A 454,747-nucleotide genomic window follows, 5' to 3' on the forward strand; every position below is an offset into this window, starting at 1 on the left:
AAAGTGGATGAATCAAATCTCTCTGGTGTCCAGGGTGGCTCTATTCCACTTCCAAAAGAAGAAGGCAAAAAACAAAACAAAACCCCCCAAAATCCCAACGCAGACTTGTATTTTAACTGTCACCGCTGAGAGGGAGACGCTACTGGCATCTAGTAGGTGGAGACCAGTAATGCTGCTAAACATCGTACGATGCACAGCACGATCCCCACAACAAAAAATTACGCAGCCCCCAAATGTCCAGAGTGCCAAGCTTGAATAGAGTATTATTGGACCATATGACTGTGAAGTCCAGGGGTGCAGAAATTCACCTCGTTATCATAGTTCCAGCTCCATTTCTTGGTCCACAGGCTGCCTCCTCTTCCTCCCCTTTCTATCCCCAGATGAAAGGTGGCTGCTGTAGCCACATACCTCACCTTGACCACACCATACCATCCAAAGAGAGAAAACATCTCTGTTCCAGAATTTCCACCTGAGTCCTACATTCTCTCACTGGATCAAATTCACATCCTTCCTTGAACAAATCTCTGCAGCTCAGGGCATGGAACACATAGATTGACTTAGCCTTGGTCACGTGTTCCCACAAGAGCCAGGGATGGAATCCACTTACCTGTAACCACTTGGAATAGAAATTGAGGGTTCTGGGGAGGGCCGTGGAGGGGTGAGTAATAGATATTGGGATGATAATCAAATGTCCACTGCTCTTCTCTTCCCAATTACTCTCTGCTTTCTGGCCATTTAACATGTGTTCCACCATTTTCTCTAGTAACAGATTGGAGCTGTTCAGTTATGATCCATATTTTATTAATGCAAATTAGCTCATTAGCTCATGATTGGTAAATTAGGAGAATTTTGTCAGTATTAAGTGCCAGTTGGCCAGATTCAGTTTTCTTCAGCACTTTAATGCTTAGAAGTGATCTAGAGAAAAATTTCTTACGATTGAAGAGAGAGCCTTAACAATGCATGGGGATCTTAAGAAAAAGTTGAAAATCCTATGTCTTCTTTTAGTACAAGTAGTGGTGGGTTTGGTGACTTTTATGTTAAGCTCAAAGTGCAAGTGATGAATCTGCTTAGATTGGAGCAGGGTGTTCTGTTTCCTTCTGTCACTTGCACCTATACTCTCACTGACTTATCTCCTGCTACTCTCCCATTCACCCATGATGCCCCTGGTACCTTACAGGCACCTTTGGATCTCAGGGCCTTTGCAACTGCTGTTCTCTTTACTGGGAACATTTCTTCTGGATATCTACATGGCTTGCTTCCTCGTCACCTCCAGGTTGTTGCTTAAACGTCACTCTCTCTGTGAGAAATTTCTCTCATCATCCTATTTAAAATTGTAACCCCACCATGGACGTTCCCTGTCTCTCTTTTCTGTATAATTCTGCTCTTAACACTGTATTAAAAATCATACATTTCTACTTATTTTTTCGGTCTGTTTTCTGGTCCCCCTCCCCCGGCAGCTGTAACATGTGTGAATTCAGGTATTTTTGTCTGTTTTGTTTACTACTGTATTCCCAGGCCCTAGAACAGGGCCTAACACAGAGTTAAGCTACATACATATTCAGGAAATGACCCAAATAAAAGTAGTGGAATTATCCATGAGCTTCTCTCAGAGATGGGGTTCAGTCTAGTAAATAGCTTTCCCCGTGAGATTCTGGGCTAACCCATTGCTTTTCCATGCAATGGTGGACATTTTTTCCTTCTGGTTGTAGTGTATCACCTCAAGTAGTCCTTTTTGGTAGAGATCTTGCTTTTTATTTCCTTTTCTTTTTTTTAAATTAAAGTTTATTGGAGTGACAATTGTTAGTAAAGTTACATAGATTTCAGGTGTACAATTCTATATTACATCATCTATAAATCCTGTTGTGTGTTCACACCCAGAGTCAGTTCTCCTTCCCTCACCATATGTTTGATCCCCTTTACCCTCATCTGCCACCTCCCTCCTCCCTTACCCTCTGGTAACCACTAAACTATTGTCTGTGTCTATGAGGTTTTGTTTCTCATTTGTTTGTCTTGTTCTTTTGTTGTTTTTGGTTTACATACCACCTATCAGTGAAATTGTATGGTTCTCTGCTTTTTCTGTCTGACTTATTTCACTTAGCATTATAATCTCAAGATCCATGTTGTCACAATTGGTCCTATTTCATCTTTTCTTACTGCCGAATGGTATTCCATTGTACATATATACCACAACTTTATCCATTCATCTATCGAAGGACATTTTGGTTGTTTCCATGTCTTGGCCACCGTAAATAAAGCTGCAATGAATAAATGTTTTCAGATTTTTTGGGTAGACACCCAGGCGAGGGATTGCTGTGTCATACGGTAATTCTATTTGTAATTTTTTGAGGAACAACCACACTGTCTTCCATAATGGCTGCACCAGTCTGCATTCCCACCAACAGTGTATGAGGGTTCCTTTTTCTCCACAGCCTCTCCAACACTTGTTACTATTTGTCTTGTTGATGATAGCCATTCTAACTGGTGTGAGGTGATATCTCATTGTGGTTTTTATTTGCATTTCTCTGATGATTAGTGATGTTGAGCATTTTTTCATATGTCTATTTGCCATTTGTATGTCCTCTTTGGAGAAATGTCTCTTCAGGTCCTCTGCCCATTTTTCAATTTGGTTGTTGTTTTTTTGTTGTTGAGTTGCATGAGTTCCTTGTATATTTTGGATATTAGCCTCTTATCGGAGGCACTGTTTGCAAAAATCTTCTCCCATTCAGTTGATTGCCTCTTTATTTTGTCAATGGTTTCTTTTGCTGTGCAGAAGCTTTTAAGTTTGATATAGTCCCGTTTATTTATTTTAGCTTTTACTTCCCTTGCCTTTGGAGTCAAATTCATAAAACACTCTTTGAACCCAGGTCCATAAGTTAAGTACCTATGCTTTCTTCTATGCAGTTTATTGTTTCAGGTCTTATACTTAAGTCTTTGATCCATTTGGAATTAATTTTGGTACATGGTGACAGATAGCAGTCCAATTTCATTCTTTTGCATGTGGCTTTCCAATTCTCCCAATACCATTTATTGAAGAGGCTATCTTTCTCCATTGTATGGTTTTTGCTTCTTTGTCAAAAATTATCTGTCCATATTTATATGGTTTTGTTTCTGAGTTCTCAATTCTATTCTATTGGTCTATGTGTCTGTTTTTCTGCCAATACCATGCTGTTTTGATTATTGTTGCCCTGTAGTACAAGCTAAAGTCAGGGAGTGTGATACCTTCAGCATTGTTTCTTTTTTCTTAAGATTGCTTGTTTTTTTCGGAGTCTTTTGTGGTTCCAAACAATCTGATGATTTTTTGTTCTATTTCTTTAAAACATGCCATTGGGATTTGATGGGGATTGCATTAAATCTGTATATTGCTTTGGGTAACTGCTTTGCTTTTGGGTATATTGCTATGTTGATTCTTCCAATCCATGAGCACAGAATGTCTTTCCATTTCTTTGTGTCTTCTTCAATTTCTTTTAAAAATGTCTTATAGTTTTCAGCATATAGGTCTTTCACCTCCTTGGTTAAGTTTATTCCTAGGCGTTTTATTCTTTTTGCTGCAATTGCAAAAGGAATTGTATTTTTATTTCTTTTTCTGAGATTTCATTGTTAGTATATAAGAACACAATGGATTTTTGTATGTTGGTTTTGTAGCCAGCAACTTGACTGTATTCGTTGATTGTTTCTAACAGCTTTTTGGTAGAGTCTTTAGGGTTTTCTATATGTAGTATCATGCCATCTGCAAAGAGTGACAATTTAATTTCTTCATTCCCAATTTGGATGCCTTTTATTTCTTTCTCTTGCCTGATTGCTTTGGCAAGGACTTCCAACACTGTGTTGAAAAGCAGAGGTGATAGGGGACAGCCCTGTCGTGTTCCTGAACGTAGGGCAAAGGGCTTCAGTTTTTCACCATTAATTATGAGATTAGCAGAGGGTTTGTCATATATGGCCTTTATTATGTTAAGGTATTTTCCTTCTATGCCTATTTTATTAAGTGTTTTAATCATAAATGGATGTTGTATCTTGTCAAATGCTTTTTCTGCATCAATTGATATAATCATATGATTTTGTTTTTTATTTTGTTTATGTGAGGTATCACATTGATGGATTGCAGATGTTGAACCATCCTTGTGCCACTGGGATGAACCCACTTGGTCATGATGAATAATCTTTTTAATGCATTGTTGCATTCGATTTGCTAGAATTTTGTTTAGGATTTTTGCATCTGTATCATCAGAGATATTGGTCTGTAATTCTCTTTTTTTGTGTTGTCCTTACCAGGTTTTGGTATCAGGTAATGGCCTCATAAAATGAGTTAGGGAGTACTGTCTCTTTTTCAATTTTTGGAAGAGTTTGAGCAGGACAGGTATTAGATCCTCTTTGAAGGTTTGGTAGAATTCATTAGTGAAGCCATCTGGTCCGGACTTTTGTTTTTGGGAAGGTTTTGGATGACTGATTCAATTTGTTACTGGTGATCGGTCTGTTTAGATTTTCCAGTTCTTCATGATTCAGCCTAGGAAGGCTATATGTTTCTAAGAACTTGTCCATTTCTTCTAGGTTATTGAATTTAGTGGCATATAGTCCTTCAGAGTATTCTTGGATGATGCTTTGTGTTTCTGTGGCATCCGTGATAACTTCCCCTCTTTCATTTCTGATTTTGTTTATTAGTGTCTTCTCTCTTTTTATCTTAGTGAGTCTAGCCAAGGGTTTGTTAATTTTGTTAATCTTTTCAAAGAACCAGCTCTTTGTCACATTATTTTTTCTATTGTCTTTTTGTTCTCCATTTCATTTAGTTCTGCTCTGATTTTTATTATTTTCTTTCTTCTGCTGACCTTGGGTTTCATTTGTTCTTCTTTTTCTAGTTCTTTAAGGTGTAACGTGAGGTTATTTATTTGGGATTTTTCTTGTTTCTTGAGATAGGCCTGTAATGATATAAATTTCCCTCTTAAAACTGCTTTTGCTGCATCCCAAAAATTTTGGTAGGATGTATTTTCATTGTCATTTGTTTCTATGTGTCTTTTGATCTCTCCTCTAATTTCTTCTTTGACCCAGTCGTTCTTTAAAAGTATGTTGTTTAATCTCCATGTATTTGTGTTTTTTCCTGCTTTCTTTGTGCAGTTGATATCCAATTTCAAAGCCTTGTGATCAGAGAATACGCTTGGTAGGATTTCAATCTTCTTAAATTTGCTGAGGTTAGTTTTATGTCCCAATATATGGTCTATCCTTGAGAATGTTCCATGTACACTAGAAAAAACTGTATAGTCTGATGTTTTAGGATGAAGTGCTCTATAAATGTCAATTATGTCCATTTCAACTAATGTGTCATATAGGGCTGCTATTTCGTTATTTATTTTCTGTTTGGATGATATATCCATAGCTGTCAATGATGTATTTAGGTCCCCTAGTATAATTGTGTTTTGGTCAATTTCTCCCTTTAGTTCTGTTAGTAGTTGCTTGGTATATTTCGGTGCTCCCTGATTGGGGGCATAAATATTGATGACTGTTATGTCTTCTTGTTGTATAGTCCCCTTACCGTTATGAAATGTCCATCTTTGTCTCTTGTTATCTTTTTCACCCTGAAGTCTGTTTCATCTGATATCAGTATAGGTACACCTGATTTTCTCTGGATACCATTAGCTTGGAGTGTCAATTTCCACCTTTCACTTTGAGTCTATGCTTGTCCTTGTAGCTGAGATGCGTCTCTTGGAGACAGCATATGGTTGGGTTTAGTTTTGGATCCAATCTGCTACTCTGTGCCTTTTATTGGTGAGTTCAGTCTATTTACATTTAGGGTAATTATTGATATGTGAGGATCTCCTATCATTCTATCTTTAGTTTTCTGGTAAGACTGTGTCTCCATTGTTTTCTTTGCTTTTTTGTATTTGGTCTATTATTTCTGTGTGGTGGTATTCTATGATGTTTCCCTGTGTTCCTTCTTTTATTACAGTATATATTTCAGTTCTGGATTTTTTTTTGAGTGGTTACCCTTAAGTTGATGTAAAAGAAAGTTTTATATTCAGAGTATTCCATTTTCTTCAGCATCCCTACTTTCTCCATTCTCATGTTCTGGTCCAGGCCTTTACTCTCCCCCTTTTTATGTTTTGGTTGCCACAAATTGATCCCTGTTGATGGGTGGTTGAATAGCCTCCTTTAGTATTTCTTGTAGTGCAGGTCGTACATTAGAAAATTCCCTCAGCTTCTGTATGTCTGGAAAGGTCTTTATATTCCTCCTTTATATCTAAAGGATATCTTTGCTGGTTATATTATTCTTGGCTCATAATTTTTCTCTTTCAATAGTTTGAATATTTGGTTCCACTCCCTCCTGGCTTGTAGAGTTTCTGCTGAGAAATCTGATGATAATCTAATGGGCTTTCCTTTGTAGGTTACCATCTTCTTTTCCCTGGCTGCCTTGAGGATTCTTTCTTTGTCCTTGATTTTTGACAGCTTCAATACAATGTGCCTTGGAGAAGGCTTATTGGGGTTGAGGTAATTTGGTGTTCTCTTTGCTCCTTGGATTCGAGGATCCAGTTCTGTCCACAAGTTTGGGAAATTCTCATCAACTATTTGTTTGAATGAGATCTTGCTTTCTCCAGAACAATTTGACTTACACATAATTTCCTAGCTCTCCCTTTCCCAATTACATAGAGAATAATACATTATGATAGAGGTTGACATCAGATAAACAGAAAGAATCTACAGAGAAATATAAATCCATTTAGACAGGTAAATATTGAATAGAGGAAGTAGATTATCCTTATGTCTATAGCAAGGATGAAAATTTCCTCATCCTACTGCCAGATGTACAGACAACCTGTAGCTACTTTATTTTGTCTGTTAACTATCCTATTTTCCTCATGTGTTCCTACCTCCTGGGTAGTGCTGGAGAAAGTCAAGTTAGCTTAATCTCCTACCTTTAGTACAGTGCAAAAATGAAAATATTCTCTGTAGGTGAAGTGGGTAGTCTCTCAGACTTTGCCTTTCCTTCCCTCTGTTTCTGCCAAAGTTGCATCTGGGTATCTATACCCAGGGAGAGGGCTTAATACAGGGGTGATATTCAAAGTACTTAAAAATTGATTTGGCACAGGCACAGACCATTCAGAATGGATGCTGACCGCCAATAATCATTCCAGCCCTTGTGATGCAGACTCTGTCTGTCAGTTCTGGCACGGTGACCTTCAGGTAGGGACATGAGTGGGAGGGCTGTTGGGATTGGAGCAGTGTCCCTGGCACCTCTGGTCTCAAGAATATTTCTTATCAGCCTGGCATTTACAGACCATGCTGGAGGCTGTGTGGCTGGTCTCTCCTGACTTGGTCAAGGCACAGAAGCCCTTCCTGGTTGCTGTGACCTCACCCCAGCTCTTGTTGGCACTAACGGTCCCTGTTAGGCTCTGCAATGGCTTCCATTTGCCTCTCAGCCTTGCCTATGGGTGTAGTAGAGGCTACAGGTCACCTTGCCCCTGGAATGGTGGGCTCCATGACAGTGCTCTGGCTCTCGAGTCAGCCGCTTGCTGAGTCTCAGCTGGATCACATTTGGAACTTCTGGGTCTTGTCCATACTGCATGGGGACTAAGAATAGGCCAGTTCTTCACAAGAATAGCTCAAGAAAGTTAAAACTCTGCAGCTGCACATTCCCACCCTCCCCCATCACCACCCTGCTTATCGTGCACTGCTGTGGTTTATCTTACCACGGCTGCTTTGCAGACTTGGGCAATGACTTTTGTGAGGTAACTTCCTCCGGGAGTCTGAAATATGAATCACATCAAAAGCCCACTCTTGCCCTCAGCAATACCTCCATCTAGCTCTCCTGTCTCAGTGATACCTTCACTTACCACTACTCTCCCTCTTCTCTCAAACAGCTGGACCAAAAGATATTGGCTTTTTACTTCCTCTTCCTGGGAGGTTCTCATGCATTAGGAATGATCTGAGAGCTTTTCAAAAATACTGTTGCCCAGGTCCCACTTTTTCACTCCTCTTTCCATTCTGACTTACTGATCTGAAGGGGACCCCGGCATTGGTGTTTTAAAACAAAGCACCCCAAGTGATTCTCACCAGAGTTGAGAGCCACTGTTCTAGGCCAGTGGTTCTCAAACTTCATTGCTTATTAAAATCATCTGGAGAGCTTTCAAAATCATGATGCCCAGATAGCACCCTAGACCAATTATATTAGAATCTCTAGGGCAATATTTTTAAAAGCTGTTCAGGTTATTCAATGGCAGCTAAATGTGAGAACCAGTGTTTCTTCTAGGCCAGTTCTTCACAAACTTTAAGTACATACAGTTGCCTAGGGACTTTGTTGGAGTACAGTTTTTGATTCAGTAGGTTCAAGGTGGGACCTCAGATTCTGCATGTCTAACAAGTTCCCAGCTGATGTCAAAAGTGCAGGTCCTTGGACCATATCTTTCTTCTCAGAGGACTTTGCAATTCCCCGTTGGCCCCACCCCCACCACTGCAGGCTAACAGCATTCAGAGACAAGGAAATTGACAAGGAAAGTGAAGGTATTTCAAAGATGTTATACCCATTACATGTGGCAACAGACAGCTTCCTAGTAGGTGCTGTGGGTTCATCTTTCAAAAGTCAGCTACAACACTCTATTCTTTCTGTTATGACAGGTTAAATACTCCATTTTCTAACCTCTTGCAGCAAGCATACCCACATGAGTAAGTTCCACATAATGAAATGCAGCCATAAGCACCTGAGGAGAGCTTCCCTTCCAAATAAAAAGCCAAGACTCTCCAGAAGGAAAACATGATTGACTCTTCCTGCTTAGAACATGGCTTTGAGACCTGAAGGCAGAATGCCCATCTGTGACGCTGAGGAAACAGACATGAAGATGAGGCCCGTAGATAGGATGGCCAGATAAAAGACAGGATGCCCAGTTGAATTTAAATTTCAGATAAACCATAAATAATGTTTTAGTGTAAGTGTTGTTGTCACTCCCAGAAATAGATGGAACCTCTATCCCAGATTTGGTTCAGATGTTGAGACTGTTGACATCATACATGTACCAAGAGGGTAGTAGAGGTTTATGATTCACATCATGGGGGTTTTCTGGGACATCAGGCAAGGCTCCCAGCAGATCCACAAATAGCTTGAGAGAGCAGGGTGGGGTGACTTCCCTGGGGTTTTGTGGTAATGAGGGATGGGGCTGAAATGAAGGGTCTGAGCTTGTATGGTTGGATCTTTCAGCTGCTACCAAGGAGAGGAGCACCCAGCCTTTCTCATCAGCTTGCTCAGGTGTGGGGGCAGCAGGGAAAGGGGAAGTGATGGAGTTTGAAAGCTGTCAGCAAACGTGCAGAATGGAGTCAGATTCTTTATTACAGTATGTTCCAAGTATTGCGTGGGACACGTTTATGCTAAATTTGTCTGAAATTCAAATTTAACTGGGTGTCTTGTTCTTTTGTTGCTTGTTAAATCTGGCAATCTTATCTGTGGGAACAGAGTCCCAGAGAGTAGTTTCCAGGCTCTTGGCCTCACATGGAAAGGTGCTGACTTGGGTAGTAGATGGCCATCAGCTGTGACTAGTTGGCCATCAGCCGTAACCAGTTAGCCATTGGCCACTGATACAACTACCGTGGCTGAGCTAGCAAATGTAGATTGCGGTTAGCACGGGGTTGGTTTGTTGGCAGAGAAGCAGACAGCGAGCGGATTGCCACTAGCAAGTGCGATTAGCAAGCGGATTGTGGATTGTGTTGATCCTATTTCCTGTGTCTTGCCCAGCTGCCAGCGAGACGGGTGCAAGAAGACCCCTCGTTGGGTACTGGCAGATGTTTGCTTTTGTGTCTCGACCAGCCACCATCGAGAATATAGTGGTATGAACACCCATCCATGGCTCTGTTGGTGTTCCTTTTTGGCCTCACCAGATCCTGCGTTCTGGTGCAGGGAGCAGGACCAGAGTTCCTGCATGACACATAGCGCAGCAAGCAGGGTTTTTTGCCGGCCAGGAATTTTCAAAGGGGTAATGGAGCAGTTTGTGCGTATGAAAACTCAGTCTCGGGAAGCCTGTGAGGAGCAGCATTGGGAGCAGGAAACACAATCTGCCTGGGAGAAATGTGACCTCTCAGTCAATTGGTGGGCCCCTCGAGCCTCCGGATGGCATGCCACCCTATTGGCCATGACAGGAGTCACCTTCCTTTTGGTAGTCTGCTGCGGCCATAGGTTCTGAGGGTTGTGGACATCTGACACCGAGGCCTCCACCCAATCCTGGCGAGCCGGATTCCAGCCAGGTAGGAATGGTGTCTAACTCTGGGTGGGGAGGGGTGGAGTGTGTAGCCTCCGTGTGGTGTGTGGTGCCCAGTGGCCGCTATTCTCGGTGATTGGGCCCCTGGGGCGGGGTGAGGAGACGTGGACAGTTCTCCAACCTAAGCCAGAGAAAGCGAAGGTCATTGTAGCCGTGTGGGCTGGGAAATGCTTGCTGAGGCCCTCACCCCCAGGTGGGGGAGGACTTGGATCTTCACCCTGTGGAGAGGGCACACATTGTGAGGCCAACGCACAGCCCTGGCAAATGACTGTGGACTATGGGGAATTGCCTTCCATCCCTGATTTGATGGACCACTTGCCTGTTTGCTTGGGAACATACCACCATGTAGTGGAACAGGCAGATGTTCTCGCCTGGCCGCCAGTGAGACTGTGGTGCAGGAAGAGCCCTTGTTGGGGTACAGGCAGATGTTTGCTTCCTGTGTCTCCACCGGTCGCCATTGAGAATATGTAAGCACCTTGGTTGTGAGCCACGATTGTTTTAGCATGGTACTCTGAGAACCCTGGCTGTACCCAGAGAGTGGGTGGACATCGAGGGACACCTCCTGGGACATTACTTGAACTGCACTGAAACTTTTTCTTGTGAGCTGGGATCCTGACACAGGACCCCTCATGGAAGATGCTTGTCATGTAGATTGTGAGGCGAGACTCTGTGGAGTGTGGGGACAGAGTCTCAGAGAGCAGTTTCCAGGCTCTCAGCCTCCCGTGCTGGTTCAGGTAGTAGATGGCCATCAGCTGTAATCCGTTAGCCATTGGCCACTGATATAACTGCCATGGCTGAGCTAGCAAGCGCGGATTGCAGTTAGCAAGGGGTTTGTTGTTTGGCAGAGAAACGGATGGCGGATTGCGGCTAGCAAGTGCGGTTAGCAAGAGCATGTGGATTGCAGATTATGTTGATCCTATTTCCTGTGTCTCGTCCCGCTGCCAGTGAGACAGGGGTGCAGGAAGACCCATCGTTTGGGTACTGGCAGATGTTTGCTTTTGTGTCTCGACCAGCCGCCATTGAGAATATAGTGGTATAACCCCCCTATCCATGGCTCTGTTGGTGTTCCTTTTTGGCCACACCATATCCTGAGTTCTGGTGTAGGGAGTGGGACCAGAGTCCCTGCATGACACAATCTGTAGAGCAGAAAGAAGAAAACCTAGGTCCCTCCTAGGGTTCTTGAACCACTGCACCAACTCTGAATTACCCCCTTCCCTACTTCTTGTTATATGAGACAAATGAAACCCTGTTTCTTTAAGCCCCTATTAGTCAGATGTTCAATTACCTGAGGCCAGGTCCATTCCTAAGTGATACATCTCTACTGACTCTTCAGTTGACAGCTGTTGTGTTACGCACTTCTACTTAGGTACAAATTATATACCTTATTTCAAAGATTGTTGAGATCTCTCTAAGAAATTGAAAACAACCACAACCACAGAATGTATGTATATTATATTTCAGCACATTATTTTTTAAAACAACTTTGAAATTGAAATGTGACTAATAATATAGGTGGGGTCATAGATTAGATCTGTGGTTCTCAACCCTGGCTGCATATTGCACTCACCTAGGAAGTTTCAACAACTATCATTGCCTGTATCTAAACCTCAGATGTTGTATTTAATTGGTCAGGGGTGGGGCCCAATCATGGTAATTTGAATAAAGGCTCCTCAGATAAAAGTAATGTGCAGCCAGAACCAAAAATCATTGCACTGGATGAAATACTTTATGTGTGTGTATAGACATGTTTACTCTTGGTCAAGGTGTCTTGTGAAGTTTATTAAAAAGTGGAACAAAGGGAGAACGATAGATGTCCCATCAATGCCTGATGACTAACAGCTGCCCCTTGCTAACTCACCATATGCTTTATGAGTTGCCTGACATTTCGCTATTTCAGTCACCAGAATCAAAACTAAGAAGAGCAGAGGAATACAATGCCATCCTAGAAAGTGCCAGAAACCCAGAGGCAGGGAGCTCGTAGCTTCTCCTCACTTGATTTCAGTACTAGCAGGTCTCTGCAGAAGATATTAAAGGCGCCGAGAAACTGGTAGGATTACTCTGTGTATCTCGCTGGGCAGCCACACTATATGCAGAATTCTGTGGAACCTCAGGGAAGAGCCAGAGGTTCAAATATTTTAAAAGGGGGTTTGTTGTTCTGTGGTGTCGGCTGGTTGACTGTGGGAAATGAAAGTCAGTAAGTATACTTCTGACTTTAAAGTAAGCCTCATTTTCTTGTCTGCTTGGTAACAACATTGAACATGTTTCTGCTTGGCTACATAGTTTAGATCTCACCCTTTTGGTCTCATTCACAATTCTGAAAGTCATGGTGTTTGGACTGAGTGTGAGTTTTTCCAAGATTTGCACCTGAGAAGCCGCAAGCCCAAAGAACACAGCAGGTGGCTGTGAGTGAGACAGGTTTATTGAGACTTACAAACCCAGGAGACTCCCCGGGCGGGCGCAGCCGGCCAGAGTTGTAGCACTCTGCCCTCAGGCGGAGAAGAAACAAGGTTATATAGGTACGCAAAACAAAGAGCTTTCCGTGGGAGAAATCACCTGGCAGGCCCTGCAGACCTGCTCTCATGGACGCAGCGTTCCAAGAAGCTGGGAGACCTTCACTGCTGGCCTAGGTACAGAACTAGGTATCTGTTAAGCAGCATTCCGTGGAGCCGGGGGAGACCTTGACGGCTGCCCACTCATCTTCCTGTGGGCCAGGGCATTTCAGCGACACTGTATACACAGCTGTGTTTGGTGGCAGTGGCTAATCTTCACTCTGTTGGACTGACTGTACGTTATGCTGACATTGTGGAAGTGGATCACATGCTCTTATCGTGAGTACCTGCTTCTTCCAGTCCCAGTTACTCCACACTAGGCAGCAAACAAATAATACAGCCTTGATCTTGTTTGACCAGTTCCTCCACACTTTTTATTTTTCCTTTTGCTGTGGGCTAATCTTCAAGCAGCAGTCACCTCCCCATAAGAAGGGAAATTGCTGCGTGTAACCTGAATTGCACTGAATTCCTTAAGTCCATCTGCTTCTAAACCAGTTTGGGTTCTCACAGTACGACAGCATCATAGCGCCGCTGATGTCGGTCCTTCTTTTTGCCCACTAATCTAATGCAGCAGCTTCCATTTGCTGAGTGTCTGTCTCAGTACTTGCTGAAAAGCCTGAATCATTGCATTACTTAAATTACACCTTGCAAACCAGATTCTCAAACTGGTTTGAAAACTTTGCTCTTTTTCTGTGCATGCAAGATTATTCAGAAGGAGTTAAGTTCAACTAAGGTAACAAGGGTAAATAAACCCAAGTCTATCCATAGGAATTTGTTTTCTGTCTGTTTCCTCCAAGTCTTGACCATTCTAACTCAGCCTTACAGTTCCGTAAGTTAAGGAGAAGAAAGATGTCTTATATTCAAATAGATTTTATTTAAAACTATGTTAGTAATATATTGAAATGTTAATAGTGAAAACAAAGGCAAAAGCTGAGAGAAAAGGAGACCTTCTGAGCCAGAGGGCTATTTACCCATCTTGGTCTATGAAACAATTTGTTTTATTGGCTTAGGCTATAGAATACCCTTGAGTTTACTTCCTGGATGCTTGTTAGGAAAATTACTCAAGGAGGAGCCACATATCATTACCTAGGATCCATTCTAGCGGAGACCTAGAGGCTTTTCTGTCTAGACTAAACAATCAGGGCCCTGTATTTGGTTTCTATGGTCAGTAAGTCCCTATAGAAGGCATTCCCAAAGCAGTCCACAAGCATTTGGGCTAGTTTGAGTTGCATGCTGTTTTACTGGTGGTCAGGAGTTAATGCTGCATCAGAAGGCAGAAAATGGGAGGGGATTGTGGGAATATGGTACTCAGAGCATGTTTCCTTTATCTCCACTACCAACCCTGTCCATGTGCTTTCTCCTCCCCCCAGTCATGTAGTTGCTGGGGCTACACATGACTGGGTGAGAGGGAGGACATGAGGGTCTTATGAATGTCCCAGTGCAGAAAACTGGTGTGAGGCCTTGTATCCTGAGGGCTGGACAAGCTCCTCAGGCGGTAGAGCTTGGCCTAAAGAGATTGGCCCTAGCCACAGGGGAAGTTCTACATATAAAAACTAACATATCTTCTACCTCAAAGTTGTTCTCCATAGTAATGGAGTCTACAGAGATTCACTTTTCCCTCATGAGAAAATGTTTTTCATGATTTGCAACTGAAATGGAAAAAGGGTGGCTCACATGTTGAGACTGGTAGGAGGGTCAGAGAGGCAGAATGGGCTGCTCCCATACTCACATGTGGTGGTTAAAAATTGGAAAGGATATTTAAGCTGCGGAGGTCCCCCCTGAAAGCCAAGGAGTCCCAGCCCACACCAGGCTCCCCAGCCCTAATGTTCCAGTGCTGGGAAGAGAAGTCCCTGTAACTAGTTTGTAAATACCAGTGGAGATAATGGCTGAGTGAGATGGAGGGCTGCTGGAGTCCCAGGAGCTCCTCTGAAAGGGCCTGTGCACTGACTTACTCACTGATGGACTCACTCGCTCTGGGCTTCAGTGCTGGGGCAGCAGCTCGAAAGGCAACAAGCACATATGGGCAGGAACTGAATTGTCTGGCTTAGGGTGAGGCCTGGAGAGGCAGCTTTCTCCCAGCCAGAGGTGCTGGCAGAAGCCATTGTTCCTTTGTTGAGCTCTCCCCATACTCAGCCTGCACTTGCAGACAGATACCATATCTGAGCTTCCATCAACCTGGCTAACACTGTTTGCCCTGCCCTGGTGATTACCTGAGACCCATTCCCACCCAACTTGCAGGCCCATCCAAGCTGCTTCTAGTGGCTTTTCCATACAAATGGCCTCTCATGACTCATGCTGTAGACTTTTAAGAAAACTAAAATTTCTCAAAGGTTCTAAAACCTCAAACAAGCAGTATCTGACCTCGGCATACCCCATACCTTTTGCTAAGCAGCCCCAAGCCCAGCAGTAGTGGTAGCCAGCCTGTTTGAAGCTTAGCCTCTCCTCTTCCAGGCACGTCCAAGCCCAGCACAAGTGGCAACCATTGGCAGATCACTTTGTAGCTCATACCACCTGGCCCTGGGCAGGGCACAGGCAATGGCTAATCTTGGCCTGCATTAGAGCCCCATCCCAAGAGGCCCCAGAACCAAAACACCCAGTGACCAGCTTCAGACTACATCAGAGCACCACCCAACCACCTCCACAAATGACACACCCAAAGGGCACACTGGGCAGGTACCAGAGCTCTGCTAAAGTAAATCCTGCTCTGTAGAGTCAGCCCTGCACAACAGCTCTTCCACTGTAGTCATGGCCAGTCCTCACAACCAATCAGCCTGAAGGTCAACCCCTCCCATTGATGTGCCAACAGCAATCAAGTTTCAACTGCAACACGAAGGCACACACAAGCCACACAAGGGACACACCTGGAGAACCTAGCTCAGGTGACTAGGGAGACTGTGCCACTGGGCCCCACAGGACACCTACTACATAAGGCCACTCTACTAAGACCAGGAGACATAGCAGCTCTACCTGGTACATAGAAACAAATACAGGAAGGTAGCTAAAATGAGGCGACAACAAAACATGTCCCAAATGAAAGAACAAACAAAGCTGCATAAAAAGAACTAAACAAAATGGAGACAAGCAATCTACTAGATACAGAGTTCAAAAAATTGGTTACAAGGATGCTCACTGATCTCAGTGAGAACTTCAACAAAAAGATAGAAAACATAAAAAAAATCAGAGATGAAGGATACAGTAACTGAAATGAAAAATACATTAGAGGGAATCAACAATAGATTAGATGAAGCAGAGGACTGAATCAGCGATTGTAAGATAAAGTAGCAGAAAATACAGCTTTGAGCTCCTATCTTGTTCAATAAAATTATTGAAAAATAAGACAGTTTCTTTTGTTCGGGTGCCAAGTCAGTTATACAGAGACAGTTTTGTGGAGAGCCTTCTTCTAAAAAACAGATTTTAATTTCAGGGAAAATGACAAAGCAAAGTTAACCTACATACAGATTTTTTTTAAACTTGGAAAATTTATTTTTAATCTCAAAACTGAGTGGAGATATTTTTGCCATTATATAAATTTAACTTCAGTAAATTAAAAATCGAACTCCAACAAGCATAATTAAACCATGTTATTTTATTGGAAATGAAAAATTAATTTAAAATTTGTAAACTTTTAAAAATGAACAGTATAAGCATTTGAAAAATGAAACTTTCATGACCTGTGTTTATTCAAAATATTTGAGAACATCCCACATATGTTCAGAGATTTTCCCAAAGTTTTGTTGGATTGTGAAGATTGCAGTTAGTTCAGTTTTATTAAGAAAAAAATATTTGTTGGAATCATTTTGTACTGATTTGTGTTGAGATAATGTAATGATGGAACTTTCACTTGGGTTATTTTAAATGAGCTAATGTGATACAAATTGAGAAAAGTGGAAGAATGTATGAAAACTGGCAACTAATGGTCCTTACTTATCTAGTAATAGGACTATAAGAATTAAAATGTTGATTCAAAAACTAAATTTTATTAAATGCCTCATATATCAGGCATGATGTAGAGTGCTTTCCATGTGTTTGATTTTAGTACTCTTAAAACAAGGGAGTTAATTTCATGCTGTTAAATCTAAAAGATTTTATGAACATTCTGCAAGCTGAATTACCATTGACCTAAAAATAAAATTATAAGTCAAAAAATAAAATGAAACTATTATGTTTACAGAATTAGGAAAATCTTTCAACTTGGCTGTGTGAGGACAACTTTGTAATCCTTAATGACACATGTGCAGAGATTAGCATAATAAATCTTAAAATATCATGTATGTGAGATAAAGAAAATATATATTAAAATACATACATATGTGAAACTACAGTTAACACTAACATTAATCTGAATATAAGGATCCAGCATTTTATTCCTCCTCAGACAATATCTTCCTATGTGGGAAAAATTATTCTGAGTTTGAGATTTGCAATAACATTTTGATTTTTCAATGCATATGCCCACCCTGGGATTTTTAGAGTTTTTCAAATATTTCATTGTTTCTCAACATATTTCAGCTCATTAAATTTTTCTCAGTCTTTCTCGTGGGCATATGTGTCAACACCAGTTCATTTTCCAATCCAGGGTACACATGGTTTCTAGTGTTCCAAGAACCTTCAACCCAGGCACAATGCACCAAGGACATAGGTTTGTTAACGGGTGACACTTAAGAAATATCTGACACTAAAATTCACAGCCTCAGGTTGGACACCATTAATTTCCTCACCAGGAAGGTATTGGAGAAACCGATACAGTTTTCAACAGAAAAGAAAACCCTTAAAAGAATTTTTTTCAAACACTACCTTTCCCTACAGATTTTTCTTCATAGCTTATATACCTGATACACAATTAAAATGAAACATCAATCCACACAGTAAACACATATTTGACCTGATGTATCAACCCATGTATCTTCCATGGATTATCAATTTTTAAATATTTAGAATGCACTGAATTGCACTCAACATTAAACTACCCTGAAGAGTCTACAACAGCACTTTAGGACTTGGCCGTCATCTCAGGTCATCGCTGTGAACCTCAGTCACAGTTCAACAGAACCTGGGAAATGCTAAAGTCAGTTTAACAGAATTCTGAATAACAGAAAGTATTGTTATTACCCAGGATAGACTTGAGCTCGATTATAAACAACTAAGCAGACAAAACTAATAACATTTGATGTTAGAACAGAAAAATCCAATCAACCAGAAAAATTTTTCTTTTTGAATGTCACAATTTTTTGGTTAGGATTTTTGTTTTGTTTTGAGAGAAATAAGTTTAGTCTAGAAATAAGATAGCTCTTTTCTTCTTTTCCGTTAAATCAATTAGTGATGAGAAATCCGTCCATAAACATTATAGGCCACCAAGAATGTTATTCCTGCCATACACTTGGAGTGACACAGGAAAACTTTATGTATATTTTTATAGGTAAAAGTTGATTTTCCTGTAGTAGTCCCTGAGGTTTTAATATTTTGTTTTCTAGGAAGTTAACTCCCCTTCCTATTCTCCCAAAGTACTTTTCAATAAAATGTATGGAAAACATAGTCAGGATGAAATTCAACAGAAAAAGACAATCTACCACTTATTGTTGTAGAATATGTATAGTTTAAAAAAGGTTCGTAACTAATTATAATTTCCTTAATAAGCATGAACGTGCCAAATTTCAAGAGAACAATTATAACTCACTCAGGTTTTTCACAAAGATTTTTCTAGTTGCTTCCAAACAGTTTGTGGAAAACCACCCTTTGGGGATTAAACATTTGAGAAAAATTGAAGCGTACACTACAATCCTAAAATAACATAGCAATTACTTTATAAAAATCTGTACACCAACAAGAGAAATGATCTTTGGGATGATAGTAAAAGAAAGGAACAAAATGACTATGAGGAATTCAAAACTGAATTACTAGGACTCCTCCAGCAATTCAATTTTGTCTTATGTTGTTCAGGTCTGCGTTAAAAGAATTTGTGAACACAATCATTTGTTTTAGTGAAAACAAACGAACGAAAATTCTGTGTCATTTACCTAAGGTATAAAATATTTCCCTCCTCCATTCTCCCTCTTTAAAATGGTGATGAACTTCAACGATATGTCAAGAAATTACAATCCATAAGCCCTTCATGGGCACATATGTCTTTGCATTCTAATCCACCAAGGAGATTTCCAAAGCAGGCCTATTTTTTTATTTAACACTCTACCCTTTATCTATTTAGTTTAGATAGAGGAAGCTGTGGAAGAGGAGGAAAAGCATCAGTAATCTCACTTCTCAGTTTTAATAATTTGAAACTATGACTCATCTGAAAATGACTGGTACTCTGCTTATCAGTACACAGTTGAGTTTGTCTATGAATTATTGTGAGACTAAGAATAGCAGCCAAGGTCATGAAGAGCCACCTGGCAGAGCCAAATATATTGTGACCAGAAGAAAGAGATTATTCGGAGACTATCTAACTCTGACTTCTTTTATGCTCAGGGAATATTTCAAGTTTGTAGAAATGAGAAACAGCAGAAGTCTTCTGGAGAGAGATCAACACTTTGATTTTCAAATTTGATGGTCAAAAATGAAGGCATTTTTATTTGACCTCACATCTACATTATTAGTGAGAACTTTAAAAAGGTTAACTTTCCTAATAGTTCTTCTAAGAATCAGGTATTCCTTCTTCTGTCCAAGTGTCTCTTATTGGGTAAAGTTCAGGGTCTGTAGAGACTTTGACTATCAGTCCTGCTAAACAAGGTAATATCATCCTCATATCCTGGGGTTGAACATTCTATGTTCTCTAGTAAGACATATTTGTCTTCATTGCCATTCAGAGAGAGGACTTCTTTCTGAGTAGTGGATGTCAGGTCACTCCAGGTAATGTCAGTGTTTTTAAAAGCATGTAGAAGGAAGATGCCATTGATAATGGTGAAGAACCCACTCAGGGTTCCGATGATATCTCCAGCTTTCATGCCATACCATTCTTGGAATAAGATGGCGGAGCAAGTCACTACCATGGATGTGAAGAACACGTAATAAATGGGAGTCACAAGAGATGTATTAAAGGTGTCCAGTGCCTTGTTGAGATAGTTAATCTGTGTTGTCACGGAAAGCGCAAGTATAGCCAGCAAAACAAAGACCAGGGGATGCTTGTAAACTGGCTTCCATTCCAACAGTTCCTTAATGGCAATTCCCAGGCCCTTGACAGAAGACACTGAAAATGCTCCAATCAATGAACAGATTGAAATGTAGACCAATATGTTGGTCTGTCCTTTTTTGGGAGCCACGATCAAAATCAGCACCAAGGCGATCACAGTTACGATCACAGCAAAGGAAATGAATCCTGGGAGGAAGAGAAAAGAATTAGATTTCAGAAAATGCTCATATGATCATGCCTTTGTGAAATCTTGTTAGTCATGAATTTCAGTGCTTAAGTGTTTTAGAAAGAAAAGTGAGATTAAATTTAAAAACCGCAACAACATTTTACTGCATGGCTCTCAATATTTTACAATGGAGTTTCACAAAACATATCTTTTGAATCTTGCAGATAACACTATGAGGTATGGCAGATATTGTCTGATTGATTTTTTATTTTCAGAGGGAGCGAGTGGCCTTCTCCCATCCCCGTCTCTCCTTTTCATTGTGTAGAGGGGAAGCATGGATGGAAAAATAAGTTGTGTTGCCTTTTCAGAAGACTTGTAACCTTAGTACATCTCATAACCCACAACTCAGCTTGTAGGAAGCCTATTACGATATTACTAAAAATTCATTTGATGAGGAGAGAAAGTGGAGCAGAATTTGAGTAAGTGTGTCTTTCAGTTGAATCACAGACCTGGGTCTCTCAATTTCATTTCCATTTCGTGCAAAGAAGTGACTTCCTCTTCTTGTGGGGCGTGGATAACCATCACAGTTGACCCCAATATACTTAAGATACAGCCTATTTTCCCATGAATGTTCAAGTGCTCATTTAAAAAATAGGAAGACAATATTGCACTGTTGGGAGAAGAAAAAAAAAATCACTCTTGTTCAATTACCTTTTGATTCCATAGCAGCTCAAAAGTCATACTGTGGTACATGCTTCTCTGTATCCCAATCAGCTTATCTGAATATGCTATGTGACACTGAATAAACTGATTAATTTTAAAATTCAGGAAAGATGGTCAGTCAACTCTGCTTCATTGCTTTTATATCTAAAGAGTTATAATAGACATTTGATATCCCTGTAATCGTCCCGTGACCTTCTAAGAGGTCCCACTCAATTCATTTTCAATTTCCCCATCTTTTACATCTTACTGGCAAGATATATTTAGAATATGTGTGCTCATGAAAACTTCAAAGAAAGATACATGCCTAGAGAAGAATTACTCTGCTCAGGGCTGATGTTTGACTAGTACATGCAAGTACACTCACATGAGCTGTCAAAATACTGAAATGTTTTCTTACCAGATACTACTGCCCTGATATGTTCACCTATTAATGCTCCCACTACTTTGGTTGCCATGGCCCCAGGAAATAACAAATTGGCACCACCGTGGACACCAGACTATGCCGTCCTGCTGCTCTACCAGTACGTCTGCTATGGCTCCTGCACACCAGACTCCTTCTTCTGATGCCCTGGCATTACCAGTGCCCATTTGCGCCCAAGACTGTTGTCAATTACCAGGTGCTTTCCAAGAGTCGCCCTCACGTGGCCACTCACGAGGACTGCAACCTCAGTGAAAACTCATTCATTGCGTAGTGTTGTAGAGCTTTATGTGTATTGACTCATTGAATTCTCACAACAATCCTACAAAGAAGGTGAACAGAGGTGGGTAGGCCTCGTCATCAGCTTTCTATTAGAGGGTGATAATGAACTGAGATAAAAGGAAAAGAAAAAGGCAACAAACAAAACAGTTGCTCAGCTACAAAATAAGCGAGTTCGTGGATACATTGAACACATTCATTTGGGAACATAAAGAGACTCCAACTCGGGAAATTTATATCCACATTCTGTGAATGGGAAAATTATTCCAGTACTAAAAGAAAATATTTCCAGTACTAAAAGAAATGAAGAAATCTCCAAACAGAAGTATCTAGCAGACAGTGCAAGACTTTGAGTGAGAGTTGGAATGTAACCCAAACACTATGCTTTTTAAAGTCCTCTGATAGCAACGGTCATTAAACCATGATGATAACAGAAAGGATTAAAAGGTCTCTGGCAATTTGCTCTGGTAAGAGAGAAAAAATATCTGCTAGACTTCGTTGCATCATCACAAATATGACATAACGATTACTTCACGTTAGCAGGCATCCAGGCGTATGCTCTTCGAGTTTTCTCAATAAGACAATCTATTGATTTCCTATTTCTACTATGATTTATTATGCAGTCTTCTCAAATTATTTTTGTGATTTTTAAAATTTTGTCTTGAGTATCAAATATGCTTAGTAACATACTTCTTGTGGGTTAAGTTTATCATGTTTTAAAATCCCTACAAAAGCCACACTCCTTATTGCTCACATACCTTATGAGAACACTCAGAGCGCCCAGCGGGGTGACCAAGGTGGCAGGTGCAAAAGCATAAGCTGCAAAATTCGCAGCCTCTCCTGCTCCCACTGGAAAGCAAGCAGCAGCATTAATATTAGTCAGAAGAGAAAAACAAATGACACATGCCAAGCAGTAGACTTTTAACCCAAAGACACTGACAGATCTAGAGGGAAAAGAATAATTTAACTTTTTTTATGGAGGGTGGGGGAGTGTTGATATTAAGGAATGCAGACAAACTGTAATTACATGGATACAAACTCAACTAATGCAAAAAGTGGTGACAGATGAATACACATTTTAAAGGACTTTCAATAAAGATTTTAGTCACTTGAGTACCAGAAACATATTTGGTCACTCAGATGAAATCTAGTAGAGGTAGCTTTGGAGTAAGTAGAGAATTATTGTGTTTGCTCAAGAATACCTACTGTTATGCAAATTAACAATATAACAACTTGTAAATTGAGAATGTTCTGTAGAGAGATCTGCCTAGGCAGGAGACAGCCAGAAATGCCTACCAGAGGCCCAAGTCGTCAGGCATCTCTGAATTGCAGATGATCTCCAAGCATGTAACACTATCTTCATAGCTCAAGGAGATCCAAGCAGCTGTTTTAAAGTCCTAACAATGTGCTCCAGTAATGTCTTTCTTACCTGAGGAACTCTCAACTTCCATGAGATACTGTGATGCAAATAACTTTTAGAGTGGGGGAGATCTCCTCTAAGAGCTGGGCTCTTGTGTGGGAGCCAAGTTATTCTCAGAGGTCACCACTGAACACTTACCCACAGAACGTAGTATTTCACACTGGGAAACTGTGCTAAGCAAACTTATTGTAGAGAAATCTTCTAGAATGGGCAAAAGACACCAGCACAATTTTTCTTTTTCCCTCTGACTGCTATGACCCCACCTCACGCCCCAAGCCAAATCTGCAGGGGCACTCACTCAGCTTCAGGAAAACATCACACAACAAATAGAAACTTACAGAACAGAACAGTTAGGAGACTGTTCTCTTAAGAAAAGCAATGGCAGTTTTCTTAGAATAGTAAGCTTTCTTAAATACTTTATATTTTTATCTTTACAGACAGCTTTCCAGGAAAATATTGATTTCATCATTAAAGTACTGAATGTTTGTCACTGGATAAAATCTCTAATGTTGAAGACTTATATTTGCCTTCAATACTGGTATAAACTTTGTACATGATGAGAATACCATTCTAAGTGTAGCCATATGATATTCTCCTTATATTTTCATTCTGTTGTGTGGGTAAAGAGTGAGGAGATGAGAGAGAGAGAGAGAGAGAGAGAGAGAATCTTGTAAATATCTATTAGAATCTTTCCAGTATAGCCCTTGTCAGCTGTTACTCAAATGAAGAAAACAGATGTGAAAACATCTTAAAAACTAAGTATACAAATTTAGATTATTTTTATTCATTATTTTAAAACTCGCCATTTATTAAAGAAAAGTATTCCAATTCTTTCTTATAATAGGATCTCACAAATATTAAAATGTGTCACTTTGTATGGAAAAAATTAATGGAAGTTTTAAGGCTTCTGGCTGCAGAGGGAGATGACTAGCAAGTGGTGTGAAACTATAATTTATGAGGTCCTTTCTTTGGAAGTTTTAGGTTTGGGGTTTAAGAAAGTTCAGAGGTGTCAGGAGGGAGATAGAAATCTGCAAAAATGCCTGAGGGAGATCACACTGTCTTTTATTTGGATACCACCTTCGCAGTTAGAAAGTGCATTCACATTCTAGAATCTCACTTAATCCTCTGGGCAAGTCTAGGAGGAAGGAGAGCACAGAGAACCTTCATCTCCTATCTGTTCAGTGCTGAGCAGCCAGAGGGGCATTACTTGATCCACGTTTTGGTCCTGGCCAGGAAAAGGTACCCATTCCTTAGAACCTAGGCAGCTAGCATAGCCACAGGTTTGAATAAGGGGCTGGGAAAATTTTGGAAGAAAGCATTTCCTTCCATTGTCATGGGGAATAGAATATAAGAGAAATAGAAGTTTGTGATAAAATATAATATTTTAAACGTTAACTTTTCCCCTTGCGTTCCAAGGCAGTATTGAGAACAAGAGGATGGGGGTGGGAGAGTTAAGATTAATTTTAATACACATGACTTATTTTATATGTAAGACAAAATATTACAGCCACACAAAAGTTTCCAAACAGAAATGCCATCCTTACCAAGAAGATAAATTAATGAATTTTGAACAATTCCATGCAATTTATCATTTTAGAAGCACACACTGTTCTCAACATTAAGGACTTACTTGAGAGTAATCCTGCCCACCAAAGCCATTCCTTGAGGTAAGAATGTCCACCTTGTCCTAGGAAAATAATAAACATGAAAATTAAGTTCTTAAGTGGAGGAAGAAGGTTTGGAGAACTGACTTCCAGAAAAGGTACTAAAATATGGTTGGAAAAGGCCAGACTTAAGGCCCAGTCAGTATATGTAGTCTTTTAGCTTATTTATTTGATCATTTCAAAGATCTTCTAAGCTTTCTATTACACAAACTTTGCTTTCTATAGAAAGTAAGTTTTTTAATCATCAGGTTTACTATGTTTATGCTATTTTGAGGTGTGGACATAGAGTGGAAGTTCTAAATACTCTGTTTCAGCAACAGTTAAAATTAAAGACACAAAACCATAAATCATGAATTACATCAGTACCTAATGAGGACCTTAAAGAAAGAAGATGGTCAACATGAGAGCTCTAAAGATTTTGGACAGCCAATCAGAGAATACTGAGCATTAGCCAGCTGGACTCTATTACCTACCCTGGCATCACAAAATCAAATTTGTGTCAAGTCTCCTGAAAAGGACAAAAAGCTTTCCTAAGGTATCCAAAGAGTTATCTTCCCACTCCTGTAGTCTGTGACCTTAACGCATTGTTATGTTTGCTGTAGAAAATGGAATTTTCTCACCAGTTTTAATACACTTATCCCTGTGAGTTTGACCTATCTGATTTTGTTATAGTGAAACTAGGCAGGATATATTAGCTATGAAGATCATCTTGTAAGGTAGTTAACGATATTTACTTAGGATTTTCTCCTTACAAAATTTGTAAATGACTAAATTGGAATCATATTACAAAATGATTTCATAATCTGTCTTTAAAATACTTAATATCACAAATACTTTCTCATTTCCTTAATAGGTGAATATTCCAAAATCTGGCATATCATTATTTATGTAGCCTGTAAGAGACCATATGTATATATAATGTTTCTAGTATTGTTCTCATTATATAAAACCCTTAAATAAGTATCCTGGCATGTAAATCTAGGTGGTATCCTTGTGTACTTCTTAAGATAAATTCCCCAAAGTGGAATTACTAAGTTTTAAGACATTAAGATTTTTAAGCTTTCCAAATTGCTCTCAGGAAAGTTTGTACAATTTAAACTGCCCCTAGCAGTGTTTGGGAGGGACGCTTATTTCCCAAAGTCCCTTTCTAACACAGAGCATTATCTTTTAAAGAAAAACAAATACTTTGTTAAAATGGTAGGCAACAACCTAGGAGCTCATTGTTATATAGTTGGTATCTCTTTGGGTGAATACATTTACTTATGTATGCTTATTGGCCACTTGCATTTCTTACTTTGTGAGTTTCTTGTTTTTATGTGCTTGGCTTATTTTCTGTTAGGATACTAATCTTTTTCTTATTGACTGCAGTCACTCTTTATATATTGTGGATCTTTACTACCCTTTGTCATATATTTTGAAAAATTTCCCCCATATGTCATTTCCTTTTTAGTTTTAGTTAAAGGTGTTTTCATATAGGATGTTATTGTGTGTCAATCCGGATAATCTTTTCCTTTATATAGAACAGATTCTTCCTTTATCTTTAGGCTTAGAAAGACTTTCTTTTGGTTTTTAAAAAAATTATTTCAAGTTTAAGGCTAAACTATGTAAAATTTATTTTGATGAATGGTATAAAGTAGAACTTTTATATTTTTCTCTTCTAATATTTGCCAAGTGTCTTAATACTTTTGATCGAATAATTCATCCTCTCTCCAGTAGACTGAAATGCCACTTTAAAAAATCATACATTAAATTGCTGTAGGTACTTGGGTCCCCTTATAAGTTTTTAATTATCTTATTATTTTGTGTTATCTTTTTAAATGCCAGTACCAAACTATTTTAATTAAGATAGCATTATAGCATGTTTTAGTTTCTAATAGTGTAAACATCCCCTCAATGAACTCTTTAATAAATTTGTTTGCACAATTTATAGTCATTTATTTTTCCATCTGAACCTTAGGAAAACATTGATCTCTTTTCTGATATTATTCTTGATAAGAATGAATAGGAAATTCATGGTTAATGAAGGATAGTCCAGCAGAGCTACTCAACTGTGAAATGTCACTATTAATAGCAACCTAATTCTATTGTTATCCATTTATTGATTTAACAGCTATTTACTAGGTGCCAAGTACTATGCTAGGGAAAGTCCCCATTCTTGTGAATCTACTATCGATAAACAAGTAAACCTATTGATAAGAAGTACATAAGCAGTAAATGTACAATGACAAATTATCCTAGGTATAATGAAGGAAACCATTAGTGCAAAGACAGAGAGGAACAGCGTGGTGGTGAGGGAAACCTGCCCGGAGAGGATGGCCAAGGAAGGCCTTTCTGGGGTGATGATATTTAAGCTGAGAGCTCAAGGATGAGTCAGCCAAGTGAAGGGCAGGGAGAAGAGAGTTCCAGCCCAAGTGAAAAGACCTTGAGGTCAGAAAGAACTTGGTACATTCCAGGAACCAGAGAAAAAGTAGGTGACTGGGAACATAGAAGATGAAGCTGAGAGGTAGCAGGAGCCATTTCATGCAGGAGTTCGGAGTCTGTGGAATGATGTCTAGATTGTATTCTGAGTGCAAAGAAAAGCCACTGATGTGGTCTGACTTGGACTCCCAAAATTGCAGACAAAGCTATGAGAGAATCCATATACCACACTCTAAACCTCATGAAGCAAGAATTTTAGTCTCGCCTTAAAGGAGACATGGCTGGCTCCGTCCTGAGAACTGCTGAGAAGAGAATTGCTAAGAATGGAGATAGAGGCAAGATAGAGACTGTAAAATGTTATTACTGTAGCATTATGATTTGACAGTAGGGTTATTTCTGCAGTTAGAAACTTGAATTTGTTAGTTGCATCCATTTCTTACCAGCTCTAGTAGCGCCCTTGTTGGCCAGTTGCAAGAGGCCCTTCTTTTTCAGGATGAAACTGGAGCCAATAAAAATACTGGAACTTACTGCCAGTACCAGGCCCACATAAAGACTGTATTTGTTTTCTACATTTGCAGAAAGGCTCAGGTTGGTTAGGCTGGAATTCGGGTCCCTGTGGAGGACAGAAGCCAGCACCTGTGACACATTTGTGATCTCACACCAAGCCTGGGAAGAGTTCGGACAGACCAGAGACAGCATGTAGCCTGGAAAAAAGGAAAGAAGGAAACGTCAACAAATGAAAGGGAGATGCATTCATGTTTACTCCCTTTCTGCAAGTAAAAGTACTTGAGTGAGTGGATGGTACTGAAACACTGGTTTTCACTGCATGAAGAGAAGTCCCCAGCAGATGGTCCTGTGAACATGTTGAGTTTGGCTCACACATTCTTAAAATTTTTTTTTTAATTTGCTTAGTTGTCATCATTTAAATATGAGAGATTTTTGCATGAAAGTCTGGATTCCTCATAAATTGCAAAATCTTGGCAATACTTGGTTCTTTGTTCCAGAAAAATAATAACCTGCTGGAGCAGCGAGTAGCTGTTTAGACCTGGCTTGTGTTCAGCAATTCATCACAAGCCCCCCACATCCACTTCACTCCTTCTTACCAGCCTGTCTCCTGGAGAACAGTGTCTGTGACACCTGAATGTAGGAAAAGAGCACAGCAACCCCACTGGTCTCGAAATCACCATGTTATAGGAAATTTAACCCATTTGGTGGGGTAGGAATTGTATACTTCAGAAAATGTGTTTAAAAGTGGGTTCAGTTTTCTATACCACTTTCCTCAAAGAGAATGATTTTTCAGGTCTATAATCTACCTTCTCCTAAATAAAACCGAATCTAATAATCTAATAGAAAAATGAATTAACCATCAATAAACTGTTTTTTTGTGTTTTGTTTTCTTCTTTTAGAATGAATAGGATACAAATAAGCATGTAATTCACTTAACCAGGCCCATTATAAGTACCTTGGAATTCTGAGGCCAAACACTACAACACAAAATGAAAACATTTTACCCTACATAAGAAACTTTTTGTTAATCTGTTCTCCATTTGAAAAGCTGTCAACAGGTGACATTGTGACTAGGTTTTCTGACTGTCTTCTCAACGTTTTTTTTCATTTTAAAAGGCATATTTTCCCATTATGAATTACCCTAAACAAAAAAGGGCAAAGAAAAATCAATCAGGTATAATGTTAGAATTCAATGAAAACAATCAGTTTTATGTCTCAAAAATCTTAAGAAGGCATAACAAAACTAAAACAAAACAAAACAACAAAAGACGGTTTGACCAAAAGATGTCTTAGCAATAAAACTTTACTAATTGGACCTATGCTTCCCTGGCAAAACATTATGAAGTCATTTGAATTTTATCACATATAAAGTTTAGAAACAACCATAAAGTTCAGGTCCAGAAAAAGGTAAAATAATTGACTTTAAGTTTTTCATGATTATTATTTCATTTGTCTCTATTACTTGAAAATGAACCAATTTTGATTCAGAGATACAGGATAAATTCTGAGAGAACTTCTAATATTCCAAGGAGAATTATATGATTTCAGGGATAGTCTATAACATTGAGGAATTTTCAGTCAGGTTGTTTTAGTAAGAATTGCAGTATATTTTCAAATAAGCTAGCCTTTAACAATCTTGTTCTGGGTACTATTCATCTCATCTAAACCCTAAGAATGGACCGTAATTTTTATAGTAAGCATTTTGATTACGTTGATTCCTGAAGAAACATCTGACTAGGCTTTCCAGTGAATTCCATGGCTGTATGAGTGTCGCTTACTATGTAGTTAACATAACCATTCCAAAACTTCATCTTTGAAAACAGTGTGGGTGGATCTCATTCCAGTGAAACAATATTCTTTGTAAGCTGTTGACATAGCAGAAGGTTTCCGACATTTTAGGGGGTGTGGGGGCAGAGGATCAGGGAGAGCAAATAATCTTTGTTGCATTTTGTAAGTTCTCATTGTGAGCGGCGGACATTAATGCCCCAAGTTTTATGGCAGGAAAAATAATAAAAACCTTGTTTAGTTACTGACCTTAGAACTTAAATTGTTTCATGTTTTGGGTGCATGCTAAGGAGAGAGCCTACAGCAGATACAATTGAAGGAGGGAGTGAGGGAGTGAATGGTGAGTTAGTGGGTGTGGAGTGAAAGACAGAAGGGGAGAGATGGGTGACGTAGGATGTGTGGGCAGGGACTTCGTGGAGTGTTTCAGAGGAATCAGATCTCAAAATCAGTTGACTTTCTAAAATTGGAGTGAGCAATGTAATTATACCAGGAACTTAACCCAGATGTCATTCAATGCAGAAAATCTATTACATTCGTTATTTTTCATTATACCAATTTATACTTCTGCCAGCAGGCAGCTACATTACTTCTTCAATGTTATTATTTATTTTTCTAAATATTGAATAATTAATATTTAGGAAATATGTGTCAGTTATAAAAACAAACAATTCAATACATCAATGAATCAACCACCCAATTTAGAAAATAAAACATTACCCCTTAGAGGTAACGACTATCCTGATCTTCTGCTTACCATTCCTTTAAAAAAAAAATTTCCCCTATATGATTATATCTTCATGTAATAAATTATTTAGTTTTGTCTCGTGTTGCACATATGAAAATGTAATTATACAGTGTGTATTCTTTGGGACTTGCTTGTTTTTGAGATTTATCAATGTAGATGCATGTGGCTACAGGGTTTGTTTTTTTTCCCCCACTGTTCTATATATTAATTTTCTATTTTATAGTTGTAGACATTTGGGTACTTTACAGTGTTTTTGCTTTTACAAACAGTACTGCTAATGTTCTCAACTATGTTGAACCATAGGTAATATATATTTGACAATTTTTGACCCTACAAAAATAGCAGTTTCATATGGTTCACCTTAATACATATTTTCTATGTATAGGTGTCAATGTTTAATTGAATACATACAACTTAAAAATTTAAAAACAATGTTATATTTCCTATAGGACTACATGCTTTTTCCCTTAAGCTCTATTACTAACTATCCATTATCATGGGCAAAGTCGAGTAATCACTCTTGGCTTCAGTTTTTTCATCTCAAAAATGAGGAAGTTTGACTTGATGGCTGTGAGATTCCTTCTATAATTTGGTGCTTTGATTATAAGCTATCTTTGTTCCCAGAGTAATTTACTGACAATCTTGGTTGGCTCATAAAAGTTGCTGGTGGACCAGCTCTAAACTCATAGGCACTTGTAGTTGGAAGATATTTTAAAGAAACTGATGCCAACATATTAAGTGACTTGCCAAAGCCATGTAACTGCCAAAATCAATGCCAAAAAAACCAATTCTCAGGCTACTGTTCCTTCTATTTCAGAAAAGTAAAAACATAAAGTACAAACAAAGCCAGCCAGAAAATTGTTATTAATGTTTATACAAAGATGAAATGCTTTGAATAGTTTTTTTCAAGTACAATTTAATTATAGAGAATAATAATTCAAATTGTTCAGTTTATTCCATGCAGTAGGATATCTGGTTTCTAAGAAGTCAGTGATTGTATGAAATTCCATTTTTAATCACTGCAAGATATTATTAGTTTGAAAAAAATCACTGTCTCGCTGTCTAGTCTGTGTGTTAGTTTGGTTTATTATTAAGCAATTATTCACTCCCTTACCCTTACAATGTGGGCAGAGTATTCTTCCCCGGATGTTGGGATGGAAGTGAGTTGTAGCCAACGGGACATTGGCCAAAGTGGTATGATGGAGGGTCCAAATGCACTCATGTGTTAGGTTTACTCTCTTGCACCTCCGTGCTTGTCAGGAATAGTGCTTCCCTGAAGAGCTGCTGCCCATCAGCCTGGGCCCCAGAATAGAAAACATGGAGCAGATCTGGCCTCATCCTACAAAAAGGAGCCAAACTGAGGTGGACATGTAGCCTGACACAGACACCAGGTGAATCTAGTCTAGATCAGTCAACCATCAGCTGAAGTAGGGACACATGAGCAAGAAGATACAACTGTTGTTTGTAGCCACTGAGTGCCATGTAGCAATAGCTGACTGATACACCTGCTTATTCATATTAGCAAATGAAAGAATTTCTGTCCCTTATGATATCAACCAGGGTGAATCATGTCACTCCCCTGCTTAATCCCTCCCTCCCATGAATTTTCATTGCAATTATAACAAAATCTAAATTCCTAATCCTGGAGTTTTTTTTTTAAAGCTTTACATGCTTTGAAGCTTGTAAACTTCTGACATTATATTACATCTCTCTCTTTCTCATTCTCTGAAACAACACTAGTCTTTTCCTCATTGATTCAACAAATATTTATTGAGTATCTATTATATGTTAGGTATTTTCTAAAAGCTGGGGATACAACAGTGAACAAAAGAAAATTCCTGCTTTCTCACATTCATTCTAATGAAGAGAAGTAAGATAAACAAGTGAACTAGTAACTACATAATATGCTGAGTGCCATGGACAGCAGTGAAAGCAGCATAAAGTAATGCTTTTTAAAAAACAACATAAAATGGAAAAAACTCTCAGCTACTTGTAAATGCAAAAATTCTGAGGCAGGAATTTGCTTAAGGGATAGAAGCAATCAGCCAAGCTGGCTGGGGTGAGACAAGAAAGCACAAGACCAGATAAAATGAGCAGTTAGATAAGTAAGTCTAATCTTGTCATTTCTCCTTCCAAAATTCTACAATGACTTCCGTTCTTATTCAGAAAACATCTAAAATTCCCACCAAAGTTTAAAAGGGCCTACAGAATCCTGCTTCCAGCTATCTCTGTAACTTCATTTCCTACTACCGTTTTTTCTCTTTCGTAGACTAAGTTCTTGCCCTTACTTAGCCTGAGTAGTAGAGTGAATAGTGGCTGGCATAGCTAGTTCCTTCTCATCACTGACCTCTCATTTAAAGCATCACCTCCTTAGAAAAGCCTTCTTTGCCTTTCCAATCTAAAGGAAGTCTCAGTCATGTTCCATCATAGTGCCCTATTTAAAACTGCCAATCAAACAAACTTCCTGTTACAGTTTAATTATGGTTTTATGACAGCATTGTATATCCATATAGCTATTTCATTAATTCATTCAACAAAATAGTTGTTGCTCACCTACCATGCAAGGTACTATGTTAGGAATTCATTTATTCAACACGCAGCAAATTCTTACTGAGTACTTCCTAGGTGCCAGACCTGTTCTCGGAGCTGGCCAGATAGTGATCAACAAGGCAGCTGAGCAGGTCTCTGTTCTCACAAAGCTGATGATTTTAGTGAGAGAAGGGACAAATAAAGAGGAATAAGGGGAGCAGAGTAGGAATGCAAAATACCTTAGAGCAAATTTGGAGCAGAATAAGAACGAGAAATAATTTTGAGCAAATTTGAAAATCAAATCGTAGTATATTTACGTATCAACACTGATAGGGCTGGGGAAGAAGCCCATTATTTCAATTAACCAAAATAAAATGGAAAAGATACTTTTATTTTTAAAGTTAAAAATCTGTATCTCTAAACGAGATCTTCCTCCTATCAGTGTGTTTAGAAACCAAGAACTTTAAAACTGTTAGCCATCAGATTTCCTACATAAACTGCTGTTTGCACACTTTACTATCCGTGTATTACTCAAGTTACTAAATTGTTAAGATAAAAATCCCCTTGAAATTTAAAAAATATTTAAAGAATGAAGATGTAGGAAAGAAACCTAAAGAATATCTCAATAAGCATGCATTTATATCAAGGTTTTTAAAAACAATCGTGTACAGTTCATATGAAATATTAAACTAAACGTTTAATAGCATATTGTTTTCTGAACAGCCTTTAGTGGAGATTTTTCACTACCTTTAAACACTTCTGAATTTCAGCACTTAGGAAATCTGTGGAAGGCTGGACAAAACAACTTGTGCTTTTAAACTTCTAGTAAAAATCTGGAGGAAATCTTTTTTAGTACAGCAGCTATATTTTACACAGAAAATGCAGCTTGTCCTGATAATAAAAATTGTGTTTATTTTGTGGAATTTTGAGAAATGTTTACGATATGGATGTTTCTTAAGAGTAAAATCTCAGAATCACTAAAATGTATACATTGTATCCAAGAAGCCAGAGATTGGGGATGGACAGCTACAGAAAAAACAAGGGCCCAAATAATTTTGTGCCTGATTGGATCACATGAAACTATTCAATTCTCTGTGTCTTGGATTCTCTATCTGTAAAAAGGAAATAATGGCTAGCTACCTAATAAAACTCACAGAATTTAGTATGTGTGAGAGTAAACTGATACATTTTTATGTGAACCTGTTTTGAAAATTTAAGAATATTATATACATGAATATGGGACGTGTCTTAATCAGTACAAGAGAGGTACAGCCAGTTCTCTAAATTAAGTTCGTTTTCTTCTTTCAAAACCATGAAGACAGGCTGAATCAGGTCTAAATACCACCTATGTCATTTTTCACTCTGCTAGCTGGCTGCACCCTGGGAAAGTGGCTCACTCAAAGAAAACTTTGAAAACCATCCTTTTCTACCTCCAAACTTAACTCTCCCTCCTGCAAACCAGGTTAGAATTCTCCAGAAGATGTACTGGAATATACATGTTTGTCCTCCTAATAGCCTAGTCTTTCTGTCCTTTGTGTCCCCTGGCACATAATCTTCATGCAGTTGGTGCTTCACAGGTGATGGGTATATTTCTTACACTGTATTTTCATGGAGTTATATTTTCATGTTAATAAAGTTATTGGCTGTTGAACTCAAATTAAGATCTGTAGAACAGGTGACATAATATTAAAAAAAACTAAATTAAAAAAAACACTTTTCATATATGTTTAAAGTTATTTTTTGAGATAATTTTGGATGAGAAGGCCTTTTGAAGCATCTATGGTTTTAAAAATAAAAACCACAGTATGGGGTTAACTTTTTCTTCATGGAAGTCCAAGTGCAATGCTCTATGCTAAGATCTCATGATGGACTCCTTGTCCGTTGGGTCTCAGCTTACATGTTACATTCTCTAAGGGGCCTTCCTGAGTGTGGAGTCTGAACATCACACCTCTCAATACATGACACATGGCACTTAACCACTCTTTTCCTTTTCTATTCATTTGTTTCTTTCATATTATCTGTCATCTAGATAGTAAGCTGCATGGGAGCAGGAACGTGGTCCTAGAGTTTAGGACCAGACTATCCTTGCAAATTCCTCCATGCTAGTCCCTCGGCCAATGCCTGGCACATGGATATCTTGCTATTCGAATGAATGGAAAATGAAAAATTGAGACTTTACTCCATGTCAGGCTCTGAACCGTGTGCTTCATATATAATCCCACCTGCATCTTTTCCTCACAACTGTAAACTATAGAAATTATTCTCAATTTATGGACAAAGAAAAACTCAAGGAGGCTAAATCACAGCTGAGAAGACTGTCTAATGCCAAAGCCTACTCTCTTCCCACCACTACTGATAATGTGGATTATGAGTTCTCTCAAGTCTTTCCCATCAGTCTCCCACACAATTACCACAATCAATCACAGTTATTAAGTGTTGAGCTTGAATATTTCTTCTTGGGACTAAATGTATTACCAAAGCAGGAAAAACATTGGGAAGTTCAAACAAGTTGGTGTAACTCACACACCCTCCTTACAGTTGGGTAAACAAGGGTTGATGGGTTAGTAACAGTCTGACTTACTGGTTTAGGAATTATTTAGACAAAGGTCACACAACCTCACTATCTAGGAAATCTAGATCCAGTTGCCTTAGCAACCACTTCCAAAATCTCAGCTTTTGAAGAGTTTGTGAGTTGTTCAGGCATTTTCTCTTTCTTTGTGTCTCTTTTCTCTTCTCTCACCATAGTTTTGATTCGCCATAGTTTTGACTTTTGACTAGTTCACTGCTGTTCTTTTTTGTTTTGGTTCTTTTTTTTTCCTTTTTAACTTGCCGCATCAAGGAATAAACCGGAGGGGCCAAGACAGAAAACTGGGGAAGTTGCCAGCAACTTTGTAAAGGTATAGTTTTTGTCACGCCACTCACTGTCCTCTCCATCTTTACGTCATCAGGTAAATTAAAAATCAACTTTCCCTTTGGCATTGTAAAAACCGTCATTTCGGTTGATACACACCCTTCTGTCGCATCCTTCTCCCCTATTTCGGTCCCCTGGTCTCTACTTTTATCCGGTCTCACGGGCGCCTACTGACTAGAAAGCCTTCCAGTGTTGTAGTAAATACCTGGACTAGGGTGGGAGCTGAAACCCCAGCCCAGCAAGCAGTGAGAAATCCACAAATGACTGCGCCCTGTTCGCGTTTCCTCTTCGGTCGGGCTCTTGCTTTAAGCAGCCAAGAAGTGACTGCACAACGAGTCAGACCGAGCCTAGTGGGCAGGGGACGTTTTCATCTCGAGGAGGAAAGATGTGGGCAGCCCAGACAAGTCCAATGCGCTCCCCCGCGGTCCAGGGCGCCTGACCTTCCACAGTGCCTGACCCTCACGGAGCCAGCGCAGGGCGCAACACCGCACTCTGGCCGGGTCCCCGGGCACGCCCTCTGCCCACTGGGTGACGTCGACCGCAGACTCTGGAAGCAAGTCTGAGTCAGTGGGAGCGTCTATCCCAGACGCGACTTGGGAGTCTTCCCACAGCATCCCGAATATCCCGATCACCAGACTCAGCACGCTGTAATTTACATGGATATGCCTTCCGGACCAGAATGAGAGCCACTTATGTCTTGTTCGACTGACTCACGCTTTCCCAGAGTCTGGCATATTGTAGGCACCAATAATAAATAGTTGTTGCCTGGCTGGCTGACTGCTTGAATGAATGAATAAATGCTTGAATGAATGTGTTAAGAGTCGGTGTATCCCTTTCTCATCTCCACAAGTACCCGGGATCCACCGGGTCTCTTCGCCACCCAGACGCCAGGTCCCCCGGCTCGGGGCAGAACTCACCTTCTCGGCAGGGCTCTCCGGGCGGCAGCCTCACCTCTCCTCCCATGGTCCCCAGACAGGGCTTTCGGAGCACAAGCGCTCGCTCCTCACCCACCTGGGCTTCTCCTCCACTCCATGGATCGGAGTTCCGGCTGGGATACGCGGTCACCGATCCGGGGGCGCTGACCCCACCCCCTGGAGCGCTTACCCCGCCCCTGGCAGCCTCAGCCAATGGGGATGGCTGGGTGGGGCCTCCACGCGAGCCACGCCCACGAGCTCCAGGTTGAAAGCTAAATTCTTTGTGCCAACGCGGCTGGCGGCGGCAGCTAGTGGTCTGTTGTGTGACAGGCGGGATCTCTAACTGCCCCTCCAGACGGCTGCTGCAGCCGCTCAGTGAAGCACAGACACCCCGTCCCCTGCCCCCCAAGGGTAAAGGCGTCTCTCCGACTGTGGAGACCGCCGAGCCAACTCTCGGGGCATTTAGTGGAGTAAAGCTGTGCTGAGTCTCCCTTCTGGCTCGCCCGGGTCGAAATGACTCCTGCCGCTGGATTCTGAGCTTCGGATGTTTAGCGGCTTTGTATGGAAGTTGGTGGCCACTGGTATTCTGCTCTGATTACCAGGCTAAAGTTTATTCTGGTGGCTTTAGAATAGACTTTGCCCTTTTGCACTATTATCAGCTCCTCCCACGGTCGCTCTGCTTCAAACTCACGCCCCCACCCCGATTTTCTTAGTCATGTAGTTATTTGCAATAAACCCTAGAGGAAAAGCTGTGCTCAAACTGAAACGACTTATTCTTACAAAATACTAATAGCTCACATGTATGATATTCTTGCTTTAGCATGCATATGTAGGCACTTTATATGTATTAATTCATTATATCTCTCAACATAGTCTATTAACCGCTAGTTTACAGATGAGGGATCATTTGTAAACCAGGCAAGAAGTGAGGTTAAGTACCTTAACCAACTAGTTAATAGAAGGCTTGGTAGCAGTTCATTATGCAACACGAAATGGGTACAATTTCTGCTAAAACCCTTACCATTGGAATGAAGTGCCGACTTCACCGAATGACACACGGTCTTCTCACCTTGCCTTTGCTCTAGGTAGTCATGAACAGTGCTGTTAACTTTATTACCTAAGAGTTTCATAGCAGAGGCCTCAATCTTGCTCTTCTTGTTCTTCTGCCGATGAGAAAAGAGTTAAGAACAATCAGTCAACACAGTACAAGACACACACGTTCCCATGTAGATGGCTTGGTGAAGGAACAGCATGGGGAGGGAAATCGGTGAAGATTGGAAGGGAGGGCGATTTATGCCAAATTTGGATAACAAGCCTTAAAACTTAGATTTCTATTTCAGCATTTCGTTTGGACATGAGATTTGAAAATTTTCCCTTTATCAAAGATTGGTGATACTAGTAAACGTGATCTAAAGTATTATTTATTACTTATTTATTTAACTGATACTTAAATAGTATTTATGTGGGCAAGCACTATTCAAAGCACTTTATAAATACTTGCTTTTTAAATCATCATAATAGGTGCTATTATTAATCCCTGCTTTACAGATGAAGAAAGGGAGGCAGGCACATAGAGGTTAAGCAGCTTGCCTATGGACACACAGCTAGTAAGTGGTGGAGCGGGGATGCTAACTAAGGAACCCTGGCTTCAGAATCTGTGCCCTTAACCCATTTGCTAATCGGATATTTTAAAAAACTTAATTGAATTAAAAAAAAACACCAAAAACTAAAAATATACCTTTGAGAGAATTTTTTAACAAAAATCAAATTCCAGTTTCTTATTCAATTCTATTTTAGGTAGGAGGCACTTTGTTGTAATTCTTGTTTTGAGTTCTGGAAATAAAAACACAAAAATATTTAAACTTATTTAAGAACATTGTTTTCCCAGTTTAAATGTTGCTTAGTGAACTTTATAATGTGTTTTCCTTCACTGCCTGTTTCTAGATGACTTTGGATAGTGTACCATTATAGCACCATAGGCTGTCGTGAGTGACGTTAATTTTGGAGATTTTTATTCCCAATAAAAAGCATAGTGTTTATTTAGCCAAAGAAGAGATTCAAAATCTTCCAACTAACCCACTGCACGACTCTGGGAAAATTACTTTTCTGACTCAAAACTTAAGATGTGATAATAAATGACATCCTCTAAAAATGTCAGCTTCTGTTTTATTGGTCTTTATGCCTGGTCACCTAGACCCAGTAGTAATGGTCAAAATAATAAACAATCAATAGAGCCTCAAAGCCTCAAGGGACAAGGCCATAGGTTCTTTGAGCAGGGTAGGGGTCCCTATTGTGTGAGGCTTTAACCCTTCAGTTGCTAGATTGTAGAGAGGTCTGAGGCAGGGGATGAAGTGACTAGGCACAAGCGGTGGTTCTTGGTGGGGGGCTCGAGACTATTTGCAGAAGTTACAGTCCTGCCTAGCATTGTGCCAAGTCTACTGTGGGAAATTTGTGATTCCTTATTTTTTTTCTCAATCAGTCTAGTTATGAGGTTATAAGTTTTATTCATCTTTCTAAGAACCAACTCTTACCTTTATTGATTTTCTTTACTGATTTTAAAAATTTCATTGACTTCTGCTATTTGTATTATTTCCTTCCTTCTATAAGGTGTGGTGAATGTTTAAATAAGAAAAAATTATTACAGTAAAAGACACATTGCCATTAATCCCCATCACTATATTCCCCCTTGTTTTGAACACAATTATCCCATCGTTCTTGCCACTTTCTGAAGCAGTTCTGGAAATCCTCTTTTGTGAGTGTCTTTAGTTGCACTGTCGTGGCTGCCTCGATGTCCTGAACCGATTCAAAATGTTTTCCTTTCATGATAGTTTTGACTTTGGGGAAGAACCAGAGGTCACATGGTGCTAGATCCTGTGAATAAGATGGATGAGGACACACTGTAATGTTTTTATTTGACAGAAATTGCCATGTCAGAAGTGATGTGTGACATGGAGTGTTGTCATGATGGAGGATGAAGTAAAGACACGAAAGAAAACTTCCAGAACTGCTTCAGAAAGTGGCAAAGAATGATGGGATAAGTGTGTTCAAAGAGAGGGGGAGTATTTTGAAGGGTATTAATGGCAATGTGTCTTTTACTGTAGTAAATTTTTGTTATTTAAACATTCACCATAATTTTTGAACACACCTCAACATTGAGTTTAATTTGCTTTTCTTCTCCTAGTTTCTAAGGTAGAAACATAGATAATTGATTTTAAACCTTTATTCCTTCTAATAAAAGGATTTAAAGCTAACATTTGCCTTCAAATACTGCTCTAGAAGTATCCCACAAATTTTGATGTTTTGTTTTTATTATTTAGTTCAAAATATTTTAAAATTTTCTTTGTGATTTTTTTTTGTCTCATGGATTATTTAGGAATGTGTTACTTGATTTCCAAATATTTGGGGATTTTCCAGATATCCTTCTGTTACTGATTTCTAATTTAATTCTCCATTTGCATTGAAAGTAATTGTTGATAGGTATATAATTTTTGCCATTTTATTATTCATATTTTTTATTTTTTATTTTTTTTCCATCTTAAAGAAGTCTTTCAAAGATTTCTTGTAATACTGGTTTGGTGGTGATGAACTCTTTTAGCTTTTTCTTGTCTGGGAAGCTCTGTATATACCCTTCGATTCTAAATAATACAATAGCTTTGCTGGGTAGAGTAATCTTGGTTGTACATTCTTGCTTTTCATCACTTTGAATATTTCTTGCCAATCCCTTCTGGCCTGTAAAGTTTCTGTTTGGAAATCAGCTGATAGTTTTATGGGAGCTCCCTTGTAGGTAACTAACTGCTTTTCTCTTGCTGCTTTTAAGATTCTCTCTTTGTCTTTAACCTTTGGCATTTTAATTGTGATGTGTCTTGGTGTAGGCCTTTAATTATAATGTGTCTTGGTGTGGGTTCATCTTCTTTGGGACTCTCTGCACTTTCTGGGCTTGCTTTTCTATTTCCTTCACCAGGTAAAGGAAGTTTCTCATCATTATTTCTTCAAATAGGTTTTCAATTTCTTTCTCTCTCTCTTCTCCTTCTGGTACCCCTATAATGCAAATGTTGGTACACTTGTTGTCCCAGAGGCCCCTTACACTCTCCTCATTTTTTTTGGATTCTTTTTTCTTTTTGCTGTTCTGATTGGGTGTTTTCTGCTACCTTATCTTCTAAATCGCTGATTGGATACTCTGCTTCATCTAATCTACTGTTGATTTCCTCTAACATATTCTTCATTTCCATTATATTATTCTTTATTTCTGACTGTTTTTTTTTTTTTAAGTTTTCTATCTCCATTTTTATGTTTCCCTACCTCTTTGTTAAAGTTCTCCCTGAGATCATGGAGCATCCTTATAATCAGTGTTTGGAACTCTGCATCTGATAGGTTGCTTATCTCCATTTCGCTTAGTTCTTTCCCTGGAGCTTTGTTCTGTTCTTTTATTTGGGACATGTTTCTTTGTCTCCCCATTTTGGCTGCCTCCCTGTGTTTGTTTCTATGTATTAGGTACATAGAATAATATAGTAGTGGCCTTATGTAGTAGGTGTGCTGTTGGTCTTAGTGCTGCCGTCTCCCTGGTCACCAGAGCCGTGCACTATAGGTGTATCTCTTGTGTGGCTTGTGTGTGCCCTTCTCTTATGGTTGAGCCTTGGTTGCCATTTCCACATCAGTGGGAGGGATTGATCCTGGGGCTCATTGGTTGTAAGTGCTGGCCATGACTACAGTGGAGACGTTGTGGTACAGGGACTGGCCCTACAGGAGCCAGAAAGCAATCTGCAGACAGCTGCTGCCGATGTGGTGTTTAGAAGTGCCTCCAGAGGCCAAGCCATGAACCAAGGCTGACTGCCGCTAGTGCCAGGCTTAGTGCTGCTCAGCCAGTGGTATGGGACACACTCAAGCCAGATGCTGCTTGTCTGGGTTCTGCAAACATTTGAGAGACCCTAGGAAAGTCTGCAGCATGAGCCAAAGCCAGTGGTTTGTAGGAAAAAGACACTGGAAGTAGCTTGGGTGTGCCTGAAAGTTGGGTGGGGCATGGCCTCAGAATCATCTAGGTGTGGCAAATGCTCAGCGTTAGCCAGCTTGGTGGAGACTCAGATATGGTGGCTACCTGTGTCTGCACACCAGGAAGAGGGCGGGCTCAACAAAGAAACAATGGTCTCCACCAGCTCTGCCATCTAGGAGAAAGCTTCCTCTCCAGTCCTCATCCTGAAGACAGAGATCTCAGTCCCCTCCCACCCCTTGTCTGTCCCTGCCGCCTTTCCACCTGCTGCCCCAGCCCTGGAGCTCCGAGCCAGTGATCCCATAAATGAGTAAGTCCATGCATGGTCCCTTGAAGAGGAGCACCTGGGACTCCAGCCCTCTGTCTCACTCAGCCACAATCTTCATTGGTTTTCACAACCAGAAATCATGGGGACTTCTCTCCTCAGCACCAGAACTCTGAGCTAGGGAAGGGCTGGGACTCCTGGCTCTTGTTGTGGGTAGAAACCTCTGCAGCTGAGATATCCCTCTCAATTTTTAATGGTCACACGTGGGCATGGGACCAACCCATTCTTTGTCTCTGCCTCTTACCAGTCTTGAGGTGGCTTCCTTTGTATGTCCTTGGTTTTAGGGCTTCAGTTCAGCAAGATTTCAGGTGATTCTCAATGATGGTTGTTTTGTAGTTTAGTTGTAATTTTGATGTGGTGAGAGGAGGTAAGCACAGCATTTACCTGCTCTGCCATTTTGACCGGATCCCTCTCACATTTTACTTTTTTAACTAAGGGGTCAATCTCTGCTATTAGTTAGCTCATTTAGTGTGATATTTGCTTTGTAATTATTGATGTGGTTAAATTAAATATTGAAGAAGTTTCTTTAACATTTCTTATAGTGTGGATTTGCTGGCAATAGGTCCCCTCCATTTTGTTTGTCTGAAAAAAAAGTCTTTATTTTTGACAGCAATTTTTCCTTGGTATACAAGTATAAATTGACAGTATTTCTTTTCTTTTAGCACTTTAAGGATATTGTTCCATTGCCTTTTAGTTTACATTGTTTCTGTTAGAAGGCTGTGACTATACATTTAGTTTTTCCCCATGATATGTAATGTTTCTATTTTCCCCCTCTGGTTATTTAATTTTTTTTTTTTTACCAGTTATTTTCAATAATTGGGCTTTTATTTGCCTTGGTGTGATTTTCTTTATGTTTATTCTGTGTGGGTTCATTTGAGATTCTTGAGTATGTGGGTTAGTACTTTTCATTAATTAAGAACATTGTTGGCCATGATTTCTTCAAATATTTGTTTGTACCTCCTCCCTTCTAGGACACTGATTACATATGTGAGCTGTTTAATATAGTCTCATGAGTTACCGAGGCTCTGATGTTTTAACTCTTGCTTCAGTTTAGACAGCTTTGATTGCTCTGTCTTCAAGTTTACTGATGTTATCTTCTGTATTATCCATTCCTCTGAATAGGTATGTGTTAAATTTGTCATTTCAGTTTCCTTTTAATTTCTAGAAGTTCCATTTGTTACTTTTTCATGTCTTTCATATTTGTTTATTCATTATGTATTTTTTGAATTCTTGAGTATATTTATAATAGGGATTTTATTTACTGATTTTTATCCTGATTATAGATCACATTTTCCTGCTTCTTTGTGTGTCTAGTAATTTCCGACTGAGTGCCAGACATTATGTGGTTAACTTGTGAAGATTTTGGATTTTGTTGCCTCCCTAAAAGAGAGAAAGTGAGGTAAGGTACTTGACAACGTTGTTTTAAGATTTATATGGTATATTGAGAATATTCTTTACCCTAGATCTAGTTTAGCTATACTCCTAAAAATGTGGCTTTTCTGTGTACTCTGCTAGTGCCTGTGTCTTCAATGAGATCACTCTACTCTGACAGTTTGGAACTTGACTCTCCAAGCTCTGTGTGAACTCTAGTAATTACTTAACATTTAGTTCCCTGGCAGTGATACGCTATATGACTTAAAATTATCAGATACAACCGTATACTGCTTCATGTTAGATTCCTTCCCTCCTCTGAATCCTTCTGAGCCTTTCTGTATTTAATTATGTTGTTTAACTAGAAATTTGATAATCTAACAATGAATTATTAAATAGTTAATAGTAAGCTCCAGGAACTGTCTCTCAGTAAAATAACAATCTTAATAGTTACCATAAATGAGGACCTGATTTGTTCCAGACACTGTGGGAAGAGTTTTATGTAGATTACTTCTCATTACCATAACCTGATAAAAAGAACCCCCCATAACACTGATGAGAAAAACAGAGGCTTAGGAAAGTTAAATAATTTGTCCAAGACCACAATGCTGTTGGTAATTGGCAAAGCTAGGATGCAAGTCTACCTTAGTGTAACTCCAAAGTCTATTAAATTTCCAGTATTCCAAGCAGCTATTAACATTAAGTGGTAATACTATTACTCAGCTTCTTCTAGATTTGTAAAAGGATTGATCAAAATTCTATCCGTTTTCAAGGTCAGTTAAATTAAGACATAATAATAAATATTTTATTTATTTTAAATTGCATAATAATTTCAGTTATCATAGAATGATGGTAACTTGGCATGTACACAACTCCTAGTGGTAGGATTGTTACTGTATAGGCTCTAAAATTCTATTTCATTTATTCATTCAGTGGGTCTGGTTTCATAGATTGGATGCTTTATGTTCCGTAATTAGTGAGTTTCCTCTCTGTGAACAAATTTACCTGAGAAGCTAAATTATAGTCAAAGGTGGTTTGCTTGTTAGCAGAAATCTATCCATATGTTGATCATCTCATTTGTGGAAGACAGTTTACCACATTAAATATATCATTTGCTGAAAAATAGAGAACTTACATAACCTGCCCTAGGTAACACAGCTAGCAAGTGGAAGAACTGGGATTTGAACCAAAGTGTAGATAATGTCCAAAGCTGAGATTCCTGACTATTGAGGTAAACTGCCTCTTTTAATGGGTAATCTTATATATGCTCCCTAGCCCATTGACTAGCATGTAACAATATCCATGTTTTTTAACTGAATAAGAACAATAGCATTTTATCAATCTTGCACATCTTATGTATTTTGGACTCTAATTGAATTCACAAAACAACAAAGAGTTAACAAGTACTTAATAAATGTATATTAAATGAATATATTGACACATACTAGCTATTTGGGGGAGGCAAATTGATGGAAATCATGGGTTATCTCAGAAAACACATTTTCATGTAGGTACCAAATTATGCTATAATATCATGGGATCATGGATACCCAAACTCTGCCAGTGGAATTTATATGAGAACCTTTGCCCTCAAATGGCGGTGGAAGGCAGTTCTACTGTTTATCTCTTTATGAATATTGCTACTCTCTGAACTATACAGCCTTCATTTCCTCTGGTTGAATCCTGATTAATAAAGTACAAGAAAATATGTGAATTTTTCATCTATTTATTTCCATGAATATGACTGAGGCACTGACATGCAAATCCGTATTTTCCAAATAGAACTCCTAAGGTCCCTCTACTCCCAGCCTGTTCTTCTTATCTCAGGAAGGCGCAACTGCTTCTTTAATTGCTTAGGTCAAAAAATCTAAAGTCATCTTTGACCCCACTCTTTCACTTGCATCCCACATCTGATCAATTGGCAAATCTTACTGCCTCTATCTTAAAAATATATTCTCTTCTCACCAGCTCCACTTCTGTCTTCCTGGTCTGAACCAGTGTCATCTCCCACTGAATTATTATAATAGCCTCCTAACTGTTCTCTACATGACCTTTACTCCTACTCCGCCTCCCCTAACTCACCCTCTTGGCCTCCTTGCTGTCCTTTAACCACTCCAAGCACAGTCCTACCTTAGGCTTTGCACATGCTTTTTTGCCAGACAGGATCTTCCTCCAAAGTGGGCATGGCTAGCTTTGTCTCTGCTAGAAAAGGCCTTCCCTAAATACCTCACCTAACACAGTCCTGCCCCAACTGCACTCCATTTTCTATTCCTTTGCTTGCTTTCTTTATCATGTTACTAATCACCACCTGACCTCTTCTGTTTACTGAGTTGTTTGTCTTTCCTACCCCATTAGAATGTATAGTTTAGGGCAGGATCTTAGTTTTGTTTACTATTGATTTCCCAGTGCTTAGAAGAGAGCCTAGCACTTAATATATATTTGTTGAATAAATGATTATGCATGGCATTGAACTATACATTAGAGATACAGTAATGAACAACACACAGTCTCTGCCCTGATGGAGTTTACAGTTCTTACATGGGGAGACATTAAACAACTAAATAATTAATTATGTGGCATTTAATTATTATGGTTATAAATCCTATGGAGACATCATCATGCTGGCTGAAGGTGTTGGTGTGTTGGAAGACAGATGATCAAATATTTAATAATTTAGGGCCAAGAGCCAAAATATCTCAAATCACATAATTTTTGAAATGAAAATACGAAAGAGTCAATGTCATGCAAATGAGCATCTTTAGTTAGAGGCAGTTTAAACAGGATTATAAAGATTTAGAGGGAGCTGACAAAGCAAGACTGGGAGCCAGACTAAAAGTAGCCTACTAAATAGATAATCCAGTGTGGCTATGTTCTTTCCATTAGTCAAGGTTACTGCAGGTCCCCGGAAAAGAAATCCATTCAGATAGACAGGATTAAGCTCTTCACTGTTGGGAGGGGAGAACAAACCAAACCAAAACAAAACACACTTTTACTCTTTTAAACTTGGATAAATCATAAAATACCCTAGTATGTATGTTTTATATATGAAAACAACATTCCTACTTACCTTTAATTTTAGCAAAGAGCTAATTTTCCCCCAGGAGTCTCCTAGTTGTTTCTTTCCTCCCCAAATCGTAGAGCTCCTGTATGTGCTTCCTCAGCTCTTGAGTACACTGTATTGAAAGCATCTCTTCTCTAACCTGTTTCCTCCTCTGTACAGTCTCTAGGGAAAGAGCTAAACCTGTGATCCCAACCTGAGAACAGTGCGCAGCATAGTGTGGTGCTCAGAAGTTATATGTTGAATGGACGAACAAACACTTGAACAAATTCCATGTCCTTGCGATGAAGGATTATTACTTCACAGTATTACGCATGCCGCACACATAAAACACAGATTTTCATTTAAAAAATGGAAATGACTTACCAATTATGTCATTTGGTCATACTTTACTAGAATTATATAATAAATTATTTAGAAACAGGTTTGTGTAAATATGGTTCTGTAACTTTACATAAGCTGGTTATTTAATAGCCACCTGTACCTGGTTAGCGAAAAGTCTCATTGCAACATACTGAGTACAGGGGAGCCTAAGCAATATTCTGCAAAGCTCTGAATTAGGTACTGTCCAGAGCTTAGACAAAAGGAAAAGGAAAAGAGAGTACATTTATTAAGTGTCCTCTCATATACCAACAGTGTGTGATATGCTATAATCTTGCTCCATTTATCCTCAAAAAAATAACGAGGTAGGTATTCTATTTCCATTTTACTGGTAAGGAAATTGAAGCTCAGAAAGGTTAAGTCCTTTTCTCAAGACTACACGACTAATAAGTATCATCTCAAGAATCCAGAATACTTAGTTCACCCTTAATTATAATTTTGGCATGGGAAAGGTGCATGGAGAAATTGTGAGAGCTGGTAAAGGAAAGTGCATTTGAAACAAAACAAATGAGTCATTCCAAAGAGGTAAAGAATTGTGTGTGTGTGTATGAGAGAGAGAAAGACAGAGAGAGAGAGAGAGAGCTATTCACAGAGGAAGAGCTGTTTCATAATGACAAATTCTAAGTTTCATGATGTCAACCAGGAGTTAAATTGACAAGCGGAAGAAAGGTTTATTAGAATCATTGCTCTGATGATTTTATTTCATTCATTAGATCATATAAGAAAGTTTCAGATAACAAGTAAACTATGAGAAAATGTACATTTCATTTCATTAAGAGTGAGAACATTCATTTTGAAATATTATAGGCCAGAGGAAAAATGTTCAATGATAGGGAAAGCAATAAATAACTTATGGAATAATGGAATATGATAGAGTGTTATTCATTCTTAAAAAGGATGCTTCAAATAGATATTCAGTAATATAAAAATGCTAATAACATAATATTAAATAAAATAAAAATAGTTTTATTAAAATACCTATATGAGTGTAAACCAAAATGTCAATATCAACTATCCCAGAATTTTAAGAATGTTTGTGGTATTTTCTTCCTTTCCGTATTATCCAAATTTTATGAAGCATATTTTATATTAGAAATATATTATTATTTTTAAAATTCTATAACTCAAAAGTCAATTTCCCCAAAGTACTCAGTACTCTGCTAATTCTCTTTGCTAGGCTTCCTGGGGTAGATCCTCTTCTAATCACCTTTTAGCCCCACTGGGAGCTAAAGCCATTTAACAGGCAATAAATGTTACTGGGTTGTTCAATGGCTAATTATTCAGCAGGACAAATACTGCAAGTACTGGAGAAAGAATGGTATATTTTTGGAGCTGATAGATTGAAATGAAGGCAGTTTTGCTAAATGGAAATAGTATTATTTCATGACATCTGATTTTCAGTCATGAGCAAAGTTTTGTGGTTATGTAAACTGTCAAATGTTGCATTAAAAATTCTTGGGAAATTTACTTTTAGGTCATTAGAATAACATTTAGAAACTAACTGGCCCATCAGTGTTTTTTGCACATCAATAGTCTGAATTATTCTTTTAGGTAAGCTCAGACTCATCGTTTGTATTTCTTGACCAGATGTGTTTCCAAAATGCAATTCTTCCACAAAGTACACAATAATCAGATCAATGAATACAAAAGTGCACCCTACTTATATTTTAATAGTTTTTAGTGTGGTGACACTGTATTTAAAAATGTAATTACACTTTGTAAAAACCTAGAAAATTCTTTCAAGATTGTAACCATGGGTGAATTGATAGTATAACTTTAATAAAACTCATCAGGCAATATTACCTTTGGTTAATTTTACTTTCAAATTTGTTAAGAGGTGTTGTTCTGTGCAACCACCTATTATCTCTAACTCCCATACATATTAATAAGCTTGGGGTCTAACAAAGGATAATGGTGATTTGGTTGCTGTTATTTTCATCCATACATAAATCCGCAAATCTAATACTGACTCGTGAAAATCCTCCCTTGTCAATACCACAGAACTGTGTTTTTCCCTGGGAATAATTAAGAAAACCAACCATTTGCGCATATTTAAAGAAAGGAAAAAATCAATATATTTATGATTTTTAAAAATTAGGACCTGGATTTTGACAATGTCAAGAATTACACTATATCCCTGTTTGTTTTGGATACACCACTGACTTCCATTTCCAGAAGACACAGACATATTGCTTAAGCAACCGAAGGTAAGAACCCTGTGGTAATTACAGTTGTATTTTTACATATGCTTACACCTCTGTTTTGATTTATTAAAGCATAAACCTTTGTTTTGTTTTCCATTTTACATGCTTTCTAGTTACAGCTGATGTTTGTTTGTATTTTTATGAACTTCTTTGTATTTTGACAGATAAGTGAATATTCTGCTAAAATACAATTTTAGTTAAAAATCACAATAAATAATGGCCTGGCAATATCATTCTGCTAATCTGAATGTAGCAACATAGTAAATACTACCTGCTTTTTGCAAATTTCAAATGAATTTTTATAAGTCAAAAACAATAACTTTGGCAGATGTATCTTTCCCTAAAGGAAGTATCAGATACTAGGTTTTCTTCCTCTTTAAAATATTTGAAGATAGAAGACCATCTAAGCCATATAAATCTTAATAAAAAATTAACTCCTAAAAATATAAGCTCTAACTCATTGAGAACTTCTTAATAATGCTTTATAAGCATTATTATAACCTGACACCCCCTTTTAGAAATGAATTAAGTGGTCCAAGGAGGTTAAGTAGTTCCCTCATGGCAACATATAACCATTATGTGACAGAGTCAGAATTTAAATCACCTTTCCTTCTTTTAATTCTCCATGATAGACATGTATGTATTTTAATTAGATTTTGAAAAACTGTTATAATTACTGACATGTTTTGTTTTTATAAATTTAAAAACTACTCTGTCATTTTTGTTGTGTCAAGATTAAAGGATTTTCAGTATCTGTGATTTCATTCTACATTAGAAAGTTAGACATCATTAAACCAAGGTTTTAAAATGTTCCTCTTAAATTGACTTTTTACATTTTGACCTTTTTTGTTTACATACCCCTTAATCAATTTGTTCTACTGCATTTATTCTTTCCCCTAGCATTCTTTCCATAAGTATCACTCAATCATGTCATTGTTAGATCAGGCAGGCAGACAAAAGATGATGCGGGTGGTGAAGCATCAGGGTGTAAATAAAAATCCTAACAGTTATTGATTGTACTTTATATCCCATACAGAATACACCAGCTTTCCTCTACTCTTGGAATATTTATAATGTTTATTACAAAAGTAATCTCAATAAGGCAAAAAAGTATACAGGCTGCATTCTCTGGCCACAATCAAATAAAGTTAGAAATTAATAAGTAAAGTTTAAATTAAAGAATTTACCCCTTAGAAATATATATATATATATATATATATATATATATATATATATATATATATACACACACACGTATATATGTACATATATACACACACACACGAAGGGAGAGAAAAACGTCAAATAACTCTTTAATTGACGATAACAGCAAAACAGCTGTTGCGGATCTTTCTGTTTTTCATGGAGGTAAATTTTTAAGCTGTGAAGTTAACATGTAGTAAAACCCAAAAAGTCTGGATAAAATAGATAATTTTCTACAGATAAAATGTCTAAATTTAAATTAAGAAATAAAAATTAAATTGATTAAAAAAGAATGAAATCACAGATATTGAAAATGGTCCAAGAACTACATCCAGAAAAAGCCATGTACCTTAAATATTTCCTTATTAATTTATTCAACACATATATATTTAGTATCTACTAGAGGCATTGTCTTAGGCAAAACTTTGCTTTGTTCCTACTCTGTCTCATGAATAGATCAAAGGAAGAAATCCACATAAAGCCAGAGCCTTTCACCTCTGATAAGAGTATGTGAAAATTGGCCTGCTATAGTGTAAGTTTTGGCTATGGCACTAACCAAAGTTTCCACAGCTGGTACTTTCTTACATCTCCTCAAAGCAGAAATATATTGTAGCTTCCCATCAGCTGATAACCATTGTACCAATATTTTTCTAACATAGGTGCTCTCTAGTGTGGGAAAAGTGTTTATAATTACACTTAATGGTTCTCAAATGTACAAATCTTCCTAAGTATAAATCAACTTAGCTTTAACGATTCATATAGTTTTAATTGATAAAAAAGTAACGGATAAAATTCAACATATATTTTTGATGAAGTAAGAAGTTAGTAATAAAACTTCCTTAATACAATAAAGAAAATTTATCTGAAATCAATGGACAAAAATAGGAGAAATTCTAGCAACTGAAACATGACAAGGAGTGCTGATAGAATATCTATTAAACATTGTTCTATAACAACTATCAATACAATAAGACAAAAAAAAGAAATAAGATATATGTTTTGAAGAAATAAAATTATTATTACCTATGGATAATACAATTGTCTACCCAGAAAACCCAAATAGATTGATTTAAAACTATTAAAACTAGTAAGTTCAATAAGATGATAGGCTACAAAATAAATACATAAATTAATAGCTCTCCTATAAACCAGTAAATAACTAGTTAAGCAATATAATAAAACAGATCTTATTTATAAATAAAAAAACTTAAATACGTAGAATACATTTAATAAGAAATATGCATAGCTTATTTAACGAAAATTATTAAGACTTACAAAGTAGATTTTTAAAAGCCATCAATAAATGAGGATACATTCCTTGTCATGTGATTAAAATTTTTTTAATATTTTAAGCATATGTGATAAACTTAGTAAAAATCTCTTTCAAAACACATTGTTTTGGGGGCGACCGGTTAGCTCAGTTGGTTAGTGCGCGATGCTCTTAACAACAGGTTGTCGACTTGATCCCCACATGGGCCACTGTGAGCTGCGCCCTCCACAACTAGATTGAAACAACTACCGTATGTGACTTGAAGCTGATGGGTCCTGGAAAAACACACTTAAATAAATAGTAGTTTAAAAAAACAAAAACAAAACACATTGTTTTCTTGGGAACTTGATAAATTGCTCTAACAGCAACTGGGAATAATAAATGTCCACATTTTACTGTGATAGGAATAGTTATTTAAATGCAGTCATTAAAATGATGGCATGTTGGACATTTATTTTTTGACAGTAGTGTTTGTGGAATAAAATAAATAACAAAAGTAAAACAAAAAAATTTTTTTGGTTGTTTATTATGAGCTAGAGACTGCGTAAGTTGCCAGAGACATAAAAATCAGAGCCTATTGGTACCTGCTGTCAAATCTGGTGGGAAAGACACTGATATAAATGGATCGTAATATGATTAGATTATTTACTAATATAATAAATAAAATTATGGGTCATTGTGTTGATGATAAGTGCTTCATACTGTGTGACTGCTGAGGGGGAACTACAAATACCCAGGCATCCCAATTTTAGCCATCAGAAATATTTACTCTTTTCTTCATTCTTTACCTTTTTCACATGCTGGTTCCTCTGCTGAAAATACTTATTTCCTCTATTGCCTGGAAAACTCCTACTCATCCTTCAAAATCCAGTTACATATTCCCTGCTTTGGAAAGCTTTATGTGAGTCTCCCACCTCTACCCAGTGGAAAAAAATTGTCACACAAAGTTGTCATGTTGGATTTTTATTACCTACAGGGTCCTCTTATTAACTTCTCTAGGCCTCAAAGCCTGTCTTAATCAACATTTCTTCTTTCTCTCCTTCATGAGCAAGCAAATGGTGCTGTTATTTACATAGCACTTGCTCAACAAATGTTGAGAAGAAAAACATTAATTAAAACAGATTAGATTATGTTATCTGCACATTGTTTGCAAGTAAAAATATCATCCCTTTAATGTGTTCCTTTTGGAATAAGGTATAGATTTGTAAGAAAAGCAGGAAAAAAATTATCCTAAATCACAAATGCTCATTGTGACTGAAAATCTGTGTAATTAGAATCTAAGGCACCTCAAGTGCCGGGTTCTAAATATTTATTTGCCTCTTTATGTATTTACTCACCTTTATTATTCCCATCAAAAGTTTGTATTTGCTTTGTCCCAGGGGATATATAGAGAAAAAGAAAGTTATCTGTCTTTTCGAAGGTTAGAGAACACTTGGAAAGTGGTACATTCTCATGCAAACATAGATGTATGTGCAAGGAAGTAAATGCTTATGGCCAAAGGAATGATTTAAAAATACAGTCTATACGTATAATGGATGGTAAAATCACAATAGATTTATGGAAGATGGACTCCTAAGTTAGACTTTCTAGAAACACCTCTCTTCAATAGATATTTCCTGAGAAATTCCATTGTGAAACAGACAGGATGAGGTTCTCTAACATAAAAGACAAGGAAACTTTTACTTAATTAGAATTTAATAAATTTTATGGTCAATTATTAGAATTCTGAATACTTTCTGAATCAATGGAGAAAGTGGGAAGGATAACAACATAATAAGGCCTCCAGCCATCATGGAAAGTCTGTTCTTACCCTTGATTAGTATAACATCTTGATTTTAAACAAAACTTTCTTTCATGATGTAGGGTCTTGCAAGGCTCCAGGGTAATAATATATATGACTTTATAGCTATAATTAATTCTTGACATTTTGTTTGAAAAATATTCCTAGTTCTGGTCACTGGAAATGTAGTAGTGAATAAAAGAAGTATTTTGTTCTCATGACGCTTAAATTTTCTGGCATTTAAACCACTCTGTTATTTCACCATGTTTTCTTGTAAAACATTTTGGGTTAAAAAAAAAAAAAGAGTATTGGATTTTGTTAATTGGCTATTGATTAATCGAGATTTTATTTTATGATGGCTGCTTTGTAAATTTTCCTTGGATTGTGAAGGTAACGATAACGATTATGATAATGACCTCCTTGGTGAAATTGGTTCTGCCTGAGAAAGTATTGTGTTTTCTTCATAAGTTGATAATAATTGACTTAACCAGCCAGACAGGTCCTTGTGTTTGCTGCAGGCATACATAGCCACAGTGTTGTGTCAGCTCTGTTTTCGTTTTCACGGCAATTACAGCTTGCTTACGATTCTATAAAGATAGTTATTAAATAGTTGCCTTGACAAATTTGACTCCTCAAAGTTATACTTCAAGGGGGGTAGGATTAAAGAAAGATTATTTTCATCATTTTAGCCCTCTTTGTCTCCATAAGAAAGTTGATGGTTCTCTCTCTCTCTCTCTCTCTCTCTCTCTCTCTCTCTCTCTCTCTCTGTGCTTGGGGATTATATAATAATATCAACATCTTGCATTTGTATAACTCTTCCCAGCCTTTAGTAGTTCTTTATATTTTTCATTCGGTTCCCATAGAGAGTCATTAAAATAGGCAGGGCAGGTATTATCCTCTCTGCTTTACAAAGAGGAAATTGAAGCTCAGAAAGATCTCTACCAAGGTCTCACTGGCAATTTGTGAAGAGCTGGGATGGAACCCAAGTTGTTGCCAAGTCGAAAATGGCTGTTGTCAGGCACTGGCTGCCTCTGTGTTGCAGAGCTGGCAAAGCCTGTTCTAGGTGGTTACAAACTCTGGGAGCATTGTTAAAATTCAGAAACAATCTAAGCTCTGCAATTGATTACTGAGATTGGGCAAGGATTGGAAACATTATTTTAAAGCAAAAGTTCTGACACAAATTATTTTTGCTACTCAACAAAATCCCTTGTTTTCTCATTAAAAAATAAATCAGGAGAAAATACGGAATACAAAGAAGAAAGCAAAAATACTTACGCCACCATTGAAAACTTAGCATATTAACATTAAAATGCTTATCTTTTTTATGCACATATATATACTTTTACAGAAAATGAGATAATGTATAAATATTGCTTAACAATCTGCTTTTCCTGCTTAATACCATATTGTGAACATTTCTATAAGTTGTTATTAATGTTCTTTTAAGAAAAATATCAAAATCTATTCTTTTATTATAAACTTAATATGTGCTCATTGTATAAGATCCAAAAAAATAAAAATAAAAAAGTACAGGAATCTACTCTCCAGAGGTAACTATTGATTATAGTTTAGTGTATATTGTCTGTACTTTTTAATGAGGTGATTGCATCAGCAGATTAGAATACCTTCTTTATCAAAGCTTTGTACTAGAGCATCACATATTTTAAAAAGGTACACATTTTGCTTATTAGTGTCAAGATAACAAATAATGTACAAATAACAAATACATCATTTATAACAATCTTTTGGGACATTCACACAGAATTCCCCTCCAGAAAATACCAACATATAGAAATGCTTATGCATGTTGAATCACTTTTGACCATTTCAAATAATTAAATAGTATGGGTAGTCTAAGCTGCATAATATGTATTATCCTTGTTTAAAGATGATGCTTTAAAGTCTGAGTACTCTGCCAGCCTTACAAACTGAATCCCTCCATCCAGTCTTCAGTTTTATCCAGAAGTTCACTGGGGATGAATAAACCAGCTGAAAGAATTAGTCAAAGACAAGAGGTAAAAGGCATCTGACAAATCCTAGTGACAATTAGAATGAAAATGAGGGAATACAAGCAAGACCAATTGCAAAGTAGAATATGTAAGACTTTACAGAATGACTGGGTGGGAAGGAAAGAGTCAAAGATAACTAACTCCATGTTCTAAGCGAATTTAAGTAAATGAAAGTACAGTGATTCTGCAAACAGATTGTTAAATGAGGAAGAAGAGTTGGTTTGATAGGGAAGGAAGCGCAAGTCCATTTCCAGACACACTGGACACAGGGCTCTGACGTAGATACTAGGGAAATTAAATGAAAGGAGCTTGGTCAATAGGAGGTATGCAAAATGTTTGGAATGAATTAATGGATGAAATGTAGTCTAGGAGTCAAGGATGATGGCCACGGCTGGATACGTGGAATTGGGAGATATCTGCATAGAAGTGAAGATTGAATTTCATGGAAGAAAATAGGTGAAAGTGGGAGCCCCACTGTTCCTCAGCAGTGCAGGATGCTGAATGTGAGACTGTACATATTACTAATTTCTGTATCATAGGTGGTACTACTACTACTACAGATGGATGGACACAGCGGAAGGACAATTGCTGGAGCTGACAGAGCTCTGGTTCTCAGGTTCAGAATGTAGTATTATTGATGAAAAAGTGAAATTCTCATCCATACCACCTTTCTAGAGGCCACAGGATCTTCAGATTCGAGTGTCCTTACAATGCTGACTCACTGCACCAGGATCTATCTTATGGGTTGGGAGAATGTGATAAACAGAAGAGATGGGGAAGGAGACTTTAATAGAGAGTTTGGAGTATTAGCAAAGCAAAGATGAGTGGGTTTCCTTCCTCATCATTTTTACTCCTGCTCCCTCTGGCCTTCATTTATTCATTTACTCATTCATGCTTTCCACAAGCGTCACTGGGTATTTGCTAGGTTCTCAGCACAGTTCTAAATACTAAGGATATATGTATGAAACACAAAACTGTTCCTTCCTTAAAGGAGCACAGTCTAGTGAAATTATAGAAAAATCGTTTCTGCTATTTTTCCTAAGGACAGTAGTGGATTTAGAATTTCTACAGAGTAGGGGCTTAGGAGCAGCCAACTGGTGAGAAGTGGGGGCTAGGAATTTATTTTAAAGCTACATTTATTTACCAAATCTACTGTTTTCTAAAAAGTGTATTATTTGGGGGTGGCTTAGGAGCCTAAATGATATTAGAAGTTAGAACTCCCAAGGCCTGCCCTTTGCTTAATCAATGTTTTAAGACTTGCTTTCTGAATTTCTGTTACTGCCTTGAAATAAGTAAATGGCTGAATCCAAAAGACACACTTTCACGGAAAAGCCCACACTGATAGGAATGAAGCAGGGCCAAACAAGTATCACCTGGGGCAGTTGGTGACTGAGTTCCTATATTATGTCTTTTCTGAGCTGCACAGAAAGCCTTGGGCTTTGCCCCCTGTTTTTGCATACCAGCTCTACAGTAAAAGTCATAAGACCTTGAGCAAACATTTGACCTCGCTGACCTTCATATCCTCCCATGTAAGATGGAGACCATAAAGCCATGCCTCAGATTCTTAGGTAGGTGAAATGGGCTAACCTAATGTAATGCCTGAGCTGTAGCAGGCATTCCATAAACATTTCTTTCCTTTCTCTCTTGGTTCCTACTATGATCTGAAAGCACAGAGACTGCAGGAAGCTGACTGATGCACAGCATGGCTCACCCATATCCGTTCTTTCTCAATTGCCCAGGTGTGTGAAGGAGTCATTAAAACTTCCCAGAGGCATTCGCACCAAAACAAGCAGAAATGTTTCACTTAAAGTCTGAAGAACTGTTTAGAAGTTGGACAGATTCAGATGATGCACAGACTAGAAGCACCCGATCCACTTAGAAAGAGGCTGACATTTTCCTACCTCCCAGCTGCCACTTCTAAATCCTTTACTATACACTTGACTTTTTCCACTGAAGCTCGTCTCTTTCATCTCTGTCTTGGGCATCTACTGACCTCCCTGTTGTTACTCCACATTCATCAAATAATTTGGCACCTACTGTACTGATGTCACTTTCCTACTGTGTCCCATTGTCATTCTGGGCAACCTCCACAGCTATGAAATATGATACTGCCATGCAGGGTGGCCTGTGGGGTCTCTGGTCCCACTCCCCGCATAAGAACACAGGACATGGTGAGGCCAAAAAGGAACACCCAAGGAGCCATAGGTAGGGGAGTCATACCGCTATAGTCTCGCTGGCGGCTGGGTTGGAGAAACAGGAAACAGAGCCACACGATCCGCAACCCTCACTCCGCTGCTTGCTGGCTCAGCCACCATCTTCTTGCCTCCATTTTTCTGCTAACATAGCCACAGCTGACGGCCATCTACTACCTGAGCCAGCACCTTCCCATGTGAGGCCGAGAGCCTGGAAACTGCTCTCTGGGACTCTGTCCCCACAGGTACCTTTGAGAATCTGTGTCTCTAGCTTCACAGGTCCTTGTCTTCCTCAACTCTGGTGACTTTTCTTCCTCGTACCACTGTGGTACCCTGAATCCTTGACTTAGAACTGCTTCCCTTCCACCATGGTAGCCGTCAGTACGGCATCTCTTTTTCTGACAGCAGCCTTCTCTGCTTCCAGCTCTTACTCTCTTTCCCACTGGTGTTCTTCAACCTTATTGACATATTTGTCCCCTTGACCTTCAATTACCTAATATATCCTCTCTTCCCAGCATCCTCTTCTCCCTTCAGCCTAAGACATATGATTGTCTTTGATAGTCTTTCACAACCTTCTTACCTCTTCTGCTCCTTTGTCTCTCTACCCCAGCTAATGGCCCTATGTGGGGACAGAGCCAGGAGAGCAGTTTCCAGGCTCTCGGCCTCATGTGGAAAGGTGCTGGCTTGGTAATTAGATGGCCATCAGCTGTAATAAAATGGCTATCCGCTGTGGCTGGGTGGCCATCAGCTGTAACCAGTGAGCCATTAGCCACTAATATAACTGCCGTGTCTAGCCCGGTGGTTGGTTGGTTGGCTGAGAAGCAGACAGCAGATTGTGGATCATGTGGCTCCTGCTTCCTGTATCTCCAACCCAGTCGCCAGAGAGACTATATAGTGGTATGAACCCGCTATTCATGGCTCCGTGGGTGTTCCTTTTTGGCTTCACCATATCCCGCGTTCTTGTGTGGGAAGTAGGAGCTGAGACCCTGCATGACACCCTAATATTGGATTATTTCAAGTATCTGCTCATTTTGGCTCTTTCCTTCATGAATTACTGCACATGGTGAGAGAAAATCACAGCACTCTTGCATCAGTTGGGGCCCCAGTGATCCCTTGTAATCCTTCCAGCTTCTTCCAGTTGCCTGCATACCTCTTTCACAATCCCTAGATTCTCACCCAGTTGGAAAATTGGGAGTGTCCCCACTTAGAATTCTCCAATGACTCCTCATCCTGTTAGGACAACGGAGCATTCAATACACCCATGAATTAACCCCTGCCTTCCTCTCCATCTCTTTTCTTGTCATTTACTCACCTATTCTCCACGAGTTGATCTGCTGTGGTTACCTGGAGGCACGATGCTCTCTCATATGTTCTGTTGCTTTTATGTTTTGTTTTGTTTTTGTACTTGTTACTGCTTCCACCTGGAATCCTGTTTCACATTGTAATATGCTTGGCAGGTGTCTGCTCTTTGTCCAAGATCGCTCTAGCCCTGCCTTTTCAGGAAGCTTTGTCTCAAGTCCCCTGCAGAGAATTAGGTGCATCTCCTCTTGGCTCCCACAGCAACCCCTGGCCCTGACCTACTTCTACATACTTGATATCAGCTGTTTGACCCCCTGGATACCTTTCCACCCTGTATTAATTTCTTAGGACTGCTGTAACAAACTAATCCAAACTTCGTGGCTTATAACAACAGACATTTATTGTCTCAGTTATAGAAGCCAGAGTGCCAAATTAAGGTTTGGTAGGGCCATACTCCCTCTGAAGGCGTGAGGGCAGAATCTGTCCCATGCTGTTTCCTAGCTTCTGGTAGCGCCAAGCATTCCTTGGCTTGTAGACGCATCACTCCAATCTTTCATCTCCATAGTGTTCTCTCTGCGTATCTCTACATAGTCTCTCTTCTCTGTGTATGTCTCTCTGTGTCCAAATTTCCACCTTTTATAGGGATATCAATCATACTGGATTAGGGTGCACCCTAAAGACCTCACTGGAACTCAATTACATCTAGAAAGACTCAATTTCCAAATTAGGTCATATTCTAAGGTACTGGGGGGTAGGACTTCAAGATATCATTTTTGGGGGACACAATTCAATCCATAACACACCCCTTTTCTATTCTGTATTCTGGAGGAGAGAACTGCCCTTTATGGAAGCATCCACACGCTCTCTGAGGTCATTCAGTGCAGAACCTCAGAAGGAGATTGGGGGACATTAGGGAGCCATGAGGTCAAGATATTGAGTGCCCTGGTGGTGTTCTTCCTGTGAGCTTGCCTTGTGCTGGCTGTGTCTGTCGGTGATAAGTCACTGCCTCATGGGCAGTTTCTCTGCATAACTCCCTGTCCTGCAAGGGAGTGACCCACCATTCTCTCTTCTTGTGTTTGGAGCCTAGGGGTGGTAACTGATTGGCCGCTTCTAGTCTCAGGTTACTACACTATCCTTTCCACTAGCGCCTTTGTAAATAGTCCATTTGGAAATACATCTCTTATGGAATTACTCCATTTTGAGTGTGCCTTTGCTTTCTATGGGAACATCTAAGATAACCTTCAAAATTGTTACTTATCTATTAAATATCTTATCTGTTTTATTAACTATAATATGCATTTCTTGAAGACATGTAATAAATAAATATATATATGTATAATTTTTAAAAAAAAAATTTTTATTGGGGAACAGTGTGTTTTTCCAGGACCCATCCACTCCAAGTCAAGTCATTGTTTTCAGTCTAGTTGTGGAGGGCGCAACTCACTGGCCCATGTGGGACTCAAACCTGCGACCTTGGTGTTATGGGCTCTGCGCTCTAACCAACTGAGCCAACCGGCTGCCCACATATTATATATTTTGTTAATCTCTGTATTCATAGTACTTAGCACATTTCCTGCTGCTATTAGGTATTGAATACATATTTTTGGTGGGAGGTAAGGGAGACTGGAAGGAAGGATGAAAAGATCAAAAGACTATAATCACCAAGCAGTTTTTTTGGTCTTAATTTAGTTTTCTGACAGCCTCAGACTCTTCTCCCAGATTCTAAGTCAGCTCAGTAGCCAATGTCTATATACCTGCACACCTCTTCACTATATGCTGAGGGTGCTGACTGGTAACTAAGACTTGACTCACTCCTCCAACAATTCTTTTTATCAGTGAATGGACCAGTAAAGCAGGGGATATCTCTTGAGGGTAGGGTTGGAAGTAGGGTTTTAGACTAATGGAGAGGCGCTAGGAACAGCTTCTGTGGATGTAGGAAAAGGATTGATGAGCAACGTTAAAGGACGATCTGAGATTCGATAACAAGAATTTATAATGCAACTAACTCAATATATCCTGCACTCTGATACCACATTAATTTTCGCAAAGTACATTGGGATAATGTCATTCTCATATCTTAAAATCTTCAGTGACTATTTCCTGCAGAATGAAGAATGAGTACCTATTTTGACAAAATCCTCTTACTTTTCCATGCCTATTTCTCACTACTTTTCTGTGTTCTCCAGTTAAACCAGATGAATCTCTATTCTCCTGATAGGCTTCCTCTTTCACCTCCGTGACTGTTATCATGAATTCCCTTTTACCCAGGAAGAAACGTCTTTTCTCTAGCCCATTCCCACTTGTAAAATCCTACTCACACATGTCTCTCATTTTCCGCTTACTCTTAGATCTTTGCCCACTCTTTCCTGCAACCTATTTTCCCCAGGCTCCACGGCCTCCTGGTTTTGTTTTAGGGTCAGCCACTGAGAGTTACCAGTGGAAGATGGAGTATGGGAGAAGGGGACGAAAGGTGAATTCAGGGCATTTCTCTCACTCATGCTTTGCTTCTGGCATCATCTCCCATAGTGTTTCCATCTTCCATGGACAGTCTCTCCCTCTCTGATCCCGTTCCTGCTGGGCAGCCCTGGATTGAGGTTCCAATAAGCTTTCTCTTCCCTCTCTATCTCCTGCTCTAGGGGTGGTAGCTGTGCCCTGTTCTTGCTCATCTCTAAGTTTTCTCACTTTCTCTGTTTAGGTTTTCCAACACCTTTGTTATTAATTCTCTGTATTAAATTCTCACTATTGAGCCATCTGATTTGGCCATTTTTCTGATAGGACCCTGATTATAAGCCATGATTCTGTACAGTGCCATCTTTCTCATGAACCTCTTTCTTTATTTAGCTGAAAAGGATTCTTTTCTTTTTTGAAACTCCCCTTGAATTGAAAAAATATCTGTTATTCCTGCTATCATATTTTTTTCATAATACCATATAACACCATTAAAATATCCACTGATTTTGAAACCAAAAAAAGATAATCTCAGAAATTGGAGAAGAGGTGACTGACAATTACAAATACTTATTTTAGTCCCTTCGATGGGTCCCAAATCATTCATTCCGTATGGTGTTCTTGTCTTATTCCCTGCTACGAGATATAAGCTCTATATGGCTGTAATCCTCTTTGGGCTTCTTCCTAACATTTGGCAGAGAACTTTGTAAATGGTACATGCTCTTTATCTATTGAATTGGATTAATCGTTTGGTATGTATATTTTGCATTTCCATTTTATTTTCTAATTATGCACTGCTAGCATACGGAAATAATATTAATTTTTTACATTGATTCTTTTTATCTTGTGACCTTACTAAGTTCACTTAACATTTGTTCATTTTTTATATATATATATATATATATATATATATATATATATATAAATATATATACATATATTTATATATATATATATAAAATCTTTGTTTGCAAATGACAACCCTATGTAAACACCCCTGAAATATACTTCAGGGGTGTTTACATAGGGTTGTCATTTGCAAATATACTTCAGGGGTGTTTACATAGGGTTGTCATTTGCAAATAGTTTTGTTGCTTCTTTTCAATATGGATGACTTTTATTTCTTTTTCTTGGCTTACAGCGCAATGTTGAACACCTCTAGAATATTCTTGCCTTATTCTTGACTTTAGGGAGAGCATGTTTAGCCTTTCATCATTAACTATGATGTTAGCTGTAGGTTCTTTTGTACATGCTCTTTATCAGGTTGAGAGATTTCTTTCCTACTCCTAGTTTGCAAGAGTTTTTACTATGAATACATGTTGAATTATGTCAAATGCTTTTTCTGCATCTATTGAAATGATCATATAATTTATCTCATTTTTTTATTAATATAGTGAATTTCATTGATTATGTTACAAATTTAAACCTATATTTCTCATCTTAAGTTATGAAATTGACTTTTTGTTATAATAATCATTCGGGAGTTTTGTCTTCAAGAGTTTTTCCTAAAGGTTTCCGATTTGTGGATCTGAAAAGTCAGAGAGGTAACAGCAGCCTTGAAACTTTTCCTGATCATTCATTTATCTCTCCCACTACTGTATTCAAAACTACAGTTGTGATTGGGACAGGGCAACAATGGCCAATGGCGTAATGTTTTTAAAAATGTGATTCAGAAACTGCTTAAAACAGAATTACTTATGGTGCTTCATAAAATTGTAGATTCAAGTGTCCCAAATCATACTTCATTCAGACTCTGAGAGCAAGGCCCTGGAATCTGCATTTTAAACAAATTTCACGGCTATCATTCACACTAAATTTAGAGAACCACTGCTCTATAGTTAATTATGTTGGTTTATGTGTTGGTGTGTGTGTGGAGGGGGGTATACAACATAACATTTTTGCTACTTAATATAAAAGATATTCTGATTTTACAGATGTGAAAACTGAGGTTCAGCAAGCTTAAAAAACTACTAGAATTGTTTTTTCAGTTAGTAAGTGATAGAGCCGTGTTTTGAACCCAAGTCAGAGCCTGATGTCATTCAATAGAATAGACTGCTTCCTGGACATTCATAGTTCATGTTCCATACTAATTTTGCCTGCATTATCCATAAGATTCTCTCAACAATTTGCTTTGCAGTGTTTTACATTCTCACTTAATTGAGGAATTTTTGTGATTCATGAAAAACTGAAAACTGAAATATGCTTTCCAAAGCAGTTGTGTCCCTTTGATTCATTAATTTTGATTCAAAGATAAGTGTTTGGGAAAACCAGTAAAGCAATGAATTTTCTAAAAGAAGAATCTTTTGGTTCTTTTCAGATGTTTTATTAACAATCCTATGATACCAAAAAGGTTGAAAAGTATGTGGAAAAATCAACAATTACTGACAATCCTTTCCCAGACTATAGGCTAATTTCACCTTTTAATACAAAGGCAAAAATTCAAAATAAAATATTAACAGCTAGGATCCAATAGCATGTGAACAAGAAGAATCTACTATGATCAAGAAGGGTTTATTCCAACATTTGTCAGAAAAGAAAATGGGGAGAACGGAGGAAAAATTATTTAGTGTTCTAAGTTCAAATGACACAACATAATTACTAGAGGTCATGGGAAGAAACTAACTGGCAGCAAAATAACGGAGAAAAAGAAGATCTTTTTACAGAGCATATGGAAGCCAAATATCTGGAAATGTGTGATATCCAAATATCTGGATTTATGTGGCATAAAGAATTACATGAATCGTATTATTAGAAAAATGTAAATATACTTTCTATTGGAATTATTATAGCTGCTTAACTAGTCACTTTTCTCAGACATTAACCCTTCAAAAAGAATGTGGGTGTTTGACTCTCCTTAAGCTTGAGCCCATCTATGTACAGTATAATCCCTGAAAAACAAAACGCGGTTGAGACTTTTCTGAGGAACTCAGATTTTGACATCATGTGGATGGCTCCTATTTTTTTGTAGGTCATAGAAAACTAAGGGCAAAATCGCCAAAGTAATTTGGTTTAACTTGTCAGCACAAGCTGCTTCCTTGAAATGTATCCTTTGTTCTTATTTATATTAAATATATTTTAAACAGGTTTCATTTATTTCCCTGGGAAGCATAGGTTACGGTTTTCAGAGCTCACAGTTATTACACTACTGTTAGTATTTGGTATAATTAGTATTTTCCTATGTTTTAACCTATATTGTAAAATTCAACCTCTTCTAGTTGAGCAACCTCACCCAAATATGGCCATCTTAATGCTTCATGAGTCAGTCTAAATCCTTACTAATTTAAAACAGATTGATGGTTGCCAATAATTCTTCTGTGTATTTCCTAATCTTGATTGACACAGAGATCACTAGATCAGTCCTGCTAAGGCAGTTTTACATCTCTCAAAAAGAAAACAAGATATTTTGCCCAAGTCAAGAAGTCTGCCTTTGGGGTTGGCTATTGAAATAAATCTGAGTCAAAGTTGTAGAAATATGAAAATCCAGGAAAATAGTCAAGAGTTCATCAAGGCACAAAACAACAATAAAATGCCATTTATACTTTGGCAAAAACTAAAAGTTATTTTAACCAATGTATTAGGAAACCCGTTTTAAAAAATGGAAAATAAATGAAATGTTCCCTACCTCATTCCATTAGCCGAGTTAATTTGAGATGGATCATTAACTGTATTGGAAAAATTAAAACCATAAAGTTCCTAAAAGAAAAAAAGGGTTTATTCCATAATTATTAAAATATTTTATTAATATGGCTCATCATATTAATAGTCAAAGGACAAATAAGATAATTTCTATAAAACCAAGAGCCTTTAATAAAAAAAAAAATCACCACTCATTCCAATATCTAATTTTTAAAAAGCTTGGTGATAAAGGAATAAAAAGAGAGTTCCCAAACATAAATAAAACATCTATCTGAAAACAACAGTTGGCACCATGCTCAAGAGTGGACCTCTAGAAACATTCTCATAAGGCCAAGAACCATACTCGGTATCAGTTAAGATAGTTTTGGTAAAAAGTTATAACTCAAAAATATATGCTACTATGAGGAATATACTCTTTAAACCAGTAATAGAAGTGGCTGTTTACTGGGTTCTGACTACATGCCAGCCAGAATGCTAAGTTCTTTATTCACTTAATCCTCATGACAGACTGAGGAGCAAATGTTATTCAGGAAAGTAAAGGAGGATTTCCTAAAGAACAAAGCTGCCCAACAATGGAATGGGCTACTCATAAGGCCCATTCCAGAATAAGAACCAGAAATGTTCAAAAAGAGACCAGGTGACTATTTATCAGGAACAATCTGGAGGCATTCCTGTCTCAGGTGGAAGATTGGTTTAACTGACATTTGGAGTTATAACTGCTTCTGGGTTTTTATGATTCTACCCTGCAGAGGCCATAGTACCTTGTAATACGAACCAAATGACACCAAAAAAGTAGCTCAATTTAAAATCCAAATATTATGTTTAAACGTGTCAATTCTTTCTTTCAGTCAAAACATTTAGTGTTATTTGCTTAGGCAGATAATACACGTAGCTTTTAGATGAATTTTTCCCCTTGAGATTCCATCGTCCTCAAATTTAAAAGTGGGTTACTGAAAGAAAAAATTAACGTTGTTAAAATGTCCATACTACCCAAAGCAATCTATGGATTCAATACAATCCCTATTAAAACATCAATGGCATTTTTCACGGAACTAGAATAATGGTAAAATTTATATGGAACCAAAAAGACCCCGAATAGCCACAGCTACAAGTCTTAAATCTTGAGAAAGAACAAAGTTAATATCTAAAATTTATAAAGAATTCATACAACTTAACATCAAAAAAACAAACAATCCAATTAAAAAGTGGGCAGAGGACCTGAATAGACATTTCTCGAAAGAGGACATACAAATGGCCAATAGACATATGAAAAGATGTTCAACATCACTAATCATCAAGACAGCACAAATTAAAAGCACAGTGAGATACCACCTCACTCCTGTCAGAATAGTTATCATCAATAAATCAACAAACAACAAGTGTAGGTGAGGATGTGGAGTAAAGAGAACCCTCATGCACAGTTGGTAGGATCGCAAATTGGTGCAGCCACTATGGGAAACTATATGGAGGTTCCTCAAAAAATTTAAAATAGAACTACCTGATGACCCAGCAATTCCACTTCTGGGTATTTATCCAAAGAAATCCAAAACAATAATTTGAGAGGACATGCACCCCTATGTTAGTTGTAGCGTAATTTACAATAGACAAGATATGGAAACAACACAAGTGCCTATCAATAGACTATTGGATAAAGAAGTGGTACATATATACAATAGCACATTACTCTGCCATAAAAAAGAATGAAATCTTACTATTTGCAACAACATGAATGAACCTGGAGGGTATTATGCTAAGTGAAATTAGACAAAGAAAGACAAATAACATACGATTTCACTTATGTGTGAAATCTAAAGAACAAAATAAATGAACAAATAAAACAAAAATAGACTCATAGATACAAAGAACAAAGTGATGGTTGCCAGATGGGATGAGGGTAGGGGAACTGAGTGAAAAAGGTGAAGGGCTTAAGAAGTACGAATTGGTACTTACAAAATAGTCATGGGATGTAAAATACAGTAAAAAAATACGAGTGGATTACTGAAATTGTACACTAAAATTATGAGGAATTTAAGATTAAAATTCAAATATGTTTTTGATTTCTCAGTTCTAGTACCAAAGATTTTGGGCAAACTCAGAATCAGTGAAATAAAGAAGTAAAAGCCACAGATTTCGGCATTGTGCGTACTTTGGTTCGTATATCTGCTGTTTGTATACATTCTGGCTATTTGATCTTGGCAAATTTAGTATGTTTTCAGAATGCCAGAATCCCTTTTCCTTCGTAGGAACATGATGATAATGCTTACTTCACAATTTTGTAGTGAGAATTACATGCTTTATGTCTGGTATGGAGTAAGAGTCCAGGAAATGGTTGCTTTTATTATTACATTAAAGAATATTATCATCACATTACATATACTTAATTTTTAAGTTAAAAATTTTTTCATTCCTATTTGATTATGATATCTTTTCTTGTATTTTAAAAAATAGAGGTAAAATTTGCATATAGCAAAATGCATATATATTAAGGGCACAATTTGAGACTTTTGATCAGTGTATACATTCCACTTGCATTCTAGAAAGTTCCCTCATACCCCCTTCTAGTAAATTCTCACAGAACTCACCCCGCTCCAGACAATTTCTGTTCTGATTTCTATCACCATTGAATAGTTTGGGTTGTTCTTGAATTTTATATAAATGGAATTGTACAGCATATACTCTTGAATCAGGCTTCTTTCACTCCAAATAAGGTTTTGAGGTTTATCCATGTTGTTGTAAGTATCAATAGTTCATTCCTTTTTATTGCATTGTATAAACCAGTTTGTTTATCCATTCTCCTACTGTTGAAAGTGTGGGGTACTTCCTGTTTGGTCATTCTGTAAGTACAGCTGTTATAAAATTTCTTATACAAATGTTTTTGTGTACATATGATTTCATTTCTGTTGAGTAAATACCTGCAATGGAATTACCGAGTAACAGAGTAGGTGTATGTTTGTCTTTGTAAGAAACTGCCAAACAGTTTGCCAAAGAGGTTGTACCATCTTCCCTTCCACCAGAGAGAGATATGAATGACATTTGGTTTTGTCAGTCTTAAATTTTAGCCATTGTATTGGGTGTGAAATGATATCTCATTGTGGTTTTAATTTTTAGTTATCTGATGACTTATGATGTTAAGCACATTTTTATATGCTTATTGGTTGTTTTCATATTTTATATTTTATGTGCTTGTTGGCTATTTTTATATCTCCTTTAAGGAAGTTTTTGTTCAAGTTTTTTGTCCATATTTTTATTGGTAGTTTTTCTTTTTATTGTTGATTTATACAAATTTTTAATATGTTATGGATATTTTTTTTGGATAAATATGCTGTGAATATGCTTCTGAATGGCTTCCCTTTACATTTTCTTACCTGTCTTTTGATGAGCAAAAGTTAAAATTTTATTATTATTATTATTAGTTTCAGGTGTACAAAGCAATGTAATAGTTAGACACTTCACCCCTCACAAAGTGGACCCCCCAATCTATTGCCCTTCTGACATCGTATATATCTATTACAATTCCATCGACTCTATTCCCTACGCTGTACTCCATATCCTGTGACTATATATATATTAAATTATAGTTGATATATAATATTATTTAGCTTCAGCTTCAGGTGTTCACTGCAGTGATCAAGCATCTACATCATCCCTGAAGTGGTCTCCCTAATAAGACGTGCCTATCTGACACCCTACAAAATCTTTACAACATTATTTATTATATCACCCAAACTGTCTTTCATATCCCCATAGCAATATTGTAGTTACCAATTTATGTTCTCTAATCCCTTCTCCTTCTCCGTCATCCCCACCCCCGTCCCATCTAGCAACCATCAGTTTTTCTTCTATATCTCTGGGACTATTTCTGTTTACTTTGCTCATGTATTCAGTTCTTTAGATTCCACATATAAGTGAGATCATATGATATTTGTCTTTCTCTGACTTACTTATTTCATTTAGCATAATATTCTCTAGGTCCATCCATTCTTCTTTATGGCCAAGTAATACTCTTGTATAAATGTGCCACAGTTTCTTAGTCCAGTCGTCTACCGATGGGCATTTCAGTTACTTCCAAGCCTTGGCTATTGTAAAGGGCACTGCAATAAACATAGGGGTGCACAAAAGTTTAAAATTTTGATGACATCCAATTCATTGAAATTTCTTATTAGGTTTAGTGCCTTTTTTGTGTCCTCTCTGAGAAATAATGGCTACCCTAAGATCATGAAGATATTCTCCTATAATTTCTTCTAGAAACTTTATAACCTTAACTTGTATGTTTAAGTCTATGACCCTGACAACCCTCTTCCTTAGACCAAACTTGAGTAAGGATCATTTGAATCCTCTTTTTGACTAGGCTCTGACTTTGAACTCTGTTTTTGACCCACTTATTTTGGGCTTAGCAGGATATCCTGCTAAGTCAGTTTAGTGAAAATCCTCCAGACTTGATCTGATCAACCTTGATATCTGATCAAATTCCTCATTCCTCACTCTTATCGCTCTTATCACCGTGGCCCTGCCTTCGTAAGAATCCTTCCCTTTGAGTCAGCTTACCAAAAATACCCCTAGCCTTCACATTTCCTCTTAGTAACTATTTTGCATCCACTGACACTCCCTGCCCTGCTCTTGGCTATAAAGCTCCACTGGTCCTTGTATTCAGAGTTGAACTCAGTCTCTCTCCCCTACTAGAAAACCCCATTGTAGCAGTCTTCCCTGAATAAAGTCTATCTTACCATCTTTAACAAGGGTCCTGAATACTTTTTTCTCTAACAGTCCAATTTGAATTAATTTTTGTGGTGGTGTTATGTGGGTGTTAAAATTCTTTTCTTTTCCTTTTAAAACTAAAATTTACTTTGTTTGCACACTAAGGCCACAATATTTTCAAGTTCCCAAAGTGAAATATGGCAGCAAATGAATCTGACAATTTCTTGGGGAGACAAAGACTCCTATTAATTAATTACCAATAACTGTTGTCATTGTTGTTATTGATTTCCAGTTTCCTTAGATTTTTATGCTATTTCCTAGGCCTCTGATTAAGCACAACAGTTTTTGTGAGGAGGCAGCCCAGGCTGTCAGGCGTCAGCACTCATAATTGTCCCCAACTCTCTTCTTAGTGACTCGTACCTCTTTTTCTCTCTGTCTAGTTCCCCAACTCCTCCCTCCCTAATTTCCATGCTTCATTTGTCAATTGATCACATAACATTTTCTTCATAAGCATTTTCTTCCTTATGTTCCTAAATTCTTACAAGCAATCAAGATAGTCTGTCATAGCAAGTAATTTTATTTTTGTAATAAAAAATTATTTTGTAGCTCCTACTTCATTGAAAAATTAAACTCATTATAATAATGAATTATGTTTAAGGTACACAGGAGTTGATGCTGGATTTATACCAATTTAACATTACAAAGCTTCATGTCAAGTTTGTGTTCATCCTGCTTTTGGATTAACTTTCCCAGAGCCTACAGTCTGTAGGGGAGACAGACATGTCAGTATCTATGTATTAGCCTGTGTGTGTAAAGAGATAGAGAACTATGGTTACACAAAAGGACAGTGTGTTGAATTCTTGTGTCTAAGTAGTCATCAAAGTCTTCACAGAGGTGACCTGTGAACTGATTTTTGAAGGGCAAACGAAATTTTTCCTGGAAGAACAAAAAAAGTAAAGAATTCCATGTCAAGGTTACAGCAGGAGCAAAGGAATTATTAAACAAAGATATATATTTGTATATATGTATATACCGGGGGTGCCAAAAAAAAGTATACAAATGACTTGTGTTCATTTTTTGTTAATGTTACATATTGAGTATTACAATTTTAATACAGTTTTTTCCTTTCTGAAAATGTGTATACATTTTTTGGCATCCTCTGTGTGTGCGTGTATATATATCACAAACACACCTGCCTGATACACGATCAAATGTTTACAAAATAGGGGAATAGCAACAGCTAATCAAGTTTCCTGGATTTTTAGAAATCTCAGTACTCCTTACATTGGTCAGTTTTATATCTGGTGGGAGATCCTAAAAAAGCAAAAAGTGTCATTGCTAAGCTCACTTTTCTTCAAAGTTCCTTTAGTGCTTGTAAACTTGGGGTGCACATAACAGTGATATTTGCTGAGTTCAATAAAAGACTTATGAATACATTTAAGGAGACAATACTCTCACTGTCTTGAAAGGTTAAGCTAATGTAAACTTTCAATCAATTCCGGAATTTACTATAATGTGGACCCTCAAATGCCAGCAAAAATCAAGAATGGTCCATTATGTAAGAAAAAAATAGTCCTGTGTAAGAGAACTACGGGTGACAAGTCAAAAAAGGTGATTTGGCCATTACCATCCCACCTGTAATTTCTCCAGACAACAGCAGTCTGGGTAATGTTCTCTGCTTTTTGCTTTCCATAACCCCTCTCTCTCCCTCCCTCTTTCCGTTCTTCTTTTTCTCCTTTTACATTTCCCTCTCTGTCCTTTTCCTCCACTTCCTTCCTCTCTTTTTGACAACCACTTCTATGTTCCACAGCACCCCATGTATTGAGAATCAGGAAAAGAATCTGTTATTTTGCAGAAACCAAACTGCACACTGGCCCTTTTAAATAGAAAGCGCTTTAATTCTGCAAACTAGGTCCTTATACAGTCATTGGAAGGGCTGGAACAATAGGCCCTAGGCAGAAACTCTGGGCGTGACCCCAGAACAGCATCCCAGAAATGATCCACAGGGCAGTTTCTTTCTCTCTCACAATCTGGAAGGTGGGCAGTGAGAATTCCCCACTGGACTGTTTATTCAACAATGTGCCATGTAAAGTGTGAGGCAGGGATTAGGAAGCCACTTCCACTGCAATTATTAGTTCAAGAGCCACTTTGCTTCTGCTAGTGCCACACCAGCGTAAACTGGATACCTTGCTTGCCTTTGGCACTCAGAAAGCTGGTGACTGCACAGGAATTTGATAGCTCCGGAAACTCGATGTCTCTCTGGCTGTTCTTGCTGGCAGCCAGGGCAGAGATGGAAGAACTATTGTCTTCACGTCACTTCCACTTTACAAAGTTTCATTGATGATATATAAATTTATTTAGATCCAAATTCATTTCCAAGTGAACTTGATTGACCTAACCCAGGGCCTGAAATGCAAAGGAGTTTGGGAAATGTAGATTTTCTGCTCTTCCAGTCTTTGCCAATCATGAAAGCACACTAGAAGAAGAGAAGAATGGATACTGCTTGCCCACCCACCATGTCTACCATGCTAAGAACCTTTTCAAAATCATTGTAAATTCAGTGAGTTTTCATAACTTCTGACAAAAAGTCACATGAGTATAGTTTTTTTTTAAAAAACGATTGTTTTATTTTTCGATTAGAGTTGACATACAATATTATGTTAGTTTCAGGTGTCGTGTGAATATAGTTTTAAATGAATAAAAATGAGAGTTGTTCACTTACTAAGCTTTTATCGGGTACCTATTATGTGTACTGCTATGGTTACAAAGGCCTTCACCTTAGAAGGTCACGGCCTCACTGTAAAGACATGTGCACAACTAGTTACCACAGAGCAAAATAACTGAACTATGTACAAAATGCAGTGACAGAGAAGAGAAGGATGTGGTTAGCTCAGTCAAGAGTAGGGAGTCGATGAGGAGCAGACCTTGGCTTGGCTTTTTGCAACAGCTAGCACCTTTCTGGGACACAAGGGAGGTGGACTGCCTAGATGGAGGGAGTGCACGTACAAAGGCACATTTGTGTGAAACAGCCTGGCTCTGTCTGGGAACTGCAACCAGAATGCCATTTTGTACCTTAGGAATAATCTGTTTTCATAGCATAAAATTATTATATGAATTATCCATATTCTGTTTAATTAGAAAACACCATTCCCATTTTAAAAGTATGTAATAAATGGAAAACCTTCTAAAATAACATACCATTAATGAACTGGTTTAGTAACTAAGTAAACAAGCACATGCTAGTTATATAGCATCATAATAGATATTAAGAGGGATTAAAAAAATCTTTTAAGAAATTGTCCTGATTTCTAAGAACTCATAAATTAATTGAGGCACTAAGGCATATACAGAAAACTGTTAGAAAATAAGGAGGAAGGGTGATAGTAAAAATACTAACAACTGTTACAGTTGTTGGACACTTATTATCAGAAGTGGATGCTGGCCATAAACAGCTGATCCAACTATATCGCTGGGTACCTGCAATAGCAGCCGTGCTTGAATGCGTATGATTCTGTAACCTAACGGTCACTGGGCCCACTGTAGTCTTTGGATCCAAATAAATTTGCAGGTCATTAATGGCATGTAATTCCTGTTCCTGCCCACGTGCACACAGAACCTCCAATTTACCACCTTAAAACGTCTTCCCAGTGTTTTCTAGGGAATCCTTCAAGGGGTGCCTCACATGTGCTGGTTTTTGTGGAGATAGGTATGTTCTTTGAAGCAGTGACTCATGGAAGCTGAAGGCCCATCCAGGCCCACGTCATCAAAGCCCCGGTGGGGGTGGGGGTGGAGGTGGGAGTGGGGGATGGGGGTGGGGGGTGGGAGTGGAGGTGGGGGGTGGGGGTGGGGGTGGGGGGTCTGGAGGAGGAACATTCTCCACTTTGCAGGCAGGACCACTGGGAGGCAGGCAGAGGAGCAGCAGGGAGTAGCATCTTTGTCATGGGTACGGGCATTGTCAAGGTGCGGATCTTCAGAGTTGGGGATGAGGGTCCTTCTGCGGACTGTGGCCAGAAACCATCCTCTGAGGGCAGTTGAAGTAGGGGAAGAAGGCAGTGCAGTAAACAGCAGTAATGGGAGCATGGTACGCACTGGAAGCAACTGGAAAGTGAATCGATGTTTGGATGTTTGGCCGACCCTGTCCCACCAGGTCTTAGGAAATAATATACCCTGACTAGAGGTTAGGGAGTGTTTCTCAAAGTATGTATCAATGATTTAGGGGATTTGCTAAAAATGTGGATCAGTTGCATCCTTGTTCACTCCACAGCGAATACCACTTAATGCCCCCCACCCTTTTCTTTTGGATTCCTTTAGAAATTCACAGATGATTACAGCCATTTTGGTATTTTATTTTAATGCTTTTTATCGTTGCTTAATTGTTTGATGTGTATGCGACATCCCTGTAGTTTTGTCCTACACCTACATTGCCTGAAAATTTCAAAACTGGATAAGTCCAAAATTAAAAAAAAAAAGTTCAATACCTTTGTTATATTCTTGAATTTTTAAAACAGACACAAAACACTGGGTAGTGGTAATTAGGGATTAGGTCATGTTTACATTCTATTAAAGAATAATTACCACATATAACAGCAAATAATACTGTTATTACAGCTTTAGAAGAATGGTAGAGTGAAACTTTTGATTATATATGTAAGCACATTAAAAAAAAAACCCTTCCTACTAAAAAGCCTTCTTTCTCCCCAGATCTTAAACTCACCATGAAGAAAAACATTATCAATACACAGCACTCTTTTGTAAACATTCCCAATGTGATTGTACCAGACACGGAAAAGGAAATAAGAAGGATGGAAAATGGAGCATGCAGGTAAATCCATACATTTTCCCATGCATTTTTAAATACCAGCCACAGTTCTTAAATTTAACTACGTTTAATTTCAATTTAACTTTTAATTTGTAACCTTGCACTTTATAATTTATTTAATTTAGTGATTTTATTTAACCTTTGGAACAGCATAACTTGTATAACAAGTAATCACAGATATTATTGTGGCCATTATTTAGAAGTCCCTATTCCAAATATTTCCTTAGTCACCTGCAAGATCTTTCCTCATGGGACATTTCAGTTCTAAAGGGATAACATTGCCATAAATAAATGTGAAAAAAAATACTGTATAAAATGCCTACATGTTTTAAAAGTGTAATTTAAAATGGTTGCACTATAAATGAATAGACCGTATATACGTGTGGCTGATTTATTTTTAGTGGAAGGAATTTTATTATAAGTTAGGTCATACAACTATATAATATGATCCAAAACACAGATATCGCATTTTCTATTTGTGAAATCTTAATGTTAAATCTTAACATTAACTAAAGCATCAAACAATAGAAATGTGGAAGACCTCAAAAAAGTTGTTTCTTAGTTACATGCATCTTACTAAATTGTGCCTATCATTCTATGCATCCCATACAATTCTCAGTTCCCTCTAATTAAAAATTGTTATATGTGTGTTAGTTTGAGAGGGAAGAGGAAGAGATGAGGCAGTGTTTCCCCTAATGGGAACTGTTGTTCCTCCATTACCGTTGAGGACATTGATCTAATTCATCTCTGCCTCCCATTGGACCGTAGCTCCTTTTCTGATGATGATGGCAGTGCCTCTGTGTTTGAAGACTCCGAAAGTGAAAGCCCCCTCGCAAGGGATTCCTTTAGAAACAAGTCACGCAGAAGGGGAGGACTGTCACAGAGGTGAGCAGTGTGATCTCTCTCATATCTGTTTTAAAACCACTATTTATATGAAAGAAAGGTCTTCTACTCCTTCCACTTAGTGGTCTTGGCAAATGCTCTTGCTCCGCAGCCACTATGCAGGATCTCGGGAGAAACTTGGTACTTCTGTTCCTTACCCTTTTTTTCTCTCTGGGAAACTGCCACTGCCTGAGGATTATTCATGTCCATGGGGCTCCAAGTCATAAATACTCATGCTAATCATGTTCCTTGAGACATGCATCTGTCTCTTCAGAAGCCTTATGCCCCAGTCCTCTCTGATTTTCTCCTTCTCTCTGATCCTTTTTCCAGGGTCCTGAAGCAATTGTATGTGAGAGGGGTTGGCTGTCATTCTTTAATATGCTGTGTTCCATTTGACCCTGTTTTCAGGGAAGTAGAGCACTGGAGTGAGTTGCTAGAAGAGAAAAGCTAAAAATCCTTAGTAGGAATTGAAGCAGTCATGGAAACATCACACACGACTCCGAGGGTGTGGAGAGCAGTGTGTTGTTGGTACGGATCAGAGGTGCCCGTCCTATCAAACATATTTCTGTTTTCTTTGCTTTTTCTCCCTCCTTTCTTTCCTCTCTACTCTCTTTCCACTGACCACCTCAAGCTTTCCCACTGTTTTTATTTGCCTTCTCTTCTCTTCCTATCTTCCCTGACAATCTAAGTCTCAAGTCTCTTGCTGGGAGGTAGTGGCATTCAAATTCGCTCAGTAGAGGCCAAGAAGGATTCTGATTCTCTGTGTGAGCATTGATTAATAGGTATTTATTAATCACTTTGGTTCATGGCACTGATATTTGGCAATTGGTCCTTCATGGAGGCTCTGTATTTCCAAAAATTGTCTAGACAATCATTAGTAATGAGTAGAAACTGAAAAGAATTTGTTCTTTAAAGCTGTTTGCTTACCATGAACTTGATACGGATGGTGCCTACTATGATTTCACGGTATTTTTTCATTTCCCAGGGAGCAGTACCTGCCTGGCGTCATTGCACTTTTCAATGTTAACAACAGCAGCAATAAGGAGCAGTAAGTACATTTACAATAGAAAACCATTGTATTGGTCTTGTTTTTAAAGAAACCCATTAAAAAGGTAGGAATATATCTGAACCTGTTATTCAGCTGATATGTATTAGGCAAACTGTCAAATACAATGGCAATGATATTCTGTTATTTTGTTGTTTGGTTATGTAGTTCTGGAAAATGTAGCTACTCATATTAAAAGTAGTATGTATGTATGTACGTATGTATGCATGCATGTATGTATATGTGTGTATATATTTGAATCCTGCATACAATTATGGAACCCATCTCTTTTTGATGAGTAAGTACTGCCACTGGTCTCTGTTATTTCTAAATCCTGTCATCCCTGTCATGCTCAGGGAACCCAGTTTTGTACCAGTCTCCCCTACTATTAGCTCTGGCCCATAGAAGACAGCACCACTGCGCTTCTCACCAGCATATTCCTTGTCACTTTTGCATCCTCTGAGCCCTCTTAGGGAACATAATCACTGGTGGGCTAATCTTCCTTATGTAGTATATCCAGGTTGGCATACCTCCTCTGTGAGTCTTTTTGATACCTTCTTCTGTCATCTGCTGTGAAATTTATAATTTCCATTTCACTTAGTGGGGCCCTCATCTTTTCTGAACTTTAAGGAGCCATCCGAGCAGTGCATCCGCCCCGTCTCCTATATTGATGCTAGGATGTTAAATCCTGTATCGCAGGAGTGTTCTCCCATAGTTATAAATTCTCCCTTTTCCAACTTCATGTTCTGTTCCCATTTGTACATGACGACCTTAGATGCCAAGCCCCACTTCAGTTGTCCATTTTATCTCCTATTTCTCTGCAATAGCAGCTTTCTACATCTGTGTCATTTGTAACCAGATGAAATTTATTTGTACATTTGCACCTAAAAACTTCCTTCCCTTTAACATCCTCTCTCTTCCCAACGTTTCCAACTCTTGCCCATACTTTGAGGCTTAGGTTTAAACCTACCTCCCTTTAACAACCTTCTCTGACAATCCTAGTGATAGTGATATGCCTGTTTTTTCATGTCTGAACAATAAATATTCCCAAGATATCCCAACCAACAATGGCGGTCTGCTGTAATCTTAGGTCTATTTCTCTGACTCCAGAATCCATTCTTCTGCTGATCGAGAAAACCAGTCATAGAAAGAGGCCTCTAATCACTTAATCTCTATTCAAGAAGAAATTGTATATAGAAAAAAAATGTTCTCAAATCACGTAAAATATTCTAAGAATTAGGATTCCACTGTGTTACCACAGAACTTTTCGACTACCCATAAAAATTGCTTCAGTCAGCATCATCCCTCTAAAAAGAATGGAAGGCATTTTCTTGAACTTTTCAAATCTCTTATTCAAGGATAAATATAAGTGATCTCAAGTAGATTAAATTTGACATTTTATATATACATATATACATTGAGCATCATCCCTCTAAAAAGAATGGAAGGCATTTTCTTGAACTTTTCAAATCTCTTATTCAAGGATAAATATAAGTGATCTCAAGTAGATTAAATTTAAAATTTTATATATACATACATACATTGAGACTTTGAAAGCACTCTCTTTCAGGGGCTGTTGTTTCTTAAATTTCTCTCCTTGGGTTTATGCCTTTACCCACCTCCATTTTCTTCAGTTTTCCACATTCACCTATCCAGGAATTTTTGGATGCATGTACAGTTTTTGCAGAACTCTCTATTAGGCAACCAGATTTCTGGCTTCTGAGCACAGGGGCAGGTCTTTGAATGCAAGGCTGAACTGAAGAATGGAAGTCAGAATGTAATTTGATTATGTGACAGAGATATTGTTTCTTCTTTAGACAACCAAAAGAAAAAAAGAAAAAGAAAAAAGAAAAGAAGAGGTAAGTTAGACTTCCACATTTTTCTGCCCATAGAATTTTTGTATTTTAATTCCAATTACATATCTCATTTTTTCAGCAAGTTAGGTGATAAAAATGAAAATAAAAAGGACCCAGAGAAGAAAAAGAAGAAAGAAAAGGACAAAGAGAAGAAAAAAAAAGAGGAGAAAAACAAAGATAAGAAAGAAGAGTAAGTATTTATACTGGCATTGAAATTAGGAATTAATTTGTGATGGGTTTTAAATCCGGGGATAATTTCCCTACACTTTATAGTAAAGAGGCCCTATGTAAAGACTAAAGAAGTTGTTATTAAATGTGAATTTAAATTCGTTTCTTATTTTCTTAAAATTAACAATGGAAGCCTTATTCTTAGTTTTCTCATAAAGAATTTCATTCTTGTCATTGATTACCTTCCCCAAGCACTGATGAAGATAAACTTACCACTGGGGTATATTTAGGTTCCAAAGAGAATTGAGTTCCTAGGGATCTTACCATCAATTTTTAAAATTGAAATAGGAATTTAATAATTTCATTAACATTTTTGAGTAATAAATACCATATGGCAAATACTCCAAAATAAAGAAGTGTCATTGAAAAGCCATGTCTAATTTTGAGAGCAGTGCAAATGCTATCAAAACACCAGCCATTTGAAAGATTCTTTTTAAAACAAACATTTGTGAGTAGAATTTCACAAGGGTAAGGCTGAGTGATATTTGCAAAGCTATATTTTTTACATTTTATTAAAGGGAAAATTGTTTTCTAAACTTACATAGAAAAAACTCTTTACCAGACAATAGTTTACTTATTTGTACCTGTTAGAAAGTTGTTGAAGTTTGTATAAAGAGAAAATTACTTAAAAATGTAAGCTTGATACCAGAAATTTTGTTTTTCAATTTCCATTTGACCATATATTTTCTTCCTCCCTTTCTCTTGCCCTCTATTGCCTCTCTTAATCCTTCATACATGCTATGAACAAGCACTTTTTATTAGATTGTGTTATATGAGGTCTGACAATTACGTTCGTAAACTCATCCTAGAAAAAGTGCTACATACCTCATTGCTGAATATCACTATGATCACCTTTGAAGTACTCCCCTTGGGAAGCTATGCACCGATGCAAGTGCCTAGTCCACCCTTCATAGCAATTTTGGAATTCTTTTTCTGGAATGGCCATCAGAGCTGTCATCATATTACACTTGATGTTCTGAATGTCGTCAAAATGTCTTCCTTTCAACATTTTCTTCATCTTCGGGTAAAGAAAGAAGTCATTGGGGGCCAGATCAGTTGAGTAGGGAGGGTATTCCAATAGTTATTTGTTTACTGGCTAAAAACTCCCTGACAGACAGTGCCACGTGAGCTGGTGCATTATCAAACAGTTCAGTCATTTGCGTCTTTTTCATGCAGCCTTTTCAGCACTTCCAAATAGTAAACTTGGTTAACTGTCCAGTTGGTACAAATTCATAATGAATAATCCCTCTGATATCAAAAAATGTTAGCAACAGTGTTGCAATAAATTCACGAACTTTATTGTCCGACCTTGTGTTCTTTTTTCCATACAGATGAGAAAGAAGCTATGAGCTTCCCCCTTACAGTGTCGTTCCTGGTTGTTTTGTTACCTGGTAGGGGGAGTGGCAAAGCCGCTATTCTCCCACCAGCGTTTGGCATGATTGATGCCATGATTCCTTCTTTGTGGCTGGAATGATAGAAGTGTCTGCAGCATCATAATGAAACAAGGGCTTTAATAAAAGTCTAATGTGTGGTTTAATGTAAGACTAGTAATTTATCTATCCACCACTCACTACACAGTTTCTTATGACTAGTGCACTTATGCCAAGTTCATCTTCCCACTGCGGAGTAAGCTTCCTATTTCATTAATTGTGAGTGATGGGCATAATTATATTTGATAGGTGAAATAAAAAAGTTCTTGTTTCTTGATAACTTTCCCCTTTGTTTTTAATTTCTGCTAGGGAGAAGAAAGAAGTCATGGTTATCGATCCCTCAGGAAACACATATTATAACTGGCTGTTTTGCATCACCTTACCTGTTATGTACAATTGGACTATGGTTATTGCAAGGTGTCTATATACTTTTGTGGATCTCAGCCCACTTCTAGTTTCCAAGTTAATTGACTTAACAGTTTGGCCTAGAGTTCTTCAGGATATACCGTGTTTCTCCGAAAATAAGATATAGCTGGACCATCAGCTGTAATGCATTTTTAGAGCAAAAATTAATATAAGACCCGGTCTTATTTTACTATAAGACTGGGTATAAAATAATATAATATAAAATAAAATAATATGATATCAAGTCTTATATTAATTTTTGCTCCAAAAGACGCATTAGAGCTGATTGTCTGGCTAGGTCTTATTTTCAGGGAAACATGGTACCTCTTTTTTCCACCACAGATTGTAAAGAGATGCTACATTATTCTCAAGTTGTTTTCATAAGATCAGGAGTAGGTGCTTTGGTTCCCAATATACTTCGAAATCCAGTACCGAGATTGCGGGGAGAGGGGAGTACTTTTAAACTTCTGATTGCTCAGTCATTGAATTAGAACTTTGGGAGGAACTTTATGTTTTCCTTGGCCTATAAGAAAAAAATGTTGCCAAGATCAAGCATAGGTGGTTATAGAGCAAGATGTGTTTCCCAAATCATTTCTATGGTGGGCCGTCTTTTAGGCCGTAGACACCTCAGCTCTCCAGTGTCATTTTCTGAAGCATTCTGGGTACAGATGTGCAATATGAACCTGGTTATTAATGTTTATCACCCCACATAGTTGACTTTAGCTTGAGGCCATTTATCCTTATTTGATGTTTTCATAAAGCTGACTAGTATAATGGAAAAAATATTGGAATTCAGAAGTGTGAGAAAACTGACTTCAACCACTCATTTGGGAAAAGATTTGGGAAAGCCACGGTTGATTCAATGGTCTCTCAGGACCCCTTTTAGTCTTATACTTCTCATCGTGATAAAAATTATAAAGAGGACTTTTACTTAAATTGGCCCCCATTTCATTTTATTTATAAAAGTTTTTCTTTTACAGAGCATGTTTTGATGAACTTCAGGCTGATTACCTAGAATATTGGCTCTTTTTGGATTACTTGTCAGATGTAGTCTATCTTCTCGATATGTTTATACGAACAAGGACAGGTAAATATGTTCAGCTTTGGATATTTTGCTATTTTATTCTTTCATCTGTAATACAATTTGAAATTTCCTATTCAAGCATTCTTCAAAATAAACTCACAAAAATCTGTTTTAGAGGAAAAGGCACAATTGAAAACAAGAGTACTACATACCCACTCAGAGTCTTAGGTCACTCCAACTGATTCAGAAGGACGTTACTAAGCAACCATTTGAATGTGATAGGTAACTTTTCTCTGTTATCTTGTTCATTAGGTTTATGCCAGGTGAAAGATATAGAAAGAGCAGAAATGGTCTGTCAGCTTTGTGGGGAAAGTGTAATTGCTACCTAACAGCAAGATACCTTGAAGGAGCATGGGGAAAAATGTTATTGTACCCAGCAGAGCTGTACTAGAAATTTTGTAAGAAACAGTATGCACATCCTTAACTCTACTTTGTGGTCCATGGTAAGACATTATTACCAGGGGGCAGGATCCTGATAGCTTTCCTCTTGAGGTATTCTTGTTAAGCAAGTATAAGCTCATTGTTTCTCTACTGCTCTCCACATACTAATGTAACCAGTGTACACAGGGTATAGCTTTTAAGTATTGTTATGTCAAGTACGGACATTCTCTAAATATCAGTGTGCTGGAGCAATGTTTCAGTTGTTGTATACTGTTTGCAGCTCTCGTAGTCAGTCTAGGAGGAGGAACAAATTCTTTTCCTAGTGGTATGTGTCAGAGTATTGAAATTCTGGGTTTAATACACAAGGCCTATGGTAGCAGCATAGAAGGGAAGATACCAGATATCTAAGGAAGGGAGGATGGCAAAAAGGAGGTATGAAAACGTAACCTAGATGGACACTTGTGCTTTACATTGAATGAGCAAGGCAAAAATATGTATAATCAGACAGTAGGGCAGATACCCAAACTTCAAGAGTGGGGCTGGGATTCTGTCAAGAGAGTCATGTGAGGTGTAATCACAGTGCTTGAGTGTTCAGGAAACTTTCCAAGAACACTTCATAAAAGGAATGGCTTTGCCTGGATAGAGATACTGGATTTAGAGAGATTTGTATATATACATTGCATATAGTTTCTCACTTTTGCACTTAGAAAGTTTTACTTCTTATTTCTGCAAAAGAATATTTTCTATAGCTTTACGGTGATTGGTACTCATATTTTATTATATTGCTAAAAGCATATTTATTAAAAGTGAGTTCTTGCTTTGAACTCAACGAAGTTCATTGAGAGTTATTTTAGGAAAATTCACAATGGCATAAAAGAAAAAACACATTTTTTTTTTTAAATTTTAGGTTACCTAGAACAAGGACTGCTGGTGAAGGAAGAGCTTAAACTCATAGAGAAATATAAATCAGACTTACAATTTAAACTTGATGTTCTATCAGTGGTACCAACAGATCTGCTGTATTTTAAGCTGGGGTGGAACTATCCAGAAATTAGGTTAAACAGACTATTAAGGATCTCTCGAATGTTTGAGTTCTTCCAGAGAACAGAAACAAGGACAAACTACCCAAACATCTTCAGGATTTCTAACCTTGTTATGTACATCGTCATCATTATCCACTGGAATGCGTGTGTGTACTACTCGATTTCCAAAGCTATTGGATTTGGAAATGATACATGGGTCTACCCTGATGTTAATGATCCTGAATTTGGCCGTTTGGCTAGAAAATATGTATACAGCCTTTACTGGTCTACACTGACTTTGACCACCATTGGTGAAACACCACCTCCCGTGAGGGATTCTGAGTATGTCTTCGTAGTGGTTGATTTCTTAATTGGGGTATTGATTTTTGCTACCATCGTTGGTAACATAGGGTCTATGATTTCCAACATGAATGCAGCCAGAGCAGAATTTCAAGCAAGAATTGATGCCATCAAGCAATATATGCATTTTCGAAATGTAAGCAAAGATATGGAAAAGAGAGTAATTAAATGGTTCGACTATCTGTGGACCAACAAAAAAACAGTTGATGAGAGAGAAGTCTTGAAGTATCTACCCGATAAACTCAGAGCAGAGATTGCCATCAGTGTTCACTTAGACACATTGAAAAAGGTACGCATTTTTGCTGACTGTGAGGCTGGTCTGTTGGTGGAGTTGGTCTTGAAATTACAACCCCAAGTCTACAGTCCTGGGGATTACATTTGCAAGAAAGGGGATATTGGACGAGAGATGTACATCATCAAGGAAGGCAAACTTGCCGTGGTAGCAGATGATGGAATCACTCAGTTTGTGGTTTTGAGTGACGGCAGCTACTTTGGTGAGATCAGCATCCTTAACATTAAAGGGAGCAAAGCTGGCAATCGAAGAACGGCCAATATTAAAAGCATTGGCTACTCAGATCTGTTCTGTCTCTCAAAAGATGACCTCATGGAAGCTCTAACTGAGTACCCAGATGCCAAAGGTATACTAGAAGAGAAAGGGAAGCAAATCCTGATGAAAGATGGTCTGCTGGATATAAATATTGCAAAGGCTGCAAGTGATCCTAAAGATCTCGAGGAGAAGGTCACTCGAATGGAAGGGTCAGTAGACCTCCTGCAAACAAGGTTTGCTCGGATCCTGGCTGAGTATGAATCAATGCAGCAGAAACTGAAGCAAAGATTAACCAAAGTCGAGAAATTTCTGAAACCACTTGAAACAGAGTTTTCAGCCATTGAAGGATCTGGAGATGAAAGAGGGCCCGCAGACTCTACACAGGACTGAAAAGCTGGTTATTAACAGGGATATGCCTCATGATCCTTTTGGTGATGTGATTGAGTTGGAAGAAGAGGAAGATTCAGCTGGGGCATTTTTCCCTAAGGAAAACATGTTTTGGTCCAGGGCACACGGCCCATGCACTCACCTGTGAGGTACCATGATTAAAGAATCATCACATCTTAGGATTTTCCACAATGGATAATGTGCAAAGATATAAACTTGTCACGTGTCAGCATCTATATCTTCTGATTTTTCCCCCCACATATCCTCCCTTCGTGTAATAGTGTTTATAAAAGTGAATAAGTGTCCCTCATGTGCAGGCAATTTACATTGTTGAGGAATAACTGGAAAGTACCATGTACATCACATTCAGGATACTATTTTAAAAGAATTAGAATGCAATAAAGTAAAATCCAAAACTATAGTGAATATTACTTATTTCATAATTTAGTAGGGAGCTTAGGATCCCATAGAGCTTCAGGGTCACTTTAAAGATATTAATTGTGTACCTTAGGACTTAGAAAGGGTGGTTGAGAGAAACCTCTTATTGATAAAAGTATTACAAATCAGACTTCACTATATAAATATATGTATATATTTGTATATTACTAGATTTTGTAGGAATTTTTTATAATAAAACAATTTTCTGATAATTGAGACCTGATGGCAGTGGCTCCTATCTTCCTTCTCTGACCGACCTGCAATAAGAAAAAGAGATGAAGGTAATAATATTCCTGGGTGATTAACAAAGGAAATTGTTGTAACATTAGAAAAGGAAGCCTAAACGTTGAATGGACCTTCATGGGCATCACCTGGGAGCTTCTTAGAAATTCAGAATCTCAGGCATAACTACTGTTGAATCTGCATTTTAGCAAGACCATTAGCTGATTCATACCCACATTAAAGTTTGAGAAACACCAATCTAGAGAACCAGGAAGGAGTTAATGGAGACGGTTCTAGAAAAGAAAAGGGACAGATAACGTAGCTGTGGAAGGCATTGCTAATCAATCTTATAGCTCTCTACTGCTGAACCCAGATGCGGTTAAAAAAAGTTCTTCTTAACCCAGATCACTGGAATTGTTCAGAGCTTTCTACCCCTGTCTATAATAAGATGACTTAACATAGCTTTTTGTTAATTTGACATTTCAGATATTCACGTAGAACTCAGTCGGTGTACGTTAATGGTAGAATTTATTCTACTCTATCAATAGCATATCCATTGAACTGTTCCCATTATGTATTTACAGTCTTCAGTTTCCCTTCTACATGTTGCCTGTCTCTTCAATCAATATCAGCTGGCAAGTATTTCTTCACTTTCCAACTTGAAATATGACGTGACTAAGCGTTCGTACCATTAGGTGGCAATGTTGGTCTACAATTATAACCTCCAAAGCCTGAAGTGTATTTTTCTCCATAGAAATTGTAGGTAGTAAAATCAGAGTTCTTTGGCAATAAGGGGTAATTTTTTTTAACATGGGTATTTCCAGAAGATTTTAGTATAGCAAAGTATATACCAGTCTAAAATGAAAACATGATCAAATAAAATTTTAAATGCTCACTTAATGGATAAAGTAACAAGATAAATGGAAGCATTTCAATTTCTTACTTTTAGGAAGCTCACCAAGGCAATAATGGTAATTACATTACAAGAAGCTTTTAAGACTATGTAAGATATGTACTGGAGATAAACAAAGGGGGGAAAAGGAGCAAGTAGCATTTATATTGAAATTCAGTTCATATTTTTATTATTTTAAAAAGTCTATTGCTTTAAAAAGTTTGAAAACTAGTGATGTGTTTTAACAGTGTTGGAAGTATGCCTGGCTAGGACATTGTCAGTTTAGGTAATATTCTTCCTCATGACTACTGAAATTGTGTTATTGGATGTCCTTGTTTATAGACTTTAGAATATAAAATACCCAACAACAGTCTCTAGACTCAAATGGAATAGTTTTCTATTCACTGGGCTAGTTTATGTCTAGGTGAAGGGAGAAAGTGGGAAAAATCAAGGAAAGGGAATCAGAGAATAGAGAAAATGCAGAAAGACCCTAGAGATCATCTTGTTCACCCCTCTTCATTTTATAAATACAAAAATGATGATCAGGCAACACTAAAATTGGTGAGGATATAGCGTATTAGGAATTTGGAGTGAGAGCGGGAATTTTAACCATACATTGGAGAGCAATATGCTAATATCTGCTAGAGCCTCAAGTTTGGCTGACCTAAAACCCAGCAATTCCATCATTAGGCATAGTCACTAGAGTAAATTGGCCACATAGGCATAAGGAGACATGCTAAATAATGCTTATAATATTATAGTAAAAAATGGAAACAATCTCCTTCATCAAATGGAGGTTAGATATAAAAATTGGAATATATTCATATAATAGAATGCTATCAAATGTTTGAATAATAACAGATTAACACTTATATAGTGCTTAGCTTGTACCAGGTACTGTCCCAAGTACTTCTCAGTGTCAGTGCATTTCATCTTCATGACAACTTACAAGGCAGATTCCATTGTGTTCCCTGTTTAACAAATGAGGAAATGGAGGCACAGAGAGGTTAAGTAATTTACCCAAGGCCCACAGGAAGGAAGTGGGATAACCACTATTGGAACCCAGACAGTGAGGCTTCAGGGTGCCTGCTCTTAACCCTTTCATTTGTGCGGACTCTTGTGTGTATACATAATATCATCTACTCAAAATGAACAAATACACAACTGAACACTAAATAGTGTTTATGGATCTGTACCTGTGATGTAACAATCTAGTAACAGGCATGGGAACGCTAGACAGCAGAAATCAGAATAGTGGTTACTTCTGTGGGGGATGGAGAGAATGGGAGGCGAGGGAGGCTGAGAAACTCATAGTATTTCAACTGTCTGTGCTGTTTGATATCTTTTAAAACAATCTGAAGCAAATGAATCCAAATGTTAAGATTTGACAAACCTAGTTAAAATATGTACATATATATTCTTTCTATAATTTTTGATATATTCGAACTATTTCAAAAGACGAAAATAAAGAGAAGTAGAGGAGTTAAGTCTAAATTCACACAGCTTAGAGGTAAAACCTGGACTTTTGACCCTCGGTTCAATGTTTACTTCACCATGAGGTTGTATTTGATTGCTTTCTATACAGACCAAGTTGTGTGTTTTATAGGGTTCTACTTGGTGATAACATGCCTGTTATCTGTATGTTTCCACTTAAAGCTAGTCAGAGTGCATATTGAGTAAATTCAAGACAATACTTTCTAGAATTACATTTCACGTCTGGCTCTTGGTTTCCTGACGAGTTAGAGGTGAAAGAATGCATTTTTCACCAATGCATTCCTCTGGGATTCTGAAAATAGAGATTTACCACAAAATTACTCACCAGCCTGACAATGTGAGCCCTTAAAAAGAGTTGATATTGGATTTCTTGTCAGATTGCCAGTTTCTCTTCTTTTCAGTTAGGTTCATTTTTGTTTTATCTGGGCTGGACTTCAGCCAGCTGGACTTGGTCCAAGAAGCTACTTGAGTTAGTTCTCCAGAGAGCATGGAGTCTGTTTCCTGGGTTTGTCACAAAGATTCATGATGCTGAGAAGCCTGGGTAACCTGGTGGCACTGAAGTCCCTGGTGTTCCTGGATATCCCCCAGTGGTCTCATTTCTTCACTTGGCAGAAAGAGTGACAGATGAGCCACCCAGAGCACTCAAGGTATGGACATTTGCCTACCCTTAGGGGGCTCTAGGGTAGGAATGTAATTTTTTTCCTGCTAATTTTTTGTAATAAGTCACTCTCCTTAGTTTGCAAAAAATACTGATACTTAGTGGATCTACATTTGCAGGTATTTCCATTGTTCCATTCAGTTATAATTTCAAAATGCCCAAAGAGCACAAAATATATAAAATTATCAAAGAAGTATACAACAATAAATTAATGTAAAATTTGCTTTGATTATATTCCTTTTATTTTTATGTCTAAAATAATTGGGCATTTGAAATTCATTGATTGGAGATAAGACTCGATGGTGACAGAAAAAAGAGAATTGTTTTTTTACTGAACTGAAATAATGGATTGTTTTTTCTTTTTAGAAATTTTTTTATTTAGAGTTTGGTACTAAATCCTAGAATACAGACTTCTCCATTTAACACCACTGACCTAGTCTGTCTTTTACCTTGAGAAGGGGCCTACTCCCCCGCTCCCTCACCAAAGCAGAAAGCATTGCTTCTTTGCAGCTCAGAGTGTGTGCAAAATGAATCACAAAAAACACAAAAACACATAATCTATGTTAACCATATTTCAAGCACTTCTTTGCAATCAAATATAGTATGCCATCGATATTGGCAATGTGGATTGAGTTAAGTTTGCTCTCCTCAAACTATACGATCCTCTTAAACAGGAAGCCATATCTAAGTCACCTATTTGAGCTGTAAATAGACTTGTAGACAAAAGGAAATCAGGACCTATCATTTAGTTAAATTTTCAAAAAGTTATAATAATGATGATAATGATTATTTTTCCAATTGTATATGAGATTTGGAACAGATATCATTCAATAAATGGCAAGGATAAACAGATTCTTTAGGTGTTGACCCTGATGGAACTGGACACGCTTCACATGTCTAAACATGATCTTAAGACCTGTGGACGAGCTTCAATATGTATCAGTTCCACGGGAGTACACTCGGGGTAAAATACTTCAAATTATAATTTTATTTATTTAATTTATTATTTTTGGCATAGCATTATATTTGTTTCAGTTCCACAATGTAATGATTTGATGGTTGTATATATTGCAAAATGATTGCCACAATAAATACACTTAATGTCCATTACCACATAGTTACAAGTTTTTTTTCTTGTGATAAGAACTTTCAAGATCCACTCTCCTAGCTACTGTGAAATATGCAATACAATGTTTTTAACTATAGTCACCATGCTGTACGTTACATCCCTATGATTTACTCATTTTATAACTGGAAATTTGTACCTTTTGACCCCCTTCATTCATTTCACTCATGCCCCCATCATCCATCTCAGACAACTACCAATCTGTTCTTTATATCCATGAGCTCAAGTTTTTTTTTTTTTTTTTTTTTTTGGTTTATTTTAAATTCCACATATAAGTGAGATTATACAGTATTTATCTTTTTCAGTCTGACTTATTTAACTTAGCATATGCCTTCAATGTCTATCAATGTTGTTGCAAATGGCACAATTTTCTTCATTTTTGTGGCTGAATAATATTCTGTTGTACATATGTACCACATTTTCTTTATCCATTCAACCATTGATGGGCATTTAGGTTGTTTCCATATCTTGGCTATTGCAAATAATACTGCAATGAACATGGGGGTGCACATATCTTTTCAAATTAGTGTTTTCATTTCATTTTCTATGTTGCCTCCAATCTTGGCTATTACTAGTAAAGCTACAATGGACATAGGGGTCTTTTCAAATTTGTGTTTTTGTTTTCTTTGGATAAATACCCAGAAGTGAAATTGCTGGGTCATACAGTAGTTCTACTTTTAAGTTTTTTTGAGGAACCTCCACAGTGTTTTTCCATAGTGGCTGCACCAATTTACAATCCCACCAACAGTGCAGAACGTTCCCTTTTCTCCATCCTCGCTAACATTTGTTATTTCCTGTCTTTGTGATAATAGCCATTCTAGTATCACAGAATAGAACGTGAGGTGATATCTCATTGTGGTTTTGTTTTGCATTTCCCTGATGATTAGCGATGTTGAACATCTTTTCATATGCCTGTTGGCAATCTGTATGTCTTTTTTGTAAAAATGTCTATTCAGATCATGTGCCCATTTTTTAACTGGATTGTTTGTATTCAAATTATAATTTCAAAATGGTTGGCTCTAAGCAATCAAATGCAGTAAACACCTAGATACATTTTGTAGCTTGTACTGTTCCCGGTAAAGAATTACAAAAAGATAGCAAAAAGGCTGGGTTTCATTAGAAGAAACACTTTTTCCCCTTTGTAGAAAGTCATGAGCATCTGAACTTAGAAAGCTATACGCACTTCTGTTTAGTGATGCCTGAATATATTTTATTAGAGGTGGATGGAGTGTAGAGAATGACTAAAAGAGTGACATGTGAATAAGTGGTGGTAGAGGAGGGAGCCTGGGACTTCAGTCCAGAAAGGTAAAGGGTGAGAGAAATAATGCTTAAAAGCAAACAACAACAGCAACAACACAGAAACCTAGATCCTTACTAGGGGAATGAAATGATTTACCGTTCACCACATTGTCTGATACTCCATCTATAAAGTTGCCTGGGAGGGTGAAAGCTCCCAGACCTATCTTTGATGACTTAAAGAAAAGGAACACCTAATCTCATGGTAGAAAGAGACCTTAAAACGCATGTAGTTCTAAAGCCAAAGATGAGCTAAACAGAGTGATCCAGTAGCCCCTGAATTAGCTTTACTGATTGGACTTTCCTGAGTGTTTGCTGCAGTTTATAAAACAGATACCACGGTACAAAAACTCCAGGAAGGCTGTTCTCGCTGGTGGTAAATGATTCTTAGAAGTGAATATTCAGCAGGGTTTTGAAGGAAAGGAAAAAAATATTTCTGAGAGAAGACAGGTACAATAATGAGGGTAAAATATTTCTAGGGCAGTCTGTTCAAACTTCCTTGATTATGACCCATGATAAATGACCCATATAAAATGCATTGTGTATTGTGACCCAGAAAACACACCGCTGTAACAAACCTTTCAGAAAAGAACGCTCACCCTTATAACATGCAATGCACTTGGGAACTTTCGCTTTTATCTGTTCTATTTCAGTTCTTTCGAAAAAATGCTGGTTGCAAATCACTAAATTGATTTCATGATTAATTAATGGGTCACTACAGGCAATTTGAAAATAAATAAATAAACTCTTCCAGAGACTGGTAGTACAATTGCCTAGAAAAGGAAAGAATTCATTTTAGCCTAGGCAGAGATGAGGAAAATCATGTAACGGGAGGAGGAAAATACACAATAGCAGAGGTTCTGGAAGTCTCTTTATACAAAACTTCAAGACAATAACACCTCACAGTGCTGTCACTAGGAATGAAACATAGCTTAGTTAGAGTGGTTGACTTATTTCTTGAGATCACAACATATTAATGAATTATCCTGCCTCCAGCTGGTTCTCTCTCTCTCTCTCTCTCTCTCTCTCTCTGTCTCTCTCTCTCTCTCTCTCACTGTCAACCCCAGGTGCAGGGGCTTCTCTTCTAGTTTCAACACATTCAGAGAAACAGTGAGTCTGTTACTAGATCACAGGCGAATGGCAAGTGTCTTGCAAGGTGCACTGAGTTTACTCAGAACTAGGATTTCTGTTAGACTTTAACTCTGGGCTGGGAGGAGGAAAACAAATCTGTTGGTTCCTTGAGTGCTCTAAGGTAGCATCCTATCATTTGGAATGCGTCATTCCATCCTATTCAAATCTTTCTCACTTCTCAGCATCTTCATGAGCCTCTCCATCCCTATCGTGGCACTTTACTTACAGCAAACCTTTCCCATCCCTGAGTATGTATGCTCAATGCCTGACAGTATTGGGTATCTGCTAGATTCAATTACTGCCTGATTATTTAGCTGAATATTTTTAAAAAATTTACATTAAATATGAATAGATGTTTGGCTGATTTTTCCTGTTATGAAAGTTTTTCTAGAAAAGTAAAATCGTAATCATAGCCCAGTTTAAAGAAAACTGTTTTATTTTTATTTTTATTTTCATGAAAGTCACATTATACAATACTACTTATATCATTCAATTGTTAGTATTACAGAGAGAGAGAGAGAGAGAGAGAGAGAGAGAGAGAGAGAGAGAGAGAGAGAGAGAGAGAGAGATCCATCCCTTAAAGTTATATTCATTTTTAACCTGGCTAGGAAAATTAACCTATTTATTTTTTTAAAAATTTCAATCTCTTTGGTAAAATGTTCATTTTGTTCTTTTTGTTTCTAAGTTCATTAAACTGCCTGTCTGTCATTTCTTGCTTCTCACTGAGTTTTTTCAGAACTGCAATCTTGAAATCACTGTCATTTAAGTGACTTTTTTCCATGTCTTTAAGTTCACTTTCTGGAGACTTTTCATTATTATTTCTCTTCCTAGGCATCTACAGGAGTGGTTTCTGCAACAGGTTGATAGGAAGAGATCTTTCTTTTGCTTTCCAGTAGGTGTTGGTGGAATGTTTTATTTTCTCTCCCACTGCAGTCTTTTATTCTCTCTCACACTGTAGCAATATATTTTTCTTTTGCATTGTTCTGGCTTCTCAAGCGATGGTGGTTTCCCTGGAAGGTTGGCTTCTCCTCTGTGAGCAGATCACCTGGGTCTCAGGGCACTGCCTCCGTGGGGTGATATGGAGAGCTTCTGAAGTCGCAATGCTCTTCCTTTTGATGACTTGATTTGTGGGTCTCTCAGGTGTGCCTGTGTGCCGTGCAGGGAGTCGTTTGTTGAATTATAGCTGTTCAATTTATTGAAATTCCAGGGGAGATTTCAAGAAACACTCCTCATGCCACCATTTCTGTGATGTAATCACTTAATTTTTAAAATTCTCTGCCCCATATATGACAGAATATCTTTCTTACCTTTTTGGCTTATATATATATATTGCATTTTATGTTGTATACTTTATTTCCTTAACACTTTTCCCCTTTTTTGTGTTTTTTTTTGTTTGTTTGTTTGGTTATATTAATAGTTAATTTGGTTGGGTCATATCTAGTATTTCAAGTAAAACTGATATAAAACATATACCATGTCTGTAATAGTCTGAGTTGAATCAGGAATAGAAACCACACAGTTTAGTATAAAGTTTAGTATAAAGGTTTAGTATAAAGAATTATTAAGTCCTGATAAAGAGTGACTATAAGGAAATCATATATGGTATTCTAAAGCTGATGGAGAATACCCAAGGAAGGACAGACTTGTAAGGGTCCTCCTCTCCAAGGCTGGGGTTCAGCTACTATTGGGGGTGTAATTTCTGACCACTGGATATCAGACAAGTTTGCTGGTTTGTTCTGGCCACAGCTGATCTGCAGTCCATTTGGAGTGCAGGTGATCAGGAACTCATAGGGTGGGCATGCAGAGAAAATGGGAGCCCAGACATAGGTGCATTGTGCCCTGGTCTGGAGTGGGAGTGGTGGCAGGTGCAGAGTATGGGGTGTGGGTGGGCTGTCAGCTGTAAAGTGAGTGATGACTCAGGGCACTGGTGTTTGCAGGAAGCCTTGGGGCCAGTTTCCAAGTTGAGAGGGCTGCTCGAAGGTATCACAGGCCAGGCAAAGGCGGCAAGGCTGCTGCTTTCCTGTGTGCGGTAGCAGCAGGAAATACCAGAGAGCACCATCCTCTTGCAGTGTCTCTCCAGTGCCCTCTGCTGAGAAAACTTAATATGGTGCTTTCTGTGTAGATGCTTAAAGTTCTGTCTATTATCACAGAGCATATACTACTGAAGGGTGAATTGGAGCTGAGGGACAATAAATTGATAACTGGCACAGTGTTTACCTAAGTATTGATGTAGTTGTCAAGGATAAATGTATTTGGGAAGTTGTGTATGGATACACCGGCAAAAAGAATCCATGTCAGGATGATATGTCAGTAATGGACAACTAAATACAATTAAACCACATTTTTCAAATGGTTGGACAATAAAAGTATTAAGATGTATTATTTTTTCTATATTTTATTTTAAAGTTGTTTTAAAAACTTGAGGTGTATCATACATATAGTTAATGGCACAAATCATAAATGTATTATTTTTTGAGTTTTTACATATGTACCTACAATTGAAACTACTACTCAGATCAAGATAGAATTTCTCCACCACTCAGGATGGATATATCATTCCTTTCCCAGGTAAAATCCTCTCACTTTCACCATAGGTAAGCACTAATCTGGCTTCTATTGTTTAGGAAAATCATGAAACTGGAACCCCAAGTAAGTTCTCTGTTGTGTCTGGCCTCTTTTGTTTAACATGATATTTTTGACATTCACCAACCTTGCTATATGTATCAGTTTTTTGTTTGTTTGTTTTTTGTTTTTTTTGGCATAACATTCCATTATATGCATATGTCACAATTTAATTTTCTATTGTAGTTTTTAGCTATTATATATAAAGCTGTTCTAAACATGAGTTTTTGTGGAACTATGCACTCATTTCTTTTAGGTACATATCCATATATGGAATTGCTTGGTTATAGTGCTTTAGAAATAGGTCATGTTTAGCTTTAATAGATACTGTCAAACATTTTTTTAAAGTATCTGAGCAAATTTCTATTCCTACCAGTATGTATGAGAGTTCCAGTTGTTCCACATTGCTGTCAACACTTTATATTGTCGTCTTTTGTTTTTAGCTATTCTTGTGAGTAGTATTTTTAAGAATTAAAATTAATTAGAACTGTACAATTATATTTTTCAGTCTTTATAATCTTTAATTATATATTTATCTTCTTCATATATTTCTCATGTTCTGATTTGATTAACACAAATAACTCTTGTTCACCCCAAATGTTATTTGAAATTTCAAAGTAAAAATATCAGCAAATGTAGCCTTTGAAAATGTGTTCTAAATTTACATATGTTTCCACATTGTATTATAAATATATACTATTTATTATAGTGTTCTGTTTTTTAAATACTATAATAAATGTTTATTCATTCAGAAAGCATACAAGATTCTTTATGATTCCAAAGTAATTATTATGATGATCAATTATCATTGTATAACATTTCAGGGGAAAAATTCTGCTTATGTGAGTCTTTTGCCTTATTAGGTCCTCTAAAAGTAAATGGAATTTCTAGGTAAACATTAAATACATTTACCTAGTAATCATATAGCATGGTGTTTTTAAGAGTATAGGCCAAGAGTCACACTACTTGGTTACAATCCTGGCTCTGCTAGAATGTTGAATAAGAAATTTTCTGTCTTTGTTTCCTAATTTAAAAAAATGGGATCAATGATACCAATACGTAGCCATATGACTCAGGGCAAGTTACTTAACCTCTCCATGCCTTGCTGTTCTCAGCCGTAAAACAGGGATAATAATAGAGTTATTGTGAGTATTACAGTTAATATATACATGTAAAACACTTTGAGTAGTGCCTGGCACTTAAATAAATGCTATGTCAATATTAGATATTTATTATTAATGTAGAGGAATTAGTTAAGCTGAAGAGTTGCATGAGGATTATGTAGTCCCAAACAGCAGTCAATATATTTTTCAATCCCAGAAAGACCCCCAAAATTTTAAGATCCATCTATCTATCTATCTATCTATCTATCTATCTATCTATCTATCTATCTATCTATCTACCTACCTATCATTTATCTTTTTTGGAAAACTCAGCAAAATCAGAAGACTTAGGTTCTGGCTCTCAACTACTTTACTTACTAACATCTACTTTAGAGAGCTGTCATGAAGGTAAAATCGGCCTGCTCAGGAAAAGCATATTGTAAATTACTTAAAGGACTATTATAATAATAGGCATTAGATTTCCTCTACATCACTGTGGCAATTCAGAAAGGTGCAAACTCCCTCAGCTCTCCCTTCTTCTTCCCTGACGCTGAATGTTTTCATTGTAAGTACTTTTTTTCTATCAGTGAGAAAAGTTTTGTCAGTTGAAAGCCAAAGGCAAGGCTAAAGATGGAGGGCAGTCAATTAATTATAGGCACTTCTGAATCCTGATACCTAGCTGGGTTTAGGCAGCTGCGGGGAATCAGCAGCGCCCTCTGGGGTACATAACATCTCAGGGTCCACCCACCTTCTCACCTTGAGCCCTCTGGTTGTCGACCCCACCCGAGACCCAGAGCACGCCGGGAATTGTAGTTTCTGAAGGCCCAGCTCAGTCAGCGCACGCGCTCGGAGCTCCCTCCTTAACCCACCTCTCCACCCCACCCCCGACACTCCCGGATAAGGAAGCGGCTAGTGATGCCACGCGTTCTGAGGGCGGTGGACGCGGGCTTCTGGGAGTTGTAGTCGCTGGGGACAGGCGCCGTCGGTTAGGAGACGTAGCTTTCCATGGGGTCCGCTAGTGCAGTCGGTTCCCCGCGGGAGCCGCGGGCTCACTCGGCAGCTTTCCCCAGACTGCGCTTCCTCTGAAGCTGAGGAGGCGCTTTCGTTTTCCCCGGCTCCCCTTCTCCGGTGCTGGATGCTCCTTGCCCTGCAGTCCACTTCTCTGCCTAGTCCCCTCTCCGGTCCATCTCCGAAGCTCTAGTTTAGCGGGACTCGCCCTCCGGGAGACACAGGGCCGCGACCTTTTTAAACCTGGTCTCCGCCCTCTGAGACCGTCCTCATTCGGCCCCTCACACCGGCTTCCACCACTGTCCCCTTTTTCTCTGTCTCGGCACCGCTGCACTCACGCTCCTTCCACTACTTTTTTTTTTTCCTCTCTGCAGGGATGGAAGCTTCCTGGCGCCAGGTGGCCGGTGGCCGAGGCCGAGCCCGTGGACGGGCCACTGCGGTCCCCTCCTCGGGAAATGGAGTCCATCTCCGCGGCGCCGGAAGAGGGCGAGAAAAGGGGTCGGTGGGCGCTGCGGGTCCCGGCCCCAGCCCGGGAGGAGCCGCGACCGCCGCGGCTGCAGGTAGCTCAGCCGGGCGCAGCCCCACGGGATCTGAAGCTCTGCAGACTTCCGTAGCCGGTGGTGAGAATGGCTCCCGTCCTCGGTCTCACCTGGATGTCTGCTAAGGCACTTAAAAGTCAGAACTGCTTCTGCCCTTGCTTTCATTCACTTGTCCTTCGGGAGTTGATTATTGGCCTCACCTCTCAAAACCTTTCAGGCAGCTACTCTCTTCGGCATTCTAGGCAGATTTCCATCTTAATTTTATCTTAATTTTAATTGATGTTAATCAGTGACTTCTCTGTCCAGTATTGTTCCCGTCACTCTTTGCCTACTAAATCCCTAGACCGAAAGTTGCAAATTTTGGCCTGGAGGTCTAACTTAGCGTATACTATTGTTTAGTTAATACATACTTTTAAAATCTAAATTGGTTCTTATCTCTCTCTCTCTCTCTTTTTTTTGTGTGTTTGTTTTTCTGTTCTTTTTCAAATTCTCATAAAAATCTGGGTAATAACTTTTCTTATGAAATAATATTTTGTGACTTTATTGCCTTTGTGCATGGCAACAGTTAGCTGTACTGAGTCATAAAAATCCCATTTAAATTGGGTTTAGTACTCCATTTCTCATTGTCTCCTATTTCTGGGGCCAGTTGTCATTTTCCATCTCTACCTGATTGTTTTAGTTTAGTAACTTTAATTGTCTACGTCTGTAAGTACTTTTGCTTCTGGTACTTTTTTCCGTTCTTATTCACAAATTTCATGTCCTTTTCTGGATGTATCTGGTGTGGCCTCCTGGCGCATGTCAATAGCCTTCATTCAAGGCTGTGTTGTAGTGGAGCCTGAGAGTATACATACAACTCTAAATCGTCCTTACTAATGGAGGAGTGTTTGGGGCCGTGGGAATAATCCCTGAATTCATTTTATTTTTGTGTTTGTAATGTATTTTTCAAAGTACATGTTTTGGGGGGAGGAGCAAATTGAGCTTCTGAGTGCTTTTTCTCCTAAGCTAATTTTCCAGTAGGTAGTATTCTCTTAGCTTTCAGTTACAGAGTTTATGGTGGTGGTGGTGGTGGTGGTGGTGAGGTTTACAAGTTGGAGACCTATGAACAGTTTTTGTAAACTTTCTTGGATTTTATGGATAGTAGAAAAGCAGGCATTCTTAGCCTGGATAATTGAGATTTGACTGTAAGATATAACGAGTGAGAAGGCTGCTTTGTCAGCTTTCCTTGAGATGAACGTATGTGGATACATAGATCAGGTTATGAATGTTTTTATTATATTTGGTAATTCAGTCTTTTAAAAAAAATGTATCCTTAAGCACTGATTTCCCATAATTACGTACATTTCTCATCTCTTATCGTATATCAAGATTTGAGTCATATCTTATAGCCATTACTTTTCTCCTAATGCTCAAAGATTCCTACGTCACACTGTACGATTTTCCTCCAGTTTTACTTGAAATACTGCCTAGTCCCTGACCACACTGGCTGCCACAAGAAAAGGAAAACATTTCATGAGGAAATAAAACGTAAAGTTTCATTAAGTACCAATACACCACCTAAAAATAACAAAGCTTATTTTGCTAGTGGCTCATCAACTTCAAGCATAAAGTGAATTTTAAATTAATTATTAAAAATTTTAAATTAGTAAACTTAAAATCCTCTCAATATGGGCACTAATGAATTCAGAGCAATGCAGTATGTTTGTGGCTCGTTTCTTAAACTCCAGTTGCTGTTCATAAGAGTATTAGCACTTACTTAGCGCTTGAAGAAAATTCCCATGGTCATTGGTCGTGAGTTTGAGTCTCACTGGGAATGAGCTATGAAGTAATCTAATTATTACTACTTTTTTGTATTATTGTTTAACCAGGTAACAAAATGAGAAGTACAGACAGTGCTAAAGAGAATAGTGGAAGAACTAATCCAAAACTTATTTAACGTTTCTTTTTGGAAGGAAGTTGTATGAAGCATATTTTCTGTGTTTGCAACATTCTGCGTGAATTAATGTTAAATATAGTACATGTTTTGTGACCACATTTTAATTAAGGCAAAAAGTCCTTGAGCTTTCTAAGAAGCAGATTATATAAATGTAGTGGGAATACAGGGAATATTGTTTCTTCAGTCTTTGGTGGGCCAGGCCAGGATGGTCTGTAGTGTGGAAAGGGGTAGTTTAAAAAAGCACCTGCCTCCCACTGATTTGGATGTGCTCCGAGTGGGCATGTTTCCCACCTCTTAAAAATCACTGTGTAAGACTTATTTTTTAAACATACAATTTTATTTTTTGTTAAAATGTCCTTATCTTGAGATTGCTCACCAGTATTTTGATACTTTTATCATACCTTTATTTTTTTTTTTTTATTGCTTTGTTAGTCATTCCTTTTCTAGAATAACTTGTTGCATTTAACAGGATATTTAACAAAAGTGAAAATTTTCATTGTGGTATTCCCTTTGGTTGTGTGACAAGAAATTTGAAAATACTTTTTTTCATGGATGATAGAAAAGTAAAATGCTCTAAAGATGATTTTTAAATCTGTATTAAAATGACATATTAGTACAGCATGCCCTGCATTTTGAGAGATTGTTTTACAGAAATGAATCTCATTTGTTTTCTTTTAAGCAGAATTACTGTCTCAAAGGAAATTTGAGGAAATCAAGAAGGCTAATCAAGCTGCGGCCAAAAAACTTGTTGAAGAACACTTTAGCTCTTCCTCTGAAGAAGAAGGAGATGAAGATTTTGAAGGAAAACGGGGAAAAATAGTTGCTAATACATTTATAACTTACACTACTCAGACAGGTACTGTATGATCTTTTAAATTTTGACTTTATATTAATGAAAATATATTCCTGACTTTTTAAAAACACTTTTACTCTATGTGGTATAGTTTTTGCATCTTAGGAGTGAGCATTTTTGTGTTGTAGAATTGAATTTTTGTGTTTTACTATATGTACATTTTATTATTAGTGTATAACACTAATCTTTCTGTAAAGCACGTAGAATGGCAATGTCCTTTATAGCCTTAGTGGTTCCTTGCTGCCTTTAAGTGGTATTTCATTAGAATGCTGGGAGGGGGATGCCAAAGCTCCTCATGAGATGAGTGGTCCAAGTTGTTTCTGGTTATGATTTGATTGGACTTCACTTTGATTACCCCTTTAAATCTAGTCTTCATTTTTTCCCCTCTTTTTCATCATGTTCAATGTGTCTTGAAGTCTATTTTATTTCTTGACTTTATTTTATATATTACAACTTTATTTTATATATTACAACTTTCAACTTTTATACTTAAAAAAACAAAACCTTAAGTCTTCTTGGGTTTGATGTGTACAATTACATTATATGTTGTTTATATCTGGGTTACTCTTAAAAGCCATATTTGTTTATGAGAAAGAGGGCCAAAGTGATGCTGCTATGAAGGGTTTGCTACTAAATGTAAAAATAGATTATTTTAAAGGTAAGTGCTATACACTTTCAACATTTTATACTTAAAGTCGTTATTAGAACATTCTTGTTGTATTATCAACATTACTGTAGTTGGCTGGGAATACTGATGGCATCATGAGGATAGATACACATCGTCAAGTAGGTTTCCAAGGAATTTATCATATGTGCCGAAGAATTAAGGTTAGGAAGCTTGACTAAGTCTGGCTTAGCCAGGTAAAAGTTGATAAAGGTTTGGAGGACTTCTAGAGGACTTCATCGTAGAAAGTAACCTTAAGAAGCTTCCTGCTTCAAGAGGACCTCACTTAAACGATTCTAGGTAGAGGCAGATCTTATTTTTAAATAGGAAATTCAGTGATGTAACTCAGTATTTCTTCCTAGTGTTTAGGAACCATCATTTGTAAGTTTTAATTAACTTTTAATTTGGCGTTCATCTTAAAAGTGTTAAGGCAGTTTTTCTTATGCTGTTTTGCGTCAAATCCATAAATACTGATTCTCGTCCCTTTGTGTAAGGAAGGAAATTTGATCAATAAATACCAGAGTAATAAGATGGTTTCCATCTCACGTTAGTGAATTGGACACCAGAACTTTACCAAAGAATTTCATTCTTTTTACTTGGGCACAGCCTTTGTACTTTTGTGATTCTTCTCTTAAATTTCAGACTTGCATGGTCAACTTCCTGATGAGTATGTCTATCTTGCTGGCCTGAGCTATGGACACGTCAAACCATATGTTGAACGATAACTCATTTCTTCTCCTGTTTTCTTTATCTCAATTAGTAGCACCACAGTTTTCCTGTTTACCCACGGAAGCCAGAAATCGGGGAGCAGGGATGGTACATATGTGGGTTTCATTTACCACCACTTCTCCTCTCTTCCCGTGTCAGACATCTCATCAAGCACAGCATTCTCTCCTTCCTAATCTTGACATCAACATCAACTTTTAAAAGCAACACAATCTAAATGTGACCAAGTCCTGCTTGAGTTTTACTTCCTACATTTCTTAAGTCTACCCCTCTTCTCCCTACATACTAACATTGCCTTAATTCTGGCCCCTACAGCTGTTTAATATGTGAATTAAATCCACATAACTATGAGGTAAAACTTACTATTTTAAAGATGAGAAAACTGAGATGAATAGATACTTAGGTCATTTTTGGTTTATCTGCTGTAACTGCCTCTTAACTGGTACTTCATGCTTCTAGTCTTGGCCTCCTCATACTCATTTTTCTTCAGTTGCTAGGGTAATCTGTTTAAAATGCATGACTTCAAATGCCATGCAATCTACCGTGACATCCTGGGCAGTGTACTTTATTGTTGCAGCCAAACTTTAATACAATTTTCAAAGAAATCTTACATAAATCTTATAAATAAAAGATTAGACTTTATTTTGTTAAAGCCGATTTCATCTTGTTCTCATATTCTATTTTACGTGTTAGCTGTTAAATTAGATGAAATTTAAAATGTTACGCATTTGCTAAAGCCAGCTATACTGAAAAGCAAAATAAGCACACAGAATATGATTATCAAGTCTGCTTTTAAGGATACTCTTTAAACTTCAATGTTTATTGAAAATAAAGCAGTTATCTTTAATTTTATAATTTTTTCTTTGTTTTGGGAGTAATTTTATGTATATTTTGTTTAATATCCTAAATTAAATTTTATGTTTACATTAAAGTAGAGCAAGTTTTTGTAAGTGCTGTGTTTACTTACATCATTTTAGAAAGTAAAGAATTATCCAAGTGTCTTACTTATTTAATTTTTCTTTTTGGTAATTTAAATTTTGCTTTGAACCATTTTATTGGCATAAGTTCTGTACTTACGATAGTTTAATAAGCTATTACTCAGTCAACCTCTGTTGAACCATCTTTATTGGACTAAAGGTATGTAGGTTTATTTCTCATACACTAAAGTGACTCATAGTGCTGCCCTTTTGGTGTTGTGTGCTTTTGGGTAGTTTCTCTGCCTTTGATTTTACTGTTACTGTTATTTCTTGGACCTTCCTGTAGTAACCCCTTGCAGCAGCATAGTGTAGGTTAAGAGGGCTCACTTTGGAGTCTTACTGAAGTTGTTTAATTGCTCTGTGCTTCAGTTTTCTGATCTGTAGAATGAAGATAAATATAGCTCATTTAATTCCACTGAAATACTAATAGAACAGTGCAAGCAAATAAATGCTGAGGAATTACTTAAAGTAAATGTAGGCTAATAAATGTAGGCTAATATTTTTTTTCTAAGCAGTTCATGCTTCCTTTTTAAGCAGAAATAATGAACATAATTTAATGAAGCAAGGTTATTATACAGTAAAGACCCGAGGATCTTTTCATTCAACAAGTTTTTATTAAGAATAAGCTATATGTCAAACACACACACACGCACTTATATTTAGGCTAAATGGTTCTGCTGAACTTTGACTTTCAGTTCGTTTCGTTTTGCTTTTTGCTATGCTTTTCCTTGTGACTTGACAGCGTGCTGCTCTTACCTATGGCTCTGCCCCCACTAAATTTGTTAAAGACTCTTAACAGCAATAAGAGCAAGTGTACTCTGAGGGAGGGATGAAGTACTGCTTTTGAATCAAGTACATAAGATTTAATGCATGGGCTCTATGACCTCTTGGCAGCTCACTGGTTGCTTTTTTTAAACTTCTCATTTTCAGCTATATTTTGAGCTGTTGATATTGCTAGACAGTTCGTGCATAATGTGGTGCTGTTAGTGAGTGTGTATTATTTTCAGATGTTGCTTAACATGAAGTTTTCAATTTTTTAAATTTCAAGATGGAGATACATGTGAATTAGAGCGAACAAAACAGTATGTAAATGAAGCTTTTCAAGCAGGGGCTATGACATGCTTAATTTGTATTGCTTCAGTGAAGAGAAACCAGGCAGTAAGTTTTTCTCCTTATCTATACTAAATGTATCTCCCTAAATGACTTATATTGTATTTGCAGTACTGAACCCTTTATTATGTTTTTGCTTATTTTTGTTTAAAAATGCTTCATTTGAGAAATGTATTGATCTTTGTTTTGTAAATCTGGAATTTAAAAAATTACCTCTAAATGAGCATCAATATTTTTAGCACTATTAATATAACTGAAGCAAGTATCTTCATTTTTAATGCACATGTCAATTTGATAAAGCATTTTTAGTATCTTTGTACTTTAGAGATTCCCACAAATACTGCAATTGTTAAAATGGACTTTATTTCACTACATTCCGTAGGTTTAGAAAAAGATAGATAAGGTCCTTGCTTTCAAGGAAGGACCTAGCAATGACACGATTTATCAGTGAGCTTTTCTTGTGTTGAAGACACCGTGGAAAGTGGCCTAAGGTCATTGGGGAGAGATGGAGTCAGACATAACTCGTATACTTAGAGGCCTAATGGCAAAGTTATCTATATGTAAATTTTAAATGTCATTAATGAAGCAATTAAAGGGAAGTGATGACTGAATATGATAGACTCAACATTTAGACCTCAGATGAATCCACTGCTTTTCTAGCAGCATGGCCCAGAGAAAGGAAAATCAGGAAATGGTTGGTCATGTCGAGTGAATCAGAAATTTAACATGTGTTGGGTAGGGTAGCTTAGCAGATGCAGAGGCCGTCAGTGCCTGGAGTCATATGTGGTTGGTTTATTCTGATTTCATCTTCAGTGGATGAATAGTCTCTGCATGTGGCTACAGTCGCACCTTAAACACTTGCTGTGTGTGGATTTTTTTTTTTTTCAACCTCAATGCTTTCTCCTTGGGGACTCAGCCAGTACATGGGTGTAGTGCAGAAGCGCAGGGGAGTTACATTCCACCACAGGGAACTGGTGAATGTGCCCCAGCCTCTTCTCTATTAGGGGTTGGAGCTGGGGTGGTCCTCGGCCTGCTTTTCATGGTTCTTTAGAGGGTCCTAGCAGGACTGCCTTTAGCGGGAAACAGTTCAGCATTGTACCACTTACTGGCGGTTCCTCTTCCCATCTTGTGCCCTCACTCCTGTATCCCAGTTCTTTTCTCAGGCACTGATTTGGGAGGAATACAAACTAAGAAGTCAGCTTTTTTTAATGCTATTGCCAGCTATATGTAATATATAATACACTACATGTCTGGTTTTATTAAATAATTGCAAAATGTTATAATGAAAGGAGAATTGATTTTTATATCAAAGTGTTGGTAGGTTTTAAAAATTACTATTCCTTAAACTTTTATATATATATATATTATATATTTTCAAGTTTTTTGTTCACCTAATTTTTGGAATTTAGCATTAAGTGGTAGACTAATAGGTTTTATACAACAAAAGGGCAATATAAAGATTATATGTACATATTTGTGTTTAAGGATTCCTTTGTAGTACTATTTCAAATTGGAATAACCTAAATGTTCAACAACCAAAAATCGGTTAAACAAATTATGGTATATAAATCTACAGGATATATTGTGCAGCTGTAAATACCAGGTTGTATGAATATATTTGGTAAGGGCAAATCCTTATACTATGTAAAAAAAGGCTATAAAGTTTTATATCAGTCTGTACAGTATGGTCTCATTTTTTAAAAAGTATGAAATATATTTTTAAAAAATAACTGGAGGCTGTCCAGAATGTTAGCAGTAGTTATTTCCAGCTGACTGTATCTGGACGATTAATAATATTTTTCTTTAAAGTGTTCTACATTTAAATAAATTTTTATAAAGAACATTTCTTCTATGATTCTGGAAGGAGATTTTTTTTCTTTAATCCCTTAGTTTGCTCTTGACAATAATTTAGTGTGGTGCTCATTTTAAAATATTGTGTAATTATGAAAGAAAAATCATTGCATATGTGTTAATTTCTGATACTTTTGTCTTAGGTTTGGAGTTGTTCAGGATGTTTCTGTATCTTTCACATGCCCTGTATCCAGAAGTGGGCTAAAGACAGCCAGTTTCTAGTATCTTCTTTAACGGATGATGATTTTGGCAAGAAGGATTATCCCTGGCCTTGGTAATTTTTCTAATTTAGTTGGAATATCAAGTTGTAAAATAAATGAAAATTGTAGCTCATAAGTTGCTTTATTGGCATTTTCAGTATCCATGTTTGTCCTTCAGTTTCATTTAGTTTGTGAAGATACGGGACATGGAAATGGCTTTTTCCCTCCAATTTGTATAACTGCTAGTTCCTTTCAATAACTAATTAGTCATTCAGACTATTTTTCCCCCCTACAAAACAGTTCCTTTGTTATCCTTTTTAGAGACCTTTCATTTCTTTTCCATAGGATTAGAATCCTTCATAATTTCAATACGTTGGGAGTTCGTATCATACATTAGTATCACATTGTGCAAGACTGTCATGTAACATATTTTGATCATAGGCTTCCCAATTTTATCTTCAAAATCTCTCAAAACTGCAGGTGTATATTATTCACTAGTAATTTTTATACATTTATTAGTTTGGCTTATTATTCATGGTTATTTGACCTTGAACTTCTGTTATATTTTCTGAAAGAGGTGGGGAGAGGAAATTTTATCTCTGCTAAATAACGACAGTAACAAATTTATCCATACTGGCAACCTAGAGGGTAGATTTACTGTTAAGATAATGAGGCATAAACTTTTGCTCTGTGTTCGCAAAAATATTCACTTTTGTAACTAATTTTATATTTGTAATTTTGAGTTCTTTTTAACAGAGGACCTCAAATTGTAAAAGACTCAGGCTTCAGGAAACGTGGATCCATATCAGATGTGGATCCTGTTATTACCATAAGTACTAATACACAGAGGTTGCCAAAAAAATGTATACACATTAAGAAAGGAAAAAACTATTAAAATTGTAATACTCTACAGTTTTAATAGTTTTTTCCTTTCTTAAAATGTGTATACATTTTTTTGGCACCTTCTGTATGTGTAAGCAGTAAAGGCCTTCATTGGATAAATTTATAAAGCTTGTGAAAGTGTGAGATGTTTAAAATATGGTTATGTTTTATATTATTCATTGAAGGTACTTTGTAGAAAATAGTTGTATCTATCTAGTGTTTACTGAATGAGTAGTGTCAAAGGTAAACTATTCATTCTTGTGGACTTAACCACTGTTAATACACAAATTTTTGTCAAATAAAGCTGAATAGCCTGATTAAAAAAAAAATTGTAACACTCAATATATACCGATAACAAAAGGTGAATACAAGTCGTGTGTACATTTTTTGGCACCCTGGTATTTGTAAAATTGTGGTAGTGTAGTTTTTAAAAACATTTTAGATATAGTAGGTACTTTGTAAAAATAATCCTCAGTCATCCGTGAGAGATTTTATTCCCATGTTACCAATGGGGCTATTGAAGTTAATTTAAGTGAAATGATGTCTTTAGATTTCTCTTAATCTTAAGTGGTGAAGCCAGGATATAGGTGTATTCTAGATATGTACTGTTTAATGCAGTAGCAACTAGCCACATCTGATTATTTAAATTTTTAAAAATTATGAAAGTTCTGTTCCTTTCTCAGTTGTATGCATCAGTTATATTTCAGGTGTTCACAAGCCGTATGTGGCTATTGACTACCATATTGGACTTGGCAGCTGTAGAACAGTTTCGTCTTCTCAGGAAATTATATTGGACAGAGCTGTTCTGGATGGTTGAAATTGATGTTAGTAAAATCTTGTTTTTTACTGATATAAAAATGGAGCAAAGAGTGTCTTACATAAAACTAATTGAATGTACTATATTATTAAGTGTAGTTATATTCCTGTCTCTCATGTCACTTTTAAAAATGAAATTAACATTAGTAATTCTTCTTTGTAGTCCAAAATGTAGGTTTGAATACAAACGATCTGACACACCTAGTAGGTACTATTGCTATTGTGGAAAAGTAGAAGATCCTCCTTTGGATCCGTGGCTTGTGCCTCATTCATGCGGCCAAGTATGTGAGAGAGAATTTAAACCTCCTTGTGGCCATAAATGTTTACTCCTCTGTCACCCAGGTGAGTTACGTATTACGTTTGTAATTGTGGTGGTTATTTCTGCTTACGTTGAGGCAAAAAAATTGTGAAAGTTGAATTCAGAACTTAACTTTACATAAGAAAATACTGAAAGGGAATGCCTTTTAAAGTATTAGTAAAGAAAACTGTAGAAATCACTAATAGATGTAAGAATGAAAGTTTTAACTTTTGATTTCTGATTTCTTTTTTCTTTTCATCGGATTCTAGGGCCCTGCCCTCCTTGTCCAAAGATGGTCACAACTACTTGTTACTGTAAGAAAGCAAAACCCATCCCTCGTAGGTGCAGTGCCAAGGAATGGTCCTGTCAGCTGCCATGTGGGCGGAAGTTGCTTTGTGGACAACATAAATGTGAAAATCCTTGTCACGCAGGTGAAAGGTCATACCTGTTAGCCAAAGTCAAAGCAGTCTCTGTTGCTTTTATAATGTTTCTGTGCTAATTTATCATTGTGATTTTAGGAAGTTGTCCTCCCTGTCCAAGAGTTAGTAGACAGAAGTGTGTTTGTGGCAAACAAATAGCTGAAAGAAGCTGTGCAAGTCCACTATGGCACTGTGATCGAGTAAGTATATATGTGTCTTGAAGGGTGGGTATTAAAGAATATGGAAAGCATGATTAGAAATACTAATTAGGTTTAGTTGGATAAAAGGAGAGGAAGAATAGTAACTGAGATGAATTCTATTCATGGTTTAGGAAACTTTTCCTATTTAATATTTTAATTACTGGAGGGTAACTTTTTTTCAAAGTGACAGCTATTTGTTGAATTTTGTATTCAGTACCTATGTACTCTCTTTCTTGCTAGCTCTCTCTCCCTCTCTTTCTCCTCTCTTCAGCCAACACTCCTCCTTCCTTTATGAGTTAATCCACTTGAGGAAGTAGGATTGATTTTGTAGATTGCTCGTCCTAGAATTCACATGGTTTTAGTACCATTTGCAAATTTTTGGTGGGTGACCATATGAAGCTCTTTTTGCTTTTTTATATTTTAAAAATATGCTCTTTGGTGCATAGGAAACGTTTGTGTGTGTGTGTGTGTGTGTGTGGAGTGTGTGTGTGTGTGTAAACATGTATATATTTATGTACATGTTTTATATATGTATATATGATACCTGTGTAAGATGTAAAACATGAGGAACATAAAGAAGTTGCATATTTGTTGTTGAAAAATGGATTATGTCATGTACAAAGTTTTTTTTAACTTTTAAGTCCTTCACTAGTGCTTATTGCATTTCATTTTAGGTATGTGGAAAAACACTGCCATGTGGTAATCATACATGTGAGCAAGTTTGTCATGTTGGTGCTTGTGGAGAATGTCCTCGATCTGGGAAAAGATTCTGTCCATGTCAGAAGTCAAGTAAGACTTTTTTTAAAACTTTAATGGGGTATGATTATTTTTCATGCTAACTGGAGTACTTTCCTAATTAGAGAACTCCTAATTCTCCGGGAGTTCATAATGTAGTTTCAATAATAATACAAATTTGATGTTAGATTTCTGTACATTTAGTTGAGAAGACAATATAGCACGTGGACTAGGAACTCAGACTTTGGAGTCAAGTATATTTGAGCTCAAATTACACTTTCGTGAACTATGTTTTTCTCAAGTTAAATAGGGACAATAATATTACCTTCTTCATAAGATAATTGTGAGAATTAAATGATAAAATGCACATAAACTATTTAATGTAGTGCGTAATGTGCACATAAAGGAAACCTCATACTCAAGCTGTTGTCATTGTGTATTGAGTTATAAGTAGATTTAGTTTTGGCTGCTTTGAGATAAAGGCATACCGTATATTATATTATATAAGATCCAGTCTTATATTACAGTAAAATAAGACTGGGCGTGATACTAATTTTTGCTCCAAAAGACGCATTAGAGCTGGTTGTGTGGCGAGGTCTTATTTTTGGGGAAACGCGGTAGAAGGGTTGCAGTTTGAGTCTACTTCCTTGACTGCACCAATACCAGCAAACATATGTATAAGATTATTGTCAACATCTGTCATAATATGTTTAAGGTGAGTTTCACGATGTTTTTAAAACTACATCTTTTTTTGTTAAATCTTATAAGGTTGTTAGAAAATTTTTTTTATAATTCCATATTGTGGAATTCTTCATAGAGGTTTATGTGATGTTATTCATTTCTTTCAGATAAATATTTCTGAAGTAGCGCCTAAAAATGTACTTCCTGAGGATGGTAACTTGTCATGTGTCAAATTGTTTTTTAAAGCATTAACTTGACAAATATTAGGGATCATTCTCATTAATTTTTTCCAATAGTTATGTAGATGCAAAAATTCAGTCTGAAAAAGCTATCATTCTTTAGGGAACCAAAGGAACATGGCACGTTTTTAGTGCTTTCTAATATTGTATCTTACTATTAACTTTTTGTCTGCTTTCAGAATTTTCTTTGCCTTGTACAGAAGATGTACCAACTTGTGGAGATAGTTGTGACAAAGTACTTGAATGTGGAATCCATAGATGTTCACAGCGTTGTCACCGAGGTCCTTGTGAAACATGCAGACAAGTTAGTCATCTCCTGCAATAACTACTGTTCAGAGCTATCTATTATAATATGTCAAATGGGATTGTTCTCGTTCTGTAATTGTTTTCCATTACTTAGTTTCATAAACATCTATGTTATGATCTGGATGAGTTTAGTAACCTAATATTTATGGTAAAGCAGTAGGCGAGTATACCAGCAATCAAATCCAAAAATTACCTTTTGTTTGTTTTTGTTTGGTAAAGTTTGAACAGTCTCACTATTATAGTCTAGAATGGGGTTATTGGTTCCCAGAAGACATTCCGAGCAATAATGAATTAGGCTTAGTGATGACGGAAAGAAACAAATGCCTGGACTTGCCTGAGACTTTAAAGTTATATGTGTCACTTTGGTTATAACTATACTACCAAGTCAAAAAGTTAGCTTACTAGATAATACAATTTTCTTGCTTTATTGAGACAAGATGTGCAGATGTCATGGTATGACTAGATGTAAGTGATTTTGATATGTGGTATTTTGCTATTTAATGTCAAATTCCTACTAAATTTAATAATGGAAATTCATATGAAATCTTTTGGAACAAAGTAGATACAAACAAGTATTTTAGGAAATTCAGCTTTAGTTTTGGTAAAGTCTCTCATACAAATTTGCTCTTAAAAGTTTTCTCCTTCATTTTTTAGTAATTAGAGAGATTGCAATGTGAAAAAAAATCATGTTAACAAAAGTTAGTTTCCATAGCATTTATTTGTTTCTTACAGGAAGTAGAAAAGCATTGTCGCTGTGGAAAGCATACAAAACGAATGCCATGTCATAAACCTTATCTCTGTGAAACTAAGTGTGTTAAGATGCGTGATTGTCAGAAACATCAGTGTAGGAGAAAGGTATGTGTAATAAACTTGGGACACTGATTTAAAATTTCTCTTGAATTTTTCTTTTGTGGGCCTGTGATAAGCACCATCTTGACACGTTCTTCAGATATCCAGGCATATTTTATGTTTCCCATATGAAATATTAATAAATATTCTAGTTTGATCTTAGTTGTTTGTATTAGTGGGAAATCTCACCAAGATTTTTAGACAATGGGCTCTTTTTGTCCTGCACAGAATTTTCTCAGCTTGGTTCTGGAGCTATTTCTGTTCCCCGATTTTAAAAGATCATAGCAGTGTTAAGAGTGATAATTCATTTGGTGGAAGAGGCTTAACTTCTATTGTGCAAACCTTATTTATAGACACTTGGTTCAATATATGGTCGACTGGAGTATTTTATTGAGTTTGTAGATTTACGGTCTTTTTTGGGTCCCTTGTATCATTATGAATTATCCCTCTATGTCTGGTAAGATTCCTTGTTCTTAAATCTATTGAAGTATAATGATTTCAACTTTCTTTTGCTTAGTGTTAACAAGGTATATATTTTTCCTTCTTTTACTTTTAACTTATTCATATCTTTATATTTAAAGTAGTTTTCTTATAGAGAGCGTTTAGGTATTGTTTTATTTTATCCAAGCTGAACAGTCTTTGTCATTTAATTCGGATGTAGATCATTTACATTTAATGTATATGTTAATATGGTTGGATTTAATTCTTATCATTTTACTATTTATTTTTTATTTGCCCATCTGTTCTTTGTTCCTTTCCCCTCTTTTTCTGATTTCCATTTTATTGATTGTTGTTTTTCATGAATTCCCTTTCAACTCCTTTATTTGACTCTCATACATTTTATACCCATGTATTTTATAAACCCCAAATGCCATGTTTTTTTTTTTGCTTTAAATAGTCAGGTATCTTTTAAAGAGTTTGCAAAAATAAGAAAAAGTCTTCTTTTATATTTATCATCAAACTCATTATTTTTGGTGCTTTTCATTTTTTTACATTAACTTAGTTTTCTGTCCATCTGGTTTCATTTTCTTTCTATCTGAAGAACTTCATTTAACAATTCTTGTAGTGCTGGTCGTTATTTCTTTCAACTTTTGTAAAATATCTTCAACCATTTTTTGTGAAAATTATTTTTACTATGGGATTCTAGTTTGACATTTTTTTCACTTTCTTTAAAGATGTTGCTCCACTATTTTTTATTATAGCTTGCATTTTTTCCAAGAAAGAGTGTGCTGCGATTATCTTTGTTCCTTTGTAATGTATCTTTTTTTTTGGCTATTTTTCAAAGATTTTTCTTTTATTACCAGTTTTCATCACTTTGTGGTGTTCAATGTTATAGCTGTCTTCATGTTTCTTTAGTTTGATTTTTATTGAGCTTCTTAGAGCTGTGGGTTTATTGTTTTCATCAGATTTGTGACGTTGTCAGTCTTTATTTCTTAAAATGTTTTTCCCCTATCCATTGCCTTCTGAGAGTGTAATGATGTGTATGTTATGCTACTTGAGGCTCACAGCTTACTGATGCTCTCTTTATTATTTAGTGTTTTTTAAAATTTCTGTGTTTTAGTTTATATAGTTTTGTCTTCAAGTTCATTAATTTTCTTTTTCCTTGTCTAATCTGTTTTTTTTTTTTAATCACATCTTATGTTTATCTCAGACATTATACTTTTTCCTTTTTGAGAGCAGGGTTTTGTTGTGTTTTTTTTTTTTTTATATCTTCCATGTCTGTCCTTAGCATGCTAATACTCTCTATCTTCTAATACTCTCTATCTTCTTGATATGGATGGACTATACTTATAGTGTCTATTTTAATGTCCTTGTCTACTAATTCTATCATCTGTCATTTCTGGGTCTATTTCTGTTGATTGATTTTTCTTCTCCTTTTGGGTTTTTATCTTCCTGCTTCTTTGCCTGCTGGGTAATTTTTAATTGGTTTCCAGACATTGTGAACTTTACATTTTTGGACGCTGGGTTTTTTGGTATTCCTTTAAATATTTTTAAGCGTTGTTCTGCGTCAAAGTTAAGTTTCTTAGAAATCATTTGGTCCTTTTTATTATTGGGGAATATTGGGGAGCAGTGTGTTTCTGCAGGGCCCATTAGCTCCAAGTCCAGTCGCCGTTTTCAATCTTAGTTGCAGGGGGCACAGCCCACCATCCTGTGCAGGAATTGAACCGGCAACCTTGTTGTTAAGAGCTCGCACTCTAACCAACTGAGCCATCCGGCTGCCCGTCCAGCAGGTCAGCGGCAGTTCATTGTCTTCAATCTAGTCGTGGAGTGCACAGATCACTGGCCCATGTGGGAATTGAACCAGCAACACTGTTCTTTAGAGCTCGCGCTCTAATCAACTGAGCCATCCGGCCGCCCCCCATTTGGTCCTTTTAAGGCTTGTGTTTTGTTAGGTGTGACCAGACTACCCTTTTTATCTAGGGCTAAGTTGGCCCCACTACTGAGGCAATGACTCTTCTAAGTACTCTCCTTGATTCCTGTGTATTAAGAGGTTCTTCCACTCTGGCCATAGTAAACACAAACTGGTCCCAGCATTGAATAATCTCTGGAAATCGTTATTTTCTTCTAGTGGTTCTTTCTTAGGTTTGGGGTAGTTTCCTCTTACACATGTACAGACCAGTACTTGGCCAAATACTTAAGGGGTCTCTCCTGGAATTCTCCAGAGCTTACTAGAAGTGGTATTGCTACCACTTCTTCACAAATTCTAGCCACACACTGGCCTCTCTGAGCTATGAATTTTGTCTACTCAACTTGGTAAGACCATCGGACTTTGCTTATGATCTTTCTCTCTGTGGTGCAACCTGGAACCTCCTGGCCTAACAGGACTTACTTTGTTTCTCTTCTCTTATGGATTGCTGTTCTGTGCTGCCTAATTGTCTAATGTCCAAAAACTGTACTTTATATATTTTGTCTGATTTTCTAGTTTAAGGCAGGAGAATAAATTTGGTTGTTGTTTCCTCCATCATGGTCGGAATCAGAAATGTCTAAGGGCTTATTCAGGCCATGGACCACGAAACCTTTTTTCCCCACACTGCCACTGGCAAAGTGAGAGTCACATAGTTTTAGTAAATATTTGTCTAATTGAGTGAACTATTTTGACTTTTAGTTGCTTTTCAGTAATGTGTATTTTATTTTGAGCTATTTTTATATACTGATACTTGTTCTTAAAGTAGGTTACAACCCTGAGTTTAAGACAATAGTAGTCTGTATTTTCTTTCCAAATTTGAATATATGAGAAGTCAAGGAAAGAGTTAGAATGGCAAGACGGACTTTAAGTAGTAGCCTTTTGTTCATGAATGAAAATTGGACAGGTCATAGACAGCTGTATTTCTCACAGACAGATATTGGAAATCAGGGAAGTGACAAAATAAAACTGAAAGCAAATAACCTATCTCTGCTTTTCTCCTTTAGTTAGTCTCGGATTCCATGGTGCCAAACTAATTTATACATTTAACTGGTTTTATTTCAATTAAAATTTTAAAATAATCAGGCTAATTGTTTGCCTGAATTGACTATAGGGTTTGACCAGAACTATTCCTTTGGTTATCAGTCTCTGCATAGCAGATAAGTAGAAATGAAACTATCGTACGGGAGTGTTTTAAATCATAGAATAATTAACTAAAACACAAGAAAATTTAGCTTGATTTCATTAAATTGGGATATTATCTATTTAAATTTGCAAGTTCTTAATATAGTGTATCAGAATAATGCTAATAATCTTGAATATTTTTATTCTTATATTGTAAAAAAGTAATTTTGTTTTCCATAAGTTTTGTGAAGAACTAGTAATGACATTCACATTGTGCATGGTTTTCAAATTACCTGTTCTTTTTATATTGCTTTCTCTTCAGTGTTGTCCTGGGAACTGTCCGCCTTGTGATCAGAACTGTGGACGCACTTTAGGATGTAGAAACCATAAGTGTGCATCTGTCTGCCACAGAGGTAAAATCTCACAATAGCTGTAATCTTATGTTTGTATGTACATAATGTTATAGTTTGTAGAAGGCTTTCACATTCATTATCTTACTTCATCCTCTTAACAACCCCGAGAAGGTAAGGGCAGTTGCCAAGATCATGATTTTATGGACAAGGAGATTGAAGTTAAAGAGGTTCAGTGACATTCTCAGGTAAATATCTAGGAAAGCAGTACAGTCAAGATTTGAACCCAGGTTTTTTGAATATAAGAGTTTCGTTCTTTCTGTAACACCATGTTTTTTCTTTACTTCCTCCCCACCTTCTCCACACAATTTTAAAATTAATATGTTCTTAGTTTTCTCAGTTTTATTTTGAGTTTTAAATGTTCATATGGAATTAAATCTAGTAAGGGATTGGATATATCCTAAGTCAGTAGTTCTCAAACTTTTTGGTCTCAAAACCCTTTTATATTATTTTGGGACCCAAAGAGCTTTTGTTAATGTGGGTTTTATCTTGATATTTGTTGTATTTGAAACTGAAGTAAAATGTAATATTATTTATTATTTTGTTTAAAAACAACATTAATAAACCCATTATATCTTAACACAGTAACATTTTTTTGTGAAAAATAACTTTTCTGAAAATAATTTTAGTGAGAATGATATTGTTTTACATTTTTGCAAATGTCTTTAATGTCTAGCTTGATAGGAGATAGCTGGATTTACATATCTATTTCTGCATTCAATCTGTTTTGGTTTCACTCGTCATATAGCTTCTGGAAAACTCTATTCTATGCATGTGAGATCTTGCAGACACCCTCTGAAAGGGTCTCATCAGTGCCTAAGTTATTAGACATTGAAAACTGAGTTAATGACCAATTTGGAGTATGTAGATATGAAATGGAATCTAGTAAAAGATGGTATAAAGTAACGGGAGAGCATGGTCTCAGAGTAAGAGGTCCTGGTTCAAGTCTGGACTCCGCGTCTTAGTGGCCTTATGACCTGGGACAAACTACTGTACTGTTTTGATTGTCTTCCTTTGGGATTACATGCATGCTAGGTACCGTAGTTAATGTCTTAATCCTGTCGGAAATTTTGCAAGGTTTGTGGCACTACTGTTGTTTACCATAATAAGGAAACAGCCAAAGAGACTTCTTGGCCCACGGTCACAGAACAAGTTGCAGGGTCAGGATGTGAACCCAACTTGAATGGTATTTCCATTATACCACATTGCCTCCCTGTTAGGAAAAGTGACAGATTCCATTAAACCCATAGACATTTTCCCGAGGATGTTCTCTGATTAGTCAGTGTCTTTAAATTGTGAAGTTTAGAACTAGTTTTTCAGTTCTCACCATTTTATTTCCTTTCATAGTCAATTACATCATTGACCATTAAATTTAAATTGAATTAACATTCTAAAGTTAATCATTAATTTATTTAATGCGTATTTTTGTGTGTCTGCTAAGTACCAGGCACTGGGATTACATGAGTGAACAATATTGACAAAGTGCCTACTCTTATGGAACTTACTTTTTTTTTACTCTCCCTCAGTTAGAATACAAAAATAATTAAATTAATATAGAATATCAGGTGGTATCACATATAGAAAGAAAATCAGAGTGAAATTAAAATGGTGATAGTGGGGATGGTATGTGCTATTTCGTGTCGTATGATCAGAGGAGGGCTCTGAAAAGACGTTTGTGAGGAGACTTGATCAAGCCATGTGGCAGGGAGTGGACTGGCATTCCAGGCGAGAAAGCAGTGGCTGCCAAGGCCCTGAGACAGGAGCTTGTGAAGTAACTGCAAGGAAGACTGAAGTAGGTTCTCAAGGGGACAAATGGCAGGAGATGAGGTCAGAGAGATGCTAGTATAAAGATGGCTGGGGAAAGGAGAATGTGTATAATGCTTTCCAGACCATTGGTAAAACACTGGCCTTTAAGTAGAAATCCTGACTAGTTGTATGACCATTAAAGAAATTGGATCAGTCGTTGAGAATTTTCTCACCAGGAAAACACCAAGCCTACTTGATTTTTACACATGCTTTTTAACAAATAAACATTTAAGGTACATATAAGTTCAGTCTCCTCAAGCAATTTGAGAGTCCATGTTAAAAAGGAATGTGCTCCAACTCATATCGTCTGAAAAGTAAAGTAAGAGAAAATTACAGGCCCATCTAACTCATGAACATGTTTGTAAAATACTAAGGTTTTCGCTACTCAAATCCAGCTATCCAGTACTATTAGGTATCTAAAACCTTTATCATAACCAACTTGGATTTATTCCAATAATGTGTGGTTGGTTTAACATTAGTAAACCTAATGATGTGATTCATCACATTAACAGATTAAAGGACAAATGAGGTTGTCTTAGTAAATGTCTAAAAAACAGCTGATAGAATTTAACATCCATATACGATGGAAACTTAACTAGAAGGGAGCATCATTAACCTGATATAAAATATCTAAAAAAAAGTTAGGGCAAGTATCATACTTAGTGGAGAAGTATTAAAAGCATATTCCCATCTGATGCTTGTTATCCTGTATTTATCATATATTTATAGGATTTGAAGCAAATCCTATAAATACTTCAGTATTCATCTCTAAAAGATGGAATCTTAATCTAAAAAAGTTAATATATTTCTTAATAAATCAGCAAATATCTGGTGTTCAAATTTCTTGTTGTTTCATAAATACCTTCATTTTATACTTCAGTTTGTATGACTCAAAAACCTAATAAGATTGACATGCTGTAATTGGTTGATGTCTCTAAAGTCTATTAATCTAGAATTTCTCTCCATCTTTTTTTTGTTTTTTCTTATTTGTTTAAGAAACTAGGTTGCTTTATTTAGGTCACAGAATCTGGATTTTGCAGATGCATCTCTGTGGCATTATCTGACATTTTCCTCTTTATTTCTTACAATTTGTTAGTGGGATCTGGAGGTTTGATAAGACCCAGGTTCAACTTATTTTTTTTTTTTTGGCAGTGTTGTTTTTTTTTTTTTGAAAAGAAAGAAGCTTAGCTCCTAACAAAATTTACCTTAATGGAAACTATGTGGAAGACTCTGTTGTACAACTGTCACCATTTTTTAAGTCTACATTATATAAGATACATAAAATCATTATTTCATACCATTTTCCATCATTCTAGACATCTTCATAATTAAAGTTATACTTTAACTCATAAGAGAGAAGATGCTAACTACATGTTTGCCCTGTGAATATATGAACGTTTGATGTATAGTTCTTTTAAGTTCAAGGTCATCTGTTTTTATGGTTCTGCAATTACTGGCCTAGTACCCATGTTGGTTATTGACTCACTGGCGACTATAGTTACATTCTGTGTGCTGCTTTTTCATTTAAAAGGTGTTATCACTGAAGCTATTTTAATTTATTTGTCATGTTATACAAGTATCTGTAACAAATTCTCTTGATCAGTAGGAAGACTGTTCAGAGAAATTACCCCTTATTCTGAAGATTTAATTTTAAGAAGAAAAGTGACACAGCAATTTAGAGTGGGAAAAAGGTTATGTTTGATAAATCCCTCTTTGAATTGCTGAAGATGAATGGAATTTATCATTGTTAAGTGTGGAAATTGATATAATATGCAGAATGAGAACGGACTTAAATGTCACCATTAACTTAATAAAATGTGACATCTAGTCATTCTTTTGGAAAGCTCAAAATAAAATTTGATCATGTGGGTCAGGATAACTTGGCTTGCATTGCCATTGAGATAATAATTCACTGGATTATTCTTTGCTTATCGAGACACTAAAGTATAAATTTGGTTATTTGTACAATACATGTATTTTCTCCCTATGGTACTTTTTACTTTCATTTCCTTTTTCTCTGTTTATTATTTGAATCAAAATTCTGTTGTTTGTTTTAAGGAACTATTTTGAAATTTTAGAGGCTTTAACCAGCCTATTTTTTTCATCGTTAATCTGTTTCTTATCAGGTTAATTGCTATTCAATATTTTGTTTGGTCCTGACACCTAGGGAGCAATCTCTTAAGATACTCACTGCTTAGCTGTGAGTATCTAATTCCCTTGTTATTTCATTTCTAATTGGGTACTTTACTGGGAAAAGTAGAGTGGGAAGAAAGCCCTTAAGCTGATATGTGTACCTTGGGGAGAACTTTATGGCCTGTTTAAAAAGGTTTCTTTCATTTTATTTTTGTGTTTTTCTACCAGCCCATAACGAAAGAGGGCAAAAAGCTGAAACCCAAATAACTTCTCCTTTTGAAATGTTCAGAAGATAAATATTTGGAATTATAGCCTAAAATGAGGGTTTAGAATTTTGCTTTTCACAAAGCATGAGTAATGGAAAATTGACTGTACTTGTTAATAACCTGATGAGAGAAGTTACTCTTATTGAGGAATTTATCTAAAAATAATGTACTTGAATATGTTATGTGTGAAGATAAGCCAAAGAGATTATTTTTAACATTAGATTTTCCAAAGACTTAAATACATTTTTCTTGTGTAGTTTTGAACGAGTAATATGTTAAATTTGTTATTTAGAACTTTTAGCAAATTTTAAATAAACTTTAAGTACAAGCGTAGATACAGAAAAGTATACACAAAAGTGTACAGCTTGAACAAGTTTTACAAACTGAACATAACCTTTTAACTAGAACTCAGAGCATTACAAAGAACATTACCAGCATTTCCAAAACCCTCCTTGTATCCTTTGTAACCATCATCCTAGTTTGAACATTATAGATTAGGTTTTTCTGTTTACTTTATGTAAATGGAATCAAATCCACATATTCTTTGTATCTGGCTTCTTTTGCTCAATGTTATGTATGTGAAATTAATTCCAATATTGTAGTTTCTTCATTCTCATTGTTGTGTCACATTGAACAAATATACTAAATTTATTGATTTTATTGTTGATGGGTGTTTGGGTAGTTAAGTAAATTTCTTGTTAAGTTTCCCACTTTTGTTTTCAGGTAGTTGCTATCCCTGCCCAGAAACCGTAGATGTGAAGTGCAATTGCGGTAATACAAAGGTGACAGTCCCCTGTGGCCGAGAACGCACCACAAGACCACCCAAGTGCAAAGAGCAATGCAGGTTAGTATGAAGCTTTGCACAAACTTACACCTGTGTCTTACAAATTTAAATTTAAATAGATTTTTAATATTGTTAGTATTTTTAGTTTTGCTTTAATGTTTTAAAATACTAATATTCACAGTATGCTCGTTCTATATGGAATCAGAAGATACATAAATAGATAATTGCATTTTAGATATATTTATATAATTAGTTCTTCAGTGATCAAAAGTAATTTAAAAAAATTGTACTTTATGATTTAGTCGACCACCAACTTGCCATCATACAAGCCAAGAAAAACATCGCTGTCACTTTGGCTCCTGTCCTCCATGTCACCAACCTTGCCAAAAAGTTTTGGAGAAATGTGGTCACTTGTGTCCTGCTCCATGTCATGATCAAGCATTAATAAAGCAAACTGGCAGGGTAAGGGAACAATATTATTAAGAGATAGTGCATTGCTGTGGGTCATATTTTCTTAACTTTACTTAGTCATTCAACAAGCAATACGTACTTACTGGGTATTAAGCACCGTAGTAGTAGCTGGGGTAGAAGGTAAATAAGACTTGGTCTTTTGTCATAAGAAGTTCATAATATAGAAACAAATGTTTGAAAATACAGTGTGATAGTCATGTTATAATCCAGATATAGATAAATTTGGCAGTCTTCCTTCACATATGTGATTTAGGATTATAGAGATCTCCTGGTTTCCTCAAAGATTCATTCACATTTTCAGCAAATATTGATTGAGCCCTTACTATGTATTAAGCATTCTTCTAGGTGCTGAAGAGACAACAGTGAACCAAATGGAGATTACTTTCTACTGGTGGAAATTGGAGTTTATAATTCTGTTCTTACTCTCCCTTTGGCTCATGAGACGTGAAGGAGGCTATGTTGCCTTTGTTCTGCCATTTAAAAACTGGAGTTAGCCTCAATTTTTAATATCAAATGTGTGTGGAGGGGAGCAATCAGATAGAATGCAGATGGAATAGAATATTTCAGTAAGCATAATTTGTTGATTACTTAAAAAAAAATTCAACCTACTTGAGTGGAGGATACATGAAACTATTTTCTTAGAGTCTTATAATGGCCATGTGATTTTATCCCTGTGACTTAACATTGGTATGTCGTTTACTTGTAGCACCAGCCTACAGGCCCTTGGGAACAGCCTTCGGAGCCAGCATTTATTCAGACCGCATTACCTTGTCCTCCTTGCCAAGTTCCTATTCCTATGTAAGTATTAGAATTTTAACATTTAAAAAATCTTTTGACATAGTTTAAAGTATATGTTAAGTTATCTTTTTCTATTTTCTTTGTTCCATTCATCATTTTAGGCCTAGGCTGTAAACTAGTTCCCTGTCTTCAGCTTCATTCTTTTCCAAATATATTTTCCATACTGCTTCAAAACTTCCTCTAGAATTTTTTTTTGAGTCTTTAGTTTGATACCGTTCTTAGCTTCCATAGCAACTTGTGCTTACAATTACAATAATACATCTAAGAGATCATCATCTGTTAGTGTTCCTGATTCCTGTGCTAGTCTGTAAGCGACTTGAGGACAACGGAAAGCCATGATTTAGATAAGGCAAACTTGAAGGAGAGTATTTAAGGGAAACACTGAAAATGAAAGGAAGTAGTTTCCTGGATCGGCCCGGAAATGACCTGGACTGAGTTCTAAGGAGTCAAATCTAGGGTAATAGGGAATCTTGGAAAGGTTCGTACTTCAGCAGAGGTTATAGAATACAGAGAGAAGGGAACCGTAGAACTAAGAAGCAACTAAAATTAGAAAAGGGACTGTTGTCAACAACTAAAGTTACAATTGGTATGAATATTGGTATGTCGTATGTATTAGTCTTTTAAAGAGAGGGTTCTTGGGTTTTTTTACATTTAAAGCTCTCCTGTTTTGTCCTTCTACAACTTTCCTTTCAGTTTAAATAGCATGTATATTTTTATACATTGATGGTGCAGTCAAGTTGGGAGGCAAAGTGTTAGTGGGAGCTATATCCATGAATAGGGTAATTTTAGTGTGTAGATTTAGTGGAGGGGGAGGTATAGTTAACACAGAGGTTCTTTCTGTACATATTCAATTAGTAATCATTAGAGGCGGTTCTTTTACTAAGGACTTGTAGATCATGAAGGACCAAGTTGTCTGAAGTAATTCTAACTAGGTTTAGTTATTAATGATTATCATTGGCCTAAATTTTTCCTTTAGGGGAAACAGAGGAAAAGACATTGATATTTGATTCATAGGCACAAAAATTGACATATTGCAGTCAATTACCTTTGAATTCCTTAATGTGTTTTATAGGAAGATTACTTAACATACATGTCATACAGAAGAGTTTCAGTGCCCTAACAGTGTGCTATCTATTCCTGTTCATTCCTTGCTTCCCTCCCCCTCAATCCTTTGTGCAACCACTGATCTTTTTACTGTCTTTATAGTTTTGCCTTTTCCAGAATGTCATATAGGTAGAATCATACAGTACATAGCCTTCGGAGACTGGCCTCTTTCACTTAGAAATATACATTTAAGTTTCCTTCAGGTCTTTTCATGCTTGAGAGCTCATCTTTTTATCATTGATTAATATTCCATTAATATTCCATCTATTCCATAGATGTACCACAGTTTGTTTATCCATTCACCTATTGAAGGACATTATGGTTGCTTCCAAGTTTTGGGAATTATGAATAAAGCTGCTATAGACATTCATGTGCAGGTTTTTGAATGGTCATGTTTTCAATTCATTGGGTAAATACAGAGGGTGCCAAAAAATGTATGCACATTTAGAAAGGAAAAAACTGTATTAAAATTATATAATACTCAATGTATACGACTAGCAAAAGACAAATACAAGTCATGTGTATACATTTTTTTGGCATCCCCGGTATTTAGGAGTGCAGTTGCTGGATCATGTGGTAAGCCTTGGTTTAGCTTTGTAAGAAACTGCCGAATTGTCTAACAAAGTGGCTGTACCATTTTGCATTCTCACCAGCAGTGAATGAGAGTTCCTGTTTCTCTACATCCTTGCCTGCACCTGCTATTGTCAGTATTTTGGATTTTAGCCATTCTAATAGGTGTGTAGTGGTGTCTCCTTGTTTTAATTGGCAGCTCTAATGACACACGATGTTGAGCATCCTTTCATAAGCTTATTTGGTGAAGTGTCTGTTCTCTGGGTTCAGATCTTGCTCATTTTTTAATTGGTTGTTTTGATTTATTGTTGAGTTTTACGAATTCTTTTTATATTGTGTATGCAAGTTACCTATGCAAGTTACCAGATGTGTGCTTTCCAAATATTTTCTCCCATTCTGTGGCTTCTCTTTTCATTTTAGTGTTTTCATTTAATACTATTTGAGTGCTCTTCACTGAGAAGATGTTTTTGGTTTAATGAAGTCAAACTTAACCATTTTTCTTTGGATCGTGCTTTTGGTATTGTATTTAAAAAGTTGTCACCAAACCTAAGGTCATCTAGATTTTCCCCTGTTTAAAGTTTTGCATTTTACATTTAGGTCTGTGATACATTTTGAGTTAGTTATTATCAAAGGTATGACGTCCCTCTGGATTTTTTTCTGTGCAAATGTCCCTCTGTTCCAACACCAACCATTTGTTGAAGACTCTCCTTTCTCCTTTGTCAAAGACCAATCAACTGATTGGCATGGGTGTATTTCTGGGCTTTCAGTTCTGTTCCATTGATCTATTTGTCTGTTCTTTCACCAAATACCATTGTAGCTTTCTAGGAAGGCTTGAAGTTGGGTGATGTCAGTCCTCTGACTTTGTACTTCTGTAGTATTGGGTGGCTATTCTGGGTTTTTTATCTTTCCGTATAAAGCTTAGAATCAGTTTGTTGATATTCACAAAATAACTTGCTGGGATTTTGATTGGAATGATGTTGAATATCGATCAAGTTGGGAAGAAGTGACATCTTAACAATATTGTACTTTTCTGTCAGAAAACATGAACCCTCTCCATTTATTTAGGGCTTTGATTTTTTTTTCATGAGTGTTGTATAATTTTCCTCATGTGGATGTTTTATATATTTTGTTAGATTTATACCTAAGTGTTTCTTTTTTTGTGTGCTACTATAAATGGTATGTTTCCAATTGTTCATTGCTGATATATGGGAGAGCAGTTGGCTTTTGTGCATTAACTTTGTATCCTGCAGCCTTTCTATAATCACTTATTATTTCCATATGTGCTTTTTTTATTCTTAATAAAACAAATTAGTAGAGTTAGCATTTTTTCTTAGGTATTCTTTTTGAAGAATTTATATTTTTTTCATTTCATTTTATGTTTTTCTTGCAGGCAATGTCTTGGGAAGCATGAGGTGAGTTAGAGGTACAAGTTTTAAATAAAGCTTGTAATCTATACCTCTTCTATACTGGGATTGTTAGAAATAACAAAGTATTGTTATGTTAGTGTTGTAAAGCCAAGAGTTTGTCTACTAATTTTAAAAGTATGTAGTGCTTTTATTTGAGAATTAGTCTATAAATACGCATTTACTACAGAATCATTGAATTTCCTTTTTAGGAATAGAATGTTTTTCTTCTTGACATTGACTTTTTTGGATTCTTTTGATAGGTTACTGGTTTTAATAAGAACTATTATTAGTGCAAGTGTGTTAGACCTTTGTGAAACTTGTCCTCAAATGATAATAGAGTCGTTTGGAAACATGGGTGCTGAAGGGGGTGGGGGAGGCTGGGGGAGGGGAGAGAGAGAGAGAGAGAGAGAGTCTGATTTTCTTTTCTTCTTTTTTTAAAGGTGAGTCCACTACCATGCCATGCTGTAGGACCCTACTCTTGTAAGAGAGTTTGTGGACGAACCTTAGATTGTCAGAATCATACATGTATGAAAGAATGCCACAAAGTAACTGAAATTGGTGCCTGCACTGGCAAAAACAAGGTAATGTTCTTAGGTTGGATGCATATATGTTTGTATAGTTCTGAATTTAGTCTAGAGCATTTGCTCCCAGATATTTTTTAAACCTGACATATATGATAGATGATATCCACAATTTTAATAAATTCCCAATCTTTTGTTGGAAGTAAATAGCCTCACTGATATGGGGTATATGATTTGTGGGTAACATTCAGAAAAGCATTTTTTTACAAGCATATGGGAAATCAACTATTCAAAGATTTCTAAAAATTGCCATTTTATGAGGAAAAACAAATGGGGTTAATCAACTTTTAAATAATATTAAATTTTATTTTAAAAGTAATTCATGTTTTTCTCAGATTTCCACTTTATAGGGAATCATAACAATAGCAAGTGTGTTTAATAAGGAATAAGACAAAAATTTTAAACTTCATATTTATTATTACGTAACATTAAATTTACATGTTTAAATTATTAATATGAATTGAGTTATTGAGAATTTAACTTGCTTTGTTAGTTTTAATTATAATGATTCAAAACCACATTGACTACTGTAGTTAAGGGATAGCTGCTTATATGGCTTTCCTCCTCTAGATTTTCACAGCATCAAATGAGTCAGGAAAAACTTATTTTAAGAGCAGATGTTACAGTGATTGGGGAATTCTCTTTGATTATCCCACCATACTTCCTGAGCAGTGGATGTGGCAAAATATGGGTTTTAGGTTATGTTCAATTTTTCTGAATTTAGCTATATGTCCATCCCTATGTCTCACTCACGGAAGGCTACTACAATGCAAGTGAGTGAACATTATATTACTCTATTTATATGTTAAAAATGAAATAATTCAGAAACTTAAAAACAAATAATTCCTTACCATAACACCTCAATTGAAACCCATTGGAGAAAGGCTTCTAGATGATATCTCTTGACCCAAATGCCTCTGGAATTTTTAATGCAGTTTCTGCTTTAAGTTATAGCACAAGCCTATGACACAGCAGGTGTTTAATAAGTGTTTATTGAATTGACTGGAATCAAAGCTCTTTTGCCTGTTAGGAGTGCTCTGGGTTTCTTCCTTGACCTTACCCACAGATCTCAGTCTCATCAAGGCTATTCTTTTGTGCAATGGCTCTGATTGCTGCCATTAGCAATCAATATTCCTATTGGCTACAGTGAGTGGAACTGTGGTTGATGGGAAAGGTGTGAGGCTGATGGCAACTGAAATGTGTGTATTTCCCAGGCAAACATGGGATCAGATATGTTTTGAGTGATGAAAAGAAGAACTAGAGTAATGAGGATAGTCTTTTCTCTTTGGAGAAAACTCTGTCACCAAAACTAAATAAAAAAGAAAAATACATGTATATTCATACGGGACCACTCACACACATTTCTCTATAATTATGTGTGTCGTAGCCCCCTGCCACTCGAGTGTTGTCTGCAGACACGCAGCACTGGCAACAGCCAGAGTCTTGTTAGATGTGCAAAATCCTAGGCTCCACCTCAGCATTTTAACAAGATTCCCAAGTGAGTGGTGATGCACAAAATGTTTTCGAATGCTGCTAAAAGGCAGTGTGATGTGTCAAGTTTCACTGACTTTTTAAAAAAAGAATTTCATTGTAATCATTGAACTTGCTAAGAGACTAGAACTTAATTATTCCAACCACAAAAAGAAAGGATAATTCTGTAATGTAATAGAGGTTCTAATTATTGATATAATGGCAATCATATTATAATATATAAATAAAATATATGAAATTAACATGTTGAACACCTTGAATTTAGGCAGTGTCAAATATATTTCAATAAAATGAGAAAAAATGTTTCACTTACCAAGATTAGCTTTCCAATTTGTGATGAGAACCCAAATGTTTATTCCGTTTTCCTGCTCATCATCCCATCACTTACAATTAGGATTGCTCACCTCCCTGGATTTCCAGAAAGTCGGATGAATCAGAAAAAGCTCATTTTAAAAGCTGATATGACTGATTGGGGAATTATTGTGCATTATCCCAGTATCGCTTCCTGGGTTAAAACTTCTGTTTTCTCTTTCTTTCTTTTTTAAAAACGAGAACTGCATAAGCGAGATATTTGACAGCAAGACTTGCTGTGTTTCCTAATTAGGGTATTGGAAGTGATCCAAGAAGATAGTTTAGCAAGTACAGATTCAGTGATTTTTTTTTTTTTTTTTTTTTTTTTAAATAGCTGGAAGGAGCCTCATCTGATCAGTGTAATTCTTGTGTTGCTGATAGGGAAACTGAAGCTGGCCAAGTAGGCTTGTCCATGATGCTCTCAGAGAGTAGCAATTCAGAAAGTAGTATCCCCAATGTCCTAGCTCCCAGCCCAGCACTCGCAGTATTTAAATGGACGTTATTGCAGATGTACCACGTAGCCATAAAGAAACAAGTGAAATAAACTGTGTGTTATCTTTGGTTATGTTTGGAAATTTTGTGATGCATTGCCCGTCCTCCCAGTCTTTCCCATTTCAGAAAGTTACATTTCTGTTCACCCTGTTGTGCAGATCAGAGACAGAGGACCATTGCTTGATTTCTTTCTTAACTTCATTGTCCTTGTCTCACAGCAAATCTCGTTAGGTTTATCTTTAAAACAGATCCTGAATCTGACCATTTCTCATAACCTTTACCACTAACCTCCTCATCCAAGCCACTACCACCTCCTACCTAGATTTCTGCAATATTTTCCAATCCAACCTTTCTACCCTCACTTTTGTCATATTACATCAGCCAGATTCATCTTTTAAAAATGTAAGTCATGTGTCATCTCCCTGCTCAAAACCCGTTAGTAGTTGTTAGTCATTCTAAGAATAAAATCCTAAGGCCTTATGATGGCCTATGTGGCTTTATGGTGATCTAACTCCTGAGTACCTTTCCCACCTCTTCACTCATCATTCTTGCTGGCTCACTTCCGCTTCTTGCTATTTCTTCAGCATTCCAATTTTGTTCTTACCTCAGAGCCTTGCACTTATTATGCCTTTTCTCTGTAACTCTACGTTCTTATGGCTCTTATTTAACTGAGTTTCTGTTCAAATCTGAACATTTTCAGGAGGCTTCCTTGTTGCTGTATCGTTCTCTCTTATCCTGCTTTATCTTTTATCAGAATGTTTATGAAGACATTGTGTTATGTTCTTTGTCTCCCCCACTTAAATGGCAGTTCCTTAGGCCAGGGATCTCTTCCATCTTGCATATTCCCAGTGTATGGAACAACACCTGGCACATAAATACTGAATAACTATTTATGGAATAAATGAATATACTTTTTAAAATAAAAAAATAGAAATTTTTTTATGGAAGAATTTTCATAATTTGAAACTTTTTAATCGTACATTTAGAATTTTATTGATACAACTCTTATAATCATGTCTGTACTTAGGTATGGTAATAAAAAATGTTTAACCTTTAAAACTTAGTAGCCATATCTGTAGCTTTCATTTTATCTCATGTATGACGTGAAAATAAACAGTACCCTGTAATAAAAATCTTTAACCTTCTTTAGTAGATAGATACTATTGAAATTATTAAATTACTAGAGCAGAGAGGTGACTTGTTAAGTTACAACTGAGATACATTATTTGTACTAAATGTAATTTAGTTTTGGCTTATTGAAGTTCATTAAAAATAAATTAATCTGCTGGTCATTCTTCTGTTTTTCCTCTACACGTGTTTCTTTTTGGCAAGATAAGATGAATATCTCCAGAACATTGAATGCTTTGGGAATTTTTATTTATGTCTTAAGAGTGTATTGATTTCTTTAGTTTGATGATGATGGTGCTTGTTAGGTGAAAATGAATTGATAGTATTCTGTTTTTCCTGCCACTGACTATGCTTTAGGAAGTAATTTACATTTTTAGTAGAGATATTTCGTGTAATAAGTCCATTTTAAAGCTTAGGCAGTTTGATTTAATGAGGTTTGTAGGCATAAAAATCTTTGTGAATAATGGTCATATTGATAATCTTGCTGTTCTTCATTTTGAATATTTTTAAAATGAATGAAAGCATGCATCATTTTAGTAGATCTTTCTAAGAACTGCAGAAGTACTTTCTTTTAATGCGATATATACATTTTGTAACTTTTACATATGGAATGTTAGGTATCTGTACTTAGGTGGTTTATTTACTTGCTGTTTCTCAGGCTGGCCCCGAATGCCTTCAGTGTGAAGAAGGGTGCTCTAAGTCACGGCCTGTGGGTTGTCCTCATCCGTGTGTTTTGCCCTGTCATCCTGGAGCATGTCCTCCTTGTGTTCAGATGCTTAGAATAAAATGTCACTGCAAGATCACAAGTCTATATGTGGAATGTAGGTAAGTGGACTGAAGAAATATTCTTGTTTTATGAAAATTATTTTGATGTCTTTTTATAATTCAGAACGCTTTGTATGTAGTATACTTTAAGGAATATTTTTCAGTGGTGGTCCTTAGACTCTAGAGGCCTATGTTTTCCAGAGAGACGGGGACGGAAGAAATGTAGAATATTTCACTTTCTCGATACTTCATCCCGATTTTAACATGGGCGATTCTGGTTTTCTCCATTTGGATATTCTGTATAAGATTTTGTTAGGAAAAAACTTGTATCACTGGTTTTAAAAAATATAGGAGAAGCATTCCTATAACTGATTGGTCAAGTAACTGTCAAACTAGAGTTTTGTTGGATCAAAAATTGCCTTGCACATAGTTACTTAGGTATAATTTTTAAATTACAGATTTAAAAGGTAGAGTTTATTACATATGTTGCTGTCATGATATTTATCATACTAGGATATGACCTTTGTTTTCCTTACTTAAAAAAGGGCAAATTTTCACTTGTGGATTATAACGAGGAAAAAAATTCCCCTTTTTTCCTATTTAATCATGATCTAACTTAATTTACCTAACTCGTTCAGCTCCATTTCACCCAAGTCTGTAAAGTAGGTTTTTTATAAGTGTATTTTATTTTACTCAAGTCAAATTTGGGAATATATCTTTATTTCCAGTTTTTTGAAATACTTTTTTGAAAAATGCTTGTTAATATTATCTTAAATTTTTTTTGTCACACTCAAAGATTCATGCTTTGTTAAACTGTAAAAGTTAAAATTAACTTTTTTGAAATTTTAAAAATAAAATATAATTTTTAGCTTTAGAAATTTTATGAGGAGAGTTAAGAGGGCAATTTTGCCTTACTTATGTGTGATACTAACAAAAAGAGGTTGTTTTCTTTGGTCTTGCAGGGTTATAAATTTCCCCCTCTTCCTTCTTTTTCTCTTTATCATGTCATCTTCAAAGGATTCCTTTCCTTTTTTACCTGCTTTTTCCCAGAGTATTGCCTCTCTAAGATTGGCTCCTTGATAGTTGTGCACTTTTTAAAGTGTCTTCCCTTTAGTTAGTGCTCTGATCTACCAAGACATTTTTAGTATATTTGTACTTAGGGTGGACTTTCTTTTTCTGGTGTGATGTTAGCTCCCCCTCTTGGAATTCTGCTGTTTTTCCAGAACTTCATTGACTCTCTGAAAAAACTTCCTTTGCGAGCTTCAGAAATAGCTCTGCTAGGAATTGATATTTACTTTTCTACTTACAGGTAATTTGAAGTTTATAGAAACTTCTGTCTTCTAATTATGCCAACGTCATGGGATTTGAGTGCTTTTATTTGTCATTAATGAGCTGAGTGTTTTTTTTTTTTTTGAGGGATGTGTGGGTATATTTGGAATGAGGTGCCTTCCATTACCTCAGCAATCCAGAGTTCCTTTTTTCTTTTCTTGAATACATATATTTAAAGTGTATGTTTTTATACTGTAATTCTTCAGTCTCAGTTGTTCTGATAATTTCATTTGCTTTAATTTAGCAAGTTATTTCATGAGTCATCTTTTCTTTTTAGCCCTTTTCTGCTTCATGTATATTTATCTATAGAAATTAGATATAAAAGATACAGACCTTGAAAAGTAGGTAATTTTTCCTAGTTATAGAGGAGCAGGAACAAAATGATTTTAACTCTTAAGTTCAGAGGTGAGCACTGTACTTGTAAGAATGAAAATATACATTTAGTAGAGTCAGGATAAAAACTTTGTGATATCACTAAGTGAAATTTTGCCAAGAAAATTGCATATGTTATCTTAGAGTACCTTCATAGCTAATTTGATACAGATAATAAGGTTATAGTTTTGACATTAGTGAGGCTAACCTTATGGCGTATTTTGGCAATTATGTCTAGTAAAGGGAAATAGAAAAAGCAGGAAAGGAGTAAAGGAAAGAAGATAGTAATGGGAAAGAGAAAAATGAGATAGGTAAGATAGGGATTTTTATTATAGATTGTCACTGACTCATGCAGTATCTACTGTGGTTCTATTCAACTATCTATTAGAAAGTTTTATTCCTTGGTGTTTCTGACTATTTCTGAATTACCTACTGAGTCAGATATAAAAGCACAGACTTGATAAAATGATCTAATCTAAAATGAATCAATTTCTAACATTAATTGACAGCTTATCCAAAAACAACTGAAAAGGCTTTTCTAATAAGCTTATTGCGTTTTCCACTGAATAGCCTAAATTTTTAAATTTGTATTAACAGATTAAACTACTAATTTTTAATCTTTTATGTAAAGGCTTTAAGGAGGGTTATAATTATGAATAGTGATTGACCTATAGGGAAAGTTAGTACAGGAACTATTAAAGAGAGTCAAGGCACAGATGATATTTATGTGTTTTGTACCTCCTTCTTGCAGTGATTGCCCTTTTGGCATTTGATTTGTTGGTAGTTGATAAAGGGCTGGAAGATTTGATTCATCAGAACCATTAAGAAATTTGAAGATAATTGTTACAGATAGACATAAAATTAAAATATTTCTCAAGAAAAAAAATAAGACAATTTTATAGATACGTTTGAAATTGTTATTTTTGGAAAGTATGCTATAAAAATGGACTTTGAATATCATCAAAACATCCTTTCCTATTTTTAGAAAAATAACCACAGCTGATGTAAGTGAGAAGAACCTCCTCAGTTGTTGCAAAAATCAGTGTCCTAAAGAGGTAAGCTTTCATAGAACCTTTTAAATTGCGTCTCTTGGGCATAGTCTCTCTTGGATTTTCTCTGTTCTTGTTTGGTCTTCTATTTCAGGTCTTTTCTGGACCTACTAAAAATGTGGGTCCAGAAAGAAAATTGTGATTGATGTCTATAAAAATATAATACATATTATTAGAGTAGATGCATATCTCTATGAAATTTGGGGATATTAGGACTAGAAATGACCCTTTGAACATATTTTTAAAGCTGTTTTAAAGATAGCTTATACACTTTATGCAATAAAGTATTCACCTAATGTTCACCCCCATAATGTGATTCAAATTTAAAATATAAATAGGTCAAGAACTGTGTGGGTCATAAGCAGTTAGTAAATTCATAGTAGGTTATTAAAAAAAAAACAGATATGTCTGGGTGTGTGTGAACTTTAAAGTTCATTATTATTTTGAATTAATTAGTATAAAGCATTCATATATTAAGCTTTTAAAGATTCGTTGTTTGTAGATGCATTTTATTCAAACTAAAAGTATCAAAAATGGTTCCAAAAAATTGTTCAGAGTAAAATTCGCTATTGAATTATCCTGGCAATATTTTGAGAAACCAAAGTTGTCCATCTGTATTTGACCAATCTTAAATTGAGGGTGTTCTTTTTGTTGTTGGAGGTAGGGAGGTGACAATTTGGGTCGACATTTATAAAGGAATCTTTCTGACTTACAGGTGTACTAGTAGTATCTCTTTTATTTTAATTCTTGGTCTGTACACTTACCTAAGTGTTTCTCATCCTATTTAGAGTCAGGAAGAGATGACAGTAAAGTCTTAAATATAGTAATCTCTTTAACTAAATAAAACAAATTGGTGTATAATAAGCATTTTTGTTAACAGTATTTCCTTTTAACTAAAACTTTGGACAATTTTTAATGGATTTCTGTTTAATAACTTAGAACTAAAACCTGAGAATTTCAAAATTTATGTAGGATTTTTTTTACAAGAGACCATTTCAAGCAGTAAATGATTATTATAATAATCATCTCTTTGTTAATATAAGTAAAACTAGAGGCATGAGGTATTTCAAATTTAATTTTCTGAATTCTTCAAATCTTGAGTTTTTCTTGTTAAAATAAATTTTCTTCTGTCCAAATTCAGACTCCCAGTAATAAGTAGGTGAGAATGTTTTATTTTCAACCTGACACAATAAATTGGTATGATATTGTAGTTAGAAATAAGATAATTTAATTCAGGGATTGCTAATTTGCAATCCTGCCATTTGGCTGTGATTCATTTGTGATGCTGTAATGACATTTGGTGGGACTAGATGAGAGGGCGCTGTATATTAGAAAATTTGTTATCCATACTCCTGATTTTGGATTCTAGGCCATTCTGAAGCCTCTGGTATTACTAGAGTCTCCTTGGGCTTTCTTGAAAAATATATCCTTAGGCTGGGAACAATCCAAATGGCTATTATAGTTTGGAACACCTAGGAGTGGACAAGTGAATTTCATTGTGTCTAATAGGACTCATTCGAGTTCGTGTCCTCTTGACATTGGTAAGGAAGGCTACAGCAGTGATTCTCAAATTCTAGTGTGCATCAGAATCATTTCATTTATTCTATTCTTTAGATTCCACATATAAGTAAGATCATATGGTATTTGTCTTTCTCCGTCTGACTTATTTCACTTAGCAAACTAATCAGAAACAGTCTCAGAGATATAGAGAAAAACCTGAGTGTTGCTAGATGGGAGAGGGGTGGGGATGAGGGAGAAGGCGTGGGGATTAGAAAGCACAAATTGGTAACCACAAAATTGCCACAGGGATATGAAAGACAGTTTGGGGAATCAATAATGTAAAGATTTTGCAGGGTATCCGATGGACACTTGTCTTATTAGGGAGACCACTTCATGGACGGAGTAGATGCTTGACCACTGCAGTATACTCCTGAAGCTGAAGCTGAATAATAATGAATGTCAACAATAAATTAATGTATATATAATCACAGGATGTGGAGTACAACATAGGGAATAGAGTCAGTGGAACTGTAATAGCTATATATGATGTCAGAGGGGTAGTAGATTGGGGGCGGGGGGTTACCACTTTGTGAGGGGTGTAAATGTCTAACTATTACATGGTTTTGTACACCTGAAAGTAATAAAAAAAAAAGAAATGAACTACAAAAAAAAAAAAATTACAGACACAGAAGAAAAAATTAAAAAAAGAATCACTTCAAGGGCTTGTTAAAACAGTTTGATGGGCCCAACCCCAGAGTTTCTTATTTTGTGGGCCTGGAGTGGGGCCCAAGAATTTGCATTTCTAATAAATTCTTACATAATGGTGATACTGTTGGTCTGGACCACACTTTGGGGATCACTAGGCTACAGAATCAAGTCACATTTAGGATTAGCCAAGAACTGTGTCACTAATCTGCAGTCCCCTCCCCTGTGCTGTAGATTTCTTGTGGGCAAGGACTATGTCACAATCATCTTTGCATCTAGTCCCTGGTTCCCTGGTTGTACATATTAGGCGGTTGGTAAATGTTTATTGGATGTGAGTGAAAGAGTGAACTGTGGAAATAGCATAAGCATATCCTTTCAGCTCTACTGCTTCTCTGAGAGGCACTCTGTGGGCTGTTACATTAGGTTTGAATTTAAAAGGGAATTTAAAGATACCACTAAGAACTCCAACTTTAAACTGTGCCCCTACACATACACATTTCCACTTTAATTTTTTCTTTCTGGATTTGGTTTTATTATTGCCACACAAGCTTTGTGCTTTTTACTTGGGCAAATTATTTAACCTCTCTGTAACTCAAATTGTTCTTATATAAAATGGAAGCAATAATAATACCTACTGGGGAGTGTTATCTGAGTATTAAATGAGTGGTCAACGTGTAAAGGTTTTAGTATATGTAAGTGCTAGCTATGGTGATAATGGTAAGGGTATTTATCCACCAACAATATTGTTTTGCAAGCTTTCCATAGTTATTTGTAAAGAGAGCTTTTTAAATTATTGGGATTAAAATGGAACATTTTGAACTAGACAGTGTTGGCTGTTGGTAAGCCATTTGATAGGACTTATGAAGGTGCTAGCAGAATGACGGTAAGGGCTGAGCAGGGTGGAAGAAAACCGTCTCACTTTGAGTGGAAAGGGTAGGGCATCTCATCTTTAAAGGAATATCAGGTTTGGATGTTTCAGAAAAACCTTTTGCTGTGAAATCTGTAATGAAGATACAGTTACTATAGTATGCATTCTAATAGTTTGTGACTGCTTTTCAGCTCTTGCAGACTATAACTTGGCTTTTGAGATAACACATACTTGCACATCTAACAGAAAATGGTCATGTGATTTGATTATAATTAAGGTTAATTAAAGAAAAAAGTTGAAAAATTAACCGATTATCTAAGATTGATTGACCCCATTGTGATGGACTGTTTCTTAAAATAGTTGTTGTGGGGGAGGGGAAGCAGGGTATGACTAAAATGCAAATATGTAATTGCTCTATTTTGGTTTTATTTTAGCTTCCTTGTGGTCATAGATGCAAAGAGATGTGCCATCCTGGTGAATGTCCTTTTAACTGTAACCAGAAGGTAAAACTTAGATGTCCTTGTAAAAGAATAAAAAAGGTAAATATTTTAAGTTCTTGAGAATGCTTTTCTATGTAAATTATTTTTGTATTTTGGTAGTTCTTTGGCTTTATTTTTTGGCTTTTAATTTTAAGGTCTTATTTCTTAGAATCTTTTTATTATTAGCCTATCTCTGTAAATGCTTATTTTAAAAATGAGCTTTGTATGTCCATTTAGTTTTGTGCACTTTAATAGTAAAAGATTATTTGATGTTGAAACCAAGTTCGGTGCCCTTGTGTGGATAGAACCAGTGCGCAGTATATTTGAGGTCTTTGTACAAGGAACACATGTGAGCAATAAAGTGAGTTTCATGATTTAAGAAATGGTCTGGAATTAACCTGTGTTACTCTTATGAAAACTTTTTTTGCCATCAATATTACGTTTTGGAAATGTTGCCTTAAGACCTTAGATGCACAGCCTTATAAAATTATAAAGTAACATTCAAACTTGGAGAGAACTCAATTTAAGATGAAATAGTGGTAACAGACAAGTAAAAGGGTGAAAACTAACGTTTGGAATGCTCAGTGGCAACAGATTAGATATCTTTCAGAAAACTTAGGAAGGAAGGGTGAATTCTCAGCTGTCATTGGCTGAATGGTCTTTTTCCAGGTGGCCTGTCCTTTGACTTCCCTGTTGATACAGGTGGCTCCTTTGAAGTTTTCTTCTTTCTTGACCTCTGATTTTTCCCTACCTCAGTTATAGTGTAACTCCTTTTTTCTTAATATTCTTATGGTCATTTCCTAAAGCTAGTCTCCTTTTTCTTCACTTTAAATTCACTCTTTATTCTTTCAACAAATGTTTATTGAGAATCTTTGCTTTTATTGAAGATCTTTTCATTTATTTTGACAGCTCCTACTATCATTATCTGGCGTAGATAATTTCTGAATTTAAATTCGTAGGCTTGACTTCTTCTGCAGTTGAATTCCTAAGTTTTAGATGTTTAAATTGGGCCACCTTTATGTGAAAATTCATCCTTAGTCAAGCCACTTTTAATCTGGGATGTCTCTCAAGTTTTGTCTCAAATCTCATGTTATTGCCCAAGTGCAGTCTGCCTGCCACCCATTGGAACTCTGGCAACAGTGTCATAACGGATTTCTTTGCCTCCAATTGTAATACTTCCCTGATCTAAGTTCTTCAGTGGTTCTTCCTCGATTGTGGGGAAAATACGCATTTTATAAGAAATGTTTACGCACATACAGACTTGGCATACAAGAGAATTTATGCTGATACCTTTGCCTGCTTGTCCAGTCTCAAACTCTAGCAGTCTTCTCTGTGAATCTGTTACTTGTGTTTATGCTGTGTTCCCCTTTAGTCTGTGACAAATCCATATTCCTTCCTCTGTGTAAAATACAATGTACGTTTTCTTTGCTGCTCTGTGTACTAGAATCCTGCTAATACTCAGTGTAAGCATTTCCTTGTTGGGGAAGATCTTCCTTCTCTGACTCCCTTGGGAAGTCTTAAGCGCTTCTTCCTCTTGGCTTTCTTTGTAGTAGGTTCTAGAGAGGGTCCTAGAGAATTTTCTAGAGAGCTTTGTGATTCTAGGGACATCAGTAACCTTGTTTCCTTATCTGTGAAATACAGTTTATATATAGATTTATTGAAAGGAATAAAAGAGGTAATGCTTATATAGCATTTAGCACAGTGACTGCTATGTTTAATAACATAGCAGTAACTGCTAATAGTAGCTGTTTTTAGTCATTCTCATTATACTCTGCCCCTTATTGAGTCCCCGTCCCTAACACAGTGCTTGGCATGTACTAGGCACTCTGTAAGTACCTTTTGAATGAGAAAAGATATGATTCCTCTTTTAGGCTGATAGACTTAACGTCCACAAGCACACAATATTTATTTTTGTCTCTAATGTTTATGTGTAATATTTTTCCGTTTTCTGGACTATCCTTGGAGAACAAGACTGTGTTTATCACCAACCTCAGCCAAAAATGAAGAACGAAAGGGTGGGGGGGAACTCTAATAAAATTCTGTTCTATAAAGTACTTTTACTAAAGAATATGTATATTGTTCATAGGAACTGATGATCTTATTTTTTTAAGATTTTTATTAAAATATAGCTAACATACAATATTATATTAGTTTTAGGTGTATGCCATAGTTACTCAACATTTATATACCTAAAGAAGTGATCACAATAACTCCAGTAACCATCTCACACTGTACCACTCTATCCACAATATTACTGACTATATTCCCATAATACATTACAACCCCAAGACTTACTTGTTTTATACCTGGAAATTTGAACCTCTTATTCCCCTTCTTCTTCCCCCCTTTTTTAATTTTTCAATTTAATATTTAATCAAAATTAATATTAAATTAATGTTTAATATTAAACTTCAATTTAATTTAATATTATTTTATATGAATTTCAGGTATACAGCACAGTGGTTAGACATTTATATAATTTAAGTGATCCCTCTAGTCAGTCTACTACCAACCTGGCATTATACATAGTTATTACAATATTATTGACTATGTCGCTTATGCTATACCCTACATCCCCACGACTACTTTGTAACAACCAATTTGTACTTCTTAATCACCTCCCATTTTTCACCCATCCCCCATAGCCCCTCCCATCTGGTAACCTTCAAAATGTTCTCTGTATTTATGAGTTTGTATCTGTTTTGTTTATTTTGTTCTTTAGATTTCACATATAAGCGAAATCGCATTGCATCTGTCCTTCTCTATCTGACATACTCCACTCAGCACAATACTCTCCAGCTCTATCCATGCCACCACAAATGGCAAGAACCCATTCCCTTTTCTGGCCAAGCAATATTCCATTGTGTATGTGTATCTCCTATCCTTTCTTCCATTGATAGAACCCAGGCTGCCCCCACCTTGGCCATTGTGAACAATGCTGCAATGAACATAGGGATACTCACGTCCCCTTGAAGTAGCATTTTGGGTTTTTTCAGATAAATACCCTGAAGTGGGAATACTGGGTCCTTCTTTGTCTCTTGTAAAGCCTTTGTTTTAAAGTCTGTTTTGTCGGGTATAAGTATTGCTACTGCAGATTTTTTATTTGTTTGGTTCCATTTTCATGAAATACCTTTTTCCCCATCCCTTTACTTTCAGTCTGTGTGTGTCTTTCGACCTGAAGTGTGTCTCTTATAGGCAGCATATGTAAGGGTCTTGTTTTCTTATGCATTCAGCAACTCTACCTTCTGATTGGAGCATTTAATCCATCTCCACTGAAAGTAATTGTTAGATATGTACTTATTGCCATTTTATTGCCATTCATATTTTTTATTTATTTTTTTCCATCTTAAAGAAGTCCCTCTAACATTCCTTGTAATTCTAGTTTGGTATTGGTGAACTCTTTTAGCTTTTTCTTGTCTGGGAGGCTCTACCTGTCCTTCAGTTGTAAATGATAGCTTTTCTGGGTAAAGTAATCTTGGTTTTCATCACTTTGAATATTTCATGCCAATATATTCTGGCCTGCAAAGTTTCTGTTGAGAAATCAACTGACAGTCTTTTGGGAGCCACCTTGTAGGTAACTAACTGCTTTTCTATTGATGCTTTTAAGATTCTCTCTTTGTCTTTAACTTTTGGCATTTTAATTATAATGTGTCTTGGTGTAGGCCTCTTTGGATTTATCTCGTTTGGGACGTTTTGTGCTTCCTGGGCTTGTATGTCTATTTTTTTTCCACCAGGTTAGGAAAGTTTTCTGTCATTATTTCTTCAAATAGGTTTTCAATTCCTTGCTCTCTTCTCCTTCTGGTATCCCTATGAATATTGCTATACTAGATGTTGTCCCAGAGGCCCCTTTAACTATCCTCATTTTTTCGGATTCTTTTTTTGCTATTCTGTTTGGGTGTTTTCTGCTGCCTTATCTTCTAAATCACTGATTCCATCCTGTGCTTCATCTAATCTACTGTTGATTCCCTCTAATGTATTCTTCATTTCAGTTATTGTGTTACTTATTTCTGAATGGTTCTTTTTTTATGTTTTCTAGCTCCGTTTTTATGTTTTTTTATCTCTTTGTTGAAGTTTTCCCTGAGTTCACTGAGCATCCTTATAACCAGTATTTTGAACTCTGCATCTGGTAGATTGCTTGCCTTCATTTTGTTCAGTTCCTTTTCAGGAGCTTTGTTCTGTTCTTTTATTTAGGACATGTTTTTTGTCTCCCCATTTTGGCTGCCTCCCTGTGTTTGTTTCTGTGTATTAGATAGGACTGATATGTCTCCCGGTCTTAGTAAAGTGGCCTTATGCAATAGGTGTTTTGTGGGGCCAGTGGTGCAGTCTCCCTGGTCACCAGACCTGGGTTCTCCTGGTGTGTTCCTTGTATGGGTGGTGTGTGCCCTCCTGATATAGTTGAGCCTTAGTTGCTATTTTTACATCAGTTGGAGGGATTGACCCTCAGGCTGGTTAGTTGTGAGGACTGGCTGTGACTACAGTGAAGGAGCTGTTGTGCAGGGGCTGACCCTACAGAGCAGGGTTCACTTTAGCAGGGCTCTGCTGCCTACCCAGTGTGCCCTTTGGGTGTGTCGCTCTTGGAGGCAGCCCGGTGATGATCTGGCTGGGTTTGAAGCTGACCACTGAGCATACCAGCTCGTGGCCTCCTGGCAGGGCCTCCCCTGCAGGCCAAGTTCATTTGTAGTCTGTGCCCTGCTTGGGGTCACCTGGCTTAGCCACAAAGCAATCTGCAGATGACTTCTTCGCACACTGGGGTTGGAGGTGCCTCAAGAGGCCAAGCCGCAAATCCAGACTGCTATAAATAGTGGCAGGCTTATGGTTGCTCAGCCAGATGTACAGGACAAGCTAAAGCCAGATATTGCTTTTTTGGGTTTTTGTGAACCTTTGAAAGACTTTAGTAAAGTCCATAGCATGAGCCAAGATAGGCCATTCATATGGCAGAGCCCCTGGAAGTGGCTTGGGTGGTCCCAAAAGTTGGGTGGGAAAGGGGTCTTAGGGAATCAAGGTGAAGGGATGGCATTAGCTAGGTTGATGGAGACTCAGATATGGTAGCTGCCTGCATCTGCTCAGCAGGAGAGGGGAGGGCTCAACAAAGAAACAATGGTTTCCACCAGCTCCTCTTTTGGGGAGAAAGCTGCCCCTGCAGCCCTCTCTTTGAAGCCAGACAACTCAGTTCCTCCACATATGTCCCTGGTGCCTTTCCAACTGCTGCCCCAGCACTGGAGCTCAGAGCAAATGAGTCCATCAGCGAGTAAATGTGCACGGGCTGTTTAAGAGGAATGCCTGGAACTGCAGCCGCCCTAGTCTCACTCAGCCATAATCTCCGCTGGTTTTCACAACCAGAAGTTATGGGGACTTTTCTCCCTGACACTGAAACCCTGGGCTGGGGAGCCTGGTGTGGGACTTGGACCCCTTGCTCTTCAGGGGTGATCTCTGCAGCTGAGATATCCCTCCCGATATTTAATGGTCACACACAGGTGTGGGACCACACCATTCTGTGTCTTCGCCCCACCTACCATTCTGAAGGTGGCGTCTTCTCTATGTCCTTAGTTGTAGTGCTTTGGTTCAGCTAGACTTCAGGAGATTCTCTGGTGATCTTATTTCTTAACTCTGGTAGATTAGAACTAAAAACCTAGAGTCTGAGGGTGTGGTGAGAGAGGAGAAATTGATACAAATAGGCACCTTTAGAGCAAAAGTGACATGTGTCAGCAAGAAATAGGCCATGAATAAAAGAGAGACAAAAGATCTACAAAATCAAAGACTATTTAACATAAGGACTACTTATTTTATTGTAGTACACAAATCGATCATAGTATTGATTTAAAGTCATCTGAAAAAGAGTAGATTTTTTTAAAAAAATAAAAAATGAGTAGATTTTTAAAATTTCATTAAGGAGGCAGGCAGTGAAGTGCACATACAAAGTGTAGAATGACTTATCTAAACTCTTTTAAAAAGGCTTACTAGTTGAGAGAAAAATCTGTAGCTGTCTAGAAAACTCTAGAACTGCACTTTTCTGAACCTGAGTTGGTTGCCACTAGCCACATATGGCTATTTGTTTGAATTTTAATGAATTAACATTAAATAATACTAAACATTCATTTCCTCGATTTCTTCAGCCACATTTTGAGTGCTCAGTAGCCATGTGTGTTTAGTACTACTCTGTTGGGTTGTGCAGATTTAGAACATTTCCAGTATCCCAGGAAGCTGTGTTGGCTGGCACTGCTCTGGAGCATTATATTTCCTGGAAGCTTTAGAAGACTAAAAAGAAACAATAAAGAAAAACTGAAGCTAAGTTGATAGTGGCATTTAGTAAATATTAAATGGATAATTTTAATTTTTTGGTATTTGCTTTTTTTGTAATTAAAAGAAAATAAAGTAATAATCACTCCCTGAACCAAGACATTTAACACTTGCAACCATATCATCATTAAATATTAATGAACATGACTTAAGTAATTTACACAACCTTAAACTGTTAGGGGAATTTTGCTTTTTTATGGCATACAGTTAAGCCTCCGAGGGGAAAGTCTTAAAATCTGAAATTTTTAAAAATTTCATTTGTAGGAATTGCAGTGCAACAAAGTACGTGAACATCAGATTTCAATAGAATGTGACACAACATGCAAGGAAATGAAGCGAAAAGCATCTGAGGTAATGTCATGTTGAATGTCATTTTTAATGTACTAATAGCCTTTCCCCCTGTTTATTTTATGCATTTCTTTATGTGCTTATTACGAATTACTCGAAATCTCATCGTTTTTTGCTTTTATAATTAAAGCCTAGTTTTATGTGCCTATTTTGAATCCCCAGGTGTGTTTTTATTGTCTAGAGTATATTAGATTTTCCATCCTCTGTACCAATTAGTGTATGTGCTCTGGGACATATTTGTTCATCTTAATGTTAGTATAAACCTCCAGAAAATTAGGCTAAAATAATACAAAAATACAGTTTTAGGAATCTTTGCTGTTTGGATTACCTCTTCTGTCACTATTTCCCTCAATCAACCCAATCAATGAATAAACTTGATTTTTTTTTTTTTAAACTAAGGTATCCCTTCCAGACATTTGAAGTAAAAGGTCGATTTTAACTCTAGACAAAGAGTGTTATTTAATAATTATAGATTCTTAATATGGTAACTCAAGAGAAAAATCCAGTTTTAAAAGCAGTTCAGTTTATGCTATTGTAACGCTTTGAGTTGTGATCTAAAATCTATTACAGTTGTTAAATTGAAATGTTTATATAGGTATAACATTCTACTTCTCCTCACCTGCCATCTGTTAGTACCTTGGTAACACTTTTCATTATGATATTTATGTTTCTTTAAATAATTTCCAATATAAAGCTCCCAAAAGTTGTTGTGTGTTATTAGAACCTCAGTGGGAAAATGTTAAAATTCTATATAAAATTTGACAATTACAATGTCAATTTACTTTTAAATGTCTCTAAACAGATAAAAGAAGCAGAAACTAAAGCTGCTCTTGAAGAGGAAAAACGAAGACAACAGGTAACTAAACAAAATGCCCAGATTTATGTTTCTTTGCTAGTTTCTTCATTAGTTTTTATTCAAACAAAAAGTATATTCCAAGTACAAGCCAGGGGCTAATCAACTCTATTCCGGACTGGAAATAATATAGTTCCTACAAAACAAAAGTTACCCATTCACTTACTTTAATCCAGGTATAGTGAACCTCTAAAAAAAGCACAAGATCTCGTTTACTCCCAGATATTTTGTATACGCCCAATTTACTTCCTTGCCAGTTTTATCCATTCTCCAGCCATAAGAGTTTTAACTCCTCTTTTGGTTGGGGTTGTCAGAGTTGGGGGTGCAATGATGTCCGTTTTAAGGCATCTCCTGAAACCCATGTCTTCACTCAACCTAACATTATTTGAGTTCTGTTTTACTGAGCTGTAGATAATCTGTAACAAATATGAGTTGTTTACTAACCAATGCACTTGTTTTAATAATATGTTCACCTATTTCCTCATTAAGATTCTTAAATGCAGGATTATTATCTGTTCTTTGTCATTACCTAGGTAACAGATACATTCCTGATACCACCTCGAATACTATATTGATCATATATTCCAAAGAGTGGCTTAACTTTCTAATAGTAACATGCAATTATTTGTCAGTTTGCATTTTGAGATGCTTTATACTTATCAAGCAGGCTATGTTACATGTTAAAATGCTGCTTTTATGAGTGACGAAATTAAAACTTTCATGACTTGAGAGAGGGCATTCACGTAGCAAATAAAAATGGGCCAAAATGACCCTCTGATATTTTATGGTTCTATAAAGTTGATTTGCCTAATATCCCAAAATAAGTTGTCAGAGCTAATATAATAAAACATGGGTTGGCTGAACTCCTGGGAGATTAAATTATTAAGAATAGTTTAGGGTATCCCTCACCTTTTTATAAGCCATTATGGTCGGTAATCTTAAATATATTCTTTATTTACTGACCTTTTAAACAAAATATATAGAACATAAGTTAAACTATGTGTGATGACTATATGTTATCATTAAAGCATCAGTTATTTTACTGTGTCAGTGAGTCTCACATGTGCCTATTTTAATATATTTTGACCTTTTTCTGTATATCAACAACCACTTGACAATGTTCTGATGTTTTGGTTCATCGAAAAGTGACACTTTTTATTAAATTAATTATATGATTAGGTCTTCTTCAAATGAGGTTTATAGGCAAAGTAATGGATATATTAACTGACTTTTATATTTCCTTCTGTTAAATAAACATTTACAGAATCTTATATGGGTATTACATACATATATTAGTTCACTATCGTGTTTTAGGTACTAACATGCACTATATTATAACATGTTACATTACCATGTACGTATTAAAGTCTAATAAGTTCTTAACAGTAGAATAAAAATTCACATTTTATAATGAGTGTTGTCTAGTTATCCATTTTTTTAGAACAGTTTTTATGTAATTCTACTTTCTAAAATGATTTAAACCATGAAGCATTTTTACTCTGTTTTTAAATGTATTTGATAAAAAGAAGAATCAGTTACTGGCAGCTTTTTTCTCTTTACTCACGTGAATTTTTTCCACACAAGTCATTTATGTTTATTACCAGCATTTCAAGAAACTAGAGTTATAGGTTCCTTTATTCTCACTGAGAATCTCCTAGCACTTGGTAGAAGTTGTATGTTGTGGAGTCTCAGTAGGTTAATGGTGTTGAAGTATAAAACTAATGTTTGTATTATAGAGCATCCTGATTTAATCAGATATTTCTATATTTAGTATCAAAGTTAGGCCTATGGTCTGAAATACTCTTCTTTTACTCCTCACTTCCCTTTCTGCTTTCCTAAACTCTGAATTTGTTGAGTACAATTAGTATTGGAGAGAGGGATTTAAAAAAAAAAATCAAATCAATGTATTTATTTATTATATTCCACTACTATTATAACATTTCCCAAATTGATTTATTTTCATCTAAGTGGAAAATTTCAAATCAATGTATGTATTGAATTTAATAAAAATGATGCTATTTTGATTTAGGCTGAACTGGAGGCTTTTGAAAACAGACTGAAGGGTCGTCGGAAGAAGAACAGGAAAAGAGATGAAGTGGCAGTTGAGCTATCGCTATGGCAAAAATACAAATATTATCTCCTTCCAGTGTGTGCTGTTCCAGTTCTAGTGTTTGCATGGTATATAGCCCATGATGTCCATTAAAAATTTTTGATCTGTTAACCTACCTCAGATTGGATTTAGATAAGTTGTTAAATTTGCAGCATATATTGTAGAACATGATACATATTCACATTCATCGCTCTATTCTCTTCCAGCTATTGTTAGGACAGAATATTAAGCTTTATCTTAATTAACATATGAAAAGTGGTAATATAACATTGTTTGATATTAAAAGCATGACTGAACTTATAAAATACTTCAGAAGGCATAGTTAGTGGCAGGGTAGCGTGTTAGTTGTTCATTGTGCTTCCTTGTATTAGCATAGTTGTCTCATTTACTATTTCAAACCAACATTTTTTTTTCAAAATTAAGATGAAACTGAGCCATATGTGCAGTAAGAGGAATATTTCACAATGTTTTGGTTACTTATTGAAAGGTACTTTTCTTGATCATGTAACTTTGTACTTTTTTAAAAAAATGATTCTCTAAAAGACCTTTTAAATTGTAACATGAAGTTATGTAATTCAATTCCAGAAATTGGTTTATTAGTGAGGAAATTTTATCAGTTATTGAAATAAATTTTTATGTAGTTTATTCCTCAGAGGAAAATACAATTGTTTTCAAAATATGCCAGGTTAGATACATCACATGTGGCTATTTCTTGTGTAAGCTTTCAACTGAAGTTGGCATGTTTAGTAAAACTTGTTTGTGTCTTTTCAAAGTAATAATAAAAGAAAAAACTAATATTTATGAGCACTATGTGCTGAACACAGGGCTTATGAGCCTTATGTATTTTATTCTCATTTTTTCTTACCTTGATCCTATAAGTAGATTTTATCTGGAAATAATCAGTTGTTATGAAAACTACCTGATAAAAGAAATATCAGTAAGCTAAATCTGTTTGAATTATTAGTCATTTTAAATGGTTTGCTATTTGATTTTTGTATGATTAATGTTTTCATTAAAATTTTTCATACCAAATTTATAATCTTCAATATTTACTATTATCTAAATAATCAGGAGCCTATCATTTTAGATTAGGTATTAGTATCAATGTATAAAACTCCAGAATTTGATGTACAACATAGTAATTGATAGATAGTAAAAAGTGGTAGAAGTATGTTTTAAACAGAAGCACAAAGAAGGAATTTTAAATTTTGCTAAATTTAACTCAGATTTTAAAAAACGTATTGTTGATTAATCGAGTAGTAGCTCGTATCTAAAATTAAAGGGCACTCATTCCTTTCTTTATGGGCCTTGTGTTTTGATTTTAGATTTTCTGTTCTTTTTGTTACTGTTCCCAATGATAGTTACTGGGTTAGTGTTTCAGAAGCTCTAAATTAGAGCTGCTACTCTCAAGTCATTACCTTACTCTGCTCTAAAATGAATATTAAAGAATATGAACGAGTAGGTGTCTACTTGGGAAACTATTTTCATGTATGTCAGACTCTTGTTCTGTTAAATAAGCCTGAAGCCTAATTCATGTCTGTTTTATGGGCTGTGTTCTTGTTAGGTTTTCTTTCTAATTTGTGAGAAAGAATTTAGTGAGGAGATTGAATGAATGACAAATTAAACTGTTTGCTGTTTTTTATTTGTTTGGCTAGTATCTCAGAGCTTAATTAATTTACCCGAAGTCACAAAACTATTCATTTATTCACTCAATAGATGTGTTTCCTCTGTGACAGATAATTTCTAGGTACTGGAGATAATTGTGATATTTCTCTTGGGGAGCTGCTAAAGGAGTGGAAGAGATTTTAAAAATGAACATGCTTTCATGTGTAATAAATTAAAAATTAAGAAATTAAATAAGAGAACTAGTACAGAAAGTGGGGGCAAAAGGTCACTAGGTACTGTAGATTTGGAAAGTCCCTCTGAAATGGAGTCATTTGAACTGTGACCTGAATGACCTTCATTTGAAAATCTGAGGAGAAAGTCTATGAGGGAGAGAATGCAGCAAGTGCAGAGTCTGTAAGTTGGAGAGATGCTTGGCATGGCTGAGGAACAGAAAGAAGGGCTGGCGTTGCTGGAGCTTAATGAGTGAAAGGGAGAGACAGTCTAGGGTCCGCTGATACAATGCTTGATAGACCATGTTGAGGGAACTGGGGTTGTATTCTAGTCGCAGTGGGCAGCACTGGAAAGTTTTAAATGGGAAGTAGTTTTTTTAAAGATTGCTGGCTGCGTGTGGAGAAGAGACTAAGGGAGCAGGGGTAAAAGCAGGGAGGGAGATAAGCTGGGAGGCAGCCAGGCTGGAGGTACTGATGGTGCAGATTGAAAGCGGGGTGCATGCCTCCAGTTCCCACGGTTCCCTACTGTCCAGAATGAGTGGTACGAGGATGCTGCAGAAGCCGCTGCACGATGAGCAGCATGGGAATGAATGGAACAGGACAAAAGAAATAAGCTCTTTACGATCAAAATGAAGTTAAATTTGGTCAAATACTCACAGTAGCTTGTTCTGTGGGAATAAAGCAGTATGTGACCTTTTTGCTTTAATCTGAGCCAGTTAGAGAAGGTTTGGAAAAAGTTATCAAATAGCCACTAAGAATGGCGTAGATAAAATTGTGACTGTGATGGCCTTATTTTCCTATTTACTTTTTGTTATTATAAACGTTTATTAGCCTACTGTTTGAAATTTGTGGAATATTTGTATTGAAACCTCTAAAGTTTTCCAGTTTAAACCCTTTCAGGGATTGGCCAACACCTAGTGTTTGTGTTTCAATTACTTTTGCTATTCAAGTCTAAAGTAGATTCAAATAACCTCAAATGAATTGGTATAATCTTTGTTGAAGTTGCCAAAGGAACGTTATTGAAGCAAAAACATTGAAAACGTTTGCTCTTTGCAAACAAGTCTGATGCTTGAACTTCATGGCTATCTTTGAGTGTTAAAAATTTTAAACACAGATAAGTATATATGGTAGTGTTTAAAGATGACCAGTAAGAATTTTTTGGTCTCTTCGTGTTATTTCAAATGACCCAGGTGACCCCCTCCCGTTGCTATGTTTGCCCATCCTTGGGAAATGAGACAGATGTCTAAGCTCTGGGCTACAGTTGAAGGACGGTAGCTGTCTCGTCTGTGGTCTGTGCAAGTTGCCCTCTTTATTGAGTGTCGGTGATCAGACCACCCTAAGCCTTGTGCTATGAGGTTGATGAGCTTCATAGAAGGAGGAAGAAGCAGATTTCTGGTTACGACCTCCTAGAAGTGACATGAATTTGGGAGTGGTGGGAGGAGCTGGAAGCCCCTCTGCTCTCCAGAAAGTTAAGGGACAATAGAGAACAGGTGTCCATCTGGGAAACCATTTTCATGTATTTCAGAATCTTAGTCTACCGAGCAAGTTCAGGTGTGATATTTGCTGAGTAGTGTGGGCACATGTATTTAAATGATACTGTGAAGAATTACCCATGTACAACCTGAAATCCCTCATGGCACTAAACAGTTCCTGCCCTGCATTGTTTATTTGTTTCTTGTCTGCCTCCTTCACTAGAATGTAAGCTCCATGAGGGCAAGGGTGCCGTTTTGTTTACTGCTGTAACTCCGCAGCGGGGAACTGTGCCTAGCCACATAGTAGATGCTGGCTTTAGTTTCCTAAGGCTGCCACAACAAATTCCCAGAATGGCTTGAAATAACAGAAATTTATTCTCTCACAGTCCAAAATCAAGTGTCAGCAGGATTGGCTCTTTCTGGAGACTCTGAGGGAGAAACTGTCCCATGCCTCTGTTCTAGCTTCTGGCTGTGAGCGTCAGTCCTTGGGGTTTCCTGGCTTAGGCACGTCACTCCAGTCTCGCCTCCATTTTCACATGTCTCTGCGTGTCCTTTTCTGTCTCTTATAAAGACACTCTGTACTCTGGGCTCATCCTATTCCAGTATGATCTCATTTTTAACTAATTACAGCCACAAAGACCCTCTTTCCAAATAAGGAAGGTTACATTCTTAGGTTCGGGGTGGACTTTAAATTTGGGGAGGGAAACTATTCAACCCCCTACAGTGCTCAGTAAATATATGATGGATGACGGAATTAATAGTGTAATGTGTGCTGTAAAATCCTTGGGCACTTTTTTATTACTGTCTTAATAATTGTGCTGCAGAAGGCGGGGATTCAGAGCTCAGTCTAGTGACAGATTACTTGCGTTCCAATTCTGGTTCTGCCACTTCCTAGTTGTGATATATTGGGCAATTATTTAACTTCTGTAAGCCTCAGTTTATTCCTTTTCTGTAAAGTAGTAACAAAGAGAGATAACAATGCCCAGTAAGTGTGAGCTATTATTAGTCTGCAACTATTTTAAAGCACTTTACATTTTTCATTAATCCCCTTAACAGCCTATGAGGTGGGTTTATTATTACCATTTTACAACCAGGGAAACTAGGTTTGTTTCAAGAATGAAAAACTGAGAAAATACGCATGTCACTTTGTGAAGTACCTGACACATAGTGCTTAGAAATTCTTAGCTATAAAAATATAAATATGACAATCTCATAACTTCAAGACTTCTCTTACAAATTGATTCTCAAATCAGAAAAAATGTGAACTGAGGTAACTCACTTTTTGCTCATGTGGTCATTGTCATTGGGGGTGAGGGGTACTACTATTTCTGGAAGATTAGCACCCTCACACACCTAGTGCAGGATGCTGGCTAAAGGTAGGGCATTTGGGCAGATTGCAGTATGGGGCTTTGGTGGTGGGAAGACTAGCACTAGGTGTGTGAGGGTGCTAAAAATACAATTCCTTGGAAACGTTTTATGGACCAGTTCTAATTACCTTCTTCCCAATGACTACTCTGGTGTATTGGAGTAGGGCTTTGATGGCCCAGAAATATTACTTAACAGCCAACAGAATGTCTACATGGGCTACTTTTATCATCTACAGAATGTTTCAGTGTGCTAGAATATATTACTTCAGGTTTTATTTTCTGTTTCCCCCTTTTGATTAAACTCCCCTCCCTGCAACAGGTAAATGTCCAGTTTGCTGGTTTCTTGCTCTATTCTTTAATTTTTTTATTGTTTATTTTGCAGGGCTTTCTATTTTTAGATCTCAGCTAAAATGTCACATTTTCACTTTCTAAAGCCAGTCCCACATTACTTGCAAGTATTTTTCCATAGTTTATGTATTTGTGGGTTTGTTTATGTATTCCACTAGACTGAAAGTTCTGTGAGGGCAGAAACTGTCTATTTTGTTCATCTGGCAGCTAGCAAATGCTAAGTAAGTATTATTTGAATGAATATTTAAATAGATAAGCCATGGGGTAGCATGTCTGTGTTAGCCACTGCTTGCCTGGGATGCTGGCTGCTGATCTAAACTAATCTCTTTCTTGTTTTCACATTGCCTTTATTTGGAGTGCTAAGCACTGAATTATTCTGTAATATGATATGCAACCAAAATTTGGTATAAAATCACTCTTGCCAGAGGTATATTCACTACCTGTAAGTGAATTTTTCCAGAAATTTCTTTAATGTTTGTGTTTTTTATATCATCTAACTAGTTGGATTTATGCTTGAAATGCTAGACAATAAAATTTTCAAAAGGCTAGACATGTTTCTTTCTGTAAAATTAAAGTATTTTACTAGATGATGGTTGTCACTTTAAAATAAGTTGAAAAGCTAATGTGGCAAAAAAATTTTTTTGAGGAATAATTCAGATAGGTTACTGTGAGCCCTCTGCATATTCAAATTATGAGACTTCTAATATTTTTATGATTTCTTACATTATAAAGGTATTACAAAGAAGATAAAAATAGCTGTTTACCCTCAGGCAAAGAATACCTCAAGTATTCACTCTGGTGCCATTGGTAACTAGAACTGGTTGGATTTTCTTGCTAAAAGGAAAGTTTAAGAAATGCTTGTTTTGCGCCATCAATGCAGTCAATTTTAGTTCTAAGAAGAACACGGTATAGCAGTGGAAAAGAAAGGGAGACTTATCTCCTCTGGCTGTCTCCAATTCCCTGATTTAGCTGCTTTAATCTCAGAGTTCCTGTGGCACCTCCACTAGAGGGCAGAATGTGAAAGAGAAAGGAGGTGGAATACAAATTTATGCTTGGCTTCAGAATGCCTGTAGAAACCTTGAGGATTGAATCCAAACCTCATTTTATGAACTGAGTTAACTGTGGCCCAGAAAGACTTGTGATTGGCTCAAGGTAGAGTTGATGGATAAATCACTTAGGCTCTTGATATTTTCAGGCTGGTGTGTTCCTGTAGTGATGACATGCGATAAGGCTGTATCGTGGTAAGAAGAACACAGTCTTGAAATGACACTGCCTCCAGAGAATCCCAGCTCAGCACATGCTAGCATATAAACTTAAGCTGGTTGCTTCGACTCTAAATCTTTCTCATCTCTAAAATAATAATAGTACCTACCTCATGGAGTGGTTGCTAGAACTAAGAGAATGCATGTAAAATGTTTAGTACAAAGCCTGCCATATACTAAGTTAATTTTTGTGAATTATGAAAAACTTGTCAGATATTGGATTCCAAATCTGACGTTTGGAATCAGTTTCACCTGGAATCAGTTTCAACTATTGCACTATACAAATACATGCAATATTTTCTATTTATCTCATTTTAGAAGCAAAATTTTACAAATTGCATCCTCCTCCCAGCTATAATATTCAAGGAACAGGTGCGTGATACCTATTTGTTGACTATGCATGGCCTCATCCAGAATAATGGAGATGGAGGGATAATAACCTGGAGGGATTTTTGAAATTTCCACTAGATCTTTACTGAGGTTGGATGAAAAAACGTTTCTAAGAAAAATGCAATGTAGTCTTTTTTTTTTCTTTCTTTTTCTGCCAAACATTTGACAACTGTCTGGGGCTTCAAATGAAAAAGTAGTCTTTACCGTTGTAAGTACGGGCAGTCGGGCAGTGCCCTTGACGGCCTGAGGAAGAGCGGGCTGCTAGTGAATATGGAGAGGCAGAACTGTTTGTCCCGAAGGTGCAGCTGTCGTGATGCCCCCTCTGCAGGAAATCCAGGTTTATGGAAGCAGGCTGGGGTTGTCTCGTGTCCCTGCAGTCTCAGCAAAATCTCAGGCAGTCTTGCAAAAGCAGTTTCTTCATTAAACATAATAGAAGGCAAGTTTCCATATGCTTACTGCAAATGGTGTTTGCCCTAGAAACGTTAAACCTTTTTTGAGACAAACTTAGCCTCTAATTTCCAGTGCGTGCGGTTATTTTGATTTTTATTTGACTAGCTAGCTCTGGCTGAAAGAAAGGTCTAGGATGTGATAAGGAGGTTTTGGAGAGCCCAGAAGTAACTCTTTTTGTCTCCTACAGCCAAACTTGGAGTTCTCGTCCTTTTCGTGTTGCCATCACGGATGTAAGCTGGGTGGGGGGAAGGGGACCAGCGTTTCAGTCAGCTTCGTGTCTGCCCCTGAAGAGTAACTTTTAAATGCAAAGAGGTGGGGTTGCGAAGGATCTGTCATTAAGGGTTCTTATGGGAGGGACCCAGAGACCGGAGTAAAGGGAGGGAGTGGTCCGCGCGCGGGTGGGAACTGTGGAGCAGACAAAATGTGGGACCCCTGTCCCTTGAAGTTCAACTTGTCTCATCCTAAATAAAGAGCAAGGCATCCGTAGTTCCTCTCCCAGGGACACGTAGAGGAGAGCGGCCAAGATAAGAGTGGACAGAGGAAAAAGCGAGACATGTTCTCCACGAAACAGTCCCCTGCCCTCCCTCCGGACAAGCGCTACAGCCGAGCCGGGGCCCCGGAGCCGGTAAGATCCACCAACCGCGCTCTGCTGACAAACAGGTCGGATAACCTCACAGTCGGGATGAATTCAGGGTCAACCCCTCCCGCCACTGTCTCCTCCTCCCTTTGGGTGCCACCTTCTTTCTCTGCTGTCGATGAGCTTCGGCTTTCCCGGCCCCTCACTCAGCGCCCTGCAACCAGTCCCCAGCACACTGTCCTCCAACGCGGTTGCCCAGCGTCCGGGACCCTCCCACGGTCATGGGCAGGGTTTCCTTCAGTGGTCCAGTCCGGTCAGTCCGGAGACCCAACTCTCCTTGGCAGGGGCGATGCTACGTCTCCTGCAGAGTGCCCCCTCCACCCGGCACTCTCCACGCCTCAGGTGGACGGGGCTGCACGCGGGCTCCTGGGGAGGCTGCAGAAGGAGCCGTCGGAAGCAGCCCCTTGGGGATCCATGACCTACTCTCCGCGCCAGCGTCGCGGACGCCCGGCATCTGGAAGGACCGCGCAGCGGCCTCGTCTGCCCCAGATGTAAGCCTCCTTTCCCTACTGCGCTCGCCTCTGTCTCATCCCTCTTAGAGCCAGGACTGGCTCTCGGTTCCCCCGCAACCAGCTGGTGCCCGGAGATCACCGGACCGTTCTGAGCGTTGGCATCCCAGAACCAGTCCCACTTGCAGGGTGCTGGGAACTCCTGAGTCCCCCGAGCGCAAACTTTGTCGCCGGCCGCCGGGGGGCGCAGGTTCTGAGCCGCTCCGGGTTTGGCGGGCTCCGAACCACTCCTGGAAAGGGACAGCGTTGCTCCTGGTTCGGGAGAGGAAAGGGAGGGAGGAGTACCAAGGATGGCCCTCACGGGTTGAGCCCCCCACGAACCAGTTCTAATCTGCGGCTGCCCTTCTCCTTTGGAGTCGGGGTGTTCCGGCTCGGCGGAGTAGGGGACTGGAGACCACTTGGTGAGGCAGGGACTGGAGGCTGCGCGGGCGGGAGGAAGGTGGTGTCGTGCGGGATCCTGCTGGGACTCTTCCCCAGCGCCAGTGGCAGGCGCCTTACTCCTGGTGCACCAACTCGGGCCGTTGGATGGCGGTGTAGGCGCTGTTTGCACTGCTTGTCATTCAGGGGACCGAGCCCAGGACGCTCAGAGCGGCGAGCTCCTCAGGGAAGCGGCGGAGCTGGGCATTCCCAGAGAAGCTGTCCAGGCAATTCATTAAGTAGAGTTTTCCTTCCTCGGGAAACTTCTGAGAACAATGCACCACAAAAACGCAACTCTGGTTTAAGACCATGACGACTTCTATATGTGTACATTTGTAGTTTGTACTCTTTTTTATTTTTTGTAATTTAGTGATGGAAGCAAAACTCTGTAAAGGAATGGCAACTGCTACCAGAAAGGGATTGAAGTCAGGACTTAGTGATCATTATCCAATTATACACATTTTAGCTGAAGGTGTTGAAATTAAAGATGCTGCAAAACATTAATTTTTGGCATAACCCAGAGAGAATGAGAAGAAACAATGCATTTTTTAAAGTTATAAATTTTTTTTTTGGTTACAGTCACAACATTCACCAGCTTGTTTGTATTATTTGGTGCCAATAGTTGTGTTATGTGAAAGAGCACTAAAAATCAGTCCCCAAAACCAGGTTCCTGCGGGTTGAGAGGTTAGACTAGACGTCTGCATAGACATGTGTGAGTGCTCGGCTGTGCAGTCAGCTTTTCCATAAAATCCTGTCCAGCACACCAATTGTTGCACTAGGATGAACTATTTTTAGAGTTATTTGGGTGTGGAATCACATAAACCTCCAAACCTCAAGATGCTGGAAAGCTTTATTTAGGGGAAGGGGGCTCTTCCCAGAAGGTTCCTTGCAGGATAGGATTACTGTACAATGATGAAAGACTCAGTTAGCCTTCAAGGAGGTAAAAGAGCCAAGGATTGCTTTATTAATCTCACCAAGTATATTTCCAGGCACAGTGAAACTTTTTTAGAAGGTGCAAAATTAATCCCATCAGAGACCTTCCTCTTAATGCTGCAGAAATCTTAATAGCAATAGCCCAGAAGGCGTCAGTGCAAACCAGCTGTGCCTTTGTTCGGGAAGGGCCACATTTCCCATCGTGGCTTCATCTGAATTTCAGCCTTGCAGACTCCATGGCCCTGCAAGCCCCTCAGTTGCCCTTCTCCGTTGTTGGGTGCAAACAAGAGGGTACAGGAGAAGCTAAGCATTCTAGCATCTCCCGTTAGCCTCGCCGCTCTCTGCCATCTGTATTTTCAGATCTCCGTACTGTTAGTGAGGTACATGTTGATCCTTTATAATTTTCCCTAACCCCCAGCCTCCCTCCACAAGAGGACCTGTGGCTTTAGTGTTTCTGAGTTTCTCTACTGCTGGAGAAATGGGAGCTCCCACAGGACCAGGAAAGCTGTGATATAGAATTTTTGCTGAAGGTGTCCAAGGGAGAAAGGTTTCTTTAATGTGCCATTTTTAGTCAGCAAGTAGTATGCCATTCATGCATTCTGTTTGCTGCATCACTATTCTTGGCATTTCACTTTGACCAAATGGAAAATTGGGCTGGTTGGCTAAAGGATACTTACCTGCATAGAATACGAGATCCACACTCAGCACTCAAGGAATACCCCCGACTTACCTGTTCCTCAAAATCTGTTAACACACACACACACACACACACACACACACACACACACACACACATTTTTGTGGTTTAGACTGTTCAGAGGGGAGTGAAAGGTACTATAGATGACATGCTATGATGGGTAGAATATGGAGTTTCGTATCAAAGCTAAATTCAAATTTCTTAAAAGCTGCAAGACCCTGGGCAAGTCAAATAATCACATTGAACCTTGATTTCCTCATCCAGCAAATGGGGACGATGCTAGTGACCATCTATAAAGACACTGTGAACATGAAGAAAATAATTATGTCCCAGAAATATTATATGTAATAGTTGTACATTCTATAAAGACTGCCTAACCTGTTTGTAATTATGGAGCTGGTCCCATCTCGGACTCAATGAGTCTCCCAGGCTGTTTTCCACAGCCAGCTTTCTGTGATTCTAGAGCTCTGCTGTCCCATACAGTAGCTGCTAGTCACATGTGATTATTTAAATTAATCAAAATTAAATTAAAATTTCCATTCTTCAGTCTCACTAGCGAAGGTGGTCAATAATCCCATGTGACCAGGGTTACCATATTAGTGTAGATAGAACGTCTCCTTCATTGCTGATTGTTCTCTTAGTTCTAGAGCTTCCTTTCACTTGAGTGATAATTTAAGGAGACTCCTGGATGATAAAAGGGTTCCTGTCCAGCATCCTCTTTGCTTCTTTTACACTGCCAGGGCATTTGCTGAATGGCAAATGGCTAGATTCATTTATAAATCAGCCAACAAGTGTGTATTAGTTACAAAATCCTTGGGGATTTTCCCTCAGCCTTGATGATTTTTGGTAATCTATTGTTTTTTTCCCTTCACAGTGAGCTTCATGGCTACTATTAGAGCAGAAACTCTAATGTAATAAAGGGAGGTTCTTCTCTCCCCCATATGCCCTTACATGTTGTACCATTTTTCACAAGAATGACAACACTAGATATACTAGGTTCCATGTTTGGATCAAAATCCACTGAGAGTGTTCAGTTTATTCAGATTCAAAACTAATATTCCACCTCACTCTGTAGGACACCTTTCTGAACTTACCACCATTTGACAAACTATGCATTTTATTTTTTTTATTTTGATTATTTTCTGTCGCTTCCTATTCTAAGATACAAACTCCATGGAGCAGAGATTTTTCTGTTTTTGTTCATTGCTAGAAGACTGCCTGGTACATAGAGATATATTTGGACTAGCTAAGATAGATAGATGCTGTATTAGTTTCCTAGGGCTGCTGTAATGAATTACCATAAACTGAGTGGCTTAAAACAAGAGAGATTTATTCGCTTACAGTTCTGGAGGCTCTAAGTCCAGCATCAAAATGTCAGAGGGGCCATGTCTCTTTAAGGCTCTAGGGAAGAATCCTAAGAATCCTTTCTCTGCTCGACCTAGCTTCCGGTGGTTGCTGGCTGTTCTTGGCATTCCTTGGCCCATAACTGCATCATTCCAATCTCTGCTTCCATAGTCCTTCTTCCCTGTGTCTCTGTTCTTTCCCCTTGTTATAAGGACACCAGTCCTGTTGGATTTAGGGCTCCCATGAATCCAGTATGACCTCACTGGAACTAATTACAAAGGCAAAGACTGTATTTCGAAGGAAGACCACATCCTGAGGTTCCGGGAGACATGTATTTTGGGGGACACTGTTCAAGCCAGTACAGATGCATAGATAGGTAACCCGTTCCCTGCCTGGATTCCTTATCCCGTAGGGGTTTATTCTGTGTCTGGGATTTTGCTAAGTCTGCTTTAGAGCAAGTACAGTCCATAATGTTTATTATTCCTAGACAGATAATCACCGTGCAGGTTGGGAAGCCATGTGTGCTTTGCACGTGGGTGTGGAGTACGTGGGATGATCACCTTCAGATTGCGGGATCAGCTGCCCTGTCCCAAGCCTGTCACGGTCCCCAGCCCTTTTACCAGGCTCTCTTTCTTTCTCTTTGCTCAAAAAAAGCCACTGTTGACCTGGAGCGCTGGCTTGTCTGCCTGCCTCATGCCTGAGCATTCAGCAGCACTGTTTCTCGCACTGAGCTCTGTTGACGGGTGCCCATGAGTTCTGTTCTCCTTTCAGCCTCCTGGCAGTTGCTTTCATCAGCTCACCTTACAGCAACTGCGGTCCATTTTTACGTGCCCAAGCCATCAGAGTCGCTGGTGACAAGCCCAGTGTCAGTCCTTGACAGGACTGGGGACCTGGGGTTGTCCTGTAGGCGATCCATCTTGCCAGTCCGTCCCTATCAGTTCTGAAACTGTCAGCAGCTCAGGAGGACATGGGTGGAGAAGGGCTAGTCAGCCAACAGGCTGGCGTAGGAGTAGGGAATATAGAGTGAATATAATGTGAAGATTATTTTGGTGCGACTAGTTTGTGCTTAGCCCAGGGCACCTTTGAGCTTTTAGACTGACAGCATTTGAAGAGACCTTTGTGTCCAGAACTTGGGAGAATTTAACAAAAAGTCCTCATGCAGCTATGAAAGTAAATGATGTCACGCTCTCCAAAGCCAGGGAAGTCATTCTGCTAAGGTGTCACAGCAGCACAGTAAAGGTTGATAGCACCAGGAAGTCGTAATCTGGGCCACCAAGAACCCCGTGAGTAGTGAAAAATCTCTATGAACAGTTCAATATGAATTTTTCTGGCTAAGGCACCATAGCACCCGGAGAGGTTAAAAGCCATGTGCAAGACCTAGATAGTTTCAACTAATGAGAATTCAACAATACAGCCTGGACAAAAAGAGGAATAGATTCATCCATGTATTCGACACACATTTAGGTGCCAGGCACAGTTATAGGCACTTGAAATACACCAGTGAACGAAACAGATAAATATTCACGTGTGTAAAGCTTAGTTTCCAACTAAACATTAAATTAGGAGTTCAGGGAAGAGGTAACTGTTGGAGTGCTATGAGTCACTTGGCTTCTCATTCTGTTCAGTGCCCTGGAGTGAGAGCACAAAAGAGAACAGAACCCGCTGTTAGTTTCAGAAGCTGCGTGCCTTCTATACATATCTATCTTACAGTCTTGCGTGTTATCCTATATCCACCAAAAAGATCGGTGCCTTTTTGTCCTCTGACGTCAAGCCAATTAATTAATCCGGTATTCAACTGATGAACCTGTCCCATCTCTGGAAAAACTGACTGTGTGGGATTTATTGGCAGAAGCTATATTGGTCTCCAGTGTGGCACTTGCCTAGGGATTTTCAAGGATTATTTTGACTGTATGTGATTTTCACCTTTGTGGGTCTATTTCAGAGCCTCATCCTACAAGTGAGATGCCACTCCACTGTGGTGTGGTTTGGAAATCAAAGCTGTATGATTTTACTTATTATTTCTCTGTGCTCTTTTAAAACAATTTTGTCCAAGTCAAACAACATCAGACATGGGAGTTCTAATCTTTATCTGATGCTAAGTTGCTATGAGACTTTAAAGATGTCAGTTGACCTTTTTGATCCTGGTTTCCTCGTGTGTAAAATGAAGTAGTTGCACTAGTCCCTTTGCAATGTCCTCTCCAGATCTAAAAGCTGAAATCTGAATGGGGCGGAGAAAATGAGCAAAATATTTCACCCTTTTACTTCTTTTTTCCCCTCTTCCCTTTCTGACAGTTGAGAAGCCCTGCCTGGGTAAGGGGCAACCTAGCTGACTTTAGTTTGCTTCCCTCTTTGCGGGTCTTTTTAAATTGTCTTTACAGTGACTTTTTGCCCAAGTGCAAAATTGCTGTTCAATCCCAAGGAAGGCTGGTCAGAGGAAATCTGATCGTCAGAGCCCACGTATGTCTGGGGATATCTTCTCTGGCTGTAGGTCAGAATGAAGCCTTTTCCAATGCATGCAGCTTGGGGGTGGTGGAAGAATGGGGAGAGGCGATCCCTGGTGTTGGGGCTCTTTCAACCTGTGGCCCAGGTTCAAGTGTGGAGCCAGGTATGCTTCTGGGTGCAGCTGAGGCGTTTGACACAGGAGAAAATTGTCCTTAAATAGCTAGGTAGGTTATAACCCCTCTGTCTTCAACGTTATAAAATAAAACATAAAAATCTATGTAGAGTTGCAAAAGAACAGAATTTTGAGGTAAAGAGAGATAATTCTGTTATATCTGAAATTTAGGAAGATTGGATGTATTAAGAAAATAACTCAGGAAATAGTGTGAGCCTGATTAAATCATTAAACCCAAGGCAGGAAACAACCTCAAGGCAGCCCTGGCCCTGAGGCATACAGACCTGGGCTCAGGTTCTTCTTGTTCATCACTTATTAGCTGGCTGCCCCTCCAGCAAGTTAATTTTCCTTAGGCTCAGTTTCCTTCTCTGAAAAATGGGAGACAGGGATGTGATCAAGGATTCCATGAAATAATGCTTTATGGAGACACTTTGTAAGAACATGAGTTGTTACATAAATGTGTGAGTTTTATTTTTTTCTTTTGGTTACTGTTATTTAGTTGAGAATTTAGTTGTGCACATTCACCCTATAAAAATAGGCCTATTGATTTAAAATCTTTTTTTTTCCTTTTTATCATTCTTTAAAAAAATTTTTTTCAACTACAGTTGGCATACAATATTATATTAGTTTCAGGTGTACAACATAGTGATTAAACATTTATATAACTTATGAAATGATCTCCCCGATAAATCTAGTACCTATCTGACACCATGCATAGTTATTACAATATTATTGGCTATATTCCTTATGCTGTACCCTACATCCCCATGACTATTTTATAACTACCAATTTGTACTTCCTTCCTTCCCCTTTTTCACCTATCTCTCCAACCCTGCTCCCATCCGGCAACCATCAAAATGTTCTCTGTATCTATGAATCTGTTTCTGTTTTATTTGTTCGTTTATTTTGTCCTTTAGATTCCACATATAAGTGAAATCATATGGCATTTGTGTTTCTCTATCTGACTTACTCCACTCAGCACAATACCCTCTAGGTCTATCCATGTTGTTGCAGATGGTAGGATTTCATTCTTTTTTCTGGCTGAATAATATTCCATTGTATATATGTACCACCTCTTCTTCATTCATCCATTCATGGACACCCAGGTTGCCTCCACATCTTGGCTATTGTAAATAATGGTGCAGTGAACATATGTTTATAGATGCACATGTCCCTTCAAATTAGTGTTTTGGCTTTCTTCAGATAAATACCCAGAAGTGGGATTACTGGGTCCTTCTTTGTCTCTTATTATAACCTTTGTTTTAAAGTCTATTTAGTGTGGTGTAAGTATTGCTACCCCAAGGTTTTGGTAGTGTTTTTTTTTAAATTTCCATTTTCATGAAATATCTTTTTCCATCCCTTTGATTTCAGTATGTGTGTGTCTTTCGATCTGAAGTGAGTCTCATTTAGGCAGCATATGTAAAGGTTTTGTTTTCTTTTCCATTCAGCTACCCTATGTCTATTGATTGGAGCATTTAATCCATTTACATTTAAAGTCATTTTTTAGAGATGTGTAGTTATTGCCATTTTATTATTCAAATATATGTATATTGCCATTTTATTATTCAAATATATATATATATATATATATTTTATCTTAAAGAAGTCCCTCTAACAGTGCTTGTAATACTGGTTTGGTGTTGGTGAACTCCTTTAGCTTTTTCTTCTCTCGGAAGATCTTTATCTGTCCTTCAATTCTAAATGACAGCTTTTCTAGGTAGAGTAATCTTGATTGTAGGTCCTTGCTTTTCATCACTTTGAATATTTTATTTCAATCCTTTCTGGCCTGGAAGGTTTCTGTTGAGAAATCAGCTGACAGTCTGATTGGAGCTTCCTTGTAGGTAACTAACTGATTTTCTCTTGCTGCTTTTAAGATTTTCTCTTTGTCTTTAAGCTTTGGTATTTTAATTATGATGTGTCTTGTTGTGGGCCTCTTTAGGTTCATCTTGTTTGGGACTCTCTGTGCTTCCTTGGCTCGTATATCTAGTTCCTTTGCAGGTTAGGGAAGTTTTTGGTCATTAATTCTTTAAATAGGATTTTTTTTTAAAAAAATGAATTTTTTAAAACTTTTATTTATTTAAGTGTGTTTTTCCAGGATCTATTACCTCCAAGTCAAGTAGTTGTTTCAATCTAGTTGTGGAGGGTGCAGCTCATAGTGGCCCACATGGGGATCGAACCGGCAATCTTGCTATTAAGAGCACCGCACTCTAACCAACTGAGCTATCCAACCGCCCCTTCGAATAAGTTTCCTTTCCTTTTCTTTTCTTTTTTAAAGATTTTATTGGGGAAGGGGAACAGGACTTTATTGGGGAATAGTGTGTACTTCTGGGACTTTTTCCAAGTCAAGATGCTGTCCTTTCAATCTTAGTTGTGGAGGGTGCAGCTCAGCTCCAGGTCCAGTTGCCGTTGTTAGTTGCAGGTGACCCAGCCCACCATCCCTTGCAGGAGTGGAACCAGCAACCTTGTGGTTGAGAGCCCGCGCTCCAACCAACTGAGCCATCTGGCCACCCGGGAGCTGAGCGGCAGCTCATTGACTTCATTCTAGTTGCGGAGGGCGCAGCTCCCTGGCCCTTGTGGGAACCGAACCTGCAGCCCTGTTGCCCAGAGCTCACACTCTAACCAACGGAGCCACCTATCCACCCCTCAAATAGTTTTTTAATTCCTTGCTCTGTCTTTTCTCTTTCTGGTACCCCTATGATTCGCATGTTGGTACACTAGATGTTTTCCCAGAGGCCCCTTAAACTATACTCATTTTTAAAATTTTCTTCTTGCTGTTATTATTGGGTGTTTTTTGCTAACTTATCTTCTAAATTGTTGATTTGATCCTCTGCTTCATCTAATCTACAGTTGATTCCCTCTAAAGTATTCTTTATTTCAGTTATTGTATTCTTCATTTCTGACTGGTTCTTTTTTATGTTTCTTATCTTCATTTTTATATTTCTTATCACATTGTTGAAGTTCTTACTGAGGTCATTGAGAATCCTTATAACCGATGTTTTGAACTCTGTGTCTGGTAGATTGCTTGTCTCCATTTTGTTTAGTTCTTTTTCTGGAGCTTTGTTCTGTTCTTTTATTTGGGACATGTTTTTTGTCTCCCCGTTTTGGCTGCCTCCCTGTGTTTGTTTCTATGTATTAGGTAGGGCTGCTATGTCTCCCGGTCTTAGTAGAGTGGTCTTATCTAGTAGGTATCCTATGGGGCTCAATAGTGCATTCTCCCTGGTCATCTGAGCCAGGTGCTCCAGGTGTGCCCTTTGTGTAGTTGAGCCTCTATTGCTGTTTGCACATCAATAGGAGGGATTGACCTTTGGGCTGATTGTCTGTGAGGACTGGCCATGACTACAGTGGAGGAGCTGCTGTGCAGGAGCTGATTTTACAGAGCAGCATTTGCTTTAGCAGGGCTCTGGTGCCTGCCCAGTCTTCTGTTTGGGTGTGTCATCTGTGGAGGTGGCCTGGTGGTGCTCAGGCATGGTTCAAAGCTGGCCACTGGCTGTGCTGGCACCCAAGCCTCCTGGGAGGGGCTCCACCACAGGCCAAGTTCACCCACAGCCTATGCCCTGCACAGGGCCACCTGGCATGAACCACAAAGTGACTGCAGATGGCAGCCACCCACGCTGGGCTTTGAGTTGCCTGGGAGAGGTTAAGCTGTGAACCGTTGTCAGCTGCCACTGTGCATGGCTTGGGGCTGCTTAAGAGGTACAGGTAAGCTGAGGCCAGATGCTGCTTGTTTGGGGTTTGTGAACCTTTTTTAGGAAAATCTTCATCATGAGCTAAACCAGGCTGTTTTTATGTAAAAACCATTGGAAGTGCCTTGGATGAACCTGTAAGTTGGGTGGGGCATAAACTCAGGGAATCATCCGGGTGGGACCAATGTTGTTAGCCAGGTTGATGGAGACTCAGATATGGTGGTGACTGTCTGCACCCGCACACAGGGAGGGGGGAGGGCTCAACAAAGAAACAATGGATTCTGCCAGCACTTTTGTCTGGGAGATAACTGCCCTCCAAGCCCTTGCCCTGAAACCAGACAATTCAGTTCCTCCCTGTATGTCCCTGGCACCTTTTAAGCTGCTGCCCCAGTACTAGAGCTTAGAGTGTGTGATTCTGTCAGCAAGTAAGTTCATGTGTGAGCCCTTTAAGGGGAGCGCCTGGGACTCAGCTGCTCTCAGTCTCACTCAGTCACAATCTCTGCTGCATTCACAGCCAGAAGTTGTGAGGACTTCTCTCCCTGGGACTAGAACCCTGGACTGGGGAACTTGATGTGGGGCTGGGACCCCTTCTCCTCAAGGGCGACCTCTGCAGCTGAGCTATCCCTCCCAATTTTTAATTGCCATACATGGATATGGGGACCAGCCCATTCCATATCTCCATCCTTCCTACCATTCTCAAGGTGGCTTCCGTGTATCCTTAGTTATAGGACTTCTGTTCAGCTAGATTTCAGGTGATCCTCAATGATAGCTTAGTTGTAATTTTGATGTGGTTGTGAGAGGAGGTGAGTACAATGTTTACCTACTCTGCCATCTTGACCAGAAAATCTATTTAAAAATCTTAATTCTGTGTAGTCAGTTGCTCTCCACAGAGAAGGTCAAAGAAGGAATTATTGCTTTCAAATTCTAGGTTCCCTTACAAGTAAGAGCAAGACAAAAATAAAACAATAGAAATTTAACATCACCCTCCTTCCTTTATGACTCCTAGGAGCACTATCCAATAGAAATATGTCAGCCACATGTGTAATTTAAAATTTTCTGGTAGTTACATTAGAAAAGAAAAAAGAAACAGATGAATTTAATTTCAATGATATATTTTATTTAATTTAATATATTTAATATTTTATACTTTTAACATGGAATCAATATAAAAATTGTTAGTAAAATATTTTACCTTTTTTATACTAAGTCTTCTGAATTCAATACTCTTGCAGCACACCTCAAATCAGATAAGCCTGATTTTAAGTGCTCAGTAACCATCTGTGGCTCATGTTTACCATATTGGATAGTACAGGGTTACATGGCATATGGAAGGTTGTTTCTAACTAAGCACCCCCTTACATATCCAGCTCCTAATTCCCAGGACCCATAAATGCCACCTTATATGACAAAAGGAACTTTACAGATGTGATTAAGGATTTTGAGATAGAGAGATTATCCTGGATTATTTGGGAGGGCCTGATGTAATCACAGTGTCCTCATAAGAGGGAGACAAGAGGGTCAGAGTCAGAGAAGGCAATGAAATGATGGATGTAGAGACTGGAGAGATGTGCTTTGAAGATGCAAGACAGGCCACCAGCCAAGGAATACAGGAACAGGCTGCCACTAAGCTGGAAATGCAAGGAAACAAATTCGCCCCTCAGAGTATTCAGAAGGAAGCAGCCCTTGATTTTAGCCCAGTGAAACAGATTTCAGAATGCTCACTCTCAGAATTGTAAGAGAATAAATTTGTGTTGTTGTAAGCTACTATGGCAATATGTTATAGCAACCATGGGAAATTAATACATTACCAATACTCTAATATTAACATCATTTTCAAGACCCTCTTGAGAAGGCTTTCCCCTGGTTACATCAGCATAGACAGTTATAGTTGGCTTCATGGCAGTTTGGCCTAAGATACTGATGTACAGTTCTCAGGGACGGTGTGCATTACTGCCATCCTATTGCACACTAGGGTCTGTTTCTTGCTCTGACTCAGTTGCAGCCTTCATTAACAAAAATAATATCTTGTCACTACCCTTGAGGATGAACACGGGAGAAACTTTTTTTGTATTAAGGTACAGTACATAGGAGGAAAAAAATGGCTTAGAAAGTTACTGGCTCTGTTTACTATCTGTTCAATATTTTTATAAATCTAAAAATGTGCTAAAATAATGTCAATCAATTAAAAAAATGTACTGCATATGGGTTTGGTACAGATAAAGTTTTACTCTTATATGTACCTTTATCTATGAATGTTAGTGAATGTGTGATTAGGCCAGTAATTCTCAAAGTTTAGTGTGTATGAGAATTACCTGGAGGGCCTGATCTGCCACAGATCACTGTGTCTTATGTCTCACTGCCAGAGTTTCTAATTTAGTAGATCTGGGGTGAGGCCGAAGTTTGGCATTTCTAACTAGTCCCAGGGATGCTGATGCAGCAGAAAGGCAGGTAGGTAGGTAGGTGTGGGAGAGCCCCTCAGAATACCTGGCCTGTAGAGGAGGGACTCCCACGCCTGACCTCCACTAGTGCAGAGAAAGATCCCGGGGCTGGCCTTCCCTGCCCCTAGTACATAATACCAGGGTGCACACAGAATCTTCTTTGAACAATAAGCTCAGCAGTCGTTGCTAAGAAACTTCAGAGTCAGCGCCACTGCTCTTGCTTGGCTTTGTTTTGTGTCTCCCACCCTGAGGTCTAAAGTAGATGACAATCCTGAGATCCCCAAGTCTCAGCTAAAAATACCTCATTTGCCACAGGCCAGCTGACTTCTCAGATTTCCCAGCTGGAGTGAATCCCCCAGACCTGGGGCTGCCCCAGTGGAAAGTCAATCAGCAGAAAATACCAGGATAAAAATAACTCTGTGGAGGCCCCTCAAAGCTCTCACACCCAGCTGCCCACTTGGGGTGACCAATTCTGGGTGTGGGGGTGAAGGTGTGAGAATCAAGCCAGGAATGGCTGAAGGACTGGCTGGCTGTGTCCTGTTTCATTCTGTAGAAGAGTTAGAGCAAACTTTAGTGACTAGCTCCCTCTCTCTCCCTGGTCTTTGTGTTTATTCAATGTAAATTCTAGTTGGGACTACTATAATCCTAAACCTGGTCTATGGTGAGTTTTAGTCGGCCTTCTTTTGCATAATACTAAATCTGAGTTTCCCAACCTTTCTGAAATTAAAATAGAGATGAGCCTTTCTGAAGGTGTCCTTGGTGAGAAAGTAGAGTGGGGCCTTTGGAAAGACCTGCAGAGCTGACTTGTATGTGCCTGGGTCAGAGGTCTGGGTCATCTTGTGACAAACTCAGCTTGCCTGCTTGACTCCCTCCTGATAGGACCAACAGTTTTGTTTGTATTGTTTTAACTTTACCTCTCTCAGCTGAATGTCAATAAGAGGAACAAAAATGTTTTCTATATTCCGAAGTAACAGTATTCTCCAATCATTTTATGTCAGAAACTCCTAAAAGAAGACAACTCGCTCCCCTCCTTCTTTGAAGAGAGCTTTGGTGAGAAATATCTTCTTCTTTCCAGAAAAACTAATCATTCTCCTTAATGGAAGTAAACAAAACCCATGGGATAAATACTTAATTTTAAAAATTTTAATTTTTAAATTATAAAAATTTTAAATTTATTCTTTAAAATTTTAAATGTGGACTTTTCTTTGAAAAAGTTTGTTGTTCTTCCACTCACATTTTTCAAAGACAAATGAAAATATAACAACTTATCCAACTTGGCTTTTTACCCCTTAATAGAGTGCTGAATACTCTGCAGAGAGGTCCAGAAATAGGTCAACTTTGATAGTAAGTAATGAATGCAGAACTTCTGTGATGGTCTGGTTGCTGGAAAATAAAACATTCAACAAACACACTCACAACGTACTGACTTAAAAGTAGCTGAGCAGGCTGAATGATCCATATCTTGTCATTTACAGACTCAATGCAACCCCTATCAAAATACAAATTCATTCTTCTCACAACAAGAACAAATAATCCTAATATTTGTATGGAACCACAAAAGACCCGGAATATCCAAAGCAATCTTGAGAAAAAAGAACAAAGTTGGAGGTGTCATGCAACCTGATCTCAAACAATAGTACAAGGCTAGAATAAAATAGTATGGTACTGGCACAAAAACAGACACATAGATCAATAGGACAGAATATAGAGGCCAGAAATAAACCCTCCCTTATATGGTCAACCAGTCTATGACAAAGGAGATAAAAATATACACTGGAGTAATGACAGTCTCTTCAATAAGTGATGTTCAAAAAACTGGACAAATACATGCAAAAAACTGAAACTGGACCACTCTCTTATACCATATACAAAAATAAACTCAAAATGGGTTAAAGACTTAAATATAAGACCTGAAACCATAAAACTCCTGGAAGAAAACATAAAAGCAAACTATCTGATATCAGTCTAAGTAATATCTTTTTGGATATGACCCCTCAAGCAAGGGAAACAAAAGCAAAAATAAACATATGCGACTATATCAGACTAAAAACCTGCACAGCAAAGGAGACCTTCAACAAAACAAAGGCAAGGCACTAAATGGAGAGAATACATTTGCAAATGAAATATCTGATAGGGGCTTGATATACAAAATATGTACGAAACTCATAAAACACAGTAACAAAAAAATAAACAATGTGATCGAAAAATGGGCTGGGAACATGAGAAGATATTTTTCCAAAAAACGACATAGAGATTGCTAGCAGACATGAAAAGATGCTCAACATCACTGATCATCAGGGAAATGCAATTCAAAACCACAGTGAGATACCAACTCACACCAATCAGAATAGCTATAATCAAAAAGTCAACAAAGAAGCCTGTGTTGGGGAGGATGTGGAGAAAAGGGAACCCTTGTGCACTGCTGGTGGGACTGCAAACTAGTACAACCACTATGGAAAACAGAATGGAGTTTCCTCAAAAAACAAAAATGGATATACCATATGACCCAGCAATTCCACTTCTGGGTATTTATCCAAAGAGAATGAAAACATTAATTTGAAAAGATATACGAACTCCTATGTTCATTGCAGCATTATTTACAACAGTTCAAGATATGGAAGCAACCTAGGTATCTGTTGATAGATGAATGGGTAACGAAGATGTGGTACATATATACAATGGAATATTATGCAGCAATAAAAAAGAATAAAATCTTGCCATTTGTGACAACATGAACTGACCTAGAGGGTATTATGGTGAGTAAAATAAGTCAGGCAGAGAAAGACAGGCACCACATGGTTTCACTTACAGGTGGAATCTACAAGCAAAATAAAACAAACAAAACAAAACAAAAACAGACTCAAAGAAACATACCAAAGGGATGGTTACCCAGAAGGGAGGATGTGGGAGATGGGTGAAAAGGGAAAGGGGAATATAGTCAATAATATTGTGATAAGTTTGCATGGTGACATGTGACTACTAAAATTAGTGAGGTGATCACATTGTAAGATATAAAAATGTCAAATCACTATCTTGTACATCTGAAATGAATATAACCAATATAAGATTGTATACCACCTATACTTACATACTTAAAAAAAAAGGAAAAAGAAGAATAAGACAGGTTTCTTGCTTTTGGAAAAATAAAGATGAAGAAAAGCAGAAAAATACAGCTAGAACCCTGTGATATGGGATTGAAATTAGAGATATGGGTGTAAATATCTATGTTTCAGTACATAAAGATAGATATAGAACTGATGGTTGCCAGATGGTGGCTGAGTAGGGGGATAGGTGAAAGGGGTGAACGGGTATAAAAGGTATAAGCCTGCAGTTATAAAAAAATAAATCATGGAATGTACAGTATAGGAAATTAGTCTATATATATATATTTAAATTATTTATTTTTTTCAGTCACAGTTAACATTGAATATTATTTTGTATTAGTTTTAGGTGTACAGTTAGACATTTATATAACTTATGCAGTGATCCCCCAATTAGTCTAGTACCCACCTGGCATTATATATAGTTGCTGCAACATTATTGACTGTAGTCTCTGTGCTGTGCTTTGCATCCCCGAGACTATTTTGTTATTGCCAATTTGTATTTTCTTAATCCCTTCCCCTTTGTCATCCAGCTCCCCAACGCCCCTCTTATCTGGCAACCATCAAAATGTTCTCTGTATCTGAGTCGGTTTCTATTTTGTTCGTTCATTTATTTTGTTCTTTAGTTTCTACATATAAGTGAGATCATATGATATTTGTCTTTCTCAGTCTGACTTATTTTACTTAGCATAATACCCTCTACATCCATCCATGCTGTTGGAAATGGTAAAATTTCATTCTTTTTTATGGCCAAGTAATATTTCATCGTATATATGTACCACATCTTCTTTATGCTTCTGTATCTTGGCTATTTTAAAAAGTACTGCAATGATTATAGGGGTGCATGTATGTTATTGAATTAGTATTTTGGATTTTTTTCAGATAAGTACCCAGAAGTGGAATTTCTTGGTCATAAGGTATTTCTAGTTTTAATTTTTTAAGAAATTTCTAAACCATTTTCCATAGTGGCTGTAACAATTTGTAATCCCACCAACAGTGCACAAGGGTTACCTCTTCTCTACATCCTTGCCAACACTTGTTATTTGTTGATTTATTGATGACAGCCATTCTGACTGGTTGTGGTTTTAATTCATATTTTTCTGATGATTAGTAACGGTGAGTATCTTTTCATATGTCTATTGGCTATGTGTATGTCCTCTTTGGAGAAATGTCTATTCAGGTCCTCTGCCCATTTTTCAATTGGATTGTTTGTTTTTTTCGTGTTGAGCTGTATGAGTTCTTTATAAATTTTGGATATTAATCCCTTATCAGATGTATCATTGGCAAATATCTTCTTCCATTCAATAAGCTGTCTTTTTGTTTCGTTGGTAGTTTCCTTTGCTGTGCAAAACCTTTTTAGTTCGATGTAGTCCCATTTGTTTATTTTCCCTTTTGTTTTTCTTGCCTGAGGAAATAGATCAGAAAAAATATTACTAAGAGCAATGTCAGAGAATTTACTGCCTATGCATTCTTCTAGGAGTTTTATGGTTTTTGTCTTACATTTAACTCTTTAATCCATTTTGAGTTTATTCTTGTATATTGTGTAAAAAGGCGATTGAGTTTCATGTTTGTTTGTTTTTTGCATGTATCTGTCCAGTTTTCTCAACACTATTTATTAAATAGATTGTCTTTATCCTACTGTATATTTTTTGCCTTCTTTCTCACAGATTAAATGAATATAAAGGTGTGGGTTTATTTCTGGGTTTTTATTCTGTTCCATTACTGTATGTGTCTGTTTTATGCCAGTACTGTGCTGCTTTGATTACTATAGCCTTGTAGTATAGTTTTCTATCAGGTAGCATGATAACTCCAATATTGCTCTTTGTTCTCAAGATTGCTGTGGCTATTTGGGGGTCTATCGTGGTTCCATATAACTTTTAAGATTATTTGTTCTAGTTTTGTGAAAAATGCCATTAGTATTTTGATAGGGATTGTATTGAATGTATTGGTAGCTTTGGGTACTATGGACATTTTAACAATGTTAATTTTTCCTATTCATGAACACAATATATGCTTCCATTTATTTGTGTCTTCTTCAACTTTTTTCTTCGGTGTCTTATAGTTTTCTGAGTTACAGGTCTTTTACCACCTTGTTTAAGTTTATTCTTAGGTATTTTATTTTTTTATGCAATTGTAGATGGGATTGTTTTCTTAACTTCTCATTTTGATAGTTCATTATTGGTGTATAAAAATGCAACCAATTTCTTAATATTAATTAGTAATCTACTGCTTTACTGAATTCATGTATCAGTTCTAATAGTTTTTTTGTGGGGAATCTTTAGAGTTCTTTCTATATATATATAAGATCGTGTAATCTGCAAATAATGACAGTTTTACCTTTCCTTTCCCATTTGGATGCCTTTTATTTCTTTTTCTTGTCTGAGTGCTGTGGCTAGAACTTCCAGTACTATGTTGAATAAAAGTGGTGAAAGTGGGCATCCTTGTCTTATTCCTGATCTTAAGGAAAACGCTTTTATCTTTTCCCCATTGAGTACCATGTTAGCTGTGAGTTTGTCATATATGGTCTTTATTATGTTGTGGTATAATCCCTCTATTCCCAGTTTGCTGAGAGTTTTTATCATAAATGGATGTTTGATTTTGTCAAACACTTTTTCTGCATCTATTGATATGATCATATAATTTATCTTTCATTTTTTCAATGTGGTATATCCCATTAATTGATTTGTGGATATGGAACCAAACTTGCATCCCAGAAATAAATCCCACTTGATCATGGTGTATGTTCTTTTTATTGTATTACTGAATTAGTTTTGCTAATATTCTGTTGACAATTTTTGCATCTATGTTCATCAGGGATATGGGCCTATAGTTTTCTATTTTTATAATGTTTTTGTCTGATTTTGGAATCAGGCTAATGCTGGTTCATAACATGAGCTTGGGAGCTTTCTCTTCTCTTGAATTTTTTGGAATAGTTTGAGAAGGATCAGTCAGTGTTAATTCTCCTTTGAATGTTCAGTAAAATTCACCTATGAAGCCATCTGGTCCAGGACTTTTGTTTGTGGGGAGTGTTTTGATTATTGGTTCAATTTCATTAGTAGTAAGAAGTCAGTTTTCTGTTTCTTCTTGATTCAGTCTTGGAAGATTGTACGTTTCTAAGAATTTATCCATCTCCTCCAGATTGTTCAATTTGTTGGCATATAATTGTTTGTAATATTTTCTCGTAATTCATTGTATTTGTGTGGTATCAGTTGTCACTTTCTTTCATTTGGATTTTATTTTTTGGGTCTTCTCTCTCTTTTTCTTGATGAGTCTGGTGAAAAGTTTATCAATTTGGTTTATCTTTTCAAAGTACTAGCTCTTGGTTTTATCAATGTTTTGTATTTTGTTAGACCTATTTCATTTATTTCTGCTCTAATCTTTATTTCATTCCTACCATTCACTTGTTTGCTGTTCTTTTTCTAGTTCTTTTAAGTGTAAGGTTAGATTGTTTATTTGGGATTTTTTGTTTGTTTCTTTGATTCTTGAGGTAGGCCTGTATTGCTATGAATTTCCCTCTTAGACCTGCTTTCGGTGTGTCCCATAGATTTTTGGATCATTGTGTTTTCATTTTCCTTTTCTCAAGGTATCTTTTGCTTTCTTCCTTGATCTTGTTTTTGAACCTTTCATTGTTTAGTAGCATGTTATTTAGCCTACCTATGTTAGTGTTTTTTTTAATTTTTTAATTTTTTTTCTTGTAATTGATTTCTGGTTTTATACCATTGTGGTCAGAGAAGGTGCTTGATATGATTTCAGTCTTCTTAAACTTATTGAGACTTGTTTTATGACCTAACATTGTGGTCTATCTTGGAATATGTTCCTTGTGCGCTTGAAAAGAATACATATTTTGCTGCTTTGGGGTGAAAGGCTCTAAAAATATCAATTAAATACATTCAGTCTAGTGTATTATTTAAGGCTGCTGTTTCCATGTTGATTTTATGTCTGGAAGTTACGTCCATTGGTGTCAGTGGGGTGTAATGCCCCTACTATGATTATGTTACTGTTGATCTCTGCCTTTATATCAGTCAACATTTGTTTTATATATTTAGGTACTCCAATTTTGGGTTTACAAGGGTTTGGTTTACATGTTTACAAGGGTTATATCCTCTTGTTTTATTGATTTCTTTATCATTATGTAATGTCCCTCTTTGTTTGAAAGTCTATTTTGTCTGGTATAAGTATTGCTATCCAGCTGTTTTGTTTGTTTCCATTCACATGAAATATCTTTTTTCATCTTTTTACTTTCAGTGTGTATGTGTGTCTTTCAATCTGAAGTTGGTCTCTTACAGACAGTATATGTATGGGTCTTGTTTTATTATCCATTCAGCTAGCTATGTCTTTTGATTGGAGCATTTAATACTATTACAATTAAAGTGATTATTGATAAATACATAGTTATTGCCATTTTATTATTCATATCCCCCTAGCCCCCCTTCTTACTCTTACAGAAGTTCCTTTAACATTTCTTGTAATACTGATTTAGTGGTGATGAGCTCCTTCAGCTTTTTCTTGTCTGGGATGCTCTTTATCTCTCCTTCAATTTTAAATAATAGACTTGCTGGATAGAATAACCTTGATTGTAGGTCCTGGCTTTTCATCACTTTGAATATTTCATGCCCATCCCTTCTTGCCTGCAAAGTTTCTGTTGAAAAAATCAGCTAATAATCTTATGGGAGCTCCCTTGTATGTAGCTAGTTGCCTTTCTCTTACTGCTTTTAAGAATTTCTCTTTGTCTTTACGATTTGGAATTTTAATTATGATGTGTCTTGGTGTTGGTCTCTTTGGGTTCATCTTATTTGGGACTCTCTGCACTTCCTGGGCTTGTATGTCCATTTCCTTCAGCAGGTTAGGAAACTTTTCAGTCATTATTTCTTCAAATAGATTCTCAATTCCTTGTTCTCTCTCCTTCTGGTACCCTTATGATGCAAATGTTGTCATGCTTAATGTTGTTCTAGAGGTCTCTTAAACAATCCTCATTTTTTTTTTTTTGATTCTTTTTTCCTTTTGGTATTCTGATGGTTTTTTTGTGCTACCTTGTCTTCCAAACCGCTGATTTAATCTCCTAGCAATTCCTTCCAGTGCATTCTTCATTTCAGTTATTGTATTCTTCATTTCTGATTGGTTATTTTTTTATGATTTCTATATCCTTTTTTATATCTACTTAATTTTGTTGAAGTTCTCACTGAGTTCATCTATTCTTCCCCTAATTTCAGTGAGCATTCTTAGAATCATTGTTTTGGGCTGTATCTGGTAGGTTCCTTCCCTCCATTTTGTTTAGTTGTTTTACTGGAATTTTCTCCTGTTTTTTTTTTTTTTTTTAATTTCAGGTACATTTCTTTGCTTCCTCATGTTGGCTGCCTCTCTGTGTTTGTTTCTATGTATTAGGTAGATCTACTACATCTCCCAGTTTTGGCCTGGTGGCCTTATGTAGTAGGGGTCCTGTGGGGCTCAGTGTTACAGTCTCTCTGGTTACCTGCACTGGGTGTTCCTGAGTGTCCCTTGTGTTTGTTGTGTGTGCCCTCCTGTTACAGTTGAAGCTTGATTGCTACTGGCATGTTGGTGGGTGGTATTGGCCCTTATGCTGAGTGGCAGTGATTTGGCCAGGTCCACAGCTTATGGGCTGGTGTGTGGGGAGGGGGCAGTTTATCCCATTAAGAGGGATTTACCCCAGGGGGCTCTGGTGTCTGCTGAGACCGCCTTTTGTGTGTGCCGCTTGTGGGGCTAATTGGGTGGTTCTCTGCTGTGGATTGAAGCCAACCTTCAGGTATGTTGGTTTGGGGGCCTCTTGGGAGGGGCTCAGATGTAGCCCCAGCTCAGTCACTGCTTGTGAAGAGCCAGGGACTACCTGGTAGGAGCTGTAGCTATCTACAGTTAGTTGCTCCCTTTGCTGGACATGGTAGCTTGTGGGAGAGACCATGCTGTGAACCGAGGACAGCTGCCTCCAGTACTGGTCTTGGGTTAGCTCTGCAGAAAGCCTAGGGCACCTTGAGACCTGCTGCTACATTCAAGTTCCTGTAAGGCTCAGCTATTGATATAGCCTAGTGTGGTATGCAAGTTGGGTGAGGCGGGGAATCACTCAGGGAATCACTAGGTTTGGATGAGTGGTATTCACTAGGGTAATGTAGATTCTGGTTTGATGCCAGTGCTGGGCCTGTAGATACTTATCAAAAGTCTCAGAGGACACTGAGGCCAGCTGCCACCCACCTGGAAGTGTGTGGCAAGAACCCCTGAAAGTTTTCTAAGAAAAAGTGCAATGCAGTTGGGGTGGGTGCTGGCCAAGAATCTGCCTCCAGCATTGCACGAGTTGGATGGGGCAGGGTCTCAGGGAGTCACAAAGGTTGAGCAAGTAGAGCACACCAGGCCAGTGCAGATTCAGATTTGGCTGTGTGGGGAAGGGCTCTACACAGGAAAGATAGCACTTGCCCTCCAGCTGCACAGGAAGAGGATTCTAGACAGGGAAATTGGTGATTGTCCCTCCAGTCCTTGCCCTGAAACCACACAACTTAACCTCTCCCTGTATGTCTCTGACTCCCTGAGTCACTATACCTCTGCTGGAGCCCAAGGTGAGTGCCTGTGAGGTTGGGAGTTTGTGTGCAGGCTCCTTAAGAGGACATCTGGGTTTCCTGCAGCCTTTCTTCTCATCTGGATGGTTGGAATCTCCACTGTTTTTCACAGCCAGATGTTATAGGGACTCTTTTTTCCAATACCAGTATTCCAGGCTGGGGAGTCTGGTGTGGGACTGGGGTTTCTTGCTTCTGTGAGAGGGACCTCTGTGGCCGAGATATCCCTCTTGATTCTCAACCACCACCTACAGGTGTGGGGTCAGCCCATTTTGTATCTGCACCCCTCCTACCAATCTCGATGTGGCTTCTTTATATCCTACTTATGGGTCTTTTGTTTAGCTATACTTTAGATGGTTCTCCAAGTTGATTGTTCTATAATTTAGTTGTAATTTTGTTGTGATCATAGGGCAAGGCAAGCACAGCATTTATTTACTTCACCAACTTGGATTCCCCTCTGAAAATAGTCAATATTATTGTAATAAGTTTGTGTGGTGAGAGATGATTACTAGACTTACTGTGGTGATAACATTGTGAGGAATATAAATATTGAATCACTATGTTTTACACCTGAAACAAATATAATATTGCATGTCAACTATAATTTAAAAAGGATAGATATAGAAATAAATATAGATGTAAATATGTGCATATATATGAGGTCTGACAATTAAGTTCACAAACTTGTTGCAGTGATGTTGCTAATCTTTTTTGATATCAGAGGGATTATTCATTATGAATTTGTACCAACTGGACAAACAGTTAACCAAGTTTATGATTTGGAAGTGCTGAAAAGGCTGTGTGAAAAAGTCAGACGACCTGAATTTTCACAAACAATTCATGGCTCCTGCATCATGACAATGCATCAGCTCACACGGCACTGTCTATGAGGAAGTTTTTAGCCAGTAAACAAATAACTGTATTGGAACACCCTCCCTACTCACCTGATCTGGTCCCCAATAACTTCTTTCTTTACCTGAAGATAAAGGAAATATTCAGGACATCAAGGGTAATATGATGACAGCTCTGATGGCCATTCCAGAAAAAGAGTTCCAAAATTGCTTTGAAGGGTGGACTAGGCATTGGCGTCAATGCATAGCTCCCCAAGGGGAGTATTTCGAAGGTGACCATAGTGATATTAAGCAATGAGGCATGTAGCACTTTTTCTAAGATGAGTTCACGAACTTAATTGTCAGTACTTGTATGTGTACACATATAGGTGCACATACTATCTATATACATTTCCCTCTCTAGCTCTATCTGCTGAGAGACTTGGGACAGCAACAACCTAAGAGCAATAGCTTTCCCTATGAGTAAAAAGAACACCAAGATCTTGATTTTAAATACCCTTTTCTACAAAAAGATACCAGGCTCCTTGGAGAAATGGCTGATTCCAAAGATGAGGCAAGGAAAGTACAAGATGAGTCCAAAATATCTTGTTCTAGAAAGTAAGGAAGGGCTCAGGAATGATGATTGCATGTTAAAAGGACACAGAAACCAGCTTAAATGGGCTCCCACTGGCCAAATGGAAGACAATTTCTGCATTAAGATAAATAACAAAGGTAACAGATTATAAACCATTGAACAAAATACGAAATCAGGAGTCCATGCATATATCAATAAATAACAGAATAAATTGAAAGTTTGAAGGCATGGTACATTTACATAATCTCAATATCTCACCACAAAATATTTATTACTTGAGTAGGGGACAAGAGGAGAGTAATATTACAATAAGGAGCCTTGGCAGACACCATCTTTAATATGTGATTGTTGTGATTATTATCAGTACAGGGAGAAATTAATAGGATGCAGTGAGAAGAATGTAGTATCACATTTGTAATAGTTCTGCTAAAATTGTCTGAATTTAATTCTAAACCACAACTAAGGAACATTCTACAAAATAACTGGGCTATAATTTGCAAAAGTTTCAAAATCATGGAAGTCAAAGGAAGACTGTAGGAGACCAAGGAGACATGAAACTTAAGTGTAATATGTGATTCTAAGATACACCTTTTGGGTACAAAGGGTTTTATCGAGACTATTGGCAAAACTTGAATGGGTTCTGAGAATTAGGTGACAGCAATGTATCAATGTAATTTCCTATGGTTATGTAGGAGAATGTCCTTGTGTGTAGGAAATATCCACTAATATATTCCAGAATGATAGGGCTCCCGCTTAACGACTCAGTATCACATGGTTCAGAAAAAATGTTTTCTTGTACTGTACTCTAACTTTTGTGTAAGTGTGTGGTTGTTTCAAATTTTTAAAAAAGGGAAAAAAAGTAAATAAATTTTATTTGATAACTTCTGGAGATTTAAAAACTTTTTATATTTGTATCAACACTAAGACAAATTTTATTTGTAATCATCACAACCTGCTTATAGATTAAATTTATTGAGGTAACGTTGGTTAATAACATTATATAAATTCCAGCTGTACAACTTTATAATACGATATCTGTATACCCTATTCTGTGCTCACCACCCAAAGCCCTGTCACCATATATTTGATCTCCTTTACCCTCTTCATCCTCTCCTCTGGTAACCACCATTCTGTTTTCTCTATCTATGGTTTTACTTATTTGTTTTGTTTGGCAACCTTTCTTTTGAAATTAATAAACAATTTAGTGTATTGTTAATATATAATTTAATCTTACATTTTCAAAGGGAGAATTTTTTCTAATTTTTTCAGTTGAAAACAGGATTATTTGTAGTCACTTAATTCACAATCATAATTTTTAATGGCACTTTCTTTGGAAAGAATAAAAGTCAATACATCAATGATAGTCAATTATTAAACATTTAAAGATATCTTTTTCATTAGTTTAGTCTGTCTTAATTTGGATCCAGAGGTTTGCCTTTTCATAAACAAATTAGATACATCCATAATATTACACATATTTTAAAACATTTATCATTTATATGTTTGGTTTTGTCTCAAAGTGCAGACAACTGTAGCACTGGAAAGAAACTCAAGAGAATTGACAGATATTATTCTTTGCAGAATACAGTATTAAGATTTTTTTAAATGTTTTATTACTTGGGAATACTAACTGTGGAAAGATGTCAAAACAAAATTTAAAAATATGATGGATGGGACAATGAGGTTTATTCTCTCAAAAGCAGTCTTTTCATCAGCCACTTTTTATAATTTTAGGAAATGTTATGCAATTCTTAATACTTTGGCCTCCTGTATCATAAATATTAAACATTCAGCACAGTTTATATTGTAAATATGTGTTAACATTAAAAACATTTGAAACCATCAGTGGAAAGAAGCTGGGAAGGTAAATTATTTAGTTATGGCTGAAGTGATTCTAGTAATTCAATTTTGAGTGCTTGTAAGTAAATATTCATTAATATTTCTTGTCACTGAAGTATTTTCAGTATCGGCTGCTCCCTGTTGTAGTTAAATTGAACATGTTAAGTTTTAATAAAAAAGTGGAAGTCAGTTTTCTATGTTCATTTCACATTAACACAAATTATTTACCTTGGACTTACTCTTTAGATCACCTGTCGCAATTATAATTAAATGAATATTTGTATAACTATTTATTCTCTTTGTCCTTTGATAGATTGTGTGTTCAGTGAATATTATTTTAATATCTGCTTGACATTGCTGTCCAATCCTGAAGGCGTGTTTCCTAATTGTTCTTGTAATCAACTGTCTCTGTGCAGCTTTTAGTAATTTCTCCCATCTTTGCTTCCTTGGGGGCAATCAATTCACATATTCATATGCCCTTCCTCCTCTATTTGATTTCTTTGTGTTCCAGCCATACATTTATATAGTAACCACCAAAAACAGCTCCCTCTTTCTCCTAGCCTCTTGAAGAGTATTAGACCTGAGTGCAACTCTTTGCCATTCTAAACCTAGACCTTCAGAGTTGTGTTTTCTCCTTCCTATCTGCTGAGCCCATCAGCTCAAAGCTCACCCTTTCTCTTGAGGATATCTATCTCTTCCCCCAGCTTTGTTAATTTGCTGTTTGGAAAATAAAACTGAAGGATGTTTTTCAAACCATACCATGTTTCCTTAGATTTCCTAAGTTAAACTGATTCTGCCAAGACAGAATGTTCAATGAATAGGCCTTTCGAACTGCCTTTTAGCCTTACGTTTGCAAAAATTTTATTGACTTATGTTCCTCCTTCACTTCAAGAAGAGGGAACACACTATGATAAAGCTGTCCATTCTTTTTTTTGTTTGTTTTGAAACAAAATTTGCCACCTTTCTCTGAATCCATGAATTAAGTCTCTAAAATCTAAAGCCAGCATGAGAGGTTATTTAATTAACAAATCTAGAGTGAATTATACTGTGTGATGGAGGATGGCTGAAACTAGTGAACAAGCCCCATGCACCTGAGGTTTTGGCACCTCCACTTGTTGGTTTCTTTCCATGACCCTGAATGTAGTTAAAAATGACATAATAAGGAATGGATTTGGGGGCAGCCCTTCTTCAGTATCTAAGTAGGACTGGAACAAATAATCAAAACTAGAAGTTCACCTCTACTCCTGGTGAGTCAAAGCGTCTCAGCTGTTTTGTAGTTTTCAGGCAGTGCATTTTGTTCTGCTCACCGCCAAGACCTACAGAGGTTTGATCCTGCCTTAGTCTCACCTCATACATCTAGCCCTGTACCAAGCCTCACATGTGCAGCTTGGGGGCAGAGGCTGCAAAGGTTATCCAAAGTCTAAAATCCTGCATGGACCAGACTTCATACAGGTCAACCAAAGCTTAAAACTTCATGCTCTTACTGCCCAAGAAGTAATCACTCCTTGTACATTTTTCTCCCCAAATGCCACTCCTTACTCTTCCTCCAGATTCCTGGTTCATTGTGGTAGGTGTTAGGTTTTGAAGGACCTAATCAGTTAGGCCTCTCCTCTTTGATTAATGTTGACATTAAAATTCTGTGTTCTTTTATGTGCCAGGTTCGGTGATGATCACAAACAGAAGACATAATGCTTGATCTAAAATAATGTACCATCTTTCTGTGAAGAAAAGGCATACACTCTCAGTCTTTACGACCTAATGTTAGTTAATGCCCATAGAACGTGGGAGAAGTTCGCTAACGTAGGACTGCGCCTTGCATCCAGAATGTAGAGCTGGTTGTGCGGTATGTGTTCAACAGATGCTTCCTGAACAACCCAAGCGCTTGTCTACCAGGAAAGGTAGTACCCTGGGGCACATTTGGAAATAATGGAGGACCTGTTGTTGGTCACAATGCCTAGGGGTGGGAGTGTTACTGCTGGCATTTATTAGATGGTGGGCAGGAATGCAAATGTCCTGAAATAATGTCAGAGTCCCCTCAGTGAAAAATTTTCCTGCTCAAAATGTCAATCCTGTTTCTTCCTCTTGGCCTCCCCCCACCTCAGTGAACACACACAGGCTTTGAAATCCATGGGAATGAATGCTCAAGAAGTTCTGTTGTTTTATCTTGGTGCAAAAGTAAACATTTATATCGATTTTAAAACATAGCAGTGTTGACTGATCATAGCGTCGTTCACTCTGCCCCTATCGTTGACTTGGTGTAACCCTTTCCACATGTCTGCGTTATTGTCCTGTCACAGGACAGTTAAATCACCCGTGAAGTTGCATATCTCCATAGAGGTAAGGGCTCAACCCTCAGAGGACAGGGGATTATGTCTTTCTCATCCTTGTATCCCTATAGGGCAGCTGTACACAGAATAGGTGCTAAATAAACATGAGTGGAATAAACCAAATTAGTGAGACTTTAACATGTCACATAGACATGTTTTGTAATGGAAACCTCAACATTAAACTTCTCTGTATTTTCAAGCTATAATATTGATGAAATACAGCAAATCACATCATGAATGTTGAGTTCGGAATTCATCCTTTCGCTCCAGGTATTCACAAAGAAATTGCAGCTACATCTAACACATAAAATCCTTACTTGTACTTTTTTTTTTACTGCAGGATTCCTTTCAGCAGGTAGGTTCAGTAGGTTAACTGTTTTCAACATCTGTTTATGTTTTACTCTGCATTGAAATGCCTGAAATGGATTGTTGTAAAGCATAAAATGCATTTTGTCTTGTATGCATTCCCTGATTATTTTCAGCTGCAGGAAAGTCAATATTTTAGTTTTCTACTCACTTTGCCAATCTGTTTCAATTTTTAAAAGTCACAACATTTCCACTTATTGGATCAGTGAGTCAATTAGGTCTCTAAGATCTTCACAAATTCAACAACTTCCTATGTGCTACATGAAAAATAAGTTTAGTTTCATTTGCCAATATGTTAGGCTCTGGATTTTGCCATAGCTTCCTTAGAAATATAGTAACTTAGGACGTAAAATTTAAAACACTTTTATGAATAAATGTCAAATATTTAATTTCCTGAGGATTGAATAACCCAACCCTCCTTTTTTATTCCCCTGTGGCCTTCATTGTTTCCAAAAAAAATATATTGAAAATATAACCTTTAAAGCTCTTTAAAATATGCAGAAAGAGTTCTGATATTGGATCTGTGTTGAAAGGAATCTTTTATTACTTTAAAACTTGTGTCTGCCATAAAATGATAAGATTGACATGTTTGAGATTGGGGGCAAACTCATCTCAAAGCAGGACACCAGGTCCTATTTTTCTGCCTGTTCAAGGTAGGGACTTGCCTGCTGTTTCTTCCTCATCTTCTGTAACTATCACAGAAATATGACCTTCCTACTTTGCTCTGAAGAAAGTGGAGTTTACCTCAAAAGGTTCTCCTACTGCCTCTGAAGACATCTCACTTGAATAAAGATTGTAACTTTCCTCCGGAGAGACTGAATTGAGAAAACTCCATGTTATGCATCCGGGAGAAATCAGGACTCTCAGTGCTTTCTGAACTTGAAAGAAACTTTGTTATTATTTTTCACTTTGATTTTGGTTTACCCATTTCATTTTATTTTTGGAATATTTGTGGTTGAACCAAGACATTTATTTTCTATCCCTTATTTGCAGATATGAAATATGGTTAGGACAGAGTAATGACTTTATAAGGTCACCTAGATTTTCCGTGGTGGAGACAATATTGTGCAAGTTGCCTCTGAAACATTCCAACGTTTTCGGTCATATTTTAGACTAAGCAATGCTACCCTTAATACAGAAACACTAATCCTGCTTGGGTAGTGGATTATTATTATCTAGTCTTCTCAACAGGAAAAATGTTTTGGTGATATTAATCTCCATATTGAGCATCCATCCTGGGATGTGTGAATATAAAATGGGGGAGGACTATCTGGTGTGGTTGTTATTATGTTAATTTTCAAAGGAGAAAATGTGGGCAGAGTTGGCTTACAGAACCATGGGTTCTGGTGTGAATTGAGTAATTTCATTTTGAGAGAGAGCATGAGTTATTTGAACTTTGTATGCTTCAATTAAATGCCAGAAAATGGGATGAAAATACTTACTGAAAACCAGATGCTTGTTCTTCCTGCCTCATGGGATAGTAAAAACAAGCATCACAACAAAAGACATTTGGGTTTGGCATAATTCACTGGTGAATGATTTTGGAGGCATTTTGCTTATTGGTAGAGTAGGAGCTAATATTGTGGAGAGTTGACAGATGCCTGATTTGAGAATTATCTAAATCACTGATCTCTTATTCAATAAGTCTACTTTTAATTTATGTAAGGAACTCTTTCACGGTTTATTGAGAACAGAGGGGAAAACATCTAGCACTGAAAGATTTTCTTCTTAGATAAGGGGCTAACAATTGGCTTGTTTTTGATCAGTGGATAGAGTGGAGATGAGTTGGAGAAGTTCCATCTCTAATACTGGAGAAACAATTCAGATCACATTTTGGAGTGATGGTTGTGCTAGATAATTTTCCAAGCAAGTGGAGTCTTAATGTCTGCATTTTTCTCAGGACTGTGACTATATTAATATGTGTTAGTGTAATATCCCCACAGATTCAAAGGGAACTTTTCTGTGTCCTGTTCAGGACACACCAATCGGAGTGACCTTGTCGTCTTTGTAGGCTGTTCTCTGCACCGTTGAAACAGCACAATGTGAATGCATTTGCTGTTCATCACCTTCCTACCTAGAGAACTAAGGTGCAAAATTACTCTCGACTCATAAATAGTGTGGATTTTGGATGAATTTTCATGGTTTTTAAAATTGTAAACAAATCTTTTGTTGTAGGACAGATGGTCATTGAATTCTGTCACAATTTTGCATGCAATTCCATCCATTAAAATGTACACTCTCATTTTGATTTAAGAATATTTTGCTATTTTGACTTGGTCATATCATAAACTTGAAAACAACAAATAGAATCTTACTAAACCCACCAGATTGACATATGAATTAGGACAACCTGTGAGTAGTAGTGTTTCGTGCACCTAAAATTCACAGACTGTTGATTAACCATCTGTATTTTGAAGTCTATGTAATTTCATAATTCTATTTAAGAATATAATAATTTTGGTATTTTAGAAAATCCATAGTACAGTATTATATTATGAAGGTAGAGTTAACCTTCACATTTCAAAATACTCTGTTAATCAGTAGCAGTTTATATACTCGTTCAAGTTTGCCTATCTTTGGTTGTAGTTTAAACCAATCGTATTTGGAATAAGAACATCAGCATATCTCTATGTCAGATGCTATACCTTAAAAGTAGCAAGCTGATGTTGATCTCTTTGTAGACTAGATCCTGAAGTGAATACTATCACTTCCAGAGCTATTATAGGTCAAGGGTGGCATACGTTTATCAAAACTTTGAATGGTCAGTGAATAGGGTTTTTTTGTTGCTGTTGTTGTTAAGTTTTGATGTACTAAATATGAACTTAAACCTTCTTTGTGTTTCAATCTTTACTATTAAAAAGAACATTTTTTTATACTATGTACAGTGTACTAAGCAGAGTGAGAGCTATATCTTTGGCAACTGATGATCAGGGCCAATATTTGCATGTTCTTCTCAGGGCAAAATATTCTAAACTATAGAAATTGTGAAAGATCCCACATTTTCCAGAATTCTGTGTCATTCTCTGGCAATATTTTATAAATTTAATTCTTGATAATTTGCTTATTTTCTTAAGATTTTCCATTTCTCCAAAAGACAAAAAATAGAAAACTTCTGTAATTAAATTTTCCAGGTAATTAAGGTTGTATTAGATAATTAGATTAAGGTTCTTAAGATAATTTTGAAGTATGAGCTTTAGCAATAAATTGAAAATACCACCACAGACGGGCCATTTCTAAAACATATTTTTTTACCACCAACTGTGGTGAGGTGGTAATCTTCCATTATGCCATGTTGAAGGAGTTGCAGACACAGGAAGACTCAGAAAAAGTCTATTTCTTACCTCCCAAAGGGCAGCTATACTGAGAAATGGATGGCTTTGAAACTCTTATGTTGAAGGTTATGAGATTTGGTTCTTCACAGGGTTTGGGGCATCTGGGGTCAGCTCTGCATGACTCAATGGGTGTAAGCTTAGTTTGTCTGTGTAGAGACAGATTAAGAGAGTGGACAGTGTGTTCCAGGAATCTCTGAAAGCTATGTTCTAGAATTAAGGCCAAATTAAAGCCATGGAGTTTCTAGTCACCTACTGGGTTTCAGAAAAGGGAACTGAGTGGTGAACATCACTTTAGATTCTGCCTTTTTCGTTGATCATCTTGAATTATTTTATTAAACTACTCATAAAGAGCCTTAAGTTCATCACCTCTAAATGGGTATTTTAATAGCAGCCTGTACTAGAGCTGTTTGGAGGATTAAGAGCATTTCTATATGGAACACACGGAGAGGAATGCCTGGCCCACCGCAGATGCTCAGGGTTTCTTGCTGTGTTGTTATTATTACTGTTATTATTAGGATCGTAGTAATTATTTAAACATGGATCCCAGCATTGGATTCTTTGTACTTCTAAGACTCTGCTGATCGCTGGAGGGCATACTGAGAAGAATTTAATGATTCATTATTTTAAGGTTTTTATAGAATGACCTTTTTAAGTATTGGGGCTACACTGGCAAGCAAAACCCAACGTGGTCCCTGATCACATGGAGCCTACAGTGTAGCAGAAATAACCAACGCAATCTAATAATCACCCAAATACATATAAACTTTAACTGAGATAAAGGGCAGAAAGACTAGAAAGACTAGTAGTCATAGGTCATGAGTTGATATATAAAGGGTGAGTCCTGAGTGATGGCAGCAGGTGGGGAGTTGGAGGGAGGTCCTTCCAGGCAGAGAGTGTTATAAGGGGCTGGGAAGAGCCAGGTGGCAGAGAAGTGGAGACATGAGTGGTGTGCGGTGAGCCAGGTATAGGCAGGGCAGATTTAGAAGTGTCTCCAGATCCTGCAATTTGTAGTGCGCTCCTCAGCCTGCCAGGATCAGCATCCCCTGGTAGCTGGGAAGGAATGCAGAATCTCAAGCCCCACCCCGGACCTACAGGGTCAGACTCTTCTCACATGATTCACATGCATGTTGAAGTTTGAGAAGCATTGTCTTCTATATCATGTTAAGGAAGTTGGTCTTTGTCTTTCACATCTCTGGAGGGTTTTAAGCAGAAAGGTGACACATCCAAATGAGCATTTTGGAAAGATCACTTGGGGTACAGTGTAGAGATTGGAAGGGGACACCAGATAGAAGATTGCTGAAATAGGTAGAGAATGTGGGGACTGCAAGATGACATAATCCAGTGATTGCCTGCATTTTGACCAAACTTACTTTTCATTGCTTGCTCCCTATTCATCCCAGTTTGCAAACATTTTGGCCTCTCACACTATATTTAGTAACTTATAATTGAAAACTGCTAAGTTGTTATTTACTAAGTAGTAAATTTTTTCTTCTGAATTTACCTGATTGAAGACATAAAAGACAGCAAACTTCTGATTAGCAGGAGACAGGCTACTGTGGCCACTCTGAGTTGCTTTAATTCTGGTCAAAAGTAAACAAACTTGACAGTTATATTACTTAGTATGAAAAGCCTAGATGTATGGTGTTTAAAGAGAACTTTTAATGCTTTTTTTATCTCTTCCATCAAAAGTAAGTATATCAAAAGTTCAAAACTTTTCTTGGGAAATTTTGCAGGCCTTTAATTTTGAGACAATTATTTACTTGAGATGATGTATATTTATTCTGATCTTATATAAGAGGCACAGGTTAGTTGCCTAAAGGATAAAAATAATGTTCTGGGCACATGGTATAACTATTCATTGAATGAATTAAAAACTGATATTTACATCCTGAGATTAAAGTTTAGTAATTTTAATATGTACATAAATGACATAGATCAAAAGTAGGAAATGATAGATGCCATAGTTCAGTTAAAATTATTGCAGCTGCAAATGATAGAATATTCAGGTTTACAGTGATTTCACAAGAAATAATTCATTCGATTCTCTTGTAAATGTAGTCTGAAAATAAGCAGTTCAGGACTGATCGGGCAGCGTCACAATCCATCAGAGACCCAGGTTCCCTTTTTCTTGCTACTCAGCCATCTTCTGCATGTGGCTTTCATTTCTGGGTCTAAGACGGTCGCTTGAGTTCCAACTATTACGTCCATATTCAGCCAGCAGGAAAGAGGAAGGACAATACCTCTCTCTTGGAGAAAACTTCCTGGAAGTCACATTTACCACTTCCAATTTTATCCCATGGTCAAGAACTCAGGACATGGTCTCATACAGCTGTAAGAGAGACAGGGAAATGCTATCTTTATTCTAAGTGGTTGTTAAATTTTGTCCCAGCCAAAATTTAGGGTTCTGTTTCTAAGATCAAAGGAAAGAATACTTGGTGGGAGTCAATTCGTCTCTACCACATACCAAAAATTTAGGTGAGGCAGAGAGAGATTACTTCTGTGGTAATCGAGGAAGTCTTTCTGAATGAGGAGTTACTTCTTTAAGGGTTTGGACTTATGCAGATGGATATGGGAGAAACAAATCATCTAGAACCATGATTCCCTAACTATGTGCTGAAATACCCCTAGACGCTGCAGTGACTCAAAAAAGTTTTGTTGATTATTTTCAATCTTTGAGAGAAATCCAACAATACTCAACATTTCTTGGTTACTAAATGAAATTCTAGCTTGAGGTAGTTCACAGTTTCAACATTAGATTGTGCTATACTCCTTTTGATATCATCATATCTTCATGAAGCTGGCTTCTTGGTGCTTGCTGTGTAAAAACTTGTACCTTGCAAAAATTCATATGGAACAGGAAATGAATGGTGGCAATTTCCAATCTGATTCCACAGTTTGAGGTGATGTGCAGTGCCTAACATACCATTAGTAAGTAATTGTGGTTAAGAATAACATGAACATTTATTTATTTATTTATTTATTTATTTATTTATTTCAGGTGTACAAGACAACATAATGATTAGATATTTACACACCTCAGAAAGTGATAACCCCAACTAGTCTACTACCCATCTGCCACCATGCATAGCTATTACAATACCATTGACTATACTATAACCATATATATATATATATATACTATATATACTAATATATACTATACTATACTAATATATACTAATATATACTAATATTTACTAATATATACTTAGTATACTCCTGCTAATATTTACTAATATTTACTAATATATACTAATATATACTAATATATACTAATACTAATATATACTAATATATACTAATATATACTAATATAATATATATATACTAATATATACTAATATACTATACTAATACTATAACCATATATATATATGGTTACATTCAATATTATTTTATATTAGTTTCAGGTATACAGCGCAGTGGTTAGGCATTTATATTTCATGAAGTGAATGAAGTGATCCCTCGATAAGTCTAGTACCCATCTGATGCCATACATGGTTTTTACAAAATTATTGGCTATATTCCCCATACCTTATTTCACATCCCTGTGACTATTTTGTGACTACCAATCTGTACTTCCTAATCCCTTCACCTTTCTCACCCATTCCTCCAACCGCCCTCCTGTCTATCAACCATCAGTTTGTTCTCTGTATCTATGAGTCTATTTCTGTTTTGTTTGTTCATTTATTCTGTTCTTTAGATTCCACATATAAGTGAGATCATATGGTATTTGTCTTTCTCTGTTGACTTATTTCACTTAGTATAATATCCTCTAAGTCCATCCATGTTGTTCCAGATGGTAAGATTTCATTCTTTTTACGGCAGAGTAATACTCCATTGCATAAATGTACCACAATTTCTTTATCCAATATTCTATTGATGGGCATTTCAGTTGTTTCCATATCTTGGCTATTGTGAATAGTGCTGCAATGAACATAGGGGTGCATATGTTTATTCGAATTGGTGTTTTGGGTTTCTTCAGGTAAATACTTAGGAGTGGAATTGCTGGGTCATAAAGTAGTTCTATTTTAAAATTTTTGAGGAACCTCCATACTGTTTTCCATAGGGGCTGCATCAATTTGCAATCCCACCAACACTGCATGAGGGTCCCCTTTACTCCACATCCTCACATCCACACTTGTTATTTGTTGATTTATTGATGATGGCCATTCTGACAGGAATGAGATGGTATCTCATTGTGGTTTTTATTTGCATTTCTCTGATAATTAGAATGTGCATCTTTTCATAAGTCTATTGACCATCTGTATGTCCTCTTTGGAGAAATGTCTCTTCAGGTCCTCTGCCCATTTTTCATCAGATTGTTTGTTTTTTTGGTGTTAAGTTGTATGAGTTCTTTATAAATTTATAAATTTTGGATATCTATCCTTTATCAGATGTATCATTGGCACATATGTTCTTGTATTCAGTAGGCTGTCTTTTCGTTTTGGTTGATGGTTTCTTTGCTGTGCAAAAACGTATTAGTTTCATGTAGTCTCATTTGTTTATTTTCTTTTGTTTCCCTTGCACGAGTCAATAATATGGTAATAATTATGTATAGTGCAAGGTGGGTACTAGGCTAGTCTGGGGGTGGTCACTTCTAAAATTATAATCAATATCTAACCACTATGCTGTACACCTGAAATTAATATAAAATAATTAACAGTTTTTCAACTGTTACTGAAAAATTTAAAAAGTGGGGGAAAAGGTGAAGGGGAATATGAGGTTAAAATTTCCAGGTATAAAACAAATAAGTCACGGGGAAGTAAACTACAGCATAGGGAATATAGTCAACAATATTGTAATAATTATGTATAGTGCCAGGTAGGTACTAGATTTATTGGGATGATCATTTTGTAAATTATATAAAAGTCTAATCACTATGTTGTATACCTGAGAATAATATAATATTACATGAGAAGTGAATTTGAAAAATTTTAAAAATTATTTAAAAAATTTTGTCGGTAATAAAATCGACCACAATTTACTTTTTGAAACATAAAATTTTCTGACTTCAAAGCTTGTAATAGGAAATGTGAGTATGGAATTGTACTAATAGTCTTAGTAAAAATACATTTTATTAATTTTAGTATATTTTCCCTAAAAGGGAAATATTTTTACTTTTTTACCAAATACGTTTTCTCTTCCAAATATTTTTGGATGATGCAGTCAACGACTTTGGGAAGCATACATCATTTAAGAAAGAAGCAGTTATTTGCATTAATTATGTACAGAGAAAATGTTGTTTAGGTGATTTCATTCATTCATTTATTCAACAAGTATTAATCTATTCCTGACTATGTTCACGCTGTTCTAGATGCGGGGCATTCACTGATGAGAAAAGGGTGAGAGTTACATGCATATAGAGAGATTACAGCTGAGTTAGTATACATTTGTACTTTCTCGCTGTGTAATCTTATGAGTCTTTGTTGGTTCCTCTAATTTATAATGCATGATGCAGAACGGTCTCAGTTTGAATATCCCTGAAACTTGTGCTTTCCTTTATTCTTCTAATGTCGCACATACAGTCTTGATGTTTTTTTCCTACTTTGAAGATTATTTTTATTTTTGCACCTTTGTGGAGTAACCATGTATTACAGCAACAATTAGACAGTTGTAACTGCCTGGTTAGACAGTTAGACAGTTGCCACCACCTATGAAGTTATATCAGGTTTCACTAAGAAGAGATAAAAATCTGATTTTCTTCAAAGAATTTATACTTTAATTTGGTTATCATATTACATTCCTAGATTACAAGATACCCATATATGTGGGTATACATTGATACTGTACATCTGGGATTGTCAAACTTCTTCTATAAAGGGCCAAATAATAAATATTTTAGTCCGTGTGGGCCATATGGCTGTGTTGCAGCCACTCAGTGCTGTTGTTGTAGCAGAAAAGCAGCGATAGCAGTATATAAATGAATCAACGTGGATCTCTGCCAATAAAACCTTATGTATTACAACAGGGGTGGGCTGGCTTTGGCCCATGGACTGTAGTTTGCGGACTCCTGCTCTCTATTTCTCAAATGTAAAATTTATTATGTGGGAGGATCCAACTAATTATTTAAAAAAAGTTCTTACATAACCCAACAATAAGTGTGAAGAGCAAGTGTGTACAGTTCCCAGCCACTTATCCCCACTCTGAATGAGGGGAGATGTCAGAGGGGTAAAGCTGTTGTCCCTAAGAAGGCACTGGGTTCCATTCGCGCTGAACTTCTGCTTTGTTGTAGCCTGGTTGTTAGCAACTATTTTTATCTCTTAGAATTCTCTGGGTTAACCTGCCGAGAGATGCACCCAATATGCCCAGTCAGAAATTTCTGGTTCTTTGGCTCTTGGATAAGTCCTGGCCCTGACCTCAGGAGTGACACTTCCATCTGAAGGATCCCTGCGCAGGGATCCCCTTGTTCTCAAGCAGCTTCTGCCATTGCAGCTGTGGAAGTTTCCCTAAGAATGTACTATGTGTTGATAAAGTCAAATGCTCCAGGAAGGTAGAACAAAGTAAAGACTAATGTTCCTGAAATACCCACTATAGTCTCCTTGACCCTTGAAATCTTCATAAAAGGGACGCAAAACCCGGTACATCCCTGTGGAAGTCCAGAGTCCTCTCCAAATCTCTGCTAACCCACTGGACACATGGTTCTCATGATGAGCTTTTGTTTCAGGCTCTGAATCCCCTGAATAAGTTCAATTTGAGGATCATTTTTCATGTTGCCTTTTCTCATCATCCAGTGATACACAGCCTCTTTCTCACTCTGGCTATAGTGTGGAGAACAATTTAGGGAGTGCGAGAATGATTCTAGGTAAACCATACAGGAAGAGGCATTTGCAGTATTCCAGTAAGACATGATGGTAGTTTCTACTAGCATATAGAAACTAAGAGGCTGGAGATTTTTCCTTTGCACAGTGATATTTCCCAAGTGCCCAAACAGTGCCTGACACATAAGTGCTCAGTTAACTTTTCCTGAGATCGGGAACCCTGGAAGAATACCAGATATTGGGGTGAAGATGATTTATTTGGTTTCAGACCTGTTGGGTGTGAAGTATCTTTTGCAATGTCTACTGAGGAGATGTCAAATGGCCAGTTGGATACAAAGGTGTGGAGCTTGGAGGAAAGGTCTATGCTTGCTATTTAAAGATATGTCACATGTGTAGAGCTGTCAATTGATGCCATTTGTGTGGGTGACATTGCCTGGAGAGAGTGAATGTGAAACAAGAGTTTACAGAAAAAGAAGGAATGACCAGAGAAGTAGGAGAATGAGAAGTCAGAGGAAGAAAGTGCTTGAAGAAGATAGGAATGGCTAAGAATTCAATCTCTCAGATGATACTGAGATGTCATTACAAGGGTGATTGAAAAATGTCATTTTTATATGGAGGTCGTTGGTAACCCTAGCAAGAGCTGTTTTGGTACAGTGATAGAAGTGGGTGCCAAGTTGTAGTGGCCACAAGAGTATAAACAGTAAGTGAGGAAATCTGGACAATAAATATTAACTCTTAGGGCATTTTGGATGAGAAAGGAGAGAGGGGACGGTGGCTGAAAAGGGATATAGGCTTGAGAATGGAAAAAATTGAACACACTAAAAGCTGATGGCAGTGATACAGGAGAAAGGGAGATGCTGTCAAGCACTAGGCATTTAAAATATATGTGATATAACTTGAAAGGAGGTTTGGGATTCAAGAGAGATTCAGGAGATAGTTAACACAGAGGTTATCGTTCAAGCTCTGAAACTGTCAGAGGAGAAAACGCAAGGAGAGTCAGAAGTCCAAGACAGAACCTTGAGAATTAGCTTCATTAAGGGAATCAGAGTTGCTCTTAGTGAGTTACTCAGATCACTTTTAATTCCAGCTTAAACTTCTGTTGAAAAAGTCACTGCCCAAAGATAGCCATTTGCAGTAAATGAATTTCCAGACATCATTTCTGGCAAGATACTGAACTAAGCAAAATTTAAAGTATTTGAAGACAAGAACTTTATCTGAATCGTCACTATTGCACCTCATCATCCTTTTACAAATGGATGGGCTGCAGGGACGGTGTGGACAGCGGAGAATGTCCGGAGAGAGTGTCAGTGTTTTAACTGGCTAACCGGACAGGCTCTCTTTCATTGTTCAACTTGTCACTACATACCTGGTCAGTAATATTCAACCTTGCTGAATTATTCATGGCTGAAAACTTATTTTATCCAGATTCATGCAGATTTGGGTTAGGACTAACGAGACAAACAACAATGAAGCCTGGAGAATGTCTTGTCGACACCTACTCACCGATATCTTATCACTGTACTAGGTAGTCTTTGCTTATAGCTCTGGGCCAAGCTGAGTTTTCGCCATGGTAATTTATAGCCCTTGGAAATAATACCAAATTGGCAAATATATTTTAAAAAGTCAAGATGGACTATCATTAAAAGTTTACGTACTCCTGAAAAGCATTTCATGAATAGATGATTTGCTCTGCCTTGAATGGTTGTGCCGTTATTTGTTCCTCTATTTGCGCGATTTGGTGACTGCCCTCCTTTCATGCTCTGAAGTACACACAGTAAAAGCTCATAGGAATTGCTGCTGCTCTGAAGGGGTAGCTATACTGTACCATTTCCTATCATGTATTGAGTTGCTTTGTAATAGTCACACCGTGTGTCGTCTGTCTCTTTTGCTTTAGGTCTTGGTAGCTGATGAAGATGACATGGGTGATGGCTGCTCTCAGAAGCTGACGACTGCTAACGTTCTCCGTTTCCTGTTGCTGGTTCTGATTCCATGTATCTGTGCTCTCATTGTCCTGCTAGTGATCCTGCTCTCCTTTGTTGGTGAGTGTTGCCATCACAAAACAAAAATGAAATCAATATTAAATCAGCATGATTTATAAGAGTGATTTCTACTTCGTACTCATTCAACCTAAAATATCGACTCAGTAAAGGTTATCTGTTGACTATCTTATTCAGTCGGCAGTTCAGCCCCTATAATCACTCTCCTAGTTACTATTATTATAATATCAATTATTAATTATTATTATTAATTAATATTAATTATTAATATTATTATTAATATTAATTAATTCAAAACATGTAAGGAGTGATTATTAGATAGCAGAAACGTTGAAAGTCCCTGAGAACTCAAGGATGGTTAAATGAGTCCTTCTTTCTCAGGAACTCACAGTTGAGAGGAAGAAATGATTATCAGACAAGGCAACACCTGATGACAGAGGTATATACAAAGTGCATTGGGGCGGTCACAGAAGCTTCATGGAGCATTAACGTTTTAACCTTTGGAACAAAGTTAGTAGAAATTCAGGTTAGAAGGCAGTAGTACACAGGTCACATTTGGCTGAGAAAATAGCAAGTGCAAAAGTATGATCCCATGAAAGATGGAGGTGGACTGGGAAACGCAGTGAAATTTTGGCCCTGGTAAGAAATGCAGCTAGATTGATAGATTAAGTGCAAATGACAGAATCTTGCATATTATCTTAAGGAATTTGGGCTTTATCACCTAGGTCATTGATTTTCAAACTCTATTCCATAGAACCAAGGTTCTGAGGAGGAGTCTAAAGGATTACATAATTGTTTGCTTTGACTTTCTATTTAAAAAAAAATAGATTTTAAATGCACACTCAAACCAAATATTACATGCAAATTTTTAACCAAGCAGAGATCAGCAACCAAATAATTTTGCTGATTCATTCATATTTATTTGCATCATGCGATATCTCTTTAAATGAACAATATCCTATGTTTAAAAAGTGATTGTGGGGGAAAACCCCAAAATATTGCATTTTTGTAGCTACCCATTGCTATGAGTCAGAATGTTTTTTGAATGTGTGCAAATAAAATAGAGAAATAAATAGCAAGATGATGCAGATCTAATTACATTAACAATGGTTTTGAATTTTTTTAAATTTAAGTTTATTGGGGTGACAATGGTTTAGTAAAGTTACATAGGTTTCAGGTGTACAATTCTGTATTACATCATGTATACATCACATTGTGTGTTCACCACCCAGAGTCAGTTCTCCTCCATTACCATATATTTGATCCCCTTTACCCTCATCTACCACCCCACTCCCCCCTTACCCTCTGGTAACCACTAACTATTGTGTGGGGATTTTGGATTTTTTATGTCACCAGAACTACTTATTACTTTCTTACTGATTGGTCATAATAAGTTATACATTTAGAATTTATAAAATAAATTAATCTCAATAAACTACTGCTCATGTCTATTTTGTAGCTATAGGATCTTCTATTTATTTGAAAATAATATTTATCTGCTACAAAAATACTTGAAAACCATTATGAAGGTTGATGGTTTACTATTGACTGATGTTTTTAAGTGGGGAGAAATCTGATCATGTTTGCATTTGCAAAGAACAACAGACGTGATTACACTGCAGAGGACTGGAGGCAGAAAGAAGTGAAGATAGGGAGACCAATTTGGAGCTCTGGTGATGGTCTAAGTAAGAGATGATAAAGGCTGAAATTAAGGCAGTTGGTGCATTAAAATCAACAGAAATCCAGACTGACTAGATTTTGATATAAAGGAGAAGTAGGAGTCAAGGTTGACTCCTGGGTTTCCGGCTTGGGCAACCAGTTTGATTTTTGTTAATGTAGGAAGTACAGGTGGAAGAATAGGCTGCAGGTAGTGGAGGGAAGGCTGGAAGTTTAGTTTGGACATGTTAAGTTGGAGATTCTTGTGGGACAACCAGAAAGCTTTCTCCCAATGGTTTCCTCTATCCCCGTTGCTTTTGCCTTGGCTCAGGCCTTGCTGTTCTCTCCCTTGGACTATTGCAGTGGCCTCTAACTATCCTCTAGATTTGACCTCTTTCAAGCATCACCCTGCTGCCAGAGTGATCATTCTAATGTTCCACCCTATTTAAGATCCTTCGAAAGTTCTCCATCACAATTAGATCAATTCCAAACCTTCACAGGAACTACCCTTCACAGACTGGCCTGGACTCCGTCTCCTTCTTCTCTGGCCAGTCCCCTGTGTGCTAGCCATGCTTGATTATTTGCTGCTAGGCTTTTGCATATCTTTCCCACTCTACTCTATCTAGAAAGCTCTTCATTCCCTCTTACCACACCTCCCTGATCCCCACAAATGCTTTGCTCAAAACCAGAAAATCCCTAATAATCTTTTAAGATTCATACCGAGGATCATTCTCCCCTAAGAAATCTTTCCTGACTTTCTCAAACGGAATGACAGTCAATTCTCAAAACACTTGTAGCATGGTTTATATTTTTTAGACTACATGGCTTTCTCCCTCAATTAATCTATAAATCTATTATCTTGATGATAAGAATCTCTTACTAGATTTTGTGTTCTCAGCGGAGAGTAAATACAAAGTTCCTAGCACGTAAAAATGCAAAGTAAATGTGTTACCACATGGCTAGAGACATAAAGATAGGAATTAACTTCAAACTCACATCATAGGAAGGTAATATTTTTTTTACATGCATATGATAGATGATTTTTTTAAACCTGTGTACCTTGTCCAAAGTGAGAAGTGTATGTGGGTGTCTGTGCATGCATATCTGTCAGGTCCCAACTCAATTCTTGGGTAAGTTCAATAACTCTTATAAACTTCAGTTTCCCTCTCTGAAACTCCACGAAGAAGGGTTAATTTAGATAGCATCCGTTTCCTAGGATTGTCAGAAGGCTAACTTAGTAGTTTCTTAGAGTGAGGATATTTAGTAAGGTGCCTATATTATTAGTTTCCTATTGCTGCTGTAATAATTATCACAAACTTGGTAGCTTAAAACAACACAAATTTATTACCTTAGAATTATGGAGGTCAGAATTCCAAAATAGTTCTCACTGGGCTAAAATTAAAGTTTTGATAGACCTGTATTCCTTCTGGGGACTCTAGGAGACATTCTGTTTATCTTTTCCAGTTTCTAGAGGCCTCTTGCCTTCTTGGCTTGTGGCTCCTTTCCATTTTCAACTGAGCAATGGCCAATTGAGTTTTTCTCACACTGCATGTCTGGCACATAGTTTCTCACCTCCCTCTTCTGCTTGTAAGGATCCTGTGGCTACCTCGGGCTCACTTGATAATCCAGGATAAATTTCCCATCTCAAATTCCTTAACTTGTATGTGCAACATCCCTTTTGCTGTGTAAGGTAACATAATCACAGGTTCTGGGACTTAGGATGTCGACATCTCTGGGGTAGCATTATTTAGCCAACCATAGCGCTCTATCCATTCATTATAGGTGATGGGTAAAGCTGTGCTATTATTATTGGAATTATAGATTATTTCTTAAACATTGTTAGACCTGTGTTATAGAGCTGAAACACTTTTGAGCCATACAATCTGGATACAGTGCGGTCTTCTATTAATAATTTAGCATGAAAGCACCAAAGTTATTTCACTCCAAACATGGGTTGTGATTCACTTTTGAAAATTTCCTTAGCCATTTTGTTATGTTGGGATACACTTATAATAAAAGGAAATTGGTATTTATTTAAAAGTATCTTAGTAGCCCAAAGGAAGACAGTTTTACTTTCATTACTATCATTGTTTAGTCATGACTAATAGTTACTTAGAACTTACTGTGTGACAGAACCGTTCCAAGTGTTTATATGCGTATTGACCAATGTGACTCGACCAGCCCGATGAGAGAGGTACTTTTATTTTCCTTATTTTATGGCAGTTGAGAGTTTGCCCAAAGTTTCAGGATAGTAAGTGCTAGAGATGGGATTTAAACCCAGGTGGTCAGGCTTAGAACCTGTACTTTTAACCGCACTATAAAAATAGGAATGTGGAAAAGGATGGGGCAGCCCTGGAAGAATGAACACTCTACTTTAGGCTAATAACTCAGTATTTTTATAGCTCATCATGGTTTGAGAGTATTTAGTCTTATTGAGTTCTTATTTTTGTGCTTTCTTTTAAAAAAAATGCATCCTAGGTGACCAACTGTGAGTTAAGAGTTGGTCAGTTTCCAGAGATGCTTGAAAACAAATTGTCTAATGAATTCAGGCTTTTAAAGACACGTCCTTTAGGCTTATTCTCTTTCTCTCTCTCTCTGTTGGCCTGTCTGTCTGCCTCAAAAATATACTTTTAGGAACATTAGTTACTGCAACTATCATATATCATATGTTCTTTCTCTCTAGTCTGCCAACCTGCTTCATATGTAGAGCTTAAGAGCAAGAAAGCTGCTTTTTTTAAAGTTGTTGTCTCAGTGTTTTTAAGAAAGTATTTCAAAGGACTTCTTAGAGTAAAGAGATGTTATTAACGCTTTCACCACTGTGGTTAAGTGGAAAAGATAAAAGAAAGATTATTAATGAGGTTAATCATTACAAAATACATTAATACATCACTGTTGGATATTTTACATGATAAGGATCTCCTTTTAAGTGAACTGCTCGGGATGTCGCTATGAGCGATTGCTACTGCTACAAGTCTCTTGACAGAGCTGCTTACTGATTCACAGGGTGTGCATGATAAGTTAAATCAACTTTATGGGCCTTATATATTCATGAAAGCCATTGGTGGAAACAACACGTTATGTGCAATATCTCTTTATGCCAAAACAAGTGCAGAAGAGACCAATTAACAAGTGGATAAAAGCAAAATTATATCTAATCGATTCGTAAAATTTTCTGTATGAGTGAAAAGCATATTCCACAGTAATCAAGTCTATCACATATTTATTTTGATCCAGTATAAATCCTAAATCATTTTGAAAGTGAAAAACAATCAAATTAAGTCTTTCATTCCACCTACTGCACTTGGTATTTACTCATAAACTGTCTGTCAACACAGACAGTTTGCAGAATGTGTTACCTGCACCACATGGTCACGATTTCGCTTTTATGCTCCAACGTTTTATTTAGAATCCTTTGGCAGATGAAACTGTTGACCTTAGTTAGCTAGAAAACAGCTGCTTTTCTATTTTGATTTGTAGTTAATGTTTTCCAAGTGTCAAACACGTGTAGAGAAATTTTTCCATGACTGATATTAAACATTTTATTTATATTTCTTTTATTTTTAATGGTGCATGGACTGCTTGGAAAAGTGAGAACCAATTAGAGCATTCACTGTAAAATTAAAAAAGAAAAATCTCCCTTGGGTATTTCTATAATAGATCAATATCACATTCATTTATTTTTGTAGCGTACTCAACTATAGTGCTATATTCTGGAAACAGTCTGTCGTCTATTTTGACTGAGTTAAAAATACATTATCGCTTTCAAAGTTTTCAAAAGTTTCTGCCTAAAGTCAAAGCTAGGTGATTCCCAATAGTCAGATTTGATATTTATTTTGTCAATGAATGAATACCTTGAGAAAGGGACCCATTGAGAACCTTAGTTTAATGACTATTTCTTATTTCTTGTAATTGTATTTTATACCTTCTAGGTAAAGATGAGGATAATTTAGTTTCTTCTTTCAGTTTTGCTGGAATTAGAGTTTCATTTTATTTTTTATTTTTTGGTTTCTATGATACAAGTATTGGTAAGTATACGAGCCCTATTGTTTTTATTTTTCTGTTATGCATATTTCACTGATATATAGGGCAAAATGTGAAGAAAGCTGAGGCTAGTGAGGCACTATTGTGCACTTTAGAGGCAGAGATAGAGGTATGAGAGCACGTATTATCGGGACTGAAATGGCATAAATGATGGGTGAAACTGAGAAACAGAAAGCAACACTGTAAGAGTCGCCATGTTTTATTTATCTGTGGTGAGTCTCAGGTGAGGTAGAATTGCCCTAAATTCTTTGAGCACCAAGACCCTAGCTAGGAGACTCAGTTTTTAAACATTAAGCATTTGAGAAAGACATAGTTTCTTCACAGGGTTATGTGATTTGCTGTAGAAGAGAAACTGATTTGTCCCAAAGAAGTTAGCTAGCCATCATCTTTCTCTTTGTGTTTGCCTGGATAGAATGAAACATGGGAAAATAGCTCTAGAGTTTTTCTTAATATGTTTTTAAAAATAAATTCTTCTAGTAATGTTTTAAAATATTTACTTATTTTTTTGGTCTTTCAGGAACATTAAAAGAAGCCTATTTTAAATCAAATGGGAGCGAACCCGTGGCCACTGATGGTGAAGTTCAAGTGCCTGATGTTATTCTTATCAATACAATTTATAACGAGAGCACCGTGACATCTACTATACAACCCAAACACACATTCCAACTTGGACCACAAATGCTTCTTTCCTGGGGGACCAAAATCACAGGAACACAAGTAAGTCTGAAGGTGCTGAATGCATGTGCCTTTAATGTCTTTGGAACCCACAGGTAGATTTTTAAGTATGGCAACAGATTATCTCACTTCACAGTCAGTTACTGGACACACAGGCAAAGAAGCTCCACTCTCTTATCCTGTAGCCTGGCAGAGTGTCCTATTCTTAAACATGAAATGCCATCAGCTCAGCCATCCAGATAGGGACATAAGTAATGAAAATGTATCAATGTCATTCAATATTTCTGAGGCATAAAATGTATGCTGTTTGCCCCAATATAATGGTATTCATTTGGTGGTTCACCTCTGAAAATCTGTGCTTCTGTTTTGAAGTTTTATGTTCCTTATTTTGCAATGGTTAAATTAATAAGTGAAGTTACTTACTTATCCATGCCTTGTGGGAGGGATCCCACTCTATAGTTGAATGCCGAGTGATTTAATAGGAGCTATTCCCCCATTTTGCTTTTGATGTGTCCGTGTGTTCTTTTTTCCTTCCTCTTTTATTGGCTGTGCAATTTATTTTAGTGGGTGGTGACTGACAAATAATCACAGCTTGAGGAAAACAGCATGTGCAAACTTCTGTCTGAGCACACATGGAGGGATCTGTCAGTTATTCCAGTAAAAGAGCCTGCGAGAAAGAGGAGACGAAAGTGTGGAGATGGGGTCAGTTAGATGGTGGCAGACCATATGCTCTTCAATGTGACTATTCTTTCATACCTCAGAGTTTTTATAAAGTTACTAACTTCCAGAGTGTTGATGGGAGTGGATTTGTGGAAAGTGCCAAAGAACTTCAGCTTGATCCGGTCAAACTGATAAAACATATCAAGCACTGTACACTTAAAAACTTTCTCTACAGTTGTCTTGCTTCTTTTCTACTCCCTAAACAAAGGATGTCATTTGAAAATTATACAAAGCCCAGCCATCCATGATCATTTTCTTGTTTGTTCTTCCCTCTTTCGTGAAATCCTACACAGGGAAGGAAATCACATCTGAGGTCTAGGACAGAGTATTTGTTTTCATTCTGAGCCAGGAAGGGAAGGATTAAGCTGACTCTTAGCTATCACAGTATATGTTTGCCATTGGCTGAAGAAAAGCAGGATTATTCTATTTCTCTAGCCCCAAAGAGACAGACTATTTGGATTCCATCGTTTCATTGTGCACCTACAGATTTTAACTGTTTCTTATGCTTGGTGTTCACCAGTGATTCATACGGATTTGTGTTCTTTACCTGACAGTGATACTGCAAACCTGACTTATGCCAAGTAAAATTTATTTTCCTCATGAGTTTAATTTTGAGGTTTTTAATATGTTGGTCATGTCTTAAGCACTTCATTATTCTTAAGGACAGTATTTTTCCATCAGAAGTGCTAAAGTAGTTTAAGTAAAAACTCAGTCCAGTTAATGTGGTTGCAATTACAGCCATTGTTTTCTTTTACTAAGTGGATTTGTCTCTATTTTGAAAGTTCCATTATTTGTTGAGATTTGAGTAGAGGTGACAAACACATACCCTGAAGAGTAAAGAAACATATGGTACTTGTTGCTCAGTTTGGAAATTTGATGGAAGTCTGTTTGACTCATTTTCTCTTCCTATGGCTGGAACATTGCTTGAGAATATGAATGTAATTTGACATGTAAAGGAAATCCAGGTGAAATTAGAATGATTAAATGGAGAAAGGCTGAAAGCTTCGACTGTGTGTCATTTTATGTTGGTAATGTACCCGACAGCATTAAGCTTTACTGTTTGACCACGTAGCTCCTCAACAGACTGTCTATATTACCTGAAATTGTTTATTGCAAGGGATTGATCATTTTTGTACATTTCAGTAATATTGCTAGCCTGTGATTACGGAGCTTTTGGTAGTTTTCAGGGCATGTTTGAATATTTTCTGCGTGGTTCTTACAATTAACTGATGAGCTACACAGGAAAGGTAATATAGACCATTTTTCAAGGTATGAAATTGAGGCCTAGGGAAATGAAGTTGGCATTATTCAATATCACTTGTCTAGTATTTGGTAGACATGAAATTGGGATTTTGATCTTGGCACTGCTAGACCCGTGCTCTTTCAAGTATTTCATGCTTCCTCATTTAATTTATTGCTTGTCTGCAGAAGTAAAGCATTACTTCTGGAGCAAATTTAAGCTCCGGACACTAGAAGAGGAGGCTGGCGTGGTTTGTTTTTTGTGTGTTTGCTGCTGCGTATTCGTGATCAAGGAATAATTGTGAGATGAAGAAACAAATGAACGACGGTCGTTTCAAATGACTCGGGACGGAGATTATTATTTATTTATTTTATTTAATGGACTTGTATGTGTACTAATACCCAGCAGAGAATTGACTATTTCTTTTTTTCAATTGTTCTCTAAACAAATGTCATTTAAATTCCAGGCATATGTAAAGCTATTAAAATCCACTTCAATCCAAAAATACAGTAGCCAGACATTTCGTCCTACCCAAATATCCGGGTAGGAAACCAAGGGGAGAACTCCTGGCAAAAGGTACCAGGAAATAGCCTTTCCTTAAGACGTTTTCCTGGGGGTTCTTAATATCATGCCAAAGCATAGACTGCAGTTTGTCAAGTTTTAACACGAACCGTCCCCTCAACCCACCCCCTCCCCCGTCATTACGCTGCACAGCAGAGCTGGGCTTTGTAAATGTACAATAGGCTTTACGGACATCTGTTTGCTTCTGGAGTTCATTAGTTGCTTTGAAAAACCAGTTGTAACATGGAAAGGGAAAAAGTCCATAGTTAGCTTTTATGCTATTTCAACAAGGGGCTTTTCTAGGTGGCATGCTGTATTTGGATTTTGTTTTCACTTTTCTCCTGATATTTTGTAAACATTTAAACAGAAATATTTTGATGTTTGTTTAAGGATAGAGAAAAAACTTTGACCAGCCAACAGCGCTTGGGTTAAAATAATGTGGCACACCAATAGAATAACCTAGAAAGTCTGATCAGGAATTAAAGTGACAAGAGAGGTGGGTTAACGTGCTGAAAGCTTAAAATGTTCTGTTCTCTCAGTAGGCTCTTTGGTAACCAGCTCCTAAAATCTCTACATCCGATGAGAAACACATCGTATCTCTCATTCGCCTTTTAAAAAAGAACTGCTTTTTGAGATAAAGTCAACATACCATGAAATTTACCCTTTTGGTATGGACAGTTCAGTATTTTAAAAAACTTATTCACAGAGTTGTACAACCATCACCACTATCTAATTTTTAGAACATTTTTCATCACTGCAGGAAGAAATGCCATATCCATTTATTCCTCATTTTCCCATTCTCCCGCCTGTGTCCAAAACTAATCTACTTTGTCTCTATATTTCGCTTATTCTGAACATTTCATATTAAGAGCATCATACAATAAGCATGTGGCTTGTGACTGATCTCTCTCTCGTCTTTCTTGGATATGGCACAGCCCCGAACATGAACCTGGCCTTCTAAGATCCCAAGACATGTCAGGACTTGTCCAAGGCCCCTTTGGACACCTCATTCCCTAGTTTTTCCTTTTAAAGTTTTTGTTGGCCTCTTATTTCCAACAGGTATTCTTGCCTCTGGTAACGTGATGATGTCGCCATAGATTGTGCTCCAAAAAGGGCCCTGGAATAGAGCTGTTTGCATAGAGAGAGCTCTGAATCATATAAAATAAAGACAAGCCCTGAGAATGGATCCTTTCCGGGGAGCTTGCAGACAGACTGAATGGTGACAATTTCCTGGGGATGGCTTTTTGGGGAGGTCAAACCCATTCTTCCCTCTCCATTGCCTCCTAGGTTGCCAGTTTTCATAGTTACCATGGTTGCAAGGCCATTAGTTTTTAAGGTTACCGCAAAACTGGGGAGAAGGTGAAGGGACTAGGGCAAGTTAAAATGCTACAGAACTCATAGTTCTTACTGTAATTCAGATATTTTCTTGAATAAGTGTTCACCTAGTTGATCCAGCCTTTGGTTAAATCCCTAATTCTGAAAATTTTGATCTTGATAATTTTTTGCAGTGTTTTCACTGCTTTCATGGAGGAGCAGATCTTCGGGGGATCTTAGGCATACTACCATTCTGAAAATGCTTCTCACCCCTCAATCACTTCTACTTTTCCATTTCGTCCAACATTGGGAGTTGATTTTTCTTTTATAATGCATAAATATGACTAATATGCACATTAATTTTACATGGAGGTTTTTTTTCCTGTTTGTATGTAAATCACTTTATTCCTTTCCCTTCCTTTTACATCATATTATCCTTTCCTTACCCACAGTTAACCCATGTTAACAACCTAGTGTGTATGTTTTTATAGTTTTCTCCATACTTATACAATGATATATGAACAAATATGCACATATATGCATGCAGAATAACAAACAGGTAGAGGTGATTTTGTCATTGTTTGTTTTTCAAAAAATGGGATCACATTTATTACATATATTTTTCTATGAATGTTTTTCTCATTCATGAATATGTCATGTAAATATCACTAAGTCATTATTACAATGACTGAATAGTATTCCATGTGTCATTATGCCATCATTTATTTTAGCTATTTCCCAATAATCTGCATTCACCTTATATTTAGCTTTTGGTGTTTTTTTTTCTTCTCAGGAAACTATTCAGAGTCTCTGTTTAGAAGATAAAATAACTTGGATCATGGTGATGAAGCTGTCTAAATAACTGATTTATTAGCACTGATAATTTCTGTATCAAAATGCTCTACACACATACCTCAATTTTCTAAGTGTCGAAAACTTATGCATCAATCCAAAACCCTAAGCTTATCTTTCTTCCTAGTGTTAACGTGGTATCTAGTTTGTAAGTGAGCGCTGCAAGACTATGAAGCTAAGAGGATCAGAGCAAGTGTTGATACTATTAGTCAGGCAACTATCCAAGGGGGGAGGAAGGAGGAGAGGGTAATTAGACATCGGAAATCAGGAAAAGTCTCCTCTCCTTTTTTCCTAACATTTTCTACACCTATCAGAAATGGATCCCTAAATGTTTTCATTATATTCTTCAAAAGTCTTTTCTACTACCTTCAGAGTCATGAACCCATGACTCTGTAGATTACTATAGATTACTGACTATATATTATTATGCGGTTTGGAGTGGGAGTCAGTGCTTATATGTGTAAATGTGGATGGGTGAATGGCTTAGATGTACCTAAGAATTGTTTCCTTATCATTCCTCTGTTAATATATTGTTGGATGGTATTTCTCCGTCTGGGGTCGGAGGGACCATAGATTTATTCTGGGGATCCAAGAATTCTCTATAAGAATTTCTTAAATTCTTTCATTTAAATGATAATAAAAATAATTAATGTAAGCCTCCTCTCAATAACCTGGATAACCATCTTATAGCAAGTACTGATTTGGATTTTTGGTGTTTGTATTTGAATTTACATTTATGATTATGTTGCCGCTAAACTGTACTGCTTAGACTGTTAAAAAATGATTCAAGAAGACAATTTAGGTGATACAAGCTTTATTTAATACTTCATTGATTGGACAGTCTCCTTTAGGAGAACTACAAAATGGGGCAGAAGGCAAGAAGCTTTTGTAGGTTGAAGAATAAAGAATACAGGGAAGAGAGAAACAGAAAGTATCTGATTGGCTGGGTCCAAACCTTGTTTGCGGTAAAAAAGGAGTAAAAAAAACTAAGTATAGAGCCCAGAGTATAGAGCCCAGAGTTGGTATGAAATATGGGGAGTCGCTGACTGGGTGTACTGTGTTTCTGGTCAAGCAGAGCATTTACCGGGACATAAAAGTATTGAAGTTTCAGTTTGCTGACCTGGCATCCTAGACAGGAGCGCTCCATCTTGGGTCTTTTTTAGTAGATATTTGCCAGCCATCAAAAAAGGAAAATATATATTCTTCTCAATTGCAGAACAAAGTATGTACTTGCCTGTTGTACAAAGGATTTCTTCGTGGCAGTTCAAATAGGGAAAAATGGTGACTGACTCACTCAATTGGACAATGTGCTAGTATAAGTTCCCCAAATACGGAAGAACTTGTGCCTCAGGAGTTAGTATCACATTCATGGTGTTTTAACAGAACAATGTTATACTAATATATTAATACAATTCATTTAAATTGTATTGGTTTTGTAATTTTATTTCTATTTAATTTATAGATATTAATTTTATAGTTGTGTTATGCCTATAGGCATAAAGGGGGGTTTATATCTAATTTTGCATAGCTTTCTTCCTGTGAAAAAGCGTTCAGCTTGTGAAATACTGCTTTAGAGTACCTGAGTTCTAGCTGTTTGTATCACATTCCTTGAAAAAGCAGCAATGCTCCATAGCAGAATTTTTAAAATTTTTTGTGTGCAAGGACTCCTTTGGCAATCTGGTGAAGCCTATAGGTGCCTTCTCAGAATAATGCTTCAGTGCTTAAAATAAATAACACAGAATCACAAAGGAAAACAATTCTATTAAAATTTAGTTATCAAAATATTAGAAATATAAATTCATGACATAGTAATACATGATATAGAAATAATGTTATCTAGCAGTTGGTCAATAAGTAATTATATAACATGGATGAGCATAAACAATATTTTGAAATGTTTCCAATAGCTCCATGTTAATATGAAAATAGCTATGATTTCTAATTTCTTTTTCTACTTTGTTGCCTATTATAATTTAAGTATGCTAAATTTCAGTTGGAGGTTAATGAAAGTAGAGATGCTATTTTTCTCCCATCCAGGTTTTTCACAGACAACAAAAATTCTATATCTGAGCCCATTGGGTTCTTTGTATTATGATTAGGACTCATACCCTAGAGGAAAAGATTATTTTTTTGGTAACTGGGAGAGTCTGAGTTCTGCCTAAGATGCTTCGTTAGGAATTTACTACTCCAAAATGTACTGTAGTCATGACCCTGGATGCCATCCCTTGTGTGCTCTGCCGGACACCAGCGTTACCCCAATGTTCAAGGCCAGTTGGTTGCCCTCTCCTATATATTAAATCATATTTGTCAGGCTTAAAGAACAGTTCTGAGGTTCAGACATGGGCTCCTGGCTAACATCAACATCTAAGCAAGAACAAGTGAAGCACTTAAATAGTTATTGCATGCTTGTGTAGTTAGTATGGTAGCATTCTAGTAAGGAGACCTGCACAGTTCTTGAGAGGGAGAAAGGAAATTCGAAAGTAGGAATGGACTCTCTCTTTTCTTTTTCTCCCTGCTCTCTTTCCTTCCTCCTCATTCCATCTTTAGGTGACTTTTTGTCCCTAGGATGTATTGGGTTCCTCCCAGAGAGAGCAAACACAATCATTTGCAGAGCTAGGCTTTTGAAAGGTGTAATGGAACAGTGTCTCGTTCACTCTCCTTTGGCTACAATCCCATTCCTCCCTCTCAGAGATTTTTGGGCAAGACTTCCTAACCCTCTCTCCAAAATGAATCCTGCAATATCCCACAGGTGACATGCGTCCCCAGAAGTAATGTGCCTATAACACATTAATATAGCAAATAAGAGTCAGAGTTAAATAGTCATGTCAAAAAAGGCTTATGGCTCAAACTTTTTCTCTCCAGATTCATTAATATCCTCTTCAGGAAGAACAACAACCCATTACCCTTGATCTATATAGAGGGAAAAAAAAAAAGAAAAAAAAAACACATACAGAAACCAGTGGCATGCTGATTACAGCATTGCAAAAATAATCCTGATCAAATTCAAGGACAAAAGTTATCTTTTAAGAGCCAAATTCTCAGATAAAAGTTAACAAAACAAAAAACAGAAAAAACAACACCCTGTAATCTACGTCACTCTCTGGTTCTGAACGAAAATTGACACTGTATTCTTTTGCCTGAATCATTCAATTTGCTGACTGTCTCAGGGTTTTGGTCTTTGTACAATTTTGTGTTGATTCCCATCAGTGGAAATCTGTTTGCTGTTACTTGTGCCTTTGGAGAATATGCCTTTTCACTTACTTGTAGTTGAAATAAGTATGGTAAGTTTTCAAGCCAAAAGCTTTACATCAGTTCACATTGATGCAAAGCATTCCTTGTCTTTTAGTGTTAACATAATTCATTCTCCTATTTTACTGCTCTGCATCATTAACCTAGTATTTGTGGTGTGAATTGATGACTTACAGTACTTGTTTATAATTATATTAATTGACGTAAACTCAATATGATGCCGCTGTACCCTTCTAAGCTTTATGAGACATTTCAATTTCTTAGAACCTAGATTAATATTCTGGGAAGAACCTTTTGTTCATAAGCAGCTATTTACTGGGTTCCAAGCCCTGAAATTTGGCTATCTAGTCTGTAAAGATGGATCAAAGAGAAATCCTGTCCCCAAGTAGCCAAGTAATTGCTTGGAGACGTGAACATATTATTTATAGCTTGAGAAATTCTACAAGAGAGGTTCATAAATGAAAGAAAACATGATCCATTTCAATTCTTATTTTTTTAAAAGACAAGATTGCTATTTCCTACCATTTTTATGCTGTAAGAAATACATGTTTTGTAAATATCATAATATTTTATTTACAATTATAAAAGTAAATTTTAGTTTAAAGGAGGTCCTGGAGTTTCCATTTTTAATCCATTTATACTGTTTCATTCTGAAATTTAAAAACTTATTCATAACTGTTTTAGATAAGACAGTTATAACTGATTATAGATAAGTTAGATAAATTGAACAGTCTTTAGTTTTCAATTTTCTGGGAAGGCCAATCTTACTTTTATATGTATTAATGAGAGTTTTTATCACCTCAGGAAGTAGGAGGTTTAGAATTCTACAATTCCCTCTTTGGAATGACTTCCAATTCTTCCATCGTTTATTAAGTAATCAAGCTCAGAGAGTTTGTTTCTGTTTGGGTTATATGTTGATAAATGTGCGCTGGACAAAGGCCTTAGGCTGTGCATTTCAGGAGACTGATTTATGATGACCCAATGGCTGTTGAGCCACAGTGACAATGTTACCATATTAATGTGTCCTCTAAAGTCAAAAAACATTTAAAAATAAATAATATGGGAGGGTTGCCCATGGGGAAGAAATGAAGTTCTTAAATCAAAACTCATGCTTGCTCTAGAGTTTTGGGGATTAGCCACGTGGCCATGTTACAGCCAATCATAGGAGGCAGTGAAGCAGGTTAGGTGTGGGGACACATCCAGTACCATCAATGTTCAAGTAGAGACCCACTAACCCTTCCTTCTTTCCCCATTTCTCCCGTTTGGAACCTAAACGGCTATCCTATTCCCATTTCACCATTGTATTTTGGAATTACATAACTTGTCCTAGTTTCACACGTTCACAGCTGGAGAGGAATTTTGCTTCTGGATGAATCGTAAGTGAGTCTCACCATATCTGATTTAGATAAATAAATGAGACTTTGGACTTTAGAGTTGATACTGGAACACCATAAGTCTTTTGGGCTGTTGGGATAGAATAAATGTATTTTGCATGAATAAGGACATACTTTTGGGGGGTGGCAGGAGTGGAATGTTATGGGCTGAAGGTTCTCAGTTCACTGCCTACATTCCTGGAATCTTGAGATTTCCTTTTCTTTATGGAGAGTTCAGCTGTTTATGTAAAAAAAAAAGTTTGTTTTATTTTACAAAATATTTCTGGATGTTTATATTTAGTGGGCTTTCAGATTTCTTGGTCAACGATATTTCAGAATCCTTTTTAAAAAATTGTTTCACATAGAAATTTTTAATCACACACACAAAAGTAGAGAGAATAGTACAATGAATGCCCATGTGCATTCAACATTTTGTCAATTTCCCTCAGGTTCTTTTTTAAAGCATTTTTTTCTAGTGCTTCTTGTAGTAGAGTTTAAACTTGCTCTCATAATTGAATTGAGAGAGGGTTTGCTCTCTGCATTGTTTGCCCAGAGACAGCTAGTTTTTACTTAAAATATCCTGCTTCACTAGTTTTAAGAAATCACCTGGAGAAAGCAAAGGCTTTATAGAGCAATATGTTACATCTTATTTTAAATATTTAATTCATTATCATTAAAATACATATTTTTTCCAATTATAGGAAATTTCCAATTATAGGAAAATTACCATGCCCCCTGAAACAAATTGATTCAGCATTCCCCTCTTGTACTTTTTGGGTTGAGTATTCTATGCCTTCCACTTTATCCTTCAGGTCTCCACCTCTCTAGGTTATCGTTATATCCGCTCCATTCAAACCTGGGCATTCTCATTAATTTTGACTCTGATCTTTGCTATTCCAACTCTATACATTCATTTCCATGTTTAAGCTTCCTATGTTTCTCCTTTTTAGCTTTATTAATTATTGCAGAGCCCTCTATTCCAGTTACTTCCATCTCCTCCTAACATGAAAATGGCAGGGAATGGAGAAGTTTCAGAATTTACATTTTCAAGGCCAGCGTTTCACACAGAGTCCTATTATTTTTGGGCATCTGACAAGTGAATTGACATAATTGGTAACAAGTAGGAGAAAAATATTATAAAATTTCCTGTTAATATCTTCTTGATAAAGAAGACACACTTTTCTTATTGCACAACAAATGTCTTCAGTTACAATTGGCTACATCCTCCAATCTATCCACAGTAGAGATATAGTATAGCCATTAATATCTTCTTGAGAAACTCCCTACATATCAAGGAATCAAATGACTGACCCATAAGGGATTGGCCTGACTATGTGCGCTATAATTTAGAAGCCGGCATAAGGCAGCAAACATTTGAGCACAATAGTTGGAACACTGGCATTAGAACATGTTTTCTCTCTTGGCTAAACTTGGGAGAGAAGGTCAGGGCATGGGCTCCTCACCAGTCCGAGTGTGGGCAGTTTCCCTGGAGAAATGTGAGTCTCCAAGCTGGAGTTGAAACGCAGTTGGACAGACACATCTGGTTTCCCAGGAAGAGGCACTTCTTTCATGCAATGTTTGAGAGGGTGGACAAAACCAGGAATGCTTGTGTGTTTGGTTTATCCCTGCTCTGGCACCTTAAAGTCATATAAAAAGGCAGAAGTCCTCTGACTGAATTGGAGTCCCCCCACAGCTTTTAAAACGATCACCTTATTTCTTACCCTAACGTTATGGAGAAATCCTGGGACTGCTACTCCAATATTCCTGTGTGGAGAGTTACAGAGGTTCCTGGAGGGAGGATTCCTCTAACCATTGGCCGGCCTTCATAAGCTGCTGCCCTTGTAGTTGCAAGGGGCCCTGAGCATGGAGGGACACCACACTTTGTTCAATGCTTTGCTGTTGAAGTTATTAACAGTAATATAAATAAATGTAAATATGATGAATCATATAATATATATAAATAATTTTGAACAAGCAGCCCCACATTTTATTTTACCCTGAGTGCCCCAAATATGTACCCATTCTGCTGTTGGGTTTTTACTGTGATTGGACCAACTTCAGTATCGTATCTGCCCTTGAACTAAAGGCAGAGCCAGGCCATGTCATGAGCTGACTGTCATTGGCCAGTCAGGTACCACACATGGAGTTGAGGGTAGGAAAGGCCTCCCAAATTTCATGGCTGCTATTCAGTTAGGGACTTGGGGGAGTTTATGCTTAGGGTATAACCAACCAGAATTCTTCCACTCCTCCCTTCCTTTATTTTGTTGAGTAGTTGCTCAGGTTTTACTTTTACTTTCTCACCTTACATTGCCTTGAAATAAGATAGAAAGGATAGTTATTTCAAAGAAGAAGCAGTGTGTCATATGTATTCCAAAAAACAATACCAGAAATTTATCTTACTATTTCCTTTTGAGTATGGAGCACATACGTTCCTTTACAATGTTATTCTCTGTAAAATCTTCCTTTGCAGAAACAGAGAGTAAAAAGGTAAACATCGGCTCATTTTGAGCCTGACTTGTTACAGATTTTAACTTTAGAGAATTCTGAGTTAGAGAGGGTTATCTGAATGAGCATTTTGCAAATATATTCAGAAGCACAGTATCTAGCTGGTATAGTCCAGACCTTAATATGCTGCTCTGTCCTGTCATTCATTCCTCCAGCACTTAACCCATAAGTATTACTTACTAAACCTAAAATGGGATTCCCAATAAAACTACACAGGGCTGGAAAGTCCACTGAAATCTCATTGCCTTTGTGAGCAGTGAAGTTTAAAACTAACGGTGAGGTAGTGATTTTACAATAAAGCCTGCCCTTAATGAACATAATGTGCCACTAGGTCATTTCTTATATTCTAATCCTTGTAGAATTTATTTTTACCATCGCTGGCATAAAAAACAAATAATTTTTATATGTATGAATGTATATTTCAACTAAATAATAAAATGTGTTCTAATTTCAAATTCTTATTTTTAAATTCCACAGCACTAAGCCCAATGACTTTATTAAATAGACACTTAGTAAATATTTTCTCAGTGAGTAACTAATGGTTTTAATGGTTTTAAATACTTAATGAGTGTTTTTTGAAAATATAATACTCAGAAATGTTTTAGCAAGTAAACAAAACTAACTAATGACACTTTGAATTTTGATCCTATATACTGGGGGTGCCAAAAAATGTGTACACATTTTAAGATATGTTATCTATGCTCAAACAGTAGTTTGCCATAATCAGAAGTGTCTGGACGCTGATGGTAACCACTTTCAGCACCTCTTGTAATTGCAGAAGTCAAACGTGGCTTGTATTCATCTTTTGTTACCGGTGTATATTGAATATTACAATTTTAATAGTTTTTTCCTTTCTTAAAAAGTGTATACATTTTTTTTTGCACGCTCTGTATATTCGTGAGTAATTATTCCCTCTATAGATGGACACATCTTGGGATACAGAGCAAAGAGGCAGAATGAAAGCTTAAAGTCTCGCCTAAATTTTCTTACCTATATAACATGGATACAGCTATCTCTCTTATCAAGTTCATAGAGTTTTTGTGAGTCACAAATGAGATATTAGTAATAATAGCAAAAACTTTTATAGCGTATTGTATGTGTTAATGATAGGTACTTTGTAAACATCATTTAATTTTCACAATAACCCTATAACACAGATTTATTATCCCCATTTTGCAGGTAAGAATCTGATAAACAGAGAAGTTTAGTAACTGATTAACAACAAAGGCTACATACATATAGAACAAAAAAGACAGGATTTGAATTAGACTGTGGAACCACCATACTATGTATGGGAAAGATGTTTTACAAACTAGAAAGTGCAATACAAATTTAAGTTATTGTTATTATTCAATCATTCATAATTCTAGGATAGATAATTATATGGGGACAAGATGTGTAGTTCTTTTGCAATTAATGAAAAATGATAGATAAGGGTGTGACAGCTGAAATATTACATCTTATTTAGTTCTATGGAATATGAATAATTAATTTACAATAAAATATTGACCTCTCACTGTGTTAGAATGCTTCCATGGTAGATATTTGTTGAATGAATGAATTACACCAGGTTATGAGACTTTAGCTACCATTAAACATCTTAGAATCAAGTAGTATGGCTGTGTGTATATGATGATAGGAGAGAATTATAGATATATATATATATACATGTGTGTGTGTGTGTGTGTATATATATATATATATATGGTATGTATGTATATATGTAGGATGTGAAATCTTGAAGCTTGGCAAAAGAGTTTACCAAAAGACTTGAGGTTGCATTAAAAATGTTAATATATGTGATTATATAGAAAATATTATATAGATTATATAGAATATATAGAATATATGTGAAAATATTACATAGTTTATATAGAATATATGTGATTATATAGAAAATATTAAACCTCAAACCTCATGCTTCTTCTGGAAAAAGTAGCTAGCTCTTAACTCTGGTAATTTAACGTAGCAATGAACTAGGTTGTCTACTTTCTTTTTTTGCATAAATTAGCAAGACACCAACTTACCTATTCTTTGATTACATGTGTAAAGACTTTGTACAAATGTAACAATTGACTCATTAAGAAAATGGGTCTTACTTTTCTTTTTTATTTCTTTTATGAGAAATAAAATACTTACCATGTTTGGATACAAAGATGTTTATAGAGTTAGTTAGGAAGCCAGGTTCTTCACAGAGAGGCCATGTCTTCCGCTGTCCCTTATCTCTTTGTAACCCTCTTTCCGGTCTCCTAAGAACATGCTATCTTTTCAGATTGGTTTTTCCCAGAAATCGTGCTGGCTAAATGTTACTTTTCATGGGAGTTATCTAGAACAGAGAATGACCTTCATTATTCCACTCTGCTGATGTAGTCCTGGCCTGGGCTGACTTGGTGGTGCAGCCAGAAATAGCATTTCCAATCGAATTGGTCCCTCAGTGAGGATGGGGAACTTATTTTGAATAGCAGAGTCATTGTTTTCTTTGAGAAGGTTTAGTTTCTACCAATCTTGGAGAAGCAGCTCTAATGCTGGAATCCAAAAAGATTCATCAAAATATTTTATAATGAATGAAGTAAATTTACAATTTTTAAAATGGAGTAGTATCTTTGACAGAACAATGCAGTGGGAGAAAAATAGGCTATGGGATCAGAAAGACTTGGCTTCAATTTCAACTCTGCATCTTAAAATGTGTGTAACCTTGCATACTTTGTCACCCTCATTGAGTCTGTCTCGTCATCTGTAAAATGGGAATAAAAACAGTTTTTTCATAGGATTGTGGGAAGGTTAAATAAAGTTCTACATATAGGCTAGCAAACAACCAGCCTAGAAGGTTCTCAAGGATATTTTATCTATTTCCTTATCTTTAAATTGTTTGATCTGACTATAAAACAATAAGCGGAAATAAAATTTTAAATATATTTTATATTTAAACAAAACTTAAATAGATATTAATGGATTACTTAGGCTTTTACTGCAAAGTAAATTTATCTCATTCTAGTCTCTCTCTGAATTGTATATTTTTCTTGCTGAAGGTGCTAGTGCTGTTGAAACATCAGTTGAACATCAGCCTTATGAAGGCATTGTCTTAAATTCTTTATCTCCATTGACAAATTTGATCCTACAAACCTGTGATTAACATTATTATTATTTAGATCTCACAGATTAGGAGGTTTTAAAGGTTAAGTAATTTCCCCAAGATCACACAGCCTTGTGGGTGCTGGAGTTTGGACCCAGGTTCAATGTAGTCTCCTGGCTTCTCTTTCTCTCTCTCAGAGTAAGCTAGCTTTTACCTTGATAGTTTACGGTGTTTGCTCCTACTCTTATCAGGCACAAGGATTATTTTTACCCCCATTCTCCTCAGAGCTCTGCAGCACTCTATCATACAGGTGCTCATGTATTCATCCTTCTGCAGCCTTTGTAACTTGTAAGCACATCCTCCTTTTTTCTCTGCTTATGGTGAGGTCACATGTTAAAAGCGATTGAGCACGCGTAAGGGTAACAGACCATACCTTGTGGAGGATAGGGAGAGCAACTCTCCTCTTTTACTTTGAACTGCTGCACTATAGTCCAGAGGGGCCCAAGATTGGAATCAATCTGGAGGAGGAAAAATGATGGGATGACTCCCTATGCTACGGGAAGTTCTAGGGAACAGATTATTAAGAATAGTAGCAATATTAGCCATTTACATTAGTGCCCTCAGGTCTCAGATACACTGGCTTTTTTATATGTACTTCCATCTTGTTTGATAAGAAACCTTTTAGTGTAAAGCCTTTGTTCCACTTAATCTCCTCATTCATTCAGTGATTAACTCTTGGGTACCTATTATTTGGTATCCCCGTGGTTTCTAGTGACAAGACAAAGTCTCTACTGTGATGTGGGAGAATACTGAGAATAAACAAATAAATAAACAAGATCCTATCAAGTAGTCCTAATGCAATAATGAAAATAAAACAGGATAATGTGACAAAGAGGTGAGGAGCACTTGGGATGGGATGCTTATGGCAACTTTTGCTGTCTCCTACGAAGGCTGGTTCTCTGAAGCAGCCTCTGCTGTGGCTCCCTACTCCTGCAGGGTGATAGACCTGCCATGATTGATCAGTGAGAAAGGAGTTTCTTCTCTTTGATGTTCTTATTTAACGGCCATGAATCCTCAGTAAATAGGAAATGATAACAACTTAAATATTATAATAGGAACAGTGAAGACAGAAAGCAACAAGCAAAATGCTTGAGCACGAATATGAATGATTGAAAAATCAAAAGACTGTGTGAAATTGCTTCTGGGCACCTGAATTTTATATTTATACCACTTAAATATTTAGTTCTAGTCTATTACTTAGAGGAAGAATTCACCTTATAAATGAATAGTCCTTAATTCGTTCTAATAAGAATAGATTTATTTTGATGTCAGTCTTTCCTTACGGAGGCATGTCTGCTACTTCGGTTTTTGTTGAGCATTAGGTTATGACTTCGTGTGTCAATGCCAGACACCATTTGCTTGTTTTCTGTCTCCCCCGACTAGACTATAAACTTCCTAAGGGCTTGTTCTACATGGTATATTTTGCTCTGCCCCATGAGCAGTACTTGAAATATTCAATAAATATTTGTTGAATGAGCAGTGATGAAGACTCCACCTGCCTCTGTAGAACTCATGGGGCCAAACCACAGTGATATAAACCCAGGTGAGAAGATGCCTTTAACTATAATATAATGTTTCGATTATGGGGGCAGTTGTTGGAGGAAAGATCCTTGGATTTGGGATGGGATGACTTGAATTGAATTCCAGCTTTACTGTTTATTAGCTGCATAAATCTTGCAGGAAATTACTTATCCTTGTTTCCTCAGCTGTGAAACAGTAACTTGCAGGGAAGACAAATGTGCTGATGTATGAGAAAGGGCCGAGGACAATGCTGAAGTGTTATAGTTGTTCCGTAAATAATGAGGATAAAAATATGCCGATACAAGTGGTGAATGTGAGAAGGCTCCAAACAGTCGAACCATAAAAAAACTAGAATTTAATGTAAGGAGGAGGGAATAAAAGGTATCATCTGAGAAGCAGCAACAAAATTACAGATAGACTGGATGAAAGGAATGAAAAATAAAAATTTTTGAAAAAGGCCAGCTCTGTCATGAACTTTCTTCCCAAACCACTGGAAAGGGCTATATACGGAGAACTTTCCTTTCCAATCTCATCAAATTAAGATCTGGAAGACAAGCAAATGTCACCCACAAGGGAGTCCTGTGAAGGAAATTCATGAGTTAAAATGGGTCAAATTTAGGTAAATTAGGACAAACCAACTGTGCTTTGATAAAATATTGCCCGCTGATGCAATGGAATTCTTATTAGTAGCCCTTCAATTAAAGGTGCAATCATACGTACGAAGTCAACAAGGTTACCAAAGTTTCTCGGTAGGTTATTAGACAAAAAATAGCAAAATACTTTAGAAAGTTAATACTTCATTATTTTTAATTTGAGAAGTTCTTTCCTGTCAAATTACAGTGTTATGTCATATAATCATGATTTAGGTACTATTTGCTTCTATTTAAAAACAATTTTTTAATTTGATTTTAAGGGATTTTTATGCACTGTTGAAATAAATTCTGTGTAGATCAAAATCAAATACAAATATTTAGTAGATTGCCCTGATTAAAAACGAGATCATTTGTAATTAAGGCATGGCAGAGAATGTGAGTGTTGTAAAAATCATTAATGTAAAAACTCAGTGCAGAAATGTCTAGTAAGTGAATCAGCATTTTTTTTCTTAACCACTACCAAACTGATTTGCTAAATAAGATTGGCTATCAGTATCATTTTTTTGAACTTTAATAATTTTTTTACTTTTCAATTACAGTTGACATACAATATTATATTAGTTTCAGGTGTACAACATAGTAATTAGACATTTATATAACTTATGAAATGATCACCTTCATAAATCTGGTACACATTTGACACCATACATGGTTATTACAATATTACTGACTATATTCCTTATGATATACTTTACATCCTCATGACTATTTTGTAACTTCCAATTTGTACTTCCCCTTCACCTTTTTCACCCACTCCTCAACCCCCCTCCCATTCAGCAACCATTAAAATGTTCTCTGTATCTATGAATCTGTTTCTGTTTTATTTGTTCATTTATTTTGTCCTTTAGATTCCACATATAAGTGAAATCATATGGCATTTGTGTTTCTCTGTCTGACTTATTCCACTCAGCACAATACCTTCTAGGTCCATCCATGTTGTTGCAGATGGCAAGATTTCATTCTTTTTATGGTTGGGTTATATTCTATTGCAAGTATATATCACCTCTTCTTTATCCATTCATCCATTGATGGACACCCAGGTTGCCTCCATATCTGGGCTATTGTAAATAATGCTGCAATGAACATAGGGATGCACATATACCTTTGAAGTAGTGTTTTAGGTTTCTTAGGATAAATACCCAGAAGTGGGATTATTGGGTGCTTCTTTGTCTCTTGTTATAGCCTTTGTTTTAAAGTTTATTTTCTTTGGTATAAGTATTGCTACCACAGCTTTTTGCTTTATTTTGTCTCCAGTTTCATGAAATAGCTTTCCCATTCCTTTACTTTCAGTCTGTGTGTGTCTTTCCAACTGAAGTGAGTCCCTTGTAGGCAGCATATGTAAAAGTCCTTTTGTCTTATCCATTCACTCACCCTGTCTTTTGATTGGAACATTTAATCCATTTACATTTAAAGTAATTGTTAATAGATATGTAGTTATTGCCATTTTATTATTCATTATTTTTATCTTTTTTCCCCCCTTATTTTTCTTAAAGAAGTCCCTATAACATTTCTTGTAATACTGGTTTGATGATGATGAACTCCTTCAGCACTTTCTTGTCTGGGAAACTCTATCTGTCCTTCAAATCTAAATGATAGCTTTTCTGGTTAGAGTAATCTTGCTTTTCATCACTTTGAATATTTCATGCCAATCCCTTCTGGGCTGTAAAGTTTCTGTTTAGAAATCAGCTGACAATCTTATTGGAGCTTTCTTGTAGGCAATTAACTGCTTTTCTCTTGCTGCTTTTAAAATTCTATCTTTGTCTTTAAGCTTTGGCATTTTAATTATGATGTGTCTTGGTATGGGCCTCTTTGGGTTTATCTTCTTTGGGACTCTCTGTGCTTTCTGGGCTTGTATGTCTATTTCCTTCTCCGGGTAAGGGAAGTTTTCTGTCATTATTTCTTCAAATAGGTTTTCAGTTTCTTGTTCTCTCTCTCTTCTCTTCGGTGCCCCTATGATGTGAATGTTGGTCCACTTGCTGTTGTACCAGAAGCCCCTTAAACTATCCTCATTTTTTTGGAATCTTTTTCTTTTTGCTATTCTAAGTGGGTGTTTTCTGCTACTTCATCTTCTAAATTGCTGATTTGATCTTCTACTTCATCAAGTCTACTTTTGATTTCCTCTGCTATGTTCTTTATTTCAGTTATTGTATTCTTCATTTCTGACTGGTTCTTTTTTATGTTTTCTATCTCCATTTTTATGTTTCCTTTGTTGAAGTTCTCACTGATACCACTGAGCATCCTTATAACCCGTGTTTGGACCTCTGCATCTGGTAGATTGCTTGTCTCCATTTCTTTTAGTTCTTTTTCTGGAGCTTTGGTCTGTTCTTTCATTTGGGACATGTTTCTTTGCCTCTCCATGTTGGCTGCTTCCCTGTGTTTGCTTCTATGTATTAGGTAGAGCTGCAAAGTCTCCTGGTCTTAGTAAAGTGGCCTTATGTAGTAGATGTCCTGTGGGGCCCAGTGTCTCAGTGTCCCTGGTCACCTGAGCCATGTGCTCCAGGTGTGTCCCTTGTGTGGGTTATGTGTGCCCTTCTCTTGTACTTGAGCTTTAGTTGCTATTTGCATCTCAGTGGAGAGATTGAACCTTGGGCTAATTTTCTATGAGGACAGGCTGTTAGTACAGTGAAGGAGTTGTTGTGCAGGGGCTGACCCTACAGAGCAGGATGCACTTTAGCAGGGCTTTGATGCCTGCCCAGTCTGCCCTTCGGGTGTATTATCCTTAGAGGCAACCAGGTGGTGCTCCAGCTTGGTCTGGCCACTAGTCTTGCTGGCCCACTAGCGTGCTGGGGATGGGCCTTGCCACAGGCCAAGTTTGACAGCAGACTGTGCACTCCCTGGGGCAACCTGGAATGAGCCACAAAGCAATCTGCAGATGGGCACCACGTGCGTTGGGTTTGGAGGTGACTTGAGAAGCCAAGTCATGAACTGAGGCCGGCTGTCACTAGTGCTGGGCTTAGGGCTGCTCAGCAAGAGGTACGGGGCATGCCAAGGCCAGATGCAGCTTGTTTGTTTTTTTGAACCTTTGAGAGATTTTAGGAAAGTCTGCAGCATGAGCCAAGAGAGGCTGTATGTAAAAGGCACTGGAAGTGGCTTGGGTATGCCTGCAAGTTGGATGGGGCAGAGTCTCAGGAAATCACCAGGGGACAGTGAACTTTGTTAGCCAGGTCAGTGGAGACTCAGATATGGTGGCTGTCTATGTCTGCACACCGGAGTGGGAGAGGACTCAACAAAAACAATGGATTCTGCCAGCACTTCTGTCTGGAAGGTGGCTGCCCCTCCAGCCTGCCCTGAAGCCAGACAGTTCATTTTCTCCATGTATGTTGCTGGCATCTTTTAAACTGATGCCCCAGCACTGGAGGTCAGTGCTAGCAATTTCGTTAGTAAATCCATGTGTGGGCCCTTTAAGACGAATGCCTGGAGCTGCAGCTGTCCTCCATCTTACTCAGCCACAATACTCTCTGGTTTTCACAGCCAGAAATTATGAGAACGTCTCTTTCCAACATTGGAACCCTGGGCTATGGAGCCTTGTGTGGGGCTGTGATCCCTCACTTCTCCAGGGGGATCTCTGCCGCTGAGATATCCCTTCCAATTTTTAACCACCACATGGATGTGGAACCGGCCCTGTCCGTGTCTCCACCCCTCCTAACAGGCTCAAGGTCACTTCTTCTGTATATCTGTAGTTGTAGGATCTGTTCAGCTAGACTTCAGATGATTCTCAATGATGGTTGTTCTGTGGTTTGATTGTAATTTTGATGTGGTCGTGAGAGGAGGCAAGCACAGCATTTATCTACTCTGCCATCTTGACTGGAAATCCGGGTATCATCATTTTAAAATTAGCTACTCATGACATTTGATAGAGTGCACATTAATTTAGAAAAGTAAACCATTTATTCTTAAGTTAATTTTTGCATTATAAAAAGCATATGAATAAGAATTTCTAACTACACATTACCTAATTTTAGAAGTAGGAAAAAAAAACACAGAGTTTATCATAATTTCCAAATGAACATACAGAAAACCTTACACCAGACTATTTTTCCTTCCTAATTCTACTGTCTAGAAATATTAGGAGTGTGATATGTGTAGAAAAACCCCCAATTAGATCTAGAAATAATTGAGTCAGATTAAGAAAACAAAATAAAATTGATAACTTATCTGAACTCCAAGCAGCACTTTATTTTCATATTTTAATTTTTTCCTCAAATTGGGACCTATGTTACAATCAATGCCTACTCTGAAAATTTGTTGTTTGTTATTTGTTATTAAATCATGTCTTATTAGCAATGGTGTTTTAGAATTAAAGAGTTAATAAGAATAAAGATTTCTGTTTTCCTAGTTATACATTATATCAAGAAGCAATTTTTTTCTTCAGATCTATTTCTAACTTTTCCTCTCTATTCTCCCCACTTGAAGTAACTCTTATTTAAAAGAAGATACACAATTTGAGTATGATATCTATATGAACACTATCATTAATTACATCCATTGTATCTTTTACACATTCTTGCATCGCACCTCTAACTTCTACTTTCTATTAGACTGAGTAGGAAGTTCTCAGGAAAGAAAAAACAAACTTCCTCTCTTTTTTCTATCCTATGAAAACGAAGTTAGATGGAGTAGCAACGATAAATGAGTCCATTTCCAAAAATACCCTTCCCTTTCCCCACAGAAAAATGGCTCTGCATGGTTCACAGCATGTAGCTGGCTTATGAAAATTGATTGCCCCTGATAAGAATGTGCAAAATACAACACTAGATTTATGTTTCAAAGACAATTCTTTTTTTTTTTTAATTTATTTTTAATTTATTGGGGTGACAATTGTTAGTAAAATTACATAGATTTCAGGTGTGCAATTCTGTATCACATCATCCATAAATCACACTGTGTGTTCAAAGACAATTCTAAGAAAAGGTAATATTTGACATGCGTGCTGAGGCAGAAGGGATGATAGGAAATTTGCACAATTACTTGAATATGAAAAATTTGAGGTCACGAGTCTTAAAGAGTAATTTCCTTTTATATTTGTTGTCTATGAGCAAATTCTCAGTGAAGTTTGAAGTCTTCTTTCTGCCCAGAATCAAGTTTTTTGAACTTTTTTGGTCACATGTCATTATGATTCTTAGTGTTTTCAGTTATTTTTCTCCAGTAGTACATATGCTTCCTGCCAATCCAGACCTTATGTTTTCATTGTAAATTCCCTAATCATTCACCCTACATTAAATTCTTGCTGTTTTGAATTTCTTTGGTATTTGCTGTGTTATTAACAGCTGTGGTGTAATGGGAAGAGTGTTGTCCTAAGAAAGGGACTGTGTATCAGTCTCACTTCTGTTAATGACTGTGTATCCTCTGAAAATCACTTTTTGTCTATTTGCCTACCTATCTCTTTGTCCATCCATCCTCCCATCCATTCATCATCTTTCTACTTACCTACCTACCTACCTACTTACCTATGAGAGCCTTAGTTTCTTCATTTACAACAAGAGGATATGCATTACATTTTAAGATTGTATTTTACAATATGACAGTGCTTTGGAAAACTTTAGAAAACCATTATACAAATATAAGATATTATTATTTATGTCTATACCAATTATTTTGCGACTTAGCTTTAAGGTTTCTTACCATTATTTTAATCATTTTCTGAGTATAGGTTCTTTTTTTTCCCCAAGGAAAGTTGTTTTTATAGGGGGAAATATCTTTTTTGTTTTTCTTCTGTGCAACTCACACTGTCAACTAAAATGCACTTCTCCTCACTGTATTGTCTTTTTCAAATGATCTCTCAAAATTCACTGTTTTCCATGTGGGATTATATCAAACTAAAAAGTTTTTTCACAGCAAAGGAAACCATCAATAAAACAAAAAGGGATCCTACTGAATGGGAAAAGATATTTGCCAATGATATATCTGATAAGGGATTAATATCACAAATCTATAAAAAACTCACTCAACTCAACTCCAAAAAAACAAACGACCCAATTAAAAAATGGGCAGAGGACTTGAAGAGACATTTTTCTAAAAAGGACATACAGATGGCAAACAGACATATGAAGAAATGCTCAACCTCACTAACCAGCAGAGAAATGCAAATAAAAACCGCAATGAGATACCACCTCACCCCAGTCAAAATGGCTATCATCAATAAATCTACAAACAACAAGTGCTGGCGCGGATGTGGAGAAAAGGGAACGCTTGTGCACTGTTGGTGGGATTGCAGATTGGTGCAGTCACTATGGAAAACAGTATGGAGGTATTTCAAAAATCTGAAAATGGAACTACCTTATGATCCAGTAATTCCACTCCTAGGTATCTATCTGGAGAAATCCAAAACTCCAATTCAAAAATCTTTATGCACTCCTATGTTTATTGCAGCCCTATACACAATAGCCAAGACATGGAAACAACCGAAATGCCCATCAGTAGATAACTGGATTAAGAAACTGTGGTACATTTATACAATGGAGTATTACGCAGCCATAAAGAAGAAAGAAATCTTACCATTTGCAACAACATGGATGGACTAGAGAACATTATGTTAAGTGAAATAAGTCAGACAGAGAAAGATAAGTACTATATGATCTCACTTATATGTGGAATCTAAAGAAAAGAAAAAGTGAATGAACTAATCAGAAACAGTTTTGGAGACAAAGAGGAAAAACTGAGGGTTGCTAGATGGGCGGGCGGGGGTGGGGGTAAGGAGGAAGGTGAGGGGATTAGAAAACAATCAGTAACCACAAGATGGCCACGGGGTTTTGAAAATTAATCTGGGGAACGTAATTTAGTGGTTACCAGAGGGTAAGGGGATTGGGGGGTGGGAGATGAGGGTAAGGGGGATCAAATATATGGTGATGGAAGGAGAACTGACTCTGGGTGGTGAACACACAATGTAATTTATAGATGATGTGATACAGAATTGTACACCTGAAATCTATGTAATTTTACTAACAATTGTCACCCCAATAAATTAAAAAAAAAATGAACATGCACCTTACCCTCAGGTTTTGGTAATTTCCACTTCTGTATAATTATGTTTGCACATCCAGTTGCTGAATGCATCAGAAATGAGCAAATCAGTAATTCCAAAAGAAGCGTTGCCTTTGAAACAATATTGTTATAAAATTGAAACAGCTGAATTTTTTTCTGATTATATGAATGATACAAGTTAATAATCGTAAAAGTTCAAGGCAACTCAGACAAATAAAAAAGAAACTAAAAAAAAAATTTCTCGTGATAAAACTTTGTGTTGAGAATATAGAGGTATTTCAATAATGTATTGCCAATGTAGTAAATAATCACATAATGTCTAAGATTTACAAATTCACACATAATATTAATAATTGTTTCTTATATATAGTCATGTAATAAATACTATTACCTTGAATTCAAAAAAAAATTCACTATTTTCTGTTTTCTTTGGCTAGGTGGGATGAATGAGCCTTTTGGTCATCTCATTGTTTCAAATGTGGTTTATCATAAAATATAGAAACCCCAAAGCTGATGATCCATAAAGAAAATAATGTAACTTAAAATGAATTGCAACATGTAGTCAGTATACATGGGTGTATTATCTGTGAATAAAAATACAGATCCTGTGATACATCATTATGTGCTTTTTAGCCTGTTCTTCTCAAGGAGCATTAGGAATTATCTTTTTTGATAACTGTTTTTAACATAATAACTCCCTTTGCATTAGCCTAACGTGACTCCAAACAGAAATTACTCAGAAGACATAGGTTTGAAAATCTGGAATTTCCACATAATAGGTGTATACTTCTGGGCAGATGTCTTGGCCTTTCTGAAATTGAGTTTCCTCGTGTATGATATAGATATGATATCACTTTACTGGGTTGTGAAAATGAGATAATTGTGAATGAGGGAATCTGAATACCTGTTTTAGTGCCTGTCACAAAGTTGGTTGTCAGTAAATATTTTCTTAAGATTGAAATTTCCACAAATGAGTTTGTATTTTTGATGGAGAAAAATTTACCCTCAGCTCTTAAAAGCAAAAATCTCTTCTTGTAGCATCATACTTATAATTGTGTCATTTTGAAATGTACATTCTCCCTGTCTATAATGTTCTACCACACTGAAATGTGTTTTAACTTCCCTCACTAAATAACTAGAGTATCATATTCATAAAACTTGCCCAGAACTCCCTACCTGAGCACTCATGCAAAATTGAATTCATGTATATTTGCGTTCTTTCTGCATATTTTAACTTGGGTTTTTGTTGTTGTTGTTGTTGTTGTTGTTTTTTTTGTCTCTAATGCCTTTTTCCCCATTTTGTATTTTGAGTTTGATGAGGTCAAAAAAAACTGTTGTGCCCTTAAATTTTTTTGTCATGTCTATTCTAGGGTCTAGCATCCAGAGAAATTCTGCATGCCATTGCTTGCCTTTCAAAGTGGAAACATTGTTTTGATCATGGCCTACTAAGCTCCGCATGTTTTGGATGATCAATAAATATTACTTACCATGTTTTCCTGAAAATAAGACCTCGCTGGACAATCAGCTGTAATGCATCTGTTGGAGCACAAATTAATATAAGACCCGGTCTTATTTTATTATAATATGAGATCAGGTCTTTAACATAATATTATAATATAACATAATATAATATAATATAATATAATATAATATAATATAATATAATATAATGTAACACAGGGTCTTACATTAATTTTTGCTCCAAAAGATGCATTAGAGCTGATTGTCCAGCTAGGTCTTATTTTTGGGGAAACATGGTAACAATGGAGATTTGTGTCTTTTCATGAAGTGTAAGACTCTTTGAGGTAATGGTTATAATCTGGTCATTTGGGGGAAAGACTTCCTAAAGGGCTCGGTGGTTTTCAAAGAGGTTTGAAAGAAATGTGAGATGAAGAAGTGTACTTAGAAGTAGCCTGCAGAAGACTATGACCGGATATTTGAAGTGATCTATCTGAAAGAATGAATCAGAAAAGGGGGTTGGGAATTCATCTGTGATAGGGTATGTTTATTCTGTATTACAGTCCAAAGGGTTAGTTTGGCCATTTGATCAGAAAAGCAGCCTCATTTTTCAACATTATCATTATTAAAATGGACTTAGTCTTTGGTTTGGAGAAGTTTTTCTCTTCACTTCTTTGGTTGGGAATTATATCGTGATCTGAAGAGATGGTGCCTTTCTTGTTGAACTTCTTTCCCTTCTTGCTCTTCCTCTCCAACTTAATTAAAACGAATATTTCTGCCACATTTCTAGAGCCTGAAGATTCTGCTTTTAAATAGTAGTTTGCTTAAACAATAGCCAAAATTTCAATTCTTGTTAATAAAAGTAATAATCTTTATATGAATCAATAAGAGAACACAAAATTTTAAAAAGAAAAATGTGTCTCCTAAAATCCCATCATCTGGAGTCATATTAATATTTTGATTTACATCAGACCCACCACGCACATTTATGTAATGAAGAAGGAGAGGCTGTGGAGGTGGTAGCGCCCAGGAGAAGAGCCAGCTAAGCTATGGAAGCAAATGAAATCAAGAGGCTCTGAACTGACCCTAAACTATTGACGTAGTCAGGATTGAAGATCCACGTAGTTAAATCCATGTTCACAATCTCTGTTATTTCTTTAGAATAACTTTTTTAGAAATGATATTACAGTTTCAAAGGATGTGCGTTTTTAAAAGATGTTTTTGGGTACATACTGTGATCCAGCTGTGATCCAAAACCATGATTGCCAGTTTATATGCCCACCAGCTAGGTATGAATGTGTTTTTCCACATATTTGCCCAGGACACAAATGCCCTCTGTGAATGTCAATAGCTTGATTTCATTATCACACACATTCACATGTGTGCAGGCACAAAGACTTATATGTATGTATATATGTGTCAGTATATCGTTCTTATTTAAAGAGTATATTTTATGAACACATTAACCTATCATATCAAATGAGTTTGTGAACATATAATTCTGGTTTTTCTGCTTCTAAATGTAATTATCTTGACTTCCCAGGTGCCTGCATGAACATCACCCACAGCCAATGTCAGATGCTGCCCTACCACACCACGCTAATTCCTCTCTCCTCGATTGTCAAAAACACGGAAATGGAGAAGTTCCTCAAATTCTTCACGTATCTCCATCGCCTCAGTTGCTATCAACATATCATGCTTTTTGGCTGTAGCCTTGTCTTCCCCGAGTGCATCAATGATGGTGATGACAGGTATTTTGGAATCAAAATCATTCAGTGATAAAAGTAGATTGTAGCAGAAGTGTCTGAGAAGAGCAAACTTATCCTAAGCTACCCCATTTGGTTTTTGTTGTTGTTAAAGGAGAAAAAAAACAAAAAACCCACACCAGTCATAGCCAGTTGTAATCCTTTTAAACTGGAAACTTTTTGAAAACCTGGAGTAATTTTATTTATGGGAATAAATTATTCAGTATGTTAGACTGATGCTATCAGCTGGGACACTCAGTAGCTATTTCAGTGAGGGTCTGGCAGAAGACAGACAGCGTATTCAAAGGGGTGATTGAAAAAGGTTTATTGGAAGAACTATTTATGGAAGTGTGGTTAGGATGAAGAGAACAAATAAGTGATGGGAGGCCCCAGGGTCTTGCCATAGGGGGATGCAGTTCCGCCACCCATGCCTTGCACTTGGGCAGCACTTGGAGGGAGCTGTAGATGTGGGAGAGAGGTCTCCTGACAGGCTACGTGCTGCGGTCCTAGGAGGAGCACAGCTACTGCCAGCCCTTTAGTCCTGCAGGGAGAGAGAAGAATTGAATACCCTGGCCTCACTCTCCTCCGGCCCCCCCATCTGCCAGGGCCTCCTGCCAACTGAACTCACCGACAACCCTTGGGCAAGGGCACACAATTAATATGAGCTCGAAAGATAAGGTCCAACCTCTCATCTGAATATCCTCAGCTCACAAGTCCCGTAGCTCATCATCTAAATCAGCTCTGGGTGAGATGCTGGGTGATTTTCATGGTCGACCCTGGAACTCAGTCAGGCAAGGAGTGTGAAGGATAGAGGCAGAGGGACAAAGAGAGACGGTGCAGCACACTATCGAACAGGATTAGAGATAATTTTCAATAAGAGTAAATCAGTGAAAAGTATGTCATGAAATATTTGAAATACTAAATATACATTTTTAAAAGCGTGTGCTAAAGCACGTTATCACATATAACATCAATTATTCTCTGAATTAAAACGTTAGAAAGTTTTCAGAACAGAAATGTTAGAATGAATTGCATTTGCAAGTGCAAATAGATGGTTTGCTATTTGTATTAATTTGAGTAGTGTGTAAAATATGTTTTTAATAGGCAAAGCCATTTATTATTTTAATTGGAAAAAGCCTGCATTGCCATAGAATAAAAACTAGGTACAATAGAAACACTAGATTCTGAATTGTAGAAGTAAGTAAAGAATTATTAGCAGACACAACATTCAGGAAAATGTTTTGTTGGAAAGAACCATTTGCAGAAGGTGTTTTTATGGTAGAAAGAGAGAGAAGCTCTGTTAGGTGTTTCCCAGGGGTTAAACTAGGGAGGGTAGTACAGAGGCCCCCTGTGTTCCTAGAAGGATGGCAGTGTGACAGGGTGATTGTATTAGTTTCCTAAGGCTGCTGTAACAAATTACTATAAGCTGGGTGGCTTAAACAACAGAAATTTATTATCTCACAGCTCTGGAAGCTAGAAGCCCCAAATCTGGCAGGACCATGTTCCTTCTGGAACTTGCCAAGGGAGACCTCATTTCCCTCCTTTGCCAGCTTCTGGTGATTTCAGGCATTCCTTGACTTATGGCCGTGTCACTCCTGCCTCTGCCTCCATCTTCACATGGCTTCTCTTCCGTGTGTTTGTGTGGTTTCTTCTGTCTCTTATGAGGTCACATGTCATTGGATTTAGGGCCCATCCTGACACCTAAGGTAATCTTATCATCGCAAGGTCCTTAACTTAATTACATCTGCACAGACCTTTTTTTCCAAATAAGGTCACATTCAAGGTCCCAAGTTTATTAGGACATGGACATATCTTTGGGAGGGGGGCACCATTGAACACACTGCAGTGGCTGAGAAAGCAGCAGGCTATGCAGCCACATGTCTCAGGCCTTTCATCTGTAAAATGGAGATAATAGCTGTATTTGCTTTATAAAGTTCACGTGAGGATTAAATGCTAGAGACAGCTTGGGACGGTGCCTCGCTTTTAAAAATAGCTCAGTAGACGTCAACAATAGTTATCAAGTAGTGGATTGAAAAGAAGAAGAAGTAGTAATAAAACTGAGAGCACAAGAAGTATTTATAACGTATGCTAAGTATTGAAGGATTGGAGAAAAATGTAGAATACTATATGGATTAAAAGAAAATTAGGTAGAGTATTCAATTTTCTGGACCTGGATTCTAGTTCCGTTTCTTCTTAATTTCAAACAATTTCACTTATATCTCTTTGCTTTAATTTCTCTATGGGCTCATGTGTATGCATAAATAAGATAATGAAAGAGGGTGCATTTGGCTTTCAGGGGACTCTTGTTTTATTTTGATCATCCTTCTTATAATAACTCAGTCTCTGCTCTCAGTTAAATTAGTCGCAAAATTCTAGTTAAGATCCTCATAGTCTTCAGGGTACTTTTAGGTAAAATTTGTTTTCCTCCTGACCTGGTTCATCCTGAGAAATGCTCTCATGTGAGAGCTTTCCATTTTCTGTTATAATGAATAATGATTTATAGTCAGTTTTCAGGTGTCTTTTGGGGATTTATCCCATTTTTTGTTATTACATTTATTATCATATTTAATTTTATAATTACACTTTCAGACCCGTGCTTCCTACTGTCACTTATGATGTGCATGGGACTTGCAAGCTAAATTTAATATGCAAAATAAGTTGAGAAAAGGACAAAGTATTATGGGAAATGATTTAAAGTTGAACATATTTTTCTTATATCGCACTATTGTGTATACTTTTATACTAATTTTCTTTACTATTTAAATTATGGAGAATGGCTTATATTCCATCTTAGAGGACATAGGTGCTTAAAACATAAACACTTAAAATGTAACACTTAAAATTTAACTTAAAAAGATATAGTGGAATGTATAAACAGTAGTTTTTAACTTGACTCCTTTGAGACCTCAGATACTCACTAAAACTGTATTATATAACAATGAACTTTAACAGTGTCTGCTTTAGACGAGGTTGCATTTAATAAATGTGTATATTATGCAGAATACAGGATAATTGAAGTGGAATATAATTTATGTGGATTCAGTGAAATGTACCTCAAAATATTGAGATTTAGCTGAAAACCACTTGGGTGATCCTAAAAATTTGTGCGTTGGAGGAATAGCTTAGAAATATCAGCAAGTAGCTAGAGATGAATTCACAATGCCTGGGCAAGTAGAATAACAAAAGTTTCTGGATGGCTTTTGATACACAGGCACGCTGAGGTCTCAGTGTTTGAAAGAGGAACCAGATATTTCAGCCCCGTGCTTTTGACGTATAACTATCCCCCTTTCCCACCTTGTTGAATAATAGGCCTATAACTTTGTCAAAGCTGGAGGGGTTTAATTTAGCCTGGAAAATCCAGCCTTGGCTTTACTTCTACAAGACACCCAGGAGGGCCTGCTGATTGTCATCTCCCTCCTCACATCTTCTAATACTGTGCAGAGAAACTCTGCTTATGGAATAAGGCCTTGACATTAAACACTTGACATGTTTTGCTATTGATCTTACCCTCTGGAGTGTTGATTTGCCACTGGGTCCTTAGCAAAAATTCTTAATGTCTGTGGAAATAAATAAAAATTCCTTATCTAGTTGGATGACTAGAGATTAAAGATTATACCTGAAACCTGGGAACTACAGGACAGTTCTCTGTAGTGTACTGAATCCCTATAGGATTGTAGTGAGGATCAACTGAGTTTCCTCAAACGAGCTTCTTCAAAAGCATTATACTTTTTCCCAAATAAGTATGATCACTGGAGATTAGCGAATTTAATCTGGCAACTGCTGAGAAAGGGCTTGAGTGTTTGAGGGCAGAGAAAACCTGAATCAAACCATAGCTCTCTGCCTGTTGTCATTTATAAGACCTTGGACATTTTAGTTAACCTTGCTGACCCTGTTTCTTCATCTCTGTAATGATACTGATAATACCCATTTCATAAGGTTTGTTTGCATGTATTAAACAACATTTTACTTAAAGTCCTCATATGAGTACATGGTCTACACTATCTGGCACACAGTGACTTCTCTATAAATAGTAACTACTATTATTGATATAGTAGTCAAACATAATATTTGAATTTCTGGGAGGGTCGACACTTCATCATCCTCTTTCAGAAATGGAAGATTTGCGTATTTTTCTCATTCTTCCCTCCTTCTAATCTATTTTCTGCTTAGCTACCAAAGTGATAATTTCAAAAGACAAATTAGATGATGTCATTCCCCTGCCTCTACTCTTTCTCGGGCTTTCCATTAGACTCAGATTACAAGCTAAACTCTTTGCTGCGCTTTTGAAGCCTTCCTTGCTCAAGTGTCATCGACCCTGCTCCAGCTGCACTGACCTTTCTTTCTATTTCTCAAAAATGCCAACATCTGTCCCACTTCATTTGCACATGCGTTCCCTTTGCCTTTAAGGATCTATCGCCTCACACTGAGCCCTTTGCTTAGAAGACATCTCCGCAAAGAAACCTCTCTGACCACCCTCAGTAGTTTTGTTATCTTTCACTGCAACATGGCTATATCCCTTTTTGCTTGTCGGTACGTTATCTGTCTTACTTTATAAACTCCCATTGGCAGAGAACCTGTTGACTTTGTATACCCAGTGTTCACAATAGTGCCCAACACATAGTAGGTGCTCAGTAAATATTTGTAGGGATGAATGAATAAATAAATAAATTCTTCATTTAGCGAGCCCTCCTAAATGTCTAGGTGCAAAATATGTTGACTAGAGTTGTGCATTGCTTGGTATAATTGGTATGTTCTTGAAAATTCATGCATAAATCAAATTCTATGTATATATTAAATGAATTACAATTTTGAAGTTATTTGGGTGATATTCTCAGACATGATTTAGCTTCCTTCTGAGTGAGCTTCAGTTGGCAGAAAAACCAGCTAAAATACATTAACTTGCTCTTCTCCAGCTGTCAAAATCCTGGACCTGATAGATCAGGAAGCACTAGATTGTTCCTGACTCAGTTCTTTCTTTTTAATATTGACTACTATGCACTCGATTAAAAAGACTAGGTCAACTCTAGTTGAAAATCTTATACTTAAGGTTTAGCTAAAAAGCCGAAACAAAACAATAATAAAATGTCAGAGAATAATGACCAGGATAATGGTTCAGAATGTATTCATGTGAAGAATAATTGAGGGACCTGGAGGTGTGAAGCCCCAGTGGTTCACCCTGGCCATCCTCTAACATGTCTGGACCATGGCCTGGAAGAGGGAGCACACTTTTTCTGTGCTCCCTGCTTCCACAGGGAAAAGATAGAACCAATCATCGAAAGTCACAGAGAAGTACATTCTAACTTAACTAAAGTAAGACCTTCATGGATAATAAAGTTGCATATGCATGGAATTGTTGTCTCAGGAAATGATGAGTTTTTATCACTGAAAATATTTAAACCAATTGATGAGAACTTATTGGAGACCTTGTAGCAAAGAGCCCAGCATTTTTGGTAAATTAGTTTCCCACCAGATTAAGAGGAAGGTCTATTCATTAGTAGTGTATAAATAGACTAATTAAAGGAGCTCTACAAACTTAGGAAAGAAGATAAAAAAAATTAACTTTACCATAACTTTTCTCAGGGATACTTTTATATTTGCTTTGGGAATAATAATGACAGAATCCATTGGGGGCTTTTGGGGGGGTTGTGTTGACACCTCATGGAGCGTATCCAGTAACAACAGGTGGTGACCTATTTTCAGAAAGAATGGGTTGAATTAACTGTAGTACTTCCGCTTTGCCAAGTGGGGTTTGCAGATTGGGACCCTGCCACCCAAAGCCCTCTTTCTCTTCATTTCGACTCTCAAGTTCTCACCTAAATGAATGTTAAACAGATATTTAAAGTATATCACCTTGTGGAGGGGCTATATTATCTGCTTGGGACACCTGTGTGTCCTGGATGGCTTGGTGCATGCTCAGAGTTAGGACTTAGTAGAAAACAGAAATTCTAACTCCAAATGTTAAGATCTATCCCCCTGTGTACTTCTCATGCTTGATTCTGCGAGTTTTGCTTCTAAAATCTTGATAATAAATCAAGATAAGGAACTCTGCTATGTTGCTATCTTCTATTCACCTTATATTCATTTCTTTGTCTTTCTCTTTTTTTATTTTGTATTTTTTATTACAAATTACAAATTTTGTATTTTTATTACAAAATTAACACACACTTCTTGCAAAACTGTCAAAGAACATACAATTAAAAACATACTTCCCAATAAATGGTGATACGGGAAAGTAAATAAAAGTCTCTCAAGTTTAAAAAACAACATACTCCCACCCTCCATTAACCCACACTTCCCAGTCCAATTCTTCAGTTCAATTATTGTTAACAAATTACATTTGACTCTATCCTGACAATTTTTTATGCATTTCAAATATTCTTTGAAAAAAATAAAACCTACATATATGTATACAAAATTCCCTTTCCCCATTCTCAATTTTCATTCCCTTCGGGTAGCAACTGGGACAATTTTACACTGTTCTGCAATAATTTTTACTTTTACTTTATATATGATGGACACTTTCCAGATCAACATACATAGTTCTAACCTGAAACTAATAAAATAAAAGAAAAGAAAGATTTAGTAACTTGCCCTAAGTCACACAACTAGTAAGTTGTGTGGCTGGAATTTGAAGCCAGACAGTCTGATTTCAGAGCCTGTGCTTTTAGCTATATAGTATACATAATGAATAACTTAGAGCATAGATATACTGCAATGCTCGTTCAGAATACACAAATATATTATTGAATATATTTCTGAATCCAGAAATCAAATAAAGATAGATTTAGGAAATATGATAAAGGTGGCATTTCAAAATAAGAAAAAAAAAAAAAGAATGAACTGCTATTCAGTAGTGTGTGTTGGAATAATTGGTGACCAATTTATGAAATTAAAATTCAGTTCCTACTTCACACCATATAAAATAAAAATAAACTAAAAAATACATTGGAGAAAAATCAGTTATTAATTGGGGTAGATTTTTCTAATGATGAAATGAAACCAAGAAGACCTGTAGGTCAGAACAACTGACAAATTTGACTACATAAAATTGGGGGGAAATTTTACATTTATTTTTTAAGCTTTTATTTTTGCTAAAATCCTGGTAGGTAAATAAAAAAGTTCCAGGCATGTTTTTGTTTCAGCATCTAGGGAGGAAGAAGAAAAATGTTATTAAAAGAAGCAAGATATGTTTAAATTTTTCTTTTTGGAAGGCACAATTTATTCATTTCTTATAAATGCCCTAGACTTCTTTTAGAAGCGGTAGCATTCCTCAGAAAAATGAGCCCATACTACAGTTCTCATTACTTAAAGTTAGAATAAAAGTTTCCTGTCATTCAAATGAACGGATGATATGGTTTTCCTGTTCTGACTCCATCATATTAGTAAAAGTGGCAACAACATTGAGATGACCTGTTGCTGAGTAACCAAGATGGCACCAAAATTGATATTGGAATGATTCTTTTTTAAAGTAGTTGCTGTACCAAAATTATAAAGTTTCTCCTCCATCATCCAACTTACACTCACAATTTCTACTACTGTACAGCATTATATTGCCACATTATTTTTGAGTTGAAATTTACTGATAATGTTTTAGTAAAAAAGTGACAAATTTGCCTGCCTGTAATGTAATTTTAGAAAGCTTACTGTGTTCTTAAATATGTTATTTTATAAGATAGCATGTGTCAATCTCCTATGTAAATGCAATCCTGATATTGTCTTTAAAGCCAATTGGAAAATATAACTTGACTTAAAACAATTTTTTGAAAAATTCAGAAATTATATAAAGTTAACATAAGCTTATTTTATTATTTTTTTCTAAGTGGAGAGTGATTACATACTGCTAATCTATTTTACTAAAGATTTTATTTATGTCCTAAGAATTCTATTGTGCCATATTTGGGAATTAATGGAAACATTACAGGATTACAATTGTTTCATAATTATAATTTCAAAAAATTTGTATAGGTCAGTAGGCAAAGAAAAAAAGATGCGCTTTGTTCCTATTACCAAGTAAATATTCTGGAAGTCATTTGCCACTTCCTTCCCTGATTTTACGTGCTAACCTGGGAATAGCAGTCTTTTTTAGCCACATCAGGGCCAGCTACCGGTTATTTAGGTGGTCAAGTGTATCACATTCCCTTTCCAACCTCAGGCAACATAGTAATCTAGTCTGCTTTTTGGCATTATACATAAAACATCAGTGATAAGTAAGGTTTCATTGTATGAGCCAAAATGGCTCCAAGTGTGGGTAATATACAGTCAGGTTACTCATATTTCTTTTACTTTACAAAGATGTAAAGCTGGAGAATCTGGCTACGACAGTTTAAATCTTTCTGAAAATGACTTGTCCTACCACTGACAGTCTCAAGCACACATATTTCAAGCTCAGTGGAATAGTTTGTTTACCTTTCTCCTCAATAATTCACTGGTATTATGTGGATGTGCCTAGAACTTAGATTTAATACTTGTGATTCAATTTATTCAAAGATCTATACTTAAGGCACAATTTCATGATGTGCGAAAATCAAAACAGCTGCGAAAATCATTTAACAATTGCCACTTTCTTTTGTGATTTGTTAATCCACCATCCCATGTGCCCTGGTAAGTATGCCAAGTATTAATGTGAGTCAGGTTTGCATTGGTTAAAAGGGTATAGAATTTTATATTTTCTTTCAGGGATGGTTGTGTGGTTTTCTAGTATTCACACCCATCTTAATTTAGCTGTGTTTTTCTATTGGTATTTCCTCAAGTCTCTCTATTTTAAGGGTGACACCCTGCTCTTGGCGTATGAGACAATTAATCTGTGGGTTTTTATCCATAGCAATCTTACTGACATTTTCCTCCTACATGGGAATTATTTTAAGATTGAACAGCACGTACAGAATTTGCTGACCTGAAGGGGAAGGGATCAGGGGAGCAGGGATGATGTCTCCTCTTGTACAACCCATTAAGTTGGGAGTTACGTGGTGATGGCTCTATTCCCAACTTTGCTACCGACAGCTTTATTTTCCAAGCAGGCCACCGAATCATCCTCTGCATGCGATTCACTCATTTCTCCAACAAATACTCATGCTGTGTTGATTGTACACACTGGGAATACATCAGCAAACAAATAGACAAGAATCCTTGACCTCATAGAGCTTACATTGGAAGGAGATAGGCCATAAGCAAATAAATAGATAATACATACATACATACATACATACACGTATATCAGATAGTGATAAGTGCCATGGACAATATCCAGCAAGGAAGCTTTGGGAGAATGGGGTTTGGTGGCAAGAGATGCAATTTTAAGTAGACTGTTGTTCAGGAAAACCACACTGAGAAGATTACATTTGACTCATGAGGATATAGGAGTCCAGAAGGTGAGGGAGCCCCAGACGTTCTGGACGTCCTGTGGTAACTGATATAAGTGGGAAGAGGGCTTGATGGAATCAGTCTGCGAGCAGATGCTGTTGGCAAGGATGTGAGTGTTTATGGGGTAGACATAAGGGAGGGGTAGAGGGTCTTGCCAGGCACATGTAGAGCTTGGGAGTGAGATCCCTCTCAGCTTCTGACGTCAGCTCATTCAACAAGAATATTAGGAAAGTTATCAATTTATTTATTCCGTTAGCAAGCACTTATTGCAAAAGTGCTTGGAACATATTGCCAGGCACATAGTATGATGCTGGGGATGCAAAGATGAATAAAACACAGTTCTGCCTTCATGAGACTCAGCATAATAGGGAACAGACATAAAAACAATTAAATTGCTATACAATGTGATCAATTTACAAGGTGCGGAGGTAACACAGAAAAGGAGGAAGAACTCTGCGTCTGGCATTATTAGAAAGGGTACTGCCAGGGAGGAGGTAACAGCTAAACTGGGTTTTGGAGGCTGAATAGAAGTTTGTCATGTGGACAAGGTGGAGAAAGAAGGCATTTCAGGTAGAGTAACAGCCTAGATCTATAATATATTAGGGAAACTACAACTGGTTTAATTTTACTAGAACATAAAATGTGGGGAGAATAAATGGATTTGAGGCAGTTTTAAGAAGTAAAACTAACAGTACTTAGTGATTAATTGCATATGGATGGTGAGATTGAGTGTGAGGCAAAGATTTTGGGACTTGCAGATTTGGGTAGATGGTATCACCACCAAGAAAATCATGTACACCAAAGGAGGAGTGGTGGGTGTGGTGGAGGGAGGTAATGACTTATTATTGACATAATGTCTTGATCTGGTTCAAGTGCATGACAGTAATTTTTCTTTCAGGGGACCTTATTTTTTTACAGAAGGAAATAAAAACAGCTTTCCTTCTGTAGTAGATGACATGATTTATACTTTTATCCAATGGTGTGCTGATAAACTGGCTCCCTGAAAAACAAAACTATCATTTGTAGCATTTGCTGATTTCTGTGGTCTAACACTCCTAGTAGATTTCAAGCGAATAATAGTTTCACAATCTACTTGCATACCACTGCATTTTACCCCTTGACAAGTATTTGTTGAGCTCCCACTAGGTGCGAGGCATGCAACAGTCTGCTGGCTGTTTCTCATTTACTTCTCTATATCCACTTCCCACCTTCCTTCATCCCACTCTTCCCCAATGATTGGTTCCAACAATGGCTACTTTCGAGCTCCCTGTGGGGCTCAGCCCATGGGAGCCACCAACAGGATATCAGCGTGTAGGAAGAAAATCAGGATGAGTAGTGATCTCCTAGTTTCTTCTTGGCCAGATTACCTGGGTTGCCTGCATCCCACTAGAAGAGGCTATGGCTTCTATCAGACAGCCCTCCCCAGGTGGCTCTCTGTCAGTACCAATAACTGCCTCCTCCCTTTGACCCTTAAGTCTGGGATGCTAACAGCATCCTCTCCCAGCATACTGCACTTACCCTGGAAACACATCTGTAAGTGCCCCTTTCATTAAATGCCCTGTAGTGATCCTACTTCAGTGGGTCATTTCTTTCCTGCTGGAACCATGGCTATTACAAATGAAAAATAAGACAGGCACAGTCCTGGTTTTTAAGAGTTTCAGACCAATGTGACCCCCAAAATACCCTGACTTCTCCCATTATTTCTCTTCTTATGTAAGATAATGACATGTACAAACATTCACCTGCACAGTGTTCCATCTGCATGTCTAGTGAAGTTAGGAACCAAGGAAACCTTTTTCTTATCTCTCTTATACCTCATCTTATGAGGTCTCTTAAGGCCACCAGAATACGCTGCAAGAGAAAGATGTTGTTGGTCCATGAAAGAGAGAACAGGCCATCTGTTGTTTGTTTCCACCAGTGGTGATGAATTCATGCTCCTGTGTCATTTGTGGATTTATGTTCCTGTGTTATCTGTGACTCGTGTTGATGAGAAGAGGCCAGCTAGGTGAGACATTTTGGAGCACTGGGATGGAGTCACAGTATCTGGCTATGAGATCGCTTTCTCAGGTTTCAGATACCTCACAATGTAAAAGGAGGATATAGGAGTAAATTATTCTGTGAGACCCTTCCAGCATTAACATTTTCTTAAAAGACTCTGAAGCTCTGTGAACGCCCTGTGACTACGACTTTGTAAGCATTATTCATTGAAAAGCTCAGCCTAACAAAGACAAATTTAGGAATATGGAAAAAAAATGATTGGGTGCATCTCATCAATGAATAGTACATCATTAACTCAATACCATTCCCCTAACCAAGTGAGATATGAAAGAAAAGTGTATTAGTTACCTACTGCTACATAACACATTACCACATACTTAACAGCTTAAAACAAGTCACATCTATTACCTCACAGTTTCTGTGCATCTGGAATGTGGGAGTCACCTGGGTCCTGTGCCTCAGAGTCTGTCATATGGGTACAATCAAGGCATTAGACAGGGCTGGGTTCTCATCTGAAGGTTTGACTGGGGAAGGATTCGCTTTCAAGCTCATGTGATTATTGGAAGAATGTCAGTTTCTCAAGGGCTATTGGACTCAGGACCTCAGTTTCTAGCTGGCTGTTGGCCAGAGGCTACCCTCCGGTCCTTATTATGTGGCCTTCCCTAATGTAGCAACTTGCTTTATCAAAAGTGCTAAGGGAGACAGTCTGCTAGCAGTAGAGGAGTCATAATCTTATGTACCCTAATGATGGAAAGGACATCCCATTACCTTCTATTGGTTGGAAGCAAGTCACTAGGCTAGCCCACACTCAGAGGGAGGACTTACACAGGGCATGAGTACCAGGAGGCAGGGATCATTGGGGACCGTGTTAGAGTCTACCTTTCACAAAGACTCTTTATTTGCTTTTTTATGGAAAAAAGAGTTTTAAATCCTGAGCTCTCCTAATATATTTAAAGGTTAGTTTATTTACCAAAAATAAAAAGTGACAACTAAATGCAACGTGGGAACCTGAATGGAGATCTTGGGTCCTTACTTTAGTTAAAGTTTAGTTTAGTTTAGTTAGTTAAAGATACTGTATCAAACTGAATTTCCTGGTTCTGATAATTATACTATAATTATGTAAAGTGTTAGCCTTAGGGAAGTCTGGGTGAAGGATATATGGAAACTTTCTGTATGGAAACTTTCAGTACTATTTTTATAACTTTTCTGTAAGTCAAAAAGTAGTTCCAAGTAAAAAGTTAGAAAAAATGATTTCTAAAACATAAAAATCCATACCTCTATGTAAGGCCATTTTGTAGCTGTATCTCATTCAATAATTTTAACATTATGTCTATATCAGAACTTTTTCTTTGCAAATAAAATCTATACAGTGTTTTGGGGGATGAGGACATGTTTCAAAGGGCACAATAAAGAAATAATCTGTAATTTTTTGAGTAAATAAATTCAAAGAATTTTGGTAGATAAATTTGCTAAAAAATGTATAGGTAAAAATCTACATTTTTTGTAGGTAAATAATTTTATAACATCCTTCTTAGTGGAAATACCAAACAAACAAACAAACAAAAAACAACCACACACACACACACACACACACACACACACACACACACATACACAACCCCCCCCAAAAAAAACAAACAAAAAAACCCACCTTACTATTACTACATAGTAGAAATATTTATATATTTGTTTATGTACTTGTTTTCTGCTTAAACTTTAGTTGAAATGTGTTATGGACATTTGCACAATACCAAGTGCACTTCACACATTAATTTAAAATAATCACCATTTCTAAAATAGTATTCTGATTGTCAGATCTGACTCCGCCCCTGTGCTGAGCACTCTTTTCAGATGTCAGTCTGCTTGTTGCTTGGATATAGACACTTATATTCCAAAATAGTGTGGTCTATCTCAGCACACTGTTCTGTGTGATGAAAAGCAAAATACTTCAGTCCCTCGTAGGCAGTGGAATTTCATGCAAAGCAAGAACAAATGCTTCCTCATTTTGCTCACTATTTGAAAGGGCTGCTAGTTATTAATACACTATCACTATTTCAATGTCCTGGTTCAGCAATTTAAAGCTTATGACTCTCAGTTGGTTACACCTCTTACAAGAGCTATTTGGAAACACTCTAGACATTTTTCTTAGGTCCTATTTTTAGAATGGAAGGCCTAATGGTATTTTAATGTCTCTATATATTCCCTGAACAAACCTTGAGAAAAAAATATCTATTACCTTTTGAAATTTGGCAAAGCTGGTGGGATTATCACTACGCCTCTGAGACACATTGTGTTAAAGGATTCATTTTGATTTACAGAATGCTAGTGGTAAAGGGACCATGAAAAATCAGTTCTTCCAAATCCCTTATTTTTTAAATGAGGAAACTGAGTTTTAGTGTGTCAGTGAACTGTTGCCCCAAGATCAGACAGTGAGGAGTGGACATGTAAAAGTTTTAGGGCGGTGGGCTTACCCGTGACTGCAGAAAATGACGGTGGTAAGTTAATGAGAATGAGTCAGCTTCTGAGTTAAAGACTCAGCTTTAGAACATGAAAACAGTCTTCTAGGCCCCTGCATGAACCTTCATTGCTCTTACTATAGAAGATTCTGAGAAAACGTGGAGTGATCCAAAAATATGTGGGTTCAAAACTGAGGAAAGGCTCAGAACAACTGAGAGAGTTGGGCCTCGAGTATTAGCTTGGCCGTGATCCACCCCACCTCACAGTGTTGGATGAATTTTCCCCCTGTAAATGGCACCTGAAATTCTATCAAATAAAGATTCCTTTGCTCCAGCAAATCTTCTAATGATGCAAAGACCTTTGGGAGGGTTAAGTATCCGTCTATTGTTATGAATTACTCTGCGTTATTTTCATTTCTTTTCTTCTTTGAAAGCCTAATTGCAGTCTGCTCACTTGGGGAAAATAGTTTTGATTGCAGGCAAGGAAGAAAATGTTTAGGAGCAAGTTATGCTCTGGTTGAGGCGGCTGTCTAGGTGGGGTGCTGGAGTGTGCATGGTCAAGATGATTTCAGAAACTGGGACCCAGGTTGGGGACTAGAAGACAAAGGAAGAATGCCAAAGTCAAGCCTAGTTTGTCGTACAGCGTTACTGTGGGCTGTCTCACATCTGGAAAAGGAGAAATGACTTTACCCTTCCTTATGTTCTTTTGACACATATCTATTCATGGCAGGCTAACTAGGAGTTTGTAGAATGAAGGGAGAACCTAACCACTGAGTACTTGATTGGTCCACTCAGAAAGTGCAGATCAAAGTTTGCACTAACCTTTAGTTGTGCTTTTGGAACACACATCCCATAAGTAAGGACTCACATGTAATAGCATAGTTTATAGAGTGGGTCTTTTTGGGTTTGAATTATGATTCTGACACCCACTACCTCGGTGAACATGGACAAGTCTCTTATTTTTCGTGTATTTCAGTTGACTTTTTGGGTGTTAGGGATGACAGTAATAAAACCTATCACTTAGGGCTGCAGTGAAAACAAATGAGTTAATGCACGAGAAGCACTCAGAACAGAGGCTAGAAAAGTGTCAGTGATTACGTAGGAATTCTAAGTTCTCCACCGTCCGCAACCATGTACCCAAGTTTCATGTGAAAAAATACAGTCTCTAACTTCTCTGAAATAAGATAAAAATGTTATTAAGTGATACTTTCTTCATACTTTCTTCGTCCTGTAAGTATTTAATATATTTCCCGAATGGCAGGTAGGTGTCTTCTATATGTCGAGATCCTTGCCTTGACCAGTTCATATTTTATGTCCTAAATCTAATCTTTCAAATGCAAAACCTCTCCTTCCACATCTTCACTAACAAATTGAATTGCATATTAATGTAGGTAGATAATTATGTGACTATCAGGGCTCTTAAAAGATATTCCGTTTTAGGGCAAATTTCTGAATTGAGAGCAAGGACAAAAGCATTTTATCTGAATGTAATTGTTGAGTGTCCCTTTTCCACATTTTTATATATAATGAGATCTCTCTCCCAAGATTCTTTCCTAGGACTCTATCAGGTCTATTTTAACTCAGTGACTGGCACATCCCATTATGTTTCTGTAATCTGTAGAAGTATGAATGGGGGACTATAAATGTGCCGATGGATAAAGGAATTTTTAAAGCCCAATTATGAGGCTCTTATATGAGAACAGACAATATAGGAGAGTAGACAAAGCATGGACTGAAAGTTGAAACATTTGGATTCTCTTCCTGCTTCTGCCATTAGGAAGCTGTGTGACCTCCAGCCCATCCCAGAATCCGGGCTGGTCTCAAATGGAAGATTTGAATGAGGTGTTGTGTAAGATTTCTTACAGATCTAATATTGTATGATTCTGCATTATCTTAGTAAGCCTACATTTGTGAAGTATGTGCTTTGCTTTTACTGATATGTATATTTTCTTTCCAAGTTTCCTTAATACCACATGACAGGCCTTTGCAGATCACCAGCCAGGGTCAGAGATGCAGTCTATAGCTACAAAGTAGAAAAAGCCACCTGGGTCTGTAAGAGAACAAGGCCATGGTCTTGGCATTTTGGTGGCCTAGTCCCCAGACACAGAGCTGTGGAACCAGGAGTGTTTGATTGCATGTCAGATGAATAATGACAAGCTCTGGGGGCATCATTACTCTTGACCATCAACGGACAGTTATCTACATTTTTCTATTTTGCAGAAAATAGAATAGAAATCTGAGAAGATAAATAACTATAAATGAATACACTGTTTATAACTGTAGATAAATAACTGTAAAACTATAAATGAATACACTGTTTATAACTGTAGATAAATAACTGAGTTGTCACTTGTCTGTATGTTTCTTTGCCAGGGAGGCAGTGGGAATTAAGGAAAAGCTTTCTCTCTGGGTCTCAGAGATACTTTGAATTTCTCAAAGGGAAGATAAAGAAATGAGATTAACCTATTTTGTGACCTACTTCTGCCTTTCCAATTTGGGGGCCTTCATTTCCATGTTAATTTACTATTTTTGATTTTAAATAGAGCTCTTGTTTTTGGTTGACAGAGTTATGTTAGCACAGGAAAACTTAAAAAAAAAATCATTGGGGATCAATGCTTCAACGGGAGATGATTAGATGATATGTTATATGATAGCTTATTCCCTCTAGAACCATGACAATAAGGTGACTGAAATTCTTGTTATAGGATTGAATGTAGAAATTTAAGTTGTTGACTATAATAAATATAAATTAAGATAATATTACAGCCCTGGTGGCCAACTTTAATTTCGTTATTATTTTGAGAAGTAGTCTATAAAAACATTAATTTTCACCTTTTTCTTTTCTTCTAGCTATGGACTCCTGCCCTGTAGGTCATTCTGTGAGGCTGCAAAAGAGGGCTGTGAATCAGTCTTGGGGATGGTGAATGCCTCCTGGCCTAATTTCCTCAAATGTTCCCAGTTTAGAAACCAAACTGAAAGCACCAACGTCAGCAGGATTTGTTTCTCACCAGAGAAGAAAAAAGGAAAGCAATGTAAGTGTCTGTATTTCTTTGCATTTTAAAATGTTTTAACGGAAGTATACCATTCATACAAAGGTGTATACAAATAATGTCCACAGTGCAATAAGTTTTAACAAGGTGACCAGACCCATGCAATGAGCATCCAGATCAAGAAACAGAATATTAACAGCATCCCAGAAACACTGTGAAGCACCCCCAGTCATCTCACGCTCCCCAAAGCGCCTTTCTCCTGACTTCTAGCAACTTAGGTGCTAGAAAAGGGGCACTCAACAATTACATTCAGATATAAATGCTTTTGTCCTTGGTCTCAGAAATTTGCCCTGAAACGGGATACCTTTTAAGAGCCCTGATAGTCACATAATTATCTACCTACATTAATATGCAATTCAATTTGTTAGTGAAGATGTGGAAGGAGAGGTTTTGCATTTGAAAGATTAGATTTAGGACATAAAATATGAACTGGTCAAGGCAAGGATCTCAATATATAGAAGATACCTGCCTGCCATTCAGGAAATATATTAGATACTTATAGGACGAAGAAAGTATGAAGAAAGTATCACTTAATAACATTTTTAACGTAGGTAGTTTTGCCTACTTTTGAACTTGGTATCAATGGAATTTGTACAGTATGCACTCCTGTTTTATCTAGCTCCTTTTGCTCAGCATTATGTTTGAGAGGTTCGTTATGTTTTCATCTTCCTGTGGTTCATTCATTCTCATTTTCGTACAGTATTATACTACCATGTATTTTTCTATTCTCTTGTTGATGGACATTTGAGTTGTTTCCAGCTATTATGAATAGTGATGCTATGACTGTTCTTGCATTGAACATGGTTATATATTTGATTGAACACGATTATATATTTGTTCAGCAAAATAATTTTTTAAAGTGGTTGTACCAATTTATACTCTTAGCAGCTATGTGTGAAAGTGGCAGTTACTCCAAAGTTTCCCCACTACTTGGTATTGTCTGTCTTTTTCATTTTGGCAATTCTGATGATAGTATTGGGTATCTCTTTGTGGTGTTAAGTTACTTTTTTTTTTTTTTTTTGGATGAATTTGATTGGATTTTTAAATGTTTTTTATTGAATACCTCTTTTTGTGAAATGTTTGTCCAAATGTTTTGCCCATTTTTTTCACTGGGTAGTCTGTCTTTTTTTTCAATTTATAGTTTTTTATGCATTTTGAATATAAGCCATCTGTTGGATATATGTATTGTGAAGACCTCCCACTCTGTGACTTGTCTTTCTTCCCCCTTATTAATGTCTATTACAGAATAGAAGGTCTTAATTTTAATGGGTCTACATTATGAATCTTTTCTAGTCCTCAGATTTCTAGTCTCTCACGCTACAGCATATAAGAGCCTCTTTCTAAGGTACTAGGGAGTCCCTTTGGCTTTCACACATGAGTTGCAATTGTCTGTAGCTTTGAGCCATCTTTCTCTAGGACACTGATGCTTAGCAGTAAGCCGTCCAATCCATTGTCCTTATAGTTAGTTTTCCTCTGTACTTCCCCAGCACTTGGTAAGCTACCCCATTCAGGGTACTTCTTTCCCTCGGCATCCTATACCAATTCACCTCTGATGAGGGTTTCAACGATTGGACCACCCCTTGTGCTAGGGAATATCGATCTCTACCTTCCATCAGTGGTGGCATCTTCACTGCTACCACAGCAGCGAGTGATCCAGATCCATAAGCCATCGCATCACCCACTTTTTTGGACCATTCCTGTGATTGTCACAAGTTGGGTTTTCCAGAGGCAGTCGTGAAATGGAGTTTGTTGTCAGGGGTTTTTATTAGGCGACAGCACTTATATAAAAGAGCAGAGAGAAAGCAGGATTGGGCAGAGGGAGAGGTTGAAATGAGATCCAGGCCCATTAAAGCCTTGGCTAATTCCATGGGGAGCTCTGGAGCATATATGGCCTGAGAGAGTTGTTCCATGTGGGGAAAAGAAAGCCCAGTCTTACAGTGTCGTGCCGCATAATGTTTCAGTCAACGACAGACTTCCTAACCAATGGTGGCCCCATAAGATTATAATGGAGCTGGAAAATTCCTATCATGTAGTGAAGCGGTAGCTGTCATAACATCCTAATGCAACGCATTAGTCACGTGTTAGTGGCGATGCAGGTGTAAACACACTACTGCGTTGCCAGTAATATAAAAGTATAGCACATACAATTATGTGTTATACAATTATGTGCTATACTTTTACTTGATAATGATAATAAACAACATAATACTTAATAATGATAATAAACAACAATGTTACTGGTTTATGTTTGCTATACTATACTTTTAATGATTATTGTAGAGTGTACTCTTTCTACTTATATAAAAAAAAGTTTACTGTAAAACAGCATGTCGTGTTATGCCAGCAGCAGCCTCCTACATCGGGTGTTTACCTCGTCTCTTGATTGCATTCTTTTTTCTTGCTCTTGGTTTAATCTTGTGTTGTTTTGTACAGTAACATGCTTTACAGGCTTGTAGCCTGGGAGCAATAGAGCTGCACCATACCTAGGGGTGCAGGGGGCGGTACCATCTAGATGTGTGTAAGCACACTCTGATGTTTGCACAAGGAGGAGATTGCCTAAGGATGCATTTCTTGGAAGGAATCCCTTTGTTAAGCTGGGCATGATTGTATATCCCCGCCCTCAATCAGTCACTGGATGTGGTCCTTTTTGTACAGTGTTATACTAAAGGGTATGCCTGGGGTGATGCAGCTCTCTGCCGCGTGGCAAAACCTGAAGGAGCTAAAGGCTGTTGGCTGATAGTGGGGGCAACAGAGTGCTAACAGATCACCTTGATCCAATCCGATATTGAGCGGATTTTGCTGTGTGTATAGGGCAGTGTTAGTAAGGCTCCATCTGGTTTCTTTCCATTTGGACGGTGCACTTCTCCAGTGAGCCCAACTGAGAAACTGAGGGGTTTATTGCATTCCGCTCCTCCATGGGCAGTCCCAAATTCTAATATTTGTCTTCTCTGAACAAGAAGATTCTTGGAATTTCCACTTTACTTTGCAGAGGTTTCCTTTTTTTTTTTTATAAGATTTTTATTAAAATACAGCTAACATACACTATTATATTAGTTTCAGGGGTGCATCATAGTTGTTCAATATTTATATACCTAAAGAAGTGACCACTATATGTCCAGCAACCATGTGACACCGTACCACGCTATCATAATATTATTGACAGTTTTCCCTATGCCGTACATTACATCCCCATGACTTATTTGTTTTATACCTGGAGATTTGAACCTCTTATTCCCCTGCCCTTTTTCCCCCCTTTTAAAATTTTTCAATTACAGTTGAGATTCAATTATTTTATATTAATTTTAGGTATAGAGCATAGTGGTTGGACATTTGTATAATTTAAAAAATGATCCCCCTGAATAGTCTAGTACTCACCTGGCGCCATACAGAGGTTTTCTGCTTAGCTCTCTGGGTTCTTGCTCTTCGTGGCAAATGCCTTGAAGGGATATTGTTCCAAATGAAAGGTTGGCTTATCTGTGTCTCCTTTTTCACTGCTTACATGACCCCTTATTAGCTGGCTCCTTTGGCAGCACCAAAATGCTAATTTCTGTCTCTCCACACCTGTGGGGTTGCCAAAAGCTCTACTGGCTCCTCTGCCTCTTTGCAGTGGCCCCATGTCCAGATTCTAAGTTTCTAGCGCCATTCCGATGATAATTGGCAAGTTCCACAAGAGGAAAAGCATCCACAGAATGTAGACTGCTTGTCCTGCAGTTATCTTCTCTCTGGGATCTTAGCCACTCACCTCCTGATAGTCTCGTCAGCTATCAGATGCCTTTAAACAGATGTTCCTTGTGTTTTATTTGGCTTTTGTAGTTTTACATGATGATGGCATTGACCTGCCACAAATTACTACATCGTAGCCAAAGGTAGGAGCTTGTTTTATTTCTTTTTAACACAGTGTTTAGTAGAGGTCTGCCGCTATATTAGGATTCCCTCCAAAAGATTGTATATAGCAATAAGGTATCAAAAGGATGAGTGAGTGCATGTGATAGAGAAGTCCCTCAAGGCTTTTCTCTTTCAGCTGTATTTGCCCCTCTTTTTTTTTTAAGATTTTTTATTGGGGAGGGGGAACAGGACTTTATTGGGGAACAGTGTGTACTTCCAAGACTTTTTTCCAAGTCAAGTTGTTGTCCTTTCAATCTTAGTTGTGGAGGGTGCCGTTCAGCTTCAAGTTGTTGTCCTTTCAGTCTTAGTTGTGTCGCGCGCAGCTCAGCTCCAGGTCCAGTTGCTGTTGCTAGTTGCAGGGGGTGCAGCCCACCATCCCTTGCGGGAGTTGAACCGGCAACCTTGTGGTTGAGAGCCCATGCTCCAACCAACTGAGCCATCCGGGAGGCAGCTCAGCTCAAGGTGCCGTGTTCAATCTTAGTTGCAGGGGGCGGAGCCCACCATCCCTTGTGGGACTTGAGGAATTGAACTGGCAACCTTGTGGTTGAGAGCCCACTGGCCCATGTGGGAATCAAACCGGCAGCCTTTGGAGTTAGGAGCATGGAGCTCTAACAGCCTGAGCCACCGGGCCGGCCCGTTGCTCCCTCTTTTGATAAGCATGCTTTATTAGTGATCATTTGGAAAATGTAGCCTATTGATACAGGATTTAAGAATCCACAGAGAAAATTTGAAAATCAGAACGTCATCAGTATTCTTTAACACTGATTGTCAAAAAGTGTTAGTTCTTGGAAATCTAAATAACACCAGTAGTCTTCAAAAGCTCAAGCTGAAATGCCACTTAATATAGGTTCTCCAAATATCAGAAGATATTACAGATTTTCTGATCTTGGAAAAGATTGATGATCCATTTATGTTTAGAAACTTAATGTTTAAAGAGAATAGAAATTTCCCAAGGACACTCATCTGAGATCCTCTACTTGTCACAGTCTTTTTAGAATTCTTGGTTGTAATATTTTTTCCCTGTAGAATTCTGAAAATGGGTCTGATAATGATTCTCAGAAAATGTTTGATGCAATATTTTCCTAGAACTTAATTTTTCTGTCTCATGCTTGATATATAAACAGGATGCTAGCCATTATGTAATAGATACATTCATAATTTGTGTTCTAGGGAGAAAGCTACTGCTGGTTGTGATCTCTGCGTATGTATAAGAATTAATTTCTAGCATACACACACATAGATGCTAAAAATGTGTCCGTGTACTAAAAATATACTGTCTGCCATAGAAAAGTATTTATTACATAATATAGTCTTAATTATATAAGGATTCACACTATAGGGCCACTTATAAATATAACTAATGAATTTCTTTGCTCCTTTTTTCATTTATTCAGTAAATACTAGTTGACTGTATACTTTGTTCAGAGCATCACTCCAGGTAATCTGACAAAATAAAAGTAATTACAGTGTTCATAATATTAGTTTATACCTGTTTAGTGTGGTGGTTCTCAACTAGGGATGATTTTGTAGACCCCAGCTGGGAACATTTGACAATCTCTGTAGACAATTTGGTTGTCACAACTCTGGGGACAGAAGGAGTTTCAATGAGCATCTAGTGAGTAGAGACCCACTATGCTGCTACACAACCTACCATGCACAGGACAGCCCCCACAGCAAAAAAAACTGTGTGGCCCAGAATGTCAGTTGTGCTGTTTTTGGGAAAACCTGGTCTATCACTTTATGGTTTGCAAAGTACTCTACAATAATAATAATAAGAATTATAATTATAATTATAATAACCGTGTTCCCTACCTTTAAGGAGTGTTAAACCTAATGTGGCATGCCTATTTACAAGAAACAATGTAAAAAGAACATTAGTAACTACATCTAAACATACTGTCACAGAAACTATCATGGGATACGGGTTAAATGTTAATGGAGTGGAGTGGAGTCAATTGTATAAAGGAATTCTGGATATTTGAAAAGGGGAAGGGTCGCACTTGGCAAAGAGGGAGAGAAAAAGTGGTCCAGTATAGATGTTTAGCATTGGGAACTTGTGTGAGGCTTCAGGTTCCCACTTAGTCCATGAAAGGAATTATGATGAAAAGTTGACTTCCATTTTAGTCTTCTTCTTCCCACTTGTGTAATCATTTGACCCAACAAAATAGTAATCTCCTCTTTACATTATGGACCCCATTCTCTTTCCAAAGTGCTTTCACAGCTGTTAGCTCACTTTGCTTCCAGAATCAATCTTTGAGGTATTATTTTCATTTTATAAATTAGGAAACAGGTTTAGAGAGGTCATTACAAGGTTATTTTAAATCCAGCCCCCATCCCTAGGCTCTATCATCTACCCAATAGTCCACCTTCCGGGGACCGTCCTGATGCTATTATTAATCCTTGAACGTTACCCTGGATTACTGCCCCCTCCTCACAAGAGCTTTCAAAATATCTTTCAGACTGAATTGAGCCAAAGCCACAACTCGTAACATCTGCTTTTTCCAATGTATAGCTCTGTAAATTCATCTTCTCTGAGCATCCTTTAAATCAGTCATAACTCTGAAGGTATTTTGTTCTCCTATGGAATGGTACATAATTGTCTATCCTTTCCGTCTTATGTTGATGCTGGGTCCTGTAAAGCAAATAAAGTGCTAAAGTGATAATGCTGTGGGAACTGTCCTTCAGTGGTTTTAAAATAAACATTTGTGTGTGTTTCCATAGTTGAGTTGTGAGAACTCAGGGAGCTAAAGGTCAAGGTCCATCAATCATTCTGAGCTTTCTGACTAATCCTTTACTGTACCTTGTCTGTAATTGTATATGGAAAGTAATTTTTAAATGGCACTTCTGTAGCTCTAAAGAGGTCTCCCCTGTCATGAAAGAACTTCGGCTATTTATCCTTTCATTTTCTTCTTCCTTTTCCTAGTATCTTACTTGCTTTTCTAGTTCAGGTTGCTGATAGCAACCACTTCAGTGCATTAGCAGCAAAATTGTAGTTTCAGGATCTTGGTAAAGCACATACTCTGAATTTCTCCTATTGAACTGTGGGTTCGTTTGGGAGAAATTATGCAATACTATTTCTTTGAGGTCAGTGTTTTGCCGGAGATAGATGATTATAGACAGCATCATGAAGTTACTAAAAACTTAGCCATGCACTTTTTCATTACAATAAACAGTTGACTAAAATGAGCTTTTCCTAGAACTTCAAATTTTCCTACATTTATCATTTTAAATTATTTTAAAAATTAAATTATAAAAACATTTTCTTTCTTCCATATATAGATGCTTCTTTTAGGGCACCAAATTTAGATCTGAAAACTTGTATTCAAGCCCTGACTGTTTTATTTAATAACTGTGTGGTCTTGAGCAAATTTCTTAAACCATTTTAACCTCTCTTTCCTCAACTTTATAATAGGAATAATAACTTGATGGTAGAACTGTTTTATGGGCTCAATGAGATAATATGTTTGAAAGAATTGTGTAAGCCATAATGCACTATACAAATATAAATGCTTCAATTCAACAGACATTTAGAAGCATATTTTATTCACCAGGCAGTTTATCAGGATGTGGAAAAGGAAAGATGACATGCATACTTTTAAAGAGCTCAGAGGCCAGTGTAGAGATAGACATATAAACTCAGAAGCAGAGCCAGAGACAAAGATTTGAGCACAAGTGGTCACTTTAGGAGAGCCAGGGGGCCATGGGGGAGTGGAGATGTGATTCAGGAAGGGAGGATGGCCAACAAGGGTAAATTATAAACTAGCTACCATAGTGGGCAACTGGAATTCATCTTACGCGAAAATCTGGGAAATTGTGTACAATGCGTGGCTCAGAATTACCCTGCTACTGGGGTGAGGTAGCTGGGTGTGCACTTACTTCCTTTAGTCTTTGAAACTAACAGTGTCTACTACAACCTGTAACTACTATATTCTGTAAGACCGGAGACCTGGGACTGTGTAGGAGGGATTGCAAAACTTGGCTGTGCTCTTCAGTGGAAGGCTTTGGTCCTGACTTCAGCTTCATCTTTGGCACACTTTTTGCCTTTGGTTTCTAGAACTCTGCTCTGTTTTGGGCTGTTTCCCACTGCTCGGGCCATACTGCAGTCTCTCTCTTTTTTTTTTTTTTTTTTCCCTCTACCGACCCCTTCAATGGTACTATTCCACAGGATTCTAATCTCAACCCTCTTTCCTCAACATTCTATGCATTTTCTCTGGGAAATCTCATACTTGCTTGTGGCCGTGCGGACTGATGACTCTCAAATCTATATTTCACTCCAAATTTTATTCCACTTCTCTAAGCTTTGACCCACATTCCAATGTTCTTGCTTCTACCTCTCAAGCAAAGATACTTTTTTCCATCCATATTGCTAAATCCCATGGGAAGTTCTCAGCTCTCCTCTGACTTTACCTCCTGCAGCACATTTAATCATTCCCTCCTTCCCGATAAACTTTTTCCCTTCTCTTCCAGATAGGTTCCCCCCCTTCTTTGGCCATTTATTTTCAGTATCCTTTGATGTTTGTACCTCATTTCTCTCTCCTGTAAATATTGGGATGCCTCAGGGTTTAGTCCTTGGATCTGTCCTCTTTCATAGGCTCATGGCTTCAAATACCACCATGCACTGACAACTACCAAGGTGGTTCTCAAGCCTGTATCTCCTCTGAACTCTGGACCTGCATGCATATTGATGCTTCACACACACACATACACACACACACACATACACAGCCTACCTTCTATATATTTCCTCTTGAGTGTCTAAAAGGCATGTCAAACATAATATATACTAAACTGATCTAATATTGTCCCCATACCTGCTGCTCTCCCAGCTTTCCCCATCTTAGTAAGTAATAACTTCATTCTTCCAGCCAAAAACCTTGGGTCACCCTTGACTCTTCTTTGACATTGTATCTGGTCTGTCAGCAATTCTGTCAACTCTATTGTCAAATATACACTTAATCCAACCATGCTCACCACCTCTACAACCACTACCTGGACCAGTCACCTCACCTCGTGCCCGGATTACCCTTCCAGCTCCGCATTAGCTTTCTTGTGGCCTCCCTAGGTCCCCCCCCCCCCCCGTCCTCCCCCCTCCCCCCCGCAGGCTATCCTCCACACAGCAGCAGGATGTTCTTTTCTGCTATTCAAATTTTATTGATCTTTTAAACATGCGCATCTCTCCTCCTCAAGTTTTCTAAAGACTTCCCATCTCGTTCTATATGCAAGCCCTCATCCTTACAACCTTCAGTGCCCTCCATCAATATTGTTTCATTGCACAAGTGCAGGAGAGCACCAGTCGCACAGAAGTCAATGCAAATAGTGTCTCAGGAGTTGTACAACACAGATTTCCTGTCTTACATTATCTGCCCCCATTATCTCTCTGACTTCTCTCTTAATACTCTTTGTTTTGCTCTCTAGGCTGCAGCTACTCTGTTCCATCTGCCTGCAATGCTCTTCCCCCAGATAGTCCTCTCAGTTCTTTGAAGTACCTGTGTGTAGGGCTGTAACATAGGCATGCTAGGGAGAGCGGCCCAAGATAAGGTAGGAAGAGAAGCTATACCAGGAGCAGCAATCATTGTTACTCTTGTTGTTTGGGGAGTGTTAGAGCTAAGGACATGGGGGGATTCTCAATAAAATTCATGATCAACTTGTCTTGTACTTGAATTTCATTTTGTTGTGAATTGAAGTTTTTACAGAATTATTTAAAGTCCCTAACAACTTCTTTTGATCTGTGAACCATGAGAAATGTTCATCTTGTGGATTTCCACTGTTTTTCTGTGACAACCACAGTCTTGTGTTGACTTCGCTATGCCACATACCCAGCAAAAAGAAGCGATGCCAAACAAAACAGATCTCTTGGTGAGCCTAAATACTACCTGTTCTCTTTGGACTCGTAATTCTTACTGATAGATTATTTGAGATTAGGTTTCTAGTCTCTGCCAAATATTACTTTGCTTGAGGTGGCACAGTAGTTCCTAAAGGAGAAATAAGGAGGTTTTCTATCTGCGTCTGCATTCAGTCTTCTCACTTTTTACAAGTTAGTTGAACGGCTTAGAGTCTGATAACTCAGCAGCCCGTGATCACAGGTTTATCTGTGTTGCTTACAGAGTATTATTTTTGTTCAGTGGCTGGAGATCAACGGCATCTACATTTTGTTCAGTATTGTTCCTCGTAATCAGAAATCCACATTTGTGGTCTTACAGATTATGATTAAATACAGGAAGTTTTAGCTACGAAGGAAAAGTCTGATTGTTTTCAATATGTGTCATCATAAGTACATCGCTCAAAGCGTATTATGGCCAATAATCAGTGTGATCACACCAACAAGAGGGCTGAGCATTCACACTCTGGACAATTCCAAACATCATCTGTTTAAATTTTAAATCCAGCTTTATATCCCCTATGATGGTCAGTTTAATCATAGCAGATACATCTTTACAGAACCAGGTATTTGAAAAAAAAAATTGCCTTTGTTTTTCACATGATGTAAATATTAGCTTAGTTCTAAGTTTCAAATCTGTGTCCAAAAAGTCCTAAGATAGGATACTACTTATGTCTTTTCAGTGGACCAGTTCCTTAAGCTCAGTCAGTTCTCCTTGAAATTAAGCTACAATGGTATGGCAATTGCCTAGAAATTCAGGCATCCTAGAGTTTGAACTCTAAACTCTGGGCTGCCCACTGAAACTAATGTGTGATTCAGAGTCATCACATCAAAATCTGTGAATCTCTTTTGTAATTGCAACTTCATTATGCCAAATAGCACTGCGATCTTCATAACTTCAATTCCATTGAGCTCAGCAATCGGGAAGCAATTGCAGTCTTCATTTTCATCTGCTCAATCCGTATGTTTATTTCGTGTCTGAACCCCTGCACATATTTAAACAAAATGAGCTGAATTCTTATTGAGGAGATAATATAACACAGAGTTTTAGAGCTGTGTTCTTCTAAATATTTTTGCTTGCTTGTGTAACTCTAAAAGGATTTTGAAAAATTATACACCCCTTGCCCAATTTTAAGTTACTATCTAAATATTTTAATGATAAATATAAATAGTGACAAAGAATACCATTTAAAGGATATTATAATAATTGACATTTTAAAACTAAACTATATTAGTCTTTTAAATCTGTCCGATGGCATTTAAATATCATAGTGACTTGGCACTTACCAACCATTTAAAAATGGCAAGCTCTCCTTTTAATATTCAGCAAACTTTACATAGTTCCCTTTTCTCCCTGAACTCTTGTTTCTATTCCCCTTGTCCCACAGAATATCATTTTGGTGTAACCTTGTTTTAATGCTTCTAATTATTTTTATCACCCTATCATATATCTCTAGAACAAAACCATGTATAAAAATAGAAATAATTCCTTAAACATTTTTTCCTCACTCATGAGACTGTCAACAATTTTTTGAATAATTTCATAACAATTGTGATTGAAATCTGTTATAAGTGTTTATAAATAATTACTAAACTTAATGTGACATTTGTTGGAAATTCATCTTTTGGTGTGTTAAGATGGGATGGTTTGTTTCTCTTTTAAAACTGGTTGTGGAGAATGTAACAGGGTTTGACATCAATTCTATTTCTATTTTTTTGTCTTTTAGTTTGTAGTGCTTTGGAAACTTGGAATAGAAGGACTTTCATTATAATAATGGCATTCTATTATTTGAACAACTTTCCAGTTTAATATCAAAAGTCACATACTAATAATCAATTATCAAAAATTATTTGTAATGATCAGATAGCAACTAGATTAGATTCTCTTGCCATTTTTGAAAGTACATAGTTGGAAAGTAACTTACTGGCACATGAGTTTGTTGTTGAGTCATTAGAGACCATATGCACGTCATGGTCTCAATTTCTGAGTCCTGTATCAGGATTTGTCAAATATCTCTGTATTATTCTTTCCCTGAGAAGCACTTTGATTAATCCTATTTACTAAGAAAGAATTGGGAAAACTGAAATATTATTATTTTAAATTAATCTTTTCTAATACAATATTTTTGATAAGAAGCTTGTTATATTATCATATGCTTTAAATATATACGCCAAAATATTGGAGATATTAATTTGATTTAGTCAATTTCTATAAAATTTACCTATGAAAACTGGTAGAGCCAGTTTTCATTGTCAAAAAAATTGGCCAAATTGAAGTTACTTTTTGCTAGATATTGGTTGACTTTACTTTTCAGATTATATTCGTGTGTTAGCATGTGTTCCCATTATAAGAATCTTAATTTTATTTATTTACTTTTTACTTAAGTTATACAATAAAATTCACTTTTTTCTTGTGTGCAGTACTATAAGTTTTAACACACACAAAGATTTGTTTAAACACCAGCATAATCAGGATACAGAACAATTCTAACACTTCAGATATGTCCTTATGTTGTCCTTTATAGTCAAACTCACATTCCTACCCCAAGCCCCTGGAAACCACTGACCTGCTCTCCAAACCTACAGTCAGCTTTTTACACAGTGTCATATAAATAGAATTGTATGCTATGTTATCTTTTGAGACTGTCTTCTTTCACTTAGCATAATACTTTTAAGATTCATCCATGTTGTTACATGTACCAATTTTTTTCTATTTACTATTTATTAATAGTCCATTGTATGGATGTAGCCCAATTTGTTTATTCATTCACTCATTGAAGGACAGTTTTTGTTTAAAATTTTGGGTAGTTATGAAAAATTATTGCTAAACATTCACTTACAGTTTTGTAAGCAAATTTCTCTAGGATAAATACCTAGATTGGTAAATGTATGTTTTATTTTATAAGAAACTGCCAAACTGTTTTTCAGAATGGCTGAATTATTTTGCTTTTCCATCAACAATGTATGAGTTCCACTTGCTCCACAATCTCATGTGCGATTGGTTTTGTCAGATTGATTTTTGTTGTTGTTTTTGTGTTAGTCATTCTAATAGGTGTATAGAAGTATCTCATTGTAATTTTCATTTGCATTTCTCTAGTAACTAATAATCAGCTTCTTTTAATACGCTTATTTGCTATCAGTGTGTCTTCTTTACTGAATTGTCTGTTCATATCTTTTGCTCATTTTTTTCTTGGGTTGCTTGTCGATTTCTTATTGTTAAGTGTTGAAAATTCTTTACACATTCTGTGTGTAAGTCCTATGTTTAAATATGTAATTTGGAAATATTTCCCCCCGGTCTGTACCTTGTCTTTTCATTCTCTTCACATTATCTTTCACAGAGCAAATGTTTTTAGTTTTAATGAAATCCAAATTATCAGTTTTGTCTTATATGGAACATACTTTTGTGTCATAAAAACTCTGCCTTATTCATATGTACAAAGATGTTCTCCTATAATTTCTCCAAGACTTTTATAGTTTTCATTTTCTTATGCTCTATGATGAGTTAATTTTCGCATGAGGTTTGACATATAGGTCAAATGGTATTTTTTTCTTTATGAACATGGATGTCCAATTTTTCTAGGGCCACTTGTTCAAAAGACTATTCTTTGCCCATTAAATTGCTTTTGTATCCTTGTCAAAAATTAATTGACCAATTCATGTGGGTCTATTTATGGACTCCTTCTTCTGTTCCATTCATTTTTGCGTCTATTCCTCAGCCAAAACCACTGCATCTTAATTATTATAGCTTTATATTAAGTCATAACATCTGGTAGAGTGAGTTTTTTCAATTGTGTTCTTGCTCAACATTTATTTTTCAGTTTTAATACTTTGCCTTCCTATACAAATTCTAGAATCAGCTTACCAAAAAATCCTACAGAGATTTTGACTGGAATTGTGTTAAAGCTATTGATCAACTTAGGGAGATGTCAATTTGATATCTTAAACATACTGAATCTTTTAAACCATAAACTCAGTTTATCTCTCCATTTACTAGGTCTATCTTGGTTCTCTTATCAGCATTTTATAATTTTCATTGTATAGATCTCCCACATATTTTGGTAGATACTTTTAGAGCTATTGTAAAGGTTACCGTTTTCAGAATATTGGTTTCCTATTGTTTATTGCTTGTTACAGAAAACAGAATTCTAAAATGGTCCCCAAGATTCCAGTCCCCTGGTATACTTGCCCTTTATAATCTCCCCACCTTTGAATGTGGGTACGAACTGTGAATATGATGGATTGTCACTCCTGTGATTAGGTAATATTATGTATGCCACAGTTGACTTTAAGGAAGGTAGTGTCCTAGGTAGGGCTGACCTACTTCGGTGAGCCTTTAAACTATATCTTTCTTCCTGTTTCTGGAGAGTTTTTATCATGAAAGATGTTGAATTTTATCAAATGCTCTTTCTGCATCTATTGTCTTGATCATGTGGTTTTTCTTTAGTTTTTTAACATGGAGATTACACTTATTACGTTTTGAATCTCGAACTAGCCTTGCATCCCCATGATAAACCCTACTAGGTTGATTATTTTGTGTCTAGGTATGATTTTCTTCGAGATTATCCGATTTGGGTTTTGCTGAAGGGGGTTCAATTAATTTTAAGTTAAACTTCTCTCTGGTGAATATGGTTAAAGCAGTTAGAGAATTAAAAAAAGAAAAGAAATAGTATTTTAATAATAGTGTTTAGTGATAATAATTGTTATAATAATTATTATATACAACACTTGCTGGGCATTTATTATGTATTAATACTAATGCTAGGAGTTTTAGACACATAATCATATATACTCCTCACAACAGCACGGTGAGGATTATGGTTATTCTACCTTTCATGGACTACATGTTTGTATCGCCCCAAAATTCAAATGTTGAAACCCTAACTCTCAGTGGGATGGTATTAGGAGGTGGAGACTTTGGAAGGCAATTAGGTTTAGATGAGGTCATTAGGGTGGCTCCCCGTTATGGAACTAGTGTTCTTACAAGAAAAGAGACTAGAGTTTGCTCTCTGTCTGTGGCATGCACCAAGAAAGGCCATGTGAAGACGTAACCAGGAAGACAGCCCTCACTAAGAACCTGACCGTGCTGGCACCCTGATCTCAGACTTCAGCCTCCAGAACTGGGAGAAATAAATACTTGTTTAAGCCATCCAGTCTGTGACATTGTTTCACTAACCCAAACTGACTGATGCACGTCCCATTTTGTAAATGAGAGAACCGATACTTGGAGAAGTTAAGTAACTTGCTCAAGATTGTAGAGGTGGAGGACTGGGCACAGCTGTGATTTGAATCCATTTGTATCTGGGCCTGTTAGAGTTCACAAACCTAGGGCGTCACTGTTATAAAACAGCACACACATTTTAAAAGGAGGAAAGAGGACTTTTGTGTACATTTAACTTAATAGCATTTAAAATTAGCACAGAATGGTGGTTCTGGGTATAAAGACTACTTACTTAAAAATTATTCTTTGCAAGCACTTAATTAGAATAAATTAAAGATTAGACCTACAGTATTAGGCCCACAAAAGATGGGAAGGGTTTATTTATACAAAAAGTACATGTACAGGAACATTTCTATATATATGTAAATAAGACATGCTCATATATGTGTATAAAGCAAATACCAGTCATTTACCATATAATTTGTGGTTAGAAAAGCAATGGTTACCTGCACATGCCCCAGTTGGCTTGTCTCTCTTTTATTCTTCCTGGGAACGTTCCTGTTTTTCTTTTCATGGTTGGCAGTTTGAATAAATCTCAACACAGGGCAAAAATTTGGCTATCTGGTTTAGAACTGCCGATACTAATCTTGTAAGAAGAAATTAGGAGTTTTGCTCTCTGTCTCCTCCGACAAGATGTCAGAAATGTATGGCTTAATTTAGGCTAAGACTTTGCACTGAAAATACGCCTGCCTACTGGCAGTCTTCTTGTTATATCAACATTCATGTAATGTTCAGATCTGCCCAGTATAGAATTGTAGTGATAAAAATAAAAGAGCTTGAAATATTTTCATTTTATGAAGTCTCTTATTCTGCAAGTCAAATACAGATGCAGACATGAACATACTGACCTTTTATTTATTTCTGTTATTTGTAACACATTTTTGCTATTTTTATGAAGCACAGCAATGAGAATTGATTTGACTGGAGACTTGACACAAAGTAAAATGCAAGGTCACATACTTCTAAAGCAACATCTATGCTTTGGAACCCTATGCTTTAGTAAAACTATGCTTTAGTTTTACTAAAATCAGTTCAAATGGAAATGACAGAACATTTTAGATGAAATGAGTTGATCGCTCAAATATCTTGGGGAACATTTGACAAGTTACTTCTGCCCACTTAATAGCAGATGAAACAGTTAATGTTTTCTGAAAGAGTTAATGTTTTCTGAAATTGCTTAATACACCCAGCCAGTGGCCCTACAGGATCTGGCTTTTCACTCCATAGGATTTTATGAAATATTATTCTTTTGGGTTGTTAAGCTGTTTCCAATTTTCTCAGTTTGGATTTCAGAAGACTCCCTGCTAAGTATAACTTTTGAATAGAGGATTTTTACAGATTTTTTTGTAGGATAAAACCTGAAGACTGGAACACTTCTTGCTTCACTGTGAAACTCAACAACCAGAGGATTAACATTTGCACATTATAACAGAACAAATAATATCTTGTTGTTCTGAGAGAAAACAAAATTGTTTCATAGGATTTAATAGCTTTGTTTAGAAGAACAAATTAGAAAGATCTAAGTAAAAGAAAAAATTTTTTAATGTTCTTTTTGTTTTCTGAGAACTCAGCCTGAAGAAATGCATTCAGCCTTCATTTAGCAGTTATAAAGCAGCAACTATGTGCCATTCATGCATGTAGTGTGTATAGAGTGCCTACTATGTGCTGGAATTTTTTTCAGACTGAGGATCCAGGCACAAACAAGACAGTCTCTGTTCCCAAGGACTCACACATTGGAGCATTTGGTGATCCACTGGGGAGAGGAAAAGGTAGAAGGAATGATGGTAACCAGGTGTTTGGTTGAAAAGAGGTAAAAGGTGGTAGTGGAACCAACTTACCAAGGTAGAGACCACAGGGAAAAGAATAGTTTGGAAGAAAGAACCATTTGGACACATGAATTTCCAGTTGTATCAGTTGTATATAAGGACTTAAAACTCAGGAGAGAAGTTTGAGCTGAGGGGACAAAAGCTTGGAAGTCATTACTGTATATACTGGGCTGAAAAAAAAAAGTGGATGAACTTACAGAGGGGCAATGTGATGTGCAAAGGAAAGAGACAGGAAGATGACAAAACTTCAGGACATTGAAAGGGCAAGTTGCAAAAGCAGTTTTGATGACATCTGTCCTCCTCTGAGACCCAAAGGAGTTGTGGGAATTGGCTCAGCTGACTCACTTTTTAATAATACAGACTAAGGAATACTCGGTCGTTTGCTTTAGTACTCCTCCTTTATCTTTCATGTTTTTTTTCCACTTGATTGTGAAACAGGCCAGTACGCCTACTAGACTCAGGAGAATTGAAAGGGAGTCACAAAGGACTCAGGGAAAATGTTTGAAAAAAATGTGATTCATTGTGTTACATAGGAAGATAGATAACGCATATAAATAAACATTGGTTTAAAGATTAGATTTTACTGGTTTATAGCTCAATTTAGGTTACAATGACAATTGTCATCTGGTTCTTATAGTAACAGTAATATCAATAACAGAAATAATAGCTAACTTTTATTGCATGTATGCTGGGTGCCAATTATTCTGTTAAGTGTTTTATAGCTCTGTCTCATTTCATTTTCAACACAGCCTAATGGAGATATACTATTATTATTTTACAGATAAGGAAACTGAAGTTCATCATTTCAGGATATTTCCTGACAAAACAACCTTGATACTCCGTATGTTTTTGAATGAGAGCAACATAGAAAATACCTTAGGGGACATTAAGTTAATCCAACTTTTTTGCACTGCAACTGGGAGTCTCATTAGGATTAGTTATAATGGCAACAAAACAAGCAAGCTAATAGTAATGTTTATTGCAGAAAAAGAAATTGTCTTTCAGAAACTAAATCTAATGAGAGTAATTCATGTTACGAATGTTATGTGTCCATTTTGGCATTTGACCTCCAGTCTGATGCCCCAAGGCAGTTCTGCCGGTAGGCTGACCTCTGGTCTATTTTTATTCCTATTTGGGATACTGAGCTCATTTGCTGCCCATTTCCCGCCCCCAGTATCCTGCCTGTCTGTCTCTGTTCCTTCTTCTCATATCGTTGCCAGTTTACCACTTTCATTGTGCTATACAGGGCTGTATGTGACTTTGTCATCTCACATTTAGTGCCTAACCTTCTCAATTTCTTCTGGTCCTGGCATCGTCCCTGAAGTTATTATCAACTGAAATTCCTATAATCAGCAATCATAACATGTAATAGAGTGTCTCTTTATTCCCTACATTTAAATGTGTTGCACATGCTTTCTTTTTAATTCTGTATCATGCCTCATCTAGGTCTAATAGATAGAACATGAACTGCTAAAATACTCTAGAAATGTGTTACTGGGATCCTGGTCTCATTTTATAATTTCATTTGTATAGGGCACATGTCATTACATTTAAAAATAAAATAAAAAATCCAACAAAAGAAATTGGTCATTTAACCTAACAAATTTAGGTTAGTCACATTTTAGGAGAGAAGTAGGTTGTTGAAAGTGGTTCTGAGCCAGTATTGTACATGTGAGAGATAGTATTGAATGAAAGGACTGAAAGAAGGATTTCTTGGCTAGAAGAATACAGACTGGTTAGAGAGGAAATGAAAGCTGGGAAAACTGGAGGGGGCCTTTGAAGCTAAAAAGAGGAGCCTGCTTTCGATAAGGAGCACAATCGTGAGGCCACAGGTGGGAAGGGTGACCTGGTCAAAGCCGTGGGTGAGAAAAAACATTTTTTACCAACTGGTAAAATTGAATATATACTAGTTTTGCATGCCTGAGTTGTCTCTTAGAGCCATTGTTGTTTCTGTGAAAAACCTTGAAGGACATTACAATGGAAAATAAATGAGAAAAATCCATGGTTCTGAGATCTGAGTTTCTACACAAAACGTTACTTTTCCTTTAGGCAAATTAAACACAACATCTCTTCTTAAGGAGCAGGCATCTTTTTGGTCTTGCCAATTTACTTTTCAAAATATGCTTTAGTCCCGATTTTCATAGTATTATTCCTATAGGAATGTTGTTTGCAACATCAATTACGCCTACTAGTATTTGTCTACTTTCCATTATAACGAATATATTCTCTCTATATATTTTCAAACACATTATTCTTTCAGTTAAGATTTATTTTTAACAAGTGTGAAAGTGGCTTCCTTTTCATGTACTTTTTAGTAATATTTGTAACACATCAACATTTTTTGTGTATAATTGAAGACTGCTTTTTTCTTTAAGTTGATGCACAGAAATAAAATGCCTAGTATCTATATTGAAAAGCTGAAGCTTTTCTAATGGCTGTATTTAGCTATAAATTGTAACTGCATTGCAAGTGAGCACATGTGAATAGAAAAAGTGCTTTACATATTTTATATAATATATATAATATTTATAAAATATATACAATTTATATATTTATAAATATATATGAAGAAAAAAGTATAGGAAATGACAATGGACTATAGTACTCAGGCAGCAGCTTTAATTGTATTTCTGACAGATAGAAAAAGTGTTTCGATGCTTTTTGGCTAATACCATCAGGTTGATTCAGAGCCCTTTGAATTGTAGTAGTACATATAAAACTTTCATAGTTATAACTCAATCTGTTGTACATCACTATACCATCATTTTATCCCTTTCTTCTTCCAAAATCATGCAGTAATACCAAAGGTTAGGTGTGTAAAAGCACTAGGATAAGTCAAATACTGGAAAATCATAGTTGTTTGCACTAAGCACTGAATTCTATGAGTGAGTCATTGTACAAACTGAACAAATGTTGGGAGCAAGTTGGCACAATGTAGTGAACCTCGTTCTCATCGTATATCCTTGGGTTCCTCTTTAGTGCCTCCAAGAGTAGACGTGCTTTTTAAATAACCAATTTACTACTAGGGAGCAACATAAACATTAGGGAAAATAGAGTACTACATTTAGTTCAATTGAGTATGTCAAATGACAATTTGAATAGCTCCTTTAAAATTCAGATGTTGAAAAAGTCTTCTACTTCTTCCCTTTCTTTTCAGGAAGGATACCTAATGCCAAACAGTTGCAAAACTTAGTCTTCTCGCAAAGGCTCCCTAGAGGAAGCTTGAACAACATCCCTTAGCAAACCCATCCCAAACTATCATACTTCTTAGGAACAAGAAATTTGTCTGTGCTTCATGTTGCAGCATAGGTATTTCTTTGCATTAGCCCTTAGTGGAGACGAAAAGGCATTTGGGCACCTTCCTCCATGAGATTCCCCCTTTATGTGTCTGAAGAATATTATGAAAATTGTGGGCCTGGAACTAGTTTCATCGAGAGGTCGTGACACAAAGCCCGATGCAGTTTTGGTGTGTTCTTACCTCTGGTAGTTTAGTATTCCAGGTTCCATGAGCATACTCTTTGCTTCTGATATTGAGGACGTTTCCCTTGGTTGAGATGGTAATGTGCTTTCAGTTTGTGGTAATCAGTAGATTTTGATGGCAATTTTTACTTACTTCTTTAGGATAGAGTACTGTGCTTTTTTCCTTAGTGTTTTGTGTTTTAGTTATTCTAACGGAAATAAATTGTATAATTTACCGCTTATTACTATTTTAGTTCTCTTCACTGTTCTTATTTAGCCAAAATAATTTCGAATTCCAATTCTTTGAATAATCCTCCTTTGCTTTCTTAGAGCTTCTTTCTTGCATTATCCCAATTACCACTGAGGAATATAATGATCTTGGGGCCAGGATTGATCCTTATTAAACATTTAAAAATATTAGTCACAATAGCAATATTTTAAAAATACATACAATCACTCTTTTGAGTTCCCTTATTGCCATCCAGTTTTTACTGTATTGACAACCGATTTGTTGATTTGAAATTATACCCATAATTTTCTTTTAGCTAATGAGTTTGTCAACTTGTTCTAGATCAGAGATGTATACATAAACTGCAGTCCATGAGACAAATATGGCCTGCAGCCTGTTTTTATAAATAAAGTTTTATTGAAAAACAGCTATGCGTATTTATTTATGTACTATTTGTGGCTACTTTTGCTCTACAGTGGTGTAGTTAAAGTGTTGCAACAGAGGTTGTACATATTGCAAAGCCTAAAAAATGTACTGTCTGTCCCTTTATAGAAAAAGTTTGCCAATCTCTTCTACATTAATTCATATTTGCTTAAGAGCACTGGATTGGACATTAAAAAGCTTGGGTTCCAGTCCTGCCTCTACATTCTAATTAGTCTGGTAACTTTGGCCAAGTCATGTTGACTGTCTGGACTTTGTTTCCTCATCTGTAGGATGAGGCAGCAGGACTGTATGAATACCAGTCTCTTCCAGCTTTAAAATTCAGGAAATCAAATTAACCTTGTTTTACCTAAAATAATGTAATGTTAATTTTTTTCTCACAGTTTAAATTTTGGGTTTGTAATCATCCCTTTTATATATATTAGATATACATTCAAATGTTTCCTAAATCATCAATGACATAAAAATAATAATTTAGCTTGCCTATGTGAGCTCAATATGTGCCAAGTATGGAGGCAGGTACTTTGACTTATCTTTTTTTTTTTTTAACTTTTATTTATTTTAAGTGTGTTTTTCCAGGACCTATCAGCTCCAAGTCAAGTTGTTTCAATCTAGTTGTGGCCCATGTGGGGATCGAACCGGCAACCTTGTTGTTAAGAGCGCCATCCTCTAACCAACTGATATAACTGGCCGCCCTGACCGTGTCTTTTTCATCTTCAAAATATCTCTGCATAATTGGTGTGTGTCTGTTCACACAGCAGATAAGAGGCAGAACTGAGACTTGAATCTGGTTCAAGTGGTAAAGTTCCATGCTCTTCCCGCTGTAGCAACACTGTCTCTTTTCAGGTGCCATCTCTATTTTAATTCAGTCATTTGAATGTATGGTAGCATCTCCCTTATGCCATCTAAATAATTCAGAATACAACCAATGATTAAAAAAAAACAAAAAAAATTAACAACCAAATAAATGTCCACTCTGCCATTAAAAATATTTTCCAGCGTCCTCTTTCATAGCCTGTTCACATTTACTTTTGAAACAAATCTAAAAACTTGCTTTGTTTTTGGTTTGCCCGATCTCTGTAACTAATGGCAAACAAATTGGAAACGGAGATGGGTAGAATACTGGTGCAGGTATCTCTACACCAGTAGAGGTGGTGACTGCTGAGAATGCATATAATGAGGAACAGTAGTACATTCCAAATGACAAGAGCCTAAAGCAGGCAGCAGTCTTATGTAGCTCAGCATAGGGCCAGTTCACCCCAGAAACCTCCCAGTAGTGCTAGGAAATTTTTGCTGCTCGTCATAAAGACCTTGGAGCAGCAAGGAAATGTTAAACATTAGCACATTCAGTTTAAGAAGGTGGAGTGCAAGTGTTCTATTTCACAAACCTCTGATAAAATTATGCAAGATATTAAAAACGTTAAACAGATATACTTGAATTTTTCGCTAGGTGTGATATTTCCTTTCTTAAAAGTGCCGAGCAAATGAAACACTGCCAAGTCCAGATTATTTAAGTAATCTTTCTCCAGACTTTCACCGAGTTCATCTCACTTTTCTTTGTTATTTTCTTATTCATTGTTTACTTGCTGAAAACAGTGCTCTAGAGATAAGTAGGTAATTGAAAGTCTGAGTTTTTGGTTTCATGTATTACCAGATTCTCTCCACACCTAATTAAGCTTTAAGATTTTCCATTACCTCTTTTTATTCCCAGTAGCTTTTAAAAAAAAAAAATTGTTTTCCTTTTTCTTCTTCTTCTTCTTCTTCTTTCTTTTCCTTTCTTTTTTCTTCTTCTTCTTCTTCTTCTTCTTCTTCTTCTTCTCCTTCTCCTCTCCTCCTCCTCCTCCTCCTCCTCCTCCTCCTCCTCCTCCTCCTCCTCCTCCTCCTCCTCCTCCTCCTCCTCCTCCTCCTCCTCCTCCTCCTTCTCCTTCTCCTTCTTCTTCTTTCAAAGTAGAAACCCATTTTCTTTCTCAGTTTTTGAAAACCATCTTGCCCGATCCGTTGTGTATTGTTGATTATAGTTAATCTTGCAGAAGGGAAATTTAGTTCTTCTATTGCCAGGCTCTTACGGAGGTGGGGGAGTGGATATAGTGGTTCTTCTTTTACGTTTCTCTCTTGTACTAAATTCTTGGTTTCTTCTTTCTGATGCACAGGCATTTCCTTCCATGCTGATTCTCTAACTTAGCATCTCTAATTGTATACTATGGGGAATATTTTTAATACCTCACACATTTTTTGAGGTAATATTTTATATAATTTATTTTCAGAAAAATGTGCTAGACATACTTGTGGAAGCTGAGAGATTCAGGAACATTTAGCTAATTTATTTCTCATACATATTGGGGGGGAGCGGGTCAGGGTACAGAGGGTTGTGGCCCACTGATACCACAAGCCTTCCTTAAAACAAATTTCTTCTTTGTTTTGCTGCCTATATTATAATGTCAATTTAATAATGTCCATAATAATAAAGAAGTTAAATTTATCAGAAACTCATTTGATGTCAGATACGGTGCCTAATGGTTTGCATGTATGGTCAATCTTCACAATTCTATGAGGTAGGTACAGAAGTACAGGCAGCCGTCAGCCAATAAATGGGCTATATTTCAAAGATATATTTGCAAATGAGTTATTTCAAACATGAAAGATGTTTTCTCACAGAAGCAATGCTGTGGGTACATCTCTAGGCTGGGGTGGACTGCCACAGCCTGTTAGACTCATAGCCAACACCTATAAATGAGTGTCTCTGTGGGAAGTACATCCAGAGTCCTCTTTGGGATGTGATGAACTACCGTCTTCCTCGGTCCTAACTTTCATATCAGGGACTTGACTTTATTCTCAGATCTTCCTTATGGATAGATGGACAATGGGAATGAAACCTCCCCAGTTCAAATCATTTGGATTAGCTGTAGAAAAACTAACCTGCCGTGACAAAAGAAATCCTGAAATACAGTGGCTTAAAGAAAACAACATTTTACTTCTCTGTTAAGCAATAGATCCAAGATGAATTTTCCAGTTTGCCAGGTCAGGCTTGTCCTAGGATGTCATGCAGCGACTTGCGTTCCATACATTTTTTGCTTCACCATGCCCTAGACCATAGTCCTTATCTGAGTGATTAAAGCTGGCTGGGTCCTCTCTCGGTGCTCCAGCTTGTGGGAGGGCAAAGAGAGGAAGTATACAGCAGCAAGTCCCTTTGAAGCAGGCAAAGTAGAAAAAGAAACTGCTTATATTATATTGTGGAGAATTTAGTAATATGGCCACACCTAGCCACAAAGGGGCTGGGAAATGTGTCCTTTAGCTGGGTAACAATGGGAGCACCTTAAACTCCATTACTATGAAAGAGGGGGAGAATGCTTTGGGACGAACAGCAGTCCCTGCCCTATAACTGTGGTGGTTCTCATGTCTAGACAGTGACTCCAATAGGATGGAATGTGCTGGGTATGGCAGAAGAGATGTGGGTGGAGGATGGATACAGTGGTCCAGAGGTTAGGTTTTGAGGAACGGTAGGATGCTGGGACTCATGCCATTGTCACTTCTTAGAAGGACTTGTCTAGGTTTTGATACTCATCACACCCTCTCTGCCTTTCTTTTTCCTTTTTTGGAAGGATGAGGGCAGGGCTGGCTTCATGGGCTAGTGATCTCTGCAGTGGCACAGAGGCCTGTGCTCAGAGGGATTCCAGGCTTAGTTTACTGCTCGGCTGTCACTGTCTTGACATTCTTGATAACTTTATCTTTATTCTTGTGTCTTGTAAGTGAGGTCTGATGGGACAATGGAATGTGTGTGAGCAGCAAGGATATGCTAGGTGGTAGCATGTACACATGTGGGCATGTGCCATCTGGCACAGTGGATGCTGAACCTGGTGGCTCAAAGCTCACGCACATGCCTGGGGACCGTCTAGAAACCCATAGGGTCTCAAGGTGGCTGGGCCAGGATCTGGGCCCAAATTGGTGGCCATAATGGTGCTGCAACCACAGAAGCAACAATGGAAAGAGGTTTTGAGGGTGGTCGTGGTAGCCTGGGCCCTGGGGTTGAGGAGGGCTCCACATGGGGACTTGTGGGAGGCCAGCTTGGTCAATTATCTCTGGAGCCTGTCCCTGTGGCATCTGTGCAAATATCAACTCTCCAGCCTGAACCTGGAGCCAGGAGCTGCTGGTGCTTGGACAGCAGACTTTGTTAGTAAATATCATACAATAAAAGCATGTACATGAACATTGCAATAAAACATTTATCAGGGCCTTAATATTATTCAAAATTTTTTAAATCCTTGGTTTTGAATGCTGAGACATTGCACAGCAAATATCCACAGGCTTAGAAATAGAAATTATATTTTACCATTGTCAGTGGAAAATAACACTATTTTCATGTTAACAAAGAGGATAATATAAAACGGAACTTTTCCTTAAAATTGACAATACAGTTATATAATGTATAAACAAGTATTTTGAGTTATATACAAATTTTGAAGCCACTTTCAATTTTTTGTATGATCTAGCTCCACAATTTACAGGACATATCAGAAGAAATGTTGAAATGCCATTGAATAAATTTACATATAAAATTAAATTCAGACTTACACAAAACTGATCCATAGGATGAGTTAAATCTTTTTATTAAAATTGCTCCATGAGAATCTTCAGCTCTATATATACTAAAATTTGTATTTCAAAATAATTTATCAGAAATCCAACCCAATGTTGTCACAGCCTACAAAATATTCTTAACAGCAACAGTAAAAGTTACATCCAAAAAGAGATCCTTGTCAAAACTAAAAATGAATAAAAATTGTGTGCAATCTTGCATTTTTGTCCAGCAATAATGCCATTTTCAATTATATGGATTGAAAATAATGTTGCTAAAAATGTACATTTTGATGAGTTAATAAATGAATTTGCAGAAAAGTGAGCCAAAAAAAATCACCTTAGTAATGTATTGTTATTTATCGTGTCATATTAAATTATGACACAAAAAATTACTTTGGTGTAATTTGTTAAGTTTATGTTGTTCCTCATATGATGTCTGACAATTAAGTTTGTGAACCTGTTGCAATGATGTTGCTAACCTCTTTTGATATCAAAGGAATTATTGATTATGAATTTGTACCAACTGGACAAACAGTTAACCAAGTTTACTATTTGAAAGTGCTGAAAAGGCTACATGAAAAAATTAGACGACTTGAACTTTTCGCCAACAATTCATGGCTCTTGCATCACAACAATGCACCAGCTCACACGGCACTGTCTGTGAGGGAGTTTTTAGCCAGTAAACAAATAACTGTGTTGGAATATCCTCCCTACTCACCTGATCTGGCCCCCAGTGACTTCTTTCTTTACCCGAAGATAAAGGAAATATTGAAAGGAAGACATTTAGATGACATTCAGGACATCTGATGGCCATTCCAGAAAAAGAGTTCCAAAATTGCTTTGAAGGGTGGACTAGGTGCTGGTGTTGGTACATAGCTTCCCAAGGGGAGTACTTCGAAGGTGATCATAGTGACATTCAGCAATGAGTCACTATGTAGCACTGAGGTATGTGTGAGGTATGTAGCACAGCAATGAGGTATGTAGCACTTTTTCTAGGATGAGTTCTCAAACTTAATTGTCAGAGCTCGCATATCACTATTACTGCTATTCTGCTTTAAATAATAAAATATTTTTAAAGGAAAAAATTTATATTTTTGCCCTCCTTTGGTCCCTGCTGCTCCCATGTTGACCGTTGGTCCTCAAGGGCCTTTGCCCTGTTATGTCCTTCCTGAGGGTCCCATTCTTTAGATTCCAAGCTTTCCCATTTTTTATATTAATTTCCCAATATCTTTTTAAGATAAAGATAAATATATAAAGTGCTTTCTCCAAAAGTATTATTGTACTTGCTGATAATCATTTTGCCTCTTGTGTGTGTGTGTGTGTGTGCGCGCGCGTGCATATATGTTTTTATAAAGGTGTGCACACTGTTGATTACATCAGGGAGGGAAAGTTTTGCCTTTAATACATCTTTGCATTGTATTGTTTCATTTGCTAGAACAAGTGTCTATTATTTTTATAATCAAAAAATAATTTAAAAAATTATACAAAACACCAACAAACTAATTCTGTTTATGTTACCTATTTACAGTGGTATTTCTCCCCTCATCTATCCCTCCATATCCCTCCTAATTTGCTGCTGCAATCACCATATCCCTTTGGCTATCCACTGGCATCTGACATACCAAGTGCAACAAGGACTAAACATTCCAATTCATACATTTCTATGATACCAAAAGCTTTTACTACTGGCACTTAAGAGTTTTTCCTCTTGGTTTTTCTCTCACTTCCCACCCTCCTTTTGTTTGCTGCATCTTTTAGACTATAAGTACATATACCTTGGGATTCCTTCTGCTGAGTCTTGGGCAATCCTAGGTTCAAGTTTGTGCTCTTGTGTTGTCCTTCTCCCAGTTTCCATTCAAGCAACTTTTTTTTCTAGTTCCTGCAGTCTGGGACCATTATGATTTTAGAAGCAATGCTTTATAGGCTGTTTCCAAAACTCAATTTCATCTTCAATAGCTAGATTCCCCATACAGAGGGGATTCGAGCAATGGAAGAATGCAGCAGTAGTTGGTAGTGTTGAATCTTGACCGCCACGTACTACCTTTCCCTTCCAGACTCCCTGGCCAGCTTTCTGGTCAAGGCTGAGGGGCAAGGTAACTGAGGGAAACCTGAGGAGAGACTTCCAAGGCCAGGTCATGGAGACAACTTTTCTGACAAGGTGTGAAGGTGGCCCACTGTAAGCAGGAGGGATGGACTCCTTGACTGTCGGGCTACTTGGGTACCCTCCCTGAGGTGATGCCACATACTGGCCTTAGGCAGGTCTAAGGGCACACATCCAGCCCTCCAGCCTGCGTCTGTGGTCTGACTTTGTCTCTTAATGTCTCTGTAAAGCCTTATGATTTCTGCCATATCCAGCCCTCTGCCTTCTGCAGACAGGCTCTGGAATTCTTCATTGAATAAATAAGGAGTCCCCAGGAACTACCTTTTAATTGAGGACTTTTGGCTTAAGTTAAACAAGGAAAACCAAACTGAGGAATTTCAACTGGGAAACATTTTAGGCAGGGAGACCTCCCAGGAGCCCTTCGAATCAAGCCAAATTTTATAAAGTATTTGGCCTCCTTTTCTGTCTATATTTGTAAACGGCCCTGGAATGGCGGTCACAGAATTTTCTTATGAGGATAGTTGCTGAGAAAAATTGGCAGTTTTCTTTAGAGTTCTGAGAACAGAGAGGTTTGGAGCTTATGATACTAACACTCAGGAGAACTTTTCTACAGTCATGAAGAGTTTCATCTCAATCTGGGTGTTGCGGTGAGACATTCTCACAGGCATTTGTAATGAGTTTATATTGTAAGGAGATCACCTGCTGTAAAATACATTTCGATTTTACAAAAATCACATTATGTGTAATGTGATTCTAAAAATTCTAAAAATGTATAAAAATGTATAAAAAGCCACTTGAAATAAAACTGGCTGAGTAAAAATTGAATTTCTGAAATTAATGGTTGTTATGAGAATGGAAGTATCAATTCTGAAATAAATACACAAAGTACATATTAGCATTCCCTAATGCATTGCTGTATGAAGATTCATATTTTTAAGTCTGTATTTAAAATGAAAAATTATTTTTAAAAGAAATGTGATTTTATTTTAACATAAATACTGAGCACACTTAAAATACAGTTGTTTTCATATTCTGTCACACACCTGGATACTTCCCACAAGTATATTATGGGTTCTTTGGTTTGGTTTATGATGATGTGGCCTCCCTCTGGTGTTAAGAATTGTACTGGCCTGAAAGTAGTCACCAAATTTCTTCCCTCTGGCATTTCACTGAAACTTAAATCTGGAAACATCTTGAGAGATCTTTTCCTCTATTCCATCAAATACAGATCAGGGTATGTATTTTATATTTTGACCATTTCAGCAATGAGGGAAGCTTCCTTATTTTAACAAAAATGAATCAACCTGTCTTTCCTATGGTCGTATCAAAATCAGTTTTGACTGTTAGGAAACCTGATCTGATTTCCATATCTCTGTGGCCTGTTTTTAGTGTATTTTGGCCAGAATGTGTCTCTTAATTTTGGCTATGGTATTTTCCATCTGCTCTAGAAATGCTCTGGGTTGAATGCAAAATTTATTTAGCCCATGTCGTGTACATACATGTCACTCTTCTATGTTCTATGGCTACAGCAGGAAATAGAACAGACAAAAATCACTGCCCTCATTGAATTTCTGTTCTATGGCACATATAGATATGGTTTATAAAGACACAAACCGTAAAGCCTTACATGTATGTAAAAACTTTTGTATAGCCAAAGAGATTACAAATTAAAAGACAAATAAATGATGGCCTGGGAGAAAATAATTGCAACAAAAGGAGCTCCAATTAACTTCCTGATTTGGAAGACAACCAATAGAAAAATGTGCCAAAGATATGAGTAGGTTTCAATTGTGAAAGGCTTTTCAGTTCTCTGTAGTAACAATTGGCAGAAGTGGAATTTCAAATTTACTCAGTTACAGAAACAAGTGAAAGATGCCCTTTAGAAAACAAGATAAGTCACTCAGCTAGAATTCCCTATGAATCTCCAGGTCTCACAAGGTGAGGGTGTCAGGCTGAGTTCTTCCCTCACAGGGTCTATGCGCTGAGTATGGCTGCCATCTTGTGATCCTGTTTGGAATTGCATGTTCCCTACCTTTTCAGCAAGTGGGAGAACAGGAACCTCTTTCCCAGTAGTACCCTGAGCTCAGTCTCCCAACCCATCCAGCACTACCGACCCTCACATCATAAAGTTTCCCAGGATTAATTTAAGCACATTAGGTTGATCAGCAGAGTATTTTAGACAAGACTACATCACTGTCCAAACTACAGTTGTAAGAGTTTACAGTGATAAGTACATTGTTTTTGACTTTCTATTGTCTGCAGCAATGCCTTTTCTCCCTCGGGGATAAAGTAAACCATTTCCTACTTGACCCAGGTCTGATTTTAATACCAGATTATTTGCTATACATTTGCTAGTTCCTGTATGTCTCTCTTGAAACTTCACCTCTTCCTGCCTTAGTTTCTTCTGTCCCCGAGTGGATCCCTATATCTTGTTCTCCAGGGACATTATTTCTGTTTACTGGTACAAAGGAGCATATGAATCCTGTGAAGATTCTGGAAAAATTTTTAGCGGTTATAGCCCCACACTCCCCCCACTCTTCCCCACTCCGTGCCCCCCTCCCTCACTCCACCCTGGGCTCTGAGCCCTTGGGTGCTGTGTACTCAATCTTCTAGTCTCAGCAATTGGCAGCTGTGACTCTGGAATGCAAGTTAATTAAATTGTGCTTACATTTAGTTTTAGGCAAGATTGCTTTTTTTTCCATGTTAGGTTTTGTCTGTGGGCTTTGTTATATACAATCCTGGTAACTAGGGATCCTAGGAGAGATTTTATGTAGCTGCACTGTGAAAGGCATGCAGTGGTAGAAAATGGAGGAAGCGTGGCAGACAGAATTCAGAGGACACTTCTGTGTTCCACCAGTAGGTAAATCATGTAACAGAACACAAATGCCTTAACAGTAAAAATCAGCTTTCCTGGAGCAATTTTCCTGACTTTCTTTTCTGTCTATGAGTCAAAGAAAAGTTGGGAGTTCTATCTTTGGGTGTTGTAATATCAGTTCCTGTGTGCGTTGATCTCTTCAGAACCATGTTGTTTTCCACTTATCTTTGTTGTCACAAATAATCCAGTTGCCTCCACCTTCTAGGTCTGCTGTATCCACAAGTAGGACCCTCTCTTTATTTGCAGGTTAACCCTTTAAGCACAAGGCATTTTTTTTTAACAATCTGTGACGGGCATCTTCAGAAATGAATGGCCCAGCTCCCGGCCTTAGTAAACAGAACATACTGGGTTTTACCAGATTCGGTGCCAAGAGCTTGATATCCATTACTGATTAATATGCTCAAAGACGATCCCAAAGCAGGGGGAATTTGGATAACAAAACTGAAGCTTCAAAAGGTTAAATAACTTCCCAAAGCAGAGCAAAAAAGTAATGTATTTATTATCTATTATATTTATTTATTTAATAGTATATATTAGAAATATATTATATAATGTATTTATTATGTATTATATATTTATTATAATACTATGTATAATATAATTACTTCTCTTGTCTGTAGATTCAGTCAATATCAGTATGGACATTAGGGTGAATGTTTATGAACTAGTTTCCTCACCATTAACATTTTTTAATCATAACAACATTTAGAATTCAAGTCACCGACTATTTGGGGTTGCTTTAAGCTTAAAGGGTCAGGTAGCCAGCAGTAGCTAGGTTTTCCCAACCTTGCCTTGACCCAACCAATGGAATTTGTGCTATCACCATGGGCTACAGCATGGGCGCAAGTGAGTGGGGTTTGTTGTGACCAGTTAACAGGATGGAGAGTAGAGAGCATCTCGGGCAGAGCTCTCACCTAGGGCTTCAGAATCTTGAAATCTGGCTCCTGGCCTTCTGACCTGCAAGACAGGTGAGATCCTACAGTATCCTAAAGATCAGTGAATTTTTCACAATGATAATGCTTTGGAATATTCTGTTAAAGTAATTAACAACAGAGAGTAGGTGCGAAAGTGATATAGTACGATCTTTGTGAGATTGGAAGTGAATTTCTAGAGACTGGGGTAGAATTGTAATCTGTTCTTGAAAGATATTTTTTCAAAGTTATTTTCTCAGTATATTCTCAATATACGTGTTTATTCTATTTCTGAATCTCAGGCCATATAATATTGCAAAGTCATAGACAATTTATTCCAGCTTTTAGATTGTCAATACATAAAATGGACTATAATAAAAGAAACTGAGGACGAAAATAAATTTGGTTCGAGTTGCAAATGAAATCCATAAGCAGTTAACTTGTAAAATGCAATCAATCCAATTTGTGTAGCTTAATAAATAAGGAAGATAACATGAAAGAACTCTTCATACTGATTATTTTTCTTCATTCATCTTTCTCCTAACGCTTTCCATACATGTTGTGACTGACTTACACATTTAATAAAGGTCTGGGAAAATGTTAATATGTATAACTTTTCAGATACTACCATCTGCATGTAAGAGATTATTTTCTTTCCAAATTATATATATCTCCTTTATTTCTGTTAGATTTATATACACAGATCTAACCCTTTTATAAGAAACATCTTACCTTTGTTTGAAATTGGTCAAAAGTAATGTACATATTGTTCTATTATTATCATTTTATGATTCAAAGTGAATAATTATAAAATGTCATTTGAGATAGGCTTATGTTTAGAGAAAAATCTCAAAATATTTAAAGTATAATTAAATGATCATTATTTGTTTAGAAAATAACATGTTTATTTCCTAAAGCAAATTCAGAAAGTAGTACCCCTCCAATACTAAATGTTTGAGTAATTATCTCTGAATTTAGAAATCTCTACCTGCCTTGTCTAGAGGGTATAAGCATGCAGTTTCTAAATTATCTATGTTCTTTAGAAAGTTGAAGTTCTGTTATTGCACTTATTTGAAGGAAATAATAAATAACAGAGTACTGGTGTACTTCTTATTTTCCAATGATTTTTGACAAAATTGCTTCAAAGTCCTTTGTGGGACTTTTAGACACTAAACCTTAAGATAGTAAATTATTATATCTTTTTATTTACTTTTTTTCTATTATATCTTTTTAATTAGACAATCCCTGTTTGGAAGTTTCTTTCCTTCTTTCCTTCCTTCTTTTTTTCCTTCTTTCCTTCTTTCTTTCCTTCCTTCCTTCCTTCCTTCCTTCCTTCCTTCCTTCCTTCCTTCCTTCCTTCCTTCCTTCCTTTCTTCCTTCCTTCCTTTCTTCCTTTCTTCCTTCCTTTCTCTTTCCTTGATCCATCCATCCATCCATCCAAACATACATACGTACATACATACACCCCTCTCTCTCTCTCAAATGTTGAATGAATAAAGGTTCTTTTTTAAAAAGTTTCTTTAGACTTGTGCTTGGCAGTCTATTTCTGGCAGTCTCTGATCATAAAGCTTGACTTCCTGCTTTTTGCTCTGCTTTTTATTTTGTACTATGTCCACTTAGATTTAAAATCTACTGAGCAGGATTTTGTCTAACTCCATTTTATACTCTGACTTTACTTGACATGTTGAATGATGACATGAAGTTGCTCTCTACACTCTGTTTACATACTGTTTCCTATCAGAGTGCTACCAGTTATAGATCAATTTTTGTTTCCTGCTAATGATTTTTAGAAATTTCACAGTAACTGATTTTTCTATGGAATGATAGATCTTCCATCATGCTGTCTGATAGGCAATATGTATATTTAGCTCTTATTTGGGAAAATTTAAGCTGAAGGCCAGGTAGCAAAGTTTCAAAGCATAGCTTTATTTCAGAGAGAAAAAAAAATTATTCAAGGAATAACTTATTCTTGGGAACATTTAATGGGGGGAATTGGGATTTTCTTTGAAATTTGTTTCACGGAAATAGTTTCTCAGTAAATGTTATAGAATGGTGTTGAGGGAGTTTGAACTAAAGACTTGGATTGTAGTTAAGTGACTCGTTTTACCTTGTCTTTGCAGCAAGGTGATCACCACTGATCATAAAAGAGAAAGTCACTGTGGCACTTCTATTTTTAGAATATCTAAGTTAAGAGCTCTGTAAATGTGTTCATTCAACAGGAATTTACTGTCTACCATATACTACCTTGGAACAAAGACGTGTAAGTTAAATGTTATCCCTACTGTTTTCCTTGCCCTCTGGAGTATTTTCAAAATAACAGGCAGAGATCCTTGAAAATGTAACTCAGATCATACCACTCTTTACTCAAACTTTGTAGTGACTTTTCTCTCTAACTTACAAAGCCCTGTGTAGTCCGGCCCTCCCTTCCGCTCCTCTCTTCATTCTCTCTCTCTCTCTCTCTCTCTCTCTCTCTCTCTCTCTCTCTAATTCTACTCTAGACACACAGGCCTCCTTGCTCTTCCTGACACCTGCCAAGCATGCTCCTGCCTGATGATCTTTGCATTGGCACATCCTACGCTGAAATCTTCCCCTGTGATTTGGTTAATTCCCTCCTGGCTTTCAAATTGTTGCTCAGATGTCAACTTCCCATGAGCCCTGCCCCAGCATTCTAATGAATTTGGGGACCTGTCTTACCCCACCCCTACATCTCCTATCTCTCCTAATCTGTTGTATTCTTTATTTTTTCCTACATAGCACTTATTACCTTATGACCTAACATACAATAATTTTCTTATTTATTACCTTCATTGATATTGTCTGTCTCCCTAGAATATAACCTTCACAAAACAAGGGCTCTATTCTGTTTTCAGTGATGTGCCCTCAAGCTCCTAGAAGAGTGCAAAATTGGCTACGTAAATGAGTGAAAAAATGAGAGAGCAGCATAACCTTTGCTGATTCCATGTGGTAGATGGAGGAAGTGATTCTATTTCCCATTCCTCAGATACATCTGTTTTCCAAAGGGTTTTCTCTGTACTGTGTGCCTCTGGGAAGCTCAACCAACTTTTTAAATCTATCTCTCCCTCATGACACTGCCCAGCGCCCTCGTTCCCCTCTTCCCCCCATGGGAATCCTCACTCTTGACTTACACAGAGCTTTCTGATATAACCCATACCTACCTCCCCCAACCATATGAATGTTCAACAAAATGAGGGGCTTTGCAGTGAATATAACTTAGAAGGCAGGGTGAAGACCAAGTTTGCTTACTTGAGGATAACTTTGCATTTTTTTCTCTGCTCTGTCGCCTCTTATCTTTCACCCCAATCATTGTATCAACCTATTATGCCCAAGGATATAGTGCTGTCCTCAGGAGGAATTTTTGTGTTCGCTGCTAGGAGATTACACTCATTCTTTTTCTTCTAGTCAAATAACTTTGTAAAAGGTAAGCGCAAAATGGTTGGCAGTAACTTAACTTCGAGCAGAATGTACAATACAGGACTGAGAAGCTCTTTGTACAGGCAGGCGCAGGAGATGCTGCTCTAGTCCAGGTTGGCGTTTGCTTCAGAAGCAGAGTTGAATTTGAGCTTCAGACTTTAAACGAGGGCTCAAAGACAGGGCGAATGAGGACACTCTACTGCCAGAGATTAATTTCTGAAATAAGTAATTTCTGAAATAGACTCTAAAAGTGAACAACCAGAGTAATGAGAACATTTGCCAATATCACTGCTGCCCATAATGCATAGGCAGAGAGAACTGAGAGGGCTGAAAGCAGTGGCAGAAAACCTAAAGGTCATTTCAGGCAATGGAGGCTGTTTCAGCAGTCTGTTATCAGAGACAAGAGTACCAGAAAGAGCTGATCATGGTCACGGGTACGTACTCTTTAGAATCCATGGAATTCTGCAGTCCGGGGGATTCATAATTGACTCCATCATCTGGACATGTAAAGTAGTCTCTTAGGCAATCCACCTTTGTATATTGCTATGGTTGCATTAATAGTAATTAATGGTCGCATGTGTGACTGTAAACTTTGGTGATGAAGCATCTTTACTTGGTAAAAATATATCAGCTGATGATCAGTAGACTCTATGCTACATGAAGGTGGGAAATTAATTATTGTTTTCTTCACTGATATATTTCCAGGTGCTAGAATAATGCCTAGCACAGAGTACATGCTCAGTAAATAATTGTTCGATTAACGAATGACTCTCCCATAGGTCAATCTGCCATTGATTTAAAGCGCAGTATATAGCTCTTAGAATTATAGTGATATTAGTGTAAATGGTGTCAAGAATGTATGGCATGGCCTTGTCTCAGGGACTCTCCCTTTGTCATCTTAAGGGCTAAATCTAAAGGCTGTTAGAAGACGATCATTATAAAACAGTGAAATTGATGGTTGCAAATCTCTACAGAAACTTTTTAATAGCTCTCTCAATGTGTTGTCCAAAAAACCCAGAGCTGATGGAATGTCGTCTCATCCCGTCCAATATGCCTGAAGGACAGACATGTATCTTCCATTTAGAGAGAAAAATAAAGACAAGTTTGAACTTTTACTAGAACCTGGTGCCCTTGACCTGATCCCATATCAGGTGACTTCACACCTGCCCCTGTGTTAGGAACAAGGATTGGGTGTGGTGTGGAGGATTGGGCCTGCACCCCGGACCTCGCTACCCTGAGGTGGTTTGGACCTTTTCCTGGCAACATGGCTTTAGGTAAGTGCTGTCTAGTTCCTCTATTTGTAAACTACCACTTCCCCCCAAGGAAGATAAGATAGAATGCCTACCTGTCTTCTTCGTGGGGCTGTTTGGAAATTCCAAATAAGATGTGTGTGAAGGACCTTGCTAGCTGAACCGTTTTACACAAATAGAAGTGGAAATTCTGAATACAGGGTAAGGAAGAATCCAACAGAGAATATGCAAAATTTATTCTAATTTTACAAAAATAACATTGATTAATGTAGTTATGAACTTCTAAAGAAAGAATAAAGAAACAATTGACAATGTCCTAAAACCAAGGGCAGCTACACCTCCCATTGAGGAACCACAAAAAAGACTTCAGTTGCTGCTGAATCAGCCAAGACGTGGCTAGCTAGTGATAATCAAAAGAGTGCAAGCAATACCGTGTTTTTAATTTGATATAACCATATGCAAGAAATGGCCTTATTGGAGTAAAATATATAGGGTCTTAAAGATGAATTCTAGATGTTAGGAGATATTCAATGTTGAGCTTTCAACTACATTTCCAAAGAATCGTCAGACCCATAAGGTAAGGAATGCAATAATTCTTCTGAGGCATTGCAGCTGCTGAAATGCAGACAGTTGGAATTTATGCACTCTCTTGTATAATACAGAAACAATCTCACAGTAGGATAAACACTTATTCCTTGAAAATTTGTCTCTTAACCTTAGAGAGGATATTGTATAGACTGACTGGTAAAATCTTAGTGTTTTTCATTTTATATCTGGTTTCCTGCGTACGCTGTAGGAGTCTGTATATGTAGATATAGGAGGGAAGTTCTGTGCTAAATCCTCTAAGACTACACAAAATATAAACATGTTTCATATTTTGGCAGTTGAGGTCCATAGATGTAATTGGTATTGATATGGAAATCATGGGATATAATAGAAAAGCAGACTTTCGTTGTTGATATTTTAAAAATTACACATGAAGTAGCCTCATAAGAAATTTACCAAATCAACCGGTACTTAATGTTGAGCAAACCGAAACTGATTTCCTTGATAGCACTGGAAAATAATAATCCATTCATTGAGTTTTTTTCCTCTTTGCTTTGTGGCACTATAGTGTGCTCCACTGAGACTGAGGTGACTTGTTCCCAAGAAATTTTAATTTAGAGCATTCTGGGTACCAGCCTCTGTGCTGGGGCCCAGGAACCTGGGAGGTAGGACAGACTTGGGACTTACAGCCTAGAGCATTCAGTCTGCACTTTTCTGTATTTCAATTCCTGAGTGAAAATATTGCATGTTACCTGGCTCCCTTTAGTTTGTCAACAGGAATACATAGTTCAGGGAACGGTGACAGTGAGCAAGCAACCGACCACACTAGCTTTTGTGGAGGGAGTTAGACAGAGACAGAAGTTTTTAAGGGTTGTATTTATCTACTGTTACTCTGAATCGAGAACTCATGAACAAAGTTAGTATTTTTTTTTTCTGATTCATAAAGTAAGACACGGTCATTATAAGAACATTTATAAAATACAGAGTAAAAATATAATGAAGAAGATAAAGTTTACTTTTAATCCTAATACCAGAGATAACCACAGAGATAACCTTTGATGTACTTCTTTCTAGGCTAAATTGTATTATGCTTTTTTAGAACCACATGGTGGTTTTCCACTTAAATTATCTAGAACTTTGTCCCAGGACATTAAGTATTTTCTACAATATACTTTTTAATGGCTACAATAGTATTTCTTCTTAAAATTTACCAAAACTTATTTAACCAGTTTCCTACTATTGCAAAATTGTTATTTTGTATTTTCCTCATCATAAATCATATCCTTTAAAATAAAAATTTACATTTATTCATAATAATTTCCTTTGTTTGAAGTCCAAGAAATAAGATTGCTGGGTCAAAGTTTATGCACATTTAAAAGGCATTTGATACACATTCCAGATATTTATGTTTTAACACCCATTTTGCTGATTTATCCTTTTATTTAAATGGTTTCCCTTAAAAAAAACTTTTTAGCTTTTCATCTTATATCTATTGTCTACTGTAATTTTGAAACAATTGATTATTTGTTGAAGATTGAGAAGATTATGAGCACCATAATACTGAAAACAACAAATACTAAAATACAACCATTTTAAGGAAAAGAAAAGAATTAAATGTTATTAGCTAATACTATTTTACATTCTTTATGCAAAAATAAACTTGAATATTTTTAGTTGGTAATTTTATTAAGGCAAGTAAATATATTTCAAATACAGGGGCCTGGAGTCTCTATGCCTGTGTCGAGCACAATTCAATTGACTGTTTTTACTGTAACTTTGTGCAACATTGAGTAGTGTTTTAAAAGGAAAGTTTTTTTTTTTATGCTTGTTCAATAAATAGCAATTTACTCTGAAATAATTGTCAGTTATTAAGAAAAACACTCCTATTTGGTATTTTCCACACAGACGTTGTACAGTTGATGAGGCCACTCTCTTGTGCTCTGAACATGGATGGCTGTCCCTCTGCAAGCCCACGGGCGAATTTGCTTTTGCTTTCCTCAGGCAAACAGTCTTTGTGTTATTCCCAAGTATTTTCACAATTAAGGTAGTAGAGGGCCAAAGAAAAATTGGTGGCGATGAAACTGAGGGAATTTGGGAACAAATCTGTTAAATAACAAGGGAAGGTTTTCTTTCTTTCTTTCTCCTAATTTAAAAAAGGGGGGGAAAAACCCTTCTTCTGACATTATTTTTCTGTCTTTTTTTTCCCCCCAGTGTTCTGTGGAGGAGGCGAGAGCTTTCTGTGTGGCAGTGGAATCTGCATCCCCAGGAAACTGCAGTGTAATGGCTACAACGACTGTGACGATTGGAGTGATGAGGCTCATTGCAGTATGTGACAGACGGTTTGGGGGTCGTCTGGGTGCACAGGGATTCTATTCAGGGGCCTAGAAACCAAAGCCATTCCATTGTCAAGTCCTGACAACCATTAGCATTTGCGTGGACTACTTTCAGTTTGCCTTTCTAGGGTGGGCAGATGTGTTTATCTTCCCCCTGTGTGACAGCGGTGTGTTTGCGCACCTTTCAAAGGCATAGTTTCATTAGGAGCTCAACAGCTAGATGCCACATTGGAGCAGATCAGGGACTGAAGTGTTTTTGCATAAAAGGTCTTAAAATCAGGGGAAGTCTTTTCGTTTATTTTGTTTGGGTAAGGATTTTTGTTTTTGTTTTTAAAGCTTTATGAGTGTAAAGGTCAAGTTTTCGAAAAAGGACATTTTTAATAGGAAAATTTTTCACCCTCATGATTCTGAACATTCATGACACAGCAGCTGCAAAGCTTCTTGTTTGTTTTTGCTTCCTCTAAACCTGAAGATAGTCAATGGCATTAACTGTTTTAAATCCATGGATCAGTGGATTCAACCTTAAACACCCTCAATTTATTTACCATTGATTTGATGGGTTGTTTTGACTGAATTGGTCAGTAGTTTGTCCGATATCGTGTTAGTCTGCTTGGGCTGCCACACAAAATACCTTAGACTTCATGACTTAAACAGCAGGAATTTATTTCGCACAGTTCTAGAGGCCGGAAAGTCCAAGATCAACGTCCAACAGGGTTCAGTTTTGGGTGAGAGTTCTCTTCCTGGAGTGTAGGCAGCTGTGGTCACAGGACCTCTTTAGAGGGAGAGAGGGAGAGTGGGCAAGAGAAAGGGGAAAGGGGAAAAGGAGCGAGTGAAAGAGGGAGAGGGAGAGGGAAAGAGAGAGAGATACGGAGATAGAGACAGACGTTAAGAGAGGTTGGGGAGATGCTCTGGTGTCTCATGCTCTTCTTAGAAGGGAACTAGCCCTGTTGGAGTAGGGCCCCACCCTTATGACTTCATTCGACCCACATCACCTCCTCACAGGCCCCTTCTCCAAATATAGTCATGTTGGGGGGTGAAGGCTTTAGCATACACACGATAACGTTGGGACAACACAAACATTTAGTTCATAACAAATATATATTCAGATTTCAAGTCATTTTGCATTTATGTAACAGAAACAAAGGAAAAATTAGCCTGAAGAATACATCATAGGTTCTGCATCCAAAACAGAACCATATGCAATTGTGTTGTAATTGCTTTTTAATGTTTAGATGATCAACAATAGTTACTAGGGGGAAAAGCTGTGTTGTACTCCCTGTAGGAGTTGCCAAGGCTTTATAAGTGCTCACAACTGGGGCCCACATTTTAGATTCCTCTGGTCTGTTTGCCAAGTGGACCAACTTTTCTTCCATCGGAAGGGTTAGGATGCTTATTTGTCATAACTTTCAAAAGGCAGTATATCATGGTAACATTTCAGGTCAGTGTTTTCCAAAATGGTGTTCCATAGTACTCAAGTCATGAAAAATGCTTGAGAAAAAAAAAGTTTGAGCAATGCTGTCTTTCAGAGCTACTTCTTAGATAGTTACAATACATATTTGTACCTTAAATGTTTTAAGAAATGCTGCAGTTAAAGAAAAAACAACGATTTTGCTTAACTTGGTAGTTTCTCAAAATTATTTGTTCATTATACCCTCACCTTTATTTATATATTTATTTATTCATTCATGGATTTATCTATTTTGCATTTAAGATAGAACATCTAAGCATCCTGTAGAGCTTCAATTATGTCACCTATATTTTCGGAAACATTTTCACGAAGACATTTGTTTTTATGATTTAGAATTCTCTCTTTAGGAAAACCTATGGCAGATGATTTTACATGAAAAACTTTTTGATAGGATGTATATTTACACTGGGGGTATTGCTGTGGACTTAGGAGAAAATATTATGCAAAGAACACACACTAGGTATGTGAAAACTAGTTCAATAGAATTATATCCAATTTGTGGGAATTGTGGTGGAAGCTCTTGTTTGTCTCCCAGTTCTGGCCTATATCATGGCATTATTCAAGTTCTACATGTGCCTCTGCCCCCAGGGGTGGGCCAACACTGGCTCCCTCATTACGTTCCCCTGTTGCACTGAGCATTGCGCTTTAAACAAGTTAAGAGCTTTCTGCTGCATTTGTTGAAATTGAATTTGAAGTGTTAAATTTGAACACTGTCTTGAATGGGTTAAAATCTAATGCTGTTTTCTCTAAACTGTGCTGCCTTTGACTTGCTCTTGTCCATAAAAATCCAGATTTGGTGAATGATTATATTCTGATCATTCATGTGACAGGAAAACGTTTATTTTGGAGGCTCTATTATGCTTGGGAGATCATTGTCTATAACGGCAGCACTCCAGGTATCTGAGACTGTTTCCTGACTTTCTCCCCCAACTAATTTTGTTGAGTTTATCAGTCTCTTCCGAAGTATTTGTAGAAGGAACAGATTTCCAATCACCTGGACCACTTTTAGTGATGCAGTGAAAAGATTTTCGAAAATGAAGGAAAGTCTCTTTTAAAAATTCCTAGCTCTGGGACTAAGCAGGCTACTTCTCCACCGCTGGCTTTTCTTGCCGTCAAGGCTGGTTAAACGGTAGCATTTCCAGGAAGACTCACATGCAGGGATTCTCGTTCAGGTGGTTTCCCAAATTATGTTTCCAGGGATGCAAGTCAATACTAGAAATAATTCCATCAAAATAATAAAAAAGAAAAATAGTTTCTTCTACACTGAAGGAAGAAGCTTCAGATGTCTGGAAAATTCACTTCTGTTTAGCGGTACTCTGATCATGCTGAATCAATGAAACTATTGAATACTCTTGAATTTCTGCTATGTATTAAGCATGTTCTAGATACCTAGTAAATATAAAGACTGTTAAGATATGATTTCTTTTTTTATGAAGCTTTTAGTCTAATTAGGGAAATAACATACATAGAGATTATTGAATGTGGTGTTTTAGAAAAAATATAGTAGAAGAGCTGTCTCAAAGCAAACGAAGAGTGGTGTAAACAAAAAAGTTCAGGGGGTAGGTCCTGTGAGTTAGGAAGAGAGCAGGGTCACAGAGAGTTGGGTTGGTGTGGAGAGAGCTAATAGAAAAAAATGGGATTAAAGCTAGGCCTTGGACTGAGGTGATGTCTGATACCCTGGAACAGTGGTTCTCAATCGGGGGCATTTTGCCTCCTAAGGGACATTTTGCAATGTATGGAGACAGCTTTGATTGTCATGTCTGTGGGGATTGGGGGCACTGCCACTGGCATTTAGTGGACTGAGGCCAGGGAAGCTGCTAAACATCCTACAATACACAGGGTAGCCCCTCCCACAACAAAGAATTACACAGTCCAAAATGTCAACAGTACTGCAGTTGAGAGAGAAATCCTCCTCTAGAGCTAGAAGTCTTTCAACTATTGAGTTGAAAGGACCCAGGTAGGCAAGAAGCCTGGCTTCATCTCATAGCTCTGCTATTAATGAGCTAGGCAAACGTGGGCAAACAATTTAACCTCTCCGGTCGTCTCAAAATGAGGGGATTTATGGGTAGCAATTGAGCATCGCTGTCTGAATCTTGAATTGAGGCAACACGTTTGTGTTACAGACTCATAGAGACTAAACAAATTCAGCGAAACCCTTGATGAAAGAGTTTCTGTTCTTTAGTTTTCTCCCTTAATGTAATGATAATTTTAAGAGACAGAAGTTAATAGGGTGAGATGCCAAACTGAAATACATATTAACATGCATGAACTTCAGAAGTAACGTTTTGTATCAGGGTCTCATTAAGAAAAAAAGATCTGTATCTAGAAAAACATCTACCTTGGGTCATACAAAATTATGCTTGTATTGAGCAAGAAAGTCACAGCAAGTAGCTTTTGAAAATTTTGATTTGTTGGCCCCAATTGTGCTGACAACATTTCTTTTCAGTCCAAATAAACATTTATCCCAATAAAAGAAGGCACTGTGATCTTTGCTATTTGCTATGTATTTCTGGCTGTGCAAGTGCCTCTGGTTAAGGTTTTGTGTGTTTACTACTCACACAGACCTTAGGGAGGTAACAAGTTGTTTTCCAAGCAGCTAATTTTATATCTAACCTCTGAGAATGGCTTCTAACCAAGTAAGCCACAACAGTGGAAAGTTGAATCTGTACCTGTGTGAATAATGAGGATTTTTTTTAATACTTGAGTCATCGTCATTTATGAACTTATTTAATGATTGACAGCATTAGTCTAAAAATATCTCCAATGTGGTGTCTTAGTATGAATTCTTGGGGATCCTAGAATGGGCCTCACAGAGGACACGTTAATATTTGGAAATTTTTGGTGTGTTCTCAGGTTAATCAGATTCTGAAAGGAGTATTTGATTCCTCAGTCCTACAATAAAAAAATAAAAAAGAAAGTGAAGTGTACAGCTTAAAAAAAATTAACTCATATGGCTTAAAATCTGCCACCCCTCCACCCCGCCCCCACTTTCAGGGAAATGCAAATACTTTTGCACGAATGATCAAGTTGAGAACCCTGGTTTTTGTTGATTCTAGGATACTGCTTCAAAACTTCCCATACGAGTAATTTAGACAAACAACATAAAACAAAAATCAAAAAAGATGTTTTACAACTTCCCAAGGAAACGTATATATCTTGATGCACAAACTCCCAACTCCGCTGGGCTTGCTAGAGCACTAATGTCATCATAACGTTTCTCCTCAGCTAGCGTGTGTGCAGTAGTCCGTCAGCAGTAGGGTGCAGGGTGGGGAATTAGCGCCCTCTGCTGACTGGGAGGAAACAGTACTGTCAAGGTAAAAACTAGGACCTCTTCTTAGTTCTTACATTTTCTCTTATGATGGTCATCCTCATTGGAAAATTAAACAGCCTGGGGGAAATTTAAAAAAGTACTTACAGATTTCTGCATGTGCATGAGTGTGAGTATACGCATATGTGTGTTTGTGTGTATACATATAGACACTCTTAATGAAGGAGCTGAACAGATGATTTCCAAGGCCCATTCCATTTCTAAAATGGTGTGATTCTAAAAGTATTTAGTAAATTCTTTTTAGAAGAATAGAGCCCGTTGTATGAGATACAGACTTCTGCTTGAAGAGAAACAATCAGCTGGAATTCAGAAGACTGGACCACTGGATTCTTCATCTTCATCAGCCAAGTAGACTGATCCCCAAATGTGCCCTCATTTCTCATCTCTTTCCTTTGTTCTTGCTAGTCCCTCTACCTGAAACATGGTAGTTTTCATTCCGTCTATACTACTGAAATTCTTCCCATCCTCCATGATCGCTCTCCAGACTTAAGAATCTATTTTTGCATTTATTTCACTTTAAAAAGGGAAAAGATAATACATTTAAGAAACCTAGTTTCTATTTAATGCAGGTTTCATTGCAACATATATTAATTTTAAATATTTTTAAAACTTTTTTGAGGTATAATTTACGTATCATAAATTTAACCATTGAGTTAGTAAATTTATAGTTGTGCAACCATCACCACAGTCCACTTCTAGAACTTTTTTCATTTACCCCAGAATTTCTCTCCCACATATTTGCAGTCAGTCCCCAGATAATCACTTTGACCTTTCCAGCTAAACACTGCTTTGATTTCTGTCTCTGTAAGTTTTCTTTCTATGGGAATTTCATGAGTGGGTCACACAATATATAGTCTCTGTATCTGGCTTCTTTCACTTAACATAATCTGTCTGAGGTTCATCTATGCTGTCACATGTATCAATGGTTTGATATTTTTAATTGCTGAATAGTATTCCATTATATGAGTATGATACATTTTGCTTATCTATCCACCAGTTGTTGAGTGTTTAGATTGTTTCTAGTCTTTGGCTATTATGAATAATGCTGCTATGAACATTCACATAAAGTCTCTATGTAAATATGTGTTTCATTTTTCTTGGGTGGATTTATAAGAGAAAAATTCATGAATCATATGGTCAGATTATAGTTAACTTTATAAGAAACTGCCAAACTGCTTTCTAAGGTGGCATTTATTATTTTACATCCCCACCAGCAATATATGAGAGTTTCAGTTCTTCTAATATTTTGCCCATATTTGGTATTCTCTGTCTTTTTTATTATAGCCATTTTGGGTGTATGTATTATATATATACTCTAGATATGAATCCTTTATCAGAAACATGATTTGCAAATATTATTTTCCAGTATATAGCTTTTCTTTTCATTTTCTTAAACATATATTTAGAAGCACAAATATTTTTAACTTTTGAGGTCCATTTATTCTTTTTTTCTTCTATGGCTTGTGCTTTTGTTGTCATATCTAGAAATACTTTGCCTAACCCAAGGTCATAAAGATTTTCTCCCCCTAAGTTTTCTTCTAGAAGCTTCATAATTTTGACTCTTACACTTGGTCCATTTTGAGATAATTTTTGTGTATGGTTTGAGGTAAAGGTCAGAGTTCAATTTTGCACATTTGAAATCCAATTACCCCATCATCATTTGTTGAAGAGTATTCTTTTCCCATTGAATTGTCTCGACATCTTACACACATTATTTTATTAATCTCTTTCCCCCTACCCTCTTAAGTAACTGATCTTATCCCAGTTTCATAAGTCAGTTCACAGACTCATAGATTTTAACTAATACACTCAAATTCCCACAACTGGTAGATGGCAAAGCCAGGATAGGAGTTCTGGTTTGCCCAAGTATAATATCTATTTTCTTATTAAAATTTCCTTGCATGTTGTTTGTTTTAACATTAAACTATAAGCTTCCTGAGGTTACATATTACTCATTATCTTACTACCATAATCTAGGGCAATACTTGCTTACTTAAGGGTCATCTTATGAAACATTCAATTGACTTTAGTGATAATGTTTGTGTGAAAGTAAGTAAAGACTTTGTATTCTAAATAAGTTTTCCTCTCTACTATATCATGCTTACCATTGACAAACGTAGACTTTCATTATAAAGGAAACATTTTTAGGAAATGACTAATCACCATCTATTAAAGTCATTGATTCTGTATGAACATGAACTTCATTAGGAACTATAACGAAGTGCGAATGTCTTTTCTCATATTTGACTATAAAGGAGCTCTCAGGTGACAGTAAGTGAAAGTTCAGTAAAGACTTAGAAAGTGACAGGAGCTCAGGCTTGGGAGCCAGAGGGTCCCTGTACTGGTTCTGCAGTAACTTGTTATGTGACCTTGAACAATTTATTGGATCTCTCTGCACCACAGTCTCCTCCCCTGAAACAATAGATGTGGACCATGTTACCATTATGGTTTCCCTTTTATGGATATGCTTTTGTTAAATACGGTACTGCTATCATATCCTGTTCTGTTCTAATGACACACGAGTGACTTCTCTTATTTTCAGATTGCAGTGAGAATCTCTTTCAGTGTCACACAGGCAAGTGTCTTAATTATAGCCTTGTGTGTGATGGATATGATGACTGTGGGGACCTGAGTGATGAGCAAAACTGTGGTAAGTGGCATTATTTTCTTAAATTTTTCATTAAAACTTACAGAAATTTAATGGGGAGGTTTTTTTCAATTACTAGTCCTAAGTAATTTCAATTACTAAGTCCTAAGTAATTTTCAATTACTAGTCATAAGACATGTCTTATGTGTAAATGTAACACTCATGCTAAGGATATGCCGAAGAATTGGAGTGGAAAGGAAGGTACAGGTTTTCAATATGTTCACATTATTTTCTCCTTGAAAGTGTTCTGTTTCTACCCTGGTTCTTCCAGTGGCTCATGGTTAGATTTTGAGCTCTTAAGCAAAACATGAGCTCTTGAGCAAAGACAATAGATATATTGTCTGTGTCTTGATCCCCGTGTTATATATCACCAAAGACCTCTCCTTTATTTGATCACCAAATGATACAGAAATGACTTCCGTAGTAGTGACATGTAGGGTTAGGCAGCATATTTATTTGATGTACAAAAGCTGACCGTATCTTTTAAAGAATGAACATACCTTTTACAGAGTTGTTTTCAAAAAAAAAAGAGAGAGTTGTTTTCGATTCTGAATGCCATCTTGTGAATAAAACTAGCAAAATTCCTCTTGCTTATTTACCTTGTTGACTTTGTGATTAGCTTTAGAATGTTTAGGTTTAGATAAGATATTGCTGAGTGACATAGGAACTTTGTAGTATTATGAACAAAAGTAGAAGCTAGGGTAATAAGGGGCCCTGGGCAAATGATGTGGGATAGTGTTTAGCATTAGAGAATATTGAAAGAAATGTTGGGAAAGCATCAGGAGTATGATCTAAGGAATGCTTCAGCATGGCAAGGGTCAGAAACCATGAGAAAGCCGGCACAATACATCAAATCAGCTACCTACCTTGTGAGACCCAAGTCAGAATTCTGTTTATTTGAGCCATTGTAAAAAAATCACACGTTTTTATAAAGAAAGAAAACAAACACAAAAAAAAAACAAGAAGAAGGACACACCATGGGTCCTGCGAAAGCTGGACAGTTGTTTTTCATCTGAAAAACAGATCGTGATGGTGGCTAGTGAGCCACAGGCTTGGCTGGGAGGTGAATTGTGCCATACCCATCATAGAAAAGTTATTGAAAGTGTTGGAACAATTGGAAAAGACTCTCTTCCGTTGGAACCACAAGCCAGACAGTTCTAAGTGTTTGTCATGCTGGTTCTCTCCATCCTCATGGCTTTTTCCTTTCCTGCAGATTGCGATCCCACAAAGGCGCATCGCTGTGGAGACGGGCGCTGCATCGCCCTGGAGTGGGTGTGTGACGGCGACCACGACTGCATGGATAAGTCGGACGAGGTCAATTGCTGTGAGTGCCCTGAGCATTTTCAGTTTGCTTAGTTTTCCATTTCTTGCTTGTTTAGACCAAGATACTCAAGGTTCCCTATCTGTACAGCATCCAAAGGGAAAGATTCTTACGCTTCGGTCCTCACCTAAAACGCTAATAATTGAGGGGCATGAGGACAGTAACAGTGCCAGACATCTGACTTCCACACCTTCCTCACCAGAAGGCTACGCTTCATTTGGCCAATCTGGTCAAGCGCGTGTCTGTTTGCTCTCTCATTGCTCCCTGCCTCTTCTTTCTACATCCATGACTTTGTCAAAGGAGATGTTCTTCCCAGAGGCCGGGGGGCTTTCCTTTTGCAAATAATACATGAGTGTTTGACCTTCTTGGCAGGAGCCTCTCAGGTACCATTTGTGGGAGAACATGGAGAGACTTGCCAGACACAAGAGAGATTTCAGTGTTCAAAGACTTAAACAAAGAGTGTGGTAACAATTATAGTCTATTGTATTATATAATCTATTATATAGTCTATTGTATTCAGGTAGCTGTTACACTATCTAGCTATTATAATAACATCAAATATGGCTATTAATTCTCCCCGCCCACCCCACACCCAGAAACTATACTATACTCAGTAGGGAATAATCAAATAATTGAATAGAAGCAGCTAGATGTTAAGAGAAAGTAATATAGACCTGAAAGAGTTAATATGAGGCATGTTATGCATGTTTGAATGAATTAAAATTTTTATGCCATCTTTCACTGTCTAATAAAAGTAGAAAAAGTTGACGTATAAGAGACCGAATATTTAATTTGCCTATAATTTGAGGCAAAAATAGAAATGCAGGTTGCATGGGTTTTATTTTGATATAAGAAACGTCATATAAATTAACAAATGCAATGCCCAGCTTCCCCCTTCCCTGAACTGAGTTTGAACTGGAATATCACCCGAGTCCTTGCTTCATGTAACACAGCAGAGCGGGACAGACTGTATCTTCACTGATCTTGGGAAAGCGAGGACATGCTGCTCAAGTGTAATGATTCTGGTGTTGAGACTTGATTCAAGAATTGGGAGCTTTAATGTTCAACAGTAACTCGTATGATACATGGTTTCTGATACTCTGAAAGACAATAGGGATTGAATTTCGACAACATTTGGGAATTGGAAAGTTAATGGCCACCAGACCATCCCTTTCCAATGTCAGAGGTCATAAGCAATTTTGAAATAAAGTGTTTATGATATGTTAGGTACTATGCAAGTTCTTTCAAATGTATCATTTCATTGGCTCACTAGGTCGTGTTGTATGGAATGGAATGCTGGGACTAGGAGTCAGAGAAACTTGCCTGTACGTTCTAGCCCTACCTTTTAACAGCCATGTGACTTGGAGACAGTCACTAAACTCCCTAAGTTTCAGTTTCCTTATTCTAAACCAGGTTGATAATATCTACTTTGCCCGGATAATATCTACTTTGTTATGAGGATTTGAGATTAGACATATCGTTCTCCTAGCACAGTTATTGCCATACAGTAAGCCTTTAATAAATTGTGCCTTTTATAGTATTAGAATCACTATCTTCAACATTAATACTACTCCCATCCTGAGGTTATCAAGCAAAAGTGAATTTTAAGGGAGTGCTATTTAATAAGGCATGAAAAATTCTGGAAAGAAAACTTTCCATTTTAAAAATACTTGGAATTTTAAAAATTAATGCCACATTCATTCCTTTATGCAGAACATTCAGATATTCAGAACACGTCATTTCTTGGTGATGTCGGATAAACACGAACCATTTATTTGCTCTGCCGACTGAAAGAAGTACTCATAAATAATGTGAAAATGATTCTTGCTTTTTTACCAGCCTGTCACAGCCAGGGTCTGGTGGAATGCAGAAATGGACAGTGCATCCCCGGCACTTTCCAGTGTGATGGAGAAGAGGACTGTAAGGATGGAAGTGACGAGCAGAACTGCAGTGAGGGTAAGTGTATGCGACAGCTTCTAAAACATTCCTTATCGATGGACCTTTCCTTGGGGACGAAGCAAAAAGTTGGATATTACCTAATGCTTAAATAGGATTCCTACAGGAATAATTCCAGACAGATTACTTAACGCAGTGGTCTTCACAGCAGTGGTCAGCCAGAAAACTCTGTCTTGTCATAAATATAATTCTCAAGAAACTTATACTGAAAAATCACTCCCATGGGTGGAGAGAAGAGGTTAAAAACTTAAACAGCATGGGAAGATTCAGTTAACTGCTTGATGCGGAAAGGCAACTCCATGATAAAAAGTTCAGTATATAGTATTTGATTACATTAGATTAGATTCCAATTAGAAGGAATTGGCTTCTGAAATTAAATGTAACAGCTTCCTAAAATAACCCTGTTCAGAAAAGCAATTTAATGCAGCACATTACCAAGCAATATACTTTCATGCACTTTAAAAAGCGTCTGATATCCATTTGTGAAACTCAAAGAGAAAAAGTGAATCAAATAAATTGGTTTTTAAAATGTGATTATTTTTGTCAGAAAAAAAAGTTCCATGCTGATTGTTTTAAGCCCTAGTTTGTGTAGAAGTGTCTCTCAATACAGGGCTGGTAAGAATATTCCTAGACTTAAAAATCACTACATTTGTATATACGTGACTTTGCCACTTACCCTCATAGCTTAGTTTTTAAGAATATGGTTGTTGCAGCCCCAGTTCTGTTAGCTACTATCTGGTTGACTGTAGGCCAATTACTTAACCCTATATGTCTCAGTTTCTGTGTCTGAAAACTCAGAATAATGATAACTACTTCATAGAGTTGACACATGGTGACAACTAAATAAATGTTTGCTATTATTATATGGCCTTTATGTTAAAGGGCCTGTACATCTTGGGCTCTGTACATTTATAAACAGCTAATGAGATTGGTCACCTGTAGCTAAATTACTTTTGTCACAATGAATATTAATCATTAGAATAGCTTTAGTGAGAAAGCATTCCAGACCTAAAGGGAGAGCCTTTTAATTACAGATTTATAACATTAAAAAATAGGTAAGCAGTGCTTCATTTTACCAATTTTAAAATTCAGAAGGAAATCCTTTTCTAGGCGTGAGTTGTGTGTATATCAACCAAGAACCTCTCTGTGGACCAAATTGTTCTTTCTTCCTACATAATTCAACTCTGTTTGAAATAAGTTTGGATTCTTTATTATGCAATGACAGGATCTGTAAATTATTTCCTTACAGATGCGAGACATAAGAAAGTCACATGATAAAATGGATTGAAAAGTAAAATTTTAGCATCTTAATATTATTTACTCTAATGAATTCAACTTAATAAATGTATATTGTGGTGCTAATATGTGGTCCACCACTGGGAATTTGGAGGCAAGCAAAACAGCTCGTGGAGCTTGCAGCCTCCTGCGGGAGACAGGCATGATACAAATAATTACACACCTCCGTATCTTACCACGAAGCCACACAGACCACGGGGAGAAGTCAAGGTGCTAGGAGACCATATATGCATACTCTGCCAAAGGGCCTCAGGGAATCTTCCAGAGCTAAGATCTGTAGAATGAGTGGGGTTAGCAAAGGAGAGTGGAACTGGAGAAAGCATTTCAGACACAGGAAGCCACTTGGCCCAAGGTTCCTAGGAAGGAAGAAGCAGCACATGTTTGGGGTACTGGGAGAAGGCCTTTGCATTAGAGAGCGGAGAGTGAAGAAGAGCATGTTACCACAGAACGATTGTCAGCAAGTGATTGCAGGCTGGTTCTGCTACACAAGGCTGGAGAGGGAAGCAGGGAACACTCCTCCCAGGGCTAAGGGTCCTGTTGGAAATTTAGGCCTTTGCAACCCTCAGGTTCCGCTCTCTGCCTTCTGGTCTAGTTTCCCTTCAGCTCCACTGACTCCGACTCTGCACTTTCCCACCCCAGGCCTTTGCATATTCTGCTGTCTGCCTGGGAAACACATCCGTCCCTCTTACCCCAATTTACCCCATCAGCCTGAAAAACTCCTTTGAGAAGCTTTCCTCTTATTGCCCTGGTTTGCTTCTACTGCTCCTTGTAGGTTAGTGCAAAAGTAATTGTGGTTTTGGCAATTAGTTTTAACCTTGTAAACCGCAATTACTTTTGCACCAACCTGATGCTTCCAGCAAAGCAATGATCACACAGCATTGTAAGTTTCTGTTCATGATGAAATCCCCAATTAGAGCATAACCTATCTTCTATTTTTTCTTTTAATGTTCAGTGCCTACCTTGTCACATAAGCTTGTCACATAGCAGGCACTTAATATGTCCTAAAATAATGAATGCATGTTTTAATTAAATTTCTTTAAGAGACTAAACTCGTAGAAATTAGCCTGGCTTACCTTGTACAAAAGGTTTGACTCTGCTGACCAAAAAACGAGAAAAAAACAAAAAAAAAACAGTGACATCTCTTTTTCTGCAATACTATGGTATATTGTACATTAATGGTACTGGAAAGGAGAAAGAGTCCAGTATAATAAACATTATCTTAGAATTATAAATAAGAATGATTGTCTGTATACACTTACTATCATTTCCACTTAAAAATGCCTCGCAAGATTTTCTAGATTCCAGGTGATGTGTCTGAAAGTAATTGAGTATAATGGAGGAGAGCTAGAAAGAGAAGGGGCAGCAATTTATTACATTACCCATTTAACCTACAAATGACCAGAAAATCAATGGGAAAAGCAGTTTCCTCTCTACACACCTTAAGGAAAAGCCATTAGGCTGACATTACTGTTGTCGTTCATTTAGAAACTAGAAACCCAATTCTCAGGTCATCACAGCTAGGCCAATGATACTTTCCAAGGACATACAGAAAATATGGATAACATCTGCACCATGATAAAGTACCTTTATTGTGTTGTTGGTCTTGATGAACTACTTACTATTAGGGAAAGTATTTTCTTTTAGAGAGAAGACTAGTGTCGGGAACAAATGAGTTTTTTCAAATAGTATCATTTAATATTCAAAATTTCAGGATTTTTTATGGGCCTCTCCCTCAAATTACTTACATTTTATTTTGTAATCAAGCATATGCACCCATGTAAATATAAAACATGATCATTTTTTCCTTTGAGAGCAAAATAACCTGTTTCTGTAGGATAGGTTTGTTGCCTCATTTCTTCCTGCTTACAGAATCCTTTTTGGAATAACTTGTTGTATTTAGTTGCCAGGAAAATTAATCCAGAAAATACCTATTCACCACGTGGTCAATATCTGTGGCGAAATTGGGAAGAGATTAAAGTTGGGTCATTCTTCAGCTCCACCAGACAATCTCCATCGTTTACATCTTAGAGTAAGGAATTTACAAATGATGAAAGCGAATGTGCCTTTCCCTCCTCTGTAGGTCGGACTCCATGTCAAGAGGGTGACCAAAGATGCCTCTATAATTCCTGCCTTGACTCATGTGGTGGTAGCTCTCTTTGTGACCCGAGCAACAGTCCAAATAACTGTAGTAAGTATAGCAGCTGACAAATGCACCCCTCGTGTCAGGATATGCATTCAGCTTTTTCCTTTTGCATTGACGTTAAAATGCTGAAGCCTGGAGTCTCTCCAAAATACATATGTGTATTTGCTTTTTCTTTCTTAAAGGTTGCATGTAGTAGCAGAAAAGAAACAAAATGGTCTTAATTAACTGAAATCAGAAACAAATGTGTCATTGTGAATGGGCTATAAATCCGCATTGCTTGATATCATTACCATTACTTTCAACTCAACAGCAGCTCCTATATATTATTTTCTTGGCTCCATCTGCTGGCAGATGTTATCTTTCTTCCTTTTTAAAGCACAGCTTCAAAAATGGAAACTTTATCCAAGAAGCAAATATGAAGTTCATCTAAATAGCCACACAAAACTTTGGCTCTCTGCTATTTCATGAACTTTATTTTCACCTTTCCAGGAACTTTGCTGACATATAATGACCTTGCAGCCATTATGTTAAGGTGTGTTGGTGACAAGGTAACAGCTCCAAATGGTGTAAACTGGAGGCTCTCACTGGATCCCAGGAGGAGGAATTACTAGGGGAAGATAGAATGGGTACGCATAGCAGAGGACTGTGTAGACACTCCTGGGAAATTGAAAATGAATCTGAAAGGGCCCAAAGACTCTGATTTCTAGTGATGATTTCTTACTCCTGGTCTCTGTGTTCATATTCTACTCACTTCTTTCACTTCCCTAATTAATTTTTGACCTCACCGTCAGCTTGAAATTTAGAAGCAGATCTGTCAGCTTTCAGTCGGCATGAAAGTGTGACTTTTTAACACAGCTTCTCACCCGAAGGTCCCTGGAAGCCAGGAGGTTGAAAGGCTGAACGGTTTGGGTCCTTGGGTTTGCTAAAGTTTGGGGGCCCTAGTTTTACTCAGTGACCTTTCTGGGTCAATGTACGAAGGTCTGACAATTAAGTTTGCGAACTCATCCTAGAAAAAGTACTACATACCTCATTGCTGAATGTCACTAGGGTCACCTTCGAAGTACTCCCCTTGGGAAGCTATGCACTGATGCCAGAGCCCAGTCTACCCTTCAAAGCAATTTTGGAACTCTTTTTCTGGAATGGCCATCAGAGCTGTCGTCGTATTACCCTTGATGTCCTGAATGTCATCAAAATGTCTTCCTTTCAATATTTCCTTTATTTTCGCATTAAGAAAGAAGTCATTGGGGGCCAGATCAGGTGAGTAGGGAGGGTATTTCAATACAGTGATTTGTTTACTGGCTAAAAACTCCCTCACAGACAGTGCTGTGTGAGCTGGTGCATTGTTGTGATGCAAGAGCCATGGATTGTTGGCGAAAAGTTCAGGTTGTCTAACTTTTTCACGCAGCCTTTTCAGCACTTCCAAATAGTAAACGTGGTTAACTGTTTGTCCAGTTGGTACAATTTCATAATGAAAAATCTCTCTGATATCAAAAAAGGTTAGCAACATCGTTGCAACAAGTTCACAAATGTAATTGTCTGAACTCGTATGCTGACTTCCAATTGAGAATAAAGATGTTATTCCTTATTTTTCAAAGAGCTTTAAGATGGGAAGTGTGTGCCTATTTTTCTGTAAAGATAGAATGGTAGCATCCCCTCTCAGAAAGGTCTTCATGCACCTTGAAAATGTGATTATTTGAAGATCTTTACCACTAGAGACTCTATTATTACCTACATTCCGAGGCACAACTGCACAGCACTTTCTCTCTTTGGTTCTTCCCAGTGGAGAACATGAATTTGGAGAATGTGGATATTTTGCCTGTAGGAGTCAGTGTCTCACTGAAGTTACTGGGATTCTAGTCCCTGAAGATACTGGTTTTTGCCATCCCATAAAATATTATCTAGCTTTCCAGTGGTCCCAGGTGACTCCAATGTGTAGCCAAGGTTGAGAATAATTGTTTTAGTAGCCTGTTCATGACTGGATTGCAGGAGAATGTGACAGCCCTGATTGGTTGTGAAAAAGTCTTCATAGTTTTCCATTTCTCGATGGAGAAGGTGCATGGCTTTTCTCAGATTCCCAGAAAGGCCTACAATTTAAAACATTCCTAAAAGCCACATCTCTGATGATACTATGTACTTTTAGGCTTGATGTATCACAGTATCACCGCATCCACTCATAGTCCAGAATTTTCTAACATTTTTGTGCACTGCTCAGAGGCAAAATGCAGACACATCCTTCCTTCTGCTGGGGAGAGACTAATTCATTATTTTGGGCGTGTCGTTTGCAATCCAGACAGCTGGGGGAACCTGGCCGAAAGAGCAGCTCCTGGGCATGTGTCTCTCCCCACCTCTCCAGGCCCTTGATCACCACGGCTGTATGAGGCTACATATGATAATCATGCCTCAGGGACTCTCCCAAGTTTCCCATGATATTCCATCAACCTTTAGTTCTATGTGTTTACTCATCCAGTTTTTTCTCCAACAGTGAGGAAGAAATGAACAGCTTTGCTCTGCGAATAATCTGCCATGGTTTATCAATGTCCTTCCCTCTCTCTGCAATCTCTAGTTGGAAGGAACAAGTGTATTGGATGTGGTAAAAAAAGACAGACACCATAATAGTTAAGGACTTCAGTCCTTGGGAGCAAATAGTAGATGAGAAGAATGATCTTTTTGTAAGAGCATTCCCAATTAATAAGTGAAAAATAAGTGAATTAGAATATTATTACTATTTGGTAACACAATGGATGAATGGGTCAAGGCGTTGAGTTTATACAGTTGTGGGGATCACAAAAAGAGAGAAATCAGATGCACGGTGTCTTCTGATGAAAGAACACTGCAGCACCTCTAGTTTTGCCAAAGGGATGACACCTGATCCACCCACTGGATCTGAATTCAGCTGCTGGTGCTCAGGAAATCTGGAGGAGGTGGGAGGTGGGGACGTGATTAACTTCACCGAGAGTGTGCAAGTAGCAAAACCTGGCACATTCTACAGGGCAAACCCTTGAGTTCTTCAATAGTTAAACTACAAGGAAAAATAAAAGGATAGATGGGGAACTCAGATATCATGACACTTAAAAGACAAAACAAAACAAAAATTTTAATGGACAAACCTAAACTATAACATCTAGGGGTGATGCACCCTGAGTTAATAAAACTATAAAGAAGAGCAAGGAAGTGATAACTCTGAAACTCAGTAGTCACTTTGGGGGGAGAGGGCAAGGTTGATGTAAGAGGCAGGGTATATGAATGGACATCTGGAGTGCCTGGCAAAGTTCAATTTCTTGACGTGGGTGGAAGGTACAAGGGTGGTCACCTTATAATAGCTCATCACACTATTAAGAATAATAATGTACATATATTGAATCATTATGTTGTACACTCACTACTAATGTACGTCAGTTATATCTCAATAAAAAATTGTAGTGATCAAGAGAGATTTAGAGTTTGAGGCAAGATGAATCTTGGAATATTCTATATGCCAATGGATGTTGAAAAGTGACATTTTCTCATGTAAGTGACTATCATTTAATATGTGGTTTCCAGTAACTTCAGAGTTATTGCTTCATGGCACGGATGTAACATCATTTAGTTAACAAAGCTATCTTTAGGTTGAGCTTAACAGATCTTGTTTCAGACTTTGGAAGGTGAGATATCATCGAGACTCCACCAGGATCATTGTTTTTTCAAAAGATATTTATTAAATGTCATCTAGGTTCAGGATACTGTGCTAGGCGCTGCGTGAAACTCCATGGAAAACAGTAGGGAATAGAGACAGCGGAATTGTAACAGTTATATATGATGTCAGAGGGGTAGTAGATTGGAGGAGGGGTGAAATGTCTATTATATTGTTTTCTACACCTGAAACTAATTTTAAAAAGAAGGAAAAAAAAAGAAAACAGTCCTGTGGCATTTGAATATCCTCAAATGTTTGTGACGCGATCGCCCTCTAGTGGCTATTGTAAATCAGGCTAGTGAGTGAGTCTCGCACTTAAGATAAAAAAAGCTTATTGATGTCATAAATCATAGAATTTGAGGTTGACAGACATCATGAGAGTTTCTCTTGCTTAGCACTCCGTGAAGAATGCCTTATGAATGAATAAAACACAAGATTCAATCAACCTTACACATTCAATAAAGAGCTCCAGAATAATATATGATCAAGCTTAATCCTTTCATCTCCTTTGTCTCCGAAACACTTAAAAGTTGTATCTTATCCTACATCAAAAGCAATAAGTTCTCCACACATAAAAGAGAGAAAAATCATCCATGTGATATTTCTATTAATCAACTAAGTGAAATATACCGATAAAAAGTTAAAACTTGGTAGGTTGGTAGAGGAAGAGAGAGAAAGGAAAGGCATACGCAAGGAAAAAAAGACTGCACTGAAAATCTTCGTGAATGATCCCATTTTTGTAAAATTATAAGTATATTTTAAAAATTAGGAAAAATATACAGTCGAACTGTATTTACTGACTTGGAGAATGGTCATGATAAATAATTAAGCAACAAAAAGTTGAAGAATAGCAGTACAATTCTACTTTGGCAACAACAAACACACAAATCTAACTATGTGTGTAAATGCTTGTAAATATAGAGATGAGCAGTGAAATGGAAGCATTCAAACCCATCTGCTGGCTTTGAGTGAACGTGAGAGAAGGGAGAGTAGGGAGATGATGAACTTTTTCTTTATGCATCTTTGTGTTGTTTTTATTGTTAAGAAGATCATACATTTTAAAAAATAATTTGTAATCAAAATATGTAAATGTTCCTCCTCTTTCACAAATCAAAGGAAATGACAAACTGAACCAAACCCATACCTCCTCTCTTTTTCTTCTCTCCACCCTGCACTCATCTTCAAGGTTGTGCCAACTTTATAGTGTTACGTCTTCCCCAGTAAACTGCGAGTTTTGTTACACTTTGTCCATAGCACTTTCCATCTGGCCAGTGTCACCCTCTTTATCCACTTAATCTCTGTGAAGCCCTCAGAGTCTTTAAATTGAGAAGTAGCCCTAGAGCTGTTTTAATATTTCACTCCAGTTCCTATTGCTAATCAGTTGGCATACATACCACTTCTTAGTCAAATAATTAAATGTAATTTGAATAAGAACTCTTAATAAAGGATGGAGTATTCAGGCAGCCTGGGCTGATTCTACAAAGATTCTTCCTCGATTACCTCTCTCACCTCCAGGAATCTGGCACGTGTACCGGACAGAGAGGGAACAGGGGGCTTTTCTACTGCATTCCCCTAAACCTGCCCAAACCCCACTTATCCTTGGAAGGCTTCCCAAGCCACTCTTGCTCCATCTTGTCCCGCTGGGCTCCTACCATTTGTCCAAGGCCACTATTCTAGCCTGTTCACGTGAGTTCTACTATAGCTATCAGAACTTATGTCTTTCTTCCTGTGGAGATTGTGGAGAGACTCAGTGGCAGGGACTATATATTTATTTTCATTATTTTTATATTGTCAGTGCCTCGGATAGTTCCTGACATTTTTTCTCCCCCTCCTTTCCTTCCTTCATTCTGGCACTGTCCTAGGTGCTGACTTTGAGATCAAAAACTATAGTCTAATTTCTCAAAAATCTCCAAATTGTGTGGGGGAGGCAAGTAAGTAAAGAATACAGCAGAGGTAATGATTGTATGGCAGAAACATGCCTAAGATGCTATGGCACTCAAAAGAAACTCATACTGGGAGTGGGTCGGGGAGAGTGGTAGGCCAGAAGACTTCTTGGAAGAGGTGTTCATGCTGAGTCCTATAAGCCAAGGGGGAGTTAGCTTGGTGGGGAGATGGGAAAGGATCATTCCAGGCAGTGGGTGCTATATGCACCTGGCAGCTAGAACCATGACTGCATTTGAGGGGTGATTACAAGTATGTGAAGAAAAGAAGGGGGTAAGAGAGAAAATAAAAGTGCCCACAAAAACATGATTCTTTTTATATATATATATATAAATTTTATTGGGGAACATTGGGGAACAGTGTGTTCCTCCAGGGCCCATCAGCTCCAAGTTGTTGTCCTTCAATCTAGTTGTGGAGGGCGCAGCTCAGCTCTAAGTCCAGTTGCTGTCTTCAATCTTTAGTTGTAGGGGGCACAGCCCACCATCCCATGCAGGAATCGAACCGGCAACCCTGTTGTTCAGAGCTCACGCTCTAACCAACTGAGCCATCTGGCTGCCCAAGCATGCGTTCTTAAAATATCTGGTGTTGTCAAGGAAATTCTGCTGGTGGGATAGTCACAGGCAATGAGGCTGGAAACTTAGGACTGTGAAATAGCACTGGATGCCAACCTAATAGGTTAGGATTTTATCTGATTGGCAATGGATAACTAACAGATCTCAGCCTCCTCTGGCCCTGAAATCTTATAAACTTATATTTAAATCCATTGATCAAGAATAAAATGTAGAAAAAAAAATCATGTAATTGCCTACTTAGCCAAATTCATTTTTTTTAATGGCTATGAAGATTATGGAGAATGTACTAGTTTAGAAGTAATGAATAAATCAGAAGAAGAAAACAAATTAAAGTAAGTGAGAAGAATCATAAAAAAGAATCACTTTCAGATTAGTTGAGCTGAGGAAAAAAATAGAAAGACTTTGTAAGACATGAGTACTGGGTACTGTGCTAGCAACCACATATACAGAAATAAATCTTCGTTTAGCACTTTATTAACCAAATTATTTATCTTTTGATAGCAATGTTCTATACTGCTTGCATTCTAGCCTTAGCCACTTTAAAGAGAAAGGATTCAATAGAGTTCAATTTTATAAGGTTTTAAGAAATTGTTTCATATGCGAAATTAATATATATGTGTGTCTGTATGTGTATTTTCTTGTTAGGTCAATGTGAACCAATTACATTGGAACTCTGCATGAATTTGCCCTACAACCATACAAATTATCCGAATTACCTTGGCCACAGGACTCAAAAGGAAGCATCCATCAGCTGGGAGTCCTCTCTTTTTCCTGCACTTGTTCAAACCAACTGTTACAAGTACCTCATGTTCTTTGCTTGCACCATCTTGGTACCCAAGTGTGACGTGAATACAAGCCAACGTATCCCCCCTTGCAGGTAATATGATGGGGTGCCCCTAAGCATCCTCTTTCCCTCAGAGAGACCCAAAAGAATGAAGACTTAGTTTGAGTTTAGACAAAGTGCATAGTTTGCTAAGAAGCTCTCTGTATTTAACAGATTTCCTATTTAAAAGGTAAAGAAGGAGGAATTCTAACATGACTACTTGAGTGAGAATTCATTGCTGAAGTATGTACTAAACAAGGATGGTAGGAAATGTCTTTGATAATAATTCATGTACTTTAATCAAATAAAATGACGTGTGTCATTTTGGTTGATCAAGAAGTGTTTTTTAAAATGTGAGTTAGCAGAAGAAGGGGTATAGTTATTACCTCTTTCTCTGGCAACACTGATGTGATTACAATGCTGCCTTCTGACAGCACTCAAAAGTTGGAGACATTACACAAGAAGTGGCTTGAAGGAGACATGACACAAGCCTCCCAGGCTGGTCAGGGACGGGGTGTTGCTGACGATTTTCTACCTGCTTGAATGAAATTCTGCCTGCATTTCAAGGGTGCAGCATGATTTAGGATATGAATGATATCCTACGGGTTAAGAGCATCACCATGCAGTCCACTGTCTGATTCGAGCTCTGGCTCTTCTCAACTTGCTGGATAGCCTGAGACCGATTCCTCCGTCTCTCCCAGCCTCAGTTCCTTTACCTGTAAAATCAGAATAGTATTGGTTGTTGTGGGATTAAATGAATGTGCATAAATGTGAAGTGCTTCCAATTGATTATATGAGCCCTGAATAAACAGTAGCTCTGATGACAGGACAGGAACACAACTCTTTCGTGACAGTTTGGTCCCTCTTATGCCATGTGTCAGAGGACGTGCATATACAAGATGGCTGTCTGGGAGGTGGGCCGCTGCTCTCCCAGGGCTGTTTTACATCAAGGGGTGAATCTACAGATGTGCTTGTCTACATGTGACTGGTAACTATGGAAACCATACGTTGGGATCAGAAGTCACTTAGAGTTTTAAGACAAAGCAACAATATCAATATAGAGGACAGATGGGAAAACAATAAATTGTATACCGAATCTCAAATGGATGACGAGGTAAGGGCACCTATAGAGTTGGAACAGGAAATAATAAAATTTCAAAATGACTTGGGGAACTGAGCAATTTATATAAATAGAGTAAAACTTAATGTTGGCATGTGCAAATATAGTTCTGAAAATTTCTGTTAAATGTCTTTTAAAGTATTACTAATAAAACATCTACCAATTTTATGTTAAGTTATTCCACTATTGTTAAGGTCAATGATAACGAATAATTGATTTTGATAGTAATTAACAAATGCTTATATCTGACTTTCTTTTTGTATGTATATAAAAATTTCCCTAATGCAGTATTCTCTGGAACAAATTTATATTCACATATAATTTATCATTTCAGGGCTGAAGTTTCATATTAAAGTGCCTAAGCTGAGGCTGTAACATCTTTCAGTCAACATTTCGGTGAACTTCTTTTAGATACTTTAGTTCTGTTTCTTAGATTTACACATACACATACATCTTTCATTTTCAGTGGCTATCAAAATGAATTAAACATTTTGATATTTATTTATAAGGAAATTTTTTAATATTATGATGAGAATAATATAATGATATGTTCATAAAGCAATACATTGTTGCTTTTGTCAAGCCTGTTAATTGATCTTAAAATGAGTCTTTAAGTTATGAAAAATCTACCATTATCAAGCTCTTACTATGTGCTAAATACTTTAAAGTACTTCTGCCATCTCACCCTCAAAATTACCTTTTAAGGGAGTCCCCACCATCAGGGCCGCTATCTAGAGCTGAGCACCACACAGTCTGATAAGAACAGAGCCCCTGCATGTTGTATTATTTCCATTTTATAGAAAAAATGTAAGAAGTGGTAGAATCAGGCACTATACAATCTTTCACATAAATTCGGTTTTATACAGTTAATTTAAAAGCAGCAACTGATTTATATACATTTTTTATAAATGTGCAATGAAATTATTCAGCTAAACAGAAAATGACTGAACACTGTTGAGCGCTACATTTTCGCAAAGCTTATATGGGAATGCCACGGCTTTATCGTCTCCCCAAATTCCTAGGCTAAACCAGCACTGAGTTATGTCCTGCCTGATACAGACTTAAATCTACACAGAGCTTTCTCTGAAACTTCCCCATTCAATTGGTAACCATTCCCTACCTTGTTGAAATTAACCTATAGTTTAAAGTTCAAAACTTTTGAGAAATAAGAATGTGTTTGAAAGGCATTAAGAAATTTGCCTAAGAACTTACTTTGGTTATGCCTACTTTTTTTAAAAAAACTATTTAACTAATTTCTTGGTAAGATATAGGCAACACCTTGTTTGGTTTTGTTTTTTTTCCCTTAGGAAGTAAAGACATCTTCCATGAGACATGCTGATACCTCCATTTACAAATATTCTGGGTGCAAATGAGAACACACGTGAAAGCACCTAGCACAAAGACTTTGTATATCTTTTCTTTAAAAACAAAAACAAACTTTGTTTTAATCAACTTGAGCTTAACATAGATGGGTTTGGGAGAAGTACCAAGCTTTTCAACAATGTTGGTCTAAGTTGAAGGAATAGAGGCCTTGACTGCCTTAAGTAAGCCAGGTTGGCGCATGAAATGGCTCACATGGCTGGTCAGCAGAGGGAGAGAACTCCGAGGCTGAGGGTGTCATAGAGATTCCACGACCGTTGGTGGCAGACTATCCAAATTGATGTTGGGGACTTCCCTGCTTGGAATGAAAATGTTGGAGAATATGTCTGTCTGAAAAAACAAAAGAGAAAATGAGAAGGACAAACTACAGAAGGCAATCTGTGTCCTGGGATGTAGTTTAGGGTACAAACTTGCAACGAGTAGACACATGTGTCCTGGAGATCTAATAAACAGTGTAGTGACTACAGACAATATATTGTGTCATAGCCATCAAACTTACTAAGAGTCTAGATCTTAATTCTTCTAACCACAAAAAAAGAAATGATAATTTTGTGTTTTGATAGAGGTACTATACTAACTAGAACTACAACAGCAATCTTATTACAGTATATAAACATATCAAATCAACATGTTTTATGCCTTAAATTTACACAGTGTTGTATGTTAAATGTATTTCAATAGAAAACAAAACAAAACAAAATCTCTATATTTCTGCAATGAAGTTTCTTTCGATGGTAGAATGTTGATGGAACGTATTCCCTCTGTAGAGATATTACTTGTTTTGGTGTCCCAGATACCTATTATGTATCTATATATTTTGGTTAACACGCACATACATACACACACCCCAAATACACACACCATAGCCACACGCCCACCCACACAGTATTAAAACCCTACATAGTTTCCTAACATAGGTATGTCTCAGATGTAGCAATTTCTGCTTCTAATGTTTTATCTTTCTCTTTTAGGACACTGTGTGAGCACTCCAAAGAGCACTGTGAGTCTGTTCTTGGGATCGTGGGCCTACAGTGGCCTGAAGACACATATTGCAATCAGTTTCCAGAGGAAAATTCAGACAATCAAACCTGCCTAATGCCTGATGAAGACGTGGAAGGTTCATTTTTAAATTAATTTCAGTGGGGTATCTAACATGGATGAATACATCAGCTACCTTTTTTGATATATTTTTGCTGTTCTCTATGTAATTTCCAATCAGGCTATATAGGTGAGTGAATCCAAGAGCTTGATTGCTTTGAAGAATTTGGTGCTCATCTGTTTGTTAGACACTGTCTTCATTTTAAAAATAAACTGCAGAGATGAATTTAATATTCCAGGTATTCATTTTAAGCACAGTTAACTCACAGAGCCCATTATATATGGATCCTGCTTTTATTCTAGGCGTCCTAACGATAATGATCAGGCCGTGGTCCTTTCACATGCAAAGCAGTCAGATATCATGGCAATATAGGATCTTCAGGTAGAGAAATAAAATCGGACACCTGTCTACCTGGTGGAGAGATTAGGATGGGAAACAATTTTGATACGTGAAGGGCAGCTGGGTAGTTAGAAACATTCACTCCACAGGACATTTTAGGCTCTGGCGATTGTTAGGGTGTCCATTCAGGATGATAGTTAATTACTGGAACGTGTAAAGACACTGAACAGCTAATTTGGAGAGATGATGCCGTGGATGAAGGAGGAAGACGCTGATAGGCCGGTGGCAGAAAGCCATGTTAATTTTGGCTGTTTCAGCGTGGCAATGGACCCTCCTCATCCTCAGTAGTAGCTTCTCGACCACATCCCACCCATAAATAGGTGATGGTTCCGGGTTTTCTGTCTATTGACAGTCATGTGGCCCATTGTTTTTAAACAGAATGTTCACCTAGTCACTTCAAGTGTGGCTCAGGACGGTGTGTTCTGGCTTCCAGAAGATGTGACGGCCAGCCTGACTGTGACGATGACAGTGACGAAGACAACTGTGGTGTGTATACAAGACGGCACTTTTCTTGAATGTACACTAATAACTGGTTAAGATAAGAGACTGTGTTAGATAAATATCACCTAGTCACTGATCGTCATAAGTAGTGATTAGAATTGAATGCTGCTATATTTTCTTCTTAAATTATCAAATGGCGAGGCATGAATTGATGTTTTTCCTGTTAACTCTATGGACTTTTTCTATATTATACTTCTGTTCATAACCTTAATGATAGATGTGCAAACCCTTTGTAAAAAGAGAAACACTTCACTAATGTAAGGAATTCTTTTTATTATTACATATGATAAAGCAGCTGTATTCTATTTTGAAGTCAGAATAATAGTGTGTTTGCATCTGATTCCTATGTTGTTAGATAGGCATCTAGATACACACAGAGGTCAGACTCCAATGTTCAAATTTAATTGGGACTTATTTTCATGCCCTCTCTGATTTTGTCTCTGTTGGTAAAGGATAAAATTCTTCCTGACGTTTCCGCCGTGAAGCTCCAAAGTCACCAGTAGAAAGGCCAGAAATGCCAATAGTAATTTAAGTGGAGCTAATTGCCATTTCATTTCCCTGCAAACCTTTGTATTTGTAACCTCATAATGTGTCTGGGCATAGAAAACGACAATGTTCTTTACTAAACAATACCGTGTAGTCAAGCAAAATGATTGAAGGGCTATCCAAAGAAAAGTTTGGTTATGATTATTTTGGGTTTTTCTGCTTAAAAAATATTGATACTTTTTGCCATTGAAAGCACATAAGGCAAACCATCTTTGAAATCATTTTATCCTTTTGGCCTTTTAGGTAAGAAATATTACCTTTCTCTCCAAAATGAATTTTCCATAGTAAACATTGCCCTTCTGGTCTAGACAAAATGTCACAAGCAATCAACTGAAATCCTGTCAGCTGCTATAAATATGGACAAGTGCATCTTATAGCAAATTAGAGCTGTCAGAGTGATGGGTAATGACCAGGGATAATTTTGTTAGGAACATTCAATGTTTTGAGAAGCTACTGTTGTTGGCTTGTTTGTGGTCTTTATATAGAGAAATAAATAAAAATTCATTAAATATCTCTTATATAAGTGATTTATTGAGAATATATTGGATTTGTTTGCTAAACTATGACTTTGATGGGTTACGCATGGTATTCTGAGATGCAGTTTTAAGTGGATGATTTTAGATGATTCAAAGAGGTTACATGGTACTCTATTGGGATGGCTAGACCTAAATTTGCAGTAGGAGACTAAATATTTGAGAAATATATAAGTTTAGTTTGAAAGAAAAAAAGAGGCTTACCAAGACTAAAAGGTCTGAGTTCTAGAATATATTCTGCAAAAATGAAATTCATAGCACTATAGGGTTTAAATGACCCTAAAATATCAGGTTTCTCATTAAGTAATGAGTTTTCATCCATGCTTTAATTACACAATCAAAGGCATACCGGAATGATAGAATAAATTGTCTAATCCCTAGCACACTCTCAAAATATTGATGGCACTCCTGAGAGTTCGAGTTAAAGAAAGTTAAAAGTGGGTAGGAAATTGATACATTTGGAGTTATATTAATTGCTCCAGCAGCATTACCTTATGAGAAAACTCTCATTACCTTTTCCAAAGCTACTGATAATAGAAAATTTACATACATTCTCTTTTGGGAGGCAGGAATAATTTGAATAGGCGTGTCTGATGCTCTGAGTGGACATGACACTCAAAATCAAATAAAGAAGTCATGTGGAGGAAGGCTTACAGTACTATTGGGAAACCATCCAGTTTTCATTTTGCCTGCTTGCTTAGTTTGTTTCTGTTTTCATGGACCTGTATGGGCATAGCATCTAGTAATGCAAATACCAGTTCCAGTGAAGCTGGGTTTCGCCATAAGCTTCATGTCTTTCTGATTTATTCTGTCCATTGTGGAGTTGAAGACAAATGTTTGGGCTTTACTCAATAATGTGACAATTAACTATTCACTCTCACACATCTTCAGTTTTTCCCAGAACTTCTAACAACATTGCGTTTTCCCCTGGAAGCAAGACTTATTTGATTTAGTTATAAAATAATTGATGTTTTGGAAATCTGCTTTGTGTCTCTTTGGTACGTCTGCAGCAAGAGAACAGGTGGCCAAAGCATACTATTAATAAATATACTTTTAAAATATATGTATTCGAATTTAGCAATGGACAATGTTCTGAAGTTGAAGTCTCTTGCTCTTGTAAAATTTTGTTGTTGAAGTTGTTTTGATTGTGTAATTGTTAACGTAAACAACAATTGAAAACGTCAGTATTAGAAACATTTTTCAGCAAGTGTTTGGAAGAATGATGCAAATCTGAACACATCATTCCAGAATTGCTTCATGGGAGGGAAGCCTAAAAGATGGGAGTGGTTTGTAGACTCAGCATTGTGTCAGTACAAAAGCCCTTCATTGTCTTGAAAGTTGACGGATATTCACTGAACGTATATTATATAGATGGAGGTGTCCGTAAAACTAGCAACTTGATGAAACAAGTTGATTTGCAATGTAATATTTCAAAGCATTGGTATCTAAGCAATGGAGAAAAGGGCAAAGATTGGGGCAAAGAAATGAACTAGAATGACATAAAAGGAAGGAGAGCTACAGAAAATAACAATCAAATTGTATTTCTGAGCTTTGCTTTCATGCTATAGATTAGAATGTATGAGATTGCTAAACCTCTTGCTAAACGTCTTGCTAAACCTTGACCACAATTTGGGTGAGCTACCAGCGGGAGCAAGGTGGTGCCTGGGTTGTGACGTGAACAGCAAGTCTTCTCAATGGGACAATTAAATGAGAATGTAGATAAAACAGCTTTTTTATATGTATCTACTGTAGAAATAAAACCCTTTATCACATGAATACAGCATCACAATTACTAATTGATCACTATTCTATAAAAAAGGGTATACACCATAGGGAGGAATATTGGCAACAATACCAATGCCTGAGTGTCATTAAGTGCTTTTTGTTTATCTTCAAATGATTAAAAATCATTTTGTCATCTACCCTTGATCAACTCCTGGACTCAAATAAAATAAAATCTTTAAATATAACCTGAACTTTTTTCTTGGAGTCAAAATCCCTATAGGCTGTGTTGAAAACCGCTGGCTATATTTGTGGGTTTTATAGACTTATTTTAAAAGTTTTCCAAATGACTTTTTTTCAGTCTGTTTGGACTTTTTAATAGTATTTGTGTAACATCTCACAAAGAAGAGCTTAACTGTTTTTTTGTTTGTTTGTTTGTTTTTAGCACTTCAAATAGCTTATCTCCACACCTTTATATCTCTTGGTCTTTTTCACTTGTAGAAGACATTGGCTTCTTGCTCTGTGACTAGCAGAAGACAGAGTGAGAATCATTGTGTCCATATCATGTTGCATACCCACAAATGTGCTTTCAGGATGACTCTTCAGGACTGATCTCTGATCACAGAGTGGGATTTAATATTTCCATGTTAAGGGAGAGATCTTCTCCTTCCCTTTAGATATTTTGCTATTTGGTTAACCCTTCGCTATCTTATTTGGTGTCTTGGGCAGGCAGTCTGGAATGGCAGAGTGCTCTGCATAGACTTAGACTTGGATTTAAATCCTGACTCAGCACCTAGAGGCTGTGTGACTTTTGGCCAGTCACTTAACTTCTCTGGGCCTCAGTTACCTCACCTGTAAAATGTAGAGAATACCCACTTTATCCTCCACAGCTTGGAATGCTTATAGCATGCCTTATTCAGTCCTTAGAAAGCAATAACCAAGAGCCCACCTGCCATTGTGCTAAGAAATTCAGCAAGCGATCCCTCAAAGATCACCCCAGAGGTTTCCCTTGAGGGAAAGAATTCTATCTGACTTGTTCTTGTCTCTGACAGACCACGGTCTTCTTTATGGCAGACAAGAGCAGGCTGGCATGTCCTGTCCACAGCACGAGCTGGGTAAAGTCTGCTTTGCATAGTGAACACGAGCAGCAGGGAGGCGCCTTGTTCTGAAGGTGACACTTGTTTGGGGGTGCATGTCCCTATCTCCAGTATTACAGTCACTGAGGGGCCCACAGCCTACAGTTTAAAGCCCCTTGTATTCCTTCATCCTGCATCTTTACAGGTACTAGGCCAGCACGTGTTGAAGAGGATGACGTGAGATGACACTGAAAGGGGAGGTGACTCAGGACTGCTCAGACTTTCTGAATGAGTGATCATTGGCATTCTCTCTGTGCTGGGAGGTTGTTATTCTGACATTAACCATTCTTTGGTTTTGTAACATACCACTGCATTAAGCATCCCATCCCATCCATACCTACTTTTAATTTTTAATGGAGTCATACCCTTTTCCTTTTAAAACAGTCATTTAAAACATAATTACACCAAACATGTCACTTTAAAGAGAGGGTGGTTTCATCACAAAATAATACTGTCTTCTGTGTGACTAATGTCTTGACCTTTTCATCCTACTTCATTTGTGCTTACCATAAGTCCACACAGAAGAAGGTATCAGGCCACACGAACTTTTATTAGAAAAGAGATTTACAGAAGAGTAAATGAATGCTTATAGAGTCCTCATTTAAACTTTATAGCAACGCTGTGTAGTGGGCATTATTATCACTATTTTAAAGATAGGAAACTGAGGTTCAGAGAAGTTAAGGAACACATCCAAGGTCACACAGCTAGTGAGATTGGAGCTAGGAATCAAATGCATGCGTCTGACTCTACAACTGTGCTTCCCACACTGCGTCCCCTTATGCATGAGGCCTATTCTCATTTTAGGGAGGGCTGCGACTAAAGACTTGCACATAGATCCCTGCTGAATCTTTCTCAATAAGGCTGGATTTGGAGCAATTTATTTATTTTCTCTAAATCTCGGTTTCCTCATTTGTAAAATGGCGATTGCAATACTGACATTGTGGTGTTGCAAGAATTAAAATTCATAGCTAGAATGTGGGTTTGTAGTGGGTAATAAGTGTTGTCTCTTCTTATTGTCATTATTATTCGTGAGGATGCAGGGCTCAGAGGATCTACTTTTGTGGTCTTTCTTCAACTTATTCCAAAGGTCCAAGTTCTTCTGTGTACTCTAAGGAAGGGTACCCTGTCTGTGAATAGTCAGAAAGACTCGTGCTGTTTTCTCTCATCCTCTACAGGCACGTGGTGGGGTTTGTGATGACAGAAGCAGCACCCAGAGCTGGGCAGGCACTGGGGGATGTTGAGACCACTTTCTGGATTTCCCTCGCTCTCTGGTGGAATGGGCATATGTGCCCTTTGGCGGGAGCTGGGCCATGGAGGGAAGAATTCAGGCTCCGTCTCAGATCTCTAGGGACTTCAGGGACTATCATTGTCAGAACATTCCCTGTGATGTCTGTGTCTTCATTCTAGGTGATGTCTGTAGCCTCTGCTAGCTGAAAACTCCAAATAATATCCCCATGACTTCCAAAAGCAGATGACCCTGGGCCTAAGACCATTCCAAATGTGTAGCTGGTAAAGGGCTCTCACTATTTATTTCCTATAGTTTTGAATGGCGAAACACTTTCAATATAACTAGAGCTCATAGTAAAAATTTCTCTTTTAGTGACTTATTTTGATAACTGTTTTTAATAAGAATTTTGAAAAAAGCAGATTTTTTTTCTTATAATGGATTCCAAGAAACCTGAGTGAATCATCTATGAAATTTCGCTGAATTATTTGTACTAGGTCAGACAAGAAATATCAATTTTTAAAGAAACTCCTTATTGGATCACTGTTTTGCATTTCACTCCCCTTGAACTAAATGATCTTTTTCCTGGGAATGAGAGAGACTTTTTGTTCCTTACATGAAATGAAGTTCCACTTACAAAACACGTGTGTTGAGGGCCTGCCAAAGGCGAGACGCTGTTCTAGGCAGGAGGGGCGAAGGGTGCCCAAAGATGAATGCCGTGTGGTGTCTTCCATCACATCACGCACCTCACAGCCTGGTGAGGGCCATGGATCCAACAGGAGGACAAGCATGTGTTAGACTTTTGGCACATGCTAGCAGACATGCAACACATTGCATTTGATTCAAACGGCATTCAGCCAGTTCATCGCAAACGCTTGTACTTCATAAGCCAATTACAGTTCAAGTTTAGAGTCTCGATCTGGTGCAAATTGTGTTCATTTCCGTGTTAGTGGATAGTTTCTAACCTTACGTCTCTGGCTACATTACTAAAGGAATGGCTTTCGTGTCTGTCTCTTAAACTAGTTTTGTGGGTGTTTGGCATGGGAGGAGCTTCTTTTGCTAAACTCTCCAATGGCTTTGCATTTGTTGACTGAAATTTTTAGATAATATGCTTGGAGATCACTAGGTTTTGGCATATTTGCTTAAAAGCATAACTCACCATTTTATCGATGAGTCTCATGTGTTGGCAAATTGACTCAGAAAGCAAAAGGAACAGCTAAAGATGAATGTTAATGTACAATTGCTTATTCATTTTTGTTTCCCATTTCCCATCTGTCACTTTCGATCTTTTCTTAGGAGAGCTATACTCTTTATATTGCAGTACAGAGATTATCAAGCATTTCTACTTCAATTATATTTTTCATAATATACAGAGTCAAAACTCTTTAAGAAAAATCATGCTTTATGTTATAATTTTTCTACATTGCTTGATCAAATTCATCTTTATTTTCACCTCCACAGCTATTGCAAATGACCTTTTCTTCTGTCTCCAGGCTGTAAAGAGAGAGATCTTTGGGAATGTCCATCCAATAAACAGTGTTTGAAACACACATTCATCTGTGATGGGTTCCCAGACTGTCCTGATAACATGGATGAAAAAAACTGCTGTAAGTGCTTACGTGAATTTGTCAGCACAACATTCTATTTTAAACATCAGTTACCTCTCGTTTGAATATAAGCTAGAAAGTTGGAAATATATATTAAAAGCTTTTAGTATTTTCAGACCTTCTGACCAAAACTCCACTTGTAAAAATATGTGCCAAGAAGACAATCAAACGTGTGTAAAATATACGCACAGTGATATTATCCTAGCATTATTTATAACATAGAAAAAATTAAAACACCATAAATACCCATAAATAGTGGATATCATACAACCATAAAATGAAATAATATGCAAACATTAAAAATCAAAGTAGAAGAATAATTTCCCCTGGGTTCATTACATATCATTAGGTGAATAAAACAAAATATAAAGTATTATGTGTATTATTGTCTTGAGTTTTGAAAGTACGTTTACCCACTTATAGAAAAATATCGGAAGGTCATAAGAAAAAGTTTACAATTATAATCCCTGGGTGGTGGGGTTATTAAGTTTTTGTGCTTTTCTATCTTTTCTACCTTTTCTAAATGAATGGCCACGACTTTGAGAATCAGAAAAAAAAAATTATATCTCTTAAGACGTTTTACCTACTAGTTACAGAAAGCCCAACTCAAACCAACTTAAACAATGAAGACATTTATTATCTTTTATTACCATCTATATCATCTATGACGTATTTTCATAGAAAGTCAAGTGTAGGAGGGATACTTGAGGCTGGATGCAAGAGTTTAGCACCTCTTCTGTGATTCTGTTAGGCTTGACCTCAGACTGGCTCCCACCAGGGTCAAAAAGTGGATCCCCAAAGCCCTTGGGGCGCCAGGCTTTCTTGATCATATCAGCGGGAAGGAGTGAGAACCTCACCCTTGTCTCTCGAACATCAATTAGGTATTCACTCAGATTGGCCAGCTTTGAGCAGAGTCCCAGTCAGGGGCTAGCAGTCAGGAGCCTTTGTGTAGATTAGAAAAGACACCACTTAAACTAAACAGCTAAAATGCAAAAAGAGGCATCCCTTAGGGAGAACCCATTAGAGAAAGAGGCTGATTTCTTCAGGCTGCCTCTGTCCCAGGCTAGGCAGGACACATGACCTGGCCAGCAGGATTTGGGCAGGAACTATCTTGCAAAGCACAACCCACAACACCATAGGCCAAGACCCTGATCTTGCATCTCATGTTTATTCTTGGAACAATATTTGCACTCAAAAAGAAAAAAAACAAAAAAAAATTGTAGTCAGAAAAATGCCAATGTCCCACTTAAACAAATCAAAATCTTCCTCTAGAGCTAGGGATGGAGTGGGGGTTGGCAGGGTAAGGGTGGGGGGGAGGGGGCCGAACAAAATCAGTTTTCCCCAAAAATGGAGGAAGAAAGGAGACAGATGCTAGATAGGCAACCAAGGAGTTTCACTATGATTTTTAAAAACCCAAGAGAGAATTAGGATGTGACTCAGAGAATCATTTGATAGTAGAGATTTTTCCAAGTAAATGTTATCCTTGTATGTGGACATCGCTGGTTTTCATCCCATGGTAAAGACTTCAGTCTGCTCATCCCCCGTGTCATCATCTGACACTTCAGATTTTAACCCTGTTAGCTAATCTTTAGTATTTCTGCTGTTCTTGGTACCACTTTTTCAATCCTATCATTAGAACTAGAGACTCTAGTCACTGGAGATAGTAATTCTGTTTAAACGCTTGCTATGTGTATGAACTAACATCTATGAAATGAGATTTTACCGATGCTGTTATTCTGTCTTGGCACCTGTTTGGAGGCCTCAGTGACCTCATAGTTTCTTCCTTCCATGGTCCTACTAGCCAATGATAATGTACATGTTAGCGATAATCACATTTATCTGTAAAATGTTTCTGTCTTCTTGTTCCTTGTCCCCCATACCAGCATTTTGCCAAGATGATGAACTGGAATGTGCAAACCACGAGTGTGTTTTACGGGACCGGTGGTGTGACGGTGCAGCCGACTGCTTAGACAGTTCAGACGAATGGGACTGTGGTAAGCTGCTTGTTTCTGCCATCTGTTGTGCACTCTAGTGCGTGTCAGCCATTTAAGCTAAATAAACCCTAAATGACTCCCTGGATTTTACTAACCAAGTTCATCTATTTTGTTTCACTGTTGCAAAAGCTGACGGTGGTGATTCATATGTTGTTTCCAACTCATAGAAGATTTCCCCCCAAGTTACTTCTCTATTTGCATTATCTATATTCTGTGTGGAAAAAAAAAATTGAGTTCAAATTGTTATGACCTATACAACTGCCAGAATATAATTTTTAAGTTTATCACCCAGCTTCAACAATTATCAGTATCCTGTCGTTCTTGTATTATTGACACCTCCTGGAATAGGATATTAAAGTGGCTCTTCTATCTTGCCTATACTCATGTTCCACATCCAAATGGGACTTGTAACTATTACTCCCTTACATGGACAGGACTTACCGGCATCTCCCATCAGTACCTCCAATGCTGCAGCTTGTAATCTTGAGTTTGATTCATTCTGTCATCCCACACTCATCACTCCTTCCATCCACTTCCCTCTTATTTCAGTCCTTTGCATCATCTGACCAAATCTTAGTTATCATGTGTGTTGTGATTCTTTGCTCACAAATGATCTGTGGTTTATTAACAGAGGATGTTCTTTCATCAAATAGGAATTAGTGCATATACCAAATTATCCCTAAATTAGTATCACTATCACTCACTTGAATTTTTATGTGCTTTCTTGAAAGGAAATGATATGAAGTTACAACTAACTAGCTCCGTACAATTATGCAAATCACTAGGTAAACTCATAGGAATGGACCCTGCCTCTGGCCATCTTCTAAGTAAAGATAAGAACTACCTGTCTCTTCATCAGAGCCTTGGGTCCTTTGAGGGCAGAGAACATTTCTAATTCATTTTTTCAGTCTTCCACCACACTGAGAGCAGTGATTTGCATAGGGTAGGTATTCACCAAATGGTTCTTAGCTAAAATAAATAAAAATGACTATATACAAGTGAAGCAAAGGCACGCAAAGTTCTGATTTGGTTTCATGAAATGTTTTAAATTAAGGTTTTTCTCTTTTTGTTTCTCAGTGACCCTCTCTGAAAACGCAAACTCCTCTTCATTCCTGACTGCTCACAGAGCTGCCACAGCACACCACGTGTGTGGGGATGGGTGGCAGGAGACCCTGAGTCGGCTGGCCTGCAAGCAGATGGGTTTAGGGTAAGGTCAGTAGTTTGTAGCACTGATGAATTTCTCAGAGGGCTTCATGGAACTTGGCAATAATATCTTCCTTATGAGTGCACGGTGAGTGAGCCTCACAAACAGAGCCCTCCACAGCATGGGAAATGAATCAGGTGAGGGGACCGCGTTTAATTACAGGCACCTGCTCTGAAGGATCTGGGTTGAAAGCTTGCTTTGATGAAACCTCTAAAAGTAAATGAAGTAATTGTACTTTAAGTACTTCTGAAATTAAATGCTTTCATTATTTATAAAATCATTAAGATGGTTTCCTCTGAGGAACCTGGATGGGAAAATGTTGCAAGTTCCCCCCAGAGGTTATTGAAAATTCCTTTTTAAGTAACACACATTTTTTAATAAATTGGGAAATAGAAGTTAAAGTTGCTGGTATTTCAATTTACCCTAAGTAATGCAGGACATGTAAATCAGGAAATTGTTCACCCCTTTTTCTTCTTAGTAGAATTAAGACACTCACTCTGGCCTTGATACAAACACACTGAAATAGGTACTATGAAAGTAGGGTACTTGCTATTTTGTGGGGTTTTTTTTTCAGTTCTATCAGGGATAGAAAGCAGTAATTGAAGAGTCCTAGAATATATATGTGAGTGTGTGTGTGTGTGTGTGTGTGTGTGTATTTTTTTTCTTCTATTACTGATGTATGTAAGATTTGGGGAAAATCTAGATATGAGAAAAATAAAAGATAAAGGAATTATAAAATTCTAGAATAAAAAATTGTGTAAATGGCATTTCCCAGGATTCCACTAAGCAAACCCGAAACAATTTTACAATAATGAGCCATCCAGTTATGGGATAGCAACTAACAGCATTTTTGTCATCCCAGTTTGAGGAATTATGTAAATCCCAGCATCCTCAGCTCATTTCCCATGTAAAGACCACATCTTTGGAAAATTGAGTAACTGATGCTAATATATAATAAAAGAACTTTAAACTTGGCCCAAGTGGAAAAATTATATTTGCCAACATCCATGAAATTATACTTCATTTTCACAACTTCCTTATTGTGTTTAAATGAAATGGGATATGATTTGATGGAGATAAATGAAAAGCGTTTTGAGTGTGCTTTATTTTCCTCTCATCAAGACTCAAGGTTATTTCTTAATATGAAAACTTGATTACATAATGACAGATAATTCCATTGAGAGTTCCGAGGGGAAGTCGGAACTACAAAGATTTTACAACCAGAAAAATTCCTATAACAAGCCATCCTGTTCTATCACAAATAGAAGGGATCTTATTTTAAATATTCTACTTTATGTCTCTTCTAATTTTTTGCATATTGGATTTAATATTTTTATTGTGGTAAAATACACAAAATATAAAATTCACTATTTTAACCATTTTCTAAAAGTGTACAGTTCAATGGTATTTAGTATATTCACAATGTTGTGAATAATGTTTTTATGCATCCTTATGTCAGTACTTCATTACTGTTTATTGTTGACTAATATTCCATTGCATGAATATACCACTTTTAAAAATCTATTCATCCATTTATGGACGTTTTTGTGGTCTCCCCTTTTGGCTACATTGTGTGCATATTGGATTTTAAAAGATAATCTCTTTACTCCATTTGCTCCATTTCCTTAATACAGTGGAAAGATGTCATTTTAGTATTTTAGATATTTTTAGATATTTAAAATAGAAATTGACATTCAGATTTTTAAAAAGATAACTTTATTTCACAGAAGGGTTAGGAAAACCTTGAGAGAGCAGCATGGTTGGAAAACCATAACCACTGTCTGACTGTGATAATGGGTAAGTAGTGATAAGTCTTCCAAGGAAATGAGTAGGAAAGGTAACCTTAGTATTTTTGTACTTTCTGATTGCCTTCAAATTTACTCTTCAGTTTCCTTAGATGTCTTATGAATTGACAGAAATCTGGAGAACCAGGTTGGGGCAGGAATGAAAATAATGGGCAAGATGAGACCAAACTCTTGCTGCGGAGATGGGCTGCTTAAGGAGCCGCTCTGTTAGCAGTGTCCCTGGAGGGCTAATTCAGATCTGCCACTGATGCCGCCAATTCACGTGAAGTAATCCTGTACCTTTGAGTCATTTTCTGTGGATTCAAAGTCCCTAACAGGAGGATCTGTCTGGCCATGACTAGTCATTGACCTGCATTCCGGCTGCCAGAGGAAAGGGAGAGGGAACAGCCGTTCTCCTCAGCTTCTGGAATAAAGTGTCCACTACACTGTCCTGTCCTTATACCTCCAAAGTTTACAAAACAACCCCAGCTAATTCCATTCAGAATCTCCTTCCCATTATTTTTTGAGTATCTGCTAATGGGTGTTGGATTGGAGTAGGCATTGTATGGAGGATGCAAAGGCGAATAACATAATCAAAGAGCCTCTAATGCAGTGGGGAAGATATATGAGCAAACAACCAATAACATAAAGTTAGAAAAATAACTCCAGCGTGGCCAGATGGCTCAGGGTTAGAGCTCCAGCTCTGAACAACAGGGTTGCTGGTTCATTTCCCACATGAGCCAGTGAGCTGCGCCCTCCAGAACTAGATTGAAGAAAACAAGCTGCCACTAACCGGCCAGAGGGGTGGCCGGATGGCTCAGTTGGTTAGAGCACAAGCTCTCAACAAAAAGGTTGCTGGTTTAATTCCCCCCATGGGATGGTGGGCGCACCTCCTGCAACTAAAGATTGAAAACAGCAACTGGGCTTGTAGCTGAGCTACACCCTCCACTATTAGATTAAAGGACAACGACTTGGAGCTAATGGGCCCTGTAGAAATACACTGTTCCCCAATATTCCCCAATAAAATTAAAAACAAACAAAAAAAAAACAAACAAAAAAAGCCAAAACAATGTAATCATATTGAAAAAGAAAAGGAAAATAAATCCAGACTTTTTGTCATCTGAGAATGTTTCATATAACACAAACATTCCTATTAAAATTACATAAGAAAAAATATTCAATTCTAATATCTTGATATTGTAACATAAATTCATTAAATTATTCATGCATTCATTCAGTAAACATTTATAAAGTGTTGCAGTGCAGTATCCAAAGCTAACACACCATGACTCCAATAGGTCATTCATCTACTTGAGGGGGTACATTTTAGAGCTTAGTTCATAAAAAATGCAGGTGTACACCAAATTACATGTCTTTCAGAGATTCTACTGAAATGCTTTCATGATAGAGGCAGCTGATTAAAAACACCTGCACTTAGAGTTTTTCAGACCCAAATTATGCCTTCCATGTCTAATAGCATAAACGCAAGGCTCTCTCTCCTCTAAGTGCTTGTCCAAATGAGAAGATTGAGTTCTTTGCTGAATCTGGAAAACTTTTTACCCTCATCTGCAGGTATCTCTAGAGTTCACCCTAGCTTGGAAGTATGATGACTATTTGATTAGACAAGGATATAAATCAAGTTTCTAAATTCTCATGACAGTGTATGGCCTTTGCTACCTGCATGTCCAGTATCAAAAACATATGGACGTTTATTTAATCAACAATACAAATCAGAATTTAGACTGCCCCCTAATACTTGCCAAATGCTCAGTTGAGACATCTGGTATTTCAGGAAGTTGGTCTAAGGGTATGTGACTCTCTGCGTCTTTTGGCTTCACAAGCTTTATCTCTATATAAAGTTAGGTCATCTAGAGATAGGCTGTACTATTTGGGCAGAAATTCCTTTATGGAGTTAGTTGCAATTTGATTTTATGCCCTATTCTTGTAGAGTTGGTCAATAGAGGAAACATCCTTCTGAAACATATTTCTGTGTCTTGGGCAAAACCACAAAGGCAGCATCTATTATATAACCTAATAGTCCCTAGTATAAGGATTTACGTTGTAATTTTTTCCTACTCCCAGGAAAAAGTTTCTAAGTTCAGATTTCATTTGTCATGTAAGAACTATTTAATCCAGGATGGTTTCCTTATTGGTTGATTTCCATGAGCTCAAAGATAGACTCAGGTCTCTGTAGTAGTAAATTTAGCCCAGTTTGCTGGTCCTGTACACGTAAACCATGGAAAAGAAGCTCAAAACTTTGTAGTCAGCTTTAAAAAGTTGAGGTACAATTCATAAACCATAAAATTCACTCTTTAAAAGGGTACAGTTCAGTTCTTTTTATTATATTCACTAAGTTGTATAATCATCACCACAGTTTAATTCCAGAACATTTCGTCAGTTAGAAAAGAAATTCCATGCCCTTGGAAAAGATTCCATGCCCATCAGCAGTCACCCCCGCTTCTCCTTCCCCTGACCCCTGACAAACACTAATTTACTTTCTGTGTTTATGCATTTGCCTATTGTGCACATTTCACACAAATAGAATCGTACAATATGTGCCTTTTTTTGTCTGGCTTCTTTCACCTGGAATAATGTTTTTCAAGGTTCATCCATGTTGTAGCATGTATCAGCACTTCATTCCTGTGTATGGCTGAATAATAGTCCATGGTGTAGATATAACCACATTTTGATTATCCATTCATCAATTGACGAACATTTAGGTTGTTTCCACCTTTAGGCTTTTATGAATAATGTCGCTATGAACATTCAAGTACAAGTTTATATGTGAACATGTTTTCAGTTCTTTTGGGTATATATTTAAGACTAGAATTACTGGGTCAAATGGTAACTCTATGTTTAATTTTTAAAATAACTACCAAACTGTTTTCCAAAGTAGCTGCACCATTTTATACTCCCACTAATAATGCATGAAAGTTCCAATTTCTCCATAAATTCTCCCACACTTGTTATTATTTTTTTATTGTAGCTTTTATCTGACTAAAAGGGATCACTCTGGTTGTATTGAGAATAGGCATAGAAGGGCAAGGATAGGAGCAAGAAGACTAGTTAGGAGGGCACTGAAGTAACCCAAGTGAGAGATTTTGGCAACTCAGATTAGTATATTAGCAGAGCACATCGTGACAAATGGTTTGATTCTGAATATATTTTAAAAGTAGAGCCAACAGGACTTCCTGACAGATTGGATGCTGTTGGGGGTTGAGAAGAGTTAACAAAGGGAAGAGTCAACAGTGACTTAAAGGACTTTGGCTGGAGCAACTGGAAAGATGGACTATAAATAAACTGAATGGGGAAGACTGTGAATGGAGCAAGTTTGGGGAGAAAGATCAGTTCTGTTTTGGAAATACTAAGTTTGGGATGTCTATGAGACATCCGAATGGAGGTGTTTATGAGGCTCAAGTCTGGAGTTTATTATAGAGGTCTTGGCAGAAGATATATATTTGGGAGTCACATGAATACAGATGATATAAAGGTTTATGGGACTGGGTGACACAACCAAGAGAGTGAGTATAGATAGAGAAAATAATGTAGGGCTGAGCCCTAACATGAAGAACATGGGAAAAGAGAAGTAGCAAGCCAAAGGGGATGAGAAAGAACAACCAGTGGGGTAGGAGTATGTGATATCCTGGAAACCAAGTGGAGAGTATATCAATTCTATCAAATGGTCAATTCTATCAAATACTGCTGAGAAGTCAAGTGAAATGAAGACTGAAAACCAACTATTGGTTTCAGCAATGTGCATGTCCTTAGCATGAGTAGTGTCAGTGGAGTGAGGAAGCAAAAGCCTAAGAGATAACAAGAAATAAAACAGAATAAATATAGAACTTTTTTGAGGGATTTCAATGCAAAGGGGAACAAAGAAATGTAGTCAGAGGCTGGTAGGGGAAGTAGTTTGGTGCTTCCGTTTTCATGGAAGCACTCGCTGTCCCATGGCTGAATTCCTAATAGAGCCCTACCAGCTATAGTAGAAACATCAGGTTCAATTGCTATAGACTGAATGTTTGTGTCTCCCCCACCTGCACGGAATTCATACATTGAATCCTAATCTCCAATGTGATCGTATTTGGAGGTGGGGCTTTGGGAGGTGATTAGGTCAAGAGGGTGGAGCCTTCTGAGTGTGATTAGGGCCTTACAGATCCCAGAGAGCTCTGTGGTGCCTTCCCAAGGAGACGGCCACCTATGAACTAGAATGTGGCACCTTCACCAGACACCAAATCTGCTGGTACTTTGATCTGGGACTTCCCAGCCTCTGGAACTGTGGGAAATAAGTTTGTTTCTTATAAGTCACGCAGTCTATGGTAATGTGTCATAGAAGCCCTAATGGATAAAAGAAATAAATAATTTTCTGTCAAAGACTTCTTTCATTCCATACATTTTTTTAACCAAATAAGTTTGTGCTATTTTCCCCAACTGGTGGACATACCATAAATTAGTTCATTTTTCTGCAACTTTGTATCCCTTCATATATTTCTTCTCTTTCTGACTGGTTTGTCCTTTATCTATGTTCCATAGGCATATTACTTCCTGCCTCTTCCTCTGCGTCCATATAGCCATAATTTTCTACATATTCTGTCCAAATCCTTCTGGGCCTCTCTCAAGCCCCATGACTTCTAGGAAGCCTTTCTCATCTCCTTGGTCTTTTCTCCCTGGAGCTTCCCATGGTACTTAAAAATCAGTATTAAATAATTTCTCTCTTAATCCTACAGTATATGTCATTTGTAATTTTTTAAATCTTCCTCTTATTTCCCAGAATTGGTTATACAAAATGATAATGATTAATTTTAATTATATGCCAGGATTTTCTGAATGCTTAATATGCATTATTTCAATTTAACCACATTGTAATCCTCTAAGATAAATAATATTGTTATATCTACTTTACCTATGAGGAATCTGAGGCTTAGAGGTCAAGGAACTTTGCTAGGTCACAGAAAACACAGAGCCAGGATGCAAGTCGGAACAAGGGCAAGGGCCCTCCTGGGTACTAGGAATAGATCCCCTATAGCACCCAGTTATTCAATAAACATGGCCTAACTGATGTGGCCAACCAACTTCTTAAACACAAATCCTTTTTAGTATTGCTTACATGGGAATTTTGTGGCAAGTCTTACTACCAACTTGTGCTCTTATCATTGTATGATTTTCAAGGAGATAGCAGTGAGGAGATGGAGGGTAGGGAAAATTTATCATGCAGGACCACAATCCAAGTGTTTTTGTAGTTTTTGAAATGTCATTTGGGTGATAAGTAGACACTTGGCATATTCTAAATAGAGCTCAGCTGAAGCAAATTCTTAAAGTGTTATTTTCGTTCACACAGAAGCTTTGTAGTTTTTCTGGCAGACATGTAACTTGGGCACAGGGAATGAATTTCCTACCCATTTCCAAGAAGCTGCTGGTTTAATGACTGCCTGGGTGAGAAGAAAATCAGAGAGTCCAATGTGTGGGTGTAGTGTTTTCTGGAATGTGCTATTCTGAGGTGAGGAAGACAAATACTTTTCCTGAAAAAGTGTTATTTCCTAAAGAAAGAGGAAGTGTTTTTTAAATTCTTCCATGAGACCCTTGTGTATGAGGCTTTAATAAATAAAGCAAGGTACGTTTCCCAGTTGTCCTACGGTCATTTCTGTATGATCACTAACAGCATGATCACATCCAAGAATTTGGATCTCAAACTGTCAGTTGAGTTAATGAATAATTTATGAAATTAAAGGAAATTTCTCAGTGGTGTAGAGAAATTCACCATTATTAACTGGAATGGAACTATGTGAGGTCCCGAATTAATTACATTTTTAAAAACTCTCTTACATTCTATTTTGCGGTTAAAAAAAAGTTCACCATTAAAAAATTGATTCATATTCTGTTTTATAAAATCAAAGATGGTTTCCATGGGTTCTCCAGAATTAAGTACTCTCAAGACCCAGCTTTAAGCTAAAAATACAGGGTAATTGTGAGGAAGAAGATTTTGGAATGAGAAGAATTAATCTCCCTAAAGCCTCTGCTGGACACATCAGATTTCCCAGTGATCACAATGAATATAGCATTGCCATTAGACATGAATACGAATGGGTCCTGGGAAAATAAAGATGATTTACAACTTGAGCGATCCATGAAGAATTGACCAAAGAGGACGGTGTTACTTCTGTTAGAAGTCCTTATATGGGGGCATCCTCATTTTGGAGACTCCTGGTGATGACTTAACCTCTGATCTAGTATGTTCTTCATGTTGTCTTTGCAACCTACTGCAATTTGGCTTCCTTTTGCGTACAAGGCGGGACTAATGATCAGCGATGATATCATCTACTTGGCAAACCTACTGGCCTTTTCGTATATTCATTCAGTTTGGACTCAAAATCCAATTTCTTATTCTGGCCTGTAGGACACTGCATAATCTGGTCCCTGCCTCCTTCTTCTTTACCCAATGTCCTAGCACTCTCCACTTCTCCACTAAACTTTCTGACACATTGACCTTATTAATGATGTTCAAACACTGCACTCTCCTTTCCATCTCAGGGACTTTGCCTTCAATTTTCCTTTTGCTTGGAATGCTGATCTCTAGATCTTCACTGATTACCTCCATCTCATCATTTATGTCTCAGCTCCTACATCAACAATTTAGAGAGGCCTATGTTGTTGAAGCAGCTTTCACCCTTACCAAGTCACTCTCTATTTGCTCCTTTTGTCTTCTTCAAAGCACTTATCAGTATCAGGAGTTATTTTTTCACATTTGTAATTTCTTCCTCTAATTAAAATAATAGCTCCTTGAGGGAGGGACTCCAGCTTTACAACACGAATGTGTTGTCTGCATTTCCATTCCACCTTGTTAACCCATAATTGTCAGTTTTAACCCTTGGTCCTGCACTGCTCTCTTGCTGTCAAAAGTAAAGAAACCCTTAGTTTGCAGGTATTTGTGCTTCATTTTTTAAAGTAAGCATTTCCATCATAATCATGACACAAGCATGAGATACCTCGTTACAAAACGCCAAGTAATTTGATGAAAGTGGGACAAGAATAGACCAAATTGTCTAGAGATCTGATTGCTCACATAAGCCTTGAAATATATCATTCCTTTCAGAATATCAGGATGTTTCAGAATTCTGGGTAAGTTCTATCTTCTTATTTCAGTGTGTGGCGGGATACTTCTTTTTTAACTTTTTTTTTTTTTTTAATTGGGAAATATTGGGGAACAGTGTGTTTCTACTGGGCCCACCAACTCCAAGTCATTGTCCTTCAATCTACTTGTGGAGGGCGCCACTCAGCTCCAAGTCCAGTCGCCGTTTTCAATCTTAGTTGCAGGGGGCGCAGCTCACCATCCCATGCAGGAATTGAACTTGCAACCTTGTGTTGAAAGCTCGCACTCTAACCGACAGAGCCATCTGGCCACCCCTCCAGCAACTCGCTGGCAGCTTGTTGTCTTTAATTTAATTTTGGAGGGTGAAGCTCACTGGCCCATGTGGGAATTGAACTGGCAACCCTGTTGTTTAGAGCCTGCGCTCTAACCAACTGAGCCATCAGGCCGCCCCTACATTTTTTTGTAAGTGTCTTATGACCACACAATTCAAGAAGCACGTATGAGTGAAATCCTTTTGCTTCTCTGTGCAGTATTACCTCTAGAGCCAGAGCAGAGAAGCCTTGCCCTAAGACCCACGATTTAGAGCAGTGGTTCTCAACCTGGGGTGACACTGCTCCAAGAGAGCATTTGGAAAAGTCTGTAGACATTTTTGGTTGTCAATCAGGGAGTAGTGGGATGCTCCTAGCATCCAGTGGGCAGAAGCCAGGGATGATGCTAACCATCTTACAGTGCACAGGATAGCCCCGACCCCTCAGCCTCCTGCCCATAGCAAATAATTATCTGGTATAAAATTTCATTAATGCCAAGGGTGTGAAACCCTGATTTAGAAGAACCACTCTGGCCCTCCTTCTCCAGTCAGCCTTCACCCCATAAGGCAAGAAGTCTGTCAGCCAAGGAGTTATACCCACCTAGAGCTTGGTTCCTGTTCTAGAGCAATGTTTTGAAGTGTGGTCTCAAATCACCAGCAGCAGCAACAGCACCTGGCATCTGGTTAGAAAGGCAACTTTTGGGGGTGCATCTCACACTTACTGAATCAGGAAACCTGGGAGTGGGGACAAAAATCTTTGTTGTAATAAGTCCTCCAGGTTATTCTCATGAATGCTAAAGTTTGAAAACCACTGTTCCAAGGAGACCAAGAATTCTATATTTGAACCTAAAACCTATGTTTGTTAGGATGGGAGGATAGAATACATTTTCTTTAACAAGTTAATTTGATTGCTAGCATCTGAATATGTAGATGTATGGTGTGTGGGCCTCCATTTGTAACCTTGCTCTAGGCCCCACAAATATTTGGGGTGGGTCTATATCTGTGTCCCCGTCTTCTCAGGCTGTCAAGTGAGGGCATTGGATTAGATTCTTGATTAAATTTCCTTTTCTGTATTTGATTTCATGGCTACTAGGAAAGCATTTGGGTCTGACTGCATTCCCTACACAGACTCTTTTAGGATATAGTGACTTTGAAACTTAATCACTGGTGAGATGTTCTTTGCTCTCTACCCAACAGGATTTCTTTAATTTATCTCTTGATATAATTTGGAAAAAGATATTGCCAAACACATTACCAAATGTCAAACAAAATTTGAGCAGTTATTAAGTGCCAGATACCTTTTAATAGCATGTATATTTTACATATAGTAATAAAAATTAGAAAATACAGACACACATATTCTTAATGAGTATGTAAATTGGCATTACTCTTTGAAGGGGAAACTCATACTATTAATCAAAAATTTAAATTTTGATTCAATAATTTTATTTCTGGGAACTTATTCTAAAATCATACAGGTGCATCTAGGCATAGGTGAATGGTTAAGGGTGTTAACTGCTGCTTTTTTGTTACTATATATAACCAGGAATTGGGAACAACCTACGTGTGCATTGATAAGCAATGTATGCACATCCATAGGCAGCTATATGGATAAATGCTGTGCAGCTGTAAAAAGAAAATGGCGTGTGCTGTCGGTAAAGGAGGGCCACATAGTGTTCAAGTGTTAAGAGTGGTAATGTGCTATCAGCCCTCGGGGATTCAAGCACTAGCTCTGCCATCCTCTTGCTGTGTGACCTTGGGCAAGTTCCTTATTCTCTCTTTGCCTCAATATTTTCATCTCCAAAATGGGGAATAATAACAAAGCACACTTCACAAAGTTGTTGAGAGGATTAAATAAGATAAAACAAGTTAGCCTTTTAGTGCTTGGCACATAGAAAATAGCAAATGTTATGATTATGGAATGACTTCCATGATAATTCATTAAATGAAAACATCATCAACACTGAACAGAACAATGTGTATAGATTTAAAAAAAAGAGAAGCATATATACATAAATTGTAGAAACAGGTTGGCAAGCATACTCAAATGCTATTTCCAGTGGTTGTTTCTATGCATCTGGGATGGGAAGAATGTTTTTTCATTGGACATTTTTTCTTTTTTCCTGTACAAGTATTACTTTTACAATTTTAAAATCATTTAAAGAAACAAACAAGAAAAATTAAAGTCGTACAGATGCTCAGATTCTGTATGAAGGCAGAAATAGAATCATATGGATTAACTGATATTTTTTTCACGGGCCATAGAATGACATTTTTAGTGCTGAAAGATTGATTTTTGTGCACAAGAAGCATGCTAGTATTTAAGGATTTCATGGAAAACTAATTTTTATCATGATTCTCCCCTGTTCTTGTTGATGAATTTCTTAGATTTCCACTTGATGTAACTGAGAGATTTAGGTTAAATCACCTTTCTTGTGGGATGCTAAGGAATGAAATGTAAAACCATCCAATGTGGATTGCGTAGTGCAGCCCTTTCTTGGGGGGACTGAAGGGGCCTTGCGAGTTGAAAGACTAAAGTGTCCTTTCTCCAGAATCAGTGTAAATCCTATGCTGAATTGTCCTTCTTGTGAAGTGCTTTGTGGCCCTATGAATATCTGCCTACAGAATGACTGATTAAACAAGTCTGAAGTTGATCTTCCTTTGGCTTTTGGCCAATGAAGTACCTGGATTTAGGATTTAGGAGGCCACAGTTGTTCTGCTGCAGAAAGGAATTCTCAGGATGGAGATATCAAGAGAAGCACCATGTGTGTTATGTGTGGCCTCTGACTTTTATACTTTCCACCCGCCCGTGCCTCCACACACTGCACTTCTGGGATTGCTAGAAAGCCAGACTCTCGTTTTGGTTGAGGAAAAGAAAAATTCTCATTTTGCAGTAGGTTTTGTGAAGTCTTCTATATTCTAACAGTTCACTCAAGTTTCTAAATAAATTTAAATCTTGTGCCACTCTTTTTAAAGTGTGGTCAGGGTTTATGCTGTTAGTTTTTAAATCAAATGATTGGAATTTGTTCATTATTAAGGACTGTTTTGTGTTAATTTTTGGCCCTTATTTATCATCAAGTGTTCTCTTTAGAGGTTTTTTTCCTTTTTAAAAGTAAAAGGGGATCAAATATATGGTGATGGACGGAGAACTGCCTCTGGGTGGTGAACACACAATGTGATATATAGATGAGGTATTACAGAATTGTACACTTGAAACCTATTAATTTTACTAACCATTGTCACCCCAATAAATTGTAATTTAAAGAGAAGAAAAGAAAGTAAAGGATTTGGAGAGGTTTTGTTTCTTTTATTTGTGATTATGGTAGTTTTTAATTAATAATCAGGTGAAATTACAGTTTTCTTTCAATGCCACTAAATGTAACTTTTTTTCCTTCATGTGCACCCTTCCCATTTTTTTTTTTTTACATTTTTGATAATGGGATGCCTACTTTTTTTTTTGCCAAAAAAAAAAAAAAAAATCCCACTATCAAAAATGTAAGTCACGAAGCATGCAGACTTGATGCTACTTGTCATTCTTCTAAGTTAACTTTGAGATGTATTTCTCCAAACACTGCCACCAGGGAATAGTCCCTTATACATCTCACTTTCCTTGTCATCATGCATCCCTGCCACCCTCCAACTTTCATCTGAGTAGTTCACCTCCTTTGAAAAGAAAAGTACATGCGATTTGGTTTAAATTGTCTTGATGAATTCTAGCCTCTTCTTCAACTCCAACAAAGTGCCTACTTCCTTCTTTCCTACTTCCTTCACGTTCAGAAGAAGCCCTCCTTCCTCCTGTCTAAAAACTGATTCCTCCATCTCTTCTAACCTTTTTAGCATAAGGTGGTAAAAATCCAAAGGTTTTCTTCTTCAGATGTGGGTTACCTAAATAAACCAACTATTTCTTGAAGAATTGGATATTTTACATAAAAACCTAAATACTTTTGAAACTAAGGCTTTAAACATTGGATACAATGTAACTGTATTTATTTGAATGACTGAATGTGATATTCACAGGAAAGTGTTGGTGGAAGTTGAATGAAAATATAGGTAAAGAGCAAAATAATGTTGTCTAACTCCCATCTCTTTTCCAGATCCTTCCTAATTTTTAGTGTATAGAGATTTTGCAGTAGGTTAAAAAAAATCCCACTTACAGTTTCATACTATCTAAATAGGCCGTTGATTCTCTTTACTTATTATTTATTTTATTTTAAATTATTGCTGTATTGCAGGATTACATGGGGCAAGAAAAGAGGAGGAAAACATATCCCCTCCAGATAAATTTTCTTTTACTTTTGACCCCTGTCTAAAGCTGTTATTATTTTTCATATACTGGAATTTTTACAGCATATGTTAGAATTCTTACACCTTAGAAAATTCAAATCCATTTCAGTAGATAGAATGACTAAAACAGCTATAGTAATTTGGATCTTTTTTACTACAGTATAATTTTAGTATCTTCCCCTCTTCCTCATCACATTTCACAGCAAATTTTGAATACAAATCCCCCTCTTGAAATACTGATTTATAAACTTAATGCTTCTTTCTGAAAGAGTATGAGTGCTAAATAATGACAGTGCCTGGTCAAAGATCATTATACTTCGATTGCTTAACTGGTATTTACTCTTTTATCAGAGAACCATCTGTGACGGAATTAATACCGGAACAGGAACAAGACCAGCAGTGGCTGACATTACACTCCAGTTGGGAGACCCTCAACGCGACCACTTTGCATGAACTTCTGGTAAAAGGGTAAGATGCCCTTCACAGGAGTGGTATGGAAAGGATTCTGGAGTGAGAGTCTACCATCAGGGCCCTTTCTCTCTTTTAAATTTAAGATAATCCAAATTTGTCAATAAAGAGCCCCCTTAAAATGACTATTGACCTCTATATTTCAACATTGTTTGGCATTGTTTCTTCTTTATAGACATAGATTTTTCTCCTCTTGGCTAATTGTGTTTTTCTTTAATGATGATTACAGAAATTATCATGGTGAAGGAGGAGGAAACTTACTCTAATCTTGGAGGATTTTTTTTCACATCCTATTCAAAATAAATTCTCATGTCTGCTCTTCCTATAGATGCTACATGTACCTAATTAGCAGAGGGAATTGAAGTAATGGCAACTGATAAAATTTGGAGAGTCTGAGAAAAAAATGAAATTGTAATCAGGTAGTCTTGAAGTACACTTCTAAAAAATTTCCCCTAAAATATCATGGCATCTTAAACTGGGACACCTCTCTTATCTGTGAGTGGGGTGCAGGAGAAAGAGAAATTGAGGGAATTAATATAGTGTTTATTATATTATAGGGACATAGCTATACAATATTTAAATAACTTGCTCAAAACTCACAGCGCACAGATGGTGACAGCCTCTCAACTCAAACTAGGTTTATCTGACTCCAAAGCTTTTAATAAGTGCTAGAGAAGTCATCTCTTAAGAATTCCAAAGATGAAAACTAAAGGTTGGCCATTTTTCTTTAGAATGTCTTGCCATTTTCCCTGTAGACCAAACTCTGCAGCCAAATTTCTGAATATTTGTCAACTGAAGTACTTCCTCCAAAACAATGACCTGAATCTTTCAGCAGAATGATTTGTTTCCCCAAATTGGGAATGCCAGAAAAGCACTTTCAGGTCAAATAAATACATAAATAAATAAAATAACTCATTCTAAATTGGGAGTTTGTAGAATTGGTTCTAGTCCCAGCTTACTAACGAGGTATGTGATTTTATATAACCACAGTTTCCTATAAAATAGAAAGTTGAGATGGATAGTCGTTGGTGTCTTTTCCTATTCTTATAAACTATGATTTTGGATCAACGAACAACAACTAATTAATGAGTATCTCTTTTATGCCAGGTTCGGTGCTAAGCTCTGAGGGGACATAGAAGTGAATGAGGCAGACAAGGGCCTTGATCTCAAGGAATATACATTTTATAGTAGGCAGAGAAATGATCAGCTAGGAAATGAAATGAATTTCGGATATTTGGAAGTGCTACAAAGAAATTTAGGATAATAAGAGCAAGAATAAGGAAAAGATACAACTTTACGTTATGGGCAGGCAAAATGCAAATGTGCTTTTCCTATATTATATTAATTTGTTGTATAAAAACAATCATACAGGTTCTTATGCAAATTTAAAAAGAAATGAAAGTACAGTAAACCTTCAAAAAGGAATGTGGAAATGGCATATTTAGGGATGAATACATACAGAGGATACCAAAAAAATGTATACACATTTTAAGAAAGGAAACACCTGTTAAAATTGTAATACTCAATGTATATATTGATAACAAAAGGTAAATACAAGTCACGTTTGACTCTGCAATTACAAGAGGTGCTCCAAGTGGTTACCATCAGCGTCCAGACACTTCTGATTCAGCGAGCTACTACTTGAGCAACGTTGACCAAAGTGTCCACTTGTATACATTTTTTTACATATGTATGTATTTTTTCCAAGGTCCAGGATTCTAAACACATCACAGTATTTTTCACAGTCCCAAAGTGTTTATGTCTTTTAAATATTTACACTGTGAATAAATGCTCATGGTTGGAAGAAAACTTTGTGATTAAAATTTAACATACCCTAAATTAAATTCTCTTGTGCAGCTACGTTGATAGATGCTTAAACATGGTCCATGTTCTCACCTTCAAAGGTTAATCCTGTTTCTAGAAAGTTCTTCCTTTCCTGAACCCAGACTTCCTATAAATTCTACTTACTCGTTCTGATCCTGCCATCTAGAGTTACATGGAATAAATTTAATGCCTGCTTCTTCCTGTCAGCCAGTCATAGGTCGACAGTTTAATATCAAAAGTCTCCGTAAGATTCTTCTGTCTAAATATTCACTTCCTTTATGCATTCTCTAACTTTTCAAAGTAATATTTTATTTCTCTCAAATGATTTCTCAACTTTTTTTGGACATTCACATCCTTTCCATGAGCAATGAAATCTGACATGGTCCCTCCTCACCATAGAGTCTAAGAAGCAGCCCAATTCCCTTCTCTTTCTTCTCCCTACTTTGAAAATATTTTGCGTTAATATTTTGGGTGATGCCACCAGCCAAGATGATGTGGGAAACTTTGCTAGCAATAGTTTCTCATTCCACAAATGTAAAATTATATTATGATGATATTAAATAAACTAAAAAGGTACACACCCTCCATATATTCCCATCCCTGAGGTAATACCTGATAACAACCCTGCCTTGAGAATGTCCACATTTCAGTATAATCGGTACTCAAAGACCTTAGGTAAGAATTGAACCTATGTTTTGCTTTTCACTGGTAGTATTTGAAGTGAACAAAAAATATGTAACTTAACATTATACCATTTTATGTTTCCAAATCTAGGCAGTCTTGTCACAGTAGAAGTAAGATTTCTCTTCTGTGTACTAAACAAGGTAAGAAGATGAGTGGTATAGCAATGGAATATGGACTTCATTTAACTGGATTGGTTCAGGGGGGAAATGACCATTTGTGTGTGACAGCAAAGAGCCAAGCATCTGGTGGGGTTTGGTCATGTCTCACATTGTCTTTCCTGCTCCTTTGTAGACTGTGGGCGCCGCCCTGCTGCCCGAATGAACAAGAGGATACTTGGGGGTCGGACGAGTCGCCCTGGAAGATGGCCCTGGCAGTGTTCCCTGCAGAGTGAGCCCAGTGGGCACATCTGTGGCTGTGTTCTCATTGCCAAGAAGTGGGTTCTGACTGTCGCCCACTGCCTTGAGGGGTGAGCTGCACCTTTTCTTTTTTGCTTTGCCTGGATTTGATCATTTTGTCACTTAGGCATTCTTAGGGCATATGTAATTCTGTGAAGCCACTTCAGTACAAAAGCAATGTTGATCTACTTCCTGGGCCTTAATTTGCTTAGATTTTTCTACCCTTGGTGTTATCCGCCTATGTATGTGCTGCTCATTTATTGACAATGGATGTATCTTTGCTTATGATTTATGTCCTAAAAAGGGAGGAAGAGAAAGAAGTTTAGCAGATTGACCAGAATGAGTCTCTTTTCTAGCCCTCTTACATACATCAAATATATCTGAAGATAAACAAGGTGATTTACACAGATAATACAGTGAGATTAGACGCTGGAGGGCGTGGTGAGGAGTTTGGGAAGCAGAGTTAAAAGTACGATATATGCATTAGTTAGGGTTCTCTAGAGAAACAGGCCAGTGAGAGAGAGAGAGATTTATTTTAAGGAATTGGCTCACATGATTGTGGTGGCTTGGTGAGTCCAAAATCTAATATGGTAGGACAGGAGACGGGGAAGACGTGCCTTTCCAGTTCAGAGGCAGTTGGTTAGTTGAATTCCTTCTTGCTCAGGGCAAATCCGTCTTTATTAAGGTCTCCAAATTATTGGATGAGGCCCACCCGCATTATGGAAGGCAATCTGCTTTACTCAAAGTCCACCGATTTAAATGTTAATCTTACCCAAAATACACTTTCACAGAAAAATCCAGAATAATGTTTGATTAAATATTTTGGCACAGTATCCCAGCCACATTGGCACATAAAATTAACCATCACAATGTGCCTAAAGAGAGTGGGAAAATAAGACCAAGGGGAAACCTACCCTAAATTGACAAATGTCACTGCAGAAGGCCCTCATTTGTTCTGACTATCTATTGTGTAATTTAGGAGCAAAAACCTCAAACCAAACAATAACAACAACAAACAAAAAAATACCCAAACACTTATTAAGCTCACAGCAGATTCTAGGGGCATCTGGACAGGACATCGCTGGTGCAGTTTCTCTCTGCTTGGGAATGTCTGGGCCTCAGCTGGAAGGTTCTAAGGCTAGGGGCGGCAGCCATCTGAAGTCTGGCAGTCAGTGCTGCCTGTCAGCAGCCTTAGTTCCTCTCCATATGGGACTCACAGCATCGTGGCTGGAATCTCCCAGAGCCAGCTTCCCCAAAAAGGAGCCAGGAGAAAGCTGTGCCCTTTTGTGACCCAACATCCAATGACACACAACATTGCTTCTGCTTTGTGATTGGCCAGAACCCTCACAAGCCCCACCCAGATTTAAAGGGAAGAAACCTAAAATTCTCTTCTCAGTGGGAGGAGTGTCAAAGGACTTGGGAATATAAAATAAGCAAAAAATCCCCCACTATATCACCCATTTATTTTATTTATTTTTAATAATTTTACTTTATTTAAAAGTAGCATTAGATAATAGCAAAACAACTCATAGTTCTATCTCCTAATTAAATTGATGACTTTCATTTGACCGTGTTAATTTCTAAAAAAAAAAATGCAATTTCACTTTTTTTTTTTTTATAAATTTTATTGGGGAATGTTAGGGAACAGTGTGTTTCTCCAGCACCCATCAGCTCCAAGTCGTTGTCCTTCAATCTAGTTGTAGAGGGCGCAGCTCAGCTCCAAGTCCAGTCACTGATTTCAATCTTTAGTTGCAGGGGATGCAGCCCACCATCCCATGAGAGAACCAACAACCTTGTTGTTGAGAGCTCGCACTCTAACCAACTGAGCCACCTGGCCGCCCTGCAATTTCACTTTTTTTTTGCCTATTTTTGCCACTTTTCTGCCCTGCAATTTCACTATTTTTCCTCAGCTTTGCCATGAACAGTGTGACCACAGGTCAAGTTGTTAACTTCTTTGGGCCACAGTTTCCCCATCTGTGAAATGAAGGAAATAACTGTCCCTACCTTACAGGGTTGGTGCAAGCATTTAGTAAGATAGTCTATATAAAGCCTTGAGAACCATGCCTTGTATCAATAAGTAAGAACTTGATAAAGGTCAATTTTTCACTTGTGATAAGTGATTATAAAATGGAAAAGTGTATATCCAGTTATTTGATTGATCTTTTGGGGGAAATAAAATATAAAAAATCAAACCAGTACCTCCTCTTGAGAACATTTAGTGCGTAAAACCCAAAATGATTTGAAGACTCTGTGTAGTATGTCAGGAAATATACTACAATGTTATTGCTTCAGAAGGAGCCAGATGTTTCCAGATGTCTTTTCCAGTTCTTATTTATAACTCCATGAGAAGCAGAAGATTATACTAGCAAGAGTACATCCATCAAAAGATGATTACCTAAATGAATCCAACAGTTATTTAAGGGAACAATATCCTTTACTTGCTAGTTAATCCAGATTCATACACCACTTTTGTCATTTCCATATGTGTTATCCAAGTTTCCTCTTTCACAGACAATTCTGTGAAGTTAAGAAAAAATTTTGCAATAGAGAAGAAATATGTGTTTATAATTAAGGAAATGGATATGATATCAAAGGGCTTGATGAAATTTCATGGAACACTAAACTTAACAGAACTGTCAAAGCGGGGCCTGGCCTATACATAAGAAAGTAGAAATTACCTAACTTCAAACAGGCCTTCATTTGAATGTGTGCTAATAACTCTGATCCTATTTTACAAACTCTCCAGTGGCCTTGCAAGCTTTTGAGAACTTTTAATTATAAGACTTACTCTCTGCTGGAGCCATCAATTGCTATAATTAATGGGATTTACTTCATATCCTGATCCCATACTTTGGCAAAGCCCAGTGTGACCTATCTGTAGGTCTTCTCAAGCCTGTCTCTTCTAATTATATTGGTGGTAAAAGACAAATTTGTTTTGCTCTTCCATGGAGAGATATTTAAAAATCCCCAATGAAAATTAAAAACATGAGCTATTAAGCTGATCAGATCAAGTCCCATATGCCCTAATAACAATTCAGCTCTTTTTCTAAGAAAGAAAGACCTTGACTTTCAGGGGTAATTTAATAAGCAATTTTCCTGCTTTCTTCCGCCTTGGACAGAATTAAGAACGAACTTCCTAGGTTGGCACACAATTAGTGATTGTCAGGAGCATCTAATTCCTCTCCAGAAAACCTGCATGAAAAACTGTCGTCCTTCTATCAGACCACATTCCCTGTCCCTGACAGGTCACCCTTGTCTTGACCTCTACCAGACCAGCTCTTCACTCTGGCAAGACTTTGATTGTTTGTCTGCACTTCTCTACCCATTATCTCAATTCACAAGTCTCCTTTCTTTCGCTAGCTGACCTAGTGCCCTAGGCTTGTAACTTCAGTCCTCTCATTAGGACCTTTAACTTCTTTGTCCCTAATTCGTTCCACCATCAGACAGACCTCCAACAAAGAGTCAATGTGAATACCATATTTTGTAATCGTGTATATATGCTCTTCAGAACTGAAGGAGAATATTACCCCAAAATGCAGATTCATGCCATCAGTTGGATCCTTAATATTAATAATCTTTCCACCTATTTCCGGACAGCTCTCTCTCATTCTCCATGGAACAAAATCATCGTGCTCACCCATCTGTCCTGATCTAACAGTCTTTTAACACACTCAGAAAAGGAAGTAAGAGGTTTGGTCTAACTTTTTATATTGAACCCAATGTTGCGTGTTCATGAGTACTTCTTTATCTTTTAGGCACTTAGGGACTATGCCAATCATTCACAGTTTTTTTTTTCATTCCATCCATTTGAGAGATTTGATCCATTCCTATCAGTGATAATGTCCACTAAAACAGGAATTCTCCATTTCGGATCCCCTGGTGTGATGACGAGCGGGGTGAAAGAGAGAGGAGGAGCACATTAGAGAGGGGTTAATTGATTTATTTAGCAATATCTAATCAATTTATTTAGCAATATGCAATAGCAAAACACAAAGGCACTTAAAAGAATGTGCTAATGACAGAAAGTAAAGGTGGTTAAGACTAAACTGTATACATTGATAACAATGCCATGTTAAAGGAATATACATACGTATAAGTTTAAGAGATCCCAACATATGTTTACTATTGACCAAAAATCACTTGGCTAAATACACAAATAACATCAATAAGGAGTGTTTAAATACAGTAACGAACTCTATGGGATAGCAACTATTACAGTAGATGCCAAAAGCTCACCAAACTGTGGGGAAACAACAGTGGAAAAGTCAGGAATCAAAACCTTGTCAAGTCTGCGGCTAGGAATGCTGAGGCTCCCACTGCTGCAAGCTGCAGGCTGCATACACGTTTCCAAAATGCTAACAAGTTCTTAAGAATGCTGCTGCTGTTGCCATTGATGTTGCTGGAAGTTAGGGCGTCTCCTGATGTTACAAGCTGCAAGCTGCATACAAGTTTTCTAGATGCTAACAAGTTCCCAGAAGGCTAACTGTGGGGAACCACACTGGAGAGGTCAGGAACCTGCCAGACCTCACCAGATCTGCGGGTGGAAGTCAGAGCAACTCCTGGTGTTGTAAGCTGCATGTCCAAAATGTTAGAATGATGAAGAATCACCAATGACAAATGACAAAATGATGAAATTACACTGCCAACTGAGGTCTGTCTTATATATATATATATTTAGATGGACCTTAGAGCTAAGCTCCTTGTTCCTGCCTCCCTCTCAGGGAATGGCCAGTTCCAGGAGGGTCCAGCAGTTACTGTGATAAAAATATTGTTATCTGGCTGAAGGGCCAGTTTATTCGGACAAATAATACTTACTGTTTTCGTCTGGTACCATCGGCCCAAGACCTTCTAAAGCCTGGCAACATACCTGTTATGTCATGTTGATATAACTTAGTCACTTTTTCTACCTCATCTGCTGATGTGGGCAAAATAGGCAGAAAGGAACATCATTGCATATCTCTCCTGCCAGGAAAGAGATGAGGGAGAAATTCTCTTAACCTTAAGTGAATCAATACCTCACATGCAGTCTCTCATGTGGGGAAACAAAGGAACAAAAACTAACAGATGCAAGCTCACATCAGCCAATGAAGGCAAATTTCCCCAGCGTCTTCCTTACACCTGGGGTGCTGTTTTCCAGCATCACTGGAGAGGGAGCAAGTGTGGTTGTAAGAAGCCCTCGGTGACTCCGACCCGACTGCAGCTCCCCAGTGCTCTGCTGCTATCCTCTGTCTTCTTCCCCTCTCCAGTGGAAAATGTCTCGGTCTAGGATATAGCCAGTAGTTGGCCTAAACTCTGGCCAATCCCCATAGTTTCTGAGGCTGGCAGAAACTGGGAGCTCTTCCCCTTTCGACTTTTGTAGTTACTTGTTCTTCTAGTCTTACATGTATCACCTCTCCATGTACTCTATGTCTGTACCTGAGCAGCTGGCCACTGCGGAAGAATAACACACCCTCAGCTGCTCACTGAGCTCATGTCAAATGTATGATCTTGACTCTCCAATGAGCATCTAACCATATGGGACATTTCCAGTATATTTCCATAGCGAAGTCACTTTTCTATCCTCAGAGATAACTATTTGACATCTTTTCTTCTCTTTCCTAATCTCCCTTACCCCCCACTGATTTCACCTCATACTTCATGGAGAAAATTGACACCATCATATTTTTCACCTTGTTTTGCCCCCAATTTCAACAAATTACTTGCATTTATGACCACACCTCTGCTTTTCCTTCAGTTGTGGTGGAAGATGTGTCCCTGATCCTAGTTCAGGGCAATCAGATCCCCTCTCATCTTTCCCACGACTGTATTCCTAAAATCATCACTTCAGTTTTGCACCATCGACTTCTCCCTTTAGGTCGGATCATTATCTCCAGTTAATGTGCCTAATGTCATTAACTTAAACCCCCTTCTCTTGACTTCACAGCCCTTTTCAACTATTGCTCTGTTTTGACTACTATTCACAGTCAAAATCCTGAAAGAGTTTCCATTTTTATCTCAGCCTGCTCCAGTTGGGCTCTCATCAAGGTCACTACAGAAATGGCATTTATCAAAGTCTTTAATGACTTCCATTTTGTTAAATCCAATGGCAAATTTTCAGTTTCAAATTCACTGCAACACTCCCCAGTATATTGTCAATACATCCTTCTTGAAATATTTTTTTCACTTTTCTTTCAGAATAACAAAAAAATTCGTATTTTCCTCTTCTTTCACAGACCTAACCTTTTCTTTCTCTTTTCCTATCTCCTCCTTTTGATTTAGTGCTCCTGAAATGTGGTAGACTGCAGATTTGTGTCTACTTCCTATTCCTATGTTGAAACTCTATCCCCCAATAGGGTGCTATTAGGAAGTGGGACCCTTGGAGATCAGGAGCGCAGAACCTGCATGGTGGGAATAGTGTCCTTATAAGAGGAAGAAAGCTAGCCCTCTCTCTCTCTGCCTTATGAGGATACAAGATAATAGCCATCCATAAACCAGGAGGAGGGCCTTCATCAGACCTTGATCACGCTGTCGCCCTGATCTAGGACTTCCATCGTCCAGAACTGTGAGAAATAAATCTTTGTGGTTGAAGCCACCTTGGCTGTGGTAACTTGTTATAACAGCCCAAATTGACTAAGACAAGGGTCCAATTCTTGGCTTTCTTATCTGTTTACACTCATCTAATAACATGGTTTCAAATACTTGTTCATATTTGAATATGAATATCAAGTATTGCTATGAGTATCGTATTTGAATATCAAATATGAATGTCAAGTATTTATTCCAAATTAATATATCCAACCCAGATTTCCACCCCCCGCCACCACCACCCACCAATTTTACATGTATGTATTTAACTGCTTAGATGAGATGTCCATTTGAATGTGCAATAAACATTCTACTCTACATGGTCAAAACAAATCTTGATTCCTTACCTCTTCCACTAATCAAATAATTATGTGCTTCAAAAACTTCCCCCATCTCAGTAAAAGGCATAATTATCCATTGGTTTGCTAATACACCAAACCAAAGAATCATTCTTAATTTCTCTTACATTTACTCTAGCAATAAGTGCTGCAGGATCTTCTTCCAAAATATTGTTCTAACCCAACCACCTTCAGCATCTTCATGCCATCGCCCTAGTCCAAACCACTGTCATATCAAGTCTTCACTGTTATGTTAATTTCCTAGGGCTGCCATAGCAAAGGACCACAGACTTGGTAGCTTGAACAACAAAAGCTAATTGTCTTATAGTTCTGGAGGCTAGAAGTCCAAGATCAAGGTATTGGCAGGGTTGGTTCCTTCTGAGGGCTGTCAATGACAATGCTTCTTGTCTTGATTCTGGTGTTTCACTGACAATCTTTGACATTCCTTAGCCTGTAGAAGCACCACTCTAATCTCTGCCTTCATCTTCACATAGAATTCTCTTTCTGTGTATGTCTGTCTCCAAAGTTCTCCTTTTTTATAAGGACACCAGTCGTACTGAATTAGGGCCCATCCTAATGACCTCATTTTAACTTGGTTACCTCTGTAAAGGCCTTATCTCCAAATAAGATCATATTCAGATGTATTGGGGGTTAGGACTTCAACAATTGGACACAACCAATCCATAACAACTATTAAAACAGTTTCCTATTTGGTCGTTTTGACTACTCTCTTGTTCCCTTATGGTCTTACGTCCACACCGTGAGTTAGTGATCTTTCTAAAATGTAAATCTGACCATGTCACTCCCTCTGCTTAAAACCTTGCAATAGCTTTCTATTATAACAAACATAAAACATTCTCATCATAGTTTTTCAAGATCTAGTCCTACCTCTTTGATTGTCCCCTTCTCTATTCTCCCATCAGTCAGTGGGCTCCAAACATCTAGTCTTCTTTCTGTCCCTGAAATCTTCCATGTTCGTTCTGACCGCAGGACCTCTGAACTTGCTACTTCTGCAGTTTGGAACACTCCTATAGAGTCACAAAACTGCCTCCTTCCCCTTCAAGTCTTAAGTGTCACTTTGTCAAAGGCCTTCCCTAACCATATTAGCTAAAGTGACCACAGACACACATCAGTCATCTCTCTATTATGTTATCCTATTTTTTTCACTTTTAGGTGCCCAAGATAATGCTTTTATATATACATATATATATATATATTTATATTTATTTATTTTATATTTAATAAATATTTATTTTATATATACATATAAATATTATATAAATATATATAATATTTATATATAATACATATATATATTTAAATATATATATTTAAAACCAGATAGAATGAAACCTCTATGAGGGCATGAACTTTATCTTCCTCATCCTTGTGTTTTAATTTATTTTAACATGGCATATAACAGCCACTAAATAAATATTTGTTAACTGACTAAACAGCCCCTTCTTGGTGTTTCTTAGTAATCACATCTGTAGTTCTTTTAGAAGTTAGGGCTATAATTTATCTGGAACTAGAAATGTTTACTCATCTACAGAAGGGCAATGATTTCTCACTGACTCCTTCCATATCTTAAACCACACATCAGTTCAACATTTCAAGGCATTAAGCACCTGTATGTTTTATCACACTGAATGTGAATTGTCTGGATTTTGTCTGAAGATCATTCTCCTTGAATGGAGAATTTGGAAGTGAAGGAAACTTCACATGGTTTTGCTTTGTCTTAATTATCTACCAATATTATTTGCCATAGACAGAAATTTTCTGCTTTTCATATTGTTACATATGACTCTGCTGAGAAACTATATTTATTTTTCTTACTTTTTTCCTTTTTAAGTAAATCCCTGCTCATTCTATAACTGAGATTATCTGACAATATCTATGGTTTCATGCTATTCTTTTCTGATAGACTTTTCATTTTCAAAGTTCTGAGATCCTTTTGTAGTCACATTTACATTTTAGCTGATTTCTCACGTTCTTACTGTAATCATTGGTGCTGGTAGAATCAGAATTTGACACTTAAACTCTCCCGTCTCTGTTGAACTGTACTTGGTTTAAGAGTGCCAGGACACACGATCATATCTGTTTTTTTGTTTTTTTTTCAAAACATTCTGAAATCTGATTGTTGAAGGTCTAAGATATGTAACTGACTATCCCCTTCTCTTGCTTTTTTGGACCCTGGGATAACAGAATTGTTCACTGTCTGTGATTTCATCACTGGTGCTAGCTCCCCATCACATCTGGGAGATATACTCAGGAAAGAGAAGATGTCTTCGTGCTAGCTGCCATCCTGTCACTCGCCGCCCACCCTAAGTGCTTTCCTTCCTGTGCTGATCAGTACCTGATTTCTGTGCTGATGCCTATGGATCCTTTTCTTCGTTTCAGAAAAGCTTAGTAGAAAGGGGTTTAAAGGACCAGAATTCTGGTCTGTTACCATCACTTGCATCTCTGTGCCTTTAGATGCGTTACTCATCTGCTCCGAGTCACTGCTTTCTCTACTCTAAAATGGAATGAGAATTCCTATTTACATGGTTGCTGAGAAGATCATTTGAAATGATGTGTATAGAAATACTTAATAAACTCTAAAGTAGAGATCTTATACTAATGAAGAATCCAGCCTGCTAATCTATTTTGCTTGCTGTACACTTTTTAAAGCTTTTAACCTGCATTTAAAACTTTACATAAAATCCAGAACTGTGGCTTCCCTTGAACAGCTGGAAGGTCAGGTCACACTGGGTATTACGACATGACACCCATCAGCAGATGCTGAGAAGGGGATGCCCCGCCCCTTGGGCAGGGCTTGTGGTCTGGCGCACTCTACTTACGTAAAACTAGGCCTGTTTAGTCACCCTGTTCTAAAGTCTATTCACCATGTGTTACGGAGAATTCATTAGAAATACCAAGGGCAGAGCACAATATTAAAAGTGAGAGGTTCATACGATTTATAGAACAGCAATGGCACCCACCATTGTGTGATATTTCTTTACTTACTACAAATTTGGTACCCTTTAAATGACCTTCAAATCACCACTTAGCTATACTATTTCTGGAGTCAAACTTACAAAATAGGGTTATTTCTATCACAGGTGTTAATTCTCAATATTAATTTTCTTTTCCTAAAAAGGAGAAATATTAACTATAAGGTCTTAAAGCAAAAGCAGTAGGGTGAAATAAGGGGCAATTCGGTGCTCTAAATAAAAGATAAAAATAGGAAATCTCTAAACTCGGCTAGCTGAATGAAGTGAAAACGTGCCACTTTCATGTTTAAACTAGAGTTAAGTGTGGCAGATGGCAAACCAAAGTGACAGGTTCGTGTGTCCAGCGATGTTGTGCCTGCCACGCTGTGTAAATTCCCCTGCCTGCCGTAATGCATCTGAGACACGTAAGTAGCTGGGTGTCCTCTCTAGAGAATTTAAGATACCCAAAGGTCTTGAATTATTATTTTAGGAGAGAGAACGCTGCCATTTGGAAAGTGGTGTTTGGCATCAACAATCTTGACCACCCCTCCGCGTTCGTGCAGACGCGCCTGGTGAAGACCATCATCCTGCACCCTCGCTACAGTCGGGCGGTGGTGGACTATGATATCAGCATAGTTGAGCTAAGTGAAGATGTCGACGAAACCAGCTACGTCCGGCCAGTCTGCTTACCCAGCCCGGAGCAGTCGTTACAACCCGACACCTACTGCTATATCACAGGCTGGGGGCACATGGGCAACAAAAGTAAGCCAGGATCGTCTTCAACACTTGCCTTTCAACTTGTAACTACAAAACACAGGGTTGCTTCCTGCCTTTGGCAATAATTTCCCGTTTTCACTTCTAAAAGTATAGCTAGAAATGGCAAAAACTGGGCATGGGTGTCACAGTCTCCCTTCCATGCAAATCGTTGAGGCCCTGGCATTTACACCTGCCAAACTCAGATGCAACCTCAAAAATCCTTCTCCCCACCTCAGATTCTTTCTCCAGGGAGCCACTGCACATGCTTTGGAGCCTGCTGTGCAAGATGAGACCGACCTATCAGTCATCCCCGCTTGGACTGTCTCTGTCTTGTTTTGCAGGCAAAGCCTCTATCTAGGGGGTAGGCAGCTCCTAACCACGCTCCGACAGTCAGGCTGCACAGTCACATTTCCAATTCTGTGTTATGATTCGGTCTTGTCGACATCTGTAACATAGTTCTTCTAGAGAAAGAAGACCAATTTGCTATTTGCCTATTTAAAGTGCTTAAAATAGTGTGATGTAAACATAGAAAACATTAAAAACATTTAAAAATGTGTACTTACTCCTAGCCCCCATAATGGACTCTCTCATTTTGCTTGACCTGTTTAACATTTAGAGTAGGAATTTAGTGAACGAGACATTTTCTTTAATGGTAAGTGCTGGCCACTCCAGTTCGAACAAGGGTACTGCCGTAGTGCTCAGGAATGGTGATGTATATTGGTGTCCGGTTATCCACCTTAACAACTGCCAATGTGAAGGACAATTTCTTTCTTTCTTTCTTTCTTTCTTTCTTTTCTTTCTTCTTTTGAGGCTGGGGTAGTGATTGTTTATTCTGGAGTTCTTGTAGGCGTGCTTTCGTTCTTGCTGGTATTTCGTTATTTCTTTTTTCTTTAGGTCTTTCTTCTTTCTTTATTTCTTCTTTCTGTTATTTCTTTCTTCTTCTTTCTTCGTTCCTTCCTTCCTTCCTTCCTTCATTTCCTTCCTTCCTTCCTTCCTTCCTTCCTTCCTTCCTTCCTTCCTTCTTTCCTTCCTTCCTTCTTTCTTTCTTTCTTTCTTTCTCTTTTTTTTTGCAATGTAGTCAGATAAGTTTTGAGCTAAGTTGAGTTTCTTTTTTTATATGATCAACTGAGCACAGAAAGAAAAACTCAATAGGCAGAAGTAAGTCAGTGACTTCTGAGAAGCTCCCACGTAAGAACTTCGAAGGCAATGTCAGACACATGATATCACCATTCCTGTGCATTTTGTTTTTAAAAGTTATAATTAGACTGTGTTATGAGATAAGAGCAGGATATACTTTCTATTGCCTCTACTTGTATTGTTGTCACAATAATCCACTTCAAATTCAAAATAATCATGTAACATATCACATATACCACATATGTAGTATAGCACTAAGGGTCTGAATTCATTGAAAAAGATCTGATTGACCCTGATTGCACAACTTTCTAGCTTACTATACAGTGGAAAAAAATAATAGCAATGGTATAACTCACAGGATTTTTGTAACGATTAAAAACAATAGGCCCAGAGAATACTGAGCACCCACTACATGTGAACGATGGTTCTTCTAACCATTCTTTTGGCAACTCGTTGAACCGTTGCTTTTTCCAAACGTAATTCTTTCTTCCAATAAGGTACTCTGTACATGTGCACTGCTTCACCATCACAATCTAAAAAGGTGTATAATTTGGTGTAATGGTGAAACACAAAAGATTCATGCTTTGAGAAATCTATTGTTATTTTGCAAGAACTTTCAAGCAAGATGGAATTCACATATTCTCTCTGCTGACACTAAGGGATGGCTTTGTCCCTTTTGACATTTCTCTGTCATATCCTCTAGGACTAAAGGTTCTTACTCACATAATGGCCACATAGCAGCACAAGGTGAGACACATGCACTAGACCAAGGGTAGGGTAGCCCTTCCCCTGCTAGAATAAACAGGTGTGGTGCATTGTAGCAGGGCAGGACTTGCTTGCTGAACTGACCCTGAGCTGGCAGTCTCCTATCTGGGGCAGAGCTGTGGGCTGGTTATTTTCCATTTCATTGCAGTGGCTGCTGTTTTTGTTGCAGCATATATAATAAGAAGCCAAGTTACCTAACCAAGTTACTTAACTGCTCTGTGCCTCAATTTTCTCAATGAAATAAGGGAATTTCACTCGATGATGGCTATCAACACTGATAATTAATTGGAAAATTCTGGTTCCAAACAAGCCTTGTCTTTGAAATGACATTTGAAGTAAAGAATATGTTTTTGGGCGTATGGAAGTGCAATCATTTCATATGTGGCTAGTCTCATCTTTGAGTCATTTTACCCTCTTATGTATTTATTTCTTCTTCTCTTAAAAAAAAAAAACAAAAAACCCCAGTGCCCTTTAAGCTGCAAGAGGGAGAAGTCCGCATTATTTCTCTGGAGCAGTGTCAGTCCTACTTTGACGTGAAGACCATCACCGCCCGGATGATCTGTGCTGGCTATGAGTCTGGCACAGTTGACTCGTGCATGGTAAGTGGCTTTCTGGTTACCGAGGTGATTCAGTTCAGCAAAACTTCAGTGGGTCCATATAAACTCATCTTTACTCATGTGTGGCCCTTTGGCAACATTTTTTTCGAAAATCATTTGTTTCAGATGTATATCCACAGCGTGGTTTTCTTCACCCAGTCCCTAAGCGATCCCTCTTATTGCTCCACATGCTTCACTCAGGTTAGCTTTGCTTTCTCATCCACTGCACTGCATGAGGAACAGCACCCCGGTCGGCCTCAGGAGGAAAAACAATTGTTCATCTCATTGGACCATGTTAGCGGCTAAGAGAGGAATGTGTTTCTAAGAGGAGCAAGTGGTAACCATGGCTCCAACCAGGCTGCCCCAGGAGGCAGGGAGACACCAAAGGAGGTTTTCACCCACCAGGATGATGGCATTAAGGTGCACACAGCACCCCACTTTCCTGTGTGTGTGACAGAACTACCTCTGTCTCGGGAGGTGATCACACTGGCATGGTCTGTGCCTGCAATTAATGGCCAGCATGTCTCCAAATGTCACTGAACACAATTTTAGACACTCAGGATTCCTGGTTATAGCTTTTTGTAGAGAATGCTACCTTAGCAATTCGGGGAAGCATTTTTATTTTTACTTAATAAACACTCATTGAATATTATACTGGACTGGCTTCTAGGGAAGGATAAAAGAGTACAAGCACTCAAAGCTTTGAACATAGTGGGGACGGTAGCTACTAGACTTCACTGCTATGAAGCACCTTTGTTATTTCTCTGCATTGGAGTAGATCCAATTGGCCCCCACATTTTAGAATTGAAGAAGAGATGTAACAATGCTGTTACTAAGGTAACTTAATAAAGTGACACTTTTGATGATCGTATTTCAGAGGAGGCAAATCAGGGATTGAAAAGGGCCCATTGGTGATTCCTTAGATAGTTGTCGGGGAAAGGAGACAGATGGCTGGCTCCCTTGGAGTTTCACTAAGGCCATCTTCCCTTTGTCCTTGTGGCCACAAATCATCCAGTTGTGGAGGGCAGTGATAGAGGAACCCGATGCAAGAGGCCCGGGTTTGATTTCCCAAGCCCCCCCATCCTCCCCCAAAAAGTGTCCTGGGAATTAGCTTGGTGTGGGGCTTGGGACACAGCATTTGCAGCCTGAAAGATCTGTGTTGGATTCCATCTCTGCCAGTAAGAACAATGTGACCTGGAGAAGTTATCTAACCTCTCTAGGAAGTTTTCTCATGAATACAATGGGGCTGATTCTAATTCGCAGGGTGTTTTGAAGACTAAGTTAACGTATATGAAAGCCCCTATCTTTCACATATTTGTGTGTGATGTCTGGCACATACATTCAATGAATAGTAACTATATGAATATTAACGCCTATCACTTGGTGCTTATTGTGTCGCAGCTTCTCTTCCAAATGCTTTATTAATAACTCATTTAATCCTTACAATCTCCCCCCACACACACACACACACTTTGTGGCAGTATCATTTAGTTTAGTTTGCAGATCAAGAAGGGACCAGAGAGGTTAAGTAATTTACCCCGTATCACCCAGCATGAAGATGAGTGAGGATATGAACCCAGGTACTCGCTTCAGGGACCAAGTGCTGGGCCAAAACACTGTGCTCGTAGCAATGATGAGTGTGAATACATTTCTCCCTGTCCCCAACACGATTTGGTGGTCTACCAGAAAGTCCTCTCTCTCATCTCTTGGTAATTGCTAAGGAGGGGCAAGAAGGTGATTTTTTTCTCCCTCCTTCCGCCTTCCCCACCCCGCCATTCCGGTTTAAGCCGTTGCTTCTCAGTCTGGTTGTGTAGGACACAGCTGCCTGGCCATGCTGTATTATGAGCCTTGTGCTCCTCCCTGCTGAGGCAGTCGGTCGCAGGTGGGCCGCTCACACCAGCTCACAGCAGCTCTCGCCGGTGGCCAGCCACTCACGCAGGCTGCTGGCCAGCAGCCGCCGGCCGCCCACGGTAGCCCATGGTAGCCCACGGTAGCCCACGGCAGCGCAGCAGCCCGTGGCAGGCAACTCAGCTCCAAGGAGAGCCGTTGTTCACAATCTGAGCTGTAGAGGGCGCAGCTCACTGAGCCATGTGGGAATGGAACCTCAGCGTTAGGAGCCGGGTGCTCCAACCACCTGAGCCACCGGGTCGGCCCGGGAAGGTGATTCTTGAAAGAGAATTGAAGGCTGTGCCCAGACGTAGGCACAGTCGTGTTCCTATCATGATGTCTAATAGGAAGCAAGTTACGCCAGCTTCTCAGTAGTGGGGATTCAGGGCTGTGGGCATCGCAAATGCATACCAGGGGCTCTCCAACAACCTCAGGTAGGAAACAAAACAAACAAAAGCTACTTTTTACTAGGTTTGGAGCAAGACTGTTCATGGGGGGGGGCGGTTTGCTCAGTGGTTAGAGCACAGTGCTCCTAACACCAAGGTTGCCGGTTTGATTCCTACATGGGCGAGTGAGCTGCGCCCTCCACAACTAGAGTGAAAACAACGACTTAACTTGGAGCTGATGGGTCCTGGAAAAACACAGTGCTCCCCAATATTCACCAATAAAAATTAAAAAAACAAAAGACTGTTTTATCAGAACCTCTCATTTTCTTCCTTATCAACGGGATACATTGGAAGCCGTGAGTCCCTCTGTTAAGCTCTAGAAATCATGGGGATCAATACTGAAGCCAGACATAAACTTTGACCAAAAGCCCAATATTACTGAGGAAAATAGGACTAAAAAGACAGACCAAATTGTGCCTTAGCTGTATACTCCCCTTCGTTTTGAATTGTTGCCTCTTCACCTCCTGTTTTCTATCTTACTAATACCTACCCTCACTAAGCCCACCTCAAACCCACTTCTTAGGCAGGCACTTTTGTTCCTCTTCAGCTGGAAGTAATCGCTCATTTTTTTGAAGATGCCTTTATTTATAGCCCTTAGATTTTGCTCTCATATAAAGGTATTCTTTTTACCCAGCTGACTTTTGGGGGACAAAAATAGTGCCTTCTTCATCTGTGTATGTCTTAAGCACAGAGTTTGCAAAGAGTAGCTGCTAAATAATTATTTGGCTAAATTTCTGATCTGGAAGTATAGAGCTGACCTGTAAACATGTTCCATTTTAATTACTCTCTGGCATAATAAATAGCTCAAGCTAAATAAGTCACTATCTTAGTATTTCTTTTACATGAGGGGAAATGAAAAAAAATGTGGGGTATATCTTACAAAAATGTTTCCAGTAATTTTGCTTTCCGGTAAAATATTCCATTAGGATTTTGGACAGAACAATTTATTCAGTCCCTTGCAGGGTCTATACTTTTTTTTTTAGACTTATGGCATTGGTAAGTTATGAACGTAAAGATCTGCATTTTCACAAAAGCACACAGCACAATCAGAATTTAATTTTGCATTAACAGCAGTCATATTCACTAACATTTCTAAGAAGCAATATTGCCTAGTAGTTACAGAGTTGGAGTTGTGGTGCCAGACTGCCTTTGTTTAAATCCTAGCTCTGCCAGTGAACAAGTTATAAAACTGTGCTTCAATTTCATTACCTCCAAAATGGATATAATAATAATTACTGTTAAATTATTGTTAATGTCAGCTCATAGGGATTTCATAAGGATTAAATGAACTAATACGGGGAAAGTGTTTAGAAGAGCATCTATAAACATGATTGCTATTATTCTCCAACATTACCGAATGGGAATGACCATAGATATAAGTCCAACTTTGAAACTCTTGCAGGGCAAAGAGTATTTGTAAATTTTCACCATGAGTTCACATGCTTCCTTATTTTCTAGGGTATCAATCCTTCTCTTCTGAGGCAGTAGAGGATACACCTCTCTAACTGACTCTCTTTTCAAATGTAACAAATATTAATGTTCAAAAGGTCATGTGTGGGCAAAAAACTGAATAAATTCAACTGCAACACAAACTTAAATATCAAGAATGAAAATTTCTATGCATGTGAAATAAAATATAGGCTACAAATAAACACTTCACTGTAAATAATTCTTATGTGGTGTTTTCCATTCAAGTATGCTAATTGGAAAGGTCCCAGAAACTATTAAGAAATACAGTAAGTAGTCTACAAGTGTGCTTTACTTAAGACATTCATTCCATAGCAAGAATCTTGAAAGTAGTAAGTTTAGAATATTTTTCTAGTAGTTTTGTGGGGCAATAAAAAAATCTTTGAATATCCCAATTGAAGGTACTTTCTACATTTAAAAAATAGATCAGATTTAAAGCATAAAATTATAAATCAATCCTGATACAATAAATTAAAAAAAATTTTGACATATTTTGATAAGTATGGGAAATAACTAAAAAATGTCTTCTAATTTCACAGACAGAAAGAATATAGTTCTCTGCCAAGCCACCCCTGGAATTCTAAAGATCGAGTTTAAAATGTCCACTTGACCTTTCCATTTGTGTAGTGGAAAGCATGTTCCCTCCACATGTTGGCAATAAAAGCTTTGTTGAAATTTTCCAAAAAGTCAGTTATTTGGCTTTATTGTACCCTCAGGATAGCATAGACACCGTCAGGACTCTGAAATACCAATGACTAATGTCCACTGCTATTCATTATAGGGTGACAGCGGTGGACCTCTTGTTTGTGAGCGGCCTGGAGGTCAGTGGACATTATTTGGTTTAACTTCGTGGGGCTCTGTCTGCTTTTCCAAAGTCCTGGGGCCTGGAGTTTATAGCAATGTGTCATACTTCGTTGAATGGATTGAGAGACAAATATACATTCACACCTTTCTCCTAAACTAATTTCAAACTGCCAGCGACACTCAAAGAAAATGACCTTCTTGACTGTGGAGAGCTTCCTGCAGAGAACTGTACAGAAGTACTTCCCCTGAGCTGGGATGCTCAACAATTTGCACTGCAAATTTTCATGTTTGTTTTGGTCTAATGCAGTTCGACTTTTCTTTTTCAGCTTTATTTTTCTTATTTCAAGTTCAATGAAAGTGTTTTTTAAAAAAGAAGCAAAGCAGATTTTCTTCTTTTGTCAACCTAACTTTGTAGCACCAAATTATCAACTCTGGCGAGTTAGGATAATGCAGGCGCTAGGGTAACAGGTTATAAAGTTCCCTCTTATTCATTCACAATAGGACATTGAGATCCAGGCTGACTGATCTTTGGCAGCTTTTGTTTCTCAAACACAGTAGCATAGTGGCAACTTTCAATATTAACATTGGAAACTTGCTTTTGATTTATAAAAACCAAGGTAATTTTACATGCTTAAATTATTTACTATTATTCTTCTAAAGTCTGCAAAATTCTGAGCACTTATGAAAGACAAGTCAGAGGTAAAAGATAAGTAGCATCCTTATAGGTAGCTGAAGTAGCAAGACATATTGAATGCAAAGTTCTTTAGACATCAGTTGACACGAGTAGACAAAGCACTTGACATTATAGGATTGCCCATTCTGAACTTAAATCAAGATTTTAATTCGGTAGAAAAGTCTCCATAGAACCTTCCCATGACTGGGGTCTATTCAGTGTATAACAGTTAGCCGCCTGAGATTTCAACAACTAGGAAAATATTCATGGGAAATATTTTGTTTCACCCATGTGACAATGAATCTGAGATTAAGCTTTGACAAAGGAGAACTTGCTTTAGACTGGAGAGATGCAATTTAAAAAAAAAATAAAGTTAAATCACACACCACCCCCAATTAAGTATTTTCCAGTTTCCTTGTGTCTGTCCATACCAATAAAGTACAGAAATTTACTTTAAGCACAGGAAAACTTTGCATAACATTTTGTAATTTTCCTTGAAACATGTTTAATATCTGGTGTTGCCATATGTTCCCATCAATAATTAAAACAAAATTTTAAAGATGCTTTTAAGCACTAGACCACTTTACGCACACCGATTTCTGAAGTAATTAGTGGCTAAAGTATTTTTCCATACGAAAGGCTTCAAAACACTAATCTTCACACATACTTAATTTAATTAGTCGGGCATCCATTTGCAACATCCAAATGACCTTTGAACAAGTAGGATTCCCTACTAAGCTCCACCAGCAACCTAGACTGCCTCAGCATTCCACTTAGAGACTACCTACAATTTTATACGTGTATTTTTGTACTCTTTTCTTATGTGTACACATATTTGAAATTCAAAAAGTTGTCTTGACACTTTCCAGATTATTGACATGTTCTGTAGTTTGTATAAACCTACTGAGAATGTGAAACAGGAATTGAATTTTGGTCACAATTGTATGAAAGTTTAAGAACCTATGTCAGTTTTGTTACAGTTGTAGGTATATACTTGATGTAACAACTTTTAGCCTTGCTCAACTTATGTGCAGTGAAATGTACATACTGTACTTATTTTAAATAGCCATTAATACAAATAAAATGGTATAATCTTTGTTTTTGATGGATATGGAGCATGGATAACAAGTCCCAGAAAACTCTGTCTCCCACTACAATAGTTGGCACCCAGCTTCCCACCAATCAAAATTTACCTTGTATCTTACTCTCACAGGCACATACTCTTATATTTTAGATGACATAGGATTCTTTGATTAGTCTGAAATTAGAAGTTGCTAATAGTCTCAATTCTCTATTGAGTATCCAAGGAAAACTTTAACCCTGGTAAGAGTGTAAGGATAATTAATGTCTACAGTACATTTTTGGAAACTGACCCAAGTCTTTCACAAGCCTTTTGTGGTAAAATTCTATCAAAATGTGTTTTAGTCAATTTTTCTTGACTAGGAGCAATGAAATAATGTTGGGTCCCCCCCAAATTTGGTGAAATATGCTAAATACCAAAATGCAACAGATCACATCAGCTTGGGTAACTTGTGTGAGAGTTATTCACTTGTAAATGAGACCTCTTAATGGTTTAATACAGACCCCAGTTCTCATTCATCTGAGGGCCAGATGTTTAAGAATCCAGAATTTCTCAAAATTTAAAAATTACACTTTAGGGGGTGGACGGATGGCTCAGCTGGTTAGAGCACAAGCTCGGGGCAACAGGGCTGCCGGTTCAATTCCCACACGGGCCAGTGAGCTGTGCCTTCCGCAACTTGAATGAAGTTAATGAGCTGCCGCCGAGCTCCCGGGTGGCCAGATGGCTTAGTTGGTTGGAGCGCGGGCTCTCAACCACAAGGTTGCTGGTTTGATTCCCACAAGGGACGGTGCTGCGCCCCCTGCAACTAAGATGGAACATGGCACCTTGAGCCGAGCTGCAGCTGAGCTCCCACATGGTTCAGTTGGTTGGAGCGTGGGCTCTCGACCACAAGGTTGCCAGTTCGTAACTTCCCCAATTCAGCAATACAGTACAATGTTTGTAGCAAAAAACTATATGAAAATTATATTAAACATATAACTCGCCTTACATATGTTCAGGGCATTGAGTTTGTGCCTTATTAATAAAACATTTTCAGAGTTCTGAGGATTTTTGAATTTTGGATAAGAGATTATGGCCCCATGACATGAAACACACAAGACTTTCATCTACTCATATATGCAGATACTTCACACCTTGGAGATTGACCTAATGTTTGTAGTCTTTTGTCTCTCCTTATTTACTAGTGAATATACCTCTACATTTTTATTTATCAGATGATGATCTCAGGGAATGAATGTCAGCTCCTCTGAGGTTAACAGATGATATGACATCACTGATTTTTCCATATATGAAAATCCAAAACAATATTCTAGTAAAATTTGTACTTTGGGGTTTTCCTTCTAAGTTTTGGTACCAATAACAGTTGGATTCAGTGAATACCTACAGGAGTGATGAAAGGTTTTCAGTATGCATTATTTATTAAACAATTTATTTAAAAAAAAATAAGGAAGCAGAAAGCACTTCCATTAGCCATGTGAGGTTTTGAAAGTTTTTGAAATGGGTCTGTATAAAAGACGATTTGAAAAAGAAAAAGAAAAAAAAGAAAGAAGGAAAAAAAAGACGATTTGCAGTAACATCAGAAGGCTACAATGTCAGACCAGGACAGTAGGCAGCAGGCAGAAGGTCAAGCCATGAGAGTAACAGTTTGATTGTCATTAAGACAACCTTGATATATATAGGACTTGGAACATTAGCATGGAGGTTTCATGACGGAAATTCTGGGTGATTGCTGGTTGACAATTTTCAGATGAACAGATACAGAATTTTAAAAGAGCTCAACCAGAATGCATAATCATTTGATAATAACACCTGGTCTTACTTGGTATAAACCAGTTTTTATTCCAACTAAAGCCAGCATACATGATTTGCAATAGCAGTTAACCTGCTATTGACATTCTTGTCCTAAAATATATTAAAAAACAAATTTTTCTAAGAATCCTCCTGCGAACCACCTGTAGTAGTCTCAATTTATAATATCTCATTTTTAGAGGTTATAACACCAGTAAAGTTGTACAGCATTGTAAAGACTAGGAAACCCTCAAATGGTCTCCTGAAGATTGTTTTGAAATCGATTGTCTCATTCTGATGAGGTTTAGAGGACAGGAAATTGCCAAACGGGCTATAGGCTCAGCTGATTCTGCCTGCCTTAGCTATGGCCGGTGTTCCCAATTAACACCCGCACAGAGGCAGAGCTCAAGAAAGGGACCCCTTTGACTGGAAGCTGAAAGAGGAACACCTCTCCATTACCTGACAGAACGCTGCCCCTCCCCAATAAGGCTCCACCTCAGGAGAACACTGAAATGAGCAGAGAGGTATGCCTAGCGTCTTCAGTCATAAGACCAAAGGCATCTTCCCATAGGAAATTAAAAAAGCTATTAATACTCAGTAACTATATTATCCTAGTTTAGTTACCTTGTTGTTTAAAAGGCTCATGGGATTTTTTTCCTCTGGAAATTAGCAATTTATAACATTTTTTTTCATGTTGAAATCTCCTAGAGTTCTAACTAAGCAAACTGAAACAAGGGTGTTTTTTTTTCTTAATAATAATAATAAAAAAATCAGACCGAAGTCTGCTCATTTAAAGCATTTCTCTGGAAAATGAGATCTCACAGTAAAATAAATATATCTCAAATGAATTCCCTTGAAAATGTTTATATACCTAAGACAACTAAAATACTTTTATAAAATCCAAAAAGTTTCATAAAAGCATTTGATTAATTAAATATTTCACTTCCCCAAACTCTGTCCAGGTCAAACTCTATTCTCTTTTACAAATGTATCTATAAACATACAATAAAGGTTATCTCATTAGCTTTTCCAAGCCAAATGTTCATGCCCTTTAAAGAAAAATCCAAATCATTCTTGCTTGGTAAAGGTGCTTCTTCAAAATCCCTCTCCCAAACTTGAAGAAATACTTGCAACTCCAAAGAGGGTATCCTGCTCTTTTAACACTTTGAGGGTCCAGCTATTCCTGAGGTCTTAGCTTCAGGGTAGTCTGAGTCTAACACAGTTTCACATACAGGTAAGTCTCCTTGCTCAACAGCACAAGAAGTTGCTGACGTCATTGCAAAGACATCAGAAGAGCCAGACATGGGTCTTCTTTCTGACTTGGCAGCTGAGTGGTCAGCATACTTAGTTGTCTCTTGACCCATCCTTCCAGTTCCTCTCCACTTCTTGAGGGCTTCAATCCTCTCCTCTGAAGTCAGTCTGTCAAAGTGCTTAGCCCTCAGAATTGGAGACGGAAACAGGGATCCCTGAAGAACTCGGTACATAAACCTAGGTTACAAAAAGCATCATGCAATTATATTCATCTCACATGCGTCATGGGACACAAAAAGTACTCACCAATTAGAAAAAGTAAAAGGCTCTGGTGGCTTTTTGCCTCCTTGAGGCAAAGGGAGAGGATAAGCAAAATATAAAATGGAGATAACAATATCAAATAAATTGACATTTATAAAGCACTTAAGAAATAGCAAGTGTCCTATAAGTGCTTGTTAAGTAAGTAATACATAAAATCTGTAATAGTAGATACCAATAGTGCATGTTAGGTTAAATAAGAAAATACATGTCAAGCAGGCAGAGTGTTGGCACATAGTAAGTGTTCAAAAAATACTAGCTATGAACGTCCTATATTAATGTCCTGTGGCTACTGTCACAAATTACCACAAATTTGTCCTGAAGCTGGTAGTGTTTATGCTGGTATAGCATTCTCAAAAACCTTGTGAGTCAGCAATATATGTCATTTATGCCATTAGATAAGACACTCCCCCCACAGATCTTTCCTGTATAATCCCATCTCGTCTCCTGGTGGCTGCAAAGATGGTTGAGGGGATCCACGAGTCACATGCCTCTTCTCTTAACACAAGTAAAAGGTTATCCAGCCACACTCTTGGCCTTCTCTGTAGAGCACACTCCCAACAGACAATCTCATAATTTTAGCAACTTTTAAAATCTGGATAACCTGAGGATTTCCTAAATTTCATTCATTTTGGTTTAACAGTTCTTTCCTCATCTTTTTTCTCTCACATTTTACTATAAACAACAACAAGAAAGCAGGCCAAACTTTCAATATCTTGCTTGGAAATCTCCTCAGCTAAATAACCAAGTCATCGTTTACAAATTCTGCTTTCCACATCAAAGTAGTGTTTTTAGCTAAGTTTTCTACCACTATATTGCAAAGATCCACTTATCTTAAATTTCCAATAACATGTTCCTCGGTTCCTTTTGAGTTTTAACTTTCACATTTCTAGCAATATTCTGTTTATGATAACATCAGACGTACATGTATTTTCTAAGATGGTATATAGGCTTTCTCTACCATGCTTCTTACTTTCTTCTGAATCCTCACCAGCAAGAAGTTTAATGTTCATATTTCTACCTACAGCCTGTTTAAGGAAGTCCAGTATATTTCTGATGTGCCTCAAAATTTTTCCAGCCTCTGCCTATCACCCAATTTTAAAGCCACTTCCACATTTTTAGGTATTTGTTATAGCAGCACCCATCTTCCTCGTACCAAAACCTGTAACTGTTTCCTATGGCTTCTGTAACAAACTATCACAAACTTAGTGGCTTAGAACAACAAAATTTTATTCTTTCATAGTTCTGGAGAACAAGGATTTTGAAGTCAGTTTCATTTGGGCCAAAATTAAGGTTTTGGAAGGCCTGGAGGCTCCACATCTACTCCTTGCCTCTTCTAGCTTTTGGTTATCAGCATTCCTTGGTTCATGGCCAAGGAAACTCTGCCTCCGTGGTCATAATGCCTTCTCCTCTTCTGTTTGTGTCAAATCTCCCTCTGCCACTCCCTTATAAGGACACTTGTCATTATATTTAAGGCCCACCCAGTTAATACAGGATAATCTCTCTGTCTCAAGATCCTTAACTTAATCACATCTGCAAAGCCTTTTTTTTCCTATATGTAAGGTAACATTCATAGGTTCCAGGGATTAGGACGTAGATACTTTTTAGGGGGTCATTTTTCAGCCTACCAGAACAATAGTAGATAGAATTGTACAGCTAATTCTCTTAAAGGAAATTTGAAGGCTATAACTTTAATGTTTCTTCATGAATTCTCCAAGTGCATCTTGCCAGCTGGTAATAACCAGCTGATAGCTGGTAATAACAGTGAACACTACAGAAGGATCTCAGTTTAACAGTGAAATTGTTAAGTGTACAACTATAACCACCACAGAATGACTCAGGTGGGTTTCTTATGCATTTCTAGAAGGGATGTGCATTAACAAAGTGCCCTCTGTGCCTTATGATGGTTGTTACAGATTGGGATCAGCAAACTTTTTCCCCAGTGGGCCAGGTAGTAATATTTCAGGCTTTACGAGCCAGAAAGTATCTGTTAGAACTATTCAACTCTGCTGTTGTAGCGCAAAAGCACCCATACACAATACATAATTAATGAGTATTGCTGTGTTACAATAAAACTTTATTTACAAAAACAGGCAGTGGGCCAAATTTGACCTATGAGCCAGTTTGTCAACTCTGTTAGAGAATAATACGAAATCACCATTTTGACTCTGATATCATGTCTAGGAAGGGAGAACAACTATTTGCTATAGTGTTTTCAACTAAACAGATTTTATAAAACTACAAAGAGGAAGAGCTCTAACAGAGCTTAAAGAATCTATAGATTAAAAACCCATGCATACTGCTTAGCCATTTCCATCGCATGCCATATGAGAAATCAAGTTAACTAAAATGGGAAGGATACCTAAGGCCAGACAAGGGAGGGCACAACTTCCCTTTTAAGTGTTTACAGATTGCAGTAGAGACTGCAGCTCATGCCTCAGTACCCATTCAGTCTCCCCCTTCTTCCTTTTAGAAATTCCCCCATTATAGCCACTCAGAGTCTACAGACCAAGGTTCTAGTTAATGGGATATGAGGAATAATGTGTGCAACTTCTGGGTTATGCTATTCCCAAAGAGAGAGAGAGAGAGAGAGAGAGAGACAGAGAGAGAGAGAGAGAGAGACAGAGAGAGAGAGAACTCTGAGAGAGAACAGCTGCCTGTCGCCCATTTTCTCTTTGTCCCTCCTGCAGGTCGGGATGTGCTGATGGTGAGTCATCAGGTAGGTGAGGGCAACACCCTTGGGAGATGACAGAGCAAAAAAATACAGGAAAGGATGTAGGTCCCTGGACAGCCAAGAGAAGCAAAGCTGCCCTATCCCTGTGGACTGTCATCCAGATTAGTTTCCCATGAGAGAAATAAACCTTCCATTCTCTCGTAAAATAGTCAAAACCAATATGTAACTACTGACTTCTCCACTTCTAAATACGGTGGTCTGCCATCCAGTCTTAGTGTTTGCTTGGAAAATTCTAAGCCTATGACTTCACTTGATAAAACAAACACCATACCTGGGAAGAAGAGCAATGCAGGTTGTGAGGACACAAACTAAGTAGAACACCGGATCCAGCATGTGTTCTTGCATAATCCAGTAGGGGTTGGATGGTGGGTTGCAAGTCACACACATGGCTCCAAAGGCCAAGGTGAAGAAAAAATAAGACAAGATGCTACCAACGATGACCAGCATGTGAATCCAAGTCTGCAAGACAAACAGAGAAAAGGAACACTCTCACTCTGAGGGTTTGCAACCAGGCAAAACCTGCTGTGTTGAAGAGACAACATGTCTAAGCGATGGGTAAATGGTGGAACAAACCTCAGTGAACAAAACACAAAATACTGAAGAGCTGAATAAAAGCATCTTTCATGAATAGCTCATATCACTGTTTAAATTCTGTAAAACTAGGTCAAATGCCAAAAGGTAATTCTGATGACTAGCTTATTCTGTATTGTCCATGAACCATGAGATGTTTGGATTTTCTCCTTAAATTTTTTTTTCCATGTAGTCACTCATTGGTCTGTTTCTTCATTAAGGTAATACCTTAATCCAGTGAACCTCAAACTTTATCCATTCACATAAGTGGTAGACATTTCTATCTCACCAATGTTTCCCCCTAATAAGCATGTGGAAAGGTTGTACTTTCCTATTCCCTTGAAAGTAAGCATGGCCACATGTCTTGCTTTGACCATTAGAATATGAATGGAAGGGACACGCAAAACTTCTAGTTTAGAAGCAAGGAAGAGCTGTTGTGCAATTTTCTATGCTGTCTCCTTTCCTTCCATGTTGTTCAAGAAGTTCCCTTTGGGGACCATTCCAGATGATACAGCCACAAGACAAAGCCTGAGTTACTGCGCTGTCCCTCAGGACAATTACTCTAAAACTGTCTGAAACCTCAGTTAATTTATATATGCAAGAAATAAATCTCTGTATTACAGCATAACCTAGCCACCTTCATATCCATGTATTGAGTGCAATTATTATTTTTCTTAATGTTTTTCTTTAAACTGGCTCGCTACTTAATTAAGTAACTTTATTTAGAAAAAAAAATAAGGCAAGATTACTACCTTAAAGGTAACAACAGCATTACCCGTCATAAAAGTGCTGAGTCTGGAGTCTGGTCTATAAAGGGAAATTAGCAAGAGTTGTTATGATAAAACATAATAGCCCCAGAGAGACTTCCTCTTTGACAAAATCCAAAGTACGACTGGAGAATCACCTTTACATTAGGTAGCATTTAGTGTTATTTAGTGCAGTCAGTGTACAGTAGCACCAAAATCACAGTGTGCACCACGCTGCTGTGTGTTATGCATTTGGGAGAAGCACTGCCTTTATTAATGTGTTTCTTTTCCCCCCAGGTCTATATTTTTCAAATAAGATCCAATTTTCTTCTTCCCGCTTAACTTTGCAAAATATTTCCCCGTGGTAGATACCTTCACAAGAGTCACAAGGACTGCTCATTTTGTTTTGTTTTTTGTTTTGTTTTCTTTTGTATTTTTAATGTACAAACTGCTCGGAAAATGTGGGCTAAATCCTTAAGATCATCATGCCTGTAGAACAGGGGTGTCCAAACTGCGGCCCGCGGGGCCAACTGCAGCCCGTAATCCATTGTTAATTGGCCCGCAGCAAATTCCAAAAATATATTTAGTTTACTTAAATAAACCAGGTGAGGCAATACGTACTTCACCTCGAGTGAGTGGCCCGGCTGTTTGTGTATTTTACCGCATATGGCCCTTGGTGAAAAACGTTGAAAAAAGTTTGGACACCCCTGCTCTAGAGCAATGATGTCTTTTTCTTCCTTTCTCAAATGGCCTTCCTTTCCACGGAGCCCTATTGTCTGAAAGTTTTCCCCTTAAGATGTGCTTCCGACAAGTGAGCCAGTGCCTTGATGGAGACCTTTGAATGAGTTGATACAAGGAAGTTAAAGTCAAGGGAAACTTGGTAAAACCCAACAGGGAGGTGGGAGGTGGCAATGAGATGGTGAGCAAGAGGTGGAGGGAAGCTGATTCATATTCTCAGAATGGCTGACTCTTATTTGACAAGGGAGCTTCAGAGGCCGTGAGCATCAGGGACGATTGTTTCTCGCACCAAGAAACAATCATTAAAGAACTGTTTCTCCCTGGCATGAGAAATAGTTCTCTAACGATGCATCCTTTATACAGCAGCCACTGTTTTTCTTGACACTTAGCTTTCACTCCCCTTCTTCTGGGTGAGGACACCTGGCGTTATGCATAGTCTTGGCAAAATATTCCTCCTCTAGACAAACCTACGACTGGAGCTAAGGAAATATAATTCTGGCATCACGGACTAAATTTGGAGCACAATGAGGCAAGAGCAGAAACAAAACAATTGGAGACAGTTTAGAACAGTAAAAGCCGGACAAGCCTGCCCATTTGTTTCTGGGCCTTGGATCTCAGGAACCACTCTGGTTCTTCAGGATGGTTTTGTTTTGTCTTATTTTGTTTTACCATGGCTATTAATATATTTTTAACAACTTTTCTTTTTGCTCAGGTTAGTCAGAACAGATTGCTGTGGCTCATAACCAGTGAACTCAAACGAACACACTTTAAGTGTTAGATCCTTCGGCAAACTCAGAAATGTCAGCATTTATGACACTTCCTTAGGCAGTGATCAAAAGTATTTACACAGCTGTTTAATAATGAACTTAAATAGATATTAAAACAATGACAAATATTTTAGTTCTAGAGTTCCCTCTATTCGCCTCACCTGGTATTTGCAGCTACTACCTTTTACTATACTTTAGGCTTGTAAGGTTTAGTTGCAGCAGGTCATAAGCAAAGCAAGGGATGCCAAAAATATTCCGCCCCACTTTAGAAATGATCATAAATAATTTTGTAATATAACCTTATACAATGTTTTAAACTATAACCTCATTCAGCTATTTCCTGTTTGAAATGCATCACTACCAGGATGGTATATATATCCCAAATTTTGGTTAGTAATTTAATCATTCATTTATCTATTCAAATATTTTTTTGAGCATCTTCTGTGTGCCAGTCTTGTCCTAGAAATGGTATACAGTGGTAGAAAAAATAAACACGAACCCTGCCCTCAAAGAGATAATAGTCTAATGCAGAAGAGAAGCATCAAACGTACAAGTATAATTACATAAGTAAATAAATAACTACAAATTATTATTAGAGCTACAAATAAAAACAAGAGGACGGCATGAGAAAATGGATGGTTAGGGAAGGGCTCTTGGGGGAAGTAGCATTTTTGTTATTTGGAGACCTAACTTCACATATGAGCTGGGTAAAGAATAGGGATTCGAGAGAGAATAAGGAATACTCCAATCAGAAGGCCCTGATATGCTAACAAGCTCAGTGTATCTGAGAAAGTGAAAAAGAGACAGTGTGGTTCCAGCCCATGGATAAGTGGAACTGAGGCTGGAGACGGAAGTAGAGGCATCACCGCCTGAAGCCTTCCTTGTAGGCCATCGTAAGGCTTTTAGATTTTATTCCAAGTACAATGGTAAACCACTGAAGGCTTTTACCAAAAGGAGAGCAAAAAGATAGGATTTTTGTTTCAAACGGATGTTTCTGGTTGTTTTGTAGAGGATTAGAGGAGTCAAGGGCAGAGGTGGGAAGACGAAAGAGACTGTAGCAATAGTTCAGGAAGAGGTGACAGTGACTTGGATTATAGCAGAGACAATGCCAATGGAAATGAGTGAGCAGCATAAATAATCAGAGGTAGTTGATTCTCCAGGGGTGGGTGTTATGTGCTTCTTCTGCAAAGGGAGGTTTACAGTAAAGCTCTCACTCTCTGAATCCTACACATTGGCTTTGCTACGGAGAGCTACCTTGCAATCATTTTGGAAAAAGACTTAATGGCAGACATTCTGGAGGGAGAAAAAGATAATTTTTCTTTTATTACGAGAAAGGCATACGATCATCACTTACTAAAGTCAGTATACCAAGATTACGGCATAATACCTCTTTTTATTTTAGTTGAAAGGCATCAGCTTGGTCTTGAAGAATGCTGGCCGTAGAAGAGTAACTGTTTCTCCAGTCTGACTCACCCGTCCATGAATTATTCACCATGGACACCACAAGGGGACCAGGCAGGTGTTTTCTGCCTTCCCTGACTGCACGTGAACTTCAGCATCATGGCATTCCACAATCAGTAGAAGTAGCCATGAGTCACCCTTCTCCCATGGAGTCATCACTCTTCTCATTACCAGTGGTCTCTGAGGCATGAAAGGCTTCGCAGGGTCACGGCTAATAGAAGACACTTCCCCAAGCACAAAGAACTCCAAGCTACTTCAGAAGCAGAAAAACCACCACTCACCAAACTCTTGCTTTCCATTACCAGATGCAGGAGAATGATGAACAGAGCTGCTGTGTTCAGGGGGTTTCCAAATGTAAAGATGTCAATGTCTGAGCCCTGGTAGGTCTACAAAGAGAGGACAATAGGAGGTGACCTCAGAGACTTGTGTACACTCAGTGGTGTAAGTATCCTGACTTCATTCTACAGCTCATCTGAGCACTGAGTCCCTTTTTCAATGTTTCTAATATCTGGTCATTTCAGATAAACTTGAACATTTCTAGAAAAGAGAGACTGACTCTCTCCCAGACCAGCCATCTAATCTTTGAACTTTCCAGTTGGAATTCCTCTTTATTCTGAATCATAAACGCATCTTTGTGGAAACTTTTACTCATATTTCTAGCTCTTTAAGGTATAGAGAAATATAAAATATGTTGTATTTAACAGAGCTACAAACCTTTGAAGCAGCTATGATGGCTAATCTGAGTTTATATCTCTGCTAAGTAAATATACCCTCTTCTCCTATGTGTATATTTTCAACTCCTTAAACTATTCCTCAAATGATACAATTTTCTGATCTTTTAAAATTCTAGTCATTCTCTTCTGAATATACTTCAGATTGCCATATGTATATTCCTCTTGAAATGTACAGAATATCCTAGCTGGGAAAATTCAAGTCATGTTATTTGAATAAAGAACTAAAGCACAAAAATTATTTACTTAGAGACTATCATCTTTTTTATTCTTAATACTGTACTTTTGTTCACATCATCCACTATCAAACTAGTGTCTTAATCCAAGGAGAAGATGTGGCGCTATATCATGCTGCTTTGTGCTTAGTGTTGGCCTAAATTTTTAAATTAATTCTTACACATTCTTTGCTGAGTTACATTCCTCCCATTCTTTACCTATAAAACAGGTTTTTTAGTTTTAGGGGGACTACTTATAGAAGTAGTCTTAAATTTAATACTCTGAATGTCATCCTGATAGAATCAGCCCAGCACTCACTAATAATAGATTCTATATTCTGACTTTGCCTCTCTGATGTTGGCTCATCTAATTATATTGCAACTTTCAATTTTATTTAAGTCACTGAGGAAAATTATCAAGCAGTACGGGACTAACAGGAGACCTAAGAGGACTCAACTAAGCACTTCTTTCCCAATTTAATCTATTACCTAACACTTTTCTTCGGGTGGGGTGTAATTTAGTCAATTAATAATCAATTTGATTATATAAACAATGTACCCTGATATACCCATTCTACATGCTAATGCCAGCAACCAAGTACAAAGAAGCATCACTGATTCATTAATGACAAATCCTTTGGGTGAACAAGGACTCACGTAGTAAGGCACAAAGAAGCAGGCCAGGCTTTGATAAAAGGCATCCAACAAGGTGATCCAGAAGGTGAGAGGTAAGTATGCCTGAAAATGAAACAGATATTGGGGAGGAAGATTAGCAAGGGTCAAAGCAAAATCAACGAACATCATAAGCCAGTACTTATTTTTGCTTCTCTGAGAGAAAATTATATTCCTCTATTCTCTCTCTCACAAAAGAGGTGGGGTTTGTATATAGTGGTAGAAGAATGTGGGGTGATAGTTGAATGAGATGAGTTCACAGGTGAAAAAAATTGCTGATGAAATTCTTCTTCAACTCATATTGCTTTTATTATTGGATCAATCTTAAATCTACCTTAAATAGGGAGAGTAGTACTAACTTTCCATTTCCTATTGATCAGAAAATACTCATGCAAAAACTTTTCCCAATCCACTCACTTCTATCTCCACTACTCCCTTCATTCCAATTCACTGTCAACTCTTCCTGTGAATGACTAGATAGCCACCTAACTGGTCTCTGCTTCCTCTCCTACCCTTAATCCAATCTTCCCATAGCAGCTAGATAGTTTTTAAAACTGTTAATTGGATCATGCCATCTCCCTAATTAATCCAACTGACCCCCTCCTATTCCTCCAATGACCTCCCACTGCATTTCCAATATAATTTAAGTTCCTTCCCATGGCCTGTAAGGTCCTGCATGGTCTGCCTACTGGAGTCCCTGCTCTGGGTCACCCCTCCCATTCTTACCCTCATTCACCATGCTCCCACCATACAGACTTCATTCTATTCTTCAAACAATGCCAAATCCATTGTTCCCTTGCGGGTTCTTCATCTGTCTATTCTCTCTGCCAGAAATCTTTGCTCTGGACCTTCTGCATAACCAGTTCTTCAGTATTCAGATCCTAGCTTAACTATCCCTTCCTCATAGAGGCACTCCCAGGTCAGTCTAACAGTAATGCCCACTCAATCATTTATTACCATGGCGTCCTTAGAAGTCTCTCATCATCATCAAACATAATTTTATTTGTTTACCTAATAATTGTCTGGTTCTCTCAACAGAATGCAAGCTTTATAGAGTGGGTCTTTGATTCTTTTACTCAAGTAAATAAAACAGTGCTTGGCACATAGCAGGTACTCAATAAACATTTGTTGAATTAATAAACTACTCTTACATATGTGCTAAACTGCCTCCTACCAAAAGTTTGTGGAGAGATCAAGTAGACACAGCAGTCAATTGATTGAAAACAGGTTTTCAAATAGGAGCCAACTCTGATTGAATGGTAATGTGTGTGCAGGATTCTGAGACCGCATTCAGACCCAGTGGGAAAGATAGAGTGCTACGGTTTATTAGAGATTTCTGAGGATTAGTTATATATGTTATGCACGTAAAACAGTGAAGTAGAGAGAGAAGGGTCAAGGATAAGATAAATGAGAGCCTGAAGGGAGCAACTTATGGGATCTCCTGGAAACTGAAAGGGAAAATCTGGACATGAAGTCAAAGCCAGAAAAGAAGACTGTGTGGTTTTTATGAGAGGTGGGTAACAGACGATTTCTTCTTGGAAGGGAAATCTCTTGACTGCAGCCTTCCAGATCCATCTCTTCTCAAGGAGAGGGATTCTATAACTCTGCACAGTGTATTTCATGACACTGAAAACAGGAAATGGCCCAAACATAAAACAGAATTTGCTTGGAGGCCAAATTCAAAGAAAGGAAAACCCTTCTGGAAGGTAACGTCAATTACCTTTTATCAATAGCTGTATGCTAGGAATCTGCCTATTACTGTATTTCCCTGAAAATAAGACCTAGCTGGACAATCAGCTCTAATGCGTCCTTTGGAGCAAAAATTAATATAAGACCTGGTATTATATATCATATCATATCATATCACATCATATTATAAAAGACCCAGTCTTGTTTTATTATGACGAGATGCATTAGAGCTGATTGTCCAGCTAGGTCTTATTTGGGGGGAAACACAGTACATGTATTATAAAACTGGCCAGCTCAAAAGATAATGTGTACAAAGGACTGACAACAGGGTTCAACAACAGGAAACAATGACCTCAACTCTTCCAAGGATAAGGACCAATCACAAGCGTCAGCTTGCACAAATGGGCTTTTAAAACACCAGCTATAAAAACTCTGAAGGTCCCTCCTTTACCCTTCTTTGCCGAATGGACTTGGAATTTAACTTAGGCCTGGGGTACAGAACAACCTTCATTAATATCAATCACACATACCTACATCTTGGCCTTGAACTTTAAAAGTCAGATTGGGCTCCTTTATGGAAATCCCTTTATTTGATCTGAATGGATTGGATGATAATTAAAGGATTATGAGGAGTTCTTCTTCCCTGAGAGCTGAACATGTGACTTCTCCTCTGTGTTGGCTCCTCCGTATAACCTAAGGATATTAAATTACTCTCCAGTCTAGAAAGGCAGTTCAAGCCAGAATAAAGTTGGACTGACAAAAATAAATATATCATTTTCAATTCAGGGTTTCTTCAAATTTCTGATTAATTTTGGGGGGTGCAATATAGCAATATAGAAAGCTTAATAGGCTAGAACTTTTATACGTATTATCTTACTTAATCCTCTATATGATCTCCACTAAGTAAAGAAACTGAAGTATAGGCAAGTTAAATAACTTAAGCAAGGTCACACGCCACGGAAACAGGATTTAAAGTCAGGCTAAACATAACCCATAATTTCTCACATGTGCTGATCTGCATCGTTGTTTGAAGAACAGTGACTGAAGACCAAAACATAGATTTCGTATGGTGGGTGTCAGTACAGTCTCTCCAGTACTTCTAGAGGAAACCCTTCTTCCCAACTCTTCCTCCCACGTGGTTCAGCCCGGAGGAGGAACCATATATGCCCCAAGCCTGATCAATGACAAATCCTTATTTCTAGCCACAGTGATAAACACAGGGAAAGGCAGGGGATGCCATCTAGGCCGATGAGTCAGAACCAGGACATTTACAGTTTCTTTAAGAACAGTGTTCTATCACCATTACTCCTGGATTTTGCAGCAATGTGAGCCAATAAATGTCCCTGTTTCATGAAGCCACTTTGAGCTGGTTTTCTGTCACTTGCATCTGAAAGAGTCCTGACTAACAGAGTTTTCTTATCAAGCATAGAATATCTGACTGATCCGTCGGCTTTGTCCACTTACAGGTGTCTGTAGGCTGCTGGTCCACCTGAGTCCCTGAGATCCTGACAATGTACTTGTGTGAGCACTTTGGATTTCTGGCAGTAAATACCACAGTGGGGAAACCCAAGGTCTAAAGATAGCATTGGTGTTCTTTCTTCGGCAAAGCATTAATGGTAGACGCCATGGGCTCGGGAGCCTGGGTTCACCTGCAGCATACACTAGCTCTGGGATGTGGGCAGATTAGTTAAGGATCCTTCCTGACTTTCCTTATCTACAATGTGGATAATGATGGCATCTACCTTGCAGGGTCATTCTGAGGATTAGTTATATATGTTATGCACCTAAAACAGTGCCAGGCATTTAGGAGGCATTACATAAATGTTCATAAGTGCTACATTAATGTTGGTTATTATGAACTATGTGAAAGATGAATTAGAAACAAGAGAGTTTTGAGGCAGCTAGCTCAATTAATTAGCTACTGTAATACTCTAGGGAGACAAGGAGGGCAGTGAGAGAAGGATGAAAATGGGAGAACAGATATAAGTGATACATCAGTGATAAATTGATAGGATTATGAGATCAGTAAAGTAGAGGTGGGGAATGGTTTTACGGAGAGGGAGCCATTAAGATCACTCTACTGTTTTGCATGACAGTAGAACCTGAAGGATTTGACTTTGGCTTTGGAACCAGACTGAGAAGGGTTCTGTCACTGGCTCTGCCATTTTTCAGCTGTGAGATTATAGGGAAAATTACTCAACCCCTTTGAGGTTCAGATTTTTCATCTTAAAATGGGAATGATACTAGGTTTTCTCTTAAAGTATTTTGTGAAGATAAATGAGACAGGGATGTTTCGTAGTTTGCATAACAGGTGGCAGAGTGGAGTTTAGAAAATACTAAACATCATTAGTTGTAAGGTTTAAACACTGGATTTCTTCATATAAATACCTAAGGTCTTTCATAGTTTTACCTGTGTTCATCTCAGAAGTGAGTAACTTAACATCTGCCATGCACGTAGTAGACATCTTTTGAAACAACCAGACAATTCAAAATAGTTTTAAATAGTTCTGAATGTTCCACAGTATTTGAGCTGGACTGATTGGAGAATGCCCTGACTTTGACAAGGGATATGAATCAGCCAAGTATTTTTGCTTTAGCACCCACCTCTGATTTCTGACCACTCTTGTAAAGTTCAGGCAGTTGCATAAGGGTCTCTGCAGACACATCTTTCTCCAAAACACCATAAATGACGGGTGGGGCAGATGTGAAAAGGAGGTTGAAGAAGATCAAAACCCAATAGTCAGTCATGGATGTTCCTGAAAATCCACAAAAGAACTGGTACCAGAAAAGGAGGTTCACATAGGCCTAGGGACACAAAGAGGAACATTTGATCTTAGAAACAGCAATGCGTGCTATGACTGCACATGTCACACACTGCTATTTTGAGCTGTGTGATCGCAGTCTCTCTCTCAGCGCAGTTTCCTCACTTACAAAATGGAAGATCAGCACATCTTACCACATAGCTTTTTTTTCTTTTCATAAAAGTTTTTTACACTAAAGCATAGATATGCATTCATGCTTACATACATATATAAACATACACACACACACTTTACACATACACACCTTACTACGTGGTGCTGGTGTTATTCTAAGAGCTTTACAAATAATTCATTCAATCTTCGTAACAAATTGGGAATTATTCTTGTCCCCATCTTACAGATGAAGGAATGGTGGCACAGAGAGGCTAAGGAAATTTCCCAAAGTTTCCTGACTAAGTGGCAGAGACGGTATTCAACTTGAGATAATTTAGGTCTAGATGAAGAGAACTTAGCCCAGTTCCTGGTATGTATCAGACATACAACAAATGTTCATTCCCTTGCTTTTGGAGTTCACAATTAGTTTTTAGTGGTGAAATGGGATGGTGGCAGCAGGTGGCCAACCATCCCAGTTTGCTTGGGCCTGAGTTTCCCAGGACATGGGACTCTTCATCGCTAAAACTGGGACAGTCCCAGGCAAACCAAGACAGTTTCTCACCCTAGAGGCTAGGAACATACACCTTGCATTGTTCCTTCCAGTATTTGTCTCCAAAACAAACTAAGTCCTTGACAGCAAAAGCTCTGTGTCCTGAAGCATAGAGGAAAGGACACTGGACTTAGATGTAGAACATCTTGTTTTAAGGCCTGGGGACGATGCCTATTGATTGACTTTAGGCTGTTTTCCTAACTTCTGTGAATCTTGGTTTCCTTGTCTGGGAAATGAGAATTACACTACCTCAGCGTTTAGTATCAAGACCAAGTTAGAAAGTATTTATAACCTATTAAGTGCCTTAGGAATATTATTAAGATGCTGTTATTGTTGGCATCATAGATACATTAGAACACCTTAGGACAGGAGTACAATGCTTAGAACAGTTTCTTAGTCTAGGGTCCATGGACACACATTATGCTCAGCTCCTGAAAATGTATCAATTTTGGGTACCTGAGGTTTAGGGCACTGTTCTGAGGAGTGAATCCATAGTTCTCAGAAGTATCAGAAAGGTTGTCCAAGACCCAGGAACCACAGTCTTAGAAAGATAAGCTACTCAAACAGTTCTGGTACTGGCCCTTTTCTTCATAGTTTATCAAGCATTCGCTGTTGGGCTGGGTAAGTAAGAAACAAGCCAGGAGGACACCAGTGTGAATGGACAGCAGGGTTACAGAGCAAAACGACCATGGGCTCCTTGCCCCCGGTGATGTGCTCCATGCTAAGACACACTCCCTCTCTCCAGGAGCACGTGGCGTCTCTTTCTAATATTAGTGATTCCTGACCTTTGGGTATAATCTGGGGTTAAAAGGAGGTGGGAGGGGAGTGGGCTGTGTCACAACAGAACAGAAGGTAGAAAAATGCAAAGGTATTAAAACAACAACAAAACAACAAAAAAACAAAAAAACCCCGGAAGGGGGTCTCCTCTTTAAGTCATTGACCACTGTAATTTCAAATTACAAATGTCATCTTTCCCCAGAATCACACACTCAGACAGAAACATTATACATTGTGAGTATTTTCATAAAGTATCAAAGTTTTATGACACTTTCACTAAATGTACCAATTCTGATTAGTAAAGTACTCAGAACTTCCTAAAATGTTCGTTTTGCTGGAGGGGAAAAAATGTGCTCCTGCTGAAGACTCTCTCACATGCACACACACAATCTAAATTACACCTTTAGGATATCCTAAACATGACCCACTGAAGTTACTTTTCCCTAAAGATTGCATTTCAATAGAACGATATAAATTTATGTTTACTAGTAACATGCTACATAATAACTTTAAAGACTAAAACCCATGACATATTTGGTCTAAAAAAAAAATTGACATATTTATATTATCATCCCACCTAGAAGGGACTTCAGTGAAGTGATCTAAGTAAGATCAACATGATTTTTTACAAAAAGAAATTGAAATTAAAATGGCATGCCAAAGATTAGGAGCAATGACATCTAATGAAATTCTGCCCTTTTAGGAATTACATCATCAAAATAAAGTTCTTTTAACTTCAAATAACTACCAAGTACAAATACATTTTACAAGCTTGCTAGAGAATTCTTGCCTCTGTGAATCCTAGACAGCTATGGGCTAAGGCATCATACTGGGTTTTCATCTGTATCTTCAATATAACACAAGGGACATCAATTTGGGGACAGCAGATATTTTTTGCTTATCTCCTGTAAAATGGAAGCAAACCTTTTCATTCTCTACTGACAGATCGTATTAAACATTTCAGAATTCAGCTTGTCACAGCCTTTATATGGAAGGTCAAAAATTGGATTTTAAATGAACCAGACAGGACTTAACTGAATTCAAGTGCACAGGGAATAGAAAACGCTAGCAGATGGACAAGCCTGGCAATCTGCTGTCAGCAGCTGAAACAGCACATTCCCAGATTATTTCTGGTAGGTAGCAGTACTCTTGCCTGCTCCCGAAACATCAACCATTGAAGTGAGTTTAGCGTGGGCACTTGCTCTGTGTCCTTTAAAAAAGCGGGATGGGAAAGCAGGAAGGGAGAAAGACCACAATCTCTGGAGCTACATACCACGTTCTTGTAGAAAAAGTAGAGAATCATGTTGGAAAGCCGTGTATAACACCAGTGCCCGTGGACAAGGAGGAGCTTGCTGAGGTGTCTAAATTGAGAGATGGCGAAGTCACTGGCCATCACAGCCTGCAGAGGCAATGAAAAGAGGGCACCACCCTGAGCAATCAAACACATTAGGGCAGACACAGAAAGGCAACCTGACTATCATCAGGCTCAGGCTCATCAAACAGGTGGTTTAAATCTTTCTTGCAGACCAAAACAAACAAACAAAAAAAGAAAATCCAAAACACAAATGAAAACCACAAAACCCCAAACAAATAAGAACCCAGGAATGCAGGAGCCCTAACGGGTTGCCCGAGGTTACTACTCAGCTTTCCAATAATACGGTTGAATGAAACAAGACTTCTCTCTGGTTACTCATGATGTAATTTCAGCAAATGGACTTTCCCTAGAAAGCAGCTCCCTTCGCAAGAACTCTATGCATTACAAAGCGCCTTCACTTCTCCTCAATGAGGAATATATTGAAAGTATGCCAGTCATGATTTTATGCAATTTTGTCTAGTGTCCCAGGCAAAGAGATATTTGAATTTTTAATCTTTCGTACAGAGGGCATAATTTACAATTCTTGAGAAATCCTAAGCCTCCCATCTCACCTTCCTCTGACGACATTTGCTCCATACACGAAAAGCAGTCTTTTGGATAAGCTATCTGAATTTGTGCCTAAAACACTATCCAACACACACACGTGCAAACAGGATACTCCCACCTCTCTCATTCTTTCATATCTCCCCCCCCCCCTTTTTTAGGATCTTTAGGTCTTTTATTCAAAAGCTTAGTAGCTTTTGTCAATTGTGAAAGTCATAGTTATTGCAGGGCTAACAATATATATTGTTATGCTCTAGATAAGCTATATTTCTTAAACCGAGCAAGTGAACTACACAGCTAAAATTACCCAGGAAAAGACCACAACACTCACCCAGTAAATAATAAATGAATGAATGGATGATCTTCTTGTCTCCTACTCCTGAGCTAACCAAAGACGGCTTCACTCTACCACAGAGATTTTATTACGGAGAATGTCACCTTTGGATGGGCAGGTCAAGTTCACAGTGTGTGGGTGTACATCCACTCACCTGCATGCCTTCTTGTCCTGAGATCCCTATCCCAATGTCTGCCACTTGTATCATGCTAACGTCATTGGCACCATCACCTTCATGGGACAGAAGCAAAGGTGAGAAACATATAAGGAGTAAAGAAAAGATGCAAACTTTGCAAATCAGTAGTGGCCACTCAAGCAAACAAATCCTTCAAAGTTTATCCCAGTCTCCAAGTTACCTGGAAGCTAGTTTAGCAGAAATTAAATGTTCCATTCTACTTTCAATTTTCCAGATATAACCTGCTTTCTTCCAGCCATTGAATATGCTGTTTCTCTATTCTTATAACACTCCTACCCACCTTGCTGGATTTCCATTGCTCTTGCTGCCAGCTTAGATGTCACTTCTTCTGGGAAATCCTTCTTATATTCCCTTTAGGTCAAATGCCCCTTCCTTATTTAGGCTCTAGCACCACCCTGTGTATCTCTATCATACCTATCATATGGTATTATGCTTGCTATAGATTTCTTAGTCTCCGTAACACATGCAAACTTATTAAGAGGAACTATTATGTTCGTATTGGTAATGAACATTTGTTATTCCCAACTGCCCACCAACCATTCACTTGTTGTCTGGTAACAGTATCCTGATTTTCCTTGAGAACTCTGAGTGCATGTGGTTTGTTAGGATGAACCCAAACCCCCAGATTTAGGATGGACGACTGACCCAGGCCTGGACAGTTAGCATTGTGTTAATTGATTTCAGTGACTGGTTCAGAGATGGGCACATGAATCAACATAACCGATGTAACTGATATGTCCAGGAGTTTAGCCTTAGGAGCATCTGGATGCAGGGGCTTGAACAATTCATTCATTGATATGTTTATTCAATAAAATAGCTGAACAAATCCCACCTTAAGCCTGATAACTTTATTTCACAACTTGACAAGAGGTGCAATCTTTTCACTCAAGTTGTTAACAGGATAGGATGTAAACCTAGGAATTTTCAGTGGTTTTATCAGCACTCAGAGAGAGAAGCTATCTGAGACTGACAATCCAGGTAAAAACAGAGACTGAAGGAGATGGCTGAGTCCTTATCTTGCTCATTTCTACACACTGGAGTGTCTCAGAGCTTAATCTCACACTGCTTTTTTCTATTTATACTCATTTTTTAGGGTTCTCATCTTGTTATTAGATGAGGCTTTAAGTATCATCACTAAACTTACTATCCACAAATTTGTATCTCCAGCCAATTCCTCATTGCGAAATTCCAGATTTATATCCAGCTGCCTACCTGACATCACTGCTAGACATCTAATGGACTTTTCAGACTTACACATGTGTAAGACCCCATTCCTGATTCCATCTCAGTAAAAGGCAGCTCCATCCTTTCTGTTTTTAGAGACAAAACCTTGTTGTCCCCCTTACCTCCTTCCATCATATATCAAATTCACCAGCAAACCATGTCCATTATCTGATTGACCATGTCCCACCGCTTTTCTGCTTCCACTAGGGCTCAAGTCACCATCATCTTTTGCCTGAATTATTTCAACAGCCTCTCCGCTGGTCTCTGGACTCACATCCTTGCACCTGAACAGTTACTCTCAGCACAGCACCCAATGTGATCATCTTAAACTTAAGACCGATCTTGTCCTTCCTCTGCTCAAAATCTTCCAGTGACTCCTTATCTCTTCGGATAAAAGCCCAAAACTTGTAATCACCTCCAAGACCCTACATTATGTGGCCACCTGTCATATCTCTGCCCTTCAGCAACCTGCAGCAAATTCTTCCCTTTGCTCAATCTGCCTTGACTTTGAACATACCAAGCACGGCCTTCACTTTCAGTCTTCTCTGCCAGGAATATTCTCCCCCACAGATCTCCCATTGCTCCTTACCATTTACTTCAAGTCTCTCCCCCCCCCCCCCCCATACAACCTTATCAGTGAGACCTTCTCTGAAAAATGTATTTAAAATAGCAGTCTCCCTCTGCTAATGTTCTCCACCCCCGGCTCTGCTTTATTTCTTTCAATATCGTTTTTCACTATCTGATATCTTACATATTAATGCATTTTTTGTTTTGTTTTACTTTTTCATCTCATTTGTTTACTATATGCCCTCCTACTAGAGGCAAGCTCCTTAAGAAGAGATGCCTTGTCAGTTTTACATATTCTTGTATGTCCATTGCCTACAAAAATGCCTGGCACATAGAACACACCCAATAAACATTTGTTGAATGGATAAATAAATGAATTGTTCATGTCCCTGAATTAAACTGTCCTGCACGTAGAATTTCTACATTTTTCAGTTCTGATTCAGTACATTACCTTCCTTAGCAGTTGATTTGGGGTTCTAATATATAACCCAGAGTCTTTATTATTATATTGACCATTATATTGTTTTCCATGTCACATCCCCACCACCTGGTTCATAGTAGGTAGTCGAATAGGTGATGGAGGGAAAGTGGAAGGGAGTGGGGAGATGGAGAGGAAGAAGGAAGAAGGAGAGGGAAAGTAGGGGAGAAAAGGACAGCTAGCCATACGGGTGAACAGATATACAGAAAGAAGAACAGACAGAAGGGTCAGCCTCTGGTGTGGCACAAAGGTGAGAAGCACAGAGCTGGGTTTCATCCCCACTCACCAATGGCCAGGGTCATCACCCGGAGATGGTTGCGGACCAATTTCACCACCTTGCTTTTCTGCAGGGGTGTGGCTCGGCAGCAGACCACAGCTTGACAGCAAGCCGTCAGCTCCAGGAACCTACTCTGCAGACTCTCCTGCAGGGCAAATTCCAGGGTCTTCCCAGTGATAATGAGTCCAGCCCGCTGCCCTGAATCCTGGGAGGCAGAAGGCAGGTATAAATCCTCACTTAATGATTCTTGCTCTGGGGAGGCTGGATTCTTCTTCTGAAGTTCTTTCAAAATTGTGCCCATCAGCATCTCACAGGCATCCTTGAAACAAGTGGCAAAGACAGTTAGCCTTTGAGCTCCTTGGTGGCCACATCCAGCTAAATTTGTCATTGTCTCTCTTTAGCAGTTGCTTCATCAAGGCAACCCTAGGTAGTGAATAATCAGTTATTTATGAAGACCTCACAGCTCTTCCACAGAATTTTCTGTTTATATGGGGATCACTTAAAAGGATGAGAACATCTCGTGCCCAATTCCAAGCTAAGAAATAGCTATGGAATTTCTTTATTTGTGCAATTTATCTTCTCAAACAGTGAATCTCAAGAGCCCTTTGGTCTTATTCTGCCAGTTACCAGCTGCTAGACTTTAGGCACCTCTCTGAACCTCAATGTTCTCATGTGAAAAATGCAAATGTCTATGTCATAAAAATGTTGTATGTAAGGAACAAGTGAAATAATACATGCAAAGCTCCTACTGTAAGGCATGACACGCAGAATTTTAAATAATAATTATTCTTTTTATCTTCTTTGGCTTCGATACGTTCATTCCTTCATTCACTAAGTATTTATTCAGAACCTACTATATATGAGAAAACATTTAGGTGCTGTGGATACATCAATGAACAGAAAAATCCCTGTCCATCATGGAGCATACATTCTGGTCAGAATGTTCTTAGTGATGCTCATCACATTCAACTGGTGTGCATCCCTCGACTCGCCTCACCCCACACTGGTGTGCATCCCTCGACTCGCCTCACCCCACACTGGTGTGCATCCCTCGACTCGCCTCACCCCACACTGGTGTGCATCCCTCGACTCGCCTCACCCCACACTGGTTAGGAAGTTCTTTAAAGACAGGTATTGCTCTTAATTTACTTTTGAAGCCTTCACAATGCGTAAAAGAGGGCCACAATGGGCACTTAAGAAATACTTATTGAATGAATTCTAGTCAAGAAGACTAACGATAACTTATTCAGAAATGATGGTGTCAGATGATCACCAAGAACAGAGCCAAGCCAAATCCAGGAGCAGTGCATTGATATTTATACACTAAGCCTGAAATAGTTTATTCACGAAAGGTCCCCTCACTCAGAAGCCATTTACTCTTATTTCAAATGCCGTTTTGTCAAGCATTTGTCAACCCACAACAAAATAAGATGGGTAAGGAAGTAGAGATGGATATGTAGGCATGACTTAACAAAGACTTAATAACCACATAAACTACAAACAAGAAATTCAACTTTAAAATGTACTACCTGGCAAGCTTTACCTTCAGGACAAATCTGATCCCAATACTACAAATAGTTTTTGGAGTCCTCACATGCTCAGAGTGCACAGAATGCAGTCTGAGTGGATGCCCTCTAGAATGGGGATGCAAATTTTCTGTAGTTTGATGATTCGAGATTGAGTACATAGATGTTTTTATCCCCTTACGTGCATATGTAAGTGCTTAGTTTTATAAATTAATTTTATTTTCATTACAGAAGTATATATGCACACACACACGTAGTTGCTCTTCATTATTTATGGGTTCTGTATCTGTGATATCTCATATTTGCTAAAATTTATCTGTGATCCTATAATCAATACTCATGGTGCCTTTTCTATCATTTGTGGACGTGTAGAGTGACACGAGTTTTGAATTATGGGACGTGCACCTCCCCACCTGAGGCTGAACTAGGTGAAGCGCTGCCGTCTTACGTTTACTCCCATACTGGAAACAAGTGTCCTTTTCGCTGTCTGTTTGGTGACACATTTTTCACATTTTTTTGCTTTTCTTGTGGGTGATTTCCCTATTCAAGATGCCCTCCAAGTGTATTGCTAAAGTGCCATCTAGTGTTCCTACGCACAAGAAGGCTATGATGTGCCTTACAGAGAAAATATGTGTTAGATAAGCTCTGTTCAGTGAGTTGTATTACTGTTGGTTGTGAGTTCAATGTTAATCATATATATATATATATATATATATATATATATATATATATATATAATCTCTGAAACAAGGTTATGCATTGACCAGTTGATAAAAACAATGTGACCACAGGCTTATGGGAACCTAATCCTATATTTCCCCTAGGGTTAATGGATCAGTATTCACTAACTCAGTGTTTGCCCCAACTTTATAGAACTTAATGAATAACAAGAATCAACTGTAGATAAATAGATAGAGATTACATAAAATATAATATAGAAATCATGCTTGACAAGCAATCAGCTTGTAGGTGCTTAGATAAAATCATCAGAATCTTTTGAAATCTCAGGCTACAAAATAGAAATACTTTAATTTTATCTCCTGTCTACTCGTTATAATTGCCAAATGAGATTATGTATAAAAAAACCTTTTATTGATTCCAATAAATATGAAAATAAAGAGCTACTAAAATAAAAGTCTACTCAAGAGAAGACTTTAAACAAAATTATGAAAATAAAACTTAAAAAACTAAATGATAAATCCTGAAAGGCCTTTATATATCACGTTGCAGTAAATAATCCTGGATACAATTATACTAAAACAAAAAAGAAACAAAACTTTTATGAGAATAGAAACTATATAAGGTTTGTAAGTAGCTACATTTACTATGATCTAATTTGCAAATTTAGGAACAGAAGTTGATGGAAATTTGTAAAGTTGAGGTATTATACTATAGAAATAAGTAGACATTCCATTGGTTGCCAGGTGGCCCACTTAGAATGTCACAGGGACAATTCCTTCACTAAATGACAAACTGGGCTCCATGACTGTCAATTCCTTTTTTAATTTCTTAGCATCTCCTGTAGGGTGGGGAGCAGGAAGAAGAGAAAACAATACCAGTGACTTAGCTCTTACTACGTGCCCAGCATTTTATTTGAATGGACTTGAGTCATCATAAAACTAAATTATGTTCACTGTGTTCTGTTTAGTTATCTGGAAAATTCAATGGGTAGAATAGCTATTGAGAGCAAAAACAATTATCTTTTGCATTTAGGACACTCCACAGTGGACACTCTGTAAAGACTTCTTGAATTGATCGTATTAAATGCTTTTACCATAATTGTGCATTTACAAATAAATTTCACAATCCTAAAGATTTTATTGTTCACAGAAATGTCAACGTCAAAATCGGACACCAAAAATTGATTATTTTTCCTTTTTAATGTTCATTAAACCCCTGTATCTGCCAGGTATCACATTTAACAATTTACATTTTCTCATTTAATGCTCACAACAAACCTATGAAATAGGCATTATTCTCACATTACAGGTAAGGAAAAAGGCCCAGGAGGGTAACTCCCTAAGGTCATATAGCTGGTCACTGGTAGTTCAAGCATTGGAACCTGGGTCTTCCCAGCCTTAAGGCACATCCAATTTAGTGACTAAAATGACTAAGCATTTCCATGTGCTCAGCCCCTGGCTGGTACTGGGAGCTGGCTGGTGGTTTGGTTATGGGTCTCTGGACCATTGCCAATTGCCAAGGAGAACCTACTCTGTGTTCAATAAGGAAAATTCTCCTTCCTCATAATGTATGATCTACTTGGGTATTAACTGAGGCCTGAATACAAACACACAGCTAACCAAACGTGGCAGCTTGTGACAAAAGCCCAAGATGTGATCCAGATGAGAAGCTCCAGAAGATTTCTGAGGCTGGCTGCCATGACAGAATGAATGTTACTGATTAAGTCTGACTACGGAGGAAGGAATGAAGAAAGTTTACCAAGCTAATTAAGCAATGTGCCTAAATCTGAGAATATCGCTATACTAGGAATCTTCTGAAAAAAATAAAATCGAGTACTTGTGTTAGAGGTTGGGGGTGGGGACTGAGGAAAATAGGCTGGGTCCAAACTTCTTAAGTTCCTTCTCCTTAAAAAAAAAACCTTTTTTCCCCCTTCCCTTAAACAGAAACTTTTGGTAGTCTCTCAGGAGCTATATCTAAGAATTGCCAGTAGAGGGCATGATGACCCCGAGAGTCTATTTTTAGAACGACCATAAAAATATTCATTCACCTGACTACAATAGAAATCATCACTTCCCCTCAACGTGAAAGCAGGGGTAGAGTCCTGCCCCCAAGCTTGATATACTTTGTTATTATGGGCTAAATCTTGTAAAATACCTAATAATCCGATTGGGGGGGGGGATAAAAATAAAAAAGAAACTTTTTAAAATGCCTTTATTCAGCAATGATTCATCTGAATCATTATGACGTTTCATGAAGCTTTAGAACACTTATGGTACCCCCGCTGCCTCCAAACACAAACTAGGCTGCTGGAAAGAATAAGCAATTATCAAGAAGCTAAAGGTTATCAGTTTTTTTTTTTTCTTCTCATCGTCATCAAATTACAAATGCTCCACTGGCTTTGCAAAAACAAAAAGACTGGTTTAATCTCACTATACATACTTTATTTTGGGTATTGAGGATAAAGAGCTTGTCATCTGGCTCCAGTAGTTTGCACGCATAAGCTATGTTGACAGCTGTCTCCTGCTTGTCCCCTGTCAGCATCCAGATCTTGATGCCAGCTTTGTGAAGGGCTTCTATAGCTTCGGGAACTCCCTCCTGCAGACGGTCTTCAATGCCAGTAGCACCTAAAAAATAACCAAAGTGCAACAGGGCGTGTAAGAAACTAAAGCCAGCCGAAGCTTACCTAGGCTTAATTGAACAATATCTGTTAGCCAACCCAATCTTTTTCTCGTAATTTCTGGGGATCCAAAGGAAGTGTGAAGACCCAGATCAAAATCATACACAAAGTAATATCTTGGGAAGGAAGCTTTAGGAATCAACCAGTTTATCAAAGTTACTTGTTCTCCTTTTGGTTAGCTTACTTTTCTATAAATTGAGGGGGTTGTTTCTGTTGCTTATGTAACCTTGCTCTACAATTTTAATTCTATGATACTCCCAATGGTAAAGGCAGGAGTTTAAAGAATGCCCTTGTCGGTAAGACAATGTCTATTTTCAATACTCTTTCATAGTATAAGTCCATAATTTCCTTTATCGGAAAAACTGGGTGACAGATAAGTTTTGGAATTCAAGCGTTTTGCAGATCTTAAAAAGGTAATCATATTTTGTAAAATCTGATAATCAAGCATGTTGATATTTCTGCAACAAAACACACAAATGTTCACACTAATTAGGATAATAAAGACTTACAAATAGTCTTATCAAATCAGGCCTGAGTTTGCTGCCAAACGGCTTTTGGCACAGAGCCCACAGAGCATTTGAGAGTTTGGAATTTCAGATGAGGAAATGTGGACCCACAGTACTGACAGTGTCACAGAGAAATGACTTAGCAGCGGGCATCACCACTCTATTGGCCAGATACTAAGTGAGATCATTGTTTTTCTCTGAACCAGAGGGATGGGGCTCAGAGGTTGGTCTCTTGCTGTGTTAGTGCTTGTGGGGACAGAGCCAGCAGTGCAGTTTCCAGGCTCTCGGCCTCACAGGGAAAGGTGCTGGCTCAGGTAGTAAATGGCCATCGACTGTGATTGGATGGCCATCAGCCGTGGCTAGTTGGCCATCAGCTATAACCAGTGAGCCATTGGCCACTAATATAACTGCCGTGGCTAGGCTAGCAGAAAATGGGGGGGGGGGCCTAGCAAGAAGACGGTGGCTGAGCTAGCAAGCGCGGATTGCAGTTAGCACGGCGGATTGCAGCTGGCAGGTGAGGTTGGTTGGTTGGCAGAGAAGCGGCCGGAGGATTGCGGATCATGTGGCTCCTGCTTCCTGTGTCTCCAACCCAGCCTCCAGTGAGACTATAGTTGTATGACTCCCCTACCTATGGCTCCATTGGTGTTTCATTTTGGCCTCACCATATCCTGCGTTCTTATGTGGGGAGCGGGACCAGAGACCCCACATGACACCCTGCATGACAGTGCTTATATTAGAAACTAGATCTCCAGGCGCTAAGGCAGTGGTTCTCAATCTTGGCTCCTCTTAGAATTACTTGGAGAGCTTTTAAAAATTCAAATGTCCAGCCTACACATCAGAATTGTTGACAGAATCCCAAGGAGTTTTTAAAGTGGTCCAGGTGATTTCAAGATGCAGCTCAATCAGAGACAAGAGGTGTCAGTTGTGCAATCTTTAGTTGAAATCAGAAAGCAAGAGAGAGAAATATTAGGTTGGTGCAAAAGTAATTGTGGTTTAAAAGGTTAAAAATAATTGTACAACCCGCAATTACTTTTGCACCACCCTAATATATTTCATTAGTACAGCGGCAGGTGCAGGATAATGAATATAGGCCTTGGAACCAGGTAACCCTGAGTTTCTTCCAAGCTCTGTCACTGAACTGCTCTGTGCTCCAAGTTATCTTCTAAATAAAATGAAGATTTGTTGTACAGGTTCAAAAAGCAACACATATTAAATAACTTATCCAATGTCTGACAAGAAACTTAAGCTTTCTTCTCGTGAACCAGGGTATTTATTTGACTTTGTACTCTACCTTAGTGTTATGTTTTTAAATGACCTTAAGGATGACCACCGTGATACCACCATCAATGAAGTCTAGTTCACTGCAGTGGAAAACAGAATAGAAAAGACTGGAAACTAGGTAGAAATCTGACTGAGTGGGCAGAATCACATCTATCTATTAGATCAAAGTTGGGGCGGGGGGAAGCACTGGTAAGTACCTTAGAGATATCAAGTGTTTTTCAAAATTCTCCATTCAGGAAATACAACGTAGTCTACTTACCAAGTAAAGTTAGTTTGTTCTCCAATCTCATGGCAGATTCAAGTAGTAATTCTTCCCTGTTGTCAATGCTGGTTTCAGCTAAAAAATGATTCCTCAGCCACTCTGCATATTCAGTGTCACTCATGACCTACGGAGGGAAAAAGAGCTATGAGGCAGGTCACATGATGATCTTGCCAGGACTTAGCCCTGCAGAAATGTCAAGCCATCAACTTGTTTTAGGCATTCCTCTCTCTGGGCACACTCATGCCGGGTCAATCTCCTCATGCACCTGGGCACAAGCTGTTTCGAATTCTGTGATCAGACTAGTGCAGCAATGATGGTAGATGGACCCTACAGCTCAGTATCTCTGGGAAATTCTAGGCACCATATATGATGAAAGTGGGTTAATCTATTTAATTAAACCAGAAGTATGCAGGTGGGAGAAGTCTCCACTTAGTGGTGCAATTGAGAAAATGGTATCAGGATTGTTCAGGTATTATGTCGGCAGCAACACTTCTGATATCTTCTGATGGTTGGTTTATGGGGTTAGTTATTTGTAAAGGTAAAAAAAGAGAGGGGGCCATATGGGTGAAGCAAGAAAATCCTGTTCCGAACAAAAGTAAAGTGGAATTCCTAAAGAAGGAACCAATGATACATTTTCCTTTGTATTCAGGTTGCCATCGAGGTTCTATCTATTCATACATAGTTGTAAGAATGGAGAGTTCAAGATCAAAAGAGGCTCTCTGCCTTTTCAGTGGAACGATCTTGCCCCTGATAAAAAAAATCTAGCCCAATGCATGTCAGAGTCTCCTAAATCCTAACCTTGTGGAATGAGCAGTGTGCTAGCAGCCTTACCTTCTTTGCTATACATAAAGTGCGTAGGCCTCGTTTGGCATAGTCATCCAAGTGTTTCTGGGTTTTCTCCCTTATTATCATCTGTTGTTTTTCCAGACTCGCTCCATCTGAAATAATTAACAAAACACAAGTGTTCCCACCAGTCAGTCCAATTACAGATATATTTTTAAATACAATGATAGTTTAACCCACAACAAACAAAAAGCCCTATCATTTTGAATCCCAATTGTGCACTTATACAAGAGACCCTCAGAATAAATCTCTCCCTTGTTCCTTTCTCCCTGGGGAGAGGAAAATACCAAGAACTTAATATACACACTGTTCCCACACCGTCAGTAACAATAACTACAACAATGCTGGCAGTCATTCGTTGAGCACTTGCCATTGGCCAGGCACTAGGCGAAGGCTGTACACATATTGTATATGGTATGCCATTAAACCTCTGAAGAAACTACAAAGACGATGCCATAATCCCCATAGACTGAACACTTAGGCGCAGACTAGTTAGGTAATTTTATCACAGCTAACGGGAGAGGCCACATTTGAACCCAGGCCTGGGTAGCCCCAAAACTTGTATGCTTTCTCACCAAACCCTAGGCAGCTTCCCCTGCTTCACCAAGTCTGACTGGCCCTGTGTATCTGCTTGTTTGCCTTCATAAAGCCATTGAGAGTGGTCTTTTACTCTCTGAGCCCTTTAACTCCAGAACTCTTTCAGTTCTGGATGAACCCACCTAGGGAAGCCACGGAGAGCAATTCCATGATGACAGAATCAGCACCCTTTGTATACACCACAACTTGGTTGGAAAGCGGGTGGCGGACCACCACGGACATTCTTTTTCTTACTGAGTCGAAGGGCAGGATGTGTAGGAGTTGAAATGTTAAGGGTCCCAAAGCTGCAAAGTCCACCATGACCTGCTCTGGTGTCCGGGACTGTAAAGTGCATCGGTAAGCCTTGGCGGCATACACTAAGGCCGCTTCATCTGGGCTCTCGGCCTCATAACACAGGTTCGAGGCCAAGGGCTGTCCAGGGAGGGAATCCACCTTGGCATTTGTGACGCCTGCATCACCGTTTTGTTTCTCTGTGTCTGTAGGGCAAGCTGAGTTACCAGAACTCTGGGGGCTCTCGCCTGTCTGTGGGCACTCTTCCTCCACAGATGAAGACAGCTTCATTCGACTGAAGAGAGATAGTCTGCTAACAAAGGTGTTGGGGACCCCAGAAGATGGTTCTTTCCCACTGGCAAGAGATGGTGAACTTGATCTTCGGACAGACAACCTCTGGAAGAGGTTTTTAATCTCTTCCAAAGACTTAGTTGGCAGTCCACTCAGTGTAGAGAGTCTGATCTAGGAAAGAATTTGGGACGGTCTCAATAAGATAGTCAAAAGCAGTTTATAACAACTTTGAAGTCAAACTAGGAAAAAATTTGATGCGAAGAGTTACCATTCCCTTAAATAGCTAGCCTGCTTCATGCTGACAACTGCCACTGAAAACATTCATAATTGAAAAAAAACATTATGAAAAATATGTGCTAATATTGATGGCATTATGAATTTCTACAATATTTAGGAAGACATTTGACAACTGAAACACATAAAGTGCTAATATTGCTAGCAGTGTGCATAATTATAGCCATTTTTCCTAATGAACTAATTTAAAATATAGAAAATCCATAATCTTTATTGTATGCATCCTAGCAATAACAATTTAAAAATTAATGTAAGCAAATTAAGTATTCAATAATAGCATATTAGATTATGGAGACCAATTAATTAGAACCTAAAATTTTCTCATTGAGAAATGCCCAAGGAATTAGAAAGTTTTCTCCTTAGATGATTAATTTTATGATAGTCTGAGGGACCCGTGATGTTCAATTATCAAGCTTACTAGCAACAGCGAAATGAAAAGTGAAGCTCAATCACGGATGACGTTTCTATATTCCACGTGAATTCTGATTAACTCCTTATTCACTGCTTTTCTATCATTGCCTTGAAATATCATGAAATCTTAGGCTCTTATAAGCCCACAGAGATTTTATTTTAGGCCATAGAACATTATATTTTGGGGGGATAAGGCATCAATATTTCTTAAGCAGAAAACACCAAAAGATGCTTACTTTGGAAATAGACGTGTATGAAGAAGTGCTATTTTGGGAGAAAACAACACCCAGTGATTTATTCTCTAATTACATACTCACTTTTCAAAGGGCAACTTTCTAGTCGAAATCTTATAAAAATACAGTTTCTGATCAAATGAAAGCTTAATTGGAAATAAATTATCTTTATGTTAAAGTTGACCACCTCTGAAGTTGCCAAAAGAAAATTATCTGATGGAAAATTAAAATTTAATTGGGTTGTGCTGCAAATTGACTTTTAAGTGGATGTGTGCAAAAGGGGAGACAGTTATACACAAGGGAGCCAGCACAGCAAGTGGTGACTCACCAGTCTCTAAAACAAGTTTTTCTTTTTCATTGAAAATGAATTTTCCATGAATTCTAAGCTACAAATAGACGTTAGTGGGAATTTCAGAACCTGGGTATATTACAGATGTACTGGATTATAGATTGACTGCATTAAAACTAACCCAACTGGTACATGAAAAAGGGTACATCATCATTAAACACGATAATGAATCCAATACTTTATAGTTTGCTTGATGTAGCGCATATGATGTTGGAAGTCTCAGAAGTCTCAAAGAAAGCTTCAATTTAGTAAGAAAACTAAAGCAAAATGAAGACAGCCACATTCCACAAGAACCATTTTCAGCAGCTACTCTCCTAGAGGCAAAATAGTGTAGAAGCACTGAGCCATACTTCCTGGGTTCAAATCCCACCTCCCCCACAAACCCATCGTGTGACCCTGGGCAAGTTACTTTACCTCAACTGTAAAATAGGAAATAGCAGAGTGACAATACCTAATTCATGGGGTTGTTGGGAGGATTAAACATGTTAATACCAGTAAATCACTTAGAACATTATAAGTGCAGAGCGTGATTAAGTGCTGCATAAATAATAAGCTGCTATTATTAGCGGCTATTATTAATTATCCACATAAAAACCAGTACAAGTACATTTAAATCCAAAGTTCTCTTCTGGAAGATGACCCTTGTTTGCATGAGAGACCTTACCTTCTGTCGTGGTTGGTTAGGAGCAGAAACCACTACTGTGTTGCAAATTGCCAACGCAATAAAGAAGTCGATAATGTACAAAGTCTCCATTGGTGGATCTGGGATGGTCTCATCTAGTGAGGTAAACAGCTGAGATGTTATTTGACTAAATTTATCCAAAAGCCTGGTGTCTGGTATCACATCTGTTTCCTGGAGATCCAATAAAACAAAGTGTTGTTACTGAGAAGCATCTAAAAATGAGAATTTTAAATCTACATGATTAATAGCTTTTATAACCAGAATCTATAAAGCATGAGACAGTCAACTTTATTCTTCAAAAAAAGATTCATAGTAAGTGAGAATAGAGAAATAAAAGACAAAAAAAAAAAAAAAGGAAAATCTGGAATGTAAAATATTAATGGAGACTGCCTTGACTATGAACTTAAACTAAAGATAGGAACAGTGCCTTTCACCAAAATCTAGTTGAATGAGTGTTTTCGTATTTTAAAATACACAGTACTAGAGCTATATTTTAGGACCTTACCTTGGGCATAGGTTCATCCAACAGTAACCGAGGAGTATCAATTCTTTTTTTAAAAAGTGAGGGTATGATTCATACCATGCAATTTTAACAAAATATTTTATGGCTCAAGTCACCACTATTGTTAAAAACTAACCTTCCAAAATACAAATTACTATGAGGAGGTTACCAGATTTAATCAGCATTTCCTAGTAATTTTCTACAGGACATTAATAAAGGTTCCTTGAAGAGATTTCCAATCATCCGATATATTTGGCAACTCTGCCCTGTGCCTTCCTCTTAAAGAGTCTTCGTATAAATTGGCTCTAAGAATGTGTTATTGGAAGAAAAATACTCCATTTTTTCAACACGGTATTTTTCACATTTAAGAGTATTAGTTTTAACAAGACTGTTGTAGTAGAAATCTGTTTATAATCTACAGAGGGTACCCAAAAAAATGTATACACATTTTAAGAAAGGAAAAAACTGTATTAATGTTGTAATACTCAATATATAGTGGGGAATTTAATGACTGCATGACGGACAGCCTGTGCTGTGACCATGAGAATAAAAGAGCTATGAGAGCTGGCCAAAGCGGGGCTATGGTCAGCAAAATTGTGTTTACAAGAAGTACTGTCAAATGTGAGAAAAATCTAGAAACTCAGGACCATCCAAGATCCTAAAAGCATCATCAAACAATATATAAAAGAAGAGCCCAAAAGAAGATTTAAGGAAAGAACCATCGAGCATTCTTCCACTTTAGTTGGTCTCTCTAAAACAAGTTAATCCCTAGTGACTGAGATATTTAGTTGCTGACTGGAGAAAAGTATGGAGTCACCACATGCAATTCCTGTGTATGCGAATGTATTTATAAGCATTTTTCCTAAGATCCAAACCTTCCTCACTGACCCTGTATTACGAAATTGACTTTTGCTCTTTTTTCTGTGATGGACAGTTTCTGCCTTCTCTGAACTCCTATTGCCCCGAGAATCAGGCCCACACCATCTGGCTTTAAATGATTCCATGCACATGTATGTCTCTCCCCAAAGAGTTGTAAGTTCCTTTAAAGGAAAGACCGTATCTTATCGATCTTTGGATCCTTAACTCAGTACCTGGCACACGGATAAGTGAGAAAAGTTTATTGTTGCCCATTATTACAAAACACTTTCTGATTTTACATTTCATAAAGAAGGGAGTGGATACGATAGGGGAGGTAGGTAAGTTAGAAATGAGCAGGAGAAGGAGATCTCGCCCAAGTTAGAAAGCCCCTTGCTGCAGCTCCTACTTGGGTCAAGACCCCTTGCAGTTGCCCTCACTGAGGGCACCAATGCCTTACTAGCCCAGCAGGATTTCAGGCTCACACATACCCCTGAATCAAAGGGATGTGTTGTTAGAAGCCAGAGAAGGAAGGAAGACATCTGGCTTATCAGAGTATACATCCTGCTTATCAAGACCATTTTAGTGAGATTTCCAAACAAACCATAAAAAGAAAATTGACAGAAACTGCCTTGAGAACCAAAGGGAAGACTAGGCACCTCAGTGGCAGAGGAGGAGAGATAAAGAGAAAGGAGAAGGGGAGGCAATTCTACCCATACGAATCAAAGCCTTCATACAAGAAGTCTTTCCCCCACTTGGGATTGGTCCCCTCCCCATCTGAGAGTGTATCTGCCTTTACTAATGAACTTCTTACTATCCTATACTTGCACTAAATGCTGTCTCTCAACTGAATTCTTTCCGTCGAGAAGAAAAAGAGCCGAGGAATATTATCACAACACAATAACAGATAAACCAGACTAAAAAGATGTTGCTCTTTAGAAAACAAATATATAAACCCCTCCCACTGGGCATCGAATAGACATTTTTTTAAATGCAGAGGAAAGTTATGTTCATCAGCGAAGACAGAGCATGTGGATAGCTTCCTGTAATTAAACAAAGCCTTACTTGGTTTCACAATAAGAGTCCAACATCCTTGTCCTAATTTCATGTAACACCTATTTCAAATTTTAGATTTGCCTCCATGATTCACCTTATGCCTTCCTACCAGGTTGCAGATTTCACATTCAGGTTCCTTTCTTTTTACCCCCTATATAAGTACAAATTAAACAAGCAAACACTGGCCAAGATTCCTCTTAGCCCTCTAATGGTATCTGCTGAAGCTTTTGGGTAGCTTTACTACATAGCGAACGTTAAGTTTGTTTTAAAACTGAGTGACAAGAACCCACTTTAATTGTTTATGCAAAACCTAAAATGCACCGAGTTTAATAATGGACAAAGATACGCTCTGTGGGAGATAAAGCTGCCCAAGGCAGCTCTAATACTGTGCCCTACTCGCCATCTAGTTCCACTTGTCCCTAAGGTTTTTATTTCATTTCCCACTGCCACTCCCACTCCACTTTAGGAACTCAACCCTCTACTTCTACAACGTTGGCTTAAGTATGCTCACAAGTGCCTTCTTCTGGCTCCCTCAGATTCCTGATACCACAGACCTAAAGGACAAAGACAAAGGCCAGCAAGCACACACTGATAACCCCTCCTCCAGTCCTGGGGTTCCGAGCCTTTGCAGGAGCCCCACCCTGCCTGCCCCACCTGCCTTTCCTACTCTGTTTAATCCTAACTCAAGTTTTCCCTCTCTTATGCAGCCTTTCTTGATGCCTTCTCACCTCTTCAGAGTTGATCACTCTCTTCTTTGTGCCCTCACTATATTTTGCATTAACAAGTATTACAGCATCTCGGATACAGGGTTATAGTTATTTATTTGTATGTCTGCCTTCTCTACCTAGCACAAACCTGAAGGGTGGAGCATGTCTTACTCATTTTATATCCCAGTGTCTAGTATTATGCCATTTTCTCCCATTAATCCATTAATTAACTCATGTATCCCTTAAATAGTTGAGCTGTAGTATCAGGCACTCCTCAAGGAAAGAGGGGGGCAGAGGATGGACAGGGTTTGGGCTTGCATGGAACTCACACTCTACTGGGGGGAGACAGCGAACGGAAGACAGTAACCTATAAACAAATAAGTTGCTTGTAGACTGAGACAAAGAAAGATGATGAGGAGGGAATGGACGGAAAGTACTTTGGATTGGGTGGTAGGGAAGTTTACTGAGGAGGTGACATCTGAGCTGAGACCTCAATGACAGGAAGGAGACAGCCATACAAAGATCTAGGAAAATAGCAATTCAAGTAAAATGAACTGCATGCTTGCTGAATGAACTGGAGAACTAAAGAAGCATAAAAATAATGAATTAGAAAGTAAAGGTTTCGACTTCTAAAAGAGATACTAAAAACCCAAGATTCACGATCCCCAGTGACACTCGGATTCCCAAAGGCTAACACATTTTTGCCAGCACCTCGCCTCAGATCCTGCTCTCTGACTCTCAACTTGCCCTCCGCCCCCACCCACCCAAAAGGTGCCGTCTTACAATCTCCCATTCTAGATATCACAGCTCTGTGTCCTCTCAAACCGGCGTTTTTAACTTGGGCTCCACGACTGGGCTTTTGGAATCACATGCAAAAATTTTTGCAGATGTTAATTTTTTTAGGTCAAAGGACCTATAGCTTTCTCAAAATAATCTTTAGTCTCCAAAAAGAGTAAAATCAGCTTGTCTAGAGCAAGAACGATCTCATATTTCAAGGAAGACTTCTTTAGCCTGTGGAAGGGCGTGGTATTGAAAACACAACACAAAACAACCACCTCAGAGTATCTGTGAAACAGAATGACACATGGCATTGGCGTATAGGGCAAGTGAAAACAAAGTGGACTTAGTGGAAGGCTGAGCCTGTTAAGCAGCTTCATTTAACCTTCAAAAATACTTTGTTGAGACTGGACATGTAAGACACTGAGCTAGATGTCAAAGATGCAAGACAAGTAAGTCCTTGCTCGTAGGGAACTAATGGTTTGTGTCAGAGGCAGAAATAAGACCAAGGGAGGGAGGGAAAATGTACACAGAGCTCGGAAGGTGAGAAAAGAGTTTGGGAAGTCTTCATAAGAGAGGATAGTTAAGGTAGTTTTTAAAGGAATAGGGATTTCATCAGATCTGGTAGACAGAAGCAGATTGTAAGGGCAGAATAAATTTTAGACAGGGGAAATGGTATAGATAAAAACACAGACTTTAAACTAAGAAATAATCCTTTGTCCCAAGAAGAGAGCGAGGCTGGATGAGGAACCCGAGAGGGGGGATACGGCACAAATCCACTTGGTTGCTAATACCTTGCTATTCCACTAAATGTGAGTCACTCTGTGGTTAACTCCAGGTGGGTGGAAAATGTGAAAAATCAGCAGAGGAATAGGTAAAAAGATAAAAGAGGAGAAAATCTATATTTCTGATATAACCTTAGAGTACAAAAAAGAGGTTGTGTGCAGTTTTTCCCTATTTTTTTTTTCAGAAGTTGAAGAAAAATTAAGTATAGATTTTAGGGATATCCCGACATATGGCAAAGATACAATGTGACAGGTTTTATATTCTTCATGCCACAGAAATGAACTAAATGAGTTGCACTGAAATGATTACCGTGGCTGCTGCAATTTTTCTTGGCAACTCTGTCAAGAGCCTCAAAGCCTCCCTCAGGACAAACGAGACCGCTGGGATCTACTCAGGTCACATCCCTACTATGAAAATCGTACAATAAATTCAAGATAGAAACTGACTCTACATTTCCCAAAGCTGATTCATGCATGTTATGCCACCTATTTTAGAGATCACAAACCAGTTTCCAGTTTCACGGCTGGGGAATCCTCACAAGAGTTCATGAAATATGGAAGGTAGAAAAGGCAGTCGAAATTTCATAGAAGTAATTTTAACTGCAGCACAACTTTTTATTTCTAATTATTTCATACAAGTATCTTTCTTTATTCCCAGCTTCCACATGATCCTCTCTATTCTTCTGCAGTAAAACGCATATGTCAGTGGATGTGACTAGACAGTTGTGAAACTTTCCTCTGGGACTCAGGTATATACCTGCTGAGCTCTAAAATGGGAATATTAGAAAATGTCCCTCTGAGGACTAAAAATGGGGAACAGGACGCAGGTTTGATGGGATTTGGGGGAAGATTACAGAAGATTAAAAGGCCTTGGAGGGTACCAAAAGGCCTTTGGATTTCCCTCTGATTTAGGCATACTTACCAGTCTACGAGATAACTGGTAAGCATTGCTGGTTCTGAGCGTGAGCCATGATTCTTAAACCAAGGCAATTTTCTTCAGGCTCTGACGTGATCGGCCCTGACTAAAAATATTACAGGTTTTTTTTTCAGAAATGATATACTACCTCTCATTGAATTAGCCCCAAAATTAGGAAGTTGTCATATTGTTTGTTTATACTTCTAATTATGTGTATGACAATCACACTGAACTGCAATTACGTAGTCTCTTCTCAGGTAGAAAATACAGCGGTGTTTGGCTCTGTTATAATTACAAGGATGTTCTTTCATTATTCATTATGGATGTACAAGATTCAAGTCACGCATTCACACTTACAATGGGGCTACTGAAAGCAGCCTGTCTGGAATGAAGCACTTCACTGGCTCCGTCTCCACTTCCTAGAGCAGAACAGCTCCCAGCAAGTGGATTCGAAGGTTTACTTCCCAAAGGCCCATTATGAACCGTCCTGCAGCTGGGAGCCTTCAGTTTTGCCATATTGCTGAGGGAGCCACTGGGAGCGTCTGCAAACTCCTCATCTTCAGAGACAGCTTCCTGATAGGACTCTAACCTCTTGGCTGAGGGATAAAAATCACACTCGGTCATTACCTGAGAAGAACCACTTGCAAGTTGAATACGTTAGGCATTTACTTAAACAGCTATTTCACATTATCTCTTCCCTTTTCAAACCCCTGGCCTCCAAAGTCCCCTTCTCCAATAGCCTTTGTTAATGAACGTGCCTCAGGGAGGAAAGTGGAAGTAATCAGACAGGAACTCCCTTCTTTTCCCAGCATCAAATCTACCAGCTATCTACACCTGTATCCAAACTCTCTGTCTTCCCTCCTACTACTGTAGATAAAGTTGCACATACCAAACTCTCCACTTGTGATCTGTACCTCACCCCTTTGCGCTTCTCAAGCACTTCACTCTTACAATTCCCTCTTTCATTTACACCAATCTCTCCTCAAATAATCTCATGGCTTTCTGTCTGTGCCTCTCCACTGACACTTCTACTGTCAAGGTTGTCAATGAGCTCCATGGTACCAAATCCAATTATTACCTCTTATCTGAACCCTTAGCAAAAACCAACAGAGTTGACCATTTTCTCCCTAAAACAGCTCTTGGTTTCTCTGACACCATGTGTTTTCCCTCCTACTTCCATGGCTGTTCCTTCTTAATTTCTCCTGCTGCCTTCTTTCCTCCTCAGTCCCCAAATACTGGGTTGCTGGAGGAGCTCCTTCCCTTCTACACCTGTTTACTCTTCCTTGCTGGTGTCATCTGGTCCCATCTTTGAAATATCATCTCAGTGCACATGACCTCCAAACTTGTACCTTCAACTCCAACCTGTAATTGGAATCCAGGCTCATACTCATATATCCAATTCTTCAGTTGATACTTCCAGTTGGATGTCGAGGAGGCTCTTTAAGCAGATTATCTGTGTGGCTCACTCCCTTACTTCCTGCAAGTCTCTTATCATGTCTTCCTGTCAGTGAAGGCTTCCCAGATCTAACCACTTATTATAAATCCAATGCCAGTATTTACTACCATCTATACACTATATATCTTGTTTGCTTTTATTTTTCTAATATAAACTCCAAAAGGAGTTTTGTTTGTTTTGTGAATATGATATTGCCAGAGCTCAAAGCAGTGGTTGATAGATATTCAATCAATACTTGTTGAATAAATAAATAATAGAGATCTTAAATTTGACATGGAGAAACCAGAACTCTCCCTCTTCCCCCTCAAAGTTACTTTCTCTAGTCTTCCCCATCTTTGCAAATGGTACCTATTAACTTAGTTACTTATGCCCAAAATCTAGGATTCGCCCTGATTCCTCTCTTCTTCCTCAGCCCCCATATTCAAAGCATCACCAACAGCTGTCCACAATTCATCCAAAATATATCCCAAACATCTTATCTTCCTTCCGTCTCTATTACTTTAGTCCAAGCCATCATTCTCGCTCAACTGGACTAGTGCAATAGCCTCCTACCTGGTACCCTTGCTCCTTAGCAATCCATTCCTCACACAGCAGCTAGAGTGATCTTCCCAAAAGACCAAGCAGATCACATCACTCCCTGCACCAAACTCTCCAGGGGCTTCACAATTAAGAATAAAATCTCAACTCCTTTTGTTGGTTTACATAATTCAAAATGATCTGACCTCTGCTGACCTCTCTTTCTTACCCCCTTTTCTTCCACTAAAATCCAGCCTCACTGGCTTTCTTTACTTTGAAAATTGCCAAGCTCATTTCAGCCCGAGGACTATACTAGCTGCTAGTGAACTAGCTGATTGGAAGGCTTTTGATTGTGAACTTCAAGAGTATGTATTAGGTTGGTGCAAAAGTAATTGTGGTTTTTGCAATTGTTTTTAACCTTTTAAACCACAATTACTTTTGCACCGACCTAATAATCCAGATGCAGGCTCTAATGTCCTCCTTGAGCCGTCTTGCCTGACCAACCATTCCAGAAGAGCTTTCAAATCAGCCTATATCATATCACCCCATTTTTAATTCTCTGCAAAGCACTTTTCACTATTTAATATTTTTCTTGACTTAAAAATTAATTTATTTGTGACTATTTTCTCCAACAGAAGTTCTGTGAAACCAAGGGCTTCAAATGTTTTGTTTATCATTATCTCCAGAGTCTGGAATACAGAGTAAATAATCAGTAAGTATTTGCTTGTTGGATTGTCAGTTGTCTGCATGCTGTTTAGTCCATGGACCAAATTTCTAAGCTGTGAGGTTTTAAAACGTAAAATGATGTTGTCAGGTGTGTTTAGTACAATTACATACGAGTAAGGGGTTACTTCCAAGCAGCAACATTAGATATGGAAATATCTCCTAGGCAATGCTTTTGCTAGAAAACCCTGAAGGTGTAAATGCTTTCGTCTCAGTGAAAATAGTATGTCTCAGAATTTACAAAATGTCTCCCCAGAATTCAGTTTTCAGGAGAACTGGCTCCTACCATTTCTCCCTTCAGCATTCAGTGTGTGTCTGAGAGTGTGAGCGTGTGTGTGTCTGTGTGTGTGTACATGGGCTTGTTTTTAAATCATTACAGAAAAGACATCAGAAGCTCTGGACGTGTTAAGAAGTGTTCACAGGCAAAGTCAGCACCTTCTAGAAGCAGTGCAACACTTCATGGCTCACAAACAGCTATGTTATCAGTTACAGTTCAGTCACGACAGCATGTGATTCTCAGTCACGTGGTATCTTCTCTGCATGAGGAGTCACAGAAGAGAAGTACTCACAGGGCAGGAGCAGGTATATTCGGGGACTGGGGTGGGAAAAGGCTGGTATTAGCCCTCTTAAATGGTACAAGTACAAAATTGTAAATACTACAAAGTATTAAATACTACAAAAACGATGCAGTGCTTCCCACCATGTATGTTATCAAACATTACTGTAAGATAATGTAAGATACTTCTTGGAGTATTTTAGGAAATACTAACCTCACAAATGGGCATAGAGGTTTAGCTCCAGTGACGTTCACTATAGCACTGTTTACCAAAGCAAATGACTGAACCTAAATGAATGGTGGAGTAGTTATATAACTTATGGCAATTCTCACATGCAATATAGCATAACCACTAGGAGAATAGAAAGGGGTTATGATGAAGTCTTGAGAAAAATGGGTATAAAACTAAAACACACTGTGATGCCACTTTGTTTAAAACACATACATGTTAATGTGTGCATGAAAACAACTCAAGAGAAATGCACTAAAATGTTAACAGTGGTGCCCTGTTTGGTGAGTTATTGATGACTTTAAAATTTTCCTGTTTTGGCTTAGTGGAATTTTCTATAACATTCTTTTTGTAATAAAAATATCAGAAGATTAAACAAAATGCAGAGTCTCATATCTAATATGACTAGCTATTTTTTTACATTTATATAGTGATTATGTTTACTGATTATGATTTATAATGATTATAAATACTCAACATTTTATCCTGCACACTCACAGCTAACAAAAAAGCTGGCTTAAAAATATATGTACCTAGGAGAAAATATAGTATAATATATATTTTTAAATTTGGGGCAGGGTGGGATTTCTAAGTTTAACACTACTGGCAGCAATCATAATATTCATAATCTTATTAATATTTATAATTGAAATTTTTTCTTTAATAAAAATATAAAACTTCTAATAAGTGACTCGTTAGGCAAATTGAAGACACTACGGCAGGCAGAATTCTAAGACGGCCACCAAGATTCCTGCCCTCCTGGTATGAACACCGTGTGAGTATAACGGGACTTCACTTCTGTGATTATATTATGTTACATGGCAAAGGTGGAGGGATTTCACAGATGTGACCAAGTCCCTAATCAGCTGAATTTGAGTTAATCTAAAAGAAGACTATTCAAGGTGGATATCACCTCATTAGGTAAGCTCTTTAAAATAGGATTATTAAAGTCAGAGATTCAAAGCTAGAGATTTTATTGCTGGTTGAAGCAAACTGCCATGCTGTGGTGGGCTGCCTCTAGGAACTCAGATGGCCCCAGGCTGAGAACCAGCAAGAAAGAACTTCTGCCCTCTAACCTCAAGACTCAGAATTCTGCCAAACATCAGGGAGCTAAGAAGAGGCTCCTCAGCCTCAGAGAAGATCACAGTCATAACTGACACCTAGATTTCAGCCTGGTGAGAGACTCTGAGAGACGACATAGCTCTCCTGTACTCAGACTCCTGACCCAGAGGCCAGGAGATGGTATACTTGTGTTGTTGTAAGCCACTAAGTTTGTGGTAATTTATGTTGTAATCGCAAACTAATATAATAATAAAAAATGAACCAGAAAAAATATTTGCCACATATAGAAGAAAAGGATAACATCAGGGCTGATATTAACATTATTTAACTGGTTTAATCCAGTACACAAATGAAAATGAACACTGGCCCCAGACCATCTAGCCTGGGGCATACGAGCCCTGCCTTCATAGATAAAACCCACCTACAGATGACTAAGAATAAGAAAAACTCATTTGTAAAATAGGAAAACAACATGATCACTTTATCAAGGAAATTAAAATGACCAATAAACATATAAAAAGTGAAACATCTCATTACTAATCAGAGACAAATTAACACAATGAAGTGTTAACTCTGTCTTCAAAAATCACAGACTGAAAAGAATAACTTCATCCCAATATGGCTGGCCATGAAAAATAGGTATTTCCTTTTATTCTATCTATCATAATTTTTAATCTTACTTGTCTATCTCTTTGCCCAAATTCTAAGCTACATGAAATCAGGGACTCATGCCACATGTTAGGAGCTCACTAAATATTTGTTGAATGAACAAGTGATCTTAATTGCAAGTACTGTTATAATAGCAAACTAAGCTTGACCACATACAAAGCAATACTATGCACTTAATGTTATTAACTGAGTTGAAAAAAAAGTCTATGAGATATTGTTAAGCAAAAGAACAAAATTGCAAAACAATATTATAACGTGTTCTAACTCATAAAAGGGAAAATGTGTAAATATATGTGTTCACACATACAGAAATATGCATAAAAAGTGGGTAGTTATATATTCATCAAATTGTTGGATGGTGGTTAACTCCAGAGAGTAGGGCTTTAATTTGTTTTGGACACTTCTCAGAATTATCTTCATAGGAGCTCATACTATGTTTATAAATAACAAAATTAATGCAGTTCCTTTAAAGAAAACTATAATTTATATGTTTACTTCCTTAGTGTCAGAAGTTCAGCTCATCTTATTTTTTCTTAAACTAGATGTTGTTAACTAAGAATCAATGAATACCTATGTGCTGACTGTTGGGGTTAAGGGAGCATATAATCCCTTTAGAATTATTTTCAAAATACTTTTTAGGGAGATGGTTCATGGTTTCATTAGATTCTCAAAAGTATCTATAACACAATATCACCCTCACCATCTCCAACCCTTGACCTTCTACCATTACTGGTAATTTACTTTTCTTCAAAAGAAACCATGGCAATAGACATTTTGACTTTGACCTATTAGCTTTTGAAGGGATGACAAAAGCTAAGTGTAATGCCCATTTGGATGAATTAAGTACCCAATGCATAAATGTAACATTTCTATGCTAGAATTATCAAATTTTTAAGTGAGTATAAAAAGACCAATGTTAAAGTTGGTTTTCATAGATACCCAACACTTACCATTTTCTTCATGGCAGTAATCAAAGCCTGCCACACTACATCTTCGAAAAACCATCTTATTCTCTGTGAGGGTCCCTGTTTTATCAGAAAAGAGATACTGAATCTGTCCAAGATCCTCGGTGATGTTCAGGGCTCGGCACTGCACAGTAGAATCCATTTTCTCATTGTAGAAATCCACATCACTTTGAATAAAATATATTTGTCCAAGCTTCACAATTTCAATGGAAACATAGAGAGAAATGGGGATCAAGACCTAAGAAGAACCAAACAATTTAAAAAATGTTAAAGGGGGAAAAGAAAGGATGAGAAACCAAATATAGCTGGATAAGTAGTAAAGATCTTAAAATTCTATGATGAGCTCGATAGAAATTACCTGTAACAAAATGATCATGGTCCAGAACATATAGAATCCTGCCAACACTGGTGATATGACATGTCCATCAGCCTCAGGGATATTAAAAAATAGTATGTTCTCATATCTACTCAGCCAGATTCCATGACCTTTCAGAAAGACACACAGATATCAAATGAATGCTACACATGTTATACAAATATAAAACTCAATTCCTAAAGAAAGAGGGATGAGAACGTTTATTTTGGTCGAAAAATCAACTGTTTGTTTTTGGAAACAAATTCAAATTCAAAAGACTACACATTCTCATATTTTTCTTTAAAACTTTTTCCAGTCTCTTCAGTACTACGGCCACATGTAACTGGATATAATCAACATTAATGTTTTGCAGGCCAAAGAAGGAGAGAGGCGAGGATGTGATTGAAAAAAAAAAAAAAATTGGCAAATAAAACCTCCCTTACAGAAGTTAAACATTCATAAATTTTTGACAATAAAATACTTTTAAAGAGTATCTTGCTGAAAAGATGTCAGCAAATAATCAAATTGTACCTACCCAATGCACCAGTTAAACACATTACAGCCAAAAGCAGGACACACCAGAGGACATCTGTATTTGCTCTTCTTTCTAATTTGCTGCGCTTATACCTTGGACCGCTGTTGTTCAGCATTGCTTTGGTTTCATGGCCTGCATAGGTAACACGATATGTTAGAGAATGTACAAATTAAAGCCAGGTAGCAAACTCACAGTTTAAAATCTCTCTTGCAGACAGTTCCATAAAAAACAGTTACATAATATATGTCATTCATTTAGTTTGCTTTTGTAATCCACTTAGAAAAACAGAGACAGCGATTAAATGCAATCTGCTTTTGTAGATTGCATTTTGAGTCAGTGGAAAATGTTAACTTGTAGAAAAATACGAAGGAGACAATGGTGAAAAGTAAGAAGTGGAACCAACCTGCATAAACCACAATGCCCACAACAGCCTCTGTGTTTCTAATGGTGCATCCTCTAAGTAATACATTTTCTTTACTGAGACCCACGCGTTCTTTGTTGGAATGTTCTCTACAAGAAAGACAGCATGTACATTCATTTTTAAATACCAAAAGTGGGGATGTAAAAATAAAACGGCTTTGAGTTTTCTAGATTGGAATGTTAAGTAGTTCACAGCAAAGGTTTCATATCTCTAGCCCATTTGCTTTTGTTATTTCAGAGTTACCTGCTTTGGCTGGGAGAAAGATGCAACAAGTTTCTAATTGCCATTGTTTTCTATTATTCTTTGTTTTTGGTCAAAACTTCTAATTTTACAGAAGCTCAAAAATATTCCAAATAAGAAACTTGCTTCTCTAGTACAAATTGGATTTCAGGTAATTAATAGTTGATGAGGGAGAAGTTCTTGATAGAATTAGAAAATCACCATTTTCAACCTGGATGAAACCAAGGATCATTTTAGGCAATGCTAATTGGTGGCTGCTAAAATCGTTAGGTGAAAGGCTGATGGGAAACTTGATAATGAAAGGCTAAGGCTGATAGGTCAGGGGGACATCCCAGGCCTCCAGATGTTACAGGATAGGAAATGCATATCTTCAAAGGAACCTAATCAAGCCTCTATCAGGCAAATCAACCTGGGGTCTATGGTTTCTGGGGATCTGTGAAGCCTTTAAAATTGTATGCAACATTTTCTGTGTGTGCGTGTGCATGTATTTTCATACACACACACACACACACACACACACACACACACACACACACACAGAGGGTGCCAAAAAGATGTACACACATTTTTAGAAAGGAAAAACCTGTATTAAAAATATAATGCTCAAACAGTTTCGGAGACATAGAGGAAAATTGAGGGTTGCTCGATGGAGGGGTTGGGATAAGGGGGAAGGTGAGGGGATTGGAAAGCAGTCAGTAACCACAAGATGGCCACGGGGTTACGAAAGGTAATTTGGGGAATGCAATCAATAATGTAAGAATTTTGTAGGGTATCCGATGGACACTTGTCTCATTAGGGAGACCACCTCAGGGATGATGTAGATGCCTGATCACTGCACTGCACACCTGAAGCTGAACAATAATGAATGTCAACTACAAGTTTATATATATATATATATATATATATACTTATATATATACATATATATATATATATATATATATATATATATATACAAGAAGCGGAGTACAGCATTAGGAATAGAGACAGTGGAAATGTAATGGCTGTGTGCAATTTAGAGTGGATGGGGGAGGGGGGTTCACACAGTGTGAGGGATATAAATGATAAACGTCTAAGTATTACTTTGTCTTGTGCACCTGAAACTAATTTAAAAAAAAAACTGGCACCAGAAAAAAAAAAAAAGATAAAACACACACACGCAAAAAAATGTAATGCTCAATATATACCAATAACAACAGGTGACTGCAAGTCACGTTTGACTTCTGCAATTATAGAAGGTACTCAAAGTGGTTACCATCAGCGTAATTTTAATATAGTTTTTTCCTTTCTTAAAATGTGTATACATTTTTTTGGCACCGTGTGTGTGTGTGTGTGTGTGTGTGTGTGTGTGTGTGTGTGTGTGTGTGTATTTGTCATTTTCCAGGGAGAGAAACTATTGCTTTCATCCGATTCTGAAAGTCTGACCCCTGTACAGTTTAACAGGATTAATAAGAGGGCCAGAGAAACATATTAATTACTACCACAAGGATGCAGTCAGCCAAACCGAAAATGTGATTAATTCTGCAGCAAAATGACCTGGTTTATTCAACAAATGAATGACGTGGGGCAAAAGAAGGAGCAGGGAGACTCAACACAGGGACCATGCAATCAGCTCAATCTAGAACGTGGTAAATTCTATGACCTAAATGACCCAATTTCTTGGGAAGGAAAATATAGAGACATATCAACCAAATACAATGTGTAGACCTTGTTTTGATTCTGGTTAGAATATATTGACTATAAAAAAAATTTGTTTTTGAGATAACTGGAGAAATGTGAACAAAGCCTAGGTACTATATGATATCAAGAAATTGTTCTTAATTTAGTTAGATGTGATGATGTTATTGCTATGGTTTTCAACAAAGTCCTTTCCTGCTATATATTCAAAGTGAAGTAATCACAGTGAAATGATATGATGTAGGAGTGGGAGAAAAGTGAAAGGATAACTGAAACAAAGTAGGCAAAATTATAAAATAGTTAAACTGGGTGAAGGTCCATGAGTGTTTATTACACTTCTTCCTAATTTTGCATGTTTGAAATTTTCTATAATAAACAGTTCAAAAATTATCAAAGTAATTACTTGATTGAATTAGTATAGTGGCAAAAATAGAGAGCACAATGATTGGAAAATTTTTAAAAATAAGCAAAAAGTAATGTATTTCACATATTTTGAAAACGCCCTCTTAAATTTCAGCATTAAAATAAGATTATCTTTTAAGCGATAGATAGATGTAGATATGCATATCTAGTTGTGTATCTATATAGGTATATACATATATATCTATATCTAAATATACATAAATACATATATATATATATATATATACACACACATATATAGTGTACATATCGCTTCAGTCTATAAGTTGTTTCTTCTTTCTTAAATACAGGAAAGATGTCATTCTATCTGCTGTCCATGCTATCTAGAATTACGAGGGAAGGAAAATAAAAGCTCATCAAAGAAGGTTTCATGCCACAAAGGAGAAAACTAGATATCATTTCACTCCTATAATTTGTAAAGCACTTTCATCTAAGAAGTGTATGTTTATATTCTTTCTTCATATATATGGATTTATGTACAAAGACGGAACAACAGGGTCATGGTCAAAGCTAGAAGTGTCCTTGGTTCAACTTCCTAGTTTTACAGATGAGGAAAGTAAGTCCCAGCATTCATATTTTCATGTAGGTAACATTCCCAGGCAAGCACCACACAATCCTCATCAATATAGCATGTGTTATCCCTAGAACTTGTATAGGAACAGACTTATTATATAAAAGTATCAGTCCCAAATTTCCTTCCTAAGTATTAAGATTTTTGCCTCATTACATCACTTTGGTAACCATCACTACATCAAAGCCCAGCATCTGTGTTGGTTGCATCTGCCCAAATGCTAAACCTGTCCTGCACCTGATGGGTGTGTGGTATTTGGTGCTGACGAAGTGAGACCTTTAGACACTATATGAAGCACTAACTAAAACACACAGAGCTCTCATCCATTCAAAAACCTATGTAACATCTACTATGTACCCAGCACTCCCACCAGATGCTGGAAATAGAAAAACACGCAGCCTTGGTTCCTGTGGTCTCAGAGGAGGTGAGTGATATAGAAATATGTAAGTGTAATAAAAATATTATAGCTATTGTGATAGAAACCTGATAGTCAGCAAACAGCGTGGGCACAAATAGGGAGTAGTCCTGCTTGAGAGTAAAAAGATTAGAGAGGGCATCATATAGACAGTGAGTTTGAGCATCCCAATATTTGTAGATTTTAGAAAACAGGCCACAAAGTAAGAAAAGGACAAGATGCTAGCAGAGTGGCTTACAATAACTTCACAGAAAAACCACTGAATCTAGCTGGGCCCATTATCTCATTAAATGGTTCCCTGCAAAGCCAGCTCTCAAAATAGGTATCAACAGAGCAGACCCAGGGAAATCCAATCACTGCAGAAGAAAGACTGTGAGGGAAGGGAGAAGCAGAGAGCATCTTCCGGGAGGAAGACCATTTCCGTGGTCAGACCATGCTAATCAGAAAGTAAGGCAGCACATGTTGAAACAAAGTGCTATCAGAAGTGCTTATCATGAATGGAGGAAGCCAAAGCGAGCAAACATGGTGTCCAGGAATCCAAGGACAACTGATCATGTGGACTGCTGGTAGGTGTGAAGGGCCCTGGGACAAGGTAAGGGCTCTGGGGCAAGACTCAGTACCCAGCATAGCAAATGATGCTCTCAAGTGCTGTTAAGAAAGAACCATGTCCAACTAGAGAGGCTGACAAAGGCAGACCAGGCAGGGCTCCAGTCTCAGATGTTTGGTCAAGCTCATACCAGAGTGAAAGGATCCAAGGTAGCAAGAGATGGCGTTTCAGATGTTAGACAGGCTTTAAGAATTGGAACACAGGATCAGAGTTAGCGTGGCAACAATGCTTTTATGATTTTTTTTTAATCTACTATATACATGCTCTGATCAGATTCTGGGCAGAGTTCTATGCTCCAGATAACTCAGCGCCAGGCTAATTCATGTTCCTTCCTGTTCTCATGCCCATAAACAAGATTCATTCTGCCAGAGGCAAGCCTATGTGTCAGGAAAGATCATCAGCATTCCCAGCTGTGGGGAGAGGACGGCTCTATGTATGGGCTGGACTCTAAAACAGATCTGATCTCAGGTTTAAAAATGACAGTCCTTGAATCTGACATTTACAAGAGGAAACTATGAACAGTCCACAGCTGGAGGAAATAATCAAAAAGCACTCATCCTAAGACAAGGCTTCTGAGCATATTTCTGATGAGAGAGGGGCATCTCTTCATGAAGACCATCTGAAATAATTTCTTTTTTTTCTAATATTAACCCTAATGACTCAAGGATAAATATTTCATTGTAAGCAAAACACAAAGGGTCCTTCAGGATCTGGCCTCTTTATAATCTACCTCATTGCTTACCCACTCTCCAAACATACCTACCCACTCCTAAGTCTACAAATGCACTATGGTCTCAGGCCTCTATGGCACTGACTATGTCGCTCCCTCAACCTGGAATGTCAGCCATGTTTTGCACTTCGTTGCCTGCCTGGCATCTTCTTATTCTCGAAGCTTTGATTCTGGCGTTACCTCCTTACATGAACCAAGCGCTCTCTCTTTTCCATTGCATAGTTCCCCAACACTGCCCCACCATCTGTGTGTACCAGAGGCTACTTAACGATGTTACCACTATATTCTATACTTCCCTCCATAACTATTACTCTTTTTAAAATTTTAAACAACTTTATTGAGGAAAAACTAACAAGAATCAACTGCACATATTTAAAGTGTAAAATTTGGTTTCCCCTGTGAAACCATCACCACAGTCAGGAAAACAAACATATCCATCACTCCCAAAAGTTTCCTCATACCCTTTTTTAAATGCCTTACTCATCTTCTTTTTAAAATTTTTCAATTACAGCTGACATTCAATATTATTTTATATTATTGAATATAATACATTCAATAATATTATATTATATTATATTATATTATATTATATTATATATTATATTATACAGCAGAGTGGTTAGACATTTATATAATTTACAAACTGATCCCCCCCTATTAGTCTAGTACCCACCTGACACCATGCATAGTCATTACAATATTATTGACTATATTCCTTATGTTGTACTTTACATCCCCATGACTATTTTGTAACTACCAATTTATACTTCTCAATCCCTTCACCTTCGTCACTCAGCCCTTCAACCCCCCTCCTATCTGGCAACCATCAAAATGTTCTCTGTATCTGAGCTTGTTTCTGGTTTTTTTTTTTCACTTACATTGTTCTTTAGATTCCACATAAGTGAAATTATATCCTCATGCCCTTCTATAATCCATCCTTCCAACCCTCTCCATCCCAGGCAACTACTAATCTGCTTCCTATCACTGTAAATTACTTTTTGTTTTCCTTAGATTCTATAAATCAGATCATATAGCATAATTCTTTTTACCTGGTTTTTCATTTCACATAATTGTTTTGAGATATATTCATGTTGTTGCATGTATCACTACAATGTGCTGAGTAGTATTCCACTGTATTGACATATCACAATTTGTTTATCCACTTACCTGTTGATGGACATTTGGGTTGTTTCCAGTTTGGGGCTACTACAAATAAAGCTGCTATGAGCATTTATATACAGGTTATTATATGTGTTCCTTTCTGTTGGGTAAATGTTTACGAGTAGAATGGCCAGATCATATGATGGGCGCATGTTTAACATTTTAGGAAATTTCCGAACTGTTTTCCAAAATGACTGTACCGTTTTATATTCCTATAAGCAGTATGTGAGTGTTTCAGTTCTTCTATGTCCTCACCAACCCTTGGTATATAGTCAATCTTTTTAATTTTAGCACTGGAGCTTCTGTAGATCGAACCTGTATCTTTTCACACAAATACTTGTCATCAATATAGCTTCTTCGGTGAAGTGTCTGTTCAAATTTTTTGACCATTTACAAAATTGTGTTGTTTGTTTTCTTATTACTGAGCATTGAGATGTAAATCCTGTATCAGATACATGCACTGAAAATATTTTCTTCTAGTCTGTGACTTATGTTTCCATTTACTTAACTATCATTAGAAGAGGAAAAGTTTTTAATTTTGATAAAATTCTTTTATTTACTTATTTTTTGTCCACATATGAATTGTGATTTTAGTGCTGTATCTAAGAATATTTATCTAACACAAGGTACCAAAGATTGCACCTCTATTTTCTTCCAGGAATTTTATAATTTTACAACTAAGTTTACATTTATATATAGGATCCATTTTTAGCTAATTTTTTAAAAATGGTGAGAGGTCTAGACTGAAGTTCATTTTTTGAATATAGATATCCAGTTGCTGCGGCATCATTTATTAAAAAGACTAATCTTTCTCCACTAAATTACCTTTGCATCTTTGTCAAAAACCAGTTGTCCAAAAATGTGTGGGTCAATTTCTGGACTCCATAATCTTTTTCATTGATCTATTGGTCAAGCTTAATGCCAAAACGACATTGGCTTGATTATTGTACCTTTATAATAAATCTTGAAATCAGGTGGTGTTAACCCTCCAACTTTGTTCTTGTTTTTCAATGTTGTTTTAGTTAATTTAGGTCCTTTGCATCGCCACATATATTTTTAGAATAAACTTGTCAATTTCTAAAAATAAAAAGAAAAAACCTTGCTGGGAATTTGTTTGGGATGACACTGGACCTGCAGATTAATTTGGGGAAAAACTGACATCATATCAATATTGAGTCAATTTATGAAGAACATACAGCTCTTCTTTTATTCAGGTCTTTAGTTTCCCTAAACAGTGTTCAGCGTTTACAGAGTTGAGGTCTTTCACATCTTTGTCAGACTTATCCTTAAGTATTTAATTTTTTCTGATGGTATTATAAATTATATTTTTAAAAATTTCAATATCTGATTGCTCATTGCTAGTATATGAAACATAATTGATTTTTGTATACTGATCTTTCCTACAACATTGCTAAACTCGCTTATTACTTCTTGTAGCTTTTTTATAGACCATCACACCATCTATGAATAAAAGATAATTTTACTTTTTTCTTTATGAATGTTTTTTATTTCCTTTTCTTACCCGACTACGACTACACTAGCTAGAGTCTCCAGTACAATCTTGAATAGAAATGGTGAGAGTGACTATCTATGTCTTGTTCCTGATCTTAGGGGAAAAGCACTTAATCTGTTACCATTAAGTATGATGCTATCCATAGGTTTTTCATAAATGCGCTTAATCAGGATGAGTTATCTAGTTCTAGTTTCCAAGAATACAAGATAGGTTTAATCAAATACTTTTTCTACATCTCTAAAATGATCACTTGGTTTTTCCTTTTTAATCAGTTAATTGTGGTTTGTTAATATGGTATTAATATGGTAAATTACACTGTTTTTCTAATGTTAAACCAATCTTGTATTTTTTGAATAAGTCCCACTAGGTCATGATGTATTATCCTTTTACATATTGTTGGCTGCATTTTGCTATCATTTTGTGTAGAATTTTTGCATTTATGTACATGAGGGACATTTATCTTTCCTTAAATGTCTTTGTATGCTTTTGGAATCAGGTTGTTGCAATTGTTATTGTGGTTTAAAAAGTTAAAAAATAATTGCAAAAACTGCAATTACTTTTGCACCAACCTAATACTATCAGGATAATTCTGGTCTCCAAAAATGAGTTGGGAACTTTACCATTTTCTCACAAAAATCACCAATATGAAGAATGTCTTATTGTCTCCTCTCAAAACTAAGGAAAACTAAGGATCAAAAAGAGTAAATAACTTGGTTCGAGGCATACAAAACGTAAGTGGCAAGTCTAAAATTTAAGCCAGGTCTAAAATTAGACACCAAATTCTAGCTGTTCTTGCAAAAGGATGTGGATGCCACAGGAAACCTCCAGAATGAACCCTGTCATGGCTTCCCATACTTCTTCTTAGACGTGTTTCCAAATCAAGGCTAACTTTTGCCAACCAGAATTATCTACTTGCTATTGTAATTCTGCATGTCCTATCATGTCACTTAACCTGTCAATTCTGTCCAAACACCTCCTTCCAAACAACTAACATGTCTTGGACTTAATATGGAGCTCATGTAAGACATTCTTACACCACTGAAAGATTCTAGGATTAGGTTAAGAACAAGATGATTTGTTATTTTAAAAATACACAGATAAATATTAACCAAATTATTAACGTAGTTAAACATACGGCCATTAGTGATTTAACTTGGATATAAATAGATAAAAGTTTTATCAAGGTATGTATAGTTGCAACACACAAGTCCTCTCACACCCACAAAGGTAAGTCATGTGTCACTTACAGGAAGCCTCGGAATCTGTTCAGGTCATTGTTTGGACTTTCACATTCTATCCTACTGGAGAATTTCTCGGGATCTACTTCAGAGTCCTAAAAATATATATGTATAGATACATATATTTTAAAATCACAAAACAAAAAGAATTTGAGGTTAAACCCTTAAGATTTAAGTGTTTATCCTTTCATTAATTTTTAAAGTAAAACTAAGGCATTTTTGCTGCAAGGTTTATGTCACAAATTGCCTAAATGAAGGAAAGTATAGGCATAATTATGAAAAAGTAAATGGGATCAGAATGGTCCTAGAGTGTTAATAAACATCAGCAGGTGATAGAAATGTCTGAATCATGTGCTGGAATCCGTGCAGAACTCTGCAGGAGAGAGCATCTACTCATATAGCAAATGCTCTTATCTAGAAGGCACTGAAAGCCTGAAAACACTTTGTTGTTTTCCTTTAACCATTAGACAGTTTCTGAGAGTAAATGTATATGTGAACACTCTGAGCACATATGCATTGGATCCCAGCAAATCTTATTTTAAAAAGTTGAAAAATAAGCTGGACATCAGTACCTTACAAAATTCTCTAGTGGATCAAACAATAATTTTAGAATGTTCTATGAAATTAATGAGCAAATAATCAGGCATGGACTCACTAAGAACAAGTCACGTCAACACTATCATTTCCTTTTCTGAAAATATGGCTTTTTGGCTAATAAAAGAAATGCCATTGATATAGCTTATAAAATAATATCTATTTCAGAGCAAACATGGAAAATGTGAGTTATGATCATATGATCGAATTTGCTAATACTGTTTTTGAGTTCTTTTGATCTAGTACTAGAATCTATATTATATGGTTTAAATATAATAATAAATTTCTTCTTCCCAGATCCATGTGGTATTGTAATTAGGAATAATTAACAGATGAAGAAAGACAGACACAGTAATTTGCTAAAGGTCTCAAAACAAGAAGGTATTTAGAGCCAGGATTACAATCAAGGTCATGGAATAACAGAACACACACCCTTAATTGAATCCAAAGTCTGCTAATGAATTAACTGGCATCACCCTCAAAGTAGGTATTTAGTGGCATATATAACAGAATCTAAGTTGTACAAGAATTTTGGCAATGTTTAAGATACAGGAATGCTTACAAAAGTAACAATGACAATGAGCTCAGAAGCATATCAATCACAGAGGATCCAAATGAAATACATAGGTAGAACGATGGGCCCAATGTGACATCAAGTGATGAAATTTACTAAAGATAAGGGTATTCTTTGGCTAAAACATTTTTTGGTTTGCAAGTATAAGTTGATCCTTCAACTTACAAATCCTACTTAATAGTAATTCAGTTAAAAGAAGACCATTACATTTTAAAATACTCAATCTCAAGTGTTTCCAGAAAAAGGGAAGGGAAACTAATATTTAGGCATTATGTATGATGCTTTTCCATATGTTATTTGAGTCTCACAGCAATGCTATGATGGAGACATCATCACTGCCATTCTCAGATAAGGAAACTGAAGCATGAAGTATGTAAGTAACTTGCCCAAAGTCACAGCAGTAATTAAATGGCACAGCTGGAATTCATTCAAACTCATGTTAATTGACATAACTTCAAAGTTTTTGTTTCCCTTATCACAGCGTGGTAAAGGGTCTAGGAACTCTGTAGCATGAGGAAACTACAGAAGCCTTAAAACATCTTTGTATATAAGTAATAACAGATTTTAGGAACAATGACCAATTTATGTCTCCAGCTTCAATAACATATAAAATCTAAGCTTAAGAAAGATAAATTAGAAGGTGATTATTTCTATCACTACAAAATAATTTTCTAAATTGCCAAATAATTGTTAGGTTCCTTTAATTCAGTTCCAAAAACTATGATTGCCAGACTGAAATGTCTGAACTCCAAGTCATTATATCCTGTTATCTATAAAATATAGCACATGTCCACGGATTATCTGGAGCTGAATTAAACCTTCTGGGATTCTATTTTGTAATGGTAAAAAAAAGAATTTGAAAATCTTTTTATCTGTACATGCAAAAATAAGCTCAGTCATGTTCTGAAAAGAAAATGTTAATGTCACCAGGTGAGAACACGTTGTTTACCTGCTCTGCATATCCCCGAACCACCTGCCTCTGTTTTAAATTGCTCTCTCCGTCAAGACCAGAAGTCTCAATATGACAGATTCCATCTGGATCAGTGGAAAACAGTAAGACCATATCTGCAGGAATGACCTCGTTACAGGAAAGACGAATAAAGTCCCCAACAGTAACATCTTTCCAGCAGCAGTCAATATATTTTTTCTCTTTCCTAATATTGGGGGGAAAAAAAAGTTTAAGGAGAATATCAAGTCAAAAACACATACAATAGTTTTTTTGTGTTTTTTTTTTGTTTGTTTAGGTTTTTTTTTGTATAATTTAAAGCATGTTTAAAGTAGTAAGGTGAATTTTTAGAGCAGGGCGCTGGTAGCACCAAGGTTGCAGGTTCGATCCCCTTATGGGCCACTGTGAGCTGCGTCCTTCTTAAAAAAAAAAAAAAAAAAAAAAAAAAAAAAAAAAAAAAAAGTGAATTTTAATCCATTAAGTGCTAAAAGAGAAGCCAGAAAATTGTAAAATGCAACTTGCTTTACCTAAAAATTCAGTTACTAAGGTGCTAAAACATATTTTTCAGCTCTTTTCTTCCTGCGAGATTTAAGAAACACGCTGGTTGAGTGTAATTCTGGAACAAAATTAAAATGAACATTTTATGGGTTTGTTCACATCTGAAGCAATTCCTGTGCTCAGGTGTCAGGGATCTGGAAGTGTTCTAGATACATCGTCTGCTCTCAGAGAGCTTCCCATGTAGCAGACAGGATGGATAATTAAAGAAAACACAACAGAAATGAAATACATACCCAGACACAACATTGAAAAAAACCATTATACCACCACATTAATACCTCTAATTATAGTTTAATGAAAATACTGGTTAAAAAGGTCCCCAGTCTGTTGCAACTGATTCCTGGGAAGGAAAATGGCAAATTTTATCCCTTTTCAAAAATATAGTTTTCCCATTCTATATTTTCAAATTCTTTTAAAGGAAAGATACGTCATTTGAGGCTGACTTGCCTTAAATACTATGCTTTATGTTAAATTTTCTGTCAAACTTCTCATGCCTTTTGATGCCAACTGCATGAATTATGTTCCATAAAGTATTCTCCTTAGAGTAGAATGAGGATATTTGTATCACAGAACATCCTATCAGCTAACTAGGCAGCATTTCATATACAATACTGCCAACAAATGTTCAGAAAGTCTGTCTCCTTCCCCTGCTGCCTCCAAAATATCTATAAACAACTGGTATTTGTCACAAAAATACACTTCAAAAGCAAAGATATGTTTTCTATTATAATTATGGGGCTAAATATTTAAATTGTCAAGGAAGCCTAGGAAATAGTTATATCCTAAGTTACATGACCTATATAGGAAAAAATTAATGCATCACATTAAATAGAAATGTCACCTTAGGCCCAAACTTGTATAATTTCGGTTATATAGGATTGTATCAGGTATTTCAAGAAATTTAGTTTATAGGGCTAAGAAGTACATTTTTAGGACATATTCTCCCAAAATACCTAATGCACCAGGTTGAATCCAACTAAAGGAAATTCTTGATTACCTAGAGTTTATCAGTTCAGAGAAAAGCCAATCAAGTACTTTATTTTTGTCTACCAAACTTTTCCCTAGTGTTTGTGCATACCAGTTCACTCTGCCATGGAGGAAAGTAATGGAGAAGATCAAAAAGGTAGGCAAAGGTCAGATTTTGAAGGTTCAAGCTTACATGCCATACCTCAGAGTAGGAATTTCATTCCATAGAAAATGGGAAGTTACTAAAGGTTCACAAGAAGAAGGATGTGATTTTACTCCTTCTCCTGCACCAGAGTAATGGATGGATTGTTGGGTGGCAGGCTAATTAGGAGCAGGACTGGCCATGAAACTAATGGAAAGTTATTAAAATAATTCAAGGCAGGGATAAAGATGGTGAGAATGAAGGCAGTAGCAGCAGGGATGGATAGAAGAAAATTAAATCAAGACATATTTGAGTACTAGAGATAGAGACAACCAAGTTTTTTGATGTACTACGTGTAAAGGATGACGCTATGGTTTCTAACTTGTATGATGGAACAATGAATGATCCTTTTACCATGTCTCAGAGTTTAGGAGCAACCAGTTACATCACAAAGGAGATAATAAATTCAGTTTGGAAAGTCTTTATTTGAAGTGGGATATGTAATTGAAAACATACAGTAATTTGAGGATTGTGATCTTAATCTTCTGAATACATACATAAATTTGGAAGTCCTAGGTACACAGAGGGCAGCTGAAACCAGGTCAGGATATGAAATCCCTTAGGAAAAGAGACTTCAAAATGAGAGAGAAGTGGAAGAAGACCCTAGGAAGTGACGTCAGAGAAATCAAAGGAGAAGAAAATTTCAAAAAGGGAGTAATCATTAAAAAAAAAAGTCACAAAGGGGTCATGCCTATGGTATTTGGTTATTAGGATATCTGCTGATCATGGAGAAAGCTAAGAAGCATGAAATTGTTGATGGGGAGTATGAAGAAGAAAGTGAGTCCTTCAGTGAATCAGAGAATGATTGGAAGTTGAAGAAGCAGAGTATTTCATGAAGTATAGCTAGGAAAAGAATAAAGGGTGAAAGCAGCCACTTCAAGGAGAGGTAAGACAGACAGAGGATGAGCTAATTGGGTGTGCACACAGGATGCAGGGAAAAAGCCTACGGCAAAGGTAAGGCAGAAGACAGAGGATAGAATGGGGAGAGAGTGTTGGTTGAGGCAATGGAGAAACAATAAGGAATGGAATTCAGCACACAGATGAAAGAACTAAATTACAATAAAGGGGGTTACCTCTTTATCTAAGGTCAGAAGAAAGTAGGTGAAGATGATGTAAAAAGGAATTTGAGTTACATAATTCACACTTAATGGCCTTTACTTTTTCTATAAAGAAAGCTATGAGGAAATTAGCTAAGAATTTGTAAAGGTAGGAAGAGAAGACAACCTTGAGTATTAGGGTTAAAGATTTTATTTTTCTTTCAAACATAAGAAGTAAGATTCCTCTGAAGGACAAGTTTATTCTACATTGGAACAAAATTCAATGTAGCCAATTTTACAATTGAATTAACTTCATTTTTTCCCCATTTGGTGCACATGCCAGGATTTTAAAAAAACAAAAACAAAAACAGAAAAAGACAGCCAATTTCCCCAATAGGTAGCTAGTTCAGGTCAATAAACATATATTGATCTTAATTTATGCCAGTTACTTTGTTAGGTGCTAAGAATACAAAAATGATTAAGATATGGTCACCACCCTATGGAAGTTATGGTTAGAAATGTGAAAAAGAGACACAAACAGTAATTTCAAAGAGAGAGGTATGTACAGGCTACTATGGGAGCAAACAGTCAGGGTATTTGGCCCTGGAGGAGGTGAGTCTTGAAAGATGACTAAGAGTGAGTCAGGTGAAGAAAGGTGGATAGCATAACAGTCAGAATACTAATGCCGAGAGTGGAGGCACAAAGTCACAGGGCATGAGAGCAAGATGTGTTAAAGCTTCTATAAGATGAGTGACAATGTGCACTGCCACATTTAACTAGCCTTGAAAATTTATCATTGTAGTAGACTCAAAACAAGGCTCTATTTCCTTCCCTGATACAGAATTAAAACTAGTAAGAGGACTTTCTTCTTCTCCCACAGCCTAAATGTACAACTAGAATTTCTTGCATCTATTTGGTTGGTTGTGCTTCTGTATTACTCTCACTGGTCAGGACATATACAGCTCTTACAATTCCTCCTTCAGGCAAACTTCTAGATCTATTGCTTCTTTAAGAATTCAATATCAAACAGCTTTGCTGCATAAGCACTGGGAAAAGTTGGGAAGAATACACTGGAATTAACAGTGATTCCATTGGGGTGGTAGTTGGGAGGAAGAGGAGAAAGGTAAGAATGAAGGAAGGAGAATGTGTACTTCTATTTCTTTAACAAATTGAAAGACAGAAAGTGGGATTATGAATACGTTCTTCTTGTTTTTTTTCAATATTTTTACAATAAAACAAAAATAATTAATAAGCAAATAATGAATAATCATTAGACGCAACAGAAGCTAAGATTTATCAAATGCTTTATATTCATCAATTCATTTAGTTTTTGTATCAATGTTATGTGGTTGGTACAATGTAGGTAACATGGCTCCTTTTGACAAAGGAGAAAAAAACTGGTTTTGACAGGTTAAGTAACTTGCTCAAGAATACTCAGCTCCTAAGTGGTCCTGGAATTTGAAACAAGGCAGGTAGAAGTTTTAGATCCATCTCTCCAGAACTAGATTTTATTCATAGCTATGGTGACTGACTGATGATGACTGACCAGTAAAAAACTGCTTTAATTTTGCATTAGACAGTGAATTTCAAGAACCATTGCTTTGAATTTGTATGGAATCTCAAAAGACCCCAAATAGCCAAAGCAATCCTGAGAAAAAAGAACAAATAAAAGGTATCACACTCCCCAACTTCAAATTATACTACAAAGCAACAATAATCAAAACAGTATGGTAGTGGCAGAAAAACAGACATACAGACCAGTGGAACAGAATTGAGAGCCCAGAAATAAATCCACATACATATGGGCAAATAATTTTCAACAAAGGAGCCAAAAACATACAATGGAGAAAAGAAAGCCTCTTCAATAAATACTGCTAGGAAAACTGGAAAGCCACGTGTAAAAGAATGAAACTAGACTTCTACTTGGCACCATACACAGAAATTAACACAAAATGGATCAAAGACCTAAATATGAGATCTGAAACAATAAAATACACAGAAGAAAACACATGGACTTTGGTCTTAGAGGATTTTATGAATTTGACCCCAAAGGCAAGCAAAGTGAAAGCAAAAATAAATGAGTGGGACTATATCAAATTAAAAAGTTTCTGCACTGCAAAAAAACACCATCTACAAAACAAAAAAGCGACCTCTCAGATGGAAAAACATATTTGCAAATGATACCTCTGGAAAGAGGTCAATATTAAAAATATATAAAGAACTCATCCAACTCAACAACAACAACAAAAAACCAATCCAATTAAAAAATGGGCAGAGGACCTGAATAGACACTTTTCATAGGAAGACCTACTGATGGCCAACAGAATATGAAAAATGATCAACATCACTAACTATAAGGGAAATCAAATCAAAACCACAATTAGATACCACCTCACGCCTGTTAGAGTGTATCTAATACACTCTAATAGCTATCATCAGCAAGACAAGAAATAACAAATGTTGGAGAGGCTGTGGAGAAAAGAGAACCTTCGTACACTGCTAGTAGGAATATAAATTCGTACAGACACTATGGAAAGCAGTATGGAGGGTCCTCAAAAAAATTAAGAATAAGATTACCTTATGACCCAGCAATCCCTCTTCTGGGTATCTACCTGAACAATTTGAAAACATTTATTCATCAAGATACATGTACCCCTGTGTTCATTGCAGTATTATTCACGGTGGCCAAGACATTGAAACAACCTAAGTGTTTTTCGATGGATGCTTAGATAAAGAAGATGTGGTACATATACACAATGGAATATTATTCAGCCACAAGAAAAGATGAAATACTGCCATTTGCAACAGCATGGATGGATCTTGAGAATATCATGCTAAACAAAACAAATAAAACGGCAAAAGTCAAGAACCATATGATTTCACTCATATGTAGTATGTAGGATATAAAACAGAAAGCAACAAATGAATGAACTAATGAAAGAAAAACTCATAGACAGACAACAGTATGGTAGTTTCTAGAGGAGGTGGGTGGGGGAGGTTGAAGAGGGTGAAGGGGGTCAAATATATGGTGCTGGAAGAAGAGTTGACTTTGGATGGTGAACACACAATGTAATATACAGACAATATATTATAGAACTCTGTACCTAAAACTTATATAATCTATTAACAAATGTCATGCCAATAAATTTAATAAAATTTAAAAACAAAAAACCATTGTTCTGGAAAATGTCATACATGAGATTAATTAGAAGGCCATTGATGTTTGGCCTCATTTCAAGAATCCTTAAATTCTATGAATTTACGAAATAATAAAATGTTAACCTTAGCTAGTATTTTGAAACTTCAAACATCAACATGGTGATCTTTAAAGATCAGAAACCAATGTAAATTTCTGAAGGGCTGGCATTATATCTATTTTTTGTTTAAACCTCTAAATCTCCCAGTACCTATAACACATTAGGCACTCAAATTTGTTGACTGATTAATAGTTTTGTTTTCAACACACTTCTACTATCCTTGAAACAAACCTAAAATCCTACAAATGGCTGCTATTCTAAAGGCAATCTTAAGAACATCAAGTTTTCTAAAATAGTTTATCCCAACTTAATTGGAGTATAACAGGGTTTAAGTGTTGAATTTCTGTACTAGTATTTGTCATTTCCCAGTGATACTTCCCAACAGAAAATTAAGCACCTTGTGGAAATCCACAGATTACAAATAAGAACCAAATTATCTGCATAGCAATGTTAATATGAGTCTTCCAAAAGCTTGCAAAATTTAATGGCCCCATCCCTTCACCTTAATTTCACAGAGGAATAATTTGTTCTCTAAAGTGATTTCTTTGTATTTCACAGGAATTTAAATTAGCATATTTAAATCAACAAGGCATGGTCTTATAGCCTACCTTAATTTGTTTATATCCTTTTTTTTTTAATTAAAGTTTATTGGGGTGACAATTGTTGGCAGCAAGGTTACATAGGTTTCAGGTGTACAATTCTGTAACACATCATCTATATATCACATTATGTGTTCACCACCCAGAGGCAATTCTCTTTCCATCACATTTGATTCTTTATATCCTCATAATATGTTCCAAGAACAATTGTGGGGGAGGAGGGAAGAAGGTAAGCATGATTTCTTGTACAACATTACACAAAAGCAAATTGCATAGACTATAGATGAAAAGACACAGTCACCTGGTTCTACTATGAAATGCAATTATAAAGTGGTATTTTGAAATAGACCTTAAACAATTGAATAATTGATCAGCATATTGCATTTCATCTTTAAGTTTATATGCAAATTATATAAAATAGATCTGGGCTATATCTAAAAAGACATCTGAAAAGAATTATACCAGGTCTCCCATTAGGCAATTTTAGTATTTACAAAATCATGCAGTGTTATAAGGAATTCGCAAATATTGATGAAATCACTGGCTAATGTGACGAACATAAACTCTAGCTAATAGTTGTTACTAGCCTACAATAATCATCATAATGGCTAACATTTGCTTAGCACTTAGAAAGGGATAGGCACTATTATATTCATAATGAAGGGACGGGGCTTTACCTAGCTTAGTAGGTAACTTACCTAAGGCTACACAGCTACTAAGTGAGAGAATCCACATTAGAAAAGCAAACACACACACACTTTCAATTCTAAAGTAGAAAATCAGCAATTATTTATATATAATAATTTGTATTTAAAATACACATAAGAAGCATTCTTTCCATTGCTAAATTTGGCATTAGCTGGGTAATCTTAAAATGGACCAAAATCTGGATTTTGTTCATCATATAATCATTGTAAAATACTACTTCCTACAGTTATTTTTTGAGGGTGAGACTATATCAACATTTCAACTCTCTATCCCTGGTATATAGGCCTTAAATGTCATCACATGATTCATAGCACTGTTTTAGTAAAATGTTCTACGACTTTAAAATGAAAACCACGGGCTTTTACTATTACTTTCATTTTTCCGTACAATATGTCAGTTTTTCTGGTTCACTTAGACATGCGTATAGATTATATCTGACTATAAGAAAAAAAATAGAACTAATTTTTCCTTATCTAAGTACAGCTCACATCATACAAAGGAGAAAGAAAGTTTTCTTTATAGTTATTTTAAAGCAAATGCTGAGAAAGCTACTGAAGAATTCTACCGATGAACAAAATTCAGAATCCTGCAGGTGATGCTTGAGCATCACTTCTTCAGAGGAGCCCGTCCTAACCATGTGCTCACATAAAATTGCAGACAATTCTACCATCAGAACAAGACTTTGAGATATTTTTTTTGTCCCAAAACAAAACAAAAATTATGTCACCTGGTTGAACTCTTGGTCAGTCAAAAGAACCTTACATTTCAGAATATATTTGTTTATATAAAACTAGACTTTTGAATCTAGATTATCTTTTATTCTGACCTGGTAACTAGAACAGAATCTCTAGTCTGACGAATTTAGAATTACTGTCTTATGAATTTAGAGTCTTTATAAGAGCACTACAGTCAACCCAAGAAATGTACCAAGTGCTTTGGACTGAAGAGTGACAGCATCAGTCCAAGGGAAACGGTAAAATTTTCTCAAAAGCTGAAATAGATACCCACTTTGGGGCTCAAAGCTGTCTTTGAGTGCTTCACGTTTTCTCCCTTGGGAATTTAAGTCAAACTTCTAACTTCAAAATCACCTCAGAAGAGACTGATGACTTTGAAATTTCTCTCCGGAGCCTTTCCTTCCTTCTGTGGTGTTTCCATTTGCCCATTGGGCATTTCCACGTGGATGCCTGTCTTGCCATCCTTTCCAATTGATTCTACCTGAGGTGAATTTAATGCTCCCTATTTCTAACAGTGGTATTTTTATCCTCCAAGGCTCAAAAATCACAAAAGTTCACCAAATTCAATTGGGTTCTTCTTCACAGTATCTCTTCCATGAATCCCTTTCCGTATTTCGCATCTATTCCCAGTCATGCCCTGGACTGATTTGTAGAGACCCATCTAGTCTGTTAGTTGAGGCTATTCCCATACATGAGGACGTGAGGAGACCAGTATTCCTAAAGCACAGCTGTTACCATATTTCTTCTCTGCTCAAAAGATGGATTCTCTATCTATGATGGTTAAGTTGATGTGTCAACTTCAGTGGGCGGTGGGATGCCCAGGTTATCTGGTTAAGCATTATTTCTGGGTGTGTTTGTGAGAGTGTTTCTGGGGACAATTTGTATTTGAGTGGGTGATCTGAACAAAGCAGATGGCCCTCCCCAGTGTGGGCGAGCACCATACCATCAGTTGAGGGTCTGAATAGAACAAAAAGGCAGAAGAAGGCTGAATTTACTCTTTGGTTGACTGACTACTTGAGCTGGGACACTGATCTCCTGGCCTCACCCCTCCTGGTTCTGAGGCCTTCAAATTTGGATTGGAATCTGCACCATCAGCTCTCAGGCCTTCAAGCCCCACTGCCAGGCTTCCTGGGACTCCAGCTTGCAGATGGTGGGACTTCTTAGCCTCCATAATCATGTGAGCCAATTCTGTATAATAAATCTCATTCCTTTAGGTTCTGTTTCTCTGGAGATCCCTGACTAAACAATGTCCTTATGATGAAGGCCCTCCAGAGTAGGCCACAAACTCCCTTTCTAACATTTTATTTCTCATTACTGCCCCCTTACTTGTTTATTCCCCTCAGGCCAAGTTACTATACTCACTATCTCCAGAATATTCTACAAACCCTCCTACTTCTGAAATGAAAAAATGTGACGCATAAACTTGTTTGTGTAGCAATTCACATATTTGATTCAGAAAATCTGTTCACAAATCTGTTCTAATGATGACTCCTTAAAAAAAAATAGATACATTTCTTATAAAAGGGAACTCCAGAGAATTAACATTATAAACTTTGTAATTCATTTTCATAAACACCACACAAATAAGGACTTAAATATATTCCTCCTCTTTGATCTAGTAATTCCATTTCTTCCTTCCTTCCTTTTTTTTTTTTTTTTTTTTTGTAAGGAGGGCGCAGCTCACAGTGGCCCATGCGAGGATCGAACCGGCAACCTTGGTGTTATTAGCACCACGCTTTAACCAACTGAGCTGACCGGCCACCCCCATATGAACAAACCATTTCTAATTCTAATGGTGAAATAATCATAGATCTTCAAAACTTTTGTCTAAGAATATTCACTGAAGCATAAATTCTCAAAATTATATAAATACGGGAAATATGACCTGAGAGTCATATGACAGACAATGCAGCTATTAATATTAAAAATACTTTCTTGTTCAGGGCAGCTTATGTATAAATGAAAGTGAAAGAATTAAATTGGAGACCAGAAGAAGGAAAGCAAGCAGATAGTTTGTAATCCTATATGTTTGGGATTAGAAGAGGATGGGATTTGAACAATATGAATGGATATGAGAAACAAAATGAAATATGAAGAGCTATCTATGGAGGAAAGGGATTCTGAAAAATGGTAAAGAATATTATTTTTGGGGCACAAATCTAGAGGCCGATAAAACCCTTCCCACTGCACCGACAACAGAGGGTATTCATAAAAGGAGGTCTTTTCAGAAGCATATTTTCAGCTTTGATACAGAGAGCTTGGACTCTCCACGCACTACTGCAGAAGGGTCTATGCTACCAGATTCACAAAACACCATTGGAAGATTTGGGGAAATTCCACGTTTCCCCGAAAATAAGACCTAGCTGGACAATCAGGTCTAATGCGTCTTTTGGAGCAAAAATTAATATAAGACCTGGTATTATTAAATTATATTATATTATATTATATTATATTATATTATATTATATTATATTATATATTATATTATACTGGATCTTATATTATAGTAAAATAAGACCGGGTCTTATATGAATTTTTACTCCAAAAGACATATTAGAGCTGATGGTCTGGCTAGGTCTTATTTTCAGGGAAACACGGTTCCTCTCAGGCTTGGTGAGTTTTGTGAATCTTCAGTATTGGGCTTTTGACCTTACATTGACCGAAACAACAAGTTTAATATGTATAATTCTTTGTTTCAGCTAATGTATTCATATTGGGCTGAAACAAAAAGGTTTACTACTTAGAATGTTTGTTTCAGTCCATGTAGGATTGAGGGCTTAATATTTAGAATTTGCAGAGCTGAATAGATTTGGCAGAAGTTCAGTTGAACTTTCCAGTTATGTTTCGTTAAGTGTGTTGCGTTTATACTTCTACAAGTGTCAAAGCTTAAAACTGCACTCAAACTTTAGAGTGATACTGTGAATTTTCATAGAAATGCCCTCTTTTCAAAATAGTTCTTTGCAGGGCTGTGTTGTATACCTGCTTGGATCGCCTCAGTTTCTTTTTTCTAGATTTGGTAAAGGAAGAGCAGTGTTAATTCGCACGTAATAAATGGAAAGGCATTGGCCCCTGACGGTGGTGATATGGAAGTGGGTGATATGAGACAGCTTTTTTCTCCTACATGCTAACTGGGCTGTGGGTGTCCACTGAAGTCTTGTCATTTAAGAGGAAACATACAAACCTTAGGAACCCTTACCTCAGGCTTTAAAGGGCAGGGCATGACATAGTCACTCTTTTGGGAGATTAGTGATATGTCACCTAAACCTGGAATATTTTAAAAAATGAGTGTTCTCAACTATGTGAAATCTTGCTCCTACCTTCTCAAATGCATTCCTGGAAATTATGTCTATAAACAAAGCATTTCTGGGCCAAGGAATATTTTCAATATAGCAAGACTTCACATTATATTAAGTGCTGCAAGTTCCAGCATTTTTAAAGGACAGAAATACATGTGATAAAGAATGGTATAGAAAATTACAATCTACCACCTCCAAAAACATTGTTTAGAGAGTTTGGAGCTTGGAGATTCAAGTCTTGATTGCAGTTTTATTTTGAAAAGAACGCTACAACTTCTGTGGTTTTTCTCCCTCATGTTTATAATAAAGGAAAAGCTAATAAACTGTATTTAATGAAAAAAAAAAAACTTTCTTGAAGGATAAAGACATGGGAAGTGTTTGTGGTATAATATTAGGCTAAAAGAATCAGAATAAAAACAATATATGTAGTACAATCCCAATTTTGTAAAACACACACATAATGTCACAGGACTTAAAGGAATACACCACAGTGTCATAAACAGTTGTCTCTGGACACTAGTACTGCAGGTATAATATAATTTATAAATGTAGGCATATAATATGTAGCACAGTTCAAAACTCACCTTAACGAACTTTATCCTTGGCTATGTAGGCTTTCTATTTCATAAATATTGGAAGCACAAGTCTCCAACAGAGCAAATATGCTTCTGAAAAGACCTCCTATAATGAATGCCCTCTGTTGTTGGTGCAATGGGAAGGGTTTTATCAGCGTCTAGTTTTGTGCCCAAAAAAGAATACTCTTTTCCATTTTTCAAAATCCCTTTCCTCCAGAGGTAGCTCTTTTCTTCTCTTTTTCATATTGCATTTTGTTTTTCATATCCATTCATATTTTTCATATCCCAATGTCTTCTAATCCCAAACTGTAACATCTAGGATTAAAAACTATCTGCTTGCTTTCCTTCATCTAGTCTCTAATTTAATTCTTTCACTTTCACTTACACATAAACTATAGAAACTTTTGCTTTATCAACTCCTGAGTTAACAAAGGCTCATACGCTTCTGTTTTCCTATGACTTCTGAATTAAATTCACTAGAGGTCTTTGATAAGTATTAGTTACAAACACCGCCACAAAAAGGGTCCTGGTTACGCCTAAGGGGAAGAAAAGTAACAGTCTGCGTATTTCTAAATGATATATGTGTGTTCCCTAGCACAGCTCCTGTTTCACTTACCTACTGTAAACTTTAGTTACTAAATTGTTGATCTGCTTGTCAATTTTATATTTTCGGTAGTCTTCCAAGCCATCTTTAATTGCGATAATTGTAAGGACCACCACCAGCGGCAGCATCGTAATTTCCTTTTGGAAGGCTTCTACCAAAGGCACCCAGTTCAGCACGACTAAAAACAGGAAATATAAATTGGCGGCTCTGCAACCCAAACACACACAGGAGGTGTTAACAAATCACATAAAAGCCTAAACAAAAGAGGCAAAAACTACCTTAGGATGTTGTCCTACAATCCTATTAGTTGGTTTTGGATGCTACGGAATAGAGAACTAGCAGAATCTAACAAATCTGAATGAAAAATTCATTATTCCTGTAGACATCTAGCTTAAGGCATACATTAATAAATGAGAGGTATTACTTATTAAATACATAATAGTAAATATTGGAGTCTGACACTCTTGAATTGTGTAACATGATATAAAGCATAATAGGAAATACTATTCTCTTTTTAAAAGTTAAAAAAATGTAGAGGAAATTCATAGTTAATGCATTATAAAAATAAATTTTTAAATAACCCAACTTTCTAGCCTTCAGAAGATAATCTCTATGTCCAAACATTACATTCTAACATGGCTCAACACTCAGCCTGAGGTTTGTTTTTGTTTTTGTTTTTGTTTTTGTTTTTGTTTTTCACCCTTAAGACCAACCCTTCTATTTCTGCTTTTATGCTATTCAGAACCACTTTTTCAGGAACTTCCTTCATTCCTCTATCATATACACCGGGTGTGCCAAAAAAATGTATACAAATGGACACTTTGGTCAGTGTTGCTCAAGCAGTAGTTCGCCGTCATCAGAAGTGTCTGAATGCTGATGGTAACCACTTTGAGCATCTCTTGTAAAGCATCTCTTGCAGAAGTCAAACATGACTTTTCTTCTTCTTTTGTTATCGGTATATATTATTACAATTATAAGAGTTTTCCTTTCTTAAAATGTGTATGCATTTTTTGGCACCTTCTGTATTTAAATACTCCTCCACTGGCCCCTAAGGTAAATTCAAGTGGTCCCTTTCCTTAAAGGAAACAAACAAAATCTCAATGCTGTATACCCCCTTGAATTTTTATCACATATTATTCCCGTTAACCATCAAACTTTTCAAAATAATCTAAACACATTTTTTCTTCCTAAACTCCAATTCCTTTTACTCTGAAAACTTCTTCCTTAACCTTTTTTGGTACTTTTTTGGCTTCAATTATTTCCATGTGGACTGCATCCAAATCTACACCGCTGGCCCTGAACTCTTCAAGTTTTAGATTCTAATTCCATCAAGTGCACTAGATTGCAAACTCCTTAACAAAGAGAAACACCTGTAGCATTTAAAGCCACTAATTCAACAAATTCACATGTATACTTTAAACATATCCACTGTGCAATAAATGCATATGGAACACATGTAGAGTGAATAATGAGAATGAATGTATGTAAAATGAATAATGACTGTTGAGAATCCCTGTACTCACATTAGCGTCTCAAACTCCACATTGACAAAAACAAAATAATCTTCTAGCCAAGCTTCTTTTTATTCCTGTCTTTACTTTTTCTGTTAATCCTCCCGGTCATCTCAGCTCAACATGGACACACGTTTTCACTTAATTCCCCATATCTAATCCATACTATCTGTGATAGATTATCCTCTTTTCATTCCCATATTGATAAAAGTTCAGGTCTCCATTAAAACTCACCAGGACATATACAATATCTTCCTACATGTCCTCTCTGCCTTCAATTTGCCTCCCATAATATGAGCACAAAAGACCTCAAACAAACCTTCTGGGCTTTACTCATATTCCTTCCTCCATCTGAAATGACACCTCTGCCTGGAAAATCTCACTGACTCTCCATAATGAAGTTCAAATGCTATGTCCCCTTCTATTGTTCTAGCTATATCAGTATTATTTCTCTTTTTGAGGCTTCTATCCTACTTGGCAGCACTTTATAACACTTATCACATCCCCTATATCTTTTCATTGTTTGTATACGCATCTTATTCCCCTTGCCAAACAGTAAAGTCCACAAGAAAGGTGCACCCTTTAGACTTGTATTTCCTTCAGTGCCTAAACTCATGAGAGTGCGTCAATAAAAAACAAGTTACATCGAATTACATTGTTGTTTCACCTAATAATATCTTACACCTACGTTTGCTTCAGAGCTCCATTTCTCCATATTATTAAGTAAGAAAAAGCTAAAATTAAAATGCAGTGTGGAAACAACACAAAAGCAAGAGTGAGAAAACTCAAGGTTATAGCCCCTGGTTGCTACTTATCACTGGAAAGGCACTGGTTAAACCAGTGCCAAACTTAGTTTCCTCATATATGAGGATAATAATATCTTCTCTGGTCAAGAGAAAGCATCTTACCAATTATAAACGTAAGGGGTCATCATTCCACAACAGACTCTACTAGGGTTGTCAAATATAAATTATGTCACAAGTCGTAGGCTTAGGTCACATACAATGTTATGAAAAACCTTATATATCAAACTGAAATAACAAAACAAAACAAAACCTAAGAGTTTTCTACAAAAAGCAAAAGTACCTGTGAAATTGTTCAAATAAATTTCTTGGCACAAAATTCAGAAGCGTGTACTTTGTCGTTCGTATTCGGTTATTCACGTAGGTTCCAGAGAACTTTTCATACTCTTCCTTGAAGGGCTGGAGGTGGGGAACAACAACCCGGTGCTTTCCTGCCAGTCTGGGGGTCTGAGAGGACTTGGCTCCGCAGGTAAGTAGAGAGGAATAGTTGTACGGCCTGTCGTCATCGGTCCTGTTTGTACCGCCCATCAGCCTCTGCCAGTGATACCTGGCCCATTGAAGGGGCTCAGTCATGTCCAAAACGCGGTAAGATCCAGGTTATGTAGGTACTCTGGCAAAACAAACAAACCTACTTAAAACTTTCTGGAAAATCTTAAAAAATAGGATAGTACAATTTAAAATGTTTTTCTATAACAAATAAATACAGAGGGTGCCAAAACACGTATACACACTTTCATAAAGGAAGAAGACTATTAAAATTACAATACTCAATATATACCAATAACAAAAGATGAATACAGGTGATGTATATATATTTTTTTGGCACCCCGGTATATGACCCAACGGCTCACAGTATAAATGGGAAAGTAAAAACTGGAATTTGGAACTCCAGTTTAACCAAAAATTTTTATTCAATAAAGGATACACCTTCTGCCTCATGGGCTGATTGATCACCTGGTCATTCAAGCAACAAGAGACAGCAGCTACAAGGCCATTCCATAATAACTTGAAGCAATTTGGGACAAATATGTACAAGTCTCTTAATTTATCTAATCAGTTTTCTCATCTTTGACATGGGAATGCCACACACATCAGGAAAATGGTGAGGAGTAAATTAATACCATGTAAATCACCCAGCATAAAGCGTGACAGAGAGTAAGCAGTCCATAAAACCCCTTCCGGGCAGATTACCAAAAATGGACGTAAGTTCTTTCCTTTCCTGTAAGCACATCCCTTCACCCATCTAGCAGTGGAGTCTTTCTCTACCCATTGAATCTGGACTTGACCACGTGCCTTGCTTTGGATAATGAAATCCTGGTAACCATGACACAAGCAGAGGCTTGAGCAGTGATTGCTTGTGGGACTCACACTCCCCTGGAGAACCGTGTGGCCACTGCCATGTGCCTGAGCCCAGGATGAGTACACATGACCCACTCACCACCTTGGCTCATGTCAATATGTGGGAGAGGCCACTGCCTGCCAGCTGACCACCAACATATGAGTGTGCCCAGATGACACAATCTAGAACCGAGATAAACTGTCTCAACAGCTCAGCCCAAATTGCCAACCCACCAAATTGTGAGTCAGTAAAAGTTACATCACCAAGCTTTGGGGTGGTTTGTTATAAAACAAAATCTAACTCTTATACTATCTTTCTTATTTTCCTTATTTCCAAGTTTTTCTTATTTTCCAAGAAATTCAGCCCTGCCTGGAATGTGAGCTCATTGATTTTAAAAAGGGGGGTAAAAACCCTAACAGTAAGAGGGCACTGTATTTCAAGCATTTTGCAAAGCACTTTACATGCATTATCTTACTACGAACATCAATCTGATACATTTCTATTTTTCAAAAATAGAAACATTTCTAGATGTGAGGTATATTTCTATTTTACAAAAGAGGCTTAGAGAAGTTGAAAGTAATTTGCAGAAGTTTATATGGTTAGTAAGTAGGTAAGGTTGATTCAAACTAAATCTAACTCAACAATTTTTGCTTTTAACTGTTCATGTGCCTCATTTATTTTCACATCCAGAGTAGCTGACACTTAGTAGGTGCCCAATAAAAGTTCATCCAGTAGGTAAAAAGCACATCAGCAAGTGTATGGAGGGCGAGGTCTGAAGGCCTTGGTTTCTATCCTTGCTTTATCAATGCCATTGCTTGTACCTACCATCTTAGATTGGAGCTCACCTCTGGAGATGCTCAGTTAGAAAATCTGTGAGTGTGCCCTGATAATCTGAATTAACAGAACTCCCCAAATGAAACTGATTCAGGTGGCCCATGTTTTCATAAGGAGAAAAACAAGGCTATGTGCTGGCTAGAAACACAGAGATGATTGAGACCTAGCTCCTCTTTTCCAGAAGCTTATGTCTAGGCAACATGATAGGCAGGTAAATATATAAATGTAACCCCAGGAGCAAAAGAGTGTTCAAAGCACTAAGGTAGTTTGGGCAAATTATTTAAGCTTGCTTCCTTCCTAAGCTTCATTCTAAATATATAACATGACTATTGATTCTTTTCTCTAAAGTATTATACTAGTACCAGAAATTAATAGTTCCCCCCTAAGGACCTCAAAATTGTATCCAGGTTTCATGGATACATAAATCATTACCTAGCAGTGCTGGAAAATCTGGCCCAATTGTCTTCTAGTACTTTTAGTGAGTCAATGTTTTTAATAACCCATTCTTGCTAACACACTTGTTTATGATACATGGGGTCCTTAAGCAATCCAAGAGATGACATTTATGCATCATCACTTTCTCTCTGCATTTACAGGAAATAAGGTGAATCACAAATAATAATCTTCTGAAAATCCATCAGATCTTTAAAAACTGTGTTATCTAAAAACAAAAGAATAAAAACAAATAAGAGCATCAAGTCACTTTTAATGGGAAGAATGCAAGAGCCTCCAAACGCGTGTACTGTGACTGTGTATTGGATCCGCTATACAGCCTCTACGCCTCTACTACCAATGAGAACATACCCGTAAAGTCAGTCTTACCAGTTTTGTACTAGTAATGAAAACAAGAAAAAAAGTTCTATCCCTTCTAAAATATTTGTTCATAGAGAGCTAAATCAATGAACAGTAACTGGCCCAAACAAGTCTATCCTTTCAACATAATTTTTAAAAAGTCTACCTCTAAACTAATTTGCAAAGCCTGATTTTGCTTCAGTATAAAAAGAAATGACAGCTTCTTAACCTAGATTAGCGGACATTTGGTTGTGCCCAAAATGTCCATGGAGACATTGAGTCCATGCCAGAAGATCCTTGAAATTTCATCTTATCAAAAACATCTATAAGCATATTTCATCCCAGCTAAATGGTCCTTGACATGTGGTCCTGTCAAAAACGTACACATTTAGAAAACGTCCCTGGATTCAAATAGCCCATAATATTTATGAGGTTGGTGCAAAAGTAATTGCGGTTTAAAAGGTTAAAAATAATTGCAAAAACCACGATACTTTTGTACCAACCTAATCTTTACTTTTGGTTTACAGGTTGAATACATAAAAAAAATACTATCAAGGCCATTTTGGCATGGATCACATGTCTCAATGGGTGTCTTGGACAGAAGCAAATATCAAGGACCTTTGGTGTGGCACAAATGTCTCAGTGGATGTTTTGGACAAGACCAAATGTCCTGCAAGGCTTAACCTATAACTAGGGATGACAGCTTGAGTTACTAAAGTAATTTATACATAACATATCCATAAATTTCCCCCAGAATAAGGATATAAGACAGTGCTTTCTCAATAAATCATCAGATAAAATAAAATAATATAAACACTAAGTGCTTTTCATGCATTTTACCCCATGTACATCAGGTGACAACTATGGCAAACCTCAAAATTTTTTTAGAAGGTTGAAATCAGTACAACTTTACATTATTTCTGGAAACGTTAAAAGAGAAATTTTCATTTGTAATTACAGCAGGTCCTTGAATAACATTTAGTTCAACATCATTTTGTTACAACATTGATGAGATGCCATAGGAACTTAATTCTTGTTTATATCAATCAGCCTATGGTAAAAGTAGTTTCATTATGTCCTTTTGCTTCAAGTCATAGAACCTACCAATGATGATGAGTGAGGACTTACAGTAAATTGTTAAGACAGAGGAATGTGTATCCCTCTAGTGTCCACACAGTCTCATACAACAATCTAGATTCTACTAAGAGTTTTAAATTTCAAAAGGCAAATTCTTCAGAATACAAACTTAGAAGTAATTAAACAAATATGACACGTGGGTAGTGGTAACTTCTGGTAATTTGTGGTATATCTAACTAATAACCTCACACTAGCAAAAATACTTACTAGTTTACAAAAACAATCAGCTTTTCATTCCACATACCTACTCAAGAACCTTATTTCTTTTCCCATTCACTCAGTTCCGAAGAGACAAATCTATGACTGGAAAACATTTCATTGCCAAAGAATTCCTAGGCTCACCTTCCTCGGTACTTTTTCAAAGTCCTTAAATTCACATTAGATGCTCTATTTACTCACTCTATTGCCTTCTTCCTTTCCCAGGCTCACTGCCCTCCCTCAGCCACCCAGTCTCTGTCCTACTTTCCGAGGCCTGGTGCTTCTTATCTTGTAATGACCCTCCCTTCAGCACTGCTACTCTTCCTGAAAAGTGATTACTGGATGAAAGGACTAATCTTCACAAGAGAAAAGTTCCATGTTTCCCGATACCAAGACCTAACCGGACAATCAGCTCGAATGTGTCTTTTGGAGCAAAAATTAATATAAGACACAGTCTTATACTATATCATATAAGACCAGGCCTTATATTATAGTAAAATAAGACTGGGTTTTATAATTTTGGCTCCAAAAGACGCATTCGAGCTGATTGTCTAGCTAGGTCTTATTTTCGGGAAAATACGGTTGTTAGCATTTTCAAGAGATAGAAGAAAAAAAGAGCAGGTGTAGGAGTAATTAACATGTGGTAAAAATTCTTTCTAATTTCTATCTTAGAATTTAAACCATCTTACATTGAACAGGAATGACCAAGGATCTACTTTGTCACTCTAGCTCAGTGCTTTCAAAATTTGTTAACTGTTTTATATATATATATATATATTTATAATATATATATGTATATATATATTATAAATATATATATGAAGAAAAAGTCCTACAAAACAATTCTTACCGTTATTACTTTCAATGCATGCATTTTCTATTCTACTGTATTCTCATTCCCTTCTCTCTCTCTCTCTCTCTCTCTCTCTCATAATACTGGTCAAGATGCACTGAATTGGTTCCAAGGTCCACTAATACCCGGGATAATAAAAAAATGTATACACATTTTAAGAGATGTGATCTTAAAATGTGTATACATTTTTTTTGGCACCCTCTGTATGTTGCTATTCACACTTTGGAAGGACACTGATTACATATGGCTCCATAATGGTTGAAAGGACAAATACACTTTCAACTCCTTTCATGGTAGGAAGGTGCTAAAAGACAGAAGTGGGACTAGAAGGCTCAGGGGAAGGTAATACTTTACCCACCACAGCCTGGAGCAAATAGCCTTTTATTCTTTCCCCATCTACGTCAATAAGGTTAAAAGTGTATTACTACTTAGAGAAGGTTCTATTATTAATAATATTTCATATAAATATTCAGGAAAATTTCTTTAAGATATGAAAGGAAAGGAAATCAGAGTAAGTCACACCTCATCAAGAATCAGCAAGAGTCATGATATTTTAAAGCTTAGATTTTAGAAGTTATTTCATCTAGAGGCCGCAAACCAAACTTGCCCTTAAGCAAAATTCTATCTAATGATATATTTTTCATTATGGTATTGGAAAACATACTGTTTTACTTTTTTTTTTTTTTGAATACAGGACATTTTAAAATGGAGATAAATTCACACAAAATATTGATAATTAGCTTCTCTTAAAAAGAAAACAAAAACAGAATATTGGGCACACTTTTCACACGGTAACAAATGTCAGAAGCTTTTTCACTGTAGCCCCCACCTGAACTGTACATTTTCTATGTCACCTATTTTAACTGAGTGAATGAGCACCGTGCTCTCCACTGACAAATCGCATTCCTCCTGCTCTGTAGACCAAGGCTCGACTATCAGTTGCATCACTTATTAGCCATGTGACCTATGTAATTAACCTCTGCACCTCAGCTTGCTAATCAATAAAAGAAGACACCATGAAGAGTCACAGCCACAATGCTCGTTCTATTCCCCACTCTCCTCTTTACCTGTTTCTTAGGTCATAAATAAGTAAGGTTAGAAACCCAGTAAATTGGTCTGAGGTCCAAACTTTCAATACATTGCTTTCAAATTAAATAAAGTTGTCCAAGTCTCAGTAAATAGATACTGTGTATCTGCTGATACCAGAGAAGTAACCAGCATTAAATAGGATACAAACAGAACACCAAACAGTCAGGAAAGACAGGCATGACAAAATGACCTACTACCACCTGATCTCATCCTCAACCATCTTCCCCAAAATCCATTCCAATTCTGTTCGTGAACAAACTATATTCGACTTGTCTGGTGTTTCCCAAACTCCCCTGGGGCCCCTGGTAATCACAGTGCCCTAGGCCTCTCCCCTGGAGATTGATTCAGAGGAGCTAGATTGGGGCCCATACATGTGCAATTTAATTAGTACTCATGTGACGCATCAGGGAGGTCGCAAAGCATAGCCTATTCCCTGCACCTTTAGAAATGCTGCCTGCCCTCTCTTTCTTGAGGACTGGTCAATCATGTCACTCACTTACCATACCAGCTAGACTGTGTTAGCTTGACCTTGGAGTGGGGGAGATTGAGAAGGATCCACACAGGAGATACAGTGAGTCATTCCCTGCTCTGTTCGCATTAACCCTGAGTGTGCTGCATCACTGCACTTGGTACAGTGTGCTTCACGTAGCTTCACTCTTCAAAGTCAGGGAACCTATCTAATTCCAGATTCCACGGAGTCCAACGCTCGGCCAAAGTTAGATGATCAACAACATAGTCTATATAGGGTTTGGTACTATCTGTGGTTTCAGGCATGCACTGGGGGTCTTGGAACGTATGTCCCATAGATAAGGAGGGACTACTCTACTTCTGTTTTCTCAAACTTAGATCTTTTACTCCCACTTCAAATGGAAGGAAAATCAGGCTGAGCAATGAAAGAGGAAACGGAGTGTTTTTGTTTCCTCTTCCCATACTTCCTCTTTAATTGTAGAGTGTGCTAGGCAAACAACTAGCTGAGGATAGTAATACCCTCTCTACACTGTTCCCCGGAGTAAGTAGAGCAACCTAGCAGACAAAAGCTCTAAGGAACAACTTAGTGTGAAGCATTTTTAGGATTTTTCAAGAACATAATTTACAATTCTAAAATTTAGCCCACTCCTCAAAGACCTGAATTGTCATGGTTTTCTGATACTAAACAAAATGGTTCCATGCTTTATTTGACCTGACACTATGCCACTACCTGGAACCCTGCCTTGAGAACTAACATTTTATTTTTTTTAAACATAAAAAGAACCAAGTGTTTTAAAGTTCATTTACCATTACTTAGAACCAGAAAGAACATCTCAGGTCTACATATTCTACTTCTGAGTGAGCTGCTATCCTTAAAAGTAGGGAGAAGATTTACTATTTCATTGAAAAAGAAAAAAATCTATAGGTTACCTAGGTTTTAATGAAAGTCTCCATTCTTAACTTCATTTTTAGTTGAAGAACGAACTACTACTACATGCAAATTTGGATTACAATACACTTCCTGCTGGTGAGTGATGGAAAAATGCCATTAAAGATTAACTCTATGAAAATGCCTGCATGCTTCTGGCCTGAGCGTGGCACCCTGAAGCCCAACATTACCAAGAAACACACTGTTCAAAGACCTGACTATGGACACCTTGCTTTAATTAACTGATATCAGCATTTTATCGAGAATTTAAAAGCTAATTAATCTGACCACAGAACCTAAAGATAAAGATTCTTAATACATGTTAACACTGGCAGAGAGAGATTGGGAATGAGATTAATACAAACCAAAGGCTATATACACCCAACTTGCAATACTATTTCATGGCAAGGCAACTAAGTGCTAGCAAAAAAAAAAGTTTCATTGCAAGTAATCATTTACCACCATCATAGAAATATCTACGTGTACTAAAAATATGTATGTGTAAATTTCTTGGCTTGCCACAAGAATAATATAAACCAATTTCTCTTATGAATATTGAATATGAAAACTCAGTACAATTTAGCACATTAAATAGAACTCAAACGAATGATTGTTGGTGGTTTCTAGGGGTTGAGCGTGGTCTCTGACTGACAGTCAGCAAGGAAACTAAGATGTAGGCCCTACAACCACAAGCTACGAATTCTGTCAATGACCTGAATAAGGTTGGAAGTGGATTCTTCCCAGATTTTTCAGATAAGAACTCAGCCTGGATGACATCTAAATTTTAACCTTTGAGAACCTGAACAAAGAACCCAGTCACACTGTACCTAGACTTCTGACCTACAGAACTCTATACTAATAAATTGGGGTTGTTTTTGCCCATTAAATTTATGGTCATTTGTTTATGGTGATGGAAGACTAATGGAGAGGACCCAAAAACAGGTCCTTGTATAAACAGGAAGATAATACACTCGTATGGCAAAAGCGGAATCACAATTCGGTGGGAAAATGGTAATTTGTTTAATAACTCAGGAATAAATGGTCATCCATCTTGAAAACAAGAATGCTAAATCCTTACTTTATACCACATTAAAAAGAGATTTTCTATTAAAATATTTTAATGAATTTTAAAATTTAATTAATTCTTAATTAAAAACAAATCTCTAGCTAGATTAAAAACTTAAATGCAAAAATTAGAGTAAACTTACTATTAGATTTAGAATAATATTTTTGTTATTGTTACCTGAGCAAAACTTTCCTAAGCAAGAGAGGTTAGAAAACACAAATAATTCAACAATTTATTTACCTATCATCTATCTCACATAGCAACAGTCATAAATAAAATTGAGAGACAATTGCAGTACATAATGACTGGCAAACTCTTAATATTTCTATGATCCAAAGCGTTCATACAAATTTATTAAGAAAAATAAAGAGCCCAATAATATTGGGGAAAGAATATGAATAAGCAATTCTCAGGAGAGGAAATTCAAAGGGCCAGAAAAAGGAAGGGACACTCAACCGATCTAGTCCTAGAGAGTTGCAAATTAAAAGCTATCATGAAGATGCCGCTTTTACCCATTCTACTGATAAAATCCAAATGATTAATTATAGTCAGTGTTGGCGAGGATGGGAAGAAACAAACCTTCTGTGAATTGCTACAACCTTTCCCCCACCAAAAAAAAAAATTAACAGTATTTATTAACATTAAAAATACATATAACTATTAACACAGCAATTCCACATTGGGGAGTCTTACCTATAGATGAGGGTATATGTACAAGAATGCATAGAAATATCACAGAAATCCTTCAGTTGGAGAATAGCTGACTATATTGTAATATATCCATATTATGAAATATTATGCATCTACTAAAAATGACATATCTCCATACATTGACCTGGACTAATGACCATTATGTATTGTAAGCAAACAAAACAAAGTGCAAATGACAGAGCAATATAAATATAATGATCCAACTTTTGTAAAAATGAATGAGGAACAGACCACAATGACTGATCTGGGTTAAAAGAATTGCGAGAGTGACAGCTTGGACACAGTTTAAGTTTCACTTTGGTTTACTACCTAACCGGTAAACAAGATTTGCAAAGCCACGCACAAGATCGAGGATACACGCAAATCCTCCCCCGCTTCCATCACCTCCCCCGCTCCTCAAGAAGTTATGACCATTTAGTAGTTTTGTCAGTTGTGACGAATGAGGACCCAGCCAGATCACAAGATCCCCTGCTTCTTCAAATTCTTAGGCTAGAAGAGGGGCTCCTCAGCAAACAAGGGTCCACCGATTAGTAAGCAAGGACTGTCTTGCTGTACTACAGTGTCACAGGTCTAGGCCTGTTTCTTATTGCATTGTTAAATCTGTAATTGGCTTGGCTGTGGCTTATTCACTTAATAACACAAAAGGCCTTGGAGGTATGTTTACATACATTTGCTAAGACATGGATAAAAGTAGAGGGTAATTCACATGAGGCTATGAATATTGGTTATCTCACGGTGGGAATAAACAGGGAATAGGCAATTCACTTTGTTACAATGAACATGTATTGATTTATAATTTTTAAAAACTGACTTTCAAGGTTTTGAAGGAAGAAGTTGTAATTAGTAGCCACTCACAGAAGCTGAAAAAAAACCCATAATTAAAGTCCTAAAATCTACAAGCTATCAATTTAGGCATAAAATCAATTAAGGTCAGAAATAAAGAAACATAAACCAAGCATTGCTTAGAAAATAAGTACTAACACTTCTATAATAATTACCGCTTACAAAATACACTTCACATAGGTCATTTAATGTAATCTTCACAACTTGGTATGAAGTGTCACTTCCAAGTTTCAGAGTGAGAAACAAAAGGTCAAAGACATTTTGCAACTCAAGGCACGCAAGTTTTGACTCCAAAGTCATGCCTTTACAAGTATACAATTTTGTTTATATACAAAATTTAAAATAATCAAATATGATTGTTTAAAACCAGATTATTTCTAATTACATTTTTTCTAGAAGATATATTTTCTAGAAGATATCCTTCAATAACAGAGTGTCCTAAAACAACATATCATACTATGTTCCTTCTTGTACACAAATGTACTTGAAAAGCAGGCACTTCTCAAAACCTGTTTTCCTTAATGAATGCTTAATGGAAAATTTGTAGCAGGGCAGATTATCAAAGGTAAATACAGGGTAATGAATTCCCTTGGACCCAGTTAGTATTCAAAAATTTCTGAGGTCATCACCAGCCAACAAACAACTTCAAATATACGTATGAGCTCACTTGTCTAAAACAGAAAAACATTCTTATGTATGGTCATTTCAAGATGCTGTTTGTGGCTGTCAAATTCCAGCATGCATCGGAACGTCCTGAGCCACACCTCCGAGTTTCTGAGTAAGGAGGTCTGGGGTGGGTCTCAAGAATCTGTATTTCTTTCCTTTTTAAAAAAATTTTTTTTCAGTTAGTTGACATTCAGTATTACTTTATATTAATTTTACGTGTACAGCGTAGAGGTTAGACGTTTATATAATTTATGCAGTGATTCCCCTGATTAGCTTAATACCCACCTGGTACTATACATAGTTGTTGCAACATTATTGACTATGTTCTCTACGCTGTAAGAATCTGCATTTCTAACAAGTTTCTAGGTAGTGCTCACGCTGCTAGTCCTGGGAACACACTTTGAGAACCAATACTCTCTGTTAAGTAACTTTATTGCAATACATAAAGTTGAAATTAAAAGTGAACAGTTAATTAGGTATCATTCCTGTTATTGGGAAGTCCCACTGCCTGAGTATATAGACCAAAGCTATGTGTACCAATGACTTGACAGCCAATACAAGCAGACCTTCTCAGCTAAGGTCAGAATTAGCTAAAATAGCAAAAGTCTAGTTTACACAGAAATTTCCAGGAGTTGTGATGAGGCCTTTGGGATTGTTTCTTTCTGCAGATTTAATACAGTTACAGTCCGTTTCAATCAACATTTCTAAAAACTCAGCAAGGGAGAGCAATGGGTCCTGACCTTGACAGACTTATAACCTTCTTCTCAACCAAGATGAGAGAATACTAACAAAACAGCAAAGTTCTTGTATGCCCCAAACCTTCAAAGAAAAAAAAGTTATCTATCATGGTCAATATAAATACAGAGAAATGTTATAGCTATAAGATGAGAAATGTTTCACAGTAGAAGCAACCTATGAAAGTCTCCTTGACCTCTATGTCACAGGTAGCCCTCCCTGAAGCACAGTGAGCCCTGATAAAACTTAGGCTCGTTCCAATCTGAGTTGTCTCTGACCTACTTGTCTCACTCTCTAAGAGGCTTATTATCTCAAGGAGACCGATTCCTTATCTTACAGGTAATAAGCAGTATGGTGGCAGTAAGATCATTTGATATCTTTGCTGGTTTCTTTATTGCATCAGGTGCCAAGATGACGTGTTGGCATGGCTCCCTTACTAATTATCATCCTGCTCTCTATAAAAGGAGAAAGCGTTTTGTTTTTTAACCCCACATAATCTTTGGAAAATAAAATATAAAGTTATAAACATGACTAACATAGGCTTTGGTCATCACCAAGGGTGAATTTATATAGTGAGATCTTGAATGATAAAGTCACATATCCTCAGTGATCTCCACTGCGTGGGAGGAATCAGATTTGCCAAATTAAATACATCTTAAAGCTCTGTGTGCTGATTAATATTTTCTTTAATCGAACTTCTTGAACTAAATCCCCAGTTAGAAGTACATACTCTGTATTTCAGGTATAAAGAGGCGAGGCAAGGGTAACACAATACCAAAAATACTGAAGTAAAATAACTACTTTTGATAATTGGTGATTATTATCGTCGGAGGAAGTGCTATATAGGTATATAAAAAACTAAGTTATATATCTTTCACTTTTACCACTAACAAAGGATACTTTATGATAGTTATGTCCTTTTTAGGACCCTAAATGGGAAAAGGTCCACTCTCATCAAGCACGTAGCCCTTATGTATCTTTTTTAAAAAGTGTGCTTAACCCAAGCACAGGAATGACAGGAATGACTCAGTCGCAATTCATTCAACAAGCATGACCTGAAAACCAAACACTACTGTTGATGCTGGAGAGACAGAAACCAAAGACCCTGTTCTGCATCACAGAAAGCAGCCTCTAACTCAGACCGAGGGAAGGTACTCTCTACAGCAATGAAGGACATGTCTTACGAGTATATCACTACTGATTAAGAGTCAAATTAGAATTTTCAAATATAACATGCTTGTTTTGAAAGGAGACAGCGGCATAAAACACGACTGTGGTATCTAGATGCATCGTTTTATACTGGAAAAGTTACCCATTTTTCATGTTTCCCAACGTACATTAAATATAAAGAGATTCTTCAATTTTCCTATGTGAGAATAAAGTATATATATATGTACACATATACATTCAGACTTTGAAAACTTTATTACTGGAGAAGGTCCAAGGTGGATTAGGTAATTGCTATGTCTACTGCATCCCAGGATCACACCAAAATTACAAATAAATTATAGAACAATCAACCTCAAGAATCATCTGTACTAGCTGAACAGAACCCATATAACTAAGGATATAAAGAAGAGGCCACATCAAGACTGAAACAAAAACAAACAAACCCCCCCCCCACACACACACACACACACACCCACACGCAAAAAACCCTTTATTACCTATCTTCTTCAGTATATCTCAGCTTTTTCTTAAAGGGACCACACATCCAAATGAGTTACCTTTTGCTCATGGCTTAGGCTCAAAACTGATTTAAGCAGGCAAAAGGCAGGAAAAATGTTACGGTTGTATGCATGTCTCTCTATGTTACTGGAAACTAAAACAAAAATCTCACCCATACTCATGGTGAGTCCCCAATATGCCTTAGTTTATTCTTAAAGCTGAAAAGACATAAACATATATTAAAATGCTAATGATAGCAATCATTAATACTATGTGTTGGCATTGGTAATCCTAGATACTTCAAAAATATGTTACTGTAATGACAGAATAACATGTTTTTCAGATTTGGTTACTCAACTCTAATAAACACTATTAATTCAATAAACCTAAGATCATAACAATATCAGCCATTTAAAAAGACATGCCAAGTTCTGTACTGGGGATAAATATACATTAATTTTGAACCTTACAACAAGTTACACGTTATTACCCTCACTTAAGGATGAAAAAACTGAGGTTCAGAGTGATTGAAAAACTCAATCAGTGACATAGACTGGTAAATGATTACCCAAGCCTGATCCAAATATCTGATGCGGCGAGAGCCTCTGCAGCTAGTAGCAGACTCTGATATAGGGCACAGGCACTTGGGCAATAAGCCGGCAGGAGATACACAGCCCTGGCAGCCGGCCAAGGAATGTGAGGGTTGAGAGAAAAAAATAGGACTAGTGAAATATCTGCACTTAAGTAATTTAGGGGGGAAATACTACAGGCATACTTCATTTGTTAAAATTAACACACTCAAATATTTTTATGTATTTAATTTTAAAACATCCATTAGGTGCATTCAATGCAAAGCTCTTTACGTGAATTTGAAGTATGATTCTATAAAAATAAAATTTCCTTTCAAAGAAATGATTCACTTTTACCCAATATCATGACTTCAGTATCATCTGACCCTACTACAGGGACTTATAAGCAACTGACCTAAGCATTTTTCACCGTCCCTCCTTCTTGCACGGCCTCACTTCCCTGCTCATTTTAAATTTGATACTCAACACTGTTATCAATTCTTTGTATCTTCTCTCTACCCCTTAACTCCTCTCTCACTTCTTTCTTGGCAAAGCCCTTACCCTAGTTACATTCAAATCAGTTATATATCTAAATCCCTATATATGCTGCTCCAATACCCACAGTTTGGAAGTGCCTAGCGAGAAACAGATAATGATTAGCGTCACTTTAAATTACTGACCATGAATCACAAGTTGGCCATACATGCCAACTGTAATCAAACGTTTCTAGTCTCTTTGCTTTCCCATTTTAATAGACAACTCTTTCATACCTTCTCCTCTAACTTTTCGTATCTCCCTCCCAAATTTCTTCCTGCTGATGACCTTGTTTCTATTTCACTGAGAAAACCAAAAACATGGAAAGAGAACTTCTACAGGTTCCCCCCATGTAACTGCCCTCTAGCTCAGACCTCGTCCCCAAACTCCAGACTCATACATCTGACTGCCAATTCGGCAGCCCATCGCTAAAAGGTAATATGCGCAAAACTGAGCTCCTGATTCTCCCCCCAAAACTTGCTTCCTCCCCACCCCCAGAGAGCCCTGTCAGTTCATGGCAGCTTCATTCTTCTAGATCCTCACTCAGCCCAAAAGCCTTTGAGTCATCCTGGGGTCCTGTCTTCCCTCAAAACCCGTACACAGTCAGCAAGTTCTGTTGGTCCTACCTTTAAAATATAGAGAGAATCTCACCTCTTGGCATCCCCGCCACCAGGATCACCCTAGTCCATTACTGTACCTAGTCCTGTTAAAACCTAAGTTAGATCCTGACATTTCCACAGTTTAAAACTTGAAAGGCTCTCACCTTAATTATAATAAGTGTCACAGGTACCTGCCTCCCAAAGACTTCTCCAATCTATTACTCCTCCCCGCTTTCATTCCGCCCCTACACAACCTCGTCTCAGCACTCCCTATTCTCTCTCCCTGTTTTCATTTTTCACACAACTCTTAAGTCACTTTCCAACTACATATAATATTTTTATATTTTTGCTCTCGTCTCCCCACTCCATCACAGGAGGAATTCCAATCTCTTTTATTTACTGATACAGCCTAGGCCTAAAACAGTATCAGGCCCAGAGTAGACTTTCAGTACATATTTGGGGAATGAACATATGAATGAATGAATAAAATAACACTTCTCTTACATGCAGTAAAGACCAGAATACCTGTCCAAGTCTCATGCACACTGGATCTAGAAGTGATATAAGCTGTTATTTCACGTTACCTCATTACAGCTTTCATTACACATGATAAAGTTATTAAAGTTCATATTAAGATCTACAGCATGTAACCCTAAAATGGCCACCAACAAGACTGCAACAGGAAGACACAAAAGGGAAATAAAACAAGTAGAATCTAGTTTTAAAAATAGACGAGGTACTTGAATTTCATTGTTCTAAAACTCTGGGGAGGAAGTTCTTCTGAGTAACCTATTTTTTTCAGAAAGCTTAAAGTTTCTCTCTTTAAGTACCAAAACAATTTCATCTAGGATGGAAATCATTATGTGTTCTCTATTTTCCTGTATTTTACACAGAATTTCAAATACTTTTTCTTCTCTGAGAATTCAGCACCAATGCTTAAGCACCATTATTACAAAGTGTTCTGTATAGTGATGCTTTAAGGGTCTTTCGAGCATATCCATAGAGTTTTGTTCAGTAGCTGAAGACCACCTTGTTTTAAATGCTTGTGTCTAATTTTGTAGGTTTGTTTCTTTCTTGGATGCCCAAATATCTGCTTTTACCAAGTCTTAACCCATACTGCCAACTATCTTAGAATAATAAACATAAATAAATTGAATTAACGACCTCAATGGTTTTCAAGGAGAATATAGAAACGTAACAAGAATTACTTAGTGAAACCAATTCTCACTGTTCAGAGATCTATTTTCCTTATATCTGTTTAATAAAATAGGTACCAAAGGGCTATCATGTGTCAACCAGGCACTTTTCCAGACACTGCAACCAAAATGATGAAGCGTCCTATGTAAACTTCATGGTTCTTGCCTTCAAAGCACCCACAGTCCAGTAGAGGAACAGGCATGAACTTCATGAGATTCCCTCGCTACTTGAAAATCTTCAGAGGTTAATCCTCACGAGGCAGACTCTGACATGTTTATGGCCAGATTTCAGAGCAGCAAACACTAAGACATCAAAACACTAACCAACAGATAAACAAGGAAATTCTGAAATGAAACTAGCCCCCAGGTAAGTGCTCATTTTGAAAACTGAAGCCAAAACGTCTTTTTAAACTGGCAGAACACAAATTTCCTGGTGTGCTGTCTTTACTCATTCATATAAAGGAGGGCAAACTCTAGCTCTGTGTGATAAGCAGTGTGTGTGTGTGTGTGTGTGTGTGTGTGTGTGTGTGTGTGTGTGTCTGTTTGTGTGTGTGAGAAACATGATAAACACATTGATTGTGAGTCCAAAGATGTGCTTTAAAAGATTAGAAAAATAAAGGGGAATGAACTATAATTATTTAATATCTGCTTCTCCTACAAAACCATCTTGTTCACTGTTGTCACCAGTAACTAGACCATGCCTGGCACATGGCAAGTACTCAACGAATATTTTTAAATGATTCAATGAACAGTCAGGTTCGTGGTGGTATACAATACATCCTCGGAAAGAGTACTCTTCAAACAAAAAAAATCTCAAGAGGATAAAGGCCAAACAATCAACAACTGTGCAACAAGTATTGTGGAAAGACAGAGTGGGGTCCTTTGGCTAGGATTCTACTTGGTCAATTCCATCTTGACCTTTGAAACCCAAGATGGCCCAAAGCCACCTACCTTTGCCAGAGAAAATGATGATATTTGTCTTCAGACTGTTGATGACTTAGGTTATATTAAATCAGTGGTCCTCAACTGGAGGGAACTTTGCTTAGATGGCAGCTATTCTTACTATTATGAGAGCACTTATTAATCATTTGATGCCAACATTTCTGCCAGGTAAGAAACACATTTTAAAGATAAGACTTAGCAACTTAAATAGAAAACTCAAAATTTTTAAACTAGAAAAAAATCTTAAATATCCAATTAAATACTTCATTTTATATATACATACTAAAAAATGAGGTTTAGAGATATGCCAAACAGCACACATCAAGTTAGTGGCACCTCCCATAAAATAATCCAGCTGTTCTCTCCACTCCCACTTTATTACTCATACATACCGGTATATAGGTAGCTTTTTATTAATTCCTAAACTACATCATTATGAATGTATCATAAATTACTTAAGTCCATTTGAATACAAGATTTTATGCCTGCTAAAATTTTATATGATAGCATGCTTAGAACTATAAAATAACTAAGATTTATTCAGATAAAAATTTCACAGCTAATTTGTAGGATCTGTCCTCCTGTTTCAGTTTCATGTAACAAGCCCTACTCATAATGGCCTACTTTTTACATTGATACTTTATAAAAGCAACATTAGAAAGTATTCATTTCTGGTTTAAATAGTTACAAGAAGAGCATACTTGGGAAAAGAACATGAACAAACCCACAGAGCTGACAAACTGCAAATAAATAGATAAAAACATTTTCAACTTCACTAGTAACCTAAGAAAAGCAATTAAAGCAGAATTAGTTTTTTTGTTTTTGTTTAGTTTTTTTTTTTTTTTTTTAAATGTAGCAGAGTTTCTTTATTCATAATGCTCAATGAAGGCAGGCTTTCATATAGTGCTGAGGAAGTCTAGCTTGCTTTTACTATTCTGGAGCCAAAGGTAATATGGCTTGAAAATGTCAGTCTCTTTGGCGCTGAGTAGAAAGATGACTAATTCAGCATTGGAAAAAGCACTAACCCAGATGTCCAGAAAAGGAGACATTGTTAAACTGTGCTATATCTAAATAGAAATAATACAGTTTTTAAAAGTGATTTTAAATGAATTTTATGAGCAAGAAAATGCTTCAAGTTTTAAACGATGATTTTGACCTATATATAAGTATGATCTCAACTAGAATATACGAGTATATATAGAGGGTGACAAAAAAATGTACACATTTTAAGAAAGGAAAAAACTGTATTAAAATTGTAATACTCAAGATATAGATAACAAAAGAAGAATACAAGTCATGTGTATACATTTTTTTGGCACCCTCGGTATATGTGTGTGTATATATATATATATATATATATATATATATATATGTAAATTTAGAATAAACCATTTTTAAAACATTAACGCTGGCTGTTTTAGATAGTGTATTAAAAGACAAATTATATTTTTAAATATCTTTTGTAACTGTCCATATTTTTTACTATGAACATATATACATTTACTTTATAATTAGAAAACAGATCTTTGTTTCAATTAAAAACTATTCCAAAACTCTGTCTAAACTTTATTTAATCATGAAACCTATGCTTATGGAGGAGAAAAGCATACAGAGAAGTTAATGCACTGCTTCTACATTTAAGATGCGGGGAACAGATACAATCCTTTGTTTTCAGTTTGTTTTAAGAACAACTATAAAATGCAAGACAAGCCTGCTGCCTCGACACTGAAAAAGAACATCCATATCCAAATCCACAAGCATGTGTATGTACTAACAATATACTCGATATTATATCAAAGAACACAAGAAAAATATAATTTATAAGCTTCATCATAAAGGCGAATGGGTGTCCCTGCCCAAAAGTTTTGAATGCCATTAAAAATGTTGCAAAGCCAATTATAGCATTCTGATCTCTTTTGCACAAAAGACGATTACTAAAAATATGATATGATACGGCTGATATCATATCATATCATATCATATCATATGGCTGGCTAAATTGTGAGAGATAGCTTACTTAAATGCCCAGATAGTTTTGGGAGATTGTCTTCTTTATGAAAACTAGGTGTGAAATAGAACGATATGCTGCAAAAGGAAGTTCAGATACTTGTTGCAATAAAATGTCTTATACTTATATACGGCATATACATTTCTGAATATCAAAGTAATCTCTAAAACAAGTCTGTTATACCTTTTGAATTTCACCTTCATGGCTCTTCATATGAGAAAATTAAAGTCAGTGGGGGGAAGAAAACCACTTGTAGGTCAGAAATCTCTCAACTCCTTCTTAAGAAGCTGTTTCAAGATTCTTTGTGCTGACTCCTAATATCTTCATAACATGACCAATCTACAATACTCTGAAATGACCACGTTTAACATCACGAGGGTCTGATAGCATAAAGAGATGTAGCAAATAAAATTACCAGCAATAAATGACTTAATCTGAGTTGATGAAATCCAAAGTATATTATAAGACTATAGTCTAGGTTGTATACAGATTCACTATGAAAATACTTTTATGCTGGGACTCCAACTTTATATAGAATTGATTAATTACAAATTTAACAATCACAGTGGGAGTCTAGGCTATGTCATTCCCTACCTCTACAGAGACACTCAGGACCTCTACTAAGAAAACTCGATCCCCTAGGCACAAACTCTCTACTGAGAGTCTTAAAGATTCATTTTTGCTTCCTTCAATCATCCTCCAAGAATATACCCAAGAGCAAATGATGGGGGAAAATGTCCCCCTCTTTTCCCTTATAAAACACTTAAAAAATGTTTAGTTTAATTATGTTTTGAAAGGGAATTTGTTGCCTGGAAGTAAATAATAACATAAAACCAGCCAACACAGATCTTTAAGTATTAAATATTATCTTTTTGGACTGTTGTCTAAGTTTTATGTCTCAAACGAAGGGCTTTTGACACCAGCTCAGTGATAACACAGAGGTATTTGAGATGACATAAGCAAAGTCAATGGAATTGTCTTTCCTGGAAGCCTTTTAAAACAGACCAGGCACCTGCCTGCCAAAATCAAGTGACTATGCCCTGCTTGTTTTCTCGAACTAACACAGATCAGAATTACCTGGAGAGCTTGTGAAAACACAAGCTTCCACCCCCTACGCACATAAACATACATAAACACACACACACACACACACACACACACACACACACACACACACAGACCCTCAGTTTCTGATTCAATAGGTTCTGTGGGACCTGAGAATTTGCATTTCTAACAAGTTCAAGTGATACGCCTGGTCTGTGGACCAGACTTTGAAAACAATTGATCTAGGCACCTCAAATGTGCTCTGAAAAGATTTATTTTTAATTTCTAAATATATTTTCTCCATTAATTCATTATCATTAAATAATATTTTTATGCAACTAATCATTTCTCTACCAGTGGATATAACAATATATTACATTGTTTAAATAATTAGTGAAACCTTTTTATACACAAGAATTAGGGGGATTATTTTCTGGATGACTAACCACAGAAACTTTTTAAAAAGAGATTTTATGTGTGTGTGTGTGTGTGTGTGTGTGTGTGTGTGTAACATGCTTAAAAGAATGAAGAATAGTTTAAAAAATAATAATAATAAACAGGGAAGTGGAGTTATTTGTATCTAAAATAGAAACAATTTAGCTGCTGAATGATATTATATATATTTATAAAGCTAAAGATTAAATCATTTGACTACATGAGATGTTTTCTAAAGTGTCCGTGAAAATTACTAACCTGAGCTATAAGTATGAATCAAATAAACACATCAAAAACTACAATTTTAAACCACACATCTATTCTTTAAAATATGTGGCATTACTGGATATATGATGAAGGCAGATAGGCATTACTTCAGTTGAACTACGAAAAGAGTATTTCAGTATAATAGATGAGAGGTTTATCAATTTCTAAAAACTACTTAAAGATTCACTTCTGGAAGCATTTGTGTGACTTAAAATGTTATTAATATTCCACAGAAAAGTATTATTTTACAATAGCTAAAAATTACTTCATCATATGACTTAATACAATGGAAGCATAGATTACATACGTCAACTACAATTACTTAAATTGTCTCAACACTCATATTTAAAATTGTCCCAAAGCCTGTAAGTTAAGTATTACTAAGTATAGTGTATAAACACCAATAAGGGACGGGTGAAAGCTATAAACTGTATTCAAAAGACATCGATGGTGTTCACTGGAATTATAGATTCATGATAAACGGTCAGTTCCAATCGTTATTCATGTTACCCACCCTCCAAATGACATTCATTTTGAATAAGAAGCGATAATATAATCTGCTGTTTTCAAAATAGCAACAAACGCATCTGCAACCAGAACACAAGCTCTAACAAGTCCAAGTGCCACGGATGCTCGGCTTCAGTCAGCCATTTACCACAAGCTCGTAGCCTCTGAGCCTCCGTTTTCACATCTGCCGCTGGAAACACCATGACTTACCTCAGCCAGTTCTGTAAAGATGTTTATTAAATAATGCACTGTACCTACATGCTGAAAGTGCTCAGTAACTTCACTCTCTCAACTAATGTTTGTTGAGCTCTTATATGCCAGGCATTGTTAGAGATAAGAGAGATAAATCAAGGAACAAAACAGACAAAACTCTCTGCTTTCTTGGAACCTGCCTTCCAGTGTTCATTTATTTTAGCTTGTCTTAGGCTCAGTGCTAGGTCCTTTGAAAATGAATAAAAGTACCCAGAACAGGTCAAAATATTCAGTTCCACAAAAAGATATCATGAGGGTAATCACGCGGTATATAAATTTAGGGGAATAGAAAGTCCAATGAGGGGGCATGACATGAGGTTGGAAGACGAAAAGGGAGGAGAAGGTAGGCTGACCAGGGGAGAGAGCATTTTTAATGGACCTTGAGAAATGTCTAGAAGCTGACAGGAGAGATTTGTAGATTTTAGAAAAGGAAATATTATGAATATAGGCAAGGAGGCTGGGAATCCCTATGCGCATTTATGCATCACTGAGTACTTCGATATGGCTGGAGTTTCAAGTACAAATTAAGGAGTGATGGGAAATTTAAGATGGAAACTGATGTTAGGACTATATAAGTCCTTACTTACTAAGATGCAGAATTTATACTCAGTTTGAAGGAAATGGGAAATCATCCAGGTATTTGAGTACGTAGGATACGATGTGGCTACTTAAAGGATTTCTTTGTGAGAAGTATGAAAGACACACTGGAATGGGGGAGAAAAGGCAGGGAGCTAGACTGGGAAAACTGAATGATGTACTTCAGAATAGTTTACCAGTAACCTAACAAGGGGTGGGATCCTTAGAGATTTCCAAAGGCATCTCCGATGGACCTCTGTGACAACAGCAACACCCACTGCTGCAAAGGCAACACTTGCAACCACCTGTTGCGAGCCACGTACCATAGTCTCCACTTGGCTCCACACCTCCTGCGCTGGCGCCAGTCCTGGCCTCTACCAGTTACCAATACTGCTTCCTTAATAGTACGTACCTTACCCACACATTCCTGTCGTCACCCCTTCCATCCTGACCAGGACCACAGTGGAGTAGGCAAAATAATATGTGACAAATTGGGCACTGGAGACCACCATAACCCCCTTCTTTTACACTAGCCTGGCTCAAGTAACGTGTGAGGATTTGGGGGAGGAAAGCCAGTGTAGGACTCAGTTAAAAATTCCTTGCCCTACTGACAGCATTTCACTTTTCTATCATTCCTTGGCTTAGGATTCTAAAAGCATAACAATGCTTAGACTCAGGCTTTTTTCTAATATGGCAAGGTAGAAATATTGATTTGTTGGCTAAGGATATCACTGGTAAATAGAGAGAATCTTTGTGATAAAACATAAGAACACCTCTCTAGGAACAAGTTTAGTGAAGAACAAAGGATATTATAACGAGGATTTTTAACCATAACCTTCAATATATAATAACAGTATATTGAAGGTTATGGTCTGTAAGGGGAATGAAATTTTAAAAAGAGTGCTAAGTAACTATGAGTACTATAAGTTAAAGAAAAACTTTCACACCATTTAATAATTTAAAACTGATTTTCACCTTCCTTCTCATAACCAAGATATTATAATTTTTAATTACTTATCCTACATAAAGCGTTAAAATTTTGTAAGTTCGTTTTGCTAACAGAAATGTAGTTGTACCCATCTTCCTCATTCGGAAAGGCCTTAAATGGAATAAGCAGATTTTAGAAAAATAAATTAAGGAAGATTTAATTAAGGCCTATCAGCATGAGACTCTAGCAGATGTGATCTACAGGAAATAAAAAGGAATGAAGCTCGAATCAGGCCAACACTGATTATTTCAGAAAACAGGTGGGGGTAGAAGAGTGCAGTGAATGCGACTAGATTTAGCTTTATCTGGTGATTTCCCTTATAAATCAAATGTTCTCACCAGCAAATATAATTCAGAAACAATGACACTTGACCTGGAATTACACACGAGACTGCGCTTCAGTCTAGGACAAATTGGTTCATTAGGATAGTGAAATTTTTTCCGGATAACTTAAATATATTTAGTGTAGAAATTTTAGAAACTACAGATGAATACCATGAGAATAATGGAAATGATATATACTCTCACCACCCAAACATAAGTACTATTAACATTTGGTTTATTCTCCACCAATAAAGTAGTTTCTGCACATAATCATTAGATTTTTTTTTCAAAAGGAGGACATGGTTTTGTAACTTACTTCCATTCCTCACCCATTAACATTTTTCCATATCATTAAATAGGCTTCCTAACAACATTTTGATTTGCTTTCCATGTTTGTTAATGTGATGTGTGAAAATATGGTAACTTATTGCATTGCTGAGTCCTCTTCGATTGGGAGGTGAACATCCCTGTGCCCCCAACCTTAAAAAAGTCAAGACTGTTTTTCCTTTGTGAATTGCCCATTTATGTCTGTTTTTCATCGGGGGTCATTTTCTATAGGAGTGTTTAGCAATCTCTCACTGCTTTTTATAATACCTTTTGAAAGGGGCATATTGGCATATTAAATATGAGGTCTATTTTTTAAATTTTGGTTATGGTATTTCTTGTTGATATTTTTCAATGGTATTTTTGCAATTATAAAAGTAATAGTTGCTGTAGAAGATTTGGGAACGTCAAAAGAATATTAAAAATATAAAGTTATAACTACAACCTAGACATCCAGTTTTTTTGCATGTGATTTATCTGTGGTTAGGTCTATTGGTACAAATAGGAACTTGAATGCAAATAGGAAGTGCAACAGTCTTGTTTAATGTTGTTCAACATTTGTTAATTTAGACTAACACGTGATACATAGTAAGAGCTTATATATTTACTGAGTAAATGATATTTTATATATATTTATATTTCAAAATTATATTCTACACGTTCAAAATAATACAGTATTAAATCTTGTTTTTTTCACTCAATACACTGCAACGATCTTTCCAAAATATTTTGGAAACTGAATTTTATCAATATAAATATATAGTACATTAACTTATTTTAAAAGTTTGCTATTGTGGGCTTAACTTTATTTTTTTTTTCCATATCACAGATAACATTGTAATGAACATATTTATAAATCTTTATATGGAATTCAGATGATTTCCTTAGGATATATTTCTAGACCCAGGATTATTGAGTAAAAGGCTACAAACATTTACAAATTTTAGTACATAGCCCCACCTCAGATAATTGTATGAATATACTCTTCATTGAACAGAATAAAAGAGATTCTATTAAGGCCACAATTCAAATTAGTACCACTATTACTTCTTACTCTAATACTGATACTAGTTTCGTGAAAAGTATTGTTTCTATGGCTAGGATGATTTCCGCAATGAAATAAAACCATCAAAAATAACAGAAAGGGAATAATGTTTTCAAAAGAATATATTCACAACAAATCTCTTCTAAGTGATAAGGAAAGCTGCTAGGCCGCTATAACTTTTGACCAGGAATAATGATAGCATCCAACACACATATAATTGTTCCAAGATTTAATAAATTGAGTCTCCTTTTCTCAAGCACTGATAAGCTTTAAATTTATCTTCACTGATGCACTGGGTTTTGAGAATCCCTAAGTGATCTTGCCTGTAGCATTTTCTTTGATTTTCCTTCATTAAAAAGACTGACTACTTCCAACTAGATCAGACAATAAAACATGGAATGAAGCCTCGAATTTGTGGGCATTTTATTTTTACCTTTTAATTTTAAAATTGATTCTAAGTAGTATTTGTCTAACAATGAGTTATTTCTGTTCTATTATAAATTATAATCAAATTATGAGCATTTCCTTTATTTCACTGACATCAAAATAAATGACATGCTGTTCAATTTCTATTTAGTTGCTGAACAATTGTATTGAAAAGTATTCAGTTTTTGCTGTGCAAAGGACAAACATTCCTGACATCCTGTTTTAAACTGTTTAGATGGTCCATCTTTTTCATACAATTTAACAAATGCTAAAGTAACAGTTACGTTATTATTTTTTTTAACTCCCTACGTTTGAATATTGTTGAGTTGTTTTCCAACATATACAGGGATCCTCCCCTTTTCAAAACTTGCAAAAGATCTACTTTAGTACCTGTTTTTGCTAACAGAAAGAAATTAAAGAGGATTTTCACTTTTATGAAAAAAGGCGAAAGGCAAAAGAGCATTAAGTTTGTTTTTCAGTAAGCCCTTATAGAGGCAGAGGCACCCCAAACAGAGCGGCCCTGCCAAGCTCCTTCCCAGGGAACCATACTCAGCATCTCAGCATCAGCTTCGAACTGCGTCTGGGAGCATCTGTGCTGTATCTCACTTTATTTTGTGCACCTATTAGCAAGATGTGTCCTAAGGTATCAGAAAAGCCTGAGTGCTCATAATGGTGTTACACTTAGTGTAAAACTGGATATAATTAAGAGTATTTGATATGATTTGTTATTTTGGGGGGTCTGGGAAAGCTCAAAATTTTTCCCACATAAATTAGTGGTAACTAACGTCTAAAGCTACGTCGCTTTAGACATTTGGGCTTACGAAAGGTTTCATTAAGAATGCTCTACTTTTGGACGGTGGGGAAAACCTGTATATTATCAACCTAAACAAAGAAGCAAGCTAATTGCGCCTCTCCTCTCAACCACAAGGTTGCCGGTTCGACTCCCACAAGGGACTGTGGGCTGTGCCCCCTGCAACCTGCAGCTAACATCGGCAACTGGACCTAGAGCTGAGCTGCGCCCTCCACAACTATGATTGAAAGGACAACAACTTGACTTGGAAAAAGTCCTGGAAATACACACTGTTCCCCAATAAAGTCCTGTTCCCCTTCCCCAATAAAATCTTCAAAAAAAAAAGAAGCAAGCTCAGGGGTGGCTGGTAGGCTCAGTTTGTTAGAGCATGGTGCTGATAACACCAATGTTGACAGTTCGATCCCCGCATGGACCACTGTGAGCTGCGCCCTCCTTAAAAAAGTCTACATTGTCATAAAAAGAGAGATGAGTTTAACCAGTTGGGTAGCAGAGGAATTGCAATTTGGGACACACAAACTGCAACAAGCTCCAAGAAAAATCTGCTGAAGGTTTGGGGTAGGCTGTATTTACGGGCGGGGAGAGTTCAGTCTGTTAAAATCAAAACAAATAGAGACCAGCTTTGAAAATGCCTCAAGCAGACAAAACCAGTCCAGTCACACAAACAAAGCTCAATTTAGCCCATTTTTGTGTGTCCAATCTGCCCTGGGCCATTTCTCATTCATGTCTCTGGAAACAGGATTACAAGCTTATGGTTTTGAGCAAAACTGCCAAGGTTGATAGGAAGCAACCCGACTAACTCCCCAGTATGTGAGAAAATTCAACATAGTCAGTTTTTTGTAAATCAGGCATTTATGGGAAATCAGACTCTCAGTCCTTAAGTTTTGTTTTCCTCAGGGCACATACGTGAGATTTTCCATTTTATGGTTCCATGTTAGATTGAAATTCTTTCACAACAATAGCACTTCATTTTTATTAAAAAAAAAAATTATCTCCGTGTAGGCATGTAATGTGTATTTGTAATGAGAATAGACAAGAATTCATAAGGAGCAGACGTTGCCTCTTGGGGTAGATTGTTGTGGGGGCTCAGGCTGGGGCAGTAAATGAGTTTACTGGGTGACAGTGATCATTTGTTACATTTCTGCGCTTAACAAGCCAACAAAGATTTTTTTATGATGGTACTCTTCACAGAAATATGACCCAGCCAGGTTCAAAAATAATTATCTCCTCTGGAGTTACTTTTCTGACACAGTATGTAATATTGACGGGTAAGAAGTCAATCCTTGAGGGTCCATCTTTCAAGGCTGATTCGAGTCAGTAGCTGACTGTTTTTCTCCATGCAAAGAACTAGGTAAAAAGAAGCAAGAAGAGACTCCGCTCTTATTTAGATCACGTTCTAAATCCCCGAGTTAACATACCGGTATGATTAAGACTGGTTTAAATACATCCTTGCTAAAGGCACGGGGAGGTCAGCCCTCCAGACAGGAGGGTGTCGGTAACCAGCTAGATGTTTCTCTGCTGTACAAAGAGTGACTATATGTTTTATAATGTAAGATGAAGGATGCCCCAAACAACAATTAAGTTCTGCAAAGTTAGTGCTTGCTGGGAAGAACGCCGGCTTCTTTGCAGTGCTTCCTGAAAAACTATTTCTGAGCAAGCTCCAACACAACTTTTCCTTCTGAAGGAATCAACCCATGGTCTTTCAACCCCCATCCTCTTCATTACCTCTGAGATAGAGCCAAAATTGCTTTAAACTGCTGGATTTCGAAATAAGACAAAAACAAGGGAGTGTGTGTGTGTGTGTATATGTGTGTGTGTGTGTGTGCATAATGTACCTTTTCACCAAACCCAGCATCCAGAATAGATAAAATAATTCCTCTTTTGAATCAAGTGACTAAAAATGTTGTGTTTCTTTTTCTCTCTAAGTTCAACAACAGCCGTAAAGTCTAGTTTTGAAGCACGGTATCAAACCTGAGCACAAGTATTGGGGGAGGGGGAGAGAAAGAGGGAAAGAGGGAAGAATCAGAGAAAGAGGAAAAGAGGGTTGGTAGTGAAACAGAAGGCAGGGAAACAGTTCAAAGGGTTCGCTCACTTACTCTTACCAATTTCTCCCTCGGCACACATCACAGCATGACGATCCCGAGTCCCAAGGTGCAAGAGAAGAACCAAGCACAAGAGTGAAGACGGGTTATGCCTCTACGCCAGCCATTTGCCTTGGGGAAAAAAGAAAAGAAAAAAAAAACACTTCTCAGCCGGCTCCCAAGCTCAGCTGCCTGAGCCGGGTTAGAGCCGGCGATCTCGTCTTCCCTTTCTCTTCCTTTCGCTCCCCCCGCTCTGCAGCAGCCGAGGTTCCGCCCGCCGCCCCGCCTCCGGTGACGTCGGGGGAAGGAGCCTCTGTGCTGCAGGCTGCTGGGCTCCAGCTGTTGGCCACAGCTGTCTGTCTGCCCAGCGCAGACGTCCCAGTGGTGCAGAGCCTTTCAAGTTCCACCTCTGACTTCCCCATTCCAGTACAGATTGCCTGCACTTGACAGTTTGATTCATTCTTGTTTTGCTGAAATTCTGTTTAACAGTTCACCTATTTACCAAGACTTGAAACACTTGGCAATTATTTTTTGGAGTGTAAAGGGATCAAATCTAAACATTTA

At 37.4% G+C, this 454,747-nt stretch overlaps 5 protein-coding genes across 13 annotated transcripts; 3 read left to right on the plus strand and 2 right to left on the minus strand.

Annotated features, from left to right (window-relative positions):
* Positions 1–12,683: 12,683 nt before the first annotated feature.
* On the plus strand, positions 12,684–84,088 carry CNGA1 (cyclic nucleotide gated channel subunit alpha 1). Its single transcript, XM_033106532.1, has 10 exons — positions 12,684–13,054; positions 48,595–48,703; positions 73,934–74,054; positions 74,820–74,936; positions 75,919–75,981; positions 77,796–77,837; positions 77,914–78,024; positions 79,802–79,909; positions 80,878–80,984; positions 82,270–84,088. The coding sequence occupies exons 3-10, from the start codon at positions 73,948–73,950 to the stop codon at positions 83,679–83,681; spliced, it is 2,067 nt and encodes a 688-aa protein (XP_032962423.1). The 5' UTR covers positions 12,684–13,054; positions 48,595–48,703; positions 73,934–73,947; the 3' UTR covers positions 83,682–84,088.
* Positions 16,399–36,538, minus strand: NIPAL1 (NIPA like domain containing 1). Its single transcript, XM_033106533.1, has 6 exons — positions 36,381–36,538; positions 27,427–27,690; positions 24,535–24,591; positions 22,243–22,333; positions 20,574–20,734; positions 16,399–20,084 (listed from the first exon to the last, which is right to left on the minus strand). The coding sequence occupies exons 1-6, from the start codon at positions 36,424–36,426 to the stop codon at positions 19,456–19,458; spliced, it is 1,248 nt and encodes a 415-aa protein (XP_032962424.1). The 5' UTR covers positions 36,427–36,538; the 3' UTR covers positions 16,399–19,455.
* Positions 84,089–95,554: 11,466 nt separating the features above from the next.
* NFXL1 (nuclear transcription factor, X-box binding like 1) lies at positions 95,555–148,582 on the plus strand. Of its 6 annotated transcripts, none has more exons than XM_033106511.1 (23): positions 95,555–95,645; positions 96,043–96,288; positions 98,820–98,996; positions 102,409–102,518; positions 104,465–104,595; positions 106,383–106,561; positions 106,787–106,948; positions 107,036–107,136; positions 107,811–107,925; positions 108,971–109,095; positions 109,830–109,952; positions 113,798–113,888; positions 118,814–118,934; positions 119,177–119,336; positions 120,052–120,143; positions 123,208–123,229; positions 123,664–123,804; positions 127,925–128,091; positions 130,718–130,787; positions 134,289–134,393; positions 140,895–140,981; positions 141,781–141,834; positions 143,861–148,582. In XM_033106511.1, exons 2-23 carry the CDS (start codon positions 96,045–96,047, stop codon positions 144,032–144,034), a joined length of 2,751 nt encoding a protein of 916 aa, XP_032962402.1. In that variant the 5' UTR covers positions 95,555–95,645; positions 96,043–96,044; the 3' UTR covers positions 144,035–148,582. The 6 variants fall into 6 exon arrangements, with proteins under 6 accessions (XP_032962402.1, XP_032962403.1, XP_032962401.1 ...); XM_033106512.1 differs by having other exon boundaries at positions 98,823–98,996; positions 143,861–148,581; XM_033106510.1 differs by having other exon boundaries at positions 95,608–95,788; positions 143,861–148,581.
* A 3,121-nt stretch (positions 148,583–151,703) lies between these two features.
* On the plus strand, positions 151,704–354,244 carry CORIN (corin, serine peptidase). The gene is given in 23 exon segments (XM_033106663.1): positions 151,704–152,193; positions 191,940–192,084; positions 198,257–198,397; positions 198,400–198,456; positions 225,518–225,725; positions 242,384–242,565; positions 281,421–281,534; positions 288,881–288,988; positions 290,199–290,309; positions 292,146–292,262; positions 295,639–295,746; positions 302,530–302,761; positions 306,179–306,324; positions 307,084–307,191; positions 313,862–313,975; positions 315,859–315,969; positions 317,047–317,176; positions 330,984–331,100; positions 333,699–333,748; positions 333,900–334,074; positions 344,368–344,639; positions 347,001–347,134; positions 351,713–354,244. Coding segments are annotated over 23 exon segments (3,333 nt in total). The 5' UTR covers positions 151,704–151,923; the 3' UTR covers positions 351,896–354,244.
* Positions 354,245–354,939: 695 nt separating this feature from the next.
* On the minus strand, positions 354,940–454,442 carry ATP10D (ATPase phospholipid transporting 10D (putative)). Of its 4 annotated transcripts, none has more exons than XM_033106591.1 (23): positions 454,205–454,442; positions 426,216–426,542; positions 423,631–423,825; positions 411,086–411,290; positions 408,978–409,063; positions 400,376–400,482; positions 399,973–400,104; positions 399,441–399,568; positions 399,068–399,320; positions 393,264–393,502; positions 387,291–387,479; positions 384,901–385,510; positions 384,170–384,276; positions 383,336–383,462; positions 381,052–381,236; positions 376,415–376,724; positions 373,818–373,894; positions 372,685–372,810; positions 369,774–369,974; positions 365,466–365,546; positions 364,144–364,248; positions 359,852–360,039; positions 354,940–356,765 (listed from the first exon to the last, which is right to left on the minus strand). In XM_033106591.1, exons 2-23 carry the CDS (start codon positions 426,503–426,505, stop codon positions 356,435–356,437), a joined length of 4,272 nt encoding a protein of 1,423 aa, XP_032962482.1. In that variant the 5' UTR covers positions 426,506–426,542; positions 454,205–454,442; the 3' UTR covers positions 354,940–356,434. The 4 variants fall into 4 exon arrangements, with proteins under 4 accessions (XP_032962482.1, XP_032962483.1, XP_032962484.1 ...); XM_033106592.1 differs by having other exon boundaries at positions 454,199–454,442; XM_033106593.1 differs by lacking the exon at positions 454,205–454,442 and adding an exon at positions 428,538–428,732.
* Between the last annotated feature and the right edge of the window lie 305 nt (positions 454,443–454,747).

The sequence above is a fragment of the Rhinolophus ferrumequinum genome, chromosome 5 (assembly GCF_004115265.2).
Source record: "Rhinolophus ferrumequinum isolate MPI-CBG mRhiFer1 chromosome 5, mRhiFer1_v1.p, whole genome shotgun sequence".
NCBI classification, from domain to species: Eukaryota; Metazoa; Chordata; class Mammalia; order Chiroptera; family Rhinolophidae; genus Rhinolophus; species Rhinolophus ferrumequinum.

Excerpts from the sequence above, each read along its gene's own strand:
- NIPAL1 (XM_033106533.1), bottom strand. The coding sequence starts at position 36,426 with ATGGGAGGAGAGGTGAGGCTGCCGCCCGGAGAGCCCTGCCGAGAAG. Across the intron at positions 24,592-27,426 it reads CAAGGGCGCTACTAGAGCTG|GACAAGGTGGACATTCTTAC; the intron begins GTAAGAAATGGA and ends TTATTTTCCTAG. Across the intron at positions 20,085-20,573 it reads AATGAAATTGAGAGACCCAG|GATTCATTTCCTTTGCTGTG; the intron begins GTCTGTGATTCA and ends TCTTCCTCCCAG.
- CNGA1 (XM_033106532.1), top strand. The coding sequence starts at position 73,948 with ATGAAGAAAAACATTATCAATACACAGCACTCTTTTGTAAACATTCCC. Across the intron at positions 74,055-74,819 it reads ATGGAAAATGGAGCATGCAG|CTCCTTTTCTGATGATGATG; the intron begins GTAAATCCATAC and ends ATTGGACCGTAG. Across the intron at positions 77,838-77,913 it reads AAGAAAAAAGAAAAGAAGAG|CAAGTTAGGTGATAAAAATG; the intron begins GTAAGTTAGACT and ends TCATTTTTTCAG.
- NFXL1 (XM_033106511.1), top strand. The coding sequence starts at position 96,045 with ATGGAAGCTTCCTGGCGCCAGGTGGCCGGTGGCCGAGGCCGAGCCCGT. Across the intron at positions 130,788-134,288 it reads AAAATCAGTGTCCTAAAGAG|CTTCCTTGTGGTCATAGATG; the intron begins GTAAGCTTTCAT and ends GTTTTATTTTAG. Across the intron at positions 141,835-143,860 it reads AGGAAAAACGAAGACAACAG|GCTGAACTGGAGGCTTTTGA; the intron begins GTAACTAAACAA and ends ATTTTGATTTAG.
- ATP10D (XM_033106591.1), bottom strand. The coding sequence starts at position 426,505 with ATGACTGAGCCCCTTCAATGGGCCAGGTATCACTGGCAGAGGCTGATG. Across the intron at positions 383,463-384,169 it reads CTTTATGTATAGCAAAGAAG|GTCATGAGTGACACTGAATA; the intron begins GTAAGGCTGCTA and ends TTCCCTCCGTAG. Across the intron at positions 372,811-373,817 it reads CAGGACAAGAAGGCATGCAG|GCTGTGATGGCCAGTGACTT; the intron begins GTGAGTGGATGT and ends TTGCCTCTGCAG.